Below are 555745 nucleotides of genomic sequence, written 5' to 3' on the forward strand. Positions count from 1 at the left end.
TAAAAGTGACCCCTATTCATCTAGCGTCCATCATGTTGCACGCAGCAGCTTACACTAGTTCCATTAGGCTCTGCTATAGGTCAGTTGCTTTGGATACAAAAATACAGATACTAGTTTTAAAAACAATCTAGCATGGTGGGAAGAATGATTTGTTCCATGTGACCACTGAAAATGTGTATGTGGGTAAGTAGTGGATGAAAGGTTTGCACCATGAGCATAGTACAAAAAGGCAAGTAAATTACATTTCTAAATTCAGAAATTGTACTCCACACTGAACATTAAGTAGATAATGGACTGATATCATGACACATATGTAAATTCATCCTCATTTAGCGGTTGCCACTCTCTTTTCACAAATAAGCCCCCTGAGCAGAACCCTGCAGATGTCACAAACACTGCCCAGCAAATGAGAGATGCAACTGTGGACTTCATCTCCACGAAGAAGGGCTTCACTTTGTGGAAAACTCAAGTTCATGTCTGACATCCTTCCTGCTGAGTGTGTGCAGTGGGGACCCTGCCCCTGGCTATGAATTCCAAACGTGCCAAGGACTGGACACGGTGGAGGTCTCGCGCACTCTCTTCTTGATCACCTGAAGCAATGGTGGCTCCTCCCAGTCGCGACGGTGCTATCCCTCACTAAATACACACCTGAAGGTTGTCATCTGTCTCCTTAGGAGGGGCCCAGTTAGAAGGAAAAGTCTTCTAAGGCAATATTGGTAGTTCTGTATTGAAGAGGAAGAGTTTTACAGGACCTGAAAGTGAGACACAAAAACTACCCAGCGATGGAGCAAAGAAAACGTTCAGCAGGCAGTCTTCCAGGCAAGAGAATCCAGCAGGAATGGCAGCTGCAAAAAGAGCTAAAACCAGGGACAAAACAAAAGGCAGCTACGTTGGGCAATGGCATCACAAAAGATAGGGGTTTGAAAGCATTGCAATGCACCCTTCTCAGAATAAAGCCCTCTTTTATAAGAGCTAGACAGGAAATGACATCACAGGAAAATGGTTGGGCGCCATCTTGGAATGGAAAGCTTTTGCAACACAAACTCTAATACAGGGAGGCTCGACTTTCCAGTCTGCTAACGTGTCGCCAGATCAGCACACCAACGCCTCTGAGGAAACAAAGCTGCACCCCAGTGTGCTCCATCTGTAAGTGTGACATGCATCACATGTTTTGTTCCTTTAATTGAGTCCATCATAGGACACGCCCTAGCTGGCACGAGTATACCCAGGAGTGGGTCCCGGACCTCACAGTGTCATACAGAATCAAGTTACACCTCACAGATGAGGCCGAAACTAGTCTGAGGTAGCTCATGTCCCATGCAAAGGGAAATGGCCTCTCAGTTTGGGCTGCAATGCCCCCGGCCTCTCAGTTGGGTTGCAGTGCCACTCTTCAATGGGAACTAAGATTGATTTACATATGCCTGGTACTTCTCATATTGGCATAATGTGCAAAAAATGATGGTACGACCAGCTACCCAGAGCAATGCCAGTGTGATCAACCTACTAACATGCTACACATGTGGTGAAGCTGAATGCTCCTATACGTGTTACTATAACTACTTAGTTCAGAAGGCCCTATTCATGGATCAATGTTTCTTAATGGACATTGTGATTGGAGGCACTTCCCTGTAGTCAAACATTCGTCAAGGGAATGTTCTGGCAGATCCCCTACTTGGGCCCCTCCACTGCCGACTGTATGTGTTGCATGTTAGTGGCTGTACACTAAGTAGAGATCCTATAGCCCTGAAGAAGGCTGTTGACCGAGGAGGACAGCTTAATGACCGAAACATGTAGGAAATGATTTTGGATGTAAAAAGCATTACCTTCTGCAGGCATCCTGGCATTTTGATTTTAATCTTGCCACTGGTACCCATCTAATAAAGTGAAAACTTTAGGCAGTTTAAATGTATCTGGATCCCTGATCATGTCCAGCTTCAACTATCTCTGTACTCCCGACCATGGTTGAGTCCATCCAGGTTGCATTCGTCTACCCAGATGAGGAAAGGACACCGATAATGAAGCATGCCGCAATGAACAGTGGGTGAGATGTCCTTTTCCAATATTTTGTTATACCAGTGGTTTAGTGGTACAATATAGTTGTAACATGGGCGTATTTCTTGCGTACACATTAGAGTATATCGGGGGATTGTACACAGACGGGATTTCCTCCCAGTATCCTTTATGTGTGAAACACGAGCTATTACCTTTGCCAATACTTTTTTTTTATTGCAGTCAGCATCAAATGTTGCCGTGGGCTGTCTATTTAAAAAACTACATTGCATATTAGCTGCCGGTGCGGGTGCATCCACATGCCACATGTGTGCATGCGTCGCAGCATGTGCACACAAGTGGCGTGACGAATGTGCCATGATGCATGGCGGACAATTTGTTATTTTTAATTTACCATTCTAACATAGTGTATTTCTATTATGGCAGTAATGTAAAAGTAACAAAAAAAAGTGATAAACAGTGTTTGCTGCAGCACTAAAAATGGAAGTGAGCAGTCGGTTGCATTTTGCACTTTCTAGACCTTGTAAAAATAAATATTTAAAAAGGTTAGTAGGAAGAGAAAGAGTAGGAGAGCATTGGGGGAGGGGCAGAGGAACACATGGGGAGGAAGATATTTTAAATAAAAGAGTGGACTTTGTTATAGCTGTAGAACCATATCTGGTGAAAAGTAGCTGAAACGCATCTTCCAAAGATGTGCACAGGAGGCTCTGGATGTAGGACGCGATAGTTCAATGGCCATGCGTTGGACCGGACCTTTGGGTACGAATGGTACATCCCAGGCACGTTTGACAGCATTTCTCAATACTGACCAACATGAACTGGTGATGCAAGCAAAGCTGACCACCTACCCAGCAAGAGGTACAGTGGCCAACCCCGCGGTTTCTGCGGGTTGGTTCTGCCTTGGGTGGGTTAGCCCACTGACGGTGCATACAAGATGCCAAAAGTCCCACATTTTGCCACTTCCAGGACAAACAAGACAAAAGCTTGTCAGCAGGATTCGAGGCACTCGATGGGATGCCACGAGCTGTCTGCTAGGGTCGCTGTCTCTTCTTTCAGCCCTATATGAGCTCTCAGCGGTGCCTGCCTGCAGCACGCATTTGTTTACTGCGTGAAGGGGGGTGGGGGCACATGTGGGGTCCTGCACACCGTATCTCAAGCATCACATTCTCCTGTACAGAGGCTAGTAGGGTAAGTGGGCACCTACAAACAGCCCTGAATGTGTGAATGAACATCATGCTGTGGGATTGTCCTGGGAATATGCCCTTGAGTTCATTGCGTCCATTCAGCCTGGTTCAGAGAGTTCTCATATATTGTCAGATTAGGGCAGAGAGGCAAGACGAGGGTATCGTGTGCCCAAGATCAATCCTTTTGGTAAAGTAGGAGAGACCCAAGATTGTGACACAGTAACTCTTTTGTAACCATATTAATGTCAATGCTATAACGCAACCTAGTAATGTCAAAGCTTCCCCGTGCTAAAGGAATACACTTTTTTAGAATTTTTAACAGACTTTATCATATTTTAAGTGATGTTTGTTGTATGATTTACACAGCAGATATTTTCAGGGCTCGGCTCGTGCACGGGCTCTAAGATCCGAGCCTGACCCTTGGCCCGGCTCTAGCTCAGCTCTCCCTGCTGATGTTGGCTCGCCCACCTCTACTTTCATCTAGGCCCTTGTACATGAGAATGTGTAGTGTTCATACTGTTTATATGCAAATGAATTTATCATGCTGTAGGCATTCCACGACGTTTGGTTCAACTTATTTGTTTCTTATTCCTTCCCTTGCATATTTTTTTTTTATTTCAAAGTATTTTATTAATTTTTACAAAACAAGTACATTCGCATTTTCGTTATGGGGTTCAAGATAACGTAGCTGGTGTTACATTAATTACAGGTACTTGCATATTTTATTTTTGGGCTTTCTACTTCTGTAATCCACAGAACTGGCACTCCAATCTGAGGAATTCCCTTTGTGTCCCCACTATGAGCACTAGGTGGCGGCATAGCACTGCTACAAAGGCATGTTTTGTCATCAAGCGGGAATCCTACGTTTCTGAGAAACTCGGCCCACTAAGTAATGTTATCAAGTAACAGACAGTAATGTTTGTTAGAAGTCGTAATACACAGAAATTGCCTAGTCAGTGAAACTGCTCTCCTCCCGCGCAGCTCCACCAGCTAAGAGCTGCCCACGAGCGCGCTCTGACCTCTGTGTCAGGGTGTTCGAGGCCCAGCTCCACCTGCAGGCTCCTGCCTGCCCCTGGTGGTCTAGTGGGAGAGCATTCTGATCGTCTGCTGTTCTGCCCTCTGTCTTTTCTTCTCTGCCTTTTTCCCTTTTTCCTTTTCTCCTTCTACGTACCTTTTTTCAGTTTTTGACTGTTTTCCTGTTTTTCCTGTTTCCTTTTTCTGAGCCCCCTTTTCTTTGCCCCCCCACCTTCACCGCTCTTTTCCTGCAGCTGCTTCCCCGCGGCCCCTCCCCCTCCATTGCTCTATTTCTGCTCCCTGCTTCCCGCCTCCCAGCTAACCCGCCCTTCCCCTCACCCTACTTATGGCAAGCCAGTCTGGGCCCGCCTGCGCTCGTCAGCGTCCCGACCATGCCCTGACCGTGCCCTGACCACTCCAGAAACCCTGGCCACCTGAACCGCCTCCGTTACGACTCCAGCAGCCTCCATGATCTCAATCCAGGATGCAACAACAACCCCAACTCTTGACGCAGAGCAACACCCACAGCCCTCTCTCCTGCCTTCACTGCTGCCACACCTTCACCCACCTACGTGCCCCAGCTCCATCACCCTACCAACCGACCCTCACTGCACCCAAACCACTCAACTGCATCCTCCTCAATGTACAATCCCTCCACAATCCCGCCATAAAGATCTGGGACTTCCTCCACGCCGCCTCACCCATCGTCACTTTCCTTACGGAAACCTGGACGAACAACAGCTCAGCACCAAACATCACCAGCGCCATCCCCGACGGCTACAAGATCATCCACAAGGACCGCCCCAACCGGCCAGGAGGCGGCATCGCCATCGTCCACAAAAGCACCCTTTACCTCACCACACACCCAGACGACCCCACACCCATATGGAGCACCTGCACTTCCAGATCCAGACCAACCTGAAAACCACCCTCCATGGCACGCTCATCTACAGACCACCCATCTCCGCTCCATTCACCAATGGCATCATCGACCTCATCACACCCCAGGCCCTTACATCCACAGACTACATCCTACTCGGAGACCTCAACTTCCACCTGGGCAACCACAACGATCCGAACACCTCCTCCCTCCTAGAGAACTTTGCCAACGCCGCCACCACCCCAACACACACAGCAGGGCACACATTCGATCCCCATCTTCGCCACAGGAAACAGCGTCTCCTACAGCCACACCACGGAACTTCTCTGGATGGACCACCACTGTATCCACCTCTCCTTCAACAAACCTACCGCACCCAAGCACGCCCACCATTTCCCCCGCAGATGCTGGAACAAGGTCACCGAGGACCAGCTCACCACCGCCCTCGACAGCACCTCACCACCGTCAACCTCCGACGCCAACACCGCAGCACGCAACCTTCACCAATGGATCGCATGCTGCGCCGACACCCTGGCCCCCCTCAAGAAAGCCACTGGCAAAGACATGATGAAAGCAAGCTGGTTCACACCTGCCCTTCAAGAATCCAGATGCTCCTGCAGACGACTCGAGAAGACATGGAGGAACCACAAAAGCCCACACTGTCTTCAAAGCAGCGGGAGACCACAACAGGTTTGCAAACGGGTTGCACACTTAGACCAAATTCTGACATTGGAGTGAAAACCTCCCGAGCCCCGATTAGCTGCCTAATCACCACCATAGTGTCCTTTTTGAAGTGTCCGTAAGTACGTAGACACTCAGTCCACACACCTTAGCGCGTTTGTAGGTACTCTTTCTTTTTTCACGTGGCACTTCACATTTTGCCACTCACCACTTTCACCACTCGGTCCTGAAGAAAGCCCCCTTCAACTACTCTTGCGGGCTGAAACATGTAGACCAATCGCATAGCCAACTAAAGGATACTTACTTCCCATTTTAGTTGCAACACACCAATTTTTTAATCATATCCTGAGCCGCCACTAATAAAGTCCACAGGCAAGGATTCTCAGAGGTATTTTTAACTTAACTCACGTCATATCACACACTTGCAGCACACCAGCTCCGCTGTAAACAGGCGTCATAGCACATCTGGGGGGCATTCGGCCACCCGGTTGGGACCCCAATGATGAAGCATGACGCCAACTAGGTTGGTGTGTGAGGGGTCTTTTAAACATACCCAGTGGGTCCAAACACTACCCAACAAGTTATTGTACCACACACACATAGGGGGTTCATCCATCATTGTTTAGCTTATTATTACATTGGGGATACGGACGCACCCCAATTTTCCCTAGCTCTCTCATTGTTTTGACATGAGCTTGTGAATTGACATAAAGAAAACTGTTTTGTACCATTTTTTTAGGGGTCCGGAGTTACATGGTATATTTAGTCTACCATGTGTTGGCAGTGTGTAACTATGTATAAAAAAAACTAAATATAAATGAAAATGTATGTCTTTATTGTCTTATAAAAAAATGAGAAATACTAAATGTACATTGATATAACTATTTTTGAATAATAAAACTATGATAAACAAATTATACTATGAAAATGTCAAATTGTGTATACAATAATGTTTAGCCCATACTAGATGTTTTCTAAAAAGTTAAAGAAATAGAGGTCGTGTGGGAGTTTGTCTCCTATAATTTCTCAGTTGTGTTCTCCTCTTCTCCCTGGCCTTAGTTTCCTTTGGAGGGGGTCCTCTTTGCTAGTAATAGCGTCCACAACCCCAGACCAGCATACCTAAACAGCTGCCTCTCCTTCCAAACAATACCTCTGCTCCGCCCAGCTCATCCTGGCCTCCGACCCACGGATCCGCAAGACCAGAACCAGAGAAAAGTCCTTTTCCTTTCTCGCTGCCAAGACCTGGAACACTCTCCCCCTCCACCTCAGACTATCTCCCATGCTACCCCAGTTCAGGAAGGACCTCCAGACCTGGCTCAGCGAATAACCCGAGCACTTAGACGGATCTGCTCCCCACCTCTCCACCTCCCCCCAGCACCTTGAGACCCTCATGGGTGAGTAGTTGCACTTTACCATGCCTTGATTGATAGATTGAGTTGTTCCTTGACTGGTGCGTCCTCCCCTCTCCGCTGACCTAAACGTATTCACGTGGACTTCTCAGGTTTGCACAGCACACGAGGCGAATCCCAGGCACTAACGATAGCCCATAACACTGAATGAATCACTAACCATGGTTTCTCAAGCAGCATGCTGCCCAGTGTAAAGTGCTTCAGCGCGTCGTCAAGCGCTATATAAATCCAAATATAATTACAATTGCAATGAAGTCTGGCAGCAGGCGTGCATGCATGACCTGCGGTGTCAGATGCTGTGGCCCGAAGTTGGCAGGTTTGTGATGGCGAGGTAAGGCATGCCTTACGGCACCACCAGCAGGAGGCAAAAAAGACTGCACTGCTGCAGCTCAAGATGCAAATAAGGGCCTGATTTAGATCTCGGCAAATGGGTTACTCCATCACAACGGTGACGGATATCACTTTCGCTGAAATAAAAATCCCATAGGATTTAATGGGATTTATATTTCGGCGGATGGGATATCCATCACCGTTGTGATGGAGTAACCTGTCTGCCGAGATCTAAATCAGGCCCTATGTCTCTGGTGTATGCGACTCAGCTCGTTCCCGCACATGACCAGTCAAATGTTGGTATGGCTAACCCAAACTGTGCCATCAAAGCAGATGTCCAGTAGCTAGTGCTTGCACAAAGTGTGGGTGAAACTTGGGGCATCGGCCAAATGGCTATCTTACAAACATATACATGGAGTGACCACCTCTCTGCAGGTCATCACAAGCACTGTTTCTAGTCCTGAACTTTCATGGGATCACCTAATGCATCCTGGGTATTCTCGTCTTGTTTTAATTGAATTTAGCTTATCAGACTAACACACCAGAAATCAGAAATTTTGTAGGTTAAAAGTTCATGCCTAGGAACAGTGAACATAATGACTTTGAGTGAGGTGGTCACCCTACATTCACAGGAGAACGTGCCACAGCCTTGTGTGTCTTTCCTCTACAGCATGGTCATTTGAGTCCAACTGGGCTATTGAGTTGACGTAACATATCTGCTATCAGTTTCCAATTTTACACACTTTGCATCATATCAGACTGTGCACGACTCCAGATTCCCCTCTTTAAAAAGTCTGGTAGGTTTCTTTACTTCACAACATCTGTATTTAAATCCCTGGGCAGCAAAGCACAGTCGCCATTGGTATCTTTGCTAGTGTTCCATTGCTCTTTGTCTATGGGCAATACAACTATATATATATATTGTGAAACGCGTTAGGCAGTGGTGGCTGGGACTGCTTAAGGATTCGGCAAGCAGGCGGCTTCTAGATCGAAGATTGGGCTGCAGCTTGAGGCCCGTGACCATGCTCGAGTTCCTCCTGCCTGTTGGTACAAGCGTGAGCCTGATCTATTAGCGGCCGCCATGCCGCTGGGAGAGAACCACCCCGAGAACCTGGGGGCCACGGCGTGCATCCAGCATGCCACAGCATGTGGGTTTATGGACACTGAATACAGAACCTACCTGTTTGCCGGGGCCCATGGGGGGCTTAAATTGCCAGCAGAATATTTTAAACGCACAATGGAAAAGGGAAAAGGGGATATCCATATCCCTCCGGACTGCAGGTACCTCAAAGCAATGCGGAGACTCATACGAGCAGCTGATTTACAGCGCACAATCAATAAAGTGTAAATACCACAGGTCTGGCGTATGCGTGTTTTCTCCTTCGCCCAAGCCTCTGATGAAGATGATTTTGAACGCGTTAGGCAGTGGTGACTGGGACTGCTTAAGGATTCGGCAAGCAGGCGGCTTCTAGATCGAAGATTGGGCTGCAGCTTGAGGCCCGTGACGATGCTCGAGTTCCTCCTGCCTGTTGGTACAAGCGTGAGCCTGATATATATATATATGACTAACAATGGCACACCGGAGGCCTTTTAAACTGAAGAACATGCAGGGAACCATGGGAGCTGAATAACTGTCGTGTGCACAAACTGCCTCTGAAGATGCTCTGAAACGCGTCAGGCAAACAGATATCATTGAATTGGAGTTGAAATGCCTGTTCCTTGAAATAAAGGTTTTATAAATCACCGGCTGGAGGAGTGGCGCCTCTGAATGCATGGAAACTAACTATAACTTTCCCTAAAACCTATGGTTTTTTCAGTGAATTTCTAAGGTTTTTTAAATGCTAATTTCTAACTATAACATGCCTGAAACCTATGGTTTTTTCAGTGAATTTCAAAGGTTTTTCAAATGCTAGTTTCTATCTATGCCTACAGAGGTAGGACATGTGAAGGAAGAAGAAAAAACACACAGAAAGAAGCAAAAGAAATGCAGAAAGAAGCAACAGAAGTCCACAAAGATGAAGGAAAGTGCAGGAAGAAGCAAGACATTTGCAGAAAGAACCAACAGAGGAGCAGAAAGAGGCCTTGTTGCAAAATCATCCTGTGCCCACAACTTTTTCAGACGGGTACTGGTGGTAACTGACTCTGACTAACCAGGCCTAGAGCCAGTGGTATGCGAAAAGACACTCAGAATACACTGAAAACACCTACATACACTAGTGAACACTATGCGTTGGGGTACCCCTGTGATCAGCATGACCTCCTCTGTAAGACCCTCGTACATAATAGGGCAGGGGGATTAAAACTACCTCTTAAAACGCGCTACGGGGTGCGTTTGCACAGTGGTGAAGGGAGGGGGGGGGGCTGAGGTGACATGTGTGCAAACACGCCCTGTGGCCGTTTTAAGTTGGGAGATTAAGTCCCCTTGAATCCTGATGGTCTCTGGGGTCCAACTAGCCAACCAGGTACCACCAGTAAGCGCCACAGAGCTGCATTGCAGAGGGGTGTAAAAAGGGGCGTGGTCTGGACCACCTCTCTGCAACGCAGGCCTCTGGCGCTTACTGGAGGTACCTGGTGGGCTAGTTGGCCCCCACAGGATTGAAGGGGAATTAATTCCCCAACTTAAAATGCGCCACAGGGCGTGTTTGCACACATGTCACTTCAGGCCCCGCCCCCTTCCTTCGCCACTGTGCAAATGCGCCACATGGTGCGTTTTAAGTTGGGGGTTTAAGTCCCCTTGAATCTTTAGGGTCCCTGGGGTCCAACTAGCCCATCAGGTAACTTCAGTAAGCGCCACAGAGCTCCATTGCAGAGAGGTGTAAAAAGGGGCGTGGCCTGGGCCACCTCTCTGCAACGCAGCTCTGTGGCGCTTACTGGAGGTACCTGGTTGGCTAGTTGGCCCCCAGGGACCCTCAGGATTGAAGTGGAATAAATTCCCCAACTTAAAATGCACCACAGGGCGTGTTTGCACCCATGTCACCTCAGGCCCCACCCCATCACCAGTGTGCAAACGCGCCCCATGGCACGTTTTAAGTTGGAGGATTAATTCCACTTGAATACTAAGGGTCCCTGGGGGCCAACTAGCCCACCAGGTACCTCCATTATGCGTCAGGGAGCTGCGTTGCAGAGCGGTGTAAAAAGGGGCGTGGCTTCAGACCACCTCTCTGCAACGCAGTCCTGTGGCACTAACTAGAGGTACCTGGTGGGCTAGTTAGCCCCCACGGACCCTCAGGATTGTAGGAAAATTAATTCCTCCGCTTAAAACGCGCCACAGGGCACGTTTGCATAGTGTTGGTGTGAGGAGGCAGGGCCTCCGGCGCGATGCCGGCTTTAAAAAAAAAAATCTTTTATAGAAGGGGGCTGTGTGGCTCCCCTTCCTTTCCTGGTTTTTTGGGCCCTGGGGACCCCATCCCCCAGGGCCTGACCCCTAATTTTGTTTTTTTTAATTTTTAAATTGGGAAGGGGCCCACGTGGGCCCCCCTCCCGGGGCCATTTTTCAGCCCTGGGGACCCCATCCCCCAGGGTTATGGCCACGTTATATATTTTTTTAAATAATATTTACAAAGGAGGGGGCTGCATGGCCCCCCTCCTGGGGCTTCTTTTAGCCCCTGGGACCCCATCCCCCGGGGCTCTGCCTCGTTTTTTTTTGGGGGGGAGTGGGGCTGTGTGGCCCCCCTCCCGAGCCTCTTCTAGCCCCGGGGACCCCATCCCCCGGGGCGGGCCCTCTCCGTTGGGGACCGTGGGGGGAGCCCCAATGGCCCTACTGTCCCGCCGGCACCCCGCGTCCTGAGGGAGCCGGCATTGCTTTTCCACATGGGGAGCTGCTGACATGCAGCTCCCCGTGTGGAAAAGCAATTCTGCTTTGCCACATTGAAGCGAGAGCAGGTCTCCCTGCTCTCGCATCAATGAAACAAAGCAGTTTGCAGTGACAGGGCGGGAGCCGCGAGGCTTCCGCCTTGTCATTGCAAACAGCAGTGTCTCGGGGGTGGGCACCCCGGGACACTGCAGGAGCCGGCCCTGGGGAGTGGCGGTCCCCAGGGCCATCACTGGCTCCAGGAGGGGGGCCGCACGGCCTCCCTCCCACCATTGGCAAAGCCCCGGGGAGGTGGTGGTCCCCGGGGCTTGGGGGTCCGTCATGGACCCCCAAATTTGAATAATTAGAGCCCCGGGGAGGTGGCGGTCCCCGGGGCGTGTGGGGGGGCTTGAGCACCCCACACAGGTATTATTAAAAAAATAAGAGCCCTGGGGGGTGGCGTTTCCCGGGGCAGCATGGGGGCCATGTGCCCCCCGGCAAATTTATTAATGAAAGCCCAGGTGGGTGGCGGTCCCCAGGGCTTCCCCCCAATTCATTTTTTTTTATTTTCGCGGCCGGATCCGCGGATCCTCCACGCATCTCGGCGATTTTTAAAAAAAAAATGCTTTTTTTGGCCCTTGGGATCCTTGTGGGACCCCTTAAGCAGGCCTAGGGGGTCAGGGTGTTTCTACCCTGCCCCCTTTTCTTGTTTTACGCGTTTGTTTCCCTGGTCTCTTGTGCCTCGGTTCTACCGAGGCACAAGATGGCTGCCAACACTTCCTGGTTTGAAGTGTTGACAGCCAATTAGAATAAAGCTCTTGGTCGGGAGGGTGCGCGGATCCACCGTGCCTCTATATATCGAAACCTTTATTTTTTGATTTTCTCAGCAACTACTGAACGGATTTACACCATTTAAAACAAGCATTTGCAATGCAATAGGTCTCGCATTTGCGGGACTTTGAGCTACTGGCATTATAAATGACAAACCTTTTTATCTATGTGTAGGTTTTGAAAACATAAATAAAAGGCATTGTCATTTACAATGCCAATAGCTCAAAATTTCGCGAATCTGAGACCTACTACATTGCAAATGCTTGTTTCCTGAGACTTCGGTCAGCACATCATAATAAGGATAGTAGTTCCCGTGTTAGGACAAGGTTGAGGCTATGCATGATAATTCAATTTCAGAAGTGGGACGTAAGGTTCGTGTTAGATTGGGTATTTAAATGAAGTAGATTTGTCATGCGTCTCTTCCCAAGGAAAGCCTGGTAGGACAAAATCTCTAAAGTTGTCCTGGAGCACGTAAGAAGATGCATCTGCCGCTGCAACATGACTTCAGGCATCCCTAATCTTTTTTTTTTAATGTTATTTTTAAAAAAAAATTTGGGTGACCAAATTTATACAAAAAGTGATCTGTGTTCTCCGTCATACTTTGCAGGAAACTTGGGTAGTATTGATGCTTCCTTAGTAGAGATCTAGAATTCTTATAATATTCAAATAAGTCAGGACTAGCTATCCCTCCTTGCTCTCTCTTCCTCCTTAGTTTGTTCCAGGCTATTCTCGTTCCTTTGGAGGCCCAGATGAAACTTGCAATTTCGCTTTGTATCTTCCTCATTGGTTCTTTTTTAAAATTTAATGGTATAGTGTTAAAAAGATATGTATACTTTGGAATAATCGACATTTTTATTACATTTGATCTCCCCAAAAAAGTTAATGGTAAGCTTGACCATGTTTTAAGTGTTCTTCTCATTTCTTTAGCGATTATCATTAAGTTTAATTGTGGGACTTTATCCAGTTCTTTGACTAAAGTAACTCCTAGGTATTTTAATTTGTCCCTATTATAGGACGAAGTTGGGTTACAATTCCAGCTCATTGTTTCCGTTTTTTCTTTGTTTGTTAAGTAACCTGAAACTTTACCAAAATCGCTCATCATCTTGTCCACTATTTTATGTGTATTTTCATATTCTGTTGTGAAGACCATTAGATCATCCGCATATAACGCTATTTTTTTGGACCAGTTTTGGTATTTGAAAGGGAAAATTTGTGGGTGACCTCTAATCAGAACAGCCAATGGTTCAATATATAGATTAAAAAGTAACGGTGACAGTGGACACCCTTGCCTTGTACCACGTTGTATTTGAATATTATTAGTAAGACTGCCATTAACTATAACTTTAGCTCTTGGGTTCTTATATATTGCTTTTATAGCATGAGCAACACTATCCCCAAGATCATATTTTCCTATTACTGCGTTTAGAAAGGCCCAATTTACCCTATCGAAAGCTTTGGCTGCATCGTAGGTGATTATAGTTAAGGGAAGTTTTTTGGAGGTGGCGATATCAATTGCCGCAAACAGCTCATGGGTAATTTCATGGATTTGCCGCCCTTTTATAAAGCCCTTCTGATCTGCATTGATCAATCTAGGCATAACCTTGGCAAGTCGTTTTGCAATAACCAATGTAAAGATTTTATAGTCGCAGTTAAGCAGCGATATTGGTCTATATGACTCACAACTCTTTGGATTTTTCCCCGGTTTTAAAATAATGCTAATTATCGCATCATTCCATGAATCTGGAATTTTTTCATGGTCCATATATATGCAGTTCATTAGATCTGTTAGATGGTTAACTAGATGCTCATTTAATGTTATATAAAATTTGTTTGGTAGAGCGTCTGGTCCAGCTGCTTTTCCTCTTTTTAAGTTGTTTATTACTTCTTTGACTTCCTCCGATTTAAATCTTTGAGTTAACTCTGTCTTTTCTTCCTTTGTTAGTTTAGGGATAGAAATAGTTTCTAGGTATTTCCCTATTTGTTCTTCTGATGGATTTGTATCTTCATCCTATATACCCGAATAATATTTTAAAAACTCCTGTCTTATTTTATCGTCGTCAAAGGTTTCTATTGATTGATCTGGTATCTGAATGCATGGTATATTACTCCTAGATTGTTCACTTTTGATTTTCCATGCCAATAACTTCCCGCAGCCTTCCCCGTATTCATAATCCGCTAATTTACTATTTTCCCATTTTTCTCTCACTATATTTTCTAGAAAACTTTCTAGATTTTCTTTTGATCTTTGGAGTTTTATCCCCAGTTCTTCTTTTCTTTCCGGAACAGTTTCGTTCTCTAATTCTACTTCCAATTTTTTGATATCCACTTCCATCTTATTGATTTCCAATTTCTTCGTTCTTAATTTATGTGCTCCTAGACTGAGCAATTTTCCCCTTATCACAGCTTTATATGCATCCCAAGTTATTTGTTTTGAAGTGTCCGTTGTATTTTCTTCAAAGTACTGTGATGTGGCCATTTCTAGTTGATTAATATACTGTTGTTTAAGTAGTAAAGAACAATCTACTGTCCATCTACCAGGGGTTGTATGTTTGGGTGCAAGCAGAGTTAATTTTACCGCTGAGTGATCGGAAATATGAGCCGGAATATGTTCAATACTAGTGACTCTATACTGTAAAGATCTGTTTAGGAGAAAAAAATCGATCCTAGATTTGTGTCCCAATTTCTTGTTGTGATAAGTAAAAGGATATATCTTATCTCCCTTTTGTGGCCACATATCTTCCAGATCTAGATCTTTTTTATATATACTTAGCCATTCCCTCATCTTGGGTAAATTGAGTTGCTTAGTTGAGGGTGATCTATCCTTTTGTGGATTTATTATTATGTTATAGTCTCCTCCTATTATAATGGGGTCAGATGTTAATAGAAGTTCCGAATAAAGGTTTTGAAGAGGTACCGGGTCATCCAAGTTTGGGCCATAGTAGCCTACAATATTCAATGTAAACCCTCCTATTCCTATTTTTGCTATGGCCCATCTTCCCTTATTGTCTACTTTCTTACTTATCAGTTTTCCTTTCAAAGAATTTTTTACAATAATTGCTACTCCTTTCACATTGCATTCTTGAGTAGTACATATACATGATCCGACCCAGTTAAGTCTTTTTATTATCTGATCCCATTCCGTGCTGACAAGGTGAGTTTCCTGTAATATGATAATCTCACTGTCCGGCTCCTTTATGTATTCTATAATTTTCCTCCTTCTGTTCGGGGTTCTAAGACCATTGACATTCCATGATAGTATATTTATTATTTTTTCTTTCTCCATTTCTTCATTTCTTTTTTAATGAGTTCTCCAGTCGGATCTATGTTGAGACACTCTTGTACATATTTTATTTGCCATCCTTTGACTCCATTCGGTTTATGAGGATATTTTTTCTGGATTTTTTCCTTTTTTTGCTCCCCACCCTCGTGCTTTCTATTTACATTGTGGTTTTCTGTGAGATTCGTTTTCCCCCCCCCTGAAGAAGCCTCCCTTCTTCTTTTGGGTGAAATTATCCACCCAGTTTGAGCTCCGACCTACCAGGTTTTTTAACTTATATATATTGTGAGAGTTTTCTTTCCTTCTCCTTTCTTTAGCAGGGTTTTTTCTTGAGGGATTTCTCTTAGTTTTCTAATTAGTTTGAGTTCTCCCTTACAGGCTGATCTTTTATCTGTTTTATAAAATTCTCTACATCATGAGGCTCTCTAAAATTATACATTTTATTTTGCCACATTATTCTTAGTGCTGCTGGGAGAGGAAGATGGCGGCCGGCTAACACGCTCGGTCGGGAGCTCCGACAGAGACCAGGTACTGAGAAGGCATACGGAATAGCAGAGTTTCCTTTTCGCGATATTGGCAGGCTGGGAAAGGGGGTTAAGCGGCGCAGCCTTCCGTGAGTGGATCCAGAGAAAGAAAAGAAAAGAAATGGTAAATGGGAGCCGGGACTTACTTCTGAAGCAGGGTCTCCCGCGGCGGTGTCCCTCGGCAGCAGGAGTCTGGGTGAGTGCGCAGAGAGCAACGCGGAACTGCCGGAGGGCGTTCCAGAAAGTCACCTTTCAGTTCCGGGGCAGGAGTGGCGAGATCAGCGGAGGAGAATCTGACAGGCAGAACTGCAGCGAGACGAGCCAACAGGGCAGAACGGAGATCGCACTCCAACCAACGAGGGTTTTAAAAAGTGAAAATAAAGAGAGTAGGCAATATATTAGTAATATTGATGTGCAAATATGCTCCTGGCTAATGAATACTGAAAAGGATTTTTCACTTTTTCAAGAGGGAGTGCCTGCCCTAGTTACACGAGTTACTCAGGGTATCAGAGCTCAGGTTCCTCCAGGGAGCTTGATAAAAGCAACAATTAATGAGCATAACAACTCAAGAAGTACTCTCAGTACTGGCGGAAATAGACTGACGGTAACAGAACCGGATCTGATTGTAAGCTGTTCTAATAAAGAGGGCCCCGGTAAACACGCAGGAGAAGACTACATACCTATACAGCATAAAACGAAGGTGTATAATACACGCTCGGGAAAAGGTGGGAGAATCCCTGCTGCCAGTGAAATAACGGAGGAAGTGAAAAACAAAGATCTAGAAGGAGGAGGAAAATCCTCCTACTGTTTAAGGAACCACAAACTAGCATCACAGTTCTCACTTGTAAAGAAAGGAGTGTCTCCACGAATAACTAAGCGTAAACGGAGAGTGCTACCTGGTTTAGCAGAACTGGCAGATAATGTCAAAATAAGACCTGAAAGATCAAAACTTCACACAAATCAAAAAGTCAGAGTTACTCCTTCACTACGATCCTATTTCAAGGTTCAAGAGACATTACAAGTAAGAAGTAGTGGCCTTACTAGACAGGGAGAGGTCTCAGAGATCTCAATTAATCCCGAGGAGCTGCCAGGAAAAACATTTGTAGAAAATAAGACCCCGAGTAACTTGAGTGGGGACGAGGAGGAGATCTCAAAAAGTGTTGGAGGGGAGAGATTAACGTCCCAGGCCAACGCTATTCCAGTAATCACTCACTTAATGGAGGCAATGTCATCTCAAGTTAGTCTCACAGAGAGAGTCTCAGAACAAGGCTCCCCCATGGCGGCCACAGGGCAAGATGTAACGACAACCGAAAAAATCATGGAAGGATTTGCCGAGAAAATAGTGGCTGCAATGAATGAAAAGTTCCTGGTCTCTGAAGGGAATCAGAATAAGATACGTGAAGTATGCGAAGGATTAGACCAAAAATTAAATGCTCTGGGACAGAGAGTTACTGCAGTAGAAGCAGTAGTGGAATCCCTCAGTGGAAAGGTTAGTATGAATCAAAAAGAAATTTCGAAAATAAAAGACAGCGAGAAAATAATTAAAGAGAAGCTGGAATCATTGGAAAATCAAGGAAGAAGAAATAATCTAAGGATACTAAATGTCCCAGAGAACATGGAAGGAGCAGACATAAAATCGTTCATTGTTGCACTTCTCGAAGAATTTTTCCCGTGGGCTAAAAATGACAACTTGATGGAAAATATCCAGAGGGTTCATAGAGATCCGTTTAGGAAAAATAAAGAAAAGAAAAAACCCAGGAAAATTCTAGTTAATTTTATGTCCTACACTCTTAAAGAAAAAATACTGAGTGAAGGTTTAAAAAATGGAACATTGAATAAAGATAATTGGTCATTCAAAATACGCTCTGACATATGCAAAGCCACTCTAGATAGACAGTGGGAGTTGGGACAATATATGCAGGAGCTGAAAACATTGGGAGCAACGGTTCAGATGAAATTCCCAGCAGCACTAAGAATAATGAGGCATCCCTAATCTTGCTCACTATGATTTGCCATGCAGCAAATCAGCAGTCACAAAGATGTGCAATAGTCAGTCACAAATTAACTGGAGCCAGTGTTAATACATCTTTTTGAGCACCAATATTCACAAAGCGTTCCAGGCATCCCCCAATCTGCAATAAAGGAAAAACATTTCGAAAAGCTCTATGAAGATTACGGTAACATTAGGAATTTCTGTGCCTCCATTTTCACATCCTAGTAAATCTTAGACCGATACGCTGAGAAGATATTCAATAAATCAGAACCATGATCCTACTATTGACTCTACGGGCTTCGGATGCAAATCATGTAAAAGATGCAATGTCCAAGGGGATACATTTGCTATGCATTCACCATAAATCCACAACACTGTACTTTCGAGTAGATGAGGGCAGGTAGAGGGGAGCCAATATTTCATGGCGCGTGGTAGCAATGTAAGGCAGAAAGACGCCACACAATTGTTACCTGTAGCAAAAGGGTGTAAGAAGGTTTATTTCCTTAATTAGCAGGGGAAGCAATCTGTTCCAAAAATTGAATGTTGACGTGTGTTAAATAAAATTTCACTACTCTTGAAACCGCTGGGCCATAAGGTAAGCGCCCGGACTGCAGCACACACCAGCCAGCGCTTGATCATTAACCTTTGCAGATCCCAGCGCCGCTGCTGTTGCCAAGAAAACTGTAAAAAACAATTTCCTCTCTTCAAATGGAAGATAAATTGTTCTGATTTGCACTCTAGGAGTAAATAAATTGTCATCTCTGTGCTCCTTTGAGTGGGCTCTGCATCCGAGAAAGGGGGGGGGTGAGGGGGGGCTGGGCTTTTCAATCAGGACCAGCAGCAGTCACAGAAGACGTGCACCTCCAGCGGGGCACCGACTGCAGCCGACACCGGAGAAATACAGAACGGAGAGCAAACTACAAATCCATTTCGGTGACTCATAACAAAACAAGTTTGAAAATAAAAGCACTGGAAGCAATCCAGGTAGTTCTCGTGTTTCTTGCTTGCTTGATTCCCCTTTGCAAACAACTGACCAAACCGACCGCATTTTATTTTCGGAGAACTCTTTTCTATCGAATGCACTTTTGTCTCTCATAAGAAAATAACACAATTTACATGGCTCTAGGTGTGAAAACGTTCGCAGAAAGCAACGACAAACGACTACTTCATTTCAGCAACAGTGGATTTTGATTCAGATCAACACATACTTAAACAAGCAGGGAGGGGGTGGCAAATGGTGTGCACTTTCACGGCCGCTTTGATGTCCTCAGTGGCCACGCGGCTCACTGAGGACATCAAAGCAGCCGCGAAAGTGAAAGTGATCAGGCAGTGCTTTTCAGGCTGCCAAATGGTGCGCGCGCCCGGCGCACATGCACTGTATTTGGAGGCCTGAAAAGCACTAGTTTGCACTGCCAGATCCCCCTTTTACAAAAGCTCTCGCGAGAGCAGCGCAAAAGCGCTGTCTCAGACGAGACCTAAAAAAGGGCGCTTTCTGAACCAAGCACTACCTTTTTGCCAAATTTGGTGTGGTTCCATTCAGCAGTTTTGGCTGTAACCGTGTCTAAAGTTTCCCATGGGAAATTGATTTTTTTACCTCTATTTTTTGATTTTCTCCGCAACTACTGAACGGATTTACACCATTTAAAAAAATGGCGCTTTCTAAAGTTTCCTATGGGAACTAAAATGGAGAAAACATGTTTTGGGACCCCCCTTTTTTCTCGGCCCCCGTTTGCCAAATCACCCCGAAACTTCTAAGACAGGAGCTGACCAGAGCGCCCCACTAGTTTTGAAAATTTCGCGATGATTCGTCATCCGGCGCCAAAGTTATTGGGAAAACAAAAAACGCTTTTCCTATAGAAACTAGGTCCTAACAATAACTACCTACTGGCGACCGCCAGTAGGTAATTAATTAATATCTCTCTCTCTCTCTCTCTCTCTCTCACACACACACTCTCTCTCTCTCCCATGGGTTTTCGTGCACCAAGTAGCCATATAACACACTCACCTGAAAACATTACCATTGCTGTCCGATTGCGTGCATACCTGCAACCATTTAGATTTGTTTAGGAAAGCATTTTCTTTCTTTTTTAATTCTAGATTTTCACAAAGGCCTTGTTTTTGACCCTTTAGTGATGACTAACAGGGTAGAAAAACACTCAAATGAAGATGCCTTTATGTATCTTTTTTTTAAATACATGCAAGGGGACAAGTTGTTTCCCATCTGCATTTTTGTGTAAAAAATCAGTAAGAACAGAAAACTGGAAGCACGCGTTTATATTGATTTCATCCCATTCCATCACAATGTAGCCGGATAGTGTCGGGCAGCTGGAACGCCGAGAGCTTTGCGCCTTGTGTCGCTCTTCTCCCCGGACCCCACACAAAGATGGCGGCCAGAAGCTGCAAGGTCGGTACAGACGGCACCCGAGTCATGCTTCTCGCGCGTGCACAGTGAGTGTTCCGCACTCAGAGAGCAGACACCGCCTCAGGGAGCTGTGTGTGTCACTTCTGTGCATCGCAGGAAGGTGTGGAAACCTCGGAAGTTGCAGATCGTTTCTGCACCTTGTTCCAGTCGGCAGCTGCACAGGCCGAGCCTGCTGATAACATGTCTGCACAGCTAGTCTGCACTGTGCAGAAGGAGGCTGAGAGCCCAGCATTAGCTGCTGGCAGAGTGGTGTGTCAAGGATGCCACGGGCCCTAATGCAGGCAGAGAAAATGCCCCTCTGTCCCCCAGCTAGAGAGAAAAGGTGCCCATAATTGTGGTGCAATAGACCCATCACACCCCTGGCTCCGGTGTCACTGCATCTTCTGCATTACTGATAGCTAGGCCCCTGCAGAAACAGAACTGTCGCTTTGAGTGCCACGCCAACACAGGGCTTCCTGTTGAAGTTGTGAGTTCTCACACCATCACAGGCGTGTTACACAGACCCAAATTTGTTAGAATTACAACATATAACAGAACATGAGCTCAACTCTGGGCATCACGAATAGCACTAAACACCTTCCATGCAGGCCGCAGTGCAAGCTCGCAGCCTTCCAACCAAGCACGTCTTAGAGTAGCAAGCTACCCCCTACGGATGTGCGTTGGTGCCTCCGAGTTATGGAGAACTATATAAATGACAAAACACACAAGACGTGAGTCCCGTGCTCTCCATGCCACTGGAATCAAGCTATCCTGGCTGAAGAGGGGTGAAACCCCAAAACCTGTCCTAGGATGCTTGTTTCCAGTCCAGGAAGGACCTGGCTTGGCAGTTCGGTCTGGACTGTTCCCATGAGGCACAGGGTCAAGACTGATTTGCATATGGCTGGGTCCAAACTGGAAAGGCATGGTGAGCCAAAAAACGATGGATTCAGGCCCAGACCTCGGTACTGACATTGTTCTGCACTCTATCCATCAACTGTTGTTTTTGCATAAATGCAACTACAATACTCTACGTGTGTTGGGCCAAAAGCATATCTGACACCAAACACAGCCACCCTCCACGCTCTCGTTCATTGTATGAACCATCTGAGCCAAGGGACCTTTGAGTCTGTTAAGCAACGACTCTGCTTGCACGGAGTGACAACCTGCACGCATCTTGGATTTCAGAGGGTGAACGTGCCGCTCCCCCATGATTGAGTAGGGGTGAATTAAGAGTTGTTCGATGAAGGACACAGAAACATCACTTCCTGTCTCAATAGGAATAATGTAGATATGTTTCGGTCACTCACACAGATGTGTCAGAACTGCACTGCACCAGGCTACGTCAAAAGTTCCACCCCTTGTACCAGTAAACAAGCTTCAAGATGGAAGCCAGGAGGAGATCCCCGTTGTGCAGACCAGTGGCACACTAGTGCGGCCAAGACACCAAAGTTTTAGTTTTGAACTGAAAACAGCAAACACATGATGGGAGTGGTGACAGTGGTAGAGAGTACCTGCAGCACAGCTGATCTGATTGAAGTACCAGGAACCGCCATGCTGCCAGACAGCATCCTGGCGAAGAAGATTCTAACACCAGGGAGGCACAATCTCAAAGCCCAAGGTGCTGTATCTCTGATGAACCTCACAAGATATCACTGTCATCTTAAGGATTTTGGGGGCCATGGACAACACATATTTTGGGGGACCCCTGCGCAGAAGAAATTTGATTTTATTTTACCCATTTCAAGCCCACATGATGCCAAACAACACTAAATAATGTTACATTTTAACACAGTCACATAAAAACTGTTTTAATATGTCTTAACCGGTTTCCCAAAAAACCCTTAAGATGTCACTGATTACAAGAGACAAAATCAGAGGTAACCGTAGGCAGAACAGGAGGGAGGTTCCGATAAAGAAAGAGAACAGACAGAGGTCACATAGACTGAAAGTTCATTTTCCCAGGGAGCCCCTTGGAAGGTGGAGGCCCCGGGCAATTGCCCAATTTGTCCGCGTCTTAAAACTTTGCTGCAAGATATCTCATGGCTCTGCCTTGCAGAACCCACCTAGCGCTTGGATTCCTGTACACCAATGACATCCAGTCTATCTTAGAGTTTCATCTTTGGAGGTGCTTCCACAACTCTGTTGGTGCAGTGCTGGACTATATGTCTCTTAACTTTTTAAAGTTTAAAAACCCTGAATTAATTTTGTTCACAACTGCCACCATACCATGCCTTCGCCTGTTCAAATTTGGCTTAATGCGTGATTCTTAACTCGGTGTCACACCAACACTTGTTCTGCAATGATGTCTTTGGGTTTGGTCCTCAAGCCACTCATTGAGGAGAACTCAAAGGATATTTTAACAAGCATTGAAAATGCAATAGGTCTCGCCCCCCCTTTAAGTTAAAGCAATTCTGTTTCTATTAGGTGGCTTTTTAGCTTTGGTTTTGTAGGAGAGTGGCATCGACTGCATAGTTGCCCCCAACTTTTTGCTGATGTTTTGACTGTTTTATGATTCTAGCCAGGCTGTGGCCCTGCCATCCAGGACCCCAGCCTATCTGCTTCTTCTCTAAACTGATGTGGGTACCCTAGGTACCCTCCAATTGGATACTGAGGACACCCTACCAGCTCCTTGTAGATGGTACCCTAGGTACCCAGGGCATTGGTCCCTCAGAGGCCTACCAGGGACTGCAGCACTTATTGTGCCACCCCTGGGACAGCCATACCAACTGACACCACCAGACCACTACTGTAGTCTGGGTAAGGTGGTGCTTGCACTCCTTACAGGGATATAGGTATCCTGTATCCCACTTAATACAACACATATATCCTCATAGGTCACCCCTAGAGCAGGCCTTGCTAATCCTACAAGGCAGGGTGCTGAGATATGTGTGAGGGGGACCCCTACCTGAGTAGGGCCCCTCTGCAACCTTCGTAAAATCATTGCTGGGTTGTTTGTAGTGTAGCCATACCATATACTCTTAACCGCATTATAAGTATATTGCGATAGCGTGATAACTTGAGAATGGCTACACAGAACCCTATCGTGTTTGGTGTCAAACATGTAGAAATCATACCCCCAATCCAGCCATGGGACTGAGGGCATGATTCCCCCTTGCTAGAGGGGCGATATGGGAAAAGCGGCAGAATTTAGACACCAATTTAAAAGTGCACACGTAGTACAAAATGGATGCTACCCGCCACCCACACGACTCTGGCTGCCTGTTGCTGGGCAGAACTCCAGCCACGGCAGCTGGACAATAGGGATCCTGATGCAGGGAGGTGTTCCCACCTCCCCAGACAGACTATGTGGACTGGAACTGGGTGGGTGCACCATAGGATACCTTTTAGAGTTGCACGTAGGCTTCTCCAGTGCCTACATTCTGCATACACCGCCTGGAACCGGTTCAGGGGCATCCTGTCCCCTGCCCTCAGAGCCTCAGATTATTCTTGAACTTCACAGATTTGAACTTCGACTTGCTGCCGCACAGCTACCTGAAGAAATCTCCCTCGGGGTAAAGGAGTTACCCCCCTGCTTGGCAGGCACCTGAAACACTGCAAATGACCCGTTTGGAACCTCGCTGCTCCTTCAGACATCAACGACTCTTTCCTACCTCGAGGTGGGTTTCCAAGCATCCCAGAGGCCAGTGAGTATGCACAGCAAAGCTCAGCACCGTGGACCCCGTGGGTGCCGAGATCCCCAATACCCCAGGACACCAACCACCTCTTGCACAGCATCTGACCCCGATGAGTGGGGAAGTTGTGCTTTGGCCCATTATTGGGCCAACCTCTCAGCATCATCTGTGCCAAAGATCGATACCCTAGCCTGCTCCGGCGACCCGTGGGCACATCTTTACGCATGCCAAATTGCTGCCTCCCATGGTCCCTTGTCTCTCGACTTGTGGGCCCTAGCGGAGGTCAATCTTTGATTCCAAGAGTTCCCCTGGTTGCTCCAGGCCTGCTCTTCAGTCTCCTTGCTGAAGACTTTGCTCAGACCTCGTGGGTCTGCACCAGTAGCCGTTTTGTGTTTCTTGTGCGGGTTGCGGTTGCCAAGGCTTAGTGGATCCAATCCGGACACTAACACCGCAGCGACCCTCATCCTTTGTGGGACAGTTGCCCTTCAGAAGCTGGCCTTCCTTGACGCCTCCTGGACCCCGTGGCTGACGATCCAAGCTACACCTCTTCCACCTGGAAGCACCCGACATTGAAGGGCTCCTTCTCTTGAGACCCCTGGTCACTGTGCCTTGACCCAGACTCTGTCCCCTCTGCTTTCAGGTCCGTCTCTACAAGATCTACATTTTCATTCTTCACGACAACGACGACGCTTCTTGCTAGCAGCAGTTCTTCACGTTTTGCCATTGAAAATCAGCCCGCGACCCGACATCGAAAACGACCTATGCACCCGTCTTCCCTGGGGCAGGTAACAGTGGTACCTCGGTACTCTCGTGGGTGTGGGCTATTCAAAAGCTTAACTCTAAAGTATTGAACTTGAACTCCTGCTAGAAGTGTTTTTAAACTTGTAAAATTCAACCGTGACATTCTCCATAGGCTTTAATAGAGATCCCGACAGTAGCTTTAGCCACTGCACGCGTCTCCCGTGGGTCCCCTTCCTCACTACCTTGGGTAGTTTCACAAGGGGCCAGTGACCCTAAATGCCCTAGGCATTGTCTGTAGAATTGTCGTGGTTCTTATACCACTTTTTTGATATATGGTTTGGTCCCCCCCTGGGGCCCTGTGATTCCAGTGCTATTTATTGTAACTATCAATGCTTGTTTGAATTGTATCTTCACCTCTAGCCTCATAAAGAGACTCGTGGGGTTATTCCTAGAATAAATACATATATTTTATATATATACCTGTGTGGACTACTCTTTCATTTGGTCATTCAAGAGGTTATCTATGGTAAAACAATAAGCTTAACACTCCTTCAAGACTTAGCCTGAAGGCTGCTCTCCACAGCTACCACTATGATAGCTTTCTTTAAAGGTTGTCTTTTAACCTATCACCTTAAGAGTCGAATTGGACTGGTGAAAGGTGGCCACTATAACTAGAGGACAGCATATGCCAGGCCAACTTCTCAAACTCAGCAACACCACAGCATCACTCAGCACCACCACACCATCACTCAGGGACACAACAATATCACTCAGCGCCACCACAGTATCACTCAGCACCACCACAGCATCACTCAGCACCACCACAGCATCACTCAGCACCACCACAACATCACTCAACACCACCACAACATTTGATTGAGATTGTATTTATAAAGCGCGGCTATCACTCCGCGAGGAGTATCTTGGCGCTAACGTCGTACGGTGATGAGAAAAAACAGAGTATTGAATTACTAAGAGTAATTAGTTCAAAGCAAGACAGCAGTCCTCCGAAATGCCATAGATCCAAGTTTTGAGATCTTTCCTAAATGAGAGTTCAGTATTGCAAAGTTTGATCTGGGCTGGGAGCTTATTCCAGGCTCTGGCACCCAAGAAAGCTAGGGTTCTTGCGCCTTTTAGTTTATATCTGAAGTTGGGCAGTTTAAGAAGATTTGCCGAAGAAGATCTGAGCGGCCTAGTAGTGGTGTATGGAGTGTAACGAGCCGACAAAAATTTGGGACCAACCCTCATCTTTGCCCTGAACGTAACAAGAAGAATCTTAACAAGCATTGGAAATGCAATAGGTCTCGCATTTGTTGGAGCTGGAGATATTGGTATTGTAAATGGCAATGTTTTGTACTTTGAAAAAGGTCTTGTGTTTGCTGGAGCTATTCACATTGTAAATGGCAATGTTTTTTATTTATCCTTAGGGTTCTATATAGCACGAACTTAACAGCCTCTGTTGATAATTTCGATTCATCAAAGTTTTGTGAGCCCTGAAATTTGCACAAGTGAGTGCTAACAGTATAAATATGGGCACGGTTTAGTAAACGAAGCCACTGCAATACAAGAGCAAAGGTGACCGAGTGACTGCTTCTGGGTTTACGGAGTTGCTTACACTCACTGCCCGTTAAAGCTAGCTAGCCCGCTACTATGAGTTTATCAAACTTAATGCTATGTTTTCTTATGTTATGTTATGCTATGCTATGTTTTGTTATGCTATGTTTTGTTATGCTACGCTTTGTTTTGTTATGCTATGCTTTGTTTTGTTATGCTATGTTTTGTTTTGTTTTGTTATGCTATGTTTTGTTGTGTTTTGCTATGCTATGTGTTGTTTTGTTAGGCTATGCTATGTTTTGTTATGCTATGCTATGTTTTGTTGTGTTTTGTTATGCTATGCTTTGTTATGCTATGTTTTGTTTTGCTATGCTATGCTATGTTTTGTTATGTTCTGTTATGCTATGCTATGCTATGTTTTGTTGTGTTTTGTTATGCTATGCTTTGTTATGCTATGTTTTGTTTTGCTATGCTATGCTTTGCTATGTTTTGTTATGTCCTGTTATGCTATGCTATGTTTTGCTATGTTTTGTTATGTCCTGTTATGCTATGCTATGTTTTGTTGTGTTTTGTTATACTATGTTTTGTTTAGCCATGCTTTGTTATGCTATGCTATGTTTTGTTATGCTATGCTATGCTTTGTTATGCTATGCTATGTTTTGTTATGCTATGCTATGCTTTGTTATGCTATTCTATGCTATGTTTTGTTATGCTATGTTTTGTTATGCTATGCTATGTTTTGTTGTGTTTTGTTATGCTATGCTTTGTTATGCTATGTTTTGTTATGTTATTTTTTGTTATGCTATGCTATGTTGTGTTTTGTTATGCTATGCTATGTTTTGTGATGCCATGCTATGTTTTGTTGTGTTTTGTTATGCTATGCTTTGTTATGTTATGCTGTGATTTGTTGTGTTGTGTTAAGCTATGCTATGTTGTGTTGTGTTTTGCTATGCTATGTTTTGTTATGCTATGCTATGTTTTGTTATGCTATGCTATGCTTTTTTATGCTATGTTTTGTTTTGATATGCTATGCTATTCCATGTTTTTTATGCTATGCTTTGTTTAGGTAAGCTATGCTATGTTTTGTTTTGTTGTGTTTTGTTATGCTATGCTATGCTATGTTTTGTTGTGTTTTGTTATGCTATGCTATGTTTTGCTATGCTATGTTTTGTTATGCTATGCTATGTTTTGCTATGCTATGTTTTGTTATGCTATGTTTTGTTATGCTATGTTATGTTTTGTTTTGCTATGCTTTGTTTTGTTATGCTATGCTGTTTTGCGATGCTATGTTTTGTTGTGTTTTGCTATGCTATGCTTTGTTTTGTTATGCTATGCTGTTTTGCGATGCTATGCTATGTTTTGTTATGCTATGCTTTGTTTTGTTATGCTATGCTGTGATTTGTTTTGTTGTGTTATGCTATGCTGTGTTGTGTTTTGCTATGCCATGCTATGTTTTGTTATGCTATGTTATGTTTTGTTATGCTATGCTATGTTTTGTTATGCTATGCTATGTTTTGTTTTGATATGCTATTCTATGTTTTTTTATGCTATGCTATGTTTTGTTTAGTTATGCTATGCTATGTTTTGTTGTGTTTTGTTGTATTTTGTTATGCTATGCTATGTTTCGTTATGATATGTTATGTTCTGTTTTGTTATGCTATGCTATGCTTTGTTATGCTATGCTATGTTTTGTTTTGTTATGCCATTTTTTGTTATCCTATGCTGTTTTGTTCTGTTTTGTTATGCTATGCTATTTTGTATTTAGTTATGCTACGTTTTGTTATGTTATGCTATGTTTTGTTATGCTATATTTTGTTATGCTATGTTGTGTTTTGTTATGCTATGCTATGTTTTATGCTATGCTGTTTTGTTGTGTTTTGTTATGCTATGCTATGTTTTGTTGTGTTTTGTTATGCTATGCTTTGTTATGCTATGTTTTGTTTTGCTATGCTATGCTATGCTATGTTTTGTTATGTTCTGTTATGCTATGCTATGTTTTGTTGTGTTTTGTTATGCTATGTTCTGTTATGCTATGTTTTGTTTAGCTATGCTTTGTTATGCTATGCTATGTTTTGTTATGCTATGCTATGCTTTGCTATGTTTTGTTATGCTATGTTGTGTTATGCTATGTTTTGTTATGCTATGCGTCGTTATGCTATGTTTAGTTATGCTATGCTATGTTTTGTTTTGTTATGCTATGCTATGTTTTGTTTAGTTATGCTATGCTACGTTTTGTTTAGTTATGCTATGCTATGCGTCGTTATGCTATGTTTTGTTTTGTTATGTTATTTTTTGTTATGCTATGCTATGTTGTGTTTTGTTATGCTATGCTATGTTTTGTGATGCTTTGCTATGTTTTGTTGTGTTTTGTTATGCTATGCTTTGTTATGCTATGCTGTGATTTGTTGTGTTGTGTTAAGCTATGCTATGTTGTGTTGTGTTTTGCTATGCTATGCTATGTTTTGTTATGCTATGCTATGTTTTGTTATGCTATGCTATGCTTTTTTATGCTATGTTTTGTTTTGATATGCTATGTTTTGTTTTGTTATGTTATTTTTTGTTATGCTATGCTATGTTGTGTTTTGTTATGCTATGCTATGTTTTGTGATGCTATGCTATGTTTTGTTGTGTTTTGTTATGCTATGCTGTGATTTGTTGTGTTGTGTTAAGCTATGCTATGTTGTGTTGTGTTTTGCTATGCCATGCTATGTTTTGGTATGCTATGCTTTTTTATGCTATGTTTTGTTTTGATATGCTATGCTATTCCATGTTTTTATGCTATGCTATGTTTTGTTTAGTTATGCTATGCTATGTTTTGTTGTGTTTTGTTATGCTATGCTATGCTATGTTTTGCTATGCTATGCTATGTTTTGCTATGCTATGCTATGTTTTGTTATGCTATGCTATGTTTTGTTGTGTTTTGCTATGCTATGCTTTGTTATGCTATGCTGTTTTGCGATGCTATGCTATGTTTTGTTGTGTTTTGCTATGCTATGCTTTGTTTTGTTATGCTATGCTGTTTTGCGATGCTATGCTATGTTTTGTTGTGTTTTGTTATGCTATGCTTTGTTTTGTTATGCTATGTTTTGTTATGCTATGCTGTGATTTGTTGTGTTGTGTTATGCTATGTTGTGTTTTGCTATGCCATGCTATGTTTTGTTATGCTATGCTATGTTTTGTTATGCTATGCTATGTTATGCTATGTTTTGTTTTGATATGCTATGCTATTCTATGTTTTTTATGCTATGCTATGTTTTGTTTAGTTATGCTATGCTGTTTTGTTGTATTTTGTTATGCTATGCTATGTTTTGTTATGCTATGTTATGTTTTGTTATGCTATGCTATGCTTTGTTATGCTATGCTATGTTTTGTTTTGTTTTGTTATGCCATTTTTTGTTATGCTATGCTGTTTTGTTCTGTTTTGTTATGCTATGCTATTTTGTATTTAGTTATGCTATGTTTTTTATGCTATATTTTGTTATGCTATGCTATGTTGTGTTTTGTTATGCTATGCTATGTTGTGTTTTGTTATGCTATGCTATGTTTTATGTTATGCTGTTTTGTTGTGTTTTGTTATGCTATGCTTTGTTTTGTTATGCTATGTTTTGTGATGCTATGCTATGTTTTGTTGTGTTTTGTTATGCTATGTTTTGTTTTGCTATGCTATGCTATGTTTTGTCATGCTATGCTGTGTTTTGTTATGCTATGCTACGTTTTGTTGTGTTTTGTTATGCAATGCTTTGCTTTGTTTTGCTATGTTTTGTTATGCTATGTGTTGAGTTTTGTTATGCTATGCTATTTTTTCTTATGCTATGCTATGTTTTGTTATGCTATGCTATGTTTTGTTATGCTATGCTTTGTTTTGATACTTTTTTTATGTTATGCTATTTTTTGTTGTGTTTGTTTATGCTATACTATGTTTTGTTATGCTATGCTATGTTTTGTTGTGTTTTGTTATGCTATGCTTTGTTATGCTATGCTGTGATTTGTTGTGTTGTGTTAAGCTATGCTATGTTGTGTTGTGTTTTGCTATGCTATGCTATGCTATGTTTTGTTATGCTATGCTATGTTTTGTTATGCTATGCTTTTTTATGCTATGTTTTGTTTTGATATGCTATGCTATTCCATGTTTTTATGCTATGCTATGTTTTGTTTAGTTATGCTATGTTTTGTTGTGTTTTGTTATGCTATGCTATGCTATGTTTTGTTATGCTATGCTATGTTTTGCTATGCTATGCTATGTTTTGTTATGCTATGCTATGTTTTGGTGTGTTTTGCTATGCTATGCTTTGTTATGCTATGCTGTTTTGCGATGCTATGCTATGTTTTGTTGTGTTTTGCTATGCTATGCTTTGTTTTGTTATGCTATGCTGTTTTGCGATGCTATGCTATGTTTTGTTGTGTTTTGTTATGCTATGCTTTGTTTTGTTATGCTATGTTTTGTTATGCTATGCTGTGATTTGTTGTGTTGTGTTATGCTATGTTGTGTTTTGCTATGCCATGCTATGTTTTGTTATGCTATGCTATGTTTTGTTATGCTATGCTATGGTATGCTATGTTTTGTTTTGATATGCTATGCTATTCTATGTTTTTTATGCTATGCTATGTTTTGTTTAGTTATGCTATGCTGTTTTGTTGTATTTTGTTATGCTATGCTATGTTTTGTTATGCTATGTTATGTTTTGTTATGCTATGCTATGCTTTGTTATGCTATGCTATGTTTTGTTTTGTTTTGTTATGCCATTTTTTGTTATGCTATGCTGTTTTGTTCTGTTTTGTTATGCTATGCTATTTTGTATTTAGTTATGCTATGTTTTGTTATGCTATATTTTGTTATGCAATGCTATGTTGTGTTTTGTTATGCTATGCTATGTTGCGTTTTGTTATGCTATGCTATGTTTTATGTTATGCTGTTTTGTTGTGTTTTGTTATACTATGCTTTGTTTTGTTATGCTATGTTTTGTGATGCTATGCAATGCTATGTTGTGTTTTGTTATGCTATGCTATGTTGCGTTTTGTTATGCTATGCTATGTTTTATGTTATGCTGTTTTGTTGTGTTTTGTTATACTATGCTTTGTTTTGCAATGCTATGTTTTGTTATGCTATGCTGTGTTTTGTTATGCTATGCTACGTTTTGTTGTGTTTTGTTATGCAATGCTTTGCTTTGTTTTGCTATGTTTTGTTATGCTATGTGTTGAGTTTTGTTATGCTATGCTATTTTTTCTTATGCTATGCTATGTTTTGTTATGCTATGCTATGTTTTGTTATGCTATGCTTTGTTTTGATACTTTTGTTATGTTATGCTATTTTTTGTTGTGTTTGTTTATGCTATACTATGTTTTGTTATGCTATGCTATGTTTTGTTGTGTTTTGCTATGCTAGGCTTTGTTTTGTTATGCTATGTTATGTTTTGTTATGCTATACTATGTTATGTTATGCTATACTATGCTATACTATGTCATGTTTTGTTATGCTATGTTATGATTTGTTATGTTATGTTACGTTCGGCGAGGCTATGTTTTGTTATGTTATGTTACGTTTTGTTAAGTTATGGTATGCTATGCAATGGTTGTGTTTTGCTATGCTAGGCTTTGTTTTGTTATGCTATGCTATGTTTTGTGATGCCATGCTATGTTTTGTTATGTTTTGTTATGCTATGCTTTGTTTTGTTATGCTATACTATGTTATGTTATGCTATACTATGCTATGTTTTGTTATGCTATGTTATGTTTTGTTTTGTTATGCTATGCTATGCTTTGTTATGCTATGTTTTGTTATGCCATTTTTTGTTATGCTATGCTGTTTTGTTCTGTTTTGTTATGCTATGCTATTTTGTATTTAGTTATGCTACGTTTTGTTGTGTTTTGTTATGTTATGCTATGTTTTGTTATACTATATTTTGTTATGCTATGCTATGTTGTGTTTTGTTATGCTATGCTATGTTTCATGCTATGCTGTTTTGTTGTGTTTTGTTATGCTATGCTTTGTTTTGTTATGCTATGCTATGTTTTGTTATGCAATGCTTTGCTTTGCTATGTTTTGTTATGCTATGTGTTGTTGAGTTTTGTTATGCTATGCTATTTTTTCTTATGCTATGCTATGTTTTGTTATGCTATGCTATGTTTTGTTATGCTATGCTATGCTTTGTTTTGTTATGCTATGCTTTGTTATGCTATGCTATGTTTTGTTTTGATACTTTTGTTATGTTATGCTATTTTTTGTTGTGTTTGTTTATGCTATGCTATGTTTTGTTGTGTTTTGCTATGCTAGGCTTTGTTTTGTTATGCTATGTTTTGTTATGCTATACTATGGTATGTTATGCTATACTATGTTATGTTATGCTATACTATGTTATGTTATGCTATACTATGTTATGTTTTGTTATGCTATGTTATGATTTGTTATATTATGTTAGGCGAGGCTATGTTTTTTAATGTTATGTTATGTTACGTTTTGTTAAGTTATGGTATGCTATGCAATGGTTGTGTTTTGCTATGCTAGGCTTTTTTTTGTTATGCTATGCTATGTTTTGTTATGCTATGCTATGGTATGCTATGTTTTGTTTTGATATGCTATGCTATTCTATGTTTTTTATGCTATGCTATGTTTTGTTTAGTTATGCTATGCTGTTTTGTTGTATTTTGTTATGCTATGCTATGTTTTGTTATGCTATGTTATGTTTTGTTATGCTATGCTATGCTTTGTTATGCTATGCTATGTTTTGTTTTGTTTTGTTATGCCATTTTTTGTTATGCTATGCTGTTTTGTTCTATTTTGTTATGCTATGCTATTTTGTATTTAGTTATGCTATGTTTTGTTATGCTATATTTTGTTATGCAATGCTATGTTGTGTTTTGTTATGCTATGCTATGTTGCGTTTTGTTATGCTATGCTATGTTTTATGTTATGCTGTTTTGTTGTGTTTTGTTATACTATGCTTTGTTTTGTTATGCTATGTTTTGTGATGCTATGCTATGTTTTGTTGTGTTTTGTTATGCTATGTTTTGTTTTGCTATGCTATGTTTTGTTATGCTATGCTGTGTTTTGTTATGCTATGCTACGTTTTGTTGTGTTTTGTTATGCAATGCTTTGCTTTGTTTTGCTATGTTTTGTTATGCTATGTGTTGAGTTTTGTTATGCTATGCTATTTTTTCTTATGCTATGCTATGTTTTGTTATGCTATGCTATGTTTTGTTATGCTATGCTTTGCTTTGATACTTTTGTTATGTTATGCTATTTTTTGTTGTGTTTGTTTATGCTATACTATGTTTTGTTATGCTATGCTATGTTTTGTTGTGTTTTGCTATGCTAGGCTTTGTTTTGTTATGCTATGTTATGTTTTGTTATGCTATACTATGTTATGTTATGCTATACTATGTTATGTTATGCTATACTATGTCATGTTTTGTTATGCTATGTTATGATTTGTTATGTTATGTTACGTTCGGCGAGGCTATGTTTTGTTATGTTATGTTACGTTTTGTTAAGTTATGGTATGCTATGCAATGGTTATGTTTTGCTATGCTAGGCTTTGTTTTGTTATGCTATGCTATGTTTTGTGATGCCATGCTATGTTTTGTTATGTTTTGTTATGCTATGCTTTGTTTTGTTATGCTATACTATGTTATGTTATGCTATACTATGCTATGTTTTGTTATGCTATGTTATGTTTTGTTTTGTTATGCTATGCTATGCTTTGTTATGCTATGCTATGTTTTGTTATGCCATTTTTTGTTATGCTATGCTGTTTTGTTCTGTTTTGTTATGCTATGCTATTTTGTATTTAGTTATGCTACGTTTTGTTGTGTTTTGTTATGTTATGCTATGTTTTGTTATACTATATTTTGTTATGCTATGCTATGTTGTGTTTTGTTATGCTATGCTATGTTTCATGCTATGCTGTTTTGTTGTGTTTTGTTATGCTATGCTTTGTTTTGTTATGCTATGCTATGTTTTGTTATGCAATGCTTTGCTTTGCTATGTTTTGTTATGCTATGTGTTGTTGAGTTTTGTTATGCTATGCTATTTTTTCTTATGTTATGCTATGTTTTGTTATGCTATGCTATGTTTTGTTATGCTATGCTATGCTTTGTTTTGTTATGCTATGCTTTGTTATGCTATGCTATGTTTTGTTTTGATACTTTTGTTATGTTATGCTATTTTTTGTTGTGTTTGTTTATGCTATACTATGTTTTGTTATGCTATGCTATGTTTTGTTGTGTTTTGCTATGCTAGGCTTTGTTTTGTTATGCTATGTTTTGTTATGCTATACTATGTTATGTTATGCTATACTATGTTATGTTATGCTATACTATGTTATGTTTTGTTATGCTATGTTATGATTTGTTATATTATGTTAGGCGAGGCTATGTTTTTTTATGTTATGTTATGTTACGTTTTGTTAAGTTATGGTATGCTATGCAATGGTTGTGTTTTGCTATGCTAGGCTTTTTTTTGTTATGCTATGCTATGTTTTGTGATGCTATGCTATGTTTTGTTATGTTTTGTTATGCTATGCTTTGTTTTGTTATGCTATACTATGTTATGTTATGCTATACTATGTCATGTTTTGTTATGCTATGTTATGATTTGTTATGTTATGTTATGTTAGGCGAGGCTATGTTTTGTTATGTTATGTTAAGTTATGGTATGCTATGCAATGGTATGCAACGCTAGGCTATGTTTTATTATGTTATGTAATGGTATGTTTTGTTATGTTAGGCTATGTTCTGTTATTCTGTTATTTTATGTTAGGCTAGGCTATGTTTTGTTATGTTATGCTATGTTATGGTGTATTAAACTACTGTGGATTTTATAACATCCAAAAGCTGATGAATGGAGCGGGCTTGCACGTCTTTGGGCTTGTGCGCGCTCCCCTCCCTCCCCCACCACAGTACTTTGCATTTTGCCCTGTGTCTGTGTTTAGTTATACTATGTTTTGTTGTGTTTTGCTATGCTATGCTTTGTTTTGTTATGCTATGCTGTTTTGCGATGCTATGCTTTGTTATGCTATGCTTTGCTTTGTTATGCTATGCTGTGATTTGTTGTGTTGTGTTATGCTATGCTTTGTTGTGTTTTGCTATGCCATGCTATGTTTTGTTATGCTATGTTATGTTTTGTTATGCCATGCTATGTTTTGTTATGCTATGCTATGTTTTGATATGCTATTCTATGTTTTTTATGCTATGCTATGTTTTGTTTAGTTATGCTATGCTATGTTTTGTTGTATTTTGTTATGCTATGCTATGTTTCGTTATGCTATGTTATGTTTTGTTTTGTTATGCTATGCTATGCTTTGTTATGCTATGCTATGTTTTGTATTGTTATGCCATTTTTTGTTATGCTATGCTGTTTTGTTCTGTTTTGTTATGCTATGCTATTTTGTATTTAGCTATGCTACGTTTTGTTATGTTATGCTATGTTTTGTTATGCTATATTTTGTTATGCTATGTTGTGTTTTGTTATGCTATGCTGTGTTTTATGCTATGCTGTTTTGTTGTGTTTTGTTATGCTATGCTATGTTTTGTTGTGTTTTGTTATGCTATGCTTTGTTATGCTATGTTTTGTTTTGCTATGCTATGCTTTGCTATGTTTTGTTATGTTCTGTTATGCTATGCTATGCTTTGCTATGTTTTGTTATGCTATGTTTTGTTATGCTATGTTTTGTTATGCTATGCGTCGTTATGCTATGTTTTGTTATGCTATGCTATGTTTTGTTGTGTTTTGCTATGCTATGCTTTGTTTTGTTATGCTATGCTGTTTTGCGATGCTATGCTATGTTTTGTTGTGTTTTGTTATGCTATGCTTTGTTTTGTTATGCTATGTTTGGTTATGCTATGCTGTGATTTGTTGTGTTGTGTTATGCTATGCTTTGTTGTGTTTTGCTATGCCATGCTATGTTTTGTTATGCTATGCTATGTTTTGTTATGCTATGCTATGTTATGCTATGTTTTTTTGATATGCTATGCTATTCTATGTTTTTTTATGCTATGCTATGTTTTGTTTAGTTATGCTATGCTTTGTTTTGTTGTATTTTGTTATGCTATGCTATGTTATGCTATGTTATGTTGTGTTTTGTTATGCTATGCTATGCTTTGTTATGCTATGCTATGTTTTGTTTTGTTATGCCATTTTTTGTTATGCTATGCTGTTTTGTTCTGTTTTGTTATGCTATGCTATTTTGTATTTAGTTATGCTACGTTTTGTTGTGTTTTGTTATGTTATGCTATGTTTTGGTATGCTATATTTTGTTATGCTATGCTATGTTGTGTTTTGTTATGCTATGCTATGTTTTATGCTATGCTGTTTTGTTGTGTTTTGTTATGCTATGCTTTGTTTTGTTATGCTATGTTTTGTTATGCTATGTTTTGTGATGCTATGCTATGTTTTGTTGTATTTTGATATGCTATGTTTTGTTTTGCTATGCTATGCTATGTTTTGTTATGCTATGCTGTGTTTTGTTATGCTATGCTACGTTTTGTTGTGTTTTGTTATTCAATGCTTTGCTATGTTTTGTTATGCTATGTGTTGAGTTTTGTCATGCTATGCTATTTTTTCTTATGCTATGCTATGTTTTGTTATGCTATGCTATGTTTTGTTATGCTATGCTTTGTTATGCTATGCTATGTTTTGTTTTGATACTTTTGTTATGTTATGCTTTTTTTTGTTGCGTTTGTTTATGCTATACTATGTTTTGTTGTGCTATGCTATGTTTTGTTGTGTTTTGCTATGCTAGACTTTGTTTTGTTATGCTATGCTATGTTTTGTTATGCTATACTACGTTATGTTATGCTATACTATGTTATGTTTTGTTATGCTATGGTATGATTTGTTATGTTACGTTAGGCGAGGCTATGTTTTGTTATGTTATGTTATGTTACGTTTTGTCAAGTTATGGTATGCTACGCAATGGTTGTGTTTTGCTATGCTAGGCTTTGTTTTGTTATGCTATGCTATGTTTTGTGATGCTATGCTATGTTTTGTTATGTTTTGTTATGCTATGCTTTGTTTTGTTATGCTATACTATGTGATGTAATGCTATACTATGCTATGTTTTGTTATGCTATGTTATGTTTTGTTTTGTTATGCTATGCTATGCTTTGTTATGCTATGCTATGTTTTGTTATGCCTTTTTTTGTTATGCAATGCTGTTTTGTTCTGTTTTGTTATGCTATGCTATTTTGTATTTAGTTATGCTACGTTTTGTTGTGTTTTGTTATGTTATGCTATGTTTTGTTATGCTATATTTTGTTATGCTATGCTATGTTGTGTTTTGTTATGCTATGCTATGTTTTATGCTATGCTGTTTTGTTGTGTTTTGTTATGCTATGCTTTGTTTTGTTATGCTATGTTTTGTTATGCTATGTTTTGTGATGCTATGCTATGTTTTGTTATGCTATGTTTTGTTTTGCTATGCTATGCTATGTTTTGTTATGCTATGCTATGTTTTGTTATGCAATGCTTTGCTTTGCTATGTTTTGTTATGCTATGTGTTGTTGAGTTTTGTTATGCTATGCTTTTTTTCTTATGTTATGCTATGTTTTGTTATGCTATGCTATGTTTTGTTATGCTATGCTATGCTTTGTTTTGTTATGCTATGCTTTGTTATGCTATGCTATGTTTTGTTTTGATACTTTTGTTATGTTATGCTATTTTCTGTTGTGTTTGTTTATGCTATACTATGTTTTGTTATGCTATGCTATGTTTTGTTGTGTTTTGCTATGCTAGGCTTTGTTTTGTTATGCTATGTTTTGTTATGCTATACTATGTTATGTTATGCTATACTATGTTATGTTATGCTATACTATGTTGTTATGCTATACTATGTTATGTTTTGTTATGCTATGTTATGATTTGTTATGTTATGTTAGGCGAGGCTATGTTTTTTTATGTTATGTTATGTTACGTTTTGTTAAGTTATGTATGCTATGCAATGGTTGTGTTTTGCTATGCTAGGCTTTGTTTTGTTATGCTATGCTATGTTTTGTGACGCTATGCTATGTTTTGTTATGTTTTGTTATGCTATGCTTTGTTTTGTTATGCTATACTATGTTATGTTATGCTATACTATGTTATGTTTTGTTATGCTATGTTATGATTTGTTATGTTATGTTATGTTAGGCGAGGCTATGTTTTGTTATGTTATGTTAAGTTATGGTATACTATGCAACGCTAGGCTATGTTTTATTATGTTATGTAATGGTATGTTTTGTCATGTTAGGCTATGTTCTGTTATGCTGTTATTTTATGTTAGGCTAGGCTATGTTTTGTTATGTTATGCTATGCTATGTTATGGTGTATTAAACTACTGTGGATTTTATAACATCCAAAAGCTGATGAATGGAGCGGGCTTGCACGTCTTTGGGCTTGTGCGCGCTCCCCTCCCTCCCCCACCACAGTACTTTGCATTTTGCCCTGTGTCTGTGTTTAGTTATGCTGTGTTTTGTTATGTTATGTTATGTTTTGTTATGCTATATTTTGTTATGCTATGCTATGTTGTGTTATGCTATGCTATGTTTTATGCTATGCTATGTTTTGTTGTGTTTTGCTATGCTAGGCTTTGTTTTGTTATGCTATGTTTTGTTATGCTATACTATGTTATGTTATGCTATACTATGTTATGTTATGCTATACTATGTTATGTTTTGTTATGCTATGTTATGATTTGTTATGTTATGTTAGGCGAGGCTATGTTTTTTTATGTTATGTTACGTTTTGTTAAGTTATAGTATGCTATGCAATGGTTGTGTTTTGCTATGCTAGGCTTTGTTTTGTTATGCTATGCTATGTTTTGTGATGCTATGCTATGTTTTGTTATGCTATGCTTTGTTTTGTTATGCTATACTATGTTATGTTATGCTGTACTATGTTATGTTTTGTTATGCTATGTTATGATTTGTTATGTTATGTTAGGCGAGGCTATGTTTTGTTATGTTATGTTATGTTTTGTTAAGTTTTGGTATGCTATGCAATGGTATGCAACGCTAGGCTATGTTTTATTATGTTATGTAATGGTATGTTTTGTTATGTTAGGCTATGTTCTGTTATGTTATGCTGTTATTTTATGTTAGGCTAGACTATGTTTTGTTATGTTATGCTATGTTATGGTGTATTAAACTACTGTGGATTTTATAACATCCAAAAGCTGATGAATGGAGCGGGCTTGCACGTCTTTGGGCTTGTGCGCGCTCCCCTCCCTCCCCCACCACAGTACTTTGCATTTTGCCCCGTGTCTGTGTTTAGTTATGCTATGTTTTGTTGTGTTTTGTTATGTTATGCTATGTTTTGTTATGCTATATTTTGTTATGCTATGCTGTGTTATGCTATGTTTTATGCTATGCTGTTTTGTTGTGTTTTGTTATGCTATGCTTTGTGTTGTTATGCTATGTTTTGTGATGCTATGCTATGTTTTGTTTTGCTATGCTATGCTATGTTTTGTTATGCTATGCTATGCTTTGTTATGCTATGCTACGTTTTGTTGTGTTTTGGTATGCAATGATTTGCTTTGTTTTGCTATGTTTTGTTATGCTATGTGTTGTTGAGTTTTGTTATGCTATGCTATTTTTTCTTATGCTATGCTATGTTTTGTTATGCTATGCTATGTTTTGTTATGCTATGCTTTGTTATGCTATGCTATGTTTTGATATTTTTTGTTATGCTATGCTATTTTTTGTTGTTTTTTTATGCTATACTATTTTTTGTTATGCTATGCTATGTTTTGTTGTGTTTTGCTATGCTAGGCTTTGTTTTGTTATGCTATGCTATGTTTTGTGATGCTATGCTATGTTTTGTTATGCTATGCTTTGTTTTGTTATGCTATACTATGTTATGTTATGCTATGCTATGTTATGCTATACTATGTTATGTTTTGTTATGCTATGTTATGATTTGTTGTTATGTTATGTTAGGCAAGGCTATGTTTTGTTATGTTATGTTTTGTTAAGTTAAGGTATGCTATGCAATGGTATGCAACGCTAGGCCATGTTTTATTATGTTATGTAATGGTATGTTTTGTTATGTTAGGCTATGTTCTGTTATGTTATGTTGTTATTTTATGTTAGGCTAGGCTATGTTTTGTTATGTTATGCTATGTTATGGTGTATTAAACTACTGTGGATTTTATAACATCCAAAAGCTGATGAATGGAGCGGGCTTGCACGTCTTTGGGCTTGTGCGCGCTCCCCTCCCCCCCCCCCACCCCAGTACTTTGCATTTTGCCCTGTGTTTGTAAGTGTGTTTCCATGTGGAATTAAGGTGCCTTGTGACAGGGCACTATCCAGCGCAGCAGTGGGATTAGTGTTTTAATACTGAAAAGTAGCTGTGAATTGTGGAAACCTCAGATTTTTGTGCGTGAAGTAAATAGCTTGCAGGAAGCAAAAGGGCTTGTGTATGTTGCCTGTTGTGGGGACAGGGAAAAAGCAAGTAAAGCTGATGTGTAGGAAGCAATGAATGAGGCAGACAGAAGGCAGCAACAGCTCAAGGGCTGGGACAGTTTTGTAGGATGCTTGGCGGGGGAGCGGACCTTGTTGTTGTTAGTGGGGGCTGGGGTGGTTGAAAGAGTGGCGCTCACATTTGGTTGCTGGGATTAAGAAGCCTGGCAGAGCGTGGCGCGGTGGGGGCGGGGGAGCGGACGCTTTGAAGTGCTCAAAGGAGCCAAAGCTATAGAGAAGGGAGGGGGGAGGGGGGAGTGGGAGTAGCTGTGCACGTGCATGTGATCGTGCACTCAAGGTTTAGGCCAGCCAAAACTGTGGGTAGCACTTTGAAAATCCCACATATAAAATGTCTATTCGAGCCTTTGGCTCAGCGAGACCTAAAAAGGATTCTCTTAGGGACCGGAAGCCAATGGCGTTTATTCAAGGCTGCGGAGGCTGAAGATTTTCTGGGGAGTTTAAGCACCAGGCAGGCTGCGGCATGTTATTCCACCTGAAGCTTCTTTAAGACTGACCTATTAACTCCAGCCAAGAGGCCATTGCAATAGTCAATACGAGAAAGTCTCAGGGCCACTGCCACAGACTTTCTTGCAGACAGAGGAAGAAACCTGATTTTTTTTTTTAGGGTTTTGATAAGGCTAAAGCACATGCCCGCAACCGCTTTGGTGTGGGGAAGAAAAGAGAGGGAGTTATCAAATTGGACTCCTAAATTCCTGGCAACCTTCACAACCTCAGGTGGTCGGGTTGCTCTGTCAGGCCACCAATTAGACGGCTGGAAGGGAGTATCCGTCCCTATAGGAAGAATCTCCGTTTTGTCCGTATTACACTTCAAATGATTAATCGACATCCATTGAAGTACCGCAGTCAAACAAAGTTTGAAGTTCATTTCAGCCTGCGTGGAATCGTTCTCCAAAGAGATAATCATTTGAGTGTCATCTGCGTATGACATAACCTCAATCCCGAAAGAATTAATCAGGGTAATGAGGGGAGCCATATAAACATTGAAGAGTAGTGGGCTTAGGGAAGATCCCTGAGAGACTCCTGCTGTGATGGGTCGTTCAGAAGACAGGAAGGGGCCTAGGGTAACAGCCTGTCTCCGAGAGGCCAGGAAGGATTTGATCCACCTCAACACCATACCCGAAATGCCGCTGCATTCGAGACGCCTCAGAAGAATGTCATGGGAGATCGTGTCGAATGCAGCTGACAAATCCAAAAGAATCAAAACCGCCCTCCTGCCTCTATCTGCAATCATTTTCAAGGAGTCGGAGACTTCAATAAGGGCTGACTCTGTAGAGTGTTTGGGCCGGAATCCAGCTTGACATGGATGAAGAATATGTTGTTCTTCAAGAAATTTTGTTAACTCCTTTAGAACAAAGGTTTCCGTGATTTTGCCCAGAATTGGAAGAAGTGAAATGGGGCGAAGATTTTAGAGCACTGCCGAGTCAATATGTTGTTTTTTTAAAAGTGGTTTAACTAGTGTCAACTTCCAGTCAGCTGGAACAACGCCCGTCCTGAGAGACGAATTAACAATCTGATTAATCATAGGATTTACTACCTCTAACAATTTGTGTAGAACTGATGGGGGGCAGGCATCCAATGGAGACCCTGATTTGCATTTTTCAATGGCCATAAGAGTCATATCTAGCGAAACAGGTTCAAATATGGAGATGGAGGCTAAGCTATCCGTCAAAAGAGGATCGGGGTGGGATTGCAGCCTGGAAAGTCTCTCTGAATTTTGAGGATTTTTTCCTCGAAGAACAGGGAGATCTGATCACAAAGTGACTGAGAAGCTGGAAGCTCCCTTTGTTCCGCCATCGGTGTAGTGAAAGACTTCACAATTTGAGAAATCAATTTCTGATTGTCTTTAGCTGTGTTAATTTTTTTGTAAAAAATTCCTTTTGTTGCCAGTTCATCATCAATGAGTCCAACATCACTCAACACCACCACAACATCACTCAGCACCACATCAGTATCACTCAGCAAGACCTAAGTATCATTCAGCATCACCTCAGCATTGTCTCAGCACTAATCACCACCACCACTACCACCTCAACATCACTCAACACCACCTCAGCCTGCTCTCGGAATCTGCCATCTGTTGATTCTCCCCTAGCGTCTGGCCGCTGCTAGTGTTATAATACAGGTACTAGTTCACAACCTTCAACCTCCAATTGTTTATTCCCTCTTCAAAAAAAACTTTAACAAACAACTATTGGAATAGGCAAAAACAAGTTGCCAGCATTGCAAGAACAAAAGAAAAATGAGGACATTTTTTATTGTATATACATTTTTTAATATGGTCGTTCTGTTGGACATAATGCCTTCTTGGTCATATATAAGGTAACACAAATGCTTCTGACACTTTTTTATTACAACTTTTCAGCATGCTGCACAGCAGCCACACTTCTCTACAGCACAGCTTAAACACATTGTCAAAGTCAATAGCTCTGCCTAAACACTTATAAGGCCCCAAGGCAAGACCTATTGGCTATGCCAATGCTTGTTTTTATTTTGTTTTTGAGCTGCACCCCTTCACTTTTAGGTTATGGAGGTGTTTCAAAGGTGTTTAATATTCCTGCATCACACACTAGTGCACACGGCAGTAGAAAGGACCAAGAACTGTACCTGTATTCTACACCAGCTGTCTGGATGCTGTAGACCCTTCTCGAATCAATTCACCTAGTCTCCCCCTTGAGCGAAGAGACAGTGGCCGCAAACTTCATCCAGGTTTTTCACAATGCACAGAAACATCAAAACAAGCATAGACTGAGAAACACTTCGAAGCGGGGTAGAATCATATCACTTATTTATTTACGAATTTGAGATTAAACAAATCAGAATATTGTTCCTGGGTCTATGGATAAGCTTTGAATCAGTCATAGTGAGTAGAGTAAATATCATAGTAAGAAAAACAACCTTCAATGTTCAGTTTTCACACTTGCACGCAACTTCAAATCAACTTTTAAAACAGATGTATCCGGACTTGCATCTTGTGGGCATTTAAGGAACATGGTTGCTTGCAACTTTGAACATTAATATAATTGCATCACAAATTGTCAGTTATCTACACTATGTTTAAAAGAAGGAAAGCAAATGGACAGCGTTGGAATACTTGTGTAAGTCTATACTATCAAAAATAGTCATTTAAGGAAAGAAAACTCATGGCTTCTAAATAGAGCTGTTGAATTTTAAACAGGGAATCTTAAATATCCCCCAACCACCCCCATCAAGCCATTACCTACCTTTTTGTCGGGACTTTAGGAATCGTGGTTATTAGAATCAAATTTTGCTGACAGAAAAAAATGCAGATCATTGATCGTTGAATGTTTCAATAAAACGAGTCAATTAAGGGTTTCAGTTGTGCTCATGAGCTAACCAGGGTTAACTGCAGTGTTTACCTTCTAGACTCTCCTGCTCCCCACAGCACGTCTTTTCACTATCATCAGGTGACTCTATTGAATAATCAATGGATTGAATCCAACTACAAGTCTTTACACTATCAGGTGGCTCTATGTAAAAATCAATGGATTGAATCCAACTACAAGTCTTTACACTATCATCAGGTGACTCTATTGAATAATCAATAGATTTAAACCAACTACAGGTCTTGAAACTATCATCAGGTGACTCTATTGAATAATCAATGGATTGAATCCAACTACAAGTCTTTACACTATCAGGTGGCTCTATTGAAAAATCAATGGATTGAATCCAACTACAAGTCTTTACACTATCATCAGGTGACTCTATTGAATAATCAATAGATTTAAACCAACTACAGGTCTTGAAACTATCATCAGGTGACTCTATTGAATAATCAATGGATTGAATCCAACTACAAGTCTTTACACTATCAGGTGGCTCTATTGAAAAATCAATGGATTGAATCCAACTACAAGTCTTTACACTATCAGGTGGCTCTATTGAAAAATCAATGGATTGAATCCAACTACAAGTCTTTACACTATCAGGTGGCTCTATTGAAAAATCAATGGATTGAATCCAACTACAAGTCTTTACACTATCATCAGGTGACTCTATTGAATAATCAATAGATTTAAACCAACTACAGGTCTTGAAACTATCATCAGGTGACTCTATTGAATAATCAATGGATTGAATCCAACTACAAGTCTTTACACTATCAGGTGGCTCTATTGAAAAATCAATGGATTGAATCCAACTACAAGTCTTTACACTATCAGGTGGCTCTATTGAAAAATCAATGGATTGAATCCAACTACAATTCTTTACACTATCATCAGGTGACTCTATTGAATAATCAATAGATTTAAACCAACTACAGGTCTTGAAACTATCATCAGGTGACTCTATTGAATAATCAATGGATTGAATCCAACTACAAGTCTTTACACTATCAGGTGGCTCTATTGAAAAATCAATGGATTGAATCCAACTACAAGTCTTTACACTATCGGGTGGCTCTATTGAAAAATCAATGGATTGAATCCAACTACAATTCTTTACACTATCATCAGGTGACTCTATTGAATAATCAATAGATTTAAATCAACTACAAGTCTTGAAACTATCATCAGGTGACTATTGAATAATCAATGGATTTAAACCAACTACAAGTCTTTACACTATCATCAGGTGACTCTATTGAATAATCAATGGTTTTAATCCAACTACAAGTCTTTACACTATCATCAGGTGACTCTATTGAATAATCAATGGTTTTAATCCAACTACAAGTCTTTACACTATCATCAGGTGACTCTATTGAAAAATCAATGGATTGAATCCAACTATAAGTCTTTACACTATCATCAGGTGACTCTATTGAATAATCAATAGATTTAAACCAACTACAAGTCTTGAAACTATCATCAGGTGACTATTGAATAATCAATGGATTTAAACCAACTACAAGTTTTTACACTATCATCAGGTGACTCTATTGAATAATCAAGGGATTGAACCCAACTACAAGTCTTTACACTATCATCAGGTGACGCTATTGAATAATCAATAGATTTAACCCAACTACAAGTCTTAAAACTATCATCAGGTGACTATTGAATAATCAATTGATTTAAACCAACTACAGGTATTTACACTATCGCCAGGTGACACTATTGAATAATCAATGGATTTAATCCAACTACAAGTCTTTACACTATCATCAGGTGGCTCTAGTGAATAATAATTGAACTGAATACAACAACAAATCTTTTCACTATACTCAGTTGGCTGTCTTGAATAATCAGTGAACTGCATCCAACAAAAAGTCTTTTCACTATCATCAGTTGGCTCTATTGAATAATCAGTGACTTGAATCCAACAATAAGTCTTTTTGCTATAATCAATTGGCTACATTGACTAATCAGTGAACTGAATCCAACAACAAGTCTTTTCTCTATCATCAGTTGGCTCTTTTGAATAATCAATTAATTGAATCCAAAGACATGACCGGCAAAACTTGAATTCAATGATTGTGTCACGAATAGGAAGGGGCGATGAGAGACAAGAGCATGGGTGCAGTAACTACAAAGTACAATCCAGGGTTTAGAGTCCCATAGAATGTCAGAAGTAGTGAGGTTTGGAAACAGTGGAAGACAAGAACATGGAAAATAGCAAAAGACAGTGATTGCACTTCTAGGCTAGGGCCAGAACATGTGGGGTAGGTAGGGCAGGGTTAGTATATAAGACTCTTACAGGCAGTGATTAATTTGAGCCGGTGGTATCCAGTGCTCTGCCCCGGCACTCAATTGTCAACACTGGCGCTTATGACAGTCTGCCACAAGGTGGTGCTGTTTAGCTACTTTAGAGATGACCACAACAACAGTTAATTATTAAGTTAATATACATTAAAAATCACTATTACCTGCCACCCAAGCCAATCTTATAGCTTTGGGGGCCTGAAATAGCCCAAATTGTCACACTTGTAGGAGTGTGATGGTTTGTAGTTGTGTTGTTACTATCATTGGCAGCATGGCAGGGGTGATGTTTGGTGCAAGCTGCAGTGGCCTCCTGATGAGAGACCTGTCACTTTTTCTTTTTCTTTCCAAATGTATGCACTGCTCACAGACATCAGGTAGGCACCTGGCAGCGCCCCTAGTTGTTGGGTTTTCGCTTCTGAACGAATTTATTTTCTTTGTTCCCGGTTTCTGTTCCACTCTCTCTGTCCTTCAGAGCTTTGGTTCCCTCCTTGATACCCCAGGTCCCTAGACCACAAATAATCCAGCACCTCTTCTTCGGATTGCCTTTCATCCTAGGCAGCGTCCTGACTCCACATCTTCTCCACATCACTCCTCTCCTCGACATATCCCGGCCCTGGGCCTGTGTCCTGGGAGGACTGGGGCGAGTTACTGTCCTCTAGAACCCACTGAGAAGAAAGCTGCTACCATGTGTCTGTGTATTATATATCATTATTTCTTTCATCCCAAGAGGTTCTAATAGTCTTCGCCGTGTATTTTGGGCGCGATTGCAGAGCAGTGGTCCTGTCACGGTCTGAGGCTGCTGTTGGCCCATTCTGTACAAGTGTTTGTAATGTCTCACCCCTTCCCCAGTGCTTACTTGAGCGCTGGTTTCCAGTGCACTTAATTCTTAGAACAGCCCTTTATGATAGTCTGCCACATGGTGGCGCTGTCTGCCAAATTTGATTATGAGCACAACAACAGCTGTATATTAATCTAATATATATTAACACATCACTAATAGTGCCACTCAAGACAGTTTTATAGCTTTGGGGGCCTTGAACAGTCTGAACTGTCACACTTGTAGGAGTGTGAGGGTTAGTAGTTGTGTTGATACTGTCATTGGCAGCGCTGGCAGGGGCAATGGATGGCGCAAGCTGCCGTGTCCTCCTGAGGAGGGCCCCACACTTATTGGTTTACAAATTAACCACTGCTTTCCCCCATTTTGTCCCTGGTTTCTCTTTGAGGTGTTACGCCCAGTGTCTTGCCTGGAAGGGGTAGACCAGTTGTATTGTTGGCTGTAGCTCTTGGGGGAGTCATCCTTAAACCAACCATAGACAGATCAATAGAGATCTACTGTGTGTATTTTTAACACGTAATTAAACTTTTCAGAGCAACCCTGTTCACTGACTGTGTGTTATTTTGTTTGTCAAGTTTGCCACATGTCTAAGATGTTTTATCCAGCAACAATGCCACACACAGAGAATACAGGTTCTGGGTACCAGCTGACACCTTGCAGGCGCTACACCACTCAGAGCACAACACACACCTGCCACCCACACACGCGCCGCCCTGCTGCAAGAAACACATTTCCCACGTGTAAAAGCATACCTCTTTGGGGTTTATTGTTAACTCGCTTTTTAGTGCCGTACACAGCAAGTGAAAACGTTCATTGTGGGGCTCCCAGTGTTGCAAATGGGAATTTTACAGCCCCCTCCTCCTAATATTATAAGAAGCTCTCTCTCCATCTGAAACTGTAAAGAGTAATATCCATTATAATTGCTCATGTTTGAATCATTCTCCTTACCTGGCCCCCACATAAGTCCTACATGAGGTGTGACACAGATCTTCATTCAACCTGGCCCCCACATAAGTCCCACATGAGGTGTGACATAGATCTTCATTCAACCTGGCCCCCACATAAGTCCTACATGAGGTGTGACATATATCTTCATTCAACCTGTCCCCCACATAAGTCCCACATGAGGTGTGACATAGATCTTCATTCAACCTGGCCCCCACATAAGTTCTACATGAGGTGTGACATAGATCTTCATTCAACCTGGCCCCCACATAAGTCCTACATGAGGTGTGACATAGATCTTCATTCAACCTGGGCCCCACATAAGTCTTACATGAGGTGTAACAGATCTCCAGAATGGCTTTACTCAAGGTTGAGACATGAACTTGTTGTCTTTCAGATGGGTGAATAGGATCATATGATTATAAGTATGTTCCAGGAATCCTTCCCACGGGCGCCCAACATTTCTTGTAAAATAATCACATTTCAAAGCCCAAGAAAAAGTCCCCGGCAATGCTGGTCACTTCCACCCTTTCGGGGCCTGTGTGAATAACGGGTGCCAGGGCCCGTTCAAATATTTCCAAAGGTGTGCACCAACAATCCCGATACACACAAACCGCACTCCAGAGTCACGTTTCACAATGTTTTATTTGCAACGGCAACGAGTTTCGACCTTGTGGTCTTCTTCAAAAAGCCATTTTGTTTGTCACCACTATACTAACATATAGTGCACAGTGCTAAACATAAAACCGCCAGTTTGATAATTTGCAATTGTATTTATTCTTGTAGTATGAATTGATGCAATATAGATGCCTGAATTGTAATTAAGGATGTAGTATGTTTTCCATGTCCATGCCCCATTCTGAATTATTGTCTGCCTCTCTACCCTCCTTGCCACAATGATTGCCTAACTGCCCTTGAGTCAGTAGCCCCAGAGAACTGATCTGACAGCACATAAGGTCCCTCAGCGCTGTCGCCTCTCCGGAGGCAGACAGGCGTCTGATGCGGTTGTATGTGATTTCATAGAAAAACAATTTAATGGAATCCCATTAATGAGAAACTATTTCTAAACTGTTTAATGGCAATTTTCAAGATGAATGGCATTTACCTTTTCGTAGACACCAATTCATAGAATGCCTTTTTGGTCAAAATTGGCTTTTGAAAGCTTATTTTAAGAGATTTAAATGCAATGATTTCAGACCGTACTTTCAGAAACAGTTTTGTCAGAGATCTTTATTTCAGTGCTTTACTTCAGGGGGGTTTAAATCATTTTTATGTCTTTTACATTGTCAAACAATTACTTTGGATGCTTTTAATTTGCTGATCCATCACCACCTGTAAACACCATCCATCAGCGGACCCTAACAACCCCTAAACCGCATCAATCCTCGCTCCCTAAAACAGCTCACCACACCTAACCTACACTCATTCCTGAAGCATAAAAGCCCTTTCTACCCTAAACATCCTCTTAATCAATCAAGGGAGAGAGAACTCCTCATCACCCTAAACTATTGATCCCTGAACCCTAAAATCCTCTTTCTACATCTAAACTCCACACATCCCTGAATCCTTAAAACCTCTCATTACCCTAAATTCTACCCCATCCTGAACCTGAAAATCCCTTCACCACCCCAGCTGCTACCCATAATTGAACCTTAAAAACCCTCACCAGCCCTAAACTTTGCCCATCCATGTAAACCTAAAACCTCTCAACACCCTCACACTCCAGCCATCCCTAAAACCTAAAAACTCCTCACACGCCTAAACTCCACTCATCCATGATCCCTAAAAGCCCCTCACTACCCCTTCACTGCACCCATCTCTGATCCCTAAAAAACCCTTTCTATGCCTGAATCCAATTACTCCTGACCCCTAAAAACCCCTCCTCATTGTAAACATTACCAATCCCTGAACCAAAACCCCAGAGTAGTCCTAAACTCCACTCAAATTTAATGTCATTTTTAATTTTTCCTTTAAATTATCTTTCCTTTAAAATGTGTTTTTGTATTTCCTTAAAATTCTCTTTCCTTTATATTGGTTTGCCATGAATTGGTTTCCTCCAATGTGGTTCCTCAGTTTTCGTTTTCCATTCATTCATACACATCATTCTCAGGCACCCGCAGTTGTGTAGATAAGGAAAGGAGGAAGTAAGAGAAAACAAGTGTGTTACGGACAGTAGGACCAGGGAAGGGCTGTGGGAGGAAAGAGGAAGCGTGGGATGGACTTGGAGAAGGGAGCAGCGCCTGGTGACAGGAGAGGGGGGTGGACTGGAAACAGGAGGTGGGCATGTGTGGGACACAGGAGCACTTACCTGGAGACAGGTGTAGGTGATGGGCACAGGGGGTGAAAGGTGGGTGACGAGGGGAGTAACTGGAGACAGACATATGCTGGGAACCACTAGAGGAAAACAGCGTCTACAACGCTTTGTTACCACACAGGTAGGTAACAACGCTGTTGTTACAACGACCGCGTTGTTACCACACGTGGCTTTACAACGCAAGCTGTTTCTACAACTTGCGCTAGGTGGCGTGCAACACCAGGGAATGTGTTGGATTTTAAATCCAACACATTCCCTGCTGTTGCGCTAACTGGAGTAGGAATAGTAATTTATACTATGCCTAAATCCAGTGTACCATCTAGCGCAAGTCGTAGAAATGACTTGCCATGCGTGGTAACAACGCGGTCGTTGTAACAACCTCGTTGTAACCTGATTAACCTAGCGTGAGCTCGTTTCCTACAACACGATACCAGCCTGGGTATCCAGTCACCTCATTGTGGCCATGCCGACAAAATTGGTTGTGCCCAGCCCAGCAGGTGGATATGTGCTACTATAGCTGTTGGCTCGTTAACCAAGCAAGTTAAAAATTAACGTTCCTGCACCTTCACTATAGCACCTGTTGTCTGTTGCAGATCGCTAATTACCTTTTAAAAACGTACCTAAAAGAGCACCAAATCACAGTGTTGTGTTTTCTCGTTTGTATTTGCTTGCCTGTTTTTAACCCTCTGCTTGTTTTAATCCTCCATTGGTTGTTTCTCTCCCCATTGTTGTTTTCTTCTTTCCCCTAGGTCTCTTACCCCGGTATAAGTCTACTAGAGTGTCACCCTACTGCGGCCTGGTCATCAGACACAATTTAGAGAACCAGACCAGCGGTAGTGCACCACTCACTGTTTTATTTTACTTGGTCCTGATGAAGTGCCACCAAACCCGCTAGGGGCTAATTAGGCACAAAACATGTCGACCCACTACACCTCCCCAACCCCATAGGAACATTACATCCGTGTAGGGTTCTCTTATAATTTTAATTAAGCCTGAGCTACCGCAGGAATAAAACATTTGATAGTAGGACAGCTCTAGACTTATTTTAACTCACTACCTTGTGTACTACCCAGCCCTCACTCCCGCAAACACCCTACGGCTTCTTCAAAAGATTTCCGCCAAAGAGCCCCGTTTACGGGAGCCCGTCGGGCATTGCAGCGCCAGCCGATTAGGAGCTTGGCCCAATGATGAAGCATGACATCCCTCAGGGTGTGTGAGGGCATCACGAAGAAAGATCTCCCTTTCCCCTTCCCTCCCACCGGGAACTGCACACCCCTGTGATTCACTATTCGCCCCGGAGCTCGTGTGCAGGACCTCTTTAAATATAGCTCCTGGTCCCCCTTGTTTTTTGAAACCAATAGAAGGTACCTGGAGACAGGGTAGGTGCTTGTAGACGCAGGAGAGAGGGGGGTGAGAAGTAAAACATGAGATGTAACTAGGGATGGAGAGGTGGTCGCAAACAGGCTAGGTACCTGGAGATGGGGGAGGAAGACATGCAATGAACAGGGAGACAGGGAGGTACCTGGAAATGGGGGATGGGAGAGAGGTGGCGAGAGGAAGACATGCGACCTGGAGATGGACCTGTGCTGAGTAGACATCATAGGTTTCTGAAGACAGGCGTGCTGAGAGGCAGGGGAGGTACCTGGAAACAACGGGAGGTGGTTCCAGACAGGGGAGGCTGGGAGGCAGGGAAGGTACCTGGAAACAGCGGGAGGTGGTTCCATACAGGGGAGGCAGGGGATGTACCTGGAGATAGGAGGTGCTGGGAGGCAGGGGAGGTACCAGAAGACAGGAGGTGCTGAGAGGCCGGAGAGGTACATGGAGACAGGAGATCTTGGGAGGCAGGGGATGTACCAGGAGACAGGAGGTCCTGGGAGGCAGGGGAGGTACCTGGAGACAGGGGGTGCTGGGGGGTAGAGGAGGTACCTGGAGACAGGAGGTCCTGGGAGGCAAGGGGGCGGTACCTGGAGACAGGAGGTGCTGGGAGGCAGGGGAGGTACCTGGAAATGGGGGATGGGAGAGAGGTGACGGAAGGAAGACATGCGACCTGGAGATAAACCTGTGCTGGGTAGACATCATAGGTTACTGAAGACAGGCGTGCTGGGAGGCAGGGGAGGTACCTGGAGACAATGGGAGGTGTCTCCAAACAGGGGAGGCTGGGAGTCAGGAGATGTACCTGGACATAGGAGGTGCTGGGAGGCAGAAGAAGTACCAGAAGACAGGAGGTGCTGAGAGGCAGGAGAGGTACATGGAGACAGAAGGTGCTGAGACGCAGGGGACGTACGTGGAGACAGAAGGTCCTGGAAGGCAGGGGAGGTACCTGGAGGCAAGCCTAGATGCTGGGAGGTAGGGGACGTACTTGGAGACAGGAGGTGCTGGGGGTCAGGGGAGGTCCCTATTGATTGGGACTTAGGGGGACACTGGCAGGGCAGGTGCCTGGAGACGATGTGCTGGGGGGGGATGGAGGCACCTCGGGATTGTGAGCTGCTGGGAGTTAGTGGCTGCATCTGGAGATGGGGAGGCGCTGTGAGACACCAGCAGGTGCCTCGAGATAGGTGGAGATGCTGGGAGGTAGGGAATGCATCTGCAGCTTGGGGAGGTGCTGGGAGGCAGGAGGCACATCTGGAGGTTGGGGAGATGCTGTGAGCCAGGGGAGGTCCCTGGAGGTAAAGGGAGGTGCTGGGAGGTGGGGTGCGTCTGGAGGTTGGGGAGATGCTGGGAGACAGGGGTGATCCCTGGGGGTTGAGGAGGTGCTGTGAGGCAGGTGCGGTCCCTGGAGGTTGGGGAGGTGCTGGAGGCAGGAATGTCTCAGGAGGTTGGGAGGTGCTGGGAGGCAGGCTCAGTCCCTGGAGATTGGTAGGTGCAGTGAGCCGGACTCAGTCCCTGGAGGTTGGTGAGGTGCAGGGAGGCAAGAATGTTATGTTTCAGGAGGCTGGGAGGCATGGGCTACATCTGGAGGTAGCAAGGTGCTGGGAGGCTGAGGGTGGTCCTTGGAGGGAAGGGGTGGTGCTGGGAGACGGGGGTGGTACCTGGAGATAGGTGCAGACGCTGGGAGGCAGGAATGCCTCAGGAGGTTGGGTGGCGGGGTGCTGGGAGGCAGTTTCAGTCCCTGGAGGTTGGGGAGGTGCTGGGAGGTCCCTGGAGGAAAGGGCAGATGCTGGGAGACAGGGGATACATTTGGAGGTAGGAAGGTGATGGGAGGCAGGGGGTGATTCCTGGAGGTAAGGGGAGGTGCTGAGAGGCAGGGTCAGTCCCTGGAGGTAGGGAGGTGCTGGGAGGCAGGGGGTGGTTCCTGGAGGTAAGGGGAGGTGCTGAGAGGCAGGGTCTGTCCCTGGAGGTAGGGAGGTGCTGAGAGGCAGGGTCTGTCCCTGGAGGTAGGGAGGTGCTGGGAGCCAGGTTCAGTCCCTGGAGGTAAGAGGAGGTGCTGGGAGCCAGGGTCAGTCCCCGAAGGTAAGGGGATGTGCTGGGAGCCAGGGTCAGTCCCTGGAAGTAAGGGGAGGTGCTGGGAGCTGGAGGTAACAGGAGGTGCTGGGAGCCAGGGTCAGTCCCTGGAGGTAAGAGGAGGTGCTGGGAGCCAGGGTCAGTCCTTGGAGGTAAGAGGAGGTGCTGGGAGCCAGGGTCAGTCCCTGGAGGTAAGAGGAGGTGCTGGGAGCCAGGGTCAGTCCTTGGAGGTAAGAGGAGGTGCTGGGAGCCAGGGTCAGTCCTTGGAGGTAAGAGGAGGTGCTGGGAGCCAGGGTCAGTCCCTGGAGGTAAGAGGAGGTGCTGGGAGCCAGGGTCAGTCCCTGGAGGTAAGAGGAGGTGCTGGGAGCCAGGGTCAGTCCTTGGAGGTAAGAGGAGGTGCTGGGAGCCAGGGTCAGTCCCTGGAGGTAAGAGGAGGTGCTGGGAGCCAGGGTCAGTCCTTGGAGGTAAGAGGAGGTGCTGGGAGCCAGGATCAGTCCTTGGAGGTTGGGGAGGTGCTGGGAGCCTGGGGCGGTCCCTTTAGGTAAGGGGAAGTGCTGGGTGGTAGGGGGTGCTAAAGGTGCAGGGAGGCAGGGGCAATCCCTGGAGGTAAGGGGAGGTGCTGGGAGGCAGGGTCAGTCGCTGGAGGTTGGGGAGGTGCTGGGAGACGAGGGCGGTCCCAGGAGGTAAGGGGTGGTGTTGGGAAACGGAGAGAGGTACCTGGAGATAGGTGCAGATGCTGGGAAGCAGGAATGCCTCCGGAGGTTGGGAGGTGCTAGGAGCCAGGGGCGGTCCCAGGAGGTAAGGGGAGGTGATGTGAGGCAGGAATGCCTCAGAAGGTTGGGAAGGTGCTGGCAGCCAGGGTCTGTCCCTGGAGGTAGGGAGGTGCTATGAGCAGGGCTCGAGTCGGGGTATCACGAGGGTGGACGGCGTCCCCCCACTTATTTTACCGGGAGCTCGATAACTGGTGCAAATGGAGCCACACATTCAATCTTTGGCCTCTCTGGGGCAAGATCGGAGCTGAATCAGAACGCTGCTCATGCGCTGGCTTCTCTGATGCAATCGCATCTAAGGGGTGAGCGAGGGGAGGCAATGAGTCTGATGGTGCAAGCCACCTTTCGTGACATCACTTCCTGTCGTGACGCCAGTGTCCCCCCACTTCTTTTTTAGGTCTCGCCTGACCCAGCGCATGCGCTGGTCTGGCGAAACTTATTGAGAGGGCTCCAAAAAGTGCTACCAGGCCAGCCTAGAGCTACAGTGCATGTGACCGCGATTACTTTCACTTTCGGCCGCTTTGATGTTTGATCGCGATCACTTTCACTTTCGCGGCCGCACGGCTGCTTGGCATAGCCAATAGGTCTCGCTTTTGGGACCCTATAAGTATTTAGTTATGCAACTGTTGCATGGCTAAACACTTATAACGTCCCAAAGGTGAGACCTATTGGCTATGCCAATGCTTGTTTAGGACTTGTGCCCTGGCTGTGAGGCAGTGGTGGTCCCTGGAGGTAAGGGGAGGCAGGGTCAGTGTCTGGAGGTTGGGGAGGTGCTGGGAGCCAGGGGCGGTCCCTTTAGGTAAGGGGAGGTGCTGGGAGGTAGGGGATGCTAAAGGTGCAGGGAGGCAGGGGCGATCCCTGGAGGTAAGGGGAGGTGCTGGTAGCCAGGGTCTGTCCCTGGAGGTTGAGGAGGTGCTGTGAGGCAGTGGCGGTCCCTGGAGGTAAGGGGAGGCAGGGTCAGTCCGTGGAGGTTGGGGAGGTGCTGGGAGCCAGGGGCGGTCCCTGTAGGTAAGGGGAGGTGCTGTGAGACAGTGGCGGTCCCTGGAGGTAAGGGGAGGCAGGGCCAGTCCCTGGAAGCTGGGGAGGTGCTGGGAGCCAGGGCCGGTCCCTGTAGGTAAGGGGTGGCAGGGTCAGTCCCTGGAGGTTGGGGAGGTGCTGGGAGCCAGGGGCGGTCCCTGTAGGTAAGGGGAGGTGCTGTGAGACAGTGGCGGTCCCTGGAGGTAAGGGGAGGCAGGGCCAGTCCCTGGAAGCTGGGGAGGTGCTGGGAGCCAGGGCCGGTCCCTGTAGGTAAGGGGTGGCAGGGTCAGTCCCTGGAGGTTGGGGAGGGGCTGGGAGCCAGGGGCGGTCCCTGGAGGTAAGGGGAGGCAGGGTCAGTCCCTGGAGGTTGAGGAGGTGCTGTGAGGCAGTGGCGGTCCCTGGAGGTAAGGGGAGGCAGGGTCAGTCCCTGGAAGCTGGGGAGGTGCTGTGAGGCAGTGGCGGTCCCTGGAGGTAAGGGGAGGCAGGGTCAGTCCCTGGAGGTTGGGGAGGTGCTGGGAGCCAGGGGCGGTCCCTGTAGGTAAGGGGAGGTGCTGTGAGGCAGTGGCGGTCCCTGGAGGTAAGGGGAGGCAGGGTCAGTCCCTGGAAGCTGGGGAGGTGCTGTGAGGCAGTGGCGGTCCCTGGAGGTAAGGGGAGGCAGGGTCAGTCCCTGGAGGTTGGGGAGGTGCTGGGAGCCAGGGGCGGTCCCTGTAGGTAAGGGGAGGTGCTGTGAGGCAGTGGCGGTCCCTGGAGGTAAGGGGAGGCAGGGTCAGTCCCTGGAAGCTGGGGAGGTGCTGTGAGGCAGTGGCGGTCCCTGGAGGTAAGGGGAGGCAGGGTCAGTCCCTGGAAGCTGGGGAAGTGCTGTGAGGCAGTGGCGGTCCCTGGCGGTAAGGGGAGGCAGGGTCAGTCCCTGGAGGTTGGGGAGGTGCTGGGAGCCAGGGCGGTCCCTGTAGGTAAGGGGAGGTGCTGTGAGGCAGTGGCGGTCCCTGGAGGTAAGGGGAGGCAGGGTCAGTCCCTGGAGGTTGGGGAGGTGCTGTAAGGCAGTGGCGATAAGGGGAGGCAGGGTCAGTCCCTGGAGGCTGGGGAGGTGCTGGGAGCCAGGGGCGGTCCCTGTAGGTAAGGGGTGGTGCCAGGGGCGGCCCCGGTGCCTCCTGTCAGAGGCAGCGCTGTAACTTTCTGCCTGTGCGATTCCTGCGCTGCACTTCCTCGTAGCTCGCACTGCGGTTCCTGGTCTGTCCCTCCGAGTGAGGAGCGGCACCTCTCCCTCCCCCGCTCCTGTCGCCCCCTCTCACCCCCAATGCATGCCCCTGGGGGCACCTCTGTGTGAGGAGTCCTTGAATGTACGAGGATTCACCTGCCGGCCCGGGAAGATGAGTCTGGAGAACCTGCGGGGCTTCCTGGCCCGAGTGGGGTCCGCGGAGGAGCAGGCGGCGGCGCTGGCCGAGGAGTTCAAGGTGAGACCTCCCCCCCCTCCCCTCCCTTTAACGCTGTCACTCGCCAGGTGCCAGTACCTCACGCCCACCTGCCCTTTTCTGCTTCCTGGAACTGCTTTATTTGCAATGAGAACTACAAGTACCAGAATGCACATGCAAAGAGGAGACTCCGATGGGCCACTCACACTGGTCTTGACGCAAATGATTTCTGCTTCCGTGCAGGTGCTTTCCATCAGAAGTAGCTTGGGACTTTGGGGAGGAGGCGGGGGTATTTATCTGTCTGCTCCTTGCAGTTTCCCATTAGAAGCTTGCCTCAGCGGATCCAATTGAAGATCACCATGCTTGCAAGATGTATGCATAGTTTTGGAAAGCTGTCAGGTGAACTCTCCTCTTGCGTCGTCTTCGTGTAGCGCCCTGACGCCGTCGCATCGAAGCGCCTGACAGGAGAGAGTACGAGCCGCTCGCCCCTGTGTGGATCTGCGCTGGTCCCTTCCAGGGTCTGTGTGTCTCCAGTGCCGAGGTGACAGCTGTCACTGGGATAGGACACTTCCTGCTTGCTTCCCATCGGAGTGCAGAGGCGCTCGACACTGCCCCCGTGTGGTTCCTTCCTGTTATTGCGGGTGTGGAACAGGGCATAGCAACCGAGAGGGCACAGGTCATGCTGGCACCTGCAGCCAGTCCTGTCTTCTAGAGCCCATACGTGTAATGTTTAAAGTGTAACTACAAGTCCCAGAGTGCAACGAGGGGGTAAAAAGCTACACCAGGCTTCGAGTATCAAGATAAGCATTGGGGGGAGGGGCCAGTCACACAGTCTGTAACCTCCTTTGGAAAGCTGGCTGCCCCTTTAGCTGAACTTTTCACTAGTCACTTGTTGGGGGCCATATATGTGGTGCGCTTTTGTGGGTCACCTTCTTACAGCAGGCCCCCTCTCATGGGCCTCGCAGCGCTAGATCATGGCTGCGAGGCCTCGCAGCGCTACATCATGGCTGCGAGGTTCTGAGAGAGGGAGTCCCGGCGTGTAGCATTGGTGTAATGGGCCCTGGAGCAAGCATTCTCTCAATAGTAAAATAAAGCAATAAAGTGGGTGTTTGGTTGCCCTAAAGCCTTGCTCCCGAGACCACTGCACCGGCTGCATTACTGATAACTAGGCCCCTGGGTGGGGCCCTTTCACGTGGGCCCCACAGCAATGGTCCAGTACTGCAAGCCTCAGGGAGGGGGCCCCCTTTGGCTTCAGAGTGCAGGAACATCACTGAGAACCCCAGATGTGGGGGCCCCTCTCATGGGCCTTACAGCACTGGATCAGGGAGGCCAATGGGAGGGGGACTAGCTCCTTAAAATGGTGTCATGGGCCAGGTGCAAGCAACTAAAATCCCCCTTCAAATCCACCGATGGGGCAGTAAATTCCAGACATAATGTTGGTGCTTTGGGCCCCCAGGGGCCCAGGGCCTTGGTGTCACTAGCACTATTGCTAATTACACCCCTGAGAGGGACCCTGTCCCTGGGACTCACTGTTAAGGTCCAGCTCCCTGGGCTTCGTAGCGCTGTATCATGTCAGCGAGGCGCATGGAAGATGGACTGTTGGCAGAGCAATGGAAGGTAAATGCCAACAGCCTCCCCTCCCCCATGCACTGGCTGGAAAGTAAAAAACAGCTATTATTTGGGTGAATTCTCGCAAAGGGGCGTGGCGATGGAAATAAGGTTGTGGCTTGAAAACTTGTAAGCTAAAAATCTCCGTTTAGCATAGTGTGCCGCTTGACTGGTATTTTGCTGCTGCTGTCATTGCATCCAGATATATAACACAACGAGTAACAATATACCTACAGCAAGCCAGGGCTATTGGCCTTGTCAATGGTTGTTAGTTGAATAAGATAAATAAGCAACAACTATGGTTTTGTTGTATATAATTAGGCTGTCCGGTTTTAGGTTTAAACCTATAATAACTCATAAAACCCCACCGAAAGGGAAATAGCCCTCACCAGTGTAAATATGTAAACACTGAAAAACGACCTGCACTACCACAAACTAAATGTCATTCAAAGAAAGGAAAAGAAGAGTGAAAGAGTCATTTTTATTTCCTGAAGGGGCCAATACAATATAAGTTTGTTATACAAGCTAGCAGCAAGAAAAATTGGGTTAACATTATTCTGCTTGAGTTTTGTTGTTTAGGGATGTCACTAACATAATGTTTCTTCTTCCTTTTGTTTTGTTTTGTTTTATTTTATTTTGTGGTCTTTGGTCTAAAGATGCAGGGTTTAGAAGCATGTTTTAGGTCTTGTTTAATTATTTTATAAACTGTAGAGAATCAGGAAATATCAAAATCATATTTGATATTTTGACTGCGTTTGATTCTTTCACTGATAGGTAAAATGGATGGTTTCATAAGAATATTTCTTAATATGTGCCATCACATTTACCCACAGAGAATGGATAAAAACCCTTAATAAATCAGCGCCCAGTTTCTAGTGAGTCAGTATTGATAGTAGGTGAATTGCCAACACCTCAGGCTTTACACATTCAAGCAAAGTATATGTGAAAAGAGTGCTCTCGCCAAGCATCTGGGATACTGGTGAAAACATGACACCAGGCTTTTGGAAAACATGGAACGCAGTTTCACTTGGAATGCTGCTGCAAAAAGGTTATTTCCAAGTTCAACAAAGATTGGATATTGTTTGTATTTGCAGTGATTCAGTTACGTATATGAAAAAGTTGTGCCATGACCTGTCAAAATTGATACCTGAGCTGAAGTGCTTCCCTGTGAGAGATCCTTGCCACTTGTTAGATGGTATGCTGAAAGCATCTCTACAATCTTCAGAGTTAATGAAGAATGCTATTGACTTTTTAGTCCATTCCGGTGCACTGTTTTGTTATGGATGGGAACTAAAACATGAATATTTCTCATTTTGTGGTTTGTGTGGCATCAAAGAACATGTCATCTCAACTGTGTCGCATAGCTGATGGTTCTCAGTCGAAGGGGCTGTGAATGCTATATTAGCCATGTGACAACCGTTTACAGAATTTTTGCTGAGTGATGATGCCAAAGGCAAGAAATGTCAGGATCTTTGGTCGCATATTAATAGTGATGTGAAAAAAGTACACTGCACTGCATTCTTAGATTTCTACATGAAAACATAACTGCTCTAGTGGACATAATACAAAAAACTAGAGTCTGAAAACACCCTTGTCTGCCAAGTGTTCAGCATATTTGGTGTAGATATGAAACATCTCCTTGAGAGTAGGCTGGGAGACACCTTTAGTGACATGTTCCATGTTACAGTGCTTGCCACTTGGTAAGCAAAGCAATGGTGAAGAGCAATTCAGGAACTTTTATTTTGCAATGTATGAGAAATGGCTCGCAATGATATATAGAAACGTCCCTTCACCACCAATGGCATTTGAAGTCGATGAAACCTCACTGTGGTACTCTGCTCTAGATCCCTTCCATAAAGGGTAATTTTTTTGTGGTTTCAATATTTCTGCTTCATTTTACACCGCTTCAGTAACTCCGAGGGCAAAAGCACCCAGTTCAACGCAAATGGTGCAGAACCTGCCCAGAGAATCACAATCTTCAAGTGAACCAGTATTGGCATGGAAAGCTATGTCACTGGCCAGAGTTAGCAAATTGTGTACAGCCCATCTTAAGTGCCAATGTTGAGAGGGCCTTTTCACAGAAAAAAAGTTTCCATGGGAAGGAAAGAGCGAGCGCACATGACCAAAGACTCACTGAAGAAGTATTGTATGGTGTACTGCAATAAGTGTGATTTGCAAAAATGTATTTGGACCTCATATACACTGTATGTACACTGTCTATATACCATGCCAAAAGCAAACAATAATAGGAGCAAAACTTTCCATAAACACCGGAAAAACACTTTCTGTTGTTTTTAATGGCACGAAAATGTGTAACCACTGATGACCATTGTTTTTTGAGGTATTGAAATCACTTAAACACTGAAAAACCCCACCAGAATTGACCAAAAATAGAAACTGAAAACAGGAAAGCCTATATATAATATTGAAAATGTTTCAGTTCTGAAGAGATGAGACTGTGAAAGAACTATAACGAGTCTCTTTCAAGTTACTTCACAGGCAGTGAAGGATGACACTGCTGCAGAGTTAATATTTTTTTTCACCCTTCGGGTGAGGGCAAAAATGGAGACCCATCTCAACACCTGCTTTTTAGAACTGCCAGTGCTGAGCACCAGCAGAACCCAGCCCACTTAAAACCCTAGTGTGAGAAAGTGCTATCTTTCTTGCATGGTATGCCCCCACATTTTGCTGAATTGCTGAATGTACTTTGACTGAGTGTGCCCTGGACTCCTGCCAATCAGGTGCCCAGGGCCTATGTTCCTTCCCTAAAACACACAAAACCAAAATTGGCAAACCCTGGCCACATGTCGGCCCCTGGTAAATGGTACCCTAGGTACCCAGGGCCTTGTGACCAGGGAAGGCCTCTAAGGGCTGCAGCACTCATTGTGCCACCCTTAGAGGCCCTGTACCCTTACACACACACACACACTGCCTTTGCAGGCTGAGTATCTGGGTGCAAGACAAAACAAACTCGACATGACACACATCCCTGTGTGCCATGCCCATCACCTACACTGCCATGGCATACATCAGCCACCCCTCTAGCTGGGTGCCTTATGCCAGTGGTGTGTGCACAGGAGCAGGAGCCCTGTGCCCCTACAGTACCCAGGTCCATTCCTGAGCACTGTAAGTGCAGTGCTGCCATTTAAGAGTACATGCTGCTGAGAGCTCGTCAAACACAAACTTCACAGCACCATAATGGCAACACTGAAGACTGAGAAGTTTGGTATCAAACTTCTCAGCACATTAAACCCACACTGATGCCAGTGTGGGATGTAATGTACCAAGCACCCCAGAGGGCATCTTAGAGATGCCCCCTTAAACCTAACCTACAATCCACGTCTGCTCTGAGGCTGCCTAGGCTGCCACACAGCAGACATGTTGCTGGACCCCTGGGTGGGAGAGCCCCTGCTCTCCTGGGCCTGCAACAATGCACATCCTGGGCGAGGTGCTAAATCTCCTCCCCCAGGATGGGCAGGGGGATGCTTCAAAGGCATGCCGCCTCGGTGAGCTTCCCCAGGCCAATGCAACCCCCCACTCTGGTGGGAAGCTTTGACCGGAAACCCCAAATAAGGACAGGGGATGTGCCAGCCTGCCAACCCCACCCCTCAGGTGGTGGAGGCGAGGTGAAGCACATCTCCGGGCTCTCGCCATCTTGAAGATGGGAAGCCCTACCCTATCATGACAAGGCTACTGCCCCCCTCCCACAGGAGAGAGGCAGGATAGGGGGTGTACCCACCCCAGGATTGGTCCCTGCCCTTCACCTACCTGTAACACCCCTAAATCTAGTATTTAGGGGCACCCTGAACCTTCCTTCCCCAGATTCCGGATTCCAAGATACAAAGAAGAGCAAGAAGAAAGAAGACCTGCCCTGCAGCTGCTAAGAAGAGGAAGACACCAACTGCTTTGGCCCCAGCCCTACCGGCCTGTCGACCCTCGAACCTGCTCCTGCTCCAACCCGGCATCTCTTGTGGCCAGCAACCTCACAAACCCCGGAGCACCTGGCTACCTTTTGGCTCTAAGCCCCTGGGACTCCCATGAGTAGAGGCTCTACTTAAAACCTACCTCTAATCCCTGCCAGCAGCCCGGAACCGCGAACCCAGCACACTCTGCACCAGCCAAGCCTAGCCAGTGCCGGAGAGAACAAAGACCACGAGGACGACCCCACGGCGACTGTGACCCTGAGTCCGGCACCCAAGGACCTCCTTCGACACTCCTGAAGAAGCCTGCAGCCTCAGAACAAGGTGCCCCCCTACCGCGATCAACAGAGGGTAAGATTTCCCGACACCAAAAGGCACCCCTGCACGCGGCGCCCCGTGGCCCCCTGTGCCCAATCCCGGGGTACCTACCTATCCTCCAACTACCCAACTTACCTCTCGAAGTGGTGGTGGCACCTGAAGAATCCTCGTCCCCGAGCTTGCAGTCTTTTTCTAAACCGGAGATTTCCCATTGAAATCAATTGAGCGCCCGAAGGCTCAAAAGCACCCTGCACCCAGCCGCCCGAGGGGCCCTGGCAGTGCAACCTCTACACCTACCTACTTCCCCACTTGCCCTGAGTAAGTGACCAGGAGCCCAGCTCCCACAGCTGCGTGGCTTGCCAGTCAGCAGCCACCAACCAAGGCTCCCCTATCCCTCATAGGATAACATTGGGCCTAACTCTCTCTGCACCTGGCCGCCCTAGAGCCGCTGAGGGTGAACCAACTGTACCTACCTGACCCTGGGGGACCCCTGAGTCTATGCCCAGAACCTCAACTCTTTCAGTCGAGTACTTACCTTTAAACCGATAACTATATTTTCTTCATAGGGTAACATTGACTGGCTTTTTCCTGAAATTTCTTCTAAGTGTGGACTTTTCAAATCTTAAAATATTCAAAAATCAGCCGAGTAACGAAAATACTCACCTGCTCTTAGGTGAGCTCCCAGTGCTGGATCTTGGTGCCCAGCACTGACTCTGAAAAATACTTACAACTGTACTTACCCGTAACCCAATTTTCTTCCATAGGAAATCATTGACTGTTTTTCTGTGAAATTTCTTCTGTCAATTTCTGCAATCTTTAAATATTCTTTAAAAATCGTATAATATCTGAAAACGTAATTACTTACCTGTTTTGGATAAAGGTCCCAGTACTGAGTCTAGGCACCCAGTACTGGATTACAAAAGTAACGAGAACATACTGTACCTGCAACTTGAATTTTCTTCCATAGGGAATCATTGACTGTTTTCTTGGAAATATTTTCTGTCAACTTTTAAAATAAGCTAAATATTGTTTAAAAATCATCACAGTAATTAAGTCGACTTTCATCACTTGATTCTAAGTACTGACCCAGGACTGAATCTAGGATCCAGTCCTGGAATCCTAAAAGTAATCCTTAAAGTAATCTGTTGCAAATAACTTGAAATTTCCATTGCGCTCAATGCATTGTTGTGTTTAAAATAGTGTTGCCTATTGCAACCACTTGTAACTGTTTACAAAAGTCAATTGCATATTGCAAAAGTATTTATATAAAACATCTCATTCTGAGAAAGTATATTTTAAATCCAATTGTTGGTTCTAAAATAAAACAAGCATATATTTTTTTATATATAAACCATTGGCCTAGAGTTCAGTTCTTGAGTGTGTGAGACCATTTGCTGACTGAGTGTGTACAATAAATGCTTTACACTGTCCTCTGATACTGCCTTACTGCTCGACCAAGCTACCCCTTTAGAGAGTAAGGTTATATCTAACTTTAGCCTCTGTCAAACCCTTGGGGACTGTGGACTCTGTACACCCTGTACCTATTAAGGAACAGTATATACAGAGCCACTTTCTCACACCTAGGTCCAGGCACCATTAGTCCTGGTGAGCTATTGATAACTAAGTCTCTCAGAGGGTGCTGTAGTGTCTTGAGACTATGTGCACTAGGACAGTCATGGCCGGCATGACTCACGGGTGGGTGGGGAGCAGGGGGGCTTACGCAAGGAGGGGCGGTTAATAAAAATAAAAAAAAAGAACTTACCTTTGCTGTCCCGGTGCCACGTCATCTCTGCTTTCTCTGCTCCTCTTGTGAACAGGAAGCAGGCAGCCTCCCTCCCCTAAGCCAATCACAATGCTGCAATGGTAGCGTTGTGATTGATAAGGAAGCCGACCAGTCAAGTTTTTATGGGGAAGCCATTTTCTCCATGTAGGCCAAGCCTACATGGAGAAGATGACTGAGTGCGCATGACTGGTTTGGTCTGCAGAGCCCTCAGCAGTGGGCAAGCCCCTCCTCCCCTTCCCTAGAGCAGACACACCCACCCGCCCGTGCCCAACCAAATATAAAACCATTTTATGTTTCTGCTTCTTGCACTGTGAGAAAGCAGTGGGCGACGCTCCTCCGCCCACATGGAGGAGCCACCTCCGCACCAGCACTTTTGCGGTTCTGGGCAGACTTCACGGATGAATTACATAACTTGCTGGGAGGTGTTAAGGTGTGGTTATTAATTGTTTTTGACGTAATGAGAAGGCTGTGGGTGATCATATGCTGAGGAATAAAGATGTCTGTTACGGAGCTCTGTGTGTGCTGTCTTCATCTGTATGCTTCTGGGGAGGATGCTACAACTGGCGATGAGTAGGGGATGTCCAAAGAAACAAGACTGCTCTCCCTAAGAGTTTCCAGCGATACAGCAAACTGTTCGTGCTTCCACACATGCCCACATCAATGTGAAGCAGCTTGAAGTTGGCATGTGTAGAGTCAAGGCCCATCTGCAGCCCACACAAGGCCCTCAAAGCAGTTAAAGGCCCTGCAGAGGAGCACAGTCAGAAAAGCCTGCCAGAACCCATTGGTAAGGCTTAAAGAAGAGCTACAGAGTGGCGTCATAACACAGAACCATCGTCCATGCAAAGCAAACGCTAAAAGCAGTTATAACCAGGTATGAGAATCGGAAATTCACTCACCGGCAAAAAAAGAAAAAACGCTTTACAATCTCAAAATCGGGCACGAAGACTCGAGCACAAACATGGGTTGTGCTCGCAGAAGTTGAAGGTTCCTGTGGACACAGCAAAAGCCATCAGAATAGTGAGATTTTTCAATAGCTGCAGAAGGGAGTGCGAAGTACGATGCAGCTGCGTTCCTGAAACCACCACCTACATTCAGCACCACCAAGAAGCAGCATATTAGCACCAGGTGGACTGCATGGATCAAGACGTTTGATGACTTCATCAATGCTCTATAAGAAGGAGATAATGAGAAAATAATTAAATACTTGTTGGGACGGGAAGTCTCCTGCATGTCTCTGGCGAGAGTGCTTCCCCTGCTTTATGCTAATTCCAGGCAAGCCACTGAAAAGCTACTGTGTGCTTTCTAGATCCCGACCTCCGTGAGCATGACAATCATACATGTCCTCTGAGGGTCTCCCTGTTTACATGGATTGAGACCCTAGAGCTTGGCTCTGAGGTCGAGGGGGCATGCCTAGTGCACCCCTATTATTCAGAGAGTGGCTACTGCCCTCTCTATCCAGGCTGTGGTAGACTGACAGTGGTGGCAGCAATACATCTATAGTCCGGAGGGGTGAGTCCCTAGGCACCCGCCTGACCAAGACTGTGCAGTCTGCCATGCCTGTGGTCCTGTTGCCTTTGTCTACCTGACGTGTGTTTGAGAGCCCGTGGGTGTACTGGGGAAGAATGGTGAACTGAGCCAGTGTGAGGAATGCAAGCTGTTCTGCCCCATGCTCCTCCCCATTTCCTTGGAAAAGCCTGGGGGGCTGGGGTAGACACTCAGCTCTTATCTGGGTTTAGCTGCACTAACTCTGCTAAGAGGACCCTCCCCCACTGGTCAGTGCCTCCTGGGATGGAGTTAATTAAAATTCCTCTTGAGGGATGCACAGGCTGGTACCAGGAAAACATGGAGGGAAATTGTGCATGCTTTAGCCATGCATTGAACATGCCATGAAGGGTTTGTGATTGGAGGTGTATTCAGGATGCAAATGTAGCAGCCCCTCTGATTGGATGAGCCTATCAATCAGAGGTGATAAAAGTCTGGCCTGAGTGGTCAGCTGTTGTTCAAGACTGGTCTATGACTGAAGAGGCGGCCCAACCAGGTCCGTCTGAAGATAGCCAGGCGCAACCCGCAGTGTGAAGGCAGGAGATAAGACACTTGCTCACTGCGTCTGGAACTAAGGCAGTTTTCTCTATGACGGATGGAGACTACTGCCAAGAGTTCAATGAGAATCCAGGGCATCAGCAACATTGGAGACCAGCTGTTTCTGTGAGACTTGTGGAGCGTGCGCTTTTGAACAAGGAAATTACAGACAGCTGCCCAAGGTGTGGAAAGGAAGCTTACAGCACATCACAGGAGTTGGTGTGGAAAGGAAGCTTGCCTTCCATCAAGGAAGCTGGTGTGGAAGGAAGCTTGCAGCACATCAAGGGAGCCAGAGAGGGGGAAGCTTGATTCTAGTCCTTGAAGGTGAGATCAAATCCCCTCTAACCTCCTCCCCTGCACTGTGGGAGCCTGTACAAGCAGTAGCTGGGAATAGAGGCCAGTGAAACAGGCCCCCACCTTTCTTTTTGTGATCTCTCGGGGTTTCGGGGTGAACTGGCACTCTGTCCAGCCACTACCCTCCTGCAGCTAGCCAGTGGCTACTGGACTAGTGGGACTCCAGTAAACTGTGCCAAGACATCAGGCACCTGTGGTCAGATCCCTGACACCACTAGAGCGGTGTCCTCATTCACGACGGGAGGGCACTTCTGTTGCTTTGGGTCGGGTTATGGGGCTGATCAAGAACCTTTGACTTCACAGAATATGAAGAAACTAAAACCCTTAAATCCAAAGATTGGTATCAAGGCTCTAGGGAACGAGAGCAGCCCTGTGTAACATGGTCTGTAATATGCAATGCTTATTGTGTGTTTTCATGTTAACTGTGTTTTTATAGTGCTTGGCGTCTAGGCGCTATAATACTGTTTGGGGTCAGAACTCTGTCCCAGAGGGTTGTAGCGACATCTGGTTTTCACTGTTTATCCTAGTTTTATGTGTAGCATAATTATCTTGTGTGTATTAAAGTACTTTTCTTTTATAAAAAGTAAAGCACTGACTGGACATTGAGTTTATCAGGTGGTGGTACCGTGTGCACTGTATTATGAATGTCTAACCCCACCTCACCTCCTTGAGTAAGCCTTGGACTGCTCTGTCTCGCTACCCTGAGAGAGTCAAGTGATGGGGAGGAGTACTTGGTCATCCAGTTTTGGGTCCACTAGTACCGGGACACCAGTGGGGAACACTCCAGTTGATGCGATTGGAGCGCAGTAACCCCTGAGTGCCATGGTGCCCAGGAAGCCGGGTCTAACATTGGTGGCAAGCGGTGTTGGATCACTAAACTTCAGGCTCAGTGGACACTGAGGCCAGTTGATAAGTCCAGCAGATACCCGTAAGCTATATGTAAAATGGCAGATAACATTGGAGAGGAATTGGAACTGCAGAACGTGACTGTGGAGCAATTAAAGCAAATGTGTGCGGACAGGGGGTGGAAAGTCCCAAGGTCTAAGGACAGGGATCACTTGATTAGCCACATGACAAAATGCTTTGAGCAAGAGGTCACTGTTGTGCAGGAGTTGGAGAGCACTGTTATCACAACCCTGCCAAGTCAGTCAGTGCAGGCTTCCCCTATACCAGCACCTAGGCTTTCCCCTATGCTTTCCCCTAGGTTTTCCTCTAGACCTGTCCCTAGACTTTCACCTCCCCCCTATCTCAAGGGCTACCTTTTCCCCTGCCCCAGGATTCGCCTCCTTATGAGGGACTGAGCTAGCAGAGACCCTTAAACTTTAGCTGAAACTCCAGGAAGCTAAGGATTTAGCAGAGGAGAAAGCAAGGGAGTTTGAGAGGGAGAAGCTAACGATGGCCCGCCAGGAAGAAGAGGAGCAGCAAAGGGTCAGATAGGAAGAGTGGGCTTGGAAGGAGAATGAGAGGGAAAGGGAGAGACAGGAGAAAGAGAAGGAGAAGGAGAGGGAAAGGGAAAGGGAAAGGGAGAGACAGGAGAAAGAGAAGGAGAAGGAGAGGGAAAGGGAGAGGCTGGAGAAAGAAAGGGAGAGACAGGAGAAAGAGAAGGATAGGGAATTGAGGAAAGAGCGGATAGCCCTGGAGAAAGAGAAGCCCAAGTTAGCAGCTGATAGAGGGCTTAGCTCTGTGTATGGTGAGTCCACTTCAAAGTCCCAGGGAAAGGAAAATACCACCAAGGTACCAAAAGAATTGATACACATGTATGTCCCTGGCACTGATATTTTCATTCGGATGCGTGCCTTTCATCTAGCATGTAAGGCTCAAGGTCTTAATGGTCATTCCAAACCAGCGACTTTACTGAGTCGCCTCCCTCGGGAAGGCACTGAAGTAATTGAAAGGATGCCTGAGAAAGACAGTCTGACATATGAGTGCACGAAGGATGCTTTGATTAGGCGGTTTGGGTTGAAACCAGCCCAGTACTTGCAGAGGTTCCGTGAGAACAAGAAGGCAGAGGGGGTTCCTTTTGAGAATTGGGTCCATGACATAGTGAGAGACTGGAATGAGTGGGTGAGAGGGATGGAAGCAAATGATTACCGGTCCCTAAATCAGGTGATGATGGCAGAGCGTCTCCGGGGGGAGCGCTCTATCCCACTCAGACAGTATCTGTCTGACCTTCCTGAGAGGGATCCTGAGAAACCTGCAGTGATGGCAGATAAGTGGCATGCCAACAGAGGGAACAGGGGGTAGGGGCAACCCCTTTCCAAGCCCAAGGGGGAGAAGAACTCCCAACAGGCTGGCCCTAAACCAGAGGGGAAAGGCCAGAACAGTTCCCAGGGCTCTCAGTCAGGCCAAGAGTCTAAGGGGAACGGGGCCTCTAGTCAGCACCAGGAGGGGAAAGGAGGTAAGGGTCCTTTCACTCCCACGGTGATTAAATGCTATAAGTGCCACCAAGAGGCACACTTAAAGCCAGACTGCCCAGTGAAGGACGTGGGGGCAGAAATGAAGGGAGGATCAAGTGAGTTTAACTTAGTCACCAGGGACGTCTGGGAACTCGACCCAGAAGCCCTTAAGCATATTCGCCCTAACTCAACGGGGTATATGAGTGTGGCAGGTATCAATGGAAGGAAGGTTCCTGCCATGAGGGATACTGGTGCCCACAGGACTATGGTTGATCGCAAATATCTCAAACCAGAAGAGATCATCCCTGGTTCCAAGGGGTATGGACTTGTAGCTAGTGGTGATGACATGGAGTACCCTCTTGCTAGAGTGCAGGTAGGGGTGAATGGCAAGAAGGCCATGGTAAATGTCGGGGTGCGAGAGAAGCAGGGTGCTGGGTGCTTTCTGGGGAATGATCTTGTTGAACCTGGGTTAGTACCAGGCCCTGAGGCCTACGTGGCCTGGATTTCATCAGCTGCGCTCACTAGGGCACAGACTGAAAAACTGCTTCCTAGTGAAGTGGGGACCACTCTAGTGGAAGAGACACTAGAGGGGAAGAGGCCAGAACAAGAACTAAGGGCAGATTCTGAGAAGGCGCCTGTCCTGGTGTCTGCACCACCTGCTCCAGTTGTAGAGGAGGGTGAGCATCCAGAGGCGGATAAGGTGCTGGAGTCTGGGTCCCTGCCAAACCTGCAGGAGCTGCTTGTGGCAGGAGGACCGTCCCGTGAGGAGTTTTGTAAGGCACAGGCTGAGTGTCTTACACGTGTTGGCCTGCGGACGACTGCTCAGGAACAGGTCTCTACTGGAGTAGTTGGAAAGCACAAGGTGGACTCCTTTACAGTGAGCCCGCTGACCCAGGGCAAGGAGCCAGCAAAATGTTGGTGGTTCCTCAGGTGCACAGGAATTTCCTGCTGCAGCTAGCCTATGAAGTACCCCTAGCTGGTCATTTGGGCATCAAAAAGACAAAGGACAGGTTAACACCTCTGTTTTACTGGCCAGGAGTTGGTCAGGATGTGGAGAAGTTTTGCCATACCTGTCTGGACTGTCAGGCCAGCAGCCTGTCTGGTGGCCCGATGAAGGCACCCTCTGTTCCCCTACCAGTCGTGGAGGTACCCTTAGAAAGGGTGGTGTGTCTTCCCAGGAATGACACGGTTTCTTTACTTGCAATGGCTGAAGAGTTGGAAGAGGAGAGTGAGTCCCTCCCTGACTTATAGCAAGGTGATTAGAAGGATGGTTCAGTTGAGGGAGTTTAGCTCGCCTCTGAACTGACACCTGAACAGTAGGTGGAGTGTTAAGAGCTGCTGGGGAGATTTTCCCATCTCTTTTCACTTACCCCTGGTCTGACGCCTGTCTGTGTGCATGACATAGACACAGGGGACACCCTGCCTTTTAAGAGGAAGACATACAGGATGCTGATCTGGACCGAAGAGTGTCAGAAGGCATTTGATGACTTGAAGACTGCACTGTGCAATGCACCTGTGTTGAAGGCCCCTGATTACAGTCAGACCTTCATTGTGCAGACAGATGCTTCAGACAAGGGAGTTGGGGCAGTTCTTGCCCAGCTCAATGAGAAGGGAAGGAAGCATCCGGTGGCCTTTATCAGCCGCCGACTACTCCCTAGGGAGCAGAACTGGTCTGCTGTTGAAAAAGAATGCTTTGCCATAGTGTCGTAAATAATTTAATTACCGGGACTTAATTTGATACAGAAACATAATAAAATAGCTCAGTAAATAAGAGGCAGAATCCGTGGTATTAGAGGTTCGGAATGGGCTTTATTCCAGTGGTCGATTATAATCGGTTGCTCCAGGTTCCATCACCACGAAGGTTCAGGAAGTGAAGTACATACATTATTAACAATCAATTACTTTTATACAATAGGCATTACAGTGAGGCAAATACAAGAGGCGTAACAATTGATAGTGGAGATAATATATTCATACGTGGCAAAGATAGGCGTAACTGGGTGTGTTTAAAGAACGTCATCAGATGTGATGTCATAAGAGGGTGGTTACATGAAAGAATTTCGCAATGTCAGCAGAAATACTTGACAGAAATGCGCGCGCAGCAGCATGACGTGTGATTGACGTGCAACTAGGGGGTGAAGGGGACTTGACATTTAGCTCTACATGTGGCGACAGAAGTCTGGAGGGTCAAGTCAACCTAATCCCAAATCATATCTAACATCCTATGTTTAAAGAACTGTGTTATCCAGAAGAGAGGTCTCTCAGAGTAGAATCTTATTCTATACTGACTATACTGAATGTTAGTGCGTGTACAAGCGTCTAAGTGTCTACACTAGATGCGAGGGCAGGAGTCTTCCATAGTAACAGGGCTATGAATTACTTGCATGAAGACAGAGAAGCCGGGCCTTTGCTCGGTAGCTGGCAGAATGTTTACTTAAGCTACTAGACAGGAATGCATTGGGCAGGGAGCGGAGCAGATAATTTCTGAAGGTGAAATACAGTTCTTGGCAGGCAGCAAGCTGATGTCAGGCTTCGTGAGCCGCGCAGAGGATGAGACAAAGTTCATGGTCACAGATGCAGGCTCAGGCTGGAGCTTTCAGAGGCAGAAGGCAAGAAGAGTTTGATGACAGAATCAGGGCCTTCTTGCCTGGACTGTAAAATGGCATAAGTGAACCATATAAAGCCGGTGGCCTTTCATACTTAGGAATGGAATATCCGGCCTATTCATGGCGGATCTGACAGAGGACATGTTAACGGTGGACGCACATGTATTTGCGTCTTCATAACTGGAACTGGAGGGAACATACATGTACTTGTAACATGCACATAGAACCGTTGGGGTCCAAGATAGGGGACATAACGGACCAGAAAAATCCATATTTCCACATTCCCTCCTTGTCCCCTACTTGCCCGTCAAGAAATATCAATCTTCATTAATCCATTGATCTGTTCATATAGCATCATTTGTTCTTCTTTCTTCTTCCGGGATCTTGAATGAAAATCTTGATGTGGAATGCACGATGTGGCACACAGACCACAAATCGCTGGTCCACATTGTAGACATAGACAGCAACTGAATAGTATGAGAAGGCCAATACCTAGGAAAGATAGGACCTTCCATCCAAAGGTAGATAATACACTCCAAAACCAACCGGACCAAGTCCAGGTGCCTGGATTCTGGTGTATCTGGCTTACAATCTTATGAAGACGAGTTATGGCTTTATATACAGATGGCGAATTTTCTGGTATGAAAATGCAACAGCTTGATCCGATGACCCTACAAGCTCCGCCCCTATCGGCCAGGATGACGTCAAGGACAAGACGATTTTGAAGCACAACAATCCGCATAGCAGACTGTTCTTCGGTTAAATTGCCTAAGGCGGAAATAGTTTCGTTCACTACTGCTTCAAGGGTTCTAGTTAATCTACGTATCAGCTTACTATTAGTAACGGTACCTATATAGGGAAAGAGACCTTTATTGAAATCTGTGTATTTTTCCCATGCTGTTTCAGTGTAATCGACTATCGGGAGATCTCTCCTTACTCTATTATATACTAAATGAATATTTCTGTGATAATCAGCAGGAGCTAGAAAAACAGGTGGCAAAAGGAATCCAATATAGCAAGTACCATCCCAATCTAGAGGTAAACGTACATATGCCGTCTGACCACATATGAAATAGGAATGGCGGGAAGCTCTAAATGTAGACTTGCCTTGATCACTAAATTCTACTACAGTGGTGCATTTACTATGGCCCATGTGTATGGAACCATTCTTTCTTATACATAATTCACCTTTTACTGGAAATATTGACATAGCGGGCAAAATTGAAGTAGCTTCTGATTCGACATTTAGGATCATAAAATTGAGTGTAAAATTACCTAATTCATACACTTCATTTTCTAGATCAGTTCCTGTTCTCTGGGGAAGTCCCTCCTTGTTAGGGTGGCAGACTTTAAGCAAAACTAAGTTCAAATTTCCCCATACCCAGTTATCTTGATAAACTGCAGAATTCGAATCTAGAGAATTAATTAAACTAAACCATGCTCCACAGGAGCCGTTGTGCGTGAACGGGTATGGAAAGAGAGGTAGAATTCCTTTATAATTCTGATAGGGAGGGAGTCGGCCACATATCCAACAATTTGTAGTATTGCTAACCTGATGGGAATGATGCAACATACTAATAAACGTGTTATTGCGCAGTGCAAATCTATAAGACAACTCAAGCGGAGGTAATTCACTAAAAGAATGTTCAGCAGTAACATTGTAAACATGTCTAGAAATAGGATAATATATGTGCAACAATATACTTGCAGTAATTATTAAAAGACTTGAGAAAAACAAAATTAATAACGTCACTATGCAATGACTACGCAGTGATTTACAGTACGCCTGTCGTTTCAACATTTTTCGGGTGCTTTCTCTATTCAGGTCCAAGGGATACATGTCAGAGACAATTCAACCGCTTCACCTTGGAGAGGACTTAAACAATCAAATTGCTCGACTGATTGGGCCTGAGCTTTAATTTATAATGCTCGGAATCACTTTTTTCCACAAAAGGAAGTTTTGAGTCAATGGGTGAAGACACACAAGGTGTGGTATTCGCATCTGATTTTAGTCCATGAAATTTCTTGATATGACTTGAATGAATCCATCCTTTTCTGCCTTCGATCTTCACGGCTGTTCTTGTGGTGAGCAACACCAGCTGAGGTGACCTCCACCTAGGTTCCAGCTGAGTCTTTCGATCAAAGTTCCTCACGAGGACCAAGTCTCCCGGAACCACGTCATGGGGTTTCACCTCAGTGTTGTCAGGAAAAGCTGCAGCTACCTGTGAACGACAAGATTGTAGTGCAGACATCAAGGAAGCCAAGTAATCTGTCAGCATGTTACAGTCAATATCAGTTATTTTGCGTGGTATAGGCGTCCCCCACATATTTGGTGGTCTGCCGAAGATCACTTCATACGGGGATAGCCCTGTTCGAGAGTGCGCTACCATTCTTGTGTAAAAGAGTGCAACTGGTAATGCTACTACCCAGTCGACACCTTTCTCTCTGCATATTTTGGATAATCTTATTTTCAGAGTCTGATTATGTCTTTCTACGAGACCTGCTGCTTCGGGGTGTCGGACACAGTGGAATTTCCACTGATAGCCTAACAAAAGTGAAACGTGTTTCATTAATTCGGATGAGAACGGCTGACCGTTATCTGAGTGAACAACACGTGGTAAACCGTATCGTGGGAAGAATTCTCGAACCAACTGTTTGGCAGTAGTCGGGGCAGTGTAATCTGAAACCGGGTATGCCTCCGTCCAACGGGAAAGAGCACACACAACTACGAGAACATATTTGAATCCTCTACATCGTTCCATCTGGATATAATCCATCTGGAGGACTTCAAAAGGATGATCAGGAGGATGAAATCCACCCTGTTCTACGGGAACGCTTTTTCCTGGGTTGAACTGGCAACAGATCATACAGGTACGAACTTTTTGTTTGGCTGCAGCTCGTAAATGTTTATTAAACCAAATGTGTTGAATGCTATCTAGCATAGCTTTTTCTCCTAGATGCGCTGGACTATGTACAGTGTTAATTATAACTTGGACCATTGAATCAGGAAGGAACCACACAGACTTTTCCTTCATCATCCATCCTTGGTCGGTTTGGATCCCTCCTAATTCAGTCCATTTCTTTATTTCGTCTGGTGTAGCATGTGTCTGTATGTCAATTACGTCAAGAGTAGGATCTTTAACCGTCATACAATGTGTTGGCGTCTGGACTATTGTCTTTGTCATGTCGGATATTTGAGTTTGAGCAGTCTGTTTAGCTGTTCTGTCAGCTAAATCATTGCCTTGAGAAATGATATCAGTAACTTTCGTATGAGCTTTACATTTCATAATTGATATTGCAGTGGGTAGATGTATTGCATCTAATAAAGCATGAATGAGGGGTCCGTGCTGAATGTGGGCACCGTGAGAAATTAAATAACCTCTCTCTCGCCACAGCACGCCGAAGTCATGTACGACTCCGAATGCATAACGTGAATCAGTGTATATGTTGACTTTTTTATTTGTGGCTTGAATACAGGCTTGTGTCAGAGCGACGAGCTCTGCTGCTTGAGCGGACAAGGTATTTATGCAATTTGTTTCAATGATTTCAGTGTCTGTTGTGACTGCGTAAGCGGCCACTAGTTCTCCTGTACCTTTTCTCATACATGAACCATCTACATACAACGTCAGGTCTGGGTCTGATAATGGGACATCGGTTAAATCTTGTCTGGGTTTCGTCGTGATTGTAATAACTTCAATACAATTATGTGCTAGTGGGTCTGTTCCATTTACAGGCAAAAGTGTGGCAGGATTCAATGTGTTACAACGTCTGATTTCTATATGTGGCTGAAACAGTGTTAGTTCATACCCTGTAAGTCTTGCTATAGTCAAATGTTGTGTTTGCGTTCGATTCACAAGAACCTCCACTGCATGTGGTACTTGTACTGTCAATGGATGTCCTAACACTATGGCATCGCTTTGTCTGATTGCTAAAGCTGTCGCTGCCACTGATTTCAGACACGCAGGCAGAGCCTGAGCTACGGGATCTAATGCACTAGAAAAATAAGCACATGGTTTGTGTGATCCTGCTTGTTCCTGTGTGAGTACTGACAAAGCAGTACCTTCTCGTTCTGTAACAAAGAGTGTAAAATGTTTTCTGTAACATGGTGTTGCTAAAACAGGTGCTTGGCATAGAGCTTTCTTTAAGCTTTCAAAAGCTAGTGTGTGTTCCTGAGTCCAAGGGAGGACAGTCGATGTGGCTGCCTCCTGTGTTGTCAATTGAATGAGTGGTTTTGCTAGAAATGCATACTGAGGGATCCACTGTCTACAATATGAAGTGAGGCCTATGAAAGCCCGCACCTCCTTTTGTGTCTTGGGTATTGGCATGTTAGCTATTAACTGAATGCGGTCGGGTGTAAGCTGCCTTCCCTCCTTGGACAGCGAGTGTCCAAGATAAACAACTCGCTGGACACAGAATTGCAGCTTAGAAGGGGACACCTTGTGCCCCTTTTCGGCTAGAAATTGTAAAACTGTCAGTGATGCTTTCTCACATTCGGGTTCGCTTCTAGCGGTGATCAGCAGATCATCGACATATTGAAGTAAGGCAGTGTTAACTGGCATGTGGATACTGTCGAGTTCTCGTTTCAGTGCTTGGCTATAGATGCTGGGGCTTTCTGTAAATCCTTGAGGTGCGCGTGAGAATTTGAAGCTACGTCCATTTAAACTAAATCCGAACAAATATTGGCTTTCCGGATCTATTGGGACGCTGAAAAAGGCATTTTTGAGATCAATTACAGTAAAGAATGTTGCTTCGGAATCAATAGCTGTCAGTAATGATGAGATATCGGGGACCACAGGGAATTGTGGCACAATACACTTGTTTAATTCGCGCAGATCAATAACCAATCGATATACTGGCGGGGCCTTCGGATCTGTTCGTTTGAGAATCGGAATTATCGGTGAATTACATACATTGGAGTCTGTTTCTACAACCACTCCTTGGGCAATGAGCTCGTCAATGATTTGTAGTAAAGCCACTACAGCATCTGGTGGTAACTTGTATTGTCGCATTCGTGGTAGTACCACTCCTGCCTTTAGTGTGACTCGATATGGTGTAATATTCATGCAACCAACATCAGTAGGGCCTTGTGCCCACAGATGTGTAGGTAAAGTCTGCAATCGGGGATCCATGTCTCTAGACACATAATGACCTTTAAAATCACGTAAAAACAATCTTACTCCTTCCGGAGAACAACATATTATAGCTCCTAGAGCTTTCAATGTCTTTATTCCTAACAGGTTTTCTGGACATGATTTAGTAAGCAATAAATCTGTAGTTCGGGTCAAAGGTCCTATCGTAAGTGGAAGAGGTTGTGACACTTCATTAACAATAGGTTTTCCTGAAAAACCAAGGGAAATATTCTGTGAGCCTGAGAGGGGTGCCCCTGGAACTTCACTACGTTTTATAGTTGTTCGACTTGCCCCTGTATCGAGTAAAAATTTTCTGTCTTGGCCTAATAATTCACTATGTACATAAGGTCCTTCTTGATCTACAGGGATCTCGATAAGGGGTAAGTCAACTTCCCTCTCTAGGCTAGTTCATGCATATCGTTGATAATCAGGATAGTCATACTGTGCGGTCTGGTACAGTTGTCGTGTCGTGGTTTGCGTGGCAGCAACAGGCAGCGCTGGTGGAGCTGGCACAAACTGTATAGTCTGTTGTGGAGCTGGCATGGACTGTGCATGCTGCAAGGCTCCTTGTTCATTCTGATCCTGTCTAAGTGGCCGTGGTCTTTCCTTTGTAATACCCGTGGCGATATTACGCTTCAGGACTGGACAATCGTGTACATGATGACCTAGTTGTTTACAATAGTTGCATGTCCCTTTTACAGGTCCTGCTAAATCGCCAGAATGTGTCGTACCCTTTTTATGTCCTTCAGCTGGAACTGTCTGGGAGACTAGCATTTTCATTTTCGTGTCTTTCATGCGTCTTTGTTCATGATCTTGTTCCTCTCTAATTCTATTGTGATGATACTGTAACATTTGTAACATTTGTGATGGAGTGTTACCTTGCCAGGTACTCTCGAATTTTAATACTCTATTCTTCACTTGGGGCAAGGAATTTTCAACTAATTTTGTCACAAACAGATGTGGGTATGATTCGCTACTTGCTTTTATGCCACTATTTATACCGAAACATTTTTCAAATCGTGCATAGAAATCGCTAGTGTCTTCATCTTGCTTTTGTTTACAGGCTGAAATTGCACCCCAGTCTTCCTTTTTCGTGGTTAATAAACGTGGCAGTACCTGTACTAGTAAACCTGGTAGTGCTTTAGTTTTGTCCCCAAGCCCCGAACCTGGACCTCGGGCCTTTTCTTCATTTTCTAATGCTGTCCAATCTATCTTTTGGTCTCCCACCTCCCACTCTTTTTCCTTGAGTTTTTCATAAATGCCAGCAGGCATTAATACCTTTAATATTGTCATAATGTCGGGATAGGTATACTCTCCCATAAGTAACATGTCTTTAATTTCTCGGTGGAAACCCGCTGGGTCTTTGTCATGACTGGGTACCACTTTCTTCATTTCTAACAACTCTATTTTCGATATGGGTGTATATACAAATACACGTTTAAACTCATTGTCCTCGCCTTTTATTGGGTGTACTTCTCGTAAGGGATTCTGTCTGTCCATGTAATACGTGGTTCTTTCCTTAATGGGCAGTGAGACATGTCCTGGACATACAAAAAGAATGTACTGCTTTCTTGATTCTAGTATTTCTTTAATTAGCTTAGTACCTGAACCTCTCCATTTATTCGTGAGTAATTCAGTCAATATATCAGGTAAGGGACCAGGATCTGAATGTTGGCTTTTATATAGTATAAGAAGTTGTTGAACCATATAAATCCCAGCTAAACGCTGTTCATCTGGGGTGAGATTCAAAAATGTGTGTGCTACTGTATTATCACCATACATTCCGGGACTGTCAACCCAATGGACAGCTGACCTGGCTAATTCTTGTTCATCCATAGAATCGAGAAAATGATAACCCCCTCGTTCTCGCAGTAATTTGTCAGCGGCTTGGAATGAATGCTCGTTAGACCTTATATTTATTATTGGTGTTTGAAAATTCCTGTTATTTTCTAGACATATCGGACGTATCGGATCAGTAAGACATCTAGTACTATTACAAGATCTTCCTCTACCTACATAGGCTATAGTTTCTGACTGTCCTGTGGGCAGTCCTGATGCTTCTTCCTCGTTTTGTTCGAACTGGTCTACCGCTAATCTTTCTTCGTGTAGGCGTTCTATTTCTTTACGGATCTTTCGGCACATGGCTATTATACAGTTTTGCTTATCATGTCTCCCTTCTGATATATTCTGGCTCCATCTGGTAAGAATTTGCATTGCTTCCGGGTCTACCCCCGGTCGGTCTTGATTTCTGATCACACAATTTATGAGGAAACGTAACAGTTCCCCCTGTATTTCCACTTTCTGGTATTCCATGGCTCTGTTAATACATTCAGAATCTCGCCCTGTTTGGACAAAATGGTATATATTATCTAGATGCGCAGTCATTCCTGGTAACTTCCCTAAATACACCGCGGCTCGTCTGATACGTAATGATGCTAGAGTCATTTCGTCCTCTTTTCCGGGCACAGGGTCATATCTACAATCTATAAGAAGTTCCTTAAGCGTACAGGCATTTATGAGTTTGGGGGTACGTGAATGTGCTGACTCTTGAAAAGTAAGTTTATTTATTCTAGGTGGCGTAGAAAAGATATTGGTAGCACCTCCGGTAGCCCCGTCTGGGGTATCGGGTGTGAAAGGATTCGTTGAACGTGATACAGCAACTATAGGTGTGGATACAGCTATAGAAGTAGCTGTAGGAACAGATGCAGAAACAGATGTGCTTGCCGGAACTTGTGTCAGAACTTGTTGCTGTAGGGATACGGGTACTGGATCTTGGCGTTGAACCTCCCTGGCAGGCGCTCTATGTGGGGCGGGATTAGCATACTCGGGAGCTGCGTCATCTAAATATGAGGAAAGAAAAACATCTTCTGCGGTTCTAGGATGCCCCTTAGGATGTACCTTTATTGGAAATAATGGGGTTAGCAAGTCTTTTGGTATCCCCGCAGTAGCCTTAGGTAATCCCTCGGCCAGAAGGGGATACATACCCTCCATAAGGGCATGTCTTTGTCTGTTTATTTGTTCTGATTTTACTCGTGCACCTTCTTCAATTAATAGATTTTCTCGGACTTCATTTGAATTCTCTTTACTCTTCTCTTCCTGTCTACGTGCTTTTTCTGTACGTCTATACGATTCTTTACGCCATAATTCAATGGCGTCTTTCTGTGATTGTCTAGCTTTCTTTTTCCATAATTCTTCCTCTACTTTCACGATGCACTCTGCATCCCAGGTCCCAGCCGCGGGCCACCTCTGACTTTCTGGCAATTCCTTAGTGTAGTCTACCCATAAATCAAGAAATAATATAGCGTCTAAGCCATGTTTATGATACATGAAGTACCCTGGAGTGTCCCTAGGAGGAATAGGAACGGCTTCTTCGAGTACCCCTTTTCTTGTTGTGATCTGTCTTAATTTCGAAAAGAGCGGCATATTGAAAACTGATCTGATACTTGATTTTGAACAAACTTAATGAGAACTGATCTGATACTGGATTTTGAACAAACTTAATACAATAAACACAATAATGAACAGTCATTCATACCACAATATGCAGAACGTTATTAAAACATTTAACATTTAACATTTAACTGAGCAACGATGATGATGACGATCTAAGAAAACTTAATCACTAAACATAATACTCGACTTGAACTGAATTATTCTGAATTTATATACTTGATATACTAGATATACTGCTAAACAGTACAGATACACTGCTGAAACAGTGCAGACCGGATTTGTGTACCCAAACCCGTCTGGACCGGCACAACTTATGTGCACGCCAGAACGCCTCCCCAGTAATGGTACTCACCGGGTAGCTCGGAACGGAAGGCCTCGGAAACTGAACTGAACTTGAACCGGACTGGACTCGACTCGAACACTTCGGAAACTGGACTCGACATGGGACTTCGGAAAACTGGTGGGCCTCTGTATACCTCGGATCTTGCTCTCTCAGCTAGGCTCTGGTCGGGATACTTCGCACTTCTCACCGCCTCGTCTGGGTGTTGATCGCAGCCTCAGTCGCCCCCGCTTGACCGGAGGGAGATACAGGAAATCCTGCTGGTACGCGTTATTGTCCGTCCAGCTGTGGCAGGAGACCGGGCCTGCAACGCACCGCCGGCGCGTGAGATGAGAAAGTGTCCCTGTTCGGGCGCCATTCATGTCGTAAATAATTTAATTACCGGGACTTCATTTGATACAGAAACATAATAAAATAGCTCAGTAAATAAGAGGCAGAATCCGTGGTATTAGAGGTTCGGAATGGGCTTTATTCCAGTGGTCGATTATAATCGGTTGCTCCAGGTTCCATCACCACGAAGGTTCAGGAAGTGAAGTACATACATTATTAACAATCAATTACTTTTATACAATAGGCATTACAGTGAGGCAAATACAAGAGGCGTAACAATTGATAGTGGAGATAATATATTCATACGTGGCAAAGATAGGCGTAACTGGGTGTGTTTAAAGAACGTCATCAGATGTGATGTCATAAGAGGGTGGTTACATGAAAGAATTTCGCAATGTCAGCAGAAATACTTGAAAGAAATGCGCGCGCAGCAGCATGACGTGTGATTGACGTGCAACTAGGGGGTGAAGGGGACTTGACATTTAGCTCTACATGTGGCGACAGAAGTCTGGAGGGTCAAGTCAACCTAATCCCAAATCATATCTAACATCCTATGTTTAAAGAACTGTGTTATCCAGAAGAGAGGTCTCTCAGAGTAGAATCTTATTCTATACTGACTATACTGAATGTTAGTGCGTGTACAAGCGTCTAAGTGTCTACACTAGATGCGAGGGCAGGAGTCTTCCATAGTAACAGGGCTATGAATTACTTGCATGAAGACAGAGAAGCCGGGCCTTTGCTCGGTAGCTGGCAGAATGTTTACTTAAGCTACTAGACAGGAATGCATTGGGCAGGGAGCGGAGCAGATAATTTCTGAAGGTGAAATACAGTTCTTGGCAGGCAGCAAGCTGATGTCAGGCTTCGTGAGCCGCGCAGAGGATGAGACAAAGTTCATGGTCACAGATGCAGGCTCAGGCTGGAGCTTTCAGAGGCAGAAGGCAAGAAGAGTTTGATGACAGAATCAGGGCCTTCTTGCCTGGACTGTAAAATGGCATAAGTGAACCATATAAAGCCGGTGGCCTTTCATACTTAGGAATGGAATATCCGGCCTATTCATGGCGGATCTGACAGAGGACATGTTAACGGTGGACGCACATGTATTTGCGTCTTCATAACTGGAACTGGAGGGAACATACATGTACTTGTAACATGCACATAGAACCGTTGGGGTCCAAGATAGGGGACATAACGGACCAGAAAAATCCATATTTCCACATTAGTGTGGGCCCTTCGAAGATTCAGGCCTTACTTGTTAGGTGCAAAGTTTGTGGTTCAGACAGATCACAAGCCCCTCAAGTGGCTCATGGCAATGAAGGGGGAGAACCCAAAGTTGCTCAGGTGGGCCATATCTCTGCAGGGACTAGATTTTACGGTGGAACATAAAGCAGGCTTACAGCGCGGTAATGCAGATGGACATTCCCGACGGTTTATCTAATCAGATGATCGGTCTTCTCCCACTGGGAGGTAAGTACCGGCCATTCTGATCTGGGGAGTGCATATGTTGGGACGGGAAGTCTCCTGCATGTCTCTAGAGAGAGTGCTTCCCCTGCCTTATGCTGATCTCCAGGCAAGCCACTCAAAAGCTACTGTATGATTTCTAGATCCCGACCTCAGTGAGTGTGACAATCAAACATGTCCACTGAGGGTCTCCCTGTTTACATGGATTGAGACCCTAGAGCTTGGCTCTGAGGTTGAGGGGGCATGCCTAGTGCACCCCTATTTTTCAGAGAGTGGCTACTGCCCTCTCGATTAAGGCTGTGGTAGACTGACCGTGGTGGCAGCAATAAATCTATAGTCAGGAGGGGTGAGTCCCTAGGCACCCTCCTGACCAAGTCTGTGCAGTCTGCCTTTGTTGGTGGCAGAGGAAAAGAAGTGCTGAAGAAAATCTTGTGGACTGATTCAACATCATACCATCAGATCAAAGAAGAATTGAGAACCAAGTTGAATCCGATGCCGAACATCGACTATGAAAGGTACATTTTCAATCAAGCGAGACAGCAAGCTGGTGAAACGATAGATGAGTTTGTTGAGAGACTTGGCATGCTAATCAAACACTGTAAGTATAGTGAGTGTAATGACGAAGAAGCCATACGCCTCAGCGTCATCGATGGCTGACTTTCAGACTCATTCAGAAGACACATGTTGAGAGAAACACTCAGTTTAGGGAAAGTACTAATGGCTGCAAGGGCCGATGAGAGAGAGGATCGACAAGCTGCTGATATGGAATCTGGAAAAGCAAAGAGTGACTCAGCGCTGGTCATGAAAAACAAGCAGAAGGTAGATGTCAATTAATCGACGTCTCCAAAGAACAAAAAGTTGTTTCCAATGTGTTTTTTTGTTTTTTGTTTCCCCATGAAAATAAATGTCTAGCCATAGGACAGACGTGCAAATGTTGCGGGAAAGAATGGCTCTTCATAACAATTTACAAGGCAAAAGAGAACTCAACTGAGTCGACGCCAGAACATTACAGAAGCATTCTATCCCTGCCCACAAGGCTAAAACGGAACATCAGTTACGACAAGTAGAAATCAGACAAAGTTGATCGTCATCCAGTTCATCTTACAAAGGCTCTTCAATATCATTATCAAACGCCAGTGAAGAAGATGGATGTGAGATGATGATATCAACCAAAGAAGGTTCGGCTGCTTGCAAAGAAGAACAAAAGACAAAGACTAACCAGCAAATGACACAACAGAATTTGTTTGGATGGTTTTCCAAGATTACCCTGAAGGTCAATGGTTGCCCCATGACCCTTATCATAGACAGTGCGTCATCGATTGACGTCATGCCATTCGAAAAGTTTAACCGACTGTTTCCTGTGCCACGCCTCGACCGTCACGCGTAAAGATATTTACATGGGCCACTTCCAAACTGTTGCAGAGTCAAGTGTCGTTCACTGCGACAATGCGGCATAAAACAACGTCAGTGCAAGCGCCAATTCACGCCCTTCAAGGAACTTCATCCAGTGCATGCCTAATCCATTTTGCCACTGCTGCGGACATGGGACTTATATCGTTCAATTATAACATCCGTACTCAGTCTGAAATTGTGAGTCCGTTCCCGTCGTTGCTTCATGGCCTACGAAGGCTTAAGAAAAGGAAAGTGTTATGTTATATAATACTTATAGCGCGCACTAATACTCGAGAGTGTCCTGGCGCGGAAGCTGCTATCAAAACCTTGTAGAGAGGCCGTTAGAGCGCCCCTAAGAATAGTAAAGATTTCAATTGCTTTTTGAAAAGCCTAAGATCTTGAATGACTCGAAGCATCAAAGGCAATGCATTCCAGGCGATAGCTGTTTTGACTGAGAAAGATTCGCCACCCAAACGAGCCCTACGGAAGGGAGAAACTGCCACCTGACGCAAGGTGGCGGATCGCAACACTCTGTTAGGAATATAGAAAGCAAACCGTTTTTGAATGTAGAGAGGGCCAATATTGTGCAGCGCTCGGTGTGCCAAAATCAGAGATTTAAATTGCACTCTTTGGAAAACTGGCAACCAGTGCAAATCACAAAGTTGTTTTTTTACACTGTCTACCTGAGATGTTTTACAGGAGTCTAGCAGCAGCATTCTGAATAGTCTGCAATTTATTAATTAGGTATCTTAGGATCCCCAGATACAGAGCATTTGCATAATCAAGCCGAGAAAGGATAAGGGCACGGATCACAGTTTCCTTAGCAGGCTGAGGCAGCAACGGGAGAAATCTTCTCAGGGCCTTGAGAGTGCCAAAGCACAAACCAACCAGTTTATTAATTTGGTAGGCAAACCGTAGGTCCTCTGCAAACCAAATCCCAAGATTTTTCGCTGGAGCACCCTCAAAGTACGGGCAAGGAAAGTTAGAAGGCCATAGAGATGCTCTAAAATCAGATGGAAATTGTCCATACAGAAGAACCTCTGATTTATCCTCATTACATTTCAACTGGGCGGCGGCCAGCCACTTAAAAACTGCCGATAGGCAGTTCTGGGCAGCCGCAGTAGACAGATCTGAATCCTTCCATGTGAAAAGAAGTTGCGTGTCATCCGCATAGGCAATTATTTTTGCACCTAGCTCCTCTGCCAGAAAAATCTAAGGTGTAAGATAGATATTAAAAAGCAGGGGGCTCAAGGTGGATCCTTGCGGGACGCCCGTAGATACCTTCCTCACCGTAGAGAAAAAAGGAGGCATCCAGACCTGCTGGGAACGATCCTCTAGAAAAGATTTTATCCAGTCCCACACAGGGCCGCCGATACCAATGTTAGCCAGTCGAGAGAGGAGAAGCCGATGGGGAACCGTATCGAAGGCGGCAGAGAGATCGAGTAACACTAAAGCTGCTCTACCGCCCACATCAAGGCACTCCCAAATAGCTTCGGCCACCTCTACCAGCGCAGTCTCGGTACTATAGGCTGACCTAAAACCAGACTGTGCAGGGTGAAGTAGGCCAGAAGATTCCACAAAGGCTTCCAGTTGCCGAAAAACAATCTTCTCACAAATTTTAGCCATGGCTGGAAGAAGAGAAATGGGGCGATAACTGGTTGGAATAGAGGGGTCAAGTGAGGGTTTTTTCAAGAGAGGTAGGAGTTTGGCCTGCTTCCAGCTACTAGGAACCGTAGAGGACTGCAGGGAAAGATTTATAATTCTATTAACCTCCAGAGAGATCACCTCAGCAATGCCAGCAAACACCCTGGCCGGAGCCGGGTCAGAGGGAGACCCTGATTTGAGGGACTTGCAACTTCATATTAATGAGGATATTTTCCCATTGCCCATCGGCATCACAGTCGCTTTTCACTTTTGCAAGAAGCTGTTGAAAAAGAACTAGAAATGCTGTTGAAGCATGACCTCATTGACTACTCCACCATTCCTACGCCATGGGTCTCGCCCATAGTGGTGGTGCCAAAAAAGACATAACCTAACATAACATAAAACATGCTTTTAACTACAGTGATGACATACTGGTATTTGGGACAGCACAAAAGGAGCATGACGAGGCTCTTACACAAGTGTGCCAGCATTGAACGGGGGAGCCAGGAGATGGACCATAAGCCCCACTAACCATTGCGGCAGGAGCCGCCGATGACCCTGGTTCACGCCTGGAGGCACTATTAATTTGGTTTGGGCTTCCCGCTGCGCCAAGAGAAGGCCCGTCTGCGCCCGTCGGTGGACGGAAGAGGCTGGGCTGGGACATCCCTCTTGGTTTTTGTGTGTGAAGTAGTTGAGAGCCAGCACTGTATCTGATTACACCTAAGGTGAGACCTTTTTCTTCCTGTATCTGTGATCATGGTGAAAGAAAGCTAATACGGGCTGCTCTTACACGTCCCTCCGTTACTATGGACAGTTTGCTGGAGAGGGTGGTTGGTGTCATAGCAAATGAAATAGAAATAACAGAATGCAGGTTATCCTTGGACCATGGTAGGTTAACAGCCCCACAAATCCCTAGTGAGATGAGTGTTTCACAACCCTTGGATGGAAGGGTAGACTTGTCGACTGAGGGCATTGGTGCCAGTGCGGTTACTCGTGCGAATTCCGACGATGTAGTGACACAGCCGCTTGACAACTCTCCTACACAGCCCACTCTAAGTTTAGCTATGAAGCACAAGAGACTACCTGGGAAGACATTGACTGCCAAGCGGAAACAATTTTCTTCTACTCAAAATAATAAAGGCAAACTGCTTACTTGGGCTCAATCCTCATTGCAGCTGACAACCCAGTCTTCTGCCAGCCTGACATGTGATGCCTTACTACATTTTTTTCCCCTCATTGGAAGCTGAATGTGACAAACTGAGTGCTCTCATTGAATAAAAGTGCCTTGAAACCCTCACGGGTATGTAGTGCGCTTTACAAATTATGTGATTGATTGATTGATACAAACACCAGGAGTCCTAATTTAGTAACAGGAGTTGGTGACATTATTCCAAGAAGACTGGAACTCAAGGTATCAGCACTCCATTAACTCCAGCCCAGCCTGACCTGGCATCTACGCGCTCAATCCCTCTGTTCACTGGGAATACTGTTTCCCCCACAGCGTCATGACATACTGAATCTTCTGCCTGCGGCCTGCCCCTATCTCCTAATCTTGGCTGGGGTGCCACAGCTGATGGCTGGTCAGCAAGAGTCTTGGGCACAGCTTCGAAATAAAGTGGCTCATTGGATTAATAAATATAAACATTTTAATGCATGGGATTTTAAGAATGAGATTATAATGGTGAGAAGAGTGGGATGCCTTGGCAAATCCGAAAAAAACATAGTAGGGGACTGTATTGTTGTAAATTTTAAGTACCCTGTCTGTGTTCGAAGAATTCTAAGTGCACAAGAGTATGATAGCCTTACAGAAACTCAGATCGTTGCCCTGCCTTTAGGGTACTTTTACAATCCCCTCAGGGAAACAGGGATTACAAAAATCATTATTCGATGTACCATTCACTAATATGTTCTTAACTCTTAGCGGTCTTGAAAATATAGATTGATGCTTTTGTGACCTATTAGAGCTGCATCTTCCTCTCAATGTTAGCGAATTGATACACCGAGCTATTTACATGTCAAGGGACTTAGTGGAAGGAAAACAGCCTGGGGTATTGACTACCCCTATATCAGTGGGACTGCAGGTAGGCCAACAGTTCCGGGCGATAGCTTCCCCTCCCTGTGTCACTCGTAATGCTGATTCTGTAGCAAACATCTCTGCAATCGATCCAGGGACCCCTGCCATGGATGGATGTAGGCCTCTCCTAAACATATTACGCTGGAATGTGGCCGGTCTACAGGGAAAGCTTAATATACCGGACTGGCTAAATTTTGTTATGATCTCATCCTGTTTCAGGAGACTTGGGGGGGTAGCTCCCTCACTAGTGCATGGATTTCAACGCTTGAGTGTCCCAGCTATTCCATCACGATGCGGGCACGCTTCAGGGGCGCTGGCAATATGGATAAGGGTAGCCCTAGGGGGACATGTTAGAGCATTGGAGATAGCAGATGGTAATTTCCAAGATATAGCGCTAATGATTGATGTGAGCTTGCACATTGTGAACTTTTAAAATAATAATGTTTTTATCAGGACTGCAAATAAAAAGTTTCCTCCACTATTTAATTTTATTTCTAAAATATTAGATGAGTTGGTACAATCAGGGCATATTGAATATTTTTGCCTGGCGGGAGATTTTAATGTTCATCTTCCTCGGCTGACCGCAGCATGTGGAATGTTGACTTCTATTGACTTGGCTGCTAATAGTCATCCACGAGCTGCGGAGCTAGCCTCCTTTCTTACTCCACTCCACTTGGTTAATGCTCTAGAAGTTGTTGGGCAGAATGAGTGTACACCTCCTACCTTTCATGGGAGATGCAGCTGCTCTACAATTGATTATATCTTTGTTACTAGTAGACTGGAGCACCTACTAGCTTATGGCTTCCACTTTTAGTGATCATAACCCTATCGAGCTTTCACTATTCATCTGTCCGAAGGAAAGGTTCAGGGTGGATGTCGGAGCTCATAATCTTGAACCCTCAACTGATAATTTGCAGCTGGTTTGGAGACGAGGGGACCCTGTTCAATTTTTGTTTTTAAACTAAAATTGGAGCAAATCAGGGGTTTGTGGAGCAGCGTTTATCTCTAGAGGCCAATGATGGCTCAGTGGTGGGTGCATATATCACATTATGTGATAGTCAGGACGGCTCTGCTAAAACCTGTACGACCCTTGCAGCACTCCCCTAGATGGTTCAACGCTGAGTGCTCAGCGGCAAATAGGGCATTAAGTGCAGCTTTGGTCTCCAAACCCAGGGACCCAGCCTTAGTATTGCAAATGTGTAAGCAATATAACGAAACCACTTGTAAAAGAAGACGCAAAGTAATTATGAGCCAATGGGAGATGTTAGTACAGGCATCGGTGACGAATAATAGTAGATCTTTTTGGTTTACTATATCTGAGCTGAAGAGGAAAAATAGGCCACTTAGTTCCATCGCATGCCATATCCCCGCTGACCTATGGGAGGAGCACTTTAGCAAATGTACGCTCCACCCCCTAAGTCGAACATTTTTGACATAGACCCTCACCTTGTCAAACAGTATCAGGTAACCTTGACGGAAGTGGAAGAAGCTATTAAAGTGTGGGAGGCAAGGGGCCAGGACCCGATGGAGTCCCCATTGATCTGATCAAAAGCAATATCATTTTTTGGGCACCACTTCTTACGAATGTTTTTAATAAACTTACATACTCTCCATTTCCTGAATCATGAGCACTTCAATTATTGTACCCAATTTTAAGAAAGGTGATAGATCAACCCCAAACTGGTATCGCCCCATTTCTTTAATTGATACCACTGTTAAAATCTTAGGGAGGACAATCTTTAATAGAATAAGCGAATGGGCTGATGAGCAGTCCGTGTTATACCCTTGCCATTGTGGGTTCAGGCGTCGAGTGGGTACTATCGAACAGTGTCTCCGTCTGAACTTGGTTCTTGAAAAGTACACAGTGGCTAAAAAAATCAACTCTCTATTTAGCCTTTATGGGCCTCTCATCAGCCTTCGACTGTGTAAATTGGGCAAAACTGTGGTCTCTTCTTATAGATCGTAGCAGGGATACTGTTTTAGTCCAGTTTTTGGCATGTTTACATAGTGACATGAGGGCAAGGGTCTGCATTAGTACCCAAGGAGAGGTATCTGGAGACATAAGTATACATCGAGGGGTAAGACTAGGGTGCGTACTGGCTCCCCTTTTATTCATTCTTTATATTAATGAGCTCCGTCCATTTTTAACACAGTCAGCCGTAGATGTACAGAAAATAAAGGGGAAGCCACTACCAACATATCTCATGGCATGCACCCCGAGGGCACTGCGAAAATTAGTGTAAGCTTTCGTGGGGTTTATGGCCTCACTTGATCTGCAGACAAACGTTGCCAAATTGCACATTTTGTCTTGCGGACCAAAGGCTATTCAAATGATAAAAACGACGATTGTCTCTCAGCATTTGATCCACACTAGCGCTTTTCCTTATCATTGTGTGATCTTTTCGACTCGAGGTTCTTGATCAGCTAATACCACGCTTCGGCCAATGGTTCTTTGCCTGTGGGGCTGGCTCCCTTAAGCCACTTCTGCAAATTTCGGGCGCAATGCATACCGATTGCTATGTACGGCGCCAATGTTTGGGGCTTTTCAAATTGTAAGGTATACATTGAGAGGAAAATAGATTCTGCAGAAAACTTCTGTCTGTTCCCGTTTCGGCCTCTCACTATATGTGTCACAGAGACCTTAGCCTTCCTTCTCTAGCTGATCGCATTAAGGCCTGTCCCGCTCTGCTGCGGCTTGCAATTTGGAAGAATGCTGAGGTTGGGCTAACACAGGATATGATAATGGATTGTCTTTCGCTAGAATAGGGTTTACTTTTTCCGTGGTTGGCCTATGTGAAAGCTGAATATTGTAAAATTGGAATGGAAACTGCTTTTACAGAACCCGCATCCTGCCCTGACATAGACAAAAAGACAGTAGCACATGCACTTTACGACCATGATCGACTTAATCGTTTGCAGGATATACTGGCGAAGCCTGACGTGTCAGCATATATAGGTCTATGCGAACGTGACTGTTCAACGGATTATATCTGGTATGCACGGAGTTGATGGGAACGATCTTTGTTATTCCGTTTGCGGTCAGACACGATGAAATATCTGTTGTGCTTTCCCCAGGGCTTTGCCCATAATTTCGAGGTTGTATTATGTCCCTGTGATAATGTATCCGGTCGAACAAGGCTTCATTTGATTTTTTTTTTTCTGTAAATTTTCTGTAAAGTACACAAGGCTGTTTTTAATTCCGGTTTGAAAAAAGTATTTTAGAGGTATTTGTCAATGCAGGTCCACTCAAACCTCTAAAGACTGTACCCGATGCTGAAATTATCCTGTATGTTGGTGCCTTTTTAAAATCTGCTGTGTGTGCTCGTAGGTCTATGCTGCCTTAAAAGTATTTTTAACACGTACTGCTATGTTTCTTAAATTTGTAACTTTTTAATAATTTTTTCTGATGTAATATCATGAATTGTATTTGATGTAATATTTGGTGTGCTTTTACGGGTGTTTACTTACTCTCGGATTAAGTTTTTTATTATGATTATGATCACTTGCGGACGCAGGTCTCACTCCGAATTCTACAAAGTGTGAGTTTCACAAAACCAAACTTACATTTTTTGGGCACATATTCTGTGATGGGGAATGACTTCTGACCCAGATAAAGTGCAACCATTCTCATCTACTTGCTCACCACGAGATGTCACCACAATGCGATTCTTTTTAGGCACAGTCAGTTATTGCTCAAGGTACATTCATGACTTTGCCGCAGTGAGTGCTCCGCTAAGAGACTTGACAAAACGAGATGTCCCCTCCAGTGGTCTTCTGAATGTGACCAAAGTTTCAAAAGAATAAAACATGTGATTGAGAATGTGACGTAAATGGCCTATTTTGACCCCAAGTTGTCCCTACTTGATCAAAGGATGGGGTCGTATTGCAATGGTTTGCCTCATTCCTCCACAACAGAACCCAAAGAACAAGAGGAACCAATCCCTATCAAAACCTTCCGCATTCACACTGGGTGTTCCACAGGGATCAGCCCTCTCGCCTATTCTCTTCAATTTATTCTTGGAACCACCAGCAGATTCTTTAAAATCTGCTAACCTTCATATCACATGTATGCTGATGACACGCAATTGTATCTCAAAATCTCTTCCCCAGATGAAATCATATCCCTCAACTCTATTCTACAAAATATTCATCTTTGGCTTACCGACCATCATCTCATGCGCAATGCCTCCAAAACCAAATTCCTACTCATATCTCCTCCGAATGACATTCCCAAAATTGGTCTCTGGATGAAACAACTTACTTCACTCAACTGCTCTCCTCACATCATAGATTCTACTAGACCCTTGGGAATTACATTAGACAAACACTTGAATATGCAGGATCGCGTCAGTACGGTCACCAAAAGAGTGAATTATCAGATGAGCATGCTACGGAAACTCAAACCTTTCCTCCCACAGGAGGACTTCAAGCATGCGGCTCAAGCTCTTGTGTTGCCCAGATTGGACTACGGGAGTGCCACCCTATGTGGCCTACCGAGATACAAATTGGCCCCTCTGAGAGTCTCCCTCAGTGCGGCCGCCAGACTTGTCTCCAGTAAAAAACTAAACAAACGCATCTCCCCATCCTAAAAACCTGAACTGGCTCCCTTATGAGGCAAGAATTTAACTAAAGATAGCATGCATGACACACAAAGCCCTACATTTCAATCCCCCCAGATATTTGGCCCAAAAAGTATAAAAATCGGGGGGTTGCAGACAATCGTGAAGCGCGAGATCCCTGCTACTGAAACCACAGCGGTTCCATAAAAAGAAAATTGGATACAGAGCTTTCTAAGGTGTCGCACCAAAGATATGGAACTCCATGCCAACGGATGTTCACCTAATTTCATCGACCTTGTCATTCAAAAAAGTAGTAAAATAATTTCTGATGAACAAGTTTTTACCCTAAGCTATCTCCCTTATGTATCCTGATTGTATCCATACCTGTAACTCTTTTATGATTCCTGGCCTTTTCTTGATGACTATCTTTGAGAACAAGCGTAGTAAGTTATGTATGCTCAAGGCTTTTTACTTCCATGTATATAGGTGATCATGTGAGATGCTCAAGTATACTCATGTAAAGCGCTCTGATACCCAATAGGGTCATGTTCGCGCTATACAAAACTTTATAAATAAATAAAATAAATAAGTTGCATACTGAGTTCACAGTAGATGCGGTCCTGGTGGGGCTGGAGGCAATCCTTGCTCAACATAATGGTCATCCGAATACTCAAACACATTGTGGCCTGTTCCAGTCGAGGCCTGTCTGACACAGAACGTGCTTATTCTCAGCCGGAGGAGGAGAGTCTGGCTGTAGTGTGGACCTGCAAACATTTTCACGTGTTTCTATTGGCAAAAACGTTTCACTATTACAGATCTCCAAGAGCTGCTCACTATTTTTGGAAACCCGAAAGCCAAGATGCCCCTTCGCATTGAAAGGTGGGGGTTGCGACTGCAAAAGCATGACTGTGCAATTATCCACAAGCTGGGTAAAGATCAGAACCCTGCTGACTACTTTCCACGAGTACTGCTACATCGTCACAGTTCGACATCGAAAGCAGCTGAGGAGTACATCAACTTCATAGTGAGGTCCAGCCCGCCAGCAGCCCCATCCATTAAACAGATTATTGGTGCTACTAATGCCGATGAGAACATGCTTATCCTTAAGGGCATCGTTTTGAATCAATCGTGGAAGAAGAGTACTTGCCCCTTCGCCTACGATGTTGAATTTCAAAAATTCAAAAATGTACAGAATGAACTGTCCGTTACCAGGAAAGGTTTTGTATTGAGAGGCTCGAGAATCGTCAACCTGAGTCTAAGGCAGCAAGTCATTGAGCTAGTCCATGAAGGACATTGTGACACTGTAGCCACCAATAGGGCTCTGAGAGACCAAGTGTGGTTCCGGAGCCTAGATGAGTGAGTTGAGAAGGAACGAAAAGAGTGCCATATTTGCAACTGCCTTTCCCCCATAGTATGCAGCATCCATTGGCGATATCTGACGTTACTGCAAGTCCCTGGGAAAGAGTTGCAGCTGATTTCTTTGGGCCCTTAGGAAACGGACATCATCTCATGGCAGTCATTGATGAGTATTCACACTTTCCTTTAGTAGAGGCATTATCATTAATAACCCATGACAAGGTAATTAAGCGGCTGGATGACCTCTTTGCAGAATGGGATATCCCTGCCATTCTCAAATCGGACAATGGTCCGCCATTTAACAGCAAAGAATTAAAAGAGATTCTGGTCAGACTCAATCTCAAGCATCAAAAGAGTACACCTCTGTGGCCCCAAGCCACTTTAGTTGTGGAACGATTCATGGGTACCCTCAAAAGGGTAATTCAACCATGCTTATCGATCAACTCCTCAGTCCACAACTGCCACCTTGCTATTTGAGAGAGCCTTTGGAACCAAGCTACCATAGTGGACCTCAGACCAATCCCAGACACTCCTCGAAAGCGCAAGATGAAGATCTATGCCGACGAGCTCATGAAACAGTCTTCGATGAATGTGGCTGGGTCCTGGTCAAGCAGAAACAAAAGTGGGAAACAGGCACTCCGGTTGCTGTTGATCATCTGAGGGTTGTGATGTGCGAAGGACACATGGTGATGGCACATTGTCCCAGAAAGTCCATCTCACAGGACTCATCAACATTTTAAGCACCTACCTCAACATTGATCGGCGCCTGCAATCATGAATGAGACAACCCTGCCTGACAGTCCAGGTCAAGCATCAGAACCTGTACCATCAGTGCACAATCAGATTGCATCTCAACTACCTCATGCCGCTCGATCAGGACGGCTAGTGCGAGCGCCTCGACGTCTCATTGAAGAAATATAATGTGACTGTTGTTTATTATAAATCAGGATGGGGAAGGTCAAAGCAGAAGAGGGTTTACTCAGCCTCCAGATGAAATGCTCTACAAATCAAGAAAAGAGTGACCCACTCCAGTCTATTGACCAGGGTCTCGAAGATATTGTCTCTGAGACCCTCAACCACTTATCGCAACCAGCAGTGTATACCGTCTTCGTTGGGGTGAAGTAGTGGGCAGGGTCATCATTGGGTCTCTCACTTGGATACTGGATTCTCCAAGTGCGCAAACGCCCCCACCAGGACATGAGAGACGCAAGGATTGCATGCGCTGGATGGTTCTTAGACGAAGAAAGTGGAGGCCCAGATGAATCAAGGGGAGATGTTTAGTTTTACCTCCAGAAACGGGTTAATCATAGTAGATGTCTGAGTTACCTTACCCAGTTGTTATGTGTCATTGCCTCTAATCTTAAACTGCTTTATCAGTAGGCAAAGACTGAACCCTCCAGTCCTCCCGCATCCCATGGGGCAATCATAACCCCACATAGGGGCATTTATCTTCAACATTAATGAACGGCTGCCATACCAAACACATAACCATTAGCCTGACTAATTTGCACCCTGATGTACAATTTGGCACGGCTATTTAAGAATATGTACATGATCCAGTACCACCGTCTGCCTAGAACCGGTTTCTTAAGGAACATGATCACAAGCCATTGCTAACACATCTCACCATGGCCAATCAATATAAATAAGTCACTACACGCGCCCGCATTGGAATGTGGTGTTAGAAAAACTACAGCAGAGAACGCAGTCACCTCAAACAAGCTGGCTGCACTTCAAATAAAAGAGGCACACGCACCATCAATGGTCCTCGTGTTTGGCCCCTTCATGTTATGCCACGAACAGTGTCTACCTTATGACCCGACACACCAGGCGACTTTTGGGAATTACATACCCATCCCCTTTATCAAGAGGTTTTAATAGACTCACCACAAGAGTGGAACTATCTCTTTTCTTTTTAAATTCACTACTTCCTTTGAATTCACTACTTCTTGTTTTTAAATTCATTATTTCTCCACAGTTAGCAAGAAACCACCATGCAGTTTCTGCAGAAATATTCTTGATGAATCTCTGTGAATCGCGATTGCAGAAACGCATCAGGATAAAATTATCGAGATGCCTCTTAAAGTGCATATTAACATATAATCCATTCTGAATTGGGTATAACTGCACTTTTGACTGGAATACTAACCGGGTGTAAATAAAAAACGGTCACATGAGATATGAGAACATATAAATAGTACTTTCCATGTACTGATTTCGTTTTGTTGTCACTTAAGTTATATAGATAGCAATTATGTCTATAATAATGACTCATTACTGTCAATAATCACGCCTCTAACAAAGATATATATGTTAATGCACTTACTTAATTTTTCCTCCGAATACTGACAAGGGATCTGCTTCAATAGGTCCTGATGAAGGCCAACCGACCCATAGGCGCACACAAGGCTGAAACACGCTGACCAAATCAGCAGATGCTAAGGGTTAATAACATGTCCGAAGAGCATCTCTTTGTTTTTAATCTTATTCCTATCCTGTCTTTCATTAAACCACATTCACAGGTATAGGAGGTAATTTTATTTTTCGTTGCATGGATCCCACCATTGTCGTCACCCAGACAATCTCCCTCCTGGTGGAGGTGTTGCTCACTTGCAGAATTCAGTACCCAAGTGAAAGATTTGATGATGGCAGTGCCCACTACATCACCCCAATGGAGATAATATACACTGCTAAGTCGTGATAAGTGATTGTGGGTCACAGAGACCATATCTTTGAGACTTTGGTACATTGACAGGAGTGACTGTTGTTTATGCTTTTTATTTAACAAAGCTGAAGATGTAGTGTCTTGAGACTATGTGCACTAGGACCCTTGAGGTTCGGGGTGGACTTCACAGAGGAATTGCGTAACTTGCTGGGAGGTGTTAAGGTGTGATTATTGATGGTTATGATGTGATGAAAGGGCAGTGTGTGATTGTATGCTGGGGAATAAAGACGTCTGTTACAGAGCTCTGTGTGTGGCGTATTCATTTGTACGCTCCCAGGCTGAGGAGGACACTACAGGCCCCTTCCTATGGGCCTCTCCGCGAAGTCCAGCGCTGCAAGGCCCAGGGGAGAGGGCCGTCTCCTGAGCTTTGTAGCACAACATCTTGGTTGTGAGGCCCATGAGAGAGGGGCTTATTGCATTGCCATAATTTGAATGCATTGGGCTCCTTACACTCCTGGGCTCAGTGCCACTGCACCTGCTGCACCAATGATAGCGAAGCTCCCAAAAGTGGCCCCTTTCAGCTACGAGGCCCAGGTGAGGCAGCCCCTTCCCTGGCCTTCCACGTCTAGATCATGGCCGCAAGACTCATGGGGACGTGCAGGGGTCCAGTACTGCCAGGGCCAGGGGAAGGGTCCCTCTTACCTGGACCTCGCAGCCTCAAGCCCCCAGGAAATGAGGTCAGAGACCAGTCATGATGGTAGCTAGCAGGATGCACGAAGCTGGCCCTGGGCAAGAACCCGCACAGCCCATGGCGGGCGCTGGCCCTGCTTCAACTGCTGGAGAACCCTCGCCGCAGTAGGTATTTAAGACACACTGCATTGTGCAGCTGCTGCAGAGACATAATGCTAGACGTATGAGGTCCAAGGGGCATTTCTAGGGCGACGACCCATAGGCCGGTCCTCTACCCTAGTTTTGGCTACAGGTTGGACTTCGAAGGTGATGTAGCAGGGCATGGTGCCCTCGCTGGATTGGTTGAAAGTCTCACTCACCTGGCTCCAGGGAAGTGTAGGACCAGTCACGTGCTTCTCAAAAGAGTGCTTGGCAAACAAGGGCAGGTTTCCTGGCACTTTGTATTTTATTTCATGCAGTTTTATATAGAGCAGGCATCATCCTAGTTATAAGAGTGCTTTATATTACAAATAGAACATAACTTGGGTATCATGAATCATACCAGTCATAACTAGTGAGTGACAAGATTGAGACCAGTACCATTGGCTATAAAGGCAGAGGGGAAGAGAAACGAACTGAAATGTCTTTAGAATAGAGGGGCTTTTAAAACACAGAGATTTAACGATTGTTCGTGAGGTGCTGTGCTTACGGCAGAGTTAAAGACTTCCAGGCTCTGGTAGAAGTCTCTGAAATGGATTGACCCATAAACCATTCCTTTTTAAAGGTCTGGGTTCTAGATCAAGGGCTTCAGGATCCTGTGGGGTCTGCTCCCACCGGAAGTTTTCAGCTTGGCTGCCTGGTACGGTGGAGCGGAGGTGTAGAGGGCCTTGCGTGATGCCGGTCACTTTGTATATAGCTCTGGCTTCAACAGAGCGTTGATCTCACCGGTGAGATATTGTCATTCCTATGGGCCACAGGGACTAAATGTGCTGTCACGTGTAGAACTTCTTCCAGGGCAGCAGGATGCATTTTGGGGAGACTGGTGAGAAGAGAGTTGCAGTAGTGGATTCTTGACAGCACCAGTGCTTGTTCAGAGTTTTGAGATCTTGTTCTGGAATGAAGTAACAAACTCCCCAGAGCAGACGGTATTGAAAGCGGGCACTTCTGGCCACGGTGTTGACTTGTGACCGCGCGTTGAGTCTTATGTCAAAGATCGCTCCTAGGGATTTGGCACAGTCGACAAGGGTAGGTTTGCAGGTCAGGATGTTGATTGAGTCCACCCAGAAGCGGAAGAGGAGAATTGAAAGCAGAAAGGAAAAGAAACTCCAGTTTCGAGGGATTACGTTTTTGAATGAAGAGCAGCCGTCCAATCTTGGACGGTGCTTAGATTGCTGGCTAGGTGGGAAATATTGTTTGGAGAGGAGACCTTTTGAATCATTTGAGCATCATCAGCATGTTCACGATAAAGGATCCCTGAGCGCTTTAGTGAGACTCCAAGGAGTTCGATGTAAAAGTTAAAGAGGCTGAGGGCTGGGACAGATCCCTAGGGACCGTCTAGGTTAAGACAACAGGTTTGAGAAGCTGGAATCAACGTTTAACCTCTGCCATCTGTCCATTATGTGTAACCCGAACCACTTGAGGTTAATGCACGAGTGGGGACTTAATTATGAATCTCCTAAGTCTTCAGAGGTGTTAAAAGATATTGGAAGAGGATACCTCACCTACAAATCTGTGGCATGCTTCATCATCGATAGACAAATAACACTTCGATGGACTCTACCATTAATGGAAGTTCAATATAAATCTTGACTGGTTAATTGCAGGGATCCAAACCCCTTATAAATACATTATAGTATATGTAAAATATATCTTTTATTTAGTGGGTACCTAGGTATGACTAAAAATAAAATATAGGATGTCTATTGTAAATAGATGCATTGTACATCTGACATAGTACTGCCTACATGTTCCGGCCGTTTAACGTGCCTAATTGGATGATTGGCCTTACTATGGTTAGATTACGCCCCCTTCTGTATTGGGCAAGATTAAGATCCACCCCTGAGCTATCACGTTATGCGGCAGGACTCAGCGAATTGATTTCTTTGGACACGGGTAAAAGGATAAAATGGCTCAACGAACTTAAGGAACTCTTATTGTCTCTGGGCTTAGCTGATGCATGGGAGAACCAAGCACAACCATCCAAGGCTGAGCTAAAAAAGATCTATTGGAACTGGATACACCAACGGCTCCTGTGCTACCCGAGGCATGGGAAACTATCAGAGGATTTCTTACAGCACAAACAAGTTGGCCATTTGGAACCCTATTTTGACTTCATTCGAGTCCCTACGGACAGAAAGCTGTACACACTTTTTCGGTTTGGGTCTTTGCACCTTAATGCTACAGTTGCCAAAAGGGACCCAGCAAAAAATCTTTCTTCCAGCTGTCCGTGCTGCTATGCCCTGTATGAAACTATAGCTCACTGCCTATTTGCATGTCCGGCATATCGGCAGGCCAGGTCTAAATGGCTTGAACCCATTTGTGTCCACCTAGGAACAAGGAACCATCAAGTTGCACTTTACATCTTGAGATCTGATGCGTCCAGGCCAGTCTTTGTCTGTGGAGTTGCTAAATTTTTGGCTTGGATCATTCGAATGAAAGCCATTGTCAAAGCTACAAATTTAGTCAATGCTGCTATCCAACAAATTTGAATCTACTTTTTTGTGCAAGAGGATAAGGAACGAACTATGCCTGGCAGATCCCCTGTTGACACCAGTAATTCGTTTTTAATGGGAACTTGCCTTTTATGAATTGTTGTTTTATTCACTGGTGCCACAGTTTGTCTTTTAAACTTTTATATATCGTTTTAATTATCACCATTTTTGATATGTATAATACTGCTTTTACGGCTGTGAAAGCTTTTATGATAGTAATTATCGAATAAAGCTAAATTGATTAACAAATACATGCCTCTCGTAGGCCCCTGTGAAGTGGTATGCTGTGTGCCTTTGTTTCCCCTCCTTTGCATTTTCATGTAGGGGTGAGGCTCCCGATAGCTCCTAGCCAGGATTCTGCGACAAAAGGAGGCCTGATGGCCCCTTTGGTATCGCTTTGTTCGCCCTAAGTTGGCAGGGTATGCCCAGACGTGGGTCCCTTGCTCACTTTGCCACTGGATTCGAGATAGCCTGGCTGATGAGGGTTATGAACCCGAAACCGGTCCCAGGATGCTTGTTTCTGGTTCAGGGAAGACATGGCTTGGCAGTTCGGGCTGGACTGTTCCCATGAGGCACAGGGTCAGACTGATTTGTATATGGCCATGTCTGAACTGGGGTGGCAGAGTGGGCTAAAGAACGGTGATGGATTAAACCCAGATCAGTTGACTGGGGTGAGTGTTTGATTTGCTCAAACACTCCGTCCATCATCCCCTTTGGTATCGCTTTGTTCGCCCTAAGTTGGCAGGGTTTGCCCAGATGTGGGTCCCTTGCTCACTTTGCCACTGGATTCAAGCAAGCCTGGCTGAAGACGGCTGAAATGCCAGAAAACCGGTCCTGGGAAGCTTGTTTCCGGTCCGGGGAGGACATGGCTTGGCAGTCCGGGCTGGACTGTTCCCATGAGGCACAGGGTCAGACTGATTTGTATATGGCCATGTGTGAACTGGGGTGGTGGAGTGAGCTAAAGAATGATGATGGATTAAACCCAGATCAGTTGACTGGGGGCGAGTGTTTGATTTGCTCAAACGCTCCGTCCATCATCCCCTTTGGTACCCCTTAACTCCGGCCTTTGTTTTGGGCCCAGGTAGAATTTCAAATAAGAAAGCCCCCTTGTCACCTGCTCAGAACTAAAGGCAGCCAACGCGCAGGTCGCCCACGTGTACCCCGACTTGTACCCTCTTTATATGCATGTGCTACATTTGGGTGTTTATAGGGAGCCCCCACAGTGCGATTCCGAATCATTTATTGAGGAACAATATTCGCTGATTCCTGCCTTACAAGATGTGTCCTCTAAAGAGGTGCATCTTAATGATCAAATGACCCCCCCCCCCCCTCAGAAGGTGATGAGGGGCCCCAAGTCTCCCACATCTCACAGATATTCACTGGCCTTGGGCTGCAGGGGCCTGCGTTAAGCCCCTGGGGCATCTTCAGTTGCTTTCTGAACTGCAGTAGGGTTGTCGCAGATCCTGGGAGCGGTATCCTCAGATTCTGCATACCCCCCCCCCCCCCCCCCCCCCCCACAGCTTATCTGAGTTTGATTAATACTGCTTTACTTGGAGTCATTGGATTGAGGCTACCCTGGATTTGGTGGCTGGTGAGTGCCGCAATAGGTGCTCACAGGTGCTCCCTGTGCTAAGGAAATGGGACAAAGGAATAGAGTAGTATTTTACATGACATTAAAACACAAAATATTTATTCTCCTTGACCCGTGTTTGCAATCCCTGGCGGCCGCATGTGGGTCAGCGATGCACGCTTCCTATGTAAAGAAGTTAGGAGTATTGTACCGTGCAGCACCATTACATCATGGCCACTGGAACTATGCAATTCTTTGGCCGCCGCATTTTTTGGCATAATTATATATTTGCTGCACTTGACATCTAATCAGTCATCTGCTGCATTATCTGCAGATTTTAACAAAAATTATGTTTCTACCACAAACGGTTCAAACGTTACTAAAACGCAGGGACACGTGTTGCGGCGCAGTGGAAGCCCTTCGCAAAAGTTGATTGGTTACCTTTCAATTGTTTGTTGCGGTGTTTGGGTGTTAAACTGGTGCTAATGAGGCGAAACTCTTGCCCCGAGAGTGTTAAAATTGTAAAAATAAGAAACTAATGTAGTATTACTATCACAAAACGTGCTGCTGCAGTGCACACTGCCTTTTTTTCCCCGCATAATTTACTCAACCCTGGTGCATAATTGTGTCTTCCTTTTCCACTGGTTCCAGTTGCACTGCATTTCATGAATGGACCGGCTCTAGGCGCTTTCAGCCATGTTCCAGCTGTGTGCGGAGTCACGTGACATGGGTGCTGGAGAGAAGCCCCTGTGAGTAGCAGGGGTGAGAGGGAGACCTTGCTTCTGAGGCCTGCTCGTCCTTTCATGGTGTGAGGGGTCCGTCCCATGCATAAGGCACTTTGGAATGTAACCTTGCAGCACAGGACTGAGGTACTTCGGCTGAGCTGAGTGTGGCCCGCGATAAAGCTGGACTGGTGGCACCGTGGGTTTGGGTGTCACCGCTGGAATATGAGGGGGTACTGCAGATGTGGACTTAGGTGCACTGTACTGGAACAGCAGTGGGTGCCGGGAGTCAGGACTGAGGTGCACTGGGAGAGCCGGGTTTGGCTCTCGGTACTGACTGAGGTGCACTGGCGGAGCTGCGTGTGGGTCACAGTCATTGAACAGTAGGGGGTGCTGCTTGTTAGGACTGAGGGGCTCCCACAGAGCTGTGTGTAGGTCTTAGTCCTGAACAGCAAGGACTGCTACGGGTCAGGAGTGAGGTGCACCGACTGAACTCTGTAAAGGACTGAGAGCCGTAACAGCAGGAATGCCGCTGGTCAGTAGTGACGTGCACCGACTGAACTCTGTAAGGGACTGAGAGCTGTGTCAGCAGGAGTGCTGCAGGCCAGGAGTGACGTGCACCGACTGAACTCTGTAAGGGACTGAGAGCTGTATCAGCAGGAGTGCTGCATGCCAGGAGTGAGGTGCACCGACTGAACTCTGTAAGGGACTGAGAGCTGTAACACCAGGAAGGCTGCAGGCCAGGAGTGAGCTGCATCGACTGAACTCTGTAAGGGACTGAGAGCTGTAACACCAGGAAGGCTGCAGGTCAGTAGTGACGTGCACCGACTGAACTCTGTAAGGGACTGAGAGCTGTAACACCAGGAAGGCTGCAGGCCAGGAGTGAGCTGCATCGACTGAACTCTGTAAGGGACTGAGAGCTGTAACACCAGGAAGGCTGCAGGTCAGTAGTGACGTGCACCGACTGAACTCTGTAAGGGACTGAGAGCTGTATCAGCAGGAGTGCTGCATGCCAGGAGTGAGGTGCACCGACTGAACTCTGTAAGGGACTGAGAGCTGTAACACCAGGAAGGCTGCAGGCCAGGAGTGAGCTGCATCGACTGAACTCTGTAAGGGACTGAGAGCTGTAACACCAGGAAGGCTGCAGGTCAGTAGTGACGTGCACCGACTGAACTCTGTAAGGGACTGAGAGCTGTAACACCAGGAAGGCTGCAGGCCAGGAGTGAGCTGCATCGACTGAACTCTGTAAGGGACTGAGAGCTGTAACACCAGGAAGGCTGCAGGTCAGTAGTGACGTGCACCGACTGAACTCTGTAAGGGACTGAGAGCTGTAACACCAGGAAGGCTGCAGGCCAGGAGTGAGCTGCATCGACTGAACTCTGTAAGGGACTGAGAGCTGTAACACCAGGAAGGCTGCAGGTCAGTAGTGACGTGCACCGACTGAACTCTGTAAGGGACTGAGAGCTGTATCAGCAGGAGTGCTGCAGGCCAGGAGTGAGCTGCACCGACTGAACTCTGTAAAAGACTGAGAGCTGTGTCAGCAGGAGTGCTGCAGGCCAGGAGTGAGCTGCATCGACTGAACTCTGTAAGGGACTGAGAGCTGTGACACCAGGAAGGCTGCAGGCCAGGAGTGAGCTGCATCGACTGAACTCTGTAAGGGACTGAGAGCTGTAACACCAGGAAGGCTGCAGGCCAGGAGTGAGCTGCATCGACTGAACTCTGTAAAGGACTGAGAGCTGTAACACCAGGAAGGCTGCAGGCCAGGAGTGACGTGCACCGACTGAACTCTGTAAGGGACTGAGAGCTGTATCAGCAGGAGTGCTGCAGGCCAGGAGTGAGCTGCACCGACTGAACTCTGTAAAGGACTGAGAGCTGTGTCAGCAGGAGTGCTGCAGGCCAGGAGTGAGCTGCATCGACTGAACTCTGTAAGGGACTGAGAGCTGTAACAGCCGGAAGGCTGCAGGTCAGTAGTGACGTGCACCGACTGAACTCTGTAAGGGACTGAGAGCTGTATCAGCAGGAGTGCTGCAGGCCAGGAGTGAGCTGCACCGACTGAACTCTGTAAGGGACTGAGAGCTGTAACACCAGGAAGGCTGCAGGTCAGTAGTGACGTGCACCGACTGAACTCTGTAAGGGACTGAGAGCTGTAACACCAGGAAGGCTGCAGGCCAGGAGTGAGCTGCATCGACTGAACTCTGTAAGGGACTGAGAGCTGTAACAGCCGGAAGGCTGCAGGTCAGTAGTGACGTGCACCGACTGAACTCTGTAAGGGACTGAGAGCTGTATCAGCAGGAGTGCTGCAGGCCAGGAGTGAGCTGCACCGACTGAACTCTGTAAGGGACTGAGAGCTGTATCAGCAGGAGTGCTGCAGGCCAGGAGTGAGCTGCACCGACTGAACTCTGTAAGGGACTGAGAGCTGTAACACCAGGAAGGCTGCAGGTCAGTAGTGACGTGCACCGACTGAACTCTGTAAAGGACTGAGAGCTGTATCAGCAGGAGTGCTGCAGGCCAGGAGTGAGGTGCACCGACTGAACTCTGTAAAGGACTGAGAGCTGTATCAGCAGGAGTGCTGCAGGCCAGGAGTGAGCTGCACCGACTGAACTCTGTAAAGGACTGAGAGCTGTGTCAGCAGGAGTGCTGCAGGCCAGGAGTGAGCTGCACCGACTGAACTCTGTAAGGGACTGGGAGCTGTTTCAGCAGGAGTGCTGCAGGCCAGGAGTGAGCTGCACCGACTGAACTCTGTAAAGGACCGAGAGCCGTAACAGCAGGAGTGCTGCAGGCCAGGAGTGAGGTGCACTGACTGAACTCTGTAAGGGACTGAGAGCTGTATCAGCAGGAGTGCTGCAGGCCAGGAGTGAGCTGCACCAACTGAACTCTGTAAGGGACTGAGAGCTGTAACAGCAGGAGTGCTGCAGGCCAGGAGTGAGGTGCACTGACTGAACTCTGTAAGGGACTGAGAGCTGTAACAGCAGGAAGGCTGCAGGTCAGTAGTGACGTGCACTGACTGAACTCTGTAAGGGACTGAGAGCTGTAACAGCCGGAAGGCTGCAGGCCAGAGTGACGTGCACTGACTGAACTCTGTAAGGGACTGAGAGCTGTATCAGCAGGAGTGCTGCAGACCAGGAGTGAGCTGCATCGACTGAACTCTGGGACTGAGAGCTGTAACAGCAGGAATGCCGCTGATCAGTAGTGACGTGCACCGACTGAACTCTGTAAGGCACTGAGAGCTGTATCAGCAGGAGTGCTGCAGGCCAGGAGAGGGGTGCATTGGTACAGCTGTGAATAAATCTCAGTACTGCAATAACAGGGGGTGCTGCATACCAGGAATAAGGTGTAATGGCAGATCTGTTTGTGGATGTTGTTACAGTGAGAAGTAGCTGCTGGGCAGGATTGTGGTACATTAGCAGCGGTATGTATGTGTTTCATTTCTGGAGTAAACTGTGTGCTGGGGGTTAGTACTGAGGTGCACTGCCAGATCCCTGTGTTGGTCCTACTCATGGAACAGCAGTGGGTGCTGAGGGTCAGTGTTGGGGTACATTGGCAGAGCTGTGTTTCAGTGGTGGAGTAGGAGGGGGTGCAGCAGGTGAGTGTTGGGGTACATTGGCAGAGCTGTGTTTCAGTGGTGGAGTAGGAGGGGGTGCAGCGGGTGAGTGTTGGGGTACATTGGCAGAGCTGTGTTTCAGTGGTGGAGTAGGAGGGGGTGCAGTGGGTCAGCGTTGGGGTACATTGGCAGAGCTGTGTTTCAGTGGTGGAGTAGGAGGGGGTGCAGCGGGTGAGTGTTGGGGTACATTGGCAGTGCTGTGTTTCCGTGGTGGAGTAAGAGGGGTGCAGCGGGTCAGCGTCGGGGTACATTGGCAGAGCTGTGTTTCAGTACTGGAGTAGAAGGGGGTGCAGTGGGTCAGTGTTGGGGTACATTGGCAGAGATGTGTTTGAGTGGTGAAGTAGAAGGGGGTGCAGCGGGTCATCATTGAGGTACATTGGCAGAGCTGTGTTTCAGTGGTGGTGAAGGAGGGGTGCAGCGGGTCAGCATTAAGGTACATTGGCATAGCTGTGTTTCAGTGGTGGTGTAGGAGGGGTGCAGCGGGTCAGCATTGAGGTACATTGGCAGAGCTGAGTTTCAGTGGTGGAGTAGAAGGGGGTGCAGCGGGTCAGTGTTGGGGTACATTGGCAGAGCTGTGTTTCAGTGGTGGAGTAGAAGGGGGGTGCAGCGGGTCAGCGTTGGGGTACATTGGCAGAGCTGTGTTTCAGTGGTGGAGTAGAAGGGGGTGCAGCGGGTCAGCGTTTGGGTACATTGGCAGAGCTGTGTTTCAGTGGTGGTGGTGAAGGGGGTGCAGCGGGTCAGTGTTGGGGTACATTGGCAGAGCTGTGTTTCAGTGGTGGTGAAGGAGGGGTGCAGCGGGTCAGCATTAAGGTACATTGGCATAGCTGTGTTTCAGTGGTGGTGTAGGAGGGGTGCAGCGGGTCAGCATTGAGGTACATTGGCAGAGCTGAGTTTCAGTGGTGGAGTAGAAGGGGGTGCAGCGGGTCAGTGTTGGGGTACATTGGCAGAGCTGTGTTTCAGTGGTGGAGTAGAAGGGGTGCAGCGGGTCAGCGTGATGAATACAGGCCCCAGCTAGGCCCGCAGGACACAAGGGTTCGCTCTCCTGTAATGGAATCTATAAGGAAGTTGGCACGGAAACTGCAAAGTACAAAGACAGCATTTATTAACCCTTAAGGGGTGGTCCTACAATCCACACAACACTCTTCAGTATTGCATAGAGTAGCACAAAGAACCTTCGTACATGGTCCCCTTTTATACACAGTAGAGGGGCTCATGAGTGGGTGGATACAACATGAAGACGAAGAACATTACCATTTATGGTCATTTTCGATACTGAATCAATATGTGGGCGGAGCTAACGCACTCCTTGAGCCCGCGAAAACATGGTCAAGCAAGGCTAACTGATAACAGATGTGGTCAAGTCTGGGCATGCGCCAGATGGACAAAGGAGCTATTTATAGACTGTTACTGGGCAGATTACAAGAGCAACTAACACAGAGGTTGGACTCTTCTCGTGGGGAACACGTGGAGGCATGACAATACAAAATGGAGTCCAAGCTTCGGTCAACATAACAGAGAAAACACAATCTATAACAGAGGAACTAATGTCTTTAGTAAATGCTTAATCACATCGTTGTTTCAATTTACAACAGACGACCCTTTCAGCATTTACTGAAGACATCCGGCTTGTTAGGATAATCATCATATATATCAATTGTCATCATTTCTTCAACTTCTTTAGCTAAACGTTTTTGGTGGGCAACATCGGCAATAGCTTTCTTATCAGGGATACAGAATGATACACATAATGAGCATAGCAAGGGACCACATTGGATACAAATACAGCATGAAAACAGAACCGCTACAATAATGCAGAGACCAGTTAGAACCTTCCATCCCCAGGCGGTAATTAACGCCCAAAACCATCCAGAAAAAGACCAAGTGCCGTTTTCTGTATGGATCTCAGCTGCAATTTTATGCAGTTTATTGATGGCATTATAAACTGATGGCGTATGATCAGGGATAAACACACAACAGCTACTTCCAATAATTTTACATGCTCCTCCTCTATCAGCTAGCATAACGTCTAATACCATACGATTCTGCAATGCAACAATTCTTGTGATCTGCAATTCCTCCGTAAGATTCCCAAGAGCAGCAGCAGTCTGATTTGTCACAGCTTCTACCACTCTTGTTAATCTTCGGATCTTCCTACTGTTCAGGGCAGCTCCAACAAAGAAAAACAGTCCTAAGTTAAAATCAATATACTGTTGCAGACTGGTGTCAGTCTGATCTACATCATCAATTGATAAAGTACGTTTATACCTATTTACAGTCACATTATTTAATAATTTCAAATCCTTATGATAAGATGCGGGTGCTAAGAATACAGGAGGTAATAGAAATGATACATAGCATACCCCAGACCACCCAGCCGGCAGACGGTAATAACCTTTATTTCCACACACAAAGTACGTATTATGGGAGGCTAAAAAGGTACTATTGTTCAACCCATCAATATTCAAAACAGTAATGCAATCACTGACACCAACAGGGATGAAACCCACACTCTGGACACACAGGTCCGCTTGAGCTTGTGCTACTTGAATCACAAATTTGTCTTTTCCCATAGTGTCTCTGGTGTTCGTGAAGATGTAGGGAATGGATTCATTGTCTGGTCGGTACTCTTCCCATTCCCAAATTGTCCCATTCGCTTGTGGATACCCATTCTTGTCTTGATGGCATTCTTTATTAAGTCTAAAAAGCAATCGTCCCACTGTCGGTTTCCGAGTGGCAAAAAGCAAAGTATACCATGCTCTACAAGAGCCATTATGAGAGAAAGGAAGGGGTATAAATGGCGTTCCTCCTTTCTTCTGATGAGCTGGCATCATCCCACATATCCAACAGTTCGTAGCATTCGTAGCAACGTGGGTATGATGCAGCATCTGGATGAAAGTGTTATTCAAGTAAGATTGTCGATGCTTCAACTCTTGATACGGTAATGTATAAAAATAGTGCTCCTCAGGCACCGGAGTTGTCAACACAAGAATCTTCCGAGCGGGAGTTACATCCTCCACGAACCATGTGGTTATCCCAACAATGGCTACTGTCAACATGAACCCTAATGCACAAAGGATTTTCTTTTTCTCCATATCAAAACAAAAATAAAACCCAATATCTTCCTGAAACTAAAAGTCTGTCAGAACTCTTCCCCTTGGGCAGCGGTTGATTTCTTCACCAGCGGGCCAAGACGGGTGTCGCTACACTAATGCAGGGCTGATCCCCCCCCCTTGCCTCATCGGCTCTCCGTTTCACTAACCCAAGGGCCGTTCTGACAGTATGTCCCGCTACTGGAAAACTCACTTCCTTGGTCGAAGATGATATCGCCTTCCTCCAGGAGTCGCGTGGTCCGGAAAGAGCTCCTCAGTGGCGTTTGGCTCCGCAGCACGACCTGTCTCTGCAGCCAGAATTTCTCGTTGATCGGTCAGCACGGCAGGTTCCACCAATCCGGGCGGCACCTTCCTACAGTGCAGGGAGTGGATCCAATTCTTTTGGTTGGAGACTCGCACAGCCGTCCTCGTTGCGAGGAGGACCTGCTCAGGACCCACCCATCTCGGCTCCAAGCTGTTCGTTCTGTCGAAGACTTTCACCATGACATGGTCACCAGGCCGGAGACCATGTCCTTCGCCGGAAGACCGATCAGGGAGCGCCTCTCGGACCTGTTGATGGATAGAAACCAAGTTATCCGTTAACTGTGCCAAATAATCGCTCATCATTACACAAGGTACATCATACACAGCCTTAGGTCTTGGTGGACCCCAAATATTCATTGGGCGTCCAAAAACGATCTCGTATGGCGTAAGGCCAGTTCGAGAGTGCGGTACTGATCTAATTGACAATAACGCCAGTGGCAGAGCGTCTGGCCAAGTCAAAGACGTCGAAGCTTGAATTTTGGCGATCTTAAGCTTCAGTGTACCATTATACTTCTCAACTAGGCCTGCAGACTGAGGGTGAAACACGGCGTGGAACTTCTGAGTGATGCCTAGACCCTTCAAGACATACTTTATAACATCCGCTACAAAGTGAGGGCCATTATCACTCCACAGAAGTCTACAAACGCCATATCGGGGGAAAAACTCCTTTAGCAGCAGCTTCGCAGTAGTCATTGCAGTATTGTCTTTCGTAGGGTACGCTTCAACCCATTTGCTGAAAGCGCAGACCACTACTAGAACATACTTCAGATTATTACAGCGCTCAAGCTGGATGTAATCCATCTGCAGAACCTCAAAGGGTGCAGTGGGTGTCACAAACCCTCCTGCTGGAGTTCGAGTACCCTTTCCTGGGTTGTACCTCAGGCAGATCATACAGGTCTGCACCACTCTCTTTGCCGTGCTAGCAATCTCTGGATGCTCCCAGACTTGGGTAAGCAATTTCACAATTGCGGAAGCTCCAACATGTGCTAGCCCATGTGCCATCTGAACCATAGGTTGTACAAAGGCCGTGGGTAATTTCCATCTATCCATCTGCTTATTTCTCCAGCAACCCTCGTCATCCAGTTCTCCCTCGCTAGCCCATTGTTCCCGCTCTTTGTCAGAAGCGGTCCTTTGCATTTCTCGCACTTCCTCCTTCGCATCATGCCATCTCTCCACCTGTGACTTCACTACATACATGGCAGTAGTACCGGGCTGCATCGCAGTCTCCCGTGCTACTCGATCCGCTAACGCATTCCCTTCTCCAACTTTATCAACCACTTTCCTATGGGCGCTACACTTAACAATGGCAATTTTCTTTGGGTATGTCAATGCAGTTAAAAGATTATGAACTAACTCTCCATGCATTATCTGTGCTCCATGTGACGTTAAAAACCCTCTCTCCTTCCAGAGTAGGCCGAAGTCATGCGCTACTCCGAAGGCATAGCGACTATCTGTATAAACATTCACACATAGTCCTGTACTGAGCTCACATGCTCATGTTAATGCTATCAGTTCCGCTGCTTGAGCTGATTTCTGTGGTATGCGTGCTGTCTCCACTATCGTTTGTAATGTGGTAATTGCATATGCTGCTGAAGCCGTACCATCTGGTAGCTTCAGACAGGATCCATCCACCCACAGTTCTCCATCTACATCTGGAAAGGGCGTATCCTGGAGATCAATACGACCCTTTGTTTGTTCCTCAGTCACGAGAATACAATCATGCGCTTTCCGCGCCTCAGGCTGGGTTTCGGGGTATGGCAACAATGTTGCCGGGTTTAGCGTTACGCACCTTTTCAACGTAATATGAGGAGCCAAAAGCGTCAACTCATATCCCGTTAAACGGGCACTGGTCAAATGCTGCGTCTTTGTTTGATTAAGCAGGGCATCAACAGCATGGGGAACTAATACCAACAGCTTATGAGATAACACAATTCCCTCGCTTTGGCGTATTGACACAGCTGTCGCCGCAACCGAGCGAAAACACCCTGGTAATGCTCGGGCAACAGGATCAAGTACAGCCGAAAAATATGCACATGGGCGCTGCTTATCACCGTGCATCTGCACTAAAACTGACAATGCACATCCATCTTTCTCATGCACATACAACGAAAAGGGTTTTGCATAATCAGGGGTTCCTAACACTGGTGCTGAACAAAGGGCCTGTCGTAGTTGCTGAAAAGCAGTATCACACTCATCTGACCAAGGGATTGGGATAGGCGTGTCCTTTGTCAAGAGGGCTAACAATGGCTTAGCTATGTGCGAAAACCCCAATATCCACTGTCTACAAAAAGAAACCAGGCCCAAAAATGCACGCACATCCTTCTGTGTGGATGGTCTCGGTGTATCCAAAATTACTTGGATACGATCCGGTGTGAGTGCACGTCCCTCCTTAGACAAAAGGTGACCCAGATAAGTCACCTTTGGTCTACAGAATTGCAATTTCTTCCTAGATACCTTATGATTGCGGGACGCTAGAAAGGAAAGTAAGGATAACGTACTTTTTTCACATAACTCCAGGGTGTCAGCCGCCAGTAAGATATCATCGACATATTGAATGAGGGCGACACCCTCGAGCAGGACAAAGGAATCCAATTGTCGTTTCAAAGCCTGACTGTAAATGCTAGGGCTTTCTGTATAGCCCTGGGGAATCCTACAGAAACGATAAGATCTATTATTCAATGTAAACCCAAAAAGATATCGGCTATCAGGGTGAATGGGAATGGAAAAGAAGGCATTCTTCAAATCAATCACTGAGAACATGGTCGCCGTAGGCGGGACCAAGGTAAGCAACGTCGTGATATCGGAAACCACTGGGTATTGAGGTATCACGATCTTGTTCACTTCCCTCAAATCAATTATAAACCGATAAACTCTGGCATCCGTATCCTTTTTCAGTATGGGAAGAATCGGACTGTTACAAATGTTGTAGGGGACTTCCTCGACTACCCCAACCGTTATCAAATCCTGCACTATCTGTATGAGAGCCTCCTCACCCTCCTGGGAAATACGGTACTGTGGGAGGCGTGGTAACACCGCCCCCTCCTGGACACTAATGTGGACCGGCGGAATCACCATTTGTCCCACATCAGTATCCGAAGTTGCCCACAAAGCACGAGGGAGGGTAGCTAACAGCGCATCCTCTGACATCGTACACATCCGTTCAGATCGGGGGTAATTATCATTCAATATTACCCGCACACCAGCAGGGGAGCAGCGGATAGTAGCCCTAAAGTGCTTTAACATATCAAGACCCATTATATTGTCCGGTGTGTACGGGGCAAGCAAAAACGGACAGGGTGCAGAAAAAGAATCAACCTTAAACATGAGGGGCTGTGAAAGAGGGCTTCGGGAGAGTGTACCATCAAACCCTACCGATGTGACCATTAAGCCGGATGGGGGAGCCCCCGGAACCAATTGCTTAGATAGCGCACTACGTGTCGCTCCAGTATCCACTAGGAACTGATCAGTAGAGCCCAAAACCTCAGCCGATACATAAGGGCCCTTCTGATCGACTGGCACCTCAACTGATTCTAACCCCCATCCAACGCATTCCTATGCATGCTGAGAGTCATGGTACCCCGACCGGTCAATCCCTGACGCTTGATACTGATGCTGGCGATCGAAAACATTTGATCTATCTCGGTGCTGCCCAGCAGAGTCAAAACGAGCCTGTTCGTTAGAATTCCCTCGGAAGTTGGAGAAACCCCCTCTACCTCGCGGGCCACCGGGGGTATGCCCCTGACGCGATGCATGCAACACCGGGCAGTCCCTAGCCCAATGACCCGATTGCTTACAATACGCACATTGATTCCTATTCAAATCAGACCGGCCCGAGGGAGGACCATAAGATCCTCCCCTACCTCTATTACTACCCCGTCGAGGCGGGCCATAGACTTGCGCCAACATCACCTTTGTTTTCAAATCTTTCGATTTCTTTTCCTCCTGGCCCTTTGCTTCTTGCTCCTGACGCTCATAATACTGAGCGATAGTCAGGAGGGCCGTCGGCGTAGCGGAGGACCAAGAACTTTCACTCGCTTTTAGACGGGCCGCAACTGCCGGCAGCAGATTAGCTACATATTTATCCGCAAAAAGGTGGCGTCCCGTATCGTCGGTAAGCGACTGGCCACTAAAATCATGAAACGTCTCCTCAAAACGCGTAAAGAAGTCCGCAACTGACTCGTCAACTTTCTGTTTACATGCAGCTAACATATTCCAGTCAATCTTTTTAGGGGGGATAATTGTCTTCAACTTAGCCACAATAGCAGCAGGGAGATCTAAAATATTCTGGGGCGGTTTCTGCGCAGGCTTCCTCTCCCTATCCTCATCCTCCAAGTCAGACAATCGAGCCTTAAAAGTGGCAACATCATCTACCTTCCGCACAGATCGCCACATGTCTGGTGGTAGAATAAGGCCAAAGAACAGGTCTATATCTGCTAAAGTCATAACGCAAGAATTCAAGGCCCCCTCGACTTCTTCATAGAAGGCCGCTGGATTCTTGCGGGGGTCAGGCAGCGCATTCTTCAATGCCATAACATCAGCTCTATGCCACGGAGTGTAAACCCAATTATACACGAAATATCCCTTAGCATCGGCGGAGGTAATGTCCGAGCTAGTCCCCGCTCCTTTAGGAGGAACATACAAAGGCGCCGCCTCTCGCATTGGTTTAACATGCACTATGTCATCCTTATCTGACTGGGAGGTGGATGAGTGGCCCTCTGATGTGCACGAATCCGACTGCTTCTCCTTCCCTGCTCGCTGGCGCGCTTTCTCTTTATAGACCAGCACCTCGTCCCGCAAGGCGAACAGCCGCCGAACCGTATCTGGAGCCTTAGAAAAAGAGAAAACACCATTACGCAATGCTTTAGCATCCGATGATACTTCGTCGGGCTCAAAAACACCAGAACGTTTCCGGAAAGCATCAATCACTTCATCCGCGAAATGACCCAGAAAATACAATTTATCTCTCTCCTGCCACGACCCCCAAGTATGAAATAATTCCTCTATAGATATCTTGCCGTTAAGTGCACGGAAGGAAATTTGCCGAAGCTCAGCCATTTGGTCGGCTGATAACATGGACCGCGTATCTACCTTACCCGTACCCGGGACAGAATCTTGCGGCCTCGGAGCAGATGCGCCGACATAAGGGGGCGGAGGGCGATCTAGTAAAGAAAAATCATCATCGAGATTATTAAGGACAGGATAAAGTGGCTGCCGAACAACGTATTGACCCGAAACTTGTAGCCTACGCTCCTTCTCTTGCCTGTCCGTCTGCTCTCTGTCCTCCCGTCGCTTCGCTTCCTGTGCTCGCACATGATCATTCTTCCGTTGTTCTTTATCAAACAGCGCTTTCTCACGCTTCTCTCGCTCACGCACCTCCTTCACCCACAACCGCACACACTCAAACATATCCTGACGAGCCCGCCGCTTACACATACACTGTTCCACATACTCAATCTTACGTATATCAAACGATCCATACAAAGGCCATCGCAACTCAGGATCTTTTTTTGTATATTTCCTCCATACCGTGCTGTACATTATGGAAGAAAGACCATGCTTCACATACATATCCCTATTAGGAGTCCCCTCTGGGGGAGCTGGAGCAGATTCCTCGAGGTTCAACCGGTTTCCGAAACAGCAGCACCACTTACGGAGTGCGCTGAAAGCAGGCATGCTCAGAAATAATGCAAAATATGCAATATTATAAAAAATGGCACTTAATCGTTGCGCCGTTCAAAGTTACACAGCTCTGGAGAAATCTCTCCACATTACCTGCCTATATGTGTTGCAACGCATATATATTCACAAAGACAAATCCAAAATATGACTAGTCATCACAAATCAAACTCAAATAGCCAGATCAGGCTTCAAAAACTCGGAGCAAGTACCGTACACCGGTTCTTACCAATCAAGAGTCCAGATTCCAACTGCCAAGCTCCACAATCGCCCAAACGGCTTTCACGGCAAGACCGACAGAAAAGGTCTCAGTCGAGGACCGGCGCCACCCAGACAGTCAGCTCGGAAGGGAAGGAAGAAAAACCTTGGGATGCCAGGGCTAAGACGCCGCTGGCAGTGATCACGTCCCCGGCCCAATTCCTCACCTTCGTCGCGACCAATCCTTCGAGCATCCGAGTCGCCGATGAGCCCCACGTGACGGGCGCCAATTGATGAATACAGGCCCCAGCTAGGCCCGCAGGACACAAGGGTTCGCTCTCCTGTAATGGAATCTATAAGGAAGTTGGCACGGAAACTGCAAAGTACAAAGACAGCATTTATTAACCCTTAAGGGTGGTCCTACAATCCACACAACACTCTTCAGTATTGCATAGAGTAGCACAAAGAACCTTCGTACATGGTCCCCTTTTATACACAGTAGAGGGGCTCATGAGTGGGTGGATACAACATGAAGACGAAGAACATTACCATTTATGGTCATTTTCGATACTGAATCAATATGTGGGTGGAGCTAACGCACTCCTTGAGCCCGCGAAAACATGGTCAAGCAAGGCTAACTGATAACAGATGTGGTCAAGTCTGGGCATGCGCCAGATGGACAAAGGAGCTATTTATAGACTGTTACTGGGCAGATTACAAGAGCAACTAACACAGAGGTTGGACTCTTCTCGTGGGGAACACGTGGATGCATGACAATACAAAATGGAGTCCAAGCTTCGGTCAACATAACAGAGAAAACACAATCTATAACAGAGGAACTAATGTCTTTAGTAAATGCTTAATCACATCGTTGTTTCAATTTACAACAAGCGTTGGGGTACATTGGCAGAGCTGTGTTTCAGTGGTGGAGTAGAAGGGGGTGCAGCGGGTCAGCGTTGGGGTACATTGGCAGAGCTGTGTTTCAGTGGTGGAGTAGAAGGGGGTGCAGCGGGTCAGCGTTTGGGTACATTGGCAGAGCTGTGTTTCAGTGGTGGTGGTGAAGGGGGTGCAGCGGGTCAGTGTTGGGGTACATTGGCAGAGCTGTGTTTCAGTGGTGGTGGTGAAGGGGTTGTTGAGGGTCAGTGTTGAGCCCGAGATCACTTATTTTTTGTTTATCACCTTTTTTTCTGCTCTATCATGCTGGACTCAGTGCTTAATTTGTAAACAAGTGATACATGTAGTGACCCACTATTTCTGCACTTCCTGCTGCTTTAGCTCACTTTTACGGGGTCTCTTTCCTCCCTTCCTTTTCCTTTGTCGCTGTTTCTCTACTGTTCTCTTCTTTAGTTTCTCTCTTTCCTGCCTTTCCCTATCTTGCTGTCAAAGTCTGGTAGGGCCTAAAATGGAAAAACATGGACGGTCGAAGGAGCAGAGAGGGGTGGAGTCATGGTGGGGAGAGGGTGGAATCATAAAAAGCAAGCCTGACAGTCAATATATACTTTTTTCCCAAAAATTTCAACCCAAAGAAAATGGCAACACGAAGAAATGTGATGGTGAATCTGTTCTGGCTTACTTCATTGGACACACACATCCTGCCTTTCAAAACGTCTCAGAAGGATAAGCTACCTGCTGCAGAGATCTATATGTACCGTGCAATTTCAAGAGTAAACTAAAGATATGATGTCTTTGGTGGTCAATGCTTATGCTGGAGAGATCTCTGTGCAGTCTAGTCACAGGTTTGACTCCTCATAAAATAGCATAGAGGGTTAATGTGCCTGCTGCAAAGCTCAGCATGTAAATGCAGGTCACTGTATTGTATGTAGTTATCTCAGTAGGTTACTGCCTCTGTTACAGAGATCTTTGTATTACATGAGGCGATAAGTTAAAACCTTGTAATATAGCACAGTGAGTTATGAACCAGCTTCACGGAGCTTCATGTAATCTTTTGTTATTCCAAGGCTGCTAAAAAGGGCTCTTTTGCTGGAGATAAAGACGTTTTAGTGCAGACCACCCCAACCACTGCGTTCCGCGGACCCTGCACACCAAAAGAATGCTCTTAACTTGTAACGCCTATCAGAATGGATGGCACGTGACTCCTACACATTGTAACCCTCATTGTCTTATGTAACATTTCCTGTCTATTAACTTACGCAATTGCATGATTCATTGTATCCGTAAAATACAATGTTCAATGTGACGTGCTCTTAAACGACATTGGGATGAGGCGCACGATAAAAGGAAATTAAACTTAAAAATAGATTAGTGTGTGCGGTATGAATAGTTATTAATGTATTTACTCATACAGACAGATACATGTGTAATCCATGCAGTGCACACTTATCTCTTCCGTACATGGGTTGGAAAAGTCAAAGACCTGCCTCCAAATATTAGTTTGTCAATTAAGGACTTGTGAAGTGGCAGCCGGCCGAGTGTCGTCGTTTCCCTCCAGAGCACTGGCATCAAGCTCTTAGGCTCCAGCTATCACCCAGCCAGGAAGAATATAAAATAGGCTGATGGCCCTTTAAGTGAGGCATTTGTGTTGGGCTCAGCTCAGAATGAAAATCAGAACCCTCCCTTTCCTGATGTATGCGATTGCTCTGGAAGCAAAGGAGACGAAGTGCGGCACGTCTGAATGCGTCCTGGTGTTCGCAAATTACACCGGCACGAAGTCAGGATATTTCACCGGTGCTGCCCTGCATCCCAGATCCAGATCAATAATGGCTGCCAGATCCCGGGTCCGACTGGATTCCAGTATTTCCTGCACTGAACTGTGATGAAAAAAAATAGGTCTGGATCCCCAATAATAAGCGCGGGAGCTCAACACCTGCAACCACCGGCACAAATCAAGCGCTGGTGCCGCTTTTTTGCAAAGCTGGCCAACGGACTCCACAGCTCGTGTGTCGATGATGACTGAGCCTGCTCATGATGGTTATCAGTCTCAAACTTTTACAAAATGGCTGATGGGAATGCCCCCAGCATGGTATACACTTGTGATCCCCACCCCGAGTGCCCAGCTGTGTCTATCTGGTATCCTGCTTTTTAGGTCTCGCCTGACCCAGCGCATCCGCTGGTCTGGCGAGACTTATTGAGAGGGCTCCAAAAAGTGCTACCAGGCCAGCCTAGAGCTACAGTGCATGTGCGCGGGCGCGCGCACCGCCCTTGACCGCGCTTTACCGCGCTTTACCGCGATTACTTTCACTTTCGCGGCCGCACGGCCGCTCGGCATAGCCGATAGGTCTCGCTTTTGGGACCTTATAAGTATTTAGTTATGCAATTGTTGCATGGCTAAACACTTATAAGGTCCCAAAGGCGAGACCTATTGGCTATGCCAATGCTTTTTGATTTTGTCCCCAGCTTCACACTAGTGTAGTGTGTGCTCAGAGGTCGAGGCCTGTCCCTTGACATGAGTGAGGGCCTAGATCTGTCCTATGACCCGGAGAGGTGCCCCACATGTGCCCTCTTGCACTGTCCCTGTCAATGGTTTAGTACACAGGTCGGTGGTCGCAGTATACCATATTTTGTAAATCCATATTTGTGACCAGACCTTTTTTAGGTCTCGCCTGACCCAGCGCATGCGCTGGTCTGGCGAGACTTATTGAGAGGGCTCCAAAAAGTGCTACCAGGCCAGCCTAGAGCTACAGTGCATGTGCGCGGGCGCGCGCGCCACTTTTACCGCGATTACTTTCACTTTAGCGGCCGCACGGCCGCTTTGATGTTTGATCGCGATCACTTTCACTTTTGCGACCGCACGGCCGCTTGGCATAGCCAATAGGTCTCGCTTTTGGGACCTTATAAGTGTTTAGTTATGCAACTGTTGCATGGCTAAACACTTATAAGGTCCCAAAGGCGAGACCTATTGGCTATGCCAATGCTTGTTTATCTGTGTCATTGGAGTGGGGGCCTGCAGGCCTACTTGTGAGAAGTTGCACTTCTTCTGCACTAACCCAGACCGTTGTTCTAATGTCCCAAGTGTGTGATGTGAATGTGTGTGTGGCCAGCATGGTACATGCATTGTGTGTCAGAGTAAGCCAGAGTAACGGGGTCCTGTGGGATCCATTTTGGGTGCCCCTGCCCTGGCCTTGCACACAGGTCCGAGGTGAGGGGGTCTTCCCCTCTATTGGAAGTGTATTTCTGACATTCCTCAAGCTGCAGGGAGAAGAACTCGACACTGGAGAGGGGAGAGAGGGGGCCAGGCTCCTTTTCTAGTTTTATTAGGCCCTTTGCTAAGGAGAGTTGCTGATCAGTCTATCTGTAGCACTGCCATTTGGTAGTTGATGGGGGGTGAAGGCTGGGACGGTGGTCTTTACTGTTCAAGATGAAAGGGACCTCTTAGGTGAGACCAGCCTTTTGTCTTTACCCTGATCACTATGCGCTTTGGCTGATGACAGCCAGATGTAGAAAGTTCAAACATCTTTGTGCCTCTGATGTGGGTGTTCCAGGGAACAACCCTGCTGCGAGGGGCATCACTCTACACAAAGCCTGTGCTTGGAGAGCAGCCTGCAAAAGACACTTGAAATCAGAATTACCTGCTGCAGCAATGACCCAAGAACTGACCACAGCTGAGCTGCGCTGCTGTGATCCAATGACCTGTGACCACGGCTGAACAATGTTGTTGAGACCCGAATAAATGTTGGGGTTGCGCTACTACATCACATGTGAAGAGTGAGGGTTGCCCATGAGACTGTTGGCTAAAAGAGACCAGGACCCAACTCGAGTCACTATCACCAAGGGGTCTAGTACTCTGAAGCCTGGAATGTGCAATGCCTAGCACCCAGAGCTGACTGGAGGGTGGCCTTGCGAGACCCACCCAAATGGAAGCGCCGAGACTCCAGGCTGCCTGTGTTTTACCGGCTCTGAGCACTCTTCATTGTCTCTGCCACTCTCCCCCTGCGACCTTGCTTCAGCTGAAGTACCCCACATCCAAACCGTGGCGTGCACGCCCTCTCAGAAGCAGGAGAAGGGCTGTGTGCTGCCCCCTGCTGGTGCGTGCCTGACAGCAGAGTGCCTTCAGGACTTACTGCAGAGACAGAATTGTTTCGACACTTGTATTGCCCGCACTACTCCAGGGAGTGTCCCTGCGCAGTATCCGCTGGAAGGTCGGCAAGAGAGCTTGCTCAGTTTAGTGAAAAAACATGTTTTTGCTTCTTTTCAAACATCATTGTATCGCTTGAGGCGCATAGTTCCAGTGGGAGCTGATTCCATGCTACCGGCCCCTGAGTGACTGCTTGCACCGTGAAAGACTGCGCGCATTGACACTTCACACGGGGTGTAATCTGCAGCTGAGCATAGACACAAGCAATTAACTACACCTATTTGTGCGAGAAGGAGAACCTATTACACCAGAAGTGAGGGTATTCCAACAATAGGGACTAGGAGTAGGATAGAGAACTGCAGCCCAGCCAGGCCCAGCGCGCAGTCCACTAAACTGTACCCGGCCATTATTGCAGGTGTAATAATTAGTTTTCAATATTTATTTTATTTTTAAAGTGAAAAACTGGGGTGGACAGTCAGCTATTGCACTGCTGTGTGATTGTTGAGTTGGGAGTTTATGCATCCCACACTACCTCCCTGAGAAGCCTGTGATTGCTCACCACCTCTTGCCCACACGCCTGCACGACACCCCATGCAGTATGCGTGACACAGGAGGACTGAGGTACCAGAGGTGAGTGACTCGCAGCCTCTCCAACCCCACAGGCTGAGGGAGCCACAACTCGCCAGGCCAACCGAAACCTCTGTGACCACCTGACCATGGCTTTAAGTGGAATAAAATAGCGGGGGGGGAGGGGGTCTCTAAAAGAGGGCGTGGCCAAAAAATGTGTAAGAACCATGAATCCCTTTCAATAGGCGTGGCCTATGTAAGTAAGGGCGTGGCTTAAAACAAGTAAACTAAAATCCTGTGCTTCACAGAGAGTGCCACCTGGCCGGTATTTCAGTGCCTCTCTGTTAATACATCCAGAAACATCACATGTTAACAGTCAGGCGCCTAAAATAAGCCATCCCTGTTGGCTCTGCCACTGCTTGTTGGGCAGAATCCAATAAATAAGTGATATTGTTATTGTAAAAAATTGAAATGATGATGTTGGAGAGCGAGCAGTGGATTTTTCACCTGATAGTAGGAGAATCTGCCCAGTGCGCCTGCGCAAGTCCAGTCTCGCTGGTCTCAAGATGGCCGTGGCCGCCACAGGTGCGCTCTGGGCGCCTCGGGAGCTGGCCTTCTCGAAGAACGACCCCGCCTCCCACTCAGAGGTGTAATGCAGCCTAGATCTGGAGCAGGAACTGCCGTCCTTACATTTTTAGTTGATCACTTAAGGAGACTCGGAAGGTACATGATTGAGTCCAGGGGCGCAGCTAGACTCGAACTCCCGGAGGGGCTCGAGCTGCAGTAGCACACGCGCTACTGGTTGGAGACCCCTATACTGTTGTATTTTTACCACTGTTCGCAGCCAGTAGTGGCACAGTTCTGACGTCAGACACGGTTGAAAATGATTTCATATGGCCCCTCGCTCTGACGTCATAATGCACATTTTACCTATATATCTAATCACGATTACAAATGACCTTTTGTGTATCACCGTGTGTGAAATGTTGAGGTTGTAACACATTGCCCGTTTGGTTTTGAAGCGGAATATGATGGAAGTAGCTGAGCGAGCCCACTGCAGCCCGGAAAGGGAGACCCGGAAGTCGTTATGTGATTTATAAGTAGGACTCCTGTTTTCCTTTCTTACTGATTTGTACAGATAAATACAGACAGAAAACTATTTATTTTCCTGTCTGTATTTATTTTTAAATACAGAAAAATACGGAAAATAGGGCTTCTTTGGCTTATTGTTTCCACTGTCAATCATAAGTGCCAGGTCAGTAGGAGCACAGATTGAGAGGGGGGAGATGAAAAATGACCGTTGATTTCCTAATTAAGCTTAATTAAGTGCAGATCCACAGTCATTGATGCTGGTCTACAATGCAAGTGTTATCAGATAACGATATTGCACCGTAAACTGCTGAAACCTTTTGGACATTCAAATGTGAGTGTGCATTTATCAGTCAAATATATGTGGAAAAATACCCATTGCAGCTTCATTTATACAGAAAACACAAAATAAAAATGGATAAATACAGACGGAAATGCCAAAAAAAGAAATACCATAAAACCGGGAGCCCTATTTATGGTGGTTATCGTAAGGAGAATTACACAAGGCAAGGCGTGGCTGCAATTATCTCCGAGGACACCAACCGGTTCACCCGGAACGTAGGCCACGAAGCACCGAGACGGCGAAGGCCTGGTCCTCGCCTTTCACATCTGCCTCTGGAGGAGAAAACCGGTGAATCTTCCTTTGTTACTGAGAAGAGTACTCGGGTATCATTGCACTGTTCTCCTGTGTGGGTGTGGGTTATGCCCTGAAGCCATGCCCTGTATTCACTTTGCACAAGTCAACACTACACCCAGGGCTTTAAGTTGGATGAAAAAACTGGGGGGAGGGGTGTCTCTCAAGGGGGCGTGGCCTATGTAATTAAGGGCATGGTTTAAAACCACATAGGGCAAAAATCTGTGCTTAGCTTTTTGTGCCGCCCGACTTGTATTTTGCTGTTTCTGTCATTGCACTCAGATATATGATACATCAAGTAACATCATACCTACAACAAGTCAGGACTATTGGCTTTGTCAATGGTTGTTAGTTGCATAAGATAAATAAGCAGCAACTATGGCTTGTGTATAATATGAAAAAGCTACCTCTAAAAGCCCTGGTTTCTCCACCACAATGTTGCTGCTCCTTGAGTTTCAAAAAGAGAAGGGAAATCCAGAGAGAAAATGATCTCTTTAAAGGATTTTCCTTCCCCTACAAGGCTCACCTGGCATGACGTCATGCCGTCACTTCTCAACTAGTGAGAAGTGAGCAGTGTGAGCAGGGTACATCGATGTGCCTGGTGTCACTGCAGTCCGGGAAGAAAACGGTCCACCTGTGCCAGGGCACAAAACAGAGCCCGATAGAGACCCGTTTCGAGGCCCTCTTTAAGAAACTGCCGGTGAGACCCGGCCCACTTAAAGCCTTGACTACACCTGTGGACAGTCTGTGACCTGTAGCCGTGCCCGGTATGCACTTCACACAAGGCATGACCACAAGATGTCCTGCGAACACTACATCTGTTCACGATACCTACAGTCATAACCTGAAGCCGGGCCCTGCATGCACTTCACACAAGGCGCGACCACAAGACGCGTCCAGTGAACACTACACCTGTTCACTATACGTACAGTCTGTGACCTGCAGCCGTGCTCTATATGCACTTCTCGCACGGCATGGCTACAAGGTACCGCTTGAGGACATGCCATGTGCACATTCCATCTGTGCATTGCGCATAAAGTCTATGGCCAGAAGGAGACACCTGCATGTTGAGTGTGCAAGGCCTGCCCTGTGGTCATACCCATACACGTGTACCTAGTAACCATTATATCCCCATGCAATACACCTTTGCATTGTACATGTCCCCGTACATGCACACGACACCTTCACGCTACACTCATATGATCCACTGGCGGTTCCTTTCTTATCTTAGTGGGCCTAGGAGTCTGTCCGGCAGGATTCCACTTCAGGGTTACATTTTTGGGGGGCCGGTGGGGCATATTATGTTTCCCTTCCAGAATTCCAGGAGTGCATTGATTTCCTAGAGATAATTGCAGGCTTTTCATGCCGTCATGACGTGTGGGCCATTTACACAAGCACAGCTTCTCCCAACCCATCATGGCTTCCTTATGGCCTACCTCTTTCTGTCAGGTGGTTGCCAGCTCTGGGCTGTACAGGTGTTGGCAGGGTGGGACCTGCCCTTCGCCCAATGAAGGCGGCGCTTGCAGCTGCAGTCCGCGGGCCACACTGCTCAAATTGGTCTCATCCAGTGAGGTGAGCACAAACGACCCTTCCATGTTCAAATGAGCATGCAGATCTAAACCAGGCTCTTAAAAACCGTACTGCAGTGGTCTATGCAGGCATGGGAGATGAGAAAGCGGTACAGGGCCTCGAGGGGAGGGGCCAGCAGCCTCAAGACTGTGCTGTCCAACATGGCAGCCACCATCTAGGGTACATACACACTGGGGACTCCAAGTCCAGAGCAAAAAACACGCACACACACTCTCTCTCTCACACACACATGCTGATGTATGTGTCATGGCAGACTGCATAGCACGGGAAACAGCCTTTACAATTAGGTTTTTACCACGTTGTACCTTTACCACTCATTTTTTACCACACATGGGTTTAGAACACATATGCTTTTACAACGTATGCCTTTACCATGCGTTCTAAAAAATTGTGGGGTGAAAATGCGTGGCAAAGGCATGCAGAGTAATTCCCTGCGTTGTTCCATCATACAACCGCATAGCACAGTCTGACCAGGGAGAGCCAGTAGGCAGTCTGGGAAGCAGGCAAAAAGGCTGGCACCCCACAACTGACATCCGTTGTTAGCCGTACCCAGTGTGTACAGTTGTCAGTCATGTTGAAAGGAGTTCCACTTTGGGTGGACCCCCTTTTGGGAGAGCTGAGTACTCTGCGGTGAGGAGGTAAAGTCTTCCAAATGACATGTTTAGTACCTGCCAGGGAACCAAAGGCGAGTGTTTTATGCAGGAAACATAATGTATCGCGTGACAAATCATGAAATCAGGAGCAGGCGGCCCAGTGCCGCTGTGTCAGGGACTTCGGGCCTACAAGGAAGCAGGCTCACTGGATTTCAGTAATCCCTTAACAAGAGGCATATTATGTTCATGTGTCCATTTTCTTTTTATGTCTCGCCTGACCCAGCGCACGCGCTGGTCTGGCGAGACATATTGAGAGGGCTCCAAAAAGTGCTACCAGGCCAGCCTGGAGCTATAGTGCATGTGCGCGGGCGCCGTGCTTGAGCACGTCTACTTTTGCGGCCGCACGGTTGCTTGGCATAGCCAATAGGTCTCTCTTTTGGGACCTTACAGGTATTTAGTTATGCAACTGTTGCATGGCTAAACACTTATAAGGTCCCAAAGGCGAGACTTATTGGCTATGCCAATGCTTGTTTTGAGTGAGTGGCTCGTGCAGGTATGCCTCTGTGAGGTAGAGATGCTGCAAGTGCTTTTACAGGAGCCCCTGTGACACTGCGCCTCTTCAAAATGTATCTTGAGTCTGGTGTAATACTTCTAGACCCTATTCCCGTCTTCTCGCGCCCAATGCATCCTTAAATGTCCCATGTACAGCCGGGGATGGGGTTACCTTAGGGAGGCATCTCCTCAAAAGCAATGCGTCTAGGTGTTACGGGCGATTGTGGCAACAGTGTGGAGTCTTTATTCTTTATTTCTTGCCACTACACACCCAGTAAGATTGTCAAACGCATACAAAGATGCCGTATCGAAGGCTTACTGAAGTGCACTATGAACACATGCCGTACATCCAATGTTTATCTAGTTTTACGCCCACTTGATTGCCATTAAACGACTTTGATGACTGTGAATTGCACACTAAATACTTTAGAAACCAGTTGAGTGTAAATCACATTTTTACAAGCTTCTTTTCTAGAGTATAAATAGTGATAGCTGATGCACGATAATGTTAGCACGTCATGCCGGTACCCACCACCTACACAAATTAAGCATTGGCAATGAAGGAATAGAATCGAGGTCTCTTGGACTTCATAGGTTATATCTAATACTGGATCATTGGACTAATTGGCTTGCTGGAATCGAAAATCAATCTGCCATCCTAGATAAAGTCTATTTTATTGATATGTCAGTTTCCTTATATACTAAGTTATGAGTGCATGAGATTATTATTAATTTTTTTACTAATTAATGTCTGCCAAGTGCCAGTATTAAAAAACACAATCCCAAAAAAACAACGCTACACAAGTATTTCGTACTCCAACATTTATATCAATCAGAAATATAATCGAAACGGACCACACAGAGCACAACACAAACAGCTGACTCGGCGACTGATGAATCGGTGTTTTTATCGATCCATGAGGTGCCCTGTTAGGAGCCTAACCTGTAACTTGAAAATTATAGGCGCCTCTGCATTGGGCGGTCAATCAACTGAGCTCTACTGTTAGCATTTAAGAGGGAATAAAACCTACGAGTTGTCTATTATTGCCTAGTTTTTCTATTACGTTTGTGCAGGAAGTAACAATCCAGCGATTTAATATCTTGGGGAAAAGGGATATACTGCACCGTTAAAAAATACTAATACTCAGAAAATGGATCTCCAAAATAAATCAAGAAACCAAATGCGACTCAAACTACACACACACACCACACACCCCCCCAGTATATTAACCCACTGAAATATTGTTTGCCAGGTGTTATCCTGTCTTGAGGTCGTTCAGTTTATTGAATTGTTCTCTCGACTGCAAAGCAGAACTGGTCAACAGACTAACGGTTTAAAGAGTTTAACATGGAGAAACAGACCTCAGGGCAGTTTTAAATATGACACAAGACGATGAGGCCGGCCACATGGATGCAGCAAAGCAATGCATAGCCGTGAATCCAAGCCCTTGAGTGGTCAAGGCAAGTACCCTGTCGCTATGCCACTTAAGGGATCTTGAAAAAAGCAACGAATAGTAATTTTATAAAACACTACTGGTTTGGTCATGTGTACTTCGATACAGAAATGCCACTAAGCTTAGGCCGTGCATTGCTGCATGAAGTCAACTCTAGATTATTAGACCATTTAAAAAATAGCAAATATAACTATAGGAAAGTTGCAAACAAACTGAGTACATAATTGTGTATGATAAGTTCACCATATACCACGATTCAATATCAGACATACTAGTGTACGGTCAGCAAAAATGTACCTCTGGCAGTGACAGTTTCTCGCATCAAGTCATCAAAGGACAAGAAGCAGGTTCTGTTGTTTGAGGGGATTCTCGGATCTGCCAATCTAACCACCTTGTGGCCTTGGCCACTAGTAGTAAGCTAGAGCAATGTATGAATGTTCGATTACGTTCCCACATGTCGCCTCAAAGCACTAGATTGTGCTGGGGGAATAAATCAGGTTAGGGCATGATGGGCCCTAAACTGGCAAGTAGTTCATTTCACTGGGGAACACTGGACATCAAGTAAACAGCACTTGCACTCTTGTGAAGACGGCAGGCTCGGTGTCACAGCTAGACTTTTACGCTGCAGCCATTCCAAACGCTTCGAGCATTGTAGAGCTACTGAACATTATTTTTCACCCTCCCTCTGGTTCGACCGGTTCTAAAATCGGTCGATAGTCTAGTTCCGTGGCAGCTAGCAATTCGTAACCACCATCAGAACAAGTTTTTATATAAGCAAAATCTAACCCGAAAAAAAAATCTTACTCTGAGAGACTTGGCGGTGGGAGAGGGAGATGATGGGGCGAGTCGGACTGCGTCTTCCGGTTGCGGCTGTACTCTTTGCTGCGAGAGTACAAAGACGACATGGTCACTTTAAGAACAGGGGCAACGACAGGCAGCAGGTCACGGTGCATGGTGTCCCTAAATAGTAGGTCCCCTTCGTGTGGCCTCCAGCTGAACGTGCTTCTTTCGCAGGCGCATCATGGACCGTGAACTCAAACAGTGCTAAACCGAGCACAGCGACCAGACTTACAAGCGGCGTTCAGCAGCGTGGACTTGCAGAACACCCACTTGGGCTGTTGCTGAAATGGGCCTGGTCTTTCCAGGTTTCACCCAAAAAAGGTGCAAAATGAAGACTGACATAATAATCACTAGGTAAGATAGGCAAGAGCCAAGGCTTGGGGGGAAAGGCTGGGGCAGAGTCCCCAGGAATCCGGCCGCCCCTGAAGCAGATGCATCATGCTGTCCCCACGATGGTACAAGACAGGAAGACGCTGCCAGAGTTGAGCGAACCTCCTGTTGCTTCACTCCGAAGGCTGCTGCTGACAGATCAGCGCGACTCCTCTCGCTGCCGGGCAGACACGATCACTACAAAGAACCGAAAACAAGTTTTGAGGCGGTAGTTAAGGAATTCACTGACATTAAACAACCGGCATAAATCAGCGCGGCCATGAAAGTGAAAACGATCGCGCTAATTACCCGACGCTGCCCGCTCTGTGCATAATGTTTTGAAGCACACTCGTGCTTGTGGTGGCATCTGCCTTGCAGGAGTGAGCAGTGGCCAATTAGAACGCGCGCCGCTGCTCGCTCCCGCAAGGTGGATGCCGCCACAAGCACAAGTGTGCTTCAAAGTGAGCAGACCGATGGCTAAAGGCCCTCCTAGAGAAGCGCATGCGCGCTGCCTAGGCGAGACCTAAAAACACCTGTCAAATGTTCCATGACAGTCAAATGTAGCAGTAGGGTAGGTCATCTTGGTAAATTGCATCTCGTCCCGGGCTAAATCCCCGAAGAATATGCCGGTGCACACACACTTAGGGAATTTAGCTTGGGACGAGATGCAATTTTCCAACATTAACTTGCACTACATCATCACTTGTATAATATTGGGACATTTAGAGAATAAATAGTTATATTTGCTTGCAACATAGAACAACAAAAACACTTGGCCGTTTCTCTTAAACCTCATTTATGTAATCTTTGTGGTTGGTGTGCATTATAAATCATATAGGACATTAGAATGATGAACTCTCAGGCAAAAGACATTAAGAACTGTATGGGCCAACTGGTTATTTGCATTTATATCTCTAACTGAAATGTTGGTGCCCAATTACCTAGCTCATCTACCAGCGAATTGCTCAAAATTATGTTTGTTGATTTCTGTTAGAAATTGGTAGAAGATTCGTATATGCTTTCGACTGGCCACCTTAATGAAGAGTTCTGAAAACTTGTTACATGCCACATTAAATTCATTTCCCAGGAGATGTAGAAAAAAATCTCTTATCTGAAGAGATCTAAACAAACCCTTGTTTAGGTATGGAACAATCCTTCTGAATCCCATCAGACGTAAGCGTGAGCTGTTCCAACAGCGTGAATAACTGTTGTGTGATAATAGCGGCACATTTGGATTTAACCAGGGCAGCATTTTACCCTATATTTTCTACTATATATTCAAGCTGTTTAAAAAATGTACCATTTCCCCCACCCGCATCTACTTAAGGCAGGTGTTCGATTGGTAGCTTATTCGATGATATAGCAATTTTATCGCCGCCTCCTTCCAATGCTCTGCTTCCGGTCAAACAGGCACAATGTGGCCGGATATCAGACTACAAGATAAATAATGAGAAAACTCAGGTTGTGAGCAATACATCTCCAGACACACTAGACTCTTGCTTTGTCAGGTCAGCCATGGATCTTAGTGTTAAAAGTTCTGCAAGTATCGATGATATTATTAGCTTAAATTATAATGCACTGTTCCAAAAATCTTTGGAAAAGCTGAAAGAATTAGATAGATTACAGTTGGATCAAATGGAATGCTGTGCTCTTAAGATGATTACACCCCCTCCCCTTTATCTGTATTTCTTTTGATCCATTCTGCTTTACTTTCCCAAAGTTTTATTTTAAAAGGATAGAGGTTAGCTAGCAGCGGTTTATTGGACAAGACAAAAAATGCAGTTGTGCTATACGCTATCTACTTCTTCCCGGAAGCAAATGAGTTGTGGTACGTCCTCCGATTTGGATATTGTATCTGGCTTCCTTTATTTCCAAACTTTCTGCTGTTATCAGAATTCATGAATGGTCGCTTGGTGCCTTTTTTCCAGATTATCACTACCATAGGCCCATCCTGAGGATTCATAAACAACAAACAGTGCTTCTACAGAAACCAGTAAACACACAGGGTAGTGGTGACAACTAAAACAAAAGCAACCCAAAAGGGTATCGGAGAAGGAAAACAGTGATAGACTTTGATATCAGAGGCTGATTGCCCAGGGTTATAAATGTCCTTTGTAGAGGCACGCTCTGCTCAGTTAAGTTTTAAAGTTAATTTTAAAAGCTCTGTGCTTTGAAGGCGTTTCGACCATCAAGTGATTTACTGGTCCTCATCAGGACAATGAAATGACTCGGTGCACTGTAATTTAAGATCTTTTTTCTCCAGTTTTATATTTTGCCGAACATAAATTGAAATGTAAAGGGCCCGAAAAGAAAGTGAAATGTAAAGGGGTCCCAAGATAGCCTTGGATCACTACATGCCACACAAAAATAAACACTAAAAAAACACACACACACCCATTAATAGTATGGATTGACCTTTGTCTGTGTAGAGAAACTGAAAGCTCAGAGCACCACAAGGGGATCATTGAGAACTTAAGAATAATGAGGACAATGAGATTAAAAACTAGGTATACCAATCAAGATCTCAAGTAACAATATAAAACATAAGTCCTAGGAAGGTTGGGTGGTAGCAAGAACAGTTCAATGTGTAAGTACCTCTGGGGCCAGTCCCGAGTAAAAAAGCCAAGAGAGAAGATGCAGCCCAGCCTCCTCCAGGCTCTGACGGGTGCAGGACACCCCCCCCCCGAAGTGTTAGCCTCTCAGTAATATTTGGGAGAAGGTCCTTGTCTGCGACTACACACTTATTAAATACTCTCAAGTCTATCCACATGCTCACTTTACCTGTGGGTTTGCACGCCACTGTGACCGGGGCAACCCAATCTGTTTCTTCCACTAACTCAGTTATACCCACTCTCTTTAATCTCTCCAGTTCACTCACTACAGCTTGCTGAACTGCAATAGGCATACTTGTCACTTTGCTTGGAACTGGTCTTGCTTCTTCTCTGTGTGATTCTTTCTGAATAACATTTTAAGCAATCTGATTGATTTAAAAAAAGTCTGCAAATTATTTATGTCATTTCTCAGCTAGATCATTTCTCTCACACATTACAGTGTTAAATATCACTTTCTCCCCCAATATGATCTGAGAATTGTCATTCGGCTTAAGTAACAGACTTATTTCTTCTTGGTTTCCATTTTCTGGATACATATGCCTTCTAAGCTGAACCACCTCTTGTAATCTAGGTCTTTCCAAAATGTCCTTCAAGCTACATAGGTTCATCACCGAAGCAAAAGTTCAGATATTGGGCTTATATAGCTTTACTGTGCCATATTAATTGTTCCTGAAGAAATCATTAGGCACCATTTTTTCTTGGCACCCGAATCCAAAAAGCCTCTTCAATCTAATCCCGTTTACTCTGACATCATCTGTGGGCCGTTTTTATCAGTCCCACCCTTATGCAAAACTATCCACCACAATCTATGTCACACTCGTATTTCTCAATTTTTTTGGTTTATCAGCTTTACTTCTGCAAGTCTCCCCAGAGTGACCTTTATGCCCACAACATATGCAAACAATTGTCCATGCTGGACAATCTTTGTTATTAGCCATGACTCCGACTGTTGCACCTCTAATGTTGGCCTTGAAAACACCTTTTTGAATTGTCATCAAAAGGCTTTAAGTTTTCTACACTGCAGCTTGTCAACATACCCATGTCCAATGTCCATTTCGATCACATCCATGCAAGGAATGAATGTTAGATTTTATTTGCAATCACCAATGCTTTTTTGAGATCAAGACCATCCTTCTGCCAAAGTTCATGTTTTACTCTATCAATGTTGCATCCCACCAAGAACTGATCAAGAAACCTCTCCTCCGAAGTCGCCTCAAATTTACATAAAATACTAATTTATGGAGATTTGTCACTTAACACCCCATAGTTTCACCACTTCTTTGTTCTTTGTACTCTCTTCCCAAAATGGTATGTTTCGAGAATCGTGCTCACCGTAGGAAGATGGTGTAACCCAAGCTTTGCTATACATTCCTATATTCATTCTCCTCACCAGCCAGTTCAGGAAGATGATGAAATACTTCTTGACTCTCAAGACAGTGAAGTAATATAGAAGGTCTTCCTTCTGCCCATAATCTTTCTTCTCCACAGTATACAGGGGGCGGTCTTATTGGCCAACTAGGCATACGTTCCCCTCACGGTTTATTATAAATGTATAACCTTGCCTTATAACACCTCACGTTAGTAACGATAACCCTGTTACTGTCTTTTTGTATGCTCTATATAAAATCAATAACGAACTCTGAAATAAAAAAAGATGTCCCACACTCTTGCCTACTGCTCAAACACCCTTTCCTACTTTGAAAGAACAGTGATGCAGTGACATCTGCATGTCTGCCAATATTAAAATAATTCCACAGATTAACTTCTTAAAATTCAAACCCAACCAAAATATGGGATTGCAGTCCCCACACTAGCAAAATTAGACAAAACAAGTCGGCCCTCATTGGAATTCGATCCCCATGTACAAACCTGTTTGGACCGGGATTGCAATTACAAGTTGTTTGATAATTCGCAGTTTTCCCCTGATGAATTCTGGCATGGCATACCTGCTGAAATATATCGTGAGGAAAGGCCCAGAAATAAGGCAAAACCCACATTATTCAGTGTCTTAAAACATGATTTCGCATATTTTGCACCATTTGCCCTCTAAAAACTTGCAATAGGAGGTCTTTACCATAGATGGTGTATGCCCCACCCTAGTCTGACAGACACATAAAATGAGGGCCCTAATAATTGTATCCTGGCAATACTGGAAATTATTCCCAGCAATTAAAACCAATCAACCACTGGTACCGTATTAGGTACCTCAAAATCCTCAAACCGGTGTGCAGCATTGCACCACAGCAAACCTGCAAGAAAATAGACCCCAGATAGGAGCTTTGCTGATACTCCGGTCATGGTCCAGCAGTAATGCAGAAGTTCAAAGTTCACTTTACACTGGGCCAAGTGCTGACATAGAGACAATGTCTACAGTCGGTTCAGTTTCAAAACCTCGTTAACAGGGATCAATATATCCAGTCACTGGGCTGTTAGGGGTTTGCCTGATTGCTCAGTGAGAAAGAGACCCATGCACACGACGCATAGGACGTCGGAGCGTCTGACGTCACAACGCATTTTAATTTTCCAGCGCATTTTGACCCGACGGTGCCTACAGCCAGCTGTGCGGGGCACTTCTGACGTCAGTACGGCTGTTCCAAGGGATTCCTTCCCCGTCACGGAGCATGTTTGCCATGCAAATTTGACTTTCACGAGAGATTCCTACCCTCGTCAAAGGATGCTTTGCATATTGAGCCACGAGTGCCTGCTCCTAGTCATCAGATGTAGCGCCAGCAGGAGGCAACACTCCCCACCCCCACAATAGCATGCATGTTCTACGCATAAATAATACACACCACCCATTTTTGTTTGGGTAAGAAACTGCTGCAGGTTTATTACATACACCGTTATGTAATATGGTGGGTTATCTTACTGGCGATCAAAGGGCAGGCAACCAACTGGGCCGCCTGCCTGCCTGATGAGCCAAGCAGCACTGGGGCGAACCCTGTCTGTGCTGCCCCTTCGGTGATCCTCTTCCCGGATCACAGTCCCTTATTACTCACGCCCCTTTCAGGGCGGAGCGGAGCAAGGCAAGCCCCCGGTTGTTCAGGCCCACAACTGCCCGAAGGACTAACGGGGCGCCGACACGGTTTTCCAGGAACCTCCCATGAGGCTCCTGGGCTCTGGCACCCCCTATGGTGCCGCGCAGAGGTACCCTTCGGTACCCATTTGCTTCCAGATCGCCCTGTAACTCCGCCACAGCTCTGGAGGGGGTCACCGTCGCCACCAGAGCCCCCCACCAAAATAGCTATAGTCTTGCCCGCTAGATCTACTGTCTAGAACCTCCTGCAAATCTAGATGAAAGAACATCCCTCCTGGTTATCGATGCCCCATCTATATCCCAACAGCCCTAGACTTTAGCTTGGATCAGCTGGTGTCTGATGAAACAAACGCCCTATGCCTGTGAAGTTGTGCCAAGCACTAATCACCTCACGCCGCAAAGTTCCACTGCGTCACATGACAGTTTCAGACACCCTGGCTCACGATGTCCCACCTATATGCTGATCACACTGGATGTTGCCCTTCTGGCACCGTGGTGACTGGACACATGTGTCTCCGATCTCTGGGACAGCACTCACTTGTTAGGAGACCGTTCCTACCCCCGCTAGCCAGCTAGGCTATTAGGGCGGGAAGTATTATACTTAACCTTGGCACCGTCCCTTTACTTGCTAAATCAATGCGCACATAGATGTCCCTAACGGCGTATGAACATTGAGCACGGCTGCACCCCAGCGCTTGCCCTGCATCCTTAATTCTATAGGAATTTTGACCGCTCAGCTCCCTCTGGGAAGGTCCCTAGGCATACCCGCTTAGAGAATCTGCTGATTCGATACAGGGCGCACTGTCTGTAAACTGGTGACTAACCTTAGATGTGGTAGATGCCACCCACCGCCTAGGTCATGGGGATCTAAAGGAGCACACCATTATCCCCCGGGCGTACCTCTAAGTGGGACTGGCTACATCCAGCTGTAACGCCAGAGACACACCTCTTAAACATCTTCACTCGTTATGCCACTTGGCACCCTTCTGGTTGCAGTTTTGTGTATTTGTAAAGGGCGCACGATGACGCTGCTAGCCAGTGTATGTTACCACTCGCTGTTACTTATCTATCCTAACTGCCCTTACTTGGATTGAAGAGATGCTGGATGCTACCCCAGGACTGAAGACTTAATGCTCCAACCCACTATGACCCCAGAACTTGGGGACAACCCCAGTGGTGACCCTGCCTTACATGGTACATCTACCCCAGTGCTCGACTATCAATGTGTTAGGGACCCCAATCCCAAAAGATGCCCCATCTATTGTCTGGTTCTAGCCCGCAGAAGGATAACCCGGGGGGGCAGACAAGTCTGCGGAACCAGGGGGGAAAGTTGTGTGCAAACACCTGCTCTTTCCTGAATTTTGGGATGCCAAAAGTTCGAAAATACCCTGTCGCCGATTGGCACTAACGCAGAGTTTACCAAACTTTTCCGCGCTACAGCACACTATTTAGCTGCCAACTACCACCGCCGCCTGCTGCCCTGGTTAATGCGCGGGTGAATGTCTTACTGAAGCTACCTGATACCGGCCCTTGGCTGCCGGGGACTGCCCACCCAGTGTACATGGTACCTGATTCTATATGGTGCCCGCAGGTGTTCCCCTTGAAGGCCCTCGTAGCCAATTGCGCAATGCAGTCCCAGTATTTCGCAGTGCCTCTCTATGCGTTGAAATTAATTGAGTAAGTGTAAAATTATACTTTCCCACCATTGGGCTGTTAACCGGTGGCAAGGCAGACTGTTATTTTGCGGCTCCTGACATTGCCTCCGGATATATACCACAAACCACAGTACCTTACTACACGCCAGTACCCTTGGCTTTAACAATGCTTGTTAGTTGTATAAGATAGCTGAAGCCAAAATTCTGGCTTCCCTGCGTAGCATATTGAGGATGCTTCCATTCTGACTTGGTGGGACTGTCACCTTAACGTGTTGAACATTCCTTAAATGTCTCCCTTCGATGAATAGCAAGCTCAACCGCAAATGGGACCAACACACTAATCAACTTCCGTAACAGCCAGACAGGTCACCTGCACGTAAACTAGGTGCCGAAAGCGGAAAGCGTGAGCCCTTTGGAAACAGAATAGTGGCGCACAATCCCCGCGTTGGAGACAAAATTGACCTTGTTGCACTGCGAGAGAGGTGCATGCGGAGACAACATAACTATCCTTTGCCAACATAGAGCTAGTCCGTAACATATGTCTATATTGGGACAGGAATGAACCATGATAATATCACTGATCAAGTCTGTGATGTCATATACGCTACCTCTGGCATATTCCTTATAATTCCCATATACGGCTGACACCGCACTATCCCCCTGTGCTTTGTGTGATCTTGGTCCACTTTGGTGTGAGTAGAGCCCCGTGAAGTATACTTGGGTTCTAGGCCGATAACGCACAAGTGTTAAGAGAGAAAGATGAAACCATACTTGCCGAGCCCCGGCCAAAACCGACAACCATTTTACCCTTTGTCAACAGTGGCACATGGCGAGGGGCGGCCGCCATTGAAGAATCCAACAGACCCGGCGCTGTGGACAACCTCCGGAAACGCTGCCAACGCTAACTGTATCACAATCAGAACAGTCATACGCCTACATACAAATCACAAAACATTTAAAACGTGCGCTGGGGCACCGCAGCAAGCCTCCATACTTTGCAAACGAGTGAGGCTGCGAACCTTGCTTCTGCCGAGTGCAGCATGCTCAGTGGTACCTATACCCAGGTGCTCCTGCTAGCGACCATTGTAACTTCCGACCGCAACATGTTCGGTTGTACCTTAAACCTGACACTCTTGTTAGCCATCGGGACGCCGCAAGGATATGATGCTCTGGACCACACCAACCACGCGCCGTGCCTCAATCGTGCGGCAAACAACAGACGCTACAATCCATCACAATAGCCACTGCTCGCAGGATGTCTGTAGAATTGCCCGCACTTCAGGCACACGGCAAGGCTAGCTTAAAATGGACCTGGCTCCTTCCTGTCCCTGCAACATTAAGTGCCCTTGGCCCTACTGCCACCATCATGGTAATATAGCACCCGCAACCATCGCCCAGCAACCTTCCCCTTGACTATTCAAGATCCAGGTCCGCTGGCCATGACTGTGCATAAATTCCGGTGCCCTGTCGGCCCCAGCCATTCACCTATGGAATGCGTGCGCAGTGGCCGCCATCTTTGATCCACAACTTCCACTTAATTCCCTGCACCTTCTTAACCGTCGCGGACCCCTGTTCACGTCCCGCAACCAGGTGCCTGGACATAATACGAACCGTCCTCCAAATGAGCACTAGTGGTGAAACATATAAGGGGAGCACCCGCAGACCTACGCAATCGCGGGCCGCAGCAGCCCGTAACCCGTTTCTGCCGACTGCTGCCTGCTTCGAGGAAACTGTGATGCTGTGCCCACCATTACTCCTTAAGACTCGACCAGCCCTGCTGCTCTGTATCCCCCAACCTCGCTTCCTTATTCGATCGAACGGACTACAGCAGGGAAATCCCTTCTTACCTCACTGCACAGTGGAGCACATCGCTGCATTCCGAAACATTACACATACTGTTTGCCGCATTTACGGGGTTCGTGACTTAAAAAGCCCATACCGATATTTGTGGCCAAATCGCCACTCCCCCTCACATTTCCCTTGCCGCTTTCCTGTTAATTGCTATTCCCACCAAAAGCAACAATAAACATACAACTTATTTTCAGGAAGAATCGCAGGATGATTCAGCAGGCACCGGGCACGCACCTTATTCTACAGCCTACAGCGCCGGCCGCCCTGACCATGACGATCCTAATCACACCCAGTCCATAACGCTCCTGCTCCTGCCCCGGTCACGGCGCGACCTCAGCGAGGGGAGGAGGAGGGGGCGGAGGTCGGTTCTTCAGTGAGTCACTGCGAGGGCTGACCGAGCGATCGGATGCCCGGGCAGGACCCACCTCGCTCGGGCCCTCAGCCGGTCCCCATGCTGCACCCCCAGCCGCAGGACCCGCAACCCAGCTATCCTCCAGCGTGGCCGAGCCGGAGCACCATGGAGAGGTGGAGGCCCGCAGTTGTGACTGGTAGGGGGGTGAATAGAAGGAGGAGGGGCACCTCACTACCCTATCTGGAGACCTCCACCACTAGACCGACAACAGGGGGCCTGGCCGACCCAGGCAAAGGTCCCCACTGGCCTCCACGGGCCTGGACTCCCCGCCTAAACCAACGACGCAACGAGTAAACCCCGGCGGACCTGCCCAGACGGCGTTGTCCGTGCCCGGCTTTCTCACGCGCTGGACTGAGCCAGGAGCAGCTGCCCCTCGTAAAGAGGGCACCGATGCCAGGTAAGACCTGCCCTGAAAGTGCTGCCTCGGCTCTTACTCCTTGCTTACAAACTTGGGAGCGCGTCCAGCCCCTATCTCTGCACGGACGCTCTGCCATCTGGCCTGCCACCTACACGAGGGAAGTGTGTGTAGGTGGGGGCCCCCACCATCATCCCCGACCCCGCGCCGCCCACTAGCCGCCCTGTGCATTCCCTGCAATCCATGCCCATGGAGGCGAGGGCACGTCCCACCAGCATGGCAACTAACCCGAGGGCATGCGGATCCCCTAAGGCCACCCTGTCTAGTATGGGCAGTCGGAGCGATGGCGGTAAACAAACAAAGGATCACGCCAGTCTGCACAACAACTCAGGACTGTCCCCGCCCCACCAGGCTTGACATATGATCAACCGGCGCCTAAGGAACCTTACTCCACTACGGGGGCGTACCGCACCACACATCAAGCGCACAACTGTAACGGGGTGGATGAACTGGTAATCTAAACCAAAGACCGCGCAAAGAAGCGGGAAGAACAGCTGACCCGCAAAACCCCGACGATGTCTCCGATGCAACACAACGCGGAACCAGTGGACGACATGCAGACGGCGTGTCCAGGGTGCAAAAAGAGGCAGGTCAGAGGGTGGGGGAGGCCTATATACCCCCCGTTCCTCACGCCCCGGAAGTGACGCGCCCTGCGCACCGCAGTCACTGGCTGACAGAGTGGGGGGACTCCTCCCCGAGGGGTCCCCTAGAAGAAGGGGGGTGGGCTGGTGCCTTGCTGGCACTAGAGGCCGCCCTTCTAGGGCAGCCGCATTGTTGCTACAAGACGCGTTTATCGATCTTGGTGGATATTCAAATGAACGAGATACAAAAGCATCAGTTGTCAAAACCGTCAGTGCTTTATTTATTTTTCTAGCGTTTCCACCTCACGAGCTCGCCTGCTGATGTTTGACCGCTGTTAATAGCAAGTTGAATGATGGCAACCCATTCTCTAACACTGGCTTAGATCTATTTTAAACATGTTGAAAATGCATATGTCCTAGAAGCGCTAGGAGAATTACAGCTCTTACTTTTTAGGTCTCGCCTAGGCAGCGCTTGTGCTGTCTCTGCGAGACATGCTGTATTCAGGATATAGTCATTAAAAGCCCCGCCCATTTTCAAGGACTACCCCAGTTACATGTGTTGTTACTCCAAGCTTGTGAGCACTATTTCTTTCTTTAAGTTACAGCACTGGAGACCAGTGCTTGTGGTTTACAGAGCTCTGTTGTAAACAGGGCTGTAACTCTTGCTCTTATCTTGCCACATTTGCTGTGTGTTTAAACACCGAGATCTGTTTTAGCTGCCTCCTCCTCCCTCCTGCTTTTGAAAGGCACAGTCCTGGCGTCACGGTCTCTGCCTTCCTATGGCTGCTGCCGCCTCCTTCTCAGAGATCAACAATCATTTGCAATGCAAAAGGGCTCACATTTACAAGAGTTTGAGCTATTGGCATTTTAAATGACAGTCTTTTATTTATGTGTTTTGAAAACCTGCAATCGGTGCGTAAACACGCACTTTGTACTTATAGTCCTTGCTTATGAGAAGCAAGTCTGACAGTAACTGCGCCTCTTTTATGCACCTTTGTTTGTTATGCAAACCAGTCTTGACCTTGTGCCTAATGAGAACAGTCCAGCCCGAACTGCCAAGCCAGGTCTTCCCTGTACTGGAAACAAGCATCCTGGTAACACCCCTCATCAGCCAGGCTAGCTTGAATTCAGTGGCAATGTGAGCAAGGCACCCACGTCTGGGCATACACAGAAGGGACAGAAGACAAACTATTCTACTACATATAACAGAAATTAATGACCGTAGGAAGGTCCCAGTGTCAGATCAATGGGGTGATTAGGTTGCACTTTACAAATATCAGATTTAGTTATTTAGAAGCACCATGTAACTCTAGCCTGCACTGTAGATTTGATAGAAACGTATATATATTTTAGCTCATCACACATGCTAACTCGATTTAAACCGCAGCCAAATGTTTGGTTTTACTTCGTGTTATTTGGTTTTTTTGTTGCCCCTTTTTCCTTTCCTGGTCTACCACAGTGGTTCAACAATAGGTTAATTGTCATTGGAAGGATTGCGTGTACAGATCTCTGTTTTGAATACTAGTTTGGTTGTAAAAAGAATAACATTTGCACGTAAGGACTTGAAATAACAATATGTGCATGATGTATCCTAACACAGTAATAACGGACAGTATCCCGGCAAGAAACACCACATTCTGTAATGATAATGCATGCTAAAGGATGAATGTGTGTTGATGTCTTCCTAATACAAACTGCCAAGAAACAGCATGTAAATTTTTTTTTATATGAGGTCTCTACTAGAAACGACCCTAGAAAATTATTGGAAACAAGCATGAATGTTAATTCACTGAAAGGCCTGGGGTAGCGGAACTGACATCACACCCCATTTGACCTTTACGTTCACTCACACTCTCATTAACAAAACACACTCTCACCTGCATGCAACATACATTTTAAAGCATTTTCAATTTTCGGCTGCTGCCAGAGAGGGTCATATTCCAGCTGTTTGTACTCCATTTTTCTATTACCCTAATAGTGAATAATATGCTAGAATTCACTATTAGTGCAATAAAAAAAGAACTGACAATAAAACAAGATTGGTGCTCCAACCAATGTCCATACAACGGACACTACTGGGTTTCTATTGAAAGATTGTGGGAAAAGCTGTACACAGTTTGCTGCTTTGTGCATGGTGTTGTGGAGAGGTAAAGGCTGGGAGTGGCCCTGGGGATGGGCAGGGCTCTCGTAGCTACTCGGACATTGGGTGGTTAGGCCTATCGAGGGAGCAGGAGGGTCAGGGGTGGAGCTGGTCACATGACCCCAGCCGTACCCCCTTTTATAGGCCCCTCTCAAAGTGTTCATGTGGGTATCCCCAGAAGGGGCCAGCTTAGCTAAGAGTAAAAGATAAATGCGACTCCAGTTTGCCACCAAAAAGCTAAGAACCTGGACCTCTTATGCTGTCTGCTGAGCTAAGCTTGCATAACCATTCGAACCAATAGGAAGTCACCCGCTTCTGTACACACTACCTCTCCCCACGGCATATCACCATTACTTCGAGGTTTTTACATCGGGAGTCTTTACATCGGCAATAAGTTTCCAGCCTTTTACTTTAGTTAGGTTAAAGTATAGTTAAGTTAGTTAGTTTTAAGTGTCCCAAGCGTACAAATGTATATGAGTGCGTGTGTATGCATATATATACGTGGAAATTTCCTTTTCTCCCAACTATGCAAACCTGACAATGGGCTGGTGGGAGAAGGAAATAGCATGGGGAGTGAACAACCAAGAGGCATTGGAAAAGATAATCCTTTGGGTTTGGTATGTAGACGATTTATTTATAATTTGGAATGGCAAGAAAGACGACTTCATGGAGTATTTCAACAAATTAAATAAGAATGAAATAGGACTACCTTTTGCATGTTCCACAAGCCAAACCAATATTAACTTTTTGGATACATATATATATTTCGACAAAGGACAGATACATTGAACCTTGTTCAAGTAGAAAACCGCCACGGACACCATACTTCATGGAACAAGTCATTGTTAAGAAGTATCCCATATGGGGAATTCATGCGGATGCGTCGAAATTGTTCCAAAGACACAGATGCACATGAGAAAATCCTGGAAAGTATGTCAAGATTGAACAAGAGAGGGTATAGACAAAGAGATTTAAGAAACAGTATACACACATTTAGAAGAAAACACAAACAGAAACTTTGTTCACACATACAGAAAAAGAGAAACAAACTTCATACCTGAAAAACGATGTGCACCGAGATTGATACTGACATACAGCAAGGAATGCATGAGAATTGTCAAAATAATTTAAAAAAATATTGGCATCTGATATCTAGAGACCCTGACATAGGCACCACTCTAGGTTTGCGGCCATTGGTGACTTACAGAAAGACAAAATCATTGAAGGACCAATTGGTACTCAGCAATTTGCAAGATAAGTCAAAAAGGAATTGGGTAGAGGAACAACAACAAGGATTTACAAAATGTAACAATTGCAAGGCATGTATTTATTAAAATCAAACACAAGATTACATGCAATACCAAATTCATAGTCTATGTAACTCAGTGTTCATGTGGACTACAGTACATCGGTAGTACTACCTGTATGCTAAAGAAAAGGATTCTAGAACATATTAGAGCCATTAAAAATAAGACATGAACTATGCTACAGCTAAAACATGGCTCAATGCAAAAATAATGCCTGGAGAATGATGCAATTCTTTGGGTTGGATACAATCCCACAAAACGAACGAGGAGGAGACAGGATAAAGAATCTGGGAGAACTAGAGTCCCACTACATCAAAAGATTGAGAACCAAGACCCCTCTGGGCCTCAATAATGATGAAGAACTGTATGTACATCTATGAGTTCAGAAATGAGTACCCAAAAGACTGTGGAACGATAATTAAGAAAAAGGACTATATTGTTCAATAAGATAAATGAAATAACATGAAAGAAATGATCACTGATAAAATGGTACTATACCAAACAGGTAATTCTGTTGATGCATACATAAAAAAGTATTACACCATAAACACAAAGTATGAATATCAATTCATGTCATCCAAAGACAATAATAAGTCTGTAATTTGTGAAATGATACTAATCTTTTATTTTGGAAAGACCAACAAGTTACCTAAATGAAATAACAATATTTGAATGTAAAGAGTTAATAATTGCAATAAGAGATGTATAATTAATTGTTGAAACTGCTATTCCCACAATGTCACATAATGGGCTGATGTGGGAGTGGTGTAGATATATATATATATATATATATATATATATATATATATATATATATATATATATATATATGTGTGTGTGTAGTAACAGTCCACCTTGATCAAGGCCCTGTGAGGCCGAAAGAGTAGGTGAAGTAGATCAGCTCTGACTAACTAAACTAGTCAGCAAAGGATTACTGAGTGCAGCGTATTTTAGTTGTAAAGAAATTCAATCCAGGCCACTGGTTCGGCCTCACGTCAGCACCCGTTGCAGTGCCTCATTGTTGTATCTATCTATCTATCTATCTATCTATCTATCTATCTATCTATCTATCTATCTCCAACTGAAATTATATCTTTACTATAGCTTGTGCCCTAAGGTAACTATCACTTGCATGTTCGACACGCATCTGCAACAGGTGTATATGGCAGAACCGTCCCAAGACACACACATGTGCGTTCCTAGAGGATTTGGACATGCCTTCACTTGGCCAGAACACCTCAGAGGACATAGATAACCAAATAGACCAGGAAGAACTTGGGTCGGCCCTTAGCATGCTACCGCAGTCTAAGACACCCGGCAGAAATGGGTTTCCACCAGAATTTTTTCAGGCATTCTCTGCCACGCTTTCACAAGGGCTTCTGGGGGTTTTCCAAGAGGCTTGGGATGCTGGAGTACTGCCCCGACCATGCGGGAGTGTGAGATCTGGATGCTCTTAAAACCAGGGGGTGAGGCAGACAAACCTACTTCGTACAGGCCTCTTACAATCATTAACACTGACGTGAAGGTGCTTTGCAAACTACTGGCCAACCGACTGACGCCCTCACATGACTCACCTGATGCATAAAGACCAATGTGGTTTCATCACTGGGAGGAGCACTGGCATGAATCTTTGGTGCCTGGCTCATGTCCTACACAAAGTTGAAAGCCGAGATGACGAGATAGCCCTTGTGGCGGTTGATCTAGAAAAAGGGTTCAACACAGTGGACTGGGGCTACCTCCTCCAGGTGCTGCACATCATGGGTTTCGGCCCGCGGTTCTGTGGGTGAGTCTGTCTCCTTTACACTGAGCCAAGCACAAGAGTGTGGATGGGAAGCTACCTTTCAGAAAAGTGGACATTGAGCCGCGGGACTCGGCAAGGCTGCCCGTTGTCCCAGCTGTTGTTTGCACTAGCAATAGAACTGCTGGCTATTAGGGTGCGAAGTTGGACTGCAACACATCAGTTGGAGATATACTGCACATTGTTTCGCTCACTGCAGAAGATGCTTTACTCGATCTCTCCTCACCCCGGGATGCGGTGCCTGTGCTGTTGCAGCTGCTTGATGACTTGCAGATTTGTCTGGCCTCCGGCTCAATCGTCGTAAATCCCTACTATTTCCATTGGCCTCCCTTGTCGGCAGGCCGGCACACATGTTGCCGAACCTGGGTCTTTGGTTTGAATTGTTGCATTTTAGATATCTAGGGCTTCGAACACTGCACTTCCGCTCCTTACAGTTACGCCTTGACATTGATAGGGTTTTAGAAGCACTGAGATCGTCGGTGGCCTTCTGAAATATGTTACCTCTCTCCTTAATGGGCAGAATGGCAATAACCAAAATGTTCCTACTTCCTAGAACTCTGTATGTGCTGCAAAACTCACTTTTCCCTCTCCCGCCAAAAGTCTTCAAGCAGTTGGACTCCATCCTTATTTCTCCTATGGGCAAGACGACGCAGCAGAGTAGCACTGACAACACTGACCGACTAGTATGAGGATGGGAGGCTGGAAGTACCGTGCCTTGACTTGTATTATTATGCCACACATCTCCACCCGGACGAGAACTGGAAGAAGCACCTGCTGGCTGGTAGAGTCACAGAGCTGGAATTACACTTGCTGGAATTATTAATGGACCTCCCCTACTCATTTCGACACACGGCCCTCATATGGCAACGATTTGTGCAGGTGATATTGAAACGTGCCCCATTCCACAGAGAACTTTCCCTTTGGGAACTGAAGCCAGCTAGGCAGTTAATGGAAAATATGTCTTTTCAGGCATGGCAAGAGAGGTGGTGCATCTGCTGAGGCAATTTATACCCTGAGGAGACGTTCATCTCCTTCGAGGAGGCCTGTCAGAAATTCGCTCTCAGGCTTGGCCAATTTTTGCATCATGCGGGCCTTGCTGAAATGGCAATGCGATTTCGCCCTCATACCCTGCAGCGCCCAGTCCTTCACTCATGCTCAGGACCCTCATTAGCCTCGGTTTGGGTCGCCACTTAATTGCGCTGCTGTACAGGGCTATGCGTATAGACGCAGCGGAGCCACCGCCCTGGGCTCGAGTAGCCTAGGACCTGGACCTAGACACCCATCTAGGACGATGGGGTCTAGATGCATGTTGGCGAACTGACCCACACTGTCTCTTGTAATGCCCACTTTAAGTTGATACATTATAACTTCCTTCATAGGACTTATCTTACTCAGAGGGACATTAATGACCCCGACACGTCTGGATAGTTGTCCACGCCGTGGCGACAACAGGGCAGGCTTCCTGCATTTAGCCTGGCAGTGCCGATTGGTGCGGGGTTACTGGAGGCAGGTGGTAGATGACATCACTAGGACCACCCGCTTAAATATGCTGCTCTCTCGTCAGTGCTGACTTCTTGGAAACGTAAAGCAGCCAAAGGGCAGGAAGCTGTGCTATAAATTCTTACAGTTGGTACTGGTTTTGGCAGAAAGGAGAGTCACTATCACCTGGATGGGGCTGAGGGCGCCCGAGATCCCAATGTGGCACAAAGATGTATCGGAGTCGGCCTCAGCGACAGGAGATCAACATGAAGCTCAACAGACGTGACGATAAGTTGAATGATGATCTACCTGACGAGAGTGCCCTGCTTGACAGTTCCTGGATTCTAATGCAGATGTGACTCCTTCAGGTTGTGATAGCGCGGATGATGAGGGGGGTGATATCCCGTTGGGGTTCCCCAGTGCCTTTGAACAGAGATTGAGGCTTATGAAGTATAGGAGGAGAGCACTCAGTTACACCTTGAATCGCTGGTTGGTTGCCCCTGCCCCCAGTGATTTTGTATCATTCTATTGTTTTCCGTTATGTGTACCATAACCTGTCATCGTGCAAGCTGCTATCTGCTGTTTGTTCTTGCATTATATTGCAAAACTGAAAAAGAAAGTTTTTTTTCTTCTAAAAGCTATATCTTGCATACCTGCCTTGCACAGTTTTGTCATCACTCATGTCATTTCAAATGTTGAAGTGATGTTATCAATGATGTCATACGTCATGAGTGATGTAATATGTGAGGTAATTAGCAGTGCATGGCGAGGGCGTGAGTGATCGTTACCTTAGGGTATGAATTATAGATGCTAGTGATAACTATAACTGGTGAGTTTCAGTGTTTTATTTCAGTTTAAAACATTGCATTGTCACTAAAACATTCATCTAACTATAACGTCACTTTAACCTTTGTTTTTTTCAGTGAATATCTAGGGTTTGTTTTAATGTAAAGTAATATTTTATTACCATACATTAAGCCAACCCCAAGCCACTGGAGGCCCCAGGACCCCAACCCCTCGGGGCATTTTTGTTTTTTAAGGGGAGGGAAGAAACCGACATTGAGGCAGGGAACATATTGACACTGGGACAAGCAATACACTGAGATCGGGAATACACCGACACTGGGATAATGAATACACCGACGGTGAGGCAGGCAACACACCAACACAGGGACAGTGAAACCACCGACACGGACAACGAATACACCGACACTGAGACAGGGAGTACACCGGCACTGAGGCATTGAATACACCAACACTGAGGCCTGAAACACACAGGCACTGAGGCCTGGAATACATCGACACTGGGATAATGAATACACTGACCGTGAGGCAGGCAACACACCAACACTGGGACAGTGAAACCACCGACACAGACAACGAATACACTGACACTGAGACAGGGAGTACACCGGCACTGAGGCATTGATGCACCAACACTGAGACCTGGAATACACAGGCACTGAGGCCTGGAATACACTGGCACTGAGGCCTGGAGTACACAGGCACTGAGGCGTGGAACCGTCACCGGGACAACGAATACACTGGCACTGGGACAGGGAGTACACCGGCACTGAGGCATTGAATACACCGGCACTGAGGCCTGGAATACACTGACACTGAGGCCTGGAATACACTGACACTGAGGCCTGGAATACACTGGCACTGAGGCCTGGAATACACTGGCACTGAGGCCTGGAATACACTGGCACTGAGGCCTGGAATACACTAACACTGAGGCCTGGAACACACAGGCACTGAGGCCTGGAGTACACTGGCACTGAGGCCTGGAACCGGCACAGGGAAGTGGAATACACCGACACTGAGACAGAGAGTACACCGGCACTGACGCATTGAAGAATACACCAACACTGAGGCCTGCAATACACAGGCACTGAGGCCTGGAGTACACCGGCACTGAGGCCTGGAACCGGCACCAGGACAACTAATACACCGGCACTGGGACATGGAATACACCGACACTGAGACAGAGAGTACACTGACACTGAGGCATTGAATACACCAACACTTAGGCCTGGAATACACAGGCACTGAGGCCTGGAACCGGCACCGGGACAACGAATACACCGGCACTGGGACATGGAATACACCAACACTGATTTAGGGAGTACACCGGCACTGAGGCATTGAATACACCGGCACTGAGGCCTGGAATACACTGGCACTGAGGCCTGGAATACACTGGCACTGAGGCCTGGAATACACTGGCACTGAGGCCTGGAATATATCGACACTGAGGTCTGGAATATATCGACACTGAGGCCTGGAATATATCGACACTGAGGTCTGGAATATATCGACACTGAGGTCTGGAATATATCGACACTGAGGTCTGGAATATATCGACACTGAGGTCTGGAATATATCGACACTGAGGTCTGGAATATATCGACACTGAGGTCTGGAATATATCGACACTGAGGCCTGGAATATATCGACACTGAGGCCTGGAATATATCGACACTGAGGCCTGGAATACACCGACACTAAGGCCTGGAATACACCGACACTGAGGCCTGGAATACACCGACACTGAGGCCTGGAATACACCGACACTGAGGCCTGGAATACACCGACACTGAGGTCTGGAATACACCGACACTGAGGTCTGGAATACACCGACACTGAGGTCTGGAATACACCGACACTGAGGTCTGGAATACACCGACACTGAGGTCTGGAATACACCGACACTGAGGTCTGGAATACACCGACACTGAGGTCTGGAATACACCGACATTGAGGTCTGGAATACACTGGCACTGAGGCCTGGAATACACTGGCACTGAGGCCTGGAACACACAGGCACTGAGGCCTGGAGTACACTGGCACTGAGGCCTGGAACCGGCACAGGGAAGTGGAATACACCGACACTGAGGCCTGGAATACACCGACACTGAGGCCTGGTCTACACCGACACTGAGGCCTGGAATACACCGACACTGAGGTCTGGAATACACCGACACTGAGGCCTGGAATACACCGACACTGGGCCTGGAATACACCAACACTGAGACAGGGAATACACCGACACTAGGACCGTAAAATCACTAGCCCTGAGACGTAATACACAGACCCTGAGACTGGGAATACACCGTCCCTGAGACTAGGAATACACCGACCCTGAGTCTGGGAATAAACCAACCCTGAGACTGGGAATAAACCAACCCTGAGACTGGGAATAAACCAACCCTGAGACTGGGAATACACTGACACTGACACAGGGAATACTCCGACACTGGGATATTAAAACTACTGACACAGAGACAAGGAATACACCGACACTGAGACATGGAATAAACCGACACTGAAACTATGATTGATTACACCGACACTCAGACAGGGAATACACCAACATTGAGGCAGTAAATACACCAAAACCGAGGCACAGAATAATTAGACAATGAGACAGTGAAACCAGTGACACTGACACTGAGATAGAGAATACACTGATGCAAAGACGGGGAATTCACTGACAGAGGTAATACTCTGAGACAGGGAATACACCAACAGTAAAGCCACTTATACTGAAAAAGGGTATACACCGACACTGGGACAGGCAATACACTAACTCTGAGGCGTGGAATGCACTGAAACAACAAATACACCGGCACTGAGACAGGGAATCCAATGATGCTGAGACGGGGAATACACTCACGCTGGGACAGACAATACACTGACCGTGAAACCACTGACACAGGGAAACAAGGCATGCACTGACACTGAGACAGGTAATACACCGACCCTGAGACAGGTAATACACCGACCCTGAGTCAAGGAGCACACCAACCCTGAGACAAGGAGCACACCGACCCTGAGACAGGGAATACACCGACCCTGAGATAGGTAATACACCGACCCTGAGACAAGGAGCACACCAACCCTGAGACAAGGAGCACACCGACCCGGAGACAGGGAATACACCGACCCTGAGACAGGGAATACACCGACCCTGAGACAGGGAATACACTGACCCTGAGACAGGTAATACACCGACCCTGAGACAAGGAGCACACCGACCCTGAGACAAGGAGCACACTGACCCTGAGACAGGGAATACACCGACCCTGAGACAGGGAATACACCGACCCTGAGACAGGGAATACACCGACCCTGAGACAGGGAATACACCGACCCTGAGACAGGGAATACACCGACCCTGAGACAGGGAATACAATGATGCTGAGACGGGGAATACACTCACGCTGGGACAGGCAATACACTGACCGTGAAACCACTGACACAGGGAAACAAGGCATGCACTGACACCTGTGCAGGGAGCGCAGGTAGGGGGCCCCGGAAGAGGAGGTCCGGGCGGGGCGGAGCTCAGGAAGGTGTTTTAATAAAACGTCCAGAAAAGGCGTTAGATGACCAGTAACATGGTAACAGAAAAACGACGTTTACTTTTTGAGTGCTCATCATTGGGAACCGCTACTGTTTGAACTTTTGTTGCCTGCTGGAAGGGGGACTATCGCTCCCACAACTCTTTGGTCCTGCCTGCACCCGACGTCATTTACATCGCGCACGGAGGCGCTTAAAACCAAACGCGGCTCCCGCTTCGCGGGAACCGCTACTGTTTGAACTTTTGTTGCCTGCTGGAAGGGGGACTATCGCTCCCACAACTCTTTGGTCCTGCCTGCACCCGACGTCATTTACATCGCGCACGGAGGCGCTTAAAACCAAACGCGGCTCCCGCTTCGCGGGAACCGCTACTGTTTGAACTTTTGTTGCCTGCTGGAAGGGGGACTATCGCTCCCACAACTCTTTGGTCCTGCCTGCACCCGACGTCATTTACATCGCGCACGGAGGCGCTTAAAACCAAACGCGCCTCCCGCCTCGCGGGAACCGCACGCGGGAGCGCGCCGGGAGAAGCCCGGGCAAAGGGCGGGCCCTCTGTGGCCCTCCGTGGACCGACGCGACCGGCGCCGGCACAGCACCTTGCTTAGACGCATAGATCTAGGAATACATCTCATTGTAAGTTGTATTTACTTTTTACTGTGGCCATTTGAGTATTTGATACAGTTATCACCATGACTACAAGTATGCCGAGTCCATTTCCTGCTATGGCTGATAGACTGGGAACTGTAATGAATGGTACTTTGGATAATTATCTTATCAAGACTCCATTTACAGGAACAACCGAGTCTTCCTTAGCAGAGCGAAGACTTGAGCGTAGACGCTCTATTGAAATTATCAAAACCAGGGCATTGTTTGAGCTTAATTCCACAGCTACCCCTGCAAATGATTGTATTCCTGTACCAGCCCTTGTTGACGATACTCTAAGTACAGAAGGTGTACCCTTCCTGTTGAGAGAATGTGTAGCACCCTGTACTCCCTCTATTGGAACAGTTATTATTAATTCGTCACTTGATCTACCCAGTTCTCCAGGAACTTCGAAAATTGTGTCACCTACCTCCCATAAGTCTAAAAAACCTAAGAAAGCTGTACAACCAGCAAGGCAAGTTCCACCACCTGCTAAGAGGAGACGTAAAGGGATGGAACTTACAAAACAAAGGATGAGCCATACCGTTTTTGGGAAGAAGGCGACCCCTTCCAGTTCTAAAGTTATATCCACTGTAATTACTAAGGACGTGACCGGATCAGACATTGTTCTTATACCAGCGCCGACCTCTGCACATACAGAGGTGGTACACAGCACTGAACATTGTCCCAAAGATAATGGGTCTAATATTAAAATTACTAGTAACCTTGTGGACACTTTCGAACTGATATTGCGTTCTTATACTCTTGCAATTGTAGAAAGGTTGGAAAAAATTGAGAATCGACTAGGGAAAATTGAAGCAGACCTTGATAGGAAGTCTTGTTCTATACAATTAAAAGCTCAATCGGAACCTGATCAGGCCCAAGCCCACTTATCTGGGGGAAATCCTGTTGTTAAAATCCGACCACCATTGATTGATAATGGGTTAGCCGTAAACATAGCTCCCACTAATCTATCATTAGGTGACTTGTCCCCTGGTAGTAATTTAATAAGAGGGCCAGTCCTGGTCTCTAATCTTACTGCGAGTAACAGTACTACTAACCAGCCAAATGCTCCTGTGTGTAACGCGCTAGTTAATACTACTTCCCATCCTACAATTCCTGTAAACAATATCACTAACGATACGGGTAATTGTTTGGATGGGTTACAGAGACATGAGGAGGGAGGCTGGAGGCAGACCCGAGGGAATCAGTCTAGGGGACCCTTACCGGATCTTCCACCAGAGGCTGTCCCCTATGTTGTGATTCTAACGGGGGTTCCTGAGCTCCCAGTAAATAAGAGAGAAGGTTTCTCCCAACTAAAGAAAAAAATAACACATTGGCTGGCACTACATAGGCCGATCACCAGTAACATTAATGGCGAAATAATCCATGTACGCCGGCTTCAATGGTTGGGGGGTAGACCTAAAGATATTAGGGGGGATGTGGTTGTGATAAACTTTAGAGATCAAAATGCAGTACGTCATGTCTTGAACTGGCCAGGGGTCAATTCAGGTAGTTGCATTATTCCACGTCCCCTGACCTATTTCTACCCACGATCTGTTGTATTTTCCCACCAGACTAGGGGTTACACAATATCTAGTAATAAACTTCCCGATGTGTCGAATCTCAGGAACCCAGCCAAAATGTCAGAAGACCTTGAGTGGAATACGGTACCTACTAGGCCAGGTTTCCCTGTACATAGGAGCTGGGATCACCCGGCACCTTTCACCCCACTGGAAGTTTCTAACCGGTTTAACATCTTTAGTGGTTTGGATGCTTGTGATTGAAGCTTACAGCCACCCGGGGAGGAGCCAGTGGGTACGGCTGAGACCTTGGATAGGATTTCTCCCACTGATTTAAATATATCCGATAGAGGTTTCATTCTGGCTGGTGTTACTATCAATGTACCAATTAATTTTGCTCGCAGCATAAAACTAACTACTCAAGGAGACCGCATAAATGATACACTTAATTATGGTCTAAATAATTATGAGATTTATGCTGGGGCCACATGCTCTTCCATGCCAAGCAACCTCCAAGACAAATTAAGCTACATTGACCACTCGGGAGAAGGTAGCGGAAATGAGTCTTGTGAAAAGTGGAATATCAATGGCACAGGAGTTTCTGTAACTGTTCCAAATGATACAACTTGTAATGCGGAGAGCCAGTTTCTAGTCTCATGGAATGTGGCTGGTTTAAAAAACAAGTTGATCTCCAGTGACTGGGCTACTTTCATTGACAATTTTATGATAGTAAACATGCAAGAAACATGGGCTTTAGAACCCCAACATAGAACTGGGTATCTCCACTTTGCAATACCTGCAACGAAAACAAATAGAGGGAGACCCAAGGGGGGATTGACTACCTGGGTAAAACAGGACGATGGTTTTACTATTTCACAACTTGAAATTGATTCAAGGGATATCCTGGCGGTTAAGCTGAAATCTTCATCGTTTGGTGAGCTCATTATTTTTAATGTATATGCTAGAGGAAAGCCAGGAGGGAAGCCTTCAGAAGTTGTAACGATACTGGGACACTATGCTAATATTTGGAAGGGACGGGCTAATATGCTAATTTGTGGTGATTTCAACTGCTCCTATGAGCCCCTGGATCAAACAGACCTGGAGCTTACGGAGGCAGAGGACATCTGCTGGCAGATTCCCAGCCTTAGCCTTGCCCCTATCAAACGGTGGACCCAGGCCGCCCTACAACTCAAGACTTTTAGTCTTGAGTATGGATTGAGAGCAGTGAACGGCAGGACTCGAGGTGATAAGCAGGGCAACCCAACTTTTAATAACGGATTGTGTACCAGTAGAATAGACTATATACTGGTTAACCTTGAATTTTGGTCTACCATACTCGATATGATAGTTATAGAACGTATCGAAAGTGACCATAATCCTTTAAGCCTTGAGCTGCAGTTATACAAAGGGCAGGGGCCATTACATGTTGATTTGATAGGCGATATCATCTTGACAAATGATACTCGGCGGCTTAGATGGGCAGAGTGTCTGTGCAAGCCTGAATCGATTAACAAAATGAATGAAATGGTAAATGAAGCAACAATTGAAATGCTGGGGCAGCTGGATTCTGAGGACTGCTGCAGTAGGGTAATTCACATCCATTCGACCCTTTTTCTTCAACTTAGTACTTTTTTTAATATTCCCAGGAAAAAGCACCCCGGTAAGGGGAATAGAAAACAAGCATCATGGTATGATAAAAATTGTAGGCTCGCTTACAAATCCTTAGCTGATGCTGTGCGATCCACCGATAGGGAAGTTATAAGGGCGGCAAGGATTCACTACAAAAAGACACAAAATGTGGCGAAAAAAACCTGGGACACTAAATACTGGGATGAACTATTGGCAGCCAGTCAGTCCAGAGATTTAACGGACTTCTGGCACCTTGTGAGGTGGGGCATGGGAAACCAAAAACCAGCCCCGGTTAACCATGTCCCACCAGAAAAATGGGTAAAGCACTTCAAATCCCAGTTTGCAAATATGAATAATGTCCCGCCACCCGCACTAGCTTCTCTCAGCCCCCTTCTGCCAGTTACTACACTAGTGTTCACCAAAAAAGATGTCGAATGTGCCCTCAATTTAATTCCTAAAGGTAGGGCTCCGGGCCTAGACAAAATTCCTGCAGACTTATTCTTGCATAGTAGGTCAGTCTGGGTCCCTTACATCGAATTATTGGCGAACACTCTGGCTAAAGGCACCATGGTGCCAGATCTATGGCGGGGAGCTGAAATCGTACCAATTTATAAGAAGGGTGACCGAGCTGACCCGGGAAACTACAGGCCAATTAGCTTAATAGCCTGTATTCTGTTGTGGCCAGAATGGTCCTTCTCAGGGTCCAGACCTGGATTGAGGAATCAGGAATCATGTCCACTTTACAGGCTGGTTTTCGACCCCTGACCAGCACGGTGGACCAAGTTTTTAGATTTTCCACAATATACTGGAAATGGGTGGTTCTGGGGGGTGGCACACTGTATGCAGCCTTTGTTGATTTAAAGGCTGCATTTGACTTAGTACCGAGAGATAGGTTGTGGAGAGTGCTCCGTGACCAGGGCATCCCACCTGAATTGCTTGCAATTTTGATTACATTACATGAAAATAATTATGCGCAGGTCAGGTGGGGTAACCAGAGCCAAGTGACTGACAGTTTCCCAACTGAAAGGGGTGTCCGGCAAGGATGTGTGCTGGCACCCACACTATTCACATTGTATATAAACAAAGTTATTGAATACTATCAAGACTCTACAACCGATCCACCTAAACAGAATGGCATCCCCGTCCCCCTTCTGATGTTTGCCGATGACACCCTCCTATTATCCAAAACACAGGAAGGGTTACAGAAGGCAATAGCCTGCTTTGAAAAGTTTTGTAATGATTTTGGCCTTTCTGTTAATGTCTCCAAAACTAAATTCATGACAATGCATAGGCACCGGAACATCAGGGGCAGAGTTTTTATGAATGGGGAATTACTAGAGCAGACTGACAGCTTTAACTATTTGGGCATCACACTGGGCTCCAGGTTACAGTGGAAGCCTCATGTGGCCCACTTAATCTCCAAGCATGCGCAACTTTCAGGCGCACTGCTAAGAGAATTTAAGCTATCAGCCACCAAACCCATAGCCCCAGTATTAAAAATCTATGACTCGAGAGTAAGATCTTCCATGCTGTATGGAGCTGAATTGTGGGGGACGTCTGATATAGCAGGCTTACAAAAAGCACATAATAGGTTTCTTCGCTGTATCACAGGCCTCCCACAATCCACACCACTAATACCTCTTCGCATGGATCTGGGGTGTCAGAGTCTAGAAAATATTTGTAGATTTAGACCAATTGCTTATTGGAGAAGACTGTGGGTTACCCCCGAATTGAACCACTATGCGTTGGCACTTTTGGAGACGCGTAATATGGATACAGGGGAAAAAATTCCCTGGTTCAGGAAGGTAAAAATCCTTCTAAAGTCCTTAGGAATGGGGGATCTATGGGACAATCCACAGGGGACAATAATTCCCACTAAACAGGAGTTGAAAGAGGCCTACTGGTCATATATATCCCAGGTGGAGTTCCAGTCACATACAAATCCTTCACATACCAAGGTTTTTTTGGAGCTGAAACATTCTATTGGGTATGAGGAGTACTGGGATTTGATCACATCGCCTCAAGATAGGAAATTATATCACCAGTTCAGGGTAGGTACTCTTCCATTGAACACGGTTACCTGTAATTGGGCATCTAGCAAAAACGATCAAATGTGCCCTTTCTGTAAGATATTTCGTGAAACTATAGCACATATTTTGTTTATTTGCCCAGTATATAAGGCCCCCCGCCTAAGATGGATAAGAGCAGTTTGCATCCAGAAGGGTATTAAGACGGGGATTTCCGCACTAAGAATATTTCAATCCGATAGTTCTGAAATAATAGTGATTGCTATAGCTAAATTTCTGAAAGGGATGTGGTTAATCAGAGCTGGGAAACTGAAAGCCCTTCAGCTGCCCTAATTGTAAACCAGTATAATGATGGAATCTTTTGTATTCTTTTAGCTTGTTTTTATGAAAAGCAGATATTTATTTTTTTAATTGGTCGATTAGGAATACCACTTATGCAGTAAAACAAATCATGTTGCCCCTAGCATTAGTACCATGAATTCTATATGTACAGCCCAAAAATTGGAAACGCTTAATGATGAAATGTTTTTTAAATGTGTTTTTGTAAATAATGATGAGTTTTGTTTTTAAATTGTCTTTCATGACTTGAAGTCGAAATAAAGACTGTTTGATTGGATTGGATACTTTGTTTTAGAATCTGGGTCTCTGGAGGGACCCCTTTCAACAAGAAAAACATGTTGCGCGTCCGTAAGAGAGTTCGGCCACAAAGTAGGATCACTCCAATCACATAAATCATATTCAGAACACGGGTCTGTAACATGGTCTTGCTCTTTGGCTTCCTTTTCAATACCAGCATCATCCGTCTGTAAACTCTGAACCTCCTTCAGAATGCCAGATGTTGATGGACCGATGAATGATGTTTCAGTTTCTCTGTCTGAGGGTCTTTTGTAATAATCCTCATCCTGAGTTGGTAATTGCTGCATGTTTGTATCAATTTCAGAGTCACCTTGTTAATTTTCATTGGTCTGCTCATGAGTATCATTCTGCTCATGGATATCATCATTTTTTTGTTCTTCTTTATGGTCGTCCGCGCCTGTTTTACCGAGTGCATCAGCAGTACTCTGGCCAGAGGATTCTCCATCTTTAGGTTTCCCTTGGGTGATAAAAATCAGGATTGCTCCTTCCTGTGACACTACGAAAGCCTGCTGAGCCACCTTTCTCTTTCATTTCGAATAACCAGATTCGTGTACTCGAATTCTCTTCATTTTGCTTGCAATGCAGCGGGCGAGGCTAGCAGTGGGTAGGGAAAAAAAGAAGACAATCAGCAGTGGCGGCTGCTGAAAGATTTTGATGTGTCATTTTTATTTTCTTGCAAAAACAACAGTTGATGGACAGAATGCAGAACAATGTCATACATTCACCCCAGTACAGAGATCTGGGCCTAAATCCATCATTTTTTTGCTCACCACACCACCCCAGTTCAGACATGGCCATATGCAAATCAGCCTTGACCCTGTGCCTCATGGGAACAGTCCAGCCTGAACTGCCAAGCCATGTCTTCCCTGGACTACACAATGAAGGACCAGCATACCCTAATGAACGAGTGAATTTCCACCAACCTACCAGGAAAATATGTTCCAGAACCATCTCCCTAGCAGCCACCCAATGCAGCCGCTGATAAAACAGTGGAGGCCGCTACTTCTCCCACCTGGCAGTGAAGACCTGAAAACCCTCCCCCTGCACCTCAGAGCCTCACCATCGCTCCAGCAGTTAAGGAAGGACCACAAGAGCTCGCTGTTCAACCAACAAGCAGCATGATCCAGCAGCATGAATCCCACACCGCCTCGAGACCCTTATGTGTGAAGCAGCTGAGCTTTACAAACCCTGACTGATTGATAGTAATTACCCTTCCCACTACATGTATGACACATTATGAGGACTAGCCACATATGGAAGGTTTTTTTGAAGAGTATTATAAAACTATAGGGTAGATCATGTGACTTGGCATACAAGGTCTGTTTTCTCAGTCCACTGAGAACAGTAGAGCCTGGAGAATAGTTCATGATCTATTTGGGAAGTGACCTTAGCAGGAAGAGAGTAAGCTACCTTGAAATCATGGCACACAGAGACCTGTCTCAGTACGTCACTAACTGATCCTGAAGACAGCCTACAGGTAACCAAAGACTCGTCCACTTTACCACATTGTCAAAAGACAAAATACAATATATTTAATTAAGGTTTCTTGTATAGTGCCATATTCCAGCAACCAGTTCTGCTCGCTTTCAGAGCACCTATTAAACAAGGATTAATTACAGTGAGTCCTAAGGCTATGAAAAGGCACTAGAGGTTCACTGAAGCAAAATGAATGTGCAAGGAACATCCAGTCAGGAGACAACTTTAAAGCAGACGTACGAACCACTAGCACAGCGTACCAACGACCCCATGGGCCGTGGCGTAAGCAAGGAAAATGGCCCATTTGGCTGCTGCTCAGGAAGTAAAATATAGCAATTATCAGGGTTCAATGGGCCCCTGAGGGTTTTGGGTCTCGGTACCACTGTACTTGCTGAACCAATGGTAACTATGCCCCTAGTATGGACAGAGAAGGCTGCTTCACCAATTGCAAACTGAGGACTAGTTAAACTAGTTTTCTCTGCTAGTCACATGACAAGCACTGGAATGTCATTAAAGAAATGATCAAGAAGCCAGTCTCCTACCAAGGTCTCTGCAAAAGGGCATTAGATTGAGTTAACATGGGTAGGCACTGCCATCCTATTCCAGGCGTCCATCCATAGATGCTTGCATTTCATGTCTGCCTCAACACCATATAAACAGACATAACCAAATGCCAAGTACATTCGAACACTCGATGTTTTAAAAGATTTGTGCAGGCAGATCCACTCATTAGATCACAAGTATCAGCTTCATACTCTGTTTTCATGATTGTTGATAAGTAATTGTAATCATTTTAATGAATCCTTAACATTACGTCTAACACCTCGTACCCTGCTCTCCTCTTCCCCCAATACGACCGTGCCTCCCAAGTTACACCTCCAAAAGTCACCATGCCTCCCCTCAGCCACAAGTAAACACCGCCCCTGCACTCCTGACTCACTCTTCCCTCAACATACAGCGCCGATCTGTACCACTCCCTACCCCTGGCGCACGGCGACCACCACTCCGACCCGCGCCCTCTCAGAGATGAATCGTGAGAGAGAGGCTCTCTCTCACGATTCATCATGCCCTCCCTTCCCATGACCGCCAGAATACCTCCAGCTCACCACCTCACATGGCTTACCTCCACCCAGACCCAAAGCACACACCATCTACAATAACATCCTCACCCAACCTTCCCCACGCCCCCGGCTCCTCACCCCCACGGGCTGGGATACATTCCTACGCCTGATCTGCCCTCCTCCCCAGGGCTCCCCACACCCTCGTTCAATGGCTCACCTTCCCTCGGGTTCACTCTGCAGTGGCACACGCTGACCTCCTCACTCCCCCTCCCCATGCCCTGACCCTCGGGCTGCTCACCTCGCAGCTGGCACCAAACATTGCACACTGGCATGCCATCCTCTGCAAGGCGGCCTTTTTTGCCCAGAGTCTCTAGGCGCGCCGGTGCATGGCCTCGGCCGGTCTTGGTGCTGCTCGCTGCACGCCGGGCACGGGTGCTGCCACCCCTCCTGCCGCCAGTGATGCGTGGTGCTTCTGTAACCCCTTCGCTGCAGGACTCGCGGGCACTGCGCATGCGGGCGCATGCGAGCCTCCGGAGGTGCCAGATCTGGACTAATAAAACAAGCTCGATTCTCCTGGAAAAAAAGTTCTAAACAAGCACAAGACCTACCAGAAGAGCCCGAAACAAGGCCGACCCCACACAAAGACGAGACTGGGTTAGAAAGGAAAAGAGTATAAGAACAACCATTCAGCGTGCATCACATTGGATTTAGCACGCCTCAGTCGTTCATGCGCCAAATCCCTGCCAGGGGCCGCCACGAATATGTATTGTATCCAACTTCTCATGGTGGCCCCTGGGATTTGGTGGCCCTGTGCAGGTGCACAGCTTGCACATGCCTAAGGCCGCCCCTGAAGCACTAAGCAGACGCTTCACATTGGAACAGGCAGACGGGGCAGGAGAGACAGTCCCTGGAACAAAGAAAACACTGACTTTGGGAGGCATTTATATTGAGACGGAGGAGAAACTGGCTCTGCTTCAGGGGAGAGGCACACTGGTGCAGGGAAACAAATGCACTTCCACAGAGAAACCAAATACACTGGACCAGGAATGCTCTAGGATTGCAACCACACAGAGAGGGAAATGGTGGCAGATAATGTCATAAAAAACGGTCAGAGAGATACCGACACTGTGTGGAGAAGATTTCTATTCTGTTCTGAACTCACACTCTTCCAAGATCACTTGTCTGAGCTTGCTTACTTAACTGCTCAAGGACTTCTAAGTCATTCTGAGGTTAAGCTATTCCAAGCCCAGTACCTTCTAACTTGTTCTAATCTCACACTGTTCCACATCTCTCTTCTGAGCTTGTTCACTTAACTGCTCGTCCAAGCTCTTCCAATTTATTCTGAATTTAAACTCGTCCAAGCTCAGTCTCTTCCAAGCTATTCTGAACCCCATCTCTTCCAAGCTATTCTGAACCCTATCTCTTCCAAGCAATTCTAAACATTATCTCTTCCAAGCAATTCTGAATTTAAGCCCTTCCAAACTAGTCTGAACTTAAACCCTTCCAAACTATTCTGAACTTAAACCCTTCCTAACTATTCTGAACGTAAGCCCTTCCCAGCAATTCTGAACTCTCTCTTCCAAGCTATTCTAAACCCCAACTCTTCCAAACTATTCTGAACCCCATCTCTTCCAAGCAATTCCAAACACTATCTCTTCCAAGCTATTCTGAACCCTATCTCTTCCAAACTGTTCTGAATCCTATCTCTTCCAAGCTATTCTGAACCCTATATCTTCCAAACTATTCTAAACACTATCTCTTCCAAGCAATTCTGAATTTAAGCCCTTCCAAACTAGTCTGAACTTAAACCCATCCAAACTATTCTGAACATAAACCCTTCCTAACTATTCTGAACGTAATCCCATCTAAGCAATTCTGAACTCTCTCTTCCAAGCTATTCTAAACCCCATCTCTTCCAAACTATTCTGAACCCCATCTCTTCCAAGCTATTCTGAACCCTATCTCTTCCAAGCTATTCTGAACCCTATCTCTTCCAAACTATTCTGAACCCCATCTCTTCCAAGCAGTATTGAATTTAAGCCCTTCCAAACTAGTCTGAACTTAAACCCTTCCTAACTATTCTGAACGTAAGCCCTTCCAAGCAATTCTGGACTCTCTCTTCCAAACTCTTCTGAACCCCATCTCTTCCAAGCTATTCTGAACCCTATCTCTTCCAAGCTATTCTGACCCTTCCCCCCCCCCCTCCCCTCAGCGCCTTGAGACCCTCACGGGTGAGTAATGCGCTTTACAAATGATTGCTTGATTGATTGATTGATCTCTTCCAAGCAAATCTAAACACTATCTCTTCCAAGCTATTCTGAACCCTATCTCTTCCAAGCTATTCTGAACCCTATCTCTTCCAAACTATTCTGAACCCCATCTCTTCCAAGCAGTATTGAATTTAAGCCCTTCCAAACTATTCTGGACTTAAACCCTTCCAAACTATTCTGGACTTAAACCCTTCCAAACTATTCTGAACTTAAACCCTTCCAAACTATTCTGAACATAAACCCTTCCTAACTGTTCTAAACCCCATCTCTTCCAAGCTATTCTGAACCCCATCACTTCCAAACTATTCTGAACTCTATCTCTTCCAAGTTATTCTGAACTTAAACCCTTCCAAACTATTCTGAACTTAGGTTCTTCCCAGTTCAAAGGCTTCCGAGTATTTTTTAAGCGCAAACTTTTAGATAAGCTCCAATATAAAATAATGCATAAACGAGAAGCTGCCACTTGAAAGGATCTGCCCCCAATCCTCGACAGCCTGACCTTAGGAGTGAAGGTCAGAAGCTGAGCGGAAGACCTCGGAGTGCGTTGGGAAATGTAATGTTGAGATGAGGAGCCCCAATCTTATGGAAGGCTTTAAAGACCAGCAGCAATGATTTAAAATGGATCCGTTTCTGAACCGGGAGCCAATGCAGGGAGACCAGCAAAGGGGTCGTGTGTGTCCTGGGACCTGGCAGAACAATGGCTCTGGCCGCAGTGTTTTGGGTCATTGGAAGACGTCCGACCAGATACGCAGGAGGGCCTAGGTAGAGGGAGTTGACATAATCCAGCCTAGAGATTACCAAGGCCTGTACGACCCTCTTTCTATGCGAGACAGGAAGTAGAGGGAGGAAGTTTTGCAGCATTCTCAACAACCCAAAGCAGGTTACGGCCACTGATTGTATCTGGGCCTTCATTGAGAGGGTAGAATCCAGTTTAACCCCTAATTTTTAGCCGTAGTCACTGGTGCTGAAGGGGTGGGGGGGACATATCTTGCGGCCACCAATTAAGCCAAGCATCACAGGGGCCGGAGCCAAAGAAGATAATCTCAGATTTGTCTGAGTTACATTTCAGTTGGTTAATTCTGAGCCAGGAAAAAACCTTGGATAAACAGTTTTTAATAGCTTTGCCATTGAACTCGGCCCCCTTCTCACATGTGAACAACAGTTGGGTATCGTCCGCATATGAAATTATTTTCGCACTATGCTTCTCGGCTATGAGTGCGAGAGGGGCCATATACAAATTAAACATAGTAGGGCTCAAAATTGAGCCCTGAGGAACTCCGACGTTCATAGGCAGTACATCGGCTTAAGCTCTTGCAAGCTTCTCTGAGGTTGAGCTCTGCCCACTGTTTCTGCGCTGATGCTCGTTCAGCATTTTTCTAAACTCAAGATCACTTTGATTTACTTCAGGTCTAGCTTTTCAAAGCTCAAGATCTCTTTGATTTATCTCAGCTCTAGTTTTTCACAGCTCAAGATCTCTGTGATTCATCTTGACTCTAGCTTTTCTGAGCTCAAAATCTCTTTGATTTATCTCCGTTCAAGCTTTTCAAGGTTCTTTATCTCTTCGATTTATCTCAGCTCTAGCTTTTCAAAGCTCAAGATCTCTGTGATTTATCTCAGCTCTAGCTTTTCAAAGCTCAAGATCTCTGTGATTTATCTCAGCTCTAGCTTTGCAAAGCTCAAGATCTCTGTGATTTATCTCAGCTCTAGCTTTTCTGAGCTCAAGATCTCTTTGATTTATCTCAGCTCTAGCTTTTCAATGTTCTTTATCACTTCGATTTATCTCAGCTCTAGCTTTTCAAAGCTCAAGATCTCTGTGATTTATCTCCGCTCTAGCTTTTCAAAGCTCAAGATCTCTTCGATTTATCTCCGCTCTAGCTTTTCAAAGCTCAAGATCTCTGTGATTTATCTCAGCTCTAGCTTTTCAAAGCTCAAGATCTCTGTGATTTATCTCAGCTCTAGCTTTTCAAAGCTCAAGATCTCTGTGATTTATCTCAGGTCTAGCTTTTCAAAGCTCAAGATCTCTGTGATTTATCTCAGCTCTAGCTTTGCAAAGCTCAAGATCTCTGTGATTTATCTCAGGTCTAGCTTTTCAAAGCTCAAGATCTCTTCGATTTATCTCCGCTCTAGCTTTTCAAAGCTCAAGATCTCTGTGATTTATCTCAGCTCTAGCTTTTCAAAGCTCAAGATCTCTTCGATTTATCTCCGCTCTAGCTTTTCAAAGCTCAAGATCTCTGTGATTTATCTCAGCTCTAGCTTTTCTAAGCTCAAGTTCTCTTTGATTGATCTTAGCTCTAGCTTTTCAGGGCATTTCTGTGCTCAATCACTCTTTGGTTTATCTCCGCTCTAGCGCTTCCAAGCTTTCCTGAGCTCCACCTCTTCCAAACCGGAAGAAGTCACCTTTGCTCTGTTTCTGAGTTGTGCTGTATGAAAAGCATGCACTAAGGCAGAGTTATATGCATGTACTTTGAACAGTACAGAAGCACGCCAGGTTCCCGGCTCTGCCCTGTGCCAATGCAACTGTTTATGACACGGTCCAGATATCATGAGCATTTTCAGAGAAAACTTAAAAACGACTCTAAGTTGCACTAAAAAGTGTAAATGTTTTTTTCTCTCCCACTTCTACTGAATGGCAAACTAGATCCCTTTTTCAGTATTTCATTTTTCTCGCGCGTTTTCATCTCTTTCACCTATCTTCTCCCTTCCACTGCATTTTTTATACACTCTTTTTCCTAATGTTAATTTATCCTGACTTCTCGTTTGCTGTGCACGGATTTGCATACATGTATTTCCGAGACTTCCTCTCTGCATGGATGGCTCTCTGATATAAAACCCCAAAGGGTAGGAAAAGGTTGTATAAACACTTAACATTGATAAATGTTCATAGGGACTTTCTTCTGCATTCATGTTGGTGGTTTGTAGAATTATTTGCTGCACTTCCTCCTCCAGCTCACGAGCTGGTGTATTTACACTTCGCTGTTCTAGAGTCAATGCCAATATTAGCCCACAGCAAACCACAGCCTTATCTGAGCGGTGCAGGGCTCACCCGGAAGTGGTAACATCCCTTCCCCCATCCTTTCCTGACAGTGGAGACAGGAGAGCTGCAGGGCCAGCACCATAACCGAATGGGAGGGGGTTCCCAGCAAAATATGTTTGGGGTCTAACAGAGCTCCTCTACTGATCGCCTGCACACTCCATGATAAGGGTGCCCCCCCCCCAGATGAAGCGACTGTGCAGTTGTAGCTCACTGCCACTGCTGGCGCCCTCAGTGTTATTGGTGTTCAAACATACAGGGGTGTGCCCGAATGACCCCTCAATACCTGGGCATAGAACATCTCGAAACATTAACATGTTATCTAGTGGGGGGAAATCAGACATTATTTGCAGCACAGTGAAACATTAATTAATCGCTGAAACATCAGTATAATTTGTATCAAACAATGTATTCACTTCATGAGGGTGTCGTTTTCCTCACTCCACATACAAAGTGCCCGGAGCACTTGTTAAAAGAAAAAGGGACGAAATGATCAGGAATCGCAACACAATCCGTCTTGTCTCCAGTCGTCCTTGTGTACTAATGAAGTGTGGTTGCACTCCTCATTTCATGCACAATCCACATAGGAGGCTGTCCTTAAATTGTGTCGTATGAATGGGCAATCCTGCACTGAACCTTTTTATATATATGTGCGTCCATCTAATTAGTTTCACCTTTAGAATGTATACACCTCTAAAAAGTATTGTCTGTCGATGCGTTTCGGCCCCACTTTTTTTTAGGCCTCTTCAGGTCTTGCGAAGATCGACGTACCTTAAAAAAAAACAAAGACCAGTCCAAATAACAAGTATACAACCTCAAACCAGGAGTCACTGCCGGGAGTGTTCTGTCTTGCTGCCAACGTCTGGATCCTTCACGAAGAATAAGCGAGGGATCCCAGCTGCTTCCACAGTCTTGGCCCTGGGTTTAATGACATTGAGGTTCTGACCTCTGACATGTGTTTGGGCCCTGTCAAGGGGCTACCGACGGAGACCTCCTTAGGCAACGATGGTCCACCTGCACCCGGGGGTTACAGATGTGTCTGTGTTGGCCTCTGGCAGAGACTTTACCTTCACAACTTGGCACACAAACTGGCTTCCACTCCTACCTTCTTCTCCAAGGAGAGGTGGAGTGAAGCGTGCATGGGTTTTCTGAAGTGTATATGTGCAACCCCTTGATGCTCAATCTGAGATCCAGAGACAGAAAGACGGACAGAAACACTCAGACAAACACACACATCTCAGAAGTGAATGCAGAGGCATGGGCAAGTCAGGAACACAATCTGACATATGGATCTACACACACACACGCACGCACACGCACACACATGCACAGGACAGAGGTGCACACACTCACACACACCCTCCCCCGCACCCACTGCAGAGATTCATACACAGATGTATAGAAAGAACAGAAATGCACCTGCATTTGGATGTGTGTGCGAGACACCAGAAAAAGACACACAAAGCTGGTGGTAGGATGCACTCCTGTGGTGGGGTATGATTAAAGCTGTGGTAGGTAGCCCTCTATTCCAAATTTACATCTATCAGTGATGTGCAACTAGGGTGTTCCTCGGTCCATGGGCACCTAGAAGAACATATATTAATTTACTTCCCCGGGCAGAGAGTAGCTCCCCTCTACACTGCCGGTTGCATGGTTTGCTATTTGATATGTAGTATTTGTGTTTCTCGAGTCTAACAAGATTTGAATAAAATGTGCTGTCCCGAGGTTAATTTCTATCAAATAAATTGTTTTCACATTTTAGGAAAAAATGACGTAGAATGAAAATACTAATTCGCCATAGGAGACAAAGAGGGAAGATAAAACCACGCGGTGGCCCCGCGTCCAGTGGTAAGGGTCTGGCGAGCCCCAAGATTGTGTCTTGAGAGAAGTACCACCAGTGTACAGAAAAAGGATGTGAAAGGAAAACCCCTGCTTCAAGGTCCGCATAACGTGGGTTGCCCTGTGATAAACGTGGCTAATAATATATTCCTGTGACGTAATTTTCCCATATATTTGAATGAATTACTCCCTGATGAAGGACACATGTCTGCTATGCATTGGGACTCGTTGACATCATGGCATGTAAAATAAAGAATGCACAACGCAAACTGTGCAAGCTTGGTTTCCCAATTCTGAATTAAAATTGTTTTTTTAATACAGAATCAACCATGTGGCAACACATTTTGTTTAACTCTTGTTAGACTTAGACAAAACACAGATACTGCATATCAGATAGCGAGTCCACAGAAAGACGCATTGCCCCCCAGCTCGGGGTAGTCCTTCGGTGGCACCGAGGGGGAGGGTAAGGCTGCAGTGACCTTGAGACAACCCTCAGAAGCCACAGGTAGAATCGTCTCTGCTGCAGTATCAAGTGTGGGAGGCACCATTTCATTTGCATGAGTCCGGCGTACCGCATGCGTGGTGCGCGCGGTGGAGTGTGTTGGCCAACTCTAAAATGACCACAACCATTCACACCTCTTTTGGACAAAACCATGGAGTGACTGCAGCAGGGTCGCGAGGCCAAGTCAGAAACTGACGAAAGGCATCTTGGGAGGCTCACACTGGGCTTTCAGATGGACATTAAGGGATCTCTGTATGACCACTGGCTGCTTAGCAGATCTTTGTAGCAGCAACAAGTAAGCTGTGTTGGCATGGACCAGTGGTCCGAGCTTTGGCAACGCTCCGTACCCAGTCCTTACAACAGTTTCACCTGCGGTCTCACCTTCCCACCAGCCCAGGGTTTCCCTCCACAAACGAGGCTTGTGCCCTCCTCTTCAGGCCGGTCCAGCCGGAGATCTGCTGGTTGAATTTTCACGTGGGATATTTGGAGCGGTTCCTTGTTTTTTCTTATCTAGGGCACCGCAAGGGAAGTGTGTGTTTCAAGGTCCACACTTCGAAGGTCACGTTGCAATCCGGCCTGGTTCTGCTTTCCAGGTCTGAAAGTGGCGTCCTTTTCAGTTTCTCGTTTGCAGACCCCACCGCATCTTTGCTCATTGCTCGCCTGTGTTTGAGACCCTGCTCTGCTTGGCTGCAGTTCCTGTCTGGCCATTTGTGTTATTTTTGTTTATTTGGGGGGTTTGCATTTTGGGTTTCTAGTTGGTATTATGTCTGTTTAGCTCTCTCCAGTTCCATATGTAGGTCATCTGTTTGAGTTTCGGTAGCATCTCTTGGGGGTTGAGGTAGGAGGTGGGGGGGGGGCGCACATCTCTGCCTTCAGTGTGTGATGATCCTGTTTAGTTACCAAGAAATGTGTCGTTTTGTTTTGCGGAACTCAAACCAGAGAGATCCGATGCGGCTTTTCCATAAATTGCGCTGGTTGTTTCTGGTCGCGGAGTCGCGGCTCGTATCGTTGAGGCCTGCTCGAAGGGTTTTAAGGTGGGTCATCCAGTGGATTTTCAGTACTTGCAGAAAAGCAGGTGCAAATCTTCTTTGACCTCACTTGGTGTCCTCCTGGAGGCAGGGCACACCCCAGATTACGCTGCGTGAGAGGATCCTTGCCTTGTAGACACGATCGGAGAGCCCTATCCTTCGAGTCCGCGGTGGTTTAAGGCCTTGGAGCTTAGCATCTATGGTAAAGAACCCACACATGGCTGTTTCTTGGAGGCATGTTTGTTTTTGGGTTCATTTTTCCAAACTGCTTATTGTCATTCTGAGGTTTGTGTATTGAGTTTTGTGTTTGGTATTTTCTCTGTTTATCCTAAACCAATATTGCTTGGTTTCTACTTACGATTTATTTTTCTGTAAAATCATGGTTGTGATTTTTTGGTCCGCGTATCGCAGGCGCCACAGTGGACAGTGCTGTTGCAGTATTAATGCTGTCCTGTTGGGCCAGTTTGATTGGGACAGGAGCAGCAGCAGGCAGCTCATTTTGGTACCTCTGCTAGTTACCCATAGTTAAGAGGAATGTTGCACTTTTAACGCGTCTTCTTAGCAAATGTAAAACACCGTAGTGCGTCTGCGTTAGAATTTCAATGATACTTCAATTGTAATGTGGTAATACCACACAATGGCACTAAAAAGCTGTGCCAACCTCACACCTACAAATGCTGAAAATGTATAGGAACGCTGTTTTTGCAAGTTATTCCCCATTCAAAGGTAAATTTGCAGCAACACCACATGTACCGGGGGTGGTAGTGCAAGTACTGGTTTGCACATTCAATGACACTGTATGCCTTCCATCAGTATCATTGTACACCTCTGCCCCCATGACACTCTCTGTATGTTTGTCGGAAGACTCTTTTGTGCCAGGTCGAGTCAGAGGACTATGTGTGTCAGCACCTAGAAACACCTGGGTGTGTTGTGCTCGACAGAAGTGTCTTACAACTCAACTTGTCTGGAGGATGTATTTCACTTCTGGGAGGTTGTCGGCGGACTGGAGCACTTTGGGACAGTCCGAGACCCTCATTTCATTTCTCCCCGTCTCCTCTTTGAGAGTGCCCTTCAGCTCCCCAGATAGTCCTACAGGGCCCCTTGTTTGTCCCTTATTTCATCCGTAGTGTGCTGCATCCTGTGAGGCCACTATTTCTAAACTCCGCGGCCATCTTGAAGTGGTTTGTCTGTAGCGTATCCTTGTTTTACCATTCCAAGATGACCACCATGTTTGGGGCATTATGTTAGACACCTTGGCTTAGTACAACAGTGATTCACTATACGCTTTAGCATCCAACAGTGAATCAATGGTTTGACTCCTCCAAAATGGCCAATACATTGCTTCTAAATGTGGCAGCTTTGTTGGAACATTAAAACAACAATGCAATACCATTGAAAGATGGCCGCCTGCTGCTATGGAGTGAGACATTCCCTGATGCATCACAATGTTATCATTTTATATTACAGTGGTTTCTCCTAACCTCTTCACCTTGTTACCTGTACCAAGATACCGAGTCTCATATCGACACTTTAAAAAGAGGGACAGTTGCCTTTCAGCAGTAAGAAAATCTGCCCTAGTGCTCAATACAGCGTCTTAAATTGCCTATGTTCTACCCCCAGCTGTAGTGTCGCCAGTGGGTCATGAGTCCTAGAGTAAGGAAGGAAATGAGCTCTCTGTCTGCTTTTTAGGTCTCGCCTAACTCAGCGCTTGCACTGGTCTGGCGAGACTTAAAGTAAGGGCTTCAAAACATGCTACCGCCGGCCACAGCTTGCAGTGCATGTGCGCGGGCACGCGCTTCAGCAGAGGCGCCATATGGCGTGATTACTGCTGCGCGCGCACCACTCGCACACATGCACTGCAAGCTGTGGCCGGTGGTAGCATAAGCGGGCGCTTGCTTTTTTTTTCTGTTTATTACGTCTATGTAGTAATGGCGGCACCCGTGCTTTAGCTTAAACATCTTAGTCTAAAGTCGGGTGCTGAGATTGCTTCAAAAGTAAAGAAATAGACAATTCTATACTTTTGAAGCAATCTCGGCACCCGACTTTAGCTTAAGATGTTTAAGCTAAAGCACGGGTGCCGCCATTACTACAGAGTAGTAATAAACAGAAACAAGCATTGGCATAGCCAATAGGTCTCGCGTTTGGGAACTTATAAGTATTTAGTTATGCAACTGTTGCATGGCTAAACCCTTGTAAGGTCCCAAAGGCGAGACCTATTAGCTATGCCAATGCTTGTTGAATTATACAATCCAGCAATAACCAGGGTTCAGTGGGCTCCTTAGGGCTTTGGGCCCCGGTGCCACTGCACCTGCTACCACCCCCCCCCATTAAACCTACGCTATAGCCCCCCTAGGGTTTGTCACAGGGGGTAACCAACACTAAAACCCTATGGTAATATGTGAGAACCCCTGTAACACAGTACTTGTCTACAGTCCACCCTTATAGGCATTTTGGCTTTTAAATGTGTTCCTATAAACACATAAGTCAGGTCTTCTGCCAATGTCATACCTTTTCGTAAAACAGATCAGAGCATTAGCCTTGTCCGATGGTTCGTCATCATAACTAGTTCGCCCTGCTGTGTGAAGCATAATCTTTCCCACAAGGCAGAAAGCGCGATGCAAGAACTCTTTCGTGATAGCGCACGCTGGATCACCAATGAAATCTGTACTCAAGAACCCAACATTTGGGTGGAGCCAAAGCCCCTGTTGCATTAGTGTTTCTTAAAGTCCTTTCATCGGTTGCTAACATAAGCTCTGGCGGCTGCCGTGCTGTCTAGCCAGGCCTAATGAGCTCATCAAACCTCTTCCTGCGACAGAAATGTCCCTCACATGTGGATGACAGCAGAATGCTGACGCCCTGTTGAAGAAATTAAAACTCCTTCTCAGGGGTCTCACTGATACTTAGTCCATTCAAACAAATAATAAAGAATTTGGCACAGAAGCTGAAATATAGAAGAACATTTTTATTAAACTCAAATGAGTGTGACTACGTCACACAGAAGCCGTAGCAACTGAATGAGGTAGTCCATAGAATGGTCTTACTTCACGTCTTATATACTCTTTATCCTGCCCCAGGCATGTAAGGGAGTTGTACCAATTACATTCCTAAACAAATGGAAAATCTGGAGGGTCAGCAGATGAGTAGCCTTTGGGATTTTAGCAGGATATGGGCAAAACATTATAATTACATAGTTCACAAAGGTTAATCTGATTTAGATGGCACTGCAGGGCATGGCATGATTACATGTACAGTATCTTGATTGGCAATCTCAGACAAAGATCGATCAGGGAAATTGGCTTTGCGAGGTCAGTTTCAGGTGAAGAGGTCAGTTTCTTACAGTTCATTTCAGAGTCAGAAAGAAACCTACTTAATGTATACATGGACTAAGAAGGCCAGGCCACTTTGTTCGCCAGGCTACCTTCACAGGCCTACGTGAGGGCAACACAAAATGGTGGCACAATATGAAATGGAGTCAGTCTCGAGAATTACAGAACCTCACTGTGCTAGCCCGGAGCAAGCGGGCTGTAAGACACGTGTAACCCTGCATGCGAAGGGATACAGTGATGACCCGCGTCAGGAAGGCGCCCTACCAGTGGTCACAATTACCTGTTGTAGCAAAGGCTTCACAGTTTCTCTGGTTACATCCACAAAATCATCTGACGAGGTCTGCTCACTTGTTGCATGCCGTGTGACGGGACAAGCGCAGTAGTTACAGACAGAATCGTACTGTGAAAAATGGTGGCTGCAGTTTTGGTTACTCAGGGGACCTAAGCTCAGTTCCAGATAAATCCAGCTTTGTGAGCAGACGCTCTCTTTGACTTCTTAGGTTTGAGGACTTCTTTGCTAGTTTCTGGTTGAGCTTGGTTCATTTGTGCATTCCCTGTTTGAGAAAAACAACTATAGACCATGGGTCCACACCCCAAAATTGTGGGGTTGTATCTGGCTGGCATTAGAGAATATAAGGCATAAATGTCCGAGCCTCTTCACCCCCTGGTTCTACTAAACAAGAGTAGTCACCGGTCTGTGTTTATGGAGTATGACTTCACTAAGTGTATGTCCAGATGATGGTTTGCCCTGTTCATTGCGCCAACACCAGGATCAGGTCTTCCCAATGGGCACCAATTGGAGAAAACACAAGCGAGGGCTCCTACATGGACAATGGGCACAGCTGTGGCACTGCATGCATGGGGGAGGTCTGGAGCCTCATATTTGATAACTAAACAAAACAGGCCCACCCTGGCGACCAGTCACAAATAATTGGGAAAACGTGAAAGAATCCCTCTCCATGGAAGCCTCCCGACTTTTATCTCCGGCGAGATTGTTTTGTGATACAAAACACATGTTTTGCCAGAATTCATCCCATTTCAGTGGTTCTACTGGCCTCAACTTTGGTAGCTTAGATGTAGGGTGTGTCTTCAAGGAATCAGGTGTTGCACCTGCAACCAAACCAAGAGGGAGTCTTTTTGTTGTCAAGCCATCAGAGTTGAGTGAAACTTGTCTTTCTTTCCCTTGCAAGACAAATAGGCAGCCATCTGACTTGGACAGACCACTGCTTGCTGCTGCCTTCTCCCTTCTGTCGTGATTCCGGCAGATGGGGCCCTCTTTCTCGTGAGACTAAAAGAAGAGAAGCAAGTGTTCTATCAGTCAACGTCACAATCGAAACATTTGCTGGATCCCTGCATCGGCCATTTAGTGACTACAGGGCACATACCCCGATGCCTCCTACATTATGATCCTATTATTTAGCCGGATTTAGGGACGGTCTCTTAGATCGCCACCAGTTAGGGTCAGCGCATCAAAATGTCTTGCACCCGCCGGGCAACCAGCCCAAGTGGGAGTCTTGCCTAACGTATTTTAGAATCCGGCTTTGATGGAACATACCAAGGTAAGGTTATTTATACCCAGAAAGTGATTGCGGTCATATGGTTTAGACAGAAAAATGAAAACAAATATGATGATTCTAGAGAAGAAATGGGAGCTAGGAGGACCAGAATTGCCTATAGTACAATAAAACACTCTGGACCTCATTTATATGTTGGCGGTATGTACAGTCCGTCACAGACGAGCCTACATACTGCCAACATGAAATCCACCCCCCTGGGTTAAATGTGGGCGGATCTTCTCTTTGGCTACGGTGGAATCTACATGTCCACACTCCCAAGCAGGATGGGTTGACATGTAGCCATTTTTAATAAGTGTCAGTCGCCGCCAGGCAAACCCCTGGAGGGTAGGGACTGTAAAAAGCAAATATTCCCCCCCCCGTCCCCCATAATTAGAGATGACTCCCATGGTGAGGCGGAGCCTTACTGTTGAAAATAAAAGAGAACCCTCTTTGGTGCAGGGTTGCGTCATGCTGACGATCCCTGCCCCAAATATCGCATCGCATTCACAGGAAGCGTCATGACTGCCTTAGAAATGCCTGCTTGGGGGTCATCTATAAATGTGGCAGGAAGTCGCTCCGTCATGGGGGGGCAGAGGTATTTACTCTGTCCCCATGGCGGGATGGCGGGCCGTCCACCAAGATATAACTGACCGCGTTGTTTGCAGAGTGTATACAAAGTCAGTTCTTTGCTGGGATTTCTAATCCAGCAGAGGAAGGTGTGATCATCCGCAAAGGTCTCCAGCAAGCCTGACCCTTAATCTTCATAACCCAGGATTGTCTCTGCGCATCCAGGTGCATGCCTGGGAATGCTGCAACGGTGGCCAGCAAAGGACAGTTCACTTCCGTCTCTGCATCTGCTTTGTGGTGGCAACATCAAAGAGTCTCAGGCTGCTGACGATACCTCTTGGGAGCAGTCAACGGTTCGTGTGACCACTGCCTGCCGCTGTGCCTCGCGCGGGGGATCATGTCCATTTGGGATATCTTCAACTTTGCAAATGTTTCCGCCCATCAATGGCGACAGACCTGGGAGATTGGCCGCCACTCACTGCTCTGCAACTGCTGAAGTAGTTGCAAAGCTAATGCCGTTTAAACACCGCGCTATTGCACGACACAGACATTGAAATGTTCTTTATGAAGTTTCTTTTCAGTTACCATCCCAGTAGATGCGTCTGTAGAAGACACTGAGATGCCTTCAGAGCTCCTCTCTGAGGCGAAACAACTTCGGTCCATGTGAGATTTGAAGGATGCCCTCCTAAAATACATCTACATACACTTAATATAAATGAACATCATTTACAAAATCTGTAGCAATCCTGGAAATCTAGCATGAGCGATCCCTCCTGGACCTTCAGTGGACACCCCTGCTCTTACTCTACGGATATTCTGCTAAAACACTGTCGCGCACGTGCCGTCAGACCACAGTGCCATCCCCGGCCTTACAAGAACCTCTTACCTCATCAGATGTTGCATCATCCTTCCTGGAGGGGATACATTGTCAGCTTCCTCCTGGCCTCCAGCACGTGGCTGGCCTGGTGTTGAAAGAACAGTGCACGTGCCGCAGTCCCCAGGCCAGGCTGTCACGTGCGCACACACACACCTGTAGGGAGAGATGGCCCTGTATGGGCAGGTAGAACGTCTCTTTACTATATTGTGATGTGTGATCACAGATCCTGCTAATAGGATCCTTTCCTCTTTATGGAGGGAAACAAGTGAGAAATGAAGGACCTGGGGGTAAGTTTATCTATTGAGTCGAACAAAATACTAAATGTGTCAAAATGGAGCTGACGTCAGACCTGCAGGGGCCGCACAGACTTACCAACCTTTCCTGTGCTCTTGCTGCCCCCAGGTTGGAGTTTCTAAACATTTTTTGGGACAAGATGTAGGACAACAAGGTTTACTTTGTTGTCATTATTTTTCGCGTGTTGCTACTGTTGAAATTGTGAGTCTTCTGGTATGGTGCTTTTCGTCAAAATGCCCATTGGATGGAATTATTTTTTTATTTGGACAACAATTTTTTCATTAAAATGTCCACATTTTTAAAGAACCATTGCAAACGCATTGTTCCTATTAACTCAACACAGTATTTGATCTCAGTCCGCTGCAGTCGCAGAAGACCACAAATGAGGCAGAAGGAAGGTGTTTTGGGGGTGGCTTATAGACCCTTATAAGGTGCAGCTATGAGGGAAGCCCTTCTTGGGTGACGCCCGACCTCTTAAGCTAGTCTCTGGCATCTAGGCACCGCTTGACGTTTTTTGCATACGCCTGTTTGATGTAATTTAAATGTTTAGGCTCAGGTTGGTTTACATTTTAGTTTAGGAGGATCTGGTTGCCTTTCCTTGTGGCTGAAGCCATTACCCACCAGCATGCCCTGATTGCTCTGTGCCGGATGCTCAGAGTTAACTCGTTGGACGGGTTGTTGCTGGCCTTTTTATTCACAGACGGTTGACTGAGCAGCAGCGGTGAACGCATGTGGTATCTCGGTTCTGGTCTCACGTCCGCCATCTTGAAAGGACCAGTCATGTTCAAAAAAGAAGCATTGATCCCAAACCTAGAAAGGCAGGGTAAGTCTTGAGTGGTGTCAGATTGCTGAGTCGTACACCTGTCGGCTGACACAAACCCAGAGCAGACACCCTTACTGGTGCTCACCGTGGCCAAAGAGCGAGTTAATACCCGAATCTGGGCGGGCAAGGAGAGAATACCCTAATAAGGCTTAACTGTGAAAATAAGTATGTGAGATGCAAACTCAAGCAGATGCCAGGAATGTTCATCTGGCTTCTAGGGGGTCCTATACTTTACAGGAAGTTGTTACTTTCTGCTTCCGACAAGCAGGCAAGCAGTATTTGAACACTCGTTGGCCACTTCAGAAGACTTCCCTAACCACAGCAGATCCCCAATCAGCCGCCCGATTTGCGAATCTGCAATGGACGAGGGGACAAAGAGCGCCCTAATCCAAGGTCTGCTGCGATTACCCTTGGAATGTATAGATATCTTCACAAGCATGACATGCTCTTGTAGGACTGCAGCATTGCCTTCTTCTTATACCTGCAGAATGATATGCTATCCATGCAGGAAGCTGCAGTTACACTCACAAGCGAGAGGTATCATTAGAAGCATTCGATGCAGACTTGAGAGTTCGGATCCATCGTCCGCATGGAGATCTCTACCGAGATGACGTGCAGGAAAAGGGAACTGTCCTCATTGCAACAGATATTTGTAAAAGGGCAACCAGTTGTGGCGTCTCTGATGGTCCTGGATGCTGACCTTGATGAAGTCTTATGTGAGGTCACCAGTACTGTCATCAATGTTGATCTTCGGTGATGTCGCGAGGGAGGTCATTAACAGCTCATGGTTGCATGGCTATCTTTTATTGCAAAATTGCAGTGGTTTAAATGTTTTGGATCATTGCGACAATAATGTTTTTGGGACGCAGCAGACAGGTTTAACTTCTGTCTTCAATGCAGCTGGGCACCACCCGAGGTCATTCTTAGGAGGCGTTGGGTCCAGGCATGACCAACTGCTTCACCCCACACTCCGAATCATTGCCCCAGAGCCAGATGGACATTGGCTCACTGGGAGAAGGGAAGCCTCCTCCTCTGCCAGCAGATATGTGGGCACAGAGGGTGGCATAGGCAATCCCAACACCCCTGCCCTTCATCCACTGAATTTACAGGGGTTTTGGAACATCCGCTGGCTTCACATATTTTTCCACTTTGACACCTTTATGGTTTTGTTCTACACTTTTTTGCTGAATAATTCACTAACACAAACTAAAGTGGATTATATATATTTTCAAAAAGTTTTATGCAAATGTGTAGAATGGAACCAAAGATATTATCAAATATAACATGCGTTTCATATGTAAAGTGCAGGCTAACTATATCAATAACTACTGAGGCTTGTCTAACGCCCCCTTTATTAATAACATTAAATGTGGAAAGAACAAAATAATGCAACACATGTGCATCGATAATCAACCAAGGGTAATTTTACAGAAAAGGTGAATGGAATTGAGTAGGTAAATTGAGTGAACCACAGAGATTGAGCCCAAAATCGTACAGCATAGAGTAAAAGACTTGTGGTTACATATACAAGTAGTTGTGGTTTTCTGGCACAACACATGATGGGAAACAGAAGAGGAAACTGTTCCGAATACGTAAAAACTAACAATAAGACACTCGACAGACGTACTACACAGAAGTTTCACAACTTGTTCTTTTGAGTGATTAGACAGAAGTTTCAACAACCGCGAGTGATTTCAGTAAATGTGGAGTGGGACTCATGTGAGGCTACATTGAGAGGAATCTTGTTCGCTTTTGGCCACAGATGCCTCAAGTTGGTGTACACGGGTGGCATCATTTGACCACTGGGAGTAGGAGGAAGCGTCTCGGGTTGCTGTCGATAGAGCACAGGAGGTCATAATGTCTCGGAGTATGAGCCTGGTGTGATCAATGGAGAGCGAAGGGTTTGAATCGGCTTCTGTTACTACAGGTCTCCACGGGCACGCTTGTAGTCAACCCTAGTGTGGGATGAATGTTGACAAGTGGAGAGCCTTCTGACTTTTCAGGGTTCTGCAAAGTGAATCTTGAGTCTTGGTGGAACGTAGAGTGTTTGAGACTCCTATCGATCATTGGATCGAGGCCTGGGATTACTTTTGCTTCTGCATGGAAGAGAAGATATCAAAGTTAGGATCATTCTAAGTTAGGTCGTAGATGCTGAGAAGCTTTTCTTCACATTCAAGAATACCACTGCGTATGCTCATTCAGACTCAATCTTTTTTATTTGATCTGGCCGATAAATTTGGAGATTTATAAAACTGGATCATCGCTGTTGTCCTTCCTCCTTGGAGAGGGCCCTCATTTTCTTCCATAATAGCGGATTGCTTGACCTGCTAAGATTAAGATTGAACGACAAGGACCAGATCTTCTTTGACAAAGATCTTTTAGAGCTGCTGCTCGCTTGCCGAGGAGATATGAATACGATTTTTCCAGCTGCATGTGCACCAGCCTCGTCACCAGCTATCAGTGAGGCGAGCGCCAGAGTGAAAAAAGAGGTACTCCAGAGGTGTGCCAGCGGTAAGATCCATTTTGAGGCGGATAGTCATAAATCCAAACTACGAGAATGCACATCTCAGGAGAGCCCTGGCGATGGTCCAAAACTGGTCCATTACCCGTCACTGTGCACCCAGTACCATGTTGGGAATAATGACAACAAAAAGGGCATCAGGGGGAAGGGCAAGCAGATCCTGACCGACAGATCCATGGGGTGGGCCCAAAGACACAATGTTGGCATTAACATTAATATTAGAAAATGATTTTAATGACCGGATTTGTGAATCCTGTGCTAGAGTTACAAATCCTAGGCCCTCCATAGGTCTCACCGACCTTACTGGAGGGTCTCCAGGATTCGCAAATCTTGGGAGAATTTGTTTCTAAAAAACCTGGTGCGCTACAGCGGTGCTCGGCCGAAGGCAGCAGAGCCGGTTGTCCTTAGACTCTGATGAACAACGCTTACAAGACCTGCCAGTTTGCCATGCCAACCCTACAGACATGAGTTCTGAGTCCAATCCACCGCAGGCCATGGAACGCGTGATTATGGATATTAAGGGAGATTTTACAAATGCCCAAAGCAATAAGGCTTGAATCAAATCTATCCTCGCGAAGGGGAGTTTAGTGGCGCTGCTCCTGGAGCACAGGCTACTGACCAGACTCGAGAATCGACCCCCGCATCACAACATCGCAAGTGAGGAATTCTGCCCCTTGGGCGTGACGCAAGCAGAACATCTCTCTGTACACCCTCATTTTTTCCAATCTTTGTTGGCAAGTTGTCATTTACATTTCATGTCTCCACGTAGGCACTCCTCGAAAATGTCCTTAATTTTATCTTCCCGTACCTAGAATTCTTTACTCTGAGCACCTCCCTGAGTTTGAATAAGAGTCCTTTGGTTACAGCAGTCTGATGTGTTTATGAACCAGTTTAAGGCGATCATTGGTTGAAGACAAACTGAGCCAGCAGCCCTGCTGGTCTTCTGAGCTACAAGAAGGATTGAAAGATATTGTCACCTGCGTAAGTCTTTTTAGCCAATTAAAATCTGCCATGAAGAGGACCAATGAGTCCTCATCCGCCGCGTCCTATCACGGATTGAGGGATTTCTTGAAGATACTCTTTATTGGTAGTAATTGCTCAGTCAATACCAATGAGTTGGGCGCAGCTTCAGGGCTCAGCACCGAGGGGCCTAGGGCCCAGCCAGTGGGGTGCTTGGGTCACATGCAGGGAGGCACCGTGGGACGCAGGCACAGTGGTACAGGGAGCAGCATGAGCAGAGAGGTACAGGGAGGAGCATGCGCAGAGAGGTACATGGAGGAGCATGAGCATAGAGGTGCAGGGCGCAGCATGAGCAGAGAGGTACATGGAGGAGCATGCGCAGAGAGGTACAGGGAGCAGCATGAGCAGAGAGGTACAGGGAGCAGCATGCGCAGAGAGGTACAGGGAGCAGCATGCGCAGAGAGGTACAGGGAGCAGCATGAGCAGAGAGGTACAGGGAGCAGCATGCGCAGAGAGGTACAGGGAGCAGCATGAGCAGAGAGGTACAGGGAGCAGCATGAGCAGAGAGGTACAGGGAGCAGCATGCGCAGAGAGGTACAGGGAGCAGCATGCGCAGAGAGGTACATGGAGGAGCATGAGCATAGAGGTGCAGGGCGCAGCATGAGCAGAGAGGTACATGGAGGAGCATGCGCAGAGAGGTACAGGGAGCAGCATGAGCAGAGAGGTACAGGGAGCAGCATGCGCAGAGAGGTACAGGGAGCAGCATGCGCAGAGAGGTACAGGGAGCAGCATGAGCAGAGAGGTACAGGGAGCAGCATGTGCAGAGAGGTACAGGGAGCAGCATGAGAAGAGCGGTACAGGGAGCAGAGCAGCATGAGCAGAGAGGTACAGGTACAGGGAGCAGCATGAGCAGAGAGGTGCAGGGAGCAGCATGAGCAGAGAGGTACAGGTACAGGGAGCAGCATGAGCAGAGAGGTACAGGGAGCAGCATGAGCAGAGAAGTACAGGGAGCAGCATGAGCAGAGAGGTACAGAGAGCAGCATGAGCAGAGAGGTACAAGGAGCAGCATGCGCAGAGAGGTACAGGGAGCAGAGCAGCATGAGCAGAGAGGTACAGGGAGCAGCATGAGCAGAGAGGTACAGGGAGCAGCGCAGCATGAGCAGAGAGGTACAAGAAGCAGCATGCGCAGAGAGGTACAGGGAGCAGCACGCGCAGAGAGGTACAGGGAGCAGCACGCGCAGAGAGGTACAGTGAGCAGCACGAGCAGAGAGGTACAGGGAGCAGCATGAGCAGAGAGGTACAGGGAGCAGCATGAGCAGAGAGGTACAGGGAGCAGAGCAGCATGAGCAGAGAGGTACAGGGAGCAGCATGAGCAAAGAGGTACAGGTAGCAGCATGAGCAGAGAGGTACAGGGAGCAGAGCAGCATGAGCAGAGAGGTACATGGAGCAGCATGCACAGAGAGGTACATGGAGCAGCATGCGCAGAGAGGTACATGGAGCAGCATGAGCAGAGAGGTACAGGGAGCAGCATGGGCAGAGAGGTACAGGGAGCAGCATGAGCAGAGAGGTACAGGGAGCAGAGCAGCATGAGCAGAGAGGTACAGGGAGCAGCATGAGCAGAGAGGTACAGGAAGCAGCATGAGCAAAGAGGTACAGGTAGCAGTATGAGCAGAGAGGTACACGGAGCAGAGCAGCATGAGCAGAGAAGTACAGGGAGCAGCATGAGCAGAGAGGTACAGGGAGCAGCATGGGCAGAGAGGTACAGGGAGCAGCATGCGCAGAGAGGTACAGGGAGCAGTAGAGCAGAGAGGTGCAGGGAGCAGCATGCGCAGAGAGGTGCAGGGAGCAGCATGCGCAGAGAGGTACAGGGAGCAACATGCGCAGAGAGGTACAGGGAGCAGCATGAGCAGAGAGGTACAGGGAGCAGCATGAGCAAAGAGGTACAGGTAGCAGCATGAGCAGAGAGGTACAGGGAGCAGAGCAGCATGAGCAGAGAGGTACAGGGAGCAGCATGCGCAGAGAGGTACAGGGAGCAGCATGCGCAGAGAGGTACAGGGAGCAGCATGAGCAGAGAGGTACAGGGAGCAGCATGCGCAGAGAGGTACATGGAGCAGCATGAGCAGAGAGGTACAGGGAGCAGCATGCGCAGAGAGGTACAGGGAGCAGCATGAGCAGAGAGGTACAGGGAGCAGCATGGGCAGAGAGGTACAGGGAGCAGCACGCGCAGAGAGGTACAGTGAGCAGCACGAGCAGAGAGGTACAGGGAGCAGCATGAGCAGAGAGGTACAGGGAGCAGCATGAGCAGAGAGGTACAGGGAGCAGAGCAGCATGAGCAGAGAGGTACAGGGAGCAGCATGAGCAAAGAGGTACAGGGAGCAGAGCAGCATGAGCAGAGAGGTACATGGAGCAGCATGCACAGAGAGGTACATGGAGCAGCATGCGCAGAGAGGTACATGGAGCAGCATGAGCAGAGAGGTACAGGGAGCAGCATGGGCAGAGAGGTACAGGGAGCAGCATGAGCAGAGAGGTACAGGGAGCAGAGCAGCATGAGCAGAGAGGTACAGGGAGCAGCATGAGCAGAGAGGTACAGGAAGCAGCATGAGCAAAGAGGTACAGGTAGCAGTATGAGCAGAGAGGTACAGGGAGCAGAGCAGCATGAGCAGAGAAGTACAGGGAGCAGCATGAGCAGAGAGGTACAGGGAGCAGCATGGGCAGAGAGGTACAGGGAGCAGCATGCGCAGAGAGGTACAGGGAGCAGTAGAGCAGAGAGGTGCAGGGAGCAGCATGCGCAGAGAGGTACAGGGAGCAACATGCGCAGAGAGGTACAGGGAGCAGCATGAGCAGAGAGGTACAGGGAGCAGCATGAGCAAAGAGGTACAGGTAGCAGCATGAGCAGAGAGGTACAGGGAGCAGAGCAGCATGAGCAGAGAGGTACAGGGAGCAGCATGCGCAGAGAGGTACAGGGAGCAGCATGCGCAGAGAGGTACATGGAGCAGCATGAGCAGAGAGGTACAGGGAGCAGCATGCGCAGAGAGGTACAGGGAGCAGCATGAGCAGAGAGGTACAGGGAGCAGCATGGGCAGAGAGGTACAGGGAGCAGCATGCGCAGAGAGGTACAGGGAGCAGCAGAGCAGAGAGGTAGGGGGCATAGGATGGCCTTGATCAGGGAGGACTAGTGGAAGCACAGGCAAAGAAGCAGGGGCAACCAGATACAGGGCTCCCTTGGCAAGGAGGGCGTGCGGCATGAGCTGTGCGGCACAGGCAGAGGGCAGGCATGGCCTGTCCATGGGGGGGGGGGGGCCTTTCTCCCTAGTTGCACTTCTGTGTGTCCTGCCTGTCTCGTAGACCCATCCCCTGCTTGCTCCTACAGCCTTACATGCCCTGCTCTTACCCTCTCTGTGTTACTGCTCCTCGGTATCTGCCCCAGGCCCATCCGGCCAGTCCTCTCCCTGCCTGTCTCGTAAGCCCCTTCCCTGCTTGCTTCTGCAGCCTTACACGCCCTAGTCTTACCCCCTCTGTGACTGTGTTACTGCTTTTCTGTATGTGCCCCAGGCCCATCCATCCTGTCCTCTCCCTGCCTGTCCTGTCTCCAGCTCTACCTCTCCCTGCTCGGGTTCATGCTCCTCCTTCCTGCCTCACGCTGTGCCAGAGGCGCCCTCTACCCTGAGGATGCGCTCATTATGTGACCCCCTCTCAGGGCCCTCCCCAGCACTGCCTTCCAGAAATAGACACCCCAAAGGGTGCAGCCTGCGGTTCCTTCCGGGTTGAGGCAGGGCCTGTTCTTGCTCATCAGAGACCAGGGCAGGGTGTTCCCTCAGTTGCAGGGTATTCCCAGGGTTTGGTAACAGGGCAGCTCTGGAGCTGTGAGCCTGCCAGCCACCCGACACTGCCAGAGCAGCTGACTGGAGTTGTGCAAACATATTCACTTGTGCAATACAATTACTGTTCAATTAAAAATCAATCAAACCAGCAGATAGCTTAGTGGGCTAATGCATTGCACGCAGACAAGTGCGTGACCTGCAGATCTCATACATACATCCCGAGGAGGTCACTGGGTGGGTTAATGCATCAGTTGCTGAGATCTGTTTGACACCTGCAGGGCACAGATTTCACTCCTAAACAACTATGCACTCTGCACTTTTCTGTGGACTCTATATTAATCAAAAAAAATATTTTTTAAACCCGCTCTTTGCTAATATGAAATTCAGCAATCGTGAAGTTGTCTTTTCTTGCCTCTGTAAACCTGATGATATTTTAAAATGTATGCAGTGGCTTGTTTTATATATATATATATATATATATTATCTACTGGCGGTCGCCAGTAGAAAGTTATAGTTCGGACCGTGTTTCCATAGGAGATCTGAAAATTCTATTTTGAATAACTTTGGCGCCGGTTGACGAATCCTCGTGAAATTTTCAAAACTAATGGGGCGCTCCGCTCAGCTCCTACCCTAAGAAGTCTCGGGGTGATTCGTCAAGCGGGGGCTGAGAAAAAAGGGGGGGTCCCAAAACCCGTTTCCCCTATGCATTTTCCCATAGGACCTTTAGTCGAAGGTACAGCCCGAACGGCTGAACAGAATTACTTGAAATTTGGCAAAGAGGTAGTCCTCAGGTCAGGCATGTGCCTTTTGCATATATGGTGTCAATCTGTTCAGTAGTTCCTGAGAAAATTGCAGTTAAAAGTACATAAATATCAATAAGCGCGCACCGTGCGCGCACCGTGCGCGCACGGTGCGTCCACCATAACGTGCGCGAGCGTAATTCTGATTGGTGGTTACATGTCAGTCAACATTCGAATCGGTCGAAATCAGGAAGTGTTGCCTGCCATTTTGTGTGTGACAGTGAAAAAGAAAGGTGGAGAACGTGAAAAGGGGGCAGGGTAGAGAGTTCCTGACCCCCTAGCCTTTGTCAGGGGGTCCCTGAAGGACCCCGAAGGGTGAAAAAAACATTTTATTTTTTTTCAAAAAATCGCGGGGTGCTAGGTGAAAATCCTTTAAAAAAAAAAATACATTTTAAACGAGCCATTCCATATTACAGGATACAGTCAATCTATAACTATATACATAGGTAGCTTATTGTAAAATAAATATATAAAAAATATAATAAAACATACATAACTTAGCATTTAAAAAACCTTACAAATTCACTTAAAGAACCATAGGTTTCACACACGTTATAGTTAGGAATTAGCATTTAAAAAACCTTGCAAATTCACTTAAAAAAACCATAGGTTGCACACATGTTATAGTTAGCTGGACATTTCACTCGTAAAAAACCATTGAAATTCACCCGTTATAGTTAGTTCAGATAACTATAACTCACGCGACCGCCACTCTATCACAAGGATGATGTCATCAGTGATGTCATGAGTGATGCCACTGACCATGTCATGAGTGATGTAATATATGACGTCATGAGCAGTGGATTGCGGGCGCGCGAGTTATAGTCATCTGACCTAACTATAACGGGGGAATGTCCAGCTAACTATAACATGTGTGAAACCTATGGTTTTTTAAGTGAATATATATATATATATATAGTGCTGGTCCTTTCTGTGCGTGAAACCAGCAGTAGAGCGTGAATATATATAGATAGATAGATAGATATAGATATAGATATATAGATAGTTATATAGATATTGTTATATCAGCAACTCGAGTGACCGCTTTAACAGCTTAGGATGGTGATTATTGCTGCTGGATGAATGTATTGTAATATTTTACTGCTGTTACGTATTTTATTGTAGATTTTATTATCCTAACATGTATTTTATTGATCCTCTTTTTTATGGTTTATGATTTTAAAACCGAATAAAGGCATATGACGACGATAATTAAATCCCAATTTAAACGAGCATTGGCATAGCCAATAGGTCTCGCCTTTGGGACCTTATAAGTGTTTAGTTATCCAGCACAATATCCTTAGTGCAACACCATCAAGTGTTGCATGGCTAAACAATTATAAGGTCCCAAAGGCGAGACCTATTGGCTATGCCAATGCTTGTTTTGAGTGAGTGGCTCGTGCAGGTATGCCACTGTGAGGTAGAGATGCTGCAAGTGCTTTTACAGGAGCTCCTGTGACACTGCGCCTCTTCAAAATGTATCTTGGGCCTGGTGTAATACTTCTAGCCCCTATTCCTGTCTTCTCGCACCCAATGCATCCTTAAATGTCCCATGTGCAGCCGGGGATGCCACTCCTATTACCCCTGCCCTCCAGTGACACTTTACCTGTCACAGGTAGTGGTGGTGGTGGACGTGGTGGTGGACGTGGTGGTGGACATGGTGGTGGACGTGGTGGTGGACGTGGTGGTGGACGTGGTGGTGGTGGATGTGGTGGTGGTGGACGTGGTGGTGGTGGATGTGGACATGGTGGTGGACGTGGTGGTGGTGGTGGACATGGTGGTGATGGATGTTGTGATGGTGGATGTGGTGGTGGATATGGTAGTGGATATGCGGGTGGTGGACTTGGTGGTGGGCGTGGTGGTGGTGGACATGGTGGTGGTGGACGTGGTGGTGGTGGGCATGGTGGTGGTAGTGGACGTGGTGGTGGTAGACGTGGTGGTGGTGGACTTGGTGGTGGACGTGGTGGTGGTGGACTTGGTGGTGGACGTGATGGTGGTGGGCATGGTGGTGGTGGACAGGGTGGTGGTGGTGGATGTGGTGGTGGTGGACATGGTGGTGGTGGACGGGGTGGTGGTGGATGTGGTGGATGTGGTGGTGGACGACATCGTGGTGGTGGTGGACGTTGTGGTGGTGGTGGACGTGGTGGTGGAGGTGGTGGATGTGGACGTGGTGGTCGACGTGGTGGTGGTGGATATGGTGGTGGTGGTGGCCTTGGTGGACGTGGTGGTGGACGTGATGGTGATGGAAGTGGTGGTGGTGGTGGACGTGGTGGTGGTGGTGGTGGATGCGGTGGTGGACGTGGTTGTGGATGTGGTAGTGGCCATGGTGGTGGTGGATGTGGTAGTGGTGGACCTGGTGGTGGTGGACGTGGTGGTGGTGGATGTGGTGGTGGTGGTGGATGTGGTGGTGGTGGTGGACGTGGTGGTGGAGGTGGTAGTGGACATGGTGGTGGATGTGGTAGTGGTGGACATGGTGGTGGTGAACGTGGATATTGTGGTGGTGGACATGGTGTGGTGGTGGTGGACATGGTGGTGGTGGACATGGTGGACGTGGTGTTGGTGGTGGACGTGGTGGTGGATGTGGTTGTGGTGGACCTGGTGGTGGTGGACATGGTGGTGGTGGACGTGGTGGTGGTGGATGTGTTGGTGGATGTGGTGGACGTTGTGGTGGTGGATGGGCTGGATGTGCTGGTGGTGGTGGACGTGGTGGTGGTGGTGAACATGGTGATGGTGTATGTGATGGACATAGTGGTGGTGGTGGACATGGTGGTGGATGTGGGCGTGGTGGTGGATGTGGTGGTGGTGGACGTGGTGGTGGAAGTGGTGGTGGTGGACGTGCTGGTGGGCGTGGTGAGCATGGTGGTGGATGTGGACAGTGTGATGGTGGACATGGTGGTGGATGTGGTGGTGGACGTGGTGGTGGTGGATGTGGTGGTGGTGGAAGTGGTGGTGGTAGATGTGGTGGTGATGGACTTGGTGGTGGTAGACGTGGTGGACATGGTGACGGACATGGTGGTGGTGGATGTGGTGGTGGTGGTGGATGTGGTGGTGGTGGAGGACATGGTGGTGGATGTAGTTGTGGTGGATGTGGTGGTGGAAGTGGTGGACGTGGTGGTGGTGGACCTGGTGGTGGTGGTTGTGGATGTGGTGGTGGACGTGGTGGTGGTGGATGTGGTGGTAGTGATGGATGTGCTGGTGGTGGATGTGGTGGTGGTGGACATGGTGGTGGTGGTGGACGTGGTGTGGGTGGTGAATGTGGTGGTGGTGGTGGTGGATGTGGTGGTGGTGGTGGATGTGGTGTTGGTGGTGGACGTGATGGTGGTGGATGTGGTGGTGGTGGACGTGGTGGTGGTGGACGTGGTGGTGGTGGACATGGTGGTGGTGTACATGGTGGTGGTGGACGTGGTGGACATGGATGTGGTGGACATGGTGGACATGGATGTGGTGGACATGGTGGTGGTGGACGTGGTGGTGGATGCAGTGGTGGACATAGTGGTGGTGGACATGCTGGTGGTGGTGGACATTCTGGTGGTGGTGAACATGGTGGTGGACGTGATGGTGGTGGACGTGATGGTGGTGGACGTGGTGGTGGACATGGTGGTGCACATGGTGGTGGAGGTGGTGGTGGACGTGGTGGTGGTGGACGTGGTGGTGGTGGACGTGGTGGTGGACATGGTGGTGGTGGACTTGGTAGACATGGTGGTGGTGGACGTGGTGGTGGACGTGGTGGTGGTGGACGTGGTGGTGGTGGACGTGGTGGTGGTGGACATGGTGGTGGTGAACGTGGTGGTGGTGGTGGACGTGGTGGACATGGTGGTGGACATGGTGATGGACGTGGTGGTGGACAGGGTGGTGGACGTGGTGGTGGTGTACGTGGTGGTGGACATGGTGGTGGACGTGGTGGTGGTGGACATGGTGGTGGTGGACATGGTGATGGATGTGGTGGTGGTGGACATGGTGGTGGACATGGTGGTGGACGTGGTGGTGGATGTGGTGGTGGACGTGGTGGTGGATGTGGTGGTGGACATGGTGGTGGACGTGGTGGTGGTGGACATGGTGGTGGTGGACGTGGTGGACATGGTGGTGGTGGACGTGGTGGTGGTGGACATGGTGGTGGAGGACGTGGTGGTGGTGGAGGACGTGATGGTGGTGGAGGACGTGGTGGTGGTGGACATGGTGGAGGTGGTGGACGTGGTGGTGGATGTCGTGGTGGTGGCCGTGGTGGACATGGTGGTGGTGGACATGGTTATGGATGTGGTGGTGGTGGACATGGTGGTGGACGTGGTGGTGGATGTGGTGGTGGACATGGTGGTGGACGTGGTGGTGGTGGACATGGTGGTGGTGGACGTGGTGGACATGGTGGTGGTGGACGTGGTGGTGGTGGACATGGTGGTGGAGGACGTGGTGGTGGTGGAGGACGTGATGGTGGTGGAGGACGTGGTGGTGGTGGACATGGTGGAGGTGGTGGACGTGGTGGTGGATGTCGTGGTGGTGGCCGTGGTGGACATGGTGGTGGTGGACGTGGTGGTGATGGACGTGGTGGTGGTGGTAGTGGATGCGGTGGTGGTGGACGTGGTGGTGGTGGACATGGTGGTGGAGGACATGCTGGTGGTGGAGGACATGCTGGTGGTGGTGGACGTGGTGGTGGTGGTGGGTTGCACATACAGCTCTGCATCAGGTGCATTAACCCACTGCATTAAAAACAGACCTGCAGGTCACACTCTGCAGCAGATGAGAGATTTAGGACTATGGGCACGTTTCCTAAACACACGCGGGGGTTATTTAATTCCCAAGTGCAGAAACAGAAGCAGGGTTACCTCTTTTTAACGAAAAACATAGTTTGTATTGATTTTTCTTCTCTTGTGCAGCGCATGTCTGTAACTCAGTGAGTTAAGCGCCTTCTGCTGCGACCCACGTGTGATCTGCTGGGCGCTGTTCGAATCCCAGCGATGGACATTTAAACCTCTGCATGTACCAAGGTTTATATAAAAAAAACTGTGCGCCATCTTGGAATGTGTGATAATAATTGCGGCTCGCGAGGTGCCTCTCTCTCTCTTTCTTTAATATTTCTGGCCACAACAGCCCTGTTTTAATGTTACCCTTTGTGCCGCATGCATAAGCGACCCTCTAGCATGCTGCAAGAGATGGGCGTAATCCCCTACCCAGGCACAAGCATTCATCTGGCAGGGGCACTAAAGTGTGCATGGCAGGAGGGGACGCAGGTGGCATTACACGATCACCTTCATGTACATATCATGGTTTATGGTTTTAAGGCTCTATTTCCGTATCTCTTATTAACAGGGCCTGTTTTCTCCTCATGGTGGCGCACTTTTAATGTATTGTGCAGCGTATTAAATGTTTAGGTATGTATTATTCTTGATAGCTTCCAATTTGTAAACCTCTCAAAATATAATTCTATGGACAGACACTAGGAAAAACAGAGCAAATGTGTCCTCCATGGGTGCTTCCTGCTATATGGACTGTGCACAAATTAAGAAGCACAGCCCTAGTATGTACAAACCACTGGAAGACTGAAGCAAGCTTCGAGTTGCTAGGCAACCTGTAAATTCTGAATTTGTACAGCACAGCAGAATTATCTTTTCTTGTTTTTTGTTTCTTCATTTTGGGTACTATATGTATAAATGAGTGTCATAAGTGTTATATTATGCACACTGCAGGTACCTGTACCCGGAGTGCAGATTACTGTGCATGTGTAGTAGCCGGGCTTTCATGCCACCTATGGTCTGCCTGTGGAATGTTCCATGGATGATGCCTTACAGAGTGTCGGGAGTCAGAGATGCCAGTTGAGAAGGGCGGAGCAGCGTGCTGGCTGCTCCTGGTGGGGCTGAACTACTGGAATTGTAACTACTTCAAAAAATACTCCTGAAACACGACAATCTGTCTGGACCAAGTTACTACCATTTTATAGCGACGAGTTGAAGCAAAGAATCTGCGTGTGCTACCTCTAAAGGCCTTCAATTTAAAATGTGGGGTATCTGGGCACCTCCTGCCACGCTGAAGCAACTTACTCTGTACCTACAGCTGCACATTCTCACCTAAATGGCACCCTCAGCCCCACCAGTGACCTTGCCATCGGTCGCCCACTACGTCACCGTGCCAGTTCCAGTTGTTGCTGCTTCTGCTGTCCTTGCGCTCCTATCCCTGACAACTACGACGTGGAGGGAGAGGTTCAACAATTCAACGTGATCTAACTGTGCCAGTTCCTGCTCTCTTGGAAGAGGTATCCTTCTCTTGCTACGTTGTTTTACTACATTAGGACTGTGACTCCCATAACTGGAATTTACAAGAGGATGGACAACGTAATATTTTACGTGGTGTGTTTTATGGGTTTGGTCTCATCAGTTCGGTGCACAGTGTGCACCCCTTCAACACATGTTTAGTACAGTATTACCTACACACAGTGTGTATTTCTTTTGTCTGAATAACAACTGGTGTTTCCCTCAAGTTATCGGGTATTGTTTGCGTTTTCCAGTTTGGAATGCAACGTCATATTTTTATTATATTGAAATTCCTATTTTAACGGGAAGGTTGATTGATTGTATTTTCAATTTCTCTCACATTTTCCTTTTATAGGTCGTTTTCCTCCTGATATCCTTTATTGGTGTCATCTGTGGATTCTGATTTTTATTCTTGTGTTAGTTTTTCACTGTTTTTCTTTTACCGTTATGCGTTTTGTTGTCTGTTTATGGGTTTCTTTTCTTCTTCTTTTGTTAGTGTCTGGCCGTTGTTCCGTGGTTATGGTGTTGTACTATGACTTGTCTCCTTTTATGCCTGCCTGGCCAGCAAGTATCTCTTGAGGTAGTCATTGGTGCGGTCTCTTTTTGTTTCTGTTATGTTAGGAGGGAGGATGGCTTGTCTACCTGTTTTCTCTCCTTATTGCTCTCTTTTCTCTATGGTTTGTGACGTTTCTGATTTCCTCTTTGTTGTTTCTAATTTCCTCTTTGTTGTTTCTGATTTCCTCTTTGTTGTTTCTGATTTCCTCTTTGTCTTCTCACTATCTTGGTTTTTCCTTCTGTTTTCTATCTTTATTGTTTTTCCATATAGAAGGAAATGGGATATGTAGTATCCTGGCTTTCATGCCCCCTCATGCTCAGCCAGTGGAATGTTCCATGGATGATGCGTTGCAGAATGTTGGGAGTCAGAAGTGTCCATTGAGAAGGGCTGAGCAGCGTGCTGGCTGCTGCTGGTGGAGTTTTGTACTGGACTTAACTGCATGACCTGTAACTATCTACAAATAAACCTCTGAAGATCCTCAAAACGTCTGGACCCAGTTACTACAGCATGTTTAAAAAATCAGAATGAATAATGTTTTATAAGTGTTGTATTCCGTTTTAGTTTTTGTGCTTGTAAAGTGCTACAGGAGAAGACATTGGAAAATGTTCAAATTAGATATTGATCTAACATGCGTCATCCCCACAAACAGTGCACAAAGTGTTACCAACCTTAGCTGACAAAATTGGTTCCCTTTGACAGAAAAAGGGGTTTCCACAAATGTAGGCAAAGTACAACTAGTAGGCATGCACCATTTCAAATGTGAGGCATTAAACAAACGTGACACATCAAGGGATATGTTGCGTGCAAATTCTGAGTAGGGTGAACTCACTGGGCAGCTCATGCAATAAATTATATGAAAGCCTTATTGTAGGTATTTTATTGTTTTTAAAGGATAGAGCCATAATAACGCAAAACAATTGACTAGATTATTCAGTAGTTTTAGTTAATGTTTTTGTCTTTCTCACTCCACCATACTGTAGTGTACTCTATGGTAGCTTTTGCACAGCGCCACCTACCCTTGGCGAGGCTCCAGTGCACTTCTGGGTGGGCGCATAAGAACCCACTCCATTCATTGTGCTTGGTTGGTGTGGTGCGGGTTTCTCATGTGCCCTATGTTGGAAGACTTTTGGTGTTGTGTTTGAAGCTTACACGTGTGTTCCACATATGTCGCGTCACACTTGCAGCTCTTAAGCATGGAGTGAATTGAAGCGGTGCAAGAGACACAGCTGCATTTTGCCTCTACTTAACCTTTCTGGGTGTGAGGCTTCTCCATTTGTTGGGTGAGGCAGGAATGGTTAAGAGTGTGCATGGGTTATGTAGGAAGCAGTTTTTTATCATATGCAGGCCTAGGAGCAGAGCTCCAAATGTATTGTGGCAGGTTTTTGGCTATGCCAAGGTGTGTAGTAACGTGTAGAGACTTAAGCGATATATAGTAATGGTTGCGTATAGCGACACAAGTCGTCTGCTGATCCGCTTCACCCGCAGATAGACGACGTGCACGTCTCACCAGCCTGTCCGTTTCTATTCCAGGACATCCGGACCCAGGTGGCCGCCTTCCGTCAGGAGAAGGACCTCACCACAGAGGTTGGTGGGAACAAAGAGAATATCAAGAAGAACCGCTACAAGGACATCCTGCCATGTAAGTCAGAGGTGCTCCTACTGATTGACTATGCGCCCTCCCCCGCCTTGTAGGGTGTGTCTCCATGAACCCATGATCCCCATTTTTGGGCCAGTTTTCTTTCTGTTGTCCTCATCACTTCTTGCCTTGGTTCTTCATTCTCCTAAATATACGTTTTTAGAAGTCCAAGGGAGGGAACACTTCACATATAGAAGCACTTGAATTTGGGCTTTAATGTCCCTATTACATTCTAATGTACAAGAACCCAGGGACCTGCTCCCCAAAATAAGGTTCCTGAAGCCTGATTGTAGAAAAAAATGAAAGAGATGTCAATTGCACGAGGCCCAACACCATGCAACATGGTCCATCTATGATGATACATGGCTATCCAATTTACATTTTCAATTTTTATTTGCATTAGGCCTTTGCATGCAAATAAATTAATGAGAAGGACACACGGCGAGGATAGAAATGATCAGAGTAGAAGCACGCTCCCGTTTAGTCCATAGATCAATGCCAGCCTTATTGTTGTTGTCATCAATACATCCTTCCAAGCATTTGTACAAAATGGCCGCCAGAGTACAGATTAGTGCTTTGGGAGGGGCACAGATATTACACACAATAAAATGAAAGTTGTTATGCATTAAATGAAAAAACACTACTGTCCCCTCATCATGCATGACATAAACACACTTTACACGTAAGCTGAAAACAAAGGCCACACACTTCCAACAACTAACCCTACATTGAGCAGCGTGCTATCCATGCAGGCTTCAGCAACCTACATGTGGGTGGTAAGTACTACTCAGATCTTACACTAAAATGGAATACATTTCAGTACAATACAGTGGACCATGAACTGGTAAGGGACTCATTTTCCCTTAAATTCTGACCTTTTGACGTTTGTCTGGTTTGATCTGTTCTCATGTGGGACGACGAAAGCCTTCTTCTGGGCTTCCAAGAGACTGGACCTTCAAGGGTCTGCACGGGGTTGTAACATCCTGGGTGAAGCTCATTGAGCTTTAGTCCGAATGTTAACAAATCACCTTGGGTCCTTTTGGCCTTTTCCCCTTTTAGGATAAGAGCAGACCATAGAAGACATGGAGGGGGCTTCACTGAAGTCTCCACGGTGTCTCGAACCCTGCGAGCCACGTGTCTCAACCCCTTGAGTCAACATAGATAGAGGGTTTTTAAGATGCGCTTTTCCACTGTATTTGCTAAGTACACCCTAAGTGGGCCTAGAACAAATTTATTGCATGATTGCAGAGTGGTCAGTCTTTGGTTTAGGGCGATCTCCACTGCCCACAGTGATGCAATCCGGAGAGCTGCTGGGGCGCCAATCTTCTACATTGACCTTGTGAATGTTTTTAATATCTTGGGGCCTCATTATACACTGACTGACCCTGAAGTGGGGTCATGCCGCTATTTAATTCTTGAGCTCATCTCTAGGTTTAAGTGTGAGGGTTTTAGTACATTTATTCTCCGTTATCCGAGTTAAACAAGACTTCACAACAGTGGGGGTGTGGACACTAGTGCATTGTGGTGTCAAGGACTGTGCTCCTACCTTTCTTTGATCCTTCTTGGGAGTTTTGCTCTTGTCCTCTCTCTGTATGGACTTGAGGGACAGGCACATGGGTAGCGCCAGTTTTGGGAACTTGGACAATTAACATTTTAGGTGATCTGGAGACCCCGAGTGGACAGATTTACCAGATAATCCCAATATAACGTAGTGACAATCTATAACCCACCAGAGCTAACTGAGATGAGCGCTATGACATTCAGTGTGATGCAGAACTTTACAAACATTATGAGTGAGTGAGTGAAATTGGCGTTCACCTTCTGGTCACAGATCCCTCCTCTGCCAACCCTCTACATCGTGCCCTCTTTGTTCCCACCTCACGCGAGCTCTTCCTCTCTCTTCGCAGATGATCAGACGCGGGTTCCCCTCAATCTTCTCGTGGAGGATGGGCAGAATGACTACATCAACGCCAGCTTCATTCAGGTAATGCACCTCTTCGCCTCTTTATGCACCATACTCATGGCCTGCTATGGCCAGAGCTGGTCTCAGCCGCATGGAAATCTCCCATTCCGAGTTGTGAGCTGATGTTTTCTAATGGGGGGGTGGGGGTTGGGCAGTCGGTCCTTACAAACTGTAAGTACTGGGGGTACAGGATTTAGACTGCCAGGAATTGGCTGGTTGTGTTCTTCGGAAGTGGAGATGTTGGCCATCAGGTCCTCCATAAGCAAACAAGATCTTCGATCAATTCTACAAATGGGGGGAGATTGGTTTATATTGGTTTGCCAGGGCTCAGCATTACTGGAGGTGCCCCCGGACACTGAGAATCGACCAGTAGATTCTTCAGAAGTGTAAGGGTTTGAATCTGTCCTCCAAATGTGGCCGAGGTAGCTGGTTGGTGCCACTGCATCAAGATTGAGAAAGCGGATCAGTCTGCTCAACAAATGTTGTTCAGTCGACTAATCCCCCCAAAATAGATGGGTTGGCCCATTGGCCATCCAAATGTATGAGCATTTTCAACTCTGTACTGCCAGAAGGGGGAGAACCTGTGAAGTGATATTTAAACTGGGGGTGTTAAATGGGATTCTGTCAAGTGTAGGGGTGTCACCCAATGTGTCCATTCCCCTAGCGTCCTCCTTCAGGCATTAACACCATCAGTCAGCGGATCCCTAGAAGCCAAATAATTTCAGAAGAGATCACTAGTTATCATTGTTCTTCTAGAAGTGAGTATGAAGTGTAATTTTAGAACAAGATTTCCACTTGACCTTCTAAAGGTGTAGGAATAAATTAGCGCATTTATAAGTCACCCATTACCTTTCGCAAGGATTATTGGTTCTGGTCATTCGAAAGCATCTAGAAAAAGTAGGTCTTTATTGCTGCTTTAAATCTAGAAAAGGACGAGATTGCCCTAAATTGGTGGGGGTGAGAGGAGTTCCAGAGGATTGGGCCGGCCATGGAAAAGACTCTCTTGTGTTTGGTTGATAGGACAGTGCTGTCCTTCTGCTAATCTCCTGTGATTTGTCCCACTTTAGGGATTGGACAACAAGCAGTGCTACATCGCCACCCAGGGCCCACTCAGCCACACGGTGGTGGACTTCTGGAGAATGATATGGGAGTACCACGTGAAGGTGAGTGAAGCGAGCGAGCAGGGCTGCGTCTCCACGTGACATGGGTCTAGAAAACCAGCATTGCTGCTTCACCAACCAGGCCCTGCCTGGCCATGGGGTGGTAGGCTTTTGAAAGATGATCTGGAAGTGCCACAGGAAAGTGAGTGCAGCGAGGGAGCAGGGCTGTGTCCCCCTAGGACATGGGTCTAGAAAACAAGCGGTGCTACATCATGACCTAGGGTCCACTCGGCCACACGGTGGTGGACGTCTGGAGGATGATCTGGTAGTACCATGGGAAGGTGAGTGAAGTGAGGGAGCAGGGCTGCGTCTCCATGTGGCATGGGTCTAGAAAACAAGTGGTGCTACTTCACCAACCAGGGCCTGCCTGTCCATGGGATGGGAGACTTTTGTAAAATGATCTGGAAGTGCCACATGAAAGTGAGTGCAGCGAGGGAGCAGGGCTGTGTCTCTGTGGGACATGGGTCTAGAAAACAAGCGGTGCTACATCATGACCTAGGGTCCATTCAGCCACACGGTGGTGGACTTCTGGAGGTTAATCTGGGGGTACCACGGGAAGGTGAATGCAGCAAGCGAGCAGGGCTGCGTCTTCTTGATGCATGGGTCTAGAACACAAGCGATGCTACATCATGACCCAGGGTCCACTCAGCCACACGGTGGTGGACGTCTGGAAGAGGATATGGGGGTACCACATGAAGGTGAGTGCAGCGAGGGAGCAGGGCTGCGTCTTCCTGATGCATGGCTCTAGACAACAAGCAGTGCTACATCACCAACCAGGGCTTGCCTGGCCATGGGGTGGTAGACTTTTGGCAGATGATCTGAGAGTGCGACATGAAGGTGAGTGCAGCGAGGGAGCAGGGCTGCGTCTCCGTGGGACATGGGTCTAGAAAACAAGCAGTGCTACATCATGACCTAGGGTCCACTCAGCCACACGGTGGTGGACGTCTGGAGGAGGATCTGGGGGTACCAGGTGAAGGTGAGTGCAGCTAAAGCATGGTGTAGACAACAAGCGGTGCTGCATCATGACCTCGGGTCCGCTCAGCCACATGGAGGTGGACTTCGAAAGGATGATCCGGGACCACCACATGAAGATGAGGGATGCGTCTTCCTAGGACGTGGATCTGGAGAACAATTAGTGCTACATCACCAACCAGGGCCCACCAAGCCATGGGGATGGTGGACTTCTAGAGGATTATCTGGGAGTACCACATGAAAGTCAGTGCAACGAGCGAGTAGCACATCTTCATAGGACACCATATAGGAGGCACAGATGAAGACATGATGAAATAACAACCACACCTGTAGTGTCTGCCGTACTGTGTAACTGTGTAAATAGGATGGCAAGTCTAGAGCGCCACATTTGTCGTGGAGCCCTGCACGGCTGTCAGAATACCAGGGAGGGAAGACACTCTACCTTAGCTTAGAGATTACAACCTTCAGACTCTCCCCACCTAGAGGAGAGTCCGGGGCTAAAGCTTGTAACGTGCTGATGTCAGGTGTGTGCAGCCCCTCTCACTCACACTCAACATCAATTCCAGTGGTTGTGGAAATAACATCACTTATTCCTTCACCCCAATTGATATGAATGAATGAATGATGCATGGATGAGCTATTTCGTAAGTGTACTACTACTGTTTAGGGCAATAATACTCAAAGTACGGCCCGGGGACCGCATGCGGCCCGTCTGACCTTCACATGCATCCCAAAACACAACGTAGGAGAGACGAGGGAAAGAAAGGGGGCGAGGCTATCTCTGACTCCCTCAGAAAACTTTTAATCACACATGACAGAGAAGCAAATCCTAAAGAATAAGGCAAAATACTAGCCCTAGTAGGTGGGAAAATCTATAGAGATTTTAATACTGCCCTCACACACCCGAGAGTGTCATGCTTCATCATAGGGCCGCATCATACACCCAGGTGCAGACCAACACCTTGGGTGGAGCGCAAATTTTTTAAGAGAAAGAAATGATATATGATGAAGTCGAGTGGTGAGGGTACAGTGTAAAAGACAAATAGACAGAATCAACACAGCAATGAGGTTCTGACAGTACTGAAACGAATAGTCTCCTAAAGGAAGGGACCAAAGAAAAGTGCAGAGGAAAGCAAAGTATAAAACTGTCTCGAGGTTAACCCTCAATTTTATTCCTGTTAACCTCGGGCAGGGTTAAAATAAATGATATGGGGTATCAAGGGCAGGTAACGACCCCGTAATCCCCACTGCTAAAACCAACATGTTTCTGCCAGTATTCTCTGTGCCCAACCGGGTCACTCTGGCATTCGTCAGGGTATAGGTCCCTTGTTGTCTGGTCTCACCCACTATTTGGGTATGTATTACCTTGATACTCGGGGTATTGCCCCGGCGTTCCTCTATAATGAGATTTCCAAGAGGTTTTATACATAAGAGTTTACAGTTACAATTCTGAACCCGGAACGGCGGGGGAAGGTGCTCTTATTGTCACACTTACTCCAAAGAGACACTCTCTCTTGTGGCCCCACAACCGTCCTCCGACGATGATCATGCATCATGCATCACCTGATCAACAGCAGCACTGGGCTGCTGTTCACATAACTCGGCACTAACATTCAAAAGATGTTGAATAAACAGGCAAGCCTATATTTAAAGGTTAATTGTAGGTAAAGAAACTAGGTTGTCCTGCAAACTTAACTAGGAACACCTTAATTGTCAAAGCCATCTTGTAGTAAAAGAGTAAAAATATGATACGGTCTCTCAAAATTCAAAGAATGTGTATTTCATTAATGTGTAAAACCATTTCACCTTAGTACATCAGATTATATCAGTGCATTGAGAAGTATTTTTTAAAGTGATAGTATTCAAATATGAATTTAGAAGCATTTATTCTTCCCCACACACTGACAACACTGCCATTAGTGAACTAAGGGGTAAGTCAGTTGTTATGTGCACTCTTAGGTTGGCCTGGGTTCCTATTATACATGAACAACATTATACTTTATTAAAACCAAACACAGGAGAAGGTTCTGTACAACACACATCCTGATGTCATACATTTCGAGCTCCTCTTATATGTGATAATCAAGGAAACGGAGGAAAAGCAAAATTATTGACTAGGATCACACAATTTGGTACAGTGAGGATGCTGAGATTATTCCCATATTTTCTGGTTTCACATTGTGCAAATCATCCACTAAATGTATATGCTTTGCTTCCCCTATACCCACCTTGCTACCTCCCCTCCTCCAAACCACCAGCCTGCTGGCATCAATGCGGCCCTCAGTCACATCACAAACCAAACTTTGTGGCCCCTGGGAAAATGTTTGTGAGTACCCATGGTTTAGGATGTCCTGGCGCTGATGCCACTGGGATGACACACTTTCCCACCTTCATCCCCGAAAAGCCTCGTATTTGCTGCTGAAAGGCTGAGGGAAGCTCAAGGTGGGCAAATATCAGGGAAATAAACTGAGCTCTTAGAACCCTGCTTACTTCCGGTTCCTGGCTCTGTCTACATATCCGCTGAGCTCAGGGAGCGCAGAGGCAGTGATCCCCCTAATCCACCTACACATCCCCCCACATTCCTGCTGAAAACCACCACAAACCGCCACTCTCTACGCGCCCCATGTTGGCTCTACTCCCGCTGTAGAGGAGAATTCTTTATCAAGATGTCGTTTCTGAGTCTGTCCTTGCAGAAAGGATACCAGAAATCAACTTTTATTAACCGAGCCAGTCAGTACCTTGGTATTGAGTTATATTGCTGCGTCTTCACTTTGCTTGATTTTTCACAACATCATGACAAACCTGTGTGAATAAATAACCACTGTTCCAAACAACCAGTTGGAGAGAGCCACGAATTGTGTTAAAAGAGCTTCCAATCCAGGGAGTCCAAAAAGACATGGAATCCTCCAGTGAAAGGAATGGGGCTGTGAGGTGAGGCGGCGTCTTTGCTGTGAGGTGGCGCGATGTCTGCTGTGAGGTGACGCGGTGTCTTCGCTGTGAGGTGATGCAGTGTCTTCGCTGTGAGATGACGTGGTGTCTTCGCTTTGAGGTGGTGCAGTGTTTTTGCTGTGAGGTAACGCGTGTCTTCGCTATGATTTGATGCGGTGTCTTTGCTGTGAGGTGACACGGTGTCTTTGCTGTGAGGTGACGCAGTGTCTTCGCTATGAGGTGGTGCTGTGTCTATGCTGTGGGGTTACGCAGTGTCTTTGCTGTGAGGTGGCGCGGTATCTTTGCTGTGAGGTGGTGCGGTGTCTTTGCTGTGAGGTGGCTCGGTATCGTTGCTGTGAGGTGACGCGATATCGTTGCTGTGAGGTGACGCGGTATCGTTGCTATGAGGTGACGCGGTATCGTTGCTGTGAGGTGACGCGGTGTTTTTGCTGTGCTGTGACGCGGTGTCTTGGTGGTGCGGTGTCTTTGCTGTGAGGTGACACGCTGTCTTTTCTGTGAGGTAACGCGGTGTCTTTGCTGTGAGGTGACGCGGTATTGTTGCTGTGAGGTGACACAGTGTCTTTGCTGTGAGGTGGCACAGTGTCTTTGGTGTGAGGTGGAGCGGTGTCTCTGCTGTGAGGTGACATGGTGTCTTTGCTGTGCGGTGACGCATTGTCTTTGCTGTGTCGTGACGCGAAGTCTTTGCAGTGCGGTGATGCGTTGCCTTTGCTGTGAGGTGACGCGGTATAGTTGCTGTGAGGTGATGCAGTGTCTTTGGTGTGAGGTGGCGCGATGTCTTTGCTGTGAGGTGACACGCTGTCTTTTCTGTGAGGTAACGCGGTGTCTTTGCGGTGCGGTGGTGCGGTGTCTTTGCTGTGACGTGGCGCGGTGTCTTTGCTGTGAGGTGACACGCTGTCTTTTCTGTGAGGTAACGCGGTGTCTTTGCTGTGAGGTGACGCGGTATTGTTGCTGTGAGGTGACACAGTGTCTTTGCTGTGAGGTGGCACAGTGTCTTTGGTGTGAGGTGGAGCGGTGTCTTTGCTGTGAGGTGACATGGTGTCTTTGCTGTGCGGTGACGCATTGTCTTTGCTGTGTCGTGACGCGAAGTCTTTGCAGTGCGGTGATGCGTTGCCTTTGCTGTGAGGTGACGCGGTATAGTTGCTGTGAGGTGATGCAGTGTCTTTGGTGTGAGGTGGCGCGATGTCTTTGCTGTGAGGTAACGTGGTGTCTGCTGTGCGGTGATGCGGTGTCTTTAGTGTGAGATGACGCAGAATTTTTGCGATCACTCTGCTCGGAAGGATCTCAGGGTGTACTCAGGACAAATGAATTAATATGGACGCCCTTCATTTTAAAATGGAATCCAAGGACCGCACATTACAAGAGTGGATTATTTCATATGTTCCTATATATAATGTGGTGCCATTATGTAACACATTGCGCAATGAGTAGACCATTATCAACCAGGGTTCTGATTGGTAATCCCAATTCTAAGGCAATGAATGAGTACATGTTAGGTATGTGTATAGCATGAGTTGATCTCCAATAGCTATTCATGGGGCTTGTAATTTGTTTTAAATGGGATTCAAAAGTTATCACTGTAAAGACATTTTGGATGAAATGTATTGGTATAAGAAGTAAAAAGTTTTTTTTTAAAGAGGATTTAGAAAAAGTGAAAAGAGTGAAGGTGACTGGGTTCATGAATATGTAGCGAGTTGACAGTGGCTCCCCGCTGATGGGTATATATGTTTCCTTGCAGCATATCTGTTTATCTTGTTACTGATTTAGTGGGTGGTAGCCTAGTGCAGAGCTGTTCAGATCTGTAACCAATAATATAATCAGACTGTGTTTATATTGTATCAAATAACTGCCCTTACCAGGCTCCTGTCAGGCAGCCAGGTTTTGGGGCAGTATCCACCCTAGCACGTCCAACCATCCACCCCAAGCTCCCATAAAGTTGCAAAGCAGAGTTTCTGTAGTGCATGGCCGACCCCTCGCCCTGGGACCCCGGATAGAAGACTCCCAGAAGCCCTTGTGTTCACTGTCACAGTGACCACCGAGTACGCCAAGAGGTAAGACTTCACAGACCCCTCTGTCTCGGGCAGTATGAGGGTCACCCTGGGGTGAGGGGCGGGCTCAGTCCATGGAGTTGACTCTGCCACTCACAGTTTGCTAGTTACATGTGTTTCCTGTCTGAGTTTATCAGCTGTCTCACTATGGACATAAACTGCTGTTAATTACCCGCCCCACAGCTATTGGCCCTAGCAATAGGCGAGGACACTCAACGAAAGGGCATTTAAATTCTCTTGATACTTAGGAGCACTTGAGCAATGAGGATAGTGACTTAAGGTTGTTTAATCACGCCCCCTACAGGCAGATTTAGGCCAAACGTCTCTGTCTGCTTCATGTCCCCGCATCATAGTTTCATAGAATACAGGAAAACAGCAGTAATTAGGGGCAGCACTCTGATTGGTTGAACTATAGAATACGGGCCAATGGCATTAGCTAAGGGCAGCACTCTGATTGATTGAACTATAGAATACTAGCAAACAGCAGTAGTTAAGGGCAGCATTCTGATTGGCTGAACTATAGAATACGGGCCAATGGCATTAGCTAAGGGCAACATTCTGATTGGCTGAAGTAATCTCAGTAATCCATGTACTGTACTAATATAGCATTATAGCCTGGTGTCCAGGGCAATAAGGGTTGTTAAAGGTCCTCTGGAATGTTGGCGCAGAAGCTCTCTACAAGCCATTATTCGCCCTGCTCTACTTCAGTGTCTTCAGCGGAGCGCTCAACATTCCAGTTTTGTAAAGTATATTAAGTGCCAAGCAAAATGGCCCACGGCAGTTTAAAGACAAACTATTAGAGGACGTATTCGCCTCTCTCATGGACTGATACAGAGAGGGCTTCTTCTGGGCGTCCTATAGTGTCAATCATGTTGGTTGGATATGAATTCACCATAAATAAATTAAAAGACAAAGCAGTTGGCATAACAGGAACAAGTTGGTTTAATTAAACGCTGCAGCCAGGAGACCCCGGACAGAGTGCGTCTGCTCAAAATCTCTTGATGTACAAAGTTTTACCCGGCAATTTATACAGCTCACGAGCTACAATAAAATGATCTCTACATTCCTGAAGAGCATCTTAGTCTTAAATCAATCTAATGTGTGCATCTAATAACGACACAGATGGCTCTCAATCTCGGGAGAGCTGATGTGGGCCAGTGCGCATGTCAGCTGTCCAGCATGAGCAGTGTGTGATCAGTACTTGTCCTGATTGGTTGAGCGTACCTATGTGGCATCTAACATTTTGGTATTTCTGAGGATCGCAAGCCTTTGGCCAAACATGTTTTATTGGGTCCCATTACCTCAGACTTGTTTGTGGTACAACTATCTATCTGTAAAATCGATCAGGGTTTTCCATGGGTGCGTGTTTGCCTTTAGTTTATGGGGGACCCCCACCTGTGATCTGCACACATCATGACATTCATTGACATCATGTTCACCCTTTCCAACACTCATACTGCCAACCAGAGCAACCTTCATGTGAGGCTACCATGTGCCTGTCTATGCCTCTGCAGCCCTAGGAGCCTGAGATGGTTGACTGGGCCACAGCCCTAGTCGCTTTCAAAGGTCCTGAACTCTGAAAATGCCATCTGACTCCAGATCATTAAGGACACGGTCTCCAGTGCTGAACTTTTCACCAACAAATCATTCATTTCAGATGTGTTCGTCTAGTTAGTTCAATGGAAGCAAAAACAACTACAACACCCAGAATGCATTAGGCTGTGCCACAAAGTTCAGGGTTGGAAAGTTTCCAGAATTAAAGCCCTGGAGGGAGGTGGCCAACCTATCTGACTGTCCTAGCCCCACACCATGCACAATCCTAATGTGGAACTAACACTGACCCTACTGGCCTTTCACACTCCAACCTATGGGACAACCTCACAGTTTCCCTAAAGCTGTCCCGCTCTCTCTGCACACTTGCCGGTGAGGTCACTGTAAGTGAACCTGGCTTTCAGTTGTCCTCGCCTCCCTGCCCCGGGGCCCTCAAGCGTTGGCTCGCTGCCAGACACCAGTATCCCAAGTGGGTGATACAGAACATTATTAGTCCTGTATAGGAAGCAGGCGGGCCCACATCACCCTCCTGCCGTGCGGTTCCCCTGGTCCAACCAGTTCTAATTACTGCCTCCGCACAGGCACCAAACACAAGCAGCAGCATAACAGGAAGGGCAGGAGCGTGTCTGATGGGATCCTGGTCACGTGTCATGGTCCGTGACACGTTCACTCACCATGGAAAATCCACTTGGCGATGAAATCCTCCCTACCTCTTCAGGTGTTTAATAAGGAGTTTTAACAAGCATTGGCAAAGCCAAATAGATCTCACTTTTGCAAGAGCTATTGTCTTTGGCAATGTCTTTTAGCGATGTTGTACAGCAGCATGGCTGAAAGTTAGAAAAATGAAAGCGGTAGGACGTGGCAAGTGCTGACCACGAGGGGCTGTGATCTGTTTACTTATCATGGCTTCGTTACAAAAAACTAATCAAGAATCAATGACAATAACATCTTATTAGAAAACATAAACTAACAAGAAAGTAATGAGTAGTGAACAAAATGGTCAATGCCGACTGATTTCCTACTGTCCTGAGGTTCTGGCGGGTGACAGAAGAGGATGAATGCACCGCCCGGCTTGAAATGAGCTTCGCTCTGGTTGTCCGCTTCAGCCATGGCTTTGGCCTGGGTTAGTGGATTAAAAGTCAATGCATGTGCTATTGAGTGCTAGGAGTCTGTGTGAGGTTTGGTGAAGTGCGACGCACTTTCACCGGCCCTTATTTTGCACTTGCAAATGTTGAAAGCTTGTTAAGACCATGGGGCATTGGGTTTAGGTGTGCTGTGGGGTATGGCAGTCCGCGAGTATGCGTCGAAGCATGAATTTCAGGTAGTCACTGTGGGCATGGACTCTGCCTGTTGGGTGGAGATGAGGAGAGCATAGGACCTGTTGTAAACAGATTGAAGGGGGGAGTGTTTGACAGATCTGAAGTGGGTGAACAGTGGCTCCGGTGGTGCTGTGTGTGTTTGCTGTGAGGTTGCTTGCTGGGTGTAACTGAAGTGTATGGTGGTATGTCGAGTCTCACCGGATGGGCTGCAGGCACGCGGTGGATGGGAGGTGGATACAAGGAGGCTCCAGGTTCCTTCCAAGTTGTGTGTAGGTTCGGAGATGTGAAGTGGGCGATTGAGGAAGGAAGAGAGGTTCCAAAAGGAAGGCTTTGATGCTGTGGGCATCTCGCAGATTGAATTTGCCGAGGAAGAGGTGGGCAGAGTTTCAGAGGGAGTCAGTTGGACCAGGGTTGGAGCTGTGACCATAGCCAATGGGATGGTAGATGAGGTGACCTGATGGCAAAGCATAACCTGGTGATATTCATATATTAGGAGCTTCAGAGTTTCATCTGGACAGGAGGTGCCAACACACCAGGATGATGCCAAGCAGACCTGCTGGGCAGGTAAAGACCTGCACTTAGGACAGCTCGTTACAGCTGAACACATTTGAGACAGTAGCCATATTTTTTTTCTGCTCACACATAAGACTTAATAGATGAAATGAGTTTCCAAAATATTTTAATTAAGCGGGGATCCCAGAGCACACAGTGTAACAACTCTGGGTTGGCCTTAGATGAAACCCTGTCTCTGGTGGACAAGTTGAGTGCATTTTCGATGAAATTGCTACAACATGTTTGAGTCCAACATATAATTAACATTGTTCCCAAGCCTTGACAGCAGCCTGTGAAGGGTCACTTCCAAAGCCCAGAATACACCGTGCTGATGTCCACTATCGGGACTTCGCAGAATGTAGCTAAGTATGTCTTGAAAAGCCCATATTACTGGGGTGCATGTGGCTTAGGGTTAAGGAAACACAGGCATGTGTAGGGGCTTGCAGGAACCTTCATCGCTTCTGGTACAAGCCCGTATGAAAGTGTGATGTGTGCACGTCACAAGGAACTGAGGCAGATCTACACCCGTCAGACACTACGCCCTTCAGATCGGCCCGATCCTGTGTCTTCAACCCCCCATCACGATTGGTCCCTGTGGGAGGCAACGGATGCAGGCCTCGGGCTCAGACCCAGAGCCCCCTGGCTGCTGGAATCGGAGCCTAAAATCCAGCAGCACGACCAGACGCCAACTAAAATCTCTTGCAGGGCCGGACAGGCCTTCTATAGCACCGGGCATTTCCCTGGGGGGCGGGGTTTGAAAGCCCATGGCTGTTTCTGGTGCCTCTGTCGCTTTCCCCAGCTCCCCCAGGTTGATTACAGCAGGCACAGAGAGGCTGTAAAACAGGAAGAGAGGAAGAGGGGAGGGAGGGTAGAAAGAAAGTGATCAAAGAGGGAACAAAGAGGAGAGATGGAGAATGGCTGGATAGAGATACTGTGCGAAGAGATGAAGGAAGCAGGGCAGGTTTGGGCATCCTTGGCAGGGCTGCTCGTGGTTTCGGCCCTGCTCCTTGTGAACTCACTCTATAGACGTTTATGGCCGAACTGCGCCCACAGGGGACGCGAGGCGTATAGTGCCCCACATACATGTTCTTCCATTTTCACTATGGTGCATAAATGTGGCCATGGAAGGCCCTGGGGGAGGGAGTGTGGGGGAAGAGCTTTGTGTGAGGAAGTCCCCCATTAGACCTCCTGCTGACCCCCCTCTCCCTTCCATTGCAGGTGGTGGTGATGGCCTGTCGAGAGGTGGAACTGGGGAAGGTACAACGATTCTCCTTGAAATTGTCTTCATTTTTTCTTTCCGCTTGTTTCTTCTCACTTCTCTCTTTGTGTCCCTCACATGCCTATCACAGTATTTGTCTTCCTATTTCTTCCTCACTTTACTTGCCTTTCACTTTAATTATTTCCCTTTACACTCTTTTTCTTTGGTTAGATATCCCTTTCTTGCCATTTCTTCCTTCTCTTCACATCATTTGTTCGTAAGTCCTTCACATCTGTTCTTTCATTCTCCAGAAAAAGTGTGAGCGCTACTGGCCGACTGATCAAGAACCGTCCAGCTTCGGTCCTTTCTCTGTCACCATGGTAAGTGCCTTGCAAAAAGGCCTCCTTTCGTGGCACCCTACTCCTTGAAGTGCTGTTCCCCCTTCCCAGCAAGTGTGAAACCTAATCAAGAACTATGGGAGGCAGCCATCTGGTAACATCTATGGTAGAACATTGTAGTAAAAAATATCATCTTGTATAAATATTATGTCCGTAGATGTAGACTGACACCTTACCCCCAAGAACTATGGGAGGCAGCCACCTGGTAACATCTATGGTAGAACATTGTAGTCAAAAATATAATCTTGTATAAATATTATGTCCGTAGATGTAGTCTGACACCTTACCCCCAAGAACTATGGGAGGCAGCCACCTGGTAACATCTATGGTAGAACATTGTAGTCAAAAATATAATCTTGTATAAATATTATGTCCGTAGATGTAGTCTGACACCTTACCCCCAAGAACTATGGGAGGCAGCCACCTGGTAACATCTATGGTAGAACATTGTAGTCAAAAATATAATCTTGTATAAATATTATGTCCGTAGATGTAGTCTGACACCTTACCCCCAAGAACTATGGGAGGCAGCCACCTGGTAACATCTATGGTAGAACATTGTAGTCAAAAATATAATCTTGTATAAATATTATGTCCGTAGATGTAGTCTGACACCTTACCCCCAAGAACTATGGGAGGCAGCCACCTGGTAACATCTATGGTAGAACATTGTAGTCAAAAATATAATCTTGTATAAATATTATGTCCGTAGATGTAGTCTGACACCTTACCCCCAAGAACTATGGGAGGCAGCCACCTGGTAACATCTATGGTAGAACATTGTAGTCAAAAATATCATCTTGTATAAATATTATGCCCGTAGATGTAGTCTGACACCTCCCCCTCAAGAACTATGGGAGGCAGCCACCTGGTAACATCTATGGTAGAACATTGTAGTCAAAAATATCATCTTGTAGAAATATTATGTCCGTAGATGTAGTCTGACACCTTCCCCCCAAGAACGATTGGAGGCAGCCACCTGGTAACATCTATGACAAAACACTGTAGTCAGAAATGTCCTCTGGTATAAATATTGTGTCCGTAGATAGAGTGCGACACTTTTCCCTCAAGTGCTCTGGGATTCAGTCAACTGGTCATTTCTACGGCAAAACATTGTAGTCAGAAATGTCATCTGTTATAAATATTGGGTCCGTAGATATAGTGTGACCCCTATAATTCAAGAACTAGGACAGGAAGCCACCTGGTCAGTTTACAAATATATGGTCCTGTTGGGTGTAGATTTTCTATTATTAACTCTAATTTGGTGATATTGTTATAATCCAATTTATAACACAATCAGGCGATGTTCTGACTGTGATTTACAGGTCCACACCGCCTGGCCATCTCCCGATGCAGATTCCATTCACTGCTGTGGAAACCCCATATGTCAATAAGGAGGCCGCCTTCACTGCCCAACACATTTATAATGCTGCTTACTTAGTCTTACTTATGCCTACTACCCCTCCTGGAGTATAGGCCATCAACCTGGACTCTCCAGCCATCACTGTCCTCTGTTTTTCTTTCTATCTGACTCCAAGGTGTAACCCACCGCCTGGCAGTCCGCCTCGAGGCCTTGGCGCCAGGTGTTTCTTGGCCTTCCTCTTTTTTTCCTTCGCGGGTTCCAGGTCTGGACTTGCCTGGTGGTTGATGCAAGCTTGCGGAGCCTGTGACCTCTCCAGCCCCAGCGTCTTCTCATGATTTCTTCATGAGCAGGGAGTTGGAAAGTTTGTTGTCATAGGTCGTTGTTGCTGATGGTGTTTGGCCAGCGGATTTGGAGGATTTTCCTCAGACAGGTGTTGAGGAAGGTCTGGACTTTGTTGGCGGTGGTCACTGTTGTCCTCCAAGTTCCTGTTCCCTGCAAAAGGACCGAGTTTACACTGGTGATAAAAGCCTGATCTTGGTTTGCAGCGTTGGCACCTTGGAGCTCCAGATCTTTAGCTGAATGAAGCCCTTGCTTTGCTGATTCTTGCTTTGATGTCAGCGCATGTGATGCCCTGCTTGTCTAAGAGACTTCCCAGGAAAGTGAAGGCCTCATTCCTCTTCCAGCGCATCGCCTGCAAGAGTGACTGCAGCTGTGCTGGCCGTGTTAGCCTTCAGGATCTTGTTTTTTCCCTTGTGGATGTTGAGGCCAAGTTGTGCTTATGCCGCTGCCACGTTGTCGACCTTCTCTTGCATCTGCACATGGGTCTGGGAGAGCAGGGCCAGGGCATCTGCAAAGTCCAGGTCATTGAGTTACATCCAATGTGTCCACTGGATCCCATTTGTTGTCCTTGCTGTGGATGTCTTTGTGATCCAGTCTATGGCAAGCAGGAATAGAAAAGGTGAGAGCAAACAACCCTGGCGGACTCCAGTCCTCACTTGGAAGGCTTCGGTGAGTTGTCCTCTATGGACCATCTTGCAGGTCATTCCCTCGTACAAGTTCCTGATGATTCTTTTGAGTTTATCTGGCACATGGTTGTGCTGGAGGAGTTTCCAAAGGGTCTCTCTGTCCACGCTGTCGACTGCCTTCTTATAGTCGATGAAGTTGACATAGAGGGGGGGTTCCATTGAATCGATTGCTCCATGATGATGTGCAGTGTTGCAATGTGATCTGTGCAGGATCTATATTTGCGAAAGCCAACTTGCTGGTCTCACAACTGAATGTCGACTTATTTCTTCATTCTGTTCAGGATGATTCCGTTGAACACTTCACCCGAGGCTGATAAAAGAGTTATCCCTCTGCAGTTTGCACAGTTACTCAGGTCACCTTTCATGGGGATCTTGATGAGATATCCCTCCTTCCCGTCAGATTGCACCTTTTTCTCTTCCCAGATCCTTTCAAACATGGCGTAGAGCATGTCTCCAGATGTTTCAATGTCTGTCTTCAGTGCTTCTGCAGGAATGTTGTCGGGCCCTGCTGCCTTCCCATTTTTTTGATTTTTGACGGCTTGCTGTATTTCTTCCTCGGTTGGTCTGCTGCATTCGTTTGGCAAGTCCTCGTCGGCTGGCTCTGTCTGGTGGAGACTGCATAACAAGCTGGTTCAACAGTCCTTCAAAGTACTCCACCCATCTTTGTTGTTGGCCTTCGTTACCCATGAATGTCTTCCCAACTTTGTCTTAAACCGGTCTTTCTGGCTTGCTGTGTCTGCCGCAGAATTTCTTTGTTATGTTGTATAGTTCTTTCGAGCTTCAATGGCTTGCTTCTTCCTGGGCTTCTGTGGCAAGACCATCAATGAATCTTCCCCTTTCTGCTCTTCGGCTTCTCTGTGCTTTCTTATTGGTTCCACTGTATTTGCCTTGAGGTTTCACTTTTTCTGCTCTTGTTCAGCTGGCGTTGACTGCAGCTTTCTTTTTCTTTCTCTCTTGGATTTTGTATGAAGTCTTGGTGGAGATCCATTCTTTATGCTGGTGTTTCTTGAGATCCCGTACGTCCTGGCAGGTTGATGTCACTGTTTCTTTGATCTTCTCTCACTGAATTTCTACAGGGTCTCCCTCGTCCTCTAGTTCCTGCAGGACTTAAACTTGTTACTGAGGGTGACTGAGTATTCAGTCAGTTTCTGCGCGCATCTTTAAAGCAGGTGGTGTTATATCTCTGGCGTTGGTTTGTCGATTCCATCCATGCTTTCTTCAGCTTTAGCCTGGCCATGGCAAGGTGATTGTCTGAATCCATGTCCGCTTCTCTCATCGCTCTCACATCCTGCAGGGACCTCTGAAACCTCTTGGCACTGCAGATATGGTCGATCTGTTGAATGGTCTGGCAACACCCACATTGCCCTGTGTATTCTTTTGTGTGGGAATACACTACCGCCGATCACCAGACTCTTCAGTGCTCAGAGATCTGCGAGCCTTTCACCGCTCTCATTCATGTCGCCACGGCCATGGTTGCCCATGACTTCTTCATACACAGTGTTTTCGCTTCCAATCTGGGCGTTGAGGTCCCCCTTCAGTATGGTGATGTCTCTCTCAAGGCATTTCTCCAGGATGGACTGGAGTCTGTTGTAAAACTATTCTTTTTCCTCTTCTTTGCTGTCATTTATAGGTACACAGCACTGGATAGCATTCACGAGGATCCTTTTTTTCTTTGTGTGAAAGGTAGCTGTGATGATTCTGGGATCGTAGGTTTCCCATCCAATCAGAGCTCTGTTGGCTGCTGACGTTCGCATCAGTGCTATGTGGGTCGTTCTCTTCCTCGTCCTCAGAATACAGCAGCATTTCTCCTGGAGCCAGTCTTTTTTGTCTTGACTGTGTCCATCTGTCTTGCTGACACCAAGCAGGGCGAGGTTGTAATTTTTCCTCTCTGCTGCCACTCGGGCTGTCTTGCCTGTCTCATACGTGGTCCTCGCGTTCCATGTCCCGATGGTGATGGTCTTGGTAGAAAGCAGGTGGATCAGATTTGTGGCTTCCAGGGATCTCTGGCTTTCACCACAAGCCATCATAACTGTCCATGAATGAGATTCCTCTCTCCCCAAGGCCAGGATGTCTTTTGGTTGATGTTTCTGTAGCTGGGATTGTTTTACATGGTGAGGTAGCTAGCTCCACGCATAAGCCTCCTCCTTTCGCAGCTGGGCTTAGGACCGGCCAAGGCAGAGTTAACACCTTTATAATGCTCCCCTTTTATACCCACTTTTCCTGCTGAGAATTTAATAAGTGTAGGTTGCTGTCCCATCTTAGATTTCAATGAATATTCAAATTCATTCTAGGTCGTTTACAATAAAATATGAACACCATTTCATCACAAACAATTATGCATTTACAACAAAGTCTAAATATTATAAGTGCCTTCCAGATCCTGGGCCATGGCAATTTGACAGCAAATGGCGACACCCAAAAAGAATTTACACTCTTTGGAGTGTCACCGAGAATCCATTTCCTGCTTCGTCACCCACAGAGCCGACAACAATGCCCTCTCGTAGGTTGTCCCAGTTGCTGACATTTGTGGGCGTCTGCATGGTAATGTTTGCATAGTTCTTGCCAAGCAGTACTGCTTCAGGTCACAGGCATGCAGTGACGGGTACTTTGCCCAATTTTTGTTGTATGACTTCCTTGGTTAACCAGCAACATGCCTTAGTAGGGTACTTAAAAAGTCCAGGAATTGACAACAGTGTGCTGGTTGGTGCCTTGTATACTCTGGTGTAGCCATGTCGGCGGGTGGAGTTGTGGCTTGAGGCATATGGCACCACCTGGTGGCACTGGAGAACCATTGGTTGTGAAGAGTTTCGAAGACTAATTTGAATCGTGGGTAGATAATTCATAAGGTGAAGATTCTGCAGCAAGGTTATGCATCCACCTGAAATATTATTTATGAAGGAAAGTAACGTTTTAGGTTCTGCATGCACGGCTCTTGTGCTGTGCTTGAAAATCTCTGGTAAAGAAAAATAAATCTTTAAAGAAGCTTATAGCTCACCCATTACTTACCTTTACCTAACATTGGTTGGCTCCTGGGTCACTCTTGTTTCCTTGTTTCCTTGTTTCCTATTGGTCAGCGCTTCCTCCTCGCCTCTGGCTTCCTGCTGGACATCAGTCTTCATCCCTGCCATGCTGTGCAACATCTTAAAAAAAACATTAACAAAGCCAATAGCTCGTACAGAGCTATGTGGCTTTGTTAAAGTTTTGTTAAATATGGCTTAAAGTAAACCAAAAAAGCTCTGGGACGTGGTCAAAGTGGGCCATGCCATAGCACTTTGTTTTTATTTGCCTTACGCCCTGTTGCATAGCAGCCCGCGCCGCTGTGCAACATCTTTAAAAAAACATTGACAGCGCCAATAGGTCTTGCATAGGTGAAACATAATGGCTTTGCCAGTGCTTGTTCATCTGGTTCCATTGACAGCCTCAGGCTGGGAATCTTCTCTCACTAACTACCTTACAAGCTCACCATCTCCTACCTCTTTCAGCCCGGTCTGTCGATGTTCTATTTTCTTCCATGGCATGCCCGCTAATCTTACTGGCGAGGATCGGCCTCTGTATCTATTTCCCGGGTTATAGTGGGTCGGCGTTGATCTATGAACGTGTACTGTTTCATGGATATCCTGCAGGTCACAAACGTCATCAGATCTAAGCATGAAGCCCCTTGTCGGCCCTGCTCTTAGGGTGCTGTCAAGCAGTGGAAATGTAATGCCGTTGATGCCCAGTCGGTAGTCCTGGCAATGTTCAGCGCAGAGGGCTGCAAGGGTGTGAGGATGCATTGATCCTGATTCTAAACTTCAAAACCAAAGGCCTAACTTACTGTGACACTCTGCTCAGAGTCTTTCTAAAGACTTATCAGCGGCTAGATGGAAGGGTGGACACACACAATAAAACAAGCATTGGACGGGCGGCAAATCCTTCTCACACCTAGGCCCCTCACTTTGGAATTCTCTTCCCACTGCTCTCCGTAATGAGACAAACTATATCAAGTTCCGCAAGTCGCTAAAAACCTGGCTGTTCGATAAATAGAATGCCTTCTGTCTATCACGCCTTGACCTGCTTCTGCGCCGGGAAACCCTTTGTGGGTAGCTGTCGCGCATTATAAATTTATAAACTAAACTTATCAACTAAACATTGGCAAATCCAGTAGGTCTGTCTTTTGTTAGGAGAAATGTTTGGCACATGTTGATCCAGCTCTCCTAAAGAGAAAAATCTCGTAATGAAGGAGCGCCCTGGGCTTCGACCGTATGGAAGCCGAGAGTAGCGCCCGCCCCTTTGCAGAACGCATTCTATAATGGAAGTTAAGCCGGACACTCAGAGAAGAGCTTTGTGACTCTGAATGTGAAGTTCGCATTGCACATGGTGAACTCGAAAGGCATGCACAGCATGGAGATGCTTTTGAAAAAGGCACAGTATTTTCATTGCATCGTTAAGAAAGCCAACATGTGGACACTACTTTACTTTGTGAACAAAAAAATACTTAAATTCAAGTATTCTAATGATAGCAAAGTAAAACAAGAGAATGCCACTGAGTAATTAGTGTTTGCCTTATGTGTTTATGACAATCGAGGGCATCCAAAGGAAGTGTATTTCCTAAACAAAAAGCCATCATTCAACAATAAAAATGTTGCCATGTCTGTAAACATGGGCCGGATGTATTACAGTGTCACACAACACAGCGCAGCATCCAAAGTTGTTGTGCCGAGGGACAGGGAGAGAGGAGGAATGCGCCATGTCTACAGAGATGTGGCACTCTCCTCCCCTCTACCTCGTACCGGTACCGGTACACACAACGCGCCACGCACACACCCTTGCACCATGGTGCAATGGTGTTTGCGTGAGTCTAGCATAGATTTTGTACTGGAATGGCACCCTTCAAGTACAGAATACTTTGCCTGGACAAACTGTAAAACATTTCCTACTTTGTATGTGTAAGACAAACACACCGATAAAGGGTCCTACCCCCTCTGGCTGCCATTTGGAATCCCTTCTTATTGGCGGGTGTTCACTCCAACGGGGTGTAGACCCTTTGTCTTGTTCAAAGAAGCGTAGGAGTGTCTTCCCTTTTGTTAATAAAATGTGCTCCTGTCCATATATATGCTGCTCCAATTATATTTGATTTCACTTTTCCGAGTGACAATCCAATAATCAGTGTAGTGGAAGGACCGCCAACGTGTGTTTCACCCCAGGGCCAATAGGCCTGGGGCTTTCTCAAGGCTTAAAAATTACAAATGTTAGATTCTTCACTTTCTTTTGCAATATTGACTCACAATCCAAAGTATATCTGAATTCATGGGTTAAATCCCACAAGACATTAATCGGCGTTCTGTGATGGCGCCATACGTTGTATGTGTGCTGTCCAGTGCCGCTCCCTTCCAAAGTCAGAAAAGAAAGGGGAAATCAAAGTATTTCTCCTTTTAGTTCTTGCTTCAAAGTGGCATTTTTTTTGGGTGCAATACCCTGTCTACTATTGTTAGTGGATAGTGTTTTGTGTCAAAAAGCATGGGTGGCAGCACGGGTACACCCTAGAACCACCCATATAACACCCCCTGATGCAGAGTAACGCAAATCAGCACTCTGCGCTGTTGGGCCTTCCTTCCAGGCAGCTCTCTGCGCTGCTGGGCCTTACTTCCAGGCAGCTCTCTGCGCTGCTGGGCCTTACTTCCAGGCAGCTCTCTGCGCTGCTGGGCCTTACTTCCAGGCAGCTCTCTGCGCTGCTGGGCCTTACTTCCAGGCAGCTCTCTGCGCTGCTGGGCCTTCCTTCCAGGCAGCTCTCTGCGCTGCTGGGCCTTCCTTCCAGGCAGCTCTCTGCGCTGCTGGACCTTCCTTCCAGGCAGCTCTCTGCGCTGCTGGACCTTCCTTCCAGGCAGCTCTCTGCGCTGCTGGACCTTCCTTCCAGGCAGCTCTCTGCGCTGCTGGACCTTCCTTCCAGGCAGCTCTCTGCGCTGCTGGACCTTCCTTCCAGGCAGCTCTCTGCGCTGCTGGGCCTTACTTCCAGGCAGCTCTCTGCGCTGCTGGGCCTTCCTTCCAGGCAGCTCTCTGCGCTGCTGGGCCTTACTTCCAGGCAGCTCTCTGCGCTGCTGGGCCTTACTTCCAGGCAGCTCTCTGCGCTGTTGGGCCTTACTTCCAGGCAGCTCTCTGCGCTGCTGGGCCTTAATTTCAGGCAGCTCTCTGCGCTGCTGGGCCTTAATTTCAGGCAGCTCTCTGCGCTGCTGGGCCTTACTTTCAGGCTGCTCTCTGCGCTGCTGGGCCTTACTTTCAGGCCGCTCGCTGCGCTGCTGGGCCTTACTTTCAGGCAGCTCTCTGCGCTACTGGGCCTTACTTCCAGGCAGCTCTCTGCACTGCTGGGCCTTACTTCCAGGCAGCTCTCTGCGCTGCTGGGCCTTACTTCCAGGCAGCTCTCTGCGCTGCTGGACCTTACTTCCAGGCAGCTCTCTGCGCTGCTGGGCCTTACTTCCAGGCAGCTCTCTGCGCTGCTGGGCCTTCCTTCCAGGCAGCTCTCTGCGCTGCTGGGCCTTACTTCCAGGTAGCTCTCTGCGCTGCTGGGCCTTACTTCCAGGCAGCTCTCTGCGCTGCTGGGCCTTACTTCCAGGCAGCTCTCTGCGCTGCTGGGCCTTACTTCCAGGCAGCTCTCTGCGCAGCTGGGCCTTACTTCCAGGCACCTCTCTGCGCTGCTGGGCCTTACTTCCAGGCAGTTTTCCAGCACAAAACAAGTTTTGCGCCGGAAAGTAAATCCAACAAAAAATGTTTTGCACTGGTTAGAATCACTTTTGTGACTCAAACCTTGAGCAAAAGGTTTGTATATCTGGCCTCATGAGTCTGAATTAGGCTATGTTTGCGCATAACAAGATCCCTTTTATTATTAGACTGATCTGCATATAGCTGGGTCTGAACTGGGGTGGCGAAGTGAGATAAAGAACGATGATGGATTCAACCCAGATCTAATAGTGACTGGGGTGAGTGTCTGGAAAGTTTCAGCACTCCGTCCATCATCTCTTTGTGTTTGCTTTGTTTGCCCTAAGTTGGCAGGGTATGCCCAGACGTGGGTCCCTTGCTCACTTTGCCACTGGATTCAAGTTAGCCTGGCTGATGGAGGGTGTTACCCAGACACCGATCCCAGGATGCTTGTTTCCAGTTCAAGGAAGACCTGGCTTGGCAGTTCGGGCTGGACTGTTCCCATGAGGCACAGGGTCAAGACTGATTTGCATATAGCCATGTCTGAACTGAGGTGGTGAAGTGAGCTAAAGAACGACGATGGATTCAACCCAGATCTATGACTGGGGGTGAGTGTCTTAAAAGTTTCAGCGCTCCGTCCATCATCTCCTTGTGTTTGCTCTTTTGAATTAGAAACTACAGTTATTTTACATCTGAAGTCTAACAAAAGGACCACTTGATGCTTCATCAGCACAACCTAATGAGAGGACAAATGGCACAATGGAGCCATCCACACAATGACATGGGTTTGATGGACAGCCCAGCCCAGCAATGGCAAACCAAAGAAAACACATGAGAAATTATAGTATAGCCAAGGGGTCTGACCCAAAGCGCTCTCTCTCTCTCTCTCTCTCTCTCTCTCTCTCTCTCTCTCTCTCTCTCTCTCTCTTTGTCTCTCTCTCTCTCTCTCTCTCTCTCTCTCTCTCTCTCTCTCTTTGTCTCTCTCTCTCTCTCTCTCTCTTTGTCTCTCCTCTCTCTCTCCTTCTCTCTCTTTCTCTCTCTCTTTTTTCTCACTTTTATCACTCTCTCTCTTCTCTCTTTCTCTCTCCTCTCTCTCACTCTCTCCTTCTCTCGCTCTCTCTTTCTCCCTCTCTCTCCCCTTCTTTTTTCTCTCCTCTCTCTCTCACACACACACTGTCCTTCTCTCTCTTTCTCTCTCCTCTCTTTCTCACACTCTCTCCTTCTCTATCTCTCGCTCCCTCTCTCCCCCTCTCTCTCTCCTTCTCTCTCTCTCTGTCTCTCTGCACTCTCTCACCCTCCTCTCCCTCTCTCTTTCTTTCCCTCCACGGTCTATCTCTGTTACTCTCTCCTTCACTCTCTCTCATTCTCTCTCTCCTTCTCTCTCTCACCTTTTCTCCCTCTCTCCCCTTCTATCGATCTCTCTCCCACCCTCTCTCTTTAATTCTGTATTTAGGACTTTTTTTGTAAACTTCGATGACATAAGATCACCACGTAGCTAAAGCTGTGTGTAGCCAGACTTGAAAGAACAAATATATACCCAGTGCCTGCCTCCAGCTGCTGCTTGTGACCTTGGCACCGTTCTGCCGGGCACGAGGGTACAGAGCGCGCTCCGCGTGGGGGGCCGGAGGGGTGGGCAAAGTCCAGAACAAGTTCTTGTTTTCTAATAATCACACAACGGGTGCAAATATTAGGGATGGCGAGCCACTGGAATTAAAAGTCCCGAGACCACAAGGCAGTTCCCATTTTAAAAGAACAGCATGTGTGTCGGAGGGTTTCAGCCACAAAGCGGGCACGGTGGGGGTGGGGGAAGGGGGTCCTATGAATGAACTCTGTGTACTCAAAGGTATTCTGGAGTCAAACATTAACCTGAAGCCACAGATGGCGCTACAGCTTGGAGCCCTGAGCAGGGCCAAAAAGGTGAATCGGAAGCAGCTGTGACGGCCATCTTGGGAGGCCCTCGCGCCCCGCCTCCAAACCTTGTCCTGAATTCACCAATGACCCCCGCCTCTCTTTTGTGGCATGTTGTGATGGGGAGTGTATGCTTTCTCTCAGGAGGGTATAAAACATACCCCTCAACCTGTAACGCCTCCAAGGAGGGTGACCTCTGGTATCTGTGGCAGGAGATACCCCTGGAGCAGTGGCATAGGAAAGGGGGTGCGGGCCGCCCCGGGTGTCATCACTGAGGGGGGTGACAAAATGGCAAAAATATGTGTTTTAAACACATATTTTTGCCATTTTGCCAAGCCGGCGTGACAAGAAGTTTTCTGCACCGGGTACCACCTGACCTTGCCACGCCACTGCCCTGGAGTTAATGCAGGTGAACAGTTCCTTGAAGGGGAGGGGGCTGGCAGGAGGGGTGACCCCAACAAAGTCTATGGAAACACCGAGTTCAGTGGGAGGGTGGAAATTATTCTAAGGTGGGTCACACTTTTCCAACGTCAGTGTCAGTTTTATTGTTTAGTTAATATAAACCATAACAATTTACGTACAAACAATGTTGAGTAGCAACAACCTTCCAAATACAAAAATTACTAAAACAGAGAGATATACATGTTTTACTCCCTTTTTAAAAATGTTTCTAAAACTCAAAACCCACACCATGACAAAGAAGGGAATAAAAATGTATTTTTGTATAACCTAATATGTTAAATGTAGTGGAGCAAATGAGGGAAAGCTGAGAGAGGGTGGAAAGAACAGGTGGCACGCCCAGTTCTGCCAACCTTCTTTGAGCTCATCAAACACCCAAAAAGTGATGTGAGAAAAGCTGGTCATTTGTCTCATCACTGAAATCACCCTCAAGACCGATATTGGTCTGATTAGGGCTCGTAGCGAGGTTCCAGGGAGCAAGGAACCACGTCTGGGCATACCCATGGCTACTTAGGGCGATACATGAAACACATGTTCATAAGGGCCCCGTGCCAGGCGCGCATCACCCATTGGGCTCAAAGGGCTTCAGCCCCCCTCCCCCGTTGTGTGTGTCAGCCCGGGCTGAGACAGCTTCCTGGGCGCACACACAGACAGTTTTTGAGCTGCCGCGGGCTGGCGTCCGTTTTCTTGCAGCCGCACCGAGTACTTCAGTTCTTTAAAAGAGCATTTACTTAACGAGGCTCTGTTCTTTTTCACCCCATTTTAGAGCCCCTGCATCTCCACTCTGCATATTGCTGGAAGAGTCGGCCCCCCCGAAATATTTAGTAGCCCCCCGAAATGTGACTCTAGTTGCGCCTCTGCCCTGTGCTCACTGTGCCACGGGAACCACGCTGCACCTTTTTTTTTTGCATATTTATATAGCGCGAACTCGACGCGAAGGTATTGGAGCGCTTTACATGAGCACCGTATTTACATCACACATTCAGGCACGGGGAGATTAAGTGATTTGCCCAGAATCACAGGATGTGGACGCGACCTCAAGGCTTGAACCCTGGTTTCCTGCACCAAAGTCGGCAGTTTACGCCGACGGACCACATCCTCTCCCCAGTAGGAACTTGTCCTGGATTACTCGTGTTCTGATTCGGCGAGAGCCTGGTTTGGCTGTTCGGATGGAGTTTTCTTATTGGAGCAGGACCAGGGCTGATTTGCCTATGGCTGAGTCTAAGGTGGCAGAGTGGGCAAAAAACGATGGGTCGGAATGTGCTACCCCGCGTGCTTGCCAGTGGTTAGACTATCTGCACATATTCCACCCATCACTTTTGTGTGTTTTATATAAACCATCCTTCCATTTGACTAGTAAATGGATGCAGCATTGTTGCACGTGGAATTACCATCAAGTGTTGTATTACTGCACCACTATGAGTTAGTGCCAATATCGGCCACACTCACCAGCCCTCTTGCAGCAACATACGGGTAGCATAAATAAGCAGACAAGACAACTTTTGGTGGATAAAATTGCTGCAGGTTTATTAGCATACCAAATATGCCAACATGGTGGGTTACCTTACAGGCGATCCAAAGGCAATCCGCCCCTCGCGGCCTACCACCTGATGGGCCAACTTGCACCGTGGTCTTAGCCAATCGGTGCTTAGCGATTGTGGTGAGGGGATAGCCCTCTTGTTCCATCATATAACTCACGCCCCCTCCCCTACGAGGGGCGGAGCGTTCAAGCGACCCCCGGTTGTACAGGTTTCCAACCGCCCGTAGGACAGATGGGGCGCCGTCGCACCCCAGGGGAGTGGGGGAGGACAATATACCTTTCTCCGACCCCCCACCGGCCGAAAATGACACGCAGGGGGACCCCAACCGGGGTCTCTGGAAACACTAGACTGCCCAGTGTGCCATCTTGTGGCACTAAAGGGGCTGCCCTCTTATGAGGGTCCCCTGCGTGGACAGTCGGTCAGCCCGCATTTCCTCATCAGAATAAGGCATTGTGTGCAGAATCAGTGTTTTTCACACTGATTTTCCCCCGTTTCGTCTCTTACCGAGAAGTTGTCCCAGTTCACTTGTCCCTATGATTCTTCCTATGTAATGTGTTAAGGGAACATTTCTTATGGTGCAGATTGTCCTGCTCAACCCATAAAAACGTTTCGGCTGCTTACTCCTGTTTGTGGCCGGAAACGGGATTTTCGGCAGCCTCATAATGAAGGCCTTTGCATTCTCATTTCAGCCAAGATAGAAAACACTGCTTGCCTGTGTATGATTTGCATACCTTAAAAAATGTGCAAAGTTTTGCACATTTTTTCTCATTTGCAGAACACTATTGGAATAGACCTGCAGATCTTTGCAAGTTGCATATTTCCACCGTTTGTTCTTCAGAGGGTGGTTTGTGGGGCTAGAATACCTCTGGACTGCACATGGCTGCAATGTACAGAAGCACATTTTACCTGTTTAAGGAATCTCTTCTCCAACACGCAGGTGAAATACAGAGTTCACCCTTTCCTTCGGCGCCCTGAAAAGGCCCTGGCTCCCGAGTATCACAGGAGTACATCTGCTTTTGTTTTCATGGAGGGAATAGACGTGCAAACTACTAACAAACCTAGGAGTTTGTAGGTGTTCATCACCTTTTGCGTGCCCACCGACCTGTGGCACCTACGGTCTTGCCCCTACGATTACAGCTGTAGAGCGCCCCCTATGTTGGGTGGTTCTCTGTATTCGTATTTTCAGCCTGCGGAGCAGCAATGGGGTGTAACCCTGGGTCCGTCAATCATAGAATTTGCACCACAAACTAATTCTTTATGCACGTAACTTTCACTTGTGTCTGGAAACACACTTGTAAATTGGCCCCAAAATATTTAGACTTTGGTAGGTGTGTGGGCGTAAAGAAATTACGGGTGGGTATCGCACAAATGCTGTTTGTCCTGGGCTGCGGCACCCTGCACTTAGCCGAGGGTCACCATTAGATGCTCCACGGGCAGGATGGGGGGTCCCCGGCGGCTGTGCTCCCCTGAGGTGGTGACGTCGCCCGTAGATGCCCAGGCGGGGGCCTTAAAGGCGCAGCTGGCCAGGAGCGCGGCCTTTTCCCTTGACCACCTCTCTGCCAGCACCTCCAGAGGCCTCCAACCTGCGGCGGGGGCCGCACCGGAGGCCATTGGCTGCTTTGGTGCCCTTGGCCTGGCAATGATCTTCGTGGGCACAGGGCTGGCTGGAGGAGGAGCTGACCTGCTGGTGCCCCTGGCCCTTTCAGCCCTACCCTTGGTACCTGGGGTAGATTATGAATGGGGGCTTTGCCTGGAGGCTGGTCAGACCACAGGCACCCCGGCAGGGATGGTGCGTTATGCGGTTCCCTGGCGTTTTGTGCTCTGTATCAGATAATGTGTATTTTTCATCCCTCGCCTAGTCAGGGGACTGTGGTTCTTGTATAGATAGATGTTGCCAACTTAGTGGCCCAGAACCCTGGTGGGAATGAGCATTGTTGGCACCGGGTGCCTGCCCCCGCGGGGGGTGTAAATAGAAAGAATTTTCTGTCTACAATGCATTTGTACGTGTTTATCCCTGGACTGAGGAATCCTGGCTGAATGTATGTGGTTCAGCTGTACAATATGTGCGTCACCTTCCGTGCCTGCGTCTCAGGTCTCACTTGGTAACTGTCTTTCATGCCTTGAGGGGTTCTTGTGTGATTGAATGGCTGCGCCCTGGTAGAACCACTTGCTTGAGTACGACTCTCATTCGTCACAGGGTTGGGGCTGTTGTGTGTGAGTGAAGGGCAGTGGTTTGCACTTTCTAAGCACACTTTGTGTTTCTGATGTGGTCAAATGTTGTTTCCAGCTCAGTTTGCAATGATGACCCCAGTTTGCTGCAGTGGGCGACCTAAAGACATTTCTACTATGAAAATATCAATAACTTATTTTTATATAGTTCTGTTTTTCTGGAGTTTTGCCTTTTTGTAGCCCTGTAAACGACAGGTGTCGCTATTGGACCACTTAATGGTCGTAACTTCAGTGTCTTCAGGAGGAACGCGGCCGGGACCCAGCGTTGTCGCCTGCAGGTCGCAGACTGATGTCAGCAGCAGGCACCTAAGCCGCCGAACCTTCCAGTCATTAAAATGAACAATGCCTCCTTGTGTGGCCAGCACGTTATTTGCTAGTCAAACAGTAGCCAGCTAGAACAAAGGGAGCGGTGGCGGAGGGCGGGGCCCGAATACTCCTCCCTGTTGGTCTCCCGAAGCACATGTGATCCCTTCCATGGCTGAGGCAGTCTCTCAAGAGACAGCTGTTGCCTCAGTTCCCAGTGCTGAAAGTATTTTTGTGTGTGTTCTTAATATTTTATTATTATCTTAGAAACAATACAGAACAGAAAAACATGTAATACATACATACATACATACATACATACATACATGAAGCCTACTAGAAGATGCTAATGTCAGTAAAGATATACATTGCTTCCATCTACAACCTTGTACAAGGGGGGGGAGGGGAATAGATAAACAGGGCCTGGTTCAAACTCGTCGACAGGCAGAAGCGACGCAAGTCTCGGTGCATGTAAACAAAGGTTGAAAGCCCCTTCCAGGCGTCTTACAGGGTAAAGCACCTTCTTTGTAAGGACACTGCATAAAATCAGCTCTCACAATGTCACGCCCCTGGCTTCGGTGGCTGGGCCCTTGTATCACTGCCTTTGGACTCAGCAGTCCCCGTCCATTGCTGTCCGCCCTCTCAGGGGTCAACGGCCAGTGGGGCCATTAATGCCATTAATGCCTTTCTCCTCTCCCTTGCCTCCTCCAGGTAGAGAAGAAGATGCCCAACACGGAGGTGGTGCTCCGAAGGCTGCAGGTGACCTTCCAGAGGGTGAGTGAATCGCTAGCGCCTCGCTTCGCCTACATGTAGGCGCTGTACTCCTACCTGTGTCTCGCGAAAGGCCTGCCAGCGCCTCCGGGGAGAGGACGGGCACCTCGACGCAGGGCACGTTGCAGGGGAGGTGTCCATCTGCTCGAGGCTCTGAAAATCTATCAGTTTCTTAAATTATCCTTCATACACTCTGTCTTCCAATCTCTCGTCCCTGATCCTAAGCGTTAGTCCACGCAATCTGTATGCATGTGTTGATATAGATATATACATATATCTCCCAGTGGCAGTCGCCACTGGGTAGTTATAGTTAGGTTTGCTTTTCCATTGAAAAGCTGCTTTTGTTTTGCTAATAACTTTTGCGCCATATCACGAATCTTCATGACACTTTAAAAAAAAAAAAAAGGAAAATTCGCCTCAGCTCTTTTCTGGAAAGTTTCGAGGTGATTTAACTAGCAGGGTCCAAGAAAAAAAGAGGGGGGTGGGGTCAAAAAAGCAAATTTCCCAGTGGAGTTTCCATAGACTTCTTTCGGCAGCGCTACCGCAAAAACTGCTGAACAGAATTACACCAAATTTGGAAAGAAGCTAGATCTTTTTTCACAAAGTGAGCTTTTCGTGATTTGGTGTAAATCCGTTCCGTAGTTTTTAAGAAATGAAGGTTGAAAAATAGTGTATATCTGAGCAGTTGGGACCGCGAGAGGCTTGCAGGAGCACCAATTAAACAAGCATTGGCGTAGTCAATAGGTCTCGCTTTTGGGACCTTTCAAGTGTTTAGCCATGCAACAGTTGATGTTGTTGCACCAAGGATTTTGTGCTGCATAACGGCGAGCTTTGAACCTGACGATAAGTGTTAGGACAGAGCGGGGGCGGCAGGGGGGTAAGCACGGCGAGCTTTGAACCTGACGATAAGTGCTAGGACAGATCGGGGGGGCAGGGGGGTAAGCACGGCGAACTTTGAACCTGACGATAAGTGCTAGGACAGAGCGGGGGCAGGGGAGTAAGCACGGCGAGCTTTGAACCTGATGATAAGTGTTAGGACAGAGCGGGGGCAGGGGGGTAAGCACCCGAGCTTTGAACCTGATGATAAGTGTTAGGACAGAGCAGGGGGCAGTGGGGGTAAGCACTACGTATTAAGGGTAAAGTGGCCGCTTCTATGACATACCTAAAGCTGCTGGTTGAGAAGCTTGCAATGGACCCAGCCTCCCTTCCCCTCCCCTCTGAAAATGGGGGGGAGAAGGAAGAGAGAAGAGCTGCAGAGGGAAGCTGCTGGCAGACTCTGACCTTGAAGCCTAGAGGTGGAGGCCAGAGGAGCGAGCAGCCCAGAGTAGAAAGGGAGACAGGGACACTTGTTTTCAAGAAGTGAAATGCACTGTTCATGCCCTATTGACAAACTTCCATGACACGAATAGTGGTGAGGCTTGCAAACAGGAGCAGTTTCCCGAGAGGGGAAAGAGCAGGCTGGAGAAGGTCTGCACTGGGTTGTTTTCAACTTTAGAGATAAGGAGAATGGAATGCAGAGGGAGGAGAGAACAGCCAGGGCCTGTGAGGAGAGAGGAAAGCAATATGGCGCCTCTGCTCGTAAGCGCGTGCCCGCGCACATGCACACAAGCTCTAGGCCACAGTGGTAGCATTTTCTGAAGCCCTTACTAAAAGTCTTGCCAGAGCACAGCGCATGCGCTGCTCTAGGCTCGACCTAAAAACGGAGAGTTCTGATTGGCCCAGGGAGTTTTTTCTTCCTTGGGCCATGTCGCTCCTGCAGGAGTCAGACTCCCATGGAAGTCAGTGCTCTGATTCGTTGCTATCTACATAAGAAAAATACTGCTGGCAGTCATTGCAGGACTCAAGGACTTAGTCCGCTGTCCAGAATTTTAAAAAAATGATATACGGGGCAGGTTAGAGATACTCTGCCACCTCTAAGCTCCATGGGGGGATTTTTAAAAAAAAATCTGCACATTTTGCCACAATCCCGGGCGATTCTACAGGATCACAGCAACAAAAGAAAAATGGTGTCCAGGATTTAAAATATATATATGGGGAGGGGGGCATCAGCTTGGGGCCCCTCCCCAGCCCATGTATGGCCCTGGAGTCCTCATTCCCACACGCTTGGTATATTTAAGGGGAGGGGGTGCACAACCTCCCCCAGAACCGATGGTGGCCCTGGGGACCCCATCCCCTAGGCCCGATGTTGTAAAAAGAGGAGGGGGCTGGCCAGCCCCCCTCCCCAAGCTTGCGAATGTCCTGGGGTTCCCCATCCCCTGGTGTTGTTTTGAAAAATAAAAAGGGGGTGTCATGTGCCCCCTCCCCTCCCTGAGCCTACTTAGACTGCAGGGATCCCATGCCCCGGGGCCAAACTGTAAAAAGTTTATTAGGGGAGGGGGCCACTCGGACCCCCCTCCCTGAGCCCTTGAAAAGGCCATTGGAACCTCATCTCCCAGGGGGCTGTATATTTTTATATATATATATATATATATATATATATATATATATATATATACACACACACACACATTATGTATATGAAAGGGGGAATTAACACTTTGGTTTTTACAATAGAGTTGTGAGTTCCCTAGAAAATACTTCTTTCAGTGAGTTATCATTTTGCACCCCTATGCTCTATTTGCCCCCTCCCCTACATATCAGTCCTCACTAAACTTTAATTAAAAAAGGTTTAATCCAAATAAAAAGTTTGTGCCAAATGTGGTGCACACCGATAATGGGAGGCAAAATTCTAGGGATTCGGTTCCAAAAATGTCCTTCATATTTATACTCCGGAGGATATTACCTCCACTATAGCTCAGAAGCCGTAGAATGAACGTGGACCAGAGCTGGCAGGCTCTCAATGCTTGGCCTCTTTTGGTGATTTGATTGATTCTATATTTATTACGTATGTCGAATACAAAAGGCTGATTGATTTGGAAAATTCAACAAAAAAATCACGCTTTGAGATTTTGTTTTTGAAAATAAAAAAAGCTACTGAAATTGTGCCATCCTGCACCATCATGTTGACTGAGCAAAACCAAAGGGGATGATGGACGGAGTGTTGAACATTGCAAGCACTCACCCTCAGTCAACTGATCTGGGTTTAATCCACCATCATTCTTTAGCTCACTCTGCCACCCCAGTTCAGACATGGCCATATGCAAATCAGTCTGACCCTGTGCCTCATGGGAACAGTCGAGCCTGAACTGCCAAGCCATGTCTTCCCTGGACCGGAAACAAGCATCCTGGGACCGGTTTCTGGCTAATCAGCCATCATCAACCAGGCTAGCTTGAATCCAGTGGCAAAGTGAGCAAGGGACCCACGTCTGGGCATACCCTGCCAACTCAGGGCGAACAAAGCTAAACCAAAGGGGATGATGGACGGAGTGTTGAACATTGCAGGCACTCACCCCCAGTCAACTGCTCTGGGTTTAATCCATCATCATTCTTTAGCTCACTCCGCCACCCCAGTTCAGACATGGCCATATGCAAATCAGTCTGACCCTGTGCATCATGGGAACAGTCCAGCCCGAACTGTCAAGCCATATCTTCCCTGGACCGGAAACAAGCATCCTGGGCCGGTTTCTGGCTAATCAGCCGTCATCAGCCAGGCTAGCTTGAATCCAGTGGCAAAGTGAGCCGGTCCTAGGATGCTTGTTTCCAGTCCAGGGAGGACATGGCTTGGCAGTTCGGGCTGGACTGTTCCCATGAGGCACAGGGTCAAGACTGATTTGCATATGGCTGGGTTCAAACTGGAACGGCATGGTGAGCCAAAAAACGATGGATTTAGGCCCAGATCTCTGTACTGGGGTGAATGTATGACATTGTTCTGCATTCTGTCCATCAACTGTTGTTTTTGCATCCATCATGTTGACTGAGCCACATGGCACGTTTTCAGTGCATTCACAGGAACCGTCGTGATGGCAGTTCCGTTCCTGGCAATGTAAGAGATGTCTGCTGGGTGGCGGGCATCTCTAACCTCGGAGTGCGGTTACTCTGTCAGGGCGACAAGAGTATTTTACTTCGTCGCCGTAATGGAGTAAAAATTGTACTCCGAAGTCGAAATTGGCCCCCACATCTTTGCACTCATTAGGTTGCCATTTTATTGCAATTATTGTAAACACTTAAGATGCATCGTCAAATGGGAGAAAACTCTGATTGTGAACATGTAAAAGGCAGTGCTCATAGGTGGGTTTGTTAAATGAGACACGTTAAGTGTTCACAATCATTTTTGGATGCCTTTCAACATGACTGAGCACCAGCAATCGTGAGGCAACAAGACTTGGTTGCAAAACATTAATTGCAAGGCTTACGTGGCCCTGCATAATGCCTGCTAAGATGTATTCAGAACACTTATGGGGCAACATAAATCATTGAAGTGCGGGCCCCGTGGGCTTAGTGCGTAGGTGAACATGGCACAGGGCGTCACCGGTGGCCAGGCCATGCTCACAAGAACTAGCTGTGTGGGCGCAGGGTATGCAACATTTTAATGATGACATCACATGCTTTGGCCCGCCAGCTGATGTCATGTACAGCAGAGTCAAACCAAGACCAATCTCTGCAGATGAAATGCAGCTTCCAAGGAATAAACACAATTGTACGACTGAATATCGACTCCAACAATATTGTGGTATAAGAATATCCAGGAGTGAATATCAAATCAAGGAAGGGAAGTGCATATAGGGACGTATAGATTTACTATTCTTGGCTCCACATCTACGTACCTTGAAGATATGTACCATATAGGTGTGTGTCTATATGAATATATAGAACAGTTCTTCCATCGTTTGCAGAAACAGAACGGCACTCCTCGTAGTGTCTATTCAAATGTTATTGGCATACTGTCCATTTTCAGTGTCTACGCCAGATGATTTAATGGCAGTGCTTCCTGTGTGCAGGCATCTTGAAAAAGGCTTTTCAAGCTGAAACGCGTCTGACCCTGCACTTATGTGATCTGCTGTGCCAATAACATTTGAATATACACTACGAGGACTGCCGTTCCGTTTCTGCAAACAATGAAAGAACTGTCAGGTTAACACGCCCGGGCATAGGCGTTTTACGAGCACCCCCAGCGATTCGGCTGCACGTCATCCTAACGCAGCTACCGGAGGAATATATATATATCTGGAGTTGGGTATAGAAAATCTAGGCCTACTTACCTGTTGATATCTTTTTCAGTATTTTATTCTCAGTATTCTGTCTCACAAATATTGCGGGCTCGATATTCAGGGGTCATTCAAGATGGCTGCCAGCTGTATCACAAATGTAGCATCTCCGCTGCTTCCCTGCAGGAGGTGCGAGAGATCATGCATTTCCAGTACGTGGCCTGGCCGGACCGTGGAATTCCCGACACCTACGACTGCTTCCTGGAGATGATTCGGCTCCTGCGGCAGTACCAAGGGGAGGACCCGGCGCCCATGTGTGTCCACTGCAGGTGAGAGATTAAAGAATGCCCCAGTATATATGCACTGCAGGTGATGGGTGGAGTACCTCAGCTGTGTCGAAAGCAGGTGAGAGTTTAAAGACTTCCCCAGTATATAGGCACTGCAGGTGATAGTTGGAGTACTGCATGTGTGTGCACTGCAGTTGAGAGATTAAAGATTCCCCCAGTATATAGGTGATAGGTGGAGTACGCGATGTGTGTCACCTGCAGTTGAGAGGATAAAGGCTGCAGCAATATCTAACCACTATAGGTGATGTGTAGGGGTGGGGTGCCATGGGTGTGTGCACTGCTTACCAGTATGTAAGTACTGGAAGTCTACGTTTGTCTACTGCAGATGACAGGATAAAGTCTGCCTCCAGTAAGTGTGCATTGTAAGTGATCTGCGGTACCGGGTACCCCGTGTGTGTGAACATCAGGTGAGCCACTGACAGACCTTGCAATGCAGGCGATGTGTGGTGAGAGTCCCTAATGTATGTGCAACACAGCTGAAATCGAGGGGGTGTGTGTGTGTGGGTTTGTGGGTTTGTGTGGGGGTGTGTGTGTGGTGGGGGTGGGGGTGTGTGTGTGTGGGTGGGGGTGTGTGTGTGGGGGTGTGTGTGTTATGTGTGTGTGGGTGTGTGTGTGTGTGTGTAACAGAGAGAGACTGCCTCCTGCGTGTGCAAAGCAGGTGGAATAGAGAGTGTGTGTTGTAGATGAAACGCAGAAAGAGAAACTGTGTGCAAAGCAAGTAGAACAGAAAGACTGTGTGTGGGTGTGGTTGAAACAGTCTTATCTTGTTATGCGAGGAGACTCCACACTCGTAAAGATACTATTCATTAATCCCTTTGTGAATAGCAAACAATCGTAAACTTATGCAAAAGTGTACGTTTACCTTTGTTAATCAGGCCCACAGAGAGCAAGAGAGCCTGCCTCTTGTGTGTGCAAAGCAGGTGAACCAGAGACCTCTTTGTGTGTAGTGTATCGCACCTGATAAATAGCAATACTGCGGGGAAATGTATTCATTGGGTTCGATAAAAAACACCTGTTACGAGTTTATGGGGAATAACACGCAGAGTTTGGTGTTTAATGCACCAAAATCCATATGCTAAGGAAAAATGCTGAATGATTTTCCCCGTTAAATTTCGGCAGCTTTGACCTGCCAAAAGTTAATGACTGCTGAGGTATTTAATGCATCGGATAAATATCGGATGCGTTAAATACCGACCAACTCATAATTCCAACCCATGTTTAAACAAGGCGGGTCGGAATATACCGACCAACTCATCATCAGGGCCATAGTCTTTCCTGTGAGAAATGGGCAGAAGAATGGAGCATGGAGCAGGATGGAGACAAATCAGTGCAAACGGATGTGGAGAGACACCTGTGACCGAATCGAGTAGTCAATAAAGTCCCCATGACCTCAGCGCTCATTTTAGAGTAAGTCTGAGTTAAAGTTAGGTGAGCAAATTTGCTTGTAGCACCACCACAGGCAACACTTCTCTAAAACGAGGTAATTCCGCAGTCTTAGGGCATCGCCTAGTGGTGAGAGTAGTTTACTACAAAAGGTCAGCAAATTACCTGTCTTCAGTGTTAGTGGAGCTCTCCAGCAGCCAAAGTTCTATTTTGTCTGAAGTTCTGAAAATTCTCACACCATTCCTGCTTACCACAAGAAGTTACTCTTAACAGGTACAATCAGAGAACCTCAACATCTTGATCGTGAAGTCAGGCGTGGGGGTGTCTAGGAGAGTGAGCACATGACGGCCATTATAAATACGGCTCCCAGTTTTCTGTATTTACTGACTGAACTCGTGAATGCATTCTGATGCCTTTACAGCACCGGCAATAGAACGAACGTGTCGTTAGCACGCATCCGTTTAGCACTCAAGTCGTTACAACGGCTTGCTTTAGGGAGCGCATTGGTGAAGAGGTCTTGGATTGAAAGTCCAAAACCTCCCCTACTGTTGCTCAGACTGGAATTGGAATAGTAAATAATACTAGTCCAAAGTCCAGCGCCCCCCTAAGGCAAGTCGTTGTAATGACTTGCGTGTAAAAGGAACGTGTCGTGACGACGCTGTCGTTCTAATGCCTGCATTAAAAAGGCATGTGTGCTAAACACATACATAACGCCGTCAAAGAATCAAACAGAAAGTAGTTATTTTCGGTGGTTCTCCATACTGTCAGGACTACCATGCCAATACCTGTGCCGGCTGACCCCATGAGGAGTCAAGAAAAAGAGGATGGCATTGCTTAAACAGCTGTAGATTCGAAAGTATATTTGCCCTACAACACTAATGTTTTCAAATGAGTGCATTATTTTATGTATGGCTGCTTATAGTGCTAAATTCTGACAGGCATTCGCGTGTGACTATACATTTATCAGGTAAATAAAATTAGTATGTTAGTTGCAGCTTTATTTTTTTCTTAGAACGTAAAATGAATATGGTTAAGTACGAATAAAAGGAGTGAAAAATAAATGAGGAAAATACAGGTGGAAAAGGTAAAAAAAAAAATGCATACCATAAAACCGAGAGCCCTAATTATAGAATTACAGGACCAGGAAGAGTACACCGCAGCGAGCTGATGCTGGTCGGGGCTCCTAGAACTTGTAGCACATTTTCTCACGTTTATTCCACATACTTTTCAGCTGTGTCCAAGAGTTTACAGGCCTTCAGTTGGGCTTTATTTCATAGGGGGAAGGCTCTTCATGTGTAAAAATGAATGCATAGATTTACAGAGATTTTGCGTCTGGGTTTGCGTCTCTCATTTGCCGCACACCTGATGCAAACTCCATCTCGGTATTTACACAGCAATGTAAATGTGGATTTGGCATGCTTTTTTTTTTTAAATAAATGATGCGCTGCTTTGCACTTACTTGTGTTACTTTGCGTCAGGGAGGCGTTCCATGGGTTGTGCATGGGTGTCCCATGCATCCTTCCACGGATTTTGACACAACCCCATAACTACAAAGAGTTGTAGACATGGATTTGCACCAAGCGGTGCACTTGCCTGTGGCTGGCGTATATATGTATTTCCGGGTCCGTTGCCATCCCCTCAGTGGGCCCGGTACCTGGGCCGGAACCCTGTCGGGCTCTCTCTGTTCGGCCCGGTGACTCTGCAGAGGTCCCCGGGCATGGACTGTGCCAGCTTCCCTTGTTCTCGGGATCCTAGTGGTCTCAGGCCCAATGCTCCCTGTGTAACCTATCTAAGGATGGATTTGTGGATGTGGGGTCATACATAAGGCCGTGTTGTAGGGTCCTAGTGCCTTCCTTACCTCCAAGGTATTGGTCTTATGCAACGGCCCTCAAGACCCTCCCATTGACTAGACTGAAGGTGGCCCTCCACCTGCCCTGGCAGCAGGTGGTGGCACCTGTAGTGGCCACCACGGAGGCCTCTGTGCGCCTATGCTAACTGTGCATGTGCTCAGGGGGTGTCCCAAACTGGCACCACATCTGCAGTACCTTAATATGAGGACGCCAAGGCCATGGAGAGGAGGCTTGGGTCTTAGGCCGGGGGCTGCACTGAGGCTACATTTGTTCCTGGGTTGGACATAAACTCAGGGTTGGGCTGTATTAATTGGGGCAGACTGCACTGCTGCATTCTGGGAGAGCGGCTCAACCATGGCGAGTAGGAGGGGTGGGGGGCATGCCCTATAAAGGCGGCAGCAGTGAAAACAGGGATGGGGCATACATAACTGCATCCCAAGGAAACAGCAGAGGGAATCTGTGGGCATTGGCAGCTTGTCAGTGTCAGCTGCTCCTTGTTTAAGCTGCTTTGTCGCCATAATGTTTATTTTCATTTGGTTGTAGCTCTGTCTGAACACGGACCAGTGCTGCGGAGCCGTAACACGACAAGATGCATTTGAGTTAGGAGTAAAAATACACATTAGCTTACTGTCAGAAATAAAACTGAGAGAAAAAGTATAAGAAAATGAAGGATGTGACGTGTAACAAATCTGTACCGATAATAATAATCTGTCCCAGCAGCCAGGGCGCTCACCTATGGTTTCTCTCTCCAGCGCTGGCTGCGGCCGGACCGGCGTCATCTGCACAGTGGAGTACGTCCAGAACCTCATCAGCAAGAAGGTAGGAGAACATGTGCTCATTACAGAACTCACAGGCGCAGAGGCCGTACAGGCTGAGGCTTCAGAGGAGATATCCCTCAGGGCAGGCCTCAGAAGCAGGCCTCAGAAGCAAGAGCTGTTTCTCAGTTCAGCCTACAGCCTCAGGCCTCAGACCCAAGGGCTGTCTCAGTTCACCTCACAGGCTGAGACATCGACTGACAGAGCTGTCTCTCGGTTCACCTTACAGGCTGAGACATTCAACCAACAGGGAAGCTATCTTTCAGGTCACCTTACAGTCCGAGGGCCCGATTCACAGAACTAACTTAAAACAAAATCCTAAACTTACTACCATTTTGGTATTCACAGAAGGTACTTACTCATTTCGGTATTCACAGAAGTTAGGACTCCTAACTTTAGGACTCCTAAATGCCTTCTGTGAATACCGAAAGCCTTAAAATTAGGATTTTTCTCAGTTTAGTAGTAGTAAAGTTAGGAGTCCTAACTTTAGGACTCCTAAACTGAGAAAAATCCTACTTTTAAGGCTTTCGGTATTCACAGAAGGCATTTAGGAGTCCTAAAGTTAGGAGTCCTAACTTCTGTGAATAACGAAATGAGTAAGTGCCTTCTGTGACTACCAAAATGAGTAAATGCCTTCTGTGAATACCAAAATGAGTAAGTGCCTTCTGTGAATACCAAAAGGGTAGTAAGTTTAGGATTTTGTCTTAAGTTATTTCTGTGAATCGGGCCCTATGACATTACACAGAGGAGCTATCTCTCAGGTTTCCTTACAGGCTAAGGCATTGCACAGAGGACCTATCTTTCAGGTCATCTTACAGGCTGAGACATTACACAGATAATCTATCTCTCAGATCCCCTTACAGGCTGAGGCACTGCACAGAGGAGTTATCTCTCAGGTCTCCTTACAGGCTGAGGAATTACACAGAGGAGCTCTCTCAGGTAATCTTACAGGCTGAGGCATTACACAGAGGATCTATCTTTCAGGTCATCTTACAGGCTAAGGCATTACACAGAGGACCTATCTTTCAGGTAATCTTACAGGCTGAGACATTACACAGAGAATCTATCTCTCATATCCCCTTACAGGCTGAGGCATTACACAGAGGACCTATCTTTCAGGTCATCTTACAGGCTGAGGCATTACACAGAGGAGCTCTCTCAGGTAGTCTTACAGGCTGAGGCATTACACAGAGGACCTATCTTTCAGGTCATCTTACAGGCTGAGGCATTACACAGAAGAGCTCTCTCAGGTAATCTTACAGGCTGAGGCATTTCACAGAGGAGCTCTCAGGTAATCTTACAGGCTGAGGCATTACACAGAGGACCTATCTTTCAGGTAATCTTACAGGCTGAGACATTACACAGAGAATCTATCTCTCACATCCCCTTTCAGGCTAAGGCATTACACAGAGGAGCTCTCTCATGTAATCTTACACACCGGAGCTATCGCTCAGGTCCCTTACAGGCTGAGACATTACACAGAGGACCCGTCTTTCAGGTCATTTTATTGGCTGAGGCATTACACAAAGGAGCTATTTCTCTGATCACTTTACAAGCTGAAGCATTAGACAGAGGAGCGATCTCTCAGGTCCCCTTAGAGGCTGAAGCAGTAGACAGAGGAGCTATCTCTAAGGTCATCCTACAGGCTGAGGCACTGCACAGAGGAGCTATCTCTCAGACTCCTTTACAGGCTGAGGCATTACACAGGGGAGCTGTCTCTCAGCTTCCCCTACAGCCGGAGGCATTAGACAGAGGAGCTATCTCTAAGGTCATCCTACAGGCTGAGGCACTGCACAGAGGAGCTATCTCTCAGACTCCTTTACAGGCTGAGGCACTGCACAGAGGAGCTATCTCTCAGACTCCTTTACAGGCTGAGGCATTACACAGAGGAGCTGTCTCTCAGCTTCCCCTACAGCCGGAGGCATTAGACAGAGGAGCTATCTCTAAGGTCATCCTACAGGCTGAGGCACTGCACAGAGGAGCTATCTCTCAGACTCCTTTACAGGCTGAGGCATTACACAGAGGAGCTGTCTCTCAGCTTCCCCTACAGCCGGAGGCATTCGACAGAGGAGCTATCTCTAAGGTCATCCTACAGGCTGAGGCACTGCACAGAGGAGCTATCTCTCAGACTCCTTTACAGGCTGAGGCATTACACAGAGGAGCTGTCTCTCAGCTTCCCCTACAGCCGGAGGCATTACACAGAGGAGCTATCTCTCAGGTCCCCTTACAGACTAAGGCATTACACAGAGGAGCTATCTCTCAGGTCCCCTTACAGACTAAGGCGTTACACAGAGGAGCTATCTCTCAGATTTCTTTACAGGCGGAGGCATTACACAGAGGAGCTATCGCTCCGTTCACCCTAAAGCCTGTGGCATCAGAGAGAAGAAATACCCCTCAGTTCACATATAAACGGCCTCGAACTGAGGTAGAACTGCACCTTCGATCACAGCAAAGGCTCCTGCCCCTGACAGCAGAGCTACCCCTCCGGTTACAATTACAGTTATTCGTGTGTTTGTAATCGATGCACATCTCAAATGGTGCAAACGTGATGTTTATAAATGTCTCCATGTGTGATTCTGGGGGCACACTCTTAATCTCCACTGCCAGCAGGACATATGAAAGAACATGACACAATCTCTGATAATAAACGATTCACTCTGAGCCCAATCAACAAAAACCGACCATGATGTCAACTTGTTGAGGCTTTTGTACTCTGAGGCCTATGTCACTCACATGCATTGAGATCAGAGTGTGGGCTCGCCGCAAGCGCTGAAACACCCACTGTGTCCGTGAAAAGCCTCTTTGTTTCTTTATATTGGTATAGACATAAAAACAAAAAGCAGTTTAGGACTAAAATAGTTTTTGGGACACTTTGAAGCTGGTGTTGCCATACTTTGCAGCGTTTTGAAATATAAGAGTACTTTATCAGGAAAAAAAAGAGCTGCAGTTCTTCAGAATCCAAACAAAATTCCTCAAAAGCAACTCATACCTGCTCTCAGCTCCTGTGTGGCCAAGTTCTGTACAGTAAAACACACACAGATAGTGGACGGAATGCAGAGCAAATCAAACATTCTCTCCCAGTCAATAGATCAGGATTAAACCCATCATTCTCGAATGGCAGATGTTTCTGTCAAATGCGAGCAAGCATTGGAAAAACGAATTTTTTTGGGGCTATTTTTATAAATGGGTTGTCAAATAAAACCCATCAATGGCCGCAGATAATAGAGGTCTCCGTGTTCTGTGGTGTATGCATCAAATCCTTAAACACTGTATGTCGCATTGGTCACATACAGTACTTGCATTAATGGCCCTGACAGTATTAAGCATCAGTGGCCCCAGGCAGTAATGTGCATCAAAGTCCCCAGGCATTAATATGCAGCACTAGTCGTGGAAAGTAATCTGTACCAATGACGAATTACATAGAAACAACCAACGCTCCAGGCTGCAACAAGCATCAATGGTCCCAGGCAGTAATAAGCATCAGTGGCTTTATGCAGTGTATGTATTAGTGGGACTAGTAACCAATATCAGCGGCCGCACACATCACATGCATCCAGGGGCGAATAACTGACATAGGTGCCCCCCAAAAAGTACATGCATCAGTGGCCCCAAAGCCTAAATACATACACCACTGAGCCTTTAATCAGCACCAGTAGTCTCACACATTGCATGGATCAACATGCCTAGTGATGAGCATCAGTGGCCCCATACAGTGCATGCATCAATGCTCCTAGACATAAGCATCAGTGGCCCCACACAGTGCATGCATCAGTGTGCTTAGTTATGAGCATCAGCAGCCACCCACACACTGCATGCATCAATGGGCTAAGTCATGAGCATCAGTGGTCCCGCACTGGCTGCATGCATCAATGCACCTAGTCATAAGCATCAGTGGCCCCATGTATTGCATGCATGAATGTTTCTAGTGCTGAGCATCAGTGGCCCCACACTGTGCATGCATCAGTGTTCCTAGTGATGAGCATCAATTGCCACACACGACATGCATCATTGCGCCTAGTTAGGAGAATCAGTGACCCCTCACAGCACTTGCAGCATCATGCCTCGTCATGAGCATCAGTAGACCCTCAGTCCATGCATCAATGCACCTAGTCATAAGCATCAGTGGCCCCACACATTGCACGCATGAATGTTCCTAGTGATGAGCATCAGTGGACCCACACAGTGCATGCATCAACTCATGAGCATCAGTGGCCCCATACACTGAATGAATCAGCATGCCTAGTCATGGGTAGCAGTGGCCCCACACACTGCATGAATCAACATGCCTCGTAATGAGCGTCACTGGCCCCACACAGTGCATGCATCAACTCATGAGCATCAGTGGCCCCATACACTGAATGAATCAGCATGCCTAGTCATGGGTATCAGTGGCCCCACAAACTGCAAGAATCCACGTACCTAGTCATGATCATCAGTGGCCCCACACAGGGCATGCATCAATACACCAGGTCATGAGCATCTGTGGCCCCACACAGGGCATGCATCAATACACCAGGTCATGAGCATCAGTGGCCCCACACAGGGCATGCATCAATACACCAGGTCATGAGCATCAGTGGCCCCACACAGGGCATGCATCAATGCACCTTGTCATGAGCATCAGTGGCCTCACACAGGGCATGCATCAATGCACCAGGTCATGAGCATCAGTGGCCTCACACAGTACATGCATCAATGCACCTAGTCATGAGCATCAGTGGCCCCACACAGGTCATGCATCAATGCACCTTGTCATGAGCATCAGTGGCCTCACACAGGGCATGCATCAATACACCAGGTCATGAGCATCAGTGGCCTCACACAGTACATGCATCAATGCACCTAGTCATGAGCATCAGTGGCCCCACACAGGGCATTCATCAGTGCACCTAGTCATGAGCATCAGTGGCCTCACACAGGGCATGCATCAATGCACCTAGTCATGAGCATCAGTGGCCCCACACAGGGCATGCATCAATGCACCTAGTCATAAGCATCAGTGGCCCCACACAGGGCATGCATCAATACACCAGGTCATGAGCATCAGTGACCCCACACAGGGCATGCATCAATGCACCTTGTCATGAGCATCAGTGGCCCCACACAGGGCATGCATCAATACACCAGGTCATGAGCATCAGTGGCCTCACACAGGGCATGCATCAATGCACCTAGTCATGAGCATCAGTGGCCCCACACAGGGCATTCATCAGTGCACCTAGTCATGAGCATCAGTGGCCCCACACAGGGCATGCATCAATGCACCTAGTCATGAGCATCAGTGGCCTCACACAGCGCATGCATCAATGCACTTAGTCATGAGCATTAGTGGCCTCACACAGGGCATGCATCAATACACCAGGTCATGAGCATCAGTGGCCCCACACAGGGCATGCATCAATGCACCTAGTCATGAGCATCAGTGGCCTCACACAGCGCATGCATCAATGCACCTAGTCATGAGCATTAGTGGCCCCACACAGGACATGCATCAATGCACCTAGTATGAGCATTAGTGGCCCCACACAGGGCATGCATCAATGCACCTAGTCATGAGCATCAGTGGCCTCACACAGGGCATGCATCAGTGCACCTAGTCATGAGCATCAGTGGCCCCACACAGGGCATGCATCAATGCACCTAGTCATGAGCATCAGTGGCCTCACATAGGGCATGCATCAATGCGCCTAGTCATGAGCATCAGTGGCCTCACACAGGGCATGCATCAATGCACCTAGTCATGATCATCAGTAGCCCCACACAGGGCATGCATCAATGCACCTAGTCATGAGCATCAGTGGCCCCACACAGGGCATGCATCAATGCACCTAGTCATGAGCATCAGTGGCCCCACACAGGGCATTCATCAGTGCACCTAGTCATGAGCATCAGTGGCCCCACACAGGGCATGCATCAATGCACCTAGTCATGAGCATCAGTGGCCTCACACAGCGCATGCATCAATGCACTTAGTCATGAGCATTAGTGGCCTCACACAGGGCATGCATCAATACACCAGGTCATGAGCATCAGTGGCCCCACACAGGGCATGCATTAGTGCACCTAGTCATGAGCATCAGTGGCCTCACACAGGGCATGCATCAATGCACCTAGTCATGAGCATTAGTGGCCCCACACAGGACATGCATCAATGCACCTAGTCATGAGCATTAGTGGCCTCACACAGGGCATGCATCAATACACCAGGTCATGAGCATCAGTGGCCCCATACAGGGCATGCATTAGTGCACCTAGTCATGAGCATCAGTGGCCTCACACAGGGCATGCATCAATACACCAGGTCATAAGCATCAGTGGCCCCACACAGGGCATTCATCAGTGCACCTAGTCATGAGCATCAGTGGCCCCACACAGGACATGCATCAATACACCAGGTCATGAGCATCAGTGGCCCCACACAGGGCATGAATCAATGCACCTAGTCATGAGCATCAGTGGCCTCACACAGCGCATGCATCAATGCACTTAGTCATGAGCATTAGTGGCCTCACACAGGGCATGCATCAATACACCAGGTCATGAGCATCAGTGGCCCCACACAGGGCATGCATTAGTGCACCTAGTCATGAGCATCAGTGGCCTCACACAGGGCATGCATCAATGCACCTAGTCATGAGCATTAGTGGCCCCACACAGGACATGCATCAATGCACCTAGTCATGAGCATTAGTGGCCTCACACAGGGCATGCATCAATACACCAGGTCATGAGCATCAGTGGCCCCACACAGGGCATGCATTAGTGCACCTAGTCATGAGCATTAGTGGCCTCACACAGGGCATGCATCAATACACCAGGTCATAAGCATCAGTGGCCCCACACAGGGCATGCATCAATGCACCTAGTCATGAGCATCAGTGGCCCCACACAGGGCATGCATCAATGCACCTAGTCATGAGCATCAGTGGCCTCACACAGGGCATGCATCAATACACCAGGTCATAAGCATCAGTGGCCTCACACAGGGCATGCATCAATACACCAGGTCATAAGCATCAGTGGCCCCACACAGGGCATGCATCAATGCACCTAGTCATGAGCATCAGTGGCCCCACACAGGGCATGCATCAATGCACCTAGTCATGAGCATCAGTGGCCCCACACAGGGCATGCATCAATACACCAGGTCATGAGCATCAGTGGCCCCACACAGGGCATGCATCAATGCACCTAGTCATGGGCATCAGTGGCCCCACACAGGGCATGCATCAATACACCAGGTCATGAGCATCAGTGGCCCCACACAGCGCATGCATCAATGCACCTAGTCATGGGCATCAGTGGCCTCACACAGCGCATCTCCGAAGTGTAAATATAAGTCCAGCTCAGTTTAGAAGTAGCAGCTCTGATTTGAAACCGAAGGTGTTGTGAGAGATGACTGTGTGATGCAAGCACTGGGGAAATGTGCACCTTCAGAAATCCTCATTCTTTAGTCCGATGGCTCACGGGCGCCCCCTTTCTATCCCACAGAGAGTGCCCGATAATTTCAGCGTTTTTGAAGTGGTCGTGGCCCTTAGACAGCAGAGACCGTCGGCCGTGCAGACAAAGGTGAGTGACCGCCTGGGAACGGGTGTGGTGGGGGCTGGAGGGAGGGGCAGTGTTTGGGGAGAGGAGGGATGGGGGAGGGGCGGGGGTGCAGGGTGCACTTGTTCGCAGCTCCGATAGAAGATTTTGTTGGAGCCCAGCTAAATGAGATTAGATATTGGGGCTTCCTTCACTACTAACGATCAGTATAATTTTGATAGTATTTGTTGCAGTCTAGCGCCCTCCTGTGGCCAGTTGGGGTTTTGTTGTCCCACTCTTGTGACAGGGGAGCCTGCCATGACAACCCTTTATTATTTCCTGAAGCGCCCCCCACTGCAGGAAGAGACTGCCTCTGTCGGAGCTGTGAGCGCCCCACATTCAACACACTTCCTTGTAACCTCAGTGCGGGGGCAGTGTTCCTCTGGTGCGGGGGTGTCAAATATATGCCCAGGAGCCCAGATACAGGGCAGGTTTTCAGGATGCACACTACGTAATTTAAGATCCGTTTTGAATACGTGTTTGCAAATGTTTAGTTTATTCGACTAGTGTATGACCATGAACACAATAAAATAAACAAATATATCACATTAAAATGCAAAACGAAAGTACAATATCTCATCAGTTTAAAACACATTTTTGTACAAATCAATCTTCAAAATACTATGAAAATAAACCTATCACCCGACTCCCATCATGCAACCTATTGCTAAAGCGCTCGTGCTCACATAGAACTCGATAGTTCCATGCAAATGTGATTACGTGGCTACATGGGCGTCAATTCACCAAAATGCCAGAGGTAGCGGAAGTGACGACACACGCCATTTGACCTTTACTTTGTCTGACATACACACACACATGCAGGCACATAAACACACATTCACACTCTCTCTCACATAAACACACTCTCACCCGCAAGTATGCATACAACATAAATTGAAAAGTGTTTTTTAACTTCCCTTAGATGCCAGATAGGGTCATATTACAGCTAATTGCACACCATTCTTATTGCAATTATGGTGGAAAAAAGTTGACAGAAAGCCAGAAAAGTGGATCCCCAACCGACATCTATTAGGACGAGCTGCGCCAGTGTAGCAAAGGCAGTGCCAGGGGTTGTAACTGCGACCCCTGGCGACCTCTAAATGACGTCCATGTGTTGATATCGTGAAACCCTGGCATGGATCTGGCCCTCCTGGACCCTTGCTGGCCCCCTCCTCTCGTTGCAATCTTCTCCTCTGCATTCGCCTGTCCACCCTACCCCCCAGTGTAACTCGTCCCTCTCTGCCCTCCTCTGCTCAGGAGCAGTACGAGTTTGTCTACCACGCCGTGGCGGAGATGTTTAAGAAGGAGCTGAAGAGCAGGACGTCCCACTGCTACGAGAACGTGAGCCGCACGGAGGTACGTGCACGTGGGAGCAAAGGGTGATGCTGAGGCCTGACACTGATCAAGTGCATGTATGCAGAAGCAAGGTCCGAGGTCTGAGACCTGGCACTGATTGGGTGCATTCACATGTGATCATGGGGTGAGGTCTGGCACTGATCTGGTACATGTATGCAGAAGCAAGGTCTGAGGCCTGCTTCTGATCAAGTGCATGTATGCAGAAGCAAGGTGTGAGGCCTGACACTGATCAAGTGCATGTATGCAGAACAAGGTCTGAGGTCTGAGTCCTGATACTGGTACATTCACGTGGGAGCAAGGTGTGAGTTCTAAGGCCTGGCACTGATCTGGTACATGTATGCAGAAGCAAGGTCTGAGACCTGGCACTGATCGGGTACATTCACATGTGATCATGGGGTGAGGTCTGGCACTGATCTGGTACATGTATGCAGAAGCAAGGTCCAAGGTCTGAGACCTGGCACTGATCGGGTACATTCACATGTGATCATGGGGTGAGGTCTGGCACTGATCTGGTACATGTATGCAGACGCAAGGTCTGAGGTCTGAGACCTGGCACTGATCGGGTACATTCACATGTGATCATGGGGTGAGGTCTGGCACTGATCTGGTACATGTATGCAGACGCAAGGTCTGAGGTCTGAGACCTGGCACTGATCGGGTACATTCACATGTGATCATGGGGTGAGGTCTGGCACTGATCTGGTACATGTATGCAGACGCAAGGTCTGAGGTCCGAGACCTGGCACTGATCGGGTACATTCACATGTGATCATGGGGTGAGGTCTGGCACTGATCTGGTACATGTATGGAGAAGCAAGGTCGGAGGCCTGCTTCTGATCAAGTGCATGTATGCAGAAGCAAGGTCCGAGGTCTGAGACCTGGCACTGATTGGGTGCATTCACATGTGATCATGGGGTGAGGTCTGGCACTGATCTGGTACATGTATGCAGAAGCAAGGTCTGCGGCCTGCCACCAATCAAGTGCATGTATGCAGAAGCAAGGTCTGAGGCCTGCTTCTGATCAAGTGCATGTATGCAGAAGCAAGGTGTGAGGCCTGACACTGATCAAGTGCATGTATGCAGAACAAGGTCTGAGGTCTGAGTCCTGATACTGGTACATTCACGTGGGAGCAAGGTGTGAGTTCTAAGGCCTGGCACTGATCTGGTACATGTATGCAGAAGCAAGGTCCAAGGTCTGAGACCTGGCACTGATCGGGTACATTCACATGTGATCATGGGGTGAGGTCTGGCACTGATCTGGTACATGTATGCAGACGCAAGGTCTGAGGTCTGAGACCTGGCACTGATCGGGTACATTCACATGTGATCATGGGGTGAGGTCTGGCACTGATCTGGTACATGTATGCAGACACAAGGTCTGAGGTCCGAGACCTGGCACTGATCGGGTACATTCACATGTGATCATGGGGTGAGGTCTGGCACTGATCTGGTACATGTATGGAGAAGCAAGGTCGGAGGCCTGCTTCTGATCAAGTACATGTATGCAGAAGCAAGGTCTGAGGCCCGAGTACTGATACGGGTACATTCACGTGGGAACAAGGTGTGAGTTCTAAGGCCTGGTAAATGATCTGGTACATGTATGCAGAAGCAAGGTCCAAGGTCTGAGACCTGGCACTGATCGGGTACATTCACATGGGAGCATGGGGTGAGGCCTGGCACTGATCTGGTACATGTATGCAGACGCAAGGTCTGAGACCTGGCCCTGATCGGGTACATTCACATGGGAGCATGGGGTGAGGCCTGGCACTGATCTGGTACATGTATGCAGACGCAAGGTCTGAGACCTGGCCTTGATCGGGTACATTCACATGGGAACATGGGGTGAGGCCTGTCACTGATCTGGTACATGTATGCAGACGCAAGGTCTGAGGTCTGAGACGTGGCACTGATCGGTTACATTCACATGGGAGCATGGGGTGAGGCCTGGCACTGATCTGGTACATGTATGAAGAAGCAAGGTCTGAGGTCTCAGACCTGACACTGAACGGGTACTGTTGGACAGGCCACATGAAGGGCTTGCTCCCTCCCCGCATGACAGGGCCCAAGCCCCGGCCCTCCAGGTGTACCCACAGAAAACAACCCGCACCCCGTCTCCCGACGGAACTCCTGCCCCCGGACATCCAGGTATCATGGGGCCGAACCACTACCGGCTCCCCCGGCCGGACCAGCCGCCATCTTGGACACTGCACCACGAGGCCGCATGGCCTCAGCTCGACCCTAACCCTGGGCCTGGCCAGGCCCCGACATCCCGGTACCACCACCCACCCAGGAGGTGAACGGACCACTTGGCAGGTCAATGGGAGAAAGAAGTGCCGATGGCTCTCCCCCGCCAGGTGCCGATCGCCCTCCAGCTCCCCCGGGCACTGGTTCCACCCCCCTGCTGGGTGTCTGGACTCCCTCATCCCGGACCTTCCGACCTCCAAGTGCGAGGGTCCGGACATCAAAGGGCGCCAGACCTATAACTAGGGCAGCTCCAGAGCAGGAAGGCAGTTGAATCCTGGAGTCGAGAGACACCGAGAAGAACTCATCCTTGACGGACTACCGGCGCTGCCGTAGCCCTGCCTTGTGAACCGTCGTCCTGCCTGCTGGCGCTGCCGCGGCCTTCTACCTCCTCCATCCTCGTTGGGACCTGCTGGCGCTGCTGCGGACCGTGTATCGACCACCTTCACCGGGACCTGCTGGCGCTGCCGCGGACCGTGTAACGACCACCTTCACCGGGACCTGCTGGCGCTGCCGCGGACCGTGTAACGACCACCTTCATCGGGACCTGCTGGCGCTGCCGCGAACTGTGTAACGACCACCTTCATCGGGACCTGCTGGCGCTGCCGCGGACCGTGTAACAACCACCTACACCGGGACCTGCTGGCGCTGCCGCGGCCCATCCAAGCTAGAACACCGAGCTCGAGGATTGTGAGCTATCCATCATCGCATCTACCAGATTGGTAACCAGACTGTCCCGCTACCCCCTTTCCCAAACCAAGAGACTAGAATCGAGGGGACCCCTGAGTCCAGACCTCCTTGTACCATTCCATCGTACCTTAAGAAATCGCTTATAAAGAACGTTAAATCCTATCCATGTGTGGTGTACATCTGTGGGGGGGAAGTTACTCGTCTGTACGATCGCTGGAGACGGCTCTCCCCGGAGACCTCTCCCCTTGTCCTCGGCCGACCCTCCCGGTCCGTCTAACATTGGTGGCCAGCGGCGCGATCCGAATCAACGCGTAATCGTACAGAGAGTAGCTCACCCCACGACAAAACCACAATGTCAACCAAAGAGAGCGGATCCACCGCGAAATTCCAGATGGAGAAATTGGAAGAGTACAGCCATCGTGAATTGAAACAATTCTGCATGGAACTAGGCATTGCTACCACCGGCCTGAGTACCAAGGACGATTTCAAGCACGCCATTGAGTCGTGGGCAGAAACCGGGGTCGCCAGATCCCCAGATCGAAACATGGCAGCATCAGAGAGGAACGCCACGGCTCCCGAGGAGCGAGGAACGGGCCTCTCGCAGGAAGAGATCCAAGAAAGAGAAAAAAACAGACTACATGAGATAGAAATGGCACGGCTCAAAATGGACGGTGAACTAAAATTAGCCGAGCAAAAGCTGAACCTAGAACATCTGCGGCTCCGAGAAGAACGGGAAGAAAAACAGAGGCAGAGAGAGCTCGAAGAAAAGAGATTAACATACGAACACGAGCGCAAACTGGCAGAAATAGACCTACGGAAGCAGAACAAAGAACCGGAGGTGCCCGAGAGACCGCGCACCCCGGGAACGACAGAAAAGAAAGTCCACATCCCCAAGGATGTCGTTCGAGAGTATGTCCGAGAGGACGACATACAACAGTGGTTCAAGGCCTACGAGATCACCATGACCTCCCACCGGATCGATCGAAGTGACTGGGGAGCCGGCCTATGGGGGAGGTCCGTCAACGAAGGCCGCGATGCCCTGCTACAGCTCCCAGACCATCAGATGTCATCCTATGACCACATGAAGGCTGCCCTCCTCACCCGATATGGGCTCACACCCGAAATGTACCGCCAGAGGTTTCGAGACTGCACCCGGATCCCAGGTACAACTTGGGTGGAATATGTCAACTATTTCAGCCGGGCCTTCGAGGGTTGGATCAAGGGAAGCCACGTAACGACCTACGAGCAACTTTTTAATCTCATGGTGTGGGAGCACCTCTCTAACAACTGCTTCGTCGAGCTCAGGCAGCACCTCCTCGACAGTAAATTGACTGACCCACGGCAACTCGCCGCCGAAGCTGACCGGTGGGAAAGCACCCGAGTGGGCCGGAGAGGGCCACACGAACAGAACCGGAACAACCAGGGTCAGCACCGTCCCCGAGGAGGAGGAGGAGGCCAGGGACGAGGAAGAGACACCGTCCCGGCCGCTCCCGCTGCCAGCACCCCGCCCCCGGCCAGCCGGGGCAACCCCCCGATGCGCCCGGGGTTCCGAGCCAACGTCACGTGTCATCGATGCCAGCGAGTCGGCCACTACGCCAATGACCCGAACTGTCCACAGAACCAAACTCCAAAACCCCGCCAGGTAGCGGCCGCCGCCCTGGGGGGAGAACAAATCTCCGAAGAACAAGAAGAATACGAGCAGGCACAACAAGAGTGGGAACTGGCCGCCATGGTTCTAGCGTGCCTAGGGGGAAAAGACATGGTCCCGCGGGCTCCCCTACCCGCCAACACCAGGAAATATAGTCAGTGGGTGAACATTAATGGGCGCCGGGCCGAAGCACTACGTGACACGGGGGCCAGTGTGACGGCCGTCCGCTGTCACCTGGTAAAACCAGAGCAGATCCTGCCGAACATTCTCTGCCCCGTCCGTTCAGCCGACAATTCAGAGAGTCTATGTCGGATGGCCTGCGTCCCCTTCGAGTGGGGAGGAGTCTCCGGCATGTTGAAGGTGACGGTCCGGGATGATGCCCCCGTGGACTGTCTCCTGGGGAATGATCTTGAGAGTTCCCCGTGGGCCGCCGTCGAGAGAAGAGAGCACCTGGGGATGTTGGGCCTCCCGGACTGGGCGTGCGTAACCACCCGGTCCATGGCCGCCCGGGCCATCCCCCGACCAGAAGAACCAGAATGGCCTGCACCTCCTCCCCCGATCGCTCCAGTAGAGGACACCGACTATACCGACCCCCCAGAGCAAACCCCCGAAGGGGTCGCCCAGCCCCAGGACCTTCCCGACCTGGCTCAGTGGTGTCAAGAAGGGGGGCCCACCCAGGAACAGTTCCGTCAAGAGCAGAAAACCTGTCCCTCCCTCGAGGGACTCCGCCAGCAAGCCCTCGCCCAGAGCACCGGGGACACCACCGGAGCCCATTGGGTCTATTGGGACAACGACCTGTTATACAGTGAACAGAGAATCGCGGAGTTAGGGGCCAGTCGAGTGCTGGTGGTGCCCCTCCGTTTTAGAGACTTCCTGCTAAATTTGGCCCACGATGTCCCTCTGGCTGGACACCTGGGCCAGGACAAAACCTACAGTCGCCTGGTGACCCACTTTTTCTGGCCGAAGATGAGGAACGACGTCCTCAACCACTGCCGGTCCTGCCCCACGTGCCAGGCCAGCGGGAAGAGCGGCCGCAAACTCAAAGCACCTCTGCAACCCTTCCCAGTTGTCACCACCCCGTTCGAGAGGGTGGGAATAGACATTGTTGGGCCCCTGGACCCCCGACAGCACAAGGACATCGGTTCATCCTGGTACTGGTGGACCACGCCACCCGCTACCCCGAGGCTGTGCCCCTGCGAACTGTAACAGCCCCGGTGGTCGGCCGGGCCTTAATGGGGATCTTCTCCCGGGTGGGCTTCCCCCGAGAAGTCGTCAGCGACAGAGGCACAAACTTTATTTCGAAATATATGAAGTCCCTCTGGCAACAGTGCGGGGTCACCTACCGATTCACGACCCCCTATCACCCTCAAGGGAACGGACTAGTTGAACGATTCAACCGCACGCTCAAGGGAATGATTGGGGGATTGGAAGAGCCCCTCCATCGCCAGTGGGATGTACTACTTCCGTGTCTCCTCTTCGCCTATCGAGAAGTTCCCCAGAAGTCCCTCGGCTTTAGCCCTTTCGAACTCTTGTACGGGCACCCTGTGCGAGGGCCCCTCAGCCTAGTCAAAGAAGGTTGGGAGATGGCCCCCCTAAAAACCCCTCCAGACGTCTTCAAGTACCTCCTGACACTACGCAACCAGACCAGGCGATTCAGGGAAATGGCAAAAGCGAATCTTGAGGCCAGTCAGGAGGACATGAAAAAATGGTACGATCAAAATGCCTCCTCCGTCGAATTCGAACCTGGTCAACAAGTGTGGGTGATGTCCCCCACCGAACCATGTGCCTTGCAGGACAAGTGGACGGGGCCCTTCAAAGTGGTCGAACGCAAGAGCCCCGTCACCTATCTCATCGATATGGAATCTCCCCGGAACCCCCTCCGGGTCCTCCACACTAACAGACTCAAGCCCCACTTTGTGCGCTCGGAACTCAGCCTCCTGATGGCTACAGACAGTGGAGCGGAAGAAGACTCCGAGCCTCTCCCTGATCTCCTGAAGACTCAGGAGAAAGATGGTTCCGTGGACGGGGTCCGGCTCTCCGATGCCCTCACCCCAGAGCAGCGCCAAGGCTGCCGGGACCTCCTGCTGCAGTTTGCTACCTTGTTTTCCCTCGCCCCAGGGGTCACCCCCTGGTGCTTGCACGACGTGGACACTGGGGACAGTCCTCCTATCAGACACCGGGCATACCGCGTACCAGATCGGGTGCGGGCCTGTATCCAAGAAGAAGTATCCAAGATGCTCACGCTCGGGGTCATCGAGCCCTCGGATAGCCCCTGGGCCAGCCCGGTCGTGCTGGTCCCCAAAGCTGCTGCCCCCGGCACCACTCCTGAACTCAGATTCTGCGTCGACTATCGGGGCTTGAATGCTGTCACCAGGACCGACGCTCATCCCATCCCCCGAGCGGATGAATTGATCGACCGCATGGGGGCTGCCCGCTACCTCAGCATCTTCGACCTGACAGCGGGCTACTGGCAGATCGGTCTCACGCCCCGGGCCCAAGAACGGTCCGCCTTTTCTACCCCCGATGGCCACTACCACTTCAAGGTCATGCCCTTCGGCATGAAGAATGCCCCAGCTACTTTTCAGCGACTAGTGAACCAGGTCTTGGCGGGGCTCGAGGAGTTCAGCGCCGCCTACCTGGACGATATCGCTGTGTACAGCCGCCACTGGTCCGACCACCTCCACCACCTCCGAGAGGTCCTGCAGGCCCTCCAGCGGGCCGGCCTCACAATCAAGGCCGGCAAGTGCCAAATTGGTCAGGGATCCGTGACCTACCTCGGACACCAGGTGGGAAGCGGTCTGGTGGCCCCTCTGCAACTCAAAATCGCTGCCATCCATTCCTGGCAACCCCCAGTCACGCAGACAGAGGTCCGAGCCTTCTTGGGGCTCACCGGCTACTACCGGCGGTTCGTGAGGGACTATGGCAGCATTGTGGGGCCCCTCACGGGACTCACATCCAAAAACCACCCGAAGAAGATTAACTGGACCCCAGACTGTCAAGCGGCCTTCGAGAAGCTGAAAGCCGCCCTGTGCACTGCCCCTGTGCTCCAGGCCCCCGATTACAGTCGGGAATTCATTGTGCAAACGGATGCCTCCGACCATGGCATCGGGGCGGTCCTCTCCCAGCTGAACTCCGAGGGACTTGACCAACCGGTGGCCTTCATCAGCAGACGCCTCCTGGCCCGAGAACAGCGCTGGAGCACAATCGAGAGGGAGGCCTTCGCAGTGGTGTGGGCCCTCAAAAAGCTCCGGCCCTATCTCTTCGGTACCCACTTCCGGGTGCAAACAGATCATCGACCCCTGCAGTGGCTAATGCAGATGCGGGGGAAAAACCCCAAACTATTGCGCTGGTCCATCACCCTGCAGGGGATGGACTTCACTGTGGAACATCGACCGGGCCAAGACCACGCCAACGCAGATGGCCTGTCACGCTTTTTCCGCCTCGACGAGGAGAGTCCCCAAGAGGATGGGTGACTCTCCCCGCCTTCAGCTGGGGGGACGCATGTTGGACAGGCCACATGAAGGGCTTGCTCCCTCCCCGCATGACAGGGCCCAAGCCCCGGCCCTCCAGGTGTACCCACAGAAAACAACCCGCACCCCGTCTCCCGACGGAACTCCTGCCCCCGGACATCCAGGTATCATGGGGCCGAACCACTACCGGCTCCCCCGGCCGGACCAGCCGCCATCTTGGACACTGCACCACGAGGCCGCATGGCCTCAGCTCGACCCTAACCCTGGGCCTGGCCAGGCCCCGACATCCCGGCACCACCACCCACCCAGGAGGTGAACGGACCACTTGGCAGGTCAATGGGAGAAAGAAGTGCCGATGGCTCTCCCCCGCCAGGTGCCGATCGCCCTCCAGCTCCCCCGGGCACTGGCTCCACCCCCCTGCTGGGTGTCTGGACTCCCTCATCCCGGACCTTCCGACCTCCAAGTGCGAGGGTCCGGACATCAAAGGGCGCCAGACCTATAACTAGGGCAGCTCCAGAGCAGGAAGGCAGTTGTATCCTGGAGTCGAGAGACACCGAGAAGAACTCATCCTTGACGGACTACCGGCGCTGCCGTAGCCCTGCCTTGTGAACCGTCGTCCTGCCTGCTGGCGCTGCCGCGGCCTTCTACCTCCTCCATCCTCGTTGGGACCTGCTGGCGCTGCCGCGGACCGTGTATCGACCACCTTCACCGGGACCTGCTGGCGCTGCCGCGGACCGTGTAACGACCACCTTCACCGGGACCTGCTGGCGCTGCCGCGGACCGTGTAACAACCACCTTCATCGGGACCTGCTGGCGCTGCCGCGGACCGTGTAACGACCACCTTCATCGGGACCTGCTGGCGCTGCCGCGGACCGTGTAACGACCACCTACACCGGGACCTGCTGGCGCTGCCGCGGCCCATCCAAGCTAGAACACCGAGCTCGAGGATTGTGAGCTATCCATCATCGCATCTACCAGATTGGTAACCAGACTGTCCCGCTACCCCCTTTCCCAAACCAAGAGACTAGAATCGAGGGGACCCCTGAGTCCAGACCTCCTTGTACCATTCCATCGTACCTTAAGAAATCGCTTATAAAGAACGTTAAATCCTATCCTTGTGTGGTGTACATCTGTGGGGGGGAAGTTACTCGTCTGTACGATCGCTGGAGACGGCTCTCCCCGGAGACCTCTCCCCTTGTCCTCGGCCGACCCTCCCGGTCCGTCTAACAGGTACATTCACGTGGGAGCAAGGTGTGAGTTCTAAGGCCTGGTACTGATCTAGTACATGTATGAAGAAGCAAGGTCGGAGGTCTGAGACCTGGCCCTGATCGGGTACATTCACATGGGAGCATGGGGTGAGGCCTGGCACTGATCTGGTACACGTATGAAGAAGCAAGGTCTGAGGTCTGAGACCTGGCACTGATCGGGTACATTCACATGGGAGCATGGGGTGAGGCCTGGCACTGATCTGGTACATGTATGCAGACGCAAGGTCTGAGACCTGGCCCTGATCGGGTACATTCACATGGGAACATGGGGTGAGGCCTGTCACTGATCTGGTACATGTATGCAGAAGCAAGGTCGGAGGTCTGAGACCTGGCACTGGTCGGTTACATTCACATGGGAGCATGGGGTGAGGCCTGGCACTGATCTGGTACATGTATGCAGACGCAAGGTCTGAGGTCTGAGACCTGGCACTGATCGGGTACATTCACATGGGAGCATGGGGTGAGGCCTGGCACTGATCTGGTACATGTATGCAGAAGCAAGGTCCAAGGTCTGAGACCTGGCACTGATCGGGTACATTCAAACAGGTGCAAGGTATGAGGCCTGGCACTGATGGGAAGTGCTTTGATTGGGCAGGTGCTGTCTGGTTCTGAGTCCCTGAACTTGGTTAATTTGAAGGGAGAGTCCTAAAGTCCACAGAAAGGGTAAAGACAGTCGGAATGCACGCTGACCTCTTCCTGACTGCAGATCCCTGTGATCCAGACACCCTTTAGACCATACGACGTATTTTCAGCGACTAATTCATGAACCGGACTTTCTATCTTGAGCTGCTGAGACCATATAGTCCTATGGAGCTGAAATATATGATACTCTAGTGCTTTGAAAAAGCCCCACACCTGGGAGCCACTAAGGGATGAAACGCGTGTTGGCTGGTTCATAAACCATAAGAGAGCCCTAAACTGTGGGTTAATAAATTGCAACACATCATAAATGTGCTTGTAAGACCTGGGGTCACCAAGCCCTAAGGGGGTAACGTGACTCGAGCGGCTGGGCACCCAAAGGCTTATGTGTAAAGCGACCATACAACACGCACATCCTCCGAAGCAGGGAACACACACAATAAGGGACGCCACACTGTAGAGTTTATGCAAATAACTCGAGTTTATCTAAGCAGTTAGATGGCAATGCAGTTCATTAGATGTAATTGCAGTTCATTAGATGTAAATGGCATCATCCACATAGGTTAGCATCTGTTTCACCAATATTGCATCACGGTGCTGTAGGCAGTACCTGATGACCTCAGCGTTATATTCACCAGCAATTCCCCCTGAGGCCCTAGGCCACACTTGTATACCTTAACTTCCGTTGTGGGGGCTGGGAATGGTAGCGTCACACCTGGGGACTAGTAGGGACTCAGGGCAGACTTCGCGGGCTTCCCGCCTCCCCTGGTACCCTTAGCGCCTCCGTGGGCGATTACCGCGCTACACGCACAAATCAGGCCTCGTACACCTTGGACAGAGCTTGAGATCACAGCGCTACTCACGGTAATCAGGCTCTGAACACCGTTGAGCAGTGCCTATGGACACAGCGCTACTCGTAATAATTCAGCCTGGAACCCTTCTGAGCAGAGCCTACGAGCATAGCGTTACTCGTAATAATTGCGCATTGAATCCTGGTGAGCAGGGCCTAGGAACACAGCGCTACTCGTAATATCCAAGCATTGAACACTTCGGAGCAGAGCCTACAAACATAGCACTACTCGCAATATCTAAGCATTGTACACTTCGGAGCAGAGCCTACAAACATAGCGCTACTCGTAACAAGCCAGCGTGAAGCACTTCCGAACAGAGCGTACAAACATAGCGCTACTCGTAATAAGCAAGCATCCGGCACTTCTGTGCGGTTCGTGGGACACAACGCTACTCGTAATCAGCAAGCCTCAAGTACTTCTGTGCAGTTCGTGGGGCACAACGTTAATCGTAATCAGCAAGCCTCAAGTAGGCGGTCCACTGTTACGCGACAGTCTTGGAGGAAGAGGGCAATCCCTCGGAGGGGTGTCAAAGTCTGAGTGGACGGGGGGGAACTCCCACAGAGGGAAACCGGGGTCTCAGGGTGCGGTGCTGCTCCCGGCCTGTGGGGGGCGCACCGGGTCCGGCCCAAGCCTCTCGGGCTTACCTTGATCTCGACGTCTTGAGGCGTCCCAACCAGCTCCGAACTCCGCAGTCGGTCATTCCGCGACGGGGGCAGGCCACGGCCTCACACACCTCCACCAGCAGCTGCGACGGCAGCGACGGGGCCCCGGGCTTCTCCGCGGCCCTCGACGCGATGAGGGGGCACACTTCAGGCTTCCGGGCCGCGGCGGTGTGCGCGCTCTGGTCCCCGCGCCGGGGGGGGGGGTCAAATTAAGCGGGAGAGCTCCGCGCTCAACGGAGATCGATGCAGGGGATCCCAGGCCAGATCAGGGAGCGCAGGGGTCTCAGCGCTAGTACCTGGTTGATCCCCAGCAATTCTGCAATCAGCTTTGGCATAAAGTTTCAGTGGTCAGTTCTGATATGAAGTCTCAGCATTCAGTTTCAGCATGTCGTCGTGACATGAGGTTTCAGCATTCAGTTTCTGCATTCAGTTGCTACCTGAATTCTTGATGGCGCAGCTGTCTCCTTCGCCCTTGGGGGGGTTCTGTTCCTGGGGGGTAGGGATTGAGTTGGCGACTAGGTCCTTCCTAGTCAGGCTGGGCAGAGGTTCCCTGGGTCCTCCTACTGCTGGGCAAGATCAGTGGGCTTTACAGGGTCCCTCACTCACTTAAGAGGCAGCACCTAAATCCTGTCACTCTCAGAGGCATAAGTCCCTAGCTAGGCCCTACCGCCTAAAACTCCTGCGTGGATTCTCCAGCTCTGCTTTACCCCACTGGCCAACTGACTAGAAAATATTCCCTCCCTCTGTTAAGTAGCCCTAGGTCAGGTGACCTCTATCCAAGGCGGCAAAAGTAAAAACCATACCTCCCTTCTAGAAGGTTCCAGCACATTCCAGGAGCTTCCCCATTCTACCTATGAGACTAAAAGGCGGGCTGGTGTCGCAACATTGTTGTGGGGTTCCAGCCAGCTCCTGGCAGCTAGGGTGCTACTAATAAAGACCACTCTGCAGTAGCAGGGGCCTGTGGCAGCCATCTTGGGAGAAGGGAGCACCTGCACCTTAACACTGGTTTCCCATAAAAAAAACGAAAAAATTCTGGGAAAAGGGCCAAGTGCTATTGACAGGAGATTCACTATAATATTGTTTAATACTGCTACAACTCTGTACGTGCAATTATCCTCTTGAAAGGAAAGCACCTGCACTTCTCTGCACTCCTGCAATACATTTAATGGGAGAGTACCTGCACTTCTCTGCACTCCTGCAATACATTTAATGTGAGAGCACCTGCACTTCTCTGCACTCCTGCAGTACATTTAATGGGAAATCGCCTGCACTTCTATGCACTCCTGCAGTACATTTAATGGGAGAGCGCCAGCACTTCTCTGCACTCCTGCAGTACATTTAATGGGAGAGCACCTGCAATTCTCTGCACTCCTGCAATACATTTAATGTGAGAGCGCCAGCACTTCTCTGCACTCCTGCAGTACATTTAATGTGAGAGTGCCTGCACTTCTCTGCACTCCTGCAATACATTTAATGTGAGAGCGCCAGCACTGCTCTGCACTCCTGCAGTACATTAAATGGGAGAGCACCTGCACGTCTCTGCACTCCTGCAGTACATTTAATGTGAGAGCACCTGCACTTCTCTGCACTCCTGCAGTACATTTAATGGGAAATCGCCTGCACTTCTATGCACTCCTGCAGTACATTTAATGGGAGAGCGCCAGCACTTCTCTGCACTCCTGCAGTACATTTAATGGGAGAGCACCTGCAATTCTCTGCACTCCTGCAATACATTTAATGGGAGAGCACCAGCACTTCTCTGCACTCCTGCAATACATTTAATGTGAGAGCACCTGCACTTCTCTGCACTCCTGCAGTACATTTAATGGGAGAGCGCCTGCACTTCTATGCACTCCTGCAGTACATTTAATGGGAGAGCGCCAGCACTTCTCTGCACTCCTGCAGTACATTTAATGGGAGAGCACCTGCAATTCTCTGCACTCCTGCAATACATTTATTGTGAGAGCGCCAGCACTTCTCTGCACTCCTGCAGTACATTTAATGTGAGAGCAGCAGCACTTCTCTGCACTCCTGCAGTACATTTAATGGGAGAGCACCTGCACTTCTCTGCACTCCTGCAGTACATTTTATGGGAGGGCGCCTGCACTTCTATGCACTCCTGCAGTACATTTAATGGGAGAGAACCTGCACTTCTCTGCACTCCTGAAATACATTTAATGGGAGAGCACCTGCACTTCTCTGCACTCCTGCAATACATTTAATGGGAGAGCACCTGCACTTCTCTGCACTCCTGCAATGCATTTAATGGGAGAGCACCAGCACTTCTCTGCACTCCTGCAATACCTTTAATGGGAGAGCACCTGCACGTCTCTGCACTCCTGCAATACATTTAATGGGAGAGCACCTGCACTTCTCTGCACTCCTGCAATACATTTAATGTGAGAGCGCCTGCACTTCTCTGCACTTCTGCAGTACATTTAATGTGAGAGCACATGCACTTCTCTGCACTCCTGCAATACATTTAATGTGAGAGCGCCAGCACTTCTCTGCACTCCTGCAGTACATTTAATGGAAGAGCACCAGCACTTCTCTGCACTCCTGCAATACATTTAATGGGAGAGCACCTGCACTTCTCTGCACTCCTGCAGTACATTTAATGTGAGAGCGCCTGCACTTCTCTGCACTCCTGCAGTACATTTAATGGGAGAGCACAAGCACTTCTCTACACTCCTGCAATGCATTTAATGTGAGAGCGCCTGCACTTCTCTGCACTCCTGCAATACATTTAATGTGAGAGCGCCTGCACTTCTCTGCACTCCTGCAATACATTTAATGTGAGAGCGCCAGCACTTCTCTGCACTCCTGCAGTACATTTAATGGGAGAGCACCAGCACTTCTCTGCACTCCTGCAATACATTTAATGGGAGAGCACCTGCACTTCTCTGCACTCCTGCAGTACATTTAATGTGAGAGCGTCTGCACTTCTCTGCACTCCTGCAGTACATTTAATGTGAGAGCGCCTGCACTTCTCTGCACTCCTGCAATGCATTTAATGTGAGAGCGCCTGCACTTCTCTGCACTCCTGCAATACATTTAATGTGAGAGCGCCTGCACTTCTCTGCACTCCTGCAATGCATTTAATGTGAGAGCGCCTGCACTTCTCTGCACTCCTGCAATGCATTTAATGTGAGAGCGCCTGCACTTCTCTGCACTCCTGCAGTACATTTAATGGGAGAGCACCAGCACTTCTCTGCATTCCTGCAATGCATTTAATGTGAGAGCGTCTGCACTTCTCTGCACTCCTGCAATGCATTTAATGTGAGAGCGCCTGCACTTCTCTGCACTCCTGCAGTACATTTAATGTGAGCGCCTGCACTTCTCTGCACTCCTGCAATGCATTTAATGTGAGAGCGCCTGCACTTCTCTGCACTCCTGCAATGCATTTAATGTGAGAGCGCCTGCACTTCTCTGCACTCCTGCAGTACATTTAATGGGAGAGCACCAGCACTTCTCTGCATTCCTGCAATGCATTTAATGTGAGAGCGTCTGCACTTCTCTGCACTCCTGCAATGCATTTAATGTGAGAGCGCCTGCACTTCTCTGCACTCCTGCAATACATTTAATGTGAGAGCGCCTGCACTTCTCTGCACTCCTGCAATGCATTTAATGTGAGAGCGCCTGCACTTCTCTGCACTCCTGCAATGCATTTAATGTGAGAGCGCCTGCACTTCTCTGCACTCCTGCAGTACATTTAATGGGAGAGCACCAGCACTTCTCTGCATTCCTGCAATGCATTTAATGTGAGAGCGTCTGCACTTCTCTGCACTCCTGCAATGCATTTAATGTGAGAGCGCCTGCACTTCTCTGCACTCCTGCAGTACATTTAATGTGAGCGCCTGTACTTCTCTGCACTCCTGCAATGCATTTAATGTGAGAGCGCCTGCACTTCTCTGCACTCCGGCAATACATTTAATGTGAGAGAGCCTGCACTTCTCTGCACTCCTGCAGTACATTTAATGTGAGAGCGCCTGCACTTCTCTGCACTCCTGCAATACATTTAATGTGAGAGCGCCAGCACTGCTCTGCACTCCTGCAGTACATTAAATGGGAGAGCACCAGCACTTCTCTGCACTCCTGCAATACATTTAATGTGAGAGCGCCAGCACTGCTCTGCACTCCTGCAGTACATTAAATGGGAGAGCACCAGCACTTCTCTGCACTCCTGCAATACATTTAATGTGAGAGCGCCAGCACTGCTCTGCACTCCTGCAGTACATTTAATGGGAGAGCACCTGCACTTCTCTGCACTCCTGCAGTACATTTAATGGGAGAGCGCCTTCACTTCTATGCACTCCTGCAGTACATTTAATGGGAGAGCGCCAGCACTTCTCTGCATTCCTGCAATACATTTAATGGGAGAGCACCTGCACTTCTCTGCACTCCTGCAGTACATTTAATGTGAGAGCGCCTGCACTTCTCTGCACTCCTGCAGTACATTTAATGGGAGAGCGCCAGCACTTCTCTGCACTCCTGCAATACATTTAATGTGAGAGCAGCAGCACTTCTCTGCACTCCTGCAGTACATTTAATGGGAGAGCACCTGCACTTCTCTGCACTCCTGCAGTACATTTAATGGGAGAGCACCTGCACTTCTCTGCACTCCTGCAGTACATTTAATGGGAGAGCACCAGCACTTCTCTGCATTCCTGCAGTACATTTAATGGGAGAGCCCCTGCACTTCTCTGCACTCCTGCAGTACATTTAATGGGAGAGCACCTGCACTTCTCTGCACTCCTGCAGTACATTTAATGGGAGAGCACCTGCACTTCTCTGCACTCCTGCAGTACATTTAATGGGAGAGCACCAACACTTCTCTGCACTCCTGCAGTACATTTAATGGGAGAGCACCAACACTTCTCTGCACTCCTGCAATGCATTTAATGTGAGAGCAGCAGCACTTCTCTGCACTCCTGCAGTACATTTAATGTGAGAGCAGCAGCACTTCTCGCAAGCAAACAGGTACTCTGAAGAGGGAGTGCCTGCACTGCTGATAGGGTACATCCACGTGGGAGCCAGGGGTGGGAGCAGGCAGCTGAGCAGCAAGAGGGTACTGAGAACTGAGGGCCTTCCAGGAGTGCTCACCTGGGAGCACGGGGCGTGGGCCGCTGACCTAGCAACGACTGAATAGCAGGACTGTCGGCAGCCTAAGTCAGGGCTTTAAGTGGGGTGGGTCCCTCCAGGCATCATACCAGCCAATGAAAAACTGACATTGACTGTAAAAACAGAAAGGTAGTCCATGTCCGTGATGTTGTTCCTGTTCATATTTTACTTGTTTTACACACTCTTGAATTCCCTGAGACCATTTCCTTTTTCCAGGATGTTGTGCTTCTGTAGGTTTTTGGTATAATGCATACTATGAAAAGAGTCACCCCTCAGTATCTGTGTGAATTCATGTTGTGGGTGATTGGACACAAGTGAGGGCTCCTGAGTCCAGGCCGAATGCTGAGCAAATTTCTTGCAGTGCATATCAATGTGTTCAGAATACATGCTCATCCAATCCTTGGCCTCTCTGCAGAGCGCTCAAAGATATGGCCACTTCTAATTATAGTCTATGTCCAAGTGTGTGAAGGAGGTACACGGCGTTTGAGATATTGAGATGGTGACAGTAAAAGAAAATGCAGTGCCTCCAGGTGAGTGGGTGCATGGTCTATGGGGGTGAAGTGAAGGTAATGTAGTATGGGCAAGAGAGAGTGAAAAGAGGGTGCTGAAGAGGAGAGAGGTGAGGTGGGAGGTTTGCAGATGGAGAGTTTAGAAAGGTAACAGGAGTCAAAGGGCGTAAGTGTCTATCAGTGAGACACCAGAAGAAAGGGGTGTGAAGAAGAGAACAGGAGTCATTGATACTCTCTGGAGGACACTACCCCCCCCCCCCCCAAAACCTTAGCAGTAGTGAATGCACAGCTCCATCATTGCAGAACTGAAATATTTCTATTCTAGTTATTCACAACAAAGTTATTATTAGTAATCATTGAACTGATACTGCTAACAAGCATTGGCAAAGCCAATAGGCCTGGCTTGGTTCAGGCACATCCCCATTATTTTGTGATATGGCTGAATGCAATAACATCCATCCAACAGGGGCATCCAGAGACTGGTCGGGTGGCAAGGTATTGAAAGCACTGGATTTTAGTTTACATGTTTTACGCCACGCCCATGATCACACAGGCCGCACCTCTTATAAAGGATTCCCAGTTATGATCCTTAAGCCGTGCCCCTTTTTGAGACCTCCCCCTTTTTTTTATCCCACTTAAAGCCCTGCCCTGTACCAGTGGCGTAACATAGGCCCCAGCAACCCCCACGGTGCAGGGGGGCCAAGCTCCAGGGGGCCCCCTCAGCACAGTACCCTGGCCTGAGAGCTCCTGACTGGGTCTGAAGGGGGGGGCTCCACCATGTAGTTTGCAGGGGGGGGTTCTCAAGTTTTGCTACGCTACTGCCCTGTACATTTAGTGACTTCGGGTTGGTACTAGGGTCAGGCACTGATCGGACACTGAAAACCTAAGTCTAACTGAGGTTCATTAACACGAGCACTGGGGAGAGGGGTGGTCACTCAACAGAGATGGGTCACTGGGACCCCAAGTCTCATGGCTGTACCGTCTCGGGGGGTGGCCCAGGATCTCAACAAGAGAAGCACCACGACTGGGATCACACTGAGCACACACGTGTGCGCGAGATGAGCAGGAGGCATGTGCCCTTTGTTAAATGATTGAAACATGTCTGACCTGGGTACCTTTGGATTCAGGGCCAGGCTGTCCATCGGGCACCCTCTATAGGGCTGCAGGCTTAGGAGCCGTAACAGGGATGGGTGGGTTGCAATGGAAGTCCCCGTGACACTGTTCTGTCTGCAACCCCTGCCAGTCCTTGAACCCGAGTCATGGATGTTTAGTTACACCCTTAGCAGACTAGAGCAGGGGGCTGGAGAGGAGGCTGCTTTAATTTACCATCAGAGCAAAACAAGCATTGGTAAAGCCAATAGGTCTCGCCTTTGAGAACTATTGGCTTTGCCAATGGTTTCAGCAATATGTTACTGTAAGTCCATTTTATATTTTATGTAACTAAGGACTTTGGGTCATATTTGTGACCTGGTTTGCGTCACTCTTGCACTGCACAATGTGGTGCAAGAGCGATGCAAACCTGAAGTCATACTTTTGAAGCCACACACAGCCACTTTGCGTGGCTCCAAAAATATGGAGTACCACAGCGCAAGTCGCTGCATTACAGTACTCTGCCCAGGGCAGGCATTCAATGGGCGTTGCGTGAGTGTTCCCATGCAAAGCCCATGGTTTTTGACACATTCCCAGATTTACAAGACCTTGTATTCCTGGGAATGCGCCAAAAATAGCCTTCCACGGAGAGGCGCAACTTGGAGAAATATCTTTCTTTCTCCTCGGTTCTTCCTCTTTCTATGTTTGCTGCATTCTGCAGAACACATACAGAGAGGAGAAAGTCTCTCAGGATTGTTTTTGTGCAGAAAGGTGCCACATTCTTCCACAAAAACAATCCTGCCAACAACACAGGCACCCTTGCACCATGGTGCAAGGATTCCCGCGTTGGCACTAGGCGGCCAAAATGGCACCAGCGTAAGGGAAAGGGACAGGAATGTGCCGTATTGGATAAATACAGTGCATTCCGGCCCTGTCCCTGTGACGCCGGGCAGCGCAGCAAGGTGACTGTCTGCGCTGCTCTGCGCCACCGTACTCATAAATATACCCCTTTGAATTTGGTAACATTTGTAAACTCTTTGCTCCAGTGCATTTTGTATTGAAATTGGCAAAGTCAAGCGGTTTGGGCTCTAAAAGACTGAGCTATTGGATCTTCCAAAACTTGTGTGGTGCATGTGAGATGAGTTGCGTCCAGGCGTCCAGGGGAGTTCTGGTGCTGGGAGAGTGTTCATAATGTGGCACGATTGAGAGCTCTGGAGCTGAGGCTGAAGGCAGTGTGGGCACATAACCATGTTCAGATCACATGCTCATTCTTTCCTTGGCCTCTCTCCAGCGTGTACATAGTGATGGTCACATATGTACCATTTTCAATTTAAAATTATTATTATTAACACCAAAGCATTGTGTTAAAAATGTAAAAGGACTCAGACTTCAATGCAGGTAAGTCCAAGAACCTTTGTTCTGACCATCCACTCTCGCATTTTTCACAACTAGAACCAACATTCTAAAATGAACTCCCATGGGGGATACCAAGTGCTAGTAGGGAAGGGGGGTGGTGGAACATACCAATAAAAGAATATTACCTTACAGTAAGATTACAACACATCTCCCTATGTAGGGAAAATTACTCTATTCATTAATTTCAAGAAATGTTCACAATTCTATCATTTCTCCATGTTTGTCCGTTTTCCAAGCGGACTACATTCCTACCTGTCTTGTCCACTCGTAGGGGAGCACCAAACTTGCTCGACCCTGGTTGCACATGAACGGGTTTCCTTACCACCACTGGAGTGTCAATTTTAAACTCCACATTTTTTGCACCATGTTTCACATCGTACCAAGCCTTGTATTTCTGTTGATGTAACTCTACTCTCTCTTTGCTCTGGTTTAGATCAGGCGATACACTCTTCCCACCTCCCAACCATCCAGGATTCATTTTGGTACTAGGTTCCCTTCCTCTCAGAAACACAAAAGGGGATACTCCAGTAACCACATTGGGAGTTGTGTGATATGCCCATAGAGATTCCCTTAGAGAGTCTTCAACATTGAATCCATTTGTGATAGCTAGCTAAATGTGTTCCTTCACCATGCTATTCACCCTTTCCACTAAACCGTTAGCTTTTGGACAATAGAGTGCAGTCTTTTCATGCCTTATGTTAAGTTCTTCCAAGAATTCCTTCATTGTCTCAGAAACAAACTGCACACCATTGTCTGTCACAAGTGTAGAAGGGATACCCTCATAAACAAAAATGTTCTCCAAAAAAGAGATGAGGTTGTTCGTTGTGGTGGATGACGTAAATTTGAAGTTGACCCAATGGGAGGTGTAATCAACAAGAACGAACATGAACCTCTTCTGCGGATCCAGAACCTCCATAGGGCCAATGATATCCATAGCCAATTTGGTCCACGGAATCATCGGCACACTGACAGGAGCCAAAGGAGCTTTGTGGAGAACTTTGCTTTTGTCACTTCTCGCACAACTGATACATTCTTTAACTTTTAACTCGATCATGGAATCCATTTTAGGAAACCAAAAGCAGCTTTGCACCCTGTTTTTAGTGAGGCTCCTGCCCAAATGCCCTTCATGGGCTAGCTCAATTATTTTATTTCTCAAATCCATGGGTGGAATGATTTTATCACCACAATGTATGCGACCAGACATGAGAAAAAGTTCAAGTCTCACCTCCCAAAAATCTCTCATAGTGTCAGGGACTCCCGAAATTTTCTCAGGCCATCCTTTAATGATGAATTCTTTTAGAGTCTCCATGGCTCTATCTTCCTTCATGCCCTTGTCCCATTCAACATCCGTTATAGAGGGTAAGTGCATTGAAAAGATGGGTACATCTAACACTTCCTCGCTATGGTTGCCCTTGAGGGGTGATCTAGATAAATAGTCAGCGATCACATTTTCTGCACCTGGTAGATACTCTACTTTAAAGCAGAAATTCTCTAGACCCAGAACCCATTTACTTATCCGGGGAGACATATTCTGAGAATGTTTAAATGAAAACCTGAAAGTTAATGGTGTGTGGTCTGTGTGTATAACAAATTTAGTTTCCCACAAGAAAAATTTAAAATGGTGCACAGCCCAAAAGCATGCCAACGCCTCCCTTTCAATAACTGAGTAATTGCGTTCTGATGCGCTCAGGGTCCGGGATGCAAATGCTATGACAATTTCTTCCCCATCCCCTTTTTGAGAAAGCATTGCTCCTAACCCTTTACTTGGTGCGTCCGTCGTTAATATAGTTTTCATCTTCGGATCAAACGGACCCAGAGCTGGAGACTCCAGAATGCGACGTTTTATCGTTTCAACTATTTCACTGTGTCTCTTTTCCCATTCGAATGCAGTGTTCTTCTTGAGGAGTTCACGTAAGCCATCACACAGGTCAGCAAAATTTCTAACAAACTTGGACATATATTCCACTAAACCAAGGAACGATTTCAGTTCCTCTTTGTTCGTTGGATGCGGCGCATCCTTGACTGCTTGGATTAAGCTGAACTTGGGCCTAAAACCTTCCTTGGAGATGGTATGCCCCAAATAATCAACTGACGTGACTTTAATCTTGCACTTATCAAGTTGAACTGTTAACCCTGCATCTGAGAGTTTGTGACACACTGTGTTGAGGGTAACATCATGTTCTTCCTCCGTCGCCCCATACATAAGTATGTCGTCCTGGAAACAGAGGGTATTTTTGACACCCTTAAGGACATGTTGCATTATTTTTTGAAAAATGGACGCCGTTGAGGCAAGACCAAACGGCATTCTTACAAACATATAGGCCCCAAATGGTGAAGTGAATGCCGTCAAAGGTCTTGACTCAGGGTGTAGTTCAACCTGATGATAGGCCATGGATAAATCAATAACCGAAAAAAAACAAGCATTACCCATGGTGCTTAACATCTCATTTATATTGGGGAGAGGAAACCTCTCTACCCAAATGTTTTCATTTAAGGAGCGGAGGTCCACACAAAGACGAATACCTTGTCCATTTCCCTTAGACGCCAGAACTAATGGCGCAAGCCATTCATTAGCTTCAATGGGTTGGATGACCCCTATTTCACACAACTTATCCAATTCCATTTTTAGCGTTTCTCTAAGGCGAAGTGGTACAGGGCATGTTTTGTGTACCACAGGCTTAGCACCTTGCCTGACTTTGATTTTATGCTGAAAGTCTCTTAACTTGCCCAATTTATCAGTGAAAAGATTCGGAAATGTATTCTGCAGGTGTTTGTTACTGTTGGGTATATCAACAAGAATGACTTGGTTCTCATCATTTCGATCTAAAATGATCCCCAGTTCTCTCTGATGTTGCCACCCTAGAAGATTTGCCCCACTTTCTACAATATACACACTTCCTACCGTGGATCTCCCTTTAAAGTCTATGTGACTGCTTATCATGCCAACAAGAGGAATAGGATCTCTAGTATAACCTTCTGGTTAAATATCAGGAGTACTTAACATCTCTTTGCAACGCCCAAGAGACTCCTCAAAATCTTTTATATTTATCAACGTGAATGGTGAACATGAATCAGCGTAAACTTCTAACGGTTTACTATCAAATATGACAACACACTTAGGATAATTAGGTTTAGAACATGCATCACTATCTTTCAATTGGAACACAAATTTAGCCTGTGGTTCTTCAGTTGTATTGATCACATTGACAGTATTACTCACGCCATCTCTACACACCCTTGCTAGGTGCCCCCTCCTATTACACTGTTTACATAAGACACTATGCGCTGTACACAAAGGGTTGTTTGCAAGATGGTTGCTACTGCCGCATCTAAAACATTTCAAACTATGCATCTCCTTGGTAGATTTGGCGATTGACACATCCTTGTTGCCCCATTTGTCAGACATTTTAAGTACTTCATTGTTATTAGCTTCTACTTGTACTGAGGCCACCACTTCTTCTTTAACCTTCATTTCTTTTACACACCTAGCAGTATGTTCAATAGATTGTGCAATCGAAATGGCATCTCTAAGAGTGGGATTTTTAGCTAGAAGTTTTTCTTGAACCCAGCTGTTGTTCGTGCATCTAACTAGTTGATCTCGTATGAGAGAGTCATTTAGATCCCCAAATTCACATAACTGAGTGAGTCCTCTTAAGGCTGCAATATAGTTATTAATAGATTCATTCTTCCCCTGCATTCTGCCGAAGAATTTATGACGTTCCAGAACCATATTGACTTTGTCTCCAAAGTGTGTCTCTAGTTCCATAAGAGTAATATCATATACATCATACTCATCCTCATCATCTACTTGAGGTTCAGGTAGGGTTTCGTACACTTTACGCCTGTGAACGCCTAAGTTATGCAGTAGTATGTGTTGTTTCCGCAGTGCTGAGAATTTCTCACCCCCCATAGCGATTAGATACGATTCAAATAATTTAGCCCAATCTTTCCAGTGGATCTCTGGATCTCCACAGTCATTTAAAAAGGATGGTGGTTGGCTAATACCTGGAGTGCCCATTATATAAAACAAAAATGTAAAATATAAGAATCCTCAGGGAACAACGTTTAAGAATGCTGCTGAAATATGTACCACAAAGGGAGAACGCCGGATTCACAGGCACAGAATATAGGAGAAGTTAGAGATAATAGGCTTAAGTACAGTACAGTTGACTGCACTCCCCACAGCTTATCAATCTGAGGAAACCATGTGTGAAAGACTTTCCCAGTAGGCAACACAAAAAGTATTACCCCGGGTTGGAAGCATGAGATATGCCTCAGGTTACGTAATAGTTAAAGAAATACCAGCAGTACGTGACCCACACAAAAATGTAAACCTTACTTGAAGGCTGATGTCCCAAATTAATGTACCACCAAGGCAATCAGGTGTAAAGAAGCTGAAATCACCTAGGCTGGCTTCTTGCCGCAGAGCACTGAGAAGCAACAATGCCCAACTGACCCCAGCTGGTGTGAGACGCTGAGGTGAATCCTGAGAGAGAATGGCCCACAAGCGGTTGGAGCGCCGGGCCTCGGCGCAGGAAGGAGATCACTTGCTGAGGAGAATCGTTGAAGGAACGGCCCTCAAGCGGATGGCGCGCCAGGCCTGAAAGCAGGAAGAAAATCCCCCTTGAGGAGAATCAAGCGAATGACGGCCCACAAGCGGTTGGAGCGCCGGACCTCACCCGGCAGGAAGCATAAACTCCAGCGTCGCATACAGCAGGCAGCAGTGAAGCTCAGCACCCAGGCTGACGATGTCTCTGACTGGGATCGATCGACCGGTCCGTTGATGGCTCAAGGAAAAGATCCTTGAACCCGTACTATTTAGGCACTGCGCAACTCTGCCAACCGGCAACTCCAAAAGTTCCAGCGTAAGGTACTCACTGTAAGTCCATTACATGGAGAGAATATACAAAGGGGAGATGGTCAGCTGTCCCCTTCACAGCTCGTCGCCAGTGTTAAAAGTGTAAAAGGTATCAGACTTCAATGCAGGTAAGTCCAAGAACCTTTATTCTGACCATCCACTCTCGCATTTTTCACAACTAGAACCAACATTCTAACATGAACTCCCATGGGGGATACCAAATGCTAGTAAGGGAGGGGGGTGGTGGAACATACCAATACAAGAATATTACCTTACAGTAAGATTACAACACATTGTTGTTCCTTCTTCATGCTAAACTAACCAGCACTCGCAAAGCCAAAAGGTCTGGCTTGTTTTAGGCAGGTGTTTGTTGTGTGACATGTCTGGATGCTATAGCAGAAAACTCACAAAGAGGAAACTAAATGCTGGTCAGGCAGCATACAGTGTAAAGCACAGGACTGCACTTCGCTTGCTTTAAGCCACACTCTTAATTACTCATGCCACACCCATTTTACAGATCCCCTCTCACCTCCACATTTTACATCGCACTTATAATTTGTAAGTTCTAACTTTTGGTCAGAAGCTCGCAGCCGGCACTATCGGATGTTGGGGTGCCAAAAACCAAACCTGCATAGTCTTGATTCCACCTCATGCTCCTTTCACCCACCACTAGACTCTCCCTTCCCCTTTATTTTACTCTTTCAGGATCTTTTTCATCCTGCTTTCTTTCTTTCACACATTTTTTCTGTCTTTCTCTTACTCATTCTTTTCCTCTTTTGTATTGTTCTCTCTTTTGCTTTGTGTCAAAGTTTGATGAGGAAAACTTAGTGCCAATCCACCAAAATGATTGTATGTGGACCCCACCTGCAACCACCAGCTAAAATTAAGCACTGAAGCGCTGTGATCCACAATAGTATTTTGCCCACCGGCAGCTAACAGCTGACTTGAAGGTGAGATCTAAATAGCGCAATATTGTAAAACTGTGAAGTCCTTGGAGTCAGACCTAAAACTTGTGGAGCTGAAAGGAGGAGCGACCACTTTGCCCCTCTGTGGTGCTCTCTCTGCAGTGTCTCTGGGAGGACAGGAGCATAGCTGGTGTTAACCATCAGAGGGGGGAGTCATGCACGTTAGTGACAGGAAGCTGAGGACCAGACCTCTACCACTCTGATACCCCAGGCTGTGGTTGTAGGTCCCGGGGCTCCTGGTGCCGCCGCGCCCCCTCATAAGGGGAGCTGCAGTATTTGTCGACGGGTGAAGTTGCTCCAAAAGTTGTAAAAGTTATTTTCTTCCTGGTGAAGCATATCCAAATGTCCTAAGCTTCTCTTGGAGTCATGCGTCAGGGATGGCAGACAAAATGAGTGCAAAGCTGAGGACTGAACTCAGGGTCTTGCAAATACTAATCACATGCTCTGTATCAAGGTATATGCTCTGTGCTTAGTTTACTCTCTTAAAGAATATCCTTGAAGTAAACAAAATGCTTTCACAGACTGTGAAAGGAACATGTTATTCTTTAGCAAGTCTGTGTGTTTGCTGCAGCTGGGAAAGAAATTGCTCATTTTTGATCGCGGTGGTGAAGCAAGATGGAAGGCAAGGCAAGAAGCAACATGAGGGAGAGAAAAGGGGGCAAAGAGAGAACCACAGGTGAGAGACAGCAGCGTGGAACACAGGGTCAGAAGCAATATGGAGGAGTGGGGGCGGAATCACAGAGGAAGGGATGGAGGAGCAGTGGGAGAGAGTATTAGAGGACAGGGGAAGCAAGATAGAGGGTGGGGGAAGAAACACAGGCGAGCACAGGAGGGAGATGTAACTAAGAGGGTGTGGGATGGAAGCAAACTAACAGAAGAAAGCAACGTGGAGCTTGGGGGAAGGGAAAGTAAATGAGCGAGGGAGTAATGTTGAGTGTGCAAGATAGGAGAATACAGGCGGGGAGAGAGAGCAACAGAGTGTGGAGGCGGGAACAAAAGTATAATAGGGAAACATCTGAAAAAGACATGCACTCTCGTGGAGTGCTTAAACAAAAAGAAAAACGTAGTGCCTGAAAAATGAGCAGTGGAAGGACACAAGTAATGCGCCCATGCTCCAGGGGAGGGACAAACCCAAGAAGAGGAAGGAAAGCCAATGCAAGCTGACGTTTAAGGAGCAAGCAAATAAGAGTGACAATAAAGCTAACCAATAGCAAGCAATGGGCTGGTTCTAAGCCCACTGTAAGCTGACAACATCTCACAACAGACCGTGCATGTGCCGCCTTGGAGGCGAGATGAAACAGAACCCGTTTTTATTGAGCCATTGGCTACTGCTATTCGAGCAGCCCTCCATATGGCACCTCCAATGAGGGTTTTCGTTTTCTTAAATTAAACCTCTACGTACAGGGTTTGGTCGTCTTTTTAGCTGAAAAACAGACAAGTATAGAGCAGGGATCTGATTTGAACTGCGGTATACACAATTAAGGGGAGTTAAGATCGCCACGGCCAAGTTCACCTATTTGAAGTATCGCTACACATCTTGCCATAAGTTTTGCAGATGGATTTAAGAAAAACCCAAAACGGTGCCTGGGGGATGTGAGTAACAGAGATTTTTTTACATTTTACCAGTGGCTTCATATACCTAAAAACTGTGCTGACTAGGTGCAAAACTCTCCCATTATCAATCCTGGGCTGGGTATTAATGTATGAAATGTCCTGGCTTTCGCGATGGGTGTTTCTGTTTTCTTCTCTCCTGTCTCCATTACAGTAAAGTTTTCTGAGGTTCATTGAAAGTGCTTCTCTAAACTTCATATGGGGCGTTGACTGGCCTTCAACGGCCTTATCGCTCAAAATTGGATGGCTTAGCAAAATCTGTAAATGCATTAGGCGGGTTCTCATGCTTGTTTTCTGCTCAAGTCTCAACTTTAGTGCCGGGTACTTTTATTTTAATATTTTTTTCTTAATTATATTTAAGAAGAAGTAGAGAGACAGCTTGTCTGTTTATCAAGGGCAGACTACTATGATGGTTGGGTATAAGAGTGCTGTGGTTATCACAGCTACGGGGATTGTCTCATGCATGGCCATAAAAGAACCTGGGCGAGCATAGGAGGGATGAAAAGAGGGGTCCCTTTTCTCCTGTGGTCAGATTGCAGGTGTCCTGCGCTGCTTATGCTTGAGTAAGCTGGTGGCAGGGCCGGACTGGCCGTAGCGGGCATCAGGCATTTCCCCGGGAGGCTGAAAGGGTGGGGTCTGGTTTGGCAGCAGTGGGGTCTGGTTTTGCAGCAGTGGGGGCTGGTTTTGCATCAGTGCTGGCCAGTTTTGTTACTGGGTTCTGGTTTTGCAGCGGTGCGGCAATATCGGCATCCAGTAACAAAAGCAGCAGTGCTTCACACTTGCACACACACCCACCCAGTGGGAGAGGGGGGCTGGTCCGACAAAATTGCCAGGGCTGCTTTGGGTTCGCAGTCCGGCCGTGGCTGGCGGCCTCACAGAAGGTTGTTAAATCGCTTTTCTCACAAGTGGTCTTCGAGCCGAGGGTAGGGGTACAGCTTTCTGAACCCCTTTAATTCTCAGAGAGAGGCGCTAGAGCAATGGGTGCTGGAAGAGCAGAAAGAAGAGATGGACCCAGAAAATTCAAGGTCAGCCTGAACTTAGTATCTCCTCAGCAACAGGGGCTGATCTTCGACTTATGCAAACATCTGCCAAGCGGAAGCTCTTTTGTACCCCAGCATGTTCACATAAGGTTCACAAACACATTGCACAAGTGTGCCCCGGATGTCAGGGGGGACAAGGTAGGGAGGGGGTTCTTCTGACCCGGGACCTTGGTCCAAATTGTAGCAGAGGATCTGCCCCAAAAAAAGCCAAAAACATGACCACTTCACGAGGCACAGATTCCCTCCTATAAACCCTTTACCCTGCAGCAATCACAGCGAGTAACCAGCCCATGACTATAAACTTCAGAGCAGATGAACCCCAACATTATGTAACCACCACTGTCATGATAAAAATGCCCCCTTTAGAGTGGTCTGGTGCTAGGCTGGCGGTATAGCAAATACCTCAAATAAACAAATTGTATACATTATTGGTGTTCAGAAAACACTCCTTAACTTAAAAATAATACAACACTTCCACCTAGTGGTCAAGTTAAAGAATAGTAAATTAGCAGGGATATTCTTCACCCTTCTTCTAGCCCCAGAGCTGTGAAGCTGTTCTTGCTGAAGCTGTGCTCAAGCAGCAGCGCATAGACTGCTCATCTGATTCTAGTGCCTACCAAGCTGCCTAACACAGCACTAGCTCACGTGCAAACGATGTTTCTTTCTACAGTTTTGCATCTTCAGATTGCATGCTGAGTCAAAGGGCCTCCTTCGTCTTTCGAAAACCCTGCATGAAGAGCTGCCTTTGGCTTATAACTTCTGTTTGCCCTCTCTTGGCTTCTTTTGACTGACCGTCTTCTTACTGTCGATTCTCTGCACGCCTCTTCTCTCTGAGCACAGCCTGGCATGTGTGCCTTAATCTTTATTCTTCCATTAATGCAAATTGCCCCCATTTAATGTCAACATTTGAAAAAAGCACCTCTTCTTCTTTGAAAGTCATACCTAATAGTCATTCTAATAAAACCTAATCGCCTCTATCTCTTCTATTAATCCCGCCAACCATCCGCGTGAACCCGCAGACCTCCCCCTACTAACGATCACTCCTCACCACTGTTAATATAAACCATCGCAAACTAACTGGACTAAATGCATGGAGCAGCTTCCATGAGAACACAAGACCGATCCCAGTAACCACTGGATTAACCACTAACCTTGGGTTCCAGAGCAGCGGGCTGCCTGGAGTAAAGCGCTTCAGCATCTCTTCGGGTTAGTAGGCGCTATATAAATGCAATTCCAGTACAATGCAATATTTCTCCCAATTCCTGATATTTTCTTCTAATTTATTTACTGCAAGTGTAGTAAAGAGCTTCAGCTTTTCATAGTGCAGCCAATGCGGAACATTGTGTTCTCGCGGTTGAAAGAGGCAAAGTGAGCTGCCATCCATGAATGAAAACTTAATTGGTGGTGGGTGTCGTAAGGTGCTAGTTCACAATGGATGAGGAGGGTTAAAGACTGTACTATTGGCCCCAGGCTGTTTGGATTTCGCTGGTCTGAGCTTTCAGCCTCCTTCTTAGCAGCACAGTAAGAAGATGGGGAGAGGTGGGGCAATTTTCTACACATCAATCAATCAATCAATCATGGAATTGTAAAGCGTGCTACTCACCGGGAGGGTCTCAAAGCGCGGGGGGAGGGGGTAAGCAGCTCCGTTCAGTCTAAGAGCCAGGTCTTGTGCGTCTTCCTGAAGATATTCAGAGAGGGGGCGCGTCTGATTTCGATCGGGAGCTCTTTCCAGGTTTTCCTGAGATGAAGGAGAAGGCCCTTCCGCCTGTCCTGGCTCTGCAGATGCGCAGGGTTTCGGCGAGGGTGAGGTCGGCAGATCGGAGGTTTCTCTTGGGTGCGTGGAAGGAGATTCTCTTGTTGAGGTATTAGGGTCCGGTGTCCGGGGGAGGCATCTGAAGGCATGGGTGAGTATCTTGAAGGTTACTCTCTTCTCGACGGGGAGCCAGTGGAGGTCTCGCAGGTGTTGGGTGATATGTTCTTGTCGAGGGATGCAGAGGACGAGTCTGGCTGCTGTGTTCTGTATTGTCTGAAGTTTGCGGAGCAGAGACTTGTTGATTCTGAAGTAGAGGGCGTTTTCGTAGTCCAGTCTGCTTGTTACGAGTGCCTGGGTAACGGTTTTTCTGATTCAGGGGGGATCCTTTTGAAGGTCTTGCGGAAGATGCGGAGGGTGTTGAAGCAGGTGGAGGCGACGGCGTTGACCTGTCAGGTCTTGGACAGGGAGGAGTCGAGTATGATGCCGAGGTTCCGGGCGTGGTCGGTGGGGGTGGGCGAGCTACCGGGGGCGGTGGACAACCAGGTGGTGTCCCATGCAGTGTGGGAGAGTCCGAGGACCTCTTTCTTCTCCGAGTTGAGCTTCAGGCAGCTGCTGCTCATCCAGGTTGCGACGTCCTTCATTCCTTCCTGAGAGCTGAGCCTGGTGGTGACGGGGTCCTTGGTGAGGGAGGGGATGAGCTGGTCGTCGTTGGCGTAGGAGACTATGTTGAGTCCGTGCTGTCTGGCGATGGCGAGGGGGGCCATGTAGATGTTGAAGAGAGTGGGGCTGAGTGACAATCCCTGGGGCACTCCGCAGTTGATCTCTGTGTGTTCGGATAGGAAGGGTGGCAATGTGGTTCTTTGGGTCCTGCCGATGAGGAAAGAGCGGAGCCATTTGAGGGTGGTTCCCCGTAAGCCGGCGTCGTGGAGTTTGGCGGGGAGTGTGCGTGGGAGACGGTGTCAAAAGGCTGCGGCGAGGTCGAGTAGGATCAAGGCCGTCGTGTGGCCTTGGTTGAGGAGGGTGCGGATGTTGCCTGTGGCGGTGAGTAGGGCGGTCTCGGTGCTGTGGTTGTTTCGGAATCTGGATTGAGAGGGGTCGAGGTTGGAGTTCTCTTCAATGAATGTCGTTAGTTGGTCGTTGACAGTCTTCTCGGTGACTTTGGCCGTGAAGGGAAGGAGGGAGATGGGTCGGTAGTTCTTGAGGTCCAAAGCGTCTGCCGAGGGCTTCTTGAGCAGGGGCTTGACTTCTGAGCATTTCCAGTCATCGGGGAAGGCGCCGGTTTCGAAGGTGGTGTTGATGGTGTGTCGTAGTTCCGGTGTGCTGGCGGCGGCGGCTCTGTGGAAGATGTGGGGAGGGGAGGGGTCTGTGGGAGCACCTGAGTGAATGGTTTTCATGGTTTATTTGGTGTTTTCCGTGGTGGCTGGGGTCCAGGCAGAGATGGTGGGTTGGCTGGTGTTATTGGAGGGGGAGTGGTTTCGGAGTCCAGAGTTCGTTCGTCTAATTGTCGCAGAGGGCCTTGATTTTCAGCTGGAAATAGGAGCTGAGCTTGTTGCAGAGGTCCTGGAAGGGGTGATGTCTGTGGCATCGCTGCGGGGGGATTGGTGAATTATTGGATGATGCAGAAGAGTTCCTTCGAGTTGCCGGCGTGAGTGGATATCTTGTTCTGGATGAAGGTTTGTTTGGTTGATCTGATGATATGGTGGTATTCTGTAATGGAGTTCTTGTATGTGGTGCGGTTTTTCAGCGTTTTTATGTTTCGCCAATTCTTTTCAAGAAATCTGCATGTGCGCCTCGATTCTTGGAGATCAGCGGTGAACCAGGTGGCCTTCCTGGGGCGTTGTCTGTCAGGGTTGCAGACGGGTGCGAGTTCGTCTGCGCAGTTGAAGATCCATCTGTGTACTTCTTTGGCTGCGAGGTTGGCGTCCATAAAAGAGGGGGCGTTGCGGTTGAGGGTGGAGTTGAGGTGCTCCTCTGTGACTTTGCTCCAGTTCCTTCACGGTGGGCGGGGTCCAGGTTTGGGGACGGTGGGTTTGTTGACATGAAGTGTACGCAGTGGTAGGGGGGTTGCAAGGTGTGGCTGAAGAGGATGTTGTTACCTCCTGCGAAGATGGGGTCGAGGGTGTGTCCTGCCTTGTGAGTGGGGGTGGTGACGAGCTGTTTCAGTCCAAGGTTAGCAAGGTTGTCTAGGAGGGTGGAGGAGTTGGGGTCGTTGATGTTGTCTAGGTGGAAGTTGAGGTCTCCGATAAGTATGTAGTCCATGGAGGCGATGGCGTGGGGTGCGACTAGGTCGGTGATGGTGGTGGTGAACGCGGTTCGCAGTCCAGGGGGCCTGTAGGTGAGGGTGCTGCGTAGTGTGGATCTGGGGCTGGTCTGTATCTGGAAATGGAGGTGCTCTGTGGTGGACGGGGGGGTTGTTCGTAGAGGAGGTGACGAGTCGGAGGAAGTTCTTGTGTCCTCCTCCTGGGTGGTTCTTGTATCCATTTGGGATGGCTGTGGCGATGTCCAGGGTAGAGTTGGTGTTGATCCAGATTTCTGTGAAGAACGCGACATCTGGGGAGAGGGTGTCAAGGAGATCTTAGATCTCTACGGCATGTTTGTGGAGGGAGGGCACGTTGAGGAGGATGCACTTCAGGGCTTCGGTGGTGTTGGCATCAGGCGTGGGGCTGGGGCCTGTGGGAGTGCGGAGGGGGGTAAAGGTTTGGCAGCAGTGATGGCAGGAGAACTGCCCGTGGGTGGTGTTCGGCGTGGCAGCTCGCAGTTGTTGTTTCTTCCGGGGTTGACTGCGAGGAGGGCAGCTCGGTCATAGCGGTGAATGCTCGGAGATCCAGGGTCCCTGGCGCTGGTCACAGTTGGGTCGCGGACGGGCACAGATGGGCTTGTCTTTGGCATGCCAGTGATGCCCCAGCGGCGCGGCCACGCAGCAGCCACCATTAAATAGGGCAGGGTAGGGACGCTCAGCTGGGAGACGGCAGGGGGGAAGGCCACGGGGGAACAGCAGCGGGGAAAAGGGCGGCGAGAGAATGGGCACGGCAAAGCAGGCAAGGGCACAGGAAAAAGGGAAAGATGGGCACTACGAGGCACAGTCACAATTACAATGTACAGACAATTATCAAAGTCACGAGTCAGAACGAGGCACAGCAACCACAATTAACAATATATTACCAGAGAGACAGCCCAGTCACAAGGATAACGGGCAGACGGGTCGCAGCGGATACAGCAGAGGCAAGTCTTGAAAACTTAAGTGACCTCTCAGCACCACAACAGCAGAGCTGTGGGGAGAGAGCAGGTTCCTGACCAGAGGTCAAAGGTCATGCTTGCTCACCCTCGCAGCGACCACCATTAAATAGGGAAGGGGGAGGGAAGCTCAGGTGGGAGGTGGGAGTGGGGACGGCAGGCGGGAGGGGCCATGGGGGAGCTGTGGCGGGAAAAGGGTGGTGAGAGAACGGGCACGGCAAAGCAGGCAAGGGCACAGGAAAAAGGGAAAACGGGCACTACGAGGCACAGTCATAATTACAATTATGGCTCCCAGTTTTCAGTTTAAACAGATTTTTACATATAAATACAGACAGAAAACAATTTTTCCTTTGTCTGTATTTATATGTAAAAACGGGAATATACTACTGCCACGCTCCAGCAGAGTTGCCTCGCCAAGCCCTCTTGTTACTGTAGGCAGGCTGTGCCTGCCTACAGTAACATGAAACGTTTTTGTTAATGCCCCAAACATTTATTTCCGGGGCTCCGCTCAGCCCCTTGACTGAGCTCTGCACCAGCCATTTGTAAACAAAAGTAAGTGCCCTCTGGGAAGAGGGGAGGGGGTGGGGCTGGAGTCAGTTTCGTATGCAGTTTTGTGGGCGGCAAAAACAGGAATTGAATGCCAGCACCCTCTGTGGTGCCAAAGCCTAGTTACGTCAGTGGAGCGTTGCCGAGTTTGTGGCCGGACTGCAGAGCAGTACACTGTGTATGTGTGGCTGCAAGAACAATCCGGCCACAAACTCAAAGCCTTTCTACGCCACTGACTGGAGTGTTTGCAGAGTTTGTGTCTGGACTGTATAGCCCATTACCGTTGCGGTCTCTTCCTTTTTTACTGGTCAAGACAAGGACAGAGTCCACTTCTGCTGACCCCTCTTTCTTCCTCTTCTTCCCTCTCTTTCTGTTGCGCTTCTCCTCACTTTTAGAAAACCATGAGTGTTCTTTCCTCTCCTTTCCGTCATTCGTTTCTCTGTGAACTGGATCCAAAAAAGGAGAAACACGTTTGCTGCAAATGTCTTTGTCTGACATTTTTCTACACCAAAATGCAGCCTCCGGAGGAGAGAAAAAAGGTTTTAAGATGCAAACAATAAATACATAACTAAATAAAACAAGACAGAGTAGTCGCAAAGTGGCCAGTTTGAATTAATTTACACCCAAACACATTAGCGCCACCTTCCAGAGTTTGCCAGTGAAGCACTACTTTTCTTTTCATGTCGTTAGCTTTTCAAGCAAATACACTCATTGATTTCTGAATAATGAGTGTAAAAGCATTATGGTGTATTTCCTGTGAGTGTTTGCTTTTTTCCAGGACATTGTTACTTTTTTTCAGGCAGCATATTACTGTAGTCTAGTGCATAATTTGAATTGAGTTGCTTCCAGGTGTTTATAGAGGGGCACAATTGGGTTGTAGCTGTAGGTAGTGTGTTTCTCTCAGTGGGGCAGTATGGTGTTCAGTGAGGGAGAGGACGTGGCACTCTACTGATGACAGAAACTGCAAGGCTCTGAGGCAAATGGCTTGTGATAGCACTTTTAAGCGTATTTGGGACATTCTGCAAATGGCAAAATTGTCAGATGAATGTATTGTGTTGGCCAATAACAAGCAAGTGCACGTGTGCATTGTCAATTTAAATAAATGTGGAAGAATACTAGCTGCAGCGTCAACTTTTGCTTGTCGCAAAAATAAATGTGGATAAATACAGATAAAATGCCCAAAAAATAAAATATAGATAAATACAGACGGAAATGGCAAAAAAATAAATACCATAAAACCGGGAGCCCTAATTACAATGTACAGACAATTATCAAAAAGACAGCCAAAGTCACGAGGCACAGCAACCACAATTAACAATATATTACCAGATAGACAGCCCAGTCACAAGGATAACGGGCAGAACAGCCACCTCTCAGCAGCAGCGGCACAACAGCGGAGCTGTGGGGGGAGAGGACAGGTCCCTGGCATCCCTCTCAGTTCTTAATTTGTAAAAAGATAAGTGCCAGGGCCCTTCTCAGGAGGCCACCACGACTTGCACCTCCCATCGCCCCTGCCAGCGCTGCCAATGACCGTATCGACAGAACTACTAACCATCACACTGCTACAGGTTTTACAATTCAGACTGTTCAAGGCCCCCAAAGCAATAAGAATGGCTTGGCAGCATGTATTATTTGTTTTAAATGCATATTGAAATAATGTTCAACTGTTGTTCTGCTTGTCTTTAAATTAGACAAGCAGCGCCACCATGTGGCAGTTGTTATAAGTGCTGGTGTTGACAATTAAGTGACGATGTTGACAATTAAGTGCTGGTGCCGAGCACCAGAAACCACCGGCTCAGATTAAACACTGGTCCCTCTCCTTAAAGAGACCCAGTGGCATGCTTTAGGCGAGGCTGTGAGCACACGCGGCATGTTTCACAGTGAGTGTCACTGTAATCACAGCTTGCACTGCAAAACAAGCTTATGCTGACAAGCTGCGCTTGAAACTGACGGGGTGTGGGCAGCGGGCATCCGTAGGCCTTGAGATCACGTGGCCAACATTCAACGATCTCCCACCTCGCTACCAACACACATAGGGCAGTAGTAGTGAGCCGCGTCTCACAATTCTCCACGGCCCCACCTGTGCTGCACACTGTCTAGAGGAAGAGCACTGCTTGGGTGGAGGAGTACAGCTCTGAGGTCTGCCTGGACCTCCCGCCTTCTGCAAGTGTAAGTGAGTGACACTCTATTTGTAGCAGAGATACAAACTTTTAATTACAAAACGTGTAATTTTAATTGTTTCTCTTCACTACATTAGATTGCATCACTGCACTGAGTGGTCTTCATTAGAACTGGTGAACCACACCCCTTCTGCCAGGATAATATTATTAATCACTCACAAGCAACTCAGTGTCTTGTGCCTTCTATATAAGCCTTTTATGTTATACATAGAGCAACACTATGCTTTAACCACCATGTAAAAGAGAGATATTTTAGTACAGCATGTACCCTGGATGGAATTATTTTAAAGGGCACTCAAATGTGATGATCGTGGAAAAGGAGGCAGAGAAGAAACGTAATTGCCAAGGGTCACACAGTTTGGTCAAGCTGGTAAGCCAAGACTGAAACCATATTTCCTGATTACACAGTGTACAATTCATCTGGATGGGTATCACATTCTTTACCCATTCTACCCGGTGACAATTTTATTAATGAACCATATACAAGAGAAGTGTGTGCACACTGCGCATTCTGAACTGAATTATTTGAAGGTGCTCTCAGATGTGATCATCACGAAAAAGGAAGCAGAATAAAATAAGTTATTGCTTAGGGTCATACAGCTTGTGCAGGTAGAAACTGAAAGCAGGTTCTCTGAGTCAGGGTGCCACAGCTTTGTTTTTCCTCAGGCCTCATAAAACCTTCTGAAATGCATTTTAGTGCTTCTGTGTGGTGTGAATGTTGCACGCACCTATGTCATTTCACAGAGCAAAGGGAACCCTCACCCCAACACAACACTGCCACAGCTGGCGCGGGTTCGACAGAGGGCCTGAAGATCGAAGGCTTTATATTATCAAAATGTCACACATAGGGATACATAAACTCAGCAACTTTATTAACCCCTTCGCCGCGGCGCAAATTCCGCCGCGGCGCAAATTCCGCCGCGGCGCTGGGGGGGGGGGGTGGGGTGAGCGTGGCGCCGCCATGCTCGTGACGGAACCACGCCGTCATGAGTCACGGGCGAGCTGTGCTCATGACGGCGTGGTTCCGTCACGACTCCGCCCACTCTTCATTTCGCCCGCACAGGCGGGAAATTAGTGCCGCGTGGGCGGAGCGGCCGCAGCATGACGGAACCACGCCGTCATCAGCACACGCCGCCCTTGGCTCATGACGGCGTTGTTCCGTCATGCGCACGCAAGGGGTTAAAATGCTAGTTCCTTAGTCTAAACACGATGAACCAGCGGAAGATTTGATGTGGCCACCAGATGGCGCTCCTTCCACACTCACAGCAGATCTTAGAAACAGAACGAGGCAATGATTGTTCTGTTTCTGAGCATTATTGTCAGCAAAACATACATTAACTGGAGATATCATGAGTTAATATACAGACAACAGCCACCAAAAAGAAACGCACAGATCCCTTCTGCACCGGTGCAGCACAGAAAACAGGATCATGATGTGGCCCCCTGGTCCAGACTGTGGTATCAAGGAGGGCAAATGCCCTGTTTACCCAATTGGCACCTTATTCCTTATTCTAAGGTGTCAACCTGATCATCAGGTGCAAACTGTGCTCCCGCCAACTTGCAAACTGCACGCAATCACAAAAGTGGGGGTGCGCACTCTGTGTCTGATGTTTGCAGCCCAGTCGTGATCACACCCATGCAGCTGGTGATGGTGACATTCAAAGTACCCAGAAGACAGTGCCCAAAGCTCCCTGGCGCTGAAGACATCTCTGGGGTCAAGAGAGCTTTTCGACCCAGAAGCAGGTCTCTGATGCCTGAGATGTTCCTGTCGCAAAATATGGCACATTCTTAATTGAAGGGCCCCTGGGGCGCGAGTGTTGTATTGGCGCCAGGACATCGTAAGCTGGTTCTGGCCCATTACTCACCACAGGAACTTTCCAGTTGTTCTGGTGGCAAGTTTTGCTCTAAGACTGAGCTTTGGCCTGAAGACTACAAGACCCAGACCGTGTACAGGAGGATTGCAGCACCTATGGACCACCTCGAAGGCTGCTCCTCTGGGAGACATTGCAGCTTCATCTTCTCATGCACATGAAGCAGCTGACGGAATGTCACCTGCTTCATCTTCTCATGCACATGAAGCCGGTGAGGGATTGTCACCTGCAGCGACACAGCTGATTCCAGGTGCAGACTAGTATCCGCAGAGAGACGTCCTCAGCATAGAATCACCAGGGTAAACCCAAGGCATACTCTAGAGTCAGAATGTCAGTACCTCCTGGGCTAAGATGGCGGCTGGGTCCCTGGAGCAGAAGAATGTTGGCTCAAAGAGTCCACTGACCTTCACAGAGGCTTGACTCAAAGACACAACACGAATGGAGGCTATTGACCTCCACAGAGGCTTGACTCAAAGACACAACACGAATGGAGGCTATTGACCTCCACAGAGGCTTGACTCAACACGAATGGAGGCCATTGACCTTCACAGAGGCTTCATTCAAAGACACAACACAAATGGAAGCTATTGACCTCCATAGAGGCTTGACTCAAAGACATAACATGTATGGAGGCCATTGACCTTCACAGAGGCTTGACTCAAAGACACAACACAAATGGAGGACACTGACCTTCACAGAGGCTTGTCTCAAAGACACAACACGGGTTTGAAGGATATATAACACATTTGTAACAATCACCGGCAAGGTCAAAGGGTCTCGCATTTATAGTGCTAGAACCTACCTATTGGTTTTGCCAATGCTTGCTTGTAAAGCACAGTTTTTAAAAATCTAAATACTGGAGGAAAGCAAACACATACATACCTTAAGGTATCTCAGAATACTGAATTCAATATTTTCAGTATTGACAAAAAGTATTGTTTTTTTCAAATACATTTCACACCGCAAACAGAAATTAAAAAGAATAAGTAACAGAATTTAAAGAAAAATGCTTACCAATTGCACTTTCCACAGGACTCCGAATAGGGAAAAATGCAAGAGCCATTTGGTACTCTGCAGTAGCACAGACAGCAGATTTAAGGGCCGCCAGCAGTGGAGAGACCCCCTCCTTTTCAGTCTTGCAACTTCTGTATCCAGTGCCAGTGAGTGCAGCAGCCAGCCCCTCCTCCAGCACATTAAAAGCCTATGGGTGCCAAGAACTGAGGTTTTGTGCAATATGTGGAATGTGTTAGATAAAAAAGAAATAACCCTTAAAGCCTGCTCTTTAGTCATACCATGCACAAATTGCTGTATTTCTACAGACAAGCTGGGAGGGCTACACTGAGAGTGCAGTGGTTTGTGTTTGAGGTGGGAGGCAGCACACGAGAGAGAGAGAGAGCAAGAAAACACATGCACTCTCATGGAGTGCATAATGAAAAAGAAAAAGAACTTCCCTGAATGTGAGCAGTGAAAGGATACAAGTCATCTAATCGTAACGATGGATGAGGTTATGCTCCAGGGCAGGGACGCAACTAGAACCAAACTTCGGTGGGGGCTAACACTCCCAGCCAGAGCTGCCCCAAGCACTGGTCCCATGCAACAATCTTTTGTGGTGCCCCCTCCCCCATTTCCTCCTCTCCATGAATTCCCTCACTACCGCTCACCAACAATGCCCCTCATCTCTCTATAGCACCTTTCTGACAAACATTTCATTTTTTATAGCGCTACTCAAAGTTTACTCACATTCAGTTCTGTGATCTGCATGGCACACGTTCTTTGTAGCAGGCACATTATCCCTCTGCGCTGTGTGGGTTACTGGAGTGCCTATGTGAGAGCACTGTGAACGATGCAACAGTATGAGAGAAGGGTGAGAGGAGTGACTGCAGGGTGAGTGAGGTGACCATAAGAATTTGGGTGCAGATGTAAGTGCAGAGTGGGGCGAATGAATGCATGGTTAGTGATGGGCTTGTTTAAGTGAGATTTCAGATTGAGCAGTGAGGGGGACAGGTGAGTGAAGTGTCACATGAGTGCAGGGTGAGTAGTGTGCTTGTGTGACTGCAGGGTGAGGTACAGTGTGAACAGCTCAAGTGCATTGTGAGCACTTATCTTTGCATACTTCGAACAGCAAATATAAATAGAAAGCACTTTAAATTGTGTTCTAGGGCTGCTTAAATGATCCATTACTGACAATTAAAGGGAACAAAGACAGAAAAGTCACATTTCAAATGAATACATACTCTTTTATTTATAACCCTATTTAGTGTTAAGACGAGGTTTTTGCAGGATCTTTTAACAACACATGGCTGGCATTTTTCTTTTGGCAATCCTACTTTATATTCCTTTTCATGAAATGAATTCTCACACTAAGGCAGTAAATGTAAAATGCAATGTAAGGAATAGGCAGAGTGGGGGCCCAGGGGGTACTGGAAGCAGAAAGAAACTAAGCCTCAGTAACCAGTTTACAAAGGGATGTAAATATGCAAATGGTCTTTAAAGACCTGTGAAACACTTGGGCATGCCGGAGGTAAGACTCCAGACACAGCCCAGCCGAGGCCGCAGCAGCTCGAGCTGCAGCAGCTCCGGCTGAGACGCACGATGGGGGGAGGGCAGGGGGCGGGATCTGAAGCCCTTTTAGCCATATGGGCGTTGCGCGCCTGCTCAAGGGGAAGGACAGGCACAAGAAGAGGAAGGAGAGCCATCCAATAAGAAGCAGGCAAATGAGTCACAACAAAGCCAACTTTACTTCAGAAACTCATCAACATTAGTTATGCAAATCTATCTACCTCGTCTTGGCATGGAACCCTCATGAACACACAACTCTGTGTCTGTAGAGCATGACTGGCTCAGAAACACGCAGGCCTACTCGTGTTCGGAGTGGCTGGGCCATGAACATGTGAGGCTGCATGTAATTACAACTTCCTGGATAAGCTAGTCCAGGCTTGAAATGGAAAAATAGAAGTGCAGGTACTCTGTAGCAGAGTACCTGCTTGTTTCTGAAAAGTGCTGGTACTCTTCAATTAAAAATATTGCATTTCTTTTGAGAAGTGCCGGTACTCTGTAGCAGAGTACCTGCTTGTTTCTGAGAAGTGCTGGTACTCTTCAATTAAAAATATTGCATTTCTCTTGAGAAGTGCTGGTACTCTCCCTCTTAAAATAAAAAAGTGCTGGTACTACGTACCGGACAGTACCGGCCGATTGAAAGCACTGAGCTAGTCTAAACTTCCAAACAGACTCTCTCTCCCATGCACAAACACACGCAGACTCTCTTTCACACACACTCTCTCTCCCATGCACAAACACACACAGACTCTCTTTCATACACACTCTGTCTCCCATGCACAAACACACACAGACCCTTTCACACACACTGTCTCCCATGTGTGAGAAAGTGGCTCTGTATATACTGTTCCCAAATAGGTACAGGGTGTACAGAGTCCACAGTCCCCAGAGGCTTGGCAGAGGCTAAAGTTAGATATAACCTTACTCTCTAAAGGGGTAGCTTGGTCGAGCAGTAAGGCAGTATCAGAGGACAGTGTAAAGCATTTGTTGTATACACTCAGTCAGCAAATGGTCTCACACACTCAATAACTGAACTCTAGGCCAATGGTTTATATATAAAAAATATATGCTTGTTTTATTTTAGAACCAACAATTGGAATTAAAATATACTTTCTCAGAATGAGATGCTTTATATAAATACTTTTGCAATATGCAATTGACTTTTGTAAACAGTTACAAGTGGTTGCAATAGGCAACACTATTTTAAACACAATAATGGATTGAGCTCAATGGAAGTTTCATGTTATTTGCCACAGATTACTTCTAGGATTACTTTTGGAATCCCAGGACTGGATCCTAGATTCAGTCCTGGGTCAGTACTTAGAATCAAGTGATAAAAGTCGACTTAATTACTGTGATGATTTTTAAACAATATTTAGCTATTTTAAAAGTTGACACTTAGAAAATATTTCAAAGAAAACAGTCAATGATTCCCTATGGAAGTAAATTCAGGTTGCAAGTACAGTATGTTCTCGTTACTTTTGTAATCCAGTACTGGGTGCCTAGACTCAGTACTGGGACCTTTATCCAAAACAGGTAAGTAATTACGTTTTCAGATATTATACGATTTTTAAAGAATATTTAAAGATTGCAGAAATTGACACAGAAGAAATTCCACAGAAAAACAGTCAATGAATTCCTATGGGAGAAAATTGGGTTACTGGTAAGTACAGTTGTAAGTATTTTTCAGAGTCAGTTCTGGGCACCAAGATCCAGCACTGGGAGCTCACCTAAGAGCAGGCGAGTATTTTCGTTTTCGTTACTCGGCTGATTTTTGGTGAATATTTTAAGAGTTGAAAAGTCCACACAGAAGAAATTTCAGGAAAAAGCCAGTCAATGTTACCCTATGAAGAAAATAGAGTTATCGGTTTAAAGGTAAGTACTCGACTGTCAGAGTTGAGGTTCTGGGCATAGACTCAGGGGTCCCCCAGGGTCAGGTAGGTACAGTTGGTTCACCCTCAGCGACTCTAGGGCGGCCAGGTGCAGAGAGAGTTAGGCCCAATGTTATCCTATGAGGGATAGGGGGGCCTTGGTTGGTGGCTGCTGACTAGCAAGCCACGCGGCTGTGGGAGCTGGGCTCCTGGTCACTTACTCAGGGCAAGTGGGGAAGTAGGTAGGTGTAGAGGTTGCACCGCCAGGGCCACTCGGGCGGCTGGGTGCAGGGTGCTTTTGAGCCTTCGGGCGCTCAATTGGTTTCAATGGGAAATCTCCGGTTTAGAAAAAGACTGCAAGCTCGGGGACGAGGATTCTTCAGGTGCCACCACCACTTCGAGAGGTAAGTTGGGTAGTTGGAGGATAGGTAGGTACCCCAGGATTGGGCACAGGGGGCCGCGGGGCGCCACGTGCAGGGGTGCCTTTTGGTGTCGGGAAATCTTACCCTCTGTGGATCGCGGTAGGGGGGGGCACCTTGTTCTGAGGCTGCAGGCTTCTTCAGGACTGTCGAGGGCGGTCCTTGGGTGCCGGACTCGGGGTCACAGTCGCCGTGGGGTCGTCCTCGTGGTCTTTGTTCCCTCTGGCACTGGCCAGGCTTGGCGGGTGCAGAGTGTGCTGGGTTCGCGGTTCCGGGCTGCTGCCAGCGATTAGAAGCAGGTTTTGAGTAGAGCCTCTACTCATGGGAGACCCAGGGGCTTCGAGCCAAAAGGTATCCAGGTCCTCCGGGGTTTGTGAGGTTGCTGGCCACAAGAGATGCCGAGTTGGAGCAGGAGCAAGTTCGAGGGTCGACAGGCCGGTAGGGCTGGGGCCAAAGCAGTTGGTGTCTTCCTCTTCTTAGCAGCTGCAGCTGCAGGGCAGGTCTTCTTTCTTCTTGCTCTTCTTTGTATTTTGGAATCTGGAATCTGGGGAAGGAAGGTTCAGGGTGCCCCTAAATACTAGATTTAGGGGCGTTACAGGTAGGTGAAGGGCAGGGGCCAATGGGTCCCTGTCCTGGGGTGGGTACACCCCCTATCCTGCCTCTCTCCTGTGGGAGGGGGGCAGGAGCCTAGTCCTGATTGGGCAGGGCTTCCTATCTTCAAGATGGCGAGAGCCCGGAGATGTGCTTCACCTCGCCTCCCCCACCTGAGGGGTGGGGTGGGCAGGCTGGCACATCCCCTGTCCTTATTTGGGGTTTCCGGCCAAGCTTCCCGCCAGAGTGGGGGGTTGCTGTGGCCTGGGGAAGCTCACAGAGGTGGCATGCATTTGAAGCTTCCCCCTGCCCATCCTGGGGGAGGAGATTTAGCACCTCGCCCAGGATGTGCATTGTTGCAGACCCAGGAGAGCAGGGGCTCTCCTACCCAGGGGTCCAGCAACATGTCTGCTGTGTGGCAGCCTAGGCAGCCTCAGAACAGACGTGGATTGTAGGTTTAGGTTTCAGGGGGCCTCTCTAAGATCCCCTCTGTGGTGCTTGGTACATTAAATCCCACACTGGCATCAGTGTGGATTTAATGTGCTGAGCAGTTTGATACCAAACTTCTCAGTCTTCAGTGCTGCCATTATGGTGCTGTGGAGTTCGTGTTTGACAAGCTCCCAACACCATATACTCTTAGATGGCAGCACTGCACTTACAGGACCCAGGAATGGACCTGGGTACTGTAGGGGCACAGGGCTCCTGCCTCTGTGCCCACACCACTGGCATAGGGCACCCAGCTAAAGGGGTGGCTGATGTATGCCAGGGCAGTGTAGGTTGTGGGCATGGCACACAGGGATGTGTGCCATGTCGACTCTCTGTTTTGTCTTGTATCCAGACACTCAGCCTGCAAGAGCAGTGTGTGTGTGTTAGGGTACAAGGCCTCTAAGGGTGGCACAATGAGTGCTGCAGCCCTTAGAGGCCTTCCCTGGTGACAAGGCCCTGGGTACCTAGGGTACCATTTACCAGGGGCTGACATGTGGCCAGGGTTTGACAATTTGGGTTTTGGCTGTTAGGCAGTTTTTAGGGAAGGAACACAGGCCCTGGGCACCTGATTGGCAGGAGCCCAGGGCGCAACAAGGAAAAGTGCATCAGCTATTAGGCAAAAAGGGGGGGGGGGGGTTACTGCAACAGAAACCCACTTTCTTACACCATGCACAAACACACACAGACCCTTTCACACACACTCTCTCTCCCATGCACAAACACACACACTCTCTTTCACACACACTCTCTCTCCCATGCGCAAACACACACAGACACTCTTTCACACACACTGTCTCCCATGTACAAACACACACAGACCCTTTCACACACTCTCTCTCCCATGCACAAACACACAGACTCTCTTTCACACATACTCTCTCTCCCATGCACAAACACACACACACACTCTTTCACACAAACACACAATGCAGAAATAGATGCGCATTCAGTGTCCCTACCCTGCTGTGTACCTCTCAACAACAGCCATACACGCCAAGACTTCCTATTGAAGTACGAGTCTCACACTTTTTTAAAACAAAAAATACCTTTATGTGTACTTTACCTCACTGCAAGTTATTGTGTAAAGTCTGTCCTGTCTATCAGTCTTTCTAAATTTCCCACTTTTCTGTTGCCAAATGCTGGCATGTGTGAACACCTCCAACAAAAATGTGGAACTAGTTTGTAAAATGCAGAACTAGGCAACAGGCTCCCAAATCTCACCTGGTCATGATTCTTGGCATTGCAGATGTATTTCTGCTTAGCAAGTGTCCAGTATGTCCGTATGTGCAGCTCTAGAATAGGTAAGAAATGAGAAATCCCACCAGGTCTGTCCAATAGACCTTTTAGTTTTAGGTCTTCCCACCGCTAGCTCTCTGTAAGCGAACACTTCTTATGGACCATACCAGAGGCTTACAATGGGCTAAGAGCCCGCCCACTGCGTTCTGTTGGTTGGCGTTATTGTCACTCTTATTTGCTTGATTTTTATTCAATGGCTTTCCTTCCTCTTCTTGTGTTTGTCCCTTCCCTGGAGCACTCTTTTGCTTGGCTGTCTAGTGTCCTTCCACTGTTCCCATTCCATACAAAGAATCAGCAAAACCCATTGGCAAAGCAAACAGTTCAAACAGGAAAGACCGTTTGGCCTGGTAAATGCTTGTTCCTGTCTGTTCTTGGAACAGATACAGTCCCTTTACCAGATTAGTTGAAAACAATTTTCATGGGTGCTTCATTTCAGAATAGTCAATATTAGGGTCTATTGGGAAATCTGAGATAATACTCCGATATTATTTTTTTACAGGGAGATCCCCCCCCCCCCATTCTCACTCAATCCGTAGTCATACCCCTTGCCTTTACATGCAGAGTTATCCCTTACGCTGTTACTTTCATGTAATCAAACCTGGTACGATAGCCTTTTCCACAACCCTATCATACGTCATACCCTTCAGGAATATATCTCTTTTTTGCACCATTATCCTTCATTTATTCCTTTTCCTTTTTCTTTCTCTTATTTTAAAATAATGACAAAAATATCTTTTACCTTTTAGTTTCAATGTAATCTTCACTGTGATGCTTACTTAAGTCTCTCCTGATTTATTTTCCTTCAGTGTTTTTGTTCTCCATTTTTTTACCCGAGACTATTGTTTCAAGGTTTTTTTTTTTGTTGAGAAAAAGGTTTCACGACACTTATAGTTAATTAGTGCCGGCAGGTGCCGCTGGGCTGGACTGGCTCTTCTTTTGATGACACTGGACTCTAATGGTCCCTCTGATGGACAGTAGTCCCACCAATCTTTCGCAAACGTGTTGAAACATTTCGATGGTCAGCTGCCCGTCCTTTCAGACTAGCGGCCCACCATAGCCAGGTAGGGGCTGGGTCTAGATTTCCTTGAGGCCTGCCTAATCATGGTTTGAAGTTAGGGTGTCTACCTACCTCCACGTCATTACAGACGTTGTTTCCAGTTCTGGACTTTCATGTGTTAGCCTAATGCATTCTGGGTGTTGTAGTCTTGTTTTGCTTTAATTGAACGCCTTAGACCAAGTCACCATTTGTAGGAGAAAAGTTGAGGCCTGGAGTGGAGACATCATCCGTCATGACCTGGGGTCAGGCGGTCACTGTCCTTGAAGAAGAGACAGCAAGAAGCAGAAACTAGTGACTGGGTTGAGTGACAGTCGGGTGTGCTGACATTGTGTACAGCGGCCACCTGTAACACTGTGTGCAAACATCTCAGATTCCATAGGCCTCTCCCCAGTAATAAGGCCACCTCCCATCGGAGGAGGAGGCCGCAAGGTAGGTCTGTGGAGGCTATTGTTGCAACTCACTTCCTTTGGCTTCACGCCTCCGGCAAGACCTCACAGGACCGGAAGCGAGATGCCTTTGGTGCATGCTTCACTTGCGCATGCGCCCCTGGCAGCATTGCAGCGCCAATGCATGCACTGCTCTTCCACCAGGGTCCAGGCAGCAGAGCGCCACACGACCCTCACTCCCAGCTCCACCGCTGCACTCCTGTGCTGCGAGAGGTGACTGGATATTTTCATTCTGCCAACAGACCTCCAGGAACCAAGGTGCAGAGCTGATGAGATGTCGCGAGGAAGCTTCAGGACTCTCCTAACAGCGCTCCTTGGTAGCTCACGGATGTTTGGAGAGTTTTGAAGATTACTCTTAACAGCTACATGACTTTATCTCTTACTTCGAGGACACACGGCTGCATCTTCAAACTACAGATGTGTACATGCCAACACATCCAATTTGGCGACCGCCTCTTGATTTTTAAAGCCAAAAATGGGTTTATTGTAGCTTTCTCCCCCCTAAAACATTCTTCAATTTATTGGGAGTGCAAGGGGAAAATAAATTCCTGTCATCTATTTTTCAAAATTTCCATCTTTGCTGCTTCCAAATGTTGTAAGGCATGTTTGTGTCCGTTTAAAAAGTTGGCTATAGAACGTAAGGAGAATGAATCTTTTGTGTCTAAGTCATCTTTAACTTGTCTAATATCTAATACTTTGTGATTTAATGATTCAGATTCATAGAGAATGCATATCTTAAATCAAATGCGTCTCTTATGACTGTTCACCCACACAGATCCGATGTCGCGCAGCTTAGCGCTGTGCTTGAAATGTGCAAGTAAAACATCGCCCTCATTGCCAGTGGCCAGGTTAACTGCAATATGTGCAAAAACGCTAGTTATCTGCCTCCCGCATATAGTGCAATTAGAAATGTGGGGCTAACACTGCAGTGACGAATTCTCATCCGATCAATGTCAGCCAGTCACACTTGCGCAAATTTACCAGGTGTAAATGCCTGATAATTACCGTAACGCACAAAAACCTGCATGTTATTCTCCATTATTGGGGACAAACTCGTAATCTTGAGTTATTTATCAGAGTGGAGAAACTCAGGCCCAGCAGAGTCTTATCTTTTCCGGTCCAAAAAATATCCCGAACACCGACCTGTGGTAATGAGGCCTAAATGACCATCGCAGTTACGGGGCCTCTCTGCAACCAAAGGAATTGACAGTTAATGAATGCCTTGACTCTGGTGTTGAAATGTGGTTCTCAGCCTGGGTGCGACTCATCAGAGCTTTGTGGGTTTGCTCATTTGCTTGCAGCTGTTTACCAGCCGGCTGCTGGCAAGTGAGGTTGGTTGTGGTCTCAGACTGAGACCTTCAGCAGAACGAGGGTCTGACCGGCTTTAATCCTCCTCTCCAAATGTAGGGCAGCAAATGGGACTATTTGAGAGCTGTAGTTACTTTTTGCTGATGTGTTTCGGCTATTTTAAAATTTCACACTGAGCCTGCACGCTTGCACGCTCGTTCTCACAAAGCATTCGCACGAGTGCACCCTCGCGATGGCTGTGGCACCGTTGAGCCAGAATGCACTTGTGCTCTACCAAGGTCAGACAGACAGAAAGTAGGCCAGACCACCAAAATTAAAGTGGCCCCATTAGCAAATCAGGACCCATTTTACATAACTGACTCCCTGCCCCTGTTTGTGTCACGAAACACCTTTCAACAGCGGTAAACTCGTGCTACGCACAGGCCAGCGCGTTAATGAAACACTGTTTGACTCAGCGGCTCAATCTGTGTCTGTGCGGGGGGCACTCACATGCACTTTAAAGAGGGGACAGAGATCCCCCTGCAGGCAGGTGCAGTGAGCGACTGCACATGTCTGCAGAGAAATTCCTCATGGGTCCATGGGACCCCTTTAACCTCCTTGAAGGGGTCGCACTCAAGGGACATACGGACTGTGCTCCACCCCTTTGTGAGGCATAGTCAGTGCGCCTCCTGCAGGCCTCTTTGCTCTGCACACACATCCCTAATAGAGCGAGGGGGCAGAGACAAATTGTTTCCCTCATTATCGTGGTGCCGCGCTCCCCCTGAAGATAGCGCTAGTACTCTATGTGCACCGGTGCTATCTGTATTACAGAAGCTGCCTCACAAGCATCTGTATGCTACATGATTTTGTACTTGCTGCAGGCAGAGTTTGTGGTATTACACTAAAAATCAACAGTAAAAACCAGCCCACAAGATCATAAAACAGGCCCTCAAGCAGCCAAAAAAACAGCCCACACACTGACCAGCAGACCGGCCATCCTGGCACTGGCAGATTGCTCGGTAGGTCGCCCGACTCGGACCATCCTTAAACCAGTTCCAGTGGTCAGGCTCCATCCCTCACCCCTGTTTACTTCAGCTACACTTGGTGATGCAGCGACAGATCACAAGAGCCCAACACTGGTGCTCATGCACAACCTCAAACACACCCACATGCACCACGTGACAGACACACACTTGCAACCACATCAGAGCATTCCCAAGGGGGACCATGCTGCCCATCTCAAAATCTATTTCACCGCCTTGTCAAGAGTATACAGGCTGTCAAGTGTAACGCTTTAAAATGCAACTAGAATACAGTGCATGGTGTCAGCACAGCGTGCAGCGGCAGTGGGTGGTACTTAGAGTTGTTGCGTGAGATACATTTGGGTCCTGGCATACATTTTTTATTTGCTTCTGAGTGCTGTTTGCAAGGAAAGCCGAGTTTCTCCTCAGCTTCCTGTTTTGTCGACTTTAAATTGAATCAAGCTGAGCTCATATGTTTCGATTACTTTACATCAGAATTGTGTGCGTGGAGAAGGGGAACTGTTGGAGATGGAAACTAGGAGGAGGAGGGACATTTGGAGATTGAATTTGATAAGAGATTTTGGGCAGATGAAAATACTGGAATATTTCTGTTTCAGAGGGTCATTTCAGGGCTTAATAGCTTTTCAGCAAATTTATGGGAACAATGTCCACAATTTGACCAGATTTGTTTTTTAAATGTCTTCATGAGGAGAATTTCCCTGGACATCCCTAATGAAGGCGGCTCTTCACTCAGTGCACTTCAGGTCCAGTATCACCCAGAGCTTTGCGTGTTGGGCAGTGGGCATGCGGGCAGTGGGCAGCGCCACTGGTGGCAGTGGGCACCCGCCTCCTGAGGGACATTTTGGTACCTGCACCTGTCTTTCAATTTGTTTATAAATTAAGTAGGGGCGTTTACCACCTATTTGATCAACCTCTGACTGCCCAGTGGTGCCACACTTAGAGAACATCGTTTATATAGTGAGTTAAATCTAAGCTATATTCAGTAGGAAAGTACTTAAAAAACTAGAAAACTAATGGGAAATGACAATATCCACCAAAGAAATTACCCATGAGCCACTGGCTGGCCCAGGACCTGGAAGCAGCTCAGACACTGAGTTTCCCCCCTTCATCCCAATGACATTTGCTTGTACCCTTTCCTCATTCTCCAGGTACTGTCTACAAATATACTCATATTTGGGGTATTCTCCACTAGTGTAGACTGCTATTTCCCAGAGGCATTAATTCCATGCTCCCCTCCATTCATTTATTCTTCTTGTTTTTGCTTATTTCTTTTCTTTCCATCTGAAAGTCCATTTCAGCATCGCTCTCTGGTGGGAGTTATTACTTCTTCCATCAACCCCTAAAGTGCCTACTTTTGTTGCAATATCTAGTTACTTACCACAATTTGAGATCATTGTCCCTGCTCTGGGTTCAAGGACCCTAGCATGGGTGCACACCCTTCATCCTGTGGCAAGAACTGTGCTCCATGTTTATAACATGTCATATGTTCGACCCCCGCACTATGCCGCCTGTCTCTGCCATGCTCCTTGCAGGATTGTATACCTCGAATCCTGTTTCTGTAGCCACCGTCTTTGTCAGATCTGATTTATGGATGAATATTCATTGTCCAGTTCAACACTTCTCTTTCTTGCTGCCCCTTCAGCGTCTGCATATTCTCAGCTTGTGTTTTTAGAGCAAGCGTCAGATTCTTGATCCTTCGTGTTATCAACTGTTGCCAGAAATCACTTCCTCTTTCTAACGTTTCTGTTCTGCTTGGTAGATATTTATAAAATAAGTTCTCTTTGTAGGACAAATAGCCTTCTTGTTTTTCCGATGACTTCATCGGATTCTCTTTGTACATTTCCATCAATTCACATATTCCCTTTTCGCCCACTTTTCAAAGCCTTTACAAGGACAATCTTTAGCACAGTATCTGTTATGCCACATTTATTTTGACTATGGTCATAGGTCCTCGTGTCCTTCACAAAACCATTTTGTGTCCTATAGCATTGTTCTCAGTTATGCCTTCATTGAGACTCAGCCCGTAGGTTCCGAAACGTATAATCCACCTGTTTTTCTTGTTTTTCAGTCATACATGGGCTCCGGGTCATTTTAGGACCATGCTTTGTTTGTGCAGCCTAGTGAGGCTTTGAACAGTCAACTAATGTTCGTCAAGTAATATTCGCCCTTCCGCATCACAAAGCTAGCGTAGTATGAAATGAAATAAAAATGGGATTTATAAATCATGGGGTTACTCAGAAGCTTTTCCCGGCACTATTCACAGTTAAAAGGGAGGGGGGGGTGCTAGATGACTGAGTGCAAAGCCAGGTCTTAAGTTTCTTTCTGAATTACTCCTTGCCATCAGTTTGAAGCAAGTGTAATGGATGTTTGTTCCAAGCTCGAAGGTCCAAGTGGGAGAAAGACCGACCTCCGCTCTAGAGAGGGAGACCCTCTGGACTACAGTCAGGTGACCATTAGAGGAACGCAGATGTCTCTCGGGGCTATAGCGTAGTATACTGGAAGACAGGTATCCCCGGCCAGTATAATTCAATGCTCAGGTGCACTAAAAGCAGGATTTTGAACAGAATACGCTTGTTCACCGAGACCCAGTGGAGGTCCGTCGAAGTGCGGAGAGACATGAGCCATTCTTTGGAGCTTGAGTACAAGACGAGCAGCCGCATTTTGAACTGTTTGCAATTTTCTCATTAGGTACGGCAGAAGACCTGCGTACAGAGCATTGGCATAATCTAGCCTGGACATGACCAAGGCCATTACTCACAGGGATGGCAAGGAAATGCAGAAATTGTTTTGCAGCACACAAAAGGACAAAAAACATTCCCAATACCATGTTTATTTGATTATGGAAATTCAGAAGATCGTCGACCCTGACTCCCAAGTTTTTTACAGCTTCGACTTGGAAGTTGGGAAGAGAAGCCCCCTCTGGCCAATGGATTTGCAAGTTTAGGTTGAAGTTATGTTGGAAGCTAAGGACCTCTGTGTTATCTGCGTTGCACTTGAGTTGGTTGGTGCACATCCATTAAAAGATTGCCGAAAGACACGGTTTAATAGCGACAGCCGCTATGACTTCGCTTTTCTTAAAAGAAAAGAAACTCTGAGTGTTAGTATTTCATTCCTGAGACTGTCCTCATGGTGCCCATGTTAAGGTTTGAATCAAATTACTGAACCCCTTACGCTGATTTTTTGGGGTGTGGGTGTGGGTGTTTATACGTGTGTGCAAACTAACTCCACAACATAGCAGTGAATCTTCATGGTTGCTGATGTGACAAGCGACTTGGGAGCCAGTGATGTTTAATCAGGGGACCCAGGACTTCATCATCCGGGGTGCAGTCCTGCAAAGAATCAAACAGAAATCACCAAAACAAACAACCACAAAACAAAAGCTTTATAATTAAAGAAAAGAAAAATCATCCTATAAACTTCTCTGAATGGAAAGTGCTGAAATGTACTCTCCTCTATCATCAGTCTGGCAGCAATGTACACACACAAAAGAATTTTTCACAAATGAAAATAAACATTAAAAAAGTATGGTCACCTAACGGGAGAAACTCCAAGTGGGTAATAGCCAGTAGGAACATGTGACCTGTTATCTTATTAGCGATGTCCTTTACGGGAAGAAAGCCACAATCAGCCCTGCCTCGCCCACCTGTCCTTTGCCTCAATACAGTCTCCGGGCACTAACCCGCCTATCAGTGCCCGGTGGTGTTGCCGCCTTGTACAAGAGGCCCTCCACAATGCTGACCCCTATCCCAGATGAGGTGCCCCCTGAATCCCCCTATCCTCAAATGGAATCTCCCCGATACAGATAAAAACCAGGGAATGGGGCCCATAGCGGAGGAGCCGCTACTGCCTTAAGGAGTACCCAGGGGCCCATCCATGGCGAAACAGACAAAGGCGGGGGTACAATATCATCAAGCCGCGGCTGCTCTCTGTGGCGCGGTGGAAGGTTGCCCATAGGGTGTTTTTACAAAGGAGGTCGGTGGCAATGGTGAAGGGGAGCAAGAAGCCGTGGCCTGAGGGGGCTCCAGGAGGCAGTGAAGGAGGCAGGGCTCCTTCTAATAGCGGACAATGGGCATTCCGCGAGGATGGGAGATTGTGGGGAATCATGCTTATCAGGTACACCAGGCACACGAATGCGACGTCCAGCCTACAGGCCAGGGGGGAAAAATCTAGGGCAAACTAGAGTAAAAGACCAAGACTGACTGAGTACTTCCACGGATTACCCAAGGGAAACCCAACCCTCATTGTCGGGGCTGTCATCAATCCTTCCAACCGCACCACTCAAGACAGGTCTGGGTGACTGTGAGAACCTAACCCCCAGCACAGCTACACAGAGCGGTGCAACAATACGCCAGGCCACCCCAGACGCTAAAAAGGGTGATGCTTCTGTCATCATCGAGTTGTCCTCTCCATCTATGGACTGCTCAGGAAGTGGAGAACGCTACAAACCCGTGCCAGCAGTGCCAGATACCATAAGGCCCACAACAGACGAGGATGGAGGTGACCACGGCAGAGGTACACGCGGGAGATGCAGAAGAGGAACAAATGGACAACGACCCAGCGAACCCATGGGCTTTCACCCAGAAGGTCAGGACAGAAGCAGGCAGGTGTTATGGACAGCTCTCAAGGGCAATGCCAGGCTGATCAAGATACCTCCAAATTGGGCCCTAGCGTGCGAGCGCCAGTTTGTGCCAAAGAACGCCTAGACAAGCAGGAAGAGCACCTAAGTCACCACGCAACAGTGATAACCTGTGAACCAGGATACAGGAACCCCCAAAATCAAACAAAGAAGGGCCGCTAACTAGGAATCACACGTTGACACTTAGCCAAAAAGGAGGCAGCCCACCCCGCAAATGAATGCGCTTCACAGAATGTAATATTCCGGCCGCAATTTAGGTCAAGGGGCAGGCACGACATCCTCTACAGGGTGTGGGCGGGTCCATGACCATAGTGCCAAAATCAGCAATACACCCAACCCGCAAACACAGCAATACAATAATAAAGAACACACGTGACACATTGGTTGTTGGAGAAAACATTGCTACAGGTTTATTTTGCGATCCAAGGGCAGGCAGCCCCTATGCCGCCTGCCCACCTGATGAGCCAAATTGCACCGTGGCATAACCAATCGGTGAAAACCATTTTGGGGGATTACCTCTTGCATGCTGTGGACCACCAGTCCCCCCATTTACTCACTCTCCTTGAGGGGGCAGAGCGTATCCAGGCAAGCCCCCGGTTGTTCAGGTTTACAACCACCCGAAGGAGTAACGGGGCACCGTCGTTCCTCCAGGGTCCTGTCGTAAGGACTTCCTGGGGCTATTTGGCATTCGCACCCTTCTTCTGGACCTGAAGAGGGTACCCCTATGAACCATTCAGCCTCTGGATTGCCCTGTGACTCCGCCTGCAACACCAAAACACAAGTTAATGGCCTTCCTACCCTAGCCACCCATCCAGCCGTCACGCCAGGTAAGCGGTAGGGAGGGAGACGCGTGGAACCTCAGCGCGAAAGGAACACCGGATGGGGGGAGGTAAATATACCTGGCCCCTGCCCATTTGGCGCACCTGAAATAACAACTGGAAATTCCAGAAACTAGCCCGTCGGGTTTGTGCCTAATGTGGCACTATGGTAGCCGCCCTCCAATGGGGGCCCCGGGCAGCCTCATTGTGCCAATATCGGCAACACACTCAACCCGCAAATACAGCAATACCATAATAAATAACACACATGACACATTGGTTGTTGGAGAAAACATTGCTGCAGGTTTATTTTGCATAAGAAATATGCCAACATGGTGGGTCAACTTACGGGCGATCCAAGAGCAGGCAGCCCCTATGCTGCCCTGCCCACCTGAAGAGCCAAAGTGCACTGTGGCATACACAATAGGTGCAAACTATTTTGGGGGATTACCCCTTACATCCTGTGGACAACCAGTCCACCCATGTACTCACGCCCCTTGAGGGGGCAGAGCGTATCCAGGCAAGCCCCCGATTGCTCAGGTCCAACAAAACAGGTCCATGCCCATACTAGGCAAATGGACCCCCATCCACAGCAAAACATCCTGTGGACTTGGCATGCAAGAGCAGAGTCTGGTAAAGCCAGGAACCCTTCTATTCCATGAATTTTGCACCTGGCGCTGTTTTACCCTCCTGCAAGAAATTTCAACGGCTTCTCCAGACCCGGACAATTCCCATTTACCTCTGACATGGTTACCAGTCCTTTTGGCTGGACAATTCACATCTACCTCTGCAGGTGTTTCCCGGCCCAATCGAGGCAACCTTGCGATCTAGCACTAAAGAGACCGTGCCTAATTCACCGAGTCCTTCAGATTTTATATGATTTTGAATTAGAGTTACACCAAGCCCTCATGCTTGGTGTGCTTGCGCATGGCTTATTTACCCTTCCGTAGGAAAGTCCGCTGGCCTCCACTTAACTTGGGAACTACTGTTCTCTGTTTTAACCACAGCTTTATTTACCCCCCAAGGGCATGTTCAATGGCCTCCCCGGGGTTGCGGCAACTGATCTCTACTTTTACCACTTTCCAGTAAGAAATCCCTATGGTGCCCTTTGCGCCAATAAGGGCCTTCTTGTTAGGTGTTGCCGCGCCATGAGTTTACCCATTACAAGCAGACAGAGCCCCAGAGCCTAAGTCACCACACAACAGTGACAACCCGTGAACCAGGATACAGGAACCCCCAACATCAAACAAAGGAGGGCAGCTAACTAGGAATCACACTTTGACACTTAGCCGAAAGGAGGCAGCCCACAGAATGTAATATTGCGGCCGCAATTTAGGTCAGGGGCAGGCATGACATCCTCTACAGGGTGTGGGCGGGTCCATGACCATTGTAGGTACCAGGATTCTGCCCACATGATTGGCTGTGGGTGCATTTGTGTGGCACCTGCCTGGAAGTCTGTCCAGAGTGAGGCTCCGGGGGTGTGGAGGGGTTGTCCGCCTGCTGAAGGTTGGGTCTTCCAGGTGGGGCTTTGCTGCTCCCTTGGTGGGGGAGTGATGGTGGCACCCCAGCACCGGCGCCCCCCGCTTTACCTCTTTCATGCTGTGTGTGACAAGCCTTCCCACAGGAACTGACTGCGTCTCTTGGGTTGACCCGGTCTTAAGAAACTCACCACTTTACAGCAAAATTTGAGGGCTTTACCTGAAACACCCCTGCTTTGAAACGTGTAAAGGGGATATGTGGTCGTGTTATGCGCACAGGAAACCTTTCAAAATGAAACACGAGGTTTCACCATTTTTCTGACCAGAATTGTTAACATTTCAGAATTCAAATGATCCGGCGTCTGACGGCGGAACATACTTTACGTATCTTCTGCTTTGTTGCGCTGTTTATTTATCTGGAAGTGTTGTAAGTCTCCATGGCATGGTGTGGTGTGTTAGAGGCGCGTGTTTAGCGCTTATCGCTCTTCTTCCCACTATATTAGGGCGACCAGAATTTTAAAGGCAAAAACCAGGATATTTCAGAAAAATAGAAGGACTATAATTTTACTTCAACCCAGCAAACAGAATGACAGTGCTTCTTAGCAGAGAATTACAGAAGACGTCAGAACTTACGTAAAATGCAATTTTTAGAGCCAGTAGCATGGCTGTTAATTAAATTGCTTTCTTATAACAGATGCTAACTATCCCTGCTTTGCAAAACATAAAAAGATACTTCCCACGATTTTCAGCCGACCCTCTCTAACAAGCATTGGCATAGCCAATAGGTCTCGCTTTTGGGACCTTATAAGTGTTTACCCATGCAACAGTTAATGTTGTTGCACCAAGGATATTGTGCTGCATAACTAAATACTTATAAGGTCCCAAAAGCGAGACCTATTGGCTATGCCATACATAATCAAACATCAACATCAAACATAACATATTCAACGAGTTGTATAATATATCATTAAAAACACAAATTAATAGTAATTAATTGCACTAGGGCAACTCATGCAAAGAATAATAAAAACTTATGCACAACACTTAATCAATAAATTATTCAGAATCGGATTCCGGTGAGTTAATACTTAGTTGAGAGGAAACATGCATGAATATAAGTACGGTATACAGTGCAATAGTTTAAAAAGAAAAAAAGTAAAATAAGAAAAGTAGTCACCGTTGTTGAAAACGGGTAAAGTCTGGAAAAGAGAATCGAAAACCCTGAAAAACAGTACCTTGTATGCAGTAGAGACAGTGAAAGGCTGCGCGCAGGAGAACAGGCCCTTGAGGAATCCTTGCCGATTTTATGCATAAAAAAACTGAAAAAACAGTAAGATGTACGCAGACGGAAGGATGACGTGTTCTCGGTGGCATTCTGATTTTGAAGTTTTGTCCGTTGCTTTTGAAGAAAGTTTACGGTGAATCTCATGAAGAAAAATGTGGTTGGCAAAACGTTCCACGTCTGCAGGAAGTAAGCAGAAACGTGGTTGGCAGAACATGTTAAATACTGGAATTGTAATCAGGAAGGCCAAGGTTAAAATGGCGGCACGTTTTATACGCCGTGCCGGATGGATCACAGCACGTGAAGGCAGAGAAGCGTCCAGGAGCAACAAAGCAGGACGAACTGCAGAACGCCACACAGGATTCATGGAACTTCTAAGAAGAATGCAGGCAGAAGCAGGTAGGCACGCGCTGAAGGTAGCTCGTGCGGTATTTCAAAACGGCAAAGCGGAGCGCTCGTGCCATATTTGAACTGTGAGGATACAGTTAAACTGCCTTAAAGGGAAAACCAGAAGTATAACAAAGCGCAACAATAAAAATGAAATTAAAGTACTCACTGTCATGAAAGGTACATAACAGCAGATCGCGCTGGCCTCAGTTTACGGTTATTTTCATCAGTAAGGTGCAGCAATACATTAAGGAATACATTCTCATCTGTAAACCGCCTTAAACAAAGATAAGTCCAAGGTGCAAACGCTTGAATGATGTTGCTTGGGTGGTGGAATTGAACAGAGTGAAGCAGGGCCCGTTGTGCTCATAAAGGCTGAGGCTCTGAAGAATAACGCCACACATAGGAAATAGAGCCTTGTGTGCGAAGGAAAGATACACTAGCTTAAGGGCAACAGGAGAAATAAAAAAGCATTGGCCGCGCGGCCGTAAAAGTAACACGGCCGCGAAAGTGATCGCGATTGTGGGGATGCGCTCTGTGGTGGGGGAGTGGCGGAGCGAGGCACGCTGTAAGGGGGCCGCAAGGAAAGCCAGATAGCGGCTGTGCGCGTACTCGCGCGCGTAACCGCAAGCTTGAGGCCAGCAAAAGCGTGTGGTCGGACTTTTAAAAGCCCACGTACTAAATGTCTCGCCAGAGCAGCACATGCGCTGGCTCAGGCGAGACCTAAAAACCGGGACCTGAGCTTAATTTCCTAAAATCTGCCGGGACAGCTGCGGAAACCCGGGACTGTCCGGGCAAATCCGGGACGCCTGGTCACCCTACACTATCTGTAGAAAAGAACCGGCACCCACCCAGGCCACGCCTCTCTAGCCAGCACTTAGAAACACTGTCAGAAGCTGCAAGCTCTACCTGCGAAAGGGGCCTATTGCAGAGTGCCACTGCTTGCATTGTAAAATATTCCTTCATACAGCAGCGAATATTCCCTTCCCGGCAGCCTTAGCGGGGGGCTGCACAGCTTCCCTCCTGGTCAGGGCAAGGAGAGGGTCACTTTCAGCACTTACACGGTCATACTCCCCCTTCGACCCTCCTAAGCACGCGCCGCCCCCTCGTCATACTGGAGGCCTCGACCATCTAAACTGACGTCCACCTTTCAACCTTTTCCAGTTTGCTATAGTCATGTGTCATATGATACGCTGCACTGCAGACCATAACTTTTTCATAGCGCTACATGCCACACGTTTGCTATTTCCAAGAGTCGGAATTAACAGGTTTTATTGCTACACAGTACTATGGGATTCAGTTACCGACCTTGGAATGATGAGAGGCGACTTTGTCCCTGGCAGGGTTCAAGCTGGCAGACCACAGGAGGTGTCCATGGACGCCAGACCATGACCCCCCACAGTCCTCCCTCTTCACGTGGAGTATTGGCACCCCCTCCAGGCACATTGTCCCTTCATTCACTTACACATTCACTCTGTGGGAGGAACTCTTGCATCGCCTAGAATGAAACACGCTGTATGAAGCTGTGCCGACGGTGTGTACTCTCAGCATTGCTGCATGTTTGGGAAGCCATTGGTTTTAACTTTAAGTATCTTGGGCTGCCACCCTCATGCACCTCTCTCCACAGCCCTCTGTTGGGCTCCGAGGCCAGGGTCTGTAGCCTCATCACGCCTCTCTCCATGGCGCGTGCGTGCATGTGCATGTCTCACTCTCATTTCCTCGCTCTCACGCTCTCAAATCTTTGGGGAATTAAAAAATCTGTATTTTTTGCAACAACAGATTCTAGTGTGACGCCTGGAGGGCATTATTGTCCGTCTGTAATGATATGACACCCAGTGCATCCTCATGGTAAGTGTAATTTTAATTTTTACCTCCATACCGCATAGCTAACCCATGAACCATCGACTCATTTATAAGCCTTACCTATACTCTTTGTTGTAACGCATGCAGCATGAGTGTCCTGCAAAAGAATGCATACACTATAGAGTGTGCAGCTCAGACTTGAAGTTTAGTGGTGTGTGTGGGGGGAGGTGGGGCTCATGCCTGCCCATAATGGATAACCCAGGTGATGGACATCCAGTCCACTAACTACAAGTGCCGTAGGATAAAATGCTCTTAATAAGGAAGACACCAGGGGCGGCTCCTCCATTAGGGTGGAGGAGCGTCGCCCCACTGCTTTCTCGCAGTGCGAGAAGTAGAAACATAAAAGGGTATTTTAAATATAATTTTATGTTTCTGCTTCTCGCGCTGTGAGAAAGCAGAAGGCTATGCCTGGTTGGGGGCGGGCTGGCGGATGGGGGAGGAGTGGCTTGCATAATGCTGTGGGCCCTGACTGTTTGGTCATCCCTCTGGTGGCGACCAAACCAGTCATGCACACTCTGCATTTTCTCTATACAGGCTGCATGCAGCCTACATAGAGAAAATGGCCTCCACGTAGGCGCCCGGCTGGGCGCTGTACACCAATCCCAACGCTGCCAATACATGTGAGAAAGTGGCTCTGTATATACTGTTCCCAAATAGGTACATGGTGTACAGAGTTCACAGTCCCCAGATGTTTGGCAGAGGCTAAAGTTAGATATAACCTTACTCTCTAAAGTGGTAGCTTGGTCGAGCAGTAAGGCAGTATCAGAGTACAGTGTAAAGCATTTTGTTGTACATACTCAGTCAGCAAATGGTTTCACACACTCAATAACTGAACTCTAGGCCAATGGTTTATATATAAAAAATATATGCTTTTTAGGTATTAAAATATACTTTCTCAGAATGAGATGCTTTAGGTAAATACTTTTGCAATATGCAATTGTCTTTTGTAAATAATTACAAGTGGTTGCAATAGGAAACGCAATTCTAAACACAATAATACACTGAGTTCAATGGAAGTTTCAAGTTATTTGCAATAGATTACTTTTAGGATTACTTTTGTGATTCCAGGATTGGATCCTAGATTCAGTCCTGGGACAGTACTTAGAAACAAGTGATAAAAGTCGACTTAGTTACTGTTATGATTTTTAGACAATATTTTGCTATTTTAAAAGTTGACACTTAGAAAATATTTCATAGAAAACAGTCTATGATTCCCTATGGAAGAGAATTCAAGTTGCAGGTATAGTATGTTCTCGTTACTTTTGTAATCCAGTACTGGGTGCCTAGACTCAGTACTGGGACCTTTATCCAAAACAGGTAAGTAATTACGTTTTCACAATTTATACGATTTTTAAAGAATATTTAAAGTTTGCAGAAATCGACACTTAGAAGAAATTTCACAGAAAAACAGTCAATGATTTCCTATGGGAGAAATTTGGGTTACTGGTAAGTACGGTTGTGAATATTTTTCAGAGTCAGTGCTGGGTACCAAGATCCAGCACTGGGAGCTCACCTAATAGCAGGTGAGTATTTTCGTTTTCGTTACTCGGCTGATTTTTGGTGAATATTTCAAGTTTTGAAAAGTCCACACAGAAGAAATTTCTGGAAAAACCAGTCAATGTTACCCTATGGAGAAAATTGAGTTATCGGCTTTAAGGTAAGTACTCGACTGGCAGAGGTAAGGTTCTGGGCATAGACTCAGGGGTCTCCCAGGGTCAGGTAGGTACAGTTGTTACATCCTCAGCGGCACAGGGGCAGCCGGGTGCAGAGAGAGTTAGGCCCAATGTTATCCTATGGTCGGCAGGGGGACCTTGGTTGGTGGCTGCTGACTAGCAAGCCACGCGGCTGTGGGAGCTGGGCTCTTGGTCACTTGCTCAGGGCAAATGGGGAAGTAGATAGGTGTAGAGGTTACACTGCCAGGGCCACTCGGGCGGCTGGGTGCAGGGTGCTTTTGAGCCTTCGGGTGCTCAATTGATTTCAATGGGAAAGCTCCGGTTTAGAAATACACTGCAAGCTCGGGGACGAAGATTCTTCAGGTGCCACCACCACTTCGAGAGGTAAGTTGGGTAGTTGGAGGGTAGGTAGGTACCCCGGAGTGGGCACAGGGGGCTGCGGGGCACCGGGTGCAGGGGTGCCTTTTGGTGACGGGAAATCTTACCCTCTGTTGATCGCGGTTGGGGGGGGGCACCTGATTCTGAGGCTGCAGACGTCGTCAGGAGCGTCGAGGGAAGTCCTTGGGTGCCGGACTCGGGGTCACAGTCGCCGTGGGGTCGTCCTCGTGGTCTTTGTTCACTCCGGCACAGGCCAGGCTTGGCGGGTGCAGAGTGTGAAGGGTTTGTAGTTCCGGGCTGATGCCAGGGATTAGAAGCAGATTTTGAGTACAGCCTCTACTCATGGGAGTCCCAGGTGCTTAGAGTCAAAAGGTAGCCAGGTCCTCCGGGGTTTGTGAGGTTGCTGACCACAAGAGATGCCGGGTTGGAGCAGGAGAAGGTTCGAAGGTCGACAGGCCGGTAGGGCTGGGGCCAAAGCAGTTGGTGTCTTCCTCTTCTTAACAGCTGCAGGACAGGTCTTCTTTCTTCTTGCTCTTCCTTGTATTTCGGAATCTGGAATCTGGGGAAGGAAGTGTTCAGGGTGCCTCTAAATACTAGATTTAGGGGCGTTATAGGTAGGTAAAGGGCAGGGACCAATGGGTCCCTGTCCTGGGGTGGGTACACCCCCTATTCTGCCACTCTCCTGTGGGAGGGGGGCAGTAGCGTAGTCCTGATTGGGCAGGGCCTTCCATCTTCAAGATGGCGAGCGCCCGGAGATGTGCTTCACCTCGCCTCCCCCAGGGATGGGGTTGGCAGGCTGGCACATCCCCTGTCCTTATTTGGGGTTTCCGGCCAAGCTTCCCGCCAGAATGGGGGTTGCAAGTGGCCAGGGGAAGCTCACAGAGGCGGCATGCCTTTGAAGCTTCCCCCTGTCCATCCTGGTGGAGGAGATCTAGCACCTCGCCCAGGATGTGCATTGTTGCAGGCCCAGGAGAGCAGGGGCTCTCCTACCCAGGGGTCCAGCAACATGTCTGCTGTGTGGCAGCCTAGGCAGCCTCAGAACAGACGTGGATTGTAGGTTAGGTTTCAGGGGGCATCTCTAAGATCCCCTCTGTGGTGCTTGGTACATTAAATCCCACACTGGCATCACTGTGGGTTTAATGTGCTGAGCAGTTTGATACCGAACTTCTCAGTCTTCAGTGTTGCCATTATGGTGCTGTGGAGTTCGTGTTTGACAAGCTCCCAGCACCATGCACTCTTAAATGGCAGCACTGCACTTACAGGGCCCAGGAATGGACCTGGGTACTGTAGGGGCACAGGGCTCATGCTCCACTGGCACTGGCATAGGGCACCCAGCTAGAGGGGTGGCTGATGTATGCCAGGGCAGTGTAGGTGGTGGGCATGGCACACAGGGATGTGTGCCATATCGACTCTCTGTTTTGTCCTGAATCCAGTCACTCAGCCTGCAAGGGAAGTGTGTGTGTGTGTGTGTGTGTGTGTTAGGGTACAGGGCCTCTAAGGGTGGCACAATGAGTGCTGCAGCCATTAGAGGCCTTCCCTGGTCACAAGGCCCAGGGTACCTAGGGTACCATTTACCAGGGGCTGACATGTGGCCAGGGTTTGCCAATTTGGAGGTTTTGGTTTAGGGAAGGAACATAGGCCCTGGGCACCTGATTGGCAGGAACCCAGGGCACACTCAGTCAAAGTACATTCAGCAATTCAGCAAAAAGTGGGGGCATACCATGCAAGAAAGATGGCACTTTCTCACAATACAGAATTGTGATTGGCTTAGGGAACGGGGGGGGGGGGGGCTGCTTGCTTCCTGTTCCTACGCGGGACCCAGCCAGGAGCGGAGGCGGCGCGGGACCCGCTAAGGTGAGTTTATTTATTTTTAAATCCCCCCCCCGCGAGACCTCTTACTCTCTCCCCCAACCACGAATCATGCGAGCCGCGACTGGATAACCATCACATTTGTGACTGATAACCCACTTGATGGACATCTAGTCTATTTTTTTTTTTAAACAGACTTTCATTAAGTTTCATGTAAATACACACACATCCCAGCCGCCCATTAACTGAGCGATAGCAAAAATCAGGAGGAAGTGATAGAGATCAGGGTGTGTATAATATTCCCACTACCACGGATAAAGTAATCTCACAGTTACACGCACATGCATACATCATACGCTAGGGCCCATTTCACTAACATACACTCAAATACTCTACCAGCAATAAACCTGTGGAAGGAAAAACTCCTAAACACCCTGCATCTATACCGAGGTCGATAAGACCTGGTTTTTGTGACTGTCCTTAAACATATTCTATACAACATATATAGCAATAATCAAAAATGTAAACCCAATAATTGACAAGAAAGAATATCCAACACCATGTTTAAAATTATATTGCTTTATCTAAAATTAGTCAAAGGAAATCAATCAGAGTAAATCATTTCTCATAGTTACCTATTCTAGCTAAATGTCAGAACGGGTCAGGACAAGTCTCTCGGTAAATGTCTCTCAAGACGAAGTCCTTTCAGCATCGATCCTCAGCAACGCAGATTCGGTACGCGGCAAAGGCAAAATGGCAAGTGGCAAAAACCCTCTCTAGGCTATCATTTCTTATAGTTTCTAAACAATAGAAAGATACATTGGAAACATAGAAAAAACTATAATGTCCGCCGGACTTGCTGAGCAGAGCGAGAAGGAAAGGATGTAACATCGCTACATTTGAGAATCTCCGCTCAGGAAAAGTACACATAATGAAGACTACGGAACAGGAACCAAGAAAATAAAACATGTATCATATTAATCCTGCTTCTCCTCGGCTATCGAGCCACAGTCCAGAGCTTCTCTCTAAGGCTCCTTTGTTTCCCAAGGCTGCCAAGGACACTTCCATTTCACTTGGAGACTTCCCAAAAACTGCTGCTGTCCTCATGGAAAGTTTTTCAAACCAGCAAACAAGGACCATGGTCAGTTAGCTTCAGGACCATTTCCAGCAGGGGTCTCCCTCGTCACAGTTTTCATATTATAAATCACAGCCAGGCTCATAAATCGGCCATCTTTTCTAGGCCAACATAGGCCTCAATAGACCATCTTAATTAAAAGAGACAAAAACAACGTTACCACAGCATAGTGTTTAAACAGTGTTAACCCCACTAATACCCTTATGTGTATGCATTTATCTAGCACTTGCAACATAGAAAAGCATTAATTCGGAAAGCATTTTGTGCTCAAAAATAAACAGCACATAGCAACGTTTAAACACGAAAACACGCACGTTATTTTTTAAAACAGCACATTTATGCACACCCACGTGTAACTCTCTCTTGTTAGGACAAACGGATTGATTAATATAAACACACTTGCACAAGACAAATAATTATTTATTAATTATTAATAAATCAGTACAACGAATAGACATGCCAGAGCTTCAAAAGCCTTTGAATTTTCAAATTGAAAACTCTGCTCCAGCAATCCCCCCTTTGGTGATTTTATCACCAAATAAACCCAAAAAAAAAATTAGTGAAAATTTAGTCCCGTTTTAGGAGAAATCGGAAATGTCTTTTCCCCTTACACAACATTACACACCAGTCACTCTTTCATCATCCCTTTTAGTCTCTAAGTAAACACTCTCCCTCAATTCTTCTAATTCAATTTCTTGAGGTTCTCTCTTCAACCTCTTGTTTTTCTTTTCTTTATTCAATTTCTTCCTCGGTTCTCTCTTCAACCTCTTGTTTTTCTTTTCTTTATTCAATTTCTTCCTCCCTCCCCTGTTTTTACAACACACACACACCAATCTTATTATTAATAAAGCAACAATTATACAAGTTAAGGGAAACAATATTCTACCTATAATAGTACTACCTATTTTTGCAATAAAATCCTTAACAGCTATCATTTTATTAGCTATTTTAGTCCACAAACTCTCAGCTTCAAGTGGTACTAATTCTTCATGCAAATCAGTAATATTTTTGATATAGACCTTCAGGTCTTTGCTTTCGTCTGGAATGTAAGTGCAACAATGTTGAACTTTCAGCATTCCACAGACTCCACCCTCCTTGGCCAATAGAATATCAAGGGCAAGTCGATTTTGCATAGACATGGCACGTACGGCACTTAATTCCGTATTCACCAAAAGAAACCCTCCAGCGGTATTTGTCAATAAGCGATCAACCACTGTGGACAGTTTCCGAATTCCATAAGCATTCAAAGAAATTCCCACTGCTGGAATCAAAACCCCAAAAATATCACCCACTATTTCAGACCAAGTTTCTCTCTTAAAACGCATTAGTAAGTTAATATGTTCCACATCTGTTATTTTATCTATATGAAAAATCTTTGGAAAAACTAGGCCCACATAACACGTGCCATACCAATGGTCAGGCAATTTGTAATAAGCCTTGTTCCCACAAACATAGTACACTCCTGGAAAAATTGTATCTTCTCCACCTCTGAAACCCCAACCTGTTGCAATGAAGTATGTATCATGGCACTCACTAGTCCCGACAAAATATGTATCATATTGGGATTTCCTTCTTGTAATACAAAGTTTACCCTTCTGTGGTGCATCTAGAGCTAAAGTTGGACTAGCCCCATTCTTCAACTCTTTTCCCATCTCAATGTCCCAAATTGTCTCACTCACTTTATATTTTCCTGCTTTCTCATGCATGTTCAATCTCCTTTCTTCTACCATATCCAGGAAAGCTTTCTCCTCTCCTTTCAAACTGCAAGTTAAATTATTCTTAAAAATGTAATCTAATGTTAATCCTTTTTCTTCAATAAAAATCTCACCAAAAGTGTTAGCTTCTTTAGCTGGATTCAGCTCTTTGTTCATTGGCAAGTGCCCAAAAATACTATCTCTGTTAGACATCTTATAATCTACTTTCCCTAACAAATAAAAAACACTACTTAAAATACTACAGGAAATACCATATGTAGCTGGTAAATGATGATAAGTAACACCCTCTGAAACGGATGCAGGTAATTGCATACAGACGTAGCAATCCATTACTTCCATCGTTTTCACATATTCATATAACAGTTTCGAAAAAACATTACTAGAAAAATTATTAATTCACCTATCTTTGTGTATGTAAGTATTACTAATTCTAATTGGAACTACTTCTTGCGAATTCTTCTCTACATTTGTCACATTCTCTGTATACATTCCAAACTCTACTTTAAAAGTAACTAATAAAACTAAAACACCCCATAGAAGCATTAATAATCCAGTACAGCAGCAGCACATCCTACACCACCTTTTAAAGAAGGCACATCTATTTCTATTATTTTCTATGTTAGCCATTTTAGTTTAGCCTCTACTACTCCACTACTGTTTGAACTTCTTCAATTCTTCAGCAATTCTTCAGCTTTCAGTTTATCCAAATGACCTCTTCGTTCACTCAATCCAAGTGAATCCTTCCTTTATTCAGTTTGGATACTTGTCATTCTTCACTCCAATTTCTTCAACATCAAATTGTATTAAATCTCCAACATCAAAATCCTCAGTACTCGACTCTTCTCCAATGTCAGTCAAGAGTACTTTCAGAATTTCACCAGTATCTTCCTCAACCACTTCTCTCAGGATCTCTTCCGGATTATCTCGAGTCACTGTTTCTTCTTTTCCTCCTTCAAACAGTGCCACATAAGACCATTCCGGTGATCTGTACTTTTGGTTGGGTCTTCTTACTCTTTTTATTTCCACTGGTTCGTTTGACTCCTTTGATTCTTCTCCTTCAGCTTTTGAACTTTGACTCGAAACTTCATTCACTTGTTCAGCTTTCGATGTATTTGCTCTTATTATTTTGTATCTCAGCCTCTTAACTCTGTTGTTAGGCCAACGATCTCCTCTCAACACCTTTTTCGGCTTTATTTCTTTATTATTTCTTTCTCCAATCCAAGTTCTCTTTCTCAGAACTCGACCTTCTGTTTGTTCATCCTCATCATCTGTTTCAAGTGCCTCTTGTTTCCGTTTTCCAGCAGCTTTCTTCTTTTCCACAGATTTTTTCACCACTCTTTGAGACTTCCCTACTCCTGTCCCTCCTCGGGTCTCCGACACGCAATCTTCTTGCTGTCTACTTGTCCCTTCACCTGGCTCATCGAGAATGTTCCCTACACCTCCTCGGGGGTCTTCCGCAATCTGTCCCTCTCTATCTTCTTCTGACCCTACTTCTTCAAGTATAATCTCAAGTGGTTCTTCAATCTCCTCCTCTTCTGATTCAGAAGTAGTCTCTGTGTGATTTCTCTTTTCTTTTCTTTTTCCTTCACTGCTGTTTGAAACTTCAGGCTCTTTTACAGAATCTGATCTCTTCTCTGATACTCGCAGTGGTTCATTCGAAGCTCTTCCTACTTCTTTCCCCACTGATTCTGTATCTTCATCATCACTGGAATCTGACTCTTCAAAATACTCTTTACCAGTCCCTTCTTTTGGGTTTGGAACTCTCAGAGTATGACTTGCATGTACCCAGTGCTTCACTCCAGCAGACTTTACTACAGTCGTCGTAGTCAGAATAACTTGTCTCGGCCTTCCCCACCTTGGAATCAAGCAATTTCTTCTTCTGTGAACTTTTATCCTCACCCAGTCTCCTGGACTCAGATCATGGGCTTGCTTCTTCTCAAGTGTGGTAGCTTCTTCTCCAACCTGGTGAAACACAGAATGAACTGCGTCAGCCAGGCCTTTACAGTAATCCAAAATCATGTCATCAGTTATTGTCACCAATTTATTGACAGGCACGAATGCATGGCGCATTGCACGTCCCATGATTATCTCGTGCGGACTCAAACCAGTAGTTCTATCTGGAGTAGATCTCATAGTCATCAGAACTAGAGGCAAAACATCTGGCCATTTCATGCCAGTGGCTAAGCACATTTTTCCAATTCTATTCTTTATTGTGCCATTAATTTGCTCAACCACACCAGAAGCCTCTGGTCGGTATGCACAATGTAGCTTCTGCTGTATTTTCAATGCTTCACAAATCAAACCCATAAGCTCATTTTGAAAGTGTCCACCTCTATCAGACTCAACTGTTACTGGAAACCCGTACCTAGGAATCAACTCTCTTAACAGTAACTTTGCCACTGTTAATCCATCATTTCTTCTAGTCGGGTAAGCTTCCACCCACCTTGAAAACAAACAGACTACCACTAGAACATACCTCAGTCTGTTTACTTGGGGCATTTCAATGAAATCAATCTGCATTCTCGTAAAAGGACCTCCTTCTCTGCCTATTGTTCCCAGACTCACCACTGTCTTTTTCCCAGTGTTAAATTGCTGACAAATTAAACACCTCTGACAGATGCTTTCCGCAATTGTCCTGAACTTTGCATTGTACCAGGTTTGCTTGAACGACCTAACCATCGCGTCCCTCCCCAAATGTCCCTGGCCATGATACATCCTTGCCATTGACGACAAGATGGAGTTGGGCATTACTGGTCTGCCATCTCTGTAGACCCAAACATGGTCTGTTTCTCTTGGAGCACATCCTGCCTTAATCCAATCTTTTTTCTCTTCCTCTCCTGCCTCATCTTGCAACTGTTTCACTTCATCCCAGGTTTCTAAGACATTAGTAAACATCACAGAGAGAAAAGACATTTCCCCTTCTCTGTCCCTGTTGATGGATTGATTTGTTTTGGCACAGTATTGCGCAACATCGTTTGCATAACGGTTTCCGACCGTTATAAAATCCTCCCCTAGTCCATGGGCAGCACATTTTACAACTGCTAACTCCTTAGGCAGCTGTATCGCCTCAAGCAATTTACCAATCATTTCAGCATTCTTTATCGGAGTTCCACTCGATGTCAAGAAACCTCTTTGTAGCCAAAGTTGGCCAAAATCATGCACCACTCCAAATCCATACTGACTATCAGTCAATACAGTCGTCCTCAAATCTTTCGCAAGCTTTTGTCAATGCTATCAATTCAGCAACTAGCGCAGACTTCACTCCTTTCAATGGTGATGCTTCCATGACCTCTGAAACTTTGCATACCGCATATGCTGCACATAGCACACCATCATCATTTCTCAGGCATGATCCATCCACAAACAACACATGATCACTCTCATTCAAGGGTAGATCCCTTATGTCTGGTCTTGGTTTTGTACAGTACTCAAGCACATCCAAACAATCATGATCATCTTCCATCTTCACACCCACATTTTCAATATCTGGCAAAAGCGTCGCCGGATTCACATTCACACATCTCTCGAGAGTCACATTTGATGCTCCCAGAATCACTTTTTCATATTTAGTCAATCGACTATGTGACATATACTGAGTTCTACTTCTTGTCAAAAGAATTGCCACATTGTGAGGTACGAATACCCTTACAGGATATCCCATTATGATTCCTTCACTTTGTTCCAGACTCCTGCATGTTGCAGCCACAGATTTCAGACAACCTGGTAAACCCACAGCTACAGGGTCAAGTGTCGATGAGAAGTACGCAATAGGCCTTCTCAGTAATCCATGCTTCTGAATTAACACTGAAAGTGCACATCCATTTCTTTCACTGCAGTATAGCCCAAATTCTTTTTCATAGTCAGGCATACCCAAAGCTGGAGCCTCACACATTTTACTTTTGAGCTCTTCAAATGCTGCCATTTGTTCTGCATCTAGATCCAATGGATCTGTCATCTCACTTTTTGTCAGTTTAATCAGTGGCTTTGCTATCAAGGAAAAATTAATTATCCACTGACGACAATAACCCACCATACCCAGGAACATTCTCACTTCTCTCTGGGTTTTTGGAGCTTTCATTTCTCTGATTATTCTGATCCTGTCATTAGTCACTTTTCTCAGACCCTTTTCAATATTGTGTCCAAGATAATGCACCTCTTTCTTGCAAAATTGTAATTTGGCTGGAGATACCTTTAACCCTCCATCTGCCAGATGATTCAGTAAAGCTATGGTATCTACTTCACAAGCTTCACGTGTCTTTGATGCCACCAGTAGGTCATCAATATACTGCACTAGCACTGAACTCTCGGGCATGATCAAACTTTCCAACGATTTCTTCAATAACTGATTGAATATCGAAGGACTCTCCGTATACCCCTGTGGGATTCGACACCATGCTAAGATACGCTGGCCAAACCTAAATGCAAAAATCGGCTGGCTATCATGATGCAATGGAATTGAAAAGAACGCATGACACAAATCAATCACTGTATACCACTCAGCATCATGTGGAATTTGATACAGGATCACTGATGGATTTGGCACAATAGGACAACATGCCACCACAATTTGATTAACTTTTCTCAAGTCCTGTACGATCCTAAATTTCCCATTGGGCTTTTTTAGTCCCATTATCGGTGAATTACACGGACTACTCAGTAGTTCTCTCAGGACTCCTTGCTGAATCATTTTCTCAATTATAGGAGTTATCCCTTCAATTATTTCTGGTGTCATTTTGTATTGAGGAATGTTAGGATATGTAATTCCCTCTTTTACTGCAATTTTCACTGGATCTACATTATTCATCAATCCCACATCCTCTCCAGTAAAATCCCAAACTGTCCTTTTCACTGTGTCTCTCAGCTCTCGAGGCAAATCCTCCGGATTAAACACAGCAAATGCACCAATTAACTCACTTTCTCTATTCTCTAGAGTCACTTGGTACAAAACATCTTCATCTGGTGTCTCAAAGGCTATTCCATCCGGTGTACAAAAAATTGTGCAGTTCATTTTGCACAACAAGTCCCTACCCAATAGGTTCACTGGACTCGTGTCACAGACAATGAATCTGTGCATGTCTGAAAATTTCCCTATCTGTACTCTTACAGGTTCAGTAAGACGTGTTTTGATTTGCGTATTGGCTACACTTACTACTTGGATTGCTTCATCCGAGAGAGGAAGATTTCTAACATCTGTTGACCTGACAGTTGATCTTGTCGCACCTGTGTCTACCAAAAAAGTAACACTCTCCTCATTTATTTTCCCATCCACAAATGGGCCTGCCTGGTCTATTTCTAGAGTTGCACCAAGTATGCACTCTTCTTCCTCTCCTCGGCACCGTCAATAATCACCCTCAGACTCACTCCCTTCACTCTTTAACAAGTACTGTTGTACTTTGTTAGAACGTCTTGGTTTGTTTACCTGCTCATCATTGTAGAATCCTGAATCCTGATTATACTTTTGTAACCCTCTATTCTGCGGCAAGGGCGGTTTTGGCTCTTGACTCTGCTGTCTCACAACTTTCTGTTGTTGCTGCTGTTGATTATTTCCTTCGTTCTGGTTCTGCACCTGTTGATTTAACGATTTGTTTTCATTACTTACTAATGGTGGATTAGGACACTCCGATCTCCAATGCCCCAATTGGCCACAGTTGTGACAAGGAAACTTTTTCTTCGCTTCCTCAAGACTTCCTTTTCCTTTCCCTGCATATCTAGGTCTATTCCCTGCATTATTTCCTGGATTATTTAACTGTGCTTCCTGTCTCTCCGCAACTTTCACTTGTGCCCACATTGCTTTCTCTTTCAGCTTTCTTTGTTTTGCTTCAATCTCATCACTGAAGTATTTTGCATGCCTCAGGATCTCATCTACTTTCTTACTCTGCCAATCCACTGTGTGCTCACGAATTCTCTCACCAATTTCAGGTCTAAGGCCATATACAAATCTGTATACAAAGTGACTCAAATCTTTGTCACCCAGGTGTTCATCTCCACTGAATTGTTTAAATGCCAGTATCAGCCTCTCGTAAAAAGCATGAACTGATTCTTTCGCTTCCTGTTGTGTTCGATCTATCTTTACCCAGTCTGTCTCTTTTGCAGGTACTTTACTCTTCAGGTATACCATCACCTGATCATACTTCCTCATTACCTCTGGATCTGGTGCCCCTGTTCTTGGGTCTCTTGGATATTCCTCAGTAGGCCAACTCACAACTATTTTACACTCAGTCCACAAGTCTGCTGGAACAATTATATCAAACAGACTATTCAGGTCAACCCACAGCACTTTTGACAATTTAACAAACCTATCTACCTGCCTATACCACTCGACGGGCTTTTCTCTCAATCGAGGGAAATCATTCGTGAATGATAAAATATCCTGTCTAGTCCATGGAACAGGTACATATCCTCCTCCAGGTATTTCTCTCATAGGATAATTATCCACTGGTTTCTCCTTTTCTCTCACTGGAAATGCTGAATAAGTTGTTCTATCTTCAGCCTCATCTCTTTTCTTGTACCACCTATCCTTCCACTTTTCTACATCACCCCATCTTCGCAATAATGCTACCATTTCCTTAATCTGTCCTGTTCTACCAGTAGCATTCAAATTTTCAATATCCTTCTCTGTAAAATCCATCCTGTAAGTTCTTTGTAAAGCTTTCACTTTATCAATGTCAACTCCCTGCTCATTTGCTATTGCTCTTAGCCTGTCATGTGTATTTCTTGCTCTCCAGGTAACACTCTTGCACATAAACATTAGTTCACCATCATGATGACTCTTCAGAATCTCTGTTGGAACTGTTCCTGTGACAAGCTCTTCTAGTTCTACACGTAACTTAGCTACATCAATTACTTGTGAATCTTTATCCTTTTTCTGTAGAACCTTCATCCAATCATTCAAATCATCAACTGTTATTTCAGCAGTTTTTCTCACTGGAACCACTCTCTTTTGCGGTTCTAAAATTGGCATCCCCGAACAACTAGCTTCACTAGCATCCAATATTTCACTACATGTGTCATGTCTTGTTTGTCTCAGGTCATTTCTTTCTGCTCTTTTGCCTGAATCTCCTGAAGGACCAACTGAATTTGTCAGATTATTCCCAACATATGGAATCACCAGTCCATTCTCACCTGTCCTCTGTTTGTCAAACACAGGCATAACCGGACCTATTGTTACAGGCACCGTAACAGCTTCTAGATTCTTCGTTAACTCCCTAATCTTCTTTGTCAACTCTGTTGTAGTTCTGGCTAATTGTCTGGCATTTTCATCAAGGTAATGATCACTTCTTACCTCAGGTGTCTCATTTTCTGTCTCACTAACGCACACTGTATCCCTTATCGGAGAAACAACTGGTGTACTTTTATCCGGTTCTGGTCTATATGGAGGTGGTCTTTTGTAAATCATGTCATTCAAGACCTCATCTTCATACTCATTAACTCCATATTTTCTTATTTCTGACTCAGGAACCCTTTCTGCTCCTCCTTCAACTGTTCTCATCGGATATAATCCCTCTGACATACTAACATCTCGCCACCTTTTCATTCGATCATGATGAGTCTCACGATCATGTCTCCTCCCAAACATATACCTATAGTACCCTCCAGATCTTTGTTTCTCTCTCTCATGTACTTCCTCTTCCCATTCCACTAAAGCCTCGAACTGTGTAGGTCTCGGTTTCGGGTCAAGACATAGCATCTTTTCCCGTAAATTTCTCAACACGGCCAGATTAAATGAACCATGTTCTGGAAATGCTAGAACACCATCTTCTTTAGTATACCTAACCCAATTCTCCAACCATATACAGGTATGAAACCCATGTCTCGCAGCCATGAAGGATGCAGGTGTTTTCGGTGGAGGTAACAACTCACCCTCTCTTGTTTTAACATGTTTATCCTTGCTAAACCACTTTTTAACTTTACCAAAAAATGTTTTCTTCTTTTTCTCTTCTTGGTAATACATTTTAGCGTTTACAAAGAACTCTCTACTCTTTCCGTATTATAACCAATAGCAGCGCGACTCACACTAACGCACCAATCCTGGAGCGTCTAAGTCACTAAATAGCCCTTCCAATCCTTGCGCGGCTCACACTAACGCACCAATCCCAGCGCGAGCACTATTCTGATCTACCATCCAATCAGAGCGCGTCTTTCTGACGTCAACAGTCGCTGCAGTTTGTCTCCTGTCTTCTGTCACTCGTCTACCCCTCCTTTACAAAATCTTTTCAGTAGACTTCGTGTCAAAATTTCTACAAAATCTATTAGTTACAACATAAAAACATCTCCATTGTCCGCTTCGCTAACCACAGAATAGTAAAAGAGAGTCTATTTCATAAGAAACCTTTCATTGACACAGTAGCACTTCCTCTACTCTGCCCTACTAACATACATTCATTAACTGTTTCCTCTAGGACTTGTCCAAAGAGTCTTACAATCAACTAAATGTACAAACATTCACGCACATTCATACAAGGAAATATAGTACATACGCACAGAATCCTGCTTCCCGAGAACAGACAATCTGCTCCACTACAGAATTATAACATACACCAACTAAGCAAGCTTTCTTTGCCCAGTTCTTCAAACAAGTTCAGAAAATACCTATTACTCCTCCCGCAATAAGCTTTAACAGAAATCCTTACAGATCCCTGGGACTTAAGACCAGAGTTTCACAGATAACCTTCACTATCATACACACTCCTTATATACCAGAAATATCTAATAGTAACATACGACGATGTCACTGATTCCGAACCCAGACAATGTGACGCGCAACTTCGATTGTCACACGTTATTCCCCACAATTCCGTCTTTCCCGAGAGCAGCATATACTTCCCTCTGCCCTACTACGGAACTGCTACAGCTTCCAAGTTCCAGAAGCACTACATATAACTCAACATTACGACTCCAACATATAGTATTAGTACATAAATCAACATGGACCAATAATCAATAATCAATAAAAGCAATCTTATCAGATCAAGACAATCATCAAAAACCATCAAACTCTGCTACCAGGAAATTGATAGAGATCAGGGTGTGTATAATATTCCCACTACCACGGATAAAGTAATCTCACAGTTACACGCACATGCATACATCATACGCTAGGGCCCATTTCACTAACATACACTCAAATACTCTACCAGCAATAAACCTGTGGAAGGAAAAACTCCTAAACACCCTGCATCTATACCGAGGTCGATAAGACCTGGTTTTTGTGACTGTCCTTAAACATATTCTATACAACATATATAGCAATAATCAAAAATGTAAACCCAATAATTGACAAGAAAGAATATCCAACACCATGTTTAAAATTATATTGCTTTATCTAAAATTAGTCAAAGGAAATCAATCAGAGTAAATCATTTCTCATAGTTACCTGTTCTAGCTAAATGTCAGAACGGGTCAGGACAAGTCTCTCGGTAAATGTCTCTCAAGACGAAGTCCTTTCAGCATCAATCCTCAGCAACGCAGATTCGGTACGCGGCAAAGGCAAAATGGCAAGTGGCAAAAACCCTCTCTAGGCTATCCTTTCTTATAGTTTCTAAACAATAGAAAGATACATTGAAAACATAGAAAAAACTATAATGTCCGCCGGACTTGCTGAGCAGAGCAAGAAGGAAAGGATGTAACATCGCTACATTTGAGAATCTCCGCTCAGGAAAAGTACACATAATGAAGACTACGGAACAGGAACCAAGAAAATAAAACATGTATCATATTAATCCTGCTTCTCCTCGGCTATCGAGCCACAGTCCAGAGCTTCTCTCTAAGGCTCCTTTGTTTCCCAAGGCTGCCAAGGACACTTCCATTTCACTTGGAGACTTCCCAAAAACTGCTGCTGTCCTCATGGAAAGTTTTTCAAACCAGCAAACAAGGACCATGGTCAGTTAGCTTCAGGACCATTTCCAGCAGGGGTCTCCCTCGTCACAGTTTTCATATTATAAATCACAGCCAGGCTCATAAATCGGCCATCTTTTCTAGGCCAACATAGGCCTCAATAGACCATCTTAATTAAAAGAGACAAAAACAACGTTACCACAGCATAGTGTTTAAACAGTGTTAACCCCACTAATACCCTTATGTGTATGCATTTATCTAGCACTTGCAACATAGAAAAGCATTAATTCGGAAAGCATTTTGTGCTAAAAAATAAACAGCACATAGCAACGTTTAAACACGGAAACACGCACGTTATTTTTTAAAACAGCACATTTATGCACACCCACGTGTAACTCTCTCTTGTTAGGACAAACGGATTGATTAATATAAACACACTTGCACAAGACAAATAATTATTTATTAATTATTAATAAATCAGTACAACGAATAGACATGCCAGAGCTTCAAAAGCCATTGAATTTTCAAATTGAAAACTCTGCTCCAGCAGAAGTACCACCAACAGCCCATCAGCCTCAGCCTAGACCCCTATCCAATGTCCCCTAAAGTATCCTCAATTCCCTGCTGCCCGCCTTACATGTACAATTCAATGCAACAGACAGTCCCCCCCCCCCTCCCGCTCAATAACTTCCCCAACACAGCCCCTTCCCAGCCACCCTCCCAAATGGACATCTAGTCTATAAGACTATAATGCTCGTGTAATAGGGAGAACAGACTAACCGTCATGTCTGTGACAGAGTAACCCATCCACCAAACTCTAAATCTGGCCAGTAGTGCAACAGGGACAAGTGCATCATGCATGCATGGCCCGCCGCCTCCATTCAATAAGTAACTAGATAGTAAAGGCAAATAAGCAGCCTGCTAGTGCAGGCACCAGGAGCTCTGTCACAGGGGTTCTCCAGAGGGGCAGAAAGGCCGCCTCCAGGGCTCGTGATGCTCTCAGCTAGCAGGGAAGTCAATGCCAGGGAGTGCACGAGCCGCCTCTAACCTGTCGGAGCCACTTCTAACCTGTCGGAGCCGCTAAGGCAGGTAGAGCATCACAGTGAGTCGGGATGGGGAGGGAAATGAGGAAACTGGCTACAGGTGCTTTACAGGCAAGGTGTTGATGCAATGTGGAATACATATGGAATGCAAGTGTACTCACTGCCAGCTTGTAAAGCAATGTAAACACTGAAATGGATGCTTTACATACTGTGCACTGTCAAGGGTGAATGACGTGCGCATGTCCACATTGTCCTGTATGTAACGCATTATGGCCGACGCAAACCCTTCAGTGCTTTACAGATACGCTAGGCTTCTTCAACGAGTAGCTCGTGAGCTACTGGTAGCTCCACACCTATTTGAAAGTAGACTCTCGTGTGTGCAGCCCAGTCTGCTCAATTAGAAGCTTTTGCTTGTTTGAATTAATATATGTATACCAAAATTGAAAAGTGTGTATTCTAGATAAAAATGTGTGTATTTTCAGAACTCATAACCTGAAGTCTGGAGATAAGATTTTTGAATTTGGCTCCCGGGTATTGCAGTTATGGCTGTTCTGTATTATCCAGGAATAGGCATTCCACATTTGTACATCATTTTTCACATTACTGCTGCACTGAGGTGATCACTGCGGGTAATCAACATGCTTATATTGGTCGTTAATGCAATCTTATCTGATGTGGTATCTAGTACAACACACATATTAGTAGCTCATGATGGTTCTCATTGAACATAAGTAGATCTTATTACAGAAAAGGTTGGAGACCCCTGATATAGGCAGTGTGGAAATGTGCATGGTGATGGAACTTTACATATAAGGCAATTTCTAATTGTGTGGGGTGATGGAACTTTACATACAGGGCAATGTGGAAATGTGCATCGTGGTGGAACTTTACATAAAGGGCAATGTAGAAATGTGCATGGTGATGGAACTTTACATATAGTGCAATGTACAAATGTGCATGGTGATGGAACTTTACATATAGGGCAATGTGTAAATGTACAAATTGATGGAACTTTACATAGGGACGCGCCTGAAATTTTAAACCCTGCCTACCTTATCTGAACACAAGCCGTGAGGGAAACGGACGACTTGCGAGCCCAGCAGCCATCCTGCAATCCCTGGTTGCCACCTTGCCGTGAGGGGAACGGCTGACAGGAACTACATCCCCCAGCAGCCCCGCGGCGCGTGCCTTTGACGCCTCCAGGCAGCGCCGGGGGCTCACAAAAACGCTCTCTGCACTCCGCAGCGCGGGACGCGCCTGAAATTTTAAACCCTGCCTAGCTTATCTGAACACAAGCCGTGAGGGAAACGGCCGACTTGCGAGCCCAGCAGCCATCCTGCAATCCCTGGTTGCCACCTTGCCGTGAAGGGGAACGGCTGACAGGAACTACATCCCCCAGCAGCCCCGCGGCGCGTGCCTTTGACGCCTCCAGGCAGCGCCGGGGGCTCACAAAAACGCTCTCAGCACTCCGCAGGGCGGGACGTGCCTGAAATTTTAAACCCTGCCTACCTTATCTGAACACAAGCCGTGAGGGAAACAGCCGACTTGCGAGCCCAGCAGCTATCCTGCAATCCCTGGTTGCCACCTTGCCGTGAGGGGAACGGCTGACAGGAACTACATCCCCCAGCAGCCCCGCGGCGCGTGCCATTAACGCCTCCAGGCAGCGACGGGGGCTCACAAAAACGCTCTCAGCACTCCGCAGCGCGGGACGCGCCTCAAATTTTAAACCCTGCCTACCTTATCTGAACACAAGCCGTGAGGGAAACGGCCGACTTGCGAGCCCAGCAGCCATCCTGCAATCCCTGATTGCCACCTTGCCGTGAGGGGAACGGCTGACAGGAACTACATCCCCCAGCAGCCCCGCGGCGCGTGCCTTTGACGCCTCCAGGCAGCGCCGGGGGCTCACAAAAACGCTCTCAGCACTCCGCAGCGCGGTACACGCGCGGGCGAAGCCCGGGCCAAGGGCGGGCCCATCCTTGCCCATCACTGACAGGAACAGACTGGACTGGGCGACCCCCCCTAACGACGTATTTTCTGTCCATGATCACAAGGTACTGTTGAGCTCTATTGTTTGTGGGATAGCGCTAGGTGCAACTAACATCATGGGTGTGAGCTACCCGGCCGAGCAGGACAGATCCAGGTTGATCGCGGGAGTGTGCGAGCATGGAAATACTAAAGCTCACTACCCCCCTCTCGGACCCATGATGTTAGTTGTACCAAGTACATGAACCTTACTAGCCCCGGAATAGTAGGATGGCTTTTCGGTAGAACTGTAAGTTTTACCAGTTGATCTCCACAGGTTAGGGTGCGCCTTAGCGTGCGCATACCGCCGTGGGGGTCCATGTGGTCCTGATGAATGCTTAGCCAACTGGGCATGACAAGCAGAAACATGTCGACCTTATTATAAATTGGACGAGCTTGGGTTAACCTAACCAACCGGCTCCAGTCCATCTCACCTGTTTTTATTGGTCTTTGGTTTGCCTTGATTAAATTAGTTGTTGGTTAAAACCATTTACCTTTTAAATTCACACCCACCTTCCCATTCAAAAAACAGCTCCGCTGTAGTTCAGGCGTCGCAGCACACCAGGGAGGCACTCGGCCTCTCTGGTGGGAACCCAATGATGAAGCATGTCACCAACTAGGTTGGTGAGTGAGGGTTCTTTTAACAAATCCTTTTGGTTTTTGCCCACGCTGTTGCTCTTTTTTTTGTTCCTTTTCCCTGGTCACTCTTCTGTTGTTTAACTAATTTCCTAGGGGGAACAAGAGTGATTTTCCCTCACCCTCTCTTTGTTATTGTGATATGATTATCATACCAACAATTAATAGTGATCACAACCCCTTGTCCCTCAAAATGTTGGAAATGTGGCACAGGAAGGAGCATACCCCGACATTGGGAATGCAAATGCTGCCCAAGACTGTCTTACCATCTAACTGTAATAGGTTCCTTAAATGGCCCAAGTTTATTTTGAGCAATTTAAAACTAACCACCCTCGAAGAAATTCTTGCTGATCAGACTCTTAGGCTCTCTGCAGTTTGCAGGGATAGGGTTGGCCCTGCTGATGCAGTAAAAGTTTATGTGGAAACTATAGATTCGATCGGCACTTTGTTTCTTGACCATAGTAAAAAGCGTCAATTGAGTGCTAAGCCAGCACAGAAGTGGTTTAATAGGAATTGCAGATCGAAAAAAGACAGCTTGGTCCTTGCTATTAAATCCAACAATCCGGGTGAGGTCCGGCTGGCAAGATTGCAATATAGGCAGGCACTTGCAGCTGCAAAGAAGGAATGGGAGGAGTTGCGCTGGGATAGTCTAAAAACTGCGAGCCACTCAAAGAACGGCGAGCTCTTCTGGTCTATAGTGAGAAGATCTAATAGCTACGAATCGGACCAAATTCCCAACCACATAACGGATAGGGAATGGTTTGAGCATTTCAGGAAGTTATATGTAGGGGAGGAGCAAATGGGTAATCTATGCCCCCGAGCTGGGATTACAGTTATTCATCCTGATCAGTCCTCATTTATCAGGATAGAGAAAAGAGAGGTCGAGGCAGCTATTAATAAGATTGTATCCGCTAAGGCCCCGGGACCAGATAGCATTCCGGGTGATTTATTTAAAGCCAACATTGATGGATGGGCCTCTTATTTCGCGATCTTTATCAATGCTTTGCTGGAAGGCTCACCGGTACCGAAGTCCTGGAAGGGAGCTGAAGTAATCCCCATTTACAAGAGGAGCCCAAGGGGGGACCCAGCCAACTACCGTCCAATTAGCCTTATAGATACTGGACAGAAGTTGATTGGCAGGGTCCTCCTGGAGAGGATCCACTCTTGGGTGGATGATAATGATATTATGTCACAGTTTCAGGTGGGCTTCAGAACCTGTACAAGCACGATCGACCAGGCATTTAGGCTGGTGCTCCTATATTGGAAGGTGGTCACTATTGGCAAGGGCGGTCTTTACCTGGCGTTTATTGACCTCAAGACTGCCTTTGACCTGGTCCCTCGTGATCGCTTGTGGCTGACCCTGGAGGAGATGGGGATTCCTCCTTACATCCTGAATCTTTTGATTCGGATGCACGAAGGTAACTTTGCTCGCATTAGATGGGGGTCCCAGGAGAAAAAAACTGACAAAATTCCGGTGAATAGAGGGGTTCGTCAAGGTTGTGTGTTGGCCCCCACACTCTTCACACTTTTTGTGAATGGTGTAGTCTCTTTCCTGCTGGAAGTTAATGCTGATGTCCCTGTTTTGGCGGGTGATAAAGTCCCTGCATTACTCTTTGCGGACGATGCGCTTCTAATATCGAAAACACCAGCAGGACTGCAGAAGCTACTGGATCGCTTCTCTTTGTTTTGCAAGTTGAGGGGCCTTGCCATCAACACCTCTAAAACTAAACTCCTTTATTTTAACCCAAGCAGATCCTCCAGATCCACCCTGACTCTTGATGGGAAGCCACTGGAGCGTATTAAAGAGTTCGACTACTTGGGGATTAGCATCTCCGATAAACTCAAATAGCAGCCTCATATTGACAAAATGGTGTTAAACCATAGGCGGGTAGTAGGAGCTTTAGGGAGGGAACTCCTTGCCTCCACTACTAAACCCGTCGCCCCAGCCCTGGATATATATGCTGCCAAGGCTGTAGGATGTGCCCTCTATGGTGCATAACTATGGGCTTTGGCTGTGTAGATGCACTTGTTACTGGAGAAAACAAGTTCTTTAGGGAGCTTGTTTCGCTTCCAAGGGGCACTCCAACTAAGCCATGATTGAGTGATTTGGGCCAGCGCTCTATTAAAGACCTAGTCACTTTGCGTCTCCTTTTATATTGGGCGCGGTTATGGCGCACCCCCGAGCTCTCTAGATACGCTGATGGCCTAAGAGAGGTTATGAATCTCCAAGGAGCCCATAATATTGGCTAGTTAATCAACATAAAGAATCTTCTGGCGGTAACAGGCCTCACAACTGCTTGGGACTCTGGGGTACTGTTATCGAAGGAAGAAACTAAAAGAGCCTTTTGGGCATGGGTTGATGTCCAGGAGCAGAGGGACCCAAACCCAGGCAGACTGACTGAGGCATTTCGTCAGCATAAGCCTACGCCCCGCATGGAACCTTACTTAGATTTTATTATGAAGCCTAGGGATAGATCACTTTTTATTCAGTTTAGATTCGGGACCCTCCCCCTTCGTGACCATACCAGTAGGTGGAATCCCCCGCACAAGACTCCTCTGGACTGCCCAAATTGTTCAGGTGCTATTGAGAATATTTCCCATTTCCTTTTTGTTTGCCCAGCCTATCTAAAACCCAGACTGAAATGGCTTAAACCTGTCTGCCTGCAGCTTGGAACGAGGGACCATTCTGTTGCACTTAGAATTCTCAAGACTGATGTTAATACTACTATAGTGTGCGGGGTGGCTACATTTTTAGGTTGGGCATGGTTGATCAGGCAGAAGGCAACCCGATCAATTTAATTGTTTCTTAATATCTACAAAGCTGCTAAAGTTTAATATATATTTTAATATATTTATTGTATCTAAAAAATCCTTTTACGACTTGTTTTTAAATGTACCTTTTTGAACTGAGTTTTTTGTGTACACGTGCTTTTATGATATTACATGTCGAAATAAAGCTTTGTTGACTAATATATAAAGCAATGTAGAAATGCGCATGTGATGGAACTTTACATATAGTGCAATGTGTAAATGTACAAGTTGATGGAATTTTACATATATAAAGCAATGTAGAAATGTGCATGGTGATGGAACTTTATATATAGGGCAATGTGTAAATGCGCATGGTGATGGAACTTTACATATAGTGCAATGTGTAAATGTGCATGGTGATGGAACTTTACATATATAAAGCAATGTAGAAATGTGCAAGGTGATGGAACTTTATATATAGTGCAATGTGTAAATACGCATGGTGATGGTACTTTACATATAGTGCAATGTGTAAATGTGCATGGTGATGTAACTTTACATATATAAAGCAATGTAGAAATGTGCATGGTGATGGAACTTTACATATAGGGCAACGTGGATATGTGACTGGTGATGGAACTTTACATATAAATTATAATGCAGTGTGAAAATGGCATGATGATGGAACTTTATATATAGTGCAATGTGTAAATGCGCATGGTGATGGAACTTTACATATAGTGCAATGTGTAAATGTACATGTTGATGGAACTTTACAAATTGGGCAATGTAGAAATTTGCCTGGTGATGGAACTTTACACATAGTGCAATATATATATGGGCATGGTGATTGAACATTATTAATAGGGCAATGCAGAAATGTGCATGGTGATAGAACTTTACATATAGGGCGCGGTGAAAATGTGCATGGTGATGGAACTTTACAAATAGGTCAATATAGGAAATGTGCACGTGATAGAACTTTACATATATAATGCAATGTAGAAATGTGGATGGTAATGGAACTTTACATATAGGGCAATGTGAAAATGTGGATGGGATGGAACTTTACATATAGTGCAATGTGAAAATGAGACTGGTGAAGGAACTTTACATATAGGTCAATGTAAAAATGTGCATGTGATGGAACTTCACATACGAGGCAAATTGGAAATGTGCATGGTGATGTAACTCTACATATAGGGCAATGTAGAAATGTGCATGGTGATGGAAATTTACATATAGTGCAATGTGAAAATGAGCATGGTGATGGAACTGTATACATAGGGCAATGTAGAAATGTGCTTGGTGATGGAACTTTACATATAATGCAATGTGAATATATGAATGATGATAGAACTTTACATATAGGGCAATGTAGAAATACACATAGTGATGGAACTTTACATACAGGGCAATGTGGAAATGTGCATGGTAATGGAACTTTACATTTAGTGCAATGTGAAAATGTGCATGATGATGGAACTTTACATATAGGGCAATGTGTAAATTCACATGCTGATGGAATTTTACAAATAGAGAAATGTAGAAATCTGCATGGTAATGGAATTTTACATAACGTGCAATGTATATATGGGTATGGTGATTGAACTTTACAAATAGGGCAATATAGGAAATGTGTATGGTGATGGAACTTTACATATATAAAACAATGTAGAAATGTGCATGGTGATGAAACTTTACATATATAAAGCAATGTGAAAATGTGCAAGGTGATGGAACTTTACAGATAGGGCAATATAGGAAATGTGCATGGTGATGGAACTTTACATATATAAAGAACTTTACATATATAAAGCAATGTAGAAATGTGCATGGTGATGGAACTTTACATATAGTGCAATGTGTAAATGCGCATGGTGATGGAACTTTACATATAGGGCAATGTGAAAATGTGCAAGACAATAGAACTTGAACAATTAGGGCAATATAGGATATGTAAATGGTGATTTAACGTTACATATAGGGCAACCAAGTGAATACCTGCAGTTTTGTTTATTTGGAAGGCTGAATACCCGCACTTTTTTGATTTGGAAGGCTCAGTACCTGCACTTCTTTTTAAAGGCCCGACTACCTGTACGTCTCAGCAGAGATGCAATACTTTTATCGGGTGAGCCCTGGCGCTTCTCTGTATCCAGCAGGCGCGCTCTGCTGTAGTGAGTGCCTGCACTTCTAGGTTTTCATTTCAAGCGCTGAGTAAGAACCAGTGAGTTTGGCGACCCCCGAGTTGCTGCGGAGCATGAGGTATTGAGCAGGCAGCAACAAACTCACTATGTCGATTCATTCACACGCCAGGTCTCTCACCCATTCATCCATCCATGCCCTTGGTCATCCATCCACACACTCATTTTCGCGCCCAACCACTCACCCATCCATTCTATATTAATAAAGAAACGCTTTCAATTATTTTTTTTTAAAAAACGCAGACCTATTGGCCTTGACAGGGCTTGTTTTTAGATTTAATTTCTCCTTATTAAAATTAAAATTGCTCCCATGAGTCTGGGTGCGGTTCACGCTGAACAAAAACCGGAAATAAATATGATGGCACTAACGTCACAACAGATCTGTTTCTTGCCTGCTGGGGGTCTGGGCTCTCTTGACAGGGTGCTGACATCACCAGACCTCCGGGCCTCAAGGGGTTAAGAGCGCCGCCCAAGGGGGTGAAAAGCAGAAGTGGGCAGGGGCAGGACTTCCTGACCACGCGAGGGCAGGAAGCACTGACTGTCTTGTGATGCTGAGCGGCGTCCCGCTCCTGCTGACTGACTGACTGACACTGAGCTGCTTGTCTCCTCTCTGCACAGAGCAAGAGCGCCCAGCTGTACGATGATGTGGGCTCACTGAGGGCCGAGCTGCGGACCCTGTCCCAGCCCACGAGGGGGAGCTACTCCAGGTAAGAGCCGAGGCCTTCTCCGGGGTCTTGGGGGGCGGGGGGGGGGGGCGCAGCATGTCTCTGTGGTGGACTCAGGACAAGGGTCCCTCCCCGACACAGCAGGTACAACATACGCACACACAGACAAGCTTCAGTCTCACACGCACACACACACACCTCCATGCTTCTGTCTCAGAGACACACACACAAACACACAGCAGGTACAACACACACACTCAAAAAAACACACACACACCTCCATGCTTCTGTCTCAGAGACACACACACACAGCAGGTACAACACACAGCCAAGCTTCTGTCACACTGGCACACACAGCAAGTACAAAACACACACACACACACACACAAACACACATATCCAAGCTTCTGTCTCAGACACACACACACAGCAGGTACAACACACACACAAGCTTCTGTCTCACAGACACACACAGCAAGTACAAAACACACACACACACACACACACACACACACACACACACAGATCCAAGCTTCTGTCTCACAGACACACCCACAGCAGGTACAACACACACACAAGCTTCTGTCTCACAGACACACACAGCAGGTACAACACCCACAAACACACACACCAAGCCTCTGTCTCACAGACACACACACAGGACAAGGGTCCCTCACACACAAAAGTTGCATCAGCACGAAAAAAAACACACACAGAGTAGGTACAAAAACACACGGCACCTATAACATCATGTGATACACACACAGAAGAACACCTGCCTGCAAGCCTCTGTATCACACACCCTATGCACACAAGATGCAGCAGTGTTAGCCTCACACATACACAAGGGCATAATGCAGGCCTAAATACAATGAATATCTGTGATATATGTGAGACTAAAGGCCCCTCATCACATTCTGCAGGGGGGCCCATCATTTTGCATTACCTCATTGCACACACACAGAGCAGGTACAGCAGCACAAGCTTCCCTCACACACAGACCAATACAGCGGCAGCAGCTAAGCGAGGCACCATAACATCAAGAACGGAGAGAGCACAAGCTACCGAAGAGCAAGCTTCCCTCACACACAGAACAGTACAGAGGCTGTAGCTAGGCAAGCTTCCCTCACACACAGAACAATACAGCTGCTGTAGCTAGGCAAGCTTCCCTCACACACAGAACAATACAGTGGCTGTAACTAGACAAGCTTCCCTCACACACAGAACAATACAGCAGCTGTAGCTAGACAAGCTTCCCTTACACACAGAACAATACAACGGCTGTAGCTTGGCAAAGTTTCCCTCACACAGAACAATACAGCGGCTGGAGCTAGATGAGCTTCCCTCACACACAGAACAATACAGCAGCTGTAGCTAGGCAAAGTTTCCCCACACACAGAACAATACAGCAGCAGTTAAGCGAGGCACCATAACATCCAAAACAGTAGAGCACAAGCTACTAAAGAGCAAGCTTCTCTCACCTCACACATCTGCATCTAGACAAGCTTCCCTCACACGCCGAACAATACAGCAGCAGGTAGGCAAGGCACCATATCATCCAGAACAGGTAGATCATGAGCTAAAAAAAGTAAGCTTCCCCCACACAGCTATAGCTAGCAAGCTTCCCTCACACACAAAACATTACAGCGGCAGCTAAGCAAGGCACCATAACATCCAGAACAGGTAGTGCACGAGCTTGCCTCACACACACAGAACTGAGAAAGGGAACTGGCACGTACCCCCCCCACACATAGGAGGGGTGCAGCCGACAGCAGGGTCACAAGCTTATGACACATTCTGAACAGAGAAAGCAGACAACAGCAGTGCAGCCCTCCTCACTAACCACAGGCATATTGTGAGAAAGTGGCTCTGTATATACTGTTCCCAAATAGGTACAGGGTGTACAGAGTCCACAGTCCCCCAGAGGTTTGACAGAGGCTAAAGTTAGATATAACCTTACTCTCTAAAGTGGTAGCTTGGTCGAGCAGTAAGTCAGTATCAGAGGACAGTGTAAAGTATTTGTTGCACACACTGAACTCTAGGCCAATGGTTTATATATAAAAAATATATGCTTGTTTTATTTTAGAACCAACAATAGGTATTAAAATATACTTTCTCAGAATGAGATGCTTTATATAAATACTTTTGCAATATGCAGTTGACTTTTGTAGAAACATACAAGTGGTTGCAATAGGCAACACAATTTTAAACACAATAATGCATTGAGTTCAATGGAAGTTTCAAGTTATTTGCAACAGATTACTTTTACAATTACTTTTGGAATTCCAGGACTGGATCCTAGATTCAGTCCTGGGTCAGTACTTAGAATCAAGTGATAAAAGTCGACTTAATTACTGTGATGATTTTTAGACCATATTTTGCTATTTTAAAAGTTGACACTTGGAAAATATTTCATAGAAAACAGTCAATGATTCCCTATGGAAGAAAATTCAAGTTGCAGGTATAGTATGTTCTTGTTACTTTTGTAATCCAGTACTGGGTACCTAGACTCAGTACTGGGACCTTTATCCAAAACAGGTAGGCAATTACGTTTTCAGAAGTTATACGATTTTTAAAGAATATTTAAAGTTTGCAGAAATTGACACTTAGAAGAAATTTCACAGAAAAACAGTCAATGATTTTCTATGGAAGAAAATTGGGTTACGGGTAAGTACAGTTGTAAGTATTTTTCAGAGTCAGTGCTGGGTACCAAGATCCAGCACTGGGATCTCACCTAAGAGCAGGTGAGTAAATTCGTTTTCGGCTGATTTTTGGTGAATATTTTAAGATTTGAAGAGTCCACACTACTCGACTGGCAGAGTTAAGGTTCTGGGCATAGACTCAGGGGTCTCCCAGGGTCAGGTAGGTACAGTTGGTTCACCCTCAGCGGCACAAGAGCGGCCGGGTGCAGAGAGAGTTAGGCCCAATGTTATCCTATAAGAGGTAGGGGGGCCTTGGTTGGTGGCTGCTGACCAGCAGGCCACGCGGCTGTGGGAGCTGGGCTCCTGGTCACTTACTCAGGGCAAGTGGGGAAGTAGATAGGTGTAGAGGTTGCACTGCCAGGGCCACTCGGGCGGCTGGGTGCAGGGTGCTTTTGAGCCTTCGGGCGCTCAATTGATTTCAGTGGGAAATCTCCGGTTTAGAAAAAGACTGCAAGCTCTGGGACGAAGATTCTTCAGGTGCCACCACCACTTCGAGAGGTAAGTTGGGTAGTTGGAGGATAGGCAGGTACCCCGAGATTGGGCACAGGGGGCCGCGGGGCGCCGGGTGCAGGGGTGCCTTTTGGTGTCGGGAAATCTTACCCTCTGTTGATCGCGGTTGGGGGGGCACCTGGTTCTGAGGCTGCAGGCTTCTTCAGGAGGGTCGAGGGAGGTCCTTGGGTGCCGGACTCGGGGTCACAGTCGCCGTGGCGTCGTCCTCGTGGTCTTTGTTCACTCCGGCACAGGCCAGGCTTGGCTGGTGCAGAGTGTGCTGGGTTCGCGGTTCCGGGCTGCTGCCAGGGATTAGAAGTAGATTTTGAGTAGAGCCTCTACTCATGGGAGTCCCAGGGACTTAGAGTCAAAAGGTAGCCAGGTCCTCCGGGGTTTGTGAGGTTGCTGGCCACAAGAGATGCCGGGTTGAAGCAGGAGCAGGTTTGAGGGTCGACATGCCGGTAGGGCAGGGGCCAAAGCAGTTGGTGTCTTCCTCTTCTTAGCAGCTGCAGGGCAGGTCTTCTTTCTTCTAGCTCTACTTCGGATTTCGGAATCTGGAATCTGGGGAAGGAAGGTTCAGGGTGCCCCTAAAAACTAGATTGAGGGGCATTACAGGTAGGTGAAGGGCAGGGACCAATGGGTCCCCGTCCTGGGGTGGGTACACCCCCTATCCTGCCTCCCTCCTGTGGGAGGGGGCAGTAGCCTAGTCCTGATTGGGCAGTCCTGATGGCGAGAGCCCGGAGATGTGCTTCACCTCGCCTCCCCCACCTGTGGGGTGGGGTTGGCAGGTTGGCACATCCCCTGTCCTTATTTGGGGTTTCCGGCCAAGCTTCCCGCCAGAGTGGGGGGTTGCAGTGGCCTGGGTAAGCTCACAGAGGCGGCATGCCTTTGAAGCTTCCCCCTGCCCATCCTGGGGGAGGAGATTTAGCACCTCGCCCAGAATGTGCATTGTTGCAGACCCAGGAGAGCTCTCCTACCCAGGGGTCCAGCAACATGTCTGCTGTGTGGCAGCCTAGGCAGCCTCAGAACAGACGTGGATTGTAGGTTAGGTTTCAGGGGGCCTCTCTAAGATGCCCTCTGTGGTGCTTGGTACATTAAATCCCACACTGGCATCAGTGTGGATTTAATGTGCTGAGCAGTTTGATACCGAACTTCTCAGTCTTCAGTGCTGCCATTATGGTGCTGTGGAGTTCGTGTTTGACAAGCTCCCAGCACCATGTACTCTTAAATGGCAGCACTGCACTTACAGGGCCCAGGAATGGACCTGGAAACTGTAGGGGCACAGGGCTCCTGCCGCTGTGCCCACACCACTGGCATAGGGCACCCAGCTAGAGGGGTGGCTGATGTATGCCATGGCAGTGTAGATTGTGGGCATGGCACACAGGGATGGGTGCCATGTCGACTCTCCGTTTTGTCTTGAATCCAGATACTCAGCCTGCCAGGGCAGTGTGTGTGTGTTAGGGTATAGGGCCTCTAAGGGTGGCACAATGAGTGCTGCAGCCCTTAGAGGCCTTCCCTGGTCACAAGGCCCTGGGTACCTAGGGTACCACTTACCAGGGGCTGACATGTGGCCAGGGTTTGCCAATTTGGTTTTGAGGTTTTTGTTTAGGGAAGGAACATAGGCCCTGGGCACCTGATTGGCAGGAGTGCAGGGCAAACTCAGTCAAAGTACATTCAGCAATTCAGCAAAAAGTGGGGGCATACCATGCAAAAATGATATGATATGATATGATGTAGTTTTTGTAAAGCGCGGCTTACACTCCAAGGAGCATCTTGGCGCTAGTGGTGAGAGTGTCATTGGAAAAAGAAAGGGAAAGTGCTGACAGAAAGAACTAAGGAGAGTTAGGTTAGATTAGTTTTAGGACTAACGTGTCAGGCGCATTAAAAATCCAGGTTTTGAGGGCCTTGCGAAATAGGATTTCAGAGGGGATCTGACGCATCTGGGAGGGGAGTTTGTTCCAGGCTCTAGCTCCCAGAAAACCTAGCGATTTGCCACCTTTGGTTGCGAGCCTGAATCTAGGGATCACCAGTAGGTTCAGGTTGGAAGACCTGAGTGATCGAGAGGGGGTGTATTTTCCAAACCTTTGGGACAGGTAGGAGGGACCCGACTGGTGGTAGGCTCTGAAGGTGATGAGCAGGATTTTAAATAGTACTCTCTTATGAATAGGCAGCCAGTGTAGGGTTCTAAGTGCTGCTGAGGCAGATGACCTCCTGGGTAGCCTTAGTACTAGGCGGGCTGCGGTATTCTGCACCATCTGCAGTTTGTGCAGGACGCTTTTATTGGAACCTGCATAGATGCTATTGCAGTAATCCAGGCGGGATGTGATGAGGGCCACAGCGATTGTCTTCCTGGCCGTCAGGGGAAGGAGGTCGAAGAACCTTCTTAAGCCCTTGATGATGTTAAAGCAGGACCCTGCCACGGTACCTGCTTGTTGCTTGAAAGAGAGGGCTTCATCAAACCTAATCCCGAGGTTGCGGGCTGATTTGATTGTGTTTGGCGGGACCTCAGCATCTTGGGGCCACCACTGTTTCGGGCAGAAGAAATTATCTTGACCGAAAGGGAGGATTTCCGTTTTTCCTGAGTTACACTTGAGGTGGTGGGTTCTCATCCATTCAAAAGTGGCGGTAAGACAGGCTTTCAGATTTTCTTCAGCTGAGGTAGTGTTGTCTTGGACCAGGATGAGCTGCGTGTCATCAGCATAAGAAATTGTGCTGATGTTGAAGGAGCTGATGAGTTCTATCAGGGGGGTCATATATAAGTTAAAAAGAATTGGGCTTAGGCTAGAGCCCTGTGGCACCCCTATGTTTAGTGCCTTCTCGCCTGACCGATAGTTTCCCAATAAGATGACTTGCTTTCTATGGCTAAGGAAGTTTTTTAGCCAGTTTAGGGCGGTTCCTGCAATTCCCAGGTTTGCCAGGCGGCCAATTAATACGGGATGGGAAACCGTATCAAAGGCCGCCGACAGGTCGAGCAAGATCATGACGGCTTTTTTGCCTTGGTCCATTGCTGTCTTGAGGGTCTCTACTGTATGTAGGAGGGCTGACTCCGTGGAGTGTTTTGCTCTGAAGCCTGCTTGGTTAGGATGTAGTAGATTGTTTTCCTCCAGAAATGCAGTCAACTGTTTGTTTACAGCTGACTCTGTGAGTTTAAACAGTAGAGGGAGCAGCGATATAGGGCGGAGGTTGGAGAGTGTGGTGGGGTCGGCAAGGGTTTTCTTTTGAAGGGGTTTCACGGCAGCGAGTTTCCATTCAGAGGGAATGGCAGCGGTAGCAAGGGAGGAATTAATAATATTGTTTATAGTGGGATTCACAGTGTCCACTATGGTTTGGAGTAGCAAAGGGGGACACGGATCAAACGGGGAGCCTGACTTGGTAGAGAGGATAGCTTGGCGAGTTTCCTCCATGTTGACCGGGGCAAAATTGCTTAGCTGCGGGTTTTTGTTGGTTGTAGGTAGGTTTTCCTGTAAAAGGGATTCGGGGGGGTCTGGAAAGTCTTTAATTAGGTTTTGAATTTTTTGTTCGAAATAGTCTGCAATTGAGTTGCACAGGGCGAGAGAGGGTGGGATCTCTTGCCTAAGAATTCTGGGATTCATGAAGTCATCGACTATTTTGAAGATTTGCTTTTGATTGTTGTTAGACTTGGTGATGGCTTCAAGGAAATGTTCTTTTTTGGCGATTTTTATCATTTCGTGATAATGTTTCCTAGCAGTTTTGTAATGTAGGAGTTCAGAGTCGCTATAGGTGCGACGCCATTTCTTTTCGAGGGTTCTAACCTCTGAGCGCTTGTCTTTGAGGTGGGGGGAGAACCATGGGGCACATTTTTTATTATGCTTTTTTCTCACTGTTTGCGGATTGGGGGGTTTTCCGAGATTTGTGATCCATGTGCAGAAATTGCTGTAATCTGTTTCAGTGCAACCAGTGGGGAGGTGTTTTAATTTCTCGGCAACGAGGTGCAGATTGGGGGAGTTTGCTAGTTTTTTCCAGTCTGTCTGTGCCTGAGTATCAATTCTTGGTTTGGGAAAGTTTGTCCTTTTTTTAAGAGCGAGGTTAAAGGGGATTAGCCAGTGGTCAGTCCACGTTTGCGGCAGAGGAGTTGCTGTAGTAAGGGTAGTGAGATTGGTGCAAATGCAGTCCAGGATGTGGCCTGCTTTATGCGTGGGCTTCTTGGTCCGTATTTCCAGTCCCAGAATATCGGTGAGTTCATTGAGCCATATTGTGTTAGGGTCATTGACTTTGTCCAGGTGGAAATTTAAGTCGCCCAGAACGGTGAAGTTGGCGTATTTCATGGCGAGAGTGCTGAGTGCCTCTTCAAAACTAAGTGAAAAACCGTTCTGTGGTCCTGGCGGGCGGTAGATGAGGGCACCGGCAAAGGTGTTTTCATCATTTATCTGGATGCGGAAACCTATGCTTTCTGCTCCCTTAATGTCCGATATCTCGAACGTGGAGCATTTCATGGAGTCCCGGTGGATAATGGCAAGGCCACCACCTCTTTGTTCCTGTCTGTCAGCACGTTGGATGAGGTATCCATGTGGAACAGCCTGGGCTATAACAGGGTTGCACCATGCTTTTAGCCAGGTTTCAGTTACAAATAGTAGGTCAAAGTCGTTTTCTGTGATGAGGTCATAGATATGAGCTCCATTTTTACATATTGACCTAGCGTTGATTAGGGCTCCTCGGATCAGGGTCAAGTCTTCCGTAGCGGGTGACCATTTCTCTGGGGTGAGAGTGGTTTTACATGAGTGGCAGCTTAGAGGCCCTAACCAGTTTTCGACATTGATCACATTATGACAGTTTTTCCAGTTGTTGTTTAGGGAGAGGATTTTTTCTCTCGTTAGTGTAGGCATTGGGTTGGTACATACCTTAGATTGGGCAGCGTGGCGTGCCCTAGGCCCGGTCGTGGCGCGGACGGGCGCAGACGGGCTTGCCTTAGGCGCGCCTTCGGCGCGCAAACGGCGCTCCCGCTGCGCTCGTCCGCTGCGCTGGAATGGCCGGCACATTTGTAGTTGTCAGGGGGGGCGTGGCCTCGCAGTGGGCGTGGCTGTCGGCTTAGGGCGTTCCTGAGAGAGCGAGGGGTCGCTGTGTCAGGGGATCGAGGAGGGCGGTGATATCGCGTTTAGGTCGGCGCTTTTGGGCAGATAAGCCCAGTGAAGTTTGTTTTTTAAAATTCAACAAAAGAAAATAGTGCAGTTTTTAAAAGCTAAACACACACACAGTCCTCCGGCTTCCGCCTCAGAGGATGACACAAACAGCAAAATGATGGCACTTTCTCACACATATGTATACAAAGTCCCAGTACAGCACAGACCACAGCAGTGCTACATTCCACACACACACAAAACAGGTACAGCACAGGCAGCAGAAGTGCAACCTTCCTACACCAACCACACACATACCCAGTACAGCACAAACAGCAGCAGTGTAACATTCCACACACACAGACCAGGTACAGCACAGGCAGCAGCAGTGAAACCTTCCTACACCAACCACACACATAATTACACACCTACCCAGCACAACACAAACAACAGCAGTGTAACATTGAACGCACACGCAGGCCAGGTACAACACAGGCAGCAGCAGTGCAACATTACACACACACAAATTCACACAGAACAGGTACAGCACAGGTAGCAGTGTAACATTGCACAAACACAGAACAGGCACAGCACAGGCAGCAGCACACACACACACACACTCACAAAGCGTCATGCTCCAGTGCTATTCGAGGCGTCCAGTTGCCTCTCTCACATCACTCTTCAGGCTGGAGACCAAGGCCCCTTTCGTCTTCAGTAAAGACGCGGTTATGTGTGGGTTCTCCGTGATGCATGGGGGTGGCTGCAGCTGGACTGTGGTTTTGATGAATCATCTTGCAGTTCCTGTGTGGGTTTCCTAGAGGGTCTCTGAGAAACTATTTGGTTCTCTATTAAGGTGATTAAAGTTGTCAGATACACTTCACTGAAAATGAGGAAAGATAGAGGGTTGTGCCCTCTCGATTGATCAACGTTGGTAAAAAATAGATGTCAAAGAATATTTTGGTGTTTATCACGTGCTTGGTTTTATTTATATTTCCATAGATAGAGTGCAGATAGAGATTGTGAAGAGAAAAGCCGGCACGTGTTTCGCCCTAGTGGCCCATTGGCTTTTTCAAGGCAGAGCTTCGTTATCATCAATATCTTCCTATTCCTTTGAAAGTCAAATGCTTCGTCTCTGCGGTCCCAGAACCAAGCACGTGATAAACACCAAACAATTCTTTGACATCTATTTTTTACCAACGTTGATCAGTCGAGAGGGCACAACCCTCTATCTTTCCTCATACTCAATTCTACAATGGCTCTTGGGTGTAGCCATTTCCGAGGAATGTGCCACAACTAAATTGGTCCCTGTTGGAAAAACACCACTCCCACACTAGAAGGGGTGGTGGTGGTCTTCCGAACACACTGTGGTAGCTTGGCTCGAGTGGTCAGGAAACAGGCACCGTGCTAAGCATACGACATACCCAAACAATAACCATGCGTGCATCCGTTCCAAAAACGACTCTACACCGTAAAAATTATGAAAATATCTTTCTTTATCTTCTTTTTCTCTTAGTTGCTGATTGGATAAAATAAATAACAATCACAATATACAAACTTTTTAGAAAGTGCAGGTCAAATAAATACTGGCTTAATGATTCAATAAATAGGGGTGATCATAAATACTGAAGGCATAAATAAAGGTGCAATACATACAGGCAATTAAATATTCTGAGGCAATAAATACTGTAAACCGATAAATATTGTGCATCAATAAATACTGTGGACCAATAAATACAGTGGAACAATAAATAGGTTAAATACAATAAATACAGTGCCCCTAATAAATACTTAAAAGCTGACAGTGACCCTCATGGAATCAGATCACATTTGAATTCCTAAGGGCTGATTTGGCCCAGGCACAGCTTGTGGGGATGTGGAAGGCTTGGGGGTGTCTACTCCCTGGCTTGGTCAAGGCTGAGGCCTAAACTGAGGTAGATAAAGGGGGGAAATTCCAGAGACCTGGCTCTCTCCCTCCACACAACTTCTCTAGATTAGTCCCAGTTCACCCCTGGCACAGTCAGGTTGGTTCCAGCACCTCCCTAGCCCCTTAGAGCAGTCTCTCAGGTTTCCACAGGGCCTTAGGCGCCCTCTACTCCACTTACTGCCCTTTTTCTGATGCTCCGACGCCGCTGGAGTCGTGTCGATGCCGTGAGGTGGTTCCGGTTCGATGTCGGCGGCCTCGGCACAATGTCAGTTCTTTGACGACGCCGGTAGGCGGCTCCGGTTCGGTGTCGGCGGCCTCGGCTCGATCTCGACCTCCGATTCGATGGCGTCAGGCAGTCTTTACTCGATGTCGACTTCGGGCGGCTCCGGTCCGATGGCGACCTCGGATTCGATGACGTCGGCCGGCCTTGCCTCGATGTCGACTTCCGGCGGCTCCGGAGTGCGATCCTCACTCCCGACCTCCGGTGCTCCTCTCCTTAGGTTTCCGGCGACTCCGGAGTGCGACCTCCACTCTCGACCTCCGGCACGATTCTCACAGGTTCCGGCGACTCCGGAGTGCGATCCTCACTCCCGACCTCCGTTACCCCTCACCTCGGTCTCCGACGACTCCGGAGGGCGGACTTCACTCCTCCGATGACGCCGCTCACTCGACCTCGGTGACTTTCTCCTCGACCTCTGGTATTCCTCACGACCTCTGACGGCGCCCTCTCTCGACCTCTGGCGACTCCGGGCACGACGTCCGCTTTCCAGTCGGCGCCGCTTCTCCACCTCGGGCTCCGGGTCTCAGGCTACTCGACGTCGGACTTCAGGGAAACCAGTTTCCAGGTCAGGATCTTGCTGTCCTCTGTTTCTAAGGCCTGTTCCTGCTGTCCAGGTCCTTAGGATGGTTTTTCTGACTTCTTCCCACACAGGGCTCCAGGCTGGGCTCAGTCAGTAGGGACTAGTATCAAGGGTGGGTTTATGGACCCCACTCCAGGCACAAGTTTCCACCCCTGCTGCCTCACTCCTTCCTCCTTCAAGTTTCTGCTGCTCACTCTTCACCAGTCAGGTGCCAACTGCCAGCTCCAACTACCAACTCTCTGTTTTAGCTTCCCAACATTCTAAACCGCCTCCAACTGTCACAGGGTTCTGGAATGTTCTGGAAGGTGCTAGCAGGTTCCAGTGGATGCTGGTGATGTCACAGGTGGCCACCATTTTGTGTTCCAGGCCCTCAGACAGAAGTTTCAGGGGTAGCTAAAATGGATCCCTGAATCTGCAGCAACACTAAAAAGTCTGGTGGTTCCCAAAAAGGAAAAATTCAAACAGGGTTTGAGGCAAAAGTGGGACAAAATAAATAATGATGAGGAGGGACCACCCAAAGGGCTGACAGGTCTAACACGCGTCCCCCCCAGCTGAAAGTGGGGAGAGCTACCCAACCCCTTGGGAGTTCTCATCACTAAGGCGGAAATACCTTGAGAGACCGTCTGCATTGGCGTGGTCCACTCCAGGCCGATGTTCCACCTGAAAGTCCATTCCCTGTAGGGAAATAGACCACCTCAACAACTTGGGATTCTCCCCCTTCATTTGCATCAGCCAACGAAGGGGTCTGTGGTCGGTCTGAACTAGGAAGTGCGAGCCAAACAGGTATGGCCGCAACTTCTTCAGAGCCCATACCACTGCAAAGGCTTCACGCTCTATTGCACTCCACTTCTGTTCCCTGGGAAGTAGTCTCCGGGATAGGAAGACCACGGGTTGATCCAGACCCTCTTCGTTGAGTTGCGATAACACTGCCCCAATGCCATGTTCTGATGCATCTGTCTGGACAATGAACTCCTTGGAAAAGTCTGGGGCCCTTAAGACCGGGGCCTCGCACATGGCTTTCTTCAATTTCTCAAAGGCTTGCTGACAAGCCTCCGTCCAGACTACCCGTCGAGGTTGTTTCCTGGACGTGAGCTCCGTGAGGGGGGCTACGATGGTACCGTACCCCTTCACGAAGCGGCGGTAATATCCCGTGAGGCCCAGAAAAGCTCGGACCTCAGTCTGTGTCTTGGGGGGTTCCCAGGCCATGATGGCCTCGATCTTCGCCTGGAGGGGTTGCACCGCTCCCCTACCCACCAAGTGTCCAAGGTACACTACCGACCCCTGCCCGATCTGGCACTTGCTGGCCTTGATCGTCAATCCAGCTTGTCTCAGGGCCTGGAGAACAGCTTGCAGGTGACGCAAGTGATCCTCCCAGCTGTTACTGAAGACGGCTATGTCATCCAGATAAGCAGCAGAGAAACTCTCCATTCCGGTGAGGATCTGGTTTACCAGGCGCTGAAACGTGGCAGGTGCGTTCTTGAGCCCAAAGGGCATCACACAGAACTGGTAGTGGCCATTGGGCGTGGAGAAGGCTGACCTTTCCCTTGCTCCATCAGTCAAAGAGATCTGCCAGTACCCAGAAGTAAGGTCAAAGGTACTTAGATATTGGGCAGCTCCCAGCCGGTCAATCAATTCATCCGCCCTAGGGATCGGATGAGCATCAGTTTTGGTCACTGAATTCAGTCCCCGGTAGTCCACACAGAACCTCAGTTCCGGTTGGGCACCCGGTGGTGCAGCTTTTGGTACTAGTACCACCGGACTGGACCAGGGGCTGCTAGAAGGTTCGATCACTCCTAGCTCCAGCATCTTAGTGACTTCACTGTGAATGCTGGCCTTCACCTTGTCTGACATCCGGTAGATCTTGGACTTCACAGGTGGGCTGTCTCCTGTGTCCACGTCATGGACGCACAGGTGAGTCCTACCCGGGACAAGGGAGAACAACGAAGAGTACTGTCCCAGGACCTGGCGACAGTCCTCCTGCTGTTCAGGAGTTAGAGATGGGGAGAGAATCACTCCCTCCACCGACCCATCCTTCTCTTGAGACGCAAACAGATCAGGGAGAGGCTCGCTTTCCACGTCCTCTCCTCCGTCAGTCACCATCATCAAGATGACTTCGGGCCTCTCGTGGTGGGGTTTGAGGCGGTTGGCATGCAGCACCCGCAGGGGCTGACGAGGGGTCTTCAGGTCCACCAAGTAGGTAGCCTTACCCTTCTTCTCCAACACCTCAAAGGGTCCTGACCAGCGATCCTGGAGGGCACTAAGCTCTCCTGGTTCGATCACCCACACCTTCTGGCCAGGCTCCAACTCCACCGGGTGAGCGTTGTGGTCATACCACGCCTTCATCACTGCTTGGCTGGCTTCCAAGTTGTCAGAAGCTTGCTTCCACAACTTAGCCATTTGGCTCCGGAAGGCCAACATGTAGCTCACCACATCCTGGGGAAGCTTTCTGGGAGTTCTTTCCCATCCGTCTCTCACCAGGTTGAGAGGTCCACGTACAGGGTGCCCATACAGAAGCTCGAAGGGGCTGAAGCCCACTCCCTTCTGTGGCACTTCCCTGTAGGAAAAAAGTAAACAGGGTAGGAGGACGTCCCATTTCCTCCGCAGGCTTTCAGGCAGACTTCTGATCATGCCCTTCAAGGTTTTGTTAAACCTCTCCACCAGACCATTTGTCTGGGGGTGGTAAGGAGTGGTGAACCGGTATGTCACTCCACACTCCTTCCACATGGCCCGCATGTACGCTGACATGAAGTTGGTCCCCCTGTCGGACACCACTTCCTTGGGAAAACCCACTCGGGTAAAGATTCCCATCAGGGCCCTAGCCACAACAGGTGCTGTTATGGTCCTCAGAGGTATTGCCTCTGGGTACCGTGTGGCATGATCCACCAGAACCAGGATAAACCTGTGACCAGCTGTAGTTGGTGGATCTAACGGACCCACAATGTCGATGCCCACCCTTTCAAAGGGGGTGCTAACGACAGGAAGTGGTTCCAGGGGAGCTTTCAGCTTCACCCCTGTTTTCCCACTGGCTTGGCAAGACACACATGTCCGGCAGTAGGTATCGGACGACACTTTCATCTGAGGCCAATAAAAGTGTGGGACAAGACGGGCGAAGGTCTTGTCTTGCCCCAAGTGTCCTGCCAATGGTATCTCGTGAGCCAACTCCAGAAGGAAGGCTCGATAACGTTGAGGGACTACCAAGGCTCGTGACGATCCATGTAGGGGTGCCTTGGGTTCACTGTAGAGGAGGCCGTCCTCCCAGTAAACACTGTAGTTCCCTTCAACGTTCCCTGCTGCCTGGGCCTCGGCCTGTCGCCTCAGCCCCTCAAGGGTAGGGCACTCCCTCTGGCCCTGGCAGAATTCCTCCCTGGACGGGCCTCCCTCCACGTGCCACTCGGCCGGGATGGGTAGGTCCTCCAGGTTGGTAACGTCCCCCACCGCAGACTCCTGGTCCACCACCTCCGGTGGCCTATCCGTCCTACGGGGTGGGGACGCCGAGGCAGGCTCCTCCTGTCCTCGGTTCTTCCCTTGACTGGCAGCTGGCTGGGCCTTTGTTCCAGGCTCCACCCGAAATGAACTCCCTCTTCGGGTAGTCGCGGACCTTGTGCTAACACAGGCCCAATCAGGTGTACCCAGCATCTCGGTGTGAGTCCGGTATTCCACCTCCTTCCAAGCGTTGTGCTCGCTGTCATTCCCCAGCAGACAATCGACTGGCACGGCAGGGCTTACGGCAACTCGAAGTGAACCTGCAACCCCCCCCCATTCAAAGGGAACCTCGGCCACTGGATAGTGGCCTGTTCTGCCGTCAGCCATCGCGGCTGGGTGGAGTACATCGGGAATTACCTGCTCTGGAGACACCAGTTGACTACGCACCATAGTCATACTGGCTCCTGTGTCTCTCAGAGCCTCCCCTCTTTGGCCGTTGATGGTGACCCACTGCCCATACTTTACAGTATTTGCGGGCACCTGGATCTTAGGAACCATCTCCCGTTCTCCCAGGGACACTAAAGTGACACCCGCCCACTCCCTTCCCTTAGTTAAGGGCATCTCCTCCCCGAGCACTACACTAGCTACTCCGGGGGTCTTTCCTCCAGTGGGAGGGGGTGGTCGTTTCAAGCACTTTGGATCTCCTTTATAGTGTCCAACGCCACCGCACTCATAGCAATGGACAACCCTTGGCTGCTGACTCTGGCCAGGATTAGGGTTTCTGGGTGGGTTAGCCCTAGGGGTGAATCCTGTTCCCTTCCCTTGGAAGTTATTTTGGGGGCCTTTGGAGAACTCCTTTTTCTTTTCCCCTCCCTCTTTCTTCTGGGGGGCGCCCTGTCCGGCCTTTTGAGTATCCCCTCCAGTCCCCCTTGTGGACACCCGGGTACTAGCCCAAATGTCCGCCTCCTCAGCAAGCTTCCGGGGACTGGTCAGCTTGCTATCCACCAGGTGTTGCCGCAGTTCAGGGAAACATTTCTCGAGCAGGTGTTCCTTCAGTACTAGGTCAAACAACCCCTCGTAGTTCCTCACTTCACTGCCCTGAATCCAACCTTCCAGTGCCTTCTTTGCATAGTCCAGGAAGTCCACCCAATTCTGTGTGCCCAGTTTGTGACTACCCCTGAACTTCTGTCTGTACTTTTCAGGTGTTAGTCCAAACTTTCTGATGAGCGCCAGTTTCATGGTGGGGTAGTGGGTCTGCTCATCCTCTTCGAGGGCCAATAAAGCATCCCTACCAGCTGGAGGCATGTACTTGTACAATCCCCCTCCCCAGTACTTCTCTGGAACCCCATGGGCCCTCAACGAGACCTCATAGGCCGCTAGCCACTTGGCGATATCGTCGCCCACCCCATAGCTAGCTACTATGTCCTTTGGCAGGTATGGTTTAGGTTCCCTGGTGATCTCTTGGGTTTGGCTGCCACCATTAGGAACAGGTTGTGCCCCGATTCTCAAGATCTGAAGATCTATTTCTTTCAGTCGTAATTCATGGGCCATCCTCTGCTCCTCCTTCTCCTTTTCCAACCTTGCTAAGTCCCATGTGAGCTGTCTTTTCTCCCTCCGGTCTGTTAACTCCACTTCAGACAAGCCACCGCTAGAGGCACTGCTGCCCTTCCTAGAAATGGTTCTGGGCCCCGCTGACAGGTTCCCCACCTCAGGTTGGTACATCTCAGCCCCCTCGGTGTCAGGCTCTCTATCCCTGTCCTCCTCCTCAGCCTTGCTTTCTCGACGTGCCTCCCCCCAAGCCCTTAAGCTGGTTTGGAGTGCACCCTTCTTTGCTCCTGGGGGACAGTACACCCCCTCCCGCTGGCAAAACTCCCTGAGTTGGGCCACAGTGTACGTTTCTAGATTTTCTAGTACAAATTCCATCTCGCCCACTCAGGTTAGAGGACAGGTTTTGTGCAGTAACTATGCAGGGGGGTACCTTTAATAATACCTCCTCCCACCACCAGAGTAAATTTGGAAAAAACAAAAACCCACAATTAGGAAGGCCGCTTTGAGAAAACTCCCGGTGTAGGCCTATGGACTACCCACAGTTATTGTTGAGTATACGTAGGCACAGCTCTATCCCACCACTGAACACCAATTTATGTTGGAAAAACACCACTCCCACACTAGAAGGGGTGGTGGTGGTCTTCCGAACACACTGTGGTAGCTTGGCTCGAGTGGTCAGGAAACAGGCACCGTGCTAAGCATACGACATACCCAAACAATAACCATGCGTGCATCCGTTCCAAAAACGACTCTACACCGTAAAAATTATGAAAATATCTTTCTTTATCTTCTTTTTCTCTTAGTTGCTGATTGGATAAAATAAATAACAATCACAATATACAAACTTTTTAGAAAGTGCAGGTCAAATAAATACTGGCTTAATGATTCAATAAATAGGGGTGATCATAAATACTGAAGGCATAAATAAAGGTGCAATACATACAGGCAATTAAATATTCTGAGGCAATAAATACTGTAAACCGATAAATATTGTGCATCAATAAATACTGTGGACCAATAAATACAGTGGAACAATAAATAGGTTAAATACAATAAATACAGTGCCCCTAATAAATACTTAAAAGCTGACAGTGACCCTCATGGAATCAGATCACATTTGAATTCCTAAGGGCTGATTTGGCCCAGGCACAGCTTGTGGGGATGTGGAAGGCTTGGGGGTGTCTACTCCCTGGCTTGGTCAAGGCTGAGGCCTAAACTGAGGTAGATAAAGGGGGGAAATTCCAGAGACCTGGCTCTCTCCCTCCACACAACTTCTCTAGATTAGTCCCAGTTCACCCCTGGCACAGTCAGGTTGGTTCCAGCACCTCCCTAGCCCCTTAGAGCAGTCTCTCAGGTCTCCACAGGGCCTTAGGCGCCCTCTACTCCACTTACTGCCCTTTTTCTGATGCTCCGACGCCGCTGGAGTCGTGTCGATGCCGTGAGGCGGTTCCGGTTCGATGTCGGCGGCCTCGGCACAATGTCAGTTCTTTGACGACGCCGGTAGGCGGCTCCGGTTCGGTGTCGGCGGCCTCGGCTCGATCTCGACCTCCGATTCGATGGCGTCAGGCAGTCTTTACTCGATGTCGACTTCGGGCGGCTCCGGTCCGATGGCGACCTCGGATTCGATGACGTCGGCCGGCCTTGCCTCGATGTCGACTTCCGGCGGCTCCGGAGTGCGATCCTCACTCCCGACCTCCGGTGCTCCTCTCCTTAGGTTTCCGGCGACTCCGGAGTGCGACCTCCACTCCCGACCTCCGGCACGATTCTCACAGGTTCCGGCGACTCCGGAGTGCGATCCTCACTCCCGACCTCCGTTACCCCTCACCTCGGTCTCCGACGACTCCGGAGGGCGGACTTCACTCCTCCGATGACGCCGCTCACTCGACCTCGGTGACTTCCTCCTCGACCTCTGGTATTCCTCACGACCTCTGACGGCGCCCTCTCTCGACCTCTGGCGACTCCGGGCACGACGTCCGCTTTCCAGTCGGCGCCGCTTCTCCACCTCGGGCTCCGGGTCTCAGGCTACTCGACGTCGGACTTCAGGGAAACCAGTTTCCAGGTCAGGATCTTGCTGTCCTCTGTTTCTAAGGCCTGTTCCTGCTGTCCAGGTCCTTAGGATGGTTTTTCTGACTTCTTCCCACACAGGGCTCCAGGCTGGGCTCAGTCAGTAGGGACTAGTATCAAGGGTGGGTTTATGGACCCCACTCCAGGCACAAGTTTCCACCCCTGCTGCCTCACTCCTTCCTCCTTCAAGTTTCTGCTGCTCACTCTTCACCAGTCAGGTGCCAACTGCCAGCTCCAACTGCCAACTCTCTGTCTTAGCTTCCCAACATTCTAAACCGCCTCCAACTGTCACAGGGTTCTGGAATGTTCTGGAAGGTGCTAGCAGGTTCCAGTGGATGCTGGTGATGTCACAGGTGGCCACCATTTTGTGCTCCAGGCCCTCAGACAGAAGTTTCAGGGGTAGCTAAAATGGCTCCCTGAATCTGCAGCAACACTAAAAAGTCTGGTGGTTCCCAAAAAGGAAAAATTCAAACAGGGTTTGAGGCAAAAGTGGGACAAAATAAATAATGATGAGGAGGGACCACCCAAAGGGCTGACAGGTCTAACAGTCCCTGACAATTGTAGCACCTAAAATCCAGAACCTTCCACCCAAACAGCAACTTTTACACTTCACTGAAAAGGCTGGTCCGGCCCACACAGAATTAAACATTTTCCAGAGCGGCAGCTGAAAATCGCCTTTTTCGGATTATGATTTTAAGTAAAATGACCCACAGGGAAACTTAGTAATCTGAAAGAAACACGTTAGTTAGATTCCTCACCTTAGAATATCCCCAGGCGTCAGACTGGATCCGGAAGATTTTTCGTCAGCAATACCCCTTGCGCGTCGCTAGGCGTCGTCTGCGGCTCCGCGTCCGTCGTCGGCGTCGTGCGCCGGAATGACGTCGGAGTACTTAGACGCCGCCCTCGCGCGCTGACGTCAGTTCTTCTTTTTTCCGCGCCAGTAAGCGCAGATCCGGGAGAGCTACCCCTTTAGTCACTTTTTGACTAACTTTTTCGATCCTTTTTGATCCTGTCTCGACTCCGGTGCCGGTAGGATGCCTGGTTTTAAAGCCTGTGCTGACTGTAACCGCCTGATGTCGGTTACGGACCATCACCGCCGGTGCCTTTACTGCTTGGGCCTCGACCACGACGCGGAGTCGTGTTCGGACTGCAAGGCCCTGACCTCGAAGGCTAGACGGGAGCGGTCCCGTAAGCTTCTCGAGATTCGCCACTCGGCCCCGCGAGCCTCTCGATCCCGGTCCAGGAGGAGGTCCAAGGATCGGTCGCGGAGCCGCAGCCGACGTCACCATCGGTCGTCGGGATCCAAGTCTTCGGGTAAGTCGAAGCATTCCAAGAAGTCCAAGAGGCGACACCGCTCTTCGGACTCCCCTCGCCGGTCGCGCGACTCGGCCGAGGGTCAGGGTGGTTCCACCCCCGCGGCTCCGGCGGAGCCGCAGGCGCCGCGCAAGTCCCCATACCTGCCGGTCCCTGGGACTGACGCGACGCCGGCGGAGGTCAGTGCCTTCCTCTCGGCCATGAGGAGCCTGGCTCCGGCGTCGACGCCCGCTGGCGCGCCTTCGGGCCCCGCGGACCCGACAGGGCTGCCTTGCCCGCCGGCGGCTCCGGCGCCGTCGACGGCTCCGGCCTCGACGCCGCAAGCACCCGAGGGACCCGTTCCCGAGTCCCCGCCGACGCCGGTTGACCTAGTCACGCCTCCTCCGCCGGCGTCGACACCGGTACCACCCCCGACGCCGACTCCACTCGACGTCGAGCCCCAGTTCAGTCCCGCTCCGGGCCCGGCGCCGCTACGGCGTCGATGGACGCCGCGTTCGGTGCCGCTAGAGACACATTATGTCTACCGCCCGGCTCCGTTCCTTCCTCCTGTATACCAGGAATCGGATGATGGGGACAACTGGGAGGGATCCGAGGATCCTATGGCCGCTCAGGCTCAAATGTCACAGGACTGGGCAGATGAACTGGGGGAGGCCAGTGGCCTGGATACCTCTCCGGACACAGGATTCGTCTCTCCTCCGACTGTGGCTTCGGAGGAGGGCGCTGCTTTCTCTGTGGTGCTGCGCAAGGCGGCCGCAGCCCTTGGGCTCGAGCTACCTGCCGTGGCTGTGAGGACTAACGTCCTCACTGAGGTGCTTCAGTCTGCAGCAAGCTCCACTGAGCCTCTGCTGCAATTCAATGAGGCCCTCATTGACGTTCTGCAGGGCACCTGGTCCAAGCCCTCCACAGTTCCTCCTGTGGACAGGAACGTCGCCAGGCGCCACCGCCCTGCTCCGGGCGACCCCAGTTTTCTGTCCCAACACCCTACCCCCGAGAGCCTGGTTATCCAGGCCTCTACCTCCCAATCCTCCTTCCCGACCGCTCCACCGGACCGGGATTCCAAGAGACTGGAACAGTTTGGCAAGAAGCTGTTCTCTTCCCTTAGTTTGAGCCTGCGGTCTTTGAACACCGCCTGTCTCTTGGACCGTTATTCCCACTCTCTGTGGGATGCGGTGGAGGACGTGCTGCCCCTGTGTCCGGAGGAGGCCCGGACACGACTTACCCAGGCTCTGGCCGATGGGAGGGATGCAGCACGACACGCTATCCGATGTGGGCTTGACACTACGGACTCGCTGGGTAGGGCAATTTCTACCACGGTGGCGCTTAGACGTCACGCCTGGCTGCGGTCCACGTCATTTTCGGGCGATGTCCAGAGCACTCTCATTGACATGCCCTTTGATGTCACTCGCCTTTTTGGCGAGAAAGCGGACAGTGCGCTGAATCGCTTTAAGGACTACCGGGCTACGGCCAAGTCCTTGGGCCTCTCGGCCCCGCGGTCGCAAACTTCCGCTTTTCGCCCCTTTCGTGGCCAAGGAAGGGGTGCCTCCTCACGTACGCCTAGCCACCAGCCGCAGAACCAACCTGCGCGCGGTCGCGGACGTGGTTTCCGCCGAGGCGGATCTGGAGGACGACGAGGTCAGCCCACCTCCACCCCGGCAGCATCCGCCTCAAAGCCTTCCTAGTCCGAGCTTTCAGGCCCATTCCACGCCAGTGGGCGGCAGAGTTCGCCATCACCTGCTCCACTGGCGGTCCATCACATCGGACAGGTGGGTGCTGCAAATCGTCCGAAGGGGCTACTCCCTCCCCTTCGAGACGACCCCTACAGCCATGCCACCGCAGCACCACCGTATCTCGGGGGATCATTTGAATCTTCTCCACGAGGAAGTTTCGGCCCTCTTGGCCAAGGGGGCCGTCGAGCGCGTTCCAAGCCCAGAAGTAGGTTGTGGTTGTTATTCCCACTACTTTCTGGTTCCCAAGAAGGGCAAAGGGGGCCTACGCCCTATCTTGGACCTCCGGAACGTCAATGCCTTCCTCCAGAAGGAGAGGTTCAAGATGTTAACTTTGGCTCAGGTTCTGGCTGCCCTCGACCCTGGAGACTGGATGGTAGCGTTGGACTTGCAGGACGCATATTTCCACATCCCCGTCCTGCCGGACCACCGGCGTTACCTGCGGTTCACGGTAGGCCAAGAGCACTTTCAGTTTACCGTGCTCCCCTTCGGCCTCACCAGTGCCCCTCGGGTGTTCACGAAAGTGATGGCGGTGGTCGCAGCTCATCTGCGCAGATCAGGGGTTCCAGTCTTCCCCTATCTCGACGACTGGTTGTTGAAGGCGGGCTCGCCCCAGACAGTCGTCTCCCACCTCCAGACTACGGCGGATCTCCTGCATTTGCTGGGATTTTCCATCAACGTGCCGAAGTCACACTTGAGCCCCTCTCAGAAGCTCCTCTTCATCGGAGCAGTTCTCGATTCGGCGCAGTTCCGGGTCTATCCGCCGGAACAGCGGGTCCGGGATGTTCAGGCCCTGATTCCCATCTTTCGGCCTCTATCCTGGGTTTCGGTCAGGCTAGTGTTGCGGCTTCTGGGGCTGATGGCCTCCTGCATCCTCCTAGTGCATCACGCCAGGCGGCGCATGCGGGCTCTGCAGTGGGACCTGAAGTTTCAGTGGGCCCAGCATCACGGCAACCTGTCCGACCATGTCTTGATCTCGGAGGGCACTGCACAGCAGTTGCAGTGGTGGCTCACGGACTGCGATTGGGTCATGGGCAGAAGCCTCTCCCTTCCCCAACCGGAGCATGTAGTAGTGACGGATGCGTCCCTCCTGGGATGGGGTGGCCATATGGGAGAGGCGGAGATCAGAGGCCTCTGGTCTCCGGCGGAGTCTCGTCTCCACATCAACCTGTTGGAGTTGAGAGCGATCCGGCTTGCACTGAAAGCCTTCCTTCCCTCTGTCAGGGGCAGTGTCGTGCAGGTGTTCACGGACAACACCACCGCCATGTGGTATTGCAACAAACAGGGCGGGTGGGGTCGTGGACCCTTTGTCAGGAGGCTCTGCGCCTCTGGACGTGGCTGGAACATCAGGGCGTCACCCTAGTGGTTCAACATCTGGCGGGCTCTCTGAACGCCAGAGCAGACGAACTCAGCCGCCGGTGCATGATGGATCACGAATGGCGTCTGAACTACGAAGTGGCGCAAGGTCTCTTTCAGCAGTGGGGAGAGCCTTGGTTAGATCTATTTGCCACCGAAGAGAACGCGCAATGTCAGCAGTTCTGCGCGTTGGAATTTCCAAGGCGGCACTCGCTCGGCGACGCTTTTCGTCACGAGTGGAGTTGCGGTCTGTTGTACGCCTTTCCGCCTATACCACTTCTGTCCAGAGTGCTGAAGAAGATCAGGCACGACCGGGCCCAAGTCATCTTGGTGGCTCCGGATTGGGCACGAAGGTACTGGTATCCCGAGCTACTCAGTATGTTGACCGATCCTCCGATACGTCTGCCCCTTCGGGAGGATCTTCTGTCGCAGCAGCAGGGGACGGTCCTCCACCCGAACCTGTCCAGCCTCCACCTCCATGCGTGGAGATTGAGCGGCGGCAGTTGATGCCATTTGACTTGCCTCCTGAAGTCTGTGATATCATTCTGGCAGCCAGGCGTCCCTCCACAAAGACGGTATACGCCTGCCGGTGGAACAAATTTGTGGCATGGTGCACAGCAAAGGCTGTGGATCCCCTTTCCGCCCCTCTTTCTGAGGTTCTACTGTTTCTTCTTTCTTTGGCCCGGCAGGGCTCTGCCCTGGGCACCCTGAAAGGTTATCTTGCTGCCATCTCTGCCTTCTTGCGGCTTCCTGATCAGCCTTCTCTTTTCAAGTCCCCTGTAGTTACACGCTTTCTAAAAGGCATTACTCACACGTTCCCTCCTGTCCCTTTTGTAATGCCTCAGTGGGACTTGAATCTTGTTCTCACATTTCTAATGTGCGCTCCCTTTGAGCCTCTTCATAATTGTCCTCTTCGTCTGCTGACGCTTAAGACTGCTTTTCTGGTAGCCATCACCTCGGCTAGACGGGTGAGTGAGCTCCAGGCTTTATCTTCAAAGCCTCCTTTTCTCTCTGTTCATCCGGACAAGGTTGTCCTTCGGCCTCGTCCCTCCTTTCTTCCAAAAGTGGTGACTCCATTTCATCTTGGGCAGTCTGTCACCTTGCCCACCTTCTTTCCGCCTCCGCATCCTTCCAAAGAGGAAGAGAGGCTCCACCGTCTGGACCCAAAACGTGCGCTCTCCTTTTGTCTGGACCGCACAAAGCAGTTCCGGGTGGACGACCAACTTTTCGTTGGATACGTGGGTGCTAAGAAGGGGAAAGCTGTGCACAAACGGACCATCTCTCGGTGGGTCGTTTTGTGCATCAAAATTTGTTACTCCTTGGCAAAAAAGGACCCTCCTGTTGGGCTGCGCGCCCATTCTACTCGGGCCACGGCGGCTACCACTGCTTTGGGACGGGGTGTCCCTTTGCAGGACATCTGTCAGGCGGCAACGTGGGCTTCGCTACACACGTTTGCCAGGCATTATTGCCTTGACAGCCAAGTCCGGAGGGATGGCTTCTTTGGCCGTTCTGTCCTCCAGGACTTTCTGGTGTGATCTTGGTTCGCAGACCCACCACCGGGGATGGTATTGATTGGGTATCTATTCTAAGGTGAGGAATCTAACTAACGTGTTTCTTTCAGATGAACAAGTTACTTACCTTCGGTAACAATGTATCTGTAAGAAACATTAGTTAGTTAGATTCCTCACCGATCCACCCATCCTCCCCGTTCTGCGAACTGACATCTAGGGTTAAGGTTATCCTTTTCAGGCCCCTAGATTTTATTTTTGGCACCAGTGTCGGTCTTTGCATGGCTCTGCGTTCCTGGCGCGGAAAGCTATGTACAAGAACTGACGTCAGCGCGCGAGGGCGGCGTCTAAGTACTCCGACGTCATTCCGGCGCACGACGCCGATGACGGACGCGGAGCCGCAGACGACGCCTAGCGACGCGCAAGGGGTATTGCTGACGAAAAATCTTCCGGATCCAGTCTGACGCCTAGGGATATTCTAAGGTGAGGAATCTAACTAACTAATGTTTCTTACAGATACATTGTTACCGAAGGTAAGTAACTTGTTCATTAATGATTATTGGAAACATTGGTTCTCCCCCAGAGGTATCATCTAGTGCAAACATTTCACAATATAGCGCCCAGACGCTGCCGGCACTCAATGTAACCCATAGCAGAAGAAACACAAAATGAACACCATTCACATTTTTTAAGAAAACCTATTCAATACGTTCATTTCAAGCATATAAACAGTAGACAAATTCGTAGTATCCTGGTGAAATGTGACCTCAGTGTGCAGACATAAGAGTAAAATATAGTGCTTTTCTTGCATGTTCCTCAGCAAACAACAGTCTCCGATTTCAATGAATGTTGCATAGTTTGCTTGTTGTATTGTTCTCGATGACGTGTCGACCCGCATATGGATGTGTGGGTCTGCTCAGGACAGAAGCCTTACCGGGGTATCTGAAATAGTTATTGAATGTGTAACTAATCATAAGGGGAAATGGTGTAAGATGATTCACTGCTCATATGTGTTGCAATTACCTGTCTCCTGTGCAATAGTGGACGAGGTCACAGTGGTTCCACAAATACAAGTGCTCACCATTGCAAGCAATTCAATCATACGGACAGAGAGGTGTCCCTGTACCTACAACAGCAAAAGCAACCATGTAGCTGCAAAGTGTATGTGGTAAGGCAAGGTAGTAACCAGTAGAGCAAACAAACTCACCCCTGGTGCTATGGCGTTGGAATAAGAGGCCCGTGAGAGAATGCACCTTCTGTGCGTGGGAGCTCGGTTCCTGCTTTGCCAAGGAACATCTCCCTGCCAGCAGGGACGGACTGGCCGTAGCGGGCACTGGGCGTTTTCCCGGTCAGTCAGAAGAGTGGGGACCGGTGTTCAAGTGGTAGGGGTTGGTTTTGTTATTAGGTCTTGCCTGAGCCAGCGCATGCGCTGCTTTGGCGAGACATTTAGTAGCTGCTTCAAAAGTGCTACATTGCCGGCCACCAGCTTGCTGTTACGCGCACAAGCGCACAGCACTTTTTCCCGTCACGCACGCGAGTGCGCACCACTCGCATCACCATTCGCGTTTTTTTTGTTTTATTTTTGCGAGCACAGAGCGCGTCACCGCGATCACTTTCGCTTTCCCTGTGATCGCGATGACGTTTGCGGCTGCGCGGCCAATGCTTGTTGTGTGTTTGTTTGGGTAAACTGCATTATTTTCTGGTCCCCAGCTCTCTGCTTGTGTTTCGTCTCTTTCTCTTACTACCTTTTCTACTCTTCATCTTTCACCTCCTCGTCTTCCTCCTAGCCCCTCACTGAGCCAGTCACCCCTCCTGGCTCTTTGCTTCCCAGATTTCCCCCCTAAGTTCCCATTGACTAAGTTCCTTCCTCAGAGACACAAACAATGGGAGGTATTGACACAATAGCGAGTCGCACATTTATTAATTTAACTTAGCAGTTCTGAATTGTACTAGCAACAAATGTGAAACGCCCGGCAACGTGGGCGCATGCCCGGTAAGGTCTGTTCTTCATCACGCTGAGCGCTTGGTGACATGGCGCGCTGGGAGTCAGCGTTATCAGAGGTCCCATTGCCCTGCTGACACTCCGTAGAACGTGGCGTTCTGCGAGGCAGTCCGTGGCAGCGTGTTTGTTTATATCCAAGAGGCGGTGAATGCTTCTACGCCATGTACTCTTAAAATGCAGTACTTCCAGGGTTGAACACAGCCGGCAAAAACATCGCTACTGCCTATCATTTCATTGCGTGACATACGCCATTTTATGCTGTCTAACGAGCCATGCGCCCAATCCCAGCTCGAGCCACTCTACAGGGAAGCCGGGACCTTTCTTTGGGGGGAGAAACTGTCTTTAAGCCGACATGATGAATTCAAAGTGCAGAGACGTCACAGGTTACTGCAACATACATTCTGGGAAGGTGATGTTTTAGCTTTAAGACCCTGTGAAAGGAGGAAGAAAGCATGCTGTTGTAACCCCCACACATCAAAGAAATGGAAAATTCGGCTCAGAAGTAAGTCTAAAAAGTGCTAAACAGAGCAAAAAAATAAATATAACAAGCATTGGCAAAGCCAATAGGTCTCGCCTTTGGGACCTTATAAGTGTTTAGCCATGCAACACTTGATGTTGTTGCTCCAAGGATATTGTGCTGGATAACTAAACACTTATAAGGTCCCAAACGCGAGACCTATTGGCTATGCCAATGCTTGTTTTGTTACTGTGGGGCTGTTTTGCAATATCGGCGCCCTGTAACAAAACTGGCAGCAGTGCTGCTTCTCGCTAGCAAACCCTACTCCCCTCTCCCTGTCTCCCACTTACCCTCCGGGGGGGCGGTGCTGGGCCAGGGCTGGTTTGTGGTCCCAGTCCAGCCGTGCCTGCTAGTTATAGACAGGCCTTTTGACAACTGAGGGCTTCCTGTTATTACATGCAGAGAGATAGAGCAGGCGATCTGGAAGTTTCCCCCTCCCCCCCCACAAAGCACCAGGCATGGATAAAATCCCTGGGGATGTTTTTGTCCAAGATTGATGTCTGGGCACCATATCTTACTGTCGTGTTTAACCTCTTCCATGCTCGTGACGGCCGGGAGCCGTCGCGCGTCACGGTGGGCGTGTGCGCACGACTGGCCCCGGCCGTCCGGATCCCCGCCCACTAATGAAAACGCCCGCACAGTGCGGAAATTCCACGTGCATGGAAGGGGTTAATGCTTTTTTGAATGGGATACGCACTCATCCTAACGGGCAGGGGTGGAAATACTCCCCGTTTATAAGACTGGCTGCCCAGTGGACCCAGCTAACTATAGGCCTATTAGTCTCATCGATACCATGCAGAAGCTCTCTAGTAGAGTTATTCTCTCGAGGCTGCAAAACTGGCTAGATGACAACCACATACTCTGCCCCTTGCCAGCAGGGTTCCGTGCCGGCCCATCCACGATTGATCAAGTGTTTAGGCTTCAGTTGATCTACTTGGAATCCATTTTTCTGGAGAAGGGCAGGTTATATGTGGTGTTTGTGGATCTTAGATCCGCTTTTGACCTGGTTCCTAGAAACATACTGTGGAATGTGCTTGCCGATCTGGGCGTTACTATATATCAATGCTGAATCATTGAGAGACTGCATGAACAGAATTTGCCTAGGTCCGTTGTGGGCGGTTAGGTGAAGTTACAGATCCCTTCCCTGTGAGTAGGGGTGTAAGACAGCTATGTGTCCTTGCCTCGACCTTTTATATTCTGTATATTAATGACTTGGTCGCCAAACTGAACACCTGTCAAAATAATGCCCCTAAGCTGGATAGCATGAGGGTTCCTGCCTTCATGTTCGCAGATGACACCCTTCTTTTATCCAGGTCGCCATTGGGGATTCAGAAAACCTTGGATGCATTCAGCAATTTTTGTAAACAGAGATGGTTGGAAATCATTATTGGTAAAACAAAATTTATGATTTTCAACCCGTGTCATACCACTCGCTCTAAACCATCGCTGAATGGTACCCCGTTAGAACAGGTCCACCTATTTGAATATCTTGGCATCACTTTAAATGAGAACTTAGACTAGGCCTACCATATTTCGAAGCATAGACTCAAATTGGAGCAGCATGTCGGGGGTTGCAGAAGTTCCATCGGGGGTCCTTCTCTAAACCAGTCTCACCAAATCATTAGAAATAGTGGAAAACTGGTTTTTGAAGCACGTGCTCATGGGTCTAGTTAACATGGGGGATGATCCGGGGGGGGGGTCAGGTCTGCTGACCAGCTAAATGGAGCTTAAAAGGCGGTTCAAAAGTTTTAAGTTAGATCTGATACTATCATCACAGGCCCTGGGTTCACTAACTAGCTCATTCATGTTGGTTAAGGATTCTTACTTTGCAGAATAATTTCTAGGCGAGATGGTACCATGCCTGGCTAAGAAACTGTATGAACAATTCATGCATGGGACTCTACCACTCCGCTCTTTTACGTCGAGATGGGTGGAGTCCGCTGGACTGGAAGAGTTCGCCTCTCCCTGTTGTGGTTACACCAAGGAAACTGTGGCCCATATGTTTTTCTGCCCAGTGTATAGTAGGGTCAGGGCTAAACGGCTGGTCACTATCTGCGAAAATCTAGGTTTTACCGTAACCCAGTATGCCACGTTATGCCATGGTAGGGTTTTGAAATCAGACACTAGGCAACATATTGCTTTTGCAGTCTCAAGGAACTTACAAGCAGTGTGGTTTACTAGGACATTTCTTTCAGCTCCTTAGGGTAATGGTGCTATTCTATCTATAATTATTCTAAAATTGATCTTATGTCCATCTTAAATTGTAAGGCTAAGAATAATGTCTTAATGCTTTATATCCGATGCTTTTAATCTTTTACATCTGTGAGGAGTTTTATCACAATTGTAATGATTTGTATTTGACTGTACTAAGTTGTATCGCTGTCTCTTCTATGGCAAAACGGCGAAATGAAGAGTATTGAACGGAATCCATAATGGCCGCAGCCCTGGTTGTAAATATCCATGTTGTCACTGCTCTGTTGTGCTAATTCTGTTCCTTTTCTCTTTCTTTCCCCATGGGGCTCCGCCTTGCATGGCCACCTCCCCAGAAGTGCCTCGACCCCCACAGAGCAGATCGCTCAGCCCGCGGGGGAGCGCGCCCCACGACTCAGCAAGGAGATGAGTGAGACATACGCCGTGGTGAACAAGGCCCGCACTGCCCCTCCTCGGGTCGGCAGCTCACCAGAAACCCGCAGCCAGCCCCCGCCAGCGGCAGCCACTCACTACGACAACATAAGGCCCCTGAGTAACCCCGGCGGGCCCAGCACCGCGCCTGTGTACAGCACCGTCCGCCCCAAATCCAAGATTTCCGCCAGCCCCACCCCTGAGGGTCAGACACTGAACGGCAGCTGGGCAGCCCCACCCAGCTACTCGCTAGCCGGAGCCCCCACTATCCAGGAGAAACCACAGGAGAGCAACTACGCCACCCTCTACATCCGGGGAGCAGGTAATGTGGGGCCTGGACGTAGGCGCCGGACAGCCAACATGGCGACCCTGTTCAAGCCCTGGTGCTGCCTTGTGACTAAGAGGGATTAGTGGGGGCGCCACACAGGCTCCCAGGAGGAGGGTCGCCCCTCTGGAAACCTGCTGGCCCCGCACACTAGGGGTTACAATGAAACTGTGAAGTGGAGGAGCAGACCGGAAGCGGAAGTGGTGCTACAGGATAGGGCTGACAGCCTGTGTGCGGGTCTCACTTGTGAAATGAAATAGTCCCTGCACTGGAGAAGCCGTGGGTACTGTGGGTCAGACTGGGGGTGCACTCAGCATTGTTGGGGTTCAGTACTCGAATGGTGGGAGTCCTGCTGGTCAGGACTGAGGTGCATTCATGGGTCCCAGCATTAGACTACTCCCAGGCCAGGGTACAGATGTGTTGGTGGAGCTATATGGGCATAGCCAGGATTTCTGTGGCTCTGGATTGAAGTGCACTGGGTGAGGTGTGGGGGAGGGCACCCAGTATTGGTAGAGCAAGGGGGTGCTGCAGGTCAGTTGTCTTTCAAGAGATGAATGTGGGATATTCTTCCTTGCAGAGTCAATGTCCTCTATTCCCAGTTCCAAAATATGAGAACAGCGCCCTCATGTGGTGGACACCAGAAGTTGTGCCAGAGACTCCTGAAATGAGGCCGATGTACAATGCACAGGTCCCTTGCTCCCCTCACCACTTGGGTGTAGTTTGTGGGTGTTTGGTTCCCGTTTTCACAGGTAGATTGCACAGTTAAGTCACTTTCCTTCCAACAGTTTCAAACAGACTACCTTACTTCTGCAGTGGTTAATTCCAGAGTCCTGGGTCAGATTTCACGCCTTAGTCTTGAACACTGAGTTCACTACTCAGGTCATTGTCACTCTCACATTTGTTAATATTCTGCTCGTCTTATCAGGGTTTTGTGAGCAACTATGTGTTCACAGGGACACATTTCCATGAATCTGTCTCTTTTCTCCTATTCACCCCGAGTGATACTGAGTATGTTACATTAGTGGATATTCAACTACGTTACTGGACAAAGAGGGCATCACTGGTTCACGTCCTCGACACAGTGGAGTGAGGAACTCCATCTCCAGGCCAACGAATCCCAGAACTCCAGCCCTGAAGCAACACTTGTCTGCTCCTGGTGCATTTGGTACAAAACGCCGGTGACCGTGACACTCATGGGACTATGTCCCAAGGCATGGGGTGCCCCAGTCGATACACTTCCCATGCGAGATCACGCCTTAGGCTGCAGGCTTTGTGATTTAATCCTAAATATCTTCCAGTGCTGCGGTCATGGCGAGAATCATCCTTGATCTTCCTCGGCCGACATGTTTCGGATCAACTCCCATCAAAAGAGCTTCTTCAGGCTACTGGTTCCTATACAGTTTTCCTCTCCTTCTAGTCATTTCCATGGTTACTGACAAGTTCAAATGAGTATTACAGGAACATGCAGCAAAATTTGACAACTGGCCAGTCGAGGGTACAGTTACTCCTCCCACCACCCCCTATCTCAGTTAATGGTATCCTGGCATTCGCCCACCGCCTGGCAGTGATGATTCTCTGGGATAATTCTATAGCGTTGTTGTGGCCACCTATGCTAAAGCTACTGCCAACCCTTAGGCTGCTAGCCAGTGTCCTTAGTGGATGAATGATAAACCATCCTCGTCATTTATAGGACTTTCATCCTGTGTGGGAGTGAGACCTGGTCCCTCCGAGCCACTCTAAGATTTTCGATTTCAGGAAGCTCCTATTTTTTTCCCTTCATCGAAGGAAGTATCAGGCCTTTCAGAAAGCCAGGGACCTCACCACTCCCTCGTGGTACTGTTGCAGAATTCAGAATCGTTGCCACCTGTAGCCCCAAGCACCTCGAGTGGGTGTTATAGAGAAGCCACAGTCACACAGGGTACATTCACGAAAGCAGAAAGGTGGTTTTATTTATCAGTTAAGACTGAACATAGCACTGGCATAGCTTGAAGGCGACAGAGTGTTTTAACAAGATATGAGTTTAGACAGGAATGATTCATATCCCCATGTCAAAAGTAAAACACACATTGATTTATGAACAGAATAATATAGTTAAACTAAATGCAAATTAAAAGGGAGGTATTTATAATATGCTTACACTTTACAGCTCCTCAGATCTCTTATAGCTTACGTCTCCTCTTTTTTTGTTTTACTCTTTAAAGCACTGCATTCTCCTATCACATCTCTCCTGCCCCCTGAACTCTGAGGCTAGTGTTCCCTGTCGTTCTGATAAGACCTTTCACCCCCCTAACCCTGAGTTCTAAAGTCCTCACTCCCCCAACTTTGCCCCTTTTGGAATTATTGATTAGTTATGTGAAATTCTTTATTCATGTTATCCTGTTTCTCGTCTTGTTAGTCCGCTTCTTTGATAATCATTTTTGTTTTCGTTCACTGTTGCAACAACTTTCCTTTGTTAACTTTTATGTTATACTCAAAGTTATTTGTAAAAGAGTGCTTTTTATTCTTATTTGGTTCGTTTATTGTGAAGTACGAAGCACTGAAAAAGTACTGAAAACGACTTCAGTCGGAAAGCTTGGATCAAAAAGCCTAATAAACAAGCATTGGCATAGCCAATAGGTCTCGCCTTTGGGACCTTATGCAACTGTTGCATGGCTAAACATTTATAACTAAAAACTTATAAGGTCCCAAAAGCGAGACCTATTGGCTATGCCAAGCGGCCGTGAAAGTGATCACGATCAAACATCGAAGCGGACGTGCGGCCGCGAAAGTGAAAGTAATCGCGGTCAAGCGCGGCGCGCGCGCCCGCACACATGCACTGTAGCTCTAGGCTGGCCTGGTAGCACTTTTTGGAGCCCTCTCAATAAGTCTCGCCAGACCAGCGCATGCGCTTGGTCAGGCGAGACCTAAAAAGGGTTAGCCTCCCACACACACTTTGGGGTATACCCGGACACCATAGCTGAACTTATTTTGGGCAAAAAAGAGCAGAGAAGATGCTCTTTTAAGATGAATGAAGTGTGATCAATTGAGATCGCAGTACATAAAGATGAGACCCCCACTATTACCCTTTAAAGGTATGAGGCGACTCACTGGCTCTTAGTCTGTTCTTAATCTAGTTTCCAGCTTCATGCCATACTCTGCTGGCCCATTCTATAGGCCATTCAGTTAGCGCTCTAGTTGTTTTTATTACGGCCTCCAAAGTCACAACTGGTCACACTTTTTCTCGCGTGAGTTGCAGGGACATTGCAGACCTTCCCCCGTTTCTAATGCTCTCATTTGGCGAAGCAGTACACAAGCGAGTCACTTCATTCCCTAAGCGCCTTGAACCCTACACCTAGCGCTGCCTCCTAGTTCGCGTCACATCTGGGCAGTACACCAGAGGACATGCACCAGGAGCAGCTCTGATCATTCAAGTAACTGTGGTGGCAGGGTTAGTCTCTGCACGGGACAGCGACCCCTTTCTAATGATGCCATCTCGCTTACCAAACATGCATTTAAACACAAACTTTTAAACTATTTTCTCTCTTTTACAATACTCCACGTTTCAGTACAGCTCAAAGGGAAAATATATGTGTTTTCTGCAGAACGCCTCCTCATGGTAGTATGTAAGCGCTTTGTAAAGTCAACTCTTTTTTACGAATACGCCTACTGTCTTGCTTTTCAGAGGACAGTTGGACACCAGCCTTCTGTGCATATTTTGTAGTGTAAGTAGGTGTGTCACTGTACTTCTCTGAGAGCCTTTTCCCCCGTACAATTACTTTTAAGCCGAGGGCCAGATAATTCCTTTACGCATCTTTATCCTAGACTATCAAAAGTATTTTAGTTCGTCTTCTTTAATACAAATGCTTGAGCCCAAGTGCTTCCAGCTTGGAGGCCTCCATGCTAAGACATTCCTAGGGCAGCTTCGGTTTCTTCCAGAAGACAGAATCCATGGCAGAGCTCTACAAAGCAGCCATCTGGGCCCCAGCACGTGCCATCGGCAGCCATTCCTTGGGTGCTAGAGTCCTCGGGTGTTTGTAGATGCTGCTGTCAACGCCCTTGCCTCCTTGATCTGAAGCCTCCCGCTTCTAAACCGGAGCGACATCATCAGAATGAACATGGAATGTTCACTCATCTCAGTAACTTCTGTACCTTGGTCTCCAGCTCTCTCTTCCTAAAACTTCTCTTCGGTACTGGACTTGTTGAGGGTTCTACACATCAGGAGTGCGGTGCATCGGCAGTGTTGTCTTCTGTCTCAGATCTGGAAGGGTAGCGGGTGTTCTATGCCAGGATTAAGGGTCATTGACTGAGTACTGAACTAGCAAGGACTGTGGGTCACTGTGGCCTGGCACACACATACAAAACCTTTCCCCTCTGAAGCCTGATTGACGCGGTACAGGGATTTAACCTACTCTCCGGAGGATGCTGCTTGGAAGGGAAGTTGGGTGGTTTGAAGGGTTGGCGCATGGACTCTAGTTTCCTTTACTAGAGCATCGGGTTTGGGGGTACGGAAGCGCTCAGTGCACTAACTGAAGCAGAGGCACACCTGCCCTTGTACTGACCCCCCCTACGATTGGCAGAAGTTTGAAGGGGCAATAATACAATCTTGTCTGCTCACAAAAGGTACTAGATGTCCGGCCAGAGCCAGGGTTTGGGTGACAGTTGTGTACATTATTAGCTCTCCTCGGGCTCACGATTTGGGGCACCCTGAGATTCCAGCACGCTCCGTCTGCACTTTCCCCAAATATGAATATGACACAGAACCCAGTGAGAATCTTGGGGTGTGTTCCTCCAGAATCCAGAGGTCAACTGTATGTCTTTATTGTGTTTGTCCTTGTATTTAGTGCCATCCTTGTCTTTGTTGTGTATATTTGTGCGATGTATTGCGTTATTTTTGTGATCTAATAAACCCGTATGTCTTTACCGCCTGTGTCTTTTTCTGTGTCTCTGCATTCAAGAGCTCTGGCTTCTTCTTGGCACATGATGGTCTTACGGGTTACCGGCTGAACCCACCAGTGGCATAAAACACCATGCTTCATCACAAACAAAACAATGCTACACCAATACACAAATGTAAATCAATAAAGGCAACCAAAAAAAAAAAAAGATCACAATTACCACTGAATCCCTCAAATCCCCCACCCCATTAAAAAACTGTTATTTTAAACCCTCATAAACTACCTAAAAATTGGGCTAGGATGTAGACATCCTCAAAGAAACATGCACTGGCAATGCTAGTAGTCTGGTTTATGAGTGCGTTGTCAAGACAGACCCAACAATCCATCTATGTTAATGACTGCCCTCCCATCTGTGCTGCTACCAGAGACAAACACCGTCAATTATCTAAATATCTAAGACACTTTAATAACATTACTATGTCATGTGTGTGCCCCTGAACATTCAAGCTCAGACAGCCGGACAAATAATCAAAATGATCACAGATGTGTGGAGGGCAAGAGCTTTTTTGTGGAAGCACACAACGCCTGCTCAATCAAGACATGTCCTCCTGGCTCCCAACATGTGGGCAGGGCCAAAGCCCTTCTCCTAGTGATTCTCACATAATTGTCTGGCAACAGCTGCACTGTCAAGCCAGGCCATAAGAACAATAGTGGTAAAAAAGACAACCTAAATTTGCCACATCCCAGACACCATTTGATCCTGGTGCCAAGCACTTACTGCATCACCTGCCGAAAATGCCCAAGAAAAAGATTTGTGTTTTTGCTTTATCCTAATACTTCCCGACAAAAAAAGGGCCCGGGCGTGTGCATAACATGGCCCGGACTCCAACGATGTTTCACACATTACTGCCTGGCCTCCCCATCCTCAGTTATGCTATCTGCCATTTACACCCGAAACACAAGTATATCGATTCTTAGCAAACTGATGACTTGATAATCATTGATTGAGATGGCTTGAAAACCAAGCAGGCTGTTTACACCCGAATGCAAGAGGGATAAAATCAGCAATTACCACACATTTTGCCTGTTAGTGCACATTTTTGGTTTTATGGTGCATTTGCAACGTGTGAAAGGCTAATGATACACCAGTGAGCAGCTGACATCTGCCTGGTGGGAAAGCATAAGAGCCATAAACAGTCTTCTCACTGCTCTATTTTTAAGTTGTAGGCGTCTGCTGGGATTTTCCTGCAGACACTCATAGCTGAACAACAGGCCTTGCAACACGTCATGCCTGAACAGAGTACGAAGGGGCTAAAGGAACGAACACTGTCTGTGGGGCCCAAGAAGTAATGAGTTCCAGTGGCCATTGCCCAGTGGCATAAAAGAACCATATTCACCCCAACGGTGGCACAAGGTGCTCGGGAACCAGAACCTCAAGCTAAGCGATACCTGGAAGGTGTGTAGAACTTAACTGTAGTACAACTAGAGCAGGCTTCATTGACTGAAAGAGGGAGAATATGGCCATCACAGGGGCATCAGGCCCAACATACACATTCTGTAGGGTCTTTATATGTAACAAGCATCCCGAACAGCACACGCCTCTGCTCCATCCAATAAAGTACTGTGCAGACGGCTCAGAAGACAGACATAACTACCCATGGACCCCATTCGCGGACATGGATGGGCGGGTCACTCGTGTGAAGCATGGTTGTAGCTGGCGGTCTGTCCCAATTTACACTCTACTTGTGCATCAACTGGTTGCCCATGAGTGACAACGCTCTGTTGCGCTCTCTGTACAATTGCACTCTATAAAAACCCATACATACAAATATGCATGCCCAGTGCCACATTTCAAGGGCTACATATTTATTTATATTTGTTTTATTTTTGTAGTTTTATGAAGCGTGTGCTACATCCAGAGATGTCAACGCCTCACAACATCAATAAGAATTTTACACAGTAAGAGTACAGCATAACTTTTGTAGCTGCTGGTTTTCCATCAATGGAATCAGTGGAAAAATACCAGATTCTATTTTCTGACGACCAAGGTTAGTAGGGGCAGTTAACAGGTTTTTCTGGATCAGTAAGAAGTTTAAGTTCCTCTTGAATGTTTTGAAAGTGAGATTTGTTCACATCTCGGGGGCTCTTCCAGATAGAGATTGTTCTATGTTTCTTGAACCTGGGTGGTTCTAAGACCTTGGATTTGGCCCTGCGAAGAGAATGGATACCCCCAGATAGGATGGGTTTTTGTGGCAAGTACTTCAGGATGCCACAGTGCAAAGATCTGTGAGTAATGTAGGTCATTCTGAATATGCTCCTAGCTTCTTTCGGGAGCCAGTAAGGGTTCTTGAGGACAGGAGTAAAGCGCTTGAAGAGTTTTATTAGAGATGAGTCTTCATGCAGTATTGAGAGTTGCATTCATGGGACCCAGTTGTGATTTGGAGATTTCTGTGAGTAGCCTGCGACCATAATCGAGTCTTTAGATGTCTACGGACCACACAACAGGTTTAAAATATGCTTCTGGAAAGAAGAGTTTGATATTTCTGAGAAGTCCTTGTCGGTGCTGTGCACTCCTTGGTATGACATTTATGTACGCTTGTAGGTTCAGAACCTTGTCTAGAGTGATTCTGAGAGATCTAGTGCATTCAATCATTTGGGGTTTGTAGGCCAGTACATTTAGTGAGTCTAGCACTTTGAGGGGAGTGGGGGGGGGGGGGAGTGGTGAGGAAGAATTCCCTCTGCAGCGTTAGATTTTGGTGGACCAAGGATAGCCAGGTTTGGATGTCTTTTAGAATGGGATATAGAAAGAGTATATGTTCTCTTGGATGTCAAAAGTCAAATATATAATTCCCTTTAGGTTCACTTATCTTTCAGAGCAGCCACTCCATATATAGACACATACATTAACTTAGTCTTAAAGGAGCTATGAATTCCACTGGGTTTTGAAACACTTCTAAATCTAATGTAATAAAAATATTCAGTTGTAAAATACATCATTTGAAATTTAATACTGTAATATCTTTAAAATCATATCTAAAAATATCTTACAAACTTTACAATATAAAAATGGGAGGGACAACAGAAAGACCATCACATTTGTCATAAAAAAAGTAAATTCGTGAAGATGCATAAAGACATCACATTGCAGAAAACATTTTCTTATCCACATGTGATTCTATGTCGCACAAATTTAGCAACAACAGCATGGACGTGTTTCGGTGGGTTGAAGCAAATAAAACCACCTTCTTCAGGACAATAAACATAATATTCCCCACTCTTAAAATTCTCGTAGAAACCAGTAAGAAAGCTGTTTATGTTTGGATAAATGCCGGTGGTAAAGGCAGAGATCTATTTCCTGTGTTCAATCTTTGCTATCCTCTTGTTCTAATCTTTCAGGTGTACATCTGTAACTTAATTAAATTTACAAGTCATTTGAGACAGTTCTCACTTGTTTTAGCTGAGATCTGAAGAAGGATGTTTTGGCCTCAAAGACATTGCTTTTGTGCCTTTTCCTTTTATTGCAAAGTTTGGCCAGACTCATGGTTGAGGAGTCTTGTCTCCATCTTTGTTAAATTAATTTAAGTTGGCTCTTTCCATCATTTAGTTTACTGTACTATTAGAAAGAGGGTTTGTGTTTTTTGCCTCTTTATCTTTTTTAGGTGATACTTCCTCTGTTATGTTGGTCATGGTTTCTTTGTACTGATTGGCCATTGCTTGGCTGCTTGCTCCTCATTTGGGCTTGAAGTTGTGGTGAGAGTTTTTTCGCTCAGCTCGAAGGTGATTTGTCTAGTGCCTTCATCGATTGTTCTGTTCTGTTTCTTTGGTCTCTGGTTATACAACCCTGAGTTAAAGCAGAAAACAATAAGGCTGCGATCTGACCAGCTACCCGGTAGCAGGGGTTGTACCAATAGGGTCCTTCCACTGCCATCAGTAGGACCAGCTAAGATCATGCCACACAGGCAGGGCAGTACAGAGTTGTGTCTTATCACTGCTATTTGTAAAAGTTCTCAGTTGGATAACTAACAGTCCATAGGGTCACTCTAGTTAAGGTTCAAGTCCTCTACAAACATGTTATTGGTTGACGAAAGAGATTATTTGACTAGTTCTTTTAGCTAGTCAACGAGAACCTGGTTGTTTCCTGGATGGTGGTAAATTAGGTGCATTTAGAGTGATATGCTACTGCAGTACAGATTTCGACTCCCATGCACCTTAATGTGGTGTAGTTCTCGACTCAAACATTTGCGTTGGATAGACTTTCTGTCGATGACGGCAAGACCCCCTCCCGTATGACCCACGTGATCTAGTGGTTTGATCAAGACGCGGGGGGAGTAGTATGTCGATCAGATGTGCTAAGTATCCATTTAGACAACTAGTGGGAGGAATAAACTGTCAATATTGTAGGCTTGCTTGGCCTTAGCAATCTCAATGCAGTGTTTGCTGCTGATTTTCAGGGATGTAGCCTGCACTTCCGGTTGGCTTGGACAATGTTTGTGGTTAGTGATGAGACAATCGGAACTCTTAAAAGGGTAGCTGGGATTTGTCCTCGTTTCATACCGGTGAAATATTAGCTTCCTGTTGCACACTCTGAGCTGGATGTTGTGGTTGCCCAGGAACAGGAGGGTCAAGTTAGTTGCGTTGTTTTCAACAAATACCATATCATTGTCCTCTTTTGAGAGACAATTTCTAGCTAATTTTGGGTGGTATTTTTAGTTGTTTCTGGGGGGCAGGGTTCCCTTGCCTTGTGACCTGTCAACTGGAGAGAGGGTAAGGGGTTTTCAGTCTTTCTGGGTGGGTAGCCTGTGGATTTCAGGTTTGCAAAGAGGGAGCCGGATACTTTGTGATTGCCACCTCGTTTATCCAAGTGTTACGGATAGCTTTGGAAAGTATGGAGGATCCTGAGATTGGGTCCTTGGTGCTCTTGGAGGCTGGATAGGGATTTTTGTCTGGGATATTTCAATTTTTTTAGCCTCAGGTTTGTCAGTCAGTGCCAGGCAGTATACGATAGTTGTGTCCAAGCCCCTGAATCCAGTCCTGCTCTCCATACGAGGCCTTGTCTTTCCAGCAGATAGTGTAAGAGCTGCTGAGAGGATTCACAAGTGGACCGCAGTGTGGCATGTACTGTATCACAGTGACCCAGAGGAGCGGTGGATCTGAATGTGGGACAAGCTCCTCCGAGCACTGAGGGATGAAGCATAGGCGGAGGGGAGGGGAGCATGGACCAGCTGCTGGTCATGAGAGCCCTTTTTAAACTGGGACGTCCTCGTGGCTGCAAGCCTAAGGTTCCCACATACTTTGCAAGTGAATGAGCACACACATGCTATCATGCTCCTATTCACCCCTTCTCATGGCTATGGAAAGCTCTTCATTGTAAATGCTCTGCCCCATCCGGTGCAGCCTCCAAGTGCAGATTCCAAAATGGAGGCTGTGATGTGACTTGTTTTTGGTTTTATAACAAGAAGCCTGAGGTCTGCATACTCAATACATACTCGGGGGCTGCCTATGATCAGCACTAGCAGCAAAGGACTTGCTGCTTGCTCTCTGGGCAGCATTACTCACCCTGATGACTGGTGTAAAGCAGCCGTACTGGCAAAAATGATGACTGGAGAAGAGAGACTTGCAGAGGGAACCTGTTTTGTTTCGATGACTCTGGTGTGGCTTCTACTGCTCAGCTACATCAAAACCATCATGCAAACTCCACCGGCATAGCAGCAGAGCAAACGTGGGAAGGCGGAGGCAGTAGTATGAGGGAACAAAATGGCGGCATCAGGGCAGAAGTGTTGGCTGAGGCACCAGAGTAGGTAGAACATGAGAGTCGAAGAAGAAGCTAAATGTCTTTGCAATGGGCATGGTAAAAGGAGGATGAGAGGATAATACGAGGACAAGAGGTGGGAGATCGGGGCGCGTGCAGGTGGACCGAGGTTTAGAGGGCAGCTTCGGATGGGGCTATAAAAGCAGGTTCTGCCTCGTGGGGAGGGTGGGGGGGCTTCTGAATTGCCTTCAGCCTTGTGGCTGCAGTACCATCCCTGCCTATCTCATGGCCTCGGAGAGCCCTGGGTCCAGTGAAGCATCCCATGTGGTACCAAGGCCCAAGGTCGGAGTTTGGTACCAGCCTGAAGCCCTGCTGCCCCCAGGTCATCCTTCTCTGCCCTACAGTGAGGCGTGAAACCATGCTTGGTCTGATCAATGTTCCTGTTCAGTTGCCTCCTTGTCTTCACGCCCCCGACAGTGCGGCAGTGTCTGAGTTGACTTTTTAGGAGAGACCTATCCATATTTTGATATGCTTTGGTCTTTTCTTTAGAAACAGAGGAGCGCGGAAGCCAAAGCGGGTCACGACTGTCCGACGTGCCCAGCAGCTGGAGCGAGAGAGGTAGGTGCCTTCTTCAAGCCTCCTTGGACTAATCAAAAACATCTTTAATGTTCTGAGCCTGTGGCATGGTGTGGTGGGACAATGACACAGAGGGGTGTAGCTATCAATGGCACGGGGCCCAGGGGTTCAAGGGTTCCACTGTACCCCAGTTGTAGAAGTCTTTTCATGACCAGCTGGGAGGGAGAAGGCCCCTTACCCTTGCTTTTATTAGGGCCCATGGCATCCTTACTACAACACTGGACACGCGGAGGACTAGAGCACTGCTCTCGATGTGCAGTTCTACACCAGAGCTTGGGTGGATCTGTTCTGATCAGAACCACCCTCCTCTGCCTGCTGCATGCTGGGATAGCCTTTTCACTGATGTTGGACCACCAGAACCGGTCAAACACATTTTGTAAAGAGATTAGTTCTCTGCTTCCTCACAAGTGATGTTTCTTCAGTGTTAACATGTCCTAGCAGGTTTTAAAAAGGAGGGTGGGAGCAGGCGATGATGTTTGGGGTAAGGAGGGAAGTTCTCAGCCTTTTATGGACAGTACATCATCACTTCACACCAGAGGCGCCAGCTCTCAAATTTCCAGCAAGTGGGAGGGAGGTCTAACATTGAGACACAACGTAAGAGGCGAATTGCATTGCAGTAGAGCCTGCAAAGGAAGTGACATCACAGGAAGTGACATTACATGTTATCTGGCAGCATGAGGTAGATGTTAAGTGGGAGTGTGGGCACACGCTTAGCACATTAGGACAGGATTCATAGAGGTCGATGGTGAGGGGGTGGTACTGGGATGGGTAGGTAGGTATGCATGGAGGGCAGTAAACAGTGAGGTGGGATAGATAGACTTGTAGCGTAGAGCCGGTCAAACTCTGAAGTAGCAACTGGGGACTTGGAGCTGGTGAGGGGGGAAGTGTTTACAGAGACCAATACTTTTCACTGTGCCCAGCTCCCTCTCTCTCACACTACCCTTCTACTTCCGTTCTTCCTCCACTCACCTTCTCCTCCTCTCACCCCTTTGCCGCTTTCCATTTATCCGCTCCCTCCTTCCTCTGCCTCTCAAGCCCCTGCCCCCCTCCTTACTCATTACCTTCTGCCATCACTCCCCTTTTATTCCCTTTAATTTGCTCTCCCTACTCCTGGTTTCTCGCTTCACTTTCTAACTCATTCATCCTTACACCTCTCTTCCCTCACAGGTCTCAAGGCGTCCCATGGCAGCCGCGTAGAACTCCTTCATTTCTGCTGTCCATTCTGCTGTCTAAAATTCTATATTTATTTAATGAAAAATGTCAAATCAAAAGTGCAAAGGATAAAACTGGCACAAAAGGATCCTCAGACCAGACAGAGACAACTTTAGATCTTTGATACCTGCTCTCCCCTACTTCCCTCGTCGATGTCCTTCAACACGTTCCCTCTATAGAATTCCCTCTTAATTCACTTTTGACATCAAGCCAGGTTAACTTTCTCCTGGCCAGAAGTCTCTAGTCCTCCATGGCCATACCATTGGGCTTCCCATGGTTAACAGGAAAGCCCTGGGAGACGAGCCCTCTCTGTGCTGGTCCCACAGCTGTGAACTGGGTCACACTGGAGCTCAGGTCTGACCATACATTGATCGGGATTCAGAGCACCCACTGAATGATCTCTGCCGTCTCCTTACATCTTCCTGGCCGCCTTCGAAGGGAGCGCAGTCCCTGGTCCACTCCAGACTGCTACCAGGGGCTTCAGTGCCAGACAAATATCAGTAACACACCATCAGCCGCATGACCACACTCCTCAGACAGGGAGCCAAACTCATGGACCACTGTCCGGTGCCATGGCGTGACCGCTGTGGCATCTCTCTGGCATCATGTCATGGGTGGAGCGCCCTGACATATTAAGAGATGCACTTGTTTCCTTTTCAGATACGTTCTTCCCTCTCTGCGCCTTGTTTCCTCTGTTCCTAAGAAGAAGAAGCTCGGCTCAGGGTGTGGGTCATTGCGCAGGTCCCACACATTGTGTAGCAATGGGTGAAAGGCAGGGGAAGAGCAAAGAGGAGCAATGGGTGTGAGGACCAGAGGGTGGAGCCGTGGGCAGTGGACAGAGGACCAATGAGTGTGAGGCCTGGGACAGTAGACCAATTACCTGAGGCCAGTAGCAGTAGACTGAGGACCAATGAGTGGAGTTCTGGGGCAGTGGACAGAGGACCAATCACTGTGAGGCCTGGGACAGTAGACCAATAACCTGAGGCCAGAAGCAGTAGACTGAGGACCAATGAGTGGAGTTCTGGGGCAGTGGACAGAGGACCAATGACTGTGAGGCCTGGGACAGTAGACCAATTACCTGAGGCCAGTAGCAGTAGACTGAGGACCAATGAGTGGAGTTCTGGGGCAGTGGACAGGGGACCAATGACTGTGAGGCCTGGGACAGTAGACCAATTACCTGAGGCCAGAAGCAGTAGACTGAGGACCAATGAGTGGAGTTCTGGGGCAGTGGACAGGGGACCAATGACTGTGAGGCCTGGGACAGTAGACCAATTACCTGAGGCCAGAAGCAGTAGACTGAGGACCAATGAGTGGAGTCCTTGGCCAGTCTCTGAGGACAAATTACTTAAAGGCTTGTGGTAGTGAGAGAGGATCAATGACAGAGAGGCTGGTGATGTAGACAGAGGACCCATGATTGAAGGCCTTTGACTGGTGATAGAGGACTGGAGGCAGTGCACAGAGGTGCACTGGCAGAATCCTTTGGGGCACAAATTGAGGGACTGGAGCAGTGACTGAGAGGTCAGTGTTCAGAGCAGAGGCAGAGAAGCACAGGAGGAACTGAGCTAATCTCGGTCTTTCTTCTTCTTCACAGTGGACCCAAGCGGCGCTTCGCCCCAAGGCAGCGCCTCAAAAGGCAACAACAAGTTCCGGAACTTCCTGCATTCGGTGAGTACCACTGTTCACCTGATCCGGGGGGCCACGTCCTGTCTGTGCGCTGTAGAGGGGACCACCACCTGTTGGTAGGTGCAGCACTTTGGCATCAGCTTGCAACAGGTAGCATTGAGGCACCACCTCCAGTAGTTCACCAGTGAGCCCCAACCTTGGGGGCTGCATCGTGGCTGTCCTCCCTCCTTGGACCGTATCCTGGCCATCCCAACAGACTGGACACTGAATTAAATGGTAGGGCGCCATGCTCTGGAAGTTCTTGTGCTCCAAACTCCCAGAATGCTCCTGTGCTAAGAGTGCTAGAAGCAGGAGTTGGGAGTGTGTCTCCTGTTGAGCATGCATCCTACCAAAGGATCGCTGCGCATTGCCATCAACTAACTCCAGTTTTCAAATCAAACCTTTTAGGGTAAGAAACATGGAGTGATTTGATCAAGGGATAATACTGCTGCTCGCCCTGATTATTGCGATGCCCCTCTTTTGCCGAAATCACAAAACGTTGAATTATAAATTCAGCATGTCTCCGGTGGATGGTATGTGGCTGGCATTGCTAACAAGTACCGTACAGCACCCTCTTCTCGCTCCAGCATCATTTGCCGATAGAGCCTCTATCCACGGCACTATCTGAGCTAACAACTGTGGGCCTGATTTAGAGTTTGGCGGACGGAGCAGTGTCAGTCGGGATGGTTGAGGACAATTCCGCCGGTGTCTTGACAGTATTCTGTCTACCAAATTTAGAGTGACTGACAGCCCAGCGGTCATCTCTGTTCATTGAACAAAGGTAGGTGTGTGGAGAGAGGAGTTGGAAGTGTGCGGAGACAGGAGCGGGAGGTGTGCGGAGACAGGAGCTGGAAGTGTGCGGAGACAGGAGCGGGAGGTGTGTGGAGAGAGGAGCGGGAGGTGTGCGGAGACAGGAGCTGGAAGTGTGCGGAGACAGGAGCGGGAGGTGTGTGGAGAGAGGAGCGGGAGGTGTGCGGAGACAGGAGCTGGAAGTGTGCGGAGACAGGAGCGGGAGGTGTGTGGAGAGAGGAGCTGGGAGGTGTGTGGAGAGAGGAGCTGGAAGTGTGCGTAGACAGGAGCGGGAGGTGTGCGTAGACAGGAGCGGGAGGTGTGCGGAGACAGGAGCGGGAAGTGTGCGGAGACAGGAGCGGGAGGTGTGCGGAGACAGGAGCGGGAGGTGTGCGGAGAGAGGAGCAGGAAGTGTGCGGAGACAGGAGCGGGAGGTGTGTGGAGAGAGGAGCGGGAGGTGTGTGGAGAGAGGAGCGGGAGGTGTGTGGAGAGAGGAGCGGGAGGTGTGCGGAGACAGGAGCGGGAGGTGTGCGGAGACAGGAGCTGGAAGTGTGCGGAGACCGGAGCGGAGAGAGGAGCTGGGAGGTGTGCGGAGACAGGAGCTGGAAGTGTGCGGAGACAGGAGCGGGAGGTGTGCGGAGAGGGGAGCAGGAGGTGTGCGGAGACAGGAGCTGGAAGTGTGCGGAGACAGGAGCGGGAGGTGTGCGGAGAGGGGAGCAGGAGGTGTGCGGAGACAGGAGCTGGAAGTGTGCGGAGACAGGAGCGGGAGGTGTGCGGAGAGGGGAGCGGGAGGTGTGTGGAGGCAGGAGCTGGAAGTGTGCGTAGACAGGAGCGGGAGGTGTGCGTAGACAGGAGCGGGAGGTGTGCGTAGACAGGAGCGGGAGGTGTGCGTAGACCGGAGCGGGAGGTGTGCGGAGACAGGAGCGGGAGGTGTGCGGAGACAGGAGCGGGAGGTGTGTGGAGAGAGGAGCGGGAGGTGTGCGGAGACAGGAGCTGGAAGTGTGTGGAGAGAGGAGCGGGAGGTGTGTGGAGAGAGGAGCGGGAGGTGTGCGGAGACAGGAGCTGGAAGTGTGTGGAGACAGGAGCGGGAGGTGTGTGGAGAGAGGAGCTGGGAGGTGTGTGGAGAGAGGAGCTGGAAGTGTGCGTAGACAGGAGCGGGAGGTGTGCGTAGACAGGAGCGGGAGGTGTGCGTAGACCGGAGCGGGAGGTGTGCGGAGACAGGAGCGGAAGGTGTGTGGAGAGAGGAGCTGGGAGTTGGGTGCAGAGAGGAGCGGGAGGTGTGTGTGGAGAGGAGTGGGAGGTGTGTGCGGATAGAGGAGCGGGAGGTGTGTGGAGAGAGGAGCTGGGAGGTGTGTGGAGAGAGGAGCTGGAAGTGTGCGTAGACAGGAGCGGGAGGTGTGCGGAGACAGGAGCGGGAGGTGTGCGGAGACAGGAGCGGGAGGTGTGCAGAGACAGGAGCGGGAGGTGTGCGGAGACAGGAGCGGGAGGTGTGCGGAGACAGGAGCGGGAGGTGTGCGGAGAGAGGAGCGGGACGTGTGCGGAGACAGGAGCGGGAGGTGTGTGGAGAGAGGAGCGGGAGGTGTGTGGAGAGAGGAGCGGGAGGTGTGTGGAGAGAGGAGCGGGAGGTGTGCGGAGAGAGGAGCGGGAGGTGTGCGGAGACAGGAGCGGGAGGTGTGCGGAGACAGGAGCTGGAAGTGTGCGGAGACCGGAGCGGAGAGAGGAGCTGGGAGGTGTGCGGAGACAGGAGCTGGAAGTGTGCGGAGACAGGAGCGGGAGGTGTGCGGAGAGGGGAGCAGGAGGTGTGCGGAGACAGGAGCTGGAAGTGTGCGGAGACAGGAGCGGGAGGTGTGCGGAGAGGGGAGCAGGAGGTGTGCGGAGACAGGAGCTGGAAGTGTGCGGAGACAGGAGCGGGAGGTGTGCGGAGAGGGGAGCGGGAGGTGTGTGGAGGCAGGAGCTGGAAGTGTGCGTAGACAGGAGCGGGAGGTGTGCGTAGACAGGAGCGGGAGGTGTGCGTAGACAGGAGCGGGAGGTGTGCGTAGACAGGAGCGGGAGGTGTGCGTAGACCGGAGCGGGAGGTGTGCGGAGACAGGAGCGGGAGGTGTGCGGAGACAGGAGCGGGAGGTGTGCGGAGACAGGAGCGGGAGGTGTGTGGAGAGAGGAGCGGGAGGTGTGCGGAGACAGGAGCTGGAAGTGTGCGGAGACCGGAGCGGGAGGTGTGTGGAGAGAGGAGCGGGAGGTGTGCGGAGACAGGAGCGGGAGGTGTGTGGAGAGAGGAGCTGGAAGTGTGCGTAGACAGGAGCGGGAGGTGTGCGTAGACAGGAGCGGGAGGTGTGCGTAGACCGGAGCGGGAGGTGTGCGGAGACAGGAGCGGGAGGTGTGCGGAGAGGGGAGTGGGAGTTGGGTGCAGAGAGGAGCGGGAGGTGTGCGGAGACAGGAGCGGGAGGTGTGCGGAGACAGGAGCTGGAAGTGTGCGGAGACCGGAGCGGAGAGAGGAGCTGGGAGGTGTGCGGAGACAGGAGCTGGAAGTGTGCGGAGACAGGAGCGGGAGGTGTGCGGAGAGGGGAGCAGGAGGTGTGCGGAGACAGGAGCTGGAAGTGTGCGGAGACAGGAGCGGGAGGTGTGCGGAGAGGGGAGCAGGAGGTGTGCGGAGACAGGAGCTGGAAGTGTGCGGAGACAGGAGCGGGAGGTGTGCGGAGAGGGGAGCGGGAGGTGTGTGGAGGCAGGAGCTGGAAGTGTGCGTAGACAGGAGCGGGAGGTGTGCGTAGACAGGAGCGGGAGGTGTGCGTAGACAGGAGCGGGAGGTGTGCGTAGACCGGAGCGGGAGGTGTGCGGAGACCGGAGCGGGAGGTGTGCGGAGACAGGAGTGGGAGGTGTGCGGAGAGAGGAGCGGGAGGTGTGCGGAGACAGGAGCTGGAAGTGTGCGGAGACAGGAGCGGGAGGTGTGTGGAGAGAGGAGCGGGAGGTGTGCGGAGACAGGAGCGGGAGGTGTGTGGAGAGAGGAGCTGGAAGTGTGCGTAGACAGGAGCGGGAGGTGTGCGTAGACAGGAGCGGGAGGTGTGCGTAGACCGGAGCGGGAGGTGTGCGGAGACAGGAGCTGGAAGTGTGCGGAGACAGGAGCGGGAGGTGTGCGGAGAGGGGAGCAGGAGGTGTGCGGAGACAGGAGCTGGAAGTGTGCGGAGACAGGAGCGGGAGGTGTGTGGAGAGAGGAGCGGGAGGTGTGCGGAGACAGGAGCTGGAAGTGTGCGGAGACAGGAGCGGGAGGTGTGTGGAGAGAGGAGCTGGGAGGTGTGTGGAGAGAGGAGCTGGAAGTGTGCGTAGACAGGAGCGGGAGGTGTGCGTAGACAGGAGCGGGAGGTGTGCGGAGACAGGAGCGGGAGGTGTGTGGAGAGAGGAGCTGGGAGGTGTGTGGAGAGAGGAGCTGGAAGTGTGCGTAGACAGGAGCGGGAGGTGTGCGTAGACAGGAGCGGGAGGTGTGCGGAGACAGGAGCGGGAAGTGTGCGGAGACAGGAGCGGGAGGTGTGCGGAGACAGGAGCGGGAGGTGTGCGGAGACAGGAGCGGGAGGTGTGCGGAGAGAGGAGCAGGAAGTGTGCGGAGACAGGAGCGGGAGGTGTGTGGAGAGAGGAGCGGGAGGTGTGTGGAGAGAGGAGCGGGAGGTGTGTGGAGAGAGGAGCGGGAGGTGTGTGGAGAGAGGAGCGGGAGGTGTGCGGAGACAGGAGCGGGAGGTGTGCGGAGACAGGAGCTGGAAGTGTGCGGAGACCGGAGCGGAGAGAGGAGCTGGGAGGTGTGCGGAGACAGGAGCTGGAAGTGTGCGGAGACAGGAGCGGGAGGTGTGCGGAGAGGGGAGCAGGAGGTGTGCGGAGACAGGAGCTGGAAGTGTGCGGAGACAGGAGCGGGAGGTGTGCGGAGAGGGGAGCAGGAGGTGTGCGGAGACAGGAGCTGGAAGTGTGCGGAGACAGGAGCGGGAGGTGTGCGGAGAGGGGAGCGGGAGGTGTGTGGAGGCAGGAGCTGGAAGTGTGCGTAGACAGGAGCGGGAGGTGTGCGTAGACAGGAGCGGGAGGTGTGCGTAGACAGGAGCGGGAGGTGTGCGTAGACAGGAGCGGGAGGTGTGCGTAGACCGGAGCGGGAGGTGTGCGGAGACAGGAGCGGGAGGTGTGCGGAGACAGGAGCGGGAGGTGTGTGGAGAGAGGAGCGGGAGGTGTGCGGAGACAGGAGCTGGAAGTGTGCGGAGACAGGAGCGGGAGGTGTGTGGAGAGAGGAGCGGGAGGTGTGCGGAGACAGGAGCTGGAAGTGTGCGGAGACAGGAGCGGGAGGTGTGTGGAGAGAGGAGCTGGGAGGTGTGTGGAGAGAGGAGCTGGAAGTGTGCGTAGACAGGAGCGGGAGGTGTGCGTAGACAGGAGCGGGAGGTGTGCGTAGACCGGAGCGGGAGGTGTGCGGAGACAGGAGCGGGAGGTGTGTGGAGAGAGGAGCTGGGAGTTGGGTGCAGAGAGGAGCGGGAGGTGTGTGTGGAGAGGAGTGGGAGGTGTGTGCGGATAGAGGAGCGGGAGGTGTGTGGAGAGAGGAGCTGGGAGGTGTGTGGAGAGAGGAGCTGGAAGTGTGCGTAGACAGGAGCGGGAGGTGTGCGGAGACAGGAGCGGGAGGTGTGCGGAGACAGGAGCGGGAAGTGTGCGGAGACAGGAGCGGGAGGTGTGCGGAGACAGGAGCGGGAGGTGTGCGGAGACAGGAGCGGGAGGTGTGCGGAGAGAGGAGCAGGAAGTGTGCGGAGAGAGGAGCGGGAGGTGTGCGGAGAGAGGAGCGGGAGGTGTGCGGAGACAGGAGCGGGAGGTGTGCGGAGACAGGAGCTGGAAGTGTGCGGAGACCGGAGCGGAGAGAGGAGCTGGGAGGTGTGCGGAGACAGGAGCTGGAAGTGTGCGGAGACAGGAGCGGGAGGTGTGCGGAGAGGGGAGCAGGAGGTGTGCGGAGACAGGAGCTGGAAGTGTGCGGAGACAGGAGCGGGAGGTGTGCGGAGAGGGGAGCAGGAGGTGTGCGGAGACAGGAGCTGGAAGTGTGCGGAGACAGGAGCGGGAGGTGTGCGGAGAGGGGAGCGGGAGGTGTGTGGAGGCAGGAGCTGGAAGTGTGCGTAGACAGGAGCGGGAGGTGTGCGTAGACAGGAGCGGGAGGTGTGCGTAGACAGGAGCGGGAGGTGTGCGTAGACCGGAGCGGGAGGTGTGCGTAGACCGGAGCGGGAGGTGTGCGGAGACAGGAGCGGGAGGTGTGCGGAGACAGGAGCGGGAGGTGTGCGGAGACAGGAGCGGGAGGTGTGCGGAGAGAGGAGCGGGAGGTGTGCGGAGACAGGAGCTGGAAGTGTGCGGAGACAGGAGCGGGAGGTGTGTGGAGAGAGGAGCGGGAGGTGTGCGGAGACAGGAGCGGGAGGTGTGTGGAGAGAGGAGCTGGAAGTGTGCGTAGACAGGAGCGGGAGGTGTGCGTAGACAGGAGCGGGAGGTGTGTGTAGACCGGAGCGGGAGGTGTGTGTAGACCGGAGCGGGAGGTGTGCGGAGACAGGAGCGGGAGGTGTGCGGAGACAGGAGCGGGAGGTGTGCGGAGAGGGGAGTGGGAGTTGGGTGCAGAGAGGAGCGGGAGGTGTGCGGAGACAGGAGCGGGAGGTGTGCGGAGACAGGAGCTGGAAGTGTGCGGAGACCGGAGCGGAGAGAGGAGCTGGGAGGTGTGCGGAGACAGGAGCTGGAAGTGTGCGGAGACAGGAGCGGGAGGTGTGCGGAGAGGGGAGCAGGAGGTGTGCGGAGACAGGAGCTGGAAGTGTGCGGAGACAGGAGCGGGAGGTGTGCGGAGAGGGGAGCAGGAGGTGTGCGGAGAGAGGAGCTGGAAGTGTGCGGAGACAGGAGCGGGAGGTGTGCGGAGAGGGGAGCGGGAGGTGTGTGGAGGCAGGAGCTGGAAGTGTGCGTAGACAGGAGCGGGAGGTGTGCGTAGACAGGAGCGGGAGGTGTGCGTAGACAGGAGCGGGAGGTGTGCGTAGACCGGAGCGGGAGGTGTGCGGAGACAGGAGCGGGAGGTGTGCGGAGACAGGAGCGGGAGGTGTGCGGAGAGAGGAGCGGGAGGTGTGCGGAGACAGGAGCTGGAAGTGTGCGGAGACAGGAGCGGGAGGTGTGTGGAGAGAGGAGCGGGAGGTGTGCGGAGACAGGAGCGGGAGGTGTGTGGAGAGAGGAGCTGGAAGTGTGCGTAGACAGGAGCGGGAGGTGTGCGTAGACAGGAGCGGGAGGTGTGCGTAGACCGGAGCGGGAGGTGTGCGGAGACAGGAGCGGGAGGTGTGCGGAGAGGGGAGTGGGAGTTGGGTGCAGAGAGGAGCGGGAGGTGTGTGTGGAGAGGAGCGGGAGGTGTGTGTGGAGAGAGGAGCGGGAGGTGTGTGCAGAGAGGAGTTGGAGGTGCGTGCAGAGAGGAGTTGGAGGTGCGTGCAGAGAGGAGTTGGAGGTGCGTGCAGAGAGGAGTTGGAGGTGCGTGCAGAGAGGAGTGGGAGGAGTGTGCAGAGTGAAACGGGAGATGTGCCGAGAGAGGAGCGGGAGGTGGGTGCAGAGAGGAGCGGGAGGTGTGCGGAGAGAGGAGCAGGAGGTGTGCGGAGAGAGGAGCGGGAGGTGCGTGCAGAGAGGAGCGGGAGGTGCGTGAAACTGCAGAGAGGAGTTGGAGGTGCGTGCAGAGAGGAGTGGGAGGTGTGTGCAGAGTGAAACGGGAGGTGTGCCGAGAGAGGAGCGGGAGGTGTGTAGAGAGAGGAGCGGGAGGTGTGTGCAGAGAGGAGTTGGAGGTGCGTGCAGAGAGGAGTGGGAGGAGTGTGCAGAGTGAAACGGGAGATGTGCCGAGAGAGGAGCGGGAGGTGGGTGCAGAGAGGAGCGGGAGGTGTGCGGAGAGAGGAGCAGGAGGTGTGCGGAGAGAGGAGCGGGAGGTGCGTGCAGAGAGGAGCGGGAGGTGCGTGAAACTGCAGAGAGGAGTTGGAGGTGCGTGCAGAGAGGAGTGGGAGGTGTGTGCAGAGTGAAACGGGAGGTGTGCCGAGAGAGGAGCGGGAGGTGTGTAGAGAGAGGAGCGGGAGGTGTGTGCAGAGAGGAGTTGGAGGTGCGTGCAGAGAGGAGTTGGAGGTGCGTGCAGAGAGGAGTGGGAGGTGTGTGCAGAGTGAAACGGGAGGTGTGCCGAGAGAGGAGCGGGAGGTGGGTGCAGAGAGGAGCGGGAGGTGTATGTAGCTCCTCTAATAAAACAGTGTCCTACGAGAGGATCGTAGCTTCCAAGTATTGCATTGAATTTGCGGAAAAAGTCATACAGTGTCACACATTCTGCTGCAATATTGTTTTATGTGTGAACAACATAAAGTTTGTCGGCCTCTTTAAAAGTTAAGCGAGAATATAACCATATTGCCTGGCTGCATTCCTAAATACATAGATATATTCTGGGTGTACCAATCATCAGGTGCTTTGCTGTGCACAGTGAGGGGCTGTACGCAGAATGCTACATAATGCATAGGGTACTCTGCAGAGAGGAGTCTGAAGCAGTTGGCTGTACAGAGACATAAACTGGTTTACGTAGCCCAAGGAGGCAGCTTCGGACCTGGACCTTAACCTTTGCTTTTAGAAGAAGGGGTCAGGTGAGGATGCATCTGCCTCACACAAGCCAAATTTAAATCCTTTGCTTTCTAATCCCTCTGTTTTTGTACCCCACAGGGATTCATATCTGCACCTCCAAAGAAGGGTAAGTTGAGAGGGGGTTGGGGAAGATGATGGGGGTACACGTGCTGCTTGCGTGCATGCTTGCACGTTGTTGGTGGATGCCTGCTTGAAACTGCCTGGAGAGACGAGCTGCTTGGACACCATCGTATGTTGTGCCTTTCCTAGTTCCAGTGCTGGTGGCGAGATGCCCGGTCTGCTGTCGCAGGACGGGTGTGTGCAATCGCATCCAACAGGGGTCAACCCGTGTCCGGCTGGCAGGTGTGTGCCCTTGCTCCCAAAGGTGCAAGGGCCTGGGTAAGCCCAGGGGGCGATTTGTCAGTGTAGTCCGATGGGTGTCCGCCAGCATCTATACTGAGGAAACTCCGGAGAAGCCTATCAGTGCTGGCCGCTGTGCATGTGCACCCGCACCTATGGTGTCCTTGATCGAATGTGCAAGCCCCCCATCGCATGCGTGCATACACACTGACCCCCGTCTTAATGAAACCTGTGTCCAGTTTGTCGTGTCAGACTGATGTGGGAACACTTGCACCTCTCATGCTGGAGACTGTGTCCGACCTGCCATTACAGGTAAGTGAACGCCATAGCGCATGTCCATCCATGCAGTGAGGAGCACCTGTGTGTTTTCACCAACGATGAGACTTGCTCTTCCCCTAAGTTGACCTGGGGAAGTGATTGACTGTACTTCAAGCTGCAATAGTGGATTGCAGTGGAGCAGACTCATGATGTTTCAGATCAATGGATGCGTTGTGCCAAACCCTTTCCATCTGTAAATGTGATGTTGACATAACTCCCTTAGAAATGCGACTGGTGTAATATGGGCATTTCTGTGCTCTCAGAGTCTTGTGTGCCGTGGTGCCTGGCCCCACAATTGTGCATTCCACAGCAACCGCAATAAGCCATGGGCACCACAGACCTCTGCCATTTGAGGGTCGGATGGAATAGATAGGAGCAAAGTTTTTGACACTTGGCCTCTCGGGCCGGAGCATGGCCCCACTAAAGATTAAGATCTACATTCAAATGCCCCATGGCAGACAGGCCTACAATTTAGGGGAGACATTTGGGGTTCAAAGGAAACAGCCTACAGCGCCCCTAACTTCAAAGGTGCACAATAGTAAATAGGGGTGCCATCCTTCAGCATGGGGTGAGATATGCTTGTGGGGACGTGGGACCGGGGTACCGGACTGCATGGTGCACATTACCAGAGGACTGTGTTGTGCACATTGAGGATAACTGCCCAAAAAGGGGACCAAGTGTCCTTTCGGAATAGTGGTTGGCCTGGGCCGAGACCTGCTAAAGTGTGCTGCCCTGAAGTGTGCTCTCCAAGGGCCCGTCTGTGGGCCTCCTGTTCTCTCTGGGGTCTCAGGGACATCAAACATCTCCCTCGAGGGACCTATACCTTCTACATTACATCAGGAGAGCGGTGCCCTCTCAAGTGCCCACATCGGCTACTGAATTCCAACGGGAAGCGTGATGTGAGTGTGGAAGACACTTGTGCCTGAAGACCAGATTGTCTAGTGCAGAGCCGCAAAATCTTGCCCACATCTAAGGCATGTGGTTCCCGAAACGCAGGAACACTGACATTTAGGTTGGTGAGCGAATTCACCGGTTGTGGATCCAAAGTGACTTTCTTCAGTGTCGCATCTCTCTCGTGTGAACAGAATTGCCTGGTGCAACCTATTTCAACATGCACCGGTCATAGTGCCTAATTTCCAGGGAGTGAAGGAATTTGTAACTCATCGTGGTTGAGATCTGAAGTGTCTGGTGCGACTCATACCAACGCGCACCAGAGCTGTGCCCGGATTGCCTGGGCACGACCTTTTTCACCGTGTACCCGTCGGGGTGCCTCATCCTATTTAGAGGCTTCCCTGTGTTACTCCCCATTCATCGGTTGTTCCCTTTTTGCCCCTCATTGCGGCGGATCAACAGCCCTTTCCTCACCTGGCCCCTCCCGAAGACATATTGTGTAGTAGAGAGAGAAATTGACTGGGTCAAAGGAACACTTCTGAGACAGTTCGGGAGCGGGTCAGAGACAACGTGACTCCATTGTCTTTTGAGACCTGTGGGTGAACTTCCTGAGCGGCTGCTAAACTCCCCTTGTTTACGTCCACCTATTAATTAAAGTTGCTACATATTCCCATCTGCTTCCTTAAAACCCAGACTAAGTGACTTTGTCCGCATGCGGCCTCGTGTCTGGAAGGCGGGGTTGGTTAGTTACCATCCAGGGGTATAGGAAAATTGAGGTGGACTGGCGGGAGACTGAGGCCACAGAGTCTGCAGAGTGCGTGGGCACCAGTGGCATCGCATTAGGGTGCTGAGTGCATATGCGTGCAAGAGCGTTCCGTACAGAATGTGCTGGTTACCTGTCGCACCGTAGAGCAGTGCGGAGCGAGTGTGTGTGCGAGTGGGAATGATGGTGTGTGGACCGCATGTGATTCATAACACTGGCAGACAGTGCTGGGTTATACGTTGTTTGGTGCCAAAAGCACAATACTCTTCTGACATTGGGTTTTCCTGCGTGGTTCTGGCCCACGGTGCTGCTAAAAATTGTTCTTGTTACATGTATGTACATAATGTTGATATCATTGTGACCGGGGTGTACCATATAACTGTGGGACTGTATTATCTGGGTGGGCCTGAGGTGAACAGCATGTTGCACCGCATAGGGGTGCTCCCTCTTGGAGGAGAGGTGGGAGATTAAGGATTATCACCACATACATACTGTTGATATCATAATCATACGAGTGGGCCTAGTATTGGTAGTAATAATTCCAAATGTGTTTTATGCCCGAAATTACCGGACGTTCGTGTTATAAAGATTAAATATGTGTGTTTAATACAAACGTTTTTACGTACATCTTGTGTGTAGAATCTTTTATGGCACTCAGTGCATTTATTGCAACTGTCTGCTGTGCATTTGCCTCTGGATTAAGCCTGACTGCTCACTGCCAAGCTACCCAAGGGTGAGCACATGATATACAGTGCTTGCAATCACCCACCTCGGACGAGAGCAGTAGGTTCTGCCTGGCTGGGGGCATCCCTCCAGCCAACCAGAAGTGCCGGTTCCAACAGTGCTATTTCATGAGGTTTGAAGGAAACATTAATATTGGGCAATATTTGAGGTAACTTTTCATGGAGGTTTGGGGTTCAAAACAGCATGAAGGGGATTGTACCCAATCACAGAACCCATTATATTAAGAAAAGTTTGTGTTTTACCTCCGGCCCCAAATATTCTGGTAGACTTGTGACGTGACAGGTGAGATTAAGGTGGAACCCCAGATCATGAACTCAAAGGGCATTCACAATCTTCCTTCTCTTGTCAGGTTCTCTCTCTGCGTCTGAATCCATTGATAGTTATGAAGACATCCCAGATCCATCCAGGTGTGCTTCAGCCAACCAGTCCTTGACAAATGGCCTAGGTAGGTATGCCAGTTGGTGTTTGCAGCCTGATGAAGTATCACTCTACAGAACTTCTAAAGTTTCCTTTCTAATCTCTGATCACCTTGCAAAGTCTTAGAAGTAGCCAGACAAGAAAAGAAATGAAAACCAGGTGTTGGGTAACAGCAGCGGGGACAGTTGTCAGTAAACCAGCCTTCGGATAAGGAGTCAAAAGAGAATGATGAGTAAGCGGTCAGTCATTAGACATTTGGAGAAGGAAATCACACCTCAGTTACAGAGAGGGTGTCAGAAGGCCAAACTTCAGCTCCAGAAAGTGGCACCTGAACCAAGGAATGTACATCTAAAAACAGAACGCAACACTGGGGCAGAGGGGCAATTAATCACCTCTCTCACCATGAGCCCTGTATTGTCTTTGTGACACCTCAGCCCTTGATGAGTCTCCAAGCCACTGCCTGATACTTATACAATTTTTGTGATCGCTTCCGTAGAAAAATGTTATTTGCAAACACCTAAGAGCCCCATCCAGTCGTCCATCTTTGACACTAATGGGGTGTTTGTCTGCAATCTGGTGATCCAGAGCCTCTTTGTGCAGCATAAAATGTTTGGGTCTTGGAAAATAAGTCAGGGGTGTGGAATTCCTATTGCCCGACGCCCAGGACATATCATTTTGGGTCGAGGACAACAAGTTTTCATGTTTATTTTGTCCTTGGGACAAGCAAACCCCCCCCCCCCCCTAGCACAAACCCTTCGGCTGCCAGATTACAGTACCACATTATGGATCAGGGAAGGGCATTATCTGAAAGGAAAGGAATGGTATTGTGTGTCCATATGTTCATGCTGTTTAATGGAAAGCCTTTATTATTAGGGTGAGCGCTCCAAGGAAATGTTGCAAGTTCAAACTGTCCGACTGATGGTGGTTCTAGTATAAACATGTGTAAGCACGTTTGCAAAGTTTAACAATATGAGGCTACGTATAATGCTTCCAGGATTCTCTCTGATTAGATGCAAATATATGCAAAACTTGGAAAACACGAATGATGATTTTTTGCTTTCAATATAAAATGTTCATTAAAAAATGCACCTAGAAACAAAGCGTTTGGCTAACTACTGTGAAATATAAGGTACCATTTCTTTGAAGCATCATTTAGTAAAATATATTGATGCATTGTAGTATTTCCTCCAAACGTTTTAGAATGGGAAATCAGTGTAGCCAGTTTCAACAAAACTATAGAAAACATGACAAACAAGTATTGGCAAAGCCACTAGGTAGGACATTGATGGTCAGCCTTTTGGTTTTGTTAATGCATGTCTTGTTTTGACATGGTTTTTGTACAACTTTATTGTTGTGGGAGCTCTGGACCCTCATCATTATAACAAACACTGGCAGGTCTCAAAAACCACACATTGCCACAGTTGTTCCTTGCACTGACCAAAACTACTTTGCGTGCCGATATGCTTCTTGTGAAAGAGCAGAATGCTGTCACTCACAGTGAAGCCAGCCAGTAGGTAGAGAGAGAGAGACAGAATTTTAATAAACACAGAATGTCTTGGTTAAAGCCAGACCTAAACAGGGGCCTAATTCTTAAAGAAAGTCACAAAAGTGCAGTCATGGTATATGTCCTTGCATTAGTGCAGATTTACGGCTTTCATTCATTTTCCAAGAATTTAGTAGAGTAGGCCAGGAAATCCTACTCCTAGAAAATATTTGTGAACTGCATTTAGCATGGGCAGATATGCATGTGTAGATTTGTCAGGAATAAATGTCCAGCCTTTTTCTGCATTGTTAAATATTAGAGACAAGCTAATGAAGTCCATGCAAAATAGTTATAGATTTGCACAGAATCAAAGAGGGCATTCCAAGCATGGAAAACTATTGCTTCCTACTACACCCAGCACCAGTATGTAGATCTGCGGAAAGGTGGCAAATTAAGCAAATTGCTAGTATTCAAACTCTACTATGATATGCGCTCTGGCATAGACAGGCAGGCTGTTGTTGCATTATGCAGCAGACTTAGAAAGAGGATAATGCCTCTGAGGATTGTTTTTGTGCATGAAGGTGCTCCTTGCACCATGGTGCACGGGTGCCTGCATTGGTGCTAGACAGCAGTTTGTGCGCCAGCACGGGCAAAGAGCAGGAATACGCCGTGTAAGTTGAATACAGCACATTTCCTACCCTCTCCCTTCCACGCAGCGCAGCAAGGTGGCTTGCTGCGTTGTGTTGCATTTTGAGAGAAGAAAACCTGAGGGGAGTATAAAGTCCACAAGTGGAACCTTGTATCACCCTCCACAGGGAGGTCAGCGGCAGAAACAGGAGTACAGTATGTGTAAAATAGTGGTTTATTGTAATGTGCCATCACTCACTCCTGTTCTTTTTATAAACTCTTGTAGGTTTCAATCAGCGAATCGCACGGCCAAAGGGACCTCGGGATCCACCGGCTGAGTGGAGTCGCTTGGAACGATAACAGACTTTTGTGAGTGGGTTTTCTCATCACAAAGCCTCCTCTGTCCTCCTCATCTGATTGAATAGACACTTGGTGGATATCCAAGAGTCAAGAAGCCTTTTCTGTATTCCATCTACGCTTATCCTGGACAACTGGACGAGGAACCTGGCACAGACTTAAGGGCTTTCTTATAAGACTCCTTTACTGGATTAGTCGATGGGAGGCGCAAAATGGATGGGGTGAAATGCTTCACACATTCGGTTGATGATGTAGTGCATTTGTCAGTGACACTGCACACCAGAGGACCCTCCCCTTTGGTCTCTGACGTGCTACAAAAGGTCCATTTGTTTATTTCCTATTTTAATTTGATTTTGGATGTATTCGCCATTGCTTTTTTCCTACTTGTGTTATAATGCTGATGTCCTTGATCACATGTTTGGGCGCAGTGGCGGAGCCTAATAGAATACGGGGTAGACAATGAGAAGGGGACACAGCTCTGTAAGCAAGGGATCACCTTCCCTAGGTAATACCTTTAAGTTGTCCTGTCCAAGAAAAGTATTTATTTAATGGATTTTGCAGCTCACAGCTGTCCGAAACTTATCACCTATGGATGCGTGAACATGTGCACAGCAGGCAAATAACAGAGAAGGATTTCACTAGCTAGACAGCAAAGTTTTAAAGATTTCAGGAGTTAAATGATTGTCTGTGAGCCCCACAAACCTAAGGGAGTGTCCCCCTCGAGACGTGGATCTGGCCAGAGTAATGATCAACAGGCTGTAGCTGACCCACTGAAAATGAGATGTCAAGAACGCTCACTCACTCAAGATAAGCATGTCTGCCATTTTGTTATTGTGAGTCAAGAAGAGAAATTACGTATTTTTAATAACATAATTTCCAGCTATAAGAAAGTGTGAGTCCTGAGAACGAGAATAATGATTGACTGTGTTGAACTGGTGTACTTTAAGAAATTCAACCTGTTTCTCCACTCATAGTCTTAAGGAATTTCTTGGGTGGGTCCTGAAACCAGTGATTTTCAGTAAATCCTAAAAGCGGGTAGACTTGTCTCCCAGTGGAGACAGGGTTAGTTCGTTTCATAGTATCTTGCAAAAGGAGCCGGCACCAGGAGGTAGACCTTGTATAAAGAGGAATTGGCCATTAAATGTTGCTGGCTGATGACTGGTCGCTCAGCTGTATTAAGGACTTAAATGTCCCTCTTTGCCCATGGCTGCCTCATATACATGATTTATCTTTTTAAGCATCTCTAAAGGTAAACATGTTTTAAAGTTATGTTGCTCATTGCCCCTTCTATGCTGCGGGCATTCTGACGAGACCCTGAATGCATCCTACCAGGGCCGCTTGGGGCAACCCAACTTGTTCACGTCTTCAACCGTCCAGGAGGTAAGCTGTTGTTTAGTTGCGAGAGCGTACCTACCTTATTTGTTAAGGAACCCCTAAGACACACGTGTGTGGAAAGTGGAGCCCAGAGGGCATTAGTGTATAAAATCAGGGGCCTGTTAGCATTATTCTGCTGGACAGCTGGAATTACTAAAGTGCGAATGCTATTTATGGCATGCATAGCTCCGCAGGTTTGGCACACCCAGCAGCTGTGCAAGTTATAAGGTACAATGTCATTGCAGGGTACACAGAAACTGCATCCTGTGGTTGAGCTGAGGCCACGCGGCCTCGTGGTGCAGTGTCCAAGATGGCGGCCGGGCCGGGCGAGGGAGCCGGTAGTGGTTCGGCGTCATGATACAGAGATGTCCGGGGGCAGGAGTCCCGTATGAGACGGGGTGCGGGTTGCTTCTGTGGGTAACACCTGGAGGGCCGGGGCTCGGGCCCTGTCATGCGGGGAGGGAGCAAGCCCTTTATGTGGCCTGTCCAACAGTGGTGTTGAGGGAGGGGAGGGGTGGTAGGGGTTCTCCATAGGTAACAATGACATATATGCCTGTAAATATACTGTACCGTGTTTTTTTCTGGTGTTGGGTTAATAAAGTTGACTGTGGCCACTGCAATTCAGTGAAACCAGGACTCTCTCTAGTTCTAGTCTTCATGGGAAAGTTGGAGCATTTAGTAAGTAAATGTTTACTACGCAAGGACTTCGGATAGAAGAGTCAGGTTTAACACAAAGTTAACTTGTGGTCACACTAACCCACAATGGAATCGCTGCAAATGCTCGTGCCCGCTGCGTGGTAATAGACAGATTATGCTAAAGAAACCCCTCATCTAATCCTCCACCACCGTCCCCTTCCTTTCTTCAATGAAAAAAAAAACACTCAAACAGTCCATCTGGGGAGTTTGCCAAAGGCGTGGATCTCCATTCCTCAGGAGAGCAGGCCTATCTCATGAGATGATGGTCTCTCTTGTCAGGTCAAGCATTTCTAAGGTTCCATAAATCCAACGTTATCCACATGGCAACACGAACAGGATCTTAAATTACAAAAATGTGGCTTTTAATTTTTTTTTTAAATGTACCTCACCCACAAGCTAGTCTTAATATCAAATGAAGCTAGTGCTGCTGTTTGCACCCCAGACCTGTTACCATTTTCCGTCCAAGGTTTTTAATTTAACTCTTGATATACTCTGCCATTTCCTACTCTGTGATCTCCACCCAGTGCCAGCTAGCTATCCTGCAAGCATTCAGTGCCAGCCAGCTCTCCTGCAAGCATTCAGTGCCAGCCAGCTCTCCGGCAAGCCTTCCGTACCAGCCAGCTCTCCTGCAAGCATTCAGTGCCAGCCAGCTCTCCTGCAAGCCTTCTGTGCCAGCCAGCTCTCCTGCAAGCCTTTTGTGCCAGCCAGCTCTCCTGCAAGCCTTCCGTACCAGCCAGCTCTCCTGCAAGCATTCAGTGCCAGCCAGCTCTCCTGCAAGCCTTCTGTGCCAGCCAGCTCTCCTGCAAGCCTTCTGTGCCAGCCAGCTCTCCTGCAAGCCTTCTGTGCCAGCCAGCTCTCCTGCAAGCATTGAGTGCCAGCCAGCTCTCCTGCATGCATTCAATGCCAGCCAGCTCTCCGGCAAGCCTTCCGTACCAGCCAGCTCTCCTGCAAGCATTCAGTGCCAGCCAGCTCTCCTGCAAGCATTCAGTGCCAGCCAGCTCTCCTGCAAGCCTTCTGTGCCAGCCAGCTCTCCTGCAAGCATTCAGTGCCAGCCAGCTCTCCTGCAAGCATTCAATGCCAGCCAGCTCTTCTGCAAGCCTTCAGTGCCAGCCTGCAAGCCTTCAGTGCACAGTAGCTCTCCTGCAAGCATTCAGTGCCAGCTCTGCAAGCATTCAGTGCCAGCTCTCCTGCAAGTCTTCAGTGCCAGTCAGCTCCTCTGCAAGTATTCTGTGCCAACCGGCTCTCCTGCACGTATTCGGGCTCTCCTGCAAGCATTCAGTGCCAGTCAGCTCCCCTGAAAGACGTCAGTGCCAGTCAGCTCTTCTGCAAGCCTTCAGTGCCTGCCAGCTCTCCTGCAAGCATTCAGTGCCAGCCAGCTTTTGTGCAAGCCTTCAGTGCCTGCCAGCGCTCCTGCAAGCCTTCTGTGCCAGCCAGCTCTCCTGCAAGCCTTCTGTGCCAGCCAGCTCTCCTGTAAGCATGCAGTGCCAGCCAGCTCTCCTGCAAGCCTTCCATGCCAACCAGCTCTCCTGCAAGCATTCAATGCCGGCCAGCTGTCCTGCATGCCCACATTGCCAGCCAGCTCTCCTGCATGCCTTCAGTGCCTGCCAGCTCTCCAGCAAGCCTTCAGTGCCAGCCAGCAGTGTGATGTTCTCGTCAACATGAAAAGGGGTGACCACCTTAAGCAGGAAAAAAATGTTTGCCTTAGTAAAAGCTGGTGTACTGAGGGTTAAGTGAAAGAACCTAAAGCTCGCTGACCCTCCTGGCCAATGTAAGGGCCACCAAGAAGGCTATCTTGAGAGTTAGGAGCGTGAGCAGAGAACCATGCACAGGCTCAAACGGGTAGCCAATGAGGAACGTTAGGAACAAACTAAGGTCCCATTGGAGCATGATGAAAGGGGTAGAAAGGAACAAATGTTGCAAGCTCTTCAAAAAAAGTGGCACAACAAGTGACTTCAACAGTGAGTACTGATCCAGCAACTTCAAAAAAAGAAGAGACAGCCAAAAGGTAACCTTTGACAGTGCCCAGCCTTGCCGGTCCTTGTCGGGCTAAAGACAGCACAAACAGTGGAACCTCTGCCAAGGGGCTGAAAGGAGGTCAACAAGATGAGGGAAGCACCATGCCACAAATTTGCCCCAACAGCAGGCATATATGGTCACTGTTGGGGGATGCCTGGCTGCCAAGATGGCATCACAGATCTCTGGAGGCAGATCAAAGACATTCAACTGAAGCCACCCTTATCTCCACACAAGAAGGTCTGAGTTTGTCTGCCTTGCAGTTCAGAGATCCTGCCAGGTGCTGCACGAGCAGGAAGATGTCCTGTCGCTCCAGCCAGGTCCAGAGGTGCAGGGCCTCCTGACACAGAGTCCATGACACCACTCCGTTTGTTGCAATACCACATAGCAGTAGTGTTGTCTGTGAACACCTGAACCAGCCTTCCTTTAATGGCTTGGAAGAAGGCTTTAAATGGAAAGCGAATCGCCCTCAGCTCCAGAAGATTGATATGGAGCTGGGACTCTGCCAGGGACCGGAGTCCTCTGATCTCGAACCTCTACCAGGTGGTCGCCCCACCCCAGAAGTGATGCATAGGTCACTGTAGGAAGGTGGATATCCGACTATGGTTACCCCCAACTTTTTGCCTAGTGTCTAGCTGGTTTTTCGACTTAGTTGGCCTGAGATCCTGCCATCCAGGGTCTCAGGCTGTCTGCTCTCTCTCTAAAATGGACTCCATGTACCCTAGGTACATACCCAATTGGTAAGGATCACCTTATTGGACCCTGTACAGTGTACCCTAGGTACCCAGGGCATAGGTGTACCCTAGGCCTACCAGGGGCTGCAGCATGTATTATGCCACCCCTGGCCTGGCCTTACAATCAGACACAACTGGCTGATCACTCAGCTGGGGCAGGGTCATGTAATCACCCCTTGCTTAGATATAGTATACCTATATCTACACTCACAATAGACACATGTGTACCTATCAGCCACTCCTATGGCAGGCCTAAACAATCCTGGAGGCAGAGTGCTTGGTAACATGTGAGATGGTGCTCTAGCATGAGCTGAGCCTGTCTGCAGCTTTCGGAACCATGTCCTTATAGCTGTTCTATGATATCGCCTACCATATACTCTTAAGTACCTTATAATCTTACACGGTTATGGTAACTATGGTTTGGCTTTATCGAAACATGACGTGTAAGGTGTCTAACACTTTGGAATAATACCCCCATACCATTTCTGGTGATGAGGATATTATTCCTCCCTTCTAGAGGGAGAGACATGTTAAAATGCTACTTTGCTGTTTAACTCTGACCAAAGCCTCAGCATCACAAAATGGATGCTGCTGCCACAGACACGAGTCTGACCTCCTGCAGCTGGGAGCCCTCCCAGCCAGGGAGGCCTGGACAATAGGTTTCCTGCTTGGGGAGGTGCTAGCACCTCCCCAGACAGGACTTAATGTATTGGGGCAGGGAGGGCTGAATGAAACGAGACACTGCCTGGGGCACACAAGGTGTCCCATGCATAGTCCAGTTCAAACCGGTGCTGGGGCACTCCAGCCCCAGTCCTGGCGCGAAACTGGACCAAGGGAAGGGGGTGTAACCACCCCCCTCCCTGGTCCCACCCATAGGAGGGACCTAGCAGGTAACCCAGCCCCCCAGATTAGTATAAGAGTGGGAGCTGAGTCCCTAGGACTTTAGATTATCCTGAACCTGCATCTTGAACAGAAACTCTGGACCTTCGACATTCTACTACGGAAGAAGACTGAAGAATCTCCCTTGTGGCCAAGCAGTGACCACCCTGGGCAACCAGGCACCATCCAGCGACCGCTGCTTGCTTTGCGACTGATCCTACGAGGGACGACTGCAGAGACTGACCAGCGCCATGACTTCCAGACACCTCTCAATCAGATCCACATCTACAGCAAAGCTGAGACCCGTGGAGGCGACGAGGGACGTGGGACCGGCGACTTGGGAAAAGTGGCTAGTAACTGACTAGCGCGACTTCTGAGGCTTCCTCGAGGCTGTGCTTGGGGAATTGAGAAGCCCCAATCCCGAGCACCATCTGCAAAGAAGATCAGCTCCCCACACTTCACGATTTCTGCGTGGGGCCCTTCTGCACCTGAGTTGCTCGACGTGTTGTCCGGTTGCTGGCCCGTTGGCTAGTGACCTCTGTGACGACGAACCTTCAATTTTGCCTTGCTGGTCTGGCTCCTCCAGACTGGCACCCGCTCCCCTGTGAAAGGGAAGCACCCCAGACCTTCCTGGTCTGCGACAGAAGCAAGTCCTCCATCCTGCGTGGGTTACGCTCGCCAAGGCTTGTTGGGTCCTAACTCGACATCGACGCCACCGACAGCAAGAGCCTTGGGGGGACAGCTCGTCTCCTGGTTCTGGTCGTCCTCGACGCCTCCTGGGACCCGTGGCTGCTGCGACAAGCTTCACCTCTTCACCTGCATCCTCACGACATCGCCTGGTTCCTTCCTGGTTCCTTCCCGGCTCCTGGCTGGTGACATAGACTCTGTCCCCTCTGCTTGCAGGTACCCTCCTTCCTGATTCCATCCTTGGAATCCACCGGACACTCTTCACTGACTGCCTGTCAGCAACTTTCTTCAGGCATCCATAGGAGTCGACGACGAAACCCGACGCAAGTTCACACCGATGCACCCGCAGCCCGTGGGCTAGGTAACTTGAGTATTCCGGTGCTCACAAGGGTATTGACTATCCAAGTGTCTAGTTTCCAAGTCTCTAACTCCTAGCTCCTTCCGAAGTGTCCTAAAACTCATAATTTCTAAATACTACTATTTCTATCGACTTTAACGCATTACGCGTGAGTGTTTCCACTCTGCACCTGAATCTCGTGGGCCTCCCACTGCCTAGCAACTGATAGGATAGTGTAGCCCCAGCGATTCCCTAGGCCTAGGCCTATCCTGTGTTCGTGACAGTGGTTCTTATACCACTTACTTAGTATATGGTTTGCGTGGTCCCTAGGGCATAACTGTATTACTTACCTGTGTGACTTATGTATGCTTAAATAAGACTGTGTTGTACTTACCTCGAATCTCATAAAGAGTGCTGAGGGTGTTTTGACTAGAATAAATACATTCTAATTTTATAATATATCCGTTGTGGTGTCCTTTCATTTGGTATTCAAGGGGTTACATATGGTATAACAGCTGGCTTCACATGCCATACAGAGTTTAGCCTAAGACTGCTCTTGTCCACGCTACCACTAGGATATCTGGTCTATAAGGTTGACTTTACAACCAATCACCATCAGGGTTGTTTGGACTGATACAAGGTGTACACTAGAACTAGTGACATCATATATCAGGCCAACTTCTCACATTGGTGGCAGCGGTTGGGATCTGAGCTTGCTGTTGTAATACCATTGTAATCTTGAGATATCAAATTGAAAGATCACAAAGATATTTGTCAGGTACATATAACATAGCTTATAAATACTTAAGTTCTACTGAACTTAGTTGTTGTAGGTTGAAGGGCCTAGCACACCCTGACTACAACTACTAGAGAGGTTTAGTAGATACAACTAGTGTAGGTAGGTGCACACACCACACCCTCACTATAATCATGTCCCTGAATGGAGATCACACTGATACTCCCTCAGGAGAGGAGAATCCTAGACAGATTCCCTCTAGATATGATGCATTCACTTTCCAGGAGATGAGACAACTGTGTACCTCCAGGAGATTAAAACAGGGTTCCAACCCTACCCTTAGACAGCTAGTGGAGCTTCTGGAGGCCTATGATGCTGAAAGAGCTGCCAAGTATGGTGCCATAGCTGTAGATAAGGGCCTCCCCTCCACAGAAGAGACCCCTGACTTAACTGATCCAGATGAGACAGAAGGATCAGGTGGAGAGACTTCAGAGGAAGAGGGAGGTAGCAAGACCCCAGTCAGAAGACTTAGTCAGGCTAACTTAAGCTTACATGGGAGCTTGCATGGGAGCTTCCCTTACAGGCCCCCAGGTAATCTTAAAAAGAGAGATAGAAGGGGTAGATCTCCCTCAGGGGACTCTCTCCACTCCTATCACTCAAAAAGCTCCAATGCTTCATCCCACAGGGGGATGACTTCCCCCCCAGAGGAGAGAGCATAAGGCCAGGATGACAGAAGCTAATTTTAGGATTGAGAGGGAAGAAATTGCCCTTGCCAAAGAGAAGCTTGCCCTGGCCAGAGAGCAAAAATTGTGTGGGTTAGAACCCACTGGTGGCAGCAACATTCCTAGAGATAGGGATAGGTCTTATGACCATAGAAACCTAAGCAAGATAGTCCCCCCCATATCAGAATGGGGATGACATCCACAAGTGGATGACTGCTTTGGAGAGGGCCTGCAAAGTACAGCAGGTACCCCAGAGTCAGTGGGCAGCTGTCTTGTGGCTCTCCTTTTCTGACAAAGGTAGAGACGAGCTCCTCACAGTTAGTGATGAGGATGCTAACAATTACAAAGTCCTGAAGAGTGCTCTGATAGATGGGTTTGGCTTAACCACTGAGCAATATAGGTTGTTGTTCAGAGACACCCAGAAGACACAGACACAGGACTGGTCTGATTTTGTGGATTGTGCCACTAAGGCTTTGGAAGGTTGGTTAAATGGCAGCAAGGTGCAGGACTATACAGGATTGTACAACTTGATTATGAGGGAGCAGATCCTTAGTAATTGTCAAAACCAGCTTCTCCATCAACACCTGGTAGACTCAGATTTGACCTCTCCCCAAGAATTGGGAAAGAGGGCAGATAAATGGGTCAGGACCAGGATTAGGCCTAAAAATCAGGGTGGTGACCAAAAGAAAGATACCACCAAGCCTCAAGAGAAGGGTGGGGATAAAACAAAAGAGAAATCTTCCTCAGGGCCCCAAAACTCCACACAGGGTGGTGGGTCCCAAGCTCCCTCCTCTACCACAGTTAAAAAGCCTTACTGTCATGAATGTAAAGTTCCTAGGCATTGGAAAACTGACAGCAGTTGCCCAAAGGCTAAAAACAAAACTGTTCCTCCAATTACTCCTGTAACACCACCTATTACTGTCAGCAGTAATCCCCCAAGTGGTGGGAGTGCCCCCAGAAATTTGGTTGGGTTTTCTTGGGGAACACAGGTGGACACTGGCTTAGCCAAGTCCCCTACAGCAGCTACTCTTGTCTTTGATGGTGGCATGGGGTTTGCCAACTTCACTGCCTGTCCCAACACTTTGGTTAGGTATAGACAGGAACCCTACATCAATGGTAGAAAAGCTGAGGCCTACAGAAACACTGGAGCTAGCATCACTATGGTGACTCACAGACTAGTTCCCTCTGAGCAGCTTTTGCCTGGTTTCTCATACCAGGTAACTAACATTGATGGCAAACAGAACAGTCATCCCATGGCAGAGGTATGTCTCAGCTGGGGAGGTGTCACTGGCCCTAAGAGGGTGGCAGTGTCCCCAACCTTGCCTGTAGACTGCTTACTGGGGAATGACTTGGAACGCACAGCTTGGGCTGGAGTTGAACAAGACACCCATTCTAAAATGGTAGGCCTTTCACAATAGGGTAGTGGGGTTGTGCAAGCCACAACCCCTGTCCAAGTAGATTTCCTCCCTGAAAAGGTTGGAAGGGCAGTGGTAGCCACAGCCCAGGCAAAGACAGACTTCCATGTAGAGATTGGCAGAGCTGTGACAGTCACAGCTCAAACCCAAACTGAGTGCCTCCCTGGAAAGGTTGGCAGGGCTGTAATGGTCTCAGCCCATACTCAGACTGACATAGGTGTAGTGAAGCCTGAAACTATGGATCACTCCACACAAACAGAGAGTAGTGGGGAGGAAGAAAAGTCTCCCTCTCCCCAGACATTAGGCAAAGGTCAGCCTCCTCAGGGATCTGACCTCACCCCCTGTGAAGGAACTGCCCCAGAGGTAGCCATGCCTGGCCTGGCAGAGCCTCTGATGTCAGTGGACCCTGCCAAGGTGGGACCCAGTCTGGTGCAGGTAGCCTGCCTCTCTCTACCCTGCCTCAGTCAGCCCAGGGCTGCAGAGGTCAGGGAGGCCAGTGGACCCCAAGAGGGCCCCTCTCCACAAGAACCCCCCCATCAAAAGAATGAGGATTGCCTGGCTAGTAGCCCTAGCCAGGTGATGGTTAAAAACATTCCTGAGGGATCTCCTTTACAGGTAGTTAGGGACCTCCCCCAGAGGGATTCTGTTGGGCCCAGGCAAACATGGGACCTTAGGGCCCCAAACCTGACCTGTCCCTCCAGTACGCCCACAAAAGGGGCCCAGCCTCCAGCTTTAGGTAGCCAGAGGCTGACCCTGAGAGCACAGTGCAACTCAGTTAAAGAAAGAAAGGCATCCATGGTGGAGGATGATTGGAGGAAGCTGAGGCCTCACTTTGAGGACACTCACTTCCGTACTCCATCTCAACACCAGCCTTTTACTTTGCAAAGACACACCAAAGGTAGAGATTCCCTCTGGTGGAGACCCTTTGATACCTTTAGGGTGAGGGATTGCTTAGTGGACCATGAGACAGGGGGTAACCATGCCAGTGCTGGTTCTTCCTTATATGGCCACTTAGGCAATAGAGGCTTACCTGGTCAAGGACAGCCTTATCTCCTTTCGTTTGGGGGGGGGGGGGTTGTGTAGGAAGGTGGATATCTGACTATGGTTACCCCCAACTTTTTGCCTAGTGTCTAGCTGGTTTTTCGACTTAGTTGGCCTGAGATCCTGCCATCCAGGGTCTCAGGCTGTCTGCTCTCTCTCTAAAATGGACTCCATGTACCCTAGGTACATACCCAATTGGAAGGATCACCTTATTGGACCCTGTACAGTGTACCCTAGGTACCCAGGGCATAGGTGTACCCTAGGCCTACCAGGGGCTGCAGCATGTATTATGCCACCCCTGGCCTGGCCTTACAATCAGACACAACTGGCTGATCACCCAGCTGGGGCAGGGCCGTGTAATCACCCCTTGCTTAGATATAGTATACCTATATCTACACTCACAATAGACACATGTGTACCTATCAGCCACTCCTATGGCAGGCCTTAACAATCCTGGAGGCAGAGTGCTTGGTAACATGTGAGATGGTGCTCTAGCATGAGCTGAGCCTGTCTGCAGCTTTCGGAACCATGTCCTTATAGCTGTTCTATGATATCGCCTACCATATACTCTTAAGTACCTTATAATCTTACACGGTTATGGTAACTATGGTTTGGCTTTATCGAAACATGTCGTGTAAGGTGTCTAACACTTTGGAATAATACCCCCATATCATTTCTGGTGATGAGGATATTATTCCTCCCTTCTAGAGGGAGAGACATGTTAAAATCCTACTTTGCTGTTTAACTCTGACCAAAGCCTCAGCATCACAAAATGGATGCTGCTGCCACAGACACGAGTCTGACCTCCTGCAGCTGGGAGCCCTCCCAGCCAGGGAGGCCTGGACAATAGGTTTCCTGCTTGGGGAGGTGCTAGCACCTCCCCAGACAGACTTTAGTGTATTGGGGCAGGGAGGGCTGAAAGGAATGAGACATGCCTGGGGCACACAAGGTGTCCCATGCATAGTCCAGTTCAAACCGGTGCTGGGGCACTCCAGCCCCAGTCCTGGCGCGAAACTGGACCAAGGGAAGTGGGTGTAACCACCCCCCTCCCTGGTCCCACCCATAGGAGGGACCTAGCAGGTAAGCCAGCCCCCCAGATTAGTATAAGAGTGGGAGCTGAGTCCCTAGGACTTTAGATTATCCTGAACCTGCATCTTGAACAGAAACTCTGGACCTTCGACATTCGACCTCAGGAAGAAGACTGAAGAGTCTCCCTTGTGGCCAAGGAGTGACCACCCTGGGCAACCAGGCACCATCCAGCGACCACTGCTTGCTTTGGGACTGATCCTACGAGGGACGACTGAAGAGACTGACCAGCGCCGTGACTTCCAGACACCTCTGAACCAGATCCACATCTACAGCAAAGCTAAGACCCGTGGAGGCGACGTGGGACCGGCGACTTGGGAAAAGTGGCTAGTAACTGACTAGCGTGACTTCTGAGGCTTCCTCGAGGCTGTGCTTGGGGAATTGAGAAGCTCCAATCCCGAGCACCATCTGCAAAGAAGATCAGCTCCCCACACTTCACGTGTTCTGCGTGGGGCCCTTCTGCACCTGAGTTGCTCGACGTGTTGTCCGGTTGCTGGCCCGTTGGCTAGTGACCTCTGTGACGACGAACCTTCAATTTTGCCTTGCTGGTCCGGCTCCTCCAGACTGGCACCCGCTCCCCTGTGAAAGGGAAGCACCCCAGACCTTCCTGGTCTGCGACAGAAGCAAGTCCTCCATCCTGCGTGGGTTACTCTTGCCAAGGCTTGTTGGGTCCTAACTCGACATCGCCGCCGCCGACAGCAAAAGCCTTCGTGGGACAGCTCGCCTCCTAGTTCTGGTCGTCCTCGACGCCTCCTGGTACCCGTGGCTGCTGCGACAAGCTTCACCTCTTCACCTGCATCCTCACGACATCGCCTGGTTCCTTCCCGGCTCCTGGCTGGTGACCTAGACTCTGTCCCCTCTGCTTGCAGGTACCCTCCTTCCTGATTCCATCCTTGGAATCCACTGGACACTCTTCACTGACTGCCTGTCAGCAACTTTCTTCAGGCATCCATAGGAGTCGACGACGAAACCAGACGCAAGTTCACACCTATGCACCCGCAGCCCGTGGGCTAGGTAACTTGAGTACTCCGGTGCTCACAAGGGTATTGACTATCCAAGTGTCTAGTTTCCAAGTCTCTAACTCCTAGCTCCTTCCGAAGTGTCCTAAAACTCTTAATTTCTAAATACTACTATTTCTATCGACTTTAACGCATTACGCGTGAGTGTTTCCACTCTGCACCTGAATCCCGTGGGCCTCCCACTGCCTAGCAACTGATAGGATAGTGTAGCCCCAGCGATTCCCTAGGCCTAGGCCTATCCTGTGTTCGTGACAGTGGTTCTTATACCACTTACTTAGTATATGGTTTGCGTGGCCCCTAGAGCCTAACTGTATTACTTATCTGTGTGACTTATGTATGCTTAAATAAGACTGTGTTGTACTTACCTCGAATCTCATAAAGAGTGCTGAGGGTGTTTTGACTAGAATAAATACATTCTATTTTTATAATATATCCGTTGTGGTGTCCTTTCATTTGGTATTCAAGGGGTTGCAAATGGTATAACAGCTGGCTTCACATGCCATACAGAGTTTAGCCTAAGACTGCTCTTGTCCATGCTACCACTAGGATAGCTGGTCTATAAGGTTGACTTTACAACCAATCACCATAAGGGTTGTTTGGACTGATACAAGGTGTACACTAGAACTAGTGACATCATATATCAGGCCAACTTCTCACAGTCACCATTGTCAATTCCAGGTGGGGAAGGGATAGGGGTCATCACCGGGGCAATTGTGGTTTGTTAGCCACCACTGCAGATCCTTTGCAGTCTCCTTCAAGATCTGGACCAGGTCAGAGAGATTCCCTGGATACTGCACCCACTGGAACTTCAGGTCTTACTACGTGTGCCATTGGGCGTGCGTCACCAGCAGGATGCAGGAGGGTGTCAGACCCAGCAGTCTCAGAATCAGTCTCACCGAAATCCATGACGGAGGTTGCAACATCAGGTTTATAGCCCAAATGTCCTGGACTCTCCACTCCAGAGAGAAGACACAGAACTGCTCTGATGTAAGGGAGTGTCTGAGAAGTTGTCAGGTGTAACTTCAGCAAGTTTATAGTGAACTCCAACGATTGCAGGAGGTTTGTCGAGGTCTGGAGATGGTTGACAAATGCCTCGGGCGAGCCCGCCTTCAACAGCCGGTCGTCAAGGTAGGAAAAGACAGGGACCCCCAACCTCTGAAGGTGAGCTGCAAACACTGCCATCACTTTCATGAACACCTAGGGGGCAATGGTGAAGTCAAAGGGGAGCAGGGTGAACTGGAAATGCGTGTGGCCTACCGTGAACTGCAAGTAACGCCTGTATGTTTGCAGGATGGGGATGTGAAAATAGGAGTCCTGCAAGTCCAACGCTACAATGCAGTCTCCAGGGTCCAGGGCAGACAAGACCTGAGCCAAGGCAAACATCTTGAATTTCTCTTTCTTCAGGAAGGCATTGGGGGTGGGGGGATGCAGGTCTATAATAGCAACCACGTCCTATTTCTGGTGCTGGCACGCTCTTGATGGCTCCTTTGCCCAGCAGAGCCTGCACTTCTTGATGGAGCAAGAAGAGATGGCCTTCAGTCAGCCATTCTGGGGATGGTTGAGGGATTTCTATGAAGGGCAGGGTGTAAACCCTCTGGGCAATTTGAAGCACCCACTTGGATACCACACTGGCTTTGGTTCCCACTTACTCTTTGGGAGCTGCGTCCATGGCCACAAAAAGACTGAGATTCCAGGTGACCTTGAGGGTATGGCTGGTACTGCGGGCGCAGCTAGGAACCGCTACCGTGGCCACAGAAAGGGCGAAAGGAGGAATGCAGCTGGTGCAACACCAGGGAAGAGCCCAAAGATCTGGCAGTAGCCCAACTCTCCTTAAAACGTGTAAGATTCCGTTTCCGAAGGTATCCAGCCTCTTTAATTCCATGTCCTGAGGAGTGGTGGGGAACACACTGGGATAGTGGTAAAGGCCTGCACCACCATGCTCTCTGGTGTTGGGTGCTGGGTGAGGAAAGCTGGGCTACCAGGAGTGGGCGATAGCGACAAGCAATCATCCTGTGCTCTGGAACATCTCTGCAGGGCTTGGCCCAAGTCCCCACAAGAGTGTCCATGAGGGCTTCATTGAAGGAAAACATGGGCTCTGAAAGGGATAGCCCTGGCCAAAGCACCTCTGTCAAGACGTTGTTCTTAGTCTGGATAGAGGGAAGCTGCATAGTGAAGGATGCGCCTTCCTTCGTGACAAGTCCCAGAGAGAGACCAGGCCAGCATCTGAGGACGTGTCCAGTCCACTGACATCTCCCTGCTCCTTGTATTAGTTGTCGTCTTGGTAAGGCTAGACAATCTCATCAAGGGGTCAAAGGACTGGTAGGAGTCGTCATCCCCTCACCCCCAAAGCCCAATTTCACACAAGGCCTATCACAGGCCAAGGGGAGGGTGTCTGAACCGAACGGTTGACAAGGTCTGGATGGAACTGGGGTCAACATCAAGTGGCGCAGAGGCCGGTGCCCTCTCGGAGTCAGACAGGACAATGGGGTCAGCATCGTTGGGTGTAGGCAGCGATGTCTGTTGTGGCATCGGGAGGGCACGCTCTGATATACGCGTCATCCTTAGTGCCGAAGTCGGTCCGGATCCGGAGGCAGATCCAGGGGGCCCAGCTGGTGTTGAGAGCAGCTTGCTGCAGTAGCCCAGCTAGGGCACCTCTCGGCTTCTTGGGGCTCGAAGGCATGCCAGAGGGAGCCAGGGGCCCTAAGATTGAGTTCATGGCCACATAAACCTCTTAAGTTGGGCAGGGGTTATTCAGACTCTGGGGAAGTTGGGAGGCGTGGCGCGGACCCTAACCTGTGGCTCCGTAAGAGGAATGCGATAGTGGGGTCTAGAAGTACGACATCAGGGGGGAAAGGCATAGTACACTTGGACTTCTTCTTTTGTGTCTTTGACTTACCCTACTTCGATAACGACTTGGATTTCGAAGACGACTGATCACAAGACCAACTCCGTGACTAGACCTTAAATCTTCCTTGGGATCGGGAGCGACGCAGTGCTTTCTTTTGCCACACCACTAGGAGCATCATTACTTGCTATCAGATTGCCTTTGGGTGCACCAGCTGACAGTCGACTAGGGTGACCAACTGGCATTGGTGCAAATTCAGGACGGTGAGTGTAAAAATTCAGGACAAAGGGTCAAAATTCAGGACACAAATTCAGGATAGGAGGTCAAAATTCAGGACAAAACTTCAGGACAATAGGTAAGTTTTACAGACACATCGGAGGAGGTCGCGCAATAGTATATAAGTAAGCCCTGCCATATCCAAACACATTCAACCATTTGCAAACATATCCATCATGTATCCTTCCATCTATCTTTTCACTCATCCATCCTTTCACTCATCCATCCATTATCCATCCATCCACCCTTTCACCCTATCCATCCATTCACTCATCCATCCAGCCATTTACCCTTTCACCCATCCTTTCACTTACTCATCCATCCACCCAGTCACTCATCCTTCCACCCATCCACCCTTTCAGTCATCCATCCATCCTCCCTTTCTCTCTCCATTGACCCTTTCACTTAGCCATCCTTCCTTCCATCCACCCACCCATCCATCCATCTACTCATCCACTCATGAGTCCATCCATTGACCCTATCACTCATCCATCCTTTCTCTCATCCATTTATCCTTTCACTCCTTCACTCATCTATTCATCCTTTTGTCCACCTACCATCCCTTTCACTCACTCATCCATCCTTACATCCACCCTTTCACTCATCCGTCCATCCATTCACCCTTGCACTTATCAATTGATCAATCCATCCATCATTTCACTCATCCGTCCACCCACTCACTCACTCATCATCCACCTTTTCACACATCCATCCTTTCACTCATCCATCCACCCTTTTACCCATCCAGCGACCCTTCCACCCATACATCCAGCTATTTACCTTTTCTCTCATCTATCCTTCCACTCACTCATCAATCCATCCATCCTCTCTCATTATCCATCTATTCAATCTTTCATTCGTCCATTCACCCTTTCACTGATTCATCCAGCCATCCCTTCACTTACTCACTTGCCCACCTTTTCATATTAATTTTGAGCTGAGCCTTTTTGAGAAGAGGCCCATCAAGAACTTCACCCTTTCTGCAGGAGCCATTCCAGGAATGGGACAGAAGCCACCCAGGGAGGAGACAGGATCCACCACAGGGGGGGGGGGCAGGAGCCACCACATGGGGGGACAGGAGCCATCACTGGAGGTGGGCAGGAGCCATCACAGGAGGGGGAACAGGATCCACCAGGGTGGGCACAGGGGTGGGCATGCAGTATTCTAGTATCATCTTGGTCTCTTCCAGGGTGGGGTAGGGCTCCTCACCCCCTCCTGGACAAGGCAACAAGAGGACAGGCTCTCTTTCCAAAATGTTAGTTTTGCCACCCCCCACTGTGATGTACAGTACTTAAATGATATACTCCAAGAGAACTGATGTAACTGATTGTCCTCCATACTTTGTTAATCAGTGTGGGTGCGACAGTGCCATTTCTTTATTTTATTACATTATAGACTGCATGTTTGAAGAACTGAGGTTTGTTTACAATTTAGTAACAGTAATTAAGCTCTGAAGAAAACCACCTGCCTCGGTGTAATCAGGGCCGGTTCTACCATTCTTGGCGCCCTGGGCAGAAAGGGAATGTGTGAGGCCCCTCTAAATTACAGAGACATGACGCAATCAGGGCTGTTTGCATCTGAATAGATGCCCCTGCTCCTGAAGCTGCAGCCCCTCCCTCTCAGTCACCTTCAAGCCCCTCTTAACAGCTCAAGGGCGGAAGGTGTGAGGGTTGCCGTCCCGCTGTGCCTCTCCGATGCTGCTGGGGATCTGAGCTTTGGTGCTGCATCGGAGTCTGTTACACCCACCTCAGCAGCATCGGAGTCCAGCAGGGAGGTGGGTGGAAGCTGTGCCGGCTTTAGGGTGGTGCGACCGGTGCCGGTTAAAATTACGGACACATGGCGTCTGTTAAAAAATCCTTCACGGACAACGGACAGACGGCCGAAATTATGGACTGTCCGTGTCGACACAGGCCCTGGAGTCGTGGTCTGACACCAGACACCACAGACAAAGCAAGTGAGGATCAGAAACTGACAGCTGTCTGTGGCATTAACCACAAGGCTTAAAACACTTAGGTTTGTTAGGGGGCATATTCCCTAGCACACTTGGAGCAAAATTGCTTTAAAAGAGTTGACAAATAGTTGAAAAAAATGGCGGATGTAGCTTTCCGGATCCACGCTGTTGGCGTGGAAAACAAGCATTGGCATAGCCAATAGGTCTCGCTTTTGGGACCTTATAAGTATTTAGTTATGCAGCACAATATCTTTGGTGCAACAACATCAACTGTTGCATGACTAAACACTTATAAAGTCCCAAAGGCGAGACCTATTGGCTATGCCAATGCTTGGATGCAAGGCGGAGGGGAGAAGGGTGCAAGGTGGAGGGGAGAAGGGTGCAAGGCAAAGGGGAGAAGGGTGCAAGGCAAAGGGGAGAAGGGTGCAAGGTAGAAAAGGGTGCAAGGCGGAGGGGGAGAAGGGTGCAAGGGGGAGGGGGAGAAGGGTGCAAGGGGGAGGGGGAGAAGGGTGCAAGGGGGAGGGGGAGAAGGGTGCACTGGGGAGGGCGAGAAGGGTGCACTGGGAAGGGAGAGAAGGGTGCAAGGGGGAGGGCGAAAAGGGTGCAAGGAAGAAGGTAAGAAGGGTGCAAGGCAGTGGGGAGAAGGATGCAAGGCAGAGGGGAGAAGGGTGCAAGTCGGAGGGGGAGAAGGGTGCAAGTCGGAGGGGGAGAAGGGTGCAAGGGGGAGGGGGAGAAGGGTGCAAGGGGGAGGGGGAGAAGGGCGCAAGGCAGAGGGGAGAAGGGTGCACGGCAGAGGGGAGAAGGGTGCACGGCAGAGGGGAGAAGGATGCAAAGCAGAGGGGAGAAGGATGCAAGGCAGAGGGGAGAAGGGTGCAAGGCAGAGGGGAGAAGGGTGCAAGGCAGAGGGGAGAATGGTGCAAGGCAGAGGGGAGAATGGTGCAAGGTAGAAAAGGGTGCAAGGCGGAGGGGGATAAGTGTGCAAGGGGGAGGGGGAGAAGGGTGCAAGGCAGAGAAGGGTGCAAGGCAAAGGGGGATGTGGGTTGAAGGTGGAGAAGGGTGCAAGGCGGAGGGGGAGAAGGGGGCAAGGCGGAGGGGGAGAAGGGGGCAAGGCAGAGGGGGAGAAGGGTGCAAGGCAGAGGGGGAGAAGGGTGCAAGGCAGCGGGGGAGAAGGGTGCAAGGCAAAGGAGGAGAAGGGCGCAAGGTGGAAGGGGAGAAGGGGAGAAGGGTGCAAGGCTGAGGTGGAGAAGGGTGCAAGGCGGAGGGGGAGAAGGGTGCAAGGTGGAAGGGGAGAAGGGTGCAAGGCAGAGCATGAGGATCGTCTAGCAGCACCAGGCCTGTCATCAGTTTTTACGGACCCCCATACAAACAACTACTGCTTAGGCCTGATGTGTATTAAAAGAAAATACATTTTTAACAAAAGAGTATGGCGCATTCCTACTGAGCGGAATCTGTCCATGTTGCCTGTTCACCTTGCCAAGACCAGCATAAAGAAACTTCAGGAAGCACCGGCTGCTTAGGAGAAGGAGAAATCGTTGCGCTTTCGCGCTCCTTCTCAGTCTGACAATACAAATCGCGAACGACTCCTGTGTGTGGCATACGTCATCTTTTCACCTTTAGGTCGAACCGTTGCCTCCGATTAATTCGAGTTTGAGGTGACAGGATTTCTATGGCTCCCATCTGTTTCGTTCAACAATCAAGGCGCCGTGACGCTTTTAGTGACACACAGCAAGTCGCCCATAACCGACCTCGGTTTCATGTCAGTTCAGTAAATAAACCCACTCCTCCCCCCACCCAATCTCCGTTCAGTTTTTAAATTAATCTCCACCAAAGTTTCACACTCGCTTGTCATCGCAGACTTGTACACGCCTTGAATTTCCTTTCATTCAGAAAGGGGGGGGAGGGGGGGTGGAAGCACGGCGAGACGAAGGGGGAGGAGGCTGGAGGGAGGGAGCGGCCCACTGGCTGGAGGTGGAGTGAGTGACCCCCGGCAGGCTCCTCAGTTGCTAGAGCATTCTCTACTGGAAATTAAAGCTAGGCAGGCCGGCTAAAGGGGCGGAATGAAAGTTATGTGGGAGGTTTGGAAGTAAAGGGGAGCTTGCGAGGCCAATGGGGAGGGAGAGGAGAAAACCGAAAATAGGAAGTGGAGAATGGAAGGGCAGGTATGGAAGACAAGCGCGCACTGAAGTTGACGAGGAGGGAGTGGGAGGGGGGAGTGGGGGCGGGCACAGTGGTGCGGCCGCAGTTGTAAAAGGCAGGGAGAGGGTGAGATTGAGAAAGGGAAAGATAGGGATCAAAGGAAACAATAACAAGCAGGAAGGGGGTGGCAAATGGTGTGCACTTTGATGTCCTCAGTGGCCGCGCGGCTCACTGAGGACATCAAAGGGGCCGCGAAAGTGAAAGCAAACAAGTGCTTTCAGGCCTCCAAATGGTGCGCGCGCCCGGACGGCGCACATGCACTGTATTTGGAGGCCTGAAAAGCCACTGTTTGCACTTCCAAAACTCGCTTACTATAAGTCTCGCCAGAGCAGCGCTAAAGCGCTGTCTCAGGCGAGACCTAAAAAGGAAATGGTGTCAGAGCAGGGGGGTAGCGCCTATATAGGTACCACACACAGCACTTCTGATGCAGATGATACGGAGCTGATCAACGCCACCTACCGGTGCCCAGAGGTACTGCTCAAGATTTTCCAGCTGCAGCCTAATACCCGGGGAATATTCTAAGGTGAGGAATCTGCAGTTAGAAGTCTCTACCAGATACAAATAAATAAAAAAAGATTTTCTTCTTGAGGAACCTTCGAGTTTACAATTTGACAAATACCAATAAGTGTGGATAATCAACGCTATACCTACTCCACTGCTGCCACCGTAATAGTTTTCACTCTGTAATGTCTACCCAAGTTGACCTCCTTGGGCTCAAAAGCAGAGCTGCCCGGAGAGGATGAGGAGAAAGCAAGGACTTTGACAAGGAAAGTATGACTCTGTAGAATGAAGCTAGATCCCATAGTTGAATACCACAAACTTGCCAAGTGTTGTCTCTCTCATAATTAGTAGCTGAAGGTGTGGGACCATCCCACTGCATGGGTGTATGCACTATGTGTTCTGACTCCTCCCATGAAACATGACTGTGTTTTGATGGAGTCAGCCCAGAGCTAAGGAATCGGTGCATCATCCGCAAGAACGCACTGGTAAATAGGTGACCGACAGGCGCCGGGATAAAGAATGGGAAAACAAGCATTTGCAATGCAATAGATCTCACATTCGCAGGAGTTTGAGTTATTGGCATTGTAAATGACAATGACTTATTTCTGTGTTTTCAAAACCTGGAGGCGGTGTGTAAACACGCACTTTAAACTTATAGTCCTTGCTTATGAGAAGCAAGGCTGGCAGTAAAAGAGGTGCAGTTACTGGCAGCATTGCTTCTCCTAAGCAACGACTATATGTAAAAAGTGTGTGTTTACGCACCTCTTGCAGGTGTGCAAAGCACATAAATAAAAGGCATCGTCATTTACAATGCCAATAGTTCATTTTCGCAAATGCGAGACCTATTGCATTGCAAATGTTTTTTGTTCTTGCATTGCTGTAAATGTCTTTACTTATGTGCCCTTCCACTAGGCAGAGTTACAGGCCCCCACCCCTCCCCCAGCAAACCCTTTCTATTAACATGGGGCTATACAAATTATGCACTGGGGTCTCGGACCCAGGCCTAGAAACCAACACTACAGCACTCCATGGCCAGAGCATTTATACATCCTGTCCGTAGGGAAGGCCTAGTAACACGCCAGATACAGGAGTACTCGGTCCGGAAGTACCCCTTCAGGAGTGGTTACGAGCAGAAGAGTCGCACCTGAAGAGATAATATGCAGATCCTTAAATTTAACTAGGACAGTCTCCAGCTTAACAGATAAAGTCTATTTGGATTGCCAGCTCATGAGCCCGTGCTAAATATTCATTTTTTTAAAATCTAAAAACAAAAATTGTGCGTCCTCAATTATTAATCGCATAATGTTTTCATTGATTTAACTTTTTTGGATATAAATAGCTTGGGTGAGTTATGCTACGAAGATTACACACGCCAAGGTGCTTTGTAGTATAAGTTAAACAAGCATTGACAAAGCCAAAAACTAAAAATGAATTGTAGCAATTTCCCTTTTTGATAATTACAGCAGTGTGGGCCTATACAGCAGACCCATAAACTACTTCCTACGAAATCCTCTTCCACACCATGTCAATTCCGCGCAGTACAACACGCGCACAGCATTTTAGGCAGCTAACAGAGACTCTCTCGATGGGAATATGTGCTTTAGTAGGCAGTCAACGTCGAGGGGAATTCCTTGCGAATAGCGTTACCAGATAGCATCTTGTGTGGCATTCAAAGGGCTGCGGATACCACTGAAGCTATGCGAGCAGGGGCCACGTCTACAGCGAAGCGGAAAGAAAAATTATCAATGGTCATTTTACCATTCCAGAGGCCTGAAGATAGACTTCACAGGAATAAGTCTTTTAAAGAGGCGTGGGAGGGCAAAAGGGTGCAGCAGAGCACTAATGTTTAAAGACTAAATATTCCAGTTTGCCCTGCGGGTACTCTGTCCTTGTGCCAAAACAAAGGCACAGTTGCACGCTGGTGGCAGCTTCGGTTATAGCTCTGTCGGCGATTCCCTCAAGAGCCCGAAACTTTTAAATTTAGACCTAATGCCAAAAAATGATAAAGAATAAAGTAATAAACTATGAAAGTGGGTTTGATGCGGGGTGATTAAACAAAACTGTGTGAAAGTACTCTTAAAAAGTAGCCTTGGCCCCTGTTCAGCCACCTTGTAGCGCTATTAAAGAGACGGGGGTCGCTCTTTAGTGCCATATATAAGACAGCCCTTGGACGGACCGCCCCTGCCTGTTTGTTAACTTGAAGTGGGCAGCAGGGCGCCACCGGGTGTGGGGGCGGCAATGTGTTCCCAGGGCCCTGTTTGAACATGTACCCCCGGACTTGTGTATTCCCAGTGGCACCAGCCCCCTCACACAGAGAAAATATTATTGGAGGGGATGTGTATTGTCTGCGACCAGCAGAGAGACCAACTCGCAGGATACCCTCAACAGTTACAGAACCATTCTGTGCTGCTTCGTGAGTCAGATCGTTGATTGCCAGGCGCCCCATAAAGGAACACTCTCCGCCCTCGACATTCATCTTTTTCTTGTCTTACTTATGACCCACCTTGTTACCAACCACTTCGAAGATTTTGTGTACTTTTTGCTTTAATGTGTGTTATATAGTTGTGAGGTGTTGCTGTGCAAGTGGTGCCTGCATGCGTAGCCTGACTGGGAGATGATGTGTGCTGTTTTATGTTCTGGAGTGCAAGTTTTCCAATTAGAATCAGAAAGGGACCTGGTTAGGGGAATTGCTGGGGTGGAGGTTCAAAGATCACTGCATTTCTAAATCGGATTGTCTATTTCAGTCTTTAATAAAGCATGTTAAACGCCTGGTTTATTGTATATTAGCCAACAGGTTAACAGTAAAAAATTATGTCCGGCACCCCCAAGTTCAAATCGATCTCACCTGTCATACGTCAACTCCACTGGTTGCCTATCAGAAGCCAAACCAAATTTAAAGCACTGTGCATTGCGTATAAAGCGATCAACAACACAGGACCAGAGTTTCTAAAAAAAGCACTATGTCCATACGCCCCGAACAGACCTCTGCGCTCACAAAGAAAGCCTCCTGGGGAGACCGACGTTTCACAGTTGCCTCAGCCAGACTTTGGAATACCCTCCCCCCCCCCCCACATTAAAACCAGTCCCACCCTCATGACATTTAGGAAGCTAGTAAAAACCTGGCTCTTCAATCAGTAAGTCACCACACGCAGCTGCTTTCCTCCTGATTTACTCCACAGCGCCGAGACACCCCAGGGTATTTGCGCGCTAAATAAGTCGCATTAAAAAAAAAAATTATAAAAAAAAAAAATGAGGGGTCACCCGAGTGGTTGCTACTGCCAACCTGGGGTTGCTCGCTGGCTGACACCACCCCAATTTTCCCAAGTGCATACCGGTAAATGTTGTCACAGATAGTTTTTACTCACAGTAATATTCAATTCACTGTTTTCCAAAAATATGAAAAGATGGTCATTCTGTCGCAGTGCATACTTTCTCGTTAACACACTCAAATAAGATGCATTGAACTGGATTCAAGTGTGCTTTAATGCCCAATTCACTCTACTCGATTCCAGTGTGCTTCAACCAACCCCTGCTGCCTCAACGCTTTCTTCACTTTGTGTCAACCTTTAAATCACAGAGCATGTCACACACTTGTCCCTGACGTACTCATTGTAAAAACATTAAGTAGTGGAGACGGTTTGCCTAGCTAGACACTTGAGTAAGAAATAATTAGCTCTCTGCACTGACCCGGATCGCTTGCACTCTGCTGCCCGTCGTAATGTGCATGCAGCGTCGCCCAGGAGAAAAACCAGAGACCTCTCCTTTCGCCAGCCGCCTGCTGATGGATGAGGTTAGACACGGTGGGAGCGTGTGAAACAGAGAGGAGACGCCATGCGAGTGCACATCGCCTGTCCGGGCGCGCACATGTTTTGTCTCCCTTCGCACACCAAACCGACAAACATAGTCTTGCCAAGGCGAAGCAGCGCATGCACTGCATTCGCTAGGCGAGACCTAAAAAAGAGAGAGATAGTGTAATGGGTTTGTGTGCGTTCCAGCAAGGTCTTTTCTCTTGATGCTGTAACGTATTTTGCAAAACAACAAAGAATTGCCAATACTGATATTGCATCACACTTTCATTCATTGGTGCATAGAAATAAAGTCTATGACACCCTGAATCCATGATTTACTTATTTCAAATTTATTTCGACATTCTTTTATCTTTTTTTATTCAAAAATGGAAAACATGGCTTCCATTGCCTGAAGCGAGTGCAACGTTGAAGCTGCACTGTCGAAAGAAGACTGCCAGCGTTAAGAGGCCGTAAGCAATGGAATTATCACCCCGAAGCTGCCCACTCCGTGGAACGGATACTTCTGGACAAATAACATCACAGAATATCAAAATTGTTTAAGCTCCTCTGCGAAGGTTGTCTGTTAGTCGGCTACAGGCAATCAGGACACTGACACTTTCTGATCATTATACCTCATTTTAGATATTCCTGTAATGAACAGTGGAATGAGTTTACATGTTACTAGAGCTATTTTGGTCCTGAAGAGGACCTCTTAAGAAGTGGGTTCGAAACGCGTCGACCTTGCGTGTTTTTGTGCCAAACAATCCTTTGTTGAATTTTCTTTTCTGTTGTGCACTGTAAATTGGTTGTAAATTCTAAAAGGTTATTTCAGTTTAGGAGTGTACATGTAAAACCATTGTGTACGCGTTTTTGGTGATGTTTGGTTGTTACCCCTGGCTTTTCAAATTGATTTAATAGGTGTTTTTGGCCAGGTTGAGGCTGTGGTGTATGTCTGGTGTTTAGTGTGGGTTATAAATGCTTGTCGGATGGGGGTTGTGAGAAGTATGAAGGAATGTTGAAGAGAGTATGGTCAGGTTGTATTTAATAATGGTCTGATTGGTTGTATGAAAAATTTCTTTTATTGTCACTTTTTGATAAAGTTTTGATGTATATTCAAAAAAAATAATCATTTTTGAATTAAAAAAGATAAAAGAATGTTGAAATAAACTTGAAATAAGTAAATCATGGATTAAGGGTGTCATAGACTTTATTTCTATGCACCAGTGAATGAAAGTGTGACGCAATATCAGTATTGGCAATTCTTTGTTGTTTTGTGTATTAGAGGCTCAGCCCTACTGATTGGAGCCAAGAACCTGTGGTTGTTTCTGTAACGTATTTTGGGCGCCATGTTGAGAGAGGAGCACGCGCAAGCATGGAGGGCAGCTGGGGCATGGCTGGTGATCAGGAAGGATTGGTTAGACCGCATTTGTTCTTGGGGGCCATATTCGCTCTCTGTACATGCCTTTGATGAAAGACGGCTCCGTGCAGACACAATCAAAAGGACAAACCCCATCTGACTGAATTATTGCCTGTTCAAGGGGAGTCTTCATGGTAAAAAATAAAGAAGGTTGGACATCTCATAAATCAGGTCTCCCTGGTCTCTCTTAATGTCTGTGAGTAGACCCTGGTGGGGTGATGGCACCACAAGAGTGAGACACTCTGTGCCTGAGCCGAGCCTCTCTATGGCCTGAGGCTGTTTGCACATGTGTGCTTCAGGTTCACTATGGCCCCTTTGACCACTATCTTTCCTTAATGTCTTTCTGTTGTGAATGTGTACTCTCCTGATATATTGGGAGGGGTGTGTTTTTTTAATTTTTTGGTCGATGTTGATTCCAGTGCTTAATTTGTGCCTGTGTTTGCCGGTGCTCGGCTGCAGGACTAAATTGTTAACACCTCGACTTACGACAGCCCACCAAATTGCAGCGCTGTCTGTTTCATATGCAGCACATCAATTTAACAATCAAATGCACATTAAAAAAGAATTATAGAGTACTCTGGCCATTCTTACTGCTTTGGGTGGCCTAGAATTGTCATACTGTCACATTTATAGGAGTGTGATGTTGAATAGAGAATGTTTATGCTGGCACGTGGCAGTGATTGCAGTTCTAGTCAGTAGTGGAACCAGTAGTGGCCTTCTGAGCAAAATCTCGGGCCCTGGCACGTGTTTATTTACAAATTAAGCTTAAAAGCGACCCCACCTATCATGATCCCCAGATGGGATTTAGCTCGCAGCTACATGCCTGTAAGTCACTTTAAAGAGGTACTGGGACCAGGAACAGATTGGTAAGATGGGCACTTGGGCAATGAGTCTGTATCTGAGTTGCAGCTGTTGGCTGCTTTTTCGGCCGGCGTTGTGGCCAATTTGGACTGTGTCTGTGTTGTTCAGATGCCGCCAGCAGCCTAGTGGGGGCCAGAGCAGCCTTCCCGGAGGCAGATGGGCCTCTGTTACCTCCCTTTTACCAACAGCCTGGAGGTGTCACTCCCGGTCTCTCGCTGGGCGGGACCATTAATGTATGCATATTGGGCAGAGGTAAGGGACTCGAGCAGAAGTGGCCTCACTTATATTCAGGTGTGGTTCACCATTGTGAACTAATTCGTGCACACACAGACCTGGCAACATATGCATTTTTCTTTTAGCTCATTGAGTTAGGAAAACATGCCATTTTTTTAGAGAATCCCCCTCCTTTTTATAATGACACTGAAGCAGTGTTTTGTGAAACGTGCAATCCACAAATGAGGGCCACTTTTTTTTTAGGGTGCTGTTAGAAAGGATAGACGGACCGGGAGGGTCGGCCGGGGTCAGGAGGAGAGGTCTCCGGGGAGAGCCGTCTCCAGCGATCGTACAGATAAGTAACTTCCCCCCCACAGACAGATACCACACACGGATAAGGTTCAGTGTTCTTTATAAGCACTTCTTAAGGTACGGTTGAATGGTACAAGGAGGTCTGGACTCAGGGGTCCCCTCGATTCAAGTCTCTCAAAGCAGGGTAAGGGGTAGCGGGACAGTCTGTCTACCAGTCAGGTAGTTTGGATGAGATGATGATTAGCTCACAATCCTCGAGCTTAGTTGGTGCGGGCCGCGGCAGCGCCAGCAGGTCCCGGAAAGATGGTCGATGTACGGTCCGCGGCAGCGCCAGCAGGTCCCGGTGAGGATGGTCGTTACAACGGGCCGCGGCAGCGCCAGCAAGTCCCGGAAGGATGGTCGATGTACGGTCCGCGGCAGCGCCAGCAGGTCCCGGTGAGGATGGTCGTTACAACGGGCCGCGGCAGCGCCAGCAGGTCCCGACGAGGATGGATGTTGTAGAAGGCCGCGGCAGCGCCAGCAGGCAGGACGATGGTTCACAAGAGCGGACTACGGCAGCGCCAGTAGTCCGTCAAGGCTGAGTTCTCTCGGTGTCTCTCGACTCCAGGATACAACTGCCTTCCTGCTCCGGAGTTGCCCCAGTTATAGGGCAGGCGCTCTTTGATGTCCGGACCCTCGCACTTGGAGGTCGGAGGGCCCGGGATGAAGGTGTCCAGACACCCAGCAGGGGGTGGAGCCAGCGCCTGGGGGAGCTGGGGGCGATCGGCACCTGGCGGGGGAAGAGCTCTTGACACTTCGTCCTCCCATTGACCTGCCAAGTGGTCCGCTCACCTCCTGGGTGGATGGTGGTGCCGGGATGTCGGGGCCGGTCAGGCCCGGGGTTAGGGTCGGGCCGAGGCCACGCGGCCTCGTGGTGCAGGGCCCAAGATGGCGGCTTGAACCGGCCGGGGGAGCCGGTGGGGCTGGGCCCCGTGATGAGTAGAGGTCCGAGGGCAGAAGATCCGTCGGGAGACGGGGTACGGGTGCTTTTCGTGGGTTATGCCTGGTGGGCCAGAGCTCGGGCCCTGTCGTGCGGGGAGGGAGCAAGCCCTTCGTGTGGCCTGTCCAACATGCGTCCCCCCCAGCTGAAGGCGGGGAGAGTCACCCATCTCCTTGGGGACTCTCTTCGTCGAGGCGGAAAAAGCGGGACAGGCCATCCGCGTTGGCGTGGTCTTGGCCTGGTCGGTGCTCCACAGTGAAGTCCATTCCCTGCAGGGAAATGGACCAGCGCAAGAGTTTTGGGTTCTCCCCCCGCATCTGCATCAGCCACTGCAGGGGTCGATGGTCGGTTTGTACCCGGAAGTGGGTACCGAAGAGATAGGGCCGGAGCTTTTTGAGGGCCCACACCACTGCGAAGGCCTCCCTCTCGATGGTGCTCCAGCGCTGTTCTCGGGCCAGGAGACGTCGACTGATGAAGGCCACCGGCTGGTCATGACCTTCGGGGTTTAACTGAGAAAGGACGGCTCCGATGCCGTGGTCGGAGGCGTCGGTCTGTACCATGAATTCCCGACTGTAATCGGGGGCCTGGAGCACAGGGGCGGTGCATAGAGCGGCCTTCAGCTTCTCGAAGGCCGCTTGACAATCGGGGGTCCAGTTAATCCGCTTCGGCTGGTTCTTGGACGTGAGACCCGTGAGGGGCCCCACGATGCTGCCGTAGTCCTTCACGAACCGCCGGTAGTAGCCGGTGAGCCCCAAGAAGGCTCGGACCTCGGTCTGGGTGACGGGGGGCTGCCAGGACTGGATGGCAGCAATCTTAAGTTGTAGCGGGGCCACCAGCCCGCTTCCCACTTGGTGCCCAAGGTAGGTCACAGACCCTTGGCCAATTTGGCACTTGCCGGCCTTAATTGTGAGGCCGGCCCGCTGGAGGGCCTGTAGGACCTCTTGGAGGTGACGGAGGTGGTCGGGCCAGTGGTGGCTGTATACAGCGATATCGTCCAGGTAGGCAGCGCTGAACTCTTCGAGCCCCGCCAAGACCTGGTTCACGAGGCGTTGAAACGTGGCGGGGGCATTCTTCATGCCGAAGGGCATGACCTTGAATTGGTAGTGGCCATCGGGGGTAGAGAAGGCTGACCGTTCCTGAGCCCTGGGTGTGAGGCCGATCTGCCAGTAGCCCGCTGTTAGGTCGAAGATACTGAGGTAGCGGGCGGCCCCCAGCCGGTCGATCAGCTCGTCTGCTCGTGGGATCGGATGAGCGTCGGTACGGGTGACAGCGTTCAAGCCCCGGTAGTCGACGCAGAATCTCAGTTCAGGTGCGGTGCCGGGGGCAGCGGCTTTGGGGACCAATACAACCGGACTGGCCCAGGGACTGTCCGAGGGCTCGATGACCCCGATTGTGAGCATCTTGGCCACCTCCTCCTGTATGCAGGCCCGTACCCGATCTGGTACGCGGTAGGCCCGGTGTCGGACAGGGGGACTGTCCCCGGTGTCCACGTCGTGCAAACACCAAGGGGTGACCCCGGGGGTGAGGGAGAACAGGGTAGCGAACTGCAGCAGGAGGTTCCGGCAGCCCTGGCGTTGCTCCGAAGTGAGGGTGTCAGAGAGCCGGACCCCGTCCACGGAGCCGTCATTCTCCTGAGTCTTCAGAAGATCCGGGAGGGGTTCGGAGTCTTCCTCTGCCCCACTGTCCGTAGCCATCAGGAGGCTGAGTTCTGAGCGCACAAAGTGTGGTTTGAGTCGGTTGGTGTGGAGGACCCGAAGGGGGTTCCGGGAGGTCCCCAGGTCGATGAGGTAAGTGACGGGGCTTTTGCGCTCGACCACTTTGAAGGGCCCCGTCCACTTATCTGGCAAGGCACATGGTTCGGTGGGGGACATCACCCATACTTGTTGTCCAGGCTCGAACTCAACGGAGGAGGCATTGTGATCATACCACCTCTTCATGTCCTCCTGGCTGGCCTCGAGGTTCGCCTTGGCCATCTCTCTGAAGCGCCGGGTCTGATTGCGTAGGGCCAGGAGGTATTTGAAGACGTCTGGAGGGGTCTTTAGGGGGGCCATCTCCCAACCTTCTTTTACTAGGCTGAGGGGCCCTCGCACAGGGTGCCCGTACAGGAGTTCGAAAGGGCTAAAACCGAGGGACTTCTGGGGAACTTCGCGGTAGGCGAAGAGGAGGCACGGGAGTAGTACATCCCACTGGCGACGGAGGGGCTCTTCCAATCCCCCAATCATCCCCTTGAGGGTGCGGTTAAAACGCTCCACTAGTCCGTTCCCTTGGGGGTGATAGGGGGTCGTGAATCTGTAGGTGACCCCGCATTGTTGCCAGAGGGACTTCATGTATTTGGATATAAAGTTCGTGCCTCGGTCGCTGACGACTTCTCGGGGGAAGCCTACCCGGGAGAAGATCCCCATTAGGGCCCGGCCAACCACCGGAGCGGTCACGGTCCGTAGGGGCACCGCCTCGGGGTAGCGGGTGGCATGGTCCACCAGTACTAAGATGAACCTGTGTCCTTGTGCCGTGCGGGGGTCCAGAGGCCCCACGATGTCTATCCCCACCCTCTCGAACGGGGTGGTGACCACAGGGAAGGGTTGCAGAGGGGCTTTCAGCTTCCGACCACTCTTCCCGCTGGCTTGGCATGTGGGGCAAGATCGGCAGTGGTTCAGGACGTCATTCCTCATCTTCGGCCAGAAAAAGTGGGTCACTAGGCGGCTGTACGTTTTATCTTGGCCCAGGTGTCCAGCCAGGGGGACATCGTGGGCCAGGTTGAGCAGAAAGTCTCTGAAGCGGAGAGGTACCACCAGTACTCGACCGGCCCCCAGCTCGGCGATTCTTTGCTCGCTGTATAGCAGGTCGTTATCCCAGTAGACCCAGTGAGTTCCGGTGGAGTCCCCTGCGTTCTGGGCGCTGGCTTGTTGGCGGAGTCCCTCGAGGGAGGGACAGGTCTTTTGTTCCTGGCGGAACTGTGCTTGGGTGGGCCCCCCCTCTTGACGCCACTGAGCCAGGTCAGGAAGGTCCTGGGGTTGCGCGTCCCCTTCGGCCGTCGGGTCTGGGAGGCTGGCCTCGTCGTTGTCTTCTACTGGGGCGACTGGGGGCGGAGGTGCTGGCCATTCTGGTTTTTCTGATCGAGGGACGGCACGGGCGGCCATGGACCGGGTGGTTATGCAGGCCCAGTCCGGGAGGCCCAGCATCCCCAGGTGCTCTCTTCTCTCAACGGTGGCCCACGGGGAACTCTCGAGGTCATTCCCCAGGAGGCAGTCCACGGGGGCATCGTCCCGGACCGTCACCTTCAACAGGCCGGAGACCCCTCCCCATTCGAATGGAACGCAGGCCATTTGACACATACTTTCAGAGTTGTCTGCCGAGCGGACGGGGCAGAGAATGTTCGGCAGGATCTGCTCGGGCTTCACCAGGTGACAGCGGACGGCCGTCACACTGGCGCCTGTGTCACGCAAGGCCTCGGCTCGCTGTCCATTAATGGTCACCCACTGACCGTATTTCCTGGTGTTAGCGGGTAGGGGAGCCCGCGGGACCATGTCTCTTCCCCCTAAGCACGCCAGGACCATGGCGGCCGGTTCCCACTCTTGCTGGGCCGGCTCATACTCCTCTGGTTCCTCCAATGATCGCTCTTCCCCCAGGGCGGCGGCAGCTACCTGGCGGGGCTTGGGTGTTTGGTTCTGCGGGCAGCTCGGGTCATTGGCGTAGTGGCCGACTCGCTGGCATCGGTGGCACGTGACGTTGGCTCGGACCCCAGGACGCCACGGGGGGTTGCCCCGACCGGCCGGAGCCGGGGTGCTGGCCACGGGTGTTGCGGGCAAGGCGTCTCTCCCTCGCCCCTGGCCCCCTCCTCCTCCCCGAGGACGGTGCTGGCCTTGGTTGTTTCTGTTCTGTTCGTGTGGCCCCCTCCGGCCCACTCGGGTGCTTTCCCATCGGTCAGCTTCGGCGGCGAGCTGCCGGGGGTCAGTCAGCTTACTGTCGAGGAGGTGCTGCCTGAGCTCGACGAAGCAGTTGTTCGACAGGTGCTCCCATACCATCAGGTTAAAGAGTTGTTCGTAGGTGGTGACCTGGCTCCCCTTTATCCAACCCTCGAAGGCACGGCTGAAATAGTTCACGTATTCTACCCAAGTTGTACCTGGGATCCGGGTGCAATCTCTGAACCTCTGGCGGTACATCTCGGTTGTGAGGCCGTAGCGTGTGAGGAGGGCAGCCTTCATGTGGTCGTAGGACGACATTTGGTGATCTGGGAGCTGCAGTAGGGCATCGCGCCCCTCGTTGATAAACCTCCCCCAGAGTCCGGCTCCCCAATCACTCCGGTCGATCCGGTGGGAGGTCATGGCGATCTCGTAGGCTTTAAACCACTGTTGTATGTCGTCTTCTCGGACATACTCGCGGACAACATCCTTGGGGATGTGGACTTTTTTCTCGATTGGCCCCGGGGTGTGTGGTCGCTCAGGCACCCCCAGTTCTTTATTCTGTTTCCGAAGTTCTATTTCCGCCAGTTTGCGCTCGTGCTCGAGCGTTATTTTTTTCTCCTCCAGCTCTCTCTGTCTCTGCTTCTCTTCTCGTTCATCTCGGAGCCGCATGTGCTCGAGGTTGAGTTTCTGTTCAGCTAACTTGAGTTCCCCATCCATCTTGAGTCGTGCCATTTCCAACTCGTGCAGTCTGGTTCTTTCTCTTTCTCGGATCTCCTCCTGCGAGAGGCCCGTTCCCCGCTCCTCGGGAGCCGTGGCGTTCCCCTCTGGTGTGATGCTGCTTTGGTCGGAGGGTCCGGCGACCCCAGTTTCTGCCCACGACTCTAGGGCGTGCTTTAGATCCTCTTTGGTACTCAGGCCGGTGGTAGCAATGCCAAGTTCTATGCAGAATTGTCTCAGTTCGCGGTGGTTGTATTCTTCTAATTTATCCATTTGGAATTTCTCGGTGGAGTTGCTATCTTTGGCTGACATCGTGTTGTTGTCGTGGGGTGAGCTACTCTCTGTACGATTACGCGTTGATTCGGATTGCGCCGCTGGCCACCAATGTTAGAAAGGATAGATGGACCGGGAGGGTCGGCCGGGGTCAGGAGGAAAGGTCTCCGGGGAGAGCCGTCTCCAGCGATCGTACAGATAAGTAACTTCCCCCCCACAGACAGATACCACACACGGATAAGGTTCAGTGTTCTTTATAAGCACTTCTTAAGGTACGGTTGAATGGTACAAGGAGGTCTGGACTCAGGGGTCCCCTCGATTCAAGTCTCTCAAAGCAGGGTAAGGGGTAGCGGGACAGTCTGTCTACCAGTCAGGTAGTTTGGATGAGATGATGATTAGCTCACAATCCTCGAGCTTAGTTGGTGCGGGCCGCGGCAGCGCCAGCAGGTCCCGGAAAGATGGTCGATGTACGGTCCGCGGCAGCGCCAGCAGGTCCCGGTGAGGTTGGTCGTTACAACGGGCCGCGGCAGCGCCAGCAAGTCCCGGAAAGATGGTCGATGTACGGTCCGCGGCAGCGCCAGCAGGTCCCGGTGAGGATGGTCGTTACAACGGGCCGCGGCAGCGCCAGCAGGTCCCGACGAGGATGGATGTTGTAGAAGGCCGCGGCAGCGCCAGCAGGCAGGACGATGGTTCACAAGAGCGGGCTACGGCAGCGCCAGTAGTCCGTCAAGGCTGAGTTCTCTCGGTGTCTCTCGACTCCAGGATACAACTGCCTTCCTGCTCCGGAGTTGCCCCAGTTATAGGGCAGGCGCTCTTTGATGTCCGGACCCTCGCACTTGGAGGTCGGAGGGCCCGGGATGAAGGTGTCCAGACACCCAGCAGGGGGTGGAGCCAGCGCCTGGGGGAGCTGGGGGCGATCGGCACCTGGCGGGGGAAGAGCTCTTGACACTTCGTCCTCCCATTGACCTGCCAAGTGGTCCGCTCACCTCCTGGGTGGATGGTGGTGCCGGGATGTCGGGGCCGGTCAGGCCCGGGGTTAGGGTCGGGCCGAGGCCACGCGGCCTCGTGGTGCAGGGCCCAAGATGGCGGCTTGAACCGGCCGGGGGAGCCGGTGGGGCTGGGCCCCGTGATGAGTAGAGGTCCGAGGGCAGAAGATCCGTCGGGAGACGGGGTACGGGTGCTTTTCGTGGGTTATGCCTGGTGGGCCGGAGCTCGGGCCCTGTCGTGCGGGGAGGGAGCAAGCCCTTCGTGTGGCCTGTCCAACAGGTGCCCGGGCCTATTTTTTTTATTAACAGTGGGACTGCGTTGGTCCTCTGTAGGGGTGAGGTGGCTGTGGACCAGCAGGTGGAAGCACTTTATTATTACTTGTGCTGCACTGAGCACTGCACACAATCACATCTAGGCCTGACCTCTCAGCTCGCCCTGCCTCGTGGCGCTCAGTCTATGCAGGGGGCGCAGAGGGTAACAAGGAGTTGCAGACGAGAGAAAGCCATGAGAAGGTGGGATAGAAACAACGGGAAAGAGCAGTGGCGTCTCCTTCGCTAAGGCGGAGGCGCGTCGCTCCACTGCAGGACACTTAAAATGATAACTTGCGTTATTATTCTATGTTTCCTTCTGCTGCGGCAGCTTTCTGGGCGGGGCTGCTCCAAGGACAGAGGAGCAGGGCAGGGGTGGTTTGCCCACTCCTAAGTGCCCATGACTGTTTGGCCGGCCCTCTTGGGCCGCCCAAAACAGGCATGCGCACTTCCCATATTCTGCATGCAGGCTGCATTACAGCCTGCATGGAGAACATGCCCAGACCCCCATTCCCTGGCTGAGCGCCGATCCATGGCGCTCAAACCAATCACAACGCTGCATTACAACGTTGTGATTGGCTATCGGGAGCCTGGGAGCCGGGTGCTTCCTGCTGCTTCCTGTATCCTGCTGCAGGACCGGAGCAGGAAGAAAAGGACGGAGGAGAGGCGGTGGACAGCCTGCCATCACAGGTAAGTGGTTTTTAAAAAATAGATTTTTATGCACCCCTCTCCCCTGTTTCTGTCGCACCACGCAAATCCGGATGCAGCTGCTACTGGGAAAGGTGGGACAGTACAGTTTACTGCAAGAGGAAATAAAAAAGAAAGTAAAATGGAAAAAGTAAGAGAGGTGAGAAACGGGAGAGACAGGAGTGTGGAGGAGAAGGGTGAACCTGGAACCAGAAATTAAACAAATAAAGCTAGGAAAACATAAGAACTAACAGGGCTTTAAGTGTAATGAAAAGGGGGTTTCTAAAAGTAGCATTTCCTAGGTAATTAAGGGCGTGGCACAAATATGCAAATTGCCAGCTGTGTACTTTCTTCCCACACATTCGCAACTGACATACTGTCCATTTCTCTGTGCGCTGTGCAGAGAGGCCAAGGATTGGATGACCATTCGTTCTCAACACCTTTCACTCACTGTGAGACACTCCCACTGCCTTCAGTCTGAACTCAAGAGCTCTCAATCGAGGCCCGCTGTAAAAAAACTGGCAAGATTAAATAAAACATGTGAAATATAATCAGGAATGAAATTGCAGACATGGATTACCTTAACGTTTTTTTACGTTGATTGCTCGGAAGCAATCAATGTTTTTGGCATTACCGTTAAGAACACGAATATTGGGCCCAATGGAGACTCGTTTCATGTCCATTTTTAATTACTTCCGGGTTTAAGACCTGGAGGCGGTCGGCCCGCTTAAAGCCACAAGGACAAGACAGATGAGGAAAGAGCAAAAGAACAATAATCGGGTGAGGGAGGAAATAAGCAGAGTGGTGGGAAACAGAAAGGAAGTGGAAACGGTAAAGAAGAAATGTTGTAAAGGGGCGGGGGAGACAGGAAAGAGCAGGGAAGAGAGAAGCAACCATAACGAGAAGGAAAGGCAGGGGAAGCAGGAAAGAGACGCCACCACCGCTCGCCACAGCCACCGCCTAGAAACCTCTCGACGTCACGTGCATCCGTAGCCTCACGCCACATGTTTGGTAACATGCAGGGCTGTATGATGAAAAGCTGCCCCCAGGGCCTCCCTGGTACCGGTATAAATAGTAACCCGCCTGGAGGTGCCCGGGGGACACTAGGCGCAGCTCACGATGCACCTTCCTCTCACAAACGGACTCACCTGCCCCTGGGACCAGCACACTTCAGACCTGGGGTACAGGTGCACCCCCGGGGGCCATCAACAAGGAGCCCCCCCCTGGAGGCAAGCGAGGCGATAACAAGGCCCCATAAAATGAATGGATGGATGAATGCGTCAATTCTGAAGCGCACTGGCCTTGCTCACAAACTGCTTCAGAGTTGCGGCTGCGGATGCCACAAGACCGAAAAAATCCCACAGCGGTCCCGCTGTAAACTTACACCCAGGGCTTGAAATGGAAATAGAAAAGTGCAAGCACTCCCCACTCCTGAGTACCTGTTTGCTACAGACCCTTTAAAAGTACTGCACCCCTGCAGAAAAGTGCAGGTACTCCCCACTCCTGAGGACCTGTTTGCTACAGCCCCTTTAAAAGTACTGCACCCCTGCAGAAAAGTGCAGGTACTCCCCACTCCTGAGGACCTGTTTGCTACAGCCCCTTTAAAAGTACTGCACCCCTGCAGAAAAGTGCAGGCACTCCCCACTCCTGAGGACCTGTTTGCTACAGCCCCTTTAAAAGTACTGCACCCCTGCAGAAAAGTGCAGGCACTCCCCACTCCCGAGTACCTGCTTGCTACAGCACCTTTAAAAGTACTGCACCCCTACAGAAAAGTGCAGGTACTCCCCACTCCTGAGTACCTGCTTGCTACAGCACCTTTAAAAGTACTGCACCCCTGCAGAAAAGTGCAGGTACTCCCCACTCCTGAGGACCTGTTTGCTACAGCACCTTTAAAAGTACTGCACCCCTGCAGAAAAGTGCAGGGACTCCCCACTCCCGAGTACCTGCTTGCTACAGCACCTTTAAAAGTCCTGCACCCCTGCAGAAAAGTGCAGGCACTCCCCACTCCCGAGTACCTGTTTGCTACAGCCCCTTTAAAAGTACTGCACCCCTGCAGAAAAGTGCAGGCACTCCCCACTCCCGAGTACCTGTTTGCTACAGCACCTTTAAAAGTACTGCACCCCTGCAGAAAAGTGCAGGCACTCCCCACTCCCGAGTACCTGTTTGCTACAGCACCTTTAAAAGTACTGCACCCCTGCAGAAAAGTGCAGGCACTCCCCACTCCTGAGTACCTGTTTGCTACAGCCCCTTTAAAAGTACTGCACCCCTGCAGAACAAAGTGCAGGCACTCCCCACTCCTGAGTACCTGTTTGCTACAGCCCCTTTACAAGTACTGCACCCCTGCAGAAAAGTGCAGGCACTCCCCACTCCCGAGTACCTGTTTGCTACAGCCCCTTTACAAGTACTGCACCCCTGCAGAAAACTGCAGGCACTCCCCACTCCTGAGTACCTGTTTGCTACAGCACCTTTAAAAGTACTGCACCCCTGCAGAAAAGTGCAGGCACTCCCCACTCCTGAGTACCTGTTTGCTACAGCCCCTTTACAAGTACTGCACCCCTGCAGAAAACTGCAGGCACTCCCCACTCCTGACTACCTGTTTGCTACAGCACCTTTAAAAGTACTGCACCCCTGCAGAAAAGTGCAGGCACTCCCCACTCCTGAGGACCTGTTTGCTACAGCCCCTTTAAAAGTACTGCACCCCTGCAGAAAAGTGCAGGCACTCCCCACTCCCGAGTACCTGCTTGCTACAGCACCTTTAAAAGTACTGCACCCTGCAGAAAAGTGCAGGTACTCCCCACTCCTGAGTACCTGCTTGCTACAGCACCTTTAAAAGTACTGCACCCCTGCAGAAAAGTGCAGGTACTCCCCACTCCTGAGGACCTGTTTGCTACAGCACCTTTAAAAGTACTGCACCCCTGCAGAAAAGTGCAGGCACTCCCCACTCCCGAGTACCTGCTTGCTACAGCACCTTTAAAAGTCCTGCACCCCTGCAGAAAAGTGCAGGCACTCCCCACTCCCGAGTACCTGTTTGCTACAGCCCCTTTAAAAGTACTGCACCCCTGCAGAAAAGTGCAGGCACTCCCCACTCCCGAGTACCTGTTTGCTACAGCACCTTTAAAAGTACTGCACCCCTGCAGAAAAGTGCAGGCACTCCCCACTCCCGAGTACCTGTTTGCTACAGCACCTTTAAAAGTACTGCACCCCTGCAGAAAAGTGCAGGCACTCCCCACTCCTGAGTACCTGTTTGCTACAGCCCCTTTAAAAGTACTGCACCCCTGCAGAACAAAGTGCAGGCACTCCCCACTCCTGAGTACCTGTTTGCTACAGCCCCTTTACAAGTACTGCACCCCTGCAGAAAAGTGCAGGCACTCCCCACTCCTGAGTACCTGTTTGCTACAGCCCCTTTACAAGTACTGCACCCCTGCAGAAAACTGCAGGCACTCCCCACTCCTGAGTACCTGTTTGCTACAGCACCTTTAAAAGTACTGCACCCCTGCAGAAAAGTGCAGGCACTCCCCACTCCTGAGTACCTGTTTGCTACAGCCCCTTTACAAGTACTGCACCCCTGCAGAAAAGTGCAGGCACTCCCCACTCCTGACTACCTGTTTGCTACAGCACCTTTAAAAGTACTACACCCCTGCAGAAAAGTGCAGGCACTCCCCACTCCTGAGTACCTGTTTGCTACAGCCCCTTTACAAGTACTGCACCCCTGCAGAAAACTGCAGGCACTCCCCACTCCTGACTACCTGTTTGCTACAGCCCCTTTACAAGTACTGCACCCCTGCAGAAAAGTGCAGGCACTCCCCACTCCTGAGGACCTGTTTGCTACAGCACCTTTAAAAGTACTGCACCCCTGCAGAAAAGTGCAGGTACTCCCCACTCCTGAGGACCTGTTTGCTACAGCACCTTTAAAAGTACTACACCCCTGCAGAAATCAGTAAATAAGTGCAGGTAATGGCATCAGAGAGCACCTGCTCATTTAAAGCCCTGCTTACATCCTTCAATCCATGCAACCTTGGGTCCTGGTTACAACTCGGCTGCTAAATATGTTCTGGGAACAAACTGCCGTTTGCACCCAACACATGATTCAAGGACGCAGCTTTATTATGTTTTAGTGCTGCGCAGAGCCCAATATGCTGCACTGTGATGCGTAAAGAGGAGGAAGCAGTGCAGGGCCATATTTATAACAAGCATTGGCATAGCCAATAGGTCTAGCCTTTGGTACCTTATAAGTGTTTAGCCATGCAACAATTAATGTTGTTGCACCAAGGATATTGTGCTGCATAACTAAATACTTATAAGGTCCCAAAAGCGAGACCTATTGGCTATGCCAATGCTTGCTTTTTACTATTGTCCAGCTGTGGATAAAACAATTTACGTTATTTTGGCCTTGCTATGTACAAAAACTGCTTCCGTAAAAGATGTTAGATTATTGGTAGTGTTAAACCAGCCATCCAGTATCTATGTTAACACAGCTCTCCCTGTACTGCAATGAAATTGAACTGCAATACCATATTTTCAGTAGAATGTAGAAGTTATAACCATTGCAACGGAATCTGAAGTGTCATCTCCACTGTTTTCATACTGTTGGACAGGCCACATGAAGGGCTTGCTCCCTCCCCGCATGACAGGGCCCAAGCCCCGGACTCCCAGGTGTTACCCACAAGAGCAACCCGCACCCAGTCTCCCGACGGAACTCCTGCCCCCGGACATCCATGTATCATGGGGCCGAACCACTACCGGCTCCCCCGGCCGGATCAGCCGCCATCTTGGACACTGCACCACGAGGCCGCGTGGCCTCAGCTCGACCCTAACCCTGGGCCTGGCCCGGCCCCGACATCCCGGCACCACCATCCACCCAGGAGGTGAACGGACCACTTGGCAGGTCAATGGGAGAAAGAAGTGTCGATGGCTCTCCCCCGCCAGGTGCCGATCGCCCTCCAGCTCCCCCGGGCGCTGGCTCCACCCCCCTGCTGGGTGTCTGGACTCCCTCATCCCGGACCCCCCGACCTCCAAGTGCGAGGGTCCGGACATCAAAGGGCGCCAGACCTATAACTAGGGCAGCTCCAGAGCAGGAAGGCAGTTGTATCCTGGAGTCGAGAGACACCGAGAAGAACTCAGCCTTGACGGACTACCGGCGCTGCCGTAGCCCTGCCTTGTGAACTATCGTCCTGCCTGCTGGCGCTGCCGCGGCCTTCTGCATCCTCCATCCTCGTCGGGACCTGCTGGCGCTGCCGCGGACCGTTGTAACGACCACCTTCATCGGGACCTGCTGGCGCTGCCGCGGACCGTGTAACGACCACCTTCATCGGGACCTGCTGGCGCTGCCGCGGACCGTGTAACGACCACCTTCACCGGGACCTGCTGGCGCTGCCGCGGCCCGTCCAAGCTAGAACATTGAGCTCGAGGATTGTGAGCTATCCATCAGACCATCTCAGCTACCAGATTGGTAACCAGACTGTCCCGCTACCCCCTTTCCCAAACCAAGAGACTAGAATCGAGGGGACCCCTGAGTCCAGACCTCCTTGTACCATTCCATCGTACCTTAAGAAATCGCTTATAAAGAACGTTAAATCCTATCCTTGTGTGGTGTATATCTGTGGGGGGGAAGTTACTCATCTGTACGATCGCTGGAGACGGCTCTCCCCGGAGACCTCTCCCCTTGTCCTCGGCCGACCCTCCCGGTCCGTCTAACACATACTAACGGCGACGAGGGTGAAAATGATGGGATGTGGTGTGCGAAAAACACAAAACCCCTTATGTTTGATAACTGAGGAGTGAACTGTAAATCCGTCTTTATAGACTTGCTGCCAAGCCGCCATTTTCATCAAGTACTGCTGTAAGAGGCACAGCTGACATGAGGTTGGCATCCTGCTGCCAGTGGAGGAGCAGCTGTTACACTCATTCCTTTATACGGCAGAGGGGGTGGGTTTGTGTACACACGGGAATCTGTTTCACTTCGTAACAATGATTTCTGAAAGCTGTACAAGGCCCCGCCCCCACCCAAGCATTTATGAGATACCAACGCTCCGCTCAAGGTGAAGAAAATCTATATCTCACCTTTAGCGGGGGGCAAAAGACATCTCTGATCCTGAACGCGCCCAGTACCTTCTAACGACTGGGGCTTCCCTACGCCTGCAAAGAAGATCAGAGTGCGCCCAGGACAGGAGAACGCCGCCCCCACTCTCTGTGTCCACATGCGCGTGCATTGTTAACAGCCCGACGGCGTTAGCAGTGCATAGAACTGCTCTCGCCATGCGAGGGCTTTTTACATGTGCACGCGTACGGAGGGACAAAGATGGCGTCGGACTGTCCACATGCGCGTGCATTTGCAGCTGTATGTGGACAGCCCGACGCCATCTTTGTCCCTCCGTACACGTGCACATGTTGAATTGAGTACAAAAAGCCCTTGCATGGCGAGAGCAGTGCTGTGCGCTGCTAACGCCAGGCGAGATCTAAAAAACTGGCCCGCCGCTGCTCACTGCCCCATCCTGATCTACTGAGATACCCAGACCAACGCAGCCTTTGCACCATAGAGTAGAGGTCCGTGAGCGCTCGAGCATTGGTTCTGCAGCGGAAGCCTGCGCAAGTCCCATGCTTAGACAAATTCTAAGTCCTTCACCGTATTGTATGTGTGATCTGCAGAGGAGCACACATGCAACTAAATGAAAACATTTCTTCTTGTCAGCACCTGCTTCAAGGAGGCATTGTTTTTAGGTGCAAAGCCCAGGCTGGCTATCTTAGTAGATCAGACTTTCCATCACAATCTATGGGTGCCTGCGCTAATACACCCAAGTAACGCCCCCTGGATGCAAAGTATCGCAAAGCGCTATTTGGCCTGAGAACACATAACCTTTCCAGCTTAGGCCCTCATTAAAACTTTGGCGCCAAGTCCATTTTGGATGCAAATTCATGTTTCCATCTGAACTGAGATTCCGAGGGAGGTGGTGACTTGAAATCCCATTTCAGGTCAAAACGGGAATTTGCATCCAAAATGGAATTAGCGCCAAAGTTCATGAAGCGGACATGAACTGGACAGTGCTTTGGGGCAGCCAAGTGGTATGAATGTGCCATACGAATAATATTAGAATATGATACAGGCTACTTATTCCCTTTCTGTGCCCAGTTGGAACATGACAAGCTCCCTAGTGAGGGGGGGGGGGGGGCGGGGGAGGGGCACACCGGTTGGGTGTAGCCATGCACTCTACAGATCTACTTATCATTATTATCAGGAAGGGCAGAAATGTATTTTACGTGCAGGCTGGCACAGACCGTGCTGACCAACTATTCCAGAGTTTGTGAACAAAGCAGGCTAGAGACCCCCTCTGTGGCTAAAGATGGCACAGGCTGCACTCACGAGAAGGTCTGAAACAGTCTGTACATGCCAGGCTGGCACACTGCTCCCTCACCCACCGCTCCCTGAGGCTGGGACACAAGGAGAGCAGAGCACGTGAAATGCAACTGGGTACCACTCTTGACAGCATCATTCACACGATGCCCATGCTGTTAGACCCAGTGACATCTGTGCTGCCCACATCACAGACACCAGCTATGCTGCAGCAGCTTTAACCCTCTGTCCTGCACTGGAGACGGTGAACAATGACATGAAACACACTCTGGCCTGCACTGGAGACGGTGAACAATGACATGAAACACACTCTGGCCTGCACTGGAGACGGTGAACAATGACATGAAACACACTCTGGCCTGCACTGGGAGCCCAAAATGAGGAAAAAAGAAGTAAAAGTTTCCATTAGAAACTTTAAATGCTGATATTGACATAAAATGTCTACAATGCACTCTTTAGTCATGTCAGGGCCAATGGGATTATGCAATTGTGCGGCCACTGCGATTTTTGCATAATTATACATTTGCCGCAGGTGCCATATAATCCCTCATCTACCTCATAACCTGCAGATTTTACACAAACGTTTTTTGTTCTTACCTCAGACGGTTGAAAAGTTACTAAAGATGCAGCGACACATGCTGCCGCACAGTGGAAGGCCCTTTGCAAAGCTGGACTAGTCACCTTTCTGGTGCTTATATTTGGGTGCTATACTGAACTACTGAGGTTCAGCCCGTGCCCGGTGTTACCAAGTTTAAAATGGCAAAATAATGAAGTAATATTTTTACAAAAGATGCTCTATTATACCACATAATTTGCCTTTCCTTGCCACATAATTTACTCAACCCTGCTGCATAATTTGGCCCTCTCCTGTCACTTAATGCCAGTGGCCCTGGTTATGTCTGACTGCCTCAGCAGGAGCTCTGAAACAACAACAGACAGACAACATTCAAGTACCTGCACCTCCCACACACAGACAGGACCATCCAAGAACTCGGTCTCTTCTGGTTGGTGATCCCAACCCTTACCCAATTCAGGGGGAACAGTAGAGATAACAGCCATGGTGAATTGCATCCAGTGGTGACAGGAAAGGCAAGGCCGCTGCTACTGGAGGGGAGAGAGTCTCCACAGATGGAGCTGGGAAGGGTGGCAGGACCCTGGAGAATTCATGAAGGGGTCTGTGGAGCCCTGTCGGGGGGCTTGGCCTTCCCTCTGAAGTGCCTCCTCTTGGACCATGGGCTTAGCCCGAGGAGGAGGTGAGAGTCCAGAGGCTTGGAGCAAAGGAAGTTCTGCTCTCCAAAGACTGAGAAGCCTTTGCTGGGTGGAAGGAGGACTGGTCTAGCCGGTATCATTTGGATGGCTCGCAGCGATATAGTGCGTATGTAGTATGTACTGCGGAAGGACCTGGTTGGTGGAGGTTAGTATCATCGGATGTGAAACTGCTTTCTTTTTAATAGATTGAAGTCTGAGGATCTCAACCAGCCCTCTGTGCATGGAGAGGTGTGCGTTCCAGATCCTGTGGGTGGGATTCATAAAGTCCTGGGACAGCAGCAGTTTTGGTTTAGTTGCTTCTTTGCCCAGTTTCAATATAAACCTATATTCCTCCTTGAAATATTCTGGGAGTGAGGAAATTTAGTGGGCAGACTCACGCCACTCTGTAACCCATAGCTTGCCACAATGCATTGGCATCTGCCTGTCTAAGTGACGTACTCGCAAAGTTCGACACTTTTTTGCTGCACGAATCGAAGCAATTTGCAGCCTTGTCCGTGTGGAAAACTGAGTTGGGGGGTCAGGAACAAAGATTCATCTGTCTTGGAGTGACTATTATTGACTATCCAGAGACTTTCGCATGCTTTTTCGAGACTTCCAGCTCACTTGCAGACCAGGAGCGTGATGGAGAGTGTTCACTTTTAGTCGCGAAGCTCAGGAGGCCATCATTCCCTGGACATAGCTTCAGGGGCCTTTGCTAGCACTGAAGAGTACCATGTGTTTAAGTCAAGCCTTTGTGGTTACCACTAGTGGCCTCTTCTTGAATCTCCTCATCACCTCATACATCCGACACACACACACCACCCTCCTAGGTGACTTCAACCTTCCAGAAACGCAAGCTTGAAAAAAGGAAGAGAGACCCCCTTCTCATCGATGCACTCAATGTGCTACAGCACGTCTGCAACTAACACCCTCCAAGGCCAAGCCCTCAAACACGTCTCCTCAATAGCACCAACCATCCAATGCAAATCACCCATATCCCTCGACTGCGCCAACTGTTTTGCCATCCTTTGAGTTAAACGACAAACCTCGGTTAATCCACATGGGAACACCAGACCTCCCAGGTACTTCAAAGACTTCTCTATCGACCATCTAAAGCCTTAACTCATCTCTTAACCTGACCACTGCACGCCAAACGTCAACACCCTTCTCAATTCCTCCAACCTGTTCTTTGAAAAAGCTTTAAAATCAACAATCCAACTAAAACATACACGTGCAAGCTGACACATTCAGCAGCCAGGTACTCCAAAGAGCTTGCAGACTTTAAATTCCCCACTCACAGATAAGAAAGATAATGGGATAAAAAGAGTGCTCTGCATGACCTCACGCTCCTGAAGTCTCTGCGCAACACACAGACAACTCATGACATCAGCCAATTCAAACTAACGGATCAATACCATCAATGAAGCTGCCAATAGAAACAGAACACTCTTCAAGGCCATCAAGCACTGCATCAACCCCCTGCCTCATCCGCCTATCCCGCACAGACAAGTGCAATGCCAGCAACCCCTTCTTTAAGATAGTACAACACCAAGCCTGCTCCTCCTCTTAGCCCCACCCCTTCTTGTAGCATCCCGCAATGGTCATCCTTCAAAGCCCCATCTCTTACAGATCTCAATCACATACTCAGACCCCACAAAGCTACCTACATGAAGATATCTTACCCTCATCCAGGCTCTCTGCAGACGCTCTCTCTCACCCTTACTCAGAACTGTCAATGACTCCCTCCTCAAGGGTCTTCCCAGGAGCTCTCAAGGCAGGCTAGCTCCTCCCTCTCATAAAGAAACCTACACTAGGCCCTGATTGCCTCTCCCACTACAGGCCCATTACTCAAGGGAGGTGAAGGGTAGGAACACTGCATCAACAGGATCAGCAAAAAAAGCAGTATACACTCAACACCAAGATCACATCTACACCAGCCATCTCCTGCAGAGCTACCAGTCTGGCTTTAAGTCGTGCTGCAGCATAAAGAGAGGTACCGTAGATCTCTCCAGGTCCTAGAAGATCCAGATCACTGCGGAGTCACCCAGGGGTCCATCCAGTCCCCGTCATCTTCAGCCTCTAGATAGAGCTAGTTAGGGTCAATTCATTGATAACCACATCACAATTCACCAACATGCCGACGATACACAACTCTACTTGAAGTCTCCTCTGCTCCAGACATCCAACAGCTCAGACACTCCCTTCATCTCATGTAAACCTGAATATCAAACACCGACTTAAAGCTCAACCCACAAACACTGAACTCCTGTTATTTGCCAAGAACCACACGCAAGAAATAGTCTAAACCTGGCTCAATGACGTGAACCTTGACGGCTTCAAACTCCAACTTTCCCTAAATGAGAGGTCACTTGAATTCATCCTGGACACCAAATTCATCATCGAGTAATGTGTTGCAAAGAAAACTAAGATGGCCTAGTATCAGCTCTCTCTACTACAAAAACAGGGAAAACATTCCTTCCAGAAAGCAACCTCAGAGCTGCTGTTGAACTTGAAGCACCCTTTACTGTCACATGTGGATGAAGGAAACAGCACGCTCCATGGCCTCCCAGACTTCAAACTGGCTGCCTTCAAGGGTATCCTACATGGCACAGCATGTCTCACCCCGGGCCTGAAGAAACAGGATCACATGGCAGACTTCCTGCCAATCCACCCCATCTTCAAAACCAGATGCATCATTCACAAAGTCATCACGACTAGCACCGCATCCTACCTGCTGGGCAAGTTCATCATCTCTGGTGGGCTTTGGTACACCCACAGCCAGGACACCATCAGACCGGAGACAAAGAAGTGTGAAAAGAAGAAATCAAGGCAACCAGCTTTTTCAGTCTATGCAGCCAGGACCTGGAAAAACGTCCCTTAATGCATCAGGATGACCAAACCCTGCAAAAATGTAGGAAAGGGATGAAGACACGCTTCCTTAAAGAACACTACATCGTGATCGGTTAAGACAGGACTCAACAATGGTTCAATGTACTGCATAACCTGCCGAAATGTTGATCGAGTACTATATGTGACTTTTATTATTGTGAAACTAATAAAAATATGATTACAAATAAAATAAAAGACAGGACTCAAGAGTAGCCATGGTTGTGGATGTTAATATCACTCTCTCTCTCTCCATGATGGTAATGCCCTACGTGTGGTAAAACTAGGCATCGTGGTACCCTTGGGGGAGAGGAAGGGGGAAGAGGTATGGGAAGAGAGAGAGACAACACAGGATTCATCAGGTGACTCCTCAGGAGTTTTCTGAGTAGAGGAATGACGGGAGCACTTCTGACGAGTAGCTATCGTATGCAGTCTAAAAGAAGAGGAGCGGTAAAGGAAACACACGGCAGCACCGTGAGTGAATAAGAATGACTACGCTTATCTACCCAGACAGTGAGTGCCATAGTAACTAGTCCCCCAGCTACCTGGATTCAGACGGAGAACCAAATAGGTTGAAGGCGGGCTGTAGCTGCAACGTCAGAGCTCGAATACTGAATAATGCTGACGTGGCACAAGGAAAAAGAGCTACATCTGAGAACTCCAACGGCAAGCTGACCAGGAGTCTTGAGGCCTGTCAAGCAAGCTAAGAAGCACATGAACCTAAACGTGAAACACTACCAGGGAAAACAAAACAAAGGTGCAGGGATGCCAGAACAGATGAGCACTTAGCAAAGCATCACTCAGCACACCTCACCATCAGCACAACGTCAGCACAACACCATCTCGGCATCAGCACAGCACCACCTCTGCATTAGTGCACCATCATAAATGTAGCCCCACCTCAGCGTCAGCGCAGCATCACTCAGCAACTCCTGAGCACCAGCTCAGCACCACCGAGCAACACCTCAGCTTGACTCAGCACCACAGCATAACTTCGCATCACCTCAGTATCACTCAGCATCACCTCTGCACCAGCCCACTATCACCACCACTTCAGCATCACTCAGCACCACCTGAGTATCATTCAACAGCATCTGAGCATCACCTCCGCACCAGCACACCACCACCACCACCTCAGCATCACCTGAGTATCATTCAACAGCATCTGAGCATCACCTCTGCACCAGCACACCACCACCTCAGCATCACTCAGCACCACCTGAGTATCATTCAACAGCATCTGAGCATCACCTCCGCACCAGCACACCACCACCTCAGCATCACTCAGCACCACCTGAGTATCATTCAACAGCATCTGAGCACCACCTCTGCACCAGCCCACTACCACCTCAGCATCACTCAGCACCACCTGAGTATCATTCAACAGCATCTGAGCACCACCTCTGCACCAGCCCACTACCACCTCAGCATCACTCAGCACCACCTCAGTCTGCCTTCAGAATCTGGCATCTGTTTCTCTCCTTGTAATTCATATACTGCTTCCCAAACTCCGCCCTCATGTTGTTTATGTGAACCACCCCCCCCATTAGAAAAATAAAAACTATAACAAACCAGCATTAGGACAGGCCGGAGGAAGTTGCCAGCATTGCAAGGACAAAAAAATACTAAAAGATATATTTTTATGTTAATTTTTTTTTTTTACAGGAACATTCAGTTGCACATGTCTTCTTGGTTATATATATGGTAACAAAAATGCTTAGAACACTTTTTTATTATAACTTTCTAACATGCTGTGCAACAGCCAAATGCTCTATAACATTGCTTAAAGACATTGGTAAAGCCAATAGGTCTGGTTAAACACTTATAAGGTCCCAAAGGCGAAACCTATTGGCTTTGCCAATGCTTGTTGTTAAAGCGTCTGTAAGAGACACAGATGGGGCTTCACACAGCTGTTTGCTTCCGGAGCTGAAGGGGTTTCTCTGACCCGGTTGTGCATTTCACGATGAGCTAAATAAAGCCCTGGCGATATCTAGAGAAGCAGAGACACGTGGCCTTAATCCACCTCAACCGGGCGGTGAACAGCAGAGAGAAGCCGAGTGTAAAACAGGCTGAGAGGAGAACAACTGAGAAACATGGAGGGGAGAGGGCAGAGAAGGGGAGACTAGCCGAAAGGCAGGAAATGCAGCTGGCCACGTTGCACACAGGGCGAAATAGAGGTGACAGCTCCCCGGTGCTGCTCCCCTGCTAGATAGGATGGCAGCTGTGCGAACAGGGCCACCGTAGGTGGAGAGAGCTGCTCGCCAGGGCTTTAAGTGGGCCGGGGCCCTCTAGGTCTCAGGCCCGGTCCCGATCTAAAAACAGACATTGAAAGAGGTCCCTATCGCCCTATGTTCATGTCTTTAACCTTACTGCCAAAAACACCAATTGATTTCTGAACAATGAATGTGAAAAGAGTTAATTGGTGCTTAATTTGAGCCGGTTGTTGCCGGTGGGGGCCACCGGTACTTATTTTTGGGGACCAGCACTTATTTTTCTGCATCAGATCTTTCCCAAGCGCAAGCAAGAGAAAACACACCGATCAGAACAACGAAGCAAGGGCAAGACAGCAAAACAGCCTCCCAGGGACAAAGCAGGAACCGGCGAGAGTGCGATAAAGGGGAAAGGAGGGTCTGGGACTGGGGGCATGCCCTGGGTTTGGAACTACCAGCCTTGGTTTTCGTAGCGCCGACGTTTAGTTGCTCCAGCCGGGGGCTTCTGAGCAGCGCTTCATGCACCAGCGCTTTTTTTTCTTGTACAAATTAAGCACTGGTTAAGGTTAATCCATGTCAGCGATGAAGTTGATTCAGTCCTTGTTTGTATTACCCGTCTTATTAATATTGCCTTCTCTGAGAGTCTTTGCTGTTTCCCGGATGCTGTGCTTCTGCAGTGCCTTCGCGCGCCCTTTACTCTTGTACAGTGCAGACTTTGAACTAAGGCGCCTCGAAGTGTTTTCATAAAGGGCCACGATTGAGAGCGCTGGAGTCGAGCCTAAAGGCGGTGGGAGTTTTTCACACTGCCTGCCAGTGGTTCAAAAAGGTGGTCACAATGCATGCTCATTCAATCGCTGGCATCTCTGCTGAGTGCACAGAGCAATGCCCATTCATTCCAGTTGCATTTGTGATTCTTTTCAAATGTATTTGAAGGAGGTGTACAGTTGTTAAATATTGACAAAGCGAAAGTAAAAGAAAATACATTGCTTACAGGTGACTAGGTGCGTTGAGTGTTTAGGGGGTGGTGAAATGAAGGAGATGCGAGGAAGTGTATCCAGAAGAGATTGAGAAGAGGGCGCGAAAGAGGAAAGAGGTGTAAGATACGCAGGTGGAGGAGATGTGGAGAGAAAAAGGGAATGAATACAAGTCTAACACAGAATGAACAGGATAGGAGCGACTGAGACACTTTGAAGACCGCTCTCCCTTCCATAGACCTCAGTAATGTAAATTCAGTCTCACAATTTCAGAATGGAGACATTTTTAATATTATTTACAACAAAATAATTGTTGTTACTCATTTAGCTTGAACATCCAACACTCATTGACAAAGTCAATAGTCCTGGCTGGTTTTAGCTGAATATCAATTATTGTGTTATATATCTGGATGGAATAACAGAAACCTCAGCGGAACCAAAATCCTAGTCGCGTGGCACACTATAGGACGCATCACATATAGTTTCCGTTTTTAAGCCACGCCTTTACTTGCATAGACCATGCCTCGCTAAGAAATCTTCCACACATATTTTTTTGTTTGCCCTAAGCATGGGGGGGGGGGGTGGAATAAGGGCAAAGGGGGGCCTATAAGAGTTCGTCTGGCAGGGGGTTGGGCTCTCTGTTGGCAGCCGTTCCCCACTTACATTCAAGAGAGAAGATTTATTTCAAAGGTGTCTTGATCATCGAACGGCAGATACAGGGCGACTCTAAAGCTTTGAACGGGGACCCCCAGCTATCTCCAGGGGTCTCTGATCCAAAGGGAATTCTTCGGGTCACTGGGAGTCGTTAGGGTGGGCCTGGGATGGCGGGCCGGCACTCCTTAATCCCGCATGGGTAGGGTGACCAGATTCTCAAAACAAACAAGCATTTACAATGCAATGGTCTCGGCATTGGTAAAGTTAGAGCTATTGGCATTGCTCATGACATTATTTTTGTTTATGTTTTTGATTTTAAAACATTTAAAGAAACGGCATTGTTATTTACAATGTCAATAGGTTAATCACTCTCAAATGCGAGACCTATTGCATTTGCACCCACACACAGAGCCACCTACACACACACTGACTAAGCTATTGACATTGTAAACAACAATGCCGTTTCTCTACATGTTTTAAAAACAAAAACAAACAAAAATAATGTCATGAGCAATGCCAATACCTCTAACTTTAACAATGCCGAGACCGTTGCATTGTAAATGCTTGTCTTTAATTCTGGGCATGTGAGCTTACAATGTGGGTGTAGGCGGAAGCCCCACGAAAGATCTGCTCATTTTGGGCTTGAGGGTTCAAGAGAACCCCGTGCTGAGCCAGAGCCAGGAAGCTGGCATGAATCAGCTTGGTGCGAGCATTGTCACTCGTCCACCTCTATGCAGAAGTAAGCTTAGTTACTGAAGATATCTGTGAGTGAGTGCTGCGTCAGTCACTAGCTCAGAGCGCGCAGCATAGTTATTTATACTTGAAGTCTTAATGGGAGTCTGACTAGACAGAAGATGTGGGTGAGGGAGTGACAGCGTCGAGTGAAGAGGGCAGAATGATGCAAATGAACTGGCAGCAGGCAGTGGCACTCAGTGCCCCCGTATGAGAAGCGGCCTCTGGAGGGAGGTGGGTTCCAGGATGGGAACTTTCAGGGGACGCGGGGTCATACCATGTGGAGCACGGTAAGTAGAAACCAGAAAGTTATTTAGATCTTCGGGGTATGGTTACCATACTCAGCGAGAGAGGCAGTTGGTTGTATTCACTCCCCTCTCAATGAAGGCCTCGTGGTGCGTTGTGACTTCAGCATCAGAGGTTGGCCCCCTCCCTGTGTCTCACTTTCTGCCGCTGCCCCCACTGCAAGGGCCTAGGGGTGCGGTGAAAGTCCTTATCGTGAGAGGCTGCGGGTGCACCATTCGCTGCCCACTCAGGAGAGACCCCCCACCCTCCTCTTCCCGCCAACCAAGAAACCCGCATATTCTCCTGTCGCACCGATGCTATGAAGGGAACCGGTGACCAATCAGCAAAATATGCATTCTGACGTATGACTGTAAAAGCGCATATGATTAAACAGCAACACCTGTTATTAATATTTTTTCCTTCACATATAGCGCACTGTTCTCGTTCCGTAAAAAGAGCGCTAATACCACAGGTGCAGCTATGCTGTAGAAATCTGTTTAAAAAATGTATGTATTGGAAGCCAAAGTATTTTGGAAATGCACAGTATATCGACAATTGGGGTTTTCAAGAACATTGTCGGATTTCATTTTCGCAGTTTTATATAGCGCGAACTCGGCCCGAGGGAACTGAAGCACTTTACGTGAGAACCGTTTCAGATTCATACGGATTTAGAGGTACACACCGAAATGACGATGATGTGTGGTTGGTGTTAGAGACACTATAATAGCTAGATGAAAGGACAGACTTTTTACAATATATTTAAAGCGCCTCGTGCAGCAGGGGCTCAGGCTGCCTCCCAGCGCTACGGGTGGTTCAGAAGTGCACGTGCAGGAATAGCTCATGAGTTGGCCGCAGGTTCTTGCTCTTCAGCCATGAAAGTCACCGGTGCTCAAAGCAGCAGCCGTTTGGGTAATGGAAATGAATAGCGGACTCTTGAAAGTCAATAGTTTTTGGTGCCCGAAGGGGCGTCAAAATCGTGTTTTCGAACTATCGTTACGGTGCTAAGGAGTCGCTTTACTTTTAATGCCATAAATTAATTCCTTTTTAGGAGAGCAAAATATTGGGGAACCATTTTGGACAAGGCAACGGCGGTTTAAACAACAATAAAAGTAACGTTGTTACAGCGCTCCATTCCACTCTTCCCGTTTCAGAGCACTTTAAATACCGCATATCACAATGAACCGATCAAATAGTTCTCAGTTTGTCGACCAAGGAAGGATGAAAGAGCAAGTTGACCTTCCCCACGTCAAGCTCCTGGACTTCATATCACCATTGAGAGCGAACTCCACTTAGACATATTGAGAAATAAATCCGATATAAATGACCTCGAGTTTAAGCACGATATTCTGGGATTGGGCTCTGGGGTTACGCCGGCAGGCTGGTAAATATATATCGTACACAATAAATGACGAACAGCCATGTTTTAAAATGACTTGGTGTTAAGGGTTTGCTGTTTCTAAGCGCTGTAAACTGCCATTTTTACTGTCCCCTCATTTCATTGCATCAACGCGTCTGCACCCTCTATCAGTCCGCACGTTTACACGAGAGCTCAAGCGGAACGTTCTCTTTTTAAGACAGAACCTTCACCAGCAACAGACAGTTTAACTCGATTTTCAAGTTTTTTTAGTCATAGGAGTCGAATCACAAAATAAAGAAACATGAAACAAACACTACCACAGGAGCCAAATAGGACAAACGGGCAGGATGAGATCTGAGCGCTCTCGACCAGTTATAAGTGGCCTGCAGCAAAGTCGGCATCTGTGAAACTACTAGGGGCAAACCTTTCCACCCCAGTGACGTCTTGCAGCGCGGTATTCGTCTCTAGAGGTGTATGCTGCTCTCAGTCTCATATTTGCTTCATGACATGATTAAAGTAGAGTTCGAAACAGGCTGCAGGGAGCTACAACAGAAACACTGGTCTCGAGCACACCAAACGCAGCTTCCTTTTCAGATTCGGGGGCGTGTTTTGCTGTTGTCTCCTCCTTGAGACTTCTCGCAAAAAACACGCCCCCCGATCCGAAAAGGACGGGGCCTAATCAGAGTGACTGACCTCTTCTCCAGTGGCTGGCCAGCATTTACGAGGCCAGCCAATGGAGAACAGGGGAGAAGAGGGGCTGTTCAAGCCCCTCTTCTCAAAGTCAATAAATCTCCGACTTCCGGTTCTGCCTTTCGGCAGACCGGTAGTCCTCGACCTAAAAACGGGGACAGGTCATAGACATAGAAGTAGGACTATGGTTTTCAGTAACCATCGACATAAAAGTAGGACTATTTTACAGCTGTCATAGACATAGAAAAGGGACTACAATTACAGCTCCCTCCACAGACCGAGATGAAGCATTACAGACAACAAATCCACGGTCTTTTATTGGCAACCCTCTCCTTCACACAGCAGCATTAGTACTTTTTGTTACATTTACACTTTTAAGGACTATAGCATATATTTGCCAAAAATCAATAAAACATCACAGGCTAGCAAACGCCAGATTTAATAGCTTTATCAATGCTCGTTTCTATAGCTGCACGTCAGCACCACATAAAGTACAACTCACCAATGTTGCTTAGTTGCTCATGACAGAAAAGCATGGGAGGTAAACTGCGGAATGCTAAATTGCAAATGGCAGCCATGGACCAATGTACAAAAAAAATCTTCTCTCCAGGTATTACTGCCTTAGGGTCTTAAGGGTGGCAAAGGTTGGCCGACCACACTGTCCTCCCACATAGGCGTAGTTACTGCTGGGATGTCATGTTACCTTACTGGGGTATGTATAGTGCACTCTAGCCATTGGTATCATCTCATAGTGCAATAGTGTGAAGACCTGAGCAAAAAGCTCGAGCAGTGCTGCTCGCCTCTCCCACAGGCGTTAACCCTGCTCCTTTAAGTCCTTTCCAGCTAAACAGTTTGCCGTGATCTGAAAGGTCAGTCAAACAGTCAAGTCATAGCTTTGATATGGAGAACACAAAGCATGCATCAATTGGTTATGAATAAAACATGAATAAAACATGCAATGAGCAATGCATTAATCCTTGCACGGTATGCATAAGGGCTACTGAAAAGTTTGTATGACTATGAATACAAGCTACAGGATGAAGAAATATTGTTTTATCCAAAGAAGAAACTTTGGCTGGCACGATGACGTAGGTGGCGCTGCGTGTAAAATGTCTCTCTTCAAAGGATTTCCCTTCTTGCTACAGCGCTCACCTCAGTGACGACACATGCCGTAAACAGTGCAAAGAGAGCATGCGCGCGCATGCTCAACCGGAACAATGAAAAACAGGGACATTTCTGTGTTTAACGGGGACACTGTTTGAAAACAGGGACATTTGAGTCACTTGGAGAAAAGTGTCGGGACACGAGGACACTTCCCCAAAAACGGGGACCGTCCTGGGAAAACGGGGACGTCTGGTCACCCTACGCATGGGGCACTTGAAATCCTGAGCAGCTGTGGAGCGTGGCCGCGGTCTCGCGCTGGCTTGTCAGGAGCGCGAGGCAAGAAGTGAAGGGTAGGGCGGCAGCTACTGTAGGAGAATGAGCTGCAAAGAATCTAAGAGCATTGGAGTCGAGACAACTTGGAGGACAGCTCTAGATGTCTCGGGATGGATGTCGGATGAACTCGCCCCCCCCCACACCTGGATGCTCATAAGCGAGCCCAACCTGTGCAATCAATACTCTTGCAACATATTTTATCCACACAGAGTGTCAGTGTTGTGTGCCGTGTTGCAGGCATGGCTTTGTTATTATACTGTTTTAAGGGTCCTCACATCCGCTAGGGGTAGCAATGCTAAGATGAGAGCGAGCGGACCAGAGCAGCTGAAGCGAGGGGAGAGGGTGTGGCCTAACGGCTAGAGTGACCGATCTCGAAGCTGGGGAAACGGGTTCGAGTCTCGGCAGGGACACTCAACATCCAGTGATTGTGGGCCAATAAATTAATCTCCCCGTGCCTAACAAAATGAATGTGTCTGTCTGCTCATGTAAAGCGCTCCGATACCTTCGGGTCTACTTCACACTATATAAAACTCCCCCCCACCCCCAAAAAAAGCAGGTGCCAGATGAAAAAGAAGGTTGTCACGCCAGGTCAGTCTGTCTTGTTTAACTCCGCCTGAATTCAATCGGTCAGGAGGCCCCGTGTCATCTGTGACACCTTCACCCAGCCTTGCATTTCTTTTTAATTCAACACCAAATGCATTCTGGGATTTGTAGTAGGCTCTTGCTTACCACACTATGCTGCTGACTGAGAGATTAGTGCTGGCTAAAGGCATCACAGAAGGGACTTGCTACCTAGGCGGTGCGTAGGGGGGTCAGTGTCCCATTGAATAGGAAATGAGAGGAACATGTCCCACTGTATCACCTAGCGGGAGTTCCCTTGCGGCACAGCTACCTCTCTAGAAATGTACAGCCCCCATCCCCCACCCTCCGTGACTGCTGCTTACACTACTGACACCGCCTGGTTCTCCCTCACCGACTGCTGCTCACTCTACTGACACCGCCTGGTTCCCCCTCACCCTCCGTGACTGCCTGCTCAGACTACTGACACCGCCTGGTTCCCCCTAACCCTCCGTGACTGCTGCTTACACTACTGACACCGCCTGGTTCTCCCTCACCGACTGCTGCTCACTCTACTGACACCGCCTGGTTCCCCCTCACCCTCCGTGACTGCCTGCTCAGACTACTGACACCGCCTGGTTCCCCCTAACCCTCCGTGACTGCTGCTTACACTACTGACACCGCCTGGTTCTCCCTCACCGACTGCTGCTCACTCTACTGACACCGCCTGGTTCCCCCTCACCCTCCGTGACTGCCTGCTCAGACTACTGACACCGCCTGGTTCCCCCTCACCGACTGCTGCTCACTCTACTGACACCGCCTGGTTCCCCCTCACCCTCCGTGACTGCCTGCTCAGACTACTGACACCGCCTGGTTCCCCCTCACCGACTGCTGCTCACTCTACTGACACCGCCTGGTTCCCCCTCACCCTCCGTGACTGCCTGCTCAGACTACTGACACCGCCTGGTTCCCCCTAACCCTCCGTGACTGCTGCTTACACTACTGACACCGCCTGGTTCTCCCTCACCGACTGCTGCTCACTCTACTGACACCGCCTGGTTCCCCCTCACCCTCCGTGACTGCCTGCTCAGACTACTGACACCGCCTGGTTCCCCCTAACCCTCCGTGACTGCTGCTTACACTACTGACACCGCCTGGTTCTCCCTCACCGACTGCTGCTCACTCTACTGACACCGCCTGGTTCCCCCTCACCCTCCGTGACTGCCTGCTCAGACTACTGACACCGCCTGGTTCCCCCTCACCGACTGCTGCTCACTCTACTGACACCGCCTGGTTCCCCCTCACCCTCCGTGACTGCCTGCTCAGACTACTGACACCGCCTGGTTCCCCCTCACCGACTGCTGCTCACTCTACTGACACCGCCTGGTTCCCCCTCACCCTCCGTGACTGCCTGCTCAGACTACTGACACCGCCTGGTTCCCCCTAACCCTCCGTGACTGCTGCTTACACTACTGACACCGCCTGGTTCTCCCTCACCCCCGTGATTGCTGCTCACAGTACAGGCACCGCCTGCTCCCCACTCCACCCTCCGTGATTCCCTGCTCAGTACAGGCACGGTCTGGCTCCTCCCGTGACTGCCAGCTCATAGTGCAGGCACCGCCTGGTCCCCCCCTATCCTCCGTGACTGTCTGCTCACTGTACAGACACCGCCTGGCCCCCACCCCATGTGACTGCCTGCTCACAGTGCAGGCACCGCCTTGTCCCCCTATCCTCCCCCCCCCCCTCTCCGCCACACTCCGTGACTGCCTGCTCACTGTACAGGCACCGCCTGGCCCCCACCCCATGTGACTGCCTGCTCACAGTACAGGTACCGCCTGGTCCTCCTCTCCCCCCCCCCCCCCCCCATCTCCGTCACACTTCGTGACTGCCTGCTCAGTGCAGGCACCGCCTTGTCCCCCTATCCTCCCCCCCTCTCCGCCACACTCCGTGACTGCCTGCTCACAGTGCAGGCACCGCCTTGTCCCCCTACCCCCCCCTCTCCGCCACACTCCGTGACTGCCTGCTCACAGTACAGGCCCCGCCTGGTCCCCCTCTCCTCCCCTCCCCCTCTCCGCCACATTCCGTGACTGCCTGCTCACAGTGCAGGCACCGCCTTGTCCCCCTATCCCCCTCCCCCGCTCTCCGCCACACTCCGTGACTGCCTGCTCACAGTGCAGGCACCGCCTGGTTTCCCACACACCCCTGTTGTTCAGTTATCTCGCTTCCAGCGGCTCAGCAGAAGCCTCCCTGTGCAAGGGTGACAGCTGAACTACTTGTTGACAGACCACCCTGTGCTAATGTGTTCAGACCCCTCCACCCCCCACGTATCCGTGCGGCAGGAGATCTCTGTTGCCTGGAAACCTTGTGCAGTGAAAGCCCTCGGAGGGAGGCTGGTTTCCTAGGAGACACTGCATTGGGATGCTGTGGGTGAGGGCCTGTTTCCAAGCTGTGGCTGTGGATGCAAGGGTCCAACCCAGCGCCTCTGCTAGGAATGCTGTGGGTGAGGGCCTGTTTCCAAGCCGTGGCTGTGGATGCAAGGGTCCAACCCAGCGCCTCTGCTAGGGATGCTGTGGGTGAGGGCCTGTTTCCAAGCTGCAGACCGTAGCTGTGGATGCAAGGGTCCAACCCAGCGCCTCTGCTAGGAATGCTGTGGGTGAGGGCCTGTTTCCAAGCTGTGGCTGTGATTGCAAGCAAGGGTCCAACCCAGCGCCTCTGCTAGGAATGCTGTGGGTGAGGGCCTGTTTCCAAGCTGTGGCTGTGATTGCAAGCAAGGGTCCAACCCAGCGCCTCTGCTAGGGATGCTGTGGGTGAGGGCATGTTTCCAAGCTGTGGCTCTGGATGCAAGGGTCCAACCCAGCGCCTCTGCTAGGAATGCTGTGGGTGAGGGCCTGTTTCCAAGCTGTGGCTGTGATTGCAAGCAAGGGTCCAACCCAGCGCCTCTGCTAGGGATGCTGTGGGTGAGGGCCTGTTTCCAAGCTGCAGACCGTGGCTGTGGATGCAAGGGTCCAACCCAGCGCCTCTGCTAGGAATGCTGTGGGTGAGGGCCTGTTTCCAAGCTGCAGACCGTGGCTGTGGATGCTAGGGTCCAACCCAGCGCCTCTGCGGGCTTCTTCCCCCCCACGGCTCAACGCCCCCTCCCCGAGCGCCCCAAACCTCCACCTATCAGCACTAGCATGGAAGGGTCTTGGCAACCCCCATCAGTTTGGCCCTGCTGGCTTGGAGCTGAGAGGAAGTGAGTTCTTGTGTGCTGTACAAAAATCCTATAATATAAACACGAGGCACCTCAGTGAGGCCCCATCCAGGTGTGCGCCAGTGCTTTACTGTTCAGAATATAAGGCTGGGGCCGAAGGTGTCTCTCAGGAGGTCACTGCAGCGTCCACAACCCGCCGCCTGCATCAGCGCTGCCAATAACTAGTACCAACCATCGCACTGCTACGAATGTGTCAACTTGGACTGTTCCTGGTCACCCAAATCTGTAACAAGGATCAGGATGGGCGGATATTATTATTATTTTAAACAGTCTATGTGTGCTGTTTGAAAACAGACAGCGCCACCATGAGGTGGACTGTCAAAATACTATAAGGAGCTACAAAATAGGTACCAGAGCCGAGCACCTTCAGACACCGGCACAAATTGTACACTGATATACGCAGATGTGCGGAGCGTACTATACTATTTATTACTATTGTTGAGTGGGGGGCTATGACGCACAAGTGGCGAAGCTCCGAGTGACCCTCACCTGCCTGAACAATAGTAATAAGCAGGATATTGGACTCTGCACGTCTGCATATATTATTTATGAAATTGTATTTTCAGGTTTTAACTAAAAGAAATGTAAGTGAAACCAGGATGCAAGCGGTTCATTTTGTGCAGTGTGCCGAATCACACTGACGTTACCTTGTGACTGTGTGAAGAGTTGATTCCCTTTGTAAAGTAGTAAGTTAATGCACCCCTTTGTAAAGCAGTGAGTTAATGCACATCTTTGTAAAGCAGTGAGTTAATGCACCCCTTTGTAAAGTAGTTGTTAGTTGTGAGGCAGTAAAAACTGTTTCCCAATTCACTTTGCTTTATTGTAGTGATAAACTGGAGTTTGACCATTGCACTGTAGGAATAAAGAAGGGGCGCTCTAAATACCATGTTAATGGTCACACTTATCTGTATTGCCTTCGACTACACACACACACACAACCACACACACACATATGCTATTACTACTGTTGAGTGTGGGCAGGGGAGAGGGCTCATGGGAGTGAATTATGAAGCCCCCCCCTCCCTCAACAACGGTCATTGTTCCATAAAATCTATGAGACAGTAAAAACTATTTTCTCATGCAGTTTTTGCTGTACTGTGTTAAACTCGAACTTGAACCTTGCACTGTAGTAACACTATTGTGAATGTGTTACTTATATATATATTCACTTAAAAAACCATAGGTTTCACACATGCTAATTCCTAACTATAACGTGTGTGAAACCTATGGTTTTTTCAGTGAATTTGTACGGTTTTTTAAATGCTAAGTTATGTATGTATTATAATTTTTTTAATATATTTATTTTTCAATAAACTACTTAATTTTTTTTAATTTATTTTTTATGGTTTTTCACCGTGCTCACCTCCGCGATTTAAAAAAAAAAAAATTAAATGTTTTTTTCTGACCAAGGCTAGGGGGTCAGGAACTCTCTACCCTGCCCCCTTTTCACGTTCGCCACCTTCCTTTTCCACTCTCGCACTGAAAACAAACATAATGGCGGCCGACACTTCCTGATTTCGACCTATTCGAACGTTGACTGACATGTAACAACCAATCAGAATTACACTCGCGCACGTTAGGGTGCGCGCACGGTGCGCGGCTATAGATATGTATGTGCTTTTAACTGCAATTTTCTCAGGAACCACTGAACAGATTGACTCCATATATGCAAAAGGCACATCCCTGACCTGAGGACTACCTCTCTGCCAAATTTCAAGTAATTCTGTTCAGCCGTTCGGGCTGTACCTTCGACTAAAGGTCCTATGGGAAAATGCATGGGGAAAACGTGTTTTGGGACCCCCTTTTTTCTCGGCCCCTGCTTGACGAATCCCCCCGAGACTTTCAGGGTAGGAGCTGAGCGGAGCGCCCCATTAGTTTTGAAAATTTCGCGAAGATTCGTCAACCGGCGCCAAAGTTATTCAAAATAGAATTTTGAGATTTCCTATGGAAACACGGTCCTAACTATAACTATCTACTGGCGACCGCCAGTAGATAATATTCAAAAGCCTGTGACGCTTGGGACTCCCAGCCTCTTGGGTCGGGGCCTGTCAGGGTGCGTCAAACACCAAATATTCCAAACAAAAACACGTACCACTTCTATTGTTAAGTTCTCATCAGATATACCGCGTGAAGACAGTGACTACTTCTGCCATTTCTTGCACAGGTTAATCCTTTGGAAATACACAGCTTCGCATTTTCAACAACAACTATCTCCCTCCAAAACACAAACATACGGAGCAAGATACTACAGACGAGCGTTCCCTGTGTTAGGGACCGTCTCATCATCAAGGCTCCATTCAGGGAACAGAAGAAATGTGAAGGAAAATGATGGCAGGAGGAAGGGGCTGTAAGCAGTGGGGGAAACGATTAAAGTGAGGCGTGAAAAGCTGCAGTAAAACATTTACCATAAAATAAAACAAAGTGCAAAGTTTTGAAAGTAAAGAAATGAGCAAAAGGTGCTGAAAATTGGGAAAATGCTAAATGGGAGATCGAAGTGACAAACAATGAAGTGGAAGAAAATACAACCAGAGATGATGATTATTTTTTGTAAAGAGACCCAAGGAGGCCTTCTAAGCAGGAAAGTTATTCCAATTCTGATCCTACCCAAACTGAGGGGATGGCAGCAGATTGTTTTGCCGCTTTTCCAGATCCCCCAGTTTCCAGCGGTGTCACCACCCGGGGGACTGCTCATTCACTTTCAGGAGCACTCCTGCAAAATATGACCCTACAGATTCCTATAGACTGAACTCCGCATAAGACGATCAGCAGAAAGCGTCTCTTCCTGGGAGAGCAGTAAATATAGAAAGAGAGACAACAGATGAATGCAAATCCGCAGTATGGAGAGCCGGGGCAGAGGTAGAGCCGGAGACCAGGTATGAGCTGCGGTGTTAGGAACTGGAAGGATGAAGGGTGCAACAGCCCCCCTGGCCTGGGCCATACGATCCCACCCTTCTGTCCCGCCTGAAGACATTGCTCTGGCAGTCCTTGCGCAGCGGGGGGTGTCTCCAGGGCCGAGCCCCCGGGAGGGCAGGCCTCTCCTGTCCAAGGCTGGCAGGGTGAGCGCCACGGTTCAGCGCGCATGCCATTAAACAAGGCGCTACATCCCGCGTTTCCATCACAGCCATGGACCCCGTTGTGGTAACCGCGCTGATGCAGGCCCGGTGCCGCCCTGGGCGGATGCAGACCACTGCCCCCTTCGTATGGTCTGCTGGGGACGGGGACGCGCACTTCTGTTGATGTTTAACCCCCTCTGCTCCGGCTCTGGAAAGGCTCTGCGTCCTCGAGGACAGCGCGTGCATACCTTTTATGCGCACGTGAACCCAATGCCGAGGGATTCTATGCACAGCGAGCGCTGCACAGATGAAAAGATGAGGTGTGTCCAGGCTTGTGTTTTGTGGAGCGTTTCTAGGCGCTGCCATGGACCCGATTCAGGCGAGAGATTCCTGATTTTTTTAAAATCTCAGAGCTTTATATAAAGGTGTCTCCCAGCTAAATCCTCTCCTCTTCAATGGGGAAAATCAACCCCCTCCACCAAAAAATAAATATTTTTTTAAATTTCCCTCTTACCAGGTTCAACATGTTGGCATGGATGCATTACATGCAGAACAAGTGTTTGCCACGTCGAATTCTGCTTGTCTCGGGATTTACTGGGCATTTTTCCACCAGTAAATTTCGAGACGTTGGACCTGTCAAAAGTTAAATTGCGGGGGAAGGGGGGGGGGGGAGGGGGGGTTGCTGCAGAACTTATGATTCGGATCCCATGATCGGAATTTCACAGCCCAATTGTTATCAGGGCCTAACATCTTGTAAGTTACAAACCATGTGATTCAAACTTTATGCACTTTCAAGCAAAATGCTTTCATTTTAGATGTTGCCGGCCTGAAAATGCTCCTGCCTCAATATAAGTCAATGGGAAAAATGAAATGCCGCCGGGGGTCACTCCGAGGGGCAGCAAAGCACCTTCGAGAGAACATTAGCATTGTCACAGAAGCCTCAGAAACAGGAGGTGCTGCCCATGGAAAGCGCGGGATCCGCTGGAGACCGAAGGATAGAAGCAGGGATGTGAGAGGGTGGACGTGGACACGTGACCGCGCACAGTAGACAGCACATATTTAAGGGGGCGCCCCCCATGAAGGTCCCCTGAGGGGTCTCATGATGGCAGTTACCTTTGAAGACTCTTCGCCACGCCAGCTCCATCGGACCATGCTTCTCCCGCAACTCCCGTGCTTCCCACCTGGGTTTCACCGTCCAGCTTTCCACAAAAGAGTCAGGGTGAGCCCAGAAGACCACCTCTTCTCTCCCCAGCAGGCAAGACCAGGGGAGCTCAGATGCGGCCACACTTGGGGTTAAGACTGCTATCACATCAGTGCAGCTGCAACTTCCACCCGCTGAGGGTGTGACCCCACTGCCTGCCCCCGCGGCGCCCTACCAGAGGCCCCACCAGAGAGACTCATGGAAAGGAAAGCCAAGGAAAGGCAGATGGCAGCCACTGGCTTCCCATGCAAGATGGCTCTCCCTCTGGTGGGCATAAAGCAGCTTTGGCTCAACAAAGGAAGATGCAGTGAAGGCCTCCTTGAACCAGGGAAAGGTAGATCTAGTATGCGCTGCAGGATCAGTCGGACTTCAAGGAACGCGCCAATCTGTGAATTTAAGAGCGCACAGGGCTCATGGTCGAAGAGAGGATGTTGGCTTTCCTCACAAGCTGTACTTTGGTGATTTCTTAAATTTGCTTTTATCTAGCTTGATTTTGTCAGCGATCTTACCACCTTGTTTTGTTCTCTCTCTGTCTTCTCCTTTCGCCCCTCATGTCTGTCTTCCTGTAGGATGGCTGTGTCTGCATTCTCTTCGTTTCTTACAAGCCCTTAAATTGGTAAAATGTGTAAGGTATTGTGATTTTTTTGAGGCACAGTGGTACTCTGAAGCTTGGCTAAGTGCTGCATGCTTGAGAGGTGATCTTCTTATGATGTACTGAAGGACACTCATTTCAATGGGGTATCAAACCCGAGGGGAGGGGTCCAGGGGAGTACCGAAAGGGTCGCCTCAATTGTAAACCATCAGGTCACGAAAGGCGGGGGGTGGGATTAGATCCAATAGAAAGAACTGATCTAGATTACAGAAGCTGGGCCAGAGGAAAACACAAAATGAACCAACAAGCAAGAATAAGAAAACGGAGTCAAGAGTGGAAGCTGTTGCAGGCCTGCCCTTTCCATGTCCACATACATGTCACACAGCAGTGCAGACCACAGGGCTCATGCCGATGACGGCGTGAAGGCCAGAAGTACCCAGGAAGGGACAGTGTCACAGGCCCGCCTGGTCTCTGTTCTCTAGACCCTCAGGAGAATCTGAAGTAGACATATTAGGAACAGGGGACAAGCTGCAAGTCTTCTGGTAAGCTCCCCTCGGATATGGCTTCCATAGCAACCCAGACTGTTCCTCGCTGCTTCCAGTCTTTATTTATGGATGTCAATAAACAACCAAGAGAGGGGAAAAGAAGACAAATCCACACAGTGAGAAGAAACGTGAACACTTCCAAGGAAGTACTAAATCATGACTTCATCATAAACTGCGCAGGACCCCAAATATCAGGTGTTTCAAGAAATATGACAAAGGATGCTCACGTGAAATCCCAGTTGTGGTACAGCCGTCACTGGACATCCAACAGTGGTCCAGATGGCAATAACAGGCTGATGACTTCTCGCTAGGACTTTTCCCTAGGCCTCCGACGTAGGCACAGTTGCCGGTGCATGGAAAGGCTGGAGCTCATGGTCTGTGAGGCAGAATCACAGAGGACCCCGGACACCAGCAGCTTCTGTTCAGACACCTGTTTGCCCGGGTTCAGAATAGACCTCTACTCTGAGGCACCGTCTATGAGCAAACATGGTTCTTCGTCAAACTCATGCTACAGATTCAGCCAGCAGTTGGCCATGATGGTCATGGCGTATCTGAAGGAGAGGCCAACTGAACGGTACTTTTTTTCACCTTTGCATCCTCGACCATGCGTAAGGACTAAGGCCCGGCCTTCAGGGAAACCATCATCACCACAATAGCCTGAGTATGGGGTTTTCAGCTGCCTTTGGGAGCACAAGGCTTGCTGTCCAAGGTCTTTCAGATGACAGCCTCAGAGAACAGCTTCCCTAGATCCCCTGCGCACAACTTCGGCCCGGACACTTGATGACCACTGTCGTCTTCCCTCGAGGAGCTGCTGATTCCACCAGGAGAGGTACGAGATGCCCAGGTTCCAAGAAGTGCAAGTTTGATGGTAGATCCCCCTCTTCCAGAGGCTGAAGGATGGGGGGTGAACTACCTAGACTCTGCTTTATGCTGAGACCGTACGAGAAAGGGGCAAAGCTGAGGACAGCATTGAGGCAAAACCTGCAAACGGATTCAAGCCAAACTGAGAAGGTTTGGCAACTGCTCATGGTCCGCTCAATCGGACATGGTCTGAGTGCACTTTTCTAGGACAGTTTGAGAGGGGACATGTTCTGCTGCCTTTTGGCCAGGCTTGCGCTATAGAGATACCATACACACATGTACATACATAATAGAATCCTGTGGGATTCAGTTCTGAGGGACAGAGCAGCAGTACTGACTCCTAAGAGACCTGCCAATACCCCTGGAAGCCACTGTTTACTCTGGCTCTGGATGGGCAGGAAGGGCCCTGGAGTCGTGTACTGAAAGTCCGAGAAGTCTCCTCTGTCAAGGCCACCTTCCAACAAGACTGCAGCAACTCAATCAATCAATTAATAAAGTGACTAGTAAAGCCCGACTATTCACCTGTAAGGGTCTCAAGGTGTTGGGAAGGCACTGTGGTTCAGTCGAAGAGCCAGGTCTTGAGGTCCTTCCTGAAACGAGGCAGTGACTGTGATTGCCTGAGGTGGAGAGAGTTCTTTGCTGCGAGGTAGGAGAAGGATCTTCCTCCAGTCGTGGTCTTGCGGATACGTGGGGCCTGGGCCAACTGGGCGGACTGAAGGTCTTTGGTGGGTGCCTGGAATGCGAGGCGGTGGTTAAGGTACACAGGTCCCGTGTCGTGTAGGACTTTGTAGACGTGTGTGAGGAGCTTGAAGGGGATTCTTTTGTTGACTGGGAGCTAGTGAAGGTCTCTCAGGTGGCCGGTGATGTGGCTGCGGCGGGGGTATTGAGGATGAGTCTGGCAGAGGCGTTCTAAATGTTCTGTAGTTTCTAGAGGAGTTTCCGGGTGATGCCAGCATAGTGTGCGTCACCGTAGTAGAGTCTGCTGCTGATGAATTTGTGGATGACCATCTTTTTGGACTCGGTGGGGAACCACTTGAAGATCTTTCGGAGAAGGCGTAGCATGTGGAAGCAGGATGATGTGACGGTATTGATCTGGTGGTTCATGGTGAGTGAGGAGTCCAGGATGATGCCAAGATTTTGTGCTTTTTCTGTGGATATGGGGGATCCAAGATCTGCGGGCCACCAGAAGTTGTCCCAGGCGGAGGGAGTGGAGCCCAGGATGAGAACTTCGGTCTTTTCTGAGTTGAGCTTGAGGCAGCTGTCCTTCATCCAGGTGGCGACAACCATCATCCCGTTGTGGAAGTTGTTCTTGGTGACTGTGGGTTTGTTGCTGAGGGAGCGGATCAGCTGCGTGTCATCGGCGTATGAGACGATGTTGAGTCTGTGGTTCCTGATGATGGCTGCAAGTGTGGACATGTAGATGTTGAAGATAGTAGGGGTCAGGGAGCAGCCCTGAGGCACTCCAGCCGATCTCTGTGGGTTCAGAGAAGGAACAGTGGTTGTCTGACTCTCTGTGTTCGGCCGGTGAGGAAGGAGCAGATCCATTTCAGGGCTTTGTCGCGGATGTCGGCGTCGTGGAGTCTTGTGCATATGGTGCGGTGGGTGACAGTGTCAAAGGTGGAAGAGGTCCAGGAGGATGAGGGCTGCAGTTGCCTCGGTCAAGGAAGGTGCGGATGTTGTCTGTGACGGCTAGGAGGGCGGTCTCTGTGCTGTGGTTGCTTCAGAAGCCGGATTGGGAGAGGTACAGGATGTGGTTTGCTTCAATGAATTCGGAAAGTTGGGCGTTGATGGCCTTCTCGATGACCTTGGTTGGGAAAGGGAGCAGAGAGTTGGGTCTGAAGTTCTTTTGGTCCTTCGGGTTGGCAGAGGGTTTCTTCAACAGGGGGTTGATATCTGCATGTTTCCAGTCTTCTGGGAAGGTGGTGGCGTAGATGGAGCAGTCAATGATGCTGCAGAGTTCGGGGGCGATGAAGGTGCCAGCTCTGTTGAAGATGTGGTGAGGGCAGGGGTCCGAGGGTGCTTCGGAGTGGAAGCTCTTCATGATCTTGAAATTGTTGTCAGCGGTGAGGAGAGTCCAACTGAGCAGGGTCTGCTGGGGTCCGGTGTTGTTGGGTGTGGTGGTTGCGGGTGAGACGGTCTTGGGTATTGAGGCTTTTGAAGCGGTCATAGATCTCTTTAATCTTGCGGTGGGAGAAGGTGCAAGGTTGTTGCAGAGGTCTTGGTAGGGTGGGATGTCTGCTGTCTCTGTACTGAGTTTGGCGAATTCTTTGACCACAGCAAAAAGTTCTATGCTATTGAGTGCGTTGATCCTCTCTTGCAGGGCCGCTTTCTTTGTTGTTCGAATGAGGTGGTGATGCACAGTGACAAGGGTTTTTAAGACTGAGCGGTCTTCCGGAGTCTTGCTGCTCCTCCATCTTTTCTCGAGCTGTCTATAGGTGCGTCATGAGGGGCATAAGAGAACCAGCTGGGTTTTTTGGAGTGTCGCTTGACTGGGGCTTTTTTGAGGAGAGCAAGTGTGTTGGTGCAGTTTGAGATCCATCTGTGGAGGTTGCGTGCTGAGGTATTAGTGTCCGCGGGTGGCGGAGGTGGGGTTTTGCTGAGGGAGGTGAAGAGCTGTTCTTCTGTGACCTTGTTTCAGCTTCAGCAAGGGTAGCGGTGGGCGTGGTGGTGTATGGTGGGTTTGGTGAAGGAGAAGTGGACGCAGCAGTAGTCGGTTCAAAGGAGCTCAGAGGTGTGACTGAAGGTAATGTCGCTGGAAAAGAAGATGGGGTCGAGCGTGTGTACTGCTGAGTGGGTTGGGGAGGTGACCCGTTGTTTGAGTCCGACAGTGGCAAGGTTCTCCAGCAGGGACGAGGTCTTCTTGTCATTGGGGTTGTCCAGGTGAAAGTTAAGGTCACTGTGGAGGATGTAGTCTGAGGAGGCGAAAGCATGGGATGCGACGAAGTCGATGATGGAGTTGCCGAAGGGTGGACAGGGTCCGGGGGGGTCTGTAAATGACGGTGCCGCGGATGGTGGTGTTTGGGTTGGTCTGGCACTGGACGTGGAGGCGCTCCATGTTGGTCAACTGGGTATCCTGTGAGGCAAGCTCGACAATTGCCAGAGCTTCTTGGTTTTCTTGGACCTTCTGCACCTCTGGGGTCACTGCTAGTTTGTCAAAACCTCTACTTTTCCCTGGGTTACTGACACCACTTACCATGGGCCAGATAGGCTGACAGCAAAGTGGAAAGGTGTTTTGGTAAATAACTTCACAGTAGGGTCTGGGGACCACACCCATGGACCAGCAGTCACACTCAACCCCCTGCCTCCTCTTCCTTATAGTGGAATCTAATCCCTCCCGCAGAATCGGTGCACCCCCACTCTGCATGCAAGCCTGAGGCTGAGGAAGGAAAGGCACAGAGAGACACAGTCGTGGCGAGAGCAGAAACTGCTGGGAAGAGAGAGCACAGCAGGAGAGAGCAGGGAGCACAGGAAAAGCTGAGAGAAGGAGAAAGAGAGAAAGGTAGATCAGGAGAAGCGGGAACTGCTGAGACAAAGAAGGGCAGACATTGGGAAGCATGGACAGCAGAACTGCTGAGGCAAAGAAGGGCAGACAGTGGGAAGTGGCAAAGCAGAACTGCTGAGGTGAAGAAGGGTAGACAGTGGGAAGTGGGAGAGACAGTGGGAAGTGGGAGAGCAGAACTGCTGAGGCAAAAAAGGGCAGACAGTGGGACGCATGGAGAGCAGAACTGCTGATGAGGAAAAGAAGGACAGACAGGCAGACAGTGGGAAGCATGGAGAGCAGAACTGCTGAGGCAAAGAAGGGCAGACAGTGGGAAGCATGGAGAGCAGAACTGATGAGGCAAAGAAGGGCAGACAGTGGGAAGCATGGAGAGCAGAACTGCTGAGGCAAAGAAGGGCAGACAGTGGGAAGTGGCAGAGCAGAACTGCTAAGGCAAAGAAGGGCAGATAGTGGGAAGCATGGAGAGCAGAACTGCTGAGGCAAAAAAGGGCAGACAGTGGGACGCATGCAGAGCAGAACTGCTGAGGCAAATAAGGGCAGACAGTGGGAAGCATGGAGAGCAGAACTGCTGAGGCAAAGAAGGGCAGACAGTGGGAAACATGGAGAGCAGAACTGATGAGGCAAAGAAGGGCAGACAGTGGGAAGCATGGAGAGAAGAGCTGCTGAGGCAAAGAAGGGCAGACAGTGGGAAGTGGCAGAGCAGAACTGCTAAGGCAAAGAAGGGCAGATAGTGGGAAGCATGGAGAGCAGAACTGCGGAGGCAAAGAAGGGCAGACAGTGGGAAGTGGGAGAGCAGAACTGCTGAGGTGAAGAAGGGCAGACAGTGGGAAGCAGGGAGAGCAGAACTGCTGAGGCAAAGAAGGGCAGACAGTAGGAAGTGGCATAGCAGAACAGCTAAGGCAAAGAAGGGCAGATAGTGGAAAACATGGAGAGCAGAACTGCTGAGGCAAAGAAGGGCAGACAGTGGGAAGCATGGAGAGCAGAACTGCTGAGGCGAAGGGCAGACAGTGGGAATCATGGAGAGCAGAACTGCTGAGGCAAAGAAGGGCAGACAGTGGGAAGTGGCAGAGCAGAACTGCTGAGGCAAAGAAGGGCAGACAGTGGGAAGCATGGAGAGCAGAACTGCTGAGGCGAAGGGCAGACAGTGGGAATCATGGAGAGCAGAACTGCTGAGGCAAAGAAGGGCAGACAGTGGGAAGTGGCAGAGCAGAACTGCTGAGGCAAAGAAGGGCAGACAGTGGGAAGCATGGAGAGCAGAACTGCTGAAGCAAAGAAGGGCAGACAGTGGGAAGCATGGAGAGCAGACCTGCTGAGGCAAAAAAGGGCAGACAGTGGGAATCATGGAGAGCAGAACTGCTGAGGCAAAGAAGAGTAAACAACGAGTCAGTCAGTAGTACCAGCTGCTGAAGAGGGAGGACAGAGGCGGGGACACAGAGCAGGAACGCCTGAGAAGATAAAATGGCACAAACTGGGGAGCAAGGGGAGTGGTCAGCACGGAGAATGACGGAAAGTGGGGAGTAGGGGGTGGTCAAGACAGAGACTGGCACTGGTGAGGCGCAAGGCTGCTCCTGTGAGAGTAGAGTAGCCGAGAAAGCAAGGAGAGCGTCCTCTCGAGGACAGAGGGCTGGACTGTGCCCTCCTCGTCGGTATTTACTTATCTCACGGTATTTATTTATGCATCTCACGGTATTTATGTATGTATCTCACGATAATTCTGTATTTCCCCCGATATATACGTATCACCGCCGCTGCCCGCGGCGCGCCCGCTCTGGCGCAGATTAAAGCGCCGGCCCTGGCTCGTTAGTGCGGATTAAAATCAGACACACATGAGCGGCGGCGCAGCCCCTGCCTCCCCGTGTGACACTGGTGCTGCACATCCCTCCTCCCAGACTGAGTAAGGCTGATGCTGCAGGAGGCGCAGAGCAGCAAAACAAGCCTCCTCCCGCCCCCCCGCCCCCCCCCCGCGGGGCTGAGGAGAGAGGGAGGGAGGGAGGGAGAGGCGAGGAGAGGGAGGGGAGGGGAAGAGAGAGCAGCTGCGCCATCACAGACACTCGGCGGCGGCGGAGAGCGGTGGTGCCGGCTCCCAGAGACCCTGACACGGCCTTCAGGTAGGCGCAGCCCCCGGAGGCTGCAGCTCAGGCACGGGGAGGGGATGGGCGGATGCTGCACCCCCCCCCCCGCCCCCCCGCGCATGCAGGTGGGACAGACCCTTCACCTGGCCCTATGGATGCACCTGCCGCCGACCCCCACACATCCCAGCGACATGGACCCTGCGGAGGTGGCACCCTGACCTTCACCCTGCCCCACTTGCATCTTAGAGGAACAGATCCTGCCCCTCACACATCCCAGAGGCGTAGACCCCGCGGAGGTGGTACCCTGGCCATGACCCAGCTCCACTTACATCTTAGAGGAACAGATCCCTCACCTGACCCTGCCCACGTACATCCTAGAGGATTAAACCCCGTGGAGGCGGTACCCTAGGCATAAACCTGTTTTCTCCCATCCGGCAGCGCCATACACTTCACCTGACCCGATGGAGGGAGGACCTCGGCCATGAACGTGCCACACTGACATCCAGGAGGGAGCGCACTTCAACGAAATATCTGGAGGCGGTGCCCAGGCCATCTCAGAGGGACAGACCCTTCATTGGACCCTCTGGAAGCAGTATCCAGGCCATTACCCTGCCCCCCGCGGCATCATAGTGAGATTCACCCTACGTCTGATGCTGTTAAGGGCGGTGCCAGGACATGACCTACCCTACTGGGATAAACTCTTCCTTTGGCCATGTGGGGCCACGACGCTACCCACTGACATCTTAGAGGGACATTTCATCTGACCTGTCAAGGCGGTACCTTGGCCATAACGACCCCCGTTGGCATCTTAGAGGGGCAGAACCTTCAACTGACCCTGTTGAGGATGGTACCTGCCTATGGACCCTGCCCCTCCCCTCCAGCTGGGACTGGTCTCTCATCTGACCCTGTGGAGGTGGCACCCAGGTCGTGACCCTGCCCCCTCCATCAGGGACTGGCCTCTCATCTGACCCTGTGGAGGTAGCACCCTGGACATGACCCTGCCCCTCCCCTCCAGCAGGGACTGGTCTCTATTCTGACCCTGTGGAGGTGGCACCCTGCCCCCTCCCCTCGAGCAGGGACTGGTCTCTATTCTGACCCTGTGGAGGTGGCACCCTGGACATGACCCTGTCCCCTCCCATCCAGCAGGGACTGGTCTCTATTCTGGCCCTGTGGAGGTGGCACCCTGCCCCCTCCCCTCGAGCAGGGACTGGTCTCTATTCTGACCCTGTGGAGGTGGCACCCTGGACATGACCCTGCCCCTCCCCTCCAGCAGGGACTGGTCTCTATTCTGGCCCTGTGGAGGTGGCACCCTGCCCCCTCCCCTCGAGCAGGGACTGGTCTCTATTCTGACCCTGTGGAGGTGGCACCCTGGACATGAACCTGTCCCCTCCCATCCAGCAGGGACTGGCCTCTCATCTGATCCTGATGAGTAAAGTACCTGCCCATGACCCTGCCCCCTCCGATCCAGCAGGGACTGGCGTCTGTTCTGACCCTGTGGAGATGGCACCCTGGACATGACCTTGCCCTCTCCCCTCAAGCAGGGACTGGTCTCTATTCTGACCCTGTGGAGGTGGCACCCTGGACATGACCCTGCCCCTTCCCTCCAGCAGGGACTGGTCTCTATTCTGACCCTGTGGAGGTGGCACCCTGCCCATGACCCCGCCCCCTCCCCTCAAGCAGGGACTGGTCTCTATTCTGACCCTGTGGAGGTGGCACCCAGGCCGTGACCCTACTCGTCCCATCCAGAAGGGACTGGTCTCTATTCTGACCCTGTGGAGGTGGCACCCAGGCCGTGACCCTACTCGTCCCATCCAGCTGGGACTGGTCTTTCTGCTGACCCTGAGGAGGTCATCACCCTGCCCCCTCCCACCCTAGAGGAACAGATCAATCATTTGATCCTGTTCAGGGTGATTCCTGGCCATGACAATGCCCCTCTCCCATTGAGCAGGGACACGCACTTCATCTGACCCTGTGGAGGCAGCATCCTGGCCATGAACCAGCCCAACTGGCATCTCGGAGGGGTAGACCCTTCATCTGACCCCGTGGAGGTGATACACTTGCCACAACCCTGCCCTACTGGTTTTGCTGAGGGACAGACCCATCTGATCTGTGGAGGTGGTACCTGGCATGACCCAGTCCACTTCAGATCCCAACACGGACACATCAACATCATCCCATGGGAGGCCTTTCGGGGCTTTCGAGCCCACTATCTGTGGGACGGTTAAAGTTAAGGCCCTCTGTCAGGTTCACAAGGCGCTTCATAAGACCGGCCCTCTAATCTTTTAGTGCATGCCTAGTCGTGATCTAAGGTCCAGTTCAGCAAAACTAGTGGCCGATCTAAGAATCAATAAAGCGAGATGGGGAGGTAGATGTTTTTAGGGCTCGCGCAGCGAGAGCCCTTTTGTATGGGGTTTCAAAACAGAGCCTGGAATCGCACACGCTCGTGCGTGTGCTTTTCCTTTTGGCTTCCGCGATTGGCCTTTGCGTGCGTATTTTTCACAAAGACGGCACGCAATAGGCCAAAGGCGGGCGCATTGCTCAGCCCACGGCCTATTGGTGTCTGTTACGAGCATCGGCCGTCATGTGCTTTCAATTATCGTGCCCAGACACGGGCACGATAATTGAAAGTACATGTCTCGCTGTGGCGCGCGTGCGCGCACCACTTACGGGATCGTTCTGTTTTTGGATCCTTTTCCCAGGGAAGCAACTAAATGAAAGAACCGCTGACGTCTTGTTACACCTGAAGCAGATGGTGCGGTCCGTTTTCTTGCCTCGAGTTGCACAACAACCCGTGGCACACTTGCCAGGCTGCTACTGGAGACAGTCAATAACACTAGTTATTGCCCTTCACGTCATGAACCCAGGCCGGCGCCTAGTTCAACTTAATGGCGGTCATTAAATGGACGCCGGGGAGATGAAAGGGGGAGTCTACTGTACTGGGCTTTAAACGTGTGCCTTGCAGAGTGCACACACGCCTGCAAGATATACATCAATCTCCCAGTCTATTTTATCACTGTGACCAGCACTGCATAGCTGTCTGCAAACCCCGTGACTTTTGGATTCGTAACACCCAGGCTCGACTTTTCAGCCAGTAACTGTTAGCATGCTTAGCGCTTTCGGCCAAAAACCAGGATTAGCTGCAGGTACCCTTCGTGCCACGGGGTCGGCACCAAGTTAAAACATACCCAGTGCATTAGAGCACACTTTTGTTAATCATTTTCTGGCTATTCTTTCGCAACTTCTTCAACAGCCTGTTTAATTCACTTGGTTGATCTTTGTTTCATATCACCAACCAAGAAATTGTGGCATTTCCCACTGCTCGAGGCAACACACTTAAAATGTTTTAACCTAAAGGACATCCTATCTCTATAGTACTCCGCGGAGCAAGAGAGGGTTCCCCATGACTTGAATGCCTGTCGAAACCCTAGTGCACAGTTATGCTAATTAACGGTACAGCGCTTTTTGCGATTCCGATTTCGCCTGAAAACTCTTGAGGTGGGGGGAGGGCGGGTCAGAAGAAATGAAAATGTTTAAAGGCGCAAGTGAAGGAAGGAACGTTAGAGAAGGAATAATAAAACCCAGTAGATAGAGGGGTCTTCCTAAAATGCTATCATCTCATCAGATTCAGCCATTATTATGAAATCTGTTTATTGGCATTTTGTGGATGTAATCACAGGACATTGTACATTTGAGCAACTTGATGGTTAATAATTGAAATGATACCAGAGATACATCTGTAGACATGAGTTTGGTAACCAGCAGGATCAAGTGCTACACTCACTTATTGGGGAAAGCGAACATTACGGGTCTCCCAACCAATACCATTATCACAATAGTCCCCGCTTGCTCTCACGCCATTGGGGAGCTTCCCCGGAAGGAGCCACCCATAAACCACCCGTATTTCTCTGTTGTATACCTCTAAACAGTTCCCTTAAACAGTAAGAAAAGAGGGCAGAACAGCAAGAGCCTCAACATAACAACAGCAGCAATTTCGGCATCCGTGACAGCATCCCCACGTTCCGTCTCCCGACCCGACCCCCCTCCATCAACCCCTAAACCCCTCGCGCAGACAACTCTATTGATAGCATCGCTCCGCTCCCCGGCTCCTCTCCTAATCAGCCCAGGCCCGCAAGATCCTGGTCATGCCCGACTCCCACCTCGCCCTCCGCCCCCCCCCTCCTCAGTAAGTGGATCCCCAGCGTGCGTGTCACAGGGTCGTAGGGTGTCCCCATCGAGTTGTATCAGGGTCTGCAAGAATGTATTCCACTGGTGTGCTATTGGTGTTTGCCTGAGGCCCACCGTTTCCTCCCTCAAGAGGGCCGCGCCCTCAGCTCCCGCCCATACCAGCATTGAACTCTGCCATGCTCGTGCTTGGGGGGGGTTCCGCCGCCTTCCAACGTTTGGTAATCAACCGCTTCGCCACCACCAGCCGAGGTCGAAAAATCAAGAGTCATCAGATTCAGCCATAACATTAATTAGCCACAGGGGAGGGAGGGTGCGCGGGATTTGTATTACCCAGCGGGCAAGGGTTACAAAACTATTTGCATGTGTAAGTTTGGCTTACAAGAAAAAATCCCTTTTATCTGGCTTGTCAGTGCAGCTAGCTCTAGACCTTATGTGAACAACCGTTAAAGCACCTTTGCAAGCGCTAGTGAGAGAGGGTCTTTGGTGCAACCCACATGTCGATCCCTTAAGTCGCGGGTGATATCGGAGCACAGTGGCGGGGCGGGCGGGCGGAAAGGAGGGACAAAACACATTTTTAAACAAGATGGAAGCCTCACTTCTGCCCTGGAAAATGGGTTTACGGAAAGCCTTCTCCGAGCGTGCAGCCTGAGGCGATGCACCTGGAGCGCGCATCCGGGCCTTGTTTACCCGTATTGTTGGATGCGGCTGTCTGTTCACCTAGAGCCCGCCACTATTATCATATTTTTTTGCAATGAGTGAATCCAGCAACTAATGTCTGTCCTTGTGGACTCCTCCTCGCCACCCGCGCGCGCGCGCGCACACACACACACACACACACGCACACACAGTCACACACACAATCACTCCTCACTAAAACACACAGGCACACACTTCTTTTTCATATTATTATTATCAAATATACATAAACAAAACACGTACTCTTGCATGCACACAACAAACGCATGCACCCATATTCACATACACGTAGAACAAATACAATGGGGCATTCATTCACACATGCGCTTAAATATGTAAACACTGAGAAATACGCGTGTACAAGCAACAACAGTTACAATGCATATCACACCACCACATATATCCTGCTTATGAATGCACACATCCATAGCCATATTACAAGTCAGACACGACGACTACAGACAAGCACACACGTATAGTAACATGCAAAAAACCTAGCCATAATTGCGCGTGCACACACACATGAACCGACCAAACACACGCATACAGAGAGACTTAACGCTCACGCGCTTATCCACATGCACACATTATGCACATACACACATGCAAAAAAATCCAGCAAACACACACCCATACACCACACTCACCACACATGGGATTGTTTGGTAATTGTTGTGTACGGAAAATATTAGAGCGTATCATATTCAGTGTTTCTGTTGCAAAGACCTGCCATCTACCAAGCACCCGAAAATGCACCCGAAAATGTCCATAGAAGAGAGTCTTTCTTTGATGTCACCTCATTAAATTGACCTTATTTTATGGCCGCAATTATACCTCAATGAGGTTTGTCTACAACGTTGGCTTCATGCTAATTTCCCTCCTAACTGGGTTAATTGGAATTGGCTCGGACTGTTTATGAATCAGACATATTGACCTCATTTACATAGAGTAGTTGAAATCCATAATTTTTCAACTCAGCACCCCTTGCCCCTCTTTGACATTCCGGCTGTAGGGCAGCTCAGAGAGAGCGGCTCACACTTCACTGAACACCATTGTGCACTCCTTCGCCCTCCTCCTTTCCCGCCCTCTGCTTCCCTTCTCCCCCCCTCCTTTTCTGCATCCGTTTCACTTCGTCATCACCCGCTCCTCTAAGTTGCATCCCTCCATGGAGTCCTTATTGTCCTCATGGCACATCTCTCTCACAGACCACTTCCATATGTTGTTACTTACTTACACATTACAGGGGGTATTTATTTAACCAATTTACTCCCTGTGCGCTAGCATGCATATTTCCCTCATAACTGTAGATCTAATGCTATCTTTTCAGTCTCTTTGTTTCACTCGCTCTCTTTTCAGGGCTTCTCTTCTCATTTATTCTCTCACTCTCCCTCCCTTCCCCCTTTCCCTTCCTTTCCCCCTCTTTCCCCCTTCTCTTTTCCTCATACTGCCTTATCTCCTTTGGCTCAGGCTGAATGTCTTTAGCACAGCACTCATCCCTCCCCAGCTATGCCTCTGCATACTCCAGTGATACGAACTGAGGAACACGAAGTGCAAAGCCAGTGTCACTCATGCTTTAATGAGCTTTCAAATGCATGCGGACGCCACATTTCTTTTCCATTTGCAAAGCCAATAGCCCTCCATTTAACTAACGCGAGACCTATTGCATTGCAAATGCTTGTTCTTATTCTGCCTGCAAGCTATGGAACACCATGCCCCTCTACTTAAGATCCTGCACATTCAGGAAAATGTTAAAACCTGGCTTTTCTCATCTTTTTATAAGTAGGATTCTTTCTTATGGCTTCTTCTAGGACTCTAGGGCCAAAACACCATTTGGCATTAATGCACTTTTATACATCTTTACTTGTTTACCCAAGCCATGCCTTTGCCCACTTCCTTCATGAAGGAACAGACCCTTAATGGGGGTCTCCTGAAGCCCCCTCTTGGCTCAGATGGTGCCAGGGCAATATCTACCCTCCCATTCACATTCTCACTGTCCGTGGTGATCTCCTCGTCTGGCAAGGGTAATGACCCCTCTTGTAACGCACTCACATCCTGCAGGATTGATAGCGCCCTGCCTTAATCCAACTCCATGACACCCCCCAGGCCGAGGCCGTATGCTCGCCATATAGACTCCCATTCACATCTTGCAGTCAATGACCCTTCATCAGGCTCTGCCGGAACCCCCTTAGGGCCCAATAGGTACCCTAATCTTAACTCCCCCTTCCCTTCACATCATTCAGTGATAAACCCTTCCCCTGGTGAAGTTGGGGGCACATCTTGGGTCAGGTGGCACCCTGGCACACTGTCTCTCTTCATAATCCTGCAGTAACAGACCCTCCCCATAATCCCATGGCAGACAGGTGTTACTGGGGTCGTATCGCAAAAATCAGAGCCCTTGACCACTGTCGTCCTGGGACACAACCTTACTATTGAGCCCACACTGCTGACCACCAAGTACATTAGCACTTAACTCACAGGTAGCGAAGTCGATTAGTCCAAAGGCTTACTCTGGGAAGTGATGCTGGGTTAGACTCAGACATCAATTGATAGTTTAATATGGATACAAATAAATCAATGTCCAGCCAGTACTGTTCCTTGTTAAAAAAAGTACTTTCTGTTTGCACACTATACTGAACATAAAATTCAGATGGCACTTGAAATATTACATTAGTATCTCATCTACAAATCACAGTACGAATGAGGGGGGGAGCCCCTGTCGTTCCGCTAGGACAGTTTTAGATTGGTAACTTAATGCGCAAGTGAAATACCAAGGGAAATGTACCAATGGAGCCCCAGCTGTCTGACTGACCCATCGCCCAGGAGCTGGATATGTTCAGTTTCAACTGGGGCAGTGCCACGCAAGCTGGAGAGCTTCTGCGTAGAGCTCGTCAGGTCTATGCCCTGGTACGGCCATGATTGCCGTCCGCGATGTGCCCATGCATCAGAGTGGCGATGGTCAGGCATCGACCGAGGTCCTCTCTGATGACTGGGGACGCCTTCCTTCTGCCAGAGGTCAGCCGAATGAAACTGCTTAAGACAGTGATGCATTCAGCGTCTTACACCGTTAGGGTAGTCTTCTTCAGTGGGACGGCCTGTGAATCTCACAGTCGGTCATCAGGAGTGTCCCTAAGTCACAGGTTCCCCAGCTTCTCACCATGGGTTGCAGGAATACCAGGCTATCTAAGGCCGCACCCCCAGGCTTGAACGATGCAGGACTTCATCTCCTTCAATACCTCTTCTAGGCAGTGTTTTCCTCTTGCAAGGGTACCTCCAGTGCCCCTCCTAAGCAGTCACCCCACTCCTTTTTTCAAGGCAGGTCCCAAGATAGCTTCTTCTGGAAGGCTGTAAAACTCCCATTTTTTTACTCTTGAACGTGGTGAGGAGGAGTTAGTGATTAATGCCACAGCCCTACAGCACAAGGGTTTCTTCGTCACATGTGGTTTGTGAAACACCGAATCCTGGTAAAGACATTCTGGTACAATGGCTGAAAGCTTCTGTCCATTCTTAGTACTAATGTTTCAGGCAGCGTTTGTGTATCCAAGAGTCGGTTTTGGGCAGGTCTTGCCTTTTGCTTCCTCCTCCTAGGCTGGTCCTGCCATAGCCTTACTCTTCAGGTGCCAACAGGACACCGGATGGAGTTGGCAGTTTTCTGTCATGAGACAGCCAAGACCAGGGCCCCAACGAGGGATAGGCTGTCCCACTTATCTTCCTGTTGACCTGCATGGGTAACCCTTCAAGGGACCACCAGTGAGGCAAGAAAGTCCAAGAGAATGTCCCTAAGCTCTAAAATGACCCTCCGTCTCGTCTCCTCCACACCCTGGAGTCTGGCCCACTACCAAGGACCACAGGAATGCCCTGGAGGATCCTCGTGCACCTCTTGGATTCAGAAAATCAAAATGGATTCCTGTGTGACAACAGTCCCATATAACAGACACACTCCAGAGACGTCTACAAACAGAAGTAACATATACAGGTGTCATCAAAGTCCCACGATGATGCGGAGCACCAGGTTGGAGGGGAATATGTTATATGCATTTATTACGCGTACAGTTACTCGAGAGTATCCCGGCGCGAGTCTATAAAGGTACTATATTCAGCTTCAAACAGAAATATAGGTTTTCAGTTTTTTCCTAACAACCACTGGGTTCTGGATGGTGCGCATGGTCAACGGGAGAGAATTCCAGGCAGTGGCTGCCTTCACTGTGAAAGAGCCACCCCTGGTCCTCTGCCGCTTAAAGCGGGGAACTTGAGCAAGATACAAAGAAGCGGAGCGCAATGCCCGCCCAGGTACATAAAAGGAAATCCGCTTTTGCAAATAAAGGGGCCCGCTTCCATGAAGTGCCCGATGGGCCAGGATCAGTAGCTTAAATCTCACTCTGGCAGCTACTGATAACCAATGGTATAAACGGAGCTGGCTCTGTACACTGTCCCTAGATGACAGCCCCGATAACAGTCTGGCAGCAGTATTCTGGACCACCTGTAATTTTTTTAACAGATAGCCCGGAATGCCAGAAAAGAGGGCATTGACATAATCCAACCGGGACATGATCAATGCACATGTAATTGTTTGTCTCGCTGCTATTGGTAGAAGGGGGAAAAAGCTTCTAAACGATTTAAGCAAACCGAAGCAGCCACCAACCAACTTCTTAATGTGTACCTCAAAGGAAAGGCGTTCATCGAACCAAACCCCAATGTTCTTTGCCGATTTCCCGGAGGAAATTGGACAAGGGTACTCAGGTGGCTAGAGTTGCTCTCGGAAATTCGGAGGAAACATGCCAAATAGCAGAATCTCCGATTTCCCCTCATTACACTTGAGCTGTGCCTCCGCCATCCAATTGAAGACTGAAGCCAAGCAGATTTGTGCCTGAGATACCGAACCCCTCTCTCTTCCAGGTGAATAATAGTCATCCGCGTACGCCATCACCTTAGCCCCCAGTTCCTCCGCTAAATAAATCAGTGGAGTCATATAGATATTGAATAAAAGGGGGCTAAGGGCGGACCCTTGCGGGACACCCGTTGAAACCCCCTGGGGAGAGGAAGAAAAAGGTGGCATCCGTATCTGCTCATTCCGGGCTTCCAGAAAGGAGCGAAGCCATTCCCATACGGCCCATGATATCCCAATCCTGGCCAGACGAGACAGGAGCAATGGATGGGGAACTGTGTCAAATGCGGCCGAGAGGTCAAGCAGAATAAGCGCCGCCCTCCCGCCCGCATCCAAGCAGTCCCGTATGGCCTCCGCCACCTCAGGTTCAGTGCTATGACCAGTTCGGAAGCCGGACTAAGCTGGATGTAAGATGGACTCCCTCTCCACAAAGTCAGTCAGCTGTTTGTTTACAACCTTTTCACATACTTTTGCTAGAGCGGGGAGTAAAGAAATAGGCCGAGAATTCCCAGGACAGAGGGGGTCAAGTGATTGCTTTTTAAGAAGAGGCCGAATCATAGCTTCTTTCCAGGATGAAGGGACCACCGCTTCCTTCAGGGAAAGATTAATAATAGTGGTCACTTCACTATAAACAGTCTCAGAGACTGCTGCCAATGTCCTAGCTGGGCATGGATCCGAAGGGGATCCTGATTTTAAAGCCTTGAGAATTTTAAGACATTCGTGAGGGACCACTGGGCCGAATTCAGACAGTCCACGTTCCGTGCCTTCTGACGGACCTACCAGAACTTACTCTATGTGGGCAATCTGAGGGATAAAGGTTGCTTGGATGCCTAGGATCTTATCCCTAAAGGCTTGGGAAAGAGTATCACACCAGGAAGGAGAAGAGGGCATTACACTGGCTTGAGCCACAGGGGACATAAAACTTTGAACAATCGCATATAGTTCCCTAGCGTTGTTATTTGCAGCTTCAATACGAGTGGAGTAGAATTGCCCTTTAGCCTGCTTAATTGAAGCATAATAAACCTTCTGCTTGTCCCTAAGCTTCCTCTTATCCTCCAGACTATATCCACCCTTCCTCCATGCCCGTTCCAGGGCCTTACAGTCATGTTTCAATCCCTTTAGCAAGGCGTTGAACCAAGGTTTAGATGGAGATTCTCTCGTCAGCCTATTCGGACAGGGAGAGGTCACCCTTGCCACTGCTGTCGAGACCCAACTAGAAAGTTCTGCCACCTGAGCATTGAGATCTCCGACCAATTTTGGCTTAGAGGCTTCAAGCGCTGTGCTAAGTGCAAAGGGATACATTTTCCCAAAAGATGAATTATAGCTTGGAGGTACTGGAGTCTCAGTCCTAACTACCTCCCACAAAAAGTATGTTATATAGTGATCTGACCAGGTCACTGGGCTGGTCTCCACCTCTAAAAATCGGAAAATTGGAACAAATGGGATCGAGTACATGTCCGGCCTGGTGTGTAGGGAGGCTGAGATGTTGCTTAAGCTGAGCAAACAGCAGCCCATCCAGCAGGTCCTGTGTGTCCTTACTATCTATACAGTCTAGATGTATATTTAAATCTCCAAGGATCAGGAAGTTAGAAAATCTGATCGCCCTGGAGGCAATGGCGTCGCCCCAATCTTGGAGAAACGACCCTGCCGGTCCTGGGGGTCTATAAATCAGTGACCGTCCAAGGGTGAAGTGTGCAGACATCTGAATACTAACATCTAGTGCTTCACAGCTATTCCAAGGGGAAGCCTCTATCCTATGCAGCTTCCATTTATCTTTATATATAACCGCCACTCCCCCCCCCTCTCCCGGCCATCCGATCCGCCCGAGAAATTTTGTATCCCAAGGGTATAGCTAAAGTGACTATCGGATCGGAAAAGGAATCAAGCCAGGTTTCTGTTAAAAATAGTAGATCAGACATATTAAAAAATACACGAGGAGCCAGTAGGCACATTTCCTTGGCAGAAGAGAAAAGTTCTGTCTTGCCGCTAAATCTTGTTGCTGCCAACTCGATTAGTCATCAGCTTCCAAGTGAGCCAAGTTAAAGGAAGTGTGCATATGTTGTATCCCGGCGCGCCACAGACGTCCACTCAACACTGCCTATGTTGCATTCCCCCCGCTCCAATCTGGACTGCATATGTTGTATCCCTCCGCGCCACGGAGCTCCATGCATATGATGTTAACGTGTGCCACAGCTTTCCACTGCATATTGTATTCTTCGGTGCCACAGAGCTCCACTCTGGACTGTATATGTGGTATCCCTGCGCGTCGTCACAGAGCTCCACTGAGGACTTCATATGATGCATTCCTCCACGTTAGAGCGCTCGACTTTGGACTGCATGTGTTGCATCCCTCCGCATCACAGAGCTCCACTGTTGACTGCATGTGTTTTATCCCTCCGCTCACAGAGCTTCACTCAGGACTGCATGTGTTGTATCCGTCTGCACTACAGAGTTCACTGTGGACTGCATATGTGTATCCCTCCGCGTCATAGAGCACCACTCTGGACTGCGATGTATGGCGCAGGAAGTCCTGGGTGCACGTGCATAAATATGTGTGCTGAGGCAGCAGTCATAACTTACAGAACACGCTATGATGAATTGGGGGCAGGGGCACGAGCTTTCCAGGGCCATGCAGGGTACTACATGCGGCAGTCACATTCTGCAGCAATAAATCTGTTTTTTTTTTTTTTTTTAAATGAATCTGTGATGCTTTCCATTTTAAGATCCAATCAGGAAAGCATGCATTTTATAAATAGACATGTAGCGTTCAACAAACCTTGTCCAGGCCCTTTCCGGGTGCAAGTCCCAGATGACTGCTTCATGCCTCCCCTGGTTATCTTTTACTGGTATCATAGAGACATCTTCATGTAGCTCTGAGACCTTGCGACAAATATCTATATAGAACTCTGCAAGCCTGTCAAGGCGGCATCTTCGATGTGCTTGGAGGTCGTTGCAAACACGCTTGTGTGTCTAAGCGGCTACTTGTGTGTGCTTAGAGGTCGGTGCAGACATGCCTCTGTCTAAGCCGCCACTTGTGTGTGCTTAGAGGTCAGTGTAGACATGTCTGTGTGTCTAAGTGGATACCTGCGTGTGCTTAGGAGGTCGGTGCAGACGCCTGTGTGTCTAAGCGGCCACTTGGGTGTGCTTAGGTGGTCGTTGTAGACACACTTGTGTCTCTAAGCGGCCACTTATGTGTGCTTAGGAGGTAGGTGCAGATGCCTGTGTGTCTAAGCGGCCCCTTGGGTGTGCTTAGAGGTCGGTGCAACCACACCCTTGTGTCGAGGCGGCCACTTGTGTGTGCTTAGGAGGTCGGTGCAGACACAACTGTGTGTCTAGGCGGCCACTTGGGTGTGCTTATTAGGTCGGTACAGACACACCTGTGTGTCTAAACGGACACCAGGGCTCGAGTCGGGGTACACGCAGGTACACGGCGTCCCCCCACTCTTTTCAGAGTGGACGCCGTCCCCCCTGCCAAGAAGCTGGGCCCCACAGAAATATGCTGAATGTGTCCTGGTGTCATTTTCATACACCGGGACACGTTCAGCACGTAATGTCATGAGGTCATTTGCATATTGTCAGTCCCCCCACTTCTTTTTATAGGACTTGTGCCCTGGCGGACACCTGTGTGTGCTTGGGAGGTCGATGCAGACATGCCCGTGTGTCTAAGCGGACACCAGTGTGTGCTTGGGAGGTCGATGCAGACACTCCTGAAGTGGCATCACCCAGGGGAAACTGGTTCTAGCTGCATCCCCCATCCTCCATGACTCATGACTTCCAAGACTGACACCATCTACGCCTCCTCATCCAAGGCTCCCAAAGATACTAAATACTCAAGCCTTCCAAGACTGACACCATCTACGCCTCCTCATCCAAGGATCCCAACACTTCTAAATACTCAAGCCTTCCAAGACTGACGTCTTCTACGCCTAGTCATCCAAGGATCCCAAAAATACTAAATACTCAAGCCTTCCAAGACTGACGTCATCTACGCCTCCTCATCCAAGGCTCCCAAAGATACTAAATACTCAAGCCTTCCAAGACTGACGTCATCTACGCCTTCTCATCCAAGGCTCCCAAAGATACTAAATACTCAAGCCTTCCAAGACTGACGTCATCTACGCCTCCTCATCCAAGGCTCCCAAAGATACTAAATACTCAAGCCTTCCAAGACTGACACCATCTACGCCTCCTCGTACAAGGCTGCTAAATACTCAAGCCTTCCAAGACTGACACCATCTATGCCTCCTCATCCAAGGCTCCCAAAGATACTAAATACTCAAGTCTTCCAAGACTGACACCATCTACGCCTCCTCATCCAAGGCTCCCAGAGATACTAAATATTCAAGCCTTCCAAGACTGACACCATCTACGCCTCCTCATCCAAGGCTCCCAAGGATACTAAGTACTCAAGCCTTCCAAGACTGACACCATCTACGCCTCCTCATCCAAGGATCCCAACACTTCTAAATACTCAAGCCTTCCAAGACTGATGTCGTCTATGCCTCCTCATCCAAGGCTCCCAAAGATACTAAATACTCAAGCCTTCCAAGACTGACGTCATCTACGCCTCCTCATCCAAGGCTCCCAAAGATACTAAATACTCAAGCCTTCCAAGACTGACACCATCTACGCCTCCTCGTACAAGGCTGCTAAATACTCAAGCCTTCCAAGACTGACACCATCTACGCCTCCTCATCCAAGGCTCCCAGAGATACTAAATATTCGAGCCTTCCAAGACTGACGTCATCTACGCCTCCTCATCCAAGGATCCCAACACTTCTAAATACTCAAGCCTTCCAAGACTGACGTCATCTACGCCTCCTCATCCAAAGCTCCCAAAGATACTAAATACTCAAGCCTTCCAAGACTGACACTATCTACGCCTCCTCATCCAAGGCTTCCAAAGATACTAAATACTCAAACCTTCCAAGACTGACACCATCTACGCCTCCTCATCCAAGGCTCCCAAAGATACTAATTACTCAAGCCTTCCAAGACTAACGTCATCTACGCCTCCTCATCCAAGGCTTCCAAAGATACTAAATACTCAAGCCTTCCAAGACTGACACCATCTACGCCTCCTCATCAAGGCTGCTAAATACTCAAGCCTTCCAAGACTGGCCTAGATTGACATCAGTATACCTCATTATCTGAGGCTAATGCTGTGTTACACTCATGATGTGCTTTTCTGATGTCATCTACACCTCCTTGCGTTCCTTAATGCTCATGTTTGCCAAGGTTGATATCATCTATGCTTCCGCACACCAGGCTCCCAAAGCTGCATAATGCTTCTGCCGGCCAAGGCAGATATCATCTATGTTTCCCAATGCTGCATAGTGCTCATGTCAACCAAAGATAACGTCATCTACATCTCCTCATCCAAGAGTCCGCATACTGCCTACGCTCACGCTGACCAAGCATGATGCTGTCTGAGGTTTCCAAAACTGCTTTATGCTTAAGCCGCCCAAGGTTCATATTATCAGTACCACCTCTTCTAGGGGATCCGGATCCTTTCCATTTCCCATCTTCTTCCCACTGGGCGCCATTCTACCTCCTCCTCTGCCTCCTTTTTAGGTCTCGCCTGACCCAGCGCATGCGCTGGTCTGGCGAGACTTTTAGTGAGGGCTCAAAAAATGCTACCATGACCAGCCTAGAGCTACAGTGAATGTGCGCGGGCGCGCGCTTAGGAGCAGTGGCTGGCAAACCTCGTCATGCTCATTAAGCGCCCGCGATCACTTTCACTTTTGCCCTCGATCACTTTCGTGGCGCCCCTTTGATGTTCTCGTTCAAAGTACATCAAACATCAAAGAACACGTTGTTGTGTTAATGCTTTGCTGCGCCCGTTTGACTTACAATGTGCTTTTTCTTTCCACAAACTCGATGTTTGTGTTCCTTTATTTTGAGATGTTTTTAGTATTACTGTTTTGTGACTTAAAGAACATTAAGGAAATGTTACTGTGAAACTGGACAACGTTCACAGTCATGTCCGTTGCACCATTCAGGGAGTCCTTTCGTTGGACCTTTCATGAGGACATGATGAGGAAGCTGGAAACTTTTGGCACATTCTCTTTAAAAGCACAGCATGTTGGCGACTGGTTAATCGATTAGACTTATGTAGCGCTTTAGATCTCAAAGCGCTATGGTGGGTGCAGCAGTTACAACTCATGAAATATGGGTTGCAACTCACAAGGAGGGGGCAGGTTTGAGTGCACATTGGCTGCAATCGAACTCTTAAGATGATGGGCTGTGTGTATCCATTATCAGCACTCAGTCTTCGCTAAGTGATCTTGTTTGTTTTGTTGTTGTGTTAATGCTTTGCTGCGCCCGTTTGACTTATAACGTGCTTTCTCTTTCCACAAACACGATGTTTGTGTTCCTTTATTTTGAGATGCTTTTAAAATTACTGTCACACACACAACCACAACCACACACACAACCACACACAACCACACACAACCACACACACAACCACACGCAAAACCACACACACAACCACACACACAGCCACACATACAACCACACACACACACACAACCACACACATACACAACCACACCCACAACCACACAAACAACCACACACACAACCACACACACAAAACCACACCCAACCACACACACAACCACAGCCACACAACCACACCCACCACACACACAACCACACAACCACACATACACCCGGAACCGCACCCGCAACCACACACACAACCACACACACACAGCCACACACAACCACACACACACACAACCACACCAAGCATTGGCATAGCCAATAGGTCTCGCCTTTGGCACCTTATAAGTATTTAGCCACGAACAGTTGATGTGGTTGCACCAAGGATATTGTGCTGCATAACTAAATACTTAGAAGGTCCCAAAAGCGAGACCTATTGGCTATAAGGCTCTGACACATGCAAAAGCAAAACACGTTAAGATTTTAGTGCTTAATGAACCAAAATCCGCATGTCCCAATAATTAGAGGGCATTTTTCACCTGATACATTTTGGTGGGGTGGACCTGCCAAAATGTATCAATGGAAAACTGCGGGAGTGTAGTATCAGCTGCCAAACTCCTCACTGAGATATATGCAGTAACATGAGTTACTGCCCCTCTGCCAATTAACCGGGACACTCACTATGAGGGCTAAAATATCATCCACAAGTGGGGCTTAGCCAAGACCCTGATTAATGCTCTGGAGCTCAGCAAGCCGGCCGACGGCCCCTTCCTCCTACTCAGCCCCACTGGTCTTTTCAACCTCTCACAAAGTCCTGCATTTCACCACCATGGCCTGTGTGGCCGGTGAAGGCTACATCCCCTAGTCACCGCTGCCGGCCACCTCAACACATACCACTGGCCCTCATTCTAGCCTTCAGAGCCATCCGCGGCCTGATCTGCTTACTGTTCGTCTCACTCTACACCACTAGCAGATCCTTCGATCACAAACGCAACATGGGTTCCACCTCTCACAGACACCCTGATACTGCCTTTACATTCGGGTCTTTGTACATGCCAGCCCCTCAACCCCCTCCAGCTGCAGCACCTCCCTGCGCTTCAAAAGCCCCCTTGTCTTTGCACCCCACCATGTCTCTTGCACGGAGTATAGCATAAACCATCCCTGGGGCTCTACATCCAAGCCTTCTGAGACCACCCTGCTGCCCACGATCACAAATATCGATTTTTGCTTCTGTTCCTAAGTACTTTTTGATCTAACCTCTGCAGCCTTCCTGCTGGAGACGCACAGCACGCAAAGCACTTTGATGCCGAGTTAATGTTCTGTAGATCAATAAGGTGAACTGTGCTTTCCAGCTGACCTCCACCCCTTTCAGAGATGGAAAGGCTCGGACGTGAACACGTGGGTCTCCTGCAAAGAACCAAACTGCAGCCACAGCTAGGAGCTCCACTGAAATGCACACACAGCAAATCACTGAAACTCGAGTAGAGTTCAGTGTATGGACACGGTTAGGGCTCAGGGTTCAGGTGTATGGACAGGGTTAGGGCTCAGGGTTCAGTGTATGGACAGGGTTAGGGCTCAGGGTTCAGTGTATGGACAGGGTTAGGGCTCAGGGTTCAGTGTATGGACAGGGTTAGGGCTCAGGGTTCAGGTGTAGGCCTAGAACTACATATAGGCTATGACAGTGATTAGGGTTTAGGATTAGAGTTAGGATTTACCGGGAATAAATAATCACAGCAACCTTTCCTATGCTTTAAGTGAGGTTGGATGCTGTAGGATCACAGATCTATTCCTGCAATAGATCTTTCCTCTGATAAAAGTCACACTGACTGTATCTTCTGGTGAGATGCTGTTTTTTGTTTGTCTGTCCTCACGCTCTCTGGTTACAACTGTAGATAACCATGGGTTATGTCTGTCTGCCCAAAGCCCTGCCCCTTACTGCTGATCCTCATGAATACACGCTTCCCACAAATATTTCTCCTTCTCCTTCAATATCTAGTCGTGTTTTTAGTGTTGAAAAATACTTGTGTAAAGTAGCCAGCCTGAAGGATTAGTTTGAAATGTGGTGGTTAGGTAAATATCCTGCAACCAACAAGAGTAAATAGTCATCGTTTTCACTGATAAAAGAGACAGCTCAAGAGCTGAGCTCTACATCTGCCAAGAATGGTGCCCTTGGCGAATGGCGATTTCGCAGACTTTGCGCCCCTCCTCCGGTACCCCCTAGCAGCAGGTCCATATTTGCAATATGGCATCCGCTGCTAGTGGCACCAATAATACGCACCAGCTCGGATTCTTTTTTTATCCTTTAAAACCAAAATGCATTTCTGGCACAATCCTTTACGTTGACAGATTAAAGAAGGTAATACACTATGAGGAAGAGTGTGAGCAGACAGGATAAAATTGAGTAAAACAATTAAGGAAGACTGGGCAGAAACGTCTTGTCCACTCCTGCTACTTAGAATCTCTCACTGATGCTGGGAAAACCTCCTTTCTGCCATCACAGCCAGCTCTATGTTCACTATGGCACCCGAGTGAGACCTCTAGAGACCTTGACAGTATACCACAGTTTTGCCAGTTGTAAACTGTGTAGATAAGAGGCGTTGAATTACTATATAATTAATGGGTATTAAAACTATCCGCTTCAAAAGAACGGAAGGCTCTTTTGGCCCTGCTGATACTGAGACGTGTGAGCAGCAGATCACACCAGATGTCAGCAGGCCTTACAGCATCTCTTCTGCACTCAATGGGGAGAAAGAGCGACTGAACTCTAGTGCTTTACCTGACCCGAATGCAGCAGGTTAAATCGCCAGCCACTGTCCCTCGAACCTGCAGAAACCCTGAAGGTGTGCCCCCTCGAGAGCCAGCTGTCCGTCACCTGCTTCTGACTAGGCCTGCGCGAAAATTTCGTTCCGTTCGTGGAAATTGCGAAAATGTCAAAATTTCCGCATTCCGCAGCTTAGCGATAATTTGGTTCTTGCTCGCGCTGTAAAATAATACATTCTCGCGAGCGCGCGATCGCCTTACCTGAATCCCTGCGTTCGCCGACAAGTTTTCTTGATCCGGTCGCGTTCTCCATGAGATGTTGTATTGTTTTTAGCCATTTGCGCTGTCTCGCGACAGTTCGCGCCCGCAGTGACGTCATGCGTCGCGCGATCACGTCTTTCTTCTCGCGATCATGCACCGCGAGACAACTGAAAACAAGATGGCCGCTCCCGCGAGCAACCACATGGGTTAGTTGGCGAGCCGCAACCATGCAGAAAATCTCGCGAACATGCGGGAAAAAAACTTCCGCATCTTTGCGATATTACCGCGTGTTTGCGATAATTTTTTACATTTTCGCGATAATTTGCGAAAGTTGATTTCGCAAATTCCGCCCACCCCTACTTCTGACCTCTTCAGCGTGTTAAAGCACTCCATGGATCTAAGCAATCAAACTGCCAAGCGTGTCTAATTTAAATAATCCTTGTACTTTTTTGACTTTTCCTGCTAATAAAATAATTTGTATTACATTGCATGCGTAGCTGTCTGCCACTGAAAGCGTTAATAACAGTTTAAACTTACATTGTAATTATTTGGAATATATATTCCAATAAAGCCACCTTTTTTCTCCAAATTTTAAATGAAAAAATAATTCCAACGTAAAGTCAAAAAAATATATTTTATGTACTAAAAGTGATGTGTAGAATTAAGTTAAAACGAATTTAATTACATTTGAATAAAAATTCATTTGAAAATAATTCCTAAATTAAAAAAGATAAAAATGTTTCAATAAAATGAAAATTTATTTTTAGATCATTTTTACATTAAAATATATACATTTATATTCGTAACTATTTTAAATAATTTACATTTCTTTTATCATTTTCCAACTGGGTTTTTATTTCAAGTCCCTATCTTTATTATTTGATATGGGAGGGTGCTGCAGTACCATCAACCCCACCAATACCGGGACGTGTGGTGGTAGACATGCTGTACCTCTGTGTTAAACCTACATGTGTGAGGATCTCGCCATAGAGAAGACAGGAGAGGTGGAGATTTACACTCATGCATTAATGATGCCCCTAATAAACATAAGAGCATACATTAGGCATAGGTTTTCAGTGGTCAGCCCTCCCCCCCCCATAATCGGGGGGAGGGGCTTGGGGATTAGTGATGTTGGTTAGAGTGAACAATGTGGCAGCGCCCTTACACCGTATTAACCCTGAACCCCCCTGCCCGACTTAAGATCACTGCGGGCTCTGGAAATGGCGGTCACTGTTGCTCAGAGATGACCGCCTGGAACCTACCAAGGAGTAAACATCTGTTGTATCGTTGGCATCTCACGAGGCCCCTTTTTTCACTTTTAAGAAACTCTAGATTGGTCATCACTGACTTGGACTGGTTCACACTATAAACACTGGAGCCACTGATCAGATTTTCGCGCATGAATTTCACTTGGATGAACAGTGGCGGTTTCTTTGGTGAAGAAGAAGTTTTCTCATGAAAAGGCTCCATGAGACAAGTTGTGGCTGGGAATCACAGCCGCCCTAGAAGCACTTCGATTAATAATTAGAAGGTGAAACACCACAAGGCTGAGGTGTAAAAATCAAATACATTAACTGTTCGCCTAACAAAGAAGCCCTTAGTGCATAAACTGTACTCCTGTTAGTGACCGGTTGTTGTGGAGATGCACACACTGCTATGAAACAGGCTCACTGCAGCAGCAGGGAAGACTATTGCAGATGCAAGGAGACCTTGGGGGCTCCCTCATAATCTACCATTCCCGACCTGAGCGCTTCTTCACAGAGTTCCACTATTACCAGGCAGGCCAGCAGTAGGCAGGGGACTCAGCCTTTTCAGTGTATTTCCAAAGGTTTCTGAACTGATGGATGAATGCCAAGACTGCAGGCGAGCATTACATCTTTCTTTGACGAAGGGTGTGGCATAGTGGCCAAGGTGTAGAGAGCGGAGCTAAAAGCTGCTTTTGAGTCACAGCTTCCACGCTTGGTAGAACTGCACGATCCGCGGCTAGTTGTGTTCCCTCGAGTAGAAATATTCCCCTGAGCTCTTTCGATGTACAAAAGTGGTAGCTGTATTAAGTCCACAGAAAGCAACACCAAACAGACCCCTAAACAACGCAGCTCCTTCCAAATGACACAACTACCAAAGGTCCTGCACGGAGAGTCCAGTGAGAAATCTATCCTGGAACTTGGGAAAACCAAAACATCTGTATGCCCAACCCAAACACACCCCTCTCCCAATATAAAGAAAATAGAGGTACAGCTATAACAATCGAACATTAACGCACATCCGCGTATTCCTGTGGCAATCACATGCAGATAATGACTATACGGATTATAAAACATCAATACGAATAATAAACAAAACGACTGCTGACAGCTGCACGCGGACAATGCCTAGAAGAATTACAAAAAATGATCTATGATTAACAAGGCAGACAATTCACACACACAATCTGTCATCCACACTGGCAACGAGAATGTCCTTTCATGCTCCCTTCAGATGATGCACCGACACACTCTCACCCAAAGTACATCCTTTGTCAGATCTCACCAAACGAGACGTACTCCGCCTTTCACCCATTTCACCTCGTTGATTTTAATACGACCCACAAACGGACTTCTACCTTTCACACAGACCCGTGTCTTTCTGACCCACACTCTTTCACCAACACTCCTCACCACATTTTTCACTTTCAGCCTCATGCATCAAGCCCAAATCCAGTCGGTAAAATACCGATTCCTTATTAGCTCCCGGTATTAAGTAAAAAATACCCAATCCCAATGCAGCAACCCAAAAGCAGAAATCGCTATTTAAGGAATCCTTAAATAGCGATTCTTTAAATAGGGATTCCTTAAATACCGATTCCTTAAATAGCGATAGCATTTAAGGAATCCCAAAGTGAGATTCCTTAAATGCAATGCATCAAAGTTAAAAAATTAGCGATTTCGCTAATAGGGGGAGCAAATTACCATGAAGATGAACTGCATGGTAATTTGCAAAAACTTTGAAAAATGCACTTTTGTGCATTTTTCAAAGTTTCATGTTGCGCACACACATGCCCTTAGAGCATGTGTGTGTGCAACATATGTGCACATATCATTTTCAGGGGTGCAACAGGGTGTCCTTTTGACACCCTGGCACCCTTGAAAGTGCTCCCGCTATTAGCGATTCGGTAATACCGAATCGCTAATACAGAATGGCTTTACATTCATTCCTATGGGCCTCCAAGCCCATAGGAATGAATGGGTAGGTATTCCTTATTACCGATTCGGTATTACCGATTCGGTAATAAGGAATATTAAGGAATCGCTATTTGAATAGCGATTCCTACATGCATAGCCTTTTGCTATTCCTTATTAGCGATTCCTTATTTTTCGCTAATAAGGAATCGCAAATGGCATTGTTGATGCATAGGCCCCTTTGTGTTTATGGTCAAACCTGTCCCTATACTCGTTTTGATAATTTGCAATCTAATTTTGTGTCTCCTCACTCAAATATACTTCATTTTTCTTTACCACTACTTACCCCTCTCGGAAGCTTCTTGGTACCTGGAGATCTTCCCCTCTGTATCTGGAATGTGGTAAGGCCAGTGATTGAATTTGGAGTGGCTAGTGTGCCCACAACTTCTCTCTGAGCAGCTCTTTAAAAGAAGCACTACTTTGACTGCTGTTCATAGTCTCCACCAAACTGCTTGTTTGTGGAGAATAAACTGCTGTTCTCATGAAATACACACCCATGTCTTTAAGGAATTCACGCATTTCAGTAGACACTATCCACACACCATTGTTAATTATGGCAGTCTCAGGTAGCCTTTCTCTGGCAAATTCATCTTTAATTAAATCAATCTATTTGCAATGCACCAATACATTTATACATTTCTTGGTAGCACATTATAAATTGAAAGGCCCAACAATATCTTTACCCAATTTACTCAAGGGTCTACTTGGTACACTTACTGGTGACAAGGGGCTTCTCTTGTCACTTTGCTTTTGTCACACTCCGCACACTGTAAACAATCTTTACAAATTGTTCCATCATGAGATCCTTTGCTGGCCACCAACAATTCTCATGTGAGAAACTTTGAATCTACCGATAATTCATTCCTCATAACCCAGAACCTTTTCGCATTGTTAGGTAAAGCTTTTCCTTCAGGTCAACCCTTGACAACATAACTTGCACCAAGGATAAAAGACCATCAGTCTCTGCCGCTTCCTCTCACTCATCCTTGGAAAGCACACGCTCGCGCTTCAAAGACACTTGTCTCTTCCAATTCCTGTACACCACCATTAAGCGATAACCGGCATAACCAATCGGCTCTCTGGGTAAAGGATCCCGGCAAGTATTCTACCTGAAATCTGAAATCCCCGACACCTTCAATCAATCTACTAATACTTGAAGTGGCCATCTCACTAGTTTTGCATATAAATATTGTTACAAGAGGTCTAACAGCAGCATGTAGACCCCTCCCAAATAAAACCAAAAATGTCAGCTCCCCCATGGGCACGCAAGTGCCTCCCTTTCAATTGCATCGTAATTCTCCTCTGCATCCTTCAGTGCTCTCGAAGCAAATGCCACAACCTTCTCCTCTCCATCAATCATCTGTGATAACACAGCTTCCAGCCCTTTCAAACTGGCATCTGCTGTTACAATAGTCTGCACAACACAGGAAGAGCTCTGAATACATTTACTGTAAAACTCTGCTAGGCCCATAAAACAAACGCACCTCATCTTTATGCAGGTGCTTCCACAATAGCTCTAGCTATATCCGGTTTTGGACTAATCCCATCACTTGATATAGTGTGACCATGCTCTGTCACGGAAGTCACCCTAAACCTACATTTTTTGTCTTCAGTGTCAAACCACAATCTTGCAATCTACCCAACAATTTGAATAAAACTTTATCCCAATCTTCATTGTTTGTACCATACACAAGAGTATTGTCCTGAAATACCTTGCTTTGATCAATACCTTCTATCATTTTAACATAACCTGTTGGAAACATGCTGCTGCAAGACCAAAAGGCACGGGCTAGAAACGATAAGCACCTAAAGGCGTCATAAACAATGTTAAAGGTCTTGTTTTCTCACTTAACATCACTTAGTGGTATGCTTCTAACAGATCCATTACTCTAAGCACCGAGCATTCTTCAACATAGACCGCTCCTGTCCAATATTCGGCAACGGTGATGTAGCCACCCAAATATTCTTGTTTAAATCACGCAAATCAACCAGTGGCGGCCAGTGACATTTGAAAGTGGTGTGGGGCGTAAAAGTTGTAGATAAGTGTTATGTCACAAGTGAAATGAGCGAGCTTAACTGACAAAAAGTGAAGGGCGGGGTTCTCCGACGAGAACATTTTGAAGAAAAAAAGTGGCAAATGGGGTTATTTTAACCAGGGACCAGATCCTGAAGACATATGATCACAAAACCCCCATACTGCTGGAGCTCCATTAGCTACCCTTGCTGGAACACTACATCATCCAAACCAGCTGCATCGTTTACAAAGTTTGTGAATGATGTAGCTTGTTTTGACAACGTAGGGGGTATCAAAGCCATCAAGACCAGCAGAAATTCCCCTTATCTGCGGCGTCATGCTTGATTTAGCAGCACACAGAGCTCTCTTCATGATGCATCTCTGGGCTACTTCTCAGGGGTCTTGGGGAGGGGTCAGTTCTTCGTAAGTCCATCGCAGGGAATGATGTCACCAAATCAGTCAGGTCTCGCCCTTATATCAGTGTTTTCTACTCCCTCGCCTTGTGCGCTATGCCCTGGCCTGAAAAGGGAACAGTAGAGACAAGCAAGGGATATAAAATAGCCAATCACAGCATGGCTTCATAATAAAGCCATGCAGTGATTGGCCATGTTCTTTCAACACACACCGCCCACCCACGCGATATCTCACTACTAGATTAGGCCTACCACTAGTGTCTCTAGAGCCAATCCAGACGCAGCTCCCTTGGTGTTTATTTTAGCAAATTGCAAGACAGAAGTGTAAGGGTTGGTTGGAGCAGCCAAAACCAGTGCTCCTTAAGAGACTGTGGAGACTGCGACTGTGAGCTCACTAGCATTACCGGGGTACGGGAGGCCTCAAGTGTGCATGTCGGGTTGTCACAGAAAGACACCCATCCAACCCAACATGCACATTTCAGTTAAGTGCCTATCCAGCAAGCATGTTGCCAATAATTAAGCCCCACCTGGCCACACGCAGTGTAATTCGTGCACCAGACCCATCCTATGGCTGAAATAAAAGCACTGCGACTTGGGAAAAAAAACCTTTAACTAATTGAATAGTATTTTACATTTTTTAATACGGGGTGGCAGCGGGGCAATAAATATAAGAGGGTCAACGCCCTAATAAAGAGTCCGCCCCTGAAATTAATGCAAATTCTCAACCTCTTCCAGTTGTCCTGAGTGCCAACACCACTGGAGACAACCACTCCGAGGACTCAATTTCCTCAATCACTTTCGCATTTATTAATTTCTTTAATTCCTTCCTTAAAGGTTTCAGCATACGATGTGGCACCTTTTTGTGCACCACCGGTCTAGCATTTTTAAAATTTTATTTTTAGAATTATGCAATGCTCAAAACCTTCCAATTGTCCCAACTTCTCTTAAAATACTCCTGGAAATCTGTCAGCGTTGTCAGATACATTCTCTGAGTCCCCCCCACTAACAAAACCTGCTTTTTAGCATTGGGGTCAGGAGTAATATCAAAATATCTTTGGTTTTCCCAAACCAACATACAACCACCCTTCTTTGCAACATATATCTTCCCCCACACTTCTCGAACCTTGAAATTGATCAGCATGGGCACCAAACCAATCACATCATTCATGGCCACACCATACGCAAACGGTCTAATATGCATCTTTGACAATTGTATTCCCTCTTTACCAAACATATCATTCCAAATGCGATCAACACTAATGTGCACGGTGATCCGAAATCATCTAGTACAGTTCATTCCTTTTCTTCAATCAACACCTTACATTATGGCAGCACCAGCACATCTAAAATCACATTGCACCACGCCAACACTCTTCGCTTCCGTAACAGTGAATACCATATTCCGCACACCTTCATCCAATTCTTCTACCTGATGAATACTGTTCACGTTTCCTGCAAACTGCATTGTTTGCAAAATAGATAGGATTGTTGGCTGAATGTTAACTGCTACCACAGCGATAACACCTACATTTATTAAAAACAGACTTGTTTGGTTGTTGCAATTATTCTGTCATAGAATGATAGAATTAGTGTAGGATCTGCTTTAATGGTTACCCCCACTTTTTGCCTAATGTAATACTGTTTCTGACTAGTCTGACTGGGATCCTGCTAACCAGGGCCCCAGTCTTTGTGCTTTCTCCCCAAAATTGGTATGGTAAGTAATTATGTACATCCCAGATTGGACACTGGTGTACCCTTATCAGTCCCTAGTATATGGTACTAAGGTACTCAGTGAATAGGTACACCAGGGGTCCCCCATGGGTAGAAGCATGTATTATGTCACCCATTGGAGACCACTCAATTTGTAACTACAGGCCTGCCATTGCAGCCTGCCTAAGCTGGTGCTACCACCACTAACGAAAGATATAGGTTTCCTTATAGCGAAGGTCACTGCACTTAAAACCTATGAGTCATCCCTAAGGCAGGCCTTTCAATCCTGAAGGCAGGGTGCTCGGTTCTAAGTGTGAGGGTGCCCCTGCATGAGCAGGACACCCCTACAGCCTACGGAGTCCATTCTCCCGGGTTGTGAGACAACTATATAACATATAGAGGGGCACCGCGTCATTACGTGATGACCATCTCGAAACTGGCTGTAACGTACCCTATCATGTTTGGTGTCAAACAATCATACCCCACATGTAAACGGTGTGAGAGGTATGATTCCATGCACTGTAATGCTCCTCCGGGAGGCCCTCGGTGCTCCCGGTACCAGTATTCTAGACCCAGACAACACAACATGGCTGCTGCCGACCAGAGACACGATTCTGCCCTCCTGCTGCTAAACTAGGCTCCAGCAGGCAGAACAATAGGTATCCTGTCACAGGGAGGTGTGACCACCTCTCAGACGGGATTTAACATATTCGGGTAGGGTGGGTGCACTTGCTAGCGCCACTCAGTCTTCTTGAAGGGCACACTTGGTGCCCTCCTGGCATAGTCCTGTTCAAACCAGCACACGGAGCTGATGGCTCCCGCTCTGGTGCGAAACTGAACAAAGGACATGGGAGAATCCTCCCTACTGTCTGACCCCTCCCCTGGGAGGGAACCCTGAATGGTCCCAACCCTTTCATTAGGGCTTACCTGAGGGTGGGTTCCTAGATACGTCGTGGGACAAGATTCAATTCAAGACACCTTCAAACATCTGAGCACTCTGGACTTCGTTCTGGGTATCAAGGCTGCAACTGGGAAAACTCCGGCTGTTCCTGAGCTCGTCGCCCTGCTCGTCTGCTGCAATGTCCATAACTGTGCACCATACAGGAACCTTTCAAGGCTTGTGGGCATCCAAGACACCTGAAAGAATCTCCGTTGAAAAGAAGGAGTCACTTCCCTGCATCTGCAGGCACCGCTACTAAGCTGACCGGTCTTCTGATCCTGGGCTCCCACGTACTCCGAAAGGCTCAGCAACACAGGTGGTGGTTCTTCACATCCCTAGAGGCGAGCCCTGTCCTCTTACCAAGTTTGAGGCCAGTATCCCTTGTCAGAGCCACAGGAACCAAACCCCTTTGCACTGTGTCGACTTGCAGTTGAATAGGCTTGTTGACTTCCTTCCACCAAGATCTTCGGGTTCCAAGTAGCCCCAACCTCAAGCATTTCCAGTGACCAAGATCTTTATCCTCACCGCATCACTTACATCGCGGGCCTGCATCTTTGGTGAGCTGCTCGAGGTCCTCTTGCGACTCCAGTGCCTCCGGCCTGTGGCTCCTCTAGAGGGTCATCTTTGAATTCTTAGGGCTCCCCGGATTGCTTGGGGCCTACCCTGACTCCCCTGCTTGCGGTGAGTCACCTGGACTTTGCAGTTGCCAAGGCTTGTTGGTGCTCCTGACGGACACCGACCCCTGACACGGGACATCTGACACGGGACAGCTTGTGAATGGCTCCTGGCCTTCCACAGCATTGCCTGGTCCTCACAGCTGCAGCTCCAAGGTCACCGTCAACTCTCCTGCAGCACCCGACAGCGGTGGGCATTCATCTCCCCTGCCTCTTGGTCACCCCTTAGTGGCATAGACTTTGTTCCTTCTGCTTGCAGGTACTTCTCAACTTGAATCTACCTTTGGGTTCTACCAGACACTTTCACCTTAACCAGCAGCGGAATCTTCCTGAAGTCCTCCGTTGGGTTTGGTGGCGGTTTCCGACACCACTTCACACCTATGCACCCGGCTTCCCTAATGTAGGTATCCTGGTTCCTAGGGTATCCACGGATGGGGTGGCTCTCCAACCTTCTGTCTTCCACTGGGTTTCTTCAGGGTTCACTTGGAAGGGTCCTTCTTTAAATTGCGACTGCGGCTTACCCATTGACTTGCATAGATTCCGCTGTCATGTTCCCACTCTGCCCATGGCCTTCGCAGGGGTTCCTGGTTACTTACCTTGGGTGGTTCCTTGGGTCCCCGGCGCTTCTACTCTACGTCTTCTGGGTATAGTCTTGACTCGAGTCGTGGTTTGCATACCACTATTTTAGTATATGGTTTGGTCTTTTCCTGGTGACCACTGTGTATTACATGCTACTTACCTGTTTCTATTGAAAAGTATTGGGCGCACTGTGTATATCTCCGGCTAGGAGATATCTGTATGTGTTAGTGAGTGTCTTATAATAAATACATATTTTTATAAATACACTGTGTGGTTCTTTATCACTAAATCTATACCTATAGGATTATGTTCTGGTAAAACAAGCTGCTTCACACTCCTTCTGGACTAAGCCTGAAGGCTGCACTCCACGGCTACCACTTAGAGAGCTTTTTAAGGTTGTCTAAGACCACTGAAATCACCATAAGGGTTGTCTGGATTGGTGCAAGGTGCCCACTGACATAAGTGTGCACCATATACCAAGTCAACTTCCCACAATTCGTTTGTTTTGGTTTCTCAACCGTAGCTGCTACGACCACGGGCACCTCTGATTCATTGCATCAATTCTTCCTCATTTCCTGTACCCAACCGGCTGCACGTTCCATATCCTCCATTTTCGTACTCACATTTTCCCAACTGGTATTTCTTGCCAAAAGTTTCTCTTGAACTCTAATATCGTTTGTACATCTCATCAACTAGTCTCCAATCAACCAAACGGTTAAATCCCCAAATTTGCTGGTTCTGGCAAGATTTCTCACAGAATCCACATAGTTACCTATATGTTCCGTTCTGCCTTGCTGCCTCTCAAAAAATGGTGTCTCTCGAAAACAACATTTAACTGTGTACCAAAATGCTGTTTCAACATTTTTACAGACATTTCATAGACATCCCTGGGTTCTCCTTCAGCATTCTCAATACTTAATTACTCCAAACTTTCATTAACATTTATTCCCCCAAACCCAGGTTAGGAAAATGTTTCAGCCCCTATTGCTACCAAATACCAGTCAAATAACTTCGTCCACCTTGGCCAGGGTACGAGTGGTTCACCAGCATCTGACAAAAACTGAGGTGGTTGCGTCATTCCAGTCAAAGTCATATCCTTTCAAAGCAAGTAACCAAAATAATAAATTATATATAACTAACTAATATAATAGCCTAAAATAACAAACTGAAGTATCCATTGCCTTATAATCCATGAATAATTTGAAAATGTTGTATAAATTCTGCTATTTTGATACTTGCGACTGCTCCTTTCTCCTCAGCAAGGGGGAAAATAATCCACGCAGTTTCAAAACTTCCACATCGACCTAATGGGTGTCCAAAATATGGCTATCTGACCTCCAATACTGCATAGTTGCAGAAATTGACCCAATGCAAGAAGGCACCTACACTACATGACAACGGCATCTGTGTTAAAAATTGCAATCAGGCTGCACGATGATGCAATCGAAGATTGTGTTCGCCTCATGGTTTCTTCGGTTCGGCAACATACAGTTTTGCCTCCCAGGCTCTGATCACCTTTGGGTGCATAAGGGTGCACTTATCACACAACGTAAAAGTCATGGCCCACACCCAGACACTAAAGACACAACTGGTGCAGGTCTGTAACCGTCATATGCTTCCTGAAGCTTTACTGGGAATTTAATACCCATTTTCTCTACACTCCTTTTTAAAATCCTCCATCGTCAACTCACATCTTCTTCCTCTTCATCACTATCATTTATCTCAGTCCTCCTGCATGTACTTAATTCCGACACCTGCCCTCACACTTTTACACACACACACACACCCCCCACCTGTGAACCTTTTCCTTTGGCGTGGAACGCCCTGCCACTGCATATAAGAGCTTCCTCCTCACTTCTTGAATACCACCAGAAGCTGAAGACACGGCTTTGTGAGCATTCCCACTAAGCCCTACGCTTGGCTAGGCTCAGACCTGCTCAGCGTCAGGATACCATTCTGGGTGACAGTGCGCTCTACAATTCTGCATAACGTTAGTTTAGCAATGTCATGAGTCCAACAGCTATGAATCTTTTCTTCACACAATTTCCCGTAAAGTGCAATTGCAACAAGTGTGGTCATCGCTCTGTATATTCTACAGAGAGGCTAAATGCTGGGTGAGCATGTAGTCTAAATACCTTTATAACCCATTAACAAGCACCATTAGAACCTCGCACTGCCTTCAGTCTCAGCTCTGAGGCTTTCAAAAACATCCTGTCAACCGCACCCGCTTACTGAGTTCACCCAAACACCTAGAGGCGACTCAGTTTATGGTATATATTATGCAGCAGTTATAGGTTGAAGAAAAAAGAAAAGAAATGCTGCATCTGAAAACAACAAATACTTTTAGGGAAATGCAAGAAATGTTACAAAGGCTGCATTGCGGTATAGATTCCCTTAAAGGATTTTAGAGTCAGTCATTGATGAGAAATCAATCAGCATTTTTGCCTATAAACTGGAGGACTAGAATATAGGGGCAGGAGAGTCCCTTTTCTGCGTCTCTTTTTATTTACTTCCAGATCTGGAAACTAGCAGGACATGCCTCACGTAAAGCCCTGGCCTTATTAGATGCAGAGGTGTCCTGTGTTTTGTGAGCATTGTACTCCACAGAGTTGACACAAATAATCCACACCATGATCAATCACTCATGGTCATTGTTATTACCAGTGCTGTTTCTTTAGTGCACTGTTTCTGTTCCGGGTATTAATGTTGGCTTCACCTGTGCTTCTTAAACTTATTGGTATTTCTCCACTCTATGGTCCTGCCTTTACCTTCTATCATTTACTCGTTCTCTCTCTTCATACCATTTCTTACTTTCCCACCATTCTGTATACTTTAATTTTATACTTTTTTTTTTTACATTGTGCCATTTCTTTATCTGCCGCCCTTTGCATTGAGGCACGTGTCTTTTTGTCTGTGCCTTTAAAAGCATTGGACTGTGTCGTCCATAAATGTTTCCTGAAGCAAGCATGTATTCCTGAATCAGAATGCATGACCCAGTATGTAGTAATTGTATAGCTCTTCAATCCCTGGCGGAACAGCACCCAGGATAATATGCTACATGGCTAGACACCTTATAAGGTCCCAAAAGAAAGACCTATTGGCTATGCTAATGCTTGTTGGAATATGCTACAAGCTAGAACAAAGCAAAGAGTGCCCCTGCAAACAGATATACCAGCAGGTTCAGGGAAATTATATCCACATACGAACAAAGTTTAGAATAATGTATCAAAATAAGCAACTAGTCACAGTACAAACCACAGAATACAAATCCCCATGGATCACATGATACAATTGTTCTCATAAGAGTAAATAGTTTGTATTTATTTATTGTTGTCCAATATGCTATTGCTCAATTGATTCCTCCCCTGGTCTTAAAATTAGTCCTGATTGCGTTTTTGGAATTGCGCTTTTGATATTTGAATGCCTAAAGTGTGGGATTGACTCGGTATGACTGTTCTGTCTGAGTGTGAGTTTTATATAGTCTAAAGGGCTGGAAGTCAATATACGGCTATAGACAATGGTAGACAGCTTAGTCGCGCACTGGAAAGTTGCACAGGCAGGCTCTGTAATGTGGACACCTCCGCCGAGGCAGCAAATCCTGACATCACCCATAACTCTTCCCCCTTACCAAGGGGCTCAAAACTTTACAACTTTTTGGTTGCAAAACGTCAATATATCAAGTAACCGTCTTTTTTGTTTCAAGATTAGCACTGTGGTGGCCCATCAGCAGTAACATACATATTGGTCCTCTGTTAATTTTACTCAAAAGTTTGAACAGCAAATTTTGATTGGACTAAACATTTATTTTTTTATTTGGTGTGAAGTAAATAGGAATGCTGGAACCTATAAGCCTTAACTCTTGTAGCAGTGGTTGATGAAGAAGTTTATTTCAAAATACACTGATTAGAAAATGTGAATTCCCTGCAGAAGGTTTGACAAATTCTGTGTAGTTCTGTTCAGTTAGTTAGGCCTGAGCTAACAGAGTCCAATAGAGGACTGAAGTTACAACTGCTTTGCAAGACCTAGATTGCACTGTGGCAGAAGGCAAAGCGATGCCATTGCTGCCCCTAAGGCACATATACCCTCTTATGAATACCAGAAATACAATGAGGCGGCTGCCAGGAAACGGGAGCAATCCCTGAGGAAGGGTGCAGGTAGGAGAAGCAACAGTGTAGATAACGAGCCTCCCAGGGCCCTTGTTTGTTTCAGAAGGCAACGTTAAGGCATTCTGAAATCCCGTGCTACAGGATGCAGCATGGCGCTCCTAGGCCGTGTGGTACCCAGGCCATTCAAGGTAGGCTTCAGTGGCACTGGCTGATGAGGTATTCAGATACACGGTCAATGACAGATATTGCAGAGATGTGGTGGCTGTTCTTGGTGGACAGGATTTCACATCTTCTAAATCCCCTGGTTCTACCATACAGAGGAGATGCCAAACACAGAGAAATGCCCTCTACGTAGGAATCACCGCACATCTTCAGAGACTTAAGACCACACAGAACGCTGCAGCCAGACTCATCCTCAGCCTTCCTCGACGAACCCACATCACACCCCACCTCAGGTGACTCCACTGGCTCCCTGTACAGAGGAGATACCAATTCAAGCTGCTGACCCACGCACACAAGGCTCCACACAACCAAGGACCTGCCTACATTAACCACCCTCTGAACTTCCACCAACCATCGAGAAGACTATGCTGGGGGTTGTAGACTCCGTCACAGAACAGATTTTACAGGACCTAGCAATAGATTGGGTACCAGTGTGAAAGCTGCATCCTGTGATTCCAGACAAAGCTGCTCGATCAAGAAGTTCTGTCTGTGCATTCATTCAAGAATTCATCTCATCACCTTCCCAGTTTACCCCTTCACATAACTTCCTCCGCTCCATAATCGTCTGCTAGTAGGTTCCCTTATGTGTTTTATGGGATTGCTTCATGCACCACGCATTATTCCTGCTTGCCCCAATCCAGTTCCCCTCCCCTACAATGCACTTCCATATCGGCCGTTCCTGCTTCTGTGGCCTGACATCTACTTCAGGGTCACCAAAGACAGGGTTCATGAGGCATTTGGCAAGGAATATGTACTGCCCCTCTCTTCCACAGCCTTGACAAACTGTTCTGTCCTCCTTTCTGCCCGCGTGTCCCCATGTGACTGTGCTGTTATTCACTCGAAGATGTTCAATGTCTGGTCCTGACCTGATTTACAATATTCTTGAGTGACTACTCTTGTACACCGCCTCCTCCATTTTAAATTTCTTAGCCTTATCAGCTGCACACCTAAATAGCTGTTGTCTGTGTACTGACTCGCTGCACAGAAACGAGTCTGCTGCCTTCAGGAAAGGTAAATGCAGACACAACGATCAACTGGGATGAGGCAACAGGAAAACCACTCCTACAGATCTCGGCTGGGCTTCTTCTTTCATTCTTCTCAAAGTCAAGACTCTTATCTCCGCTCCCTCAAGCAATGATGTATTTAGGTTTACACTCATTCCTTTCTTCTAGCCCCCAGGGTTTGGGCATTTCCAGATAGTGTGATGATCCAGTGTCTGATTATGCTTGGAGTATAGAATGTGTTGCCTTTATAGTGAGGATGGGTCATACCTTCTGGAGTTTCTGAAGGGAAAGCATGCGACCTATGGGGCGATGAGTGATCACGGTTTGGGGACATGACAAAGTGGCACTAGATTTGCCTGATAGATCATTCAATGTCCGCGGAACATCATGTTTCCACTCTGCGGTCCTTTCACAAATCTTTGTCACATGGGACGAAAGATCAATTGGCACAATTCAAACAAATAACTTCAGATTCTCAGGATGAAGTGATTAGTTAAATTAAAGCTCTAGACTGGAAGGAGCTGTCGTGCCAACATGGAGACATCTGGCAACTGCAAGGGCCACGGATATCCAATTAACCCGCCCTGGGGGCATCAAATGTCACTTGCTACCCTCAGGCAGTTACCATACACATACATTTTCCAAGTAATCGGCACCCCTACCAAAGCATGAACTAGGTAAACAATCTGGTTCAATTCTTTGCTCACACAAAAAAAATAAACCTTAAATATTTGTTAAGTCATAGCCCAGACAATCAAACGGTGCAGCAATACCATACAAATGGCAGTCAGTGCTCTACGCAGGTGCAAAGTAACAATACAGGACGTGCCGGGGCATCGAGCAAGTACTGGGACCTTTCACTATATTCGGCTTTACCCATTCGGACCAACTCTTAGCTTTCCAACCATCGTCTAGCCTTTAAATGTGCCAGCCACTTTCACTGCCTGCTCTACTCTGGTTCACGTGGTCTAAATTTCTCGATGCTTCCCTCGCCTGTACTTAGGTCACCGTGCCTACGCTACCTGCCTTCTTTTACGGGTGAAAGCGAAGGCTAACTGCCCTGGTGATCTGCCCAGTGACCCGATGCTGCCCTCTGTAGGCTGTGCCATCTGCTTAGGCCTGCCTCCACAGGCCCTCGGTTATCCATTTGACTTGTGTTTTGTAGTCCTGGGCTCACTGACCTGAGAAAGAGATTCTCCTGTGACCAGACTTGTCCGATCATGCCCTTCGGTGGACCAGTAACTGTAACAGAAAGTCTCCTGTCTCTCAATGTCTGCTGCAGTGTGTTCATTAAAAAAACAAGCATTTGCAATGCAAAAGGTCTCGCATTTGCGAGAGTTTAAGCTATTGGCATTGAAAATGACAATGGCTTTTATTTATCTGTTTTGCTTATTAACACAGATAAAAGGCATTGTCATTTACAAAGCCAATATCTCAAACTCTTGTAAATGCGAGACCTATTCAAAGAAGCGGGTGCCATTGTGCCGGGCGGCTCGGAAAGTGAAAGCGCGCACAGCGCACTGAATGTTGCAGAAAAGCATGTTGTGCCTGCAGTAGGAGAAACTCATGGAAGTAAATAGTGCTTACAGACTAAAAAACATATACCGTGTACCAGAAGTAAAAGGGTCAGTCCTCATGGGAGGTTACAAATGAAGATAAGGTGGTACTAAGGAGGGACTAACAAGCCTATTAACGAATCAGAAGCCAGCATGTAAAGGACAATGACAAAAGCCAATGATAAATATTAGTGGAGAGTGGGCGGGGCTTCTATTCCATACTCCAATACAGCATGCCGCAGAGCAGCGCATCCGCTGCCCAGGCTCGACCTAAAAACATATCACTGTTCATCTGAAAGCTAAGAGGGCCAGGATGAGGGAACAACAAGGTGATTTTGTGTCATATTCTCCCACTGAAATTGTAAACTAGAGCCCTGCGTGTAGAGCTGGATAATAAATTGTGGCTGAAACGTGATGTGTTGTGAAAGGTTTGCCTTAAAGTTCATAAAATGACTGGACCTCAGAAGAGGTTTCGCAACTTGGAATGTCCGGCACGGTCCAGATGTAAGTGGACCGTAGTACACTTATAAAGGGTTGTCAGCGGCTTCCACAGTGTTTATTAGTTTCATTAAGCAGCTATTCAGCAAAAGGCTTCTAACAACTCCTGCACGCGTAAAAGGTGCAGTTATGAAAGGCACTTGGACCTCTGAAGCTCTGCAACATGTGTGAAATATGCAGCAGGATCTGGCTTTCTAACGTCATGATTTTACATACAGGTACTTGGATTCCTACATTTTTTAAAGAAACTTCAAACTGCAAGTATCAGAAAGCAAAAACCAGTACATGTGGGACATCTCAAACCTCAAGCTTTGTTTATGTGCACAAAAGGCATTTAGGGAGCAGCGTATTTTTACAGGGGAAGGGAATAGAGTGCTGGCATGCCGGCACCAGCTCTCCCAAATGTATTCTGGTTACTGTAGTTCATAGCAGTTTAAGTACTCCCAGGTAGAAAGTGTTAGCCGTTAGCGTTAACGCAGCCAGTGCCTGCATTTCTGGATACAGGTTTATTAGTCACTTTGTAATTTATCTGTAGTGAAATCCTATAATTCGAACGAGAAACACAAAGCCAACCTTTCTGACAATCTATCTTTCAATGTTAATGCTTACCATCACTTTATGGATTCCACTGCATTCATTTCTGAGGTGGCTTGTATTGGATTTCTGGTTATTGTTTTTTTGGGGTTTTTTTTTTACAAAAAGCAATCCTGCTTTGTATGCTTGAGTTTTGTTGCTGTCCGAGCAGAACCCCTAAAATTACTGAGGTGTGTCTTTATGTAATTGTTTTATATTTCAAAATATCTTTCCTATTACTGATTATCCCATAACACCGCTCTCAGTTAATCCTTCCCAGGGACTTCGTGGGCTCCTTTTCAGCAGATTATGTCTAAAGAGTGGATCAGCGCATCTATTAATAAATGGGTGAACATCTTTTTTGCAGCCTTGAGCCACAGATCACGTAATGACATTCTATGGCCAATGCATTCAAAGCACTGCAATGCATAGATCATGGCTTCCTTCTCCTGTTTAGATTCCCTCCTCCTTTACGTTTCTCCATTTACATGCCCGGCTTTGCTTATGTTTTTCCTGGTATTAGGTTCTATGAAAAATTCAAAACCGAGTTTCTTCAGCTGTAGTTCAGCCTATCTGGGCTTGCCTGTGTACAATTTCCATGATTTACCTTTAGAAGGGCGTCAATATTTTAAACTTAAATATTCTTTACATTTTTACCGGTACAAACTTGGACTTGGCTGGATAAGTATCACAAAGTTGCTTTGGAAAGGCTCCTCTAGATATCCAGTACGTAATGAGAACTTTACCAGACTTTTGCCTCTAAGCCAGCAATTTTCAGCACAATATGGTATCTGTCCAGCTCAGAATAAATGTGTCATGGCACTCAGCCGCATATATTGCTTGAAATGGAAATATAGACGTGTAAGTACTTATTATCCCATAGTACTTGTTTGCTTCAGGAAGTTCTGGTACTTTCTCTTTCAAATTGCAGTAGTGTAGGTACTCCATACCAGCCCACTTCAAGCACTGGTCCCGTAGAAGGATTCTACCAGCCCTCCAACCAGTTTTTCACTGCTATGCCTGATAATATTGCCAGGTGTTTAGGAAGGAACCTCTGTCCATTAATTGGCAAGAGTTGATCTGTCCTCACGCGCTGCCCACATCGCTATCCGCCAAACTATGAACCTGAAGTGTTAGTGGAGTGACCACGGATTGCATAGGGCTGGTAGAGCCAGTGTTGCATCCTCTCTGCTGGAAAGGGGCCCTTCATGGCAGGGCCTGAAAATCCAAAGACATGGAGAAACTATGGGAGGCCCTGGTCATTGCTACCTAGAATGCTAGAAAATGTGTAGATAGAGATCACAGTGAGGCGCTACAGGCCTCGGTGCACATTGATTCTTCTGTAGTGCAATGAACAAATCCCACACTCCCGAAAATGATATTTCTTATAAAGCAATGTTTTGTAGGGAGCAAGTATATTAAGCATCGCAGGGAAATAGGCAGATTAATCTGGCTTGGACATCCTATGCTATCACAAGCATGCTTTGATAATTCCGGGGTATTACCTGTACCTCTGGGTTTATCATGATGGTCCTAACTCACAATCTTTGACGTCAATCATCTACTCATCTCTTATCATGGTTCCATACAAGATTAGGTTTGGTCGCTCAGTGGACTAATGCACCCTGCAGGGCCTGTGTTTGACCCCCTTGGTCACAGGTTGAAAGCCTGGCACGTCTAATTAAGCCTATAATTCTTCCAAGTTTGATTAAATGGGGTACATTATACATCTATCACCTGGAAATAGTGACAAGGCACTCCTACAGAGACATATACTGTGATGTTACTTTACACACAGACTAAAATAACTATGTATAACAGCACTTCCGAAGCTGAGCTGTTCTGGTTGGGTACCACGACGTTATAGGACTTGCCACTGTTGACCTTTTGCTGAGGTCAGCAGAGCTGAAGAGCCAGGGAAGCCCTCCGGCTAGTTGACTCACTTCATCTAGTTGGAGCCAGGATGATACGTTTAGCGCTGTGAAACACAGAAAGGGAGCTTGTCTAAACTAAATCAACCACCAAGTGGTTGGTCTGGAAGTAGCGCTGCTAAGTGACAGATCTGTCTCACCTCCATTTTGAATGCCATCCTCCATTTTACAACAAGCATTCTGAATGTGTAAAGAATACAATGGCATGTTATAGCTAAGTAAGAAGCATCTTTAACCTGTTTGATTAGGCAAGCTAATACTGGCTTGGAAAATATTGTACCGTTTTAAATGTCTAACAAGTACAGCTCTGTAACAACTGCTGAACCACCTCCAGGCAGATCAATTCCTAGATCACTTTATAGAGAGGCTTCCAACATCACAGAGTGAACGCAGGTACGGTGGCACTAACAATTGACCATCCATCAACTACTTGACAAAAAAGTAACTACTAATACTGGCCTGCCTTCCACAAGCTGCACAGCATCATCCAGACTCCCAGAAGATGAAATTGTGGGCACATGGCCTTTGAAATTGGTGTTGTAGTCTCGCCGCCTTGTCCACGTGTAGCTGTGTTACAGATACTACATTTAGAAGGACGGTTTGCAGTGTATATTAAATCAAATGAAAAATTCTTTATTTCGATTCGTTTAGAACCATAAAAGATACATATAAAATCACATTCCATAATTCAAATGAATTTGTTAAAATATTAATACTATACAATACATACATCGCAATAAGGGCCTTTAGGACGAATTTGTAGAGTGCAACCTGCCCCTACTACAGCCAGTAAAACTATATAATATGTAATAAATATCTAAAAGCAGGCATTTATAATCATAAAACCAATTTAAGCTAATCCAATGACATTTTTATATTAATTATGCTTCCTCACATGATCCCTTTATGGCTTCATGGTACCACAGGTACCATCAATGCGGGTCTTACTTCGTAATTCCCATATTCCACCATTCTATCATAGATATAGATATTTCAACTTCCCAATGCAACATTAAAAGAACATAAAGTGCTTTGTGCAAAATTATAACGCGAGTGCAATTTTCCTCTGGTTCTGCTATTATTTACCAAAGTATCCACTTTTAGAGCTTTAATCCTACTTTGGCTCTTACAAGATTTACATTAAATAAGTACCTGCTTACGCAAAAGACAATTACTTGCAATGTATCCGTTTTCAAGATTCTCTCTGCCTCTTTGCAAGCACTGATGTTCAAATTTTTACAAATGGGTATTATCCATTTCTTCCTTGGTGTATTATACGATGGGCAGAAAAAAAGTACATGCAGATCATTTTCTTTGGCTTCCCTTTGACATAGAACACACTGTTCACTACTTTCACTTCCAGGATTACTACGCCATCTGGATCTATTAACATTTGTTTGTAGCACCCTGTACCTAAACTTTACATATAGGGACTTAGCTAATTGTGGGCGCACCTCATCCATAAATGTTTCAAAACTTGGTACATATACAAAAAGAAGAAACTTAGTTGTAAGTGACAATTTATTAGAGCTGTGTAACATACTATTTTGAATATGAGGCCAAAAAGTTGTTTTTAGCAATTTCTTTGATAATGATATCAGCTGGGTCGGGTCTTCCCAAAAATACGATATACCCAACTTTGAGAACCAGAAGGAGATATGCTTAAACCATGGAATATCCCTACTCCTGTCGCTCTTTAATATCTCCTCTAGACCTTCCCTATTATGTTTCAGTTCCGGGTTGTCCAAAGTCTTACCCAGAATAGGACTAGTCTTAGTTGGGCGGCATGGTCAGTACGTTTAACATTCGGGGTCCATGGTGATTGGAATCAGGGGAGTTCTTGTAGGGAGAATACTTTATAGAGAGGCTTCCGACATCACAGAGTGAAAGCAGGTACGGTGGCACTAACAACTGACCATCCATCAACTACTTGACCAAAAAGTAACTACTAATACTGGCATGCCTTCCACAAGCTGCACAACATAATCCAGACTCCCAGAAGATGAAATTGTGGGCACATGGCCTTTGAAATTGGTGTTGTAGTCTCGCCGTCTTGTCCACGTGTAGCTGTGTTACAGATACTAAATTTAGAAGGACGGTTTGCAGTGTATATGAAATACTAAAGGCAGCGTTCTGCCTTAAGACACTCAATAAGGGTAGTAATGTACGTAATTTATTCTTCAAGGATAGCAAAAACAAAACACAACCACCTCTATAGAAACAACAGATTTGACTATTACACAGCCCTTTCACTTAGGACAGATGTTTCTGTTTCATTTGTGCTTCAGCTAGAGAAGAGCTCACACCCCGCAAATTCGCCCTTGGAAAGCGACCACCAAAAACTGTAAGAGGAAAGAATGCTTGAATCTAGAACACAGCGCAGCGCCTATGGCCCTGACTTTGACCACAGAATAGTGCTATGGTCTACAGTTACAGCAGCCAAGTACAGTGGTCCATGAAAGTTCTTGTGAACTGCCGACACAATTCTGTCAAAGTCTCATGATTGCCACAGTAATTTTGTTGCCTGTAAAACATGGGTCTCATATTTCTGGGCTCGATGAATTGTCTAATTATTACTTAAAATAGACATGTTCCTCCTGTACATTCTGATAATGCTCAGCATGAACATGTCTGATACGCTGTTTGAATATCATAATTCATAATCATTTGGGTATTATAATTGTTTTTATATTTTAATGTTTGATAACCTGGCAGATCGGGTTTATAAATCAATTTTTTGGGGTTGACCTCCATTTGCAATAGAAAAGTGATCTAATTTGGGTGCCGATTGTTGACAGAAAATAAGTATATACAGCTTTGACATTCATCCTAAAGTTATAAAAATCAGAAGTCTGTCTGAGACGCTGTTTTGAAACTACTCAATGCAGAGAATGTTATACATTTGTTATGCAGGCTACAGGACGTCTCTGCACATAATCCCACAAGCTAAACATGCTACAGGTTGCTGTTAGTACTTAATGGATGTTAGTTCGTTTATGGCACAATTAATGAATATTATCTCAGTTAAGTTGTTCACTCTTTTACAGTTTCGTTTTAGGTCTTTATCCCCTTACTTATGCCACATAGGTTACTTTTATTTTCAAAATACCTTTCCAAATGTGGCAACCTAAATAAATCCTACCTGATGCTCGTATTGCTCAAGTATCTATTTAAAAACCTGGACTTAGTGATAAAATCATGAGCCTTCACATGCCTACATTCCAAACTTTATCCATGAAAATATAGTTTTGTGTAACGTGCTGTGTTTACATTTAAACAAATGCGTTGAAAACAATAGCTTAAGACTCTTATGCAAACAAAAAGTCCAGTTTGTATGAACGGGTCTTAAGAGGAGTCTTATTTCTTGAGTTGGGGCGATGATGGTGAGATTTCAGTGAGTGATCTTGTACATCACAGTGTGAAAAAAAAATCTGCGCCTAAACTAAAAATAAAAGTTACCTATGCGGAAAAACTATGACTTGTTTCTTAACTAATTTTGCAGAACATTTTTAGTTAAGTAGGAATGTTTTGAAGCCATAAGTAAAATGCACACAAAGTAAATTGGATAAAATTAAGCATAGTTAAATGTATGAAACTGATAAAAGGCAATGACACTCTTCAGCTGATGCTCTTATTTGAATCCAAATGCTGCAGTTCTAATGATATTTTTTAGTTCAAGCATGCTTTTGACCCATAGCCACAAATAAATATTGAAAGATTAACTTAATTTTGTCAAAAAGCTTTCTCGTCCATAATTCATTCCTTCACCTCCAAAGGAAACCATTGAGGGGAATGTATGTAAAGAAGTGGCCAATTGGAATTGCCAACATTTGTTGACACTTAAGAACTAGATTCTGCATACTTTGCTGCAAAAATGTGGGAATTGTTGTCGTAATAGTGCTGTTTCTCCACATTTTTTACTTTTGCCTTTCAAAAGTCGATCTTTTCAATGCAAATTGATATGTTATATTAACAAAGATTGGATTGCTCTCTGTTGCTTACCATTAGGCCATATTAAAGGCAATATAGCATTATGCAAATATTTGTCACCATAACATTGACTTGCTTGGAAAGAGGGATATTTTGGGATGGCAAATGGAAAGAAAGAGGGGAAGTGGTAACATATATTTGGACTGTCCTGCTGCTAAACAAGGAGAGTTGGCATTTGTGCCTATGGGTAAAGACTGACCGCTCCAGATCTCAAACTAAGGTCTTCCCAAAATGTTGAACAGATAGATTTGTTTATGTACTCGGTCTGTCAAGGACTTCCTTCAATGTGTGCAACTTCACTTTACTGTACTGTTTTTTTTTTTATTAATAAATAAAATCTGTATGAAGAAAATGTGCCATCTTTCAGTTATTGAAAGATTGCTTTTTACCATTACTATCTACCATCCTACTTCTGCTAATGTGCAGTCTAGGGGACATTCTAAGACTAGTGTTATTCATCTGTGCATCAATTAGCTTAGAATTTTTATTTTATTATCGACTTACACGTTTTACATGCCAAACTGTCGATAAAGATATCGTATGTCTTTCAAGCGTATTTATCATAGTCCAGAAGACCTTGATTTCGAGGGTCAAATCGGGTTTTTGGCAGAAAACAGACATTTAACTGCTGTGGCTAATTATTTTCGCAATGTGAAACGGAATCTGCATTTTCTAGTCAGTCAAGTGTCATTGAAAAGATCAGCTGTTACATTAGCAATGCATTCAGTCACTGTGTGGATTTATTCCAGCTAGTATTTACGCTGGTAATTTGCAGATCACTGGTGCGTACAACAAACATTTAAAATAATAAACGCTTGTCCTGAATTTCCGTTGTTAACTTGGGGAATGACTGAACGGGGGTAAATGATTGTGCGACTGTGGTCACAACAGAGCTGCGACTTAAGCTAATGGTTGTTTGATGAGATCAGCCAATACGGGTTTATATATTATATATCGCACAAAGCATTTAATTCGTGTGGTATTTCTATTCGGGCGGCGGTAAAGAAAAATCCCAACGCACCCCTATCCCTTTTTTAAGATTTAACCGTTAACTAGCCAAACGGACCGTTAAAATTGAGAACCGTACCTGCCTTCACGGGCGATCCGCGAGCCAGCGCAAGCGTGGCCAATCACGGCCCGTCGCTCCCAGCCACAGCCAATTAAAACTGTAAAGCAGGGGCGGGCTGGCAGGAACCGTTCCGCCAGCCTGCCCGCGCCAGTTAACGACGAATGAGAGCGTGCGGAGAGGTGACTGACAACTGTGACAGCTAATAAGGCACCGTTCTTTTTCTCCTCAGGTCCAATAGGCGTCAAGAAGCGCTTGGTCGCGCACGCGGTCCCGTGAGGAGATATATTCCGAAGCTCCGCCTCTCGCTCTACGGCAGTTTGGCGAAGACCCGTCGCGCGTCTTGACCAAGGGAAGCCAGGAGCAGCGTCGTCGACCACTCACTTCATCCTCAGATCACAATGGTGAGTCGTTTTACTGTAATGGGTTTTTCTAAAGGTGGGCGCTGCAGTTTTTAGTGCTTGCCCCGCGGATATTCGCGCGTTGTCAGGGATGTGTAGGGTCAATATTACAGGATATTGGGGTCTGTGTAGAGTCAATATCCCTGGATGTGGTGTTAATATCACAGGATCTGAGGGTCTAGGATAGTGGTTTAAATGACCAGCAGGTTAACGCTCTTGACGGGTCTAATAGCGCCTGGGCGCGCGCTGAGCGAGGAAGGACCGTGTCCGCCTCACTGAGCTTCCAATCAAAAAGAGCCCGACGTTTTAAGTCAAACTTCCATGAAAGTGGTCGTGTTACTTGCGGCTGCGATTTCTGCGCCTCAGACTTTGTAGCATATATCGGTGAATATTTTCCTGTTGGTGGTCAGATTGAAGTGTAGTGGGGGGGCCGTCTACGTTTTAAAAAATATATATGTAAAATTGTTACCCAGTGTGTGGTGTTCGCTGGTATGTATGTGTACTTCCTTTATGTCTTTTACCTGGAGCGTGGGGTGGAATGTGCATTGTTTATATCTTACATTCCAGCCAGGGAGTCCGGCATTCCTTCATCATTACACAGTGGAACAACGATTTTGAATGAGTTTTGCCGGTTGCCTGGTTATTATCGGCTAATAGCCTAGGCCTTTGACAGTTTAGCAGGATGCCCTTGACGAGTGCATGTGTTATACGTTCACCTGACGTTTGTGTCTAGTAATCGCTTTCTGAGTTGTAGTCGATGGTAACATAGTTTAGGACCAGCAAAAGTGGTATGACGAACATCCTGTGGGTTTTTATTGACCCAGTAGCAGGTTTGTAGTAAGTGAGTCTGGTGACATTGCTTCTCACATTGTTCCCATCCTTACGGTCCCGATTTGTGCTCAAGCCTGGTTTGCAGGCGCTACAATAGACTGCCGCAGTAAGGCTGCCTTTAGGCGCTCTCTCAACGCGCTGCGATCCACTGCGCACCGGTTCAACGGCCTTCCTTTCTCTTGCAGCGCGAGTGCATCTCGATCCACGTCGGCCAGGCCGGGGTCCAGATTGGCAATGCCTGCTGGGAGCTGTACTGCCTGGAGCATGGCATCCAGCCCGACGGCCAGATGCCCAGCGACAAGACCATCGGCGGCGGCGACGACTCCTTCAACACGTTCTTCAGCGAGACCGGGGCCGGCAAGCACGTGCCCCGGGCCGTCTTCGTGGACCTGGAGCCAACGGTGGTCGGTGGGTATGGTCCGGTGTGAGGGAATGTGAACTCCCGGGTTAAGTATGGTAATCCTGTGCAGTATTAGACCAGTACTAACCTCAAGTGCAAGGTAATCCTGTGCAGTATTAGACCAGTACTCACCTCGAGTGCAAGGTGTAAAGGTAACACCTGGAAACGCCTTAAAGTGGTAAGTTATTTATTTACTCAGAAGGACGACACATCAGCAGGAGTCAGGCAAAGATAACAATAGACACAACACAAGGTAATCATGTGCAGTATTAGACGAGTACTCACCTCGAGTACAGGGTAATCCTGTGCAGTATTAGACGAGTACTCACCTCGAGTGCAAGGTATTAGACGAGTACTCGCCTCGAGTGCAAGGTATTAGACGAGTACTCGCCTCGAGTGCAAGGTAATGATGTGCAGTATTAGACAAGTACTCACCTCGAGTACAGGGTAATCCTGTACAGGGTGATCATGACCAGTACTGACCTCGAGTACCAGGTAATGTGCAGTATTAGACAAGTACTCACCTAGAGTGCAAGATAATCATGTCCAATAGTTGGACGGCCGTGCATTTTGCCTACGCAGCCTCTAGACAGGAATTCGCAGGAGTAAGGAGTTATCAAACTTGGGCCCCTGTTCAAAGCAGGGGTGTATAACCGTTAGCCACCCCCTTCTATTGTTAGTGTTATGTAATGTTCTTCAAACCTCACTCTACTTATACGAAGACCTAGAACCTGCTTTGATGTCTAATGCGTGCCCCTTGTATTTAAATGGTAACCATGCTTATGACTAAAAATGCTTATGGCCACGCTTCTCCGATAACATGTGAAACATAATTGATTTGCATTTCATTTCAGATGAAGTACGTACCGGGACTTACCGACAGCTTTTCCACCCCGAGCAGCTGATCACAGGGAAAGAAGATGCTGCCAATAACTATGCAAGAGGCCATTACACCATTGGCAAGGAGATTGTCGACCTGGTCTTGGATCGTATTCGTAAACTGGTAAGAGATGCGCAGACAGTATCGCTCTTACAGAAATGTCCCTGTAAACTGCAGCCCTCCGCCTGTCCCCAAACACTCACGACCTCCTAGGAACGCAGCTGTAATTTGTGGTTTCAGTTCGAGGGAATCCTCGTTCTCCAATCATGTACTTGGAGTGGATGAGGGTGACTGATATGTTGGCTGGGCGGAAGACTACACAGGCTCCGAGCGGCCTCGGTGTCTACCTCCATGCACGCTGTGATGCTATTCTCAGTTGAAACTCTCTACAGCTAGAGTGTTTTATTTTTTTGGTTTACATTTGGATCTGGACACTCGATTCCTGAATGACAAATTGAGAAAATGTCCTCCAGGGAGGAGCGTAGACTTTGGGAAGAAGACTAAGTAAGTGTATTTTAATGCAGAAACATCTGTGCAACAAGACTTTATCGCAATTAGCATTGTGAGCCTTCCTAGCATTTGGTATATAGATCTGTTTATAGCTGTAGGGGCAAGGGTTTTTAAAGTCACAGCCCCAAACGCAACTCCACCTGATGGGCATTGCATACGTTCCATGTTCATATTAAGCACACACAGAGGTTTTATTGCTGACTTGAGGGCTTAGTTCTGCTGTCCTCGAGACTTAAGGCACTTTAACGTTTTGAGCTACATTTGAGGCAAACTGATTAAACCCTTCTGGTAGAGAGGGTGCGTGTCCCCATTAATGATGTGCACTGTTTTCTTGTAGGCCGACCAGTGCACGGGGCTGCAAGGCTTCCTGATTTTCCACAGCTTTGGAGGCGGTACTGGCTCTGGCTTTGCGTCCTTGCTCATGGAGAGGCTGTCTGTCGATTATGGCAAGAAATCCAAGCTAGAGTTTGCAATTTACCCTGCTCCCCAGGTCTCCACTGCCGTTGTGGAACCATACAACTCCATCCTGACAACACACACCACACTGGAGCACTCGGACTGTGCTTTCATGGTGGACAATGAAGCCATCTATGACATCTGCCGCCGTAACCTGGACATTGAGCGCCCCACCTACACCAACTTGAACCGTCTCATCGGTCAGATCGTGTCTTCCATCACTGCCTCCTTGAGGTTTGACGGCGCCCTCAACGTCGATCTGACTGAGTTCCAGACCAACCTTGTCCCCTACCCACGTATCCATTTCCCTCTAGTGACCTATGCGCCTGTCATCTCGGCAGAGAAGGCCTACCACGAGCAGTTGTCTGTGGCTGAAATAACCAACGCCTGCTTTGAGCCTGCCAATCAGATGGTGAAGTGTGACCCTCGTCATGGCAAGTACATGGCCTGCTGCATGCTGTACAGGGGTGATGTCGTCCCGAAAGATGTCAACGCAGCCATCGCTACAATAAAGACCAAGCGCACCATTCAGTTTGTGGACTGGTGTCCAACTGGATTTAAGGTGAGATGCTGTTAATCACTTTATAACATTGTTTCCTAGGGAAGATTGCGTCTCGCTTTGATTGCATGTTTTTTTGAAATGCGATAGATGTATAAAAGATGGAGAATTTGGGAAGCTAGGCTGTAGTAGTGAACCAGCTTGACTCTGCTGAAGGAATCTTGTTCGGACTGTCCCAGACCCCTAAAAGAGGAATTTTAACAACTCACTAAAAGTGTCTTGAATTTGGTTGTAATTTTATGATGGCTGTGCCATGACAATGGTCGATGCATCGGTGAACTGAAAACGGGTGATGAGCAGTGGTTGGATGGTGCCGAGCAAGGCTGGAAAGCACTAATGAAGTGGGTGTGCCACATTGCCTTGAAAGTGGCTGAGTTGTACTAGTGGCTGTAAGTTCCGCAGAGAGCTAATATTCCTTGCAAAGTACTGTTGGCATCATTGTATACCCTCCCCGTCCATGATGGTATTCCTATTTATTTGCCCTGATCTATCTACGTGCGCCCTCAGGCCAGAACTTTCTGGCATACAAAATACCTACTTTTCGACTCTTCCTAAAAATAATTGGGGCATTTTTATCTTTTCCCAAATATTCCAGAACTGGAGTTTTTAAATAGTAAATAAGCCTCCTAGATTATTTGGGGCAGTTGCTCCCCATTTTGTATTTGAGCTTACACTTGATACACTGGCCACTTCGAAGCTGCACATCACCATCTCAGAAGCCCATCGCGTTGGGTCAAAACACCAGATTATCCTCTTCAGTCTCCAGTTACTCCTACAGAAAAGACCTTTTTATGGTGACCTCCCCACCCTTTGCAAAGGATCAGGATTGCAGCATTCTGATCCGAAATGGTTCGGGGGTTACTAGCCTAAACTGTCCTGGGAAAGCTTACCAGAGGGAGGTGTCCTAACGGAACCCTGAGGAATCGCAACCTGGTCACCAGCTGTCAGCTCGTGTGCCACAGGACCGATCCAGAGGTGGTTTGGGGAGCTCCACTCCCACCCCTCCTAAATTGTTTTAATTTATCTTGGATTCACCAGGAGGTGGGTAAACTGATCATCCACACCAGTTGTAGAGACTATTGGTAATTTTGAGACATTTGAATGAAACCTCTAAAGCTTGTCTTTTAAGAGCCCGCATGTCTGCGGGGGGGGGGGGGGGGGGGGGGGGGGGGGGGCGAAAATGTTTTTGTGATTCAGACCCCTAAATTGCTCAGTTCTTTTCCCAGCTTGCTTGTGGTAGCAGTAGTAAATCTAAGGATGTATCTCGGCGCTCAGAGCAGCAAAGGACATTTGATCGTAAATATACAAGCTTTTTTTTTTTGTCATATCAAGGGGTCAGCTTATTTCAAAGCTCATCTGTTGAATATTCTGACTTTCTTCCCAAATCACTCTTTTAACATGTAAGCGTTAAAAAGACTGATGCTACTTGGAGAACCAAATAGTCGCAGTGCAAATTGGCTCTAATTATGGGGCAGTCTGCAGCAGTCCTTGAACCAACATAGCCAGGTTAATTCTCCCCTGTAGTATTGCCCATTACCAAAAGGTTAGCCAGCCGTTCTGGGCAAGAAAGCAGACTCGTTCTGCTTGGAGAAAGCAGCTGCTTTACAGTTCCTTTACCCAAAGGGAGTATCAGACTGGATAGATCTACCATGTGTAGATCAGTTCATACCCATGTCCTGCATTAGTTGCTTGTCAACCTGTATGTAGTTGTGGGATATGGTTTAAGGTGTTCTCATAACTCATAAATTGTGCTCCCTGTGGACCAGGACCAAAGATCAGTGGAACTTTTTTTAATGTAAACATTTCCCCCCCCCCCCCCCCCCTGGTTGCGTTGTTGCTACTTGAAGAGTACTATTTTTTTGGGGGGGGGGGGGGTGTCTTGTGTCTCCTTTGCAGTGAATCTCTTGGCTGGGACAAGTGGGTTGATCTAGTGAACTCATCTTTACTTGTCTTTCTGTCTTCAGGTTGGGATTAACTATCAGCCTCCCACTGTGGTCCCAGGAGGTGACTTGGCCAAGGTGCAACGTGCAGTCTGCATGCTGAGTAACACCACTGCCATTGCTGAAGCTTGGGCTCGACTGGACCATAAGTTTGATCTAATGTACGCAAAGCGTGCCTTTGTGCATTGGTATGTAGGTGAGGGAATGGAGGAAGGAGAGTTTTCAGAGGCTCGTGAAGACTTGGCTGCTCTGGAAAAGGATTATGAAGAAGTAGGCGTAGATTCTGTGGAAGGTGAGGCCGAAGAAGGAGAAGAATATTAGGAATCTTGGTTCCATAGTTTTATCGGAGCATTTAAAGCTATACTTGAAATTGGGCATGGTTTCTTGAAATAAGCTTATTTTGACAAATGTTTTAAATTTTAAAATTGTAACTTGTGTATTTTTGTTGCGCAAAGAACATTATGACTGAATAAAGTTATACAAAGTTCATTTCACACGAGCGTTGCTTTCATTGTGTCAGACTAGCACCAAGTGTGATTCTTCTGTGTGTGTTTGTACATATGACCACTAGTGTAAGCAGCTCAGAGGGTGTGCGAGCATTTAAACACTCAATGTATAGCTCTTCTACGCATCATTAAAAACAGGTTTTGATTTCAGCTTTGGACTCCTCCTTTTACAGTCATCTTTTCTCTGTCCTGGGTTGCTCTGGCTAAACTCCTAGAATTTCTCTGTATATGCATTTTCCCCAGAACACATGATTGAAAAGTGTCTGGTAATGTTTTGAAGAGGCAACACTCGCATTTGATTGAAAACGCTGAATGTATTAAACGGAGTACCTGCTTATTAATTGTCCTGCTTTGTGTATGCTGCACCATGAGAGCTGACAACCTATATACAGATTCTAGAAAATGTCTTGTGCACTGTAGTTGGGCAGTTAATTCTTATGCTTCGAGCAAGGATCGTAGAACACCACAGCCTTTATAAAGGTTTTCTTTTGCCTATGCTACAACTCCACCTCTGCCTTACATTTATTCAGGGTTCTTACAAGCCTAATCTCCATCCTGCCTGACTTTTCCGGTGACCATTCTGGGTTCAACATCAGCACAGGCTCCATCAGAATTCACTTCTCAACCAGCAGTACCTCTGCTGCCAATTCCATCGGTCTCCTCTTGGTACATCTCATACTAGACCTCGCAGCTGCAGGCCTAGGTCAAAGTTCCCGCTGTCATCATCAAAGACATCAGATTTAATGCACAAGAACATAATCAACATCTAGACTGAGCTCCTCATGGTATCGTCCTACCACATCAGACCATATTCTGCAACCATAAAGGACTCTCCTACGTGCAAGACTTTCCAGCAGGTACTTAGGGGGCAAACACATTTGATGTTGATTACTATAGCATTCCCATCAGTAATTTTTGCGACACTTCAGAGCTGCAGCATTACTACCTTTTAGGTTTCTTAGCACCAGCTATGGAACTTTTTTCTCCCATTTGTTTTCACTCCACATGCTATAAAGGCTGCACCATCGGGCCTGCAAAAGAAAGACATTAGGAGTAATCTTGTCTTCGTTCCCATTCCAGACTGTCATTCTTGGCTGCTGAAAAGGTACATGCTACAGCATCTAGTGTTCCTCTTGACAAGTAAAGCAACACCTTGGATTTGGTGGATAGAAAAGTCTGCAGGACATCTGGGGTTTCTATGAAAGATGTTAGTAGAACTTCCCTCCTAGGGTGTTGTGGATCTCTAACTCCATTCAATAATTCTTAATCTCTTCTCATAGATAAATGTCAGGATTTACTAGAAATTGTCAAAGAAGGCATGATGGTATTGAACCATGTAATCAGTGCTGCATCCGATTCCTCCACTAGCGGCACGAGGGTGCTGTCATGGACTAGCACTTACGCGCCCTTGGCTGAGGCTTAAAACCAGAAGCCCAAATTCTGAATCGGCCTTTTTTTTTTAATAATTCTGTTTATTGAAATTAAACAAGTCTGTCATGCTTACAAATAATTACTTCATACAGCACAAAGGGCTTGAGGCTGACACAATTTTCCCCGGCTGGCCTTCTTGATTAACACATTTGGCTGTCATACTGACAATGAGATCTTGAATGAAATCGGAGCGGGACACTGAAAGCTGTTAGATTGAGGGGAAAAAGTGACACTTATGGTCCCGATTACTGCCAGTACTTCAACCAGAGGACTCAAACCCCTCAATGGCTTAAAGGGCAACAGCAATCTTCTCGAGCTACACACTCCTCAGCAACAGTCAGTCAAGGGGCAGAGGTTGTTAGCAATCATCTGCCCAAGCCAACCAGTGGCAATGAGTCTTCTGTCCACCACTCAGAGGTGGCAATAATAATGTATATACAAGTGAAAGGCAAAGAATAACCACTGACATGGGTTTGGAATATTGTATAACATTGATCCTATCCGATTCAAGTGTCCACCATCCATTTCACTGAAGAAACCATCCCTCTTCCATTGGGGGAAAATTGCAACAAGAAGTCTATCTTTCAGGAAAACGTAGAAAAGAACCTCTCACCTGAAGTATGGGAATGTATCCTCTTTACTTCCTAGTGAGAACAAGCATTTGCAATGCAATAGGTCTCGCATTTATGCGAGTTTAAGCTAATGGCATTGTAAATGGCAATTCCTATTTTTGTTTTTAAAACATAAATAAAAGACATTGTCGTTTACAATGCCAATAGCTTAAACTCGTATAAATGCGAGACCTATTGAATTGCAAATGCTTGTTTTATTCTGGCAACTGCCTCCATTTAACATACTTGATAGAAAACGACCAGCAGAAGTCAGTAAAATACCAGAATCACTTTAGCATTCTCTAGATTCCAGTCCATAGAAATTGTCTTCCATCAGCACCCGTAGACAATATTTTTTTCAAATCTTGTATTTTCATTGACTGACCAACAAAGGCCCTGATTTTATATTAAAAACAGAGCTTTGGAATTTTACATTTCCAGTGGAAAGGACTATTTATCTCCATGTGTTCCTGTTCTTGGCGTGTCCTGCAGTTTGGTGCTTACTTTCCCTCCATGTTAAAGAACAGTAGATGTTTTAGCACCCAGGCTAATGTGCTGCATAGCTAAATACATACAAGTTCCCAAAGGCGAGACCAAGTGCATTGCAAATGCTTGTTTTTATTGATTTTGAATCGGTAAGTAACAATCAGAAGTAATGCAAAAGCGTTCTTTTCTTCTTATGAGATAAAAAAAAATGCAAATGCTGCAAGGAGTCTTTGTGCACCGCACACCTGAATATAAGTGAGGCCACTTCTGTTCAGGCCCCACCCCTGCTCAGACTGCATTCTTTAATGGGCCGGCCCAGCCAGAGACTGGGAATGACCCCTCTGCCCCGTTGGTAAAAGGGAGGTAATAAAGGCCCATCTGCTCCCAGAAAGGGTGCCTCTGGACCCACTGGGCAGCTGGCCGCATCTGAACAGTATAGTTGCAGCCTAAATCAGCAACCACGCTGGCCAAAAAAGCGACCCAAAGCTGCAACTCCGATACTGGCCCATAGCTGATTGCCCGAGCGTCCGCCTTACCAACCCGGCCCTGGCAGCAGAGAGAGGAAGAGAAGACATCTCTAAAATACATGCACTCCTATGGAGTGCTTAAGTAAAACGAAAACAGTATTTCAAAAGTGAGCCGTGAAAGCTACAAGTAAAGCGTCCATGCTTCAGAGGAGGGACAAACAGATGAAGAGGAAGTAAAGCCCACACAATCTAATAACGAGCATAGGCTTACCCAATCGGTCTCGGCAATGGGACTGCCTAACTACAGAGACGGCAAAAGGGGTGTTGCGGCGGGGAATCAACCAATTATCACACAAGCTGCGGACAAAGGCTAGCAAACATGTTACTATATTTAAAATAATTTTTCATCCCCCAAAGGGCGAGTGCTGTTTTAAAAAAGTAAAAATTGGGACTGCTATTAAACGTAGAGCCTTCAAAACGTTTTCAGTTAGAAGTGTAAACAAGAAGAAGCAGGAATAAAGCACCTATGGGAGGGAGGCATGGGAAGAAGAGAGGTGGGAAAAGCGCCAACTGTAGCGAAACCACCACAAACCCAACCACCCTACCCACTGGTGGGCTAAAAAAGTAACACGGATGCACAACTGACACAACCGCGCCTGACATACTGCGAACGACAGCCAAGGAGGAACGGAAAACCGACCCGCAGCTGTAGCCTGCATATCTCAAAATGTTTTAACATTCCAGGTGCAACCCAGGCAGTCAATGCTTTCTGACAGCTTGAACATGCGTAAGTGGACAGACACGCTAGCCATGAAAGGGCGAAATCAATGCACGACCTCACTCAGCATTCTGAGAGATCCTCTGGAAAAGCCCCTGCCCTGAGTCCTCATGAATGCATATCCGACTGCAATAAGCATTGCACTGAATGAACATGACAACAGTTTTCCCCATGAGGATGTCAGTCTTCATTCTGTGCTCAGAGGCAAACAAATGCTCCTTTTCTGGAGCTGTAAGCGTGCAAGAGTATTTTTACACTACAACGTTCCTTACTCAGACTGCGAGCTACGGTTTTGCATGACGCGGCAGACATGTTTAACACTTGTTAAACTGTGTTACAATGGGACGAAATCAAAGTGAAAGACCAGCCCGGCGGAGCTTGGCGGGGGAGCGCATTCCAGGCGGAGGAGCGGACCCTTTGAAGTACGATGACAAACAGATTGCATGGCGGCACGATGCACGTGATTGTGCACGTGCTCGCCCTGCAATCCGCTTTTGGGAGCCCCTTACTAGAGTCTCGCTGAGCGATCGCTTAAGCGATAGCCAGGCGAGACCTAAAAAGGACTAAACTAGTCAAGAATTTTTGTCTCCATCAAATTTACCATAAACTCCAGCAGGGGGAATGGTTATGTTCAATAGAGCTACAAGATGACTATTTTCATATCTAGACAGCCAGGAAACATGAAATTCTGGAGGTTCCCTGTAGGAAGAGACTATTGCCCAGTCTTTCCTTTCGGTTTCAAATCTGCACGGCAGACTTTCAATTTCTCCAAATGCATGGCGGCTGTGGCAGCTTGCTTCAGGATTTTTTTTTTGTCTTCCCATACCAAGACAATAGGCAAGGCATCTTCGTGCAAGTCAACAATGATCTAATCTTGACTCAATTGCCTGATAGGAGAGACTGGGGGTCGCATTACAAACACCTGCCCAGGAAAGGCTTTTTCTGGGCTCAAGGAGCGAAGTCTCCCACCCCAGGGGTCCAGAAACATGTCTCGTGGTGGCAGGCTGGTGTGCACCAGTCAGGGAACCCACCAGAGGCTGGTCATTTTTAAGATGCCCTCTGTGCATTTTTAATTAAATCCCACACTGGCATCAGTGTGGGTTTAATGTGCTGACAAGTTTGATACCAAACTTCCTAGTTTTCAGTGTAGCCATTATGGTGCTGTGGGGTTCGGTATGACAAGGGTAGCACTGCACTTACAATGTCCAAGAATGGAGTTAGACACAGTAGGGGTACAGGGCTCATGCACCTGTACTTTCACCACTGGTATAGGGCACCCAGCTAGAGGGGTGACTGATCTATGCTAGGGCAGTGAGTTGTAGTTATGGCATACAGGGATGTTGCCCATGTCGACTTCACTTTGTTCTGCACCGAAACACGCAGCCTGCAAAGGCTGTGTGTAAAGGTACAGGGCCTCTAAGGGCGGCACAATAAGTGCTGCAGCCCTTCGAGGTCTTCCCTGGTCAGTGCCCTGGGTACCTGTGGTACCATTTACCAGGTGCTGACCTGTGGCTAGAGATGCCAATTGGGTTAGTTTTGGGGAAAGAACACCGGCCCTGGGAACCTGATTGGCAGGGACCCTGGGCACATCAAGTCAAAGTGCATCAGTAGTCTGGCAAAAAAAGGGGGGGGGGGGTTACTGCAACAGAAACACCCTTACCTTTAAAATGACCCCTACCCCCCTGAACTGTAAAATCGCCCTTACTCTGCCCACTTCTGAATCCTAAATTCAGCCTGCATGCTTATACTTTCACCCACCGCTGAGCCCTCCAGTCACCCTCACTTCCTGTTACTTCTACCCACTCAGAACACTTTAGTCCCCCCTCACCTCACCCCATAGCCCTGAAGTCAGCCGTACCTCCCTTTACACATCTCGTAACCCTAAAATCACTTTTTGTAACATAAAAAGTAGGTAAAGAAAATACCTGTATGGTAAAGGTAGGACACATGCAAGCCCCTTCTCTAAACTATCCTTCTCTAGCTCTCGGTACCACTGGGATGAGATTGAGAACTTCATACAGCACCTCCCCAACCAATATAAGGAATGGGGGGTCAAGGGTAGGTGGCTGAAGGGAAAATGATTTCCAGCATCATATGTGCTTTGGCCACAGCAGACTCTTCTGCTGGATGCGTCAATACTAATTTCCTTCGCAGCCATGTGTGTGGATTCAAACCTGAGGTGCAGCAACATCTCCTCAACTTGCCTTTTGATGGCAAACCCCTTTACAGAATGCAAGTTGATGAGCTGTTAGAGAAAAGTAGGAACCCAAACATCCAATGCTCTGGGTGACTTGCAAACACTACCAGAAAGGGCCAAAACCACTATCCCCGAAACATACACATCCTTCCCCAGACAGGAACTGCAGCAAACACCCTCTGGGGCTTACAGGAGCAATGCCCCCCAAGGGTCTCCAACTGCCAGGCAGATTCCCAAAAACGATAAGTCTCAAAAGCCCATCCCCTATCTCTGGACCCTCAACCAGTACATCCTGTCGGAGCACTTCCACATAGTGTCACTCCAGGATGTAATTCTTCTACTACAGCAAGGCAAATTCCTGACTGCCCTCGATCTGAAAGATGCCTACTTTCACATACCCATTCACTGCACATTAAAGTTTTGTGCGCAGAGTAGGAAAGTGCCCTTTATTGCATTATTACCCCCTAACCTTTTGCCAAATACCTTATGCTAACTTGACTTGTGTGTGCTGGAACCCTGCTAACCAGGCCACATCACCTGTGTGCTTTCCCCAAAACTGCTTTTGTTTCTACAATTGGCACGCCTCTGGGCCACATGCAAGTCCCTTGTAAAAGGTACCCCAGGGCCTTGTGACCAGAGGCCTTTGAGGGCTGAAGCATGTATTATGCCACCCTCAGAGACCCCCTCAACTAAACGCCCACACACTGCAGACAGCATGTTTTTGGGCAGACCAAACTGGAGAGTTGACATGGCGCACATCCCCGTGTTACATGCTGTTGGACTTGGCCCTTTTTGCAGGGTCATCCCTAAACTTTTTGCCTTCCTTCTGTATTTTTTCTGACCTGTTGTTGGCTGTTTTATGACTCTGGGCACCTTACCACTGCTGATCAGTGCTAAGGTGCATATGCTCTCCCTATGGTAAAATGTTGATTGGTTTCCATGTTTGGCTTATTTGGTTTACTATCAGCCCCTAGTAAAGTGCACCAGGAGTGCCAGGGCTTGTAAATACAAATGCTGCTGGTGGGCTTGCAGCACTGGTTGTGCCACCCACAGAAGCAGCCTAGTAAAATGTGTCTAAGGTCTACCATTGCAGAACCTGTGTGCAGTCTGGTACTGTCATGCTGACTGTGCAAGTGCACCTACTTGCCAGTCCCTAAATCTTCCCTTAACTGCATATTAGTCACCCCTATGGTAGGCCCCAGGGCAGGGTGCATTGTAGGCATAAGGTAGGACATGCCCTGATGTGTGTGGCATGTCCTAATAGTGAATTACAGCCATTTTCGTTTTTCACTATTGAAGGCTACCTGCTCTCCATAGGCCAGAATGGGCTGCTGAAATTATTACACTCTATAGTCCCAGCGGACTCAGAAAGCATGGTAGAAAGTCAAGTTTAGTATGCCTGGACTCAGAATAATAAAATACTTCTTTTAGTAAAGTTTATTTTAATATCCTGTGTTTGTAAATACTACTTTTATAAAGTTAATATTTACTTGCTTAGCCATTTCAGTCCGCCTCTGCTTTGTGTGTGTGTGTGTGTGTGTGTGTGTGCTGCCTAGTTTCAGTGAGGGGCAGGGCTGGGGAATTCCAGGAGACAGGCTGGCTGCCAGGTGGTGGGTAGAGAGATTACACCAGGATGGGTGGGAGGAGTACACCTGGACTCTGAATAGACCTGTGCTCTGCCACCACAATGCTGGCACCGCCCCCTGTGGAGCGGCTGATGTCTCTGCCCTGTGCACTGAAAGGAAAGAGCAGAGTCACCACAACAAAGTGCTCCAAAACCGGACTGAGCCAGGCACAGGCCCCCTGACAACAAAGAACAAAAGAAACTGTATAAAAGAAGGAGCCCTGCTCCTAAGGGATCAGATCCTGTTTACGCCAAGAAGAAACTCTGCCTGAAGAGGAGGACCTGGGAAAAGCTACATGGAGGACTACTGTCTCTAAGCCTGAGAGACTGGCCTGTGGTGGGTGCCTTGCTGCAAGAAAGAGAGGAAAAGACTAAAGACTTTGCATCAACTTGTGCTTTGTGAACAATCTCCAAGGGCTTGATGGTAAACTAGCCCCCTGAACTGCGCCCCAGGAACAGTGGGCGCTACCCCTCCCTGGAAGAAAGGAAGCTGCTCCTGGTGATTGCGAACGCGGACCCCAGAGAACCTGTGTGCCCCATCTCGCCGAGCAACGCGACCTCCACCCGACTGTGCTGCTGTGAGCACCGTGACGGCCTGCCCCGCCTGGCCTGAGCAAAGTGAACTGCTGCCCCCTCGAGCCGGAGCTCGCAACGCAAAGAGAGACTGTTGAATTCCAAGCCCCGAGCCTCTGTGGCCCCGAGCCGTAGAGATCACCGTGAGGATCGACGCCACGCAAGTTCGCCACGTCTGGACGAAGCAGACAGCGCTGCGCCGCTGGAATCACCCCGAGCCGCCCCTCCTTCCACCTCGAAGTGTGCCGTGACGTCCTGAGGCGCCCCACGAAGCATCGCCGTCGTCTGACCAAGTGGGACGGCAACGCGACGCGGGACGCCCTTCTGAGGACGGCTGAGGCCGCCGCGAACTCTCCCCCAAGGAATAAGGTACTGTGCTCTCCAAGCGCCCCTGTACGACGCGTACTCTCCTTGGTACGGTCCATACTGCACTACTGTCCCTGTACGCTGCTCACGCGGGAAGCGTGAGGCTTCGCGAGACTCGTCCAAAGCCTGTACGACGCGTACTCTCCTTGGTACGGTCCGTACTGCGCTACCGTCCCGGTACGCTGCTCACGCGGGAAGCGTGAGGCTTAGCGAGACTCGTCCAAAGCCTGTACGACGCGTACTCTCCTTGGTACGGTCCGTCCCAAGCCCGGACGGCGCGTACTTGCGACTGTACGGTCCCAACCTCTGTACGCGTGCTCACGCGGGAAGCGTGAGGCGAAGAAGGAATCGTACGTTTGGTGTACGACGCGTACCAACGCCGGTACGAAGCGTACAAACAGCGCTACGGTGCGCACGGACCCCAAAATAGAGGAAATTGCCTATCAAATTGCCTTTTAAGAACTGTGGCCTCATGGAACATTGAGTACAAGTAACTGGAACCCTCTTGAAAAGTGAAACACTGTATTTTGAAGCCTGCTTGAAGAGTCTACCTATAAAGAGCTTTATTTTTATAAATACAGTCTTGAGTCTCTGTGTGGTGGGTTGGTGGTTATTGTGAGACACTGTAAATGCTTAACTTCATGCCCTCTGGAATCTAGCCTAACTGCTCGTGCCACGTTACCTAGAGGGTGAGCAGGGGTTATTTTTCACGAGTAATCCTTTGCCCTGACTTAGAGGAAAGGGTCCCTGCTTGTCGCAAGTGCATACCTGCGCCAACCAGAGACCCCGGATTCTAACACATGCCCACCACTGCCTATGGATAAGTCACCCCTCTAGCAAGCCTTGCAGCCCTAAGCAAGGGTGCACCATACCACATGTGAGGACATAGCTGCATGAGCAATATGCCCCTACAGTGTCTGTGCCATTCACAGACATAAGTGTAGTGAAGCAATTTTGAGTACATGGGCTGGGAGTTTGTCAACATGAACTCCACAGCTTCATGATGGCTTTACAAGACTGAAGTTTGGTATCAAACATCTCAGTATAACAAACACACACAGATGCCAGAGATAGATTTATTATATAATGCACTCTGAGAGCATCTTAGAGATGCCCCCCTGAAAAACACCCAGCTCCTAGTGTTTTTGGCTGACGTCCCAGCGAGCCCCTACCAGACAGGTTTCTGACCTAATGGGGTGAGAGACTGCTCTGAGATCAGAAACAAAGCCTGCTCTGGGTGGATGTTCACATCTCCAGCTGGCAAGAACAGCAACACTTGGCGGTGAGTCAAAGGCTCTCACCTTGTGATGTGTGGATTTGGGCAGCTCCAGCCAATAGAGCTGCCTGCCCCCTTCTCTCCCAACCAAGCTCCACTTTTAGCAGCAGGACAGGTGGGAAAGTTAGTAAACAGAGTAGGAGTGTCCACCTTAGCCTTACATACCCCTAGGGTTGCCAGGAGCTGCGGTGAACCCCTCTCAGAAATTCTCTATTTTGGATTGGAGAATAAGGCCCAATAGTAACAGGGAGGCGCCCTTCTCCCCAAAGGTAGGGGGCACCCAATGGGTGTAGTCACTAGAGGACAGAAGCTACAGTACTCTGACCTCAGTAACGCCCTTAAATTTAGAATTTAAGAACTCCCTGGAACCTTGATCCTCAGATAGGACGACCTACATAGGAGGAGGACCTTAGAGCCATGTAGCAGTGGCGAAGACGACAACTGACTTGGTACCAGCCTGTCTCCTCCAGCAACCCTACTCCAAGAAACTGGCATGGCCCACAGCCAGTAACCACCAATAATTTCAGGGACCTGTGCTACTTTCAACAAGGACTTGTGTCCCGTGGACACCGGATTTGTCCAGTAAGAAACCAACACAAGGATGGCGATTGTGTGACCCTCACTCTGCATCTGACACAGCCCAAGTCAAGGTGGCCTACCGACCCAGAGAAGTCTCCTCAGTGATCTTGACCTGGGATCCAGCATTGGATGGCCTGTACGGACATTCCCCTCAACACCTGCAGCTTCAACCTGAAGAGTATTCTCTCCCCCCCCCCCCCCCCCCCCCTCGGATCTGGTGAGAAAATCAGACCCCTAAAGACACCCAAGCCTTGGGGTGCCCAACTGACTGTCCCTGCATCTCCCCACCCACTATCCAACTTACCCCTAGTCGTGGGATTCTTTCAGCCCGCCTTTGGAACAGAGCAAGCAGTAATTTTCCCCAACTGAGGATCTCCATTGGTTTCAACATGGGCCCGACACCGCCTCTGCACTAGGCCAATCCCATGCCGCTGGTGGTGGGGTCTCAGTACACTTTGGTTGCCCCTCCAGTGCTGATCTCGACTCCCAGGGCCTGTGTCCCTGAACTGCAGGTACTTACCTATAACCAGTGCCTCCATAGGATAACATTGGGCCCATTGACCTCTGTACCTGGCTGCCGCAGGACCTACCTTTGAACCGACCCTTACTCAGTGTTGGCCGAGACTGAATGGCAAATCCGTTTACTTACCTGTAAGTTACTCACCTGTATTTTCTGTCATAGGATTGCAATGGTCTCTCACTGCATTTTAGTAAGTATGATCCTGAATGCAAAGTATCTTTTTCTGTACTGTCTGCACTATTAAATACATTTGGTGGCTATAGCCAGATATCTCCGAACACCTAACTCTTCATCACTTTTTTTTCTACTAGAATGGTAAAGGAATTCATGTAAGGTGTTTTCTACACATTTTCTCCCCAAGCAGAAAACTCACCATCTTGGAAGCATAATGCTGTGCTAGGACCTCTCATAAACGACCCGTTTAAACCATTACAAAGGTATCGGTTCAAATTCGTTCACGGAAGATAGTGTTTCAGTTAGCATCAGCGTGTTAGTAAGATCCAGGCTTTCGCCATTAAACCTCATTTCTTCAAGTTAGATCAAAAATGTGACCCGTGCTACCAATCCGCAGGCTTCAATAGCCTCTCATTTAAACAAAAAATGCAATTGCCAATGTTTTTTCCTCAGCTAGTCAACGCTGGAGAATTATATTCTTTGAAATTTTACATCGATTAAATAAAATACTTTTGGAAATTCTAACAATGTTAAATTTCAGCCTGCATCACCTTCTGTCATGCCTAGGTTAGCCATCAATAAAGGAGAATAATTGAAGTGCACTCCACTAGGGTATGCAGCCACAGCTGCACTCTTTGCAGGAGTGCCCTTAACAGATGTTTGCAAGGTACAAACCTGGGCTCAACTCATGCCTTTGTCAAGAATAATTGCTTGGATAGCTAGTATAAAACGAGACAGGAGTGCAGTCCTGCGCAACCTTTTTCACTAAGGTGAGCCTCACTTCTGCTTTTGTAATTTGGATTCGAGCTTGTGAATCTATGAAAGATTTAGTGCTGAAGAAGTAAATGAAAGTTATTTACTTGTAACATGTTGGAAATGTGCCCTTTCTTGGCTGTTTAACTGTGTGCACTGTAACCGGTGATGAAGTGCCTGTGCTTCTCCTTTCAAAATGATATATCCATCCCCAATTTGCATGTTTAACTTACCTATAAGTCCCTAGTATATGATACAACACGCACCCACATGCTGTAGGTTAAATGTCCACCACACCCATTGTGCCACCCACTAGTGGCAGGGCAAATATGACTGCAGGCCTATCACTTGTAGCCTGGCTGTTGGAGTTATAAACTGCAAATTTGGCCTGTAAAAATAACCCCTTTTGACATGTCAAAGCCCTTCCCTTTCAATAGTTGTAAGTCACCACTAAGTTGGCTCTTTTACCCGTAGTGCAGGGCATATGGTATTTAAAAGTAGAACATGTAGTAATTTAATGTTGCACATGCCATTATAGTGAAAAGTTCCCAAAAGCTATTTTCACATTAGCAAGGCTGGCTGTTCCATAAGAAAACACTGGGTTATATTATTGCATTTAATAAAGCTAATGTTCTTTAGAAAACAGAAAAATAATTAAACAACTATTTTTAATAGTACTTTTAGAAAGTTATCTTTTCCACACCTATTTTCTCTGGAGTGCCTTTTGTATTCTTTCCCCCATTTCTGCTAGCCAATAATTAAAATAAGTATGAAATGCCCACCCCCCACCCCCCCCCCCCCCCACCCCCGGAGCAAACAAGCTGACTGACAAAATGCAGGATTGGGGATGTGAGCACCCTTTTTGACAACAGAGTTTAATCCTGCTCGACAGGTCTGTTGCCTTTTACATAAAACACTCAGATGCACTTGAAAGGAAGTGTTAGACCCGTCAGCCCTTTGGGTGGTCCCTCCTCATCATTATTTATTTTGTCCCACTTTTGCCTCAAACCCTGTTATAATTTTTCCTTTTTGGGAACCACCAGACTTTTTAGTGTTGATGCAGGGTCAGGGAGCCATTTTCCCTACCCCTGGAACTTCTGTCTGAGGGCCTGAGACACAAAATGGTGGCCACCCAGTGTCACCTGTGACATCACCAGAACCTCCTGGAACATTCTAGAACCCTGTGACAGTGGGAGGCAGTTTAGAATGTTGGGAGGCCATCTCAGAGTGGCAGTTGGCATCTGACTAGAGAAGAGAGAGGACAGATATAGAAGGAGGTCGGAGTAAGGCAGCAGGGGTGGAAACCAGTGCTTGGAGTGGGGTCCAGAAACCCACCCTTGATGCTAGTCCCTACTGACCAAGCCCAGCCTAAAGCCCTGTGTGGGACCAAGACCAGAAGAATCATCTTAAGGAACTGAACATTTGAAACAGGCCTTAAAGAGGAAGAACAGCAAGTTCCTGACCTGTTCAGTGGTGTCCTCCTGGAGTCCTGACGTCGAGAAGCCTGGAGACCTGGGGCCTGAGGTAGAGAAGCGGCGCTGACAGAAAGCAGACGTCGTACCCGGAGCCGCCAGAGGTCGAGTGAGGGTGCCGACGGAGGTCGTGGAGAGGCGCCGGAGGTCGAGTGGAGAGTCACCCGAGGTCGAGGTGAGGGCGCCGACGGAGGTCGTGGAGAGGCGCCGGAGGTCGAGTGGAGAGTCACCCGAGGTCGAGGTGAGGGCGCCGACGGAGGTCGTGGAGAGGCGCCGGAGATCGAGTGGAGATTCACCCGAGGTCGAGGTGAGGCGTCGACGGGGGAGTGAAGTCCGCCCACCGGAGACGCCGGAAACTGAGGTGAAGCGCGCCGGAGGTCGGGAGTGGAGATCGCACTCCGGAGACACCCGGAAGCGGGGAGGTCGTGTCCCTGCGACGCCGAAAGGCGACATCGAGACGAGGCCGCCCAGCGACAGTCGAGACCGCCCAGCGACATCGAGACGAGGCCGCCCAGCGACATCGAGTCGAGTTCGTTCAGCGACATCGAGTCGACACCGCCCAGCGACGTCGAGTCGAGGCCGCGCAGCGACATCGAGCCGGAGCCGCCTCACGACATCGACACGGCGCCGAGCGGAGCCGATCATCGTGAAAAGGGCAGTAAGTGGTAGAGGGGGCGTCTGAGGCCCCGTGGAGCCCTAAAAGACCATTCTAGGGGCTAGAGGGGTGTTAGAACCAGCCTGGGAGTGCCAGGGGTGAACTAAGACTGGTGCAGTGACATCTGTGAGGGGCTGTGTAGTTTGGAGGGCCAAATCTTTAGATTACTCTTGTTCTGCCTCAGCTTAGGCCCCAGCCTTGACCAATCTAGGTGGGACACCCCCATGCCATCCAAATGACCACAAGCTGTGTAGGGGCAAAGTAAGACCAAGTTACCTCATGAAAGTGATCCGATCTGTAACTGTCATTGATTGCTTTTCCTTATTTATTGAAGGTGCTTTATTTATTGTCTTCCACTAATTTATTCCTGCACTGTATTTATTGTCTGACTGTATTTATTTGTCGTCTGTATTTATTGCACAACTATTTATTCTTTGCTTACTGAGGACCTGAATCTATTTATTGAAATTCCAAAGTAGCATTGTTTGTTTGACCTGCTCTTTTTAAGGGAAATCCTATGGTATTGTATTTATGTTATGAAACCTGCAACTAAGAGAAAATAAGATAAAAGACATATATATTTTCAACTTGACTTGCATAATTTTTACGGTGTAGTGTCGTTTTTGGAACGGATGAACGCATGGTTATTGTGAGGGTGTGACGTACGCTTAACACGGTGCCTGACCCCCAACCGCTCGAGCCAAGCTACCACTGTGCTGGGAACCTGGTGACTGCTAACCCGGTTGCCCGGTTTCCAACAGGAAGGCATCAGGATGCCGAGACAATTCTTGTGTATCCACTGGCTGGTTGCTGTACTTGGCCTTTGTCCTACCAGATGTCTGTATCTAAGTTTACTTGGCTGCTTCAAACTGGATGTTGGTGTTAGATGTAGGAGATTAACATAGTACACTCCCATCTGCGCCTTAGTTAACTGAGGGCAAAGACATATGCCATCTTGAAAATGCCCAAAGTGGGTAGGGTTGTCCCTGGGGTCTTTCACCTCATTGGTTAGGGAGTGCCCTGGAGTCCTTCCCACCCTCTAGCTCTTGCCAAGCAATTGCGGCGCTTCTAGGCACCCACCTCAGAACACTAGAACTGAAGCTGCTGTATGCTACCTGGGAAGAGCCCCAAAAGAACAGGGCCTGCCCTCTTATATCTATAACAATGAAGTGGACTCCAAGGGTCATATGAATTACCTGTTAAAGTTACACAACAACCTATAAGAGGCCTTTCCTGCACATGCCCATTGGCACATACAAGCTGCAGTGTAGTCTTGTGGCCTCACGACAAAAACTTCACACTAATAAATGTCACTTTAACCAACACCTGTCTCACACCCACGCGAAAGCGAAGTAGCAGCAACTTACCTGACCGGCTACAAAGCGCATTGAGCCCTGCCAAAGTTAAGAGCTTTAGAAATGCTACAATAGAATACATTACTGTAGTGGGCTTGAAGTCTCCACCCCACATACATTGTTCTTGGGAATTGCATTGACCCTGGGCCAACTACCTAAATGTGCCCTTCGTGAAACCGGCTTTCCTCTGTGGATGAGGCGAATCAAGACACCTCTCATTAAGTCTTGTTTCTCTCCTGCACATTCTGCCAAGGGGCAATTTCCTGCCATGCATCAAAGAAACAAGTAAAACATTTATGGGGGCTGCTTAGCACACATTAACACAAAGAGAACAATTGATGGACAGAATGCAGAACAATGTCATACATTCACCCCAGTACAGCTTATCTGGGCCTAAATCCATCGTTTTTTGGCTCACCATGCCATTCCAGTTTGAACCCAGCAATATGCAAATCTGTCTTGACCCTGCACCTAATGAGAACAGTCCAGCCCGAACTGCGCTTCCTAGGACCGGTTTCGGGGTTTCCCCCCTCATCAGCCAGGATAGCTTGACTGCAGTGGCATGGAGAGCACAGGACCCACCTCTGGGCATACCCGTCCCACTCAGGGTGACAAATGCAAAAAGAACTATTGATGGACAGAATGCAGAACAATGTCATACATTTTTTTGTTGTTGCTGTTTTGTATAGCGCGAACTTGACCCGAATCCAATCAGGTATCGGAGCGCTTTACATAGCACCAGTTACGTTACATGAGGACACACATTCATTTTTTGTTAGGCACGGGGAGATTAAGGGATTTGCCCAGAATCACAGGAAGTTCAGCGTCATTACCGAGACTCGAACCCAGTTCCCCAGGTCCTAGGTCAAGCGCCCTAGCCGTTAGGCCAACTCCTCTCCCCAATACATGCCATTCCAGTTTGAACCCAGCCATATGCAAATCAGTATTGACCCTGTGCCCAACAGGAACAGTCCAGCCCGAACTGTCAAGCCAGGTCCTCCCTGGATTGAAAACAAGCATCCTAGGACCGGTTTTGGGGTTTCACCCCTCATCAGCCAGGATAGCTTGACTCCAGTGGCATGGAGAGCACAGGACCCACATCTGGGCTCACTGGATTCAAGCTATCCTGGCTGATGAGGGGTGCAACCCCTAAACTGGTCATACGATGCTTTGTTTCCGAAACTCGTTTTGACCAGCCCAGTATATACCTTAATATGGCTTCCCTGCTCACTTACAATATCCAGTAATAGAACTAGACATCACAGGGGTGTATCTGCTCATATAGATAGGTCTTCGCATAAAATATAATGCACCCTGCTTTAGGGCTCAAAGGCCATATTAGATGGAGTTACTTTGGCATGACACACAGGAGTGTGTCATGTCCGGTTTTCACTCCTGGTTTGCACCATGTCACACAGCCTACAATGGAAGTCTGAGGGGTTTGTTTGCGAGTCCCTCAGGGTGGCATAAGATATGCCGCAGTCCTTTGGGACCCTCTTTAGCACTATTGCCCTAGGTACCTGGGGTACATTTACTGGGTACTTACAGGTGTGGTAAAGTCTTTAGCCAGTTGTAGCACTCTTAGACAACATCTTGTTTTGGGGAAGGAGCACTGGCACAGAGGTCTGGTAAGCTGGCCTTGATGCACTGTTGAGTCAAAAATCAGCATCTAGTAGCAACAACAAAAAAACAAGCATTTGCAATGCAATAGGTCTCACATTTATGCGAGTTTAAGCTATTGGCATTGTAAATGACAATGCCATTTAATGCCATAAACAAAAGGCATTTACAATGCTAATGGATGAAACTCGCGTGAATGCAAGACCTAATGCATTGTTAATGCTAGTTTCTTATGGAAAGCTGGGAAGCCTAACTCATGCAACTCACGTATTTTTCGGGTTGCTTTCGTTGTTTAAGTTTTAAGAAGGTAAAATTACAAAATAAGTTTTGGGAAGGCACACCATTTTCAGCCCTCTGGAAATTACAGTATCTTTAAAGCTGTATTTTGGGAATTCATTTTATATGCGACATGAACACGGGAAGAACATTTGAGACAAGGACCTTTTGATGTTTACCCCAATACTCGTAATAAAGCCACATTGTTTAAAAATCATTCAACAAACTTCCCCATGTTTGCTTCCGAGCACACAAACGAAGCGGTCGTATTACAAAATATATTTATAACCATAATGGGTCAGTAGTAATATTGTAATGCAAGCATATTTAGAATATTCAGCTAAACTTCTGCGTGATTCTGCTTCAGATGTTTAGTATGTGTATTCTCTGTATAAAATAGTCAAAGCACTCATATACAACAGTGAGGTCTATGTTTTTGTTTTGTGAATTGGAAACATTGGCATAAAACATTTTTTAAATTCTTGAAGCGCTTTCATCTTCCTTTTATTCGCAAAATGTCCCTTGCCGATAGACGTGCTCTAGAAGTGCGCGTATTCATGTGGAACCCCAGCATAACCATGAGTTGGGCGTTTCTTCCCAGGAAGCAAACATCTGTTTCAGCAATAAGGGACTTTCACACGTGACACGGATCAAACTACACGGAGGGAGGCGAGTTGCCATTACACATGGTAAAGTATACAGGTGAGTAATTTAATCGCACATTACCCATCTGATATGTAGTTAGACCATAACCTCGTGCAGAGTATTCAGCTGTCTAACAAGTACAAAACAAAATGTGACCTTGGGTAATGTAACTGGTGCTTATACAGCGTTCCTATACCTTCGGCTCGAGTTTGCGCTGTATAAATTGCACAAAACTATACGGGGGTGTTACTCTTTAAATGGATTTCCCACTTGAAAATACTTTGAGGCTTTTTTATGTTCAACAGTGCCCCCAAGTGGGTTAAGTTAGTAACAGTCTTTCTTCGTTTATGGTGCGTTCACTTTCACTTGTCTGAATGCCGCGAGCGGTACGCGTTCACATCGCCTGCCCAGGGGCACACGTTTTGTCCCCCTTTGGCCAAGAAACAGACAATAATAGATCTCACCAAGGCGAGAAGAGCGCACGCGCTGCGTCGCTAGGCGAGACCTAAAGAGGGGGGGGGGGGGCCTATAGCTGTAACATAAGCCCAATTTCGTACACAGGTCTGGAAGGTGCTGAAAATAAGAATGATAGGCAAATCATCCCCTTCCTAAACAAGCATTTGCAATGCAATAGGTCTCACATTTAGGAGAGTTTGAGCTAATGGCACTGTTAATGCCAATAGCTCAAACTTTCCCAAATGCGAGACCTGTTGCATTGCAAATATTTGTTGTTGTCAAAGCTTCCATGCCGCACTTTCGTGTGGAAGAAGGCCGCGTCCTTTTCTTTTAAAAAGCTGTGTCTAACAAAAAGTGCGGGCCACTATTAAAGTGAAACCGCAGCATGGGGGCTTTTACAAAACAAAACATGTTAGTCAAACAGAAAAAAAGCACTCATGCCGCGGTTTCACTTTAATAGCGCATGCGCTGCCCAGGCTCAACCCTAAGAAGCAGGAGTAATGAAGAAGTGTAGGCAAGAGGCACCTTGACCTGGCTACGGGTAGATTTATTAGGGTATAGGCAGCAGAATAGCTACTAGCGTGTGGGTACTGGTAGGGTTACTTGTGTGGAAGCCGGGCTTGCGGTACAAGGGCATCTGAAGGGTTGGAGGTACTAAGAGGCACCGGTGCATAGGTACCGGTGAAGATAGGATGGTACAGGCAAGAGTAGATGTTCTAATGTACAGGAGGGTAGAGGTACTGGGGTATAGATGGACTAGAGGTACTGGGATATAGTATAAGGGAATAGTTTGGGGTACTAGTGTCTAAAGAGAGGTAGAAGATGTGATCAACATATATGAAAGACAATGGAGAGGATCCTGTCTGAGTACTGGAAGAGGAGTGAAGAGGAGAGAGAAAAGGGGATAAGGACAAACAAGGGAGGAAACGTCAAGAAAGGAACCTCTGGTACCCCTCTTAAAAAGGGAAATAAGAAATCTATGTGATCCCGGAAACTTACACTGCAGAGAACTTTTTCAACACGCAGAGCATCCACCAGGATGGAGTATATGTCCGCAAATGCCGTTTATGTGGACACATTTGAAGAAAGTAGTTAGTGGAGAAAAAGTTTCCATAAAAGTTGTTAAGTGTGTTTTTTCTCCAGAATTACATACACTGATGGAGACTTGTAAAAGGCAAGTCACTCCTGGGATGTTTTATAAATCCCCATAGGCTTAGGTGTCGTAGGCACTGGCAAGGGCTGAGCTGTTTTTAGAAGGATGGTAGTTTGACTGGTTGATGGCGGAGATGAGCCACTCGTGATATTTTATGTGAACCACCATGGGTTTGATTGTTGGGAAAAAGTTGTTTTTTTGAAGGATGGAAGTTTGGAAGGTTGGTGGAGGAGATGAGCCACTCATGAGAAGTTTCGTAAAGCCTCAAAGTTTGGGTGTTGTAGGTCCGGGAATCTTCTAGGTTGTTTTCTGAGGATGGGAGTTCTTGGCCCTGTGGAGTTAGGTGAAAGGGAAGGTGGTGTCTTAGGCCTAGTTTGCTGGTGTTGCTGTTGGCATTAGACATCTGTTGAGTAGAGTTGCAGAGGTCAGCAGGTTGAATTGTTTGCAAAGCCCGCCTCCATAGGATTAAGTTATTACCATGCTTCAGTTACCGTGTTGGTAAATTTGAAAACATGGAGTTTGTCGAGGGAAGGGAAGATTTGGGTATCAGATGAACTCACTTTCTGAGATTCTTTAAAAAGTCTTCTTCCCAGCAAGACCAGCGCTTCAGAAAGTAACTTGATAAGTGATCAATGGCCGACCTATGGAATTTCAGAAAACGACAAAGAAAAGCACTTCGAGGGCCTTCTACCGAAGCACCTTCATCATCTCCGATTGCAGCACATCAGCACAAGAATTCCATGTTGTTGGAGTCTTGCAGATCATTCAACTTAGCCAGTACTGCCCAATAAGGTGCCAACCTCGCCAGGAAGGTATCATTTAATGTTCTACACTCCCGCCAATAAATCAGAGGAAATCCAGTCGAGAGGGAAGTTTCTCTATTTACATATAAGTGTCCCCTCCAACTGCTGTGGGCAGCCTAGGCACAGATGTTGTGAGAAAGTCGCTCTGTATATACTGTTCCCAAATAGGTACAGGGTGTACAGAGTCCACAGTCCCCAGACGTTTGGCAGAGGCTAAAGTTAGATATAACCTTACTCTCTAAAGTGGTAGCTTGGTCGAGCAGTAAGGCAGTATCAGAGGACAGTGTAAAGCATTTGTTGTACACACTCAGTCAGCAAAATGGTTTCACACACTCAATAACTGAACTCTAGGCCAATGGTTTATATAAAAAATATATGTCTGTTTTATTTTAGAACTAACAATAGGTATTAAAATATACTTTCTCAGAATGAGATGCTCTATATAAATACTTTTGCAATATGCAATTGGCTTTTGTAGAAAGTTACACGTTGTTGCAATAGGCAACACAGTTTTAAACACAATAATACATTGAGTTCAATGGAAGCTTCAAGTTATTTGCAATAGATTACTTTCAGGATTACTTTTGTGATTCCAGGACTGGATTCTAGATTCAGTCCTGGGACAGTATTTATAAACAAGTGATAAAAGTCGACTTAGTTACTACTAGGATTTTTAAGTGATATTTTGCTATTTTAAAAGTTGACACTTCGAAGAAATTTTATAGAAAACAGTCAATGATTCCCTATGGAACAAAATTCAAGTTGCAGGTATAGTATGTTCACGTTACTTTTGTAATCCAGTACTGGGTGGCTAGATTCGGTACTGGGACCTTTATCCAAAATAGGTAAGTAATTACGTGTTCATAATTTATACGATTTTTAAAGAATATTTAAAGTTTGCAGAAATCGACACTTAAAAGAAATTTCAATGATTTCCTATGGAAGAAAGGAATATGCTACTTACCAGTATGCATCTGTTCTTGGCATATAGAGCTGCAGATCTAAACACTTTTGCATAGATCGCCATCTGGTGTTGGGCCCGGATGTTTGCAGTTTGTTTTTCCTCTTGGAAAGTCTTTGGAAGTCACAAGGTTGGTGACTCCTCCCTTGGATGGTATTGCGCATGGGCTTCGGCTCCATCCTCAGATTGTTTTTCGCCAACAGGGAAAGATGGAGTGTAGTAATAACAGTGAAGAAACCCATGTGTGTTGTATCTAAATAAGATAGACTGGAACAGATACAGGTAGCCGGGGAGGCGCGTGGGCGTGTGTAGATCTGCAGCTCTACATGCCAAGAACAGATGCATACTGGTAAGTAGCATATTCCGTTCGAGGCATATGAGCTGCAGATTACACACTTTTGCATAGACTACATAGCAGTTCCCAACCTTAGCGGCGACCACCAGTATCTGTTGCAGTGGTTTGAAATAGTGTTTTTAGTACAGCCTGGCCCACACTAGCTTGTTGCTTGGTTTGCACATCTACACAGTAATGTTTAGTGAAAGTGTGCGGTGTTGACCATGTAGCTGCTTTGCAGATATCATCTAATGGGATGTTCCCTAGAAAAGCCATAGAAGCCCCTATCTTTCGTGTAGAGTGGGCTTTAGGGGGAACAGATAGCGTTCGTTTTGCTTTGTGGTAGCAAATCTGTATGCATTTTACAATCCACCTAGCTATCTCTGATTTTGAGATGGGGTTGCCTTTGTGTGGTGGAGAGAAAGAGACAAATAGTTGTTTGGTCTTTCGGAAAGGTTGTGTTCTCTGGATATAGTAAGGTAAGGCCCGTTTAACATCTAGCGTGTGCAGAGCCCTTTCTGCAACCGTTTGAGGGTGTGAGAAAAATACCGGTAATTCTACCGATTGATTTAGATGAAAGGGGGAAATGACTTTGGGTAGGAATTTTGGGTTGGTACGGAGAACAACCGTGTTCTGGTGCATTTGGATAAAAGGTTCTTGTATACTAAGTGCTTGTATCTCACTGACCCTTCTAAGGGAAGTGATGGCTACAAGAAAAGCTGTTTTCCATGTGAGAAATTGCAGTTGGCATTTATGCAAAGTTTCGAAGGTCAGTCCCATTAGCCCTGTGAGAACTATATTTAAGTTCCACACAGGTGAGGGTGGTACTCTGGGGGGAATTATTCGTTTCAGGCCTTCCATGAAGGCTTTAATGGCAGGCACTCTGAAAAGTGATAGGTGCTGTCTGTTCTGTAGGTAAGCGGCAATTGCTGCGAGGTGTAGCCGAATGGATGTATATGCTAGGTTACACCTTTGTAGATGGAGCAAGTAGCATATGATGTGCTGTATAGATGCGTCTAGAGGATTGATTGTGTTATTATGGCAATAAACAACACATCTTTTCCACTTGGCAGCATAGCAGGCTCTAGTGGTAGGGCGTCTAGCTTCTCTGATGACGTTCATACAGTCAGGGGGAAGGTTAAGGTATCCAAATTCTAGGATCTCAGGAGCCAGATCGCAAGGTTGAGCTGAGCTGGGTCTGGGTGTCTTATCTCTCCATGGTTCTGGGTTAGGAGGCATGGTGAGAGGTGTAGCTTTTGGTGTGGTACTACCGAGAGTTCCAGCAGCGTGGTGTACCACGGTTGTCTGGCCCACGTTGGAGCTACTAAGATCAGTGTGAGGGAATGCCGTTGTAGCTTTCTCACCACTAATGGAATTAGTGGGAGAGGTGGAAAGGCGTACGCAAATTTGCCTGACCAGTTCATCCAGATCGCATTGCCTTTGGACAATGGGTGTGGGTATCTGGCGGCGAAGCTTGGGCATTTTTTGTTTTCGTGGGTGGCGAAGAGGTCTATCTGTGGATGCCCCCACATCTGAAAGAACGGGTGAAGAACTTGTGGGTGAAGTTCCCACTCGTGGATCTGCTGCGTCTGTCTGCTGAGCAGATCTGCCATGGTGTTTTGGACTCCTGGGACATGTTGGGCTAGAAGAAAGATTTTGTGTGGAATTGCCCATCTCCATATGCTCTGTGCTAGTTGGGAGAGCTGTGGAGAGTGTGTGCCGCCTTGTTTTTGAATGTAGTACATGGCCGTCATGTTGTCTGTGCGAATGAGGACTGCCTTGCCTAAGATCTGTGTCTGAAAGGATTTTAGGGCTAGAAAGATTGCCAGTAACTCCAGATGGTTGATATGGAGTAACTTTTGTTGCGGCGTCCATGTGCCCTGCACTGTGAGGTGTAATAGATGAGCTCCCAGCCGGAGAGCGATGCGTCTGTTGTAAGTAGTATTTGTGGAACCGGGTCCAGGAACGGTCGAACTCTGGAAAGATTTGTGGTGTTCCACCACTGCAGAGAGCGATGGGTGCGACAGTCTACCAACACCAGATCTGTCAGTTGCCCCTGGGCCTGGTTCCATTGGCGTGCTAAGCACTCCTGGAGTGGACGCATTTGGAGTCTTGCGTGAGGCACTATGAAAATGCAAGAGGCCATCATCCCTATCAGATGCATAAACACTCTTGCTGGAAGAGAGTGTTAAGGTATGAATCTTTGACGCAAAGCCTGAATGCTTGCCATCCTGGCAGGATTGGGGTAGGCTATGGCTTTTGAGGTGTCTATGGTGGCACCGAGGTATTGCTTTATGTGGGATGGTGTTAGCTGGGATTTTTGGTGGTTCACTGTGAAGCCTAGCTGGTGAAGTAGTTGGATTGTAGTGGCGGTGTGGTGTACACATTGTTTGTAGGACGTGGCTTTTATGAGCCAGTCGTCCAAATATGGGAAGACGTGAATGTGCTGTCTTCTGAGGTGTGCCGCCACTACCGCTAGGCACTTGGTGAATACCCTTGGTGCTGTTGTGACCCCGAATGGGAGCACCTTGAACTGGTAGTGTTGCCCGTCCACTACAAATCTGAGGTACTTTCTGTGAGCATGGTGTACCGGAATGTGAAAGTATGCGTCTTTTTCAAATCCAGTGTGGTGAGAAAGTCGTTCTGGGAGAGGAGCGGAAGTACCTGCTGAAGTGTTACCATGTGAAAATGGTCCGAATGTATGTATGTGTTTAGAGGCCGGAGATCTAGAATAGGTCGTAGAGTCTCGTCTCTTTTTGGTATTAGAAAATATAGGGAGTAGACCCCTACATTTTGCCGATTGGCGGGAACTTGTTCTATTGCCTGTTTTTGTAGGAGGGAGATTACCTCCTGTTTTAGTAATGTGGAATGTTCTTGTGACATTGGGCGTTGCCTGGGTGGAATGTTTGGGGGGGTAGATGTCAATTCTAGGCAGTACCCTGAGCGAATAATTTGGGTCACCCATTTGTCTGAGGTGATGGTCTCCCAGACCTGAAGGAAATTTTGTAGCTTGCCCCCGACCGGAGTGGGATGGTCTGGAGGGAGCGGGGGGGTGGGGGGGGGGGGGGGGAGGAGTCATTGGGTAGGCGGTGTGGCAGAGCGGGCGGTATTTGTTTTGCCTCTGCCTTTATTGTTATTGCCCCTATAGCCGCCTCTTTGATAACCCCTTGTGAAGGTGGACTGAGCAGGGGATTTGTAGGAAGTGGACGCGCTATCTGAGGAGTAGCCTCTAGCTGTACCCCAAAAGGAAGAGCGGCGAAAGGAGCGCCTAGGAGGGTGTGACTGCAGGGCTCCCATAGATTTCGCCGTATCCTTGTCCTTCTTCATTTTCTCGAGGGCCTAATTCACCTTTGGGCCGAATAGGTGTTCTTGGTCAAAGGGATGATTTAGGATGGAGGCCTGTACCTCAGGTTTGAAGCCTGATACTCTCAGTCAAGCATGGTGACGGAGGAGGACGCTAGTGTTAATGGCCCTGGAGGCTGTGTCTGCTGCGTCTAAGGCACAGCGTATGGAGGTGTTAGTTATAGTCTTACCCTCTTGAATTAATTCATTGGCCCTATTCTTGTATCTTTCTGGGAGGTGGTGCATTATGGTTTCTAATTCATCATAATGCGCTCTATCGTATCTGGCCAATAGCCCTGGAGTGTTGGCGATACGCCATATATTGGCTGTCTTTGACGCAGTGCGCTTTCCCGACGCGTCCAGTAGCTTTGACTCTTTGTCAGGTGGTGGTGCTTCGCCTGACGCCTGGGAGTTTGACCTCTTCTGTGCAGTGGAAACCACTAGGGAATCCAGTGGCGCTGGCCCTTTGATATAGGCAGGATCTGTGGGGGCAGCTTTGTACTTTCTCTATGCGTGGGTTAATGACCCTAGCCCTGACTGGGTCCTTAAAAACCTCTGGCGCATGTTTTATCACCCCCTTGAGCATAGGTAGTATGGAGGTAGACCTATGTGCGGTATCAAAGGTGTCGAGGAGGAAATCCTCCTCTACTGGGTCAGTGTGTAGCTCTACCCCGTGATAATGTGCCGCCCTCTAAAGTAGGTGGTGGAAACCTAATGAGTCTTCCGGTGGAGATGGCCTGGAAGGGAAAAGGTCATCTTGAGGGACATCTGGAATTGTAGTTGTCCCATGGGTCTGGGTACCCTGTAGGGGTGGGGTCTTGGGGCACATCCCCTGGATCGTAATATGGGTCCCCCGGATCATCCTCGTCTGGAGACAGGGTCGGGGAGCGATGAGGGTGGGGGCGGAGAAGGTGGAGGGGGCGGAGGTGGAGAGGGTGGAGGAGGTGGGGAAGGCATTCTGAAAGGGGAGGTAGCAGAGTCCTTCCTTTGTGGAGGTGGAGGCGTCTCTTTTTAGAAGAGAGTGCCAAATGTCCAGTTTTTGGATCCTTGGTAAGAGTCTTTTGCAAGGGATCCGGTGTAAACAGTTCCTGTGACAAAGTTTGTTCCGTCGGCGCCGAAGGTTTCGGGGCCGATGACTTTTTAGGCTTGTCCGTGCCGTGCTTAGCACTAGGCTTGGGAACCTCCGATTTCTTGGTCGGCGCCGAGGTGGGCTACGGCGTGGAAGTGTTGGTGCCGAGGGCCTCATGGGGTTTGGTTGGTACCGAAAGGCTGGGTTTCGACACCGAGGACTTTGGTGCGGAGATCGGTGTTGAGGTAGAGGCTGGTCTCTTTTTCGGTGCCGAAGTGTGTTTCTCGGCACCGCTGGATGGCTGGCTCGAGCACGAGCCGCCGGAAGGCTTATTTGGCTTCTTCACCAGGCCCGAAGGTGAGGTGTTTGAAGCAGTGTCTTTGGTCTTGCCTAGGCCCGGAGGCGAAGGCGTGACCGAAGCCTTTTTGGGTGTCGGCACGGGTGCGGGAGGGGGTATAGTACTCACGACCCTCTGCGCCGGGGTGATGTCCTCCACATCTGAGTCGTCGGCTTCGGAAGCACTGACGAGGTCCTCTTCGGTGTGCTGCTGTCCCGGATCTTCGACGTCGTCCCCGGAGATGTCGACTGGAACGGAGGTCGAGGAGTGCGCCATGTTTCGTCTGGCCCTTCGATCTCGAATAGTCTTTTTCGATCTGAAAGACTTGCAGGCCGGACAGTCTCGAGCCTCGTGTTCAGGGGAGAGGCAGAGGTTGCACACCTCATGAAGATCGGTGTGGGGGAATTTGGACACACATCGAGGGCACTTCTTGAAAGGAGTTTTTTCCATCAGCCGGGACCGGAGCTTGGGTAGGCCCCAAGGCAGTCGACGACTGGAATCGAAGATGTGTCGAAGAGAAGGTGATTGAGGAGATCTGGATTTGAACAATACCGCGATGAGCGAGGATTCCGCTTCGATCGTCGAACTGGAAATGTTCGGAACCGGAGCGCGAAGTATTACATCCGAGCCCGATGGTGGAAAAAAACAATCTGAGGATGGAGCCGAAGCCCATGCGCAATACGAACCAAGGGAGGAGTCACCGACCTCGTGACTTCCAAAGACTTTCCAAGAGGAAAAACAAACTGTAAACATCCGGGCCCAACACCAGATGGCGATCTATGCAAAAGTGTGTAATCTGCAGCTCATATGCCTCGAACATTGGGTTACTGGTAAGTACGGTTGTGAATATTTTTCAGGGTCAGTGCTGGACACCAAGACCCAGCACTGGGAGCTCACCTAATAGCAGGTGAGTATTTTCGTTTTCGTTACTCGGCTGATTTTTGGTGAATATTTTAAGTTTTGAAAACCCCACACTTAGAAGAAATTTCAGAAGAAACCAGTCAATGTTACCCTATGGAGAAAATGGAGTTATCGGCTTTAAGGTAAGTACTCGACTGGCAGAGTTAAGGTTCTGGGCATAGACTCCGGGGTCTCCCAGGGTCAGGTAGGTACAGTTGTTACACCCTCAGCGGCACAGGGGCAGCCGGGTGCAGAGAGAGTTAGGACCAATGTTATCCTATGGGAGGCAGGGGGGCCTTGGTTGGTGGCTGCTGACTAGCAGGCCACGCGGCTGTGGGAGCTGGGCTCCTGGTCACTTGCTCAGGGCAAGTGGGGAAGTAGATGGGTGTAGAGGTTACACTGCCAGGGCCACTCGGGCGGCTGGGAGCAGGGTGCTTTTGAGCCTTCGGGCTCTCAATTAATTTCAATGGGAAAGCTCCGGTTTAGAAAAAGACTGCAAGCTCGGGGACGAAGATTCTTCAGGTGCCACCACCACTTCGAGAGGTAAGTTGGGTAGTTGGAGGATAGGTAGGTACCCAGGAGTTGGGCACAGGGGGCCGCAGGGCGCCGGGTGCAGGGGTGCCTTTTGGTGTCGGGAAATCTTACCCTCTGTTGATCGCGGTTGGGGGGGCACCTGGTTCTGAGGCTGCAGGCGTCGTCAGGAGCGTCGAGGGAAGTCCTTGGGTGCCAGACTCCGGGTCGCAGTCGCTGTGGGGTCGTCCTCGTGGTCTTTGTTCACTCCGGCACAGGCCAGGCTTGGCGGGTGCAGAGTGTGTAGGGTTTGCGGTTCCGGGCTGATGCCAGGGATTAGAAGCAGATTTTGAGTAGAGCCTCTACTCATGGGAGTCCCAGGTGCTTAGAGCCAAAAGGTAGCCAGGTCCTCTGGGGTTTGTGAGGTTGCTGGCCACAAGAGGTGCCGGGTTGCAGCAGGGGCAGGTTCGAGGGCCGACAGGCCGGTAGGCCGGTAGGGCTGGGGCCAAAGCAGTTGGTGTCTTCCTCTTCTTAGCAACTGCAGGGCAGGTCTTCTTTCTTCTTGCTCTTCTTTGTATTTCAGAATCTGGGGAAGGAAGGTTCAGGGTGCCCCTAAATACTAGATTTAGGGGCGTTACAGGTAGGTAAAGGGCAGGGACTAATGGGTCCCTGTCCTGGGGTGGGTACGCCCCTATTCTGCCACTCTCCTGTGGGAGGGGGGCAGTAGCCTAGTCCTGATTAGGCAGGGCCTCCATCTTCAAGATGGCGAGCGCCCGGAGATGTACTTCATCTCGCCTCCCCCACCTGAGGGGTGGGGTTGGCAGGCTGGCACATCCCCTGTCCTTATTTGGGGTTTCTGGCCAGGCTTCCTGCCAGAGTAGGGGTTGCAAGTGGCCTGGGGAAGCTCACAGAGGCGGCATGCCTTTGAAGCTTCCCCCTGTCCATCCTGGGGTAGGAGACCTAGCACCTCGCCCAGGATGTGCATTGTTGCAGGCCCAGGAAAGCAGGGGCTCTCCTACCTAGGGGTCCAGAAACAGGTCTGCTGTGTGGCAGCCTAGGCAGCCTCTCAGACCAGACGTGGATTGTAGGTTAGGTTTCAGGGGGCATCTCTAAGATGCCTTCTGTGGTGCCTGGTACATTAAATCCCACACTGGCATCAGTGTGTGTTTAATGTGCTGAGAAGTTTGATACCAAACTTCTCAGTCTTCAGTGTTGCCATTATGGTGCTGTGGAGTTCGTGTTTGACGAGCTCTCAGCACCATATACTCTTAAATGGCAGAACTGCACTTACAGGGCCCAGGAATGGACATGGGTACTCCTGTGCCCACACCACTGGCATAGGGCACCCAGCTAGAGGGGTGGCTGATGTATGCCAGGGCAGTGTATGTGGTGGGCATGGCACAGGGATGTGTGCCATGTCGACTCTTTGTTTTGTCTTGTACCCAGACACTCAGCCTGCAAGAGCAGTGTGTGTGTGTTAGGGTACAGGGCCTCTAAGGGTGGCACAATGAGTGCTGCAGCCGTTAGAGGCCTTCCCTGGTCACAAGGCCCTGGGTACCATTTACCAGGGGCTGACATGTGACCAGGGTTTGCCAATTTGGGTTTGAGTTTCTTTTTAGGAAAGGAACATAGGCCCTAGGCACCTAATTGGCAGGAGTCCAGGGCACACTCAGTCAAAGTACATTCAGCTATTCAGCAAAAAGTGGGGGCATACCATGCAAGAAAGATGGCACTTTCTCACACACATTGAATCAAAAAAGGATCAAATGCACGACAAACAATTCCAACCTCCAGTCTGAAGTTGCAATACAATATGCAAGCCTCGACTACAGACGGCCATATTACTTACTGGGGTCATTTTATCGCCACACTGCTAAAAAAGCTTGCAGTCACTCCCCCCACCAAAGACAACTTTCGGAAAGAGGGCAGTAACAACAACTTAAAGAGCAGAGGAGTACAGCTAAAAAAAAAACTTAAAAGATCAATAAATTCAACTCTGCGCAAGCTGAGAAGATCCCCAGGAAACACTAGCGCACGAGCATCTCTGAAACATCAAAGGGTAGCGCTCAAAAGATGAAAATGGAACATCAAGAGAGATGGTGAGAACGAAATCTGGGTAAAACTCTTATACGACAAACAGTAACAACAGTGCCTGCTTCTGGAAAACGGTTAACGGGATCATGCGTCCACAACACAAAGGTATAGGATCTCACATCTCCGAAGCGATTTGGATAAAATATCTCTCCTGCCACTTCAACGATGATATAGAAAATGCAGGAGTCCAAATGGTCACCAGCTGGATTCCAGAGAAATAACTGGAAACAAGCGCTTCAGAGAATTGGGAGCAGGTCTATGCAGACACAAAAATCAATCATTTGAGGGCATCGAGGCGCCAGCTGTCAGACAATTAAAAAACAGATAACCAAAGGCAGGAAAGAAGGTGCCCTGGCATTCCACCTGCCCTCTATAAAGCAAAGAGCAATTAGTGGGTGGATATCCTGCAACCCTTAATCCCGGAAATTAGGTTTATAAACAAAATTCCAGAATCCTGGAGGGGCTCTACAATAGACCCAATCCCCAAAAAAGGAGACCAGGCTGACCCAAACAACTACCGCCTAGTAGCTCTTATTGACAACGAAGCTAAATATTTTGCAGGCATCATACTAGTGGAGTGTAGGAAGGTGGATATCTGACTATGGTTACCCCCAACTTTTTGCCTAGTGTCTAGCTGGTTTTTCGACTTAGTTGGCCTGAGATCCTGCCATTCAGGGTCTCAGGCTGTCTGCTCTCTCTTTAAAATGGACTCCATGTACCCTAGGTACATAACCAATTGGTAAGGATCACCTTATTGGACCCTGTACAGTGTACCCTAGGTACCCAGGGCATAGATGTACCCTAGGCCTCCCAGGGGCTGCAGCATGTATTATGCCACCCCTGGTCTGGCCTTCCAATCAGACACAACTGGCTGATCACTCAGCTGGGGCAAGGTCGTGTAATCACCCCTTGCTTAGATATAGTATGCCTATATCTACCCTTATATGTAGACACATGTGTACCTATCAGTCACTCCTATGGCAGGCCTTAACAATCCTGGAGGCAGAGTGCTTGGTAACATGTGAGATGGTGCTCTAGCATGAGCTGAGCCTGTCTGCAGCTTTCGGAACCATGTCCTTATAGCTGTTCTATGATATAGCCTACCATATACTCTTAAAGTGCCTTATAATCTTAAACGGTTATGGTAACTATGGTTTGGCTTTATCAAAACATGTCGTGTAAGGTGTCTAACACTTTGGAATAATACCCCCATACCATTTCTGGTGATGAGGATATTATTCCTCCCTTCTAGAGGGAGAGACATGTTAAAATCCTACTTTGCTGTTTAACTCTAACCAAAGCCTCAGCATCACAAAATGGATGCTGCTGCCACAGACACAAGTCTGACCTCCTGCTGCTGGGAGTGATCCCAGCCAGGGAGGCCTGGACAATAGGTTTCCTGCTTGGGGAGGTGCTAGCACCTCCCCAGACAGCCTTTAGTGTATTGGGGCAGGGTGGGCTGAAAGGAATGAGACATGCCTGGGGCACACAAGGTGTTCCTTGCATAGTCCAGTTCAAACCGGCGCTGGGGCACTCCAGCCCCAGCTCTGGCGCGAAACTGGACAAAGGGAAGGGGGTGTAACCACCCCCCTCCCAGGTCCCACCCATAAGGCGTGACCTAGCAGGTATCCCAGCCCCCCAGATTAGTATAAGAGTGAGAGTTGGGCCTCAAGACTTTAGATTATCCTGAACCTGCAAAACTGAACAGAAACTCTGGACCTTCGACATTCGACGAAAGAAGAAGACTGAAGAATCTCCCTTGTAGCCAAGGAGTGGCTACCCTGTGCAAACAGGCACCATCAAGAGACTACCCTTTGCTTTGCCCACGTTCTACGAGGAACCGACTGCAGAGCCTGACCAGAGCCTGGACTTCCAGACTTCTCCGACCCTGATCCACATCTACAGCAGAGCTGAGATCCGTGGAGGCGACGAGCGACGTGGGACCGGCTACCTGGAAAAAGTGGCTAGTAACTTAAAGCGCAGCTTCTGAGGTACCCTCGAAGTTGTGCACCGGGGATTGAGAAGCCCCAACCCCAAGCACCATCTGCACCGAAGATCAGCCCCCCACACTCCACGAGTCCTGCGTGGGGCCCTTCAGCATTTTCCTGCTTGCCGCGTCTGTCCGGTTGCTTGCCCGCTGGCTAGTGGCCTTTGTGACGACGCACCCTGAAATCTTCTGCGCTGGTTTGGCTCCTCCAGACTGGCTCCCGCTTCTCTGCAAAGAAGAAGCACCCCAGACCTTCCTGGTCTGCACCAGAAGCAAGTCCTCCGTTCTTCGTGGGTTCCGCTTGCCAAGGCTTGGTGAGTCCTAGTCCAACTTCGACGCCGCCGACAGCAAGAGCCTTCGTGGGACAGCTCGCCTCCTGGTCCTGGTCGTCCTCGACGCTTCCTGGTCCTCCTGGCTGCAGCGACAAGCTTCACCTTCACCTGCAATCTTCACGACATCGCCTGGTTCCTTCCTGGTTCCACGTGGTCACTGGCTAGTGACCTTGACTCTGTCCCATCTGCTTGCAGGTTTCCTCTCTTCTTGATCCCAGCCTTGGGATCCACCGGACACTTTTAACTGACTGCCTGTCAGCATCTTTCTTCAGGCATCCATAGGAGTCGACGACGAAAACGACGCATCTTCACCCCTATGCACCCGCAGCCTGTGGGCTAGGTAACTTGGGTACTCCGGTGCTCATCAGGATAGTGACTATCCTAGTGTCTAGTTTTCAAGTCTCAACTTCCTAGCTACTCCGGAAGTGTCCTAAATCTACCGTTTTCTAAACTGTACTATTGCTATAGACTTTTACGCATTACGCGTGAGTGTTTCCACTCTGCACACGAATCCCGTGGGCCTCCCACTTCCTAACTAACGCTAGTGTAGTGTAGCCCCAGCGATTCCCTAGGCCTAGGCCTACTCTATTTCCGTGACAGTGGTTCTTATACCACTTACTTAGTATATGGTTTGCGTGGCCCCTAGGGCCTAACTGTATTACTTACCTGTGTGACTTAATGTATGCATAAATAAGACTCTGTTGTACTTACCTCTAATCTCATAAAGAGTGCTGAGGGTTTGCTTAGAATAAATACACTTTATTTTATATATATCTGTTGTGGTGTCCTTTCATTTGGTATTCAAGGGATTATATATGGTATCACAGCTGGCTTCACATGCCATTCAGAGTTTAGCCTAAGACTGCTCTTGTCCATGCTACCACTAGGATAGCTGGTCTATAAGGTTGACTTTACAACCAATCACCATAAGGGTATTTGGACTGATATAAGGTGTACACTAGAACTAGTGACATCATACATCAGGCCAACTTCTCACAAGGAGCTAACACTCTGGGCTGAGACAAACCAGGTAATACCGCTGAACCAGACCGGCTTTCGTAAAGTGACTGGAACATCAACAAATATCCTCGCAATCGCCCTAATAATTGATGCAGCAAAAACATCCAAGATTCCTCTACATTTGTTTTACATTGACTTTAGCGCTGCATTTGACAATGTAGAGAGAGTTAGACTGTGGGGGAAATTGTAGCGCTGGGGCATTCCACAGACCACTCTAAATATGCTGATGCTCTTACACAGAGATACCTGGGTGCAGGTGAAAATAGGCGATGGTACTCACCTGTCCACAAAAGTACCCACTACAAAAGGATTGAAACCGGGATGTGTGCTTGCGCCAACCTTGTTCAACCTTTTCATGGCGGACCTCCCAAAAGAGCTTGATGCCTGCAACTCCCACTCACCAAGGGTAGGTGGGAAAACTTTAACCAATCTTATGTATGCAGATGACGTAGTGCTGCTCAGCCACACTTACATCGGCCTTCAACGACTACTGACTGAAATGCAGAAATATGCTACAGAAAACAACCTAAAAATAAATCTTAGCAAAACACGGACAATGTCAATAAATAATAAAAAGAAATCACAGAAGATCTGGTTCCTCTGCGGTACAAAAATTGACCCGGTTTGTGAGTATAAATATCTGGGAGTCACATTCGACAAAGAGGGGTCCTTTGAGCGTCAGAAACAGGAAATAAGAAGGAGAGGCTTATTGATCGCCATGACAATGAAAAACCTGGCAAATCAACTGATGGGCCTGACTTTGACCCCGTTACTGAAGGTTGTTCAGGCCAAACTGCTCCCCTCGATCAACTATGGTAGTGAGACAATGCGGGGAAGAGATGCTAAAGACCTGAATAGTTTGCAGGTTAAAGCCTATAGAACTATGTTCTCCCTCCCGCCTTACACATCACCGGCTCAAGGCTGGAGTTTGGCCTGCAAAAACAAGTTCTAGCCAGGTACGGGGCATACATCATCTGCTGGCACAAGATAAGAATCGCCACTACAAACACGCTAAATTATCTGTTGTGGCGCGACATAGAACACCGGGGTTTCTCTGAGGCGAGAAACCATCTTCGGCTAGCCTTGGAAGCCACTAAACTTTCTGATCTTTGGGATGCACAATTTGGTCACCCCAACTTCAAAAAATTAGTTTGTCTAACTATACCTACCTGACCCTGGGAGACCCCTGAATCTGTGTCCAGAACCTCAACTTTGCCAGTCGAGTACTTACCCAAAAGCCGATTGTCGGAAAGTGGGTTTTTGTTGCAGTAACCCCCCCCCTTTTTTTTTGTCTAATAGCTGATGCACTTTTCCTTGTTGTGCCCTGGGTTCCTGCCAATCAGGTGCCCAGGGCCTGTGTTCCTTCCCTAAAAACTGCCTAACAGACAAAACCCAAATTGGCAAACCCTGGCCACATGTCAGCCCCTGGTAAATGGTACCCTAGGTACCCAGGGCCTTGTGACCAGGGAAGGCCTCTAAGGGCTGCAGCACTTATTGTGCCACCCTTACAGGCCCTGTACCCTAACACACACACACTGCTCTTGCAGGCTGAGTGTCTGGGTACAAGACAAAACAGAGTCGACATGGCACACATCCCTGTGTGCCATGCCCACACCTACACTGCCATGGCATACATCAGCCACCCCTCTAGCTAGGTGCCCTATGCCAATGGTGTGGGCACAGGAGCAGGAGCCCTGTGCCCCTACAGTACCCAGGTCCATTCCTGGGCTCTGTAAGTGCAGTGCTGCCCTTTAAGAGTACATGGTGCTGGGAGCTCGTCAAACACGAACTCCACAGCACCATAAAGGCAGCACTGAAGACTGAGAAGTTTGGTATCAAACTTCTCAGCACATTAAACCCACACTGATACCAGCGTGGGATTTAATGTGCCAAGCACCCCAGAGGGCATCTTAGAGATGCCCCCTAAAACCTAACCTACCATCCACGTCTGTGCTGAGGCTGCCTAGGCTGCCACACAGCAGACATGTTGCTGGACCCCTGGGTAGGAGAGCCCCTGCTCTCCTGGTCCTGCAACAATGCACATCCTGGGCGAGGTGTTAAATCTCCTCCCCCAGGATGGGCAGGGGGAAGCTTCAAAGGCATGCCGCCTCTGTGAGTTTCCCTAGGCCACTGCAACCCCCCACTCTGGCGGGAAGCTTGGCCGGAAACCCCAAATAAGGACAAGGAATGTGCCAGCCTGCCAACCCCACCCCTCTGGTGGGGGAGGCGAGGTGAAGCACATCCCCGGGCTCTCGCCATCTTGAAGATGGGAAGCCCTACCCAATCAGGATTAGGCTACTGCCCCCCTCCCACAGGAGAGAGGCAGGATAGGGGGTGTACCCACCCCAGGACAGGGACCCATTGGTCCCTGCCCTTCACCTACCTGTAACGCCCATAAATCTAGTATTTAGGGGCACCCTGAATCTTCCTTCCCTAGATCCCAGATTCCGAAATTACAAGAAGAGCAAGAAGAAAAGAAGACCTGTCCTGCAGCTGCGAAGGAGAGGGAGACACCAACTGCTTTGGCCCCAGCCCTACCGGCCTGTCGACCTCGAACCTGTTCCTGATCCAATCCCGGCATCTCTTGTGGCCAGCAACCTCAGAAACCCCGGAGGACCTGGCTACCTTTGAACTCTGATTCCCTGGGACTCCCATGAGTAGAGGCTCTACTCAGAAACTACCTTTCACCCCTGGCAGCAGCCCGGAACCGCGAACCCAGCCCACTTTGCACCAGCCAAGCCTGGCCCGTGCCAGAGTGAACTAAACCCACGAGGACGACCCCACGGCCCTCTGTGACCCCGAGTCCGGCACCCAAGGACCCCCCTCGACAATCCTGAAGAAGCCTGCAGCCTCAGACCAGTGTGCCACCCCAACCGCGATCAACAGAGGGTAAGATTTTCCGACACCAAAAGGCACCCCTGCACCCGGCGCCCCACGGCCCTCTGTGTCCAATCCCGGGGTACCTTCCTATCCTCCAACTACCCAACTTACCTCTCAAAGTGGTGGTGGCACCTGAAGAGTCCTCGTCCCCGAGCTTGCAGTCTTTTTCCTAACCGGAGATTTCCCATTGACTTCCATTGAGCGCCCGAAGGCTCAAAAGCACTCTGCATCCAGCCGCCCGAGTGGCCCTGGCAGTGAAAACTCTATTCCTTCCTACTTCCCCACTTGCCCTGAGTAAGTGACCAGGAGCCCAGCTCCCACCGCCGCGTGGCTTGCCAGTCAGCAGCCACCAAACAAGGCCCCCCCTATCCCTCATAGGATAACATTGGGCCTAACTCTCTCTGCACCCGGCCGCCCTAGAGCCGCTGAGGGTGAACCAACTGTACCTACCTGACCCTGGGAGACCCCCCCCGAGTCTCGACCCAGAACCTCAACTCTGCCAGTCGAGTACTTACCCTTAAACCGCAAACTATATTTACCTCATAGGGTAACATTGACGGACTTTTTCTTGAAATTTCTTCTAAGTGTGGACTTTTCAAATCTTCAAATATTCACCAAAAATCAGCCAAGTGGCAAACACGAATTTACTCACCTGTTCCTAGGTGAACTCCCAGTGCTGGATCTTGGTGCCCAGCACTGACTCCGAAAAATCTCTACAACTGTACTTACCCTTAACCCAATTTTCTTCCATAGGAAACCATTGTCTGTTTTTCTGTGAAATTTCTTCTAAGTGTCGATTTCTGCAATCTTTAAATATTCTTCAAAAATCGTATAATATCTGAAAACGTAATTGCTTACCTGTTTTGGATAAAGGTCCCAGTACTGAGTCTAGGCACCCAGTACTGGATTACAAAAGTAATGAGAACGTACCGTACCTGTAACCTGCATTTTCTTCCATAGGGAATCATTGGTTGTTTTCTCTGAAATATTTTCTAAGTGTCAACTTTTAAAATAGCAAAATATTAGTTAAAAATCATTACAGTATTTAAGTCGACTTTCATCACTTGATTCTGAGAACTGACCCAGGACTGAATCTAGGATCCAGGCCTGGAATTACAAAAGTAACCTAAAAAGTAATCTGTTGCAAATAATTAGAATTTATCATTGAGCTCAATGTATTGTTGTATTTAGAAATAAAGTTGCCTACTGCAACTACTTCTAACTTGTTACTAAAGACTATTGCATATAGAAAAGTATTTATATGAAACATCTCCTGTCGAGAAAGTATATTTTAATTCCAAGTGTTGGTTCTAAAATAAAACAAGCATATATTATTTTATATATAAACCATTGGCCTAGAGTTCAGTTATTGAGTGTGTGGAACCATTTGCTGCCTGAGTGTGTACAACAAATGCTTTACACTGTCCTCTGATACTGCCTTACTGCTCGACCTAGCTACCACTTTAGAGAGTAAGGTTATATCTAACTTTAACCTCTGTTAAACCCTTGGGGTCTGTGGACTCTGTACACCCTGTACCTATTAAGGAACAGTATATACAGAGCCACTTTCTCACACCGATAACCCAATTTTCCTCCATAGGGAAACATTGACTGGTTTCATCTGAAATTTCTTCTAAGTGTGGAGTTTCTAAAACTTAAAATATTCACCAAAAATCAGCCGAGTAACGAAAACACTCACCTGCTTTTAGGAGAGATCCCAGCACTGACCCTGAAAAATATTCACAACCGTACTTACCAGTAACCCAATTTTCTTCCATAGGAAACCATTGACTGTTTTTCTGTGAAATTTCTTCTAAGTGTCGATTTTTGCAAACTTTAAATATTCTTTAAAAATCGTGCTAACTGTGAAAACGTAATTACTTACCGGTTTTAGATAGAGATCCCAGTACTGAGTCTAGGAGCCCTGTACTGGATTACAAAAGTAACGAGAACCTACTTTGCCTGCAACTTGAATTTTCTTCCATAGGGAATCATGGACTGTTTTTCTATGACATTTCTTCTAAGTGTCAACTTTTAAAATAGCTAAATATTGCCTAAAAATCACACAAGTAACTAAGTCGACTTTTTTTACTTGTTTCTAAGAACTGTCCCAGGACTGACTCTAGGATCCAGTCCTGGAGTTACAAAAGTAATCCTGAAAGTAATCTATTGCAAATAACTTAAAACTTCCATTCAGCTCAATGCATTATTGTGTTTGAAATTGCGTTGCCTATTGCAACAACCTGTAACCAGTATTCACAAAAGTCAATTGCATATTGCAAAAGTATTTACCCAAAGCATGGGTACTCACAAACCTTTTCCCGGGGGCCCCAAAGTTTGCTCTATGTTGTGTCCGAGGGCCGCACTGATGCCAGCGGGCGGTGTAAAGTGGGTGTAGGGGAAGCAAAGGATGTATGTCTAGTGGCTGTCTTTAGAAATGAAGATGTTCCTAAAGTTAAGAGCATAGCTACGTCCTTTCCCTAACTGCAATTTACCTTTAAATAATTGTTTGCTGTATATTTAATAACATTTCTCAATGTTAGTGCTGAGTCGAGCAAACAGCAGCCCAGGTCTGCTGCTGCCCAGGGGGCCGCATGTAAAGGTCAGGAGGGCCGTACTCCGAGTATCACTGACCTAAAGAATCTCATTCTGAGAAAGTATATTTTCATACCTATTGTTGGTTCTAAAATAAAACAGACGTATATTTTTTATATAAACCATTGGCCTAGAGTTCAGTTATTGAGTGTGTGAGAGCATTTGCTGACTGAGTGTGTACAACAAATGCTTTACACTGTCCTCTGATACTGCCTTACTGCTCGGCCAAGCTACCACTTTAGAGAGTAAGGTTATATCTAAGCTTAGCCTCTGCCAAACCTCTGGTGTTGGAAATTACACTCCCACACCGGAAGGGTGGTGGTGGTGTTCTCCCCAGAACATACAGTGGTAGCTTGGCTCGAGTGGTCAGGAATCAGGCTCCGTGCTAAGCATACGACATACCCAAACAATAACCATGCGTGCATCCGTTTCAAAAACGACTCTACACCGTAAAAATTATGAAAATGTCTTTCTTTATCTTCTTTTTCTCTTAGTTGCTGATTGGATAAATAAATAACAATCACAATATACAAACTTTTTAAATAGTGCAGGTCAAATAACTACTGGCTTAATGATTCAATAAATAGGGGTGATCATAAATAATGAGGGCATAAATATAAGTGCAATACATACAGGCAATTAAATATTCTGAGGCAATAAATACTGTAAACCAATAAATATTGTGCATCAATAAATACTGTGGACCAATAAATACAGTGAAGCAATAAATAGGTTAAACACAATAAATACAGTGCCCCTAATAAATACTTAAAAGCTGACAGTGACACTCATAGAATCAGATCACATTTACATTCCTAAGGGCTGATTTGGCCCAGGCACAGCTTGTGGGGATGTGGAAGGCTTGGGGGTGTCTACTCCCTGGCTTGGACAAGGCTGAGGCCTAAACTGAGGTAGATCAAGGGGGGAATACCAGAGACCTGGTTCTCTCCCTCCACACAACCCCTCTAAATTAGTCTCAGCTCACCCCCTGGCACAGTCAGGTTGGTTCCAGCACCTCCCTAGCCCCTTAGAGCAGTCTCTCAGGTCTCCACAGGGCCTTAGGCGCCCTCTACTCCACTTACTGCCCTTTTTCTGATGCTCCGACGCCGCTGGAGTCGTGTCGACGCCGTGAGGCGGTTCCGGTTCGATGTCGGCGGCCTCGGCACAATGTCAGTTCTTGACGACGCCGGTAGGCGGTTCCGGTTTCGATGTCGGCGGCCTCGGTTCGATCTCGACCTCCGATTCGATGGCGTCGGGCAGTCTTGACTCGATGTCGACTTCGGGCGGCTCCGGTCCGATGGCGACCTCGGATTCGATGACGTCGGCCGGCCTTGGCTCGATGTCGACTTCCGGCGGCTCCGGAGTGCGATCTCCACTCCCGACCTCCGGTGCTCCTCTCCTCAGGTTTCCGGCGACTCCGGAGTGCGACCTCCACTCCCGACCTCCGGCACGATTCTCCTCAGGTTCCGGCGACTCCGGAGTGCGACCTCCACTCCCGACCTCCGGCACGATTCTCCTCAGGTTCCGGCGATTCTGGAGTGCGATCTCCACTCCCGACCTCCGGCACGCTTCACCTCGGTCTCCGACGACTCCGGAGGGCGGACTTCACTCCTCCGATGACGCCGCTCACTCGACCTCGGGTGACTTCCTCCTCGACCTCTGGTACTCCTCACGACCTCTGACGGCGCCCTCTCTCGACCTCTGGCGGCTCCGGGTACGACGTCCGCTTTCCAGTCGGCGCCGCTTCTCCACCCCGGGCTCCAGGTCTCAGGCTACTCGACGTCGGACTCCAGGGAAACCAGTTTCCAGGTCAGGATCTTGCTGTTCTCTGTTTCTAAGGCCTGTTCCTGCTGTCCAGGTCCTTGGGATGGTTTTTCTTGCTTCTTCCCACACAGGGCTCCAGGCTGGGCTCAGTCAGTAGGGACTAGTATCAAGGGTGGGTTTATGGACCCCACTCCAGGCACAAGTTTCCACCCCTGCTGCTTCACTCCTTCCTCCTTCAAGTTTCTGCTGCTCACTCTTCACCAGTCAGGTGCCAACTACCAGCTCCAACTGCCAACTCTCTGTCTTAGCTTCCCAACATTCTAAACCGCCTCCAACTGTCACAGGGTTCTGGAATGTTCTGGAAGGTGCTGGTAGGTTCCAGTGGATGCTGGTGATGTCACAGGTGGCCACCATTTTGTGCTCCAGGCCCTCAGACAGAAGTTTCAGTGGTAGCTAAAATGGCTCCCTGAATCTGCAGCAACACTAAAAAGTCTGGTGGTTCCCAAAAAGGAAAAATTCAAACAGGGTTTGAGGCAAAAGTGGGACAAAATAAATAATGATGAGGAGGGACCACCCAAAGGGCTGACAGGTCTAACACGCGTCCCGCCCAGCTGAAAGTGGGGAGAGCTACCCAACCCCTTGGGAGTTCTCATCACTAAGGCGGAAATACCTTGAGAGACCGTCTGCATTGGCGTGGTCCACTCCAGGCCGATGTTCCACCTGAAAGTCCATTCCCTGTAGGGAAATAGACCACCTCAACAACTTGGGATTCTCCCCCTTCATTTGCATCAGCCAACGAAGGGGTCTGTGGTCGGTCTGAACCAGGAAGTGCGAGCCAAACAGGTATGGCCGCAACTTCTTCAGAGCCCATACCACTGCAAAGGCTTCACGCTCTATTGCACTCCACTTCTGTTCCCTGGGAAGTAGTCTCCGGGATAGGAAGACCACGGGTTGATCCAGACCCTCTTCGTTGAGTTGCGATAACACTGCCCCAATGCCATGTTCTGATGCATCTGTCTGGACAATGAACTCCTTGGAAAAGTCTGGGGCCCTTAAGACCGGGGCCTCGCACATGGCTTTCTTCAATCTCTCAAAGGCTTGCTGACAAGCCTCCGTCCAGACTACCCGTCGAGGTTGTTTCTTGGACGTGAGCTCCGTGAGGGAAGGGTACGATGGTACCGTACCCCTTCACGAAGCGGCAGTAATATCCCGTGAGGCCCAAAAATGCTCGGACCTCAGTCTGTGTCTTGGGGGGTTCCCAGGCCATGATGGCCTCGATCTTCGCCTGGAGGGGTTGCACCGCTCCCCTACCCACCAAGTGTCCAAGGTACACTACCGACCCCTGCCCGATCTGGCACTTGCTGGCCTTGATCGTCAATCCAGCTTGTCTCAGGGCCTGGAGAACAGCTTGCAGGTGACGCAAGTGATCCTCCCAGCTGTTACTGAAGACGGCTATGTCATCCAGATAAGCAGCAGAGAAACTCTCCATTCCGGTGAGGATCTGGTTTACCAGGCGCTGAAACGTGGCAGGTGCGTTCTTGAGCCCAAAGGGCATCACACAGAACTCGTAGTGGCCATTGGGCGTGGAGAAGGCTGACCTTTCCCTTGCTCCATCAGTCAAAGAGATCTGCCAGTACCCAGAAGTAAGGTCAAAGGTACTTAGATATTGGGCAGCTCCCAGCCGGTCAATCAATTCATCCGCCCTAGGGATCGGATGAGCATCAGTTTTGGTCACTGAATTCAGTCCCCGATAGTCCACACAGAACCTCAGTTCTGGTTGGGCACCCGGTGGTGCAGCTTTTGGTACTAACACCACCGGACTGGACCAGGGGCTGCTAGAAGGTTCGATCACTCCTAGCTCCAGCATCTTAGTGACTTCACTATGAATGCTGGCCTTCACCTTGTCTGACATCCGGTAGATCTTGGACTTCACAGGTGGGCTGTCTCCTGTGTCCACGTCATGGACGCACAGGTGAGTCCTACCCGGGACAAGGGAGAACAACGAAGAGTACTGCCCCAGGACCTGGCGACAGTCCTCCTGCTGTTCAGGAGTTAGAGATGGGGAGAGATTCACTCCCTCCACCGACCCATCCTTCTCTTGAGACGCAAACAGATCAGGGAGAGGCTCGCTTTCCACGTCCTCTCCTCCGTCAGTCACCATCATCAAGATGACTTCGGGCCTCTCGTGGTGGGGTTTGAGGCGGTTGGCATGCAGCACCCGCAGGGGCTGACGAGGGGTCTTCAGGTCCACCAAGTAGGTAGCCTTACCCTTCTTCTCCAACACCTCAAAGGGTCCTGACCAGCGATCCTGGAGGGCACTAAGCTCTCCTGGTTCGATCACCCACACCTTCTGGCCAGGCTCCAACTCCACCGGGTGAGCATTGTGGTCATACCACGCCTTCATCACTGCTTGGCTGGCTTCCAAGTTGTCAGAAGCTTGCTTCCACAACTTAGCCATTTGGCTCTGGAAGGCCAGCATGTAGCTCACCACATCCTGGGGAAGCTTTCTGGGAGTTCTTTCCCATCCGTCTCTCACCAGGTTGAGAGGTCCACGTACAGGGTGCCCATACAGAAGCTCGAAGGGGCTGAAGCCCACTCCCTTCTGTGGCACTTCCCTGTAGGAAAAAAGTAAACAGGGTAGGAGGACGTCCCATTTCCTCCGCAGGCTTTCAGGCAGACTTCTGATCATGCCCTTCAAGGTTTTGTTAAACCTCTCCACCAGACCATTGGTCTGGGGGTGGTAAGGAGTGGTGAACCGGTAGGTCACTCCACACTCCTTCCACATGGCCCGCATGTACGCTGACATGAAGTTGGTCCCCCTGTCGGACACAACTTCCTTGGGAAAACCCACTTGGGTAAAGATTCCCATCAGGGCCCTAGCCACAACAGGTGCTGTTATGGTCCTCAGAGGTATTGCCTCTGGGTACCGTGTGGCATGATCCACCAGAACCAGGATAAACCTGTGACCAGCTGTAGTCGGTGGATCTAACGGACCCACAATGTCGATGCCCACCCTTTCAAAGGGGGTGCTAACGACAGGAAGTGGTTCCAGGGGAGCTTTCAGCTTCACCCCTGTTTTCCCACTGGCTTGGCAAGACACACATGTCCGGCAGTAGGTATCGGACGACACTTTCATTTGAGGCCAATAAAAGTGTGGGACAAGACGGGCGAAGGTCTTGTCTTGCCCCAGGTGTCCTGCCAATGGGATCTCGTGAGCCAACTCCAGAAGGAAGGCTCGATAACGTTGAGGGACTACCAAGGCTCGTGACGATCCGTGTAGGGGTGCCTTGGGTTCACTGTAGAGGAGGCCATCCTCCCAGTAAACACTGTAGTTCCCTTCAACGTTCCCTGCTGCCTGGGCTTCGGCCTGTCGCCTCAGCCCCTCAAGGGTAGGGCACTCCCTCTGGCCCTGGCAGAATTCCTCCCTGGACGGGCCTCCCTCCACGTGCCACTCGGCCGGGATGGGTAGGTCCTCCAGGTTGGTAAAGTCCCCCACCGCAGACTCCTGGTCCACCACCTCCGGTGGCCTATCCGTCCTACGGGGTGGGGACGCCGAGGCAGGCTCCTCCTGTCCTCGGTTCTTCCCTTGACTGGCAGCTGGCTGGGCCTTTGTTCCAGGCTCCAGCCGAAATGAACTCCCTCTTCGGGTAGTCGCGGACCTTGTGCTAACACAGGCCCAGTCAGGTGTACCCAGCATCTCAGTGTGAGTCCGGTATTCCACCTCCTTCCAAGCGTTGTGCTCCATGTCATTCCCCAGCAGACAATCGACTGGCACGGCAGGGCTTACGGCAACTCGAAGTGAACCTGCAACCTCCCCCCATTCAAAGGGAACCTCGGCCACTGGATAGTGGCCTGTTCTGCCGTCAGCCATCGCGGCTGGGTGGAGTACATCGGGAATTACCTGCTCTGGAGACACCAGTTGACTACGTACCATAGTCATACTGGCTCCTGTGTCTCTCAGAGCCTCCCCTCTTTGGCCGTTGATGGTGACCCACTGCCCATACTTTACGGTATTTGTGGGCACCTGGATCTTAGGAACCATCTCCCGTTCTCCCAGGGACACTAAAGTGACACCCGCCCACTCCCTTCCCTTAGTTAAGGGCATCTCCTCCCCGAGCACTGCACTAGCTACTCCGGGGGTCTTTCCTCCAATGGGAGGGGGTGGTCGTTTCAGGCACTTCGGATCTCCTTTATAGTGTCCAACACCACCGCACTCGTAGCAATGGACAACCCTTGGCTGCTGACTCTGGCCAGGATTAGGGTTTCTGGGTGGGTTAGCCCTAGGGGTGAATCCTGTTCCCTTCCCTTGGAAGTTATTTTGGGGGCCTTTGGAGAACTCCTTTTTCTTTTCCCCTCCCTCTTTCTTCTGGGGGGCGCCCTGTCCGGCCTTTTGAGTATCCCCTCCAGTCCCCCTTGTGGACACCCGGGTACTAGCCCAAATGTCCGCCTCCTCAGCAAGCTTCCGGGGACTGGTCAGCTTGCTATCCACCAGGTGTTGCCGCAGTTCAGGGAAACATTTCTCAAGCAGGTGTTCCTTCAGTACAAGGTCAAACAACCCCTCGTAGTTCCTCACTTCACTGCCCTGAATCCAACCCTCTAGTGCCTTCTTTGCATAGTCCAGGAAGTCCACCCAATTCTGTGTGCCCAGTTTGTGACTACCCCTGAACTTCTGTCTGTACTTTTCGGGTGTTAGTCCAAACTTTCTTATGAGCGCCAGTTTCATGGTGGGGTAGTGAGTCTGCTCATCCTCTTCGAGGGCCAATAAAGCATCCCTACCAGCTGGAGGCATGTACTTGTACAATCCCCCCCCCCCAGTACTTCTCTGGAACCCCATGGGCCCTTAACGAGACCTCATAGGCCGCTAGCCACTTGGCGATATCATCACCCACCCCATAGCTAGCTACTATGTCCTTTGGCAGGTAGGGTTTGGGTTCCCTGGTGTACTCTTGTTCTTTGCTGCCACCGTTAGGTACAGGGTGTGCCCCAATTCTCAGGATCTGAAGATCTATCTCTTTCAGCCTTATCTCATGAGCCATCCTCTGTTCCTCCTTCTCTTTTTCCAGCCTTGCTAAGTCCCATGTGAGCTGCCTTTTCTCCCTCCGGTCTGTTAACTCCACTTCAGACAAGCCACCGCTAGAGGCACTGCTGCCCTTCCTGGAAAGTGTCCTGGGCCCCGCTGACAGGTTCCCCACCTCCGGTTGGTACAAACCAGCTCCCTCACTGTCGGGCTCTCTATCCCTGTCCTCCTCCTCAGCCTTGCTTTCTCGGCGTGCCTCCCCCCAAGCCCTTAAGCTGGTTTGGAGTGCACCCTTCTTTGCTCCTGGGGGACAATACACCCCCTCCCGCTGGCAAAACTCCCTGAGTTGGGCCACAGTGTACGTTTCTAGATCTTCCAGTACAAACTCCATCTTGCCCACTCAGGTCAGAGGACAGTTATTTGCAGTAACAATGCAGGGGGGTACCTTTAATAATACCTCCTCCCACCACCAGAGTAAATTTGGAAAAAACAAAAACCCACAATTAGGAAGGCCGCTTTGAGAAAACTCCCGGTGTAGGCCTATGGACTACCCACAGTTATTGTTGAGTATACGTATGCACAGCTCTATCCCACCACTGAACACCAATTAATGTTGGAAATTACACTCCCACACCGGAAGGGTGGTGGTGTTCTCCCCAGAACATACAGTGGTAGCTTGGCTCGAGTGGTCAGGAATCAGGCTCCGTGCTAAGCATACGACATACCCAAACAATAACCATGCGTGCATCCGTTTCAAAAACGACTACACCGTAAAAATTATGAAAATATCTTTCTTTATCTTCTTTTTCTCTTAGTTGCTGATTGGATAAATAAATAACAATCACAATATACAAACTTTTTAAATAGTGCAGTTCAAATAACTACTGGCTTAATGATTCAATAAATAGGGGTGATCATAAATAATGAGGGCATAAATATAAGTGCAATACATACAGGCAATTAAATATTCTGAGGCAATAAATACTGTAAACCAATAAATATTGTGCATCAATAAATACTGTGGACCAATAAATACAGTGAAGCAATAAATAGGTTAAACACAATAAATACAGTGCCCCTAATAAATACTTAAAAGCTGACAGTGACACTCATAGAATCAGATCACATTTACATTCCTAAGGGCTGATTTGGCCCAGGCACAGCTTGTGGGGATGTGGAAGGCTTGGGGGTGTCTACTCCCTGGCTTGGACAAGGCTGAGGCCTAAACTGAGGTAGATCAAGGGGGGGAATACCAGAGACCTGGCTCTCTCCCTCCACACAACCCCTCTAAATTAGTCTCAGCTCACCCCCTGGCACAGTCAGGTTGGTTCCAGCACCTCCCTAGCCCCTTAGAGCAGTCTCTCAGGTCTCCACAGGGCCTTAGGCGCCCTCTACTCCACTTACTGCCCTTTTTCTGATGCTCCGACGCCGCTGGAGTCGTGTCGACGCCGTGAGGCGGTTCCGGTTCGATGTCGGCGGCCTCGGCACAATGTCAGTTCTTGACGACGCCGGTAGGCGGTTCCGGTTTCGATGTCGGCGGCCTCGGTTCGATCTCGACCTCCGATTCGATGGCGTCGGGCAGTCTTGACTCGATGTCGACTTCGGGCGGCTCCGGTCCGATGGCGACCTCGGATTCGATGACGCCAGCCGGCCTTGGCTCGATGTCGACTTCCGGCGGCTCCGGAGTGCGATCTCCACTCCCGACCTCCGGTGCTCCTCTCCTCAGGTTTCCGGCGACTCCGGAGTGCGACCTCCACTCCCGACCTCCGGCACGATTCTCCTCAGGTTCCGGCGACTCCGGAGTGCGACCTCCACTCCCGACCTCCGGCACGATTCTCCTCAGGTTCCGGCGACTCTGGAGTGCGATCTCCACTCCCGACCTCCGGCACGCTTCACCTCGGTCTCCGACGACTCCGGAGGGCGGACTTCACTCCTCCGATGACGCCGCTCACTCGACCTCGGGTGACTTCCTCCTCGACCTCTGGTACTCCTCACGACCTCTGACGGCGCCCTCTCTCGACCTCTGGCGGCTCCGGGTACGACGTCCGCTTTCCAGTCGGCGCCGCTTCTCCACCCCGGGCTCCAGGTCTCAGGCTACTCGACGTCGGACTCCAGGGAAACCAGTTTCCAGGTCAGGATCTTGCTGTTCTCTGTTTCTAAGGCCTGTTCCTGCTGTCCAGGTCCTTGGGATGGTTTTTCTTGCTTCTTCCCACACAGGGCTCCAGGCTGGGCTCAGTCAGTAGGGACTAGTATCAAGGGTGGGTTTATGGACCCCACTCCAGGCACAAGTTTCCACCCCTGCTGCTTCACTCCTTCCTCCTTCAAGTTTCTGCTGCTCACTCTTCACCAGTCAGGTGCCAACTGCCAGCTCCAACTGCCAACTGCCAACTCTCCGTCTTAGCTTCCCAACATTCTAAACCGCCTCCAACTGTCACAGGGTTCTGGAATGTTCTGGAAGGTGCTGGTAGGTTCCAGTGGATGCTGGTGATGTCACAGGTGGCCATCATTTTGTGCTCCAGGCCCTCAGACAGAAGTTTCAGGGGTAGCTAAAATGGCTCCCTGAATCTGCAGCAACACTAAAAAGTCTGGTGGTTCCCAAAAAGGAAAAATTCAAACAGGGTTTGAGGCAAAAGTGGGACAAAATAAATAATGATGAGGAGGGACCACCCAAAGGGCTGACAGGTCTAACATCTGGGGACTGTGGACTCTGCACACACTGTACCTATTTGGGAACAGTATATACAGAGCCACTTTCTCACAATGTGTGGATCAGCCCCATGGATGTATCTGGCCTGATTAGGCTCGGCACGGTTGCTGTTATATGACATTCCTGGGGGCGATGAACGCTATCGCCTATGTCCCCCATTCTGAACCCGAGAATATATGGGAACAGCGTGAGACTTGCGAAGGTGTAGTCCATTATGGAGCTTGTTGTCGTGGAATAAAAAGAATTGACAGTAGGAGAGTCTGCCGGAAATCTTCCGTTTAATGCACAAAGGTTTTGATGTTCTAAGTCTTCAAGAAAGCGACTAATGCGGCATTTTTTTATCCTGTCTAGTGGGACACTTTGTGTAGGTATGTTATAGATTCTAGTTAAAGCCAGTACCTCCTCCCCTTCTGCCGAGCCAATGAGATACTGGTTTAGGTCCCCTGTCAGGATGAATAGTGGATTTTCCATCTCAGTAGCGTACTCGGCCAGTTGGTTGGTAATTTTGGTTGAATCTTTCGCTTTGCTTTTTGGATGTACATACGAGTTGATTATACAGACCTCCATTTCTTTTCCATCAAGGGCAATACTAATTTTGACTGCTAGTGTTGCACTTGTCGTTGAATCCATGAGGGTTGCTGAGGCTATTGTTGTTGTGGAGATGGCCAAACCTGTTGGTCCTGGTAGCTGGTGAGGCAAAGCAAGTATAACCCTCGATGTGCTGTGGCTCCTTGAGCCAAGTTTCTTGCAGCGTTATTATATCAAAGAGGGTGACATAGTTCAGAAACTCCGGATCTTCAATTTTTGTGGCTAGGCCAATAACGTTCCACGAGCATAGGCCTAGGGCTGGTTCCTTTGCCCTGCTGTAATCTCTATCTGGTGGGTAGCGTCAGTCCTCCTTGGAGCGTATAATAATCGTGCAAGACAATACTTCCCTTGAAGCACAGAATTAGGTTATGCGGGGATGGGTAGTGTCCAAGATGGGTGAAACGGATTGAAAAAGACCTTGATTTACAAAAACGGGAAGTGTGTTTTTATCTATCAGCGTGACCCAAGGAACTAGATAGAAATTGGAACCAAATACCCACAAATATGATCATTATTTAATATTTTGCCCTAATTAGTTTCCATAATGTAAATTCCAAATACGACCACGATATATCTAGAATAGTATTAATAATGATGATGCGGCCGATGATGAGATTAATAAACAAAGCAGGGTGCACGCTGACAGTGTACACAGCCGTTCTGTGCCTTGGAGCACTCACTCCTTGTGACTGGGTGTCTGTAGAGAGACTCCCTAGTTCTCCAGTATTGGGGTGTCTTTCATAGATTCACATGCTTGAATATTCCCCGTCGTCGGAGTGGGAGTCCCACGGTAAATAATATAGCAATATATACAGTGATAATATATATATATATATATATATATATACCTATACATACGTAATCATATAAAAACAGAGATATAAGCATATAATAACCTCAAGAATGTCCCTATATGAAATTTCCATAGAGATACATGGAAAGAGAAAAAAGACATTCGCAGTCTATCTCTGTCATTATGTTAGTCCGAACTCCGGCCAATCAGGCGCCAGCTCCTCTCTAGAACCTTCTCCTCAGAGCTCCTCACCTCAGATTTTCTACCGCACGTCGTGTGAAAGGGAGTCTCCCTGAGCTCTGCTCAGTTTTTTCTCTTCAGGATGACTTCAAGTAGAAGTCTTTGTTTAGACCTTGTTCTTTTGTGGAAAGCTACGTTATTCTCAGAAGATCCACACAGTAAGTGTATTTACTGTCTTTACCCTAACCATGAAGTGGGTGAATGTAAATTCTGTAGAATTTTTCTACAAAAATCTCTGAAAGACAGGGAAGGCCGTCTCTTGTTGTGGCTCCAGAGACTTAAGGATAAAGATGAAGTAATTTTCTGAGGTAGAAAACTTTACTTCTGGCCGTTTTCCCACACAGCCTCAAAACGCAGTAGTGTACAGGAGTTACCTACTCCTTTCCTTAAAAAGAAGAAAATGTCTCTGACTATGACATCTGCCACTTCTTCTTCTTTGAATACTGCTGTCGCCCACGAGACATAGTTCTCAGGCTAGTGAGGTTTTCAACTTTCCAGTTTCTCAAAGATGGCTTCATCGTCTACGATGGCTTCATCGTCTACGATGGCTCCATCGTCTACGATGGCTCCGTCGTCTACGATGGCTCCGTCTACGGTGGCTCCGTCTACGGTGGCTCCGTCTACGGTGGCTCCGTCTACGGTGGCTCCGTCTACGGTGGCTCCGTCGACGGTGGCTCCGTCGACGGTGGCTCCGTCGACGGTGGCTCCGTCGACGGTGGCTCCGTCGACGGTGGCTCCGTCGACGATGGCTCCGTCGACGATGGCTCCGTCGACGATGGCTCCGTCGACGATGGCTCCGTCGACGGTGGCTCCGTCGACGGTGGCTCCGTCGACGATGATTCCGTCGACGATGATTCCGTCGACGATGATTCCGTCGACGATGATTCCGTCGACGATGATTCCGTCGACGATGATTCCGTCGACGATGATTCCGTCGACGATGATTCCGTCGACGATGATTCCGTCGACGATGATTCCGTCGACGATGTTTCCGTCGACGATGTTTCCGTCGACGATGTTTCCGTCGACGATGTTTCCGTCGACGGTGGTTCCGTCGACGGTGGTTCCGTCGACGGTGGTTCCGTCTACGGTGGTTCCGTCTACGGTGGTTCCGTCGACGATGATTCCGTCGACGATGGTTCTGTCGGCAATTAATCTTTCGATGGTGGTTCCGTCGACGATGGTTCCGTCGACGATTCCGTCTACGAAGATCTCTTCAATAGCCTTCTATGCCTCAGAGCCCGTCGACTGCAGTCTCATCGGTGAATATACAGCGACTACTTCGTCCTTTGCTGCTGTTCCTTTATTACCATTACCACCGAGTACTTGACAAGATATGTCGGGTGAGGTTATATCGGTGGAGGATTCCCGCCTTCCTTCACCATTGTTTTACCACTGACTCAGATCAAGATTCAGAAGAAAGTTTAGCTGAATCAGTTGTGACAACTATAATCGGCGGTTTTTCCTTTATCACCACAAGTGTCTGTGGTTCCGCTTACTCCATTGGTGCCAACAACTATATCGGAACCGGTACCGGCTCCAATACTTTCTGTGGTAATACCTACAGTACCGCTGAAACATTCTTCAACTCGGACACTACCTCCTCATGATACTGAAGAAGAAGAGGAAGTTCCTCAGGACAGGGAGGATGGTGAGATTCTCGATGATGGTGGCGATGCTGATGATGATGGTATGGCGGAGTGGGATAACTATCATGCCCAAACACCATCTCCCTCTCCGGTGCTACCTGGTGACTCACCACCTGTTGATATGCAAGTTCCACCAGTTAAGGGATAGGACAGCACTAACGTTCAAATTAACGAAGGATTATTTCCTGTACGATTTCGAAGATCAGCCTGTTAAACAAACACATACAATCCCTATAATCGAATTTATTGGGGAGGAAGGCAAAAAGGATTATGGAGGCCTCATAGTCTTCCAGCACGGGTACCTAGATTGGAGAAAAAGGTACAAATCACCATTAGGAGCACCAGCGTGCCTCACTGGTCAAGCGAAGCCAGATTCTGTAGTCACACAGGCAGCGCAACGCCGGGCTAGAAGCCCTGCATCTACGATCACTGCACCACCTGATCGTGGTGGATGTCGTTTGGATGCCATAGGGTGAAAATTCTCTTCGATGGCTTCCACCATGGTGAGAGCAGCTAATGCTTTGGCCATCCTGGGTCGTTAGGACCGTCAAGTATGGGCGGATATGTCAACACTAGTTGAGCAACTGCCGGAACCATCAAAGACCATGGCATATGACGAAGAAGAGGTTTATTCGAAGATCAGGTGGATGAAGCTCTCCAATCGATAAAGAAAGATACAAATACTGCTCGCTCTCTGGGCACATTGCAATTTTGAAAACAACCCTTTCGGGGTGCACGCGGACGCGGCACCTCCTCTAATTTTCGAAGAGGAATCAATCAATATCGACCTTATAACCAGGGTTCAAACCGATATTCCTCTAACCAACAGCAAACTTCTCGACAGC

General features: G+C 48.1%; 2 protein-coding genes across 5 annotated transcripts; both read left to right on the plus strand.

Moving 5' to 3' along the window:
* Window positions 1-56840: 56840 nt before the first annotated feature.
* On the plus strand, window positions 56841-384906 carry PTPN18 (protein tyrosine phosphatase non-receptor type 18). 2 transcript variants are annotated; one of them, XM_085629675.1, is made up of 18 exons: window positions 56841-57141; window positions 191027-191135; window positions 193040-193116; window positions 194163-194258; window positions 204862-204900; window positions 205153-205221; window positions 221448-221510; window positions 226778-226920; window positions 230924-230990; window positions 238478-238555; window positions 239828-239926; window positions 324922-325010; window positions 354021-354418; window positions 365594-365662; window positions 368484-368557; window positions 377036-377063; window positions 380362-380457; window positions 382826-384906. In XM_085629675.1, exons 1-18 carry the CDS (start codon window positions 56989-56991, stop codon window positions 382897-382899), a joined length of 1821 nt encoding a protein of 606 aa, XP_085485801.1. In that variant the 5' UTR covers window positions 56841-56988; the 3' UTR covers window positions 382900-384906. The 2 variants fall into 2 exon arrangements, with proteins under 2 accessions (XP_085485801.1, XP_085485800.1); XM_085629674.1 differs by having other exon boundaries at window positions 56860-57141; window positions 354024-354418.
* A 67815-nt stretch (window positions 384907-452721) lies between these two features.
* On the plus strand, window positions 452722-503499 carry LOC146797060 (tubulin alpha chain, testis-specific). 3 transcript variants are annotated; one of them, XM_085629678.1, is made up of 6 exons: window positions 452722-452874; window positions 497261-497432; window positions 498446-498668; window positions 499515-499663; window positions 500388-501068; window positions 503030-503499. In XM_085629678.1, the coding sequence occupies exons 2-6, from the start codon at window positions 497430-497432 to the stop codon at window positions 503324-503326; spliced, it is 1353 nt and encodes a 450-aa protein (XP_085485804.1). In that variant the 5' UTR covers window positions 452722-452874; window positions 497261-497429; the 3' UTR covers window positions 503327-503499. The 3 variants fall into 3 exon arrangements, with proteins under 3 accessions (XP_085485804.1, XP_085485803.1, XP_085485802.1); XM_085629677.1 differs by having other exon boundaries at window positions 452761-452892; XM_085629676.1 differs by lacking the exon at window positions 452722-452874 and adding an exon at window positions 453088-453336.
* The last annotated feature ends 52246 nt before the right edge of the window (window positions 503500-555745 follow it).

The sequence above is a fragment of the Triturus cristatus genome, chromosome 10 (assembly GCF_964204655.1).
Source record: "Triturus cristatus chromosome 10, aTriCri1.1, whole genome shotgun sequence".
Classification (NCBI taxonomy): Eukaryota; Metazoa; Chordata; class Amphibia; order Caudata; family Salamandridae; genus Triturus; species Triturus cristatus.

Bases quoted from the DNA above. Each gene is read 5' to 3' on its own strand.
- PTPN18 (XM_085629675.1), top strand. From the start codon at position 56,989: ATGCCCCTGGGGGCACCTCTGTGTGAGGAGTCCTTGAATGTACGAGGA. The intron at 194,259-204,861 runs GTGAGTGAAGCG...CTTCCATTGCAG, and splicing joins TATGGGAGTACCACGTGAAG to GTGGTGGTGATGGCCTGTCG. The intron at 205,222-221,447 runs GTAAGTGCCTTG...TGCCTCCTCCAG, and splicing joins GTCCTTTCTCTGTCACCATG to GTAGAGAAGAAGATGCCCAA.
- LOC146797060 (XM_085629678.1), top strand. The intron at 498,669-499,514 runs GTGGGTATGGTC...ATTTCATTTCAG, and splicing joins CCTGGAGCCAACGGTGGTCG to ATGAAGTACGTACCGGGACT. The intron at 499,664-500,387 runs GTAAGAGATGCG...GTTTTCTTGTAG, and splicing joins TGGATCGTATTCGTAAACTG to GCCGACCAGTGCACGGGGCT.